Here is a 576,716-nt window from a genome sequence, read left to right as displayed (position 1 = left end):
CGTGCTTATCAAATAATTATACATGTGACTGCATCTTAAGATCATTTACGGCAAATAATTTAGCTAATCTTTTATCAATTCCATCTTCATGCATAATATTGTAATGCCGTCCATCCCCCTTTTTGAACACAGCTTGTTGTGTTATTATGAAGTAAAAATAATAATACGGGGAAGATGTCTGTGGGATAGTATGCTATGCATATAAGTCTATTTAATATGCTGATCGTACTAATATTGATTGTCAAGATTTAATTCTATTGTGTTTCAAGTGATGTTATGAAAGGAATTTACTCGGCAGGGACAAAGTTTGTTCCCGGAGTGCCGGTACCTATATTTCTGTTGTTTTATTTGAGATATTAACCTTTTTACATGTGTTCTAAAGTTATCCAGTATGTGTAAAAACCTTCATGATGAACAAATATGTTGGTTCCTATTGATACTAAGCTGTAAATCAAATGTATTTACATAAAACATCCAGTGTTTACATTTTGAATTGCCATTTCGGGAATTTCCCTAAACAGAGAGATGGCTGCTGATTGGTCCAACATATATTAAAGCGTCTGTGATTGGCTAAGCGTCGAATAAAACTGATATGATCAACTACTGAAAGCAGTGATTGTTTGTGGTTTTAAACTGAAAGTTATGAAGCGCCAAACTTGAAATACTCGGTGACTTTGGGTGCAAATACTAGGTGACAAGTTTCGGTGCAAATACTCGGTGACTATGGGTGCAAATCCCAGGTGACAAGTTTGGGTGCAAATCTCGGTACAAATCCAGGTGACAAGTTAGTTGCAAATACTCGGTGACTTTGGGTGCAAATCCAGTGGACAAGTTGGGTGCAAATACTCGGTGACTTTGGGTGCAAATCCAGGTGACAAGTTGGGTACAAATCTCGGTGCAAATACTCGGTGACTTTGGGTGCAAATCCCAGGTGACAAGTTTAGGTGCAAATCTCGGTGCAAATCCAGGTGACAAGTTGGGTGCAAATACTTGGTGACTTTGGGTGCAAATCCAGGTGACAAGTTGGGTGCAAATACTCGGTGACTTTGGGTGCAAATCCCAGGTGACAAATTTGGGTGCAAATAGTTGGTGACAATTTAGGGTGTAAATTGTACCAATATTTTAAGTATTACTGGAATAGATGTCTTGGTGACAGTTATAGCATGCAATTTAATGCTGATAGTGATTTGAAATAGATGTTGTTGATTTAAGGCTACATACATTTATAGGTGTTCTTTTATTGGGACACCTTTGTAAGCCTGTTTGAGCTATACGCTACCTGTAGTTTTTAAACTAGTCGAAGTTAACAGAGTGGTGACTCTGGACTGTAATATATATGATTAATATATATATATTCAATAAGATAGACCAACCATGGCGGGGACCCAACAAACCAGTAACAGAGCCTGTACAGCCATTCTCTCAGAGCGTTTTTAATTGTAAAATAAATAATCAAAACTGGTATGCGTGCTATGTCTTTTATTTCTCACTCATATATAAAATATCTAGACCTCTAGAATCTAGGTTAAACGAAGCTGTAAAAGTGTGTTGGTTCGACGGTATTCCAATTAGACGTCGGGTCTTACATTTTACAGTTATAAATAACACCAGTTAAGAAATCCCTTTTCTATGTAACCTGTGATCTCTGATGTCCGACTCTAACACCAGGGAGGCAGCGTTATAATATATTATATACTGTGTTACAGCACTAGATTCTACTGACAATTAAAGGTAACACTAGGCAACCGAAAGCTGATTTTTTAGTTCAGTCTAGGTGATCGAGTGGTCTAGAGCGCTGGACACAGTGTTCAAATCCTGGCGATGAAAGAACAAAAAAATTGCTTTCGCAAATTTGCAGATTTAACATTTCTGTGCTGATATTTAGAGTAATTATGAATATAATATGTGTTTTTAGCCGTGTATCACCTTCAATGGTGATCCAATGGATGGATCTGTCGTAGAGTTGTCACTTGTTTAGACATGGTTATAAAATAATTATTTCTGTGGCTGCATCTTACGATCTTTACGACAGATAATCTAGCTTATCTGCAATCATTTCCATCTTCATGCCTAATATATCATGTACTGTGTCATAACTCTAGATTCTATTGACAAGAAGGTAACACAAGGCCACCAAAAGCTAAATTTTTAGTTCAGACTAAATGGCCGCGTGGTCTAGAGCGCTGATCCTAATACCATGAGTTCGAATCCTGGAGAGGGTAGAACAAAAATTTGCTTCGGCAAATTTTGCATATTTAACATTGTTGTGCTGATATTTAGAGTAAGCCGTGTATCATCTTCACTTGTGGTGCAATGCATGGATCTGTCGTAGAGTTGTCCTTTGTTTAGAGTACTTATATATTATATATTATACATGTAAGATCAATAAATTTTACTCTGTGTTTACACATGAATGTTTAAGATTACTCATTCTAATAATGGAACATAATGCAAAAGAAAAATGTAATATACAGTACGTTTTTCCTTTGTTAAATTAAACAGATCAAAATCATATCCTGCTGACATAGACATATCTTGCCATATAGATATTGGCGCTACATTTAATTATCGAAATTCATGATGTCTCAGATAATTAATTACCATACCCTCAAAACTAACTAGTTAAGTGTATAAAAGGCAGTGGTAGTTTATAGTTGTATGTAGAGAGCCTTATTGAAAATTGGTTTAATCGAAAAGGGTTACTATCTTTAAATAGAGATATTATTATTATTATTATGGCACCCTCAACGGAGTTGGGGGTGACATATTGTTATTGTTCCGTTCTTTTTTTTTATGGCACCCTCAACGGAGTTGGGGTGACATATTGTTATTGTTCGTTTCTTTTTTTTTCTTTTTATTATTTTTATTCTTCCACACATTTTGTCCATGCTATTTCTCGGGATTGGTCAGACCCATGTTGATGGAACTATACCATAATATGAACCGCCATGTGAAGTTGTGCAAGAGACATTTGAATGGTTCAAAATGGCCGCCGTTACCATGGAAACTGCAAAAAATGTAAAACAAAATTAAAATTCTAAATCTTTCATTATAAGAGGCAACCTCTTGAAAGTTAATGTAAATGTTGGCAGGGGTGCTCTGAGGTACCAACAGTACTTGGAATTTTCAAAATGGCTGCCATTGCCATGGAAACTGGAAAAAAAATAACATTGATCCTATGGGAAAAAAAATCAAAGCAGCATTTTCTTAAGGAATATAAGATCAAACTGAAACAAATTTCATGTATATATAACATGGCATATTAGTCAATGTTGAAACTGTTGTTGGAATTTTCGAAATGGACACCGTTACCATGGAAACAGCAAAAATGTCCAAAAATCTCAAAATGCTCCAAACTTAATGAAACTCATTATAAATGGTAAATGGTAAGTAAAGATAAGACTTTGGACTTTGGAATTTCCAAAATGGCCGCCGTTGCCATGGAAACTGCAAAAATTTGAAAAATAGAAAAATGCTCAAAACTTTCTAAAAAATTTACAAACAAAAATGTTATAATGTATTTATGTGTAAATACTGTTTCAAATTTTCAAAATGGCTGCAGTTTAGTGGCAATGTGGGAAGGGTGCCATCCGCTATTGCTTGCAATGGCAAATCTAGTTCTTATTATTTTTATTCTTCCACACATTTTGTCCATGCTATTTCTCGGAGTTGGATGGACCAATGTCTATGGAACTATACCATGTAGACCACTATGTGAAGTTGTGCAAGAGACATTTGAATGGTTCAAAATGGCCATCGTTACCAATGAAACAGAAAAATGTTAAAAAAAAATCTGAATTCTTAATCTTTTGTTATAAAAGCCAACCTATTGAAACTTTTTGTAAATGTTGGCTGTGGTCCCCTGAGGTACCAACAGTACTTAGAAATTCCAAAATGGCTGCCATTGCCATGGAAACTGGAGAAAAGTTTAACATTGACCCTATGAGGAAAAAACATTAAAGCAGCATTTTCTTAAGGAACATTTTATCAAACTCAACGAAACTTCTTGAATAGATGACATGACATAAGTCAATGTTGCAACTGTTGTTGGAATTTTCGAAATGGCACCATAACCATGGAAACAGCAAAAATATCCAAAAGTTTCAAAATGCTCTAAAATAAATGAAACTTTTTATTAATGGTAACTGACAATTGGAGCCAAGTTTATGGACTTCAATTTTTTCAAAATGGCCGCCGTTGCCATGGAAACTGCAAAAATGAGAAAAAATGAAAAATGCTCAAAACTTGCTACAAATTTACTGACAGATGTGTTGTTATGTATTAATATGCAATGACTGTTTAAAATCTTCAGAGTGGCTGCAGTTTAGTGGCAATTTGGGTTGTGTGCCATCCGCTATTGCTTGCAATGGCAAATCTAGTTTTTATTATTTTTCTTCCACACATTTTGTCCGCGCCATTTCTCGAAATCCAATGGACTAATGTTGATGGAACTCTATTATACTGGGGACCCCATGTAAAGTTGTGCACCGTTCATGGAAAGGTTCAAGATGGCGACCGTTTCCATGGAAACTGCAAAAATGTGAAAAATTTTCGAAATTTAAAATCCTTCATTATAAGACCCAAGTCGATGAAACTTTAAGGAAGTGTTACCTGATATGCCTAGATGTGCATGCAATATTAAGAAGTTCCAAAATGGCCGCAACTATCATGGAAACAGGGCGAAAGTTTAACATTGACCCTATGAGAAAACAATTCAAAGCCGCATTTCCTGCAAGAATATTAGATCAAACCTAGTAAAACTTTATGGATATGTATTTTGGCATGTCCCACAGTGGCACCTGTCTTTGGAATTTTGCAAATGGTTACTGACTATATAAACAGCAAAAATTTCTAAAATTTTAAAATGCTCCAAAATTAATGAAACTTTACAACAATGGTAATAGACATCTGTAGATGCGCTCTTTAACGTTGGAATTTTCAAAATGGCTGCCGCTCGCCTGGCAATTGGGGGGGGGGGGGGGGGGGGGGACGAGGGTGCCAACCGTTATTGCTATTACAAATCTAGTTATTATTATTATTATTATGGGTTATACAATCTATTCAATCCATTTTGAACACACAATTTAAATGAAAACTGAGGGAACCGCTTGAACTTCAAGTCGAGCGTCAAGGTGTGTTGATAAGGAAAGAACCTGTTGATATTAAAGGATCCATCTCCATGTGAATCAACACAACATTATAACCAAATACAAAGCAACAAGAACAACACGAACTGGACAAAAAACCGAGGAATTCTTTATATGTAGGAATAACATTGTAATCATCAGTTGTTACCTTATTAAGAAAAGAAAAAAAAAGCATATCAGGGAGGTGAGCAAAAATCGGAAGTGCAAACAAAACCTACAATACCCTTAGCAGCAAATAAAAATACCACATTCGGAATGTGAAGATCAGACGTATTTTGTGGTATTTTGAGATCAATGAGCCCAAACGCTTGTAATTATCAGAAATCGATGTCGACATTTATACAGGTATACCAAAGTATTGTTTACATGAATATATTTAGAAGTTATGCATTTAAAAATAAAAAGAACCAAAAAACACCCAATTCAAATTGCATTCAACGCGAATAGATGAATTATGAATTTACATTTGACATTATCCCTTCGAACTTTTGTGAAGTTTGTGTTTAACTAAATCAACGTATACTGTTACCATCTGAGTCGATAATGTTCAATTCAGAGTTTGGTAGACTTATTTGAGTTGTCGTCGTCTTTCGTTTTATGCCAAGGCGTGGTCAGTTTTTCTTCGACTTATGAGTTTTGCATGTCCCTTTGATATATTTCGCCTCATGTGTTGTTGCCACTTTGGTATCAAAGCTGTGTGAAACAACCAAAATAAATTTCAATCAAATATATAAAAGGATTAGTTATCTCTATGTATCAGAATACAAAAGGACTAAGAAAATATCCCGTCTTGAAATATTAGGTGTTCAATGCTCTTCAACTTTGTTGTTTCGTTGGTATTTTTACTTTTTGTATTCTCGAGACACTGATTAAACGCGAGTACACAATTTTAATCCTAGTATCTATGCCGTTTTTATTTTTATAATGAATACAAAAGTTTAAAACAATTTTAATATAGCCGATTCCTAATGCTCTTACCACCTTTCTGTCTACAGCAAGCGTAAGCGTTCAAAAATATTGTGATGAAGACTATTCTACCAGCGATTTGATATTATACATGATTATATGTGAGTTCTTAAAAATTATGAAGATCTACTGCAGAATCTCCAAAAAAAGTCTTTGCAATTTTGCATTAACATCAAATCTTTTTCCTATCCTTTACAGTACATTCCCCAAGTCCAAAATATTGAATATATCGTCTTATCATACAGAGCCATTTCTACACAAATGGATATCGTACATATCAATTTTATGTTTTAGGTCCTGAATATTTTTACTTTGTGAAGAACTACACTGATTCAAAAAACAAATACACCAAACATGGTAAAATAAAAAAAAAAATGTTGACAACAAACTTTAGGAGTTTTGTGTATTAATATTACAACAGACAGCCGGTATTCTAATGTGTACATTTTATGCAACCCCACTGTCCGACTTTGATTTTGTACTCCCTTGCCGATTGTAACATTGAAACTAAGTGTGGATTTCGATAGCAGGCTCTTCTGAACATTTGAAGGTCCCCACTATGTAAATTGGTTACCTAAACTACACACAAAACTCGTAAACAATCGTTTCATCTCGGCCTGTAGTAAGTGTTTTACTACTAGACTTTCAGTGATTTTAACGTGTTTCTTAACCACTTTAAAAAAACTGATCATTAAGTTTTGTTTCATCAAACCTATCAAAATATATAGTGGATTAACGAGTTTTTAGTGTACAAAGATAACGAGCTTTTGAGGGTCCTTTTGATTCGGTTGACAGTTTTGACTTTTCCACTCTTTACTACACTTCAACACAATCTTCTCAAACAAAAATTGTCCTATTAAATCAAATGGTCGATCTATAAATCTGGTTGCAAATGTATTTGCTGCAATTCATATAAAGCTTTTTTCTCAAACGAAAAAGATAAATATGCTAGATATACTTACTAGAGGTGTGTTGAGATGATTTATTCCTTAAATTTTCTGCTTAACAAAATAAAGTACGTTTCGGTAATAAGGTTGATAGGCAGATTGCTATGGGTACTAATTGTGCCCCAGTAATAGCAGACTTGTTCATGTACTGTTATGAATCACAGATTATGGCCAAACTCAGTAAAGACACGTCTAAATTCCATTTAATTGATAAATTCAACAACACTTACTGTTTTCTTGATGACATTTTTTCGTTAAACAATCAACAATTCGCTAAATACTGCCGAAATCTACCTACAGGAACTCACCTTAAATAAATCAAATATTAACAGCAATAAGTGTCCTTTCCAAGATTTAGACATTTCAATATCAAACCAGAAATATTACACAAGGCAATATTTTTTCCCTATCGTAAATTTCGTTTTGTTTTATGGTAATGTTCCTCTGGCACCATCTTACGGTGTTTATATATCCCAACTCGTTAGTTATGCCCGTGTCGTTTTGGATTTCAATGAGCGTAATGTATGTATTACTGGTAAATTATTAAGTAAGGGATTTTGTTACCACAAATTACTTAAAACCTTTACTAAATTATTCCATAGATACAAAGATTTGGTTGGCAGGTTTCGCTGTACCTGTAGAAGAATTATTTCAAACGGAATAGCACACTTTAAATTTTACGGGGATCTACCTAACCGAGCCCGGAAATTTATGACAGACGTGAACCAACGTCAACCACTGAACTACAGGCTCATGGCTTGGAACAGGCACATATAACAAAATGTGTCGGGGGTTAAACAGGTTTGTGTTTGTCTCTCTGATTTATTGGTTCATTCGACTGATGAATTTCAAAAATTTGTTAATTTCATTTCTCTATATGTAGACTAACTTTTGTGTTAAAGAAACCCGTATCCATGAATTTCAATAAAACAAAAGCTCATATAATTGACTTTACAATTTTGTCAATACAAACAATTGTCATATAAGTGGGAGGTTTAGCTAGCCATAAAACCAGGATAAACCAACTATTTTCTTCGGAAAATATCTGTACTAAGTCAGGAATTTGGTAGTTACGGTGATTGCTTGCGTTTTATTTCGTCAGTTTTTATGGCCTTCCCCTTTTTTATTCGCCTTGGAGTTCAGCATTTGTGTTAAACCTTTTTAAAAGAATGACAGAAAACAAATCTTCCAGATGGGTTAACCGGTTGATTATTGTAATAGAAGAGATATGGATATTAAGAGTTTTAAGGATATGATCATTAACTTTAGTAATTGAAAACAGACCAATATACATTTTAACTAATTTAGGAGTCAACCATGTGCTCGGGCCAATTCCTACTGGAGAGAAATGTTGCGCAATCATGGTAACAGCACCTACGAGAGTACTTGGAACAAATATCAATCCACCATTGGTTCGTATTCTTGCTTCGTTTACTTTGTCGTTGATAGACTTATGGTATACTCATTTTTTTGGAAATGTTTAAAACAAAACAATCAATGGTGTTTAAACAATAATAAAATTGAGAATGGAAATGGGGAATGTGTCAAAGAGACAACAACCCGACCATAGAACAGACAACAGCAGAAAGTCACCAATGAATCTTTTAAAATATTTTTTGAAACAATTGATCATGAAAAATACATGTTAAATGAAATTTGGCATTACAAAAATCATAAGACTCTGAGTGGCACGACCAGACGTAAATATTCAAAAATAAAGCCAAACGCTACAGGATGAAAACTAATATCGCATTTCCTGTAAGTTTTTACTGTTTCTGTACTTTTATATGATTTTAATTCTTGATAAATCTAGAAACTACGATTTATTTTCTTTGAACGTATGTGGTCTCATTGTTGTTCTTGTTTTTGATGTAACTATCAAATTCTCCAAAATTACCCTTTGTATATATCTATTTTTGTAGATAACAACAATGGGCGATACTTTTACAGGAAACTTTGGAATGACTTCTGCTGCTGTGGCAATTGTGTCTGGTTCTATTGCCGTACTGTTAAGTGCAAAGTAAGTTCAGTCAGTTCGATGTTAAATTAATTTAGTCTTACACGGTCGTTTTTATCTCACCACCATCTAAAAGGCCTGAATAATCTTTCTGGCAATTTTCAAACTTTTCCACTGTGGTTATTCAGTACTATGTAGACCATTTGCTTGCAGTCAATTCAGTACTGGTCAGTAGCACTTCAAACAAACAAGTATTTTGTTGATGTGCACAGGTCGATGAAAACTACTGATCAGTCAGCTTTTGATTTTTTCATTGACTTAGAGATTTCCCGTTTAGTGTTTTCCTCGGAGGTCAGCATTTTTGTTATTTTACTTTTTATTCATATCACATTTTAATAATTAGCTGCTTCGTTCTCTTTTTTGCATGGGGTGAAAGCTTTTAAATGTATAAATCAAAGTCAAACTAGGAAAGAATAGTTTATACTCTGAAACTTTTCTCGATATGGCTGGCAATAATTAACATCAATTAACAAAATCTGAAACGGTCATTTTGGTCTGAACAACATCTGAATTGTCTGAACAGTAAATGATTAAATCATGTTCAGTCTTTCAGACAATTTCCAGACTAATCGACTGCCGTAAATTAAGTACTGCTTAGTTACTTTTCAGACAATTCAGTATTTTTAATGTATATAGGTAAAAAGTCTTTGGCTGAGCATAAACTGAACACATCTTAATTAACTGTAAGCGATTTCTCAAAACAATATTGAATTTACCGCAGTGAATAAGTCTAAAAATTTACTAAATTAAAAGAGGTGTGGTATAATTACCAGTGAGACAACTCTTTACCAGAGACCATGTGTCATGAAAATTCACAACTATTGGTCACCGTACGGCCTTCAACTATGAGCAAAACCCATAGCGCATAGTCAGCTAATAAAGGCCCGACAGTGAAAAAGATGAGTTTAAGACGACCTAAATATGATATGTATTACAAAAATAAGGCCGTTAGTTTTCTCGTTTGAATTGTTTTACATTTGTCATTTCGGGGTCTTTTATAGCTGACTATGCGGTATAGGTTTTGTTCATTGTTGAAGGCCGTACGGTGACATATAGTTGTTAATTTCTGTGTCATTTGGTCTCTTGTGGAGAGTTGTCTCATTGGCAATTATACCACATCTTATATATATATATATTTATATTGAAATAAAACCAGAAATTGATTGGATGCTTACATGATCAATTACATTTAATTATAGACCAAAAACCTATTCAGTTCTACCAGTGATTTTGCCTTAAAATTTTGTGTGAAGGTATTTCATGATTTGAGGAACAAAATATGATGAAAAAAAAATGGGGATCACCGACTTAGTATTGTCACTATAGCAACCTCAGTTTCGTGTTTTCCCGAATATTAACAAGATATTTGCTTGTTTTTTAAACTCTACAAAAATCCCATTATATCAAACCTATTAATTCTTGTTTCACGTTAAACAGTAGATTTGTGTCTATCAAAAATAGGTTTAAGAGTGTAAGACTCTTATTGTTGTAATCTTAAAAAATATGATTTATTTCATTCCCGTCAAAAATATAACTTAAGAATGAAAAAATTTTCCCGTATTAAAAATATCTACCAGTGGTCTTCATAAAAATTTCAAGAAGGAAAGTGCCATGTGTAATCTTCAAAATAAAGCAAAAAAAAGTATGTCACCAACTTTTTAAAACAGTTATGAGTAATTTTCATGTTTTTCTCCCCGTTCGTTTTGGAGAAAAGAGTTGTCTTTCTTCAGAACATTGAATCTGACGTCATAGTACAAGTTTTCCTTGCTGGCGTACTATTTGAAAACGAATTTCCCAAATTTGACATTTGAGATCACATGATGTTGTTGCCGCACAAAATTAACCTTCAAAAACACAATCCGTCGGAATGAAATATTGTACGATATATCTTTTACGCCGCTTTAGAAAGTAAAAAATCTTTTTTTGTCATCTCCCTCTCATTATCATTGAAAATAAAAAGAGAAATGAAAGATGACACTGGCTAACTTACAGACTATTTGACTATATCAGACTAGATGTGTGGTGTTTTTTGTCGCGTCAAGATCAGAAGTTTACCCTAGCGCACTCCTTCGCCACTGTTGACAGACATAAGCACGGACGGACTACTTTCTACCAGTATGTGTCCCGAATACGACGAGCGTATAAAAATATTCCATCTAGTTTGTGGATTCATTATTTCTGATTATCTAAAATATAAGAAATTAAAATAATAGGTATAATATACATGAATTAAAGTTTTTTATTCTAGAACGTAATACATCCATTTAATCTATCATAAAATACGATCCCCGTTATTACTACCTCACGTGTTTTGCAATTCTACCCCTAACTCCTCTATGTGAGCAGGAGACAACAATTATATACATATTAGATCTGACAATTCATAACATATCTTCAACTGGCTAACAGAGGAAGTTTATATTATAAATACAAGAAATAACTCTTACCTATAATTTACCTGTACACAATCGGCGCAAATGAAAGATAGATCGGCGCATGTGAAAGAAAAAAATGAAATGCAGATCGGCGCAAATGCTAAAAACTGAGTTCAAAATTTATATTTTATTATTTTTATTAGAACGGATGTTTCATATAGTCTAGTATCTTTTGTGTCCATTTGTGTTTAATTTCCACCAGATATCAGAGCGACGTTCAATTCCACTTTTCTTTGAAAACGTATTTTTAAGCGTATACCATGTAAGAATCCGTGAAAAACGCGAAATAAGACGTTATAATTTGACGGTTTTTTCATTGCTAGAAACAACGTCGTAAAGCTGTTATGTCACTACCAAGTTGCGATAGTTGATGTACGTAAACAATAGGCTGTTTGGTCAGTAAAAAGAACTTCAAACACAAAGTAATGACTTTACTAAAGAAACATTTTTACAACCGACCTCTTTGATATTCAAATGACAATATGCATCATACAGAACAGGTACTAAAAAACATGAAACGAAATAAACAAGAAACTGCATAAATGCAAATCTTATGTCTAGATATACATGATATAATATAAACATGAGTTTGTTCTCGAACTTGAAATAGCAAATACTTCATGAACAAATCAGATATTACAATGTTTCCATTTATAATTTCATAATATTTTGAATAACAAAGGTTTTAACTACCTTTGGAAATGTGGACAATAGGAGGATTAAGCTTTTTTGTTTTTTTCGTTTTTTGTTTATATAGCACATCTAGTCAGTAATTATTTATACCACATTAGCTTCTGCATTTATGACATCCCTTATGAAGGTAAATGTATAACAGTGTATCGGACTCACCAAACTCATAAAATGTTATTTTAATTTTCAGTAAGGATCTAACATACAGAGATGTTATGCATATATTGACTAGAACATCACGTTCGAATGCCACAATCCCGTTTTCTCAAATTGATGAACCATTTCGATGTAATGATGCAGGATTTTTAGGTATGTTTGTTTTTGTTTCGCCAAAAAAAACCCACAGTAGGTATATTTGTTGACATTGCATATAGATATGTGTTATGGTTTTGTGACACAATAATTTCCGTAACCCCTGCTGATAAATTATTCACATGATTTTTTTAAGCAATTGACTTTTCTTACATATACATTTAGTGTGATACATATAGATTTTACAACTGCAACAAGTGTGTTACGATATTTTTCCATTCGAGACAGTTAGATTTTAATATTTAAAGCGCGAGGCTTGCCCAGCTTTTTAAATAATTAAAATTTAACCGTTGAGAGTGGATAATTATCGTAATACACGAATTTTAGTGGTGAAATTTGTTTCTCTAATGAATTTTATCCTTCCTTTTTACGATTTAAAGACAGTTGTGTACTTTTTATGTGAAGTCATCAGGCATGGTCGCCTTTTTTCATGATGTCACAATAGAAAATTAGAAGAAACCAAGAAAATTTAACGTTGCAGTTAAAGATCGACCAATCATTTGCCGAGAACAGATTTTTCACTAGTGAGGAGAAATATTTTTCTCACACCAATCAAGAGATGTGAACATAGCTAGCGCAAATTAGAGAAATACATATTTCTGCGTTTTTTATATATGCTAGTGAATGAATTTTAGTCTTAAAACGATCATTTTGATCTCAACAATATCTAAAAGGTTTGCACAATAAAACATATCAAGTCATTTTAAGTCTATATGGAAATCTTCAAACTTACCGACTGCGATAAATTCAGCAATGTTTAGACAATTCGTTAGCAGTCAAATCCAATACAAACTGCTTAGAGTCTGAAAAGACCATATTTTGTGCTTAACCAGTAAAGTTGAGCACATATTTTACTCAACTAGACACGACATTATCTCGACAGCACTTAACTGTACTTAACTTTACCCGACTTTGGTCTCGACTGTACTTAATAAGTCTGATTCAGTACTTGATACTCTAGGTGTAGTCTGAAAAGGTCTCGACCAAGGCTCGACCAGACTCAACCAGTCTCGACTCAGTCTTGACCAGGTTCGACCTGTTATCATTAGTCTATGCATAGTGACTTAAAAAATGGTGAACATTTTGTGTTTATGTGAACATTTGGTTGCCTAGCAACGGGTTTCGTAAAATTTACTAAAATATCCATTCTTAATGTATTTGCCCTAGGAAAAGACTTCTGAATCCATTAAAATGTGAGGTAATGTGTTACCAAACACTTCAATATATATTATTGTTGGATCTTTCATTTAAAAGAGTTCTAATAGTAACCTAGCAACCACAATGTTGCCTAGCAACAAAACAAAAGGACTTTTATATCCAATGTTATCCATCAAAAGAACGAAAAAATTCAAATATTTTCATTTACCTCATAATTAGACTCCTATATTGATATAATTAGTAACCATGTTTGCATTTAAGAACAATTTGATTTTGTATCTACATAACCCGTCGTATAAACCTGAGTTTTCCATAGCAACAAATAGTTAGCTTTTAGTTAACAGTTGAAGAACATTTCAAAAGGTGTTTTAGTATCACTGAATGGAATCTTTAAGCTTCAAACGTGGATCTAAAGGATATTTATCAGTACCTATAGTGCAGATGTCCAATTTTAATGTTCTTAATTTGATGTTTTCATGGCAACACAGGAACTTATCCATGGTATAATATTTTGCTTAGCAACCATCGCAAATCAGATATACTTAAGTATGTATTTTCATATAAAAGAAAGGCAGAAGATATCTATGTTTTTGTTTAACATACTGTACAATAACCTAAGATATGACATATATACCCACCCCCTTTTCTCTCTCGTCATTTGCAAAAAAAGTTTGTTTGAATTGTGCATGATCTGATAAATAGACAATGTCATTCATGGCTAAGGTTTCAATTGATTCCTTAAGTTTTTTTTCGCCCAAATACTGAGTACGTTAACTTAAAAAATCAGTGATTCCTGTCTTTCTCATATTTATCACGTAACTGGTTACAATTCGTTCATGCAGTTATTCATTGAATAATTCTAAGATAATTTACATATCTGCAAATGCTTAGTGTAAAATAGATGTGATTTAAATTGTCATTATAGAGTCTTTGCTTGCCTGATATCTAAACTGTGTGAATATCTTGTCGATTTCACTTTGATATGTTTATACATGTTACATATAAAATTAATCCAGAGTTTCTAAGAAAGAAAACAATACTATATATGTGTCCATAGCACCATGCCCCGATAGAACTATCATGTGATAATGTGTCCATGTGTTTATGGTCAGGGAACTGTGATTTTTTTTCATTTGGCATTAATTCAAGAAGTGTAGATCAGTGTACCTCACAATTAACACGTGCACTAAGATTCAACTTAATGTGACCACAACTTAATTTTGGGTAAAGTAAACTACTTAACCAAAGTCTATCACTGTAGAACATACTAATGTTGCGTTATCATATTCTATGTTCTTTGAACCATTAAATTGGGTCGGGGGTGTCTTAATTCTATAATTTGTAAGATCTCATCGTAAATAACTTTTATTATAAGTTTCAAGTTGATGTGACAAAACTTCATGGGTATATTACCTTGATCAGACATTTTAGTCTGATATAAAGCAGTCTAACGGGAGGACGGATGCACGCCCTTTACCTCTGTACTCGAGACACAAAACAAAATCAGTTTAGAATAGAAATTATTGATGTATCACCTTGGCTGCTGACTTTCAAACTTTACATAAACGTCCATTTATTTAAACTTCTTACAGACATTACTTAATGGTAAAAAAAAATCGTCATCTTATGCAGTAAAAATGATAGGAGTCTAGTCCTCTTGTTCAGTGCATAAAACCTATTTCTTCTACATTTTCTAACAGGTCCGCAGCTGTGTTTTCAATTTGTTAGTGAAGACAATATCGTTTTGTATATCTCTTCCGAAATTACACATTTTACAAGTTTAATATTCATTGTTTAAATTTGAAAATGGAAATGGGGAATATGTCAAAAAGACAATTTATTCCTTTTACAAAAATTAGTAATATTATCCTTTTACGGATTATCAAGTGCCTTATTTATCATATAGCCACTTCTTCTTTTTTTTATTAGAAGAAAGATTATAAAATAAAAAAAGTGAACAGAAATAAAATAAAACAGTCATAGATAAGATAGTATTAAAAACTTCTTTTTTCATAACTGAAACTTCTATCATATTGTAATGTCAGCTTTATGCAAGTAAAAGCTGATCAGCCAATACACGAGGAAATGAATGCATTTTTGTTTATATTCAATGAAGCATGCATATGCAGTGCATCTTAGGGCCCTACATGTCTTTAGAGATTAATATATATTCTTATATTTGTCTTTTAATTTTTCAAAAGGTTTACAATATTTGCATACACTTTTTAAAAGTTGCAAAATTGTATCCGAACCTTACAGCATTTCTATTTTAGACATGTTACATATTTGAAACATTCATCATTTTATTTAACAAATTTAGTTTTTTTTTTATCTTAAAAGAAGTATTTCAAATAATTTCCTTTAAAATTCATTGACAGTGAAGATGATCTCGGTTCAAATTTTGTTTCCACCGGAAATCTATCTAAATTTCCAGTTGCATTTAATCGTATTTACACGGTTAAAAAGGTTTATAATTTAAAAGGGTCTACATTCATTTTCTTTTGTTAAATGTCGAGTTTGCTGGTTGTTCGTTGACAACACTTAAAGTGTCAGAGACACTTTAAAAATGTTGCAAAATCACATATGTTTCTTTAATTTCCCCCGACTTCAAAAATAACATAAAGAACAAAAAAGCTTTTTTTTTCCGGCATTGAAGTTTTGCAACTCAACGAAGAGCACCTGAGTTAAAATAAAATACTCATGCAGATTTGGAAATACAAGTTCGTTCCGGTCCTTGGTTCACATATTATAGCGACTTATCCGTAAAACAAGGAATTTTTGGTGTAGAATTATTGAATTTTTAACATAAGCGGACGCGAGTACCACGAATATTTTGAAAACAGTAAATTATTAGCTTCCGACAAACAACACATTGAAATATATTCGTGGTACTGGCGTACGCTCATAGTTAAAAATTGCTCAAACAGACACAAACACTTCTGATTTTCATCAAATTTCCTTTTTTTTCAAGAGAAAGAGAGAGGTATTTAATAATTTTCACACACTGACAAAGAAAAGTTACATTGATTTTTTGTAAGATGAGACACTATACTTTTGAGTAATAATCATGTTTCTTTGATTCTATTGGTTCTAACTTCAACGAAAATAGGGGGCTAGTTGCAATAGCTTATCGTACCTTGTCCTTTACTTAAAGACTTAATAATATACTGTTTAATCTTTTAATTTAATAAATATTGAAATGACAGTTCCATTATCAATCTTGATTCACTAGTGATATACCAGTTGGCCACGATATCAAGCTCGTTGGACACACTGCATCTAAACTCCAATGTCATGTGGCAGACACTCTATATCACCTAGAAGCCATGACACTATATCCCCTATTGAGTGTTACATTCCAGTTTTAGGAATTGTCTTTATATTTATTTGAATATGACAATGTTCTGTTAAACTTTATAATATCATTAAAAAGCGAGAAACCGTTTTAGTTTTTACCCCATCAGACTTATCGCAGAATTGGAAAATCATAAGAACAGTAATTTGGGACCTAATTGTGTAAAAACTTAATTTTCACCGAATACCAAATAATGTCAATTTCATATCTTATTCCGAAATGAAACCTATACGTTTGACGTGCATAAAGTACTAACTAAATAATAAGTTTCATATCGTTTATAAGCATACTCTGTAAATTAAGCTTAATTTTAGTTTCATCGCAATATGGATTTGGCCTCATTGATGTTAATGCGATGGTAGAAGAAGCTCGTCGTTGGAAGCCAGTTGGTATGAAAAACACATGCTTTGCTGAATTGAATAAAAAAAGTATTCCGTAAGTAAAACACATATTTTCTTTTTCATCAACTATATTATAAGAAAGGGTGAATCATGTAAATGCAAAGAATCGCGTTAGTATGACGAATCGCGTTTAACATGTTGAAACTATTTCTTCAGGTAGTATGTTTTCGGATACACTTTCATCAAAACTTTTTTAAGCTAATTACTCGAAGGCCAATTGAGCAATAAATTAGATAAAACCGAAATAGAAAAAACAAACCCTAATATATATATTTCACAGCAATAAATAGATATAGGAAAATGTGGTATGAGTGCCAATGAGACAACTCTCCATCCAAGTAACAATTTATAAAAGTAAAACCATTATAGGTCAAGGTACGGCCTTCAACACGGAGCATTGGCTCACACCGAACAACAACATAAAGGGCCCCAAAAATTACTAGTGTAAAACCATTCAAACGGGAAAACCAACGGTCTAATCTATATATAAACGAGAAACGAGAAACACGTATGAACTACATAAACAGACGACAACTAATGTACATCAGATTCCTGACTTAGGACAGGTGCAAACAAATGCAGCAGGATTAAACGTTTTAACGGTACCAAACCTTCTCCTTTTTTCATCACAGCATAGAAAGACACACTATAAGATATCAATAGGAAGGCTTAACTCAATCAAAAAACGTGAATTAACACACAATGAACGAATAAATTTGATCTGTGATACCTGAATACAAATACATAGTTAATAAAATTAGAAAATCATCACTTTTGAAAAAAAATATTATCATATTATACACAGGTAAATGAAAATAATTCTGTTGTTAAGTATACTTCTTCTTCTGTGTGTATAAAATCTTCCATTAGGAATACCAAGAAATTTCTTTAATATCAATAAAACTAATCTAACACTTGATACATATGGGGTGAATATCAACAATAAAACCATTGTTTACAAGGCTATTTGTCAAATGGAAGAAAAGAAGACCTGCACATTTGAAAACCAAAAAGTAAAAAATTCGGGTAGAACATATCTTCGCAAAGAAAGTCACATATTGTCCTCAGTTACTAGTAAATAACTACACATGTAGTAATAAAAGGTGAATAATCTGGCAATATTATATTCATATAGATACTTTAAAAGTAGTTTACATACCGATTAAAACATTTTGACAATTACGCATATTGATAAGAGACACCATTTTGGCATGCTTAGTTTGTGTTTCGTACGTTAAGTGTTTTAAAATTTATGTTGAACTTTTGATCTTTTTGTTTTGTACATGCACAATTCATAGACACACTGGATGTTCAATGATGTGTACAAAGGTATTTAATGTCACAGATGCCATACAGATAAAATGCGAAAAAGTAACAGACAATTGATATTTGCTGACCTTACACCGAACACAACAGACAAATCCGACACTTATAGAACATGTAGTGTTTGACATACTTGTTTCTGTTGATGTTTGTGATAAAGTAATAAGGGGACGTCAATTAAGAGATAAAGCTTAGAGTTTCATATTTTTGTTTCAAATACAAACTAAAAGCCAACCCACATCTTATTATGCAAGTGATGTTATACCTTAGATAAAAACAAACGTTTCGCAACCGGTTTTTGGAAACACAGATTTGAAATACGCCTATATACTTCCTTCTTAACAAACAACAGGTACTAGTGCATAGCCTTTTTAATAACATAAAAGCATATTAAGGTGGGGTTTTTTATTAATTTTTGTGTAAATTGGACAATCATCACAGTACCTAATATAATGCATTTACTTTTTTGCAGGATAAGCGACATAATTATTTTAAAAGTAGATTGGAAATGTCATATCCAATATTTAGAGCACGTAGAAGTTCAATTGATTATCAACGCACGTGGGATTGGTCATTCAAAAATATTCTTGCAAGCCCCAGGAAATTTTCATTCTAAAATATTACCGGGAAGAGTATTGGATGGCAGACAATTCATGAATATCACAGTTCAAAGCGTCCAGTTTTGGGGCCATAATCCAAAGGGTTTATGGTACATCAGCATTGTGGATGATAAATTAGATAAAAGTATGACTTATGTATTTTTAGATAATTGAATTTTAAATATGATTAATGATTAACCCAACTAATGCAATGATCTTATATTAACTTGATTTGGTGTTCATTTAACATTTTGATTGTCATTTATGACTTTACCGGTACATTCTATCATTCTAAAATGTTTTATTTGAAATAAGTAGGAACACACATATATATAAAGTGACAATACATGCAAACGGGAACAAACACTTCCCAGATGACGAGTGACCGATGTACTGCCAGAAAAATTGAAACAACAAGACTAATTTTAGTGACATGTATCCAAACTATTTTCGATAATTGTTAACTTCCTATACATTGTGACTTGGATGAAGAGTTGTCTCATTGGCACGCATAACACATCTTCTTATTTATATTGAAGTTGAGATATAAGAGATATTAATTTCCCTGTAATAATTATAGGTTTCACAACGAGTGCGAATTGGATATCGGTAGATTTCAACTCGAGTTGTTTAATTTCAATATAATGATAAACGAGCCTCTGACGAGATTATTATTACTATCTAAATTTAAAAAAAGAGAGTTGTTATTAAGCAATATCCAATTCCTAACAGTTTTTAACCTATTACTTTTATTAGGCCGGTGACCATAGTCGGAATCATGAAATTTTAATCGTCAAAAATGGTATACGGCTATATCATATATCATTCGGTTCGGAAATATGTGTACTTTGAGATTCTTCTGGTCGTCAAAAGAAAATATGGTGCAGTTTTTCAGAAATCAAGATCAAAGGTCACATGCCGTTTTCAAGAAAAAACAAAATTGAATATCTAACTCCAATTTAAATACTCTTTTTACAGTAGAATGATTAAAAACTTGAATATATTTTCTTCCTTATTCAATTTTTCATCAAAAAAGTGGAAACCCATCATTAAATAATTTTTCCGAGTACACATTTGCGACTTTACAAAAAGGGGGGTAGTTTTCAGTTTGAAATGATGTATTTTTTTCAAGTAATAAGAACAACGTCCGTCAAAACTTTACAAAATATATAGCAAATTATGAACAAATATGTATTTATTATATTAACCATCTAGTAAACCTCAATGAAAGTGGAAACTTAAATTTTGATCATATACATTGAATTCAGTACACGCAAAACTGGCAACAAAAATTATTTCAAAACAGACTTATAATTGAGTTTTTACAATGTCATGACGATTTCTATGAAATAAAATATATTAATACGAATATAAATCATTGTAAAATAGACTAACAACTTTAAAAAGACATGTTTTATGATGGAACAGCCTTTTATTCGTTTAAAAATGGAGAATGTTTCGGTTATTCAATCCCAAACTAAGTGACGCAAGATATTATTTTTTTCTATGCAGAATAGTTTAACATAGCACTAAATATACGTAACTTTAATCAGTAATTCAGACCTCAAATGACTTTTGTTATGTGGGAACGTTATATAACGATGTTCTGACCCTATGCTGGAAAACATATATTCGTAAATGGAAGGTTATGCAAATCACGAATGTCAGTATTGATCCATAGCGTTTCAAGAACACGACAAAATTCTTACGCCACGAATCCTATAATAATATTGCGAATATGAATGTTAAGCTTCGGACATTTAACGTGTTGTTCATTGGAATATAGTGGTGGTCAAATGTTTGTGTACCACATGTCGCGAGCATTTATCCAGCATCATTGGACATCAATTTCAAAACATTTCGGCATTGCAAAATACACTTTGGCCATATCAATCTATAAATGGGGGACATAAAACAACTGTATCATCAGTGCACCTCTAGAACAAATGTCAAAAGAACCCTGTCCAGAAAGGAATGTCTTGTCCTGCTGCTTGCAACTCAAAATATCTCTAAACAAAAGTCAAGAAAAAAACCCTCTCTAATCGACAGTTTACACTTGCTATGATCACATGCATAGTCTGTGGAATGTTTCCGATTGTCGTGATCGTTGTGCCCCTACAGTCTGGTCTGTATAATTGTTTTGATATCTGAACTAGGGTTAGCATTTATATCACACTGCTGATGGTAAAAAACTTGCTTCTATAAATGTACTTGTAATTCAGAATAAAGTTTGAATCCCAGTAAAGGTTTACAGTGGCTGTATGACAAGTAAGACATCAATCAGCCTTTACTTGAATATACTGTTTTAGAGAGTGAAATTACTCGTCTTAGTTGTAGTTTTTTTATTATAACAATAGATGCAAGCATATAAGAGAGAGAAGAATGATACCAGAGGGACTTTCAAACTCGTAAGTCGAAAATAAACTGACAACGCCATGGCCAAAAAAACATCCACAGACAAACAAAAGTACAAAAAACACAACCTTTGATAGCCGTGACTTCGATTTCTTGACTTGAGCCGGCTGCTATTTTATTTGTATGTCTCTTAAGAAACATAAGAGGCAACAGTAGTTTAGCAATGTTAATGTCTGTAAACCAAAACTGGAGGAATTCCAAATTTTCAAAAAGAGTTCAGTTCGGTTGTGTCAACAACATGTAACACGTGTCATGCGAATCAAAATTATCAATATGTTACAAACAGGAATGGGACACAAATTAATGGCAAATTTTCAGATCTGATCTGATACTTAGTAGTTCAAGATCTTAAACCGCAAAAAGATGTTTCTAGTGAGTTGGGTCACGGCATAGCTTAAAGGTAACATTATTCGTGATATGGTGATATAAAAACTTGTTTTTTGTCTATTTCAGTCGCCAGTTCTTCCTCATAATTCAGTGCATGTCACCAAATCTAAATTTCCACGTTCGACACTCAGGTGTCACAATTTGAACAGAATCTGCTAAACCTTCCGGGGGCATACGAGATAACCCCTGGTTTCCAGTAAGGTTCGTGTTGATCTTTAGTGGTCTATGCAGTGTTTTGTTGAATTTTGTTTGTCATTACGTCGTTCTTCGACTTTTGCCATGCCATTTTGATATTGTTGTCGACTAGTACGTTTGAATATCCCTTTGAAATCTGCGGCCTGTTTTAAGTAGTCAGGGGTACACCCCTGTTCATGAAGTCTGTGCTGACTCAACATGCACGAGCGTAAGGTGTCATTTGAGATATGTGCACAGTATACGATGGCGCAGAGGATATAGTACTATTGAGACATGGGGAAATTGACAATTGGAAAGTTAAAATCGTCCTCCAAAGTTGGCATAGATTTTTGCTTGTAGCCGTCAATCTGTCTCAAAATCAAAGAAAAGGTCAAGATATGAAACAAACATTCTAGTTTCTGTAGTATTCTTTATCAAAAGCTCACTGGATATGAAATGTTAGTACTGAATGACTGATGTGTGGGTTGACGAGTAACAGAAAATCTTCAATATATCTGAATTTTAAATCAAAGAACTAAGCAAAATGGTTTTCTTTAGGTCTTTGAAAAGGTTCTGCATTTCCAATTGCAGTGCAAACTGTTAACACCGTAATATTATGTAGACTTATGTATCATTCGTATCCACATTTGTTATAAACAATTTCCAAGCGAATAGAATGAACTAAAGTCACAATCACACGCGCACTTTCGGGTACATTTCCTAATTACACCTATCAACTGTGTCAAAATACCGCGGTTTACTGTAAGTGGTCAAACACAATTATATTCCACTTCCGCTTTTAAGAAAAAAACACTATTTAAGGGATTAAACTGAATGTTTGCTTCTTTGAAATGTTAAAGCCAAGTTTCAACGGACTTTCTAGTTTTGTCATCTTTTTGGGATTTTGTCGGATCCCCATTTCTTAAATAAACAACTGAAAAACTGATTTTGCCTCTTAAATAAATAAAACTATATCAACACAACCTCACAAAATAATTACTGACACCCAAATAATTCAACTAAACAATAAAACATCAACAAAAACAAGTAATATCAAGTTCGTAATGTTCGAGGAAAACTATGTATTCAGGACAATCATGGACGGGACCCAACTATCCGGAATGTTTTAAAGATAACGATTGAATAGCAGAGATTTTTCAAAGTTTAAAAACTATCGTTTTAAACAATCTTACCTCATAAAAACTTGTGTACATAAAAGAAAAATTGCAGTTTTATTACTTTATATTAGTTACGATATAATCCATTCATCAGCGCTTTGTTGTAGGATGTTGGAATCTGGTAAAACACAAAATGTCCCCGTTAACATAAGTTTTTAGCTTCATAATTTGCCATCATAAGGCTTTTAGGATTATCTTTTTCGCCTAATACAAAGAGCAGTATGTGTAATGTTTGAATAAAACTAAAAAGAATGATATTTGAGGGCAGCTTTTGAATAGCAAGCGAAACTGCATGACCCCTTATGATCTGAATTTGAAGACAAATTTGCTGACTTAAAGCTAAAATAAAAAAAAAAAACTGCACCATACGACTTTTTGACGACCAATCTTAAATTCGAGTAAAATCATTTTTCTAGGACTGTGCCAATTTTTAGCCGTATATCATGAAGTGAAATTAAACTCTTTTAATATTCGACTTTTTTCTATAAAGTCACCGCACTATATGGTCGGCAAAAATGAAAGACAAGAATACAAAATTTACAATAGCACAATAACGGGATGTAAAAGCACAGAGCCACGTCGTATGTATCAAAGAAACACAACAAGACAACTAAGGATTTTCTACCACATAAATAGATTACCTTAATTGTATAGCAAAAACTGGTCGGAATTTTTGGTCCTGAATGCTCTTCAACATCATGATTTGTTTGGCCTTTTTATCTTTTTTTTATTTGAGCATCACTGATTAAACTTAAGTAGATAAAAAACACCATTTTGATCGTGGTATGTAAGTTTATCGAGTTATAATTAAGTGCATCAATTTTAAAGGAATATTTTCTTTTGAATAATTCAAAAGATATATTGAAATAGGACGGAATATAGATGTTTGCCTGTTGTGTAGAATATAAGTAAATTTCTTTCAATTGCAGAATTCTGTGAACTAGTGCTATTTTTTATGCATTTACAGGTTTTTTTATTTTTTGGCACACATTAGAAAAGTGTATAGTCTTGACATGACCTGGTTGCCCCAGAAATAATTTTTTTTATTCCTATTCCGGCAAAATATATGAGATTTAAAGCCATATAAGTCAAAATTGGTCAAATGTGTTCTTAAAATTTGTATTCAATACATTTTTTTTATAATAATATTGCTGTCAAATTACAGTAAGAAATAGTTATAATTTTGGATATTTTTTTTTTAGTTATGCATATAGTTAAGACTAAACTTTAAATTTAAATTTTAGCATTCTTTGGAACTTCAATTTATGAAACATGTTTATAATGACTTGCTAATAGTAAAAAGAGCTGCAATTATAAAGCGTATTTCGTTCTTTTTTCGCGATTTGATGTGCAGGTTTAATTTTATTTTCACTGTGTATTATTTTAGCTGAATGTGTAGTATTGTTATAGATGTTAACAACATAAACTATATTAACAGACATAAAATCGGTAACAATTAAATACGATTACTACAATCTAAAATACACATTAATCGGGGAACTTTCACATAAAGTAATTTATGTGCATAATGGCATGCTTCAATTGAAGGTTGTAGTGGTAAAACAGACTGTTTTAAGAGCAAATTTTGTGCAAATATCCGTAAAAAATGTGATTTATTTTTATTTTACTTTTACATTAAATGCAAAATGTTCGGGTTTCAACAACAATAGATATTTGTTAATTAATATTGTTGAGCATGTCACGGATTGATTTATTGTCAAAAAGTATGACGGTTTGATTTGCCAATGTAAGTATTATAAAAGCAGACATCTAATAGATATGCACATTTCTGTGATCTGCGCAGATGTAAATATGTAAGGTTGGTTTTGTTATAGGCATAAAATATTTAATAAAAGAAATAGTAGTGTTTACCTGAAATGACCGTCTCTTCATCTAAATGTAAGACAACAGAGCTATGAATGATTGACATTGAATAATCTAATGTAGGGAGTAATTCTGCAAAATGACTACAATACGATAGACGTTGATAGGTATAAACAGAAGATCAATTTTTATATAAAATTAAATTCTGACAACCGTGTTCTCAGCTCTTCATCGTTTGTATTACAATTTCGATTTTCAAATATTGTGGCCTCGAGCATCACTGTAGCGACAGTAATTGTCGAAATGCGCTTCTAATGAAATAACATAAGAACCGTTTATATTATTATATATATGTTGTGACGACTTTTAACCTTAGGCAAAATGTTTTTTTTTTTATGTTAATGTGCATAAAATAATCATTCAAAATGTTTCCACATTTAAAAAGAATGTACGTAACTTGAGGATTACAATCGTTATGTATATTAATAAGCCTGTTCAAGTTGATGATATTACAAATGAAGCTATCATATCAAGTGGAAAATAAACAAATTTGATGCTTTAACTCGCAAAGTATGTTCATTCACCAATCGAAATATCCATACATGTTCAATTCTAATCCAGTTAATGATATCAATGGTTTCAACAATGTTGACACGATATCGAATCGATATCAATGAACTCATACACTCAATACATAAACAGATGTTGATTTTCATGACGAGACCAATGACAAAACCTGTAGATCGATATCGTCAATGTCGACTCGATATCGAAGATAACTAAAGATTAACAAATTAAAATTAAAACATATCAAGCTGACAAAATAAGACCGAATATATAGACTGATATAGGGTGAGATGATTGCTGAATTGTAATAATTTTTTTCCATTTCATCTATGCAAGACTATCAAGTGGTCACCTCTTCAATTTACCTTGTCCTTTCAAAACCACGTACATTCGGTTGTATATCATTGAAATGGTTCTTTATGTGATAAACTAGGTGAAACATGGAAACATGGAAACATAACATAGACCATAAAGATACAAATATAGTACAAACATGACTATGTTGAAAAAGAGAGGCGAAAGATACCAAAGGGACAGTCAAACTCATAGATTGAAAATAAACTGACAACGCCATGGCAAAAGAAAATAAAAAGACAAACAGACAAATAATAGTACACAAGACACAACATAGAAAACTAAAGACTAAGCAACACGAACCCCACCAAAAACCGGGGGTGATCCTAAATTTATATTCATGGGATGTGAACTTTCATTTTGATTTGAATAGTTTTGAGTACTTTTATATCGTTACTTGTTGATTTAGTCTATGTTTGGATGTGTTCCGTACCCATTTGATAAGTCAAACGAATACCAACTGATTCTTACTTCTTTTTTAAAATTTATTATGAATTAATGAATGAAAACTTTATTGCAAAAAGGATACATATGCTATGGCAACGAAAACATCTTTATAACATGACAAATGATAAACAGCAGATTTATTGATAATACACCACCGTCGAAGATTTAAGAGAAAGGTTTAGCACGCACTAACATGTTTAACCCTGATTCATCCCTAATGAGGCCGACCCTCTTCTTGAGCTGTTTAAGTTATTGGTTGTCGTCGGTTACTATAATGTATTTGATTTTTAGATATCATTTATACCTAATCAGAATGTGTTCTTTTCCATTAAAATATTTGATTTATGAAATGCTGTTAATATTATTGCTCTTTGATGAAGACTGTACGGTGACCTATAGTTGTTTACTGTTATGTACTATATCCGTTCATCAATTATAGAAATCGATGATTTATCAATTCATATTCTGGCATCACAATTTTATTTCTTATTTTTGTTCACTTATTTGTTTAGCCATGAGAAGTATTTAATTTATTTTTTCCTATTCGTTTATGAAATTGTGATACCGTCCAAGGCAGCAAAACTTCAGAATCAAGCCTTTATTTACTGATCGATTTCCATTTTCGATTTTAAGAGTTTTTTTAGTGATGGGCAAAAAGTAATTTCTGAATAAACGACTTGAATTTAATTTGCATTACCATTGTTTGCATTAATTGAATGATTGGATATATACTCTAAACGATATCGACATGCCCGTAGGTCAAACTGCTAGTCTCGTGTGAATAGATTTATCAAGCACAATCATACCATTCCAAGCAACTACATTAACTGAAAATTACATATACTTATACAATTACAGCTGCAGGGATTATGGTTGACGTACGGTTAACACTTCATGGACTCCAGAAAGGACCAGAGACACCTATTCGAACACCATGCAAGACAAGAGGGCATCCACTTCGAGGTATTATTGTTAATTCCCATGATACAATTATGCATCTAAAAATATTGTATCGTATTCATTGTTTACTAAATACCAAAAAGGCAGATCTTGAATGTGTGTAGATATAAGAAGAGTGCCAATGAGACAATCCCCACTAAAGTGTGTTAATTACATAATTGATGAAAAACAATATACATAGTCCTTCTGCCTTTCACTAATAAGTTCGATGTTATAATGGTCGCACTTATGTTTGATTAAAGCTTCCTCAAATAACGCTTACTGACAGTGACTCTCGATCTCATTTGACATACTTCCACTTTGAAAAAGACCATAACAAGGATCAGGATTTGCATCTTGTGGAAAGTTGTAACATTGGCAATCATACCACATCATCTTATTTTAATATGATCCTAATATATAAAATTCGATGTAAACATGGTTGATAAAGCATTAGAAAAATATCTGTTTAGTAATTTAGAAAAGTAGTAGAGTAAAGTTGATTGAAATGACGATATAATATTTTCAAAAGCAAACACAACTTTGATGTAAGATGAAGAGAAGTTATATATTATATTTCTTTATAGTTTATCTGTTCCCCATGAATCGCCAATATAATACGTATGTGAATCGATTCATGAAGTAACAAAATTCGTCGCTACTTTATATTCTCTTTTATTTCAAATTTAACTATAAGTAGTCTTCAACGAAGTTGGGAAAACTAATTGTGTTTGTTTTTATTTTTATTTTGTTTGACATCCCTATATCACGTAAAAGTAGTATTGTTTTATCTCTATGAAACAAAATGTCCTTTGTTACTCTGTTGTCATTCACATGGAGGTTGATCTTGCCAGTCTCATCGTATATATTTTCGATGGAACAAGAGTGGATGGGGTTTAATGGTAAAGCTATGGGGAAACATTTATTTTTAGCTCACGCTTTGTTTTTATTTTAGATTTAAGAGAATCTTAACACTAAATAACATATCATAAAGGATTTTACAACTTCATTAATCCATCTTCTTATCTTTTAATGTTTTTCTTTCAATTTACATAGCAGAAAAATGATGATCTTTGTTGAAACAAAATTAAGTTTGGTGAAATGAAAGAATCATGGATTAAGATGTGTAACATTAGACATTTAATATAATCATATGTATATTCACACAATGTCTCGTTTTGTCTCTAATTATGATGGTTTCGTCAATAAACGAATGTATGCATGGGGCTAGCATATTTAAAATTCAAAGACCAAACAAAAATACAAACTAATAACATATAATATAGATAAAACAACTTAACTCATAGACAATGCAAAGCAAAATCTTGACTATGAATCAGAGATATATCGATAATAACTTATTGCAACCCATATATGTGAAAAATAGATTAACTGAAAAATCATTTCGAAACAAATTGTCTCTTCGTATATAGCTTTACCAAGTTCTAATTGAGGATAATCGTAGTCAATCGTTTTTCACACCAACATTGCCGATCTAAAAAAAAAAGATGAACATGTGGTGACTGTTGACATATTATTCATACAGATATTACCTACTTCAGAAATGGAATCTACACTATTTTAAATTTAGCTATAAGTATAGATTAACAACGAAAATTATACTTCAAAACCATCAAACAAATGAAGTTCGTATCGAGTAAAAAAATAATAATTGAAAGCCTTAGTATAATTGAAGAAAACACCAATAAATGGTTTTTAATTTATTTAAAGGCAGCAATATGCTGAGAAAACATGTAAGGGGATGAAAAACCTCGCTGTGAATCAATACTGAAACCGATACTCGATTACATTGTAAATTTTCCTCCAATCACAAATTCATTGCAAGGTATTTTGGTATACCACAGTGTACAACAAAACAATCTCTAATAGTAAAGTCTATTGTAACACTTACACATCAGTGGGTTCATACAAGGCCACAGGAAAACACCATGAAATATCATTTCCTTTTACACATTTCAGATTAAAAACAAAATATTTCTGAGTCATTATTAGCAGGTTGTGAGTTGCAATAACATAAACGGTACCAATTTTTCTGCACCAGATGCACATTTCGACAATCAATGTCTCTTCAGTGATGCTCGAGGTCCACAATATTTGAAAATCCAAAGCTTATTAAAAATATGAAGAGCAATAAACAAAAAAGGACCAAAAAGTATAGCCAAAGCTGGGCAAGGAATCAGAGCTTTGCATGAATGAGATACATTCCTTAATTTTAAATAATTTCCAAAATTTTGTAACAGCAAATTTTAATAACACAAAATCCGTATTTTCATGACAGTACCAAAGTACTGGCTACTGGGCTGGTGATACCCTCGGGGACTTTCAGTCCACCAGCAGAGGCATCGACCCAGTGGTAGTAATAACATAAACGGTACCAATTTTTCTGCACCAGATGCGCATTTCGACAATCAATGTCTCTTCAGTGATGCTCGAGGCCAAAATATTTGAAAATCCAAAGCTTATTAAAAATATGAAGAGCTATAAAGCAAAAAGAACCAAAAAGTATAGCCAAAGCTGGGCAAGGAATCAGAGCTTTGCATGAGGGAGATACATTCCTTAATTTTAAATAATTTCCAAAATTTTGTAACAGCAAATTTTAATAACACAAAATCCGTATTTTCATGCCAGTACCAAAGTACTGGCTACTGGGCTGGTGATACCCTCGGGGACTATCAGTCCACCAGCAGAGGCATCGACCCAGTGGTAGTAATGACATAAATAAACTCATCATAGATACCAGGACTAAAATTTTACACTTACGCCAGACGCGTGTTTCGTCTACAAAAGACTCATCAGTGACGCTCGAATCAAAAAATATTTAAAAGGCCAAATAAAGTACGAAGTTAAACGGTACCAATTTTTGCACCAGATGCGCATTTCGACAATCAATGTCTCTTCAGTGATGCTCGAGGCCAAAAAAATTGAAAATCCAAAGCTTATTAAAAATATGAAGAGCTATAAACCAAAAAGGACCAAAAAGTATAGCCAAAGCTGGGCAAGAAATCAGAGCTTTGCATGAGGGAGATACATTCCTTAATTTTCAAATAATTTCCAAAATTTTGTAACAGCAAATTTTTAATAACACAAAATCCGTATTTTCATGCCAGTACCAAAGTACTGGCTACTGGGCTGGTGATACCCTCGGGGACTATCAGTCTACCAGCAGAGGCATCGACCCAGTGGTAGTAATAACATAAACGGTACCAATTTTTCTACACCAGATGCGCATTTCGACAATCAATGTCTCTTCAGTGATGCTCGAGGCCAAAATATTTGAAAATCCAAAGCTTATTAAAAATATGAAGAGCTATAAAGCAAAAAGGAACAAAATGTATAGCCAATGCTGGGCAAGGAATCAGAGCTTTGCATCAGGGAGACTTTGTTTTAAAGAACTGAAATCAGATCTACAAAATATATGCAGAAATGTACGTTCGTATATCCACACTTTTCTGTTAATCTTGATTCCTGTTGTAACCAAATTTGTTGTTTTTCAGGAAACCCATAAAGGACAAGGTTTTACGCATGGCAAAATATGGTCCTGGACTTCAAATAAATCATAAATTTCAAAAAGACCACAGTTTTGTTCTTAAACGAATATATTCCCAAAGCCTTAATGCCAGATAAAACAAATTATCTGCAATTTGTATATTTTCCCTTTGATCTTTCTGCCAAATATTTTTAAGATCATGGACAGGACTTGATACTCGAAAATATTAGGCAATAACGTCATGTATCAGTTTAGACACGTCACGTGCTCAAGTCCATCCGCGTCAAGTTATCAATGAAGTGCACGCGACTTTATGTTTACCTCCGAACAACTAACCAAACGTTTTGTATGCGTAAAAATAGTTTTACTAACTATTTCATTTTACTTCAATTATCAACCAAAAAATCATACAGTTACGACAAATTGCCGATAAATAGACTAATGGCAATTACATTTTTTGAAAATGACTTCATCAGCTCGGATATAAGCTCGCTCTAGCAGGCCCGGTTGATATTCTTGCCGATAAAGTCAGTATCAAAAACCAAAAATGCCATTATTCTATATTTTCGCATAAGATTACATTATAGTCTCCATGCAAGATATGGCCCAATCCTACTATGCAACATGTTTGGTAACCAGGATATGCCAAATTAGGCTAAAGAATGTTAAGAATAATGCTAAACTTTGAGGTTTGATTTATAAAGCACTATGTCGATACGTTGCTGCTTGAATATCAGTCAACTAGGGTATCATCAGCTCAGAAATCAGTACTTCGGTATTGACATGATTTATTACAAACATTTCTAAAATTGTTCGATTATAAATTAAGAAATTCTAAAGACACTAAGGTTTCAACTCCAAAAGTCAAAGTTGATCTTACATGGGCTTGGCTATTTTTCAAAAGAGAGGAGAAAAATACCACCAAAGTGACATTCAAACTCATAAGTAAAACGATAACTGTAAAACACTATGGCTAAAAAGAAAAATCAACAGACAAACAACAGCACACAAAACATAACATAGAAGACTAATGACTGCGCAACTCGAACAACAATGATCTTAGATGGCCCGGAAGGGTAAGCATATCCCGCTACATGTGGCACCCGTCGTGTTGCTTATATAGGTACAAACCCGGTGAAAAGTATTATTCGGTAGGTCACATTGGGGGAAAAGGAACGGGTTATAGACAACAATTGGAACATATCCATCGTCATCTGTGAAACAGATATTCCATAACGGTCAACAAACTCGTGATTGCGTCCGTAAAATTTACGAAGGAATGATTTTAACTTGATCGCTTTAAATGTCGTTTTTGATTTAATAGTTGTTCGGTACTGATACATCCTTGGCTTTCAAATATTCAGTTGTGAGCTGTTCTGATAAAAGGTAAAGAAAAGCGCTTCGATCGCATTCAATTTAAAAAGTATTTGTTTTCATTTGTGTTTTCTAAGCGTTTCTGTGTAATCTGTAATTATAAAACATATTGTTTACATTACGTGTAAGTGTTACTTTTTGCACGACCTTTTTATGAATACACTTAGGAAAAGAAATACAAACCTGAAATTGAAGTTTTGATTTCATTTCATAATTAATGCATACTCGGGTTTGATATATATTTATTTTATATGAAATTATAGGATTGTAAGTTTCTATTTATTTCAGAGATAAATGAATCTGTTAATGAAGAAGGAAATTTACATAAACCAGAAACACCTTCAATAGCTGTTCCATTTAGTATTCCATATGTTTGGGTTGGACTTTCTACTTTACTGCAACTTCTACATTGGTACTAAACACAAAAATATAGTTATGCTTTATGCCATTACAACAGATTATAGCCAACCACATGGTTGATAACACGCTTTTGGGAGTAACAGTCGACCAGAAAAAGGATCGAAGCAGTTGTTTGATATAACATTACAGTACTGTCAAAAGATTCTGGTTAATTACTTTTTAATGAAATTGCTTATGATTTATCATGTTGTGATACTTCAGACATTAGTACATAATGTACCACAATTGCTTTTATTCTCATTATTAACAATAAGTTTTCTATACCCCACCCCCCTCCAGGTATATTTACCTTGACCTGATTTATTTGTTGTGAGTTTTCAGTTTTAAATTGCGCCACTGATAAGTATGATGTAGATGAAACTAGCGTCTGGCATAAAAAAGATTTGAATCTTTCATGAGATTTTTCAACCACTGTATCGATACAACTGCTGGGGGACGTTTCATTCCCGAAGGTATTACTTGTCCAATAGGTTGCACTTTTGATTTGACATGACATATCGTTCATATATTGGTTTTCTGTAAACTTGTTATTTATTAAATGTTGCTCCCTAACATTATGTTTGATTTTTTCCTTGCAAATATTTTGATTCAAGCGTCACTGATGAGACTTGTCTGCTGTACTAGATTATAATCATTCATTCGGTTTTAAATCTGTCCATACATTTACACCAATATTACGGACATCTTCACTGACCTGGGACAGGCACATTTACAATGTTGTGTGGTAAACGTGTTTGAAAGCGGCTACCCTCACCTTATCTGGAACAGTGGTGCAACAGTACCAGAAAAGAACAAACTATAAAAATCAGTTGAAAATAGCTAAAATCATCAGATCGATCAAAAGCAGAAAAAAATCTAACTAAAACAACAGACCGATGTGAGAGACAGGTAATGCAAAACTTCTAAATCAAATGTTTGTATCTATGGAAGCATTTAGAAAATGTTTTAAGCAAATTGTGGTAACGAAATATCTTACTCAATAATTTACCAGTAATACATAGATTACGCACATTGAAATAAAAACGTCATCACAGACACGGGCATAGCGAACGAGTTTAGATATCTAAACAGTGCCAAAGGAACATTGAAGCTTGTTTCTAGTATTATTCGTATTATGGACCCTTCTACTTATATCTGGATAATTTTAATAAATATTCAAATATCTACAATCTTCATACATTTTTTCAAATAAGAATCAAAATGGTTTTTATCAGATTAATGCCGTTTATATCAATTTTTACAATATGATGAAACAGCGTCTTTAATGATCTGACGGCAATGTTTCCAATCCAGTATAGATTGAGGAAGATATTTTGGTCCTTTTACGAAAGAGTGTTTATCCTCTTGATCATGAACGATGTTGAGTAACTATGCATTTAAATGTCATGTGATATGATTGAATGTGACCTATTGATGATTTGTCGTGTGAAAATACCTATTCATTATGATTAGAAAGATAACTAAAAGAGCACTCAAAGGTCTAAATGTCCATCAAACAGTATTTATCTGACCTCGAAAACAACTCATAGCAATTGTCTTATTTTGTTAAAACTTATATAAAAATGATAAATTAACCGAATCTTTATTATACAAATGTTCATCAAATCCCTACCTCAAAATGTATTAACTTATACGAAATTGTAATGAGGTTCTATGTAGGAATAAATATCATTAAATGTGATGACTTATTGGTTATAATTTATGAAATCTGCACAAGAAAGCAAAAAGTTTAGTTCAAACATTAGAATTATCACGCTGAAAAGAAAACGAACATTTTAACGTTGAAATGTTAGTGCGGGGCATGCGATTTCCTTTATTTTGCGATAAATTAAAGCATTCCATTTTGTACGACCATTTAAATTGTTTTGTAATGAGAAGTTAAAATTGCAAAAATAAATACCGCCCAACACAACCACGTTTACGACATGAATCAAATGATTGTGGTCATCATATAATTCAGTATAGTAGTAAATAATTATTGAAAGAAGATTTTAATTTATTTTGGCGATTATCTTGAAGTTATGATATATCATGAATACTATAAACAGCACACACACTCAGCAATACAAGATGAAAACAAACACGCAGTGACGAAAATACGTGTTTTTGTCCTAGAATTGAAGTAAATGTTTTACCTAAAATCCCGTTCTCCTTTCCTCGAATGCAACCTGCCAAATTGAATTATCACCGGGTACTAACATGATCAACACGATTTGTGAAGAAGGATCTGCTGACACTTCCGGAACACCTGAGATATACTTTGTTTTTGGTGGGATTCGTGTTGCTCGGTCTATATTTTTGTCATTTGTGCTTTGTGTACTATTGTTAGTCTTTTACAATTTTTCGGTTTTTGCCAAGGCGTTGTAATTTTGTTTTATAGTTGTGTGTTTGAACGTACCTTTAATATCTTTTGTCTCTCTTTTTGGTAAACGTCACTTAGAAAGCAAGCCAAACAGCACAACTATTAAGGAACATCTAAATTAATTGGAAAAAAGGTTCGAAATACATTTAAGAGGGACTATTTAAGATCGGTTAGCAACACGAACTGTTCTAAATAACTAAAACAGTTATATATTTGTGTGATAAAAAATAACCACTAACGATGTTCCTGACTTTTTACACTCACATGAACACGTTGCAGGGTTATTCATATTCAATTAAACATTCGGTAACCACCATGCCAAACCAGTAATGAGTCAAACACGGTAAAGCATATGATGCTTTAAGGATGAAGTTTGGCAGTCAATTCATGGCATACTTATTTCATCAAAAGCACATTGATTATGGCAGCTGTAAACTTGTGTGTTCTTGATATCAGTTGGAATGCATGTTCAACATACCGAGATTGTTTTTGTGACAGTGCCAGTACTGGTTTCAAGAAAACGGTAGTGCAAAAAAAAATTATTGAAAATTACACGACTGTGATAGTTTTGTGTGTCATGTATAAAATAATATAGTTTGCAATATAGTAAAAGACATTGATACGGACTACAATTCATTCCCGTAGTACATAAGTTTTTGTTTTTGTTTTTTTTTATATATATAAAAAGTAAAATAACAAATATACAGAACTCCGAGGAAATTTCAAAACGGAATGTTCGTAATCAAATGGCAAAAGCAAAAGCTCAAACACATCAAACGAATGGATAACAACTGTCATATTCCTGACTTGGTACAGGCATTTTCTTATGTAGAAAATGGTGGATTAAACCTGGTTTTATAGCTAGCTAAACATCTGACTAGTATGACAGTCACATACAATTTTATTATACTGAGAACGATTTGTAAACAAAACAAACAGACACAATAGAAAAAAATGTCAAAAATATATATGTAAGTGTCAGTTCTATGTCATTTTCGTAGATCTGTGTCACATGACGTTTAGAAAACCAGATATGTGTCCCGTGACAAGATTACTTTCAGCTTCACACAATAGATTAAAACACCTATTTACTGTGTTAAATGTACAGCTGTTTGCGTCCGTTTCACTGAAACATCAATTAAAAGCACCTCTGCTCATCTAGATCTTCAGTCGTATGTAATTAATCTTGAGAGATTTCACGATATTAGACTTTATTGTTGGATAGAATGGGTAGTACAGCATATAATTTAGTAAATATAAATTATGGAAACAGGAAACATGAAACTGTTATAACCAACATAGTAACTCCATATATTTCTGAATTGTTCTTAGGTCACTGTGTTATATACGTATTATACACAACGCCTCCTTGAATTGGTGTGGTTTAAAATCTAGCTGACTGTTTTAGAAAAGTTGGTTTCAACACTACAATAGGAAACAATCGCGTAGAAAATTTATATAAAACAACGTAGTAGTGAATTGGTATTACCTAAATGGTTTTGTTGTTAAACACCGCTAGTTAATCAATCAAAAAAGAAATAAAAAAGATAACGATTGTATGATATTCAAGTTTACCACCAATAAAGAGATTACTACGGATTGATGCAGATACCGTTTCATTAACAACCTTTTGCTTTTTCCTTTAACACTTTTCAGTTGAAATGACAATTTCATCCATGGATAAAAGACAAAACAATTATTGAGCCAGAGAAAACAAAGCTCCATTGTTAATGCTAAGTACCAAAGTCCCAAACATGATTAGTCAAGCCCTTTTCAACAATTTGTACTATTTTTGTTGTTGCTGTTGTGCTGTCACACTACCGTCACAGGTTAAGGGAAGGATTGATCGCTCATAAACATGTTTAAGAAGGCTTCATATTGTATGTACCTGTCCCAAGTAAAATTCAGGCAGTCAGTTTTATCTATTGAATTGTTTCACATGCTGATATCCGGCACCTTTCAAATCTTATCAAACGGTTTTGGCCCGGGGACGTTTTAAGGTTGTACCCTGAGTTTATTTAAATTTTTTGTTTATTTGGGACTTTGGGGGATAGTTGTCGCAATCACTATCATACTGTATCTCATTTTTTTTCTATATAATATGTGGGTAAATGCACGTTTCGTCCATAATTTTTGAACATAATTGTAGTAATACAAGTAAGAAAGAAGTAAATAAGATTTTCTTTAGAATAATTTTACTATTGATATTGAGGAAAATCTACCATACACCTCCATACTAATACCACCTAATTTTATACTTATTTCATCGTTCACACTTAAGAAAATAACTGCAGAACCTGTCCCAGATTCGCAATTTTTGACATTGCCGCTCGTGAAGTCGATGTAAAATTGTAGAATAGATTGAGTGTTTTTATACAGGTATATATAATCGGCATCGGCTGATTCTTGGCATGACATAACGGTTGAAATGATTAGATAGAGTCCCTGGCGTTCGCATGTAAATACGCCGGATTCTGCAAATAGTTGCCGGTCAGACACTCCATTGGATTCCAAAATGTCCGGAAAACGAATAACAGACGATTTCGTCATTTTGACGCCAGTTCCTACTCCACTGGCTGTAAGGACCACTGAAATTAAAACCCAGAAATTAATATAACTGAACTCTAGGGCATGGTTTAAATCGATATCTGAACCGTGTTAAATAGGCAATTTCGCAACAAATACTAGTATATATTCCAGCTTATCAAAATTGTCTAAGATTTGGAGGCATGTTTATTTCATGAAAAGACCGTTCTTAATCATTTACATGATATAAGTGCTGCTCTTATGGTATAGAACCACTAATTCGGGCCCGGTTGGAAAAAACATACAAGAAAGTAGTACATATTTTAAACAAAATAGTTCATACGCATGGCTGTATATTTGTCAATAGCTAAAATATTTGGGTAGTTTTGGTATTAAATGAAGGCTTTGGGACTTGGGATCATTGTAGAACCCTTGTTGAAAGTTTCTTTCAAATAATAGAAAAGTATATACGATTTTAATAGGAGGACACAGTACCCTGTAGTTCAGATCTGAAGTAACTGTTTTTGTACTATCAAACTTCCAGGAACAGTACGCTCTAAAATGCAATTGCAGGTATGTTGAATTTTTCAGCACAATTCAGGATAAGGTATAGGTTTGACATGAAATGACTGCCACTTTATGTGAACATAAGACAGAGTAGCCATTAAAGGTTGACATTGTAGAATTTAACATAGAAAAGCATTGAGGCAATGCATTAGTGGTTTTATACCTTATTGCAAATACAATAGCAATTCTAATTTTACTCTCTTTCTCGCTTTTTGATCTAAACAGTGATTGTTTATATAACGCATTGTGTAGACATTTTTCTATTATTTAAAACAGTATGTCAGCATTTTAATATTTGTTTGTCCATGTTGGTCATAGCTCTACGTGTGTTTATGTTTTCTATATCCTTGGTTTCCAAATGTTCGGGTTTGAGCGTTCCTTGTGTGATCTGGACGAATAAACTGAATAAAAGTATTATTTTCATTCATTGTACATTTTTGTTATGCGTTTTTTGTTTTAGTTCAAATAAAATCATTAACGCATTTGCTGACTACTCTCTCCCGAAGTAACTTCAACGTATATCTGTGCCTCACATTGAGGCTTTTGCAGTACTTCAAACATTGTTAAATGTATAAAAAAAAACCTTTAAAATGATCTATAAACTTACCATAGTCTCTTCCAACAGCATTTGTTTGACCTATCGCCCCTTGTAACTGCATCTCGATAGTTTCTAGTGAGTCCGAGAAATGTGAAACGGTCTGGTTTAACAACAAAAGCATGCTGTTAAAATCAGTTTGCTTTGTCATGACCAAACGTATTTGGTTGTATGTATTTAATATATTTCTGTTCAGAGATGCATTAATCGAATATTGTCCGCTTTCAAGATTTGTCAGTTTTGCCTTATTTTGAGATACATTCTCAAAAATAAATGTCAAGTTATTTTTATATTTCTTGTGATCCGTTATCATTTGACCGAGAGCGCTTTGTATCTGGGAATTCGATGACTTTACGTTACTGTGCAGCATATCCAGTTGATTAGTAACATTCAAGTAGAATATATTGAACAAGTTTTTTTCATGCATCTGTATGTTTTCCATTGATTGCAAACGGGCATCCATTGATTTCTGAAATTTATCTAGCAAGCTTATATTCGATATAATTAAAACGTGTTCATTCATGCCGTTTGTTAGTCGCTGTTCATTTGTTAACGACCTATTTTGTAATTGACCTAAAGTAATGTTATTCATTGTTAATATTGAAACCATTTTCTCTAACGAATGGACTCTGGGAAATAAATTTTGATTCGAGGGCATTTGGATTATTGAACTTATATTTGTCACTTCAGAAAGATTTTTTTCCAGTGAATTCATCTTACTGTCCATATTGGATACGCTGTGCCCTATTTGCGTTATGTGATATGTCATTGTTATCAGCTTAGATTCTAACTGACTATACTTTTCTACCAATTCTCTTGTTTCCTGAGGCGAAGAGGTATGTATTCCACTACTCGCACAGTTGCAATTATTTTCCAGAATATTTAATCTTGATTCTAATTTCGAAACGTACTGTTGCAGTTGAATACTACGTTCATGTTCATTATGCAACATTTGATTTAATGTGTCGAAATTTTGACCAGATATGACATGGCCAATTCCATTCTGGTGACTTGTGCTCGTTTCAACAAGGAAAGCACTCGATATGGCACACGATAAAAGGAAAAGAAATAAAATTAACATAATCGCTTACTTCACCAATCTTTCTCAGAACTGTTGATTAATTTGATTTTCAACGTATGCCGTCAATAATTGTTTTAAGATTGAATAATGGTTTCTTATCAGCATTGTTGGAAATTTCTATTTATAGATAGTCGTACAATATAGAACAATATTGTATCACGTTCAGGTCGGAAAAGTGATTTAATTAAAGTGTGTGTGGGTAAATACTCAGAGACCATAGAAACACACTACTATTTAGTGATGCTTAATAAGACTTCATTTCAAGTCATGTTAATGTAGTAACTTGGTGGTGTAAATTACTTGTCATCTATTTTAATTTGTAAGTCGTATGTAAATTCATGGTCATACCAAAAAAAAAAAAAGGAAGATAGAATGGTCAGAGTTAAAAATCAAAGTTCAAGGGTGAATATCCTTATACAGCCTCAATATATATATATATATATATATATAGATTGCCTAACAATGTAATTTTAACACACTATTTAGTATGTAAATATAAGAATGTTTAAAATATTTACAAAATGATGAAAATAAACGCAATATTTCGCTAGACTAACTAGCTTTATCAAGCGTGCATCTATCCAGGTGAAATCGGATGTAGATGATAAGAAACTTTTGCAGCTCAATGTATATGTTGCACTTGAATTTAGCTGCCTTGAAAATAATACATAATTTGGATGAAGTTCAAGATTTTTACAAAATTGGTAGTTGAAGTTAGCAACGTCCATTGGCCAATATTACAGGATAAAAAGGACGATGCTGTGTACTAAATTATTCTTTATCTTTCCTGTATCTTTTCTCATCTTTTTCGTTAAGACCATCAGGTTCTAAAGTGTGGAGTTGGTGGATCCAAAAATTTTCTCTTCTCCTTCTCGCCGTGGTGTCCCACTCGGTGTTGACTTCTATGATTTGGAAGGTAACATTATCAAAAGAATGTTTCGTTGAACGAAGATGTCTTGTGAGAGGACAGTTTTTGTTGGTTTTGTACCATGAACGATGGTTATTGAGCCGAATATTAAATTTGTCCATTGTTTCTCCCACATACTGAATGCCACATGTGTCACATGTTAATATATAAATTGAGTTCTCCGTTTTACAGTTGGAATTTGAGTAGATGGTATAATTTTGTTTAGTAACGGAGCTGATGAAAGAACTGCTTGTATTGGCAGCTTTACAACACAAGCAGTTCCTTCGACCACATTGTTTGTAGCAACCGGGAGATGGAGTAGGCTGCTTTGCTAATACAGATGTCACTAATTTGTCACGGATGTTTTTAGGTCTTCTGAAGGCCATGACTGGTGGTGAGGAAAATACTTTTTTAAGATTTGAATCATTTTCTATAATTTTCCAATGCTTCTGAACAATGGAAGACACATTTTTAAAATCAGGATGGTAAGTGAGTACAAGGGGTGTTCTGTTAGCTGCTTTATTCTTATCTTTGTACTCTAGAAGTTCTTGGCGACTAGTTTTGTTTGCTCTTTCGAAAGCGCTATCAATGATGTTGTTATTGTATCCTCGAACAACTAGATGTTTACGTAGTTGTCCAAGTCTAGCATTTTGCGTATTTTCAGTAGAGCATATTCTCTTGATTCGCAATGCCTGGCTGAATGGGATGCCACGGGAGCAGTGTTTAGGATGGCAACTTTTAGGAGAAAGGAATTGATGTTTGTCCGTTTGTTTGGTATGAAGGTCCGTTATAATGGTTCCGTTCTTGATGTAACTCGTAGTGTCGAGGAAGTTTATTTTCTCCATAGATGATTCATATGTAAATTTTATTGAATGGTGGAAAGAGTTACAGTGTCCTAGAAATTCATTAAGATGTTCTTGTGAATCTGTCCATTTGAAATCAATATCGTCAATGAATCGGAACCATGATAAGGGCTGGTATGGAGCACTAGCCAAGAGGCGTTTTTCAAGTTGGCCCATAAATATGTTGGCATATGACGGGGCCATTTTTGTGCCCATACTAGTACCGTCTATCTGGAGATAATGTTTTTCATTGAAAGAGAAGGTGTTGTTCTCTAGCACTAGTTTCAGAAGTGTAACAAGGCACTCAGTTGGAGGATTTTTTTCACTACGAGTGTTCCATACCTCTTCACACGCTGCTATTCCTTCGTCTTGTGGAATGTTGGTATATAAAGAAGACACGTCCATGGATGCAAGTATAGTATTGCTTGGTAGAGGATTGAGGCTTTCCATTTTCTTTAGATAATCAGTCGTATCTTGGATGTAAGAGGGTAGTTCTTTCACATGAGGTCTTAGATGATGGTCTAAAAATTCATTGACGATATTGATTTCAAATGGACAGATTCACAAGAACATCTTAATGAATTTCTAGGACACTGTAACTCTTTCCACCATTCAATAAAATTTACATATGAATCATCTATGGAGAAAATAAACTTCCTCGACACTACGAGTTACATCAAGAACGGAACCATTATAACGGACCTTCATACCAAACAAACGGACAAACATCAATTCCTTTCTCCTAAAAGTTGCCATCCTAAACACTGCTCCCGTGGCATCCCATTCAGCCAGGCATTGCGAATCAAGAGAATATGCTCTACTGAAAATACGCAAAATGCTAGACTTGGACAACTACGTAAACATCTAGTTGTTCGAGGATACAATAACAACATCATTGATAGCGCTTTCGAAAGAGCAAACAAAACTAGTCGCCAAGAACTTCTAGAGTACAAAGATAAGAATAAAGCAGCTAACAGAACACCCCTTGTACTCACTTACCATCCTGATTTTAAAAATGTGTCTTCCATTGTTCAGAAGCATTGGAAAATTATAGAAAATGATTCAAATCTTAAAAAAGTATTTTCCTCACCACCAGTCATGGCCTTCAGAAGACCTAAAAACATCCGTGACAAATTAGTGACATCTGTATTAGCAAAGCAGCCTACTCCATCTCCCGGTTGCTACAAACAATGTGGTCGAAGGAACTGCTTGTGTTGTAAAGCTGCCAATACAAGCAGTTCTTTCATCAGCTCCGTTACTAAACAAAATTATACCATCTACTCAAATTCCAACTGTAAAACGGAGAACTCAATTTATATATTAACATGTGACACATGTGGCATTCAGTATGTGGGAGAAACAATGGACAAATTTAATATTCGGCTCAATAACCATCGTTCATGGTACAAAACCAACAAAAACTGTCCTCTCACAAGACATCTTCGTTCAACGAAACATTCTTTTGATAATGTTACCTTCCAAATCATAGAAGTCAACACCGAGTGGGACACCACGGCGAGAAGGAGAAGAGAAAATTTTTGGATCCACCAACTCCACACTTTAGAACCTGATGGTCTTAACGAAAAAGATGAGAAAAGATACAGGAAAGATAAAGAATAATTTAGTACACAGCATCGTCCTTTTTATCCTGTAATATTGGCCAATGGACGTTGCTAACTTCAACTACCAATTTTGTAAAAATCTTGAACTTCATCCAAATTATGTATTATTTTCAAGGCAGCTAAATTCAAGTGCAGCATATACATTGAGCTGCAAAAGTTTCTTATCATCTACATCCGATTTCACCTGGATAGATGCACGCTTGATAAAGCTAGTTAGTCTAGCGAAATATTGCGTTTATTTTCATCATTTTGTAAATATTTTAAACATTCTTATATTTACATACTAAATAGTGTGTTAAAATTACATTGTTAGGCAATCTATAATTTTATTTGTGTAATTGAATTAATCTCTGTACTGATTGATCCACACTCCCATAGATTTGTATGTCATGTGCTGCTATTTATAGGCACTTATATTATTATCTTCAGTAGCACGCATTTCACAAATGTTTGTGTAATCCATTCAAATCTATCGCTATCTTTACAACATGGATAGCGCACTGCATTTCAAGAAATTAAGATCTTTAACTAAAAAGAAACTACAAACTGAACATCATTTATCAAACTTAAAAAAATATATTCAAAGTAGAACTGTACCAAAAGGTTTAAACATCAAAGTGAGTCCCCAGGCACCGGGACATAAATCCAAAAGATTCATGAGCCGTTGGAATGAAATTCTGTTTAACTGTTCAATCCAGCTACTTCAACTGTTACTTTCTTTTACAACCACAAATTACAAACAAATTGTAAATGAAATATCAGATATCATCAACAATAGTAACATTTCACGTGACGATTTACCAATAATTAAACGTCGCCTCGCAGATATTGAAAAAATTGAACTATCCAAACATAAAGAAAAACAAAGGAATAAATTTCAAAGAGATAAAATTCACACTGTCTATTTAAATCAGGATATGAATGATATCAATACAACAAACCATAAGGTCCCTAGAAAAAGAAAATTCAAAAGACGGAAACAAAAAACAGAAAGCATTGTTGCAAATTTGTCATCTAAAGAACTTACACGTGCTGAAGAATCTCTTTTAAGTAAAGGTTTAAACTTCTGTCCTATCCCATCAAATGTAAATAACTTTCAGCTAGACGAGGACTTAGACCAATTCGCTAGACGTTTACGCTTGAAAGATTTTTTCTACAATAGGGGCAAGAAAAACCTTGAAGAAGCTGGATTAACAGATTCAGATACTGACACCAATGAAGAAGTCACGCCCATCCCAAAATTTAAGAAAAAAAGTTCATGGAAACCACCTAAGAGTAAAAATGATAACTTGGAGTCATTCATTAACTACGTGAGGTCTGATATAAAGTCCTGTATAACAAATACAAGAAATTATAATTTATCCAAGTCAGAAAGCATTGCTTTGAAAGCGTTAAAAGATCAAGAGGATATCGTAATAAAACCTGCCGACAAAGGGGGCGCTGTGGTTGTCATGAATAAAACAGATTACATAGCAGAGGGAAATCGCCAACTTTCAAACTCCATTTTTTATAAACAATTAACCACAGATCCAACACTAAATAATATTCGAAAGATCAACACCATCCTTCAAGAGATGTTCGACAAAAAGCATATAGACAATGACACCTTTGATTATCTCCGACCTCTTGAGAACGAAGCAAAGGCCGGAAGATTCTATATGTTGCCTAAAATACATAAAACGGGCAATCCAGGTCGACCAATTGTTTCAGCAAATAGTCATCCAACTGAAAAGATATCAGAATTTTTAGACCATCATCTAAGACCTCATGTGAAAGAACTACCCTCTTACATCCAAGATACGACTGATTATCTAAAGAAAATGGAAAGCCTCAATCCTCTACCAAGCAATACTATACTTGCATCCATGGACGTGTCTTCTTTATATACCAACATTCCACAAGACGAAGGAATAGCAGCGTGTGAAGAGGTATGGAACACTCGTAGTGAAAAAAATCCTCCAACTGAGTGCCTTGTTACACTTCTGAAACTAGTGCTAGAGAACAACAACTTCTCTTTCAATGAAAAACATTATCTCCAGATAGACGGTACTAGTATGGGCACAAAAATGGCCCCGTCATATGCCAACATATTTATGGGCCAACTTGAAAAACGCCTCTTGGCTAGTGCTCCATACCAGCCCTTATCATGGTTCCGATTCATTGACGATATTGATTTCAAATGGACAGATTCACAAGAACATCTTAATGAATTTCTAGGACACTGTAACTCTTTCCACCATTCAATAAAATTTACATATGAATCATCTATGGAGAAAATAAACTTCCTCGACACTACGAGTTACATCAAGAACGGAACCATTATAACGGACCTTCATACCAAACAAACGGACAAACATCAATTCCTTTCTCCTAAAAGTTGCCATCCTAAACACTGCTCCCGTGGCATCCCATTCAGCCAGGCATTGCGAATCAAGAGAATATGCTCTACTGAAAATACGCAAAATGCTAGACTTGGACAACTACGTAAACATCTAGTTGTTCGAGGATACAATAACAACATCATTGATAGCGCTTTCGAAAGAGCAAACAAAACTAGTCGCCAAGAACTTCTAGAGTACAAAGATAAGAATAAAGCAGCTAACAGAACACCCCTTGTACTCACTTACCATCCTGATTTTAAAAATGTGTCTTCCATTGTTCAGAAGCATTGGAAAATTATAGAAAATGATTCAAATCTTAAAAAAGTATTTTCCTCACCACCAGTCATGGCCTTCAGAAGACCTAAAAACATCCGTGACAAATTAGTGACATCTGTATTAGCAAAGCAGCCTACTCCATCTCCCGGTTGCTACAAACAATGTGGTCGAAGGAACTGCTTGTGTTGTAAAGCTGCCAATACAAGCAGTTCTTTCATCAGCTCCGTTACTAAACAAAATTATACCATCTACTCAAATTCCAACTGTAAAACGGAGAACTCAATTTATATATTAACATGTGACACATGTGGCATTCAGTATGTGGGAGAAACAATGGACAAATTTAATATTCGGCTCAATAACCATCGTTCATGGTACAAAACCAACAAAAACTGTCCTCTCACAAGACATCTTCGTTCAACGAAACATTCTTTTGATAATGTTACCTTCCAAATCATAGAAGTCAACACCGAGTGGGACACCACGGCGAGAAGGAGAAGAGAAAATTTTTGGATCCACCAACTCCACACTTTAGAACCTGATGGTCTTAACGAAAAAGATGAGAAAAGATACAGGAAAGATAAAGAATAATTTAGTACACAGCATTGTCCTTTTTATCCTGTAATATTGGCCAATGGACGTTGCTAACTTCAACTACCAATTTTGTAAAAATCTTGAACTTCATCCAAATTATGTATTATTTTCAAGGCAGCTAAATTCAAGTGCAACATATACATTGAGCTGCAAAAGTTTCTTATCATCTACATCCGATTTCACCTGGATAGATGCACGCTTGATAAAGCTAGTTAGTCTAGCGAAATATTGCGTTTATTTTCATCATTTTGTAAATATTTTAAACATTCTTATATTTACATACTAAATAGTGTGTTAAAATTACATTGTTAGGCAATCTATAATTTTATTTGTGTAATTGAATTAATCTCTGTACTGATTGATCCACACTCCCATAGATTTGTATGTCATGTGCTGCTATTTATAGGCACTTATATATATATATATATATATATATATAATTAGATGTTGGGTATACGTCAGTTTTATAAAGAATATAAATGAATTCCCCCAACAAAAATAAAAAGAGGTCAATTCATATTTTATATAGCCTAGTTAATCGAGTGGTATAGGGTGCAAGACACAGTGGAGGCGGTTTTGTAAAAATTTCTCAAAAGCATGGGTTCGAATTCCGCCAAAGGAATAACAAAAATTTGTAAAGCAAATTTGCAGTATGATATAACAGTGTTGGGCTTCATTTTAGACGAAGTATTTACACATTATAATGTTGGCCCTGTAAAACCAGGGATAATCTGAAATGAAAGACTGTTGTAAACATGGTAAAGGTGTCACATATTTAGACATATATATATATATATCTTGTGATCAATTTATTTGGTAATCGTCAATGGCAGTCAGCAGGGTTTAAGAACATCAGTTGTTCGACCTGTTAGTCAAATGCGTGTTGTTAAAATATACTTTTTCACTTTTTTGGTCTGTTTGAAAATGTTGTTTGTGCTGCATTTAGATCCCTCTACAACGAAATTTGTTTTACATGCACACGTCTAAAAATTACGGTTTTTATCCAACGCAATCATAGGTTTGAACGTTGTTTTCAATTTAGACTTGTTTATACTTTTTCGTTTGGGCTTGTATTATATTTTCCCTCCGGTTTATATAATCCGTTCATCCTATCTCGACTCCTTAAAAATTCAAGAGTCTATCCAAAATTCAGGTAAATTACATGGCCTTCCAAATACCGTTTTGATCCCTAACATCACTGAAGAGACAAAAATTGTCGAAATCCGGATATGGTGTACTAATGTTTTCACCTCATGTTTGTGAACATTTTTGCCGCAAGTTTATTGTTTTCTGTTTGGTATTAAATTAATATTAAGACCCATTTTGTTACAATTTGTGATCAATTTATTTGGCAAACTTCAATGGCAGTCAGCAGGGTTTAAGAAAATCAGTTGTTCGACCTGTTAGTCAAATGCGTTTTGTTAAAATATACTTTTTCACTTTTTTGGTCTTTTGAAAAATGTTGTTTGTGCTGTATTTAGACCTCTCTAGAACGAAATTTGTTTTACATGCACACGTATAAAAATTGCGGTTTTTATCCAACGCAATCATAGGTTTGAACGTTGTTTTCAATTTAGACTTGTATGTATATATACATGTAACATTTATAGTGGAAATCAAAATTGATTTAGGAAACTATTACCATGGTGTACTTTAGACAGAGATCCATGTAAGAGATGTACTTAAGCAGACATGCAAATGTTTGTAGATAAGATAATAATTGTGTTAGTTTTATAATGACATTTTCACTATTAATATACCTTTATCTGGATCTGTTCCATTTCTTCGAACAGCTGACATTGTATCCATCACGTTATGTCAGTACACGTAGATAAAATCTAAGTATGTTGGCGTTGGTGTCTCAAATTGAAAATATCTTGTGAAAATCTCTTTTTATAAGTAATTCAACTTTCATCATCTTATTTACAAACACATGTATGAACATCTTCAACATGAATATGTATGTTAAGTAGGCCATGGACATAGTCTGCTTAATTACTTAATCTTGTTTGGATCAAATGTCAAATAAAGATTTGCAAGATAGTAAAGACACCTGCAGTATACATTTATAGTGTAGACATTAATAAACAAGTGCCTAAAAATGTCTTTGTATATTTCAAATTTAATCAAAAAAAATAATTTGGTTGATGTTTCCCTCTGCTACATTCATGCCAACAGCTATTATACATTATAGCACCTGTTCGAGTGTATCAAATATTCCATGTTTTTTGTCTTGTATTCAATGTTCTATAAATCGGAAAAAACAGATGTATTCAAATGTTGCAATATCCTCTTGATAAATGTCTCATAAAAACTATCGAAGGATCCCACAGAAGGATGTTTAAAAAGCCTTTACTCCTAATCAAGTCATTATACTTTAAAAATATTGTGTCATACTAGTTCTGTCAGTATTTTGTAAGTGGTTGTGAAATAACCGACTGACGATATTGTTGTCACGCTTATAACTGTCATTTTAAATCACGGTCTTTTTTTTATTGAACGAAGCTGTAACATTTAATTCCTTTAGATTGGTCAATAGATGTTCTGCAAACAGCTTTTTTCTCGCTGCATTGAAAACCCATTGGTGGCCTTCGGCTGTTGTCTGCTCTATGGTCGGGTTGTTGTCTCTTTGACACATTCCCCATTTCCATTCTCAATTTTATATTGTATACATGTAACATAATAAATTAACAATTCAATTAGATGCACTAATAATATAATGATGGTCCAAATTAACCTTAAATTACACCAATAAAGATTAAAATTCCATATGATTAAATTGAATGGAATTCAAACGAAGCAACACCGAGGGTGTTTCCATGGTAACTGTCTGCCGCTACGCATGCACCAACCATCATGTGTACCTAAACTCGATTAAATCATTACAATATAGAAAGTAAAACAATCAGTTAATATGGAAATCAGATGACTGTACTGGTGTTTAAAGTTCTTTTTATTTATTTGAATATATATTTTTTATGAATTGATATAAATGCAAAAACAAGTCGGTCAGTGAGAGTACCAAATAAGTTAACATTGAAAAGAAAACTCGTTAACGATACACAACCATTTTTTGATGAAATACAAATCCTCCAAAATCGACAAGTATGTTGCTATCAAACAGCCGAGTATCTTAATGAAATTTTTACTCAGAATCAGTTCTTATCAAGGTAGCAATGGGAAAACAGAGGACGTCTGTCCAATTAGAAAATTAATTCTTCTGATGAACAATGCGACACATCTTTATTTAGATGTACATCATTGATATTTACGATCAAAAACATATTCCTAAACCTAAATTAGTCATTTTAAGGAAAAACATCTCTATTCATCTATGTTTTTGGCATGCTGCTAATGCATACCATTCATTTTTTTTTATTATCTTTCTGGAGAATTGTAATGAGTTTGTTAAACATATAAAAAAACAAATGCCTGTATGTGCTGCACATTGATCAACAATATGGAAAACAATATATGGATGTGCAAAAAGGGTTTCAAATCCAGCTAATGGAAGAAAAAATCCTGAATGATCCAACATTGTTGGGTAAATTAGAGACGAAGAATATATACATAATGATGTTAGCCCTATATGACCAAGCATAATCTGATGAAGAAAGTCTGTTGTAAAATTGTCACATGTTTAGACTTATATATACATTCAACAATTATAAGTTATTGCAGTTGAATTAGGAGACTATGACCACGGTGTACTTTACACAGAGATACTTGTAGGAGATGTGCTTAAACAGTCATGCAGTTGTATAATTACATTTTGAATATTAAATATAAAAAAGAAGATGTGGTATGATTTGCCAATGAGACAACTCTCCACAACAGACCAAAATGACACAGAAATAAAAATACAGTTAAAGAAATAGAACATTAATCATGATAATGGAATATGTAAACAGCTCTCTCACAAGCAAAAAAAAACCCTAACTGTAAAATCAAGACCTTTTATCTGGATCTGTTCCATTTCTGCAAATAGCTGACATTATATTCATCACGGTATGGGAGTACACGGAGATAAAATCGGATTATATAATAATAAGGAAATGTGGTATATTTGTAGTCAAAAAAATTATGACGTCTTGCAAGGCTATTTTATTATTTTTCTGGGACGCCTTCCTCCGACGGCATAACGCTGAAGCCATTTTTTACGTCTGGACTTTGAGAGCGAATTTTGGAGGGAACTTTGAGACCCAATTTTGGCATGTAATCTTCATTGCCGGCTAATAAATTTTACATCGTTACAAAGTCCTACCTTTTTTGTGCTTATTGATGCAAAAAATTTCCAGAAATATCCAAAAGAAATTATAAAATAAGATACGATTCCATTTGAGATGGGCAAATATTTATTTTGTTTTCAAAATGGTATCCCAGAATTTCCAAGAAATGTCTTTTCCGGTGAATATAAAATATTAAAATCGGTAAAATTTGATGGACCCGAATCTCCGGAACGTTCGAATAACATTATTCGGAAATTCGGGTCTGTTACCGAGTTATATATTATATATAAACTAAGAAAAAATGGTAATTGAACCTAGTTTTATGGCTAGCCAAACCTCCCGTTTATATGGCAATGTTAAAAATACCGCTAAATTGACAACACTACGCGAAAAAGAATACAGTACAAACAACTGCAAAAATACTCAGCAGAGAGAAATACATAAATAAATTATATAATATTACATAACAACATGTAAACTGCAGAATAACAACGGACACCTCCCATGAATTTACGACAGCACACAAGGACACCACAAACAAAATATAAACTGCGTCACATGAATGGATCACAATCACAAAAAGTGACGTATTTGTTTGTGACGTTAATGTTATCACGGGTAAATGTTTAAAAATAAAATAGATTTATTTTATTTAAAGACACGTACAAGAATATCAAATAGGGATTGAGTTTGTAATTGTGTTATTTAATGTTTTGTCAACCATGACAAGAATATAAAATGGAATTTGTTTGTAATGGTGTTATTATTTCTATTTTCTAACCATGCCTGTACCAAGTCAGGAATATGGCAAGTGTTTTCCATTCGTTTGATGTGTTTGAGCATTTAATTTTGCTATTTTGTGAAGGACTTTCCGTTTTGAATTTTCCTTTGAGTTCGGTATTTTTGCTATTTTACCTTTTCGTTAATTGAGAAATAGACAAGTCGATATCACCCCTCGAATAGGTAATTTTGAACGTGAAAATTATCTAATGTAGATTGCAGTTGTTATTCCTCATAACCCTACGATATGAGATTTTGTGCTAGGATTATTTCCCGGTCGTTGAAGTCCGTATAATATAATTATGCACGTACGATATATCTGAACGTAAACTAAAACAACTAAATAAGATGCTTGTACTTTTGTTTTTATTAACACTTTGAGTTTTATTTTAATGAATTTATATAAATGCAAAAACAAATCGGTCAGTAAAAGTACAAAATTAGTTTACATTGAAAAGAAAATACATAACCACAGTTTGATGAAATACTGATTCCCCAAATCGACAAGTATGTTGTCATAAAAAAAGCCCACTATTGTAATGATACAATCATCAACGAATTTGAGTTTGGAATTAGTGTTGTTCTTATCAAAGTGAAAGAAGTAGAAGTGGTAGAACCGATGACATTTGGCCAATTAGAAAATTTTATCTTCTTATGATTAAGGCGATACATCTATATTTTGTTTACATCGATAATCATATTAACAATAACATATTCCTAAACCTTAATGATCATGTTAAAGGAAAATATATGTTATTTGAAAATACTACAAACACATACTATTTCATTATTTATCTAAAGAATAGTATTTGAAGCTTGTTAAATGAATATATAAAAAAATCTTAAAAATGGAAAAATCATGCACATGCAAAATGTAACGGTTGTTCCATACACGAATTTTCAATGTCTTTCTTTTTTTAATGTTCATCGAACTGCTTATTGTCTATGCCACTTTCAATGCAAAAATAGTGGCTTTGCGTAAATACATCGATTTAAAAGTAATATCTGTTCAGGGTTCAGGATTCAAAATAATAAGCCAATAATTTTCACAAAAATGAGTTTCCGTTTAAATAGCTGTTTTTTGCTCGTTCCATTAGTTGATAACGTTTGATTTTGTCAGTTTGTATCGAACTTCCTTTTTTTTAGTTTACCTTTGGTTTCGGTATTTATTTTGATAATTGTTTTAAACGATTTTTGTTTTTATTTTGATAATCTAATGAATGTCTCGGCAAATAAAAAAAATCATGTGGTGTGCAAAGATAAAAGACGGTTTATGAACTGTGACCTTTTTGACCTGGCATGAAATGAATTCTAATAGCTCATTGGACAACATGGACAGATAATCCCCTACGTCTAACTATAAGCACTGTGCCAATTGGTGACAAAGGTATCTGATTTCAATCAGGTATGTAATATATCAACATTTGTTTTTTAAATGTATAATTAAGTTCTTTTAGATTATTTTCATAAAACAAACAATATCATTTTTTATCTAGGGAATAACAAAAATTTGCCTGTACTTTTTTTTTAAATAAGTATCTTTTTAATCTTAGTAACATAAACCAATAAATAAATGTCGGTTTGATTCTCAGTTACATGATTGGTAGGTTATAGTCAATGAGACAACAATCAAACCCACATAAGACCTAAGTAAAGTACAGGAAAGCATAAAATCTTCTTAAAATGAACAAGTATCAATATAATAAAACAATACATATCTCCTTATTATCCGGAGTCAAGACACAATGAAATGACTTTAAATGAGACTTTCAAATATTAACAATTATTACGATTTTATAAGAATTAAAAATACGCAAATATATAGCTTGAGGATATCATGTGTACAAAATTTTTTTTAAACCATTTACATGTATTCAACTACTGTTATTTTTTTTAATTTCAAGGGCAATTTACGGAATAACAATATTCATGTCCTTTTCGATTAATTGATTTATAAAATGAAACATGAAAGTGAAACTGTTAGTATAATTTAACGAATTTACAAAGGACTATATAACAAAAAATATAATTACATTACTCGACATTCGAGAAAACTTAGTTTAGTCGGATATTATCATATTTCCAATCAATAATTGACTGCGTCATTCTAGTATACTTTAATAAAGTCTCACGAAATACAAAGCACTTTGAAAAGTTTACACAATTTCTGTACATTATGATAGAAAAAGAAATGTGATTGTAAAGAAACGTAAATCAACGTCGACATATGTGTATGTAAACTTCTGATCGATATAAGAGACTGTAAGATAAATGTATAAAATTGAGAATGGAAACGGGGAATGTGTCAAAGTCACAACAACCCGACCAAACAGCAGAAAACAACCGAAAGCCACCAATGGGTCTTCCACACAGCGAGAAAATCCCGCACCTGGAGGCGGGCTTCAGCTGGCCCCTAAAACAAAAATGTGTACTAGTTCAGTAAAAATGGACGTCATACTAAACTCCAAAAGATATAAATAAACTAAAATTTTAAAATCATACAAGACTTACAAAGACCAGAGACTAGCAGTAGGGTATTTTATGAAATTATGTTTACTAAGTATTTACGTGATCAAATTTATCAGGACAAAAAGAAATATTCAATGATCTTTACACTTAATTTATCGACTGTCATTATATATAACCATCAATCTAATAATGTGAGAATCATGTTTTTGTCTATTGACATATTATTGTAATGGCAGGTTTTACAGTGCATACTCAATAAGGTATTGGGTTCACTGACAAAGTAGAATGGATTGTCCAACCTGTATAATTGTGATATGTTTGCTGAATGTTGTCCAGTGTCAACCGTCTAGTGACGGTAAAATGGTGAGTGAACATTTTTCATTGAAATATTTGGCCAATTGTATTAATTTGGAAAAGGGTTCATTTGGAGATCACTTATCCTGCACTATTCTTATTTATGATCCTACTTCTATATCAATTATGAGCACTTACAGTACTTGCCGTAGCCACTCTCATCCTGCACAAATATCACTAATATCAGATAATTTGTTCCGTGGATGTCTCCACAGAGTTCCGAATACTCCTCAATACTTCATATCGACAATTTTATTTTCTATCCTAACGTTAACAATATATTGATTTCCCTGTTTTTCCCTTTAGATTTGCGATTTTTCTGATTTTGTGTACTTACAAAAACAGTGATCACGAAAAGCCAATGCCTGATCTTTTCGTCGCATTGGCATAACTGTTTGGTGTCTATCTGTTGTCAAAGGACATTAGATTAAGTATGACATTTATCACCAAAAAGTGTTAAAACTTGAGTGCGTATACAGTGATAACAACCGTGACCATACAAATATTGTTGTTCTGGCTCTGTTGTCGGACGATATATATATATATATATATATATAAGTGCCTATAAATAGCAGCACATGACATACAAATCTATGGGAGTGTGGATTAATCAGTACAGAGATTAATTCAATTACAAAAATAAAATTATAGATTGCCTAACAATGTAATTTTAACACACTATTTAGTATGTAAATATAAGAATGTTTAAAAATATTTACAAAATGATGAAAATAAACGCAATATTTCGCTAGACTAACTAGCTTTATCAAGCGTGCATCTATCCAGGTGAAATCGGATGTAGATGATAAGAAACTTTTGCAGCTCAATGTATATGTTGCACTTGAATTTAGCTGCCTTGAAAATAATACATAATTTGGATGAAGTTCAAGATTTTTACAAAATTGGTAGTTGAAGTTAGCAACGTCCATTGGCCAATATTACAGGATAAAAAGGACGATGCTGTGTACTAAATTATTCTTTATCTTTCCTGTATCTTTTCTCATCTTTTTCGTTAAGACCATCAGGTTCTAAAGTGTGGAGTTGGTGGATCCAAAAATTTTCTCTTCTCCTTCTCGCCGTGGTGTCCCACTCGGTGTTGACTTCTATGATTTGGAAGGTAACATTATCAAAAGAATGTTTCGTTGAACGAAGATGTCTTGTGAGAGGACAGTTTTTGTTGGTTTTGTACCATGAACGATGGTTATTGAGCCGAATATTAAATTTGTCCATTGTTTCTCCCACATACTGAATGCCACATGTGTCACATGTTAATATATAAATTGAGTTCTCCGTTTTACAGTTGGAGTTTGAGTAGATGGTATAATTTTGTTTAGTAACGGAGCTGATGAAAGAACTGCTTGTATTGGCAGCTTTACAACACAAGCAGTTCCTTCGACCACATTGTTTGTAGCAACCGGGAGATGGAGTAGGCTGCTTTGCTAATACAGATGTCACTAATTTGTCACGGATGTTTTTAGGTCTTCTGAAGGCCATGACTGGTGGTGAGGAAAATACTTTTTTAAGATTTGAATCATTTTCTATAATTTTCCAATGCTTCTGAACAATGGAAGACACATTTTTAAAATCAGGATGGTAAGTGAGTACAAGGGGTGTTCTGTTAGCTGCTTTATTCTTATCTTTGTACTCTAGAAGTTCTTGGCGACTAGTTTTGTTTGCTCTTTCGAAAGCGCTATCAATGATGTTGTTATTGTATCCTCGAACAACTAGATGTTTACGTAGTTGTCCAAGTCTAGCATTTTGCGTATTTTCAGTAGAGCATATTCTCTTGATTCGCAATGCCTGGCTGAATGGGATGCCACGGGAGCAGTGTTTAGGATGGCAACTTTTAGGAGAAAGGAATTGATGTTTGTCCGTTTGTTTGGTATGAAGGTCCGTTATAATGGTTCCGTTCTTGATGTAACTCGTAGTGTCGAGGAAGTTTATTTTCTCCATAGATGATTCATATGTAAATTTTATTGAATGGTGGAAAGAGTTACAGTGTCCTAGAAATTCATTAAGATGTTCTTGTGAATCTGTCCATTTGAAATCAATATCGTCAATGAATCGGAACCATGATAAGGGCTGGTATGGAGCACTAGCCAAGAGGCGTTTTTCAAGTTGGCCCATAAATATGTTGGCATATGACGGGGCCATTTTTGTGCCCATACTAGTACCGTCTATCTGGAGATAATTTTTTTCATTGAAAGAGAAGTTGTTGTTCTCTAGCACTAGTTTCAAAAGTGTAACAAGGCACTCAGTTGGAGGATTTTTTTCACTACGAGTGTTCCATACCTCTTCACACGCTGCTATTCCTTCGTCTTGTGGAATGTTGGTATATATATAAATAAAATGACTGAATAATAGTCAACGATAAAACTTACGGGGCGATGGATCATATAATTATGATACAGTACACTACAAAATATAATATATAACCAGTCTAAAAGGGTACAACATCACCATAAAATAACAATAAAATGAACAAATGTTAAATATTTTGGATAACAAATATCCTTCATCAGTATGATCACGATGTATAATGAATCATATAAATCTTATCTGATTATTAAACTATAGCAATCTTGAATTCTATACAATAAAAAAGTTAAACAGTTTTACCCGAACATCATATATAGAGATGCTAGTACGATTCTGAAATTTCCAAAAAACGACTCAAAGACATGCCTAAAATAAAAATAGTAATTTGAGATATGAACTGACACAACTCTAAAATTCCAAAAATGACGACAGTTAAGATGTTACAACAACTGCGTGGAAATACATCCCCAATAAACAGCACTAACCGATCTAAGCTGGTATTATTTTCAAATTTGTCAACGGTAGAGTAATATAAAACAGAGGCTGCGTATTTAAACATCCCAAATAAGTAGCAGTTTGATAATGATAAGAAAAATGATAATAAATGTTGACTAAGGTTATATAATTGAACATGACTGCAAAATTGTACATCCCTACCAAATGAAAAGAACCATGTAATTTAAACTAGTATAATTCAAAAACTTCCTTAAAACTTACTTGTTTGGGATGTTTAAATACGCAGCCTCTGTTTGTATTACTCTACCGTTGACAAATTTGACATATTATACCAGCTAGTACCTAGAATCTTTACTTCAAGACCATCATGTATTTTTTGTGACGTTGATACGGAATATTTATCAATATTGTCTTGGCATATTCCGATGAATTTGTTTTAGGAAAAGGACGAGACGTTCTTCGACATAACCCTGGTTCATCAACTTTCTGCCCAGACACTGGTGACATGTTATAAAGTCTGAGTAGCAGCTTTTGCAAGCTCTTGAGTAGTGTCTATTTCATTAATTTTTTAATGATAACACTGCTGTAAATGAACTTGTATATTTGTCTTTTCAATATCAAAATTTCAATGTTGGATTACAGTTTGTTCATTGTCTTATTGATTTTAATCAATATCACCATATTGCATCTGTATTACTGTGTTCAACGTTGATTTAAACGCATTGGGAAGACATGTTTCTATTCCTTTCTGTATTCTGTATAGAAGACATTTTATTATATAGAATGAACAACTTTTTCATGCATATATAGTTTTATACTTATAGGAATTTACCAAAATTATACGACAAAATCACCATAATGAATCTCACGTACAATTTTCATTTTATATGTTGCTTTTATGGTGTGTTTTGTTGAATTCTAAATAATCGATTACTTTTCATGATTAAATCCTTTAATTTAATTGCTTTCATTTTCTCTCCTTCTATTTGATATTTAAGGTAGATGTGTTCTGAAACCGTGATACACGCTATATTTCAGGTCATATACGTTATATCTCTCTCTTATTTAGTTTTGGTGCTCAACATTGTGTAACGCGCGAGTTCTTTATAACTTCTTAAACCACCATTGACCAGGGTCGTCGTAGACTTTGGATGGTTCAGTTCGTTTAGCCTGGTTTTGTGTTTGTCCTTGTTATCATGAACACCGTGTAAAAACAAAATAAGCATAATTAGATAACGTTTCCATGTGATATTAGATACATACACATCTAATTGTCCTGGCAAAAATGAGTTTTTCATGTGTCAAAGATTAATCAATAAAAAGAAATTACTTAAGGAAAGTACTAGTCTTAATCGTAATACACGTATTTATGTTATGAAAAAGATCTCGTCTTATAGGACAAACGCATTTACATAACGCCATATGATTTTTCGATAATATACAATGTAGCAAGTGATTTATATTTAAAGGATATGACAATTCATGTTAAACAAGGAGAATCGAGATTTTTACAAAAAATTACCAGCAATATGTACGAAAATGTGGTTTATTATCACAGTCCAAGACATGGTAATACATCTGAATCCTATCGGATGCAGGACTTTAACACGGTAAATTTAATTTAAGAATCTTCTTTAATAGTAAAGTAAGTTCAAAAAACATTATTTCTGGAATTAAACCAATTAAGCTTGATATGTGATTACATTGTAAATAACAATTGTTGACACGGTGTCTGCAGTTGTTTTTTATAGCTTCCATAGGCTAATATTGCTATAATCTCAAGAATATACACATACAGAGGATGTTGTGCCAGTAACCCATCAACATACATCGTTCATGAAAAACAAGCATACACAGATTTTACGCGATTTTAATTCATTTTAAATGATAAAAAAAAATATTTTAGCTTATCTGGATAGCCGACATCCTTTATTTCAAAACTTGTGATCCAATTGCTTTCAAACGTACCTGAGGACGATTTTTTCAGAACCAAACTTGTGCAAAAAAAAACGCAACATAATTCATATTTGCTATCATTGAATAAATGTAAAAATATACTTAGTTATCCTGATATTCTTATATTAATACGAAATAATCCAAAGTTTTCATACTGACCAATTCCGGATTAATAACAAATCAAAGTATACAACATGAAGAGTAAATTTACAATACAAAAACATGTTGTATGTATTTCTAAAAATATAGTTTTCGTAAAAAGCAGATCTAGTGTTCCATATTTAATTAGTTATAGATTATTTTTTATTTCAAAGGGATTAGAAATATCGTGTTCGCCAACAGCACAGAAATGTTACTTGGGAGAGATAAATCGTTCATCTTATCCAGATGCTGCAACTGCCATAACCAGTGTTGCACTTATGTGGGTAAGCTGTTTCTAAATTGTCATGATGATATTTTAAACATACTATGAAAAAAAAACCGTCATGTAAGTCTTGATTGGCAATGATATAATTTTCAATAAACGAACAAATAATAGGGATGCAAAGAACCACATGTCAATTATCAACTTTTGTCAATGAACAAAATCATAAATGTTAAGTAAGTTATAGAAGTCAAAAGGCTGCAAGTTTTGAAAGCAAAAATCAAAAGGGAACACACACTGTCTGATTCATACTACATGTACTAGGAAACTATAAAAGAAAAACAATTGTGACAAGCAGAATCCAAATAATAACCACTTGATTACTGGCTCCTGGATATTGACCGACCAATGAAGAAGTTGACAGTGCTATGTTTTTGAGTTTTAAAGTCCCATCTGACGTATAAAACTGTTTTGAAAACACAAAAAACACATGAAATGATTGAGAATGTGTATCAAAAAGTAAAATCACAAAAATACTGAACTCCGAGGAAAATTCAAAACAAATGGCAAAATCAAAAGCTCAAACACATCAAACGAATGGATAACAACTGTCATATTTCTGACTTGGTAAAGGCAATAAGATGAAGTTTTGAAATTATTTAAACCTTTATAGCTTTATATGTTTAATTAATTTCAAATATGGAAAATAAGGGCAATTACAAAACCGATGAAAGAAATAGAAGACGGTCTTAATGTAACTTCACATGCTTGTGCTGAAATCTTTAACAAAATACATTACTTAGCTCGCTTTCGATGCTGCTAATCATAAGTCCTTGCTCAGACATATCACACCTTTACTGCATGCTCCCACTTTGCAGAGAAGAAAACCATTATGTAATACATATTTAAAATATCTGTGTATGGGTTCAATTATTGTTATTACTACAGACATTCCTGATGAAAACTAATTATGAAAGGCTCTTCAAACGTCACAATTGTCAGATGCACCTACAAATGGTATGATCGAACTTTTCTGATACACAAATTAAATGCTTATACTAACGTTATTGATAACAAATATATATTTCCTAGAAACGAGGTATCAACAGTATACAGTCAGAAAAAGCATTAACAGTGCATCATGGCTGGATATTAAATGGAACAGAAATCACAGATTTGGTATTCTTAAGCACTCAACTTCGTGATTTTGTCACAAAACTCAATTATCCACTGTACCCAATTGTCCCCTTGCCGAAAGATGCAGAATTTATTACAGGTGAATAATATATTTATGTTAGCTTGGTAACATGAATCGGTAATGTCCACTCAAGTAAACTCCTTTATCGTGTGCACGTTACAACACAAGAAAACGTGTACTTTGAACGTGTATTTGAAGGTAAACGCGTGTTTGCCTTTGCCTTACAATTTGTGTAAATACTTAAAAAAAATGCGTTCACTTGTTGAAGTAACTTGACACGGACTGTGGTATTGCATATTAAATGTGACGTTATTTTTAAAATATTTTACAGAATAGTTTTCTTAAGACAGTGCGTGTATTCATGTATAGTGTATCACACATTCTTAAATTGACCATATCTAGTTTGTATACTAGTATCAAAAATACATATCGAAAAAGAAAATACAGGTTGAGAAAAAATTCTCAACGTAACAATAGGAATAAACATACTAATTGTGATAACGCCTTGCCCTTCCTCACGTAGTACCTGATTTTCAAAACCAGGAAAGGATTTTAAATCAAAAGAAAACAATATGCTGACTGTAATTTATTGACTACACAATTTGTATAATCTAAACATTTATTTCTTGTAGCACCATACATACTTAGGTAATAAAACTGCTTATTTCCGATATCAGAATTATTTAAAGAACATTTTATGTAAAACTTAGGAGCAGTGGAGCAGGATTTTTAATTAAAATGAAATATATTAACGCTTTTAGTAAATACCAACATTACTTGAAGTCACGGCAGATTTACAATCAATTGTTCAATTTACATTGTTTTTTTTTAGTTAAAATAATCAATTATAAAAGAAAAGAAAATTTTTGGCACTCTAAATTACTTTTTACCAAAAGAAAAATAATTTTCACTTGACTTGAATTAATTTGCGACAGGTTTGTGATTGTTCCGACCAGTCTTAGGACCAACGTCATGGTAAAATAAAAATACAGTCTAATAACTGTTTTTATGACAGCCAACGAAGTTAACCTTTGACAGATCCGCTACTGATGCTAATTGCGAAACCAGTTCTGGGCAAATTTAAATACGAAACCAGTCCTTCAAAAGCGTATCTTCGACCTGAACAGCTCCAATTGAAGCAGACCTGTTGTTGTTTTTTTTTTAATTTTTTGGTGGGGGAAGGGGTGGGAGAGGGGGTTAAATGAAAATGTACTTAATTAAGGTAGCACTCCACAGTTAGAAAAATAAATTAAAATTGAACCACAAAATGTTAAATCATCTTCTATTCCTGGGTTTCTAATACATTAAATGTTTGTGCCATACATGTACATATGTATGTAATCAGTATCTTCCATACATTTGATATTCAAAATTTAGAATGGTGAAATATAATTCCTTTTTTGGTTAATCCATGGCAGCATTCTACATTTATTTACAATAACATATTGCAAAAAGGGGGCTGAAAATGTCATATAATCCCCCAAAATTTGGTTCAAAGTAGAATTTCAATCCCTTTGAGTGATACCTTTTCTGAAACTATTGACATTGATTTACCAATAGATCAAATGAAAAGTGAATTGTCTATCGCCTCGTTTTTTCGTAAAATTTAATCAAAAAGTTCGCGCGACATAAAGTTGGAAAAAAATTGAATAATTACCGGACCAATGTCTGGTATGGATATCTAAATACGGACTGTCATACAGAAAACAGCCCATAATACATACATAACACAATCTTGATGTTCCTATGAAACCTTTATGAAGGCTATATTAATCATCAGCTATCCAAAAATGAATTTAATTGCACACTAGCTTTTATATTTGAAAAATCCACAGGGGCCAAAATGCGAAACTACATAGCTAACTGTTGAGTGCTACCTAGGATTACTTTGTAGTTAATGTTTTACAGATTTTATGAATTTCAAGTTATGCGAAAAAATACAGTATTGGGTGAAAACAGCCTAGTTTTAAGCCGTTAAATTTTTGTTGAAAGAATAATCATACTTCTTTTTTTCTAGGTGAATTTAAGCATTCTGGCAGAAATAAACGTTTAACTGATGCCCACCCATGCCCTGATGGCTCCAATGCAAAATCAAAATATGGATACACGGAAGGCAACTGTGATCACTTATACTTCTGCAAGTCAGTATCGTACAGTATCTTTTTACTAATAATTTACCAGTGGTGAACTATAAGTTGCACTTCTGTAAATATAGACAAAGTAATTTCCTATAGGAACTCCTTTTATGGCTTAAACTGTTCCATTGTTCTATGAAGTTTCGTAAAAGATCATATCCTGGAACGAAAAGTTCACACGCACTGATATTTTTTTTGCAAAGGTCACAACAAAGGGTTGAATATGAATATTAATTATTTTCCAAATAGCGACGTGGCTTGTGAATCAGCTGTATTTACAAAGTGCAACCGAATTATGTTTAAAACACCAGTTATTGTTAGATAGCAACCATTTGATAATAAATGTAACATAAATAATTTAATTTGTGATCTGACTTTGGTCGTATGGTTTTATCCTGCTGAAGATCCATTTTTTTGGGGCATTATTTCAATTCTATACAATAGATATAACGTTTACATTTTTCTTCAAGGAAAAACTGCAATTCTCTAAAACAAATTCACAAGATATAAAAATACTTTTGACTACGTAGACCACTCGGATAGCGAAGCCCCTAAATAATTCGTAAATAAAATTGAGAATGGAAATGGGGAATGTGTCAAAGAGACAACAAGCCGACCAAAGGGCAGAAAACCCACATTAAATTATGGAGTCTGTGCTAGCTTTCGGATGTTTCGGTTGTTTTATTTGTTCATATTACGTGAATAAACTGTTTTAATGAATGCATGTTTGTAATTGGTTTTTCATGATCCAATTTTTGAAAAAAGAACTTTAACACAGGGTAATCAAAACAATGCTATCTCCATGTATGTGGTGCGTCGTAAGATGGGACATCCTTTCAGCTGTGATGATTAATTGTAGACAGGCAGTCGTAGATCCTTCATTGCCATTTTTAAATAAATTTGAAAAAACTGAAAATGATCAAAACATTTATTTTCTTTAAGTCAATATCATAATTGTACATTTTTAATGTTTAGTAAACATCTGAATACTTCGGTAGAAATTCAGAAATTTATTTTTCTTTTGTGATAAATTTTACACATATTTTTATCTCCCTCTAATGTTCAAGACTAGAGGATATTCTTATTTTCGTTGAAGACTATCTGTATGGCTTTAATCAACTGATCAGAACAACATTTTAAAACAATATGACTTATGCCATCTGGTCCAATGGATACTATATGTAAGTCATTTTTTCACTTTAAATGCTTTGTCTAAATCTGTTACGTCTGTAAATTTTCGTTTCTCAGTTTATTTGTTTAGTATCTTTTTACTTATAATTTACTAGTGCTCAATTAAAGGTTGCACTTCTGTAAATTTTGACAATGCAATTCCCATTGGAACTCCTTTTTACGATTGAAACTGTGCCACTTTTAATATGAAGTTTCGCAAAAAATCAATTCCTCGAATGAACAGTTCACATGCAATTCTTTTTTTGCAAAGGTCAAGCGAATGGTTTTTATGGCATATTTTCAACATTTCTAATCCTCGAACCTCTAAGATTAAAAACTAATACTACAATTATGTACTACCCTTCCTTTACTTTGAGTCTTCTTCAGACTTCAATTTGACCGTTACCCAACTGTCTTATACTGGTAATCTTTCCAAGTTTAGTCTCTAAGTAATTAAACATAGAGATCATATATGGAAACCAATAGGTACACAAAACAAAATATCAATGAATATTAAGTATCTTCCCAAATAAGGCGTGGTTTGAAAATCAGCTGTATTTACAAAGTCCAACCGAATAATGTTTAAAAAAAAACACCGGTTATTGTTAGATAGCAACGATTTGATACTTGTAAATTTTGTGAAACATCTTCGTTTTTAGTCTCAAACACAGTAAATTTGAGAAAAGAAGTAGGTGTACAAACATTGCCTTGTTTCATGTATGATGTAAGGTACTGTTTATATATGACCAACAATGTTATCAGTATCGTTTTTTGGGAAAATGTTGATATGTTTCGTTTTTCAAAATATATCGAGATTTTGATATTGTTTATGTTTACTTTCATCAAATATGTATAGGCTTTTGTTGATCATAGTCAATAAAATAAGTGTTCAAGTGTTTGGCTGAAATGCAAATTAAAAGATGTTAATAACAATAGTTATGCAAATGGCGTTCTTGCAGTAGTAATTCAATTTCTTTCATAACATGAATATTGCATGCACCTTTTGAATAATTTTTTGATTATTCTACTATCTTAGATAGTAACTAATTGTTCTTAATGAATGGCTATTATTTATTTTGAATTTATTGAACCATAAAATTAATTTTTGACTCTTCACATTGAATAATCCGCGAAGCGGATTATGTAAAATTTGAAGAGTCAAAAATTATTTTTATGGTTCAATAAATTCAAAATAAATAATAGCCATTCATTATAAATAAATTTCTATCAAAAATAAGGCTCAAAGAGCTTTTTGATCCTTTTTATATTATTTATATTAACAATAACAACGTACACACATGTTGGCGTATGAATACACAACGTCAGAGTGGGCGTGTCGCCATAAAAATTGACAACATTGAAAATAAAGGTAATACCTTTAACCAATCAGAAGACAGTAAATACACCAAATTTATTTATATAGTGATATTCCCCAAAATCTCAGATATAACTGCTTTGAGTAGACGTTAACTATTTTAACTTTTTTTCAGAGGCAGAGGTTCAAATTACAATTGCGCTAGTCATCACGTTTATGGTGTGCAGTATTACACATGCCTTTGCTGTCCAGCGGCCACTCGAATCAGTGAATGCGCCGATTGCCATAAAAATGAGTTTGTCAACTAACAATTTAGTACATTGGTTTATAAAAAAAAAAACATTTTGTTGTTTTTGCAGTCATTTTTGATTTGTTGTATTTAATGATTTATGACTGTCCACCTTTAATTATTGTCTAGTAACCACTTGAATACTAGAAAAGTCTTTATCGTATCTTTTCCAAACAATTAATCAATGACATTTTTCATGCTAAGGGATATTCTTCATGTTCTTATTAAATAATAAATTCGTTAAAGACTGTCTGAAGGGCTTCAGTCAACTTATCAGGACCTGATTTTAAAATAATATAACTAATGCCATCTTGATCGATATATACCATATCTGAGTCTTTTTGGTTTTTTTTTTTTTTAAATTTTTTTATAACTAAACGCTTTTTCTTAATCTGTTACGTTTACGAATTTCGTTTCTCAGTTCATTTGTACAACAAGGTATATCAGTAATTTGAACAGCAACTGTTTGTTTATTTTTCCAACCTAGAGATATTTTTTTGTAAATGTGTTACATATTTGTGACTCGGAAAGGTGTATATTCTAGTCAATTTAATCAATAATATAAAAAAAATATTATAAGTAAGTTTCAAAAATATTTCATCATATCAAATTAGTCATCTTTCTGGTGATCTAAAAAATTAAATAACAAAAATTCCGAAAATTATCAAATTAGTCATCTTTCTGGTGAACTAAAAAGTTAAAGAACAAAAATTCTGAAAATTCAAAACGGAAAGTCCTTGATCAAATGGCAAAATCAAAAGCTCAAACACATTAAACGAATGGAAAACAACTGTCATACTGCTGGCCCGGTACAGACATTCCCCTTCGTAGACAATGGTGGATTAAACCTGGTTTTATAGCTAGCTTAACCTCTCACTAGTATGACAATCGCATAACACTCCATTAAATTGACAACAATGTGTGAGCAAAACAAACAGACATTATAGTTAAAAATGTCAAAAATTGGGGTACAGCAGTCAACATTGTGTTGTAATATATAATATAGACACTCTATAGATTAAGTACATAAGCAAAAATGAAAGACAATAATACAAAATGACTATAATAGCACAATAACACAAGGACGGGATGTACCGATGGACGTCAAAGTATATTAAAGGGTGGATTTTATATTTTGAGACTGTCTCTTTTTCTCAAGCATAGATTTTTCAAAGAATTTTGCAAGAAACTAAAATTATAGCTCAAAATTTTATAATTTTATCAATATTCAAAAACTTACCAAATTTTTCTTCATTCTTCTATATTTCTTCATTCTTATCATTGATGCAAAAGAACAAAAGCTCAGGCAAAAATATCTCTGCACTTGTTTAAATATATATCAAGGACAAGAGATAATCCCAAATGAGCAATCGTTTTTATTCTGCTGTACAATCTTCATCAGTCCTGAAGCAATAAAAGAATCATAAGATAAAATTTTAGCTTGAATCAATTAGTAACTTAAAGGAGAGCTAAAATTTTAGCTGGTTCCTTTCCAGAATAAAAGCTAAAATTTTAGCTTCCAAAAAGATAAAATTTTAGCAAACATAAAAAGATAAAATTTTAGCATTATTGACAGAACATAATATTGTTACATACAGTGACAGGTATTTAATTACATTGATGACAGCATTAAGACTCTTAACCTTAAGACTAATTGGTTGCTGGTTGCTTAATGTTCAGTGGCAAATAGTTCATGCATTTTCAGGATATGAACAAATTAACAGACAAAAAGTAGGACCTGTAATAGGACTTGACGGGATGAAATTTGGACTATCACTGGCAGGTAGATTGGATAGGCCATAGGTTTAGAAATTTGACATTGCAAGAAGGCACCTATGGACCGCTCACAAAGTTGTAGGTTCTTCAGGTACAGAGTGCATGGCACCCTCTCTACTTGAGGCTTCAGATTAAACGTCCTCATGCCTACCAGATGTGACTACAAATTTATAGTATATCATGCATATTATTGGTATAAACAAACAATTGGCTATACATGAAAATGAACATTAGGTCATATACTGTCTCACAGACATTAAAAATAATAAATGCTGAACTATTCCTCATGATTATTGGTATGAACAAACAAGTGACTATATGAGAAACTGGACATACAGTCATTCGCTGATTCACAGACATTTACAGTGATAAATGCTGCAAAATTTCCTTAAAATTACCAATTCAGGGGCAGCAACCCAACAACAGGTTGTCTGATTTGTCTGAATATTTTAGGGCAGATATATCTTAACTTGATGAACATTTTTACCCCAGACAGATTTGCTCTAAATGCTTTAGTTTCAGAGATATAAGCCAAAAACTTCATTTTAACCCTATCTTCTATTTTTAGCCTTGTCGGCCATGTTGGTTGGCAAGCGGGGTCATCGGACACATTTTTTTTAACTATATACCCTAATGATGATTGTGGCCAAGTTTGGTAGTTTCAGGAGAAAGAATTGTGTAAATAATTACAAAAATTTACGAAAAATTGTTAAAAATTGACTATAAAGGGCAAAAACTCCTTATCAATGCTTAAGGGGTCAATTAAAAATTTTGGTCATGTTTGACTTATTTGTAGATCTTACTTTGCTGAACATTATTGCTGTTTACAGTTTATCTCTATCTATAATAATATTCGAGATGAAAACCAAATGAAAAACTGCAAAATTTCCTTAAAATTACTAATTATGGGGCAGCAACCCAACAATGGGTTGTCTAATTCGTCTGAAAATTTAAGGGCAGATAGATCTAAACCCGTTGAACATTTTTACCACTGTTAGATTCGCTCTAAATGATTTAGGTTCAGAGATATAAGCCAAAAACTGCATTTTACCCATATGTTCTATTTTTAGCCATGTCAGGCATCTTGGTTGGCAAACAGGGTCGTCGGATACATTTTTTTAAACTAAATACCACGGCAATGATTGTGGCCAAGTTTGGTTAACTTTGGCCAAGTAGTTTCAGAGGAGAAGATTTTTGTAAAAGTTAATTAACGACGACGGACACCAAGTAATGAGAAAAGCCCACTTGGCGCTTTGGGCCAGGTGAGCCAAAAAACTTAACAGTGACCAATGTTCCATGAAAATGAAGTCAAGGTTAGATGATATCTGCCATACAGACATATACACCTTAAAACCATTCCATACACCAAATATAGTTGCCCTATTGCTTATAGTACTCTAAAATCAGACCAAAACACAAAAACTTAACATTGACCGAACCCTGAAAATGAGGTAAAGGTCAGAAATACCTGCCAGACATACATATACACCTTACACCTTTTCCATACACCAAATATTGTTGACCTATTGCTTATAGTACTCTTAAAACAGACCAGTCCACAAAAACTTAACATTGACCAATGAACCATGAAAATGAGGTCAAGGTAAGATGAAATCCGCCAGACTGACATGTACACATTACAATCAATAACCAATTGTTTAAAGTACTTGAAAAACAGACCAAAACACAAAAATTTAGGACTAAATTAAAATATTGTTTGTTTGCCCTTTACCGACCGACCCAATAAATTTGTTCCGACTGAAAATCTTTTATTTGTATTTACCGGCAATTTTTTTTTAAATTGATTTTTCGTTCCTACCGAAAATCTAATATTTGTATTTACCTCTCAAAACTTTTTTTTACCGGAATCCTTAGGTTTTATCTTTCCTGTATAAGGTTTAGTCCATTTAGTATCACGGGAGCGTTTGACATGATCACTGGCATTGGTTTGAAATGGACGTTGAAAGTTTGGAAAGCATGACGAACGTTGCCCTGTGTGTCTCAATACTTGAAGATCAGGATTCATTCAAGAAAATGTTGGTCCAAAACAAAATTATAAAATTTTGTACAAAGGAAATTTGGGAAGATGTAGATGGGCTGCTTTTGGTGATCCAATCACGAAATCCCAGACTTAAATTTGGCATTTCCCCAAGCTTAAATTTTTCCCATCTTCCTCACATCAAAATGTCTAGATCCCGAATCAATGTTTTATAATTTTACCCCTATTACCGAATTCCTCTACCTACAAAGGGTCAATTCCGGAGTCCCAATAAAAGGCCTACCCCTCGCCAGTCCTCCTCCCCCTCCCCGGCCAGTCCTGTTTTCGTCAAATTTAAGTCAATTCTGGGTAAATATTTCCCATGAAAGGTGATTCACAAAAAATTTATTTCGAAATCAAATTAAAAAAGAACAACTTACAGTAACTTGACATATTATATACATGTATATCATGAACCAAAGGCCTATAAAGTGGAGATTAATTGGCAGCAAAATCGCCAAGTTTTTCCATACAGACCATTTATAAATGTCATGTAAAATACAAGTTTCAAGTCTTGTAGCATTTTTATATGGAACAGACCCAGGATACTTCTAAACACTAGAATTAACCCGCTCTCAATGAATTTAAAGAACTAGAGGCTCCAAGGAGCCTGTGTCGCTCACCTTATATTTTTATTTACAATTGATGCATGAAATAATGCAACCTTTATACATTTGCTTTAGTTTCAGAGATATAAAGTCAAAAACTGCATTTTCACCCTAAGTACTATTTAAGCCATGTCGAACATGTTGGTTGGCAGGCAGGGTCATCGGACACATTTTTTAAACTAGATACCCTAGTGATGATTGTGGCCAAGTTTGGTTAAATTTGGTCGAGTAGTTTCAGAAGAGAAGATTTTTGTAAAAGATTACAAAAATTTACGAAAAAATTGTTAAAAATTGACTATAAAGGGCAATAACTCCTTAAGGGGACAATTGACTATTTTGGTCATGTTGACTTATTTGTAGATCTTACTTTGCTGGACATTATTGCTGTTTACCGTTTATCTTTATCTATAATAATATTCAAAATAATAACCAAAAACTGCAAAATTTCCTTAAAATTACTAATTCAGGGGCAGCAACCCAACAATGGGTTGTCTGATTCATCTGAAAATTTCAGGGCAGATAGATCTTAATCTGATGAAAATTTTAATCCTGTCAGATTTGTTCAAAATGCTTTAGTTTCAGAGATATAAGCCAACAACTGCATTTTACCCCTATGTTCTATTTTTAGCCATGTCGGCCATCTTGGTTGGCAGGCAGGGTCATCGGACACATTTTTTAAACTAAATACCCTAGTGATAATTGTGGCCAAGTTTGGTTAGATTTGGCCCAGTAGTTTCAGAGAAGAAGATTTTTGTAAAAGTTAACGGACGACGACGACGGACGCCAAGTGATGAGAAAAGCTCACTTGGCCCTTTGGGCCAGGTGAGCTGAAAATAAGACAATAGACCACTTCAAGTTATGTCCTTCACCGGAAAAAATCGTCAATCATGCGTGCCTTGATAACATCATTTACCAGATAGAGGGGATCGCTGGTATCCCTGCACTGTTAACGTTCATCAAGCGTCTTAGTGATCGTCATTGTGCAGGATAAACTAGAAATAATCTTTGTTCCGTAGGTACTTGATCACAATTCCCTAATGATAGCAGTGCTGCTGGTCAATTATAAGAATTTAATTTGCCTAATAATTCGTGCAATATAGCATCATATTATTTTTCTAACCACTCGCTCAACATGGGAACGGAAGTGACGATGCCCCTAAACGCACGATTGATGTTCACTGACGGAAATGAATCGAACTCGAAAGTTGTCTATTGCTTAGTATTAACTCTTTCAACTTGTTGCAAGACGTTGATGGGGAATGCACTGCTTGGCAATGGCTTTATATTCTAGTCAAATATTGAGATTCTTTTAAAATTGTTAGTATGTGAATAAAACATGCTTCAGATATATATCTTTTACTCGTTTTTATTTATGACAGGAATTGAAATATCATTCTGTATATTATTTCAGTCTTCAAAATTAATATAGAAAGATTACATATATGATAAACAATAAATTATTAAAATCTAATATATATATATATATGACTTTGAAATTAGTGAATCTTGCAATGCCTTTCTCTTTTCTTATACTTCAATCAAGAGCAGAATGATTCTTCAAACCCTCTGTTTGGTCTGCAGCACTAGTTAGAATCCCCAGTTTCTATGTGCTTATAATTAGAGAGACTGGTTATTGATCCCGGTATTGTGCTATTTTGCACTGTGACTCCCAACATGCAGATATGCTATAAACTAACTAGAGTTCGATGCATATGAAAGGATCTAAAGATATTTTAAAGAAGATACCAAACAAAGCATACATAAACAAAAGCAGTACAGACAAAAATGATATCATGCAGATTTCATATCTATCAAATAAAATAAAATATTTTACCTACCTGCCTACCCATGACAAAAAATGTACCATGCCAAGTTATTTTTTGGCAAAGAAAAATGAAATATTTTACCTACCTACCTACAGTCAGGGGTACTACTTGTACAAGTAATTTTTATTTACCTGAAGAAGTAAAATATTAATATAAATATAAGTAAATTTGTAAGATACTTATACAAGTGTATTTTATTTACTTGTATAGGTAAATTGTTTTATTGGCTTAGTTATGTCCCTTAAACATTCAGATTTTTTTACTTATACAAATAAAAAAGTCATACTATCTTCTTTTCTTGAATTTCTCATGACTTCTTTGCTCAAATGAAATTTTTAATTGTCTGTCCTTTGCAGTTGTCTTTACTAATCATTGAAGTGTAATTTCATGGACAATGCAAATCTCATTTGTCTGTTATCTTCAGAACACTGCTCATTTAAAAGCCCCCAAGGGGCAATTTTTGAAGGCCTTGCAAAGATTTTTGCCCAATTAGTTTCTCTGCTGAATTAATGAGATGAAACATTAAACTCTAATAAAAAATTATGAGCTAACCTGAGAAAAATTGTTAAAGGCATGTTTTTACATCTCAAAACTTGAGAATTTTAGGGATTGTAAAAAAAATTACTTATACAAGTAAATTTTTTAGAAACTTAAGGGGAGATTATTCAAACATTATAAGGAAAAATGAACAAAAGAAGTTGCTTTCTTTAAAAAAAGAAATGCAATCGTGAACCTAAATGCATGTTTCGAATGAAAGATCAGATAATTGTTTTCTAAAGATGCATGATGTTACCTCATTTCTTTTTTATATAAGATGTACACAAACTGACATGAATTCTTAATGAAACTGATGTTCTATGCTGGGCATACTTTTCTTGTTAAAGAAATATTTTCTCTCTCTCGCATCCCTCAGTCGCTTCCGATAGATAACATTACAACATGATAAATAAGAAGCAACCATAGTGTTTCCCCGAAGCATGTTTAGCATGGATGGACGCCATGCCATTTCCCAAGAGAAAATGAAAACAGGGTCCATCGGGATCCCAATGAGATCCCGGTGAAATTGGCGGGATAAGCCGGGATAAGCATCTGAAGTCGGGATCCCATTCGGGATAAATATCTGAAACTGTGATCCCATTTTTAATAACTGTCTGAAGCCGGGATCCCATTCTAGTTGAAACGGGAAAACATAAACCAGATTTGTTTGTGGAATTTAAAAAAAAATAATCCTGGAAACATAAAATATATCCTGGATATAAAGAACTGTGAAAAACCTGAGTTTTGTGTATTTTTCTTCTTTAATCCATGAATATAAAATATATCTTGGAGTACACAAAGCAATAAAAATAATGCATGACATAAAGATTTGGCTATTTCATTTCCTTTTTTAAAATGCTGTGTAGTAATAATTTATCCTCTTTTGAATGACAATTAACATATTTCAAACATCAAAACATCAGAGTAAATAATTATTACAAACGTCATCTTCTTTCACTTAACATGATCTAATCAACCGTGGTTAACCATGATCAATTTGACAACCATGGTTTACTGCCTCAGTGTTCCAGCTAGAATTTCAAAAGGGCAGGGTGTCAATCCTGAAAAAAGGGCATTTAACGCGTGATATGATTATATGAAAAGGGCATGTTTTAATAAAGATATTAATCAAACATTGTCTTTATCCATTGAATCACTGGTTATATATATACAAGTACAACATGATTAGCCCAGATAAAACTTTATCTGTCTACTTTTTATGCTGAAAAAACTTGTCAACCACCTTGTCACACAAGTTTTCAAGGCATTGCTTGTCACAGTTTAGCTTTATATGCAGTATGTTTTGCAAGGTTTCCTGCTTCATTCTGTTTCTATGGTCACACAAGTTATACCTGTGGAAAGACCCTTTCTGTCTCTGCTCTGCTTAATGGTAATACAGCAGCTGTGCTCAGTAAATGCACAATCACTACAAAAGTCCAAAAGTCTGAAAAGACCAGTTTTTGTCTCGATTTGCATGAACTTTTACTCGACAATCTCAAAAAGAATGAATTATGTCTTAATTGTTCTTGACAAATTCTGACTTATATTAAATAAGTATGAAATTTACTCGACATATTCTCGACATTCTGAATACTGTCTAAAGAATTCTTGACAAAGTCTCGACATTTAAATACTGTCTTAAAATTTCTCGACATTCTTTTTTTTTCCTCATTATGTCTCGACAGATTCTCGACATTCTTTTTTTTCCTCGTTAAGTCTCGACACATTCTGAATATTATGTATTGTGTCTTAATTTTTCTTGATATATTCTCTACATGCTAAAATCTGTCTTGAATGTACTAAACAATAGGTCTAAACTAGTTTTCCCATTGTTTAGTTAGAGTTATTTCCTTTAATGAATTAAATGCATATTTTTATCTTTGGAAGTGTAAGTGCGATAATAATATGTAAATCTATTATAAACAGTTTTTTTTTTGCATTTGTTTTCACCTGTCTAAGTCGAAAACCTCTTGTTCAGTGGTTGTTGTTTGTTGATGTTGTTTCTCATTTTTTATATAGATTAGACCCTTGTTTTTTTTGTTTGGATTGTTTTACACTAGTCAAAATACATTTAACATGATTTAATAAAACTTTTTAAAATCTCCCTCGCCCAGCTCGTCCAAATTTAAAACATTTCTTGACTAAAATCCTTGGTATAATAAATAAAACAAAACTCTAGGTATAGGTTTAAATATATATATAGTTGCTCGCAGTAACTTTTCTCTTTTCTAGCTAGCAGTTTTAATAACATGATTATAAACCAACATATATATTAAAACAACAATATTCAAACAAAACAAAATACAAAATATCCAATACATTTAAATGGACTGAAGTCATAATTGATATTATAATCATACATTATTATGTGAACTGACTGTCTAAATTGCTGTGAGCACTTTCTGTGAAATGAAACCCAAAAATTATATAATATAACTGAACCCCACCTTTTGAACTGCTAAAGTATTTCTTTGCATATATTACCCATATATATATCTACCCCAAAACAAGAATCCATTATACAACAACTCTCATTACCCATTTTGAAGAACTTATAAATACTATCACAATAACACAGGGAAAACCCCAATTCTCAACAAAAAGAAATTTAATTTTATCCTTAAGATGACAATTAAACAGTAAATGACAATTCAACATTCAAAACATATTTGCCTTTTAAAGAGGTACTAAAACGCTAAAATCATGTTTGTCTTATTCTAAAGTTCATATTTAACGTTTAAGAATGCAAAAAAAAACGATAAAATTCCGTTTTGTAATTATCGAGATACTTGCAAATTACTGTCAGTTTGTCATTTGAACACATGAACGATTTAGTAAAACACGCCACTACAACTCACTACTTATATCCAACGGAAGTGACGCACAGTGGGTCATATACATTAGATACAGATATGTAAACAGGTCAGTTCGCAAAGTGAAAGTACTATCGTAAAGGTGACAATTATCAATTGACATTGCATTTATAATATTTATTGACGTTTATTAATTTGTTATATTCCCATATATTAAACCATGGGAAAGCGTTGTGCAGTTGCAGGGTGCAGTAATTCCATCAAAACTGGACATTTCGTACACCTGTTTCCTAAAGTAGAACGACAACGTGTCTTGTGGATACGTTTTGTAAAACTGACTCGTGTTGATTTTTCGGAGCCATCTTAAAACTATGCTATATGTAGTGCTCACTTCTCAGACGACTGTTACGAAGTTGACCAAATCAAATTCAAGGAGTTATTTGGTATATCCACAAGCAAGAGACTTTTGCCAAATTCAGTGCCAAGTATTTACCCCAAAAGACCTGCAGACTTGCTCATTGAGGGATTTATTGCTGAACCTAAGAAGAAACTAAGAACATCTGTAGCTCTACAGAAAAGAGAAAGGGTCAAGGTAAGATTAAAGAACTTTTTCACAATTTTAGTTCTTTTCTTGTATGTACATGTACTTGACATGGGAGCTTGAATAATTTTTTTGGCAAAAAGTCCTTTGCTTTGAATTTTTATTTGGGTTTATAGCCATGACATGTATGAGACGGATGGTTTGCATTTCCCCTTCTGCCCTTGTCAATTTTTTTTATGCACCGTTGGCGTTGTCACCATGTTTCTTCATAGGCTCTATAGGCCCATGTCCCCCCAATGAAACTAGTATATATACCAAACATGTATAAAGTTAATGCATGGACTTTTTACAAATCCCACTTCCAACGACTTCTAAGTAACCTTATACATACACATGTAATATATGAGATATCTTTCAAAATAATTTGTAGTGTTTAGATTTATAACATTCTATATGTACAATTTACTGACATAGTAAAGTCCACAGTGGACAGTGTATATATTACATCTCAGACTATTATACTAATATTTCCAGATTACATGCCAATATTTTTCATACACCCTCCAAATTTATTTCATTATGGTTAATATCAAGCAAGTAATACTAGCATACATGTATAGGGAGATGAAATAACATTTTTAACAGTTGAAAAAAGTTACAAAATTACAATGTAGTATAAATCTGAAACCGTCATACTGATTGTTACCCCCTCAGCATAAAATTTCTATATTTTGAGTTAGAACTGATGAAGTATTCTATAATTTAGATATAATTTGTCCCAAACGCAGTACACCACTCCGTAAAAATTTCATTTAGGATGTGAAGGTCAATTTTCTTTATTTGCATTAATAAAAAATGCACTTTCAAATCAATTTTGTGATCTGGCCTAAGAATATATTAAAGATTCTTTACTATGGTAACTATGCTGTATGGTTAATAGTCACACTGCATGAAGGATTTACACTTCTGTTTGTTATAAATTTTGTCATTGTATGAGGATCTGGGTGGGTTATAAGAATGTACAGTATAGAGAATAATGGACAAAAAGTGTATTTCAAAGGGCAAACAATTATAATAAAATAGAGAAATATAGGCAAAAAATATAAAGAATAGAGTATGAGGGGAAACATATATATAAAGAATAAAGCATAATGGGAACCATATATAAAGAATAGAGAAAGCATAGAAAAGTATACATGTACATGTACAAAGAATAGAAAATAACGGGAAACATATATATATGTATATATATATATATATACAGAATAGAGAATAGATAGAAACATATATAAAGAATAAAGATTAATGAAACATGAATAAAGAATAAAGAATGAAGAATAAATAGAAACATATATAAATACAAATGTAATAAAGGATAAATAGAAACATATATAACTAGATATCATTGAGATGGGAGCCATCTCTGTGGGCCCCGCTGTAAATAATGTGTAGTAAAAAGATTGTATCTTTATCATTGGACATGGGGTTGTCAACTGAAACCAAAGTTTTTGACCTTGACCTTTGACCTAGGAAGTTGTACATGAATTATGACACACCCTCTGGTGTTGGTTTTATATACATGTCAAGTATAAACTTTGAAATCATAAAGGTTCTCAAGATATATAGCGGACACGATCTTTACCATAGGACATGGGGTTGTCAACTAAAACCAAAGTTTTTGACCTTGACCTTTGACCTAGGATGTTGTACATACATCATGACACACCCTCTGGTGTTGTTTAATATACATGTCAAGTATAAATTTTGAAATCATAACGGTTCTCAAGATATAGAGCGGACACGATCTTTACCATAGGACATGGGGTTTTCAACTAAAACCAAAGTTTTTGACCTTGACCTTTGACCTAGGAAGTTGTACATACATTCTGACACACCCTCTGGTGTTGGTTAATATACATGTCAAGTATAAACTTTGAAATCATAACGATTCTCTAGATATAGAGCGGACACAATTTGTTACGGACGGACGGCAGACTGATTACTATAGGGCGTCCGCCATTTGGCGGGGCCCTAATAATAGAGAATAATGGGAGACATACACATGTATATTATAAAGAATAGAGAATATCTAAGCATAGAAATGAGCAAAATGAAACAAATTCCTATTTTCAAAAGCTTCTTTGTGCATTTGTGCATATATATATATATATAAATTTGTTTTGCATGCACACGTATAAGAATTGCGGTTTTTATCCAACGCAATCATAGGTTTGAACGTTGTTTTCAATTTAGACTTGTTTATATATATATATATATATACGTGTCTAAATTGAAAACAACGTTCAAACCTATGATTGCGTTGGATAAAAACCGCAATTTTTATACGTGTGCATGTAAAACAAATTTCTTGGTAGAGGGGTCTAAATACAGCAAAAACAACATGTTCCGAAAGACCAAAAAAGTGAAAAGTATATTTTAACAAAACGCATTTGACTAACAGGTCGAACAACTGATGTTCTTAAACCTTGCAGACTGCCATTGACGATTGCCAAAAAAATTGATCACCAGATGTAACATGGATCTTATATTTAATTTAATACCAAACAGATTACAATAAACTTGCGGAGAAGATGGTATACCGCAAACATGAGGTGCAAAAATTTGTACACCATATCCGGATTTCGACAATTAATGTCTCTTCAGTGATGTTAGGAATCGAAACGGTATTTGGAAGGCCATATAATTTACCTCAATTTAGGATAGACTCTTGAATTTTAAAGAGTCGAAATAGGATGAACGGATCATATAAGCCCGAAGGAAAATATAATACAAGCCCGAACGAAAAAATATAAACGTGTCTAAATTGAAAACAACGTTCAAACCTATGATTGCGTTGGATAAAAACCGCAATTTTTATACGTGTGCATGTAAAACAAATTTCTTGGTAGAGGGGTCTAAATACAGCACAAACAACATGTTCCGAAAGACCAAAAAAGTGAAAAGTATATTTTAGCAAAACGCATTTGACTAACAGGTCGAACAACTGATGTTCTTAAACCCTCCTGACTGCCATTGACGATTGCCAAAAAAATTGATCACCACATGTAACATGGATCTTATATTCAATTTAATACCAAACAGAATATATAGAGAAGTGTATGAAAAGGACCAACCAGCAAATTTACTATGTACCGGATCGTCTAGAATAGACGATACTGTGCAGATAAGGAAAACATTATATAAGTATAGAGATTTGCACAACGATACTAATATAAGATGGTATTATACGAAGGTGTTGTTATTAAATCGTGTTGACAAATATTTCGGCTTAACAAATAGCCTTCTTCAGTCATCTTATTTTAGTATCGTTGTGCAAATCTCTAGACTTATATATATATATATATATATATATATATATATATATATATATATATATATATATATATGAGTGTCTAAGAATATGACGTAAACACGCTAATTAATACATTAAAAAGTTCTATTAGATTTTAAATAGAAATACGCAATATTTCGCTAAACAAATTAGCTTCATCAGGCGTGTGCATCTCTCAAGGTGAAATCGGATGCATGACAAAAAAATATTTTTGTAGCTTGAACTACACAAAATTTGAGTAAAAGTTAAACATATTTATTGATGTTCTATAAAAAATATATGTTTGTAGCTTCAACTACATAAAGTTGGAGTAAAAGTTTAACATATTTATTGATGTTCGATAAATTGTATGAATTTCTATAAATTGTATGAATTTCTATAAATTGTATGAATTTCTATAAATTAATTTGTATGATTTCAAGATTGTTGTTTTGATTTGTTTTTAAATCATTTTTCGTCTCTCTCATTGAGTCTATCAGGTTCAAGAGTTCGTAACTGGTGCATCCAAAATCTCTCTTTCTTTTGTCTTCCTTGTGTATCCCAATTTTGGTTTTTCTCAATGATTTGAAATGTGACGTTTTCAAAATCATGTCCTGCTCTTAAAAGATGTCTCGTGATTGGGCAGTTTCTTTCTTTTGTAAAGAATGACCGATGGTTATTTATCGGATGTTAAATGGTGTTTCTGTTTTTACCAACATATTGCAACTTGCAAGTTCCACACGTTAGAACATAAATACAATTTTGCGTTTTGCAATTTGATGTTATAAATATGTAGTATTTTTTCTTTGTGACTGTGCTGACGAATTGGGTTTCGATGTTGGCGACTTTGCAGCACTTACAATTGCCCCTTCCGCATGGTTTATACCTCCTGTTTAGATACTTTGGATGTTACTAGAATATCTTTGAGGTGTTTGGGTCTGCGGTAAGCCATGACGGGAGGTGATGAAAAAATCTCTTTTAAGAAAGGATCATTTTCAATAAGACGCCAGTGTTTGTGGACAATAGATGAAAGATTTGTCATGTCAGGATGAAAGCTAACAACAAACGGGATTTTATTTGTCTTGGCCGTCTTTTATTTGTATTCAAGTAGGTTTGTTCGGTCTTTTTCTTTTGCTTTACCGAAAGCTTCTGAAATATTTTTGTTCTTATAACCTCTTGATTTAAGTTGCTGTCTGAGTTGTCCCAAACGGTGATTTAATTTTGATTCAGATGAACAAATCCGTTTTAACCTGATGGCTTGGCTGTACGGAATGCTCCGGGAAAAGTGTTTAGGGTGACAAATCTTCGGAGAGAGAAATTGGTGTCTATCAGTTTTTTTGGTGTGAAGGTCGGTTGTCATGACTCCGTTTTCTAAAGTTATGGTGGTGTCCAGAAACGCAATTTTCTCATTCGAAACTTCAGATGTGAACTTTATAGATTGATGAAAGTTATTACAGAAATCGAAAAACTCTTGCAGACGTTCTGCAGTTTCGTTCCATTTGATGTCGATATCATCAATATAACGGAGCCAAGACAAGGGTTTGTATTGTACACTCGAAAGGATGCATTCTCCGAGACTCCCCAACAAAATGTTGGCAAAAGAAGGTGCCATTTTATTTCCCATACTGGTACCGTCAATCTGCAAGTAGTGCTGGTCGTTAAAAACAAAATTGTTGTTTTCTCAGCAACTGAACCAGACAGTCTGTTGGGGGATGTTCATCCTTACGATTGTTCCATACTTGTTCACAAGCGACTACCAGACAAATAAAATCCCGTTTGTTGTTAGCTTTCATCCTGACCTGACAAATCTTTCATCTATTGTCCACAAACACTGGCGTCTTATTGAAAATGATCCTTCCTTAAAAGAGATTTTTCCATCACCTCCCGTCATGGCTTACCGCAGACCCAAAAAACATCAAAGATATTCTAGTAACATCCAAAGTATCTAAACAGGAGGTATCGACAATAGGAGGTTATAAACCATGCGGAAGGGGCAATTGTAAGTGCTGCAAAGTCGCCAACATCGAAACCCAATTCGTCAGCAATGTCACAAAGAAAAGGTGAAATCGGATGCATGACAAAAAAATATTTTTGTAGCTTGAACTACACAAAATTTAAGTAAAAGTTTTACATATTTATTGATGTTCGATAAATTGTATGAATTTCTATAAATTAATTTGTATGATTTCAAGATTATAGTTTTGATTTGTTTTTAAATCTTTTTTCTTCACTCATTGAGTACAGATATTCTAGTAACATCCAAAGTATCTAAACAGGAGGTATCGACAATAGGAGGTTATAAACCATGCGGAAGGGGCAATTGTAAGAGCTGCAAAGTCGCAAACATCGAAACCCAATTCGTCAGCACAGTCACAAAGAAAAAATACATCATATTTATAACATCAAATTGCAAAACGCAAAATTGTATTTATGTTCTAACGTGTGGAACTTGCAAGTTGCAATATGTTGGTGAAATAGAAACACCATTTAACATCCGACTAAATAACCATCGGTCATTCTATACAAAAGAAAGAAACTGCCCAATCACAAGACATCTTTTAAGAGCAGGACATGATTTTGAAAACGTCACATTTCAAATCATTGAGAAAAAACCAAAATTGGGATACACAAGGAAGACAAAAGAGAGAGAGATTTTGGATGCACCAGTTACGAACTCTTGAACCTGATGGACTCAATGAGAAAAAAGATTTAAATACAAATCAAAACAACAATCTCGAAATCATACAAATTAATTTATAGAAATTCATACAATTTATAGAAATTCATACAATTTATCGAACATCAATAAATATGTTAAACTTTTACTCCAACTTTATGTAGTTGAAGCTACAAACATATATTTTTTATAGAACATCAATAAATATGTTTAACTATTACTCAAATTTTGTGTAGTTCAAGCTACAAAAATATTTTTTTTAGTCATGCATCCGATTTCACCTTGAGAGATGCACACGCCTGATGAAGCTAATTTGTTTAGCGAAATATTGCGTATTTCTATTTAAAATCTAATAGAACTTTTTAATGTATTAATTAGCGTGTTTAAGTTATATTCTTAGACATTTATATAATTTTAATTCAGTAACTGTATTAGTTTATTTTCACAAACTGATCCACGCCTAAATAGATTGGATGTTGATTGTTGCTATTTTTAGACATTATATATATATATATATATATAGTCTAGAAATATAATTTTTTCCTTATCTGCACAGTATCGTCTATTCTAGACGATCTGGTACATAGTAAATTTGCTTGTTGGTCCTTTTTATAGACTTCTATATATATATATATATATATATATAAGTCTAGAGATTTGCACAACGATACTAATGTAAGATGGTATTATACGAAGATGTTGTTAATAAATCGTGTTGACAAATATTTCGGCTTAACAAATAGCCTTCTTCGGTGTCAATCATTTTAACAATACTGATAATATGTATAAAAATAGCTCAATAATACAGATAAGTTTTGGTCTATTGATTTAATCCAAAATCCTGAACATCATAATATAAAACAAAACTCAATACTCAAATATACGTGACTGTATATTTACAACCCAAAATGAGTGAAAAATAAAACTTAGTATTTTTTATTGATGCCGTTTGGATGATGTACATTTAGTTCCTTTATCCAAAAGCTTTCCCGAACCTGTCGCTGGGCATCACTCCAGTGAATGTTCTGTTCAATCACTAGGATCTTCATGCGGTTAAAGTCATCAAGTGTGTGACCAGACTGTCTGAAATGCTGAGAAACTGGGAGAAGTGGCTTCTTAGAGATATCACTCTTATGGCCATTGAGGCGTTTGTGGAAAGGCTGCTTTGACTCACCAACATATTGGAGGCCACAAACCGAACATTCTAGAATGTAAATAACATTCATACTTTTGCAGTTAACATTGCAAAATATCTTATAGTTATTTTCGGTTGCCTTACTGTGAAAAGTTGATGAGTGATGCATCTGTAGGCAGCATTTGCAGCGTTTTTCATCACACGAACGACATTCTCCAGAAGTACTTCTATTATCAGACACTTTTGCCCGCACCAGCAGGTTACGCAGAATATTGGGTTGCCTAAAAGCTATCATGGGAGGCTCGGGAAAAATCTTGGATAGTTTGGAATTCTTTTCAACTGTTTTCCAATGCTCACGAATGACACCGAAGCTGTTTTTGAGAGATGGGTGGTAAGTAAGAACACATGGAGTCCTTTTATTTTTCTTTTTATATTTGTATTCTAACAGTTTACTCCTTGGAATAGTTTCCGCTTTCTGAAAGCCTTTTTGGATAGTTTTGTGTTTGTAGCCCCTTCTCTTCAAGCGGGTTTCGAGTTGACGTAGTTGTTTTTTAGTTGTTTCTGAGTTGGAACATATTCGCTTGACTCTGAGTGCCTGACTGTACGGGATGCTCTTAGTACAATGAGCAGGATGGCAACTTTTAGGGGACAGATATTGGTGATTGTTAAATCTTCATGGTTGGTTTGCTGCCTATGAACAGTCATTCTGGTACGTGGCCTGGCATCCTGACCCAATCTAATACTTCGTCGATAGGGCCAGGCGTAATACAATCCACGTGACCAACTATCAGCTCTGAACAGGACTGAATTACTGCGCATGTGCGTATTTTATAATCAATGAATATATCGATCGGATTGTTAATTAACTGTTGATTCACGATGTTAATCAACAACGCTTGGATAATATTTGTTAAAGTTTTCGAAATTTGCATTTCATATGAAAATAAAAATAGTTTTCAATAATTTTGTGGCTATATAAATATTTCCCGCCTTGTGTCAAGAAATGACGCTATCCAAAGATGCATCATTCTAACATCCAATTGACGGAACCATGTTGTTGTATTCCGCCTGGCTTTACTGTCAAGCAGTTGGCCATGATCCAAGGCTATCTAGTACGCATTTCATTTTTTGTCTCTCCAATATAGAATTCCTCACAATTTGAACATATGAGAGAATAAATGACGTTTGAACTTTTACAAGACATGTTTTGTTTAACTGTGAAATGCTTTCCATTTTTAAAATAAATTGAACTTTTTTCTATTAAATTAGGACATGTCATACATCGTTTATCGGTACATCTTCTAACAATAGGCAACGTTTCATTAAAGTCGAATTTTGAAGATGTTAAATATCGTTTTAGACTTTTTGACTGTCTTTTACTGTTGATAATCTTCTTTTTTTGTAAAACTTTGTCCATTTTTTTCACTTTTGTGTAAATTATTTTCAATTTGTCGCATAAAACTAAATATATCATAATCTCGTGGATTATATGTTGTTACAAACGGGATAATTTGATCTAAATTGTTTGATGATTCTTCGGTTGGTTCGGATCGCCGTGATTCTGTAATGATTGGTCCTTTTATCAGTGCCTTTTGAATTCCGTTATCTATCACTTGTTCCGGATATTGCTGCTTTTTTAAATACACTTTTTATTCTTCCAATCTTTTATTGCGTAATAGTTCTGTACTTGTAATGGTAATTATTCTTGACGCTAGATTAAAAGGTATATTTAATTTTACATGTTTTGGATGGTTTGAATAAAAATTCAAATACATATGTGTATCGGTGTCTTTAAAGAAGATATCTGTGACAATTCCATTGTCTTCCGTTTTAAATACTAAAATATCCAAAAACGGCATTTTGTTGACATTTCTGTTAATTGTGAAACGAATATGTGGATTTAAAGAATTTAATTCAGAATGAAAATCTGAGACAGATATATCCGAATTCCAAATTATAAAACAATCGTCAAGAAATCGTTTCCAGTTTTGACGTATGTAAATTGCAAATTCATTTCCGTATTTCTGGTCCATTTTTTCGTATATTAATTGTTCCAAGTATCCAAGTACTAAAATGGCGTATGAAGGCACCATTTTAGTACCCATAGCTGTTCCTTTTTTCTGTTGATAGTATGTGCCGTCAAAGTAAAAAATAATTTCTTTCCAATATAAGTTTCAAAGATGCAAGAATAAATTCTTTTGTTAATCTGTTTTCAATGTCGTTTTCCATATTTTCTAACCAATATTTTACGGCTGTAATTTCTAAGTCATGTGGGATATTTGTGTAAAGACTGACAATATCAAAAGTAATGAGTTCTGAATTAGGATTTACAGTTGTTGGTAGATGATTTAAAAAGTAAAAATCGTCTCGAATAAAGCTTGGAACTTCACGACATAAAGGTTTAATCACAATGTCTATACAATGGCTTAAATTCTGTGTGACGCTGTTGAGTCCGCCCACAATAGGTCGAAATTTTCAATCATTTGATCTTAAAAGTTCGATGTATTCACTGTTCTGTTCTGATATACCGCATTTGAAATTTTCTCACTTTTGTGAATTTTATGTAAACCATAGAAATAGCTTTCTGAAAATTTAGAATTTGAAATGTAATCCATCTCTTCTTTATACAATTCAATCTTATGTTTATTTAGTAATTTTCTAATCATTGTACTTGTTTGTTTGTCCATTTTTTTTATCTGTCACCTCATAAAACATTTCATCTTGTTACATATTTAAAATTTTATCTCGGTAATACTCACGGTCCATGATTACAACCGCATTACCTTTATCCGCTTCTTTAATTATTATTGATTTATCTGATTTAAAATTTTGCAAAGCTGTTTTCTCCTCGTGGGTTGAATTGTCCTTGACATTTTTATTGCTTTGAAGTGAATTCGTTTTTAATGTTTTAATTGTTTCTCCTAAATCTTTATCTTTTGTGGGTTTTGGAATCCAGTGTGATTTATTTCTTACTAGTGGTTTATTTTCTTCTTCTTCGTTTTCTTCATTATCCTCACCAAAAATATAATGTATCCTCAATCTTCTGCCAAATTCATTAATGTCAGCTCCAAGTTGTGTTTTATCCTCATTTGGAGTTGGTGTAAATTTCAATCCTCTTTTTAAAAGATGTATTTCCCTTTATTGTAATTTTTTATGCGACAAGTTTATTATTCTAGGGTGAAGTTTTTCCGTGTTTGTTAGGCTATTTCCTTCGGGAACGTCTCCTGGGTATTCGTTGTTTCTGATTATAAAATTGTGTTCCGTATACTGCGGTCTGTTGTCCCTCCGCCCTAGTCGTTCATCATGCGTTGTCCTAAAAAACGGTTCTGTACGTTTTTCCCTATGTATGTAGTACCATTATCATTAACAAAATTTTGTTGACTTCTATCTGGATTTCTTCGTAATCTCAAATTATAGGTATTCTGATTCACATTTGTTGTTTGTTTAGAAATATGCTTTTGATGTTGTTGAAATTTTGGTGTATTTCGGGGTTGGAAATTTCTGCGGGGATTATGTGATACTTGGTTTGTAATGTTATTGTCAGTATTATGTGTAGTTACGGGATAATTTCTTTGTACTTTCCTTTTTTTCTGTGGACAGCTTTTCTTTCTATATTCGTTATCAAACTGTGGGATTTTCTTCAGTAACGAATAAATCACCGAAATTTTCTTCGTATTCTTCAAGCCAAAGCTGTTTCCGCTTCCAGATTTGTTCAGATTTAATTTCTTCTTTTTCACACTCAGATCTCCATAAATTGTTAATACCTTCTGTGACCTCGTCGTTAAACTTTACAACAAAAGTTTCGTACATTTCTTCGTCTATCTTTTTGTAGTTATGTTCATAACTGTTAGCTGTCATTTTTGAACAATAAAATATGTTTAAACTAACTGTTAGCTTTATTTTTCAACAATTTAATTTCAACTTCAAAATTACGAATAGCATTCTCGCGACGAATACTAACGTCATCTGTTTGTTCTCCGGGAATGGTTTTTGGTCTGAACTTCCTCGGAATTACCTGCATTTCTTTTCACAACCATGTTTTGTTAATAATTACAGTATTGTGACTTTTAAGAATCATCCCGTCTAACGACCATTTCCATCGTTGTTCTAATGGACGATTTAAAATATAAGATATTTCCATTGTATATGGTGAATCGTCAAAATGATTTTCTCCGGAAGAAGAAAGAAGAATTATTAATAAACATTCTCAACCCGGGATTAAATGATAAATAATATTTTATTTTTACTTAGATAACACTTTAAAGACTTTACTCAATTTTTTAAATGACATTAGTAGTCTCCCTTGTATTTGTTAACGTCATACTATTGGTAACGTCAATCAATTGTATTGTATAACACTAATGTATACAAGTCACATTACCTGAAGATCTGTAAAAGCAGTGAAAGCGCTAGTAAAAGTGATGAATTGAAACGGTTATTATCTTTTATTAATTTTCTTATATTCTATATAATGTCTAAAAAATAGCAACAATCAACATCCAATCTATTTAGGAGTGGATCAGTTTGTGAAAATAAACTGATACAGTTACTTAATTAAAATTATATAAATGTCTAAGAATATAACTTAAACACGCTAATTAATACATTAAAAAGTTCTATTAGATTTTAAATAGAAATACGCAATATTTCGCTAAACAAATTAGCTTCATCAGGCGTGTGTATCTCTCAAGGTGAAATCGGATGCATGACAAAAAAATATTTTTGTAGCTTGAACTACACAAAATTTGAGTAAAAGTTTTACATATTTATTGATGTTCGATAAATTGTATGAATTTCTATAAATTAATTTGTATGATTTCAAGATTATAGTTTTGATTTGTTTTTAAATCTTTTTTCTTCACTCATTGAGTACAGATATTCTAGTAACATCCAAAGTATCTAAACAGGAGGTATCGACAATAGGAGGTTATAAACCATGCGGAAGGGGCAATTGTAAGAGCTGCAAAGTCGCAAACATCGAAACCCAATTCGTCAGCACAGTCACAAAGAAAAAATACAACATATTTATAACATCTAATTGCAAAACGCAAAATTGTATTTATGTTCTAACGTGTGGAACTTGCAAGTTGCAATATGTTGGTGAAACAGAAACACCATTTAACATCCGACTAAATAACCATCGGTCATTCTATACAAAAGAAAGAAACTGCCCAATCACAAGACATCTTTTAAGAGCAGGACATGATTTTGAAAACGTCACATTTCAAATCATTGAGAAAAACCAAAATTGGGATACACAAGGAAGACAAAAGAGAGAGAGAGATTTTGGATGCACCAGTTACGAACTCTTAAACCTGATGGACCAAATGAGAGAGACGAAAAAAGATTTAAAAACAAATCAAAACTATAATCCTGAAATCATACAAATTAATTTATAGAAATTCATACAATTGATAGAAATTCATATAATTTATCGAACATCAATAAATATGTTAAACTTTTACTCAAACTTTATGTAGTTGAAGCTACAAGCATTTATTTTCTATAGAACATCAATAAATATGTTAAACTTTTACTCAAATTTTGTGTAGTTCAAGCTACAAAAGTATTTTTTTGTCATGCATCCGATTTCACCTTGAGAGATTGACACGCCTGATGAAGCTAATTTGTTTAGCGAAATATTGCGTATTTCTATTTAAAATCTAATAGAACTTTCTAATGTATTAATTAGCGTGTTTAAGTTATATTCTTAGACATTTATATATATATATATATATATATTATGTCTATCTCTAGATTCGCCTTCCGTGACAAGGTAACACTACGACTATTGAAGTTATATTTTTATATAGCGGATGTGGTCGAGTGGTCTAGAGCGCTGGACATGAGGCTAAGCGATTGGTGCTGTAGTGTATCAAAGGTGTGAGTTCGAATCCCGCTGAGGGACGGACAAAAATTTGTCAGCATAAAAATCTAACTCTAACACTGTTGGGTGTAATTTTCAGACTTATATAAATATTTGTATTAACTCTGTATCTCAAACACACTGAGATCCAGTGGGCATATATATTGTATGGTTGTCACTTCCTTAGACTTGTTTGTATAATATACTTATTTCTAGTGACTGTATAATGAATTTAACCATTATCCCATACAGTATATAAAAATTGTTGAGTTAGGTTGCTGACAAATAAAAAATACATTGTGTATAAAATATAAATATAATATCTACACACGCTTAAACACATGTCTTATGTCTATTTCTAGATTCGCCTTCCCTGACAAGGTAACACTACGACTATTGAAGTTATATTTTTATATAGCGGATGTGGTCGAGTGGTCTAGAGCGCTGGACATGAGGCTAAGCGATTGGTGCTGTAGTGTATCAAAGGTGTGAGTTCGAATCCCGCTGAGGAACGGACAAAAATTTGTCAGCATAGAAATCTAACTCTAACACTGTTGGGTGTAATTTTCAGACTTATATATATATATATAATACTTCGTATATTGTATCAGATTTTTTATCAGATATCCTTGTTTAGTTCCTTAATTAGTTACGAGAAGGTAACACCTCCCGAAACGAAAGCTGATTTTTATCAGCTATAGTTAGAGAAGGGGATGAGGTGTCTGCGCAATGCTAGGCGGTGTTGTCGTAGAAGTAAGAAATAAAAAGTACATTTTCCAGCCCCGCTCGGGGAGGAAGTAAAGAAACAGATCTATTCTAACATCGTAAGGTTGATTTTCTATAATATATATATACAAGTCTAAATTGAAAACAACGTTCAAACCTATGATTGAGTTGGATAAAACCGCAATTTTTATATGTGTGCATGGAAAACAAATTTCTTGGTAGAGGGGTCTAAATACAGCACAAACAACATTTTCCAAAAGAGGTAAATTATATGGCCTTCTAAATACTGTTTCGATTCCTAACATCACTGAAGAGACATTAATTGTCGAAATCCGGATATGGTGTACAAATTTTTGCACCTCATGTTTGCGGTATATCATCTTTTCCGCAAGTTTATTGTTTTCTGTTTGGTAATAAATTACTAATAAGATCTATTTTGTTACATCTTGTGATCCGTTTATTTGGCAATCGCAAATGGCAGTCAGCAGGGTTTAAGAACATCAGTTGTTCGACCTGCTAGTCAAATGCGTTTTTTTGAAATATACTTTTTCACTCATTTGGTTTTTTGGAAAATGTTGTTTGTTCTGTATTTAGACCCCTCTACCAAGAAATTTGTTTTGCATTCACACGTATAAAAATTGCGGTTTTTATCCAACGCAATCATAGGTTTGAACGTTGTTTTTAATTTAGACTTGTTAATATTTTTTCGTTTGGGCTTGAATTATATTTGCCTTCTGGTTTATATGATCCGTTCATTCTATTTTGACTCTTTCAAAATTCAAGAGTCTATCCTAAATTGAGGTAAATTATATGGCCTTCCAAATACCGTTTCGATTCCTAACATCACTGAAGAGACATTAATTGTCGAAATCCGGATATGGTGTACAAATTTTTGCACCTCATGTTTGCGGTATACCATCTTTTCCGAAAGTTTATTGTTTTCTGTTTGGTAATTAATTAATAAACAGATATATTTTGTTACAACTTGTGATCCGTTTATTTGGCAATCGCCAATGGCAGTCAGCAGGGTTTAAGAACATCAGTTGTTTGACCTGCTAGTCAAATGCGTTTTGTTGAAATATACTTTTTCACTCATTTGATCTTTTGGAAAATGTTGTTTGTATAATATATACATGGTTTCAAATAAAGTTGAGATGCAAACCTTTTCTACACAATGGTTTTAAAAGATATAACATCTAACTTTAACCCTAACCCTAATTCTAACCCGATCCTTTTATCTATGTTAGTGTTTCCCTGTTAGTAGATGATATTGATTACAATGAACTGTTATGTAATACTGTACGGATATGCATTGCTTTAGCTGAATGCGTGATATCCCTGCATTGAAAACAGTACACCCCGTATTGGCCTGGATGTTGTAAAAAGTTTTTATGTGAAAAGGATCAACTTGTTTTGAGATTTGGCCAAGGACTACTTTAAAACCCCTATAGCTTGTTTTGAAAACTTGTCGTAAACGTGATCGGTATGATATGGAACATTCAACAAAATCAGCAGACAGAATTAGGAGGTACTTCACATTGTGGTAATGTTTTTCGGGTAATTGAAGGCAGATCAATTCGAAATTTGAAGAAATTTCTTCACTCGAAAATAAAAAGGGGTTGATCAGATATTTAGGTGACTATGCACTCCAGCGCTACAAGCATTTGATTTTCGAGATCAAGCTGAAAGTTTTCGAGCGGGATTTTTTTAGCGGGTGTGTACTTACATAAATAGTAGAACGGGTGCCACATGTGGAGCTGGATTTGCTTAAATTGCCAGAGCACATCAGAACACCCCCATGTTTTGGTGTGGTTCGTGTTGCTCAGTCTTTAGTTTTCTATTTTGTGTTTAGATTACAGTTGTTGGTCATATGATATGTTTTCCATGGTATTTCCAACTTATGAGGTAGAATGTCTCTTTGTTATTCCCGGCTTCTCTGTTAAACCCGTTATTGTAGTTGATAGTACATGTATTATATTGTATAATAATGCCGTGCTAGTATAGACTTTCTAGATAGAGTCCATTGTAACTAAAATATAAATAGACGTGTACGCAAAATGAACACAACTCTTAAAAAAAACCTTTTTTGTTCGAATCGCACCTCTAAAACAAACTACACCAAAAAAACTTTAAGCCAGAACCCGATATCCGAATGCATAATACAGAGTTAATACCCTTTAACATAAACAATGAATTGCATACATAAACAATAGATATAACAGTTGCATAGGTAACTATCAGTACATATGTAATAAAATTTTCCTGTTACAAAACTTTGAATTTTTCGAAAAACTAAGGATTTTCTTATCCCAGGAATAGATTACCTTAGCCGTATTTGACACAATTGTTTGGAATTTTGGGTACTCAATGCTCTTCAACTTTGTACTTGTTTGCCTTATAACTCTTTTGATCTGAGCGTCACTAATGAGTCGTATGTAGACGAAACGCGCGTCTGGCGTATTAAATTATAATCCTGGTACCTTTGATAACTATTTACAACAGATATACCCAATTGGCAATCATGGCTTTTTATTTTTTGTTCGGTTAATCTCTTTGTAATCATGACGACAAATGTAATATCGCACTTGCTTTCAATTTGTTTTTATTTTCCAGAAAACTTAACAAAAATCAGCTGGCAAAGCTAAATGAAAATCTTTTCCAAGGATTGTCGGCGCTTCAAAACTTGTAAGTAAATTTATTAAACAAAAATGAAATTTTGCAACCCTATAACATATAAAATAATGATTAAATGGGCTTCTTAAAAAAAAAACTGAAGTTCAATTGTGTCCACCAGATATTGATGAATTACGGTGAATGTTTTGATTGTGAACAAGAATTAGTCAAGAAGATATATTGAAATCAAATACCACATTTTTCACTTAAAACTCTAAATAATTGTCGTAAATTCTTTTAATAATGCAAAAAACGTGTATACTTTTATTATGAAATATACAAAACAGGAGCTTAGAATTTTTAATTATTAAGATATCTGCAGACGATATCTATTTTGTAAATATTATTCCTTATATCAAACGTAAGTCATTAGAGCAGGATAGACATCATTCTTGTTTAATTGCAATAAAACCGTCAAACAGTGGAGGTACAAGCTAATTAACGTCCATTTGCACTAATGTCGACATAATTCTTATACATTTTGCGACGTGTTTACCCATGTATTACAAAACGTAATATATAAGACGATTTAATGGTTTAATTAGTTTAACGCGGACCAGTTATTAATTGTAATTGCATTAAGTAGTTTTCACTAATTATATAATATTGTCTGATGGCAAACATCCCAATAAACATTGATATAAACCTAACTAGCTTTAAATGTATTACTAAAGTTTGTATACAATGGTATCAATATAGGTGTTGAAAATATTATGACTAGATATCTATTGGTTTTATATTCAAACCAATCAATAACTTTTGAGTAAAACAGTCCAAGAGCAAAAGCACTTGTAGCGTAAGAGAGGACATTCAAAGACATTACATAGCACATAAATGATGTAATGCATACATGATAAATGACTAATTATTGTATTATACAAATCTATAAGTGCATATACCATAGTATATATGACTAGTATTTAAAAAAGCTTTAACTCAATTTAAGGAACATCCATCATATAACTATGTGAATCTGTGTATATTGATAAACAGGACAAATGTTATGTCGTAGTATATTTTCAAGTGTTTTATTTCAGGTATCTGGACGATAATCAGTTAACATCTATAAATGGGACAGCTTTCCAAGGCTTAACGGCTCTTCGTACTTTGTAAGTGAATTGATTTTGCAAAAATAATTGCAACCATGTATTGCTAGATTGCTGTTGCATTATATCTCTTACCTTACTCTGGTAATTGTATACTGAACCGCAAAAGGAACGTCGCAGTAATTTGAAGCAAAAATGATACAAGAATAAATGCTATATTTTTTATTGAATGGGCGTATAAAAATCCTTGTTATTTGACAAATCCACATCATTTCAGTTCATTCAATGTTCATTGATAAGGTTTTTCACCACCATATCACAGGATTGATTAATACAGGTCACCAGTCAGTGGCGTGTGTGTCCTCCATTAGGGTTGATTACGGCCCGGCATCTCCTGTACATGGTATGAATCAGACGTTTTATAAAGTGCATAGGAATCCTAGCCAACATCTGCAGAAAAGATGCCTGAAGTTCCCCAGCTGTTGTCGCTCTTGGATGGACGTCATTCAGTTTTCTCTGAATCTCGTCCCATAGATGTTCTATGGGTTTTTAGTACGGAGTAAGCGCGGGCCAAGGCATACTTGTAATGTTGTTTTGCTGTAGAAAGTCCCTTGTAGCGCTTGCAGTATGTGCACGTGCATTGTCATGCTGGAAAGTGTTGTTTTGATAGCGTGCAAAATGTGGCAAAACATGAGGTCGTAGAACTTGATCGATATACCGGGCTGTACTGACAACATTTCCTTTACCTGGTCCAAGATTATGAAAGACAACAGGTCTGAATTTATGGTTCAAGCCGATTCCGCCCCATACCATAATGCTTGGACCTCCCCATGGATCTCTTTCCATCATGCAGTTATCTGCATATATTTTGCCCTGTCTTCTCCAGATTCGTGTCCTGCCATCTGCATTTGAAATACAGTAACGGCTTTCGTCTATAAAAATAACCGTCCTTGACAACTGATGTCGCCAATTTTTTTCGATGGGTGGACCACTTTAGTCGTTCACGGCGATGACGTGGTCTGAGAATAGGACCTCTGGCAGGACGACGACATCTCAGGTTACGAGAATTCAACTGACGCCGGACTGTTTCATCACTAATTGGTCTCTGGTTAATGCCTATTGTCTGACGAGCAATATGAGTTGCGCAGAGAAACCGGTTCTGCAGATGTTGTCGTAAGATGTAGCGATCCTGACGCAATGTTGTTACTCTGGGGCGACCAGTACGTGGACGGCCTTTTGTACTGTTTGTTGCATTGTAGCGTTCACGTAGACGATGATTGGTGCGTACATTGCAGTTAAATGCATTTGCAAGACTTGAGGTTGCTGTCCAGCATTCAAACGTCCTATTGCCTGTTCTCTATTGCGTGTGTTAAGTCGTTGCATCAGTACTGTCTCAAACAGATAATGATGACACAAAAACTTCGCACCTCTTAAATATCCTTATTGAGGCACGGATTCAACGTGCATATCACCATCATGAAATTTGACTGCGGAACGTGTCCCGCGGACCCAGTAAAACCAATATTAGGACTACCGAATTATTGAACGCAGTCAGCCGTAACGGAGTTTTAAACATAATCTTAGCATAATTTAAAGGTAATTTACCTAAACCAAAATAAATGAATAATTTTTTTCAATGTATTTGAAAATTTGAGATTTCGAAAAATACGACGTTTCTTTTGCGGTTCTGTGGGCTTAGAAAGAAATATAAATATATTAATTTTCACCTTTCTTTGTAAAATATATCGATTTCGATTTTATATCATTTTATTGTAGTACTAAGGGAGTACCATTGCTAAAAAATACATAAATACGTAAGCTTGGATGCAGTATTTTGTTACGAATATATCTGTCAGCATGCTATAGATTTTTCGATTTTTTTCAGAAAGATAATTTCACTGTAATTTACATGGCATGTTATATGAACAGGGAATCATGATTTCGAATATAATTGGGATGCGGACTTTCTAATAGAATATAAATTTTACATAAAAGTTTTATGTTCATTAATTACAAATAGGTCTACGCTGTGGCTTTGATACTAATATGAATTAATAATTCAGAAGAACTTTCATTAAACCTCCCTTGAATGATCAAACAACTAAATTCCAAATTACATCCGCAAATCGACCATACATGAGTTTCGCTCTTCTCTTACATTCCTGTTTAGGGCATATAGGTCTCGACGTGGCAAAGTACCTCGAATTATTTTCCTTTACAGTTTTTGGTTAGGCGTTCTTCATGAAGGTAAATCCAGAAATGTCTGTGAACGCAACATTTTTATTTCTTTGATAGCAAATCATGTTTTCAAAGTAACTGAAAATTATACTTTGGAATATTTACACTTAAAAGAGTTGGTATTTTTTTTTCTTTTGTGTTAAGGCAATTAACCAATATTATATAAAATATGTGTAAATTGGCAACTATATATCACGATAAAGTGTTGGTTGTGATCGAGTCTAAGAGTAATGGTAAAACTAAAATTAAAAAAAAATCAATGTTAAAGTCCAAACAGATTTTCAGAGTTAATATCCTTTAACATAAACAATGAACAGTATACATGAACAATAGATATAAAAGTTGCATAGATAACTGTAAGTACATATGTAATAAGGTTACAGCAGATATATCAAATTTTTAATCATGGCATTTTATTTTTTGTTTGTTAAATCTTTTTGTTATTATGACGACAAAAAATGAAAACAACACGTTATAAATTTCATGCGTCCGAAGCGCTTTTCTGGATTTACTTTCATCAGGAACGCTCAAAGCCGAATATTTGAAAGCCAAGGATGTATAAGAACCGAAACAGTATAAGAGCTATATCACAAAAGAGGACCTAAAAATAGCCAAATCCATCTAAGGTCAACTTTACCTGAAGGAGTTGAAACCTTAGTTTCTTATAATTTCAAAATTGATTTACGAATAATTTTAGAAAGGTTTGTTATAAATCATTTCAGTACGGAAGTACTTACTACTGAGCTGATGATACCCTCGAGGACTGATAATTCAACAGCAGAGGTATCGACCCAGTCCTGTAAAAAATGAAATCAACACGTTAAAAATTTCATGCGTCGAAGCGCTTTTCTTGATTTACCTTCATCTAGGAACGCTAAAGCCGAATATTTGAAAGACAAGGATGTATAAGAACAGAAACAGTATAAGAGCTATATCACCAAAAAGGACCTAAAATAGCCAAATCCATCTAAGATCAACTTTTCCTAAGGAAGTTGAAACCTTAGTTTCTTATAATTTCAAAATTTATTAATTGACAGTTTTAGAAAGGTTTGATATAAATCATGTTATAAATGTAATGGAGCACTGGATTTCAAGTTGTTTTTATTTTCCAGAAAACTTAACAAAAATCACATAGCAATGTTAGATGAAAATACATTCCAAGACTTGACGGCGCTTCAATACTTGTAAGTAAATTTATTAAACAAAAATAAAAGTTTGTAGTCGTATATCATATAAAAAAATAATTAAATGGGCTTCTTAAAAACAAACTGAAGTTAAATTGAGTTTCATCAGCTATTTATGTATCACGGTGAATATTTTGATGGTGAATAAGTCAGGCAGAAATAATGAAAGTCAAATACAACATTTTTATTTTAAACTCTAAATAAGATTTCCCATAAGAATTAGCCATGTATTACAAAACATAATATTTAGGTGATTCAATGATTTCATTGTTTTTATGCGGATCCGATGTTTATTGATATTGCATTTAGTAGTTTTCTCCATATTTGTTGCCATCAACATTGTCTGGTGGCATACATCTCAATAAACATTGATCTAATTTTAACTAGCTTTAAATGTTTTTATCTTTTGCGTCAGAAATCTAACAAGGAAATGTGTATACAATGGTATCAAGATAGGTGTTGAAAATATGGTGACTAGAAATCTATTTGTTTTATATCCAAACCAATCAATAACTTTTGAGTAAAACTGTCCGAGAACAAACTCACTTGCAGTGTAAGAGATGACATTAAAAGACATTTCATTGCACATAAATGATTTAATGCATACAGGATAAAGGCTAATTATTGTATTATACAAATCTATAAGTGAATATAACATAGGATAACTAGTATTGTAAAAGCTTTAAGTCAATTTAAGAAGTATGCATCATAAAACCATATTTATCAGTTTGTAATGATGATTATGACAAAGGTGATGTCGTGGTACATTTTAAAGTGTTATGTTTCAGGTATCTGGACGATAATCAGTTAACATTGATAAACGGGACAGTCTTCCAGGGACTAACGGCACTTAATACTTTGTAAGTGAATTGATTTTGCAAAAACCATTGCCACCATGTGTTGCTAGATTGCTGTTGCATTATATCTCCTACCTTAATATGGTAATTGTATATATGCAAATTAATTTGGTGAACGTATTTTGTTCTGTCTTTGGGCTTAAAAATATACATATAACAATTTTCACTTTTCCTTGTAATATATCGATTTCGATTTCATTTCATTTCATTGTACGTTAAGTAGTACCATTTCTAAAGAAAAAAAAAACATTAATACGTATGCTTGGATGCAGTATTTTGTCACGAATTGTCCAGCATGCTCTAGACTGTTCGGGTTTTTTTTTCGGAAAGATACTTTTACTGTAATTAACATGATGTTATATGATCAGGGAAGCATGATTTCAAATATAATTGAGATGCAAACTTTCTAATAGAATATAGCATAATAAATTTGACATAAAAAGTGTGTTCATAAGCTACAAATTGGTCTACGCTGTGGCTTTGATACTGATAGATATTGATAAAGAATTTTCATGAAACCTACCTTGATGACTAAAAGATGAAGTTCCAAATTACATCGGCAAATCGACCATACATGGGTTTCGCTCTTATCTTTCATTCCTGTTTAGGGCATATAACTATAAAAGTGGCATATTACTTTGAATTATTTTCCTTTACAGTTTCTTGGTTAAGCGTTCTTAATAAAGGTAAATCCAGATATGGCTTTGAACGTAACAGTTTTATTTCGTTGATAGCTAAGCTTTTAAAAGTATCTGAAAATTATACTATGGAATATTTGCACCTAAAATAGTTGGTATTTTGTCTTCTGTGTGAAGGCAATTCACCAATATTATATAAAATAGGTGTAAATTGGCAACGATATATAACGATAACGTGTTGATGGTGATCGAGTCGAAAAGTAATAGTAATCTTAAAATTACAAAAAAATGAACGTTGAAGTCAAAACAGGAGTTAATGTCTTTTAGTATAAACAATGAACGGCATACATGAACAATATATATAACAGTTGTATAGATAACTTTCAGTATATATGTAATAAGGTGATAAAAGATGTACCCAATTTGAGATGTTTTTTTATTGCGAATCTGTTTCTATTGATGACAACAAATGTAATGAGGCACTTGCTTTCAATTTGTTGTTATTTCAGAAAACTTAACAAAAATTACTTGGCAAAGCTAGATGAACATTTGTTTGAAGATTTGATGGCGCTGCAATCCTTGTAAGTAGATTTACTAAACAAAAAGAAAATTGTTGCAACCGTATGCTGCTGGTCGACCGGTGCATGAACTTTTCTCCGTTTATTCCTTTTATCTCATGTAAACTTACAGTATGTTAAAGTATTGTTTTTTTTTAATTCGTTTCCCTCCATGAGGAAACGAAACACAACCCGACCAAAGAGCAGAAAAATGCCAAAGGCAATAAATAGGTCTTCAACACAGCGAAAAAATCCCGCACCCGGAGGCGGGCTTCAGCTTGCCCTTAAACAAAAATGTATTCTAGTTCAGTGAACATGGACGTCACACTAAACTATATAAATGAACTCAAATTTAAAAAAAAACTAATATAAAAAGTGTTGAAGGCCATACCTTGACCTATAATGGTTTATTTTTATAAATTGTTACTTGGATGGAGAGTTGTCTCATTGGCACTCATACCACATCTTTCTATATCTATATAACAAGACTAACAAAGGCCAGAGGCCAGAGGCCAGAGGCTCCCGACTTGGGACAAGCGCAACAATGCGGCGGGGTTAAACATGTTTTGTGAGATCTAAACCTTCCCCCTATACCTATAGCCAATTTAGAATAAACAAACATACAGCAACAACACGCAATGTAAAACTCAGTTTAAAAAGAAATCCAAGTCCGATGTCAGAATAGATAACAGAAGAAACTAAGCATAATGACAATGATAGATAAATTACCGATAGACTACTAGCAGTTAATTACATACCAGCTCAAGACCTCATTTAAACTCATTGAAAGATTATGTCTCCATCATATGAAAATCAAGCACAATCCGTCCAGCTAGTGGTTTGATATCATGCCATCATAAGATATATGAGAAGAACATAACCCGTATCATGCTAACAACTGGTTTTAGAATAAATGTGTTTATTTCCGATGCAAAATGCATTGATGTAGTTTTAGTATTTAACTCAACTTTCGATACTATTGACTATTGTATGGTGGTCAGTTTATTTCTTCTTTAGATAGCCGATGTGCCTGGAGAGATGCATCTACCATCTGCTAATGAAACAAAGTTTTAATAACAACTAGAAAATTATACTTTGCATATGAATTTTCTGTAGTGTCACATACTTTACGCACAATCGACAATTTTCGAAAGTTATGAACAAAAACATGATAAGGAATATTGTTGTAAATTGTGCTTTAGAGGCATTTACATCTAAATAATATTCATCAATAGGCAAACAATTAAATATGTTTATAGTTATATTATTATAATATTATAATACGATTCACTTATCGTATGATGATTTTTCAAATCAGGAAGTCATAATAAGAAATATATTATTATTTTTAATAAAAGTTCCCCCCTTTTGCGTAATAAGCCTTAAATACTCCTGGTCATAGAAATTAGGAGATTTGTAAACCAATATTACTAATCCGGAAATCCTTGGCGCAAAAACCCCAAAGAAAACATTGTGGTAAAGATAATACTTGTATATGCAAAAAAAAAGATACATATCTGTTAAAGCAGACCTGCTGAGTAATATCCTTTCATATAAGTAATTTAAGGCATTTACGAATAAATATAGAGGTTTCACTGTATCCTTATACGAAATATAGGGTAATAGGAGTGAGAAACACACCGTTCTTATTCAATAATGATAAATACAAAAAATAATAATATGTACTATACATGTCGATTAGTAAATCGATTTGTTAGAACAACCCGGATAATGATCGTGCAGGACAATTATTGTAGTATATGCATTTGTATCGTTAGTAAACAGTTTTCAAGCTTATATTCAAATTTGTGAACGGTGATCTTTAAAAAGGACAACAAAACATTTAAAGACCACTATTGCTTTCTTCAACAGTCAGGCAAAGGAAACCGTTGTGCTAAACATAACTTTTGAAATGATTATTAAATGGACTTTTAAAAAAAAAACTTAAGTTAAATTGTGCTACACCAGATATATTTGGATCATGGTAAATGTTTTGATGGTGAACAAGTCAGGAAGAAATAATACAAACCAATTACCACAATCTTATTTTCAACTCTAAATTATATTTTTCATACTACTTCATACTTTTATTAATGCAGAATATGTATATACCATTTCAACGAAGTACATAATAAATGAGATTAGAATCTTGTAATTTTTAATTATTAAGATATCATAAGACGATATCAGTTTTGTAAAGGTTTCACTGTCTCCCTATCATAAACATAAGCCAATAGAAGCAGGATAGACATAAGTCTTGTCCAATTGCAATAACAATTTTCATACAGGGGAAGACCAATCTAGTTAACGTATATAAAAACTAATGTCGACCTAGGTGTTATAAATATTGCGACTTGTTTATCCATGTATTACAAAAAAAAAATCATATATTTGACGATTTAATGATTTACTTTTATTTAGGCGTGACAGTTATTCATTGTAATTGCAAATATTTTTTGCAATTAACATTGTCTGGTGGAGTACATCTCAATATACATTAATATTATCATAATTATCTTTAACAATATTAACCATTTCGGTCAGAAACTAAACATCTAAAGTTTGTATACAATGATATCAAAATATGGTGACCATATATCTATTGTTTTATATTCAACCCAATCAATAACGATTGAGTAAAACTGTCTTAGAATAATCGCACTTGCAGTGTGATGGATGACATTCAAAAAAATATCATTGCAGATAAATGATTTAATGCATACATGATAAATGACTAATTTTTGTATTATACAAATCTATAAGTGCATATAACGTATGATAACTTTTGTCATAAAAAAAAATTATATCAACATAAGTTGCGTGCATATGACTTTGTTAATCTGTTTGTTTTGATGAACATGACTAATGTGATGTTGCAGTATATTCTAAAGTGTTATGTTTCAGGTCACTGGATAATAATCAGTTAACATCGATAAATGGGACAGTCTTCCAAAGATTAAAGGCTCTTCTTTACTTGTAAGTGAATTGATTTTGCAAAAATGAGAGCTGCCGTGTGTTGCTAATTTGCTGTCGTATTTGATAACAACTGCCATATTCTTGGCTTAGTATAAGACATTTTAAGGAAAAATGGTGGGTGGAACCTGATTTTATGGCTAGCCAAACTTCCCGCTGATATAACAATGTTAAAAATGCCGTTAAAATGACAACATTACTTGACAGGAATGCAGTACAATTAAATGCAAGAACACTCTGGACAGAGATATATATAAATAAATAATATAATAGTACATTTCGACATGTAAATCAAAGAATAACAACGAAACACCTAATATTAATTTACGACAGTACACAAATACAGCAAAATAGAATTACTAACTGTACATCACATGAATGTATCAACGCCAAAAAAATGACGTCACAGATAATTTTCTAAAATTGAATATAAAATCGGGATTAAGTTTGTAATGGTGTTATTTGAATATATCTCTTACCTTGTTCTGGTAATTTTTCTTATAAAAATTAATTTGTTGAACGTTTTTTTCTAAAATCCTGTCTTTGGGGTCAATCAAATATATATATATATATATATATATATTTATATTAAATGATAAATAATATTTTATTTTTTACTTAAATAACACTTTAAAGACTTTACTCAATTTTTTTAAATGACATTAGTAGTCTCCCTTGTATTTGTTAACGTCATACTATTGTTAACGTCAATCAATTGTTTTGTATAACACTTATGTATACAAGTCACATTACCTGAAGATCTGTAAAAGCAGTGAAAGCGCTAGTAAAAGTAATGAATTGAAACCGTTATTATCTTTTATTAATTGTCTTATATATATATATATATATATATATATGAACGACTGAACCAGTGACAACTCTACGACACATTTCATCCATCAGATCACCAGTGATGGTGATACAAGTTAAAAACAAAACATTCTGTATATATAATTCGTCTAAATATCAGCCTAACAATGTTAGATCTGTAAATTTTTGTAATATATCGCTTCGATTTCTTATCATTTCATTGTACGTTAAGGGAGTACCATTGCAATAGAAAAAAATACATAAATACGTATGTTTGGATGTAGTATTTTGTGGCGAATTGTCCAGCATGCTCTAGACTGTTCGGGTTTTTTATTTCTGAAAGATATTTTTACTGTAAAAGAGGGGCGAAAGGTACCAGAGGGACAAGCAAACTCATAAATCGAAAATTAACTGACAACGCCATGGCTGAAAAAGAAAAAGACAAACATTAGTACACAAAACACAAAACATAGAAAAATGAAGACTAAGCAACACGAACTCCACCAAAAACTGGGGGTGATCTCAGATGCTCCGGAAGGGTAAGCAGATCCTGCTCCACATGTGGCATCCGTCGTGTTGCTCATGTTAGTACAAATCAGGTAAATAGTCTAATTCTGTAGGTCACAGTGTTGAAAAGGAACGGGATTGTAGTTACGACATTAGGAACATATCCGCTATCATCAGTGAAACTGATATTCCATAACGGCCAACCAACTCGTGATGGCGAAAATTTACATGACATGATCAGGGAAGCATGATTTCGAATATAATTGGGATGCAAACTTTTAATAGAAGATAACAAAACTTTTGGTCTACGCTGCGTGGCTATGTACTTATACATCCGGTCATTGTGTTATTGTGCTATTTTAGATTTTTGTATTTTTGTCTTTCATTTTTGCTAATGTGTTTTGTCTATATACCTATTTGTGCTCCTTTGTTACATATTTGTTTGTTTTTATAGTGATTAAGATTATAACAGAATGTTGACTGCTGTATCCCTATTTTTGACATTTTACATATTATTACGTCTGTTTGTTTTGTTCACACATCGTTGTCAATATAATGGAATTTAATGCGACTGCTATACAAGTGAGAGGTTTAGCTAGCTATAAAACCAGGTTTAATCCTCCATTCTCTACGTAAGATAATGCCTGTATCAAGTCAGGAATATGACAGTTGTTATCCATTCGTTTGATGTGTTTGAGCTTTTGATTTTGCCATTTGATTAGGGACTTTCCGTTTTGAATTTCCCTCGGAGTTAATTTTTTTTTGTCATTTTACTTTTTGATACTGATATGAATTTATAAAGTACTTTCATTAAACCTCCCTTGTTTGATGAAAAGACTAAGTTCCAAATTACATCGGCAAATCGACCGTACATGGGTTTTGTTATTCTCTTTCATTGCTGTTTAGGTCTTATAGCTCTCGACGTGGCAAGGTACTTCGATTTATTTACTTCACATTTTCTTGGTTAAGTTTAATGAAATTAATCCTAAAATGGCTTTGAACGCAACATTTTTGTTTCTTTGAAAGTCTATTACGCTTTTAAAAGTATCTGAAATTATATTTTGGAATTAATGCACCTAAAATAGTTGGTATTTTGTCTTTTTTTGGTAATCAATATCATGTAAAATATGTGTTAATTGCAACGAAAAATTACAATAGTGTTTATAATGATCGAGTCCAAATGTAATAGTAAAACTGAAATTTAAAAATAAAATGTATGTTAAAGTCCGAACAGATTTTTTTTTAAACAATTTGCTACAGATACACATGAATAATAAAGCCAAAATATTTGTAGAGCAATAGTACTTGCTCAAAAATACTTTGATCTGCATGAAATTCGTTGTGAAATAACATAGGATATGATAAAAAGGTTTAATGGGTTTCATACGTACGACTTACGTAGCAGAATATAAAAGACTGTCAGCAACTTTGAAAGGATTTTGTCAGCTTTTACGAACCTTCGTTTATCTCAATTATATTGCTGCTGTATATGCACATAATGACCAGTTAGTATTAGTTTGCACGAAATATGTCTACATAGCTGATTTTTCCTTGTTGTGAGTATAGTCACTAAGATATTAAACGTTTGATCCTAGATGTTCATAGTCAACAATAACATGGTGGTAAAACTGCCATGAACAAAACCTTTTTTCAAGTTTTAGAGCTTTTTTTCATGTAGAAAAAGTATTAAAAAAAATAACGAACTCCATATTCTTCTAGATTCAAAATGGTGGGAGGTCAATAAAAAAACGTTAGACTATATCAACCAACGTAACGAATGAATAACAACTTTCATATTCCTGGCATTTGCCCAAGGAAATTGTGGTTAAAGCTGCCATATTAGCATACACTTTCCAGATGAGGTACATTTTAAGTAGAATATAGATACAAGGATAAGCAAAATGAAAAAGTTAATGTCCTTATACATAAATCATGAACGACATACATGAACAATACATACAAAAGTTGTATAAATAATTACCAGTACATTGAAGTAAGGTAACAACAATTGTACCTTATGGCTTTCTATATTTAAGTAAATATGTATGTATTTATAAAAGCACTACCTTTCATATTTTTTTTCAGATTTCTGAACCACAATAAGTTAGCAGTGATAGATGAAAATGCATTTCAAGGCTTGACGGCGCTTCAATACTTGTAAGTTAATTTATCAAACAAAAATGAAATTATGTAACCGTATGTTTGCTGGCCAACTTGTGCATTATATTCCTTTTCTCCGTTTATTCCTTATATCTCATGTTCATTACAGTATGTGAAAACTTTTTGTTTTAATTAATTTCAATTCAGGTTTTGAAAATCGTTTTGTCAATTTTCTTTGTAATAGATTTATTTTAATGTCATGACTGTTAAACGTATGAGGTGCACCGTTTTCGAGAGACACAAAGTAAAGGTTCTAAGAATCGTGTAACTGAATTAATAAGATAGCTTAAGGTTATCCGAATCGTGTCAATAGACACATTTCACTGTATCATTATGTAAGTCATTAGCAAACAGGGAAACTGCAGTTTAATAAATCTCACTATAATCTTCAATGGATTGATTGATTGTTAGTGTTGACTATTGTATGGCGGTCAGTTTGTTTACCTCTCGAGATAGCCTATGTGCTTTGAGAGATCCATCTACCATCTGCTAATGAATCAAAACCTCAAGAACAAGTAGAAAAACTTTACTTTGCATTCGAATAATCTGTAATCTGACATACTTTAAACGCAATGGACAATGTTCCAAAGTAATAAAAAAAAACTGATCAGGAATATTGAGACGCACGTTTTCTCTAAATAAGACTCATCAGTTGGTGAAGGGCAAACAATATGATAGATTGATGATTATATTATTGTTATACGATTCACTTATCGCATGATGCTATTTCAAGTCAGGAATAAAGGCAACAGTAGTATACCGCTGTTCGAAACTCATAAATCGATAGAGATAAAATTAAATCCGGGTTACAAACTAAAACTGAGGGAGTCATAATAAGAAATACGTTATTATTTTTAATAAAAGTTCCCCTTTTGGCATAATAAGCTTTAAATGTTCATGGACACGGAAATTTGTGACATGTGTAAACACATATTACAACTCCGAAAAACCTTGGCACAAAATAAACCCCAAAAAACCCCGTTGTGTTAAATATAATACATGTATATGCAAAACAGATTGATAAATATATCTATTTATATAAATAATATAAGGCATTTACGAATAAATGTAGAGGTTCCATTGTGTCCTTATCTGAACAATAAGTAAATAGGAGCGGAGAACGCATAGGTATTCAATTGAGATTTGAAAAAATTATACAAATATCTACTATACATGTAGATTAGTAAATCCATTTTAAGAACAACTTGAAAATTAAGCTCGAAGGTACATTACAGTAATATATCCATTTGTATGGTAAGGAAACGGTTTTTCAAGGTTACATACATCAACCTTTTATGATAACATCATAATGGCGGTCGAGTCGCATATAAGTTATAGTAAGAAATAAATTAAAACAAAACACACACAATTTAAAATTTCCCTTTTTTAAAGTATGTTTCTGATGATCCCGAAAAATTTGAAAACCACTTTTACTTCCTTTATAAAAATTCTAGTATATGCAGACAAAGGAAACCGCTGTGCTAAACATAACATATAAATTAATGATTTAATGGGCATACACATTATTTTAACTTTAGCATTTAACACCAATAAACCAACCAATCAGTCAAATTGCTACTAGAATCTTTTTCACATTTATGAAAATAACAAAATTTTATGTAGCAGTTGTTTTCAAAAATGTTATTTTTCAGGTACCTGTATTTCAATAAAATTTCGGATGTAAATACGAATACATTCCAAGACTTGACAGCTATACACACCTTGTAAGTAAATTTAGTATGCAAAGACATAGTTTTGCCACAGTTGATATTGTGTTTGCTTTGGAATTATATTGCACACCTTAGTTTATTAAATTTCATTTAAAATTCCATTGTGTTAAAGTATTTACTTAAGGTCAAACGTATTCTGGAACTTTTCAAGGCGTGTATAAAAAAGAATGGTGCTTAAGAACAAAATTGAATCTGTTGCTTTACATTGATGAGTAAACCAACATTTTCAGAACAAAGGAAAGTGTATTTTAGAATAGTTGCATGTGAATGTCTTTGTTATATCCTACTGCATGAATAGAAATCAATTGGGTTTAAAAGTTATATACTGTACTGAACCGACATTTTATGATTCAATTACGATGGTGATCGAATCGGGGAGGTATAGTAAAAATAAAAAAAATAAACAATACTTTTTAAGACCTTAGACATGATTTTTTCTTAAAAAGTTAACGTTAAGATCGCCATATGTATGGACGTCAGATCATTTGTAAGTCCGTATTAGATCCCCCAAAATGTATTGGCAAAAGAAACAGAAGCGGTAAACATAATATATGAATCAATGATGTAATGCGGGAATATTTTATATAGAATTTGAACGTTTTGACTTACATTTTTTTGCCAGCCGCCTTTTTTTTTTGTATTCAGATAGAACAAGATAATAAAAATAATGATATTTTGCAGGAATCATGGTTACAATCAAATTACAGTGCTGGATGCAAATGTATTTCAAGGCTTAACAACAGTTAAAGAACTGTAAGTTAAATGATTTGCAAAAAAAAAGCATACAACTCTATCAACCTAAAAAACATTGCAACTGAGCATGAGCAAAATAAGATAATGGAAATAATCTTTTCCCATCAAAAGAAGCACATAAAAGTATGTATACACTGGTCTCGATATAGTTGTTGTAAATATGGTCGATTATATAACTATTTTATAACACATGTCATCATTATCATTGCAAAACAAACTGTTTGATGACTTTTAGAGCTGACCTTCAATATATTATCTTTGACGATTAATCTTTTAAGACTGACAAGGAAAGTAACTATCTAATGTATTATAAACATCTGTACATATAAATCAAGTATCTAAAAAGCTCTATCCAACTTAATCTTTCCTAATATCTTTTACGTAGACCTGTTCTGATCGTCACTGATGAGTCTTATGAAGACAAAACGCGCGTCTGGCGTATCAAATTATAAGCCTGGTACCTTTGATAACTATATACTATTAATACAAATGACAAATAATATGAGTAGTGTATTTCGTCGAATCGTATTTTGAAGGGGCCTGTTCACAAATCAGGGGATAACCTTGGTAGATGTTAATTTATTCCAAGGCTTGACGTCGCTTCAGGGTTTTTAAGTAAATTGTTATTGCCATTAGTTATTGTATTGTTGTAATGATTTGGGTATGTTAACACCTCAATTTTTCTATTGTTTCAATAAAGTATAATAACACCTCAAAAAGATTTTGTTAAAGACCGATGTTGATCGTAGATAAACTGTGCGTTAACCGTTTCTTTCACCGACCATTTTTCAAATTTAAAATCTTAAAAAATAATAATTTGCTAAACTAAAGATAGAAATATCGTCAAAACACAGCAATGGGTACTATTTCTTAGAATTAAACTGATGGATTTTAAAAACGCAACACTAAATTATTCTTTTAAATTATCATATTCAAATATCCATTTTTTTGGTAAAATAAATGTATACACATAAATTTCATTCATTACTTCATTGTCTAAAAGGTTTGCAGTTCGAAAGTTTAAAAAAGTGATGTTTAATGTTCAAATCATGTGGTATGCACTGAAACCATGGTTGTCATCTTCCCAATGATGTGTTAACGTTGAAGGCAATGACTGCCTGTAACCAACTCCTTAATGATTGACAGAAAGGTCAACCAATCTTGTCGGACATGCTATTAGTTCTGTTTTGTACCTAGTGATTTGTCCCCTGTTTCACCCATAATAGTGTGTTTTGGCAATTATGGCGTTAAAAATTTTGGCTTACAATATTTTTTCTGCAGTCGTTTCTCTGTCTTTTCAGTATATGTGAATCATGTATGGCATCAAAGTGTCGACCATGACACTCGACGGCTTGATTTGTAGTTAACGTTGTAGCTGTAAATATGTCTCGCAAATGATGTTACATAATAAAATATTATTGAAAATGCGTTCTTACTTCATATTGCACTTGTCATGGATGGTCATCAGCAAATCGTCGTCTGGCTGTACCTATGTTTCAAAACAAAGTAATATTTCTCACGTAAAATTGTATAGCAACAGCACTTTGGCGTATACCTACCTGCAATATTTAATGGCCTATTTCAGATTTTCATTGCTCAGGCTTACCAATATAGGGATGCATCAGTTTTTCACTGATTTGAGTGTTTGTATGGATTAAAAGAATTGTTTTACGAAGAATAGAAACTTAAAAGAAATATTTAAGGGTTTCGAATATCGCTTTAAGACTTTCGTGTGACTACAATAATTCGGTATGTTCAATAAGCTCGGGTAAGTCAGGTATTGGACTTTCTTAACCAGAAAGAAGTATGGTAAGCATGAATAATAGTAAAATGAGGTCAACAATGGTTTGGTAAAAAAAAAATCACCAAAATATGTGTTACACTTTTAAAGTCAGTCAGTTTACACAATAGGTGTACTTAGAATCTTTAGGGTGAATTGATAAGCTAGCTGACGACAATCTGAGTTTTGTCAGTGGAGAGGTTTCACTTTATCCGGTTATTTTTTATGAAACTTACATGAACTTTTTCTCTTCCGATACAATAATATATCAAAAGAATGTGATATTTTACAGGGGATTGCAATCCAACCGAATGACGATGCTAGATGTGAATGTTTTCCAGGGCTTAACGACTCTTACAGGCTTGTAGGTTTACTCATAATTTCATCATAAAATATAAGCTATACCCTGTCGAAGAAAGAGAAACCTCTGGTGCGTTTACTCTTATACACAACTAAATTAGTAAAATGGCGTAAGAACATCTTAATGTTTGCAATAAACGGCGTTTATGTTTAGCTTCATATGAATCATTTGTTAAAAGGAGCATGGAAGATTGTTCATATGAAAGTGAGGCATTATCTTTGTAAAAGGAAGAACTAAATCAACTGATTAGTTAATCATAATTTAAGATCTATAATTAGGAAATTGTAATCTTGAATATTTGCTTTTAAAATTCTTGCATTGTTTTGTAACAATCAATTGGTCTTCGGAGTAATATTTAGTATGTGTCATCTTATAACTACTCGTTATGCTAATAACTAGATGATAATCGAGTTAAAAAGTTATAATGCATCTGAAGAATCATTGATAACAGAAACATAGTTTCCCAATTTGGCAAAGTTAGCGTTATGTGCACTTGGATAAGGAAAGCATAACATTTGTTCAACTATGGCACTACAACTGTCAAAAAGTCTTAAAAGATCAGGTTTTGTCTGAATTTGCATAAATTTTTACTCGACATTCTTTCTTTGTCTGAAATATTTTTAAACATTCTTAACAAAGTCTGAATTTGTATAATGAAGTTCTTGATTTGTCTTGACAAATGTCTTGACAGTATTAACATTGTCTAAAAATTTCTCGACACTTTCTTTATCATCTGATAAGTGTCTTGATTACTCTTGACAAATTCTTGACTGTCTTTAATTTGTCTCGATCAGTCTGGACATATTTATGACATTCTAAATAATGTCTGAATTTGTTCTGACATTTTCTTGAAATTATTAATAATGTCTGAATATGTCTTGACACGTTCTTGACTGTCTTAAAGCTGTCTTAATATATCTCGACACATTCTTGACGGTCTTAAAGATGTCTTGACCCTATTTCAACAGTATAAATTTCGGCTAAATTGTGTATAGACACATTCCTAACAGTTTAAATACTTTCTATTGCTGTTTTATACTCATTTCTATTATCGCTTAAATAAACTTAGAAGAATTAGGGTACAATAATACACTGTTAATTATAAAAAGCCACATGTTTTGTACAATAATTGTTTATTTACCATATTAACATTGAATATTATGCATGAAAAATGAAATATGTCTACAGTATGATTGGTTTCAATCATTTAGCAATTTTTCATAAAAGTTTTAAATCAACATTTGTAATTATTTACAAACCAACACTTAAATTGGTTCATATTAAAATACTCACATTGAAATTTTTTAATATTTTAAATTTCATACCCATTTTTGTATTTATTAAAATATTTATATATCCAAATTTTATTTATGAAATTATTTACATGCCCAAATTTTTGTTTTTGTTGTAATTAGTGTAACTTTCAGAATATTCTATAAAGAGAAAGAAAGATAAAGATATATCATGTATATTGGTCATGATTTGTAAAACTCAGAAATGTCAAGTAAATTTGAGACACAATTCAAAATGTTCAGAAAATGTAAACCATACTGTGAAAAAATAAGAATGTCGAGAACATGTCGAGAAATTTCAAGACAGCATTCAAATGTCGAGAATTTGTCAAGAAATTTTAAGACAACATTCAGAGTGTTAAGAATTTGTCAAGTAAATTTCATACAAATTTAATATAAATCAGAAATTGTCAAGAAAAATTAAGACACAAGTCATACTTTTGAAGAATGTCGAGTAATTGTTCATACAAATTGAGACAAACAATGGTCTTTTCAGACTTTTGGACATTTGTAGTGTAGATATCTACCAGAAATGATATATTTTGTAGTTTTGATTTGTATAGGTCATTGCCTCTTTTTTCCTTATTGCTTAACTAAATAAAACAAAACACATCAAACAAGTTTCTGTTGACGGCCAATGTTGAGCTAAGATGAAGTATAACTTCCTTTCTTTTAAAAGAATATGATCTTCTTTTTTAATGTTTAAAAGAGGAAATGTAATGATTTGCTAACATAACGTTCTACTATACCCAAACCAACCGTAATGTGTACCTTTCTGAAAATATAAATTGTTGATACTTAAGATTGTTTAACTGAATTGATAATAATTTTTAATGTGAAAACAATCTGCAGTCAGTGTAGAAGGCTTCAGTCTTTCCGTTTAAAAAACTTAAATTAACAAGAGCCGTGAAAACAGTCATGGTTCTAATTAAATTGAGCAAATCTTTTTGGGGTGAGGAACAAAAATAATACATATTCTGACGTTTTATTTCCCTGAGTAATTAATCACAATTTAAAGAAATACCAGGAAATTGTATTTTGTAAAAATAAGAAAAGATACGAATGAACATAATACATTAAATGAATTGAGGATTGTATGGGTTAAGGCCAACTTTAGACACCAAATTCACAATTTTACTGATAATTATTGCCAGCCATCTTGTTTTTTTTTCTTTTTCCAGTTGCAACACTTTATAAATATAATGACATTTTACAGGAGCCTGTCAGACAATCGAATTACCATGCTAGATGCGACTGTATTTCAAAGCTTGCTGGCTCTTAAAACATTGTAAGTAAATTGATTTAGCAAAGTAATATGTTTGTCACCATTTTTTGCTGGTTTGCTGATGTGTTATATCTTGATGATGTACTTAGGTGAAGTTTAGGAATTTTTTTCAGATTTTCAGACCCCTTGGTTTTTTTCTTACGATACAGCGTAAAAATATATTGCCCAATAAACCCATTTTTCTTTTCATATAGGACTTCAATAGCTCATAAGTGGCCATTTACCAAAGTTTAAGCAGATTCTAGATTTCTTTTCTATCTTTTTGAGACACAAATAATACCAATGCAAACATAAAGTAAAAGTCCGAGTCAGCCTTTTCCCACCATTAAAAAAATGAAATCTCGAAATGAGCTCCATAAACCATCTGTAATTTTAGCTTATTTTCTTTCTTAACTAATGCTTTTCTAACTAGAAGTGTCAATTTCAAATTCCATATTTTTTTTAAAATTTCAAATAAGTACATCCTTAGACCTCCTTGCATTGATATTTGAAAAATATTTTCTTTTTGGAAATGTACTTTTTAAAGCCATTTCTTCCTCATTTTGAAAACCGTTTTTCAATTTACTCAATTGAATCTTCAGTATATGTACGTGGCTGTCAGTACTATAGCTTATTGTTAAGGCAATTAATTGGTTTAATAAAGTAGAAAATATAGAAGAAATTATGTATAGATTGATACCAACATACTACGATACAATAGTAATGGTCACCGGGTTGATAATTTGTAAAAAAAAATTACAAATCAGCTAACATTGAATAGAACTACAATATTTTAGAAAAAGGAATGCAAAATAGATAATGTAGATACATGGTAGTTCGTTGTTGCACAACATAAAAAAAAAACGTTGTTCAAACGTAATATATACGAAATAAGAATTTTATTATTCTCATATTGACCACTTTTAAGTAACCGAATTTTTGACCGACATTTTGTGAAGACTCATATCACCCTGCACATTAATACATTTTAAAAGGCGAAATATCACAAACTCATAAGTAGAAAATAAACTGACAACGTCATGGCAAAAAAAAAAAAGAAAGAGACCTAAACATCATTGCCACTGGTCAAAAATATGATTGGTGATGATATAAGAAGTCAGTTTAAGTCGGTATACACTGGTATTGTCCGAGTGGCTGTAAAAATGGTAACTTGGATAAGCGTTTTGAAAGTAAAATTCATCGAGAACATTTCGATAAAATTCTCTAAGTTTTTTTTTTTTTGCTGACATTCAAGGTTATATCAATGAACATAGTTTAAGTCATACGTGATTATTGACTATTAATGGTATAATAAACACATAAAACATCTGTCAATACATATGTATGGGTAAACATTTATCAAACTGCTCCATCTTATCATACGTTGACTATTATTTTCTTCATACATCTCTTCGTATTATAGAATGACAAATGTAATGAGGCAATATAATTTTTGAATATTTTTTTCAGGTCCTTGTTTGGCAATCCTTTAACCACGCTAGACACAGATATATTCAACGGTATGACGAATCTACAAACTATGTAAGTAAAAAAAATTTACCGTTTGTAGCTAGTTTGCTGTCGCATTATATCTTACAAGACTCTGTATTCCTATTTTATGTCAAACTTCATTTTTTTTTATCCTATTTTCTTCTTTGTATAATTTGTTAGTTTTGAAAAATAATTGCCAGTTTTGTTAGCGTCTTTGTCAAATTTACTATCAACTACATCAACCTGTTTGTTGGCATATTCTTTTTTAGATTTATTTGTATGTTTGTTGTCAGTTGTGTTGCATCTCTGTAATGTATTTTTACACAGTTTGGACTGCTTGATCCCAATTAATGTCACGTTAACCTTTTACGTCTGTCTGGGTTGCTAACCATATTAGTCAAAATAACCATAAACAACTGTCATACAAGTAGGAGGTTAAGTTAACTATTAAATCAGGTTTAACCCACCATTTTCTTTGGAAAATGCAAGTCAGGAATATGACAGTTTTTTTTTTTATTTTACTCCTTTCGTTGGTTGATAACGTTTGATTTGTTTCGTCAATTTTGATGGACTTTCTCCTTTTTAAATTTTCCTTGGACACATGTTGGAGTTCGATATTCTTGTTATACCTTTTTGTAGTCGTGTTTTTTTTATAATAGAATCGTGTGGTTACTATGTACTTATTAGAAGATAAAAAACTAAGAGAACCATGTGCGTATAATCTTATATACAACTGAACATAACATCTTTTTTTTTAATGAAGAGGTTTTTGTGTATCCTAATATAAAAATTAGTTAACAGGAGAAATGAAGACAGTGTTCAAATGGAAGTGATATATTTACTAATAATAGAACGTTTTGCAACATTTCTGTTGAGATTAATGTGGTCCAACTTTTATGGTTCATTTCCATGTAGACAATGTTCAAAATAATCCTGTTTTAAATGAATGTTGAATTGAATAAAGAACAAAACAAAATTTGATAAACATATGGTGGTAAAAAAAGTACCCATTCCAATTTTTTCCCCATTTTATTTTGCAAACGAAATGTTAGTTTCTGTTAATAAGTTATCAATTATACCATCAGATTCACCACCTCGTCAATTTTGTGGTTGGTATGCATTTGTTATCTTGACCATATGCAAAATTGTTTAAATTGTGATTTTAATATTGACCCCTTCCTGCAAAGTCTTCAGGACATTGTAGCTGTCTGAAATTTGACCAACATAACAGTAGTACCTTGTGATTACATAAATGATTGAACATTAAGAAAACACAAACTTAAAAGTCAGATGTTTTGTTACTTAACATTTCTTGAGTAGTACATTGTCTATCTATCAGAAGAACAAGAATAAAAGGACACAGACACTTTGCCATTTCGTTTAAAACATCAAAATTTAAAGATTATCACGAAATTAGAATTTTGAATATTTACTTGTGAATTGTTTTTGTGTTTTTTGTACTTTTGCAAAGACAAAGGACTGTTTTTTATTTTTTTTTAAGCACTAGTAATATCAACTTATATTAATGGTGATGGAAACCTAAATAAAAAAGTAACCCACTTTAGCACTAAGAACGATTCCAAAATTTGCAACGTTGGTGTTATATACACGTGAATCAGGAAATCATATCATGTGTTAAATTAAAGATATCTACCAGAAACGATTTTATTTGTTCCGTAAGGTCCAATTAAGTTATAAAATTTTAGAATTATAAATGACATTACTTGTCAGCAACCTTTGAAGACTATTGTCTGCTCGTACAAAAATTCCATTTCAACTCCATCGCCCTTGTCTAGGCACATGTCGGATTGATTACATTAATCCTCTTTGCCAGAAAAAAAAACAGATAGATATAAAGGTAGGAAGATCTTTCTTATTGTGGACTTTTTATTTCTATTTAGCTACTTTCTATCAGCTCCTCCAGATTAGGTTCTTATCTCCACGTTGATACAATATTCCAGAAAAGTGTTTCCTATAATGATTTCCTTGATAGAAGCTGTTAAATCAAGTGTTCCAAAAGGTGAAATTGAAGTCAGTATTTAGTCTACTTATTGTTCGACTTCGTCTTACTCGTTTTTTTTTTACCAGTTTGTCTTCGACTTTGAGTTTGAATGTTCTGTAGGTATTTTCTACCTTCATGATAGCTTATTGTGAGAGTAAAATCCGATATTTTTAATCAGGTACGACAGTGCATATGTTATTGGGTAAGAAGTTTTCATACAGCTCTATCTAAGTTGGTTACCATTTCTTAAGTAAATCTGTTTTGTATATACAAAGTGTATAATGATGGCAAATGACATGAAGCAGGTTTTTTAAAATTTATTTTTAGATACCTACACAGAACTCAGTTAACCACGCTAAGTGGAAACGTATTTCGAGGCCTGGTGGATCTGAAGTTAGTGTAGGTAAATTGTATTCGGCAAAAAATATATAAATATGCAAACATTTGCCTTTTGTTTGATGTCATACATATTATATTTCTTATCTTTTTGTATTTATAACTTACACAAACATTTACATTGCAATAATTACCGATTTCAACTATTATGCTATGTTCGGTGATCTAAATGATATTCTGAAAAAAAAAGTTAAAATTGTTCTATCATACGGTTCAGGGTTTAATTTTTCTAAGAACTACATACAAAGGTATTCCAAATATTGTAACTGAATTGATAAGACATTAGTCGGGAGTGACAAGATAGAAGACCATGGAAATTTTGTAAATAGAAAATATTAACCGTATCCTTATATTTAACAACAGTAACGGGAAATACGTTTTTTTTATTGAATGGGGACAAACCTTCCTAAAAAAATCGAACTAACTCTCTACATCTTTTAAAAGTTACTTTATTAAAACTATCAGAAAATTGAACTGTGGAATATTTGCTTGACTGTACATTTCGTGTTAGTTTTCAGTTTTGAATTTTCATTTGAGTTCAGTGGTGTTTTTATAATTTTACTTATTTATATTATTAGACAAATAACTGACTTCCAAGGAAACATATATAATGCTTAAATTAAATCGATATAATCGGACTAAAGAATGATTGTGATCATGTGAGGATGTTTTTGTAAAACTTAAATATTAAATCTTTTTTTAAATTAATCTCTAAACACAGTTACATACTTGGCATATACAACTACTGCACAAAAGAAACCTAATATATAACATAATCCTGTTATCGATTTTATGCGAACTCTTCGGTAAAGGTACTTAGAAGGTGCTGCTGATTTTCCTTTCCAGCGATTTTTTTTTCTATTTTGTTTGAAATATGTACAATTTTCTTATATACTATGTTCTTTGTGACCGGGCCGTTAACAGTTGTTCTACACCTATAACAAAACAAAACTTGTTATATTGACTTCCTCTGTACTTAATTGCATTTTATGATTTCATCTTCCCAATTGTGAACTTTCCATTTCTATGTAGCAACATTCCAGCAGCGCCTGCATACGGAGTATACCTCCCAAATGATACGATATTTCCGGGCTTGTATTTCCTATCATGTTTTCCTTGATAGAGGGTTGCTGCTCACAGGGAAGCTATTAAACCAAGAGTTCCAAATGGTGAAGTTGAAATCATCCCTTCGTAAATTTTACGGACGACATCACGGGTTGGTTGACCGTTATGGAATAACCGTTTCACAGATGATATCGAATATGTTCCTTATGTCGTAACTACAATCCCCGTCCCTTTTCACCGAATTACACTATTTACCGGGTTTGTAATAACATTAGCGACGGGTGCCACATGTGGAGCAGGATCTGCTTACCCTTCTGGAGCATCTGAGATCACCCCCAGTTTTTGGTGGGGTTCGTGTTGCTTAGTCTTTAGTTTTCTATGTTGTGTCTTATACTATTATTTGTCTGTTTGTCTCTTTCTTTTTTAGCCTAGCGTTGTCAGTTTATTTTTTATCTATGAGTTTGACTGTCCCTCTGGTATCTTTCGCCCCTCTTTTGTGATCTACTTCTTGCAAGAAGATGCACATAAATCTTTTTCACAAACATTGTTTCTACTTCATGCAAGCTCAGACGTCACTGGTAGTAACATATACGTTATCCAAGGAAAACTGGATATGGATACTAACATGTTCCAATATGAGACTTTTTCTATTACTAACAATTATATGTTGGTAACATCTAGTTACATAAACTACGATAACAATTTTTTACATATAAGTCTTTATGTTATCAGAATTTGGTCATTGAATATAAATATAGTAGTTTTAAGGTGTAATACCACTTATTCGGGCCCGGTCTGAAAGAACATACCAGAATGTACTATATATTTAAAACAAAATAGTTGCCCAACATAGATATAACTTTGATAATATGTAAAATATATCTTGGTGATGTTGGTATCAAATGAAAGCTGACGGATGATTATTGCAAAAAACAAACATTTTGTATGTTCGTCAGATCTGAAGTACATGTTTTTAATAGTTCAGATCTTCAATTAACCAGTATCCTCTTATAACCAGGTTTAATCCACCATTTTCTACATAACAAAATGCCTTTATCAAGTCAGGAATATGAATGTTGTTTTCAAATCGTTTGATGTGTTTGAGCTTTTGATTTGCCCTTTGATATGACATTTCTGTTTTGAATATTCCTTGAAGTTCGGTATTTTTGATATTTTACGTTTGATATGAAACAAAAGGTGTGTTGATTTTTTTCAGTACAAGATTCTATAAGGTGTTGCTTTGACAGGCAATGACTGTTTCATTATTTGAAAATAAGACAACAGAGCTGTGACTGCTTGACATTGGGAAATCTAACATAGAAAGCTATGGGGAGATGCATTAGTGGTGTTCCTCATACATAAAATATACTTGATAATTATGTCCCCTTTATTTTCTGTAGGTAGGAACAGTGATATTTGTTTTTTTATATAAAACCTGTTCTCACATGTAAACAAATGGATAAACAAGTTCACTGTATGTATATGCCGCCCTGACAAAATTATAGGTTGAACGAAAATAACGGAATACTTCTATAAACACCGATTTTCAAAGTCATTAGATTATACAATAAGAGGAGTAATAAAACATGAAAAATCACCAGAGGATTTAATCAAATGCTAAAAAAAAATACAAACGTTGAAAATTTAGGTTAAGTCTGGACGCTATGCATGCTAAATGACCTTAAAAGTCTGACAAAACAACAAATGTGATCAATTTACATGCTTTTTGGTAAAAGGAATAAAACCACTAATGTCCAGTTTTCTGTTATAAACATGTCAGTACATGTGTATTAAAGTCATACGTTTTAAAGTAAGGTGAATGATGTTTACCGATGTTCAAAACTCGATTATCTTTGAGGAAGAGACATTATGAGGTAACGACCATAATTTGAGGTTAAACAGCTGTATCTTATTTTTAGTTGCTTACTTTTTGTAACGTAAATCAGTTTATTGAAAATGTTATTTTGCAGGTACCTACATAAAAATCAATTAACCTACCTTGATGCAAATGTATTCACAGGGTTGAGAGCTCTTCAAACCTTGTAAGTAAAAAAACACTGAACAATTACCGCACTATTTTGTTGGTTTGCTGTTGTAATATTTTCATTTTTACCTTATATCCATATCTCATATACCATCTCGTTTTGTGATGTTATTTTTTAGTCTTTCCACTGTTGACTTTAGGAAAGAAAACTTGCAATTTTCCTCCTATTGTATAAAACCCGTTTTATATCATTTCATTATACATTTAAAATGTAATACGCATAAGATTTAAAACAAGGAATCTTTGACTCTTGTAACTGAATTTTTACGATAGCTACAGAACATCTGAATCTTACTTATATTTTTCCGTGCATGACATATAATTTAATAGAAGAAGGTTAAGCAATATATTGTATTTTAAGGTTAAACATTCCGAGTCACTCCTTTGGCTTTTGATTTTTCCATTTGATAAGAGATTTTCCGTTTCGAATTTTCCTTGATGCTCGATATTTTTGTTATTTAACTTTTTATATATACATGTAGTACGATATATTTGCGGAATAACATACTGTTTAGAGAGGGGGTCAAGAAAAAAATGCAAAACAATACAGGATCTATTGAACATTCGCATTTTCATTTTTGGTTTTGACTGAACTTCTTTAGACATCCACTTTTTAAGCCATTTAGCCCATAAAAACCATCGATTCTCAGACTATTCAAACACTTACTATTTCATGAATTTCTAATATGACAGAAAAGGAACAAAATTATAACTAGCTGTGTGCATGAGAGAAAATTAGATACATATGAGTGAGATACATAGCTTTGTTACGATGACTGCCTTTGTTTAGTATATCAAATTCTAATCAATATCCATGTTTTACTGCCATTTTAGAACTACTGAGCAAATACACATTTAGGTGGTAGGCTTCTACGAATAGAGAATAAGTTTTGACCTTGATTTTCAAATTGAATCTCAACTTCATTATTTCCTCGATCGATTTTCTATGCACACTTTTAACTGTTTGTTTTTCTTTACAATATACATTTGTGCGTAAGTTTAAAACAATTAGGTTCAATGAAATTTTTTAATTAAACCATCTTATCTATATCCTTACTAAACAATATGACAAATCATGTTTAAACCTTTATATAATGTTGAATTACCTAATTTAAGACCGCATTTAAACCAAACAGTTTGCTTTCTATCGGTTGCTGTCTTGTGTATGTATAACCGTTATCTACTGGCAATCATGAGAAACGCAAACTGACTGTTTACCTTGTTAACATATTATGAGGCTTTAATATTGTTTATGCCTCATGCACGTTTTGAATATTATAAATTCAAAGATAACATGTGTCTTTATTTTACAGGTCTTTAGGTGATAACCCACTGAATTGTTCCAACTGTGAATTATTACAACTTAAGCTATTTCTACAAAATCAGACTTATGGGAATGCAGGTGCAATGTGTGATGGGACAAACCACATGGTAGTTGACTTTAATTTCACCGACTGTATAGGTAGTATTCTACAAATACATAATAATTTCATATCTTAAATGTCTTCTCTACGTAACATTTCTATCATATTCAGCAAATGAAAGGCAATTAAAAGTATTCGTGATACGTTTAGGTAAGTGAAAAATGTATGTCTATTTATCATATATTTAGTACTGATTACATCAATTTTGTATACTTAAATAAAGAATCTTATCTCAAGTCTGTATCAATTACCCTGTATCGCATTACCCGTGTCGAATTGCTAAATCTGTATTGCATACCCGGTATCGCATAGCTAAATCTGTATCGCATAGCTAGCCTGTATTGCATTCCACGTATCGCAAAGCTAAACCCTTATCGCTTACCGGGCGTTTAGTCATATATTGAATGACGTCAAAGTTGGACAAATGACGTCCAGTTGCTGTATTTCCTGGAATACATTAACCTGTAACCACATTTAGGTAGACTTTCAGAACAATAGTTGCAAAAGAAAATTAATCAATTATGATACTGATTCAGACTAGAAATTTTCTATTTAGAAAATGATCAAAAGATTTATTCTCTCTTCACTACTATTCTGTTTAAAAGTACATGTACGTGTATGTGTGTCAACTTTGGTGCGATTGAACTGAGGTTAGGAATCTGCATGTGCATTGATACTAAACTTAAATCAAGGGTTTGAACATGTTGAATAGAAAAGTGTTCACATTAAAATCCGAATTATTTTTGAATAATGCAAAATATTAGAAGTTAACAATCGGATGTTTAAAATGGAAAAAGGGAAATTAATGAATTATATGCATCCAAAAGAGGATAGGAAAGAAAAATTTGACACCAAAAACTTACAAAACAAAATGAGTCATTCATGCCAGATTAAGGCTAAAAATTCGTACATATTTTAACAAATGACAAAATTTCTCTTAAAATATAGTATTAAACCCTTGTTGTTCTTTCAATTTTGCTATTATATAATCAGAAACATGATTAATTAAGAAATAATTCATGGAAGCCAAACATTTGTTGGAAATTTACACATGGCCTGGGCCGTGATATCCGAATTTTATCCTGGCTTCCATGAATTATTTCGATTCTGATAGGACAAATATAGTCATTAAAAACCTAAAGCGAGGGTGGGTATGCCGTGTGTGGGGCTGTTCATTTTTAATCCCTGATAAAGCTAAAACATTCTAACAAATCTGTAGCTTGCATGAATCATTGCGTAAATAACAGCTAGAAAAATTGTCTTTATTCTTTTAATTCTCAAACCCAACATTTGCCATTTTTGATTTACATGTTTTTCTCTTAAGCTACCGTCAAATCTAAAGTTGACATTTCCTAACTAAGGAGCAGCCATGTTGACTTGCTGAAATCAGTTAATATGCGAAAAGTGCAATAGAATAGAAAACAAAACAAAACCTACCTCATAAACGCATTTTAATGCAATATTATATGTATTTCGATGGTTCACGTAACGGCAAAACCTTTAGCTTCAGCGTTTTCATTTGTATGATGTCATGTTTTGAAATGACTTAAATGCGCTAAAAGCATTAATTGATTTTCGGAGAATTTTATTTTCTTCTTATTTTGTAGATTTTTCAGAGCTCTTGTGCATTAGTTTTTTTTGTTATGCGTCCGAATAAGAATAAAAGTTCTGTAGTCTTTTTTTCAATTGCAATTTTTAAAACAGTAAAATCGGCATAGCGTTTGCAAATAGGTTCCAATACATGTGGATTTACGTGGGAGATATATTGTAATATCCATTATTATGTATATCTCTGAGTCTGCGCTAAGTATAGATATATCGAAAATTTTATTACGGTGTTGTTTGCAAAGCGAAAGAAGTTCGTCACATTAGAATGTGGTATAATTGTTTTGTTTGTCAGATTAAAAATGAAAATTCATGTTTTTATGTCGAGGTCTTTTATAGCCGACTACAAGGTATGGGATTTTCTTATTGTTGAAGGGCGTACGGTTGCATATAATTTATTACATCCACTTTACTTGAACGTTGGTTGATGGTTGTATCATTTGCAATCAAACCACATCTCTTTATTATCATATCAATATTTATTCATTAGTATCAGTTTCTTGTCTCTCATAGATTTTCGGATTATTAAAAAAAGGATATCCAATGAATCTGATTCTATTAAAATATGACAAACTGAATACTACTGATATTGGTTACTAGTGGTGATACAGCATGCTATACAGATTTTGAAGTGTGTTATTCTATATATAACATGTACAAGAAACAGTAAAACAAAACAAAAACAAATGTCATATTAGGTCATCATATTCAAAAAGTAAAATCACAAAACTTATTTACTGAATATGACATATCAGAATAACACATTTGATGCAGAAGAACTGCTTATCTTTCACACACATGCATTTAACTTAAGAAATGTTATGATTGCTGTGATATATTCCTTGAAAAAAGGGCCAGATCATACGAAAGGGGTAGTCAAAGTCAAACTCATACGTGGTTTTCAACAGACTGTCGAAATTCGTATGGGAACCAAGTGTGCCTCTCTTATTGCCGACTTGTTTCGTTAATATTACGCGGCTGACTTCATACATGGACTTCTTAGGAAGAAAGATAAGAAGTTAGCAATATCCTTTAACTTTACTTTCCGCTATATAGATGATGGTCGCTCACTAAATAATTCAAAATTTGGTGACTATGTTGAACGAAGCTATCCGATCGTACTAGATACTACAGATACAGTTACGTCTGCCTCATATCTTGACTTTCATCTAGAAGGTGACAATGAGTGTCGGTTGAAAACAAAACTTTACGACAAAAAGTGCAGGTGCTCTCAAATGCTTTTGAAAGGTAATTGTTTTAAGGTTTATGTGTTATTTTTGTCAAATTTCGTTTAGCAGATATGACAACGGTAACTGCCAAAACTACTACTCAGCACCAAACAAACGCAATTGGAAGCAGTATATGTAAGTCCAGATTAACGTAAAAAATGAAGTCGACTTTGTCGCTTCGTCGCTTTTCGGATTCATTTTGATTAAAAAATAAAGCGTAAAGAAACTTTGGTAAAAACATAACCAGTGTTTTCTCTGGTTTGTTTTGTAAATTTATCAACTACATTCAGTGTCTCCTCTAACATATTTAGACTATTGACATTATTGTTGCACTTAAAATATTTTGATTTGATAGTCATTAGTTGTCAAAATGTAAATCTTGTTAGAGAAAAGTATTCTGTATGGTTTGTACAGGACACTTAACTTTAAATAATGTAGCAAGCTACAGGTTTTTTCGTACCCTCGTTCCGAAGCTGGGGTTTAGCATGTTTTTGTTTGTTCATCCGTGGTTTCGACGATCCGTCCAATACAATTGAGGAACAACGAAGTATAACTTTCGTGTGTGCATTTCTTACCATGTGATGATGCCAGACATATAATAATCATCAACTTCCATTAATATATCTTCAATAGAAAAAGAGAGCTTGAACTGCAAGTTCAATATTGAATTCAAGAGTTTTGCTATATTACGGGGGGTATGACAGACGGCAGATAACGACAACCACATAGTTAAAGACTCTTGACTGGAATGTGGCAGAATAAAACTTTTGTATCGTTCCTGCTATTGATAAAAAAAACAGCTGGAGTTTTTGTTATACTTTTTGATAAATATACGTCATAAGAGTTCCAAGAGAACGTCGTATGTAATTTATACACATATTATCTTGTTACCATAATTTGTGGAACCTTTTTATCTAAATGGTTCTTAGTTATACAAACAGAAGCATTCGTAAGGGTAAATGTTAAATCAAGAATTGATAATGTTATAAGTTTGCAATCATATGTTGAATTGGTTTGCACGACTTTTAAGTATGTTATTGTTATTTACCGTTAGTTAGCAATCAACAGGTATGTTCGTTCAATTCAAACATATGTAATTACGTAAATGTGTTACTTCAACCGTTGTTGTTCTGTGTACTATTGTTAACCATTAGACAATAAATAAACAAAACATATACATGATTTATGGTTATTTGTTTATTTGTTTATTAACAATCATCTTAAAGGAAGGATATACTGGTTATAGACAGACAGCTTGCTTCTAACACAGTTGTTAAATTCGTTTGTGTTGTTAGTCTTGTTTTGAGGAATTGCGTGTTGCTGCTCTGTGGGGTTTAGTGAATATTTTTTTTTTGTATTAAACTGTTCGATTATTATGAAAAATAATTGTGAATTGTTACTTAGAACTTACATTTATAGCTTCCATGAGGATGATGAACCCGACGCCTATGTAACTAATTTTATTATAGCTGGGATAGAGATTAACAAAAATTTGAGTTCAGTAAAATGAATTGATGTTAAGTAGTATAATTAAATACTTCTAAGATTAACAACCTTTCTTTTAGCACAAGGCTACCAGACGAAAGCGGTATCTAAGATTACAATGTTACACTCAAATGAACATCCTAAGCTCATCATTTTAAAATAAGCGTGATGCTTAAATAAAGGCTACCATAAATACAAATGTCTACGACCTACAATCCTGGTTAAATCTAACTGCATTTACCATTTTCACAAAACAATGACAAGTATGAATTATTAATAGACATCTCAGTAGTAAGAAGTCAAGAAGTCAATTTTTAATGATATCGAATAATACATTTGGAGATTTGGGTTATGTTTTATTACTTTTTTTTAATTCTAAACAATGATCAATCAATCCACAAGTATTAGATTGTTAAAATTCTTACAGCAGTACCACGAAGTAGCGTCGTAACAAGCGAACCAATAAGTGACGCTGTAACAACAGTAACAAATACTCCTGACGCACCAATAATACAAACAACTGTGGACGCCATAACAACAAAGAAACCAACTACTGACGCCATAGCTCCAACCCCAAATATTGTAGAAACTACAATTAGTACAACTCAAGATACTCAATTAACATCAACGACTACACCTGTTACCCAGAGTAAGTAGTACCGTTTGATTTATATAAACAAACTATTAAGCATACCATAATGTTAAATTTATTAGCGTGCAAACAGACATTCGTATTTCTTTTAAAAACAATCATACTGTCTGTTTGATGCTAAACGGTTTGATAGCCTAAAAGATTGCACCGCTGTCCCTGTGTTTAATCTCTTTCCTACTATTGATAAGTCAAACAGCTGTTTTTTTATATACTTTTTGATAAAAATACGTCATAAGATTTCCAAGATAACGTTGTATGTAATTTATATACTTGTTTTCTATTTATTTTTTATCAAAATGGTCCTTAGTTATACAAGCAGAAGCATTCTTAAGGATGAATGTTAAATCAATAATTGATAATCTTTTAAGTCTGCAACCATGTGTTGGTTTTGTTTGCACGACTAAATCTGTTATTTTTATTTACCATTAATTAGCAATCAACAGGTATGTTCGTTTGAAAAAGCGAACAATTCAAACCTTCCTAATTACGTAATTGTTTTACTTCAACAGTTGTTGTTTTGTGTGCTATTGTTAACCATTAGACAAAAAAAAAAACAAAAAATAAATGGCTATTTGTTTATTCAAAATCATCTTAAGGAAGGAAATACTGGTTATAGACAGACAGCTTGCTTCTAACACAGTTGTTAGATTCGTTTGTGGTGTTAATCTTGTTTGGAGGAATCGTGTGTTGATGCTCTGTGCGGTAGTTTCAGTGACCGATTTATCATTTTCTATTTGTATTATATTGTTCGATTAACATTTATAGCTTCAATGAAGTTGATGAACCGCTGCCTATGTACAGATAAGTAATGTTATATGTGATGGGATAGACTTTATCGAAACTTTTAGTTGAGATAAACGAAATGATGTCAAGTAGTATAATTCTATAATTCAAAGAACAACATTTTGTAATTTTATTGTTCTATTTTCAGAGGCCGACAATTCAGCTGTTATGGCCGGAACCGTTACTGGTGTTTCTGTAGTGGTTTCTGTTATCGCATCCTTTGTAATACTAAAGGTTTGCGGTTTTAAATAATCTGCGGGAAAAAAACCAGTAGAACATCCCTCAATCTCGTAGTAGGGAGATGCAGTATTGTTAACAATGCAATCACGATGCGCAACAATCAACTGGTATTTGTTTCCAAGTGAAATCACAACTATATCATTAACACTCACTTAACAATATGAGATTAGAAAGTGCATTTTATCCAACATGATATAAAAATATCATGTGTTCATCTTTATGTTTATTTATCATATCTTTAGTATTTTGCTAATTTATCTTGTTAATTTTTCTGTTTATATTTACCTAAAAGTTGTAAAGTGATTTTAAATTTTATTAATAGAGTATTATTTATTGATGCATTAACATTATTTCATGATTTGTTATTTTATTTCTTTTTTATATATATTTTTTTGTACTTAATCTGTTTTTTTTTCATATTCATATCTATGTGTAACAGTATATCAATATTCATAACAAGAACAATATAGCGTACACAATTTATGAGTTAGCGTGTAGATTGAATTATATGTTAAAAAAATTGAAGTATTTGTAGAACTTGTTCTGTATTTTGTATGAAGGGCCTCACGGTAGATTAGTGTACGTTAATTTAGTCACCCTTTTTGAATAAAGTCATTATTATTATTATTATATTTATTATATTATCATTTTTATTATAAGTGCAAAGTATAAATGTCGTTAGTTGAACAAGACCGAAACGGCCAGGGCTTAATTGTGCTTGAACACAATATATAGGTGCAAGGTAAAAGTACTGAGAAGAATATTACCGAACTAACGACATTTCTCTGTATCGTCAACACGTTATCTTAGACATAACTGTGCTTTTTCCAGCATGAGCAGCAATCAATGATATGAAGTGATAATAGGGACAAATAAAAAACACGCCATCTTAGAGTGCTTATATTAAAGATTTAACATACCTGAAATTAGAACTCATGGATTTGTAAACATTCTGTTTCTAATTTTAAAAACATTGCTTCGATATAAGTGTTGAGTATATATATTTTGATTATAAAAAATGTGATGATTGACTTTTTTTAAGCATGATTTTTATATTGTATACTTAGTGTAATTGTAACATGTTTTTATATCTTATTAATAAAAAATTTAAAAATTTTGTTTAAATGAATTTACGATTAAATCCTCAGATCTGCTATCATCATCACTTTTCTTGGCGTCTTTGTTAATTTGGTAGTCAGTTTCATTGTATGTCTATGATGTATGTATAGACAGTTTTGGCTGCTGAATCCAAATCATAATATCATTAACCTATTATGTCTGTTTGGAATGTTCACTACGTCATTATAACATGTATAACGTAGCTATGAACTATTGTCATACACGTTGGAGGTTTATCTAGCTATGAAACCAGGTTTAACCCACCATTTTCTTCGGATAATGCCTGTACCTAGTTAGGAATTTGGAAATTTGGAAATCGTTTTTCACCTGTTCGTTTGATTTATTCAGTTTTATGGTCTACCCCTTTTTGAATTTGGTTTGTAGATAGGTATTTTTGTTATATATTTTTTACATTATTGTTTGTGTAAGCATTTCATATCACATTTTACACACTTGTTATTGTTAAAAACGTATGTTGGTGTTGAACCATATATATAAAATATTTCCTAGGTTACCTCTTTCGATAACATATGACTTTATATCGCTCGATTATTCAAGCGTCCCAGAATTTATCTGTTTTTTGGCATTCTTATGTATTTGCCAAAAACAAGGTAATTTACAGGAGGTGCCAAATTTGACCTGAGGGAATACTTTTAAAAGCCTCAAACTTTTAAACTGATACAGGATTGGCTTATTCACAGTACTTCAAACATATGATGATTTTAAAACCATAAAAACGGCACAATACAAAATCAGTAAATGAAAATCCAAGAAATTAGACAAAATTTTTTTTTGTTATATGTATTTTACTATTATATGTGTAAGCCTCAAATCCGTGCATCCTACAATCTATGTATTTTTCCCAAATGTGTGTCCAATCATTACGTCATATACAAATATATGTACCCACAATTCAATTATCTGTCTAAATGTGTACTCAATCTCTATGCTACGAGGTTTATCAACGAGTAATTTGCAATGTCAGACACCTGTAAGCAAATACTGCTAGAAGATCAAAATGATATTTTTTCCCATCAAGCATGTTAAGCACTTTTTCCTTTGGTAGACGATTTGCCTAAGGGTGTTTCCAAAAACAGATGTTATACACTTTCTGCGCACCGAAATTTTCCTAAATTCTAACGGTGGCAGTAATTACCATCAATTTTTAGTTTTTCAATGTGAAGCTGTCACTTTTTTGTCATATTTTCTTTTTTCAATACCGTGTTTTTAAACAAATCTTAGTATTTCTCGTCTACTTTACTGTTTCATTTGTAAATTTGTATTGTTGACTTTGACAACAAAACTATGTCCTCAAAGATGTTTTGACAATATGACGTAAACACATAGAAAAATGCATACCAGGACACAGATTGGAGGAAAGAAAGGACATAAAATAGATTTTGGGACGTCTAGCTATGACTAGTGTAAAACCGTTCAAACCGCAAAACCAACGGTCTAATCTATATAAAAAACGAGAAACGAGAAACACTTATGAACCACATCAACAAACGACAACCACTGAACATCAGGATCCTGACTTAGGACATATACAAACAAATGCAGCGGGTTTAAACGTTTTAATAGGCACCAACCATTACCCTACCTGATGTTGTGCCACGATTATTTACAGTATTCTTTTAATAATAACCTTCATTCATTGCTTTTCATTTGTATTTCCCGGTGTATATTTTCCGCGAAACTAGGTCATACATATTTTCACTTTTGTACACTTGCTTGATATGCGGAATGATTTTCTATAGTTACAACATAATTACCTTATTCAGAAGTTATTAATGCATCCTATTTTATCCATAGTTATCCTTTTATAATGTTAGAATTATCCAAAATCATACTTGTCAATTTAAAGGCCATTTTGGTTTACTTTCACAATTGTGTACACGCGTACTATTTTTAGGTGTATTGATTAACTTGATCTTTCAAACGTTTGGAGAAAAGTATAGTCAGTTTCAAATTATAGCCGCTGGCGAACAGCTGAGTTTCAGACAGTGACCCAGAGTTATTTATTCAGGTATTTTGGCACACACTGCAATTCTATTTAATTGATTTATTAATAACTATTGTTAATGATATTAGCTTTTAATAAAGCTGCTTTTATTTATTTAAACAAATCTTATTTCTTGATTATCCAAAGTTTGGACTTCAAAACAGTTTTATTACTTTGACTTTAATTGATATTTGTATAATATCTGCCAAACCATTTATAATAACGGTTGGCGCTTCAATTGGTGGCAGCGGTAAAAACAACATTTAAAAAAAAGGAAGGAAAAAAGTAATACATAAAAAAAAAAAAAAAAAAAGAAAAAACAACATACAAATCAGCTTATATTGAAACTCAAAGTGTGGTTTACATATAATATAATTGAACACCAAGAGTTATTGAAATTCAAGGTGTATTTTTCCATATAAAATATTGAACACCAAGAGTTATTGAAATTCAAGGTGTATTTTTCCATATAAAATATTGAACACCAAGAGTCATTGAAATTCAAGGTGTATTTTTCCATATAAAATATTGAACACCAAGAGTTATTGAAATTCAAGGTGTATTTTTTCCTTATAAATTATTGAGCACCAAGAGTTATTGAAATTCAATGTGTATTTTTCCATATAAATTATTGAACACCAAGAGTTATTGAAATTCAAGGTGTATTTTTTCCTTATAAATTATTGAACACCAAGAGTTATTGAAATTCAAGGTGTATTTTTTCCTTATAAACTATTGAGCACAAAGAGTTATTGAAATTCAAGGTGTATTTTTCCATATAAATTATTGAAAACTAAGAGTTATTGAAAATCAAGGTGTATTTTTCCTTATAAACGATTGAACACTAAGAGTTATATGAAACTCAAGGTGCATAATTCCATATAAAATAATTGAACACTAAGAGTTACTGAATCACAAAGTGTATTTTTCTAAAAATATTTTAATAACATTAAAGGTAACTGAAATTAAGTATTAATTCAGTCTGGTATATTAAATATGAATTTAAGACACAGACAATTACCACTTCCTATGTTTTTAAATAATAGAGGGGGAGGGTCCCCAAGAGCTCCCTTATATAGTGTTAATTCCAATTTTTCGGACTTAACAACAAGAGAAAATGAGACACAATTTGTTTCAAATAGTGGGTTATCAAATATGCCAAGTTTACATGGTTCTTCAAGTCAACTTACCTTGCCTGCTTTAACCAGTAATAATTCATTAAATGAACCGGGGGTGTCAATGATAAGAGACAGTGCACAGAACATTAATGTTCCTGTACAGAGTGCACTGAGCACAAACGTACAACATCAGAGTGCACCAAGCACATATATTCAAACTCAAGGTGCACCTAGCACATGTATTTCATCACAAAGTGCATTGAGCACTGGTCATTATACCCAAAGTGCACTGAGCACTGGTCATTATACCCAAAGTGCACTGAGTACTGGTCCTTACCCAAAGTGCACTGAGCACTGGTCCTTATACCCAAAGTGCACTGAGCACTGGTCCATATACACAAAGTGCACTGAGCACTGGTCCATATAACCAAAGTGCACAGAGCATTGGTTCATATACCCAAAGTGCAACAAGCACATTTGTTCAAAACAGTAGCGCTTCAAACACTTATGCAAAAGTACAAGGTGTACCAAGCACATCGTCCTTTTCCAGAGGAATAAGCACATCTTATGCATCTAATCCATTTCATGATCAGACAAAGACGGCTAATATACCACAAATTACATCATTCAGTGACACCAATTTCAACAGACCAATCAGTCACAATAACAACAAGAAGTATTTAAATTGAGAGAGAAAATAAGGGAAATTGAAAATGAAAGAGATTATTACAGACAGCAGAATAACCAACCAGATAATATAAGACAATCAGAGAATACAGGACAGCAACATTTTCACCAAATTATACTAGACAGCAAAACAACCAAATGAGATACCGAACAGACTCCACATCTAGCATGCAAGATAGTTATCACTTAAAACTACCATTCTACAATGGAAGAAGTGACTGGAGTACATTTCAGATGCAATTTGAAATAATTGCTGAAAGAAATAATTGGGACCCAAGACGTCAAGCTGAGGAAATATTACTGGTGCTTAAAGATGAAGCTGCAAAATTTGCATCAGAGCTACCGTATGAAACAAGAAGCTCGTTTCGACTTTTATCCAAAGATATGGAAAGAAGATTTGGAGATAACAACCTGCCTGAAACCTACAGAAAAGAGTTGCAATTTACCAGAAAAAATTACAAGGAGTCAGTGGTCAGGAAGGCATATCCAGGCATGGATAATCAACTATTCAACAATATTTCAATTGAACATATGTTAAATGGATTACATGATCAAAGTATTGCCTATGATGTATTGACAAAAAGACCTAAAACTATGGAGGAAACAATCAATCTTGTAGCATGGCATACTACATGCAAAAATGGATTGAGAAGCAAAACTCAAATAAGGCAAATTGAAATTGAAGAAGAAGAAAGGTCTTTTGATGCTGATCAGTCTAATGACATAGAAGTAAGACGAGTTGGAGGTAAACGATTTGTTACAGAGGAGCGTCTGAATCAGTTTGGTAGAGAGATGAAAGAAAGTATCACGACTGAAGTAACCGAGTCTATTGAGAACATAATGAACACAAGGCTACCAACATCAAATACATACCAGCCTAAGAAGAATTTTAACAGCCAATCTTCAAGATGGAGTAACAAGGACAAAAACCAAAAGCAAAACAACACAAGATGCTATGCATATAATGAAGAAGGACATTATGCAAGGTCATGTCCTAACCAGAAACAGACACAAGGACAGGTTTCAGACGGAAATCCGTTAAACTAAAACGGGCTGAGACTAATGGCCAAGTGTCAGCCCGCAATTGCAAAATTAAAACAGACTTAGTAGATATAAACCAGACAAATGAGGATCAAGTAGATAGAAACATTGAATGTGTGTTTCTTGGTAAGGGGATTGAAAATCAAATGGTGAACTCTGCCAGTAAGAAAAAAAAATACAGATTTTGTTGCTGAGCCTATACCGGAGGACCAATGTCTCTCTTTAAATAGTGATAGTGGTCAGGATACAGGTGCTGAAAAGGACGTGATATTCAACAATAAAGAGGAAATTGTAATTGATCGCGTAACAGCAGCCAGTATTAAGGTACCAATGGAAGTCAGTAATCAAAAAGTAAAAGCTGTAATTGATACTGGAGCAGAAGTTACTGTTTTAAATGAAGACATATTTTTCCGCCTTCCAAAAACAAGCAGATCAAAGTTGAAACCAGCACTGAAAAAACTAGTTGTTGCCGAAGCAGGGAAGCAATTGGGAACAAAAGGTATAGCAGCAGTGACGTTAACACTTGGAGACTCAAAGTTTGTCTGGGATGTATATGTAGCAACAATTGATGATGATTTGTTGCTAGGCTGTGATGTCCTTGATGAAATGGATATAACAGTAAACTCTAGAAAAGGAATTCAACTGAATGGAAAATGGATTGAGTGTGAAGTTAACCGCAAGTCAGACATGATAGCAAGAGTGGTTTTAACTGAAAATGTAACCGTTCCAGCCAATTCTGAGATGATATTATTTGGTGGGAGTGATAATATTGATGCTATAGATACCAGATATACCATGCTACAACCAGTGGTTGAGGATAATCGGAAAATTATGGTTGCACAAATCCTTGTTGACCCTTTTGAAAAAATCATCCCCGTTAGACTGGTCAATATGGAGGACCACCCTGTACAGTTGAAAAGAAATTATTTAATAGGAGAGTTACATCCAGTTACAAATATTACACAGTTTGATGACATCCAAAACAGTACAAAACCTTTGGACGATAATACCAAGAATATCTGCAAGTTGCACAATTTGAAGATGAATATGAGCCTTACAGATGAACCAGTAGGTATTCCTGATGACTGGAATAGTACCATTCGGAACTGTAAAGCAGAAAATTCCTTGGAGATGGATGATAAATGCAGAAATGAGGCCGAAATTCCTGCATTACCAGATCATCTTAAGGATTTATTTGAAAGAAGTAGCAAAAACATAGCAAATGAAGAGACCAAACGAAAGCTTGCAGATATGCTCCTCAAGAACAGCAAGGCATTTGCTGGTTCTAAAACTGATGTTGGGACATGTTCCTTAATAAAGCATAGAATAGACACAGCTGGTGCAGCACCAGTAAGACAGCCACTTAGAAGGACACCAATAGGATTTGAGAATGAAGAATTTGAGAACTTACAAGATCAACTTAAGACGGGAGTTATCAAACCATCAAAATCAGCATGGGCTTCACCTGTAGTACTTGTTCGGAAGAAAGACAACTCTGTGCGCTGCTGTGAGGATTTTCGCAGAGTCAACGATCTTACAATTAAAGATGCCTACCCAATTCCTCGCATAGATATGTGCCTTGATTGTCTAGCGTCAGCGTCCATATTTTCATGTCTCGAACTTCAAAGTGGTTATTGGCAGTTACTGGTAGAAGAATCAGACCAAGTATGGCCTGTATGAATATACAAAGATGCCTTTTGGACTCTGCAATGCCCCAAGCACTTTCCAGAGATGCATGGAGATGATATTTAGAGGACTTCAATGGCAAACACTCTTGATATATCTCGATGATATTATAATTTTTAGTTCTGATGAAGAAGAACATCTTAAAAGACTAGATGAAGTTTTTTCAAGACTTATAAATGCAGGGCTCAAGCTTAAACCATCTAAATGTGATCTGTTTAGAGAAGAAATATTATACCTAGGCCATTGTGGTAGGAAAAGAGGGAATAAAGCCAAATCCAAAGATAGTACAGTCCGTACATAGCTGGAAAGTTCCATCAACAGCAAAAGAGATTCAACAATTCCTTGGTCTATGTAATTATTACAGGCAGTATATATTCAAATTTAGTGACATTGCAGCTCCACTCAGTCATCTTACCAAAAAAGATGTACTTTTTAAATGGACACATCCCTGTCAAGAATCTTTTGAAAAATTGAAAAACGCACTGACAACATCACCAATATTGGCATACCCACAATCAGACGGAATGTTTATATTGGACACAGATGCATCTAATATAGGTATTGGCGTTGTGCTGTCTCAAATCCAAGAAAACAAAGAAAAGGTTATATCATATGCATCAAAGAAGCTAGACAGGGTACAACAGAGGTATAGTGTCACAAGACGAGAACTACTTGCAGTTGTCACATTTATACAGCAATTTCGGCAATATTTGCTTGGAAGAAAATTTTTGCTGAGAACAGACCATGGATCATTAAGATGGATATTTGCATTTAAAGACCCTCAGGGACAGTAAGCACGATGGACTGAAAGGCTTAGTCAATACAATTTTGACATTCAACACCGTCCAGGTACAAAACATTTGAATGCTGATGCAATGTCTAGAAATTCTAATGAAAATGATCTTTGTATACATTTGAAAGAGGGAAATCTTGATTCCAGTTGCACTGAATGTATTGAATGGAAACAAGAATGGTCAGAATTTAGAAAAAAGGTTGATAATGTAAAGAATTTAACTGATAAACCTATGATAAGGAATGTAACACAGTCAAGCCATAGTCATTGTTCCAGTTGGCTAACTAAATACACAGAAAAAGAGATGAGTACATTCCAGAAAGAAGACCCAGATTACAGTTTTTTACATAAATGGATGGATAAAGAAGAAACACCAGATAGAGATAAATGTGCCAGTTTCAGCCCAGCAGTAAGACTTTATTGGCTGAATTGGAGTAATATTGTCCGTATTGGTGGAGTAATATACCAAAAATGGAGAGAAGTTAAAAGTGAACAAGATCACTTACAACTTCTAGTACCAGCTGTTATAAAGAAAGAAATAATAATCAGCTGTCACGATACTGCATATTCTGGTCATTTTGGTATTAAGAAATCAGTCCAGAAAATGAAAAATTATTTTACATGGTATCAAATGACAAAAGACGTCAGAATACACATAGAAAATTGTGTAATTTGTACTAAAAGAAAAAGTAGAAAATCAAAAGCTGGGTTGGTTGATTATAGAGTGGGTTACCCTTTAGACAGAGTTAGTATTGATGTAATTGGACCTTTACCACAAACACAGAGGAGAAATAAATATTTATTGGTAATAGGAGATAATTTCACCCGATGGATGGAAGTTTATCCTTTGCCACATCAAAAGGCTGATATTGTGGCACATAAGTTTGTAATGGAATTTATAACGAGATTTGGTATACCACTAGAACTGCACAGTGACCAAGGCAGTAATTTCCAGAGTGAACTGTTTAACGCTGTCTGTAGCATATTAGAAATAACAAAGACCCGGACAACACCTTACCATCCTGCCTCAAATGGGCTTATTGAGAGGTTTAATCGTACCCTCGCAGGTAGGTTAAGAAACTTTGAAACGTAAATAGTGGCAAAATTATGAAAATTCAAGAATAAAATTGTTTAAACCAAAATTCAGGAATCTAAGTTGTTGAATTTATATATTCGTGTAGTAAGGATTCAGTAAACCGAAATTTTGGTCATGATCGCCTAGGTCACGTGACTTCTACAGGGGTAAAATGCCTTAACCAAATTGGCAAAAAAACGTGTTACTACACTGAATAAAAATCAACAAACTTTTTTTTAAACGAATCCTTGTGCTTTCCCGTTAATTAAAAGTGCTGCGCGATTTTCCAGAAGTGAACATATTAAATAAAAATAATATTTTTAGTTTACCGGGCAGCATATAACGTTAAATTTGTACATAGTTTCGTTCCTATTTTGATTACAGTTTCATATTCAATAAGCGCGCAGCACTATTCTGTTAGGTTTTATCTAAAGCTTTCTATTTCAGTTTATTTTTTTGAGAAATATCGTCTCTGGTAACCCGCTTTTTGTGAATATAGAATTGGTAACTATGGTTTCGATAAATTGTCTATGTTATTCAAGCGCACTGAAGACTCGTACATTCATCAAAGAACCGCAACTCTGTTGTCACAGTTGATGCGGGAATATTGACATTATTAAACCTCAACAAAAATTGGTCCTATTGACAATATATGTTGAAATCGTTTGACCTTTGCAGTAACCTACAATAGTAAAACAAGTTGTCTTTGTTTGATACCCCTCTTTAGGCTTCAATTGTATGTAGAATGTTGAATTTTCCCCAAAAAAGGACTGACAAAATATGTGCAGTTCCACCTTCAACATAAATATAAATTGTTTTACCAATGTCTATGCAAATTTGGTCGCTTCAACTTTGAAGAGTAGTCTTATGGCGTATAGTAAATTAATCTGAGTTCTGTTATGTGTTGTCCTTGGTTCTTTTTATCAACCATTTACTTTCCTCTAGCCCCAGGGCATGTGGTTTATATTCATATAAGACTATTTGTTTTGTGTATAGCAAGATATTGCTATATAAATCACTGATCTCTTACTTTAAAAAAAATCTGGATAAACTTATAAATTATAAATTTATAATAACCAACACTAGAATTATTTAAAATGGGATGTCACATATATATATATATATGTCAATTTTCAACTTTTTATTATCAAAAAATGATTTATTATTTAAGATAAAAAACAGTTTATAAAACATGTAAAATCAGGATACCCAGCAATTTTTCAAAACTGTAAATATTGAAATTTTTGCATGCATTTATTATTGCAATTATTCAAGAATGGTTGCCTTGGCTGTTATCTGCTCTTTGGTTGGGTTGTCTTTTTGACGTGCATATTCCCCAATTTCCATTCTCAATTTTACCAAAAAATGTTTATTGATTGTGATTTCAAATAATTCTGCATAAATGTGTATGTTTCAGTTATAAGAATGCAAGTTCTTATTATTGCGATACTAACCTAGTCATATTATTCGCATTCAATAATGTCTGAATTTACAGTATATAAAGTTTGAGTGGTATGCAAAAGGGCAATCTGTGTAATGGAACTTTACAGAAGAAAAATATATAAGCATTAAAAGAAGTCTCATCTGTGTCTAATTTTGATTATTGAAATGGCAATACTGTATTATTACATGTATCTGTAAATTTAACACGACTGAAAGTATGTTTTCTGTCCAAATACAATCTATAAATGGAACATACGTGTACAAGTTCAACTTTTCCTGGGATTCATGTTTAATACCAAATCGTTGCTTTTATGTTTAACTTCTTTAAATATTTCTTTTACCATAACTGATGTCCTTTTGCACATTTTGTGTGTTTGACATCAATTTTGATTGAGCTATTGATATATTTATTTTATTTTTTTGCATTGTCCATGGAATTTGAACTTGTCAATTGCTAGTATTCATTGATATCTATACTTAAGCTTAGTCACCAGGGTTTAAATTATCTCTCATGTTGACTGACATTTTTCACCTTATAGTAGATTCTTTTAAATATATTACAAAAATATAAACAAGAGTGCACACGCTGAAATGTCTCGCCTTCTTTACTAATCATTGATATTATGTTGATAGTCTTAAAGATAAAGCTTTATTACAACTGTCACATAAACTTAACATGTACCAAGAAAACTAAACATTGACCAATGAACCATGAAAATGAGGTCAAGGTCAGATGAACCATGCCAGGCAGACATGTACAGCTAACAATTCTTCCATACAACAAATATAGTTGACCTATTGCTTATAGTTTAAGAAAACAGACCAAAACAAAAACTTAACACTGAGCAATGAACCGTGAAAATGAGGTCACGGTCAAATAAAACCTGCGCGATTGACATATAGATCATAAAATATTTCCATACACCAAATATAGTTGACCTATTGCATATAGTATTAGAAAAAAAAAAAAGAAAAAAACTTAACTTTGACCACTGAACCATGAAAATGAGGTCAAGGTTAGATGACACCGGACAGCTAGACATGTACACCTTACAATCATTCAATACACCAAATATAGTAGACCTATTGCATACAGTATAAGAAAAACAGACCAAAACACAAAAACTTAACTATAACCACTGAACCATGAAAATGAGGTCAAGGTCAGATGACACCTGCCAGTTGGACATGTACACAGTGCTTCCATACAACGAATATACTAGACCTATTGCTTATTGTATCTGAGATATGGACTTGACCACCAAAACTTCACCTTGTTCACTGATCCATGAAATGAGGTCGAGGTCAAGTGAAAACTGTCTGACGGGCATGAGGACCTTGCAAGGTACGCACATACCAAATATAGTTATCCTATTACTTATAATATGAGAAAATTTAATATTACAAAAAATCTTAACTTTTTTCAAGTAGTCACTGAACCATGAAAATGAGGTCAAGGACATTTGACATGTGACTGACAGAAACTTCGTAACATGAGGCATCCATATACAAAGTATGAAGCATCCAGGTCTTCCACCTTCTAAAATATAAAGCTTTTAAGAAGTTAGCCAACGACGCCGCCGCCGCCGGATCACTATCCCTTTGTCGAGCTTTCTGCAACAAAGGTCGCAGGCTCGACAAAAATCCTAAATTATTCTGGTGAATGTGCATGAAACTTTCTGTAACATGGGAATTAAAAGTACGGGGTACCGCCTCCTATTGAACAACCTGAATCTCAAACTTTAAACCTGGATCCACCACTGCATGTTTCATTTGTCATTATTTACACAATTTTCTTAGGATTTCTCAGGGTTGAACTTTTTTTCTGGTTTCTTTTTATTGAATTTTGTACTGTAACACCCTCAATTGTTAAAGGCAGCTGTACAATTTACAAGACGAGCATTTAAGCTAAATGGCTATGTTGTTTTAATTTTGCTCATAGTTGTAGGCCTAACACTGACCTTTAGTTGTTGACTTCTACATCATTTAGTTGCTTGTCCATGTTGAGGAGAGTTGTCTTTTTAGCAATGAAACCACATTGTCTGTTCTGTGGTCGGGTTGTTGTCTCTTTGACACATTCCCCATTTCCATTCTCAATTTTATTACTATGTCACATTTTCTATGCCAGTCTCTCAAGCTAAAGCTGATGTTGTTCTTTTTGGTTGCTGTCTGTCTTTATTTTTAATTTGTGTATTTAATGTAGCATAACTCAGGTAATTATATGTATAAATGCACATGATAAGAGTTTTACTCATTGTTGAAAGCTGTACAGTGACCTATGACTAATTGTGATGAAGGACCCTATAACTTTCATAAAAATCTGAAATCGATCTGACCTACTTACTCATGAAATTGTAAATACAGTGCATAAAAAGAAATATTTAATCAAATTAATGTTTTGATACACAAGCTTGACAAAAAATTAATGGATGAAGTTACTGTTCAAATGTTGATACTGCTGTTCTTATGTAAATTTACAGATATCTATAACTTTTAGCCCTTTTATGTTGGTCTTCTGTTTGTAATTAATTGCACATGTAATTTTTCCACTATACATATACAATGTATATGTGTACAAATTCTTTTTTGATCAAATCGTACTTGTTTAGATTAATCTCTGTGTTGAAAGTTAGAACTGTTCACTTTAGATCAACCTGTACTGCTGTAGAACGATCACTACGAGGCTGCTACAAGATGTTGAATTACGTTATAGATTGAATGAAGTTTTTGCTTTGCACACGTTTCCATCTGTAGGTTCCATTAATTTTAAAATTAAACAGTCAATTAGCCATATCTTTCACTTTCTACATTCTATTAATGGAGGGTTTTCTTTCTCTCCAGAAAAACAGGCAAGAAATGGTGGGTGTCAATAACAGGTTCCTCCTTTAACCTTTAAGCTGAATCTTACTAGATTTTTTTTAACCATTTTTAACATGCTGTTTGACATCACCATGATCACACTGTGGAATATCTGGTTGGAAAGTTAACTTTATTCCATTTCAAAAAGTTATATTGCCCTGAACACATTGTTTTCCATGTTTTCTGGATGACGATAGAATATGTGTTGAAAAAGACGTATTTTGACACAAAGCTTGTGGATTATCAACTGTTCATACATTCTGCAGTCACAGACACTTATTGCAATGTACGTGTTAGGCTTATCTTTGTTCTCATCATTGTCATCTTGAACCTGTAATAATAAAAAAGAAACAATTTACAATTGTGTACACACAAAAAAAAGAACCCATCCAGTAAGCAGTATTACAGATACAAATATTTTTCATATATAAACATTTATGATTTATATTGTATTCCAAGTATACATGCAATAATTCTGTGAAACAAGAGGCTCTCAAGAGCCTGAATCGCTCACCTGTATTTCAGAGGAGAAGATTTTTAAATGTTAGCAAACTTAATGAACAAATTGTGTAAAATTGTCTTTAAAGGGCAATAACTCCTTAAGGGGTCAATTGACAATTATGGTCATTTTAACTTTTTTGTAGATCTTACTTTGCTGAACATTATTGCTGCTTACAGTTTATATATATCTATAATAATATTCAAAATAATAACAAAAAACTGCAAAATGTTGTTAAAACTACCAAATCGGTGGCAGCAACCCAACAATGGGTTGTTCGATTCGTCTGAAAATTTCAGAGCTGAAAGATTTTACCCCACGTCAGATTTGCTCTAAAAGCTTTAGTTTTTGAGATATAAGCCAAAAACTGCATTTGACCCCTATGTTCTATTTTTAGCCATGGCGGCCATGTTTGTAGATGGATCAAAACTTCGGATACAATTTATAAACAAGATACCCTAAGGAGCATTTGGTTAAAGTTTGAAGGTATTTGGCCCAGTAGTTTCAGAGAAGATTTTTGAAATAGTTTACGACGACAGACCACGGACGACGACGGACGCCAATTGATGGCATAAGCTCACATGGGGCCCGAAGGGCCCCGGTGAGCTGAAAATGGTGTGTTAAGAACTGAACACTATCCACCTTAACATTTTTGTAAAACAGTCCCTAACATTTAATTTTCTACAGGCCAAAACAAATTTAAACTAATGCTTGTTTCCAGCCTCCAAGTTGAAACAAAAAGGTTTAAGGTAGGTAATTCGCCTTTTCCGAATCTATATATAGGACCAGGGGCGGATCCAGAACTTTACATAAGGGGGTGGGGGTTGCTGACTGACCTAAGGGGGGTCCACTCCAGTCATGCTTCTGTGATTCCTTATATAATCAACCAACTTTTTTCAACAAAACGGGGGCCCCTATACCAAATTAGCATTAAAAGCCATACAGCAACTCAGCGTTTGCGATCCCGAGGGTCTTTCAGCATCATGTGATACTTTATTTCTTGAACGTGATGCTATCTCAGTGGCGGATCCAGAAATTTTCATAAGTTGGGGCCCACTGCACAGACTGCCTAAGAAGGGGCCTGCTCAAGTTATGCTTCAGTGATTTCCTATATATATAAACAACCAAATTTTCCCCAGAAAAGGTGCGCCCGGGACCCCCCCATTGAATCCGCCTCTGTATCTGAATTAGTTTTTGTATAGATAATGTTTAATATCAATGTGATGCTATAATTTTTATAATAATAATTCTATATTGTTATTTTAATACATGTAACATATTTCATAAAGACTGTTATATAATTAAACAGAAATGAAACAAAAATGAACTTTATTCTGGTAGTACAACATGTCGAACAGAAAGAACTTCGGTATCTGTCTCATGATATATGATTATGTACACAAACAATGAACAATGTACACCCTACCCTACATCTCCTTTTATTCATATACATATTAAAGAACTACAACATGTACAGATGTACAAAGTAGCATACAGAATAAAATAAAGGTATATACATTTGTATATATAAGATTTACATTTGGGCACAGGACCAACAGCCCAGGTTTTTAAAAAACTTCTTTTAGGTCTCTCAGAATTTCTATTTAGTAAGTACTACATTTTTTTTGTACACGACAGACGAATAGGTATACGTACTATGCAGAATTTTCTTTAGAAAATAAGAATCTGGCCTGCGGTAGCCAAAGAATAAAAAATCAATCAGCATACAGTTACACTTAATTTTAAGTCTTTCAAGTCTTTAAGTGAATAAAAATCTAGAATTTTTGTTGTTTTGGCATGTCTAAAAACTGACCTTGCATGATGCAGCTTTGAAATTGAGGGAAAGTGTGGTTTGAACATGTACATAGATAACTTCAAAACATCTGGCAGTGTCTTGCCTACACACTGTCTGCGAAGTTATAAACTCTGTGATAATAAGGTGCTCAATACAGTTTATATTGATAATATTGAGGTAGGGTCTTTGTAGAAAATTCAGTCTAGTGTCTTCTGATATCACTCGCTCTCAAAAGAAATAATATCCATGATTCATGATTTCAAACAGATTGAATGTCAACTGGCCAACCATGGAATAGGCTAGAGCACATTAATTTGTTTTTATATCAAAAAGTGTAACTATAGCATAACAAATTTCCAGGACAACTCATGGGTATTCTAAAACTTCAACTAAATTGCACATAAACACTGTGGACCATCAATGGACTTGCATTTAAGATAGTTCATGCATAGCATACTATACAAATCCTTGGTTCAGGGATAATTTCTAAATTCTACTGAACAGATGGAAAAAAGGGGGGGAAGATGCAACTTCAAGGGTAGATTTTTGTCAAAATGAAGATAGTCGGCTACAGAAAACAGCAAAAAGACGACCGAATTGTATGCTGAAATCCTTGGGTACATGAGCCATTCTTCGCCTCATGCAACAAAAACAATCCGTCCGTTCAAAACATGTAGATTTCAAGCTTCCTGTTGAATCGGTTTTCCAAATAAGGAAAATAAGCCACGCCTCCGTTGCGAGATCGACAAGAAGGATTTTCATACAATACAAGTTATGGCTTGTAAAATAATGTGACATTTGGTTTTTAATTACAACAAATTATCATTATTTATCTAATTCTGCATAGTTTATCAATAAAAAGAACAAAATACGAGAGCGATTGATGACCAGAGATATGAAGCGGACAGTGTCGTCACTATGGAGACGCAACGTTGCTCATTAATATTCATGAGCATCACAAGAGTTATTTGCCCCTGAAAAAATTGCCTTAACATACCCGCGCTGGCAGGAATGATAAAAAGTTTCATCAACAAGAATGCTACAGACTGGGATGTAAACATCAATCTACTACTGGCAGCTTATCGTAGTACACCACATCCTGCTACAGGCTTCTCACCTAATTTTTTAATGCTAGGTCGAGAAATAAGTATTCCAATAAAATTGATATATCCACTGCCAGACCAGAAATATGAAGGGCAAAATGAGTATGCTCTAGATGAAATCTGTTTTAAATCTAGAACTGAAGTTGTTCATATAGATAAATTAAAACCGTATGTAGGTGAAATACCAGACTGGGTTAATAGAAAACTCAATCAATTAGAATAAATGTTATGTTAAGAGTAAACATACACATTTTATACATGTATTTATTTATTCGTGTATAAAAATAATATTTTAGACTTGTTAATTTTATAAAGTATTAAGTATTGATTAATTTTATTCTTACAGAATTATGGTACTGTTTCAATGTTCGAAGTGTCCTTTCCGAGGAAATACGAAAAACACAATTCAACATTTTATAATTAAACATGCTTCGGTTGACCGAGTCCCATTTGTATGCAAAACTTGTAACTTTAAAACAATTTCCCATGCTAAATGGCAAAGACATTTAAAGGATCTTAAAAAACCTCATGTTAACAAAGAACATATTTGTATGAAAAGTATTAATCCTTATGTGGTGATTGTGGGTGAAGACATTACAGAATTTGAATCAACATGTATAAATGACAAAATATTTATACAAGAAGAAGAGGAGATTGAAATTGTGGAAGTAAATATTGATCCCAAAGATGAACAAATTTTGGAATTAGAGAATAAATTGGTAGAAATGAAATCAACACATGAAAATCAACTTAAAGACTTAGAAGAAAAGCATACATTTGAGTGCCTTCGATTTGGGAATTTTATAGAGAGACTTGAAAAGAGGAAGACAGATCTTAAAAAAGAAGTGAGAAAACTCCAAAATAGATTAATTGAGACTCAACCCAAATCCTCTAAGAAGATCAGAAGTTCTGTTTGTGTCATTGAATCAAGAAAATAGAAAGAACTTTTTAATTATATTGAACTTTTAATGAATGAGACTTATTGTGGTATATACATGTATATTGTTTTACTGTTATATATGTATGCTTCTTATGTTGAAATTTGAATATATATTCATTTTATTTCATGTCAATTCTAGGGACAGAATTCTTTTTTCTTTGAGAGGAGCAGTGTTGTGCCACGATTATTTACAGTATTCTTTTAATAATAACGTTCATTCATTGCTTTTCATTTGTATTTCCCGGTGTATATTTTCCGCGAAAATAGATCATACATATTTTCACTTTTGTACACTTGCTTGTTATGCGGAATGATTTTCTATAGTTACAACATAATTACATTATTCAGAAATTAAATATGCATCCTATTTTATCCATAGTTATCCTTTTATAATGTTAGAATTATCCAAAATCATACTTGTCAATTTAAAGGCCATTTTTGGTTTACTTTCACAATTGTGTACACGCGTACTATTTTTAGGTGTATTGATTAACTTGATCTTTCAAACGTTTGAAGAAAAGTATAGTCAGTTTCAAATTATAGCCGCTGGCGAACAGCTGAGTTTCAGACAGTGACCCAGAATTATTTATTCAGGTATTTTGGCACACACTGCAATTCTATTTAATTGATTTATTAATAACTATTGTTAATGATATTAGCTTTTAATAAAGCTGCTTTTATTTATTTAAACAAATCTTATTTCTTGATTATCCAAAGTTTGGACTTCAAAACAGTTTTATTACTTTGACTTTGATTGATATTTGTATAATATCTGCCAAACCATTTATGATAACGGTTGGCGCTTCACCTGACACAATAGTGTAACATCACAACATAGAAAGACACACTATAAAATATCAATTGAAACGGCTTAACTCAATCAAAATACATATTAACCAAAACCAAGGGAACATACACTGAAACAATACATTTGATCTATGACACAATGTAAATACAAAATAAATAAAACAAGGGGGTTAGATGTAAAACAATATCAAAAAGACAACCATAACCTTGGACAAAATGCTGCCAAATAAAATAACGTACACAGGTAAATAAAATAAATTTGTTGTAAGGTATACATGGAGTACGGAAATATTTTTTACAAAATAAATAATTTTGTTGCTCATAGTACGAGAACAGAAGTGAACATTTATCGTCATACCAAACAATTATCAAATGTGGAAAATCTTAAAAATAGTAAGACGAGACATAACCTAAATAAGTAAACATTAGATAACAAAAAGGCATTACGAATTGTATTAACAGGTAAAATTAACACAAAAGTACAATTTTGAGGGGACTCGCAGTTACTGCAAGCTAGTTAAAAGCCAAAAACAATTTATAATAAAAAATTACGCATCAGAGACTAAAATCAACTAAAACACATACCAGGGATTTAGTGTGCTAACGTCACAGACAGTCAAATAAGACATGACTTGAGCAATGCCAAAATAAAAGTATCGACAGGCAGTAGGATAAGTTTTAATTTGTTGATGACAAAATCGATATTTGTGCCAATGTTAACTATATTCAAAGATCTAATTACAACATTGGTAAGATAACCTTTACTAATAAGTTTGTTTAAAGGTCCGATGAGTTTACACGGATCACATAGTGATTTCCGCGCTTTTTATCAATCAAGTGAGAGGTTTAGCTAGCTATAAAACCAGGTTTATCCATCATTTTCTACTCAAGAAAATGCCTGTACAAAGTCAGGAATATGACAGTTGTCCATTCGGTTGATGTGTTTCAACTTTTGATTTTGCCGTTTGATTTTTTGAATTTTCTTCTGAGTTCAGTATTTTTGTGACTTTACTTTTTAGTACAATATTACCGTAAATATTAGGATGTGAAATAACGTTTTTAATAAGTTCTCTACAGGTACAGCCAAATTTATTAATCAAAGCTTGGCATTTCTGAAAGAATTTAGTAAAAGTTTTAAGTAATTTATGGAAACGAAATCCCTGATTTAATAATTTACCAGTGATGCATTGATTACGTTCTTTAAAATCTATGACATCACTACACACACGGGCATAACGAACGAGTTGGTATATATAAACCGCCGTCTGTAAAAGGAAAATTATCAATAGGGAATGAAAAACCGTCTCTTTTGTCGTAAATTTTAATATGGAGTTTCCCTTTATAAATTGAAATGTCTAAATCTAGATAATGAATGTTTACATCCCTTTGGTCTTGAACAGTTGGAATAGCAGCAATTACTGATGGATTGTTGACGTGCAAAGACACATAAATACTGGAAATATTTGTTCATTTGCAGGAATGAATTTACAAATTGGTAATGGTTTAAGGCCATGATATTAACGAAGCAAATAAGTATAAAATTAAACGGTCATGTTGATTTTAACAGAAAAGTCTGAACAAGACATATATCAGTCATGTTCAGTTTTTCGGTCAATTTTCAAACTTATCCACTACGGTCAACTCAGTACTCCTAAAACTATTCGGTTGCAGTCAATTCAGTATTGTTCAGTAAGTTTTCTGACTATTCAATACAATGTGTATGTATACACTCAGGTAAAAAAATAACTACTGAACAGTCTGAACGTAGACTGAACAGATTTTAATTGACAGCAAACGAAATGTCTGAACAGTACTGAACTAACAGTTTGTTGCTTTGTACTGAATTTTCCAGAAATTCAAAAGTATAGGTTACCAACATTTAGGTAAACACTATCACAATATTAAATGTATAAGGTTACAACCACTCGGAACGATCCAGAAACAACAAGGGCAATTGCATAACACTAGTAACTCGAATTTAGCTTGAACGGACAAAAACGCATTAACGGCATTTAAAAAAGATTAATGAAAATTGAATAAAGATTGACAAAAATTAAATATTATTTTTAATGCATTTCAATCCATATCAAATCATTTTAATACCAGTCAAATAGTTTCCCTTGCGGTCATTCAAGTTAATTTGAGATGTGCAGTTGAACGGCAAACGCCTGAATCTGACAGATAAAGGTCAATCTGTCGACATAAAAAGTACCCGTATGTAAAATGTTTACGCCCACAAACAGCGCCACCTATAAATTTTTCTACGGCGTCTGTTCCGTTCTGTAGTAAATTAAAACATTAAATTAACTAAAACATAGAAAAGTAAGTGTATAAAACTAATTAAAAGATATATTTGCACATGACTGGTTATGCATGATACGCTGGCAATGTGCGCAATGTCCTTTAATCCAAGATTCAAAATTAGTTTGTTTCCTATGTCAAAATGGCGGATTCCAATGTTTACATTTTTCCATCGATTTGAGAGCTGACACAAATTCGTATCCAATCATTAATTTGCATATTATGTACTGTGTAGGGTAGCTTATCCAATGGGATTTACTGTTATAAAGTGGCTAAAAGTTACCATCAATCGTTACAAAAGTGCCATGTGTTTTGTGTGTATAGCTCAGGAATGATGTGTATTCAATATTTACGGTAAATAATCAATGTTATGTTCATTATATTTCCATGCATGCACAAGTCATAACAGCAAATGCATTTTTTATAGAACTTATAAGGTAAACAGACATGTTTAACTGTCTGCTTTAGCAAACATTCGTGTAAATAAAGCTGATGGGTCGTTTTGAATATTCAAGCACAGCAGACAAACACGTGGTAGATTATTTTTTCCTCGTCTGCCTGATAACAATAAAATGTATTCATTGTTGATGTCTGTAAAGTGACTTATAATTTAACTGCTAACATACATTTGGACTCTGGTGGATAGTTTCTATACTGTTATCTCATTGGCAATCATACCACATCTCTTTATTTTAGTACAGGTTAAGTATTTAAAGGAAGTGACTAACAAACATTAAATCACTTGAAAGAAAAATTCTGCAATGATTTCAGTTTACATATATCAACAATAAAATTTGGTTGTATAAATTGTGGCATTATGTTTATAATGACCACTGTAATTGTGAACTGCCATGACTGTCTTGTACAAAATATATTTGAATAAGTTCCCTAATGAATAGTATATAGATTGTTAAAAAAACAAATGTATGTACTAGTTCCAGATCTATCAATTCAAAAATAATTGATGTTTTTTTTTTAATTAATTGAATAATAACAACTTATTGCAATAATCATGATAATCATGATATTAATACAAACTAGCATTCTTATATGTGATACATATATAACTTAATGCAGCTTATTCTGAAATTGTAGTGTATGTCATAAAAAAGAGATTTTTTGTAAAAGTCTGTATTTCAACCACATTTAGGCCTAGGAACCTTAAATTTTTAAGTGTAGAGGTTGAAAAGCTAAGTCATGACTGTAAATTCAGATATTATCATGAGGTTTTTTATTAAAGTAAATAATACGATTAAATTGATTATCTCAATAAAAAAAAAACTCGCATTCTGATTTGATACTATGAGATTTTTTCTGATATCAGAGAAATAAATATCTCATTGTTGTCCATTCTTCAAAAAATTTCTGAACATACTGTACATGTATTTAAGTCAGCTTTGTTTTTGTTTGAGACTACTATAACATGGGAAGTGACCAATCTCTATGTTATAGTAGTCTCGGGTTTTTGTTTTGTAGTTCAATTGACTATGCATTTTAGAGCAGTTAAATATGAATTTGAATTAAATTTGAAGTTGATTCAGTATATTTTATGACATAATAACACTCTTTTATTTAAACAAAGCATTTTCAGACTTTATTTACAGATCAGCTTAGCTAATCATTCATTATTCAGTCAATAATTTCTGACTTTTTGGATGTCCAAATTTTTTCTCTTGATTAAGAGCGAGCAACGGAACTTGTACATCTTATATAGTTTCTTATCTCGGGGGCGGATCAAGCCAATTTTCCAAGAGGAGGGGGGTTCCAACTATATGTCCCCATTCAATTGCATTGGTTGTCGATAAAAAGAGGGGATTCCAATCGCCGGACCCCCGGGAGATCCGCCACTGTATCTTATAGCAGGTATAATATAAAAATAAAAAAATTGTACTTCTGTCCACTGCAAATTGACTTTTTTTTCAGTTAATGTCAATGTTCACAATTTTGAAGCATGTATTGTCTACATTTTCTTTTTTTCCATATTGTATTTTAATGTAATGAAAAGTTAAATTATATTGTAACACAAGTTCTACTGACAAATGGCTGATAAACCCCTCTTGGATGTAATTATTTGGCATGAAATGAAATATGTTGTTTCTGTATATGGAAATTAGGAATAATCCACCCTCTCTTTATAAAAGACCTGGATCTGCTTAAAAGTTCTTGCTTTTCTCAGAATTTTCCATTGTTACATCAGGAATAAAGGCTACCAATAATCATGCTTGACGATCATTGAGGTCACACATAAAGAACCCATCTCTTTGCAGATCATAGTAGAAAAACAAAGATACAATGTAGTTGGTAACATAAATGTATTGTTTAGAAATATCAAGAGAAACATTCCCATTCAGAATCTCTGTCAATAAGTTTTTTTTCCACTCTTAACAGTGAAGTCTTAAATATGTAAATTGATCGGCAAGCCTCGCATCTTGAAAAATAAAATGTCTTTAGGAGAGAACTATTGTTTCACAATTGATGCTGTGTTAGGATTTATAATATCACTCTTTTTTCCCCATATGATCAGCATAAAAAGTGACAATCTATAAGTTCTTCAGTCTAAATAACTTTGTTAAATCTCATTTCTGATGGAACATTTTTAGTGCACCAGATTAACAACTTTCTATGTTAGATACTTATTTAAATATAAAAATTCAAGTCTAATTTTAGAGTGAAATTTTAATATATTTAAACAAACTGTTCTATAAACAACCAACATGTACAAACACTGAGTTTATTTTCATATCCTTTCTAAGAATATTGATACAAAGAAAGTAAAACAAAGACTTGTATCATTCCATCTACCAAAAGAGTGTTTGAGAATATACAAATAGGTCCAAGTTTCAGAGAAAAGTCAGTTATCTATAATTTTCTTCTTTTGAAGTTTTCAAAAACCTGTTTTAGGGTACTTGAAAAAATGCCATATTCAACCGTTCCATGACTATTTTAATGTTACAAGAGTAGAGGAACATGATATATTGAATGGTTATTCAAGAAAGTGTCAAAATATAACTACAATCATTAGTTTTACTCGAATTTACTGTTGTGAACTTGCAATTTCCTACGACGCGTGTACGGAGTTATCTCCCTTTGATCTTCACTTCGCCTCGTTAAGCTGACACAATTTCGTGTCCAGTGAATTAAGAACCGATTATCATCAAAATTTAACGTAAAAAATGGTTTTGCTTCATATTTTATACCCCTCAACACGTTACCATACATATTTAAGGAATAATTAAGGATTTTCCGTGGACCTACGCAAATTTTCAGATAAAAAGTTTCACTTCACTCGTGAATTTATAATACTTTAACAACACTTTTTAATAAAAATTATAAAGAATAATGAAGCTTATGCAATCTAGAATTGAACACTTTGATTTTTATTGATGTACGAGTACAAATAAGACGATACGAGTCAAAAAACCACCAGGCATGCACGTTTACCAAAAAACCGTAAACTCTTACCTTTTGTCACGTGACCAATGTCTTGACCTTAGAAGCCATTAAATCGTTTGCCGTCCAACTGGTGGTTAAACTGCGTCAAACTAATTAGCCACTCCCCCGTTAAACGGAATCAAACTGATGTTAAGTCCTTTTAAACTTTAAAGTGTCCGCCTTTTTGTAAGATAAATCACTCAAGCAGAACAGCATCCTCGTGTTTCTATCATTAATCCGCTCCGAGCGTTATCGATTTAAGATATTTTACTGGTGGTTAGTTTTATATATGTTTTCCAATATTTATGTTATACGTAATGTTTTATATGTATATTGGAATGTATAGTGTTATACAAGTGGTGAGACTTTAATAAAAAAATTGAATCTGAATATATAAACATGCTTCACAATTAAGATAAACGAATGAACAATAGATATATAACTAAATTTATAAATATTGATGCACGATTTAAAAAGCACAAAGTGTTAATCTGTTAAAAATAAAATAGCTCTTTATATCAAATTATTCGTTTTCAATATTGCTTACTAATATGAAAACTCGTGGCATGTAAGTAAGGTATGGTCTTTTAAATATATCTGCAAAAAAATAAAAACCGGAAAGATAATAAGAAGGTCTTAATTGTGCTCATTACAAACCTAGAAGTTTGTAATTAAAAACATTTTTTTGTTAAATAATAAAATTGATCTAGATGAGCTTGACATTTGTTGAATTCATTTAGTAAACAGTTTCGTCTTGCTAAAACTTGTAATTAAAGTAACAGCTCAATGAACTTTTAAACCTGTGTAAAATTGTAATACCGGTCACTGGTTAAAAATGTGTGTTATTTGTGTAAAAGCAGCAAACGACAAATGAAATTTGAAGTGGGTTTTCGAAGGGATTATCGTTATATCCGCATGTAAAATAATTCCTGCAAGAAATGAACATTTGACGAACTGGACTGGCTATAAAGCCCTCGCACGGTCGGCCCTGGCCCAAAAGGAATATTTAAAAAAAAACCTTATTTTTATATTTGCGGCATTCAAAAACGTTTTCAAGACCTAAAGGTAATTTAAACATTGTAAAGCACGTCGGATAAAATGTTTCTGTCATATAATTGTGTAAGGCATATTTTAGCGGTAATGCATATTTTAGTGGTAATTACTAGATAAAAAAAAATAATTGGCTATTCTAACTTCCCAAGTTTAATCTAGGTGCTCTCGTAGGCCACGTTTAATATTCAAATAAATTTCATTGGTCGGGATTTCATAATGTGTTATATGAAATTATCTTGAAAATAATTGCGGGAAAGGGCTGTTAAAGTCCGAGAAGAAAACTCTTTTTCTTTTTGCGGAAACGTGAACGAAGGAACGTGCTACAAATAAAGACCTGCGATTGTTTGTCAATAACTCAAATTTACAAAATAGTAAAATATAACTAATGATCAATATCAAAATTATTGGAAGTTTTGTGATCATGACATAACCTATGTTATGTAGTATAAATACTCGAATTTGTCAATTATACCGCATCTTCTTATTTGTATATTAATCATGTCAAAATACGAAAATGGAACGAATATAGTGAAGTATTGTGTCCATGCATGACGATATCAAAGTCGCGTACATATACGAAGAGAAGGTGTGATAAAGACGTAAAAGAGACAGCAACTCAACCACACAACATACCAGAATATGTACAGTTAGCTCTTGTGTGCATCCTTTCCTTAGGATTTGACTTTAAAAGATATTACTACTTTTGCCTGAACATACCGGAATTGTACTATTTTCTCGGAAAAGTAAGGTATTTATTTCCGGAAGCGTAGACTTTAATTATGGAAACGTATTCTTTTTCCCGGGAAAGTAATGCCAAATTTTATATGAGCAGTGTATTTGTTTCAATGTCAGTATATAAAGCATTAACTAGTGTTAATGTCAATGGATGTATTAGTTACAGTTGCATACTAATTGAGAGATCGTACTTTTTGATGTTCTTCGTGTGGAAATTATTCTTCCTTCAGCATGCATCTTTACTTTGTTCCTCTAATGAGATCCTCATTTACCCTTACATTATAATAGATTGTGGACCCGTATGTATTTAGGGAAAGGCACTCTCCGTGTATCGTACGTAAAAAAAACAACTTTCGTATATTTTACGTTTCAGAGTCCTACATGTATGTTGAATTTTACTCAGAACTTAGAAAGTTGATATCAGCGCGGGTTATGCTTAAAGTTAACCTTTTATTCTATATGTCAGATAACCTACTTGTTTTTATGTAGGATTGCTGTCTGATTGACGAATAGCCGTAATTTTATCTCTATATTTTTTTTTTTTTTTTATTGTTTTTTAGGGATGCATCCAATTGCACCTTTTCATTTGAAATATATTTCCGTGACGTAACCTCAAAAGATTAGTCACTTCAATAAAAATAAATGTAAGCGAAAATGAAACCTCTTCTCGCATGTTGCACTTTGTGTAATTGTTCTCTTCGACAAAATTAAATATAAAGAAGCCACAATTTGGTTCCTAAATGGATATTTTTTAAAACCCGGGGCCTAAAGCTAGGTAAAGCCTATCTCTTGATAAAGTTTCTTAAATTCGGCAAATTTTAGAGACCGACCGTGCGAGGGCTCAGTCTGTATAGCCATTCAAGGTCGTTAAAACTTTGATAATCCTTGTAGAGATTTTTTGAAAATACGATGGTTGATGCCTTTTTCGAAACTAAAACATGATCAAAAATAATTGGTGGCCTTCTGTTTTCATGTTGTTGTCTCTTTTACATATTCCCCATTTCCATTCTTAATTTTAGATAAAGTAAAAAAATATGATAAACAAATGTATTCTTGTTGTCAGATCAAAATACATTTAACAAGCCAGTGCGATAAAATTCCATTCGTTACTATTACGTAAAATATATATCACGATATCTCAGTAGCATGGGTTCGAATCCCGGCGCGGGAAGAATAAAAAATTTGCGAAAGCAAATTTACAGATCTAACATTGTTGGGTTGATGTTTAGACGAGTTGTATATATATATAAAAGTCCTGTGTCCAAGTGAGAAGTAACTACATGTGGTTTGTATATCAGGGGAGAATTGACAACGGGTGGTATGTATACTAAAATGTTTATCGTCTTCCATTATACATGACGTTGTGGATGAAAATTATTGACAAAAGAATAAAGAAAACAGAAAAAAAACAGACAAATACATAGAAAAGAAAATGATGAGGTTCTAGAATACATGGAATAAAGAATGATCGGCAAAAGGTATAACGAATAGAAAAAATTGCCTAAAATGATAGAATACAGAAATAATGAATCCCGATTCAGACCCTCACAATCTGACGATGACATTTAAAGAAAGAAATTGATTTTAGAAGAAAAAAAAACGGCATTTTTGTTGTTTATTTATCTAGTTGAAAAAAGTCGGTTATTTCTTCATAAAAGTTGGAACGAATAATCTTCATCAGAGACATATAGTAATTGTTTGGGTGCATAACGTTTCCGCATTTTTAGCAAAAATCCAGTTCACGTTTCCACATTTTCGTGCGTTACTTTTCCGAAATAAATAGATACCACTTTTCAGCATTTTTACCTGTATTTCACCTGTAAAAAATGGTAATAATGATATATCGGTATAAGACTTTATTATCAAATATGGTCATCTCCTCCCGACACAGATACCAAAAGAACCACAACTGGGCCGGAATCGTTTCTCCCAGTTCTATCCATGTCACACAATTATATTTATTTTTATGGACGTTTTGCAGAAGATCCAAACAATAACTTACATCAAAATTCGTTCTTTATCAGCAATAGCATCAGTTCGTAAAAATGATCGCGAACGTGCTGAATTCGTATCCGAACAGTTTGTCAAGTATGGTAGAGAATAGAATACGAGGTTAGACTTTATAGACATTAAAAATTTAAATGCGGAAACGTAAATAACCTTTAATAAAATCAATGTAAAAACAATGCGGAAAAGAGGACTATACAAATGCCGAAGCGTAAGAATTTTAATGCGGAAACGTAGTGCCAAAATGCGGAAACGTTAAACGCCGAATTGTATTATATGTCTCTGTCTTCATACAGTATCATGCCAAACGCCATTTTTAAAAAGAGGGGTCCATTTTTTCGTTTTTAAGCTAATGGTTAAATCTCGAAAAGATGCATTTTTTCCCGATATTTCACAGTTTGACGTCGCGAAAAATAACATTTTACGGAAGCAAATAATCAATTAATGTGTCGATAAAAAGAACGAATTCTACAATATATAAAATTCTGTCAAAAATCATTTCCTGTGTCAATATCATAAAGTTCATTCGAAAAAGTGATAAAACTGATAATAAAATACTAATTCAATTTCATGCAATTAGGTTTTAATGCTAAAAGTTTTAGAAGAAAGAGTTAAATGTCTTCTTTAAAATATTTAGATTAATTCTGCGAAAACATCAGAGAGAGATAAAACAAAAATTCATGCAACCAATTGAATAAAATGGAGAATGGAAATAGAAAATGTGTCCGACAACAATCCGACCAGAGAGCAGAAAAGGTATATAAGGCACAAAATTTGCACCGTAATTGAGTTACCTTGTTTTGTAACCCCCATTGACATAATGGTTACATTGGTTACAATGGTTACACTCATACAAACTATCATAAATCATATTATTCAGAAATTCTTTTTGGGGATCATTAATGTACGTCCAGTGGCATATATATAACATGCATGTCGGAACAGGAAAATTGACATAAGGTACTATTAGAACCATGTTCACATTATTATACATTAGACATATGTCTCTGATTATACCCAACAATTGTGATGATGACGAATTTCTTAAACTGTTCGAAATAATCTAACCGAAAGATAAATCTGTAATTTTACTTTGTCCATAACTTCGACGAACCAAATTAAAGCGAGTAATACTTCGACCTGTTTTTAAATCAGATTGGTTTTGAATGTTTCTTTCGTATATTCAATATGTATATACATGTATATATTCTAAATTGAGACTATCTATTATCATTATAGTTCCATAACATTCTTTCAAGGCGTATAAACCAATGATTGACAAGTGCGTACATTTTGTGAAATCATTTATAATGTGTATGTTTCAAATGTCCATATCTATTGACAACGAGTATATACCCTTGGAAAATATGCAAATAGATTTTTATTTTATCAGATCTTTTTGGGGGAATTATTAAGATTTTCATCAATATCATTCTTAACACCAGAAACGTTATTTATAAACAAGCGTATAAGTAATGGCTATAGTATATCACTATCGGACACGCAAGACAAAGATGTATATTACACCTGATATTTTCAAAATGGAAAGTTACAAGTTATCGGCCGTGTACACTGATCAATACCCTCAGAGGTCAAGTGATGCACCAACTTGCTTTATGTAATTATGTAATAAGAGTTTTAAAGTCCGACAGGAAATCGCTTGAATACCTGGACGTGTCACATCACAATACATCTGGGAACAATTTATTCAGCCATGCTGGTGATCAGATGAGGGAAGATCCGAATTTATTTAAAAGAAGTTTACAAAACCGTTTTACATAGAGAAATTATGAACAAACTAGACTTTTGAAAACATTTCTACACGGAACACTTCTTTATGACTTTGAACTTTGACTTTTTAACTAATTTCCATTAATATGACTTTTCTCAAAAACTTAATAAAAAATTAGTTTCAAAACGATTCCTTGTCTAAAATTTAAAAAATATGTTATTATTTTAATGTGGCACGCGCTCTTCTTGTGTAATGTCTAATCACCTTGTTAATTGATCCAATAAATCTTTAAGAAATAACTTCAAACGAAAAAAAATAATTTTTGTGTATTCGTAATTAGAAGAGATAAAGAGGTATTGATCTTAAAGTCATATGAAACCTCAAATTAAAAAAATATGCATATGTTTTTATAACAAAATGGATAGTTGTCATTATTAAACTTATGTACAAGTGTTATACAAGTGCTCAATATCCATGCTTCTTTGTTGATTGATTTGTTTGACAAACAACATCAGATAATATAATATCTTGTGGAAAAACTACATTTGACGGTACGTTTATTTTTTATTCATAACACTATCCCATCATGGGCTTGGCCCAGTTAAAGGAGCTTAGTGCACAAAGGCGGCCTAGGTGGTGTTTAGAAGCTCTCGTTAATTCAGTCTCCTGATATAAAGGCTCCAAGGCAGCACATTCGTAGAAATACCGCAAAGGACCTCCTTCGTACACTAAGAAGAAAAATGTGCACTAAGGACCTGATGGAATGATACAACTTTCACAAAGGACATGGCATACAGAAATAGACTTTGTAAAAATACATTATTCTAAATTTTATGATCATATCTTTTGTGAGGGGGGGGGGGGGGGGGTCGGAGGGGTCCTGATCCTGAAATCCCGGGCTTAAAAACATGAAATCCCGAAGTCCCGAATTTTAAAAAAGTTAAATCCCAACATCCCGAAATTCGAAAAACCTTGACCGTTTAGAATCCACTTTGTATACTGATTAAACATGTAAAATTGAAGATGAGAAACATTTTATATTAGACTGTCCTTTATATGCAGATTTACGTGAAAGTTTATTTTATGAAGTTAAAAGAAGTAATGGTGATTTTAATATTTTATCTGATGATGATAAGTTTATACATCTTTTTAAAAGTACTGTTTTTGGTGTGGTTGACAAGACCTGCTGTAATATTCTAAGTAGAAGAAATTTTTTTTTATATGCTTGATTGATAGTGATGTATTTGCAGACCTGGAATATTTTATAAACATGATAAATGCAGTTATATGGTGCTTTTTGTATTTCTGTCTGTTATATTTTTTACTTCTATGTAATATCGTATTTTCTACTCTTATTTTAGCTCATCTTGCGTCCGTCGTCGTTAGCTTTTACAAAAAATCTTCTCCTCTGAAATCACTGGGCCAAATTTTAGTTATAGAACGGTATCTATTGATACCAAACTTTATATTTACGAGTTATATACTTATATCCATGTTCTTAGTGATCTTAAAACATCGTTTTTATGTCCTTAGTGCACTAAGAATTCCTTTGCGGTATTTCTACACACCGTTTCATTTTAAAGATACTATATAATATGTTTTTGCATTGTTTGCACATTGAACACAAACAAATCTAAAAGAATAAGGAGATGTAGTATAATCTCTCGTCAAGAGACCAAATAACACAGAAATTAACAACTAAGCGTTTTTGCCTTCTACTATACATCTGACGGTGACTTTTAGCTTTAGGGCAATTTAGTGACCAGAGAGAAGATATATAACCTTCTTTAGAAAAATCATTTGAAAGGTAAATATTATTAGGGTCATCCGGAAAGCTGATGAAAATACTTTAGATACACAATGTATTTCTTTTTAATTTATGCAATTCAATTTTGATACTACAAGTTTTTAAATCAGTAATATCTTACGATTCAAATTACCGTTAGGCAAACTATAAGCAATGTGTCAGTATTTCAATTAGTTATAAGTCCTAATGAGTGACATTGGCCGATCTGAGCTGTGATACTTCTTATTTAGTTTGATTTTTAGATGATCTGTTATAATACTTAAAGTGTTTTTGACATTTGAAATAATAATAATTCAAACTTAACTATTCATTTTCTTACTAGCGTCAACAACTGGTAAATGCCAAATTTGTTGGTAATTCGTATACTAGTAAAATTAGAAGATACGGGGATGTCGTGTGACTCGTGTCTGTGGATTGGATATTAGGAAGTGATAATGAAATGATATCCTCCTGGGCCTATACCATGTTTAATACACGTGATTTGCGTTATCGTTATATCCGAAACAGTCCATGCAAAAAGGTACAAAAAGTCTCGTTGAACTTTACAGTTTACGATATTAAAGTTCGATAAATATTTTCAAATAAACAGCTGCGCCATGAGCGCATGATACGCCCGTCGTCTTGTGTGTGAATTGTTATTCAATAATCATAAATAGTTTCTGACATACGGCCTGAAATGCGAAAACCCCCTTTTTTTACAAAAAAACTCAATATCTCTAAAATAAAATTTTGAATCAAAACCAAAAAGTATACAGACCTTTAGATTAATATAACTAAGAAGTGTGTAAAATTTTAAGCAATAATCATAAATCGTTTTTGAGATACGGCGCGACATGTGAAAAACCCCTCCCCCTTTTTTTACAAAATACTTAATAACTCAAAAATAAAATTTTGAATCATCACCAAAAAGTATACAGATCTTAAGATTAATATAACTAAGAAGTGTGTAAAGTTTTAAGCAATAATCATAAACTGTTTTGAGATACGGCGCGACATGTGGAAAAAAAAACACATACCTGTTTTAGTTACTAAGTCCCGTAACTCAAAAAGTTTTAATCTTATTTTCACCAAAAAGTATACAGATCGTTTGACCATCATAAAAAACAACTATGTTAAGTTTCATAAAATTTGGATAAGTTGTTCTGATGTTACGGTGCGACATGTTTACGCCGGACAGACCGACGGACGAACACCGGGGGCGGGGGGTGGGGGGGGGGGGGGTTGGGGGGGGGGGGTGGGGGGGGTGGGGGTGGGTGAAGAGAGCCTCTGGCCTTTGTTAGTCTTGTATAATTTTAATTTTAGTTTCTTTTATATATTTCGGAGTTGAGTATGACGTCAATTATCCCAATATTCATTCCCAATTTCATTTACAAGAAAATTAAATGTGAGTACTCTATTTTGGTATGAAGTCATGTTTCGTATATTAATACAGCATCATCATTCTTAAAACTAATGTTTAGGCACTTGCTGATTTTCTTTGATTTTGCCGAAAATCGGTGACCCGTAAGACACGTGTCAAAGAACATATCTGATAACACTATTATCTTGAAAAAATGAAAAAAAATAATTATTTTACATGAGAAAATAACCCATTAGATATGTTTGCCATAAAAATACATTGGGACTTATTATTGTTTTTTTTTAATTCAACATCTATAGTTGAAAATCTTAGGTGTACATCGGTTGATTGAATGATAGAATATACAAATTGTTTTAGTTTTTTTTAATAAAAAAAAAAATGTTCCCCCTTTCGAGATTGGTCATTACATAAGTGTGTGCTAAAGTTTGGAGACCGAGGTCTAACAGACTACGAACAGCAACAAGTGGATACAACATTTGATATGCATGAAAGAACGTTGGACACACAATACTGATTTCACTGAAAAATTTCAACTAGCACATGATACCATATAAATTTATTTACATACTTGAACTCTTCTAAGGAATATAATTCTGGACAAAAACGAATTCAGTATATGTTAAATGGACAAACAAACAACAGCATTCATTGATGGATACACTTACGGCTTAATTCATTTTTAAAGCACAATTTGAATGATTGATTAATGGTTGTTTAACGTCCAGTGGCAAATATTTCATACATGTTCAAGGCGTGAAAGTCGTTTCAGAAATAGATTATGAATTATAAGGTATACCAAAATGTTAAAATGTTATCATCGTTTAGCAAAAGGAAATTTTCTTAGCTATTAGAATTGGTACGTCAATATTTTTCTTACAAACTTATATCTTTTGCTTTAAAATTAACACATTTAAGGTTCTGATCTTATTAAAACAATGTCACTTAAGTCTCGAGAATAATTCGTGTATTTGGGCTTTTGAACTCCGCTGCATTTGTTTGCATCTGCCCTAACCTGCTGTTTAGTGGTTGTTGTTTGATTATGTATTTCAAAAGTCGAATATATAGACCGTTAGTTTTTCCGTTTGAATGCTTCTTCACTGGTCATTTTGGAGCACCTTATAGCTTGCTGTTCGGTGTTAGCCAAGACTTGGTGTTGAAGGCAGATGAGTAAAATTGTATAGTTTTACACGTATGAATTTAGTAATGACTAGCAGAGCACTATCAGACTCAAAACAAACAGTGATCATGTATATTTGGTATCCGGTATACGAGTACGGGGCGCATTTAAAACTGTTTAAGCTAAACGAAATTTTAATTTTCCAGGCGAATTAGACCAAAAAAAAAAAGATATGTTTTAATGTGAATTTTTAAAAGTTCGGGACGGAATTGGTTCAATTTTATTTGCTTAACGTTCCGTGGCAAATATTATTGCATATTCTCGACGAAATTACATTTTTTATCAGACGATACCTTCATATAGATTAATGTTTGCGTACAATATCCATTGGCATTCATCAAACATGCTCATTTTGGTCCCTTTAGTGGCTATTTAATAACTACCAGCTTTCTCGTTTTATTTCAAGCAAAATAATTTTTTTTTTATCACAGTCACTTTTTTTATTATCTCAAGAGCTGCTGCGTGTTTACAAATAAAAAAAAGAACTAATTATACTTTTCGCTGCATTTTAAAAATCTGGCATCATTAACTATAAAAAACTTAGTTTACATATGTATTTGTCATTATTCAATTTTAATGTGAATATTTGTAAGAGGTACATTTTTACTTTTCTGACTAAAATCGAAAACGCTCGGAAGGTTAAACGATAGATCCACGCGGATGCTGTACCGCTTGAGTGATTTACCTTACAAAAAGGCGGACACTTTAAAGTTTAAAAGGACTTAACATCAGTTTGATTCCGTTTAACGGGGGCGTGGCTAATTAGTTTGACGCAGTTTAACCACATCTCAAATTAACTTGAATGACCGCAAGGGAATCTATTTGACTGGTATTAAAATGATTTGATATGGATTGAAATGCAATAAAAATAATTTTAATTTTTTGTCAATCTTTATTCAATTTTCATTAATCTTTTTTAAATGCCGTTAATGCGTTTTTGTCCGTTCAAGCTAAATTCGAGTTACTAGTGTAAATGACACATTAGTTAAATTTTGAAGATGGCAAATATGATGAAGCAGAACATTTGAAATCAAAAACGTTATTTTCAGGTGGCTTGACGGCAATCAAATTACAACCCTGGCGACAAATTCATTCCAAACCTTGACGGCACTTGAAGCTTTATAAGTAAATTTATTCTGAAAACAAAACAATGTGTTCCTGGTGTTCTGTCGCATTTATCTCACATCCTTTGTTCGTCATATGTCATGCGCAATGACAATTTGTGCAGGTATATTCAAAAGTCATTTCTTTTCTGATTTTGAAAAAAAAACAAGTTTTCTCGATTTTGTAGTAATGTTTAACTTTCGTTTTTAGTGTACTAGTTGTAAGAAACAGAACATAAGTGTGGCTTGAATCTTAAAACTGATTTATAACAAAAAACTACATGTAAAGTCCGTCGAAATGTAGGCAGTGGGAAGGTTTCAGTGTATCCTTATATGAAACAATAATTAACAGAAGCATGGAAGATATGGTTCTTATTCATTCGTTTGATGTGTTTGAGTTTTGATTTTGCCATTTGATTAGGGACTTTCTGTTTTTAATTTTCCAGTATTTTTGTAATTTTACTTCTTATCCCGTTGAGATAAAACCTTCCTCGGGTGCAAAGTTGGTATAAAACTATACATCTGCGATACACTAATTAGAATTTGAAGAACTATCAGAAGGTTGTTCTTTAAAAAAAACCACTAATGCACCGTTTACCTATCACATATATAGATGATTGATGATAATGTTGGTTTCAAAGGCAACACTTTAGCGAATGATTTAAACAGTTTGACAGATATTGTTTGCAAGCCACATATACCTATGTTATATGCACTATTAAAAACAAATTGTGGAGATTTAATCGGTAAGTTAAAAAAATGTAATACAAAATAATCATTGTAAGCTCTATAAAGGGTTCCCGAGTTGTTTTTAGATACCGTTGAATAAGGGAGATAGAACATTTGTAGACAAATATGACTTCCCCAGAGATCAGCTTGTTAAAGACGACCAAAAATCTTTTCCCACAAACCTCACATATGAAATAAAGATTAAATGAGTTTTTATGATAATCATTGATATAACTGAATTAATGTGTTTTGATTAAATTAGTTTGCAAACAACCTTTGTGTATGCTTGTCAACTACTTCTATGCTAACTCCTCTCAAGGCAATACATATGATAAAATTATCCAAGCTGTTATGCATTAGGTCACTTAAATAAGTTATACTTTGTTCCAACGGATCAATAAGCGGTTAAACTGTCTTGGAACATAAGTGTTTGAAAAATGACTCTTATTGCATCATAAAAATCTGTCCGTATATTATGCAGTAGGTCAGCTAGTTATATAAATAATAACTGTTTCTCACCTTTTATTGTTTGAATAATTTCTAAGCAAATCTGTTGTATTTATTAAGTTGACGAATGTGGGTAAGCAATACATTTTCAAAATATTATTTTTAGGTAGATGCACAGATAGCCATGCTTGACGCAAATGTCTTCAAAGGCTTGGACCATACACATTATCATTCAGTCTCATTGAACATGAACCTATGTTAATTATTTCCAATACCTATTATGCCTCATTTTTCATCGCATTATTTAAATTTTTGTGTTCTTTATTTTCTTTGGCGCGACATTTGTTAACCATAGGAATGTAACATTTCACGTTCGTGTTTTCTAATTTATTACATAGGATCACAATTACAATCAAATATGACAATAATTATAACCAAACAGTGGAGTAAATAAATGAATCAGTAGTATACCCCATTTTTGAGCCTGTCCCAAGTCAGTAAGCTTTGACCTTTGTTAGTCTTGTATTGTTTTTAAATTGTAGTTCATTTATATGTTTTGGAGTTGAATGACGTCCATTTTCACTGAACTAGTAAAATTGAGAATGGAAATGGGGAATGTGTCAAAGAGACAACCACCCGACCATAGAGGAGACAACATATTTTTAGGGCATATTTTTGTTAAGTGCCCAGCTATAGCCCGCCTCCGGGAGCGGGATTTTCGCGCTCTGTTGAAGGCCAATTGGTGGCTTTGGGCTGTTTTCTGCTCTTTGGTAGGGTTGTTGTCTCTTTGACACATTCCAAATTTCTATTCTCAATCTTATAATTCGAGTAAACGAAAACAAATAAGCCTGATGAGATTCTTTGATTGTTATAAAAACTTTCAATAGACAGTTATTGCAAACGAAACAGGTTAATACGGTCAAAGAACATCGCTCGTTGAATCCACTTCTTTTTCTTCCACATGTCTTTTGATTTATATTTCATGCAAATTAACATTTCAGACATAAACGAATGATTGTTTAATGTTTCATTAACATATCTCAGTGCATGTAAAATAAAGTAACACACCTTCAACATGTTCAAACAGCTCTATAACATCTTCAGTTGCTAACTATGTAGAACATGACATTTGAAAAAATCTCTTTTGTAGGTCTCTATATATCAATCAGATTACCATGGTAATTGTTTTTGCATTGGGAGACTTGACAGCTCTAAAACTCTTGTGAGTAAATAGCTTCTTCAAAAACATTTCTTGTTTCAAACCGTATGCTAGTCGCATCATACGTCTCAACTTTTTTTTATCATCAATTTCGATGTTCAATTACTGTCCAGTATATATACTAGTATAATATTTTATACATTTTTATTAACGTTTTATTATTGTTCCAGTTATGAATATATCTGTTTTATATTATTTCACCTAACGTGTTAGGAATACCATTACTAAGAATTAAAAAAAATAAGATGCTTAGAATATATTACACTAAATGATAAAATTAATAACGACCATCTGAATTTGTTAATGTAGAGGTTGCAATGTATATTAACAATATTTTACCGGATCAGGGAAGACATGGTTTAAATGTAATTACAATCAAAGTTAAAATTGATTATGAACATGCATAGCAGGGCCTTGATTTAAACGCATACCTAAAACACCCTCTGACCTATAATAATTCCCACTCTCCTTATATTCACAGCCCCTCTTATGATCTTAACATAATTCAACATGGACATCTCTGAAAGATAATATCTTATCGTTCTAAGCTCAGAGATACCCATCAAAATCAATTGAAACCATACTGGTGTATGCCCTTGTATATTTTTACAGTTATGCTGTTTTTTACTTGTGAGAGAGCTGACTACTAACAGTTTTTACTATTACATGTTTTCTGTTTCTATTTCTTTAAATTTAGTTATCATATTTACCTCTTTCTATGTTTTACTATGTATTCTTATATATGCTGTATGTGTTACATGTTTGTTATGTTTTACTAATGTCTTAACGTCGAGCAGCTGGTCTGAGGACACAAAGTTATGTCCTGTACCAAGTCAGGAAAATGGCCATTGTTATATTATAGTTCGTTTCTGTGTGTGTTACATTTTAATGTTGTGTTTTTGTTCTGTCGCTGTTCTCCTCTTATATTTGATGCGTTTCCCTCAGTCTTAGTTTGAAACCCGGATTTGCTTTTATCTCTATCGATTTATGAGTTTTCGAACAGCGGTATACTACTGTTGCCTTTATTTATCGTCTATTTATTTTCGTTGTCTACAAATATACTCCCTATTGTGGACAGTATAAAGTAAAATACAAAAAAAAAAAAAAAAAAAAAAAAAAAAAAACCGAACGCCAAGGGAAATTCAAAAAGGAAAGTCCTTTATAAAATGGCAAAATCAAAAGCTCAAACACCTCTAATGAATGGAAAACAACTGTCATAATCCTAACTTGGTATTTCCTTATGTATAAAAGGGTTGATTAAACCTGGTTTTAGCTCAACCTCGCACTTGTATGACAGTCGAGTGGAATTCTATTATATTGACAACAATGTGTCAGCAAAACAAACAGACATGATACGTAAACATGTCAAAACTTGGGGTACAGCAGTCAACATTATGTTTTAATCTAGTTATATAGATCTATTCATATTTTGATATTAAATGAACGTTTTTGTTTTATCGGTAACTTTTAGTATTATATTAGCAACGTTATATATTTGTAGACAACCTAGGAATATGGAAATAAAACATGTGTTAGTTTTAACCAGTTGACAATAAGTAAATGTAATAAAGAAAAAGAAACAAAATATGATAAATAGGCAAACGACACAAACACGACTATTACTTCAACCAAAAATGAGAAGAAAAGTCTATTACTCTGTGGAAAATAAGACATTTTTCAAAGATTTGTAGGTCTACAAAAAAAACGATTATTCTTTTATTTCTTTTTTTGAAAGAATGATAACATTCTGCCGTCTTTGAATTATTCACAGGAATGGCAACTGACTCTATAATTCACCTACCACAACTTAATGTCGACATAAAGTTACCACTGAATATTTCTATTACATATTAAATATGATATATTAAATTATAATACAACGTAGGGTGATTTTAACTACATTAAACACTCATCATTGCTATTTAATAGCAATACGAAAATAATTGATGTTTAATTTTAGTAACATGGTATATGATGATAATATTATTCATGATTTTGTAGCTATGTCATTTGAAGCTTCAAATAAAAGTTAACAACACATCATACGCAGAACAATGTTAATTAACACCTTTATGGTCCTAACATTTAGCGAGTTTTGGTAATGTGACTGTCTTGTTTTCGGATCATATGATTCCAAAACTTCTTGTACAACTTATTTGTTTTGATGCTGTGTAACGAATTGTAGTGACATAGAGCAAAATAAATTTTAAAATGTCTAGTAAGTTGTTGCTGCTTTTTACTACAATGAATGTGATATATGTTTGTAAGTAAATTTAATCTTTAGATGCAGTTTCAAATACTTTACAGCTCTGTATAGTTTTTATTATTTCTTTCTTTATTTTCAAAGACTTTGTACAACTATAACTGAATAGAGATTAATTGTAGACATGCGCATCTCGTGTAGTAGTAGTAGTTGGAGATGTTGAACGTTATACACTGCACTTTGATGCTGTAATTCAAACGGCACATAAAATATATATGTATCTGGAGGGGTGTAACGTGCTACCTACACACAAAACAAATCCCCAAGGCGACTGAATTGGCACAAATTGTAGACAAAATTGAACTTTTCATGTGACAATTCAGTACACTAGTAGCAAGGTCAGTCTGAAACGGTCATTATGGTCTGATCAAGTCTGAATCGACTGAATTTACCGCTAGGAAAAAACGTTAAGACTTTTTCCCACTTTCAGACGATGATGCGATATGTCGTGTTCAGTCCGTTCATTCATGTCAAGATAAAAAAAAAGGCATCAGTAGTATACCGCTGTTCGAAAACTCATAAATCGATAGAGATAAAAGCAAATCCGGGTTACAAACTAAAACTGAGGGAAACGCATCAAATATAAGAGGAGTACAACGACACAACAAAAACACAACATTAAAATGTAACATACACAGAAACGAACTATAATATAACAACGGCCATTTTCCTGACTTGGTACAGGACATTTTAAGAAAAAAATGGTGGGTAGAACCTGGTTTTGTGGCATGCCAAACCTCCCGCTTTTATGGCAACGTCAAACACAACACCAAAACGACAACAGCACATGACAGGACCACAATACAAATAAATGGGAGAACATATAGGACAAAGAAACACACGAATAATAGCTAACAAAAGGTACTAGGCTTAAAATTCAATACGTCAGACGTGCGTCTCGTCCACACAAGACCAACCAGTGACGCTCAGATGAAAAAAGTTTGAAAGCCAAAACAAGTACAAAGCTGAAGAGCACCGAGGACCAAAACTTCCAAAAAGTAGCGCCTAACACGGCCAGGGTTTTCTGCCTGGGACAAGAACATCCTTATTATTTAGAATAATTTATAATTTTGCAAACAGTAAATTTATAAAATGACTATATAATAGATATACATGATAAAACCAAAATGGGGACTAACTACAGAATAAAAACGGATACATTACATAAAACAACTTAATCCAACACATAAAAAAATACACAGCCAAGTTAGCCAACGCCTCAACGCACAAAGTGACGTCACATTTGAAATTCTAAAAAAACGCACAGAGTGACGTCACATTTGAATTTGTAAAAATATTTCCCAAAAATAAGATAGGATTAGGATTGATTAAAGATTAGATTTGTAATACTGACATTACATTTATTAATAACAATGAAAATTACAATACGTATTAATATCAAATGGTAGTAAATAGATAATTAATTGTATTATCTAGCTATGTCGGTGTTTCTTCTGAATCAAACTGTAAACCAAATATATCGTATAAATTTCGTTGAACCAAACTAAAATCTAATAAATGAAGGGGGTGATTAATTATCTTTACCATAACACACAAATATAACAGAAAAGACGTTAAGACATTTGACAAAATCCGACGAGAACAACAAATATAACATCAAAGTTAAATACATGAATTTGGGATAGAAAGGTACCGTGACACGTCTTATAGCAATGCGGTTTCACACTCAGCAAAACAGTCACAATCGGGAATAAGTCACATTCGGTAATTAAAAGATCAGACGACGTAATGACAAACCACAATCTAACACGTGGTAAACATGCCCTTAGTTAGTTTGGACAAAGACACATCGTATGGATCAACCAATTGGTGATGGTGTCCGTAAAAAAGACGGAAGGCTCTAGCGTTTAATTAAGATCTATTAAGACGGTTTTGGACGAATTCAGACCAAACATAAAAAGTAACGTGCAACATTTTCAGATCAGGTTAAGATCTGTTCAGTGTGTCAGAATGATACTAGGAGTTACGCCCCTTCGTGTGGATGATACATTTCAATGACATAAAAATGTATAATAAAAATGCTAGAGTGAAAAACGTATCTTTTGAATAATTAAACATAAAATCATTGGTTGATTTTTTTTATTTCTGTTGGACTTTTTTTTAACAGATTAGAAAATTAATATATTTAAACGTTTTATTTCAGGAAATAAATTATGCGTTTTTTTAAATTTTATACTGAGATAAGTGTCTTTTTTTAGCTTTTATTTCATAGAGTGGCGCGTCTGAACACTAAGGCCGCATCAGGGAACCATGCGACGAGTGCATTAATCTTCTGAAACTGCACTTAGACCGTGACGGGACAGTGTTAAAACTATAAATAACATCGGAAAGAGGAGGATGTTGATGGGGTGGAGGTGTTACAGAATAGAGAATGATGGGCAATACATATAAAGAATAGAGAATGATGGGCAATAAATATAAAGAATAGAGAATGATGGGCAATAAATATAAAGAATAGAGAATGATGGGCAATAAATATAAAGAATAGAGAAAAATGGAACAAAAAAAATATAGTATACAGAAATGAAGGACCCCCCTCCAGATCTTCATTGAACTTTTCTTTAAAAAGATATAACCTAATTTTAAGTTCAGCATCGTGTATATATCTTATAACATCTGTTTGTAAATGCGTTAATTCTTTCCTTCATTTTAGTAACAAACTTATTTAATATAAAATATGTTAATATTTTTTTATTCAGGTTGCACTATAATAAATAATTCTTCTACATGTACGTTTTTTTCTTCCTCTAATAGTAATGCGTTATTTAATATTTTCTGTCTACAAATATTGAGTTCTATGGCACGTGCCAATAATCAACAGGTAATAAAATCAGTGATCCTTAAAATTTTAAACGTGGCAATTACATGGCTATTTCACAATCACACCATATATACACATGTCATGGTATCAAAGCTCCATATATGTATGTGTAGTTTAAGGTTCTAACAAATTTCATAATAGCCTCTTTCAAAGCACTACTGATGATATTGTTAAAATTACACGAATATATCGCAAAACTGCAAATTGAGTAGTTAAAAAAAATATACGATAATGACAACAAAAAACCTAAAACAAACTAAAAAAAAACCAAAATTCTGTAGGAAGTAGCATATATTTCCATGAATACATAGTCTAGTTCTTTTATTACAGCGGTATACTTGTTGTATATAGACCATATTCTGATCATATTCTATGCTAAGATTAAAATGTAATAAAATTGAAAAGACAGACATAAATATGTTTACAGTCGTTCATTTCATTTCACAGTTGAGGCAAGAGTTCCTTCCCATTGTTGAATGGAGGTTAAATGTATGTGAACTACAAAGAGGATGTATATTTCTTAGACATGGAGCTAGTCAATTCTGAAGTCTCTTTGATAGCATGTTTTTTTTTTCTATCAAAAAGGGTATGCTGGTATATTTGTAACTCTAGGTGTTTACCTTAAATGTATTCAATATGCAAAAGTTTTAGATTTTAAAAAAAATATTTGCCAAAAAACATTTTCCGAAAATCCATATAATGACGACGTTTAGCATATGGTCAAATTGCTGAAAAACCTCCTCCTAAACAGGGAATCCGTTTGTATAGAAATTCCCTGTCCTAAATTATTGAATTCTATCATTCTGCATTGACAATATTATCTTGGTGTAACTTAGATGCACTCATCAGGGGTAACATTCTCAAGGTGTATCTAATACATAATATTGTATTTCATATAACTTCCATGACAGGTGTTTCCCTTCGTTTCCGGTTCACCTACACTAATAAGCTGTGATTTCTGTTTGAATTCATCGTTAAGGAATATTTTATTTTGCTATATGGTTTATCATAAGTTTCAAAATCTGCATCAACTTATCCTGCCTTTTTAACGGTCAAATGAAAGTAAGTCATTGGCGCTCTACTACGGCATGAAATGAACGAGAGAATTTTTGACGTGGTATAGTTATAGTAAAACAGTTACTGTACTTTATACTTATACTTATAGTTTGTACTGCCAGCCGATAAATTCCGCTTTGCCCTCTGGATGTCTTTTTGTTTTATTTTATTATGGTTTGTTTGCTATATTATTGACGTGAATCCGACAACTTCTTTTATTCATATATATAGTTTGAGTTCTGTAGAAATCTAGAAGTACGTGGGAATGAAGGACGAAAATGCAGGTTTCATAAATGGCCATCAAAGAGCGACACAATTAAAAACAAATAAAAATATAATTATTACAGCTACAGTCATTTATTTTTTTTTCTATTAAAAACATATTTGATACTTATTGCGCTATTATTATATATCGAAACTTAAAAAAAAAAATAATCGATCATTACCACAAATAAGCTTTCTGCGATGTCCCCGATTCAACATAATTATGTCATGACACATGCTATATGGATTCAGAAAACAAATTTCGGAAATCTATGACCATGCACACAATTGTATCTGTACCTATCTTCATTAATAAAATATAGCGTAAATATTTACAACAAAACAAAAAAGAGTCACAGTGGTGGTCTGTACTGCCCGGAAAACAATGCGTACTAAATCTGTGTACAGGGGTAAAAAAGGGGGGGGGGGGGGGGGGGCTTGTGTCAAATTATATGTCACCATTCAAATGCATTGATCGTCCAAAACAAAAAGTGGGTCCAAACTCCGGACCCACAACCCACAACCCGACCCCCACCCCTATTCCACCCTGTGTGTACCAACGACATGAAATTTAATAGATATGCAAGTCGATACTTGTTCTTTAAAGACCGTTTTCAATATACATATCAAATGTTGTATATATCCACTGTTTGCTGTTCGTCGTCTGTTGTTTATGGCAGTCAGGCCTCGGTCTCCAAATTTTAGTGGTTTGGGGTCCTTCATTTCTGTAATTTATTATTTTTAGGCCATTTTACTCTATTCTTTATAAATGTGTTCCTGTCATTCTCTATTCTTTACATTTTTGCACCTCATTAGTCTCTATTCTGTATTTTTTCCCTACTTTTTCCATTCTTTATTTCTAGCCTTTTATTCTGCATATGTTATGCTCATTATTCTCTATTCTTTAAACCCCATTCAGACCTTCATGAAGTGTCCTTTAAGGCTCTTTTCACACACAAAAATAATTCTACCACAAAAAAATACTCGCAAGTTTGAGAGGCGTCTAAATAGTTTTGAGTTGAAGAAATCATTCAATGCTATGTGATTCTATTCGGGTTGATGCGTTTTTCAATTGAAGAAGTCAAAAAGAAAAAAAAATGGAAAGGGAAATTTCTCCAAAAAATGAAAACTAAAAAGATACATGAAATAAAGAAATACATGTAATATCAGTTTGCCAAAGAAATTGTTTTATCTTATTATCATCATTTAATTTAATTTATTTTTTTTTTCCTTTTATTTTAAGTTGTGTTTATTTTTTTCCTCTTTGGAGTCCTCCAAAAAGGTAAAATTCACCTGTATTGGTATTGCTGGTGTATTATGATAGTATATATGTCACACGTTCTATCTACAATATACGGCAATGACACGGCTGTGTATTATAAAGTTACCGAAGGACGTTTAATGTCAAATTCATATCCCCGGGCGAAGAAATTACCGGTTTGTCAAAACGGCGTTTGTTCACTTACAAAAGTGTATTGATATTTCACGCTGTCTATTTGAGAATAAAAGTTTGGGCAATGTTTGTAGGTTTTAATTTTAAAGTATAAATGAGGAAAGAAGATAGTCGATAACTTTAGGTGAATGGAACATGATCTTTGCAGCCGTGTCTTTTACGATAAAAAAAAATAGTCCGTCAATAAGAAATCTTACAGAGGCAGGTAATATTTATAAGTCTTTCATTTAACAGCAATTTGTAGAACTGATTATTTTGATCCTTCGAATATGTGTAATAATGAATATTTAAATTATTTAGACTCTTTCAAATATATTAAATTCCAGTTGGTTTATAAATATTGTAGATTTGTATTTGATCATTGATTGCATACTGTCCTGTGACAAATATTCCATGTATTTATGACAAGAACTAATCAACCGTTTTAAAATACAATTGATTGGTTATTTTAAAAGGTGATTCGATCCAAATGATTGGCGTGAAGTACGCAAATTTATGAAACTTGGATAGAAGCTTATCTCTAGATCAAGAAATACCAGCGGCAATTTTTGTTTTTAATTCTGTATTTTACTCATACATGGACTCCGACAGCAGAAATTGCAAGCTTAAACGGAAAGAGAGAGAGAGAGAGAGAGAGAGAGAGAGAGAGAGAGAGAGAGAGATATGTATAGTTAAATCAAATATCAATAAAACGACGCATGGCGCCATCAATTTACACGACCGTTTGGGAAATATGCTGACGATATTCAATCCATGGCTTCTAGTTAAGTTAGCTCCTAACCTGTAGGTTAAAGAAAGGGAAAAGTATGCCTTTGAGTTGTAAAATATTGCTACCCTTTCAATTATTACTGTATGTTTTATATTCAGGCTTTTTCCTATTTTGTTACATTATTTAGAGAATTGCGTTTTGATGGCAGATCTTAAATTTTTTGTTTATTGTATTCACAATTTTTATATAAACTCATGAAGATTTAGAACTAGACATATCGAATAGACACCTGTTTCTTGTTGAAGACTTAAAATGCCCTCTTGATATTCCTATGTTGTTTTTGTCCTTTGGTTGCTGTCATATTGAAGTCTAACCCACATCTATAGTTTGAGTTCCGTTTGATGACTTTTAAATCAGTTTATAAGAATTCATAACTGAAAGGGTAATTTGAGTATAGATACATTGCTTTTCTTTCCCCTAAGCCATGAATATACTCAGAGGAAAATTAATCGTTGAGAGATGTACCTAAATTTATGGTACATAGTTAACAGAAAAAGGTTCACTTTTCAGTCTTTAACTTCATCCCTCCTCCCACAATATTTCAACTGTATTAATTTTAAAGTCATGTCACATCCAAACGAAGTCTGGTTGCTTTGCAACTTATATTTTTTTCCTGTTTTGGTACACAGTACTTAAATATGAACCTCATTAAATTCGATCTCAAAATAGTGGCTATACAGTAATAAATATTTTAAAAGTCTTAATAAATTCCATTGAACACAAAACTAATCCAAATCCGATTTCAATTATTTGGTGATTCTAAACGACGTTTTTTTTTGCAGAAATTACAATTATTTTTTTTATCTGATATGACTTTGAAACACTGATTTAAGACTTACATGGTTCACAAAATATCATAAAATATTCCTACTTTAAGGAATACTAAACACGCTTTTTTTACAAAGCTGTTAATTGTTTAATTTAGTCGTAATTGCTAGGTCAATGGAGGATTCAGGGGCCGACAGAGCTTCCCTTTTGATTGGAAAATATATCAAATTTAGCATGATTAAAATCATCAAATTTGTCTTATCCTCGCTACACTCGGCGTTATTTCTTCGTCTGCATATCACAGCTAGTGAATTAGTCTAAATTTCCATCCAATTTATAGAAACATTTCTTTTTCATCACTTCTTTATTCTTAAATATAAGCATTGTCTAATTTTTTATCCTACAACCCCACACAGGGACTTGAGGGTTAGTATAAAACCCTGGAGTACCAACAAAATCCTTTTGGTGATCAATTCATTATAAACAAATAAACTATGTGGACAGTGTTTAAGCATCATCGCACACAGGTTTGTTTTATAAGACAGCTGAGTGGATAAATGATAGATTGTCACGCCTACATTAAACTGATGTCCAATCAAATGCCTTCAGAAACCTGTCAATAAAAAAATTACTGCAAGCGTGGATAAGTTAGAGATTTGATTGTGTATTCGATATTTGAAGAAGAAAAAAAGTAAGATAGTTGCTATACGTTCAACATTAAATTGCTAAGAACGTGTCGTGTAACAACCCTCCTCCTTTTCTCGTTTTTGCCTTCTTCTTTCTATACTTTCTTTTTCAACAGAAAAGTATAAAATATGAGCGTATTGTAGAGTCTCTGAGAGAACTGCAAGTTTCTGAATTTTACAGGAATCCTATATAGCGACGTGTGATTCCTGGGAACGTCATATTTTCGAGATTTGACAGACCTCTGAAAAAAGTTTGATTATACAAGTTTCATCTACCATGGGTAAAAAAAACACCACCAAAATATATTTGCGAATTGGAAAAGATTAAGAATAGTTCTATACCCGTACTAAACATCTTCTGCAATTATTTTAAATAAAACTATAAATATGTTTCCCTCTTCCTGAATGCAATCGAAAGCAAATTTTCATTTTATTCTTTATCTATTTGCAAAAGATGAAGAATTCTCCTTAAAACTGTAAATTATTAAAAAACAGACTACATTTGTAACTTTAAAGGATAACATACAAGTGTGTACTACCGTCCAAGGAAATAAGTTTCCATAAAGTAACTAATCCTTTATCACAACCGTCAAAACTCTGGACTCATTTTTGATATTTACTTGAGAGATCATAAAGGACATACATGTATCTAACAAGAACTTTAAAAAAGTGGCAAAAATGACACAATAAATGTTTAATTTCTTTTGATTGACGAGTAGCAAATTAAATAATAAAATGTAACTAAAATAGGATTAAGATATATGATAATCTTTCTAAACAAAGTGGTCAAAACACGAATATAGAGTTGAGTAGATGCAAAAGAATAATTATATTGATAGTCATTTTCTACTATTTTATAGATTAAAGGATTATAGACCGAACACGACACACGATTCGTGATTTCCAATGTACATGATTTAAAACAGGTTTAATTTTTTTTCTATGGATTGCATTCCGAAGAACACATGATTGGCTTTGATCGTTGAATGTTCAGCGAAAAATATTACATGATATGTAGGATAATTTTAATGGAAAGCAAAAGACAAAGATTTAATTCATGAAATCAGAATATTCATTAAATTCAACATTTAAAACAGTTTTTATTAAGCAATACATATAAAATTGAAAATGACTGATTTACTTATTATTATCCTATCTAACAATTCGCATTGGTAACCCCGGTAGCTTTCTCTCTCTGAGTAAGGGAGGTCCTATTATTAACGGTAAGCGGGCGGAAAGTCACAGGACAAAGTTACAGGATATACATTCACAAATTTGATAGGACAAAAAGTCACAAGACAAAAAGTCACAAATAATGTGTTGACAAATGTTAAAGTATGTAAGAGAAAGATCTTGAAAAATTACTTTTTGATACATATATTCTTTTTACAGTTTGTGAAATTGTTCATTAGCCTTGATAGATGAAGATTTATTAAATTTTAATCATGCAAATGATATATTTCTTAGCACCGTTAAGCTGTTTAGGTATGAAGCCACTTTGAAAGTTTGTTTTCTAAACAATTATTTGTTCATTTAATAAATTTGTTTACAGAGTTGATTTATGTAAACAATAGTTCAAGACAAATACAATTTTTGTTTTAAATAAGTATTTTCGTATTCAAAGAAAATAGTCTCAGAAACTGAATTGTGACTTTTTGTCTTTGTTTTTTTGTCATGTGACTTTCTGTCCTACATTATGTTCAACAACCGAACATGTTCATTCGAGATTGATACGTATTTTTTTTCAACAAGCACGCATTATTTATGAGTAGAGATGTAACATAGGTCAATTTGGCTCGGATTCACAACAATTGTCCTCTGGTAAACATGACCTTCTGTTTTTGTTGACACACGCTCGCCGTATCAGACTATAACAAAATTTATCAATGCATATCAATGTCCCCTGTCTTTTCCTCGACTGCATGTAAATATTGGTTACAATTGTAACGTAATGGACTGCATTTGATCCTAGTCTAAGTATAATTTTCTGTTGAATCAGTTGAACATTTAAGTGGTCATCACTGTGTAAAACTTGACACTGGATATTAATTTTACGATCGATGCAATACATTCAATACATTTCTATCGTTCATTTATTTAGTTAAAGACTTTTGAATGTAACAATTTGGTATAAATACATTTGATTTACTGAATTTGCATATTGTTTCTATCGAAATGGAAATGTTATAAACTGCTATCGGTTAATATAAATAAGAAAATGTGATATGAGTGCCAATGAGACAACTCTCCATCAAAGTCACAAAGTATAAAACAATTATAGGTCAAAAGTACGACCTTCAACACGGAGCTTTGGCTCACACCGAACAGCAAGCTATAATGGTCCCCAAAATGACTAGTGTAAAACAATTCAAACAGGAAAACCGAAGGTCTAATCTATAAGTACAGTCATTTCGCTACGCTCTTTCATAGCTTTTTGGTCAATTCCGAAAAAAACAATTAAGCCTTTCACTGTTTTTAAAATGCGAAGTAAAACTGCTGCTATAAAAACAAATCTGATACGAACCAGAAATATAAACCATACATTAGATTTATAGTTTTGTACATTTTCTTTTTATCAATCGTTTCTTAACTTATGTTGTTTTAATTTTTATTATAATATGATTTATTCTTGTATTAGTTCTTGCTAAAAAAAACTTGATGATAAAACATGTCAGAGAAGTATCGAAATCGGTCTTTATGGGTACCTTAATGGTAAATATAATTTGTCAACTCAATTCTTAAAATATGCTTCTATTTTTGTTGCATTTATTTTTATTTGTAAATGTAATAATTTTACCCGGTTTATCCAGAGTTTATCCTTATGTAAGATAAAACATGGAACTATATTCATTTTACGTCCATGGATAAACATCCTAAGCGTTGCATGGTTAATTATTTAGATAGTTTATGACAATCCGTTTCGGTGGACTGCTCAGATAATCCGTTTATTGAAATGTAAATAACTTTCACAAAGTATCTGTAATCTGTCTAAAATTTAAAAATATAAAGTAAATCAGATACTTAAAATATATTTTTCTTGACAAATTCTATATGGATAAGAACAATTATTTTACATTACAGACAACAAATTGTTTAAGAACATTTGTGAGATATATTACTTATTATTATATCTTTACAGGCGGAATGAATAAATACAGGACTACTTTATGTCAAAAAGTACGACTGCAAAGTTTTTATGACTTACAAATTTTCCGGTTGCAACAATTAATATTTCCTAATATAACCAATCGAATGTTAAAAATTCTATCGGAAAAAATGAAGTATAAGTTTGCATACGTTATTTAATGAAATAGATATACATTATTACGTTAAAAGACCAATACTAATATCCTCCAAGCTTTGTCAATTTTATTCATAAAGAGGGAGCCACCCCTGATTAACACAAAAAAAGTGTCGCACGTTTTATTTAAAATATTTAAAATCTTAACACGACTGAATACGATCTTTCAAAAACACTAAACAGAACTTTTACCTTAGATCTGATTTGATCTGAACGTGGTCTGATCAAGTCTTAATCGATCGATAGAACAATCTGTCTGGTTTATCTTGACCCGACTAAACGGACTGAACACGGTATATTGGAACAGCGTCTGAAAGTCTGAAAAGGTCGTAACGTGTTTTCCTAGCGGTGAATTCAGTCGAGTAAGACTTGATCAGACCAAAACGACCGTTTCAGACTGAAATCATGCTACTAGTGGTATAAGTGGCTAAACTATTTCATTATGATTGACCAAACAAAATAAATTGTGGGTATGTCTTTTAGAAATAAGGACTCCCCGAGGGACATTTTTCTTATGATATTAAGTTTAGGATTCATGATTTTTTTTTAACAACCTATGCGATATGGAATTACTTTTTTTATTAAGGTTGATGACATATTTGAGCGTTTCTGAAATATGGACATGATTGCGCGTTTAGGACTTGGATATGTTTCGACGTCCTACACCAAATAGACATGTTTAGGCGTACAGTGTAGTACTATGGAGATTAGGAGCTTTTGAAAGTTGCTAATTGAATTACATTTAATAAAAAAGAATATTGTCAGGTAGCACATGTTCGTGTTTTGAATATCATTGAAAAAAGCCTTAATACCACATCTTCTTTTTTATATATATACATTGGCTGGCACGGGGGAAAGTAGTCCGTTGAAGGCCATAAATGACATTGAAATTACAAAAGAGAGACAAAATATACTAAAGGGACTTTCAAACTCATAAGTCGGAAACAAACTGACAATGTTATAGCAAAAAACGAAAAAGGGCGAAAAGACAGAAACAGTACGCAAAACACAACATATAAAACTCAAGACTGGTCAACAAGAACCCAACAAAAAACGGGATTGATCTCAAGTATCCCGAAAGGGCAAGCAGATTCTGTTCAACATGTGGAGCCTGCCATGTTGCTCAAGTAAGTACAAATCCTGTGATAAGTCTAATACGGTAGGTCACATACGAGGAAAAGAGAACGGGATTGTGGTTACAACAATTGGAACACATCAGTCGTCATCTTTGAAACATATATTTCCTAATGGTTAACCAAATTGTGATGGCGTCCGTTTAATTTTCATAAGCTTGATTTCAACTTTACTACTTGGAACTCTTGGTACAATAGCTGTCTTGTAAGCATCAATTCTCTATCAATGAAATAATGATAGGAAACGCCTGGAAGTCTGGAATATCGTATCAACTGGGAGATGTATTCTCCAAATGCAGGTGGCGGCCAAGTGGTCTAAGTAGATGATTTACTGTATCACTAGCCTATCAACACTGAAGTTGTGAGTTTGAATACTGAACGTGGCAGGTGCACTTGACTCCATTCCTGATTGACTAGGATTGTCAGTTTCTTACCAAAGGTCGGTGGTTCACTACGGGCACTCCTCTAACAATAACCGACAAACCGACTACCACAAAATAGCACAATAGTGCTAAAAGTGGCGTTTAAAACCGACCTAACAATAAATCAATTAATCAATCAACCATATGCAGGTGCTGCTGGAATGTTGCTACATATAAATGTAAATGGAAAGTTCATAATTGGGAACTGAAATCATCTATTTTGTCCAAAGGTTGTGTTCTCAACCGACCCTCATTATCAATTATTTCTAAATGTACAAATAGCAAATGGAAATATCGCAATTTCGTAACAAACGGCAGGGTTAGCCTATCAAATCAAGTTTTTGATCTTTTAATATAAGCTGATAAGAAGATTTTATCTACCATTTTTTTCTAACTTGCATCTGTCCTAAGTCAGGAACTTGTTTTTCAGTGGTTGTCGTTTGTTGATGTGGTTCTTAAGTGTTTCTCGTTTCTCGCTTTTTATATAGATTAGACCGTTGGTTTTCCTGTTTGAATTTTTTTTTACGCTAGTCATTTTGGGGCCCTTTATAGCTTGCTGTTCGGTGTGAGCCAATGCTCCGTGTTGAAGGCCGTATTTTGACCTATAATTGTTTACTTTTTACATCTTGTGACTTGAATGGAGAGTTGTCTCATTGGCGCTCATACCAAATCTTCTTACTTCTTACTAATTACCTTCTTACATATCTACATATACTCAAACTACACGTTAATGAATATCGGTAGTAAAGTTCATGATTATTTCTTTAATGTTAAAATATATTATAAAAAAAAAATATATTACAGATGGGTTAGGAAAATAAAATTAATGTAATTTTCCTCATCATTTTTCCTTTGATCTTACTGCCTATTGTTTGTTAAGATTATGAACTGGAGTGATACTCAAAAGTATTAGGCAATGACGTCACATATCAGTGCAGTAACTTCACTCACTAGTTCATGTGCATCCGTGTCAATTTATCAATGAATTGAACGCGTAAAATTAGTTTTCTATTCATATTCTCAACAAAAAACAACAAAAAAATTGCGAAAACAAATTGCCGATAAAAAGAATAATGGCATTTTATTTTTTCAGCGGGCTCGCTTGATATTCCTGCTGATAAAGTCAGTATTAAAAACAAAAATGCCAATATTCTATAAATAGTTGCTCTATATCTACGTCATTTGGTCTTAAGGTGTTAGAGGGCGGGTCGTCTCATTGAAAATTATATCAAATCTTCTTATTTTCATATTCCGCAGATGTTCGATACATTCTATTTTGAGGATGCTCATTTTAACAAGCATAATATTTGTGCTTTCTTGGATTTGTACGTATTTCCGAATTGATTAATCTCAACACATACAAAATTCAATGAGGCTAAAAGTAAAATTAACATTTATAAAAATATAGTGATAGAGAACTTATTCTAAAACAGGGAATAAAGTATGTCCTGTAAAAAATAGTTATTTGAAACAGAGTTATGACAAAAAGAAAAATCACAAAAATACTGAACTCCGAGGAAAATTCAAAAAGGAAAGTCCCTAATCAAATGGCAAAATCAAAAGCTCAAACACATCAAACACGTCAAACGAATGGATAACTGTCATATTCCTGATTTGGCACAGGCATTTTCTTATGTATCAAATGGTGGATTCAACCTGGTTTTATAGCAGATTGTGATTTGTACTAACTTCGAAGTCCGGGGATCTTTTACTTTCAAACCGTGTTGTCTACATAGTTTTAGGGCCGCTGGTGCAGAAACAGCTTGTAAATTTCGTTTTTCGGATAAACTGTAGATAAGGCATCAAAGATGTAATCCAAGACTATGAAAGACGGTTTAGTTTTAGACTTTTTTTCCGACAGAATGTTGGTATCACTTAATTGAGGTCTCGAGACCTTTTTGAATAAATCGTTTTCTTTTTATAAATACATTACCCTCTCTTTGGCTCAACAAAACAACGGCGTTACCTTGTGGCATTAATTGCACTTTAATTATGAGTGTGTATTATTTATACTGTTTTCCGAACGCCTTCCTCTTCATATATTTAATGAATACGTTTTTTTTGGGGGAGGGGACGGACATGAGAAAAATAGCATTTGAAGAGAATGTCCGTTTAAGACAGTACATACAGTATGACGTTGTTGACAAGAAAAAACTTTATTAATTTTGTGCATCCGCTATCAATCAACAGAAAGAATAAAAAAGAGACTTGAAAGCAATCGCCAAATTAAGCAGTCATCTGTGCCTGACGTTTCTTTAGTTTCTTGATAATTTTTAAATTCATAACCGAAAACTTTAGGGAAAAGTATATCCTAAATCATGTTGATACCAAAGTTTTGACTACTGAGCTGATATTGCCGTCTGTGACTAACAGTCTTCTAGCCGCAGTATCGAGCCAATGATAAACAATTTAAAAGTTTTGATGAATTGGTGCGTTTGAAGTTCTTTTCTGAAACGCTGAAAACAAAAGTTTTAGAGTTAAGGATGTTTGTTTTGTTCGAAATACTAAAGATGTTCTACCCCTGGAATAGATTACCTAAACTGTATTTGGCAAAACCTTTCGAAACTTCTGGTCCCTAATCCTCGTACTTGATTTGATCTTTAACCAATTTTTTTTCGAGCGGCACTGATTAATCTTTTGTAGACATAATGTGCTACTTGCGGACAAAATTAAAAGGCTGGTGGTATTTTAACATTGCGATATAAGCGGTAGGTTTGGCTAGCCATAACACCAGGTTCAAACCGCTATTTTTTTCTTAAAATGTCCTGTACCAAGTCAGGAATATGGCAGTTGTTATCAAAAAGTATGTTTCTATGTATGTTGGCGTTTGTTTTTGTAGCAGTTCAGTGTTTCTGTTGTTCTGTTGTTTTCCTCTTATAGTTGATGTGTTTCCCTCGGTTTTAGTTTGTGACCCGAATTTGTTTAAGTTATATCGATTTATGACTTTTGGACAGCGGTATACTACTGTTGCCTTTGTTGAAGATATTTTTAATACCATAATACATTAGCAGCTAAATGACCAAAAGGTCAGATATATTTGAAAATAATTGATACATGTATAGAGAAATAGTCATACAAACTTAAATGGAGAACAAACATTTTTGCGAATATAATTGTTGTATTATTTTGTATACAATAAAAAAACTAAAAACAAAACATAAGCAAAGCCTAAGCAAAAGCATACACACAATTGTCACAGATTTTAAGTTTTTATCTAATTACTATTATTTTAATACAACAACTACTTTGAAATATTTCTTTATCATGTTTATTTTTAATCCAAGACAATACAGATCAAACGTTTTACTGTTTACATACAGTATAAGAACGAAACGTATTATTGATATTAAAAATACACCTTCTTTCAACTTCTGTGATTATATTTTATGTAACTTTCATTGATAGATAGATGTAAATATATGTTCTACGTGTATGAAAAAAAATAATAAATGTTTTTATTTCCCTTACAATTTTAATTAAAATGTCACACGGAATAATTAAGAGTGTAGCAATAGCGGATTATAATGTTGATAATCATGTATTCTCTGTTATTATTAGCTTTACATTTGGAATTATAGTTGCCTTTGAGAACTTGACCCTTTGCAATTGTCAAAGTTAATTCATATTTTTGAATACTTTCGTCATTAGTCCGAATCATATTCGTCCACGTGATCACTTGCAGGGCAAGATTGTAAGTAACAAAGTGATTACATGACGTTGATCATTGACTTGGAAAGACTTCACACATCTATGATAAACATAAAAAAACTGCATGTTTTGTTAAAGACTTAATATTTCCATATTATAGTTATGCAATATACCAAATGAAACAGTTGGTCCGGATATTAACTTGTGGTTGATAATATTAATGGTTTTGTCATAATAAAGTTGTTTGAAAGCTTAATATAATGTGCGATTGAGAATAACATACGATTTCTGTTCTTTTCACTTACTATTATATTTAAAAAAATTCTGAATAAAATTTAGAATAAATTAAAATTTAAAGTGCATTATGTAAATAAAGATTACCACTCTCTTATTGGAAACACAGTTATAGAGGAAGCAAAAGAAAGACGTTTTAACCTGTCCTTTTTGGTCTAATGAAATCTTGGAGTCTGTTCATTTTTAGAGGAACAGTTTATTGCATGAATACATCGGCAATATCATACAAATCCATTTCCAGTAAATATACGAACTTAGATAAAACAAAACAAAACCTAAGGAAATAAAATCCCTTTATGGAGCAGTTGACAGGGTAACCGTCAATTACTATGAAATCATCGGTCATGCGAATCCAAACTCGATGAAATTGACACGATAAGGAATGGGATACTTTTTAACTTTTTTTATTCGAGTGTCACTGATGAGTCTTTTTTAGACGAAACGCGCGTCTGTCGCAAATACAAATTCAATCCTGCTTTCTATAATGAGTTTATAATATACATCCAGTACCTTTACAGATAAAGCGGATTTTTTTTTATTATATGATTTAAGACTACGGAAACATACAGCTCGTGAGTTGAGAAACTGATGTGTCGTTTCAGTCAACCAAAAATATAAAACAAAACACCACACGACCATGGGATAACTGAAAACGTGTGTATTTGGTAGAGAGTACATCAAACATATATCTGAACACGAAGTTAGACAGGGTATTAGCTGTATGTTCATAAGGCTTTAAGATGAATTATTCTGTTGCTTATAAATTCAAATATTAGACCAAAAAGATTACATATTTAATACAAATGTGTGTTCAAAATTATCTACCAACGACAAATCCAGCTTTTCATTATATCGGCTTCGGTGTATGTATTTGGGATGATCTCGGGTGCTCCGGCAGAGTCAACAGATCCTGCTCCTCATGTGGCACCCGTCGTAGAGTGTAGAAAAAAATTTACGAAGTTTAGATATTGTTGAGCAATTCCAAAGGCAAAAAATAGGCAGTTTTGTGGTTTTCCTAAATTCTCCTCGTTCTTGTTTGACGTAAGTGTACAAGATTGCTTTAAATATGTTAAACACCAGGTTCTTTTGTAAGGACATCTGCATCCACCAGCAACCTCGACTGCGGAATATAATTTTTCGAACTAGGTTCTTTTGTAAGGACATCTGCATCCACCAGCAACCTCGACGGCGGAATATAATTTTTCGAACTAACAACACTTTTGGTGGTTCATTCCAGTACTATGGCGAGCAGGACCATATTTATATAGGGACAATAAACAAAATCAATCGGGAGGGTTTATTTTCATCCTTCAGGGTAACGATCATTTACACCCTGTTCTGATTAAAAATCTTGGATTCAATTGGTTAGACTAGGACAAGGCGGGTAAGGTTGTACCTTTGAAGTAATAAGATATTGTTTTCTACACAGACTTATGGTGGGAAATATTTCTAATATTAATAACATCCAAGCCCTTATTTATTCTACATTTTAAAATATAGTTACATATCTAGGAATCTAAGATATTGTTAAATAATTTGTTATATCAGCTGTGTAATTATGACATGATTAGTGCCACAATGCGGTTAAATGCAGGGAAAACAATGGCTATTGGCAATTCAAGGATATAAAATAACACAATACTGATATCCATAACCAGTGTGTCAATGTCAAACTCGTAATATATGTTTTTTTTTTTCTTATTTACAAGTGATAAATTATCCATCAATGTGATCAACTTTTAGCATGGTTTATCAGCAAATACTTAAAAAATACAGAATTTTGCCAATGCCATAACACATCTACTAGGTGTTGGTAACATGTAGACATGGATGCTCTGTCAGTATGGCATAATCAAGGACGCTATTTTAATACCAACTGATATGCCCCCCATGTCGTAGTGGCATAGCTGGAAATTGCCTCCTATCAAAACTGTCAGGTAATTCTTTCCTTGTTTCTTTCTTCAAATTCAATCTGCAATTGAATAGACAAACACTATAATAACTACTGTATAACTGGTTGAACATCAAGGAACCCGCGTTTGCTTTTAATTTTTTTGTTATGTGTGAGTGTGTTTAATTCTTAGGGAAAAGGGCATTGGATTTATGAAAACTTGAAACGAAACAAAATTTTAAAAAAAAATCAGTAAAGAACCATTAAAACACCATCTGATACAAAATTTAATAATACTTTATCCCTAGCAGACCAGAACTCATGTCTGCTTTTTTAGGACTGCTGCAGACCAGTATTGAGGACAAGTTTGATAGAGCAGACCTGTTCCCAGGACAGGTCAGCTAGACCAGACCAGACCTGTAGACAGGTCAGCTTGACCAGACTAGATATGTGGACAGGTCTGCTTGACCAGACCAGACCTGTGGACAGGTCTGCTTGACCAGACCAGACCTGTGGACATGTCTGCTTGACCAGACCAGACCTGTGGACAGGTCTGCTTGACCAGACCAGACCTGTTGACAGGTCTGCTTGATCAGACCAGACCAGACCTGTGGACAGGTCTGCTTGACCTGACTAGACCTGTGGACAAGTTTGCTATTTAACAGATTTTACTGTAGGCATAGTTGATATTTGTTTTCACATAAAAAAGACAAAGATCGTATGATTTTCAATAATCTGAAGTCGATACTCATATGACATTCATCAATCAAAGCAGTCCTATTTACAAGTTAACTTTGGATCATGTTAACTTTATCTTGGAGGAGCAGACCAGACCAAAGTTAACTTGGGATCATGTAAACTTTATCATGGACCAAATTAAAGTTAACTTTTATAAGAACAGGTCTAGTTTGACTTTTGATAGCAGACCTGGTCATAAGTTAACTTGTGTGTAGGACTGCTTGTGGCAAAGTTAACTGTGTCCAAGGTTGACTTCAATACTGGCCATGGACCTGTCCTGAAGTTAACTTTTCGAGCAATCATTAAACAGTCCTAGGACCAAGTCTGCTTTTTAAGTTAACGCAAATTCTGTCCTAGGACCGGTCACAGCAGTCATGAAACCTGTCCTAAGTTAACTTTAACCAGTCATAAAGTCTGCTCATTAAGTTAACTAGCTGTAAAGGTTAGGACCGCACCTATCTGTAGATACTCTTTCCGAATGGATTAAGACTGTGAGGTCGTTGATACAAATCAGAGTTAAAAAAAACTGAATGGGTCTATGAATACCCATGCTACATCAGTCTTGAAAGATCCCAATTTTGAAAAACACATGTCCTTACTCCATGATAAATGTGTTGTTGTCCCCGCAGATAAAGCCCAAAACAACATCGTTTTTGTGTGTAAATCACATAACCTGTTTGATAAATGAATTAGGTTTTGATAATTCACATGGAAAGTCAACAGATACCCCCACGACACTTATCAAGGAGGAAATCAGGAATATTATAGGTCTGTTCTATGTTCCTTCAGAATTTCAACCAAAGATGAAGAACTGGATCTTCTATCACTGTATTGGATGCCCAAACTAAAAACGTGTCCTTTCAAACAACGTTATATTGCTGGGTGTTCAAAGTGCTCAACGAAACCTCTTTCTACATTAAAAACATCAATTTTATCAGCAATTAAAGCCGGGCTTCAAAGTTATTGTGAAACTACCTATTCTAGAGGTGCTGTGAATAAGATGTGGATACTAAAAAATTCTTTAAGAGTACATGCAATATTAGTCTCTTTCATCTTGCAAATGTATTGAAACATTTGACTTTTCTACATTTTACACAAGTATTCCCCATTCAAAACTAAAAGACAAATTGAAAGGGTTAGTCCTGCTTTGTTCCATAAAAGAAATGACCAAAAGATACAAGTTTCTTGTCTTAGGGAGGGATGAATCATACTTTGTAAAAAACTCACTCAACGAATTCTCGGAAACAAACATTATCAAGATGCTTGATTTTTTGAATGACAACATATTTGTTACGTTTGGAGGACATTTTTTTCAACAAACAATCGCATTTTCATGGGCACCAACTGTGCTCTTCTTCTTGCCGAATTGTTCATTTATTCATATGAGGCTGACTATATATAGGAACTTCTTGGGAAGAAAGAAAAGAAGTTTGCAGTATCGTTTAACTTTACTACCGCTATGAATATGATGTTCTCTCACTAAATAACTCAAAATTTGGTGAATATGTTGAACGCATCTTTCCCATCGAACGTGAGATAAAGGATACAACATATAAAGTTATGTCTGCTTGATATCTTGACTTACATCTAAAAATTGACGATGAGGGCTGGTTGAAACAAAACTTCACGACAAAAGAGATGATTTCAGCTCCCCATTTGTGAACTGTAAATTTTTAAGTAGCAACATTCCATCAGGGCCTGCATACGGAGTATATATCTCCCAATTGATACGATATTCCGGGGCTTGAATTTTCTATCATGATTTCCTTGATAGAGGGTTGCTGTCATACAGAAGCTATTAAACCAAAAGTTTCTAGTGGTGAAGTTAAGGTCATCTTTTCGTAACTTTTACGGACTCCATCACGAGTTGGTTGACTGTTATGGAATATCCGTTTCACAGATGATAGTGGATATGTTTCAATTGTCGTAACTACAATCCTGTCCCCCTTTTCCTGAACTTGACGTACTAACATGAGCAACACGACAGGTTCTTTATGTGGAGCAGGATCCTTCTTCCGGAGCACCTTAGACAACCCCAAGTTTTTTGGTGGGGGTCGTGTTGCCCAGTCTTTAGTTTTCTATGTTGTGCTTTGTGTACTACCTGTTGGTTTTTTTTTCTTTTTTAGCCATGGCGTTGTTTTTTATTTTTATTTTTCACTTCTGACTTTGAAAGTCCCGTATGTATCTTTCGGTTCTCTTTTATAAGTCCCTTAAAATAGACAACAGCAAAGTTAAAATTAAAAACGATTTAATTACAAACAAACATTAAAGTGAACAGAAAACTAAGGCTTGAACAACACAAACCTTATAAAAACCCATATTAAAATCAGATGATCTTGAAGGATATGCAGTTTTTGTTCTACATGTTTCGCACGTCGTGTTGCGTAAGTAAGTGAAAATACTGTGATATAATTCGCAATCGGTAATGTTGAACTCGCGGAAAAATAGGACAGGATTCTAGTTACGACAAGTGAAATATGTATCCCATAATGGTCAACCAAATTGTAATTTCGTAAAAAAATCTTTCACCGTTTTAACACCACTAGAAACACTTACCCTCTATTTAGTAAATCTTTACAGTTTACACGTGTGTATTTAATAATTTTGGTTTGATAGAACAGTTTATGTTCATTGATGATAATTAAGTTGTTTATAGGTACCTGTTTAAGATCAGACAGGTAGCAAAAACTGCTCCAACGAGAGACATAATAGCAATAAAAGCTCCAACACTTCCGACTATTATTGGATCATTAGTATTGTAAACTGTAAAACAGAGTATGATCATTAATAAAAAATGCTTCTGAAATATCAATAATGTACATGGTGTGATTCAAGGATAATGTTTGTGTATGATTTTCACCTAATATCTTATACTCGGAATATGGATTAAAATAACTTACTTTTGTTTCATTAAATATGTGGTTCAAATAAAATTTGGTAACCCAATATCAACTTCGACCGCTGGTCAATGAATATCAGTTTTTCAAACTAAGAAAAAATGCGTATTCACCTCGCCAAAGGTAGCATTATATTTAGTATTTCAATTTGAATTTATCTTGCAAATCAGAACGATTTGAATGTGTTAAGCTTCTTTCGCCAATAGTATTAGACAATTGTGTGTCATTTATTTTGCGACATTGGTATCAAAATGTCTAAGACTGCACATATAGGTATCTAGTGAGTTAATACAAACATTAATCGTGTCGTTAGTAAGTGACATCATTTTGTGTGATGACCGTAACACTTATGTAGTGTCGATTTCAGTCATTCTTCCTCCTTCATCACACAGTTGAAGCAGTATTTGTGTTCGAAGAACACCCCTGCTATTGAAGTCCGTAAAGCATGAACATACACGAGCATAGCGTATCAGTTGAGATATGCCAACGCCACACGAGGGAACAGACGGTTTGAAACTGATGATAATGGAAATTTAACAATTAGAAAGTTGACATAATCACGTTTGTCCTAAATTTTAGTTTGAAATTGTCCATTTGTGTCAGTATCGATGAACAGATGAAGATGTAAACGATCACTGGTTTTGACGTCATAACCGTTTTCACACCACTTTATTCTTAGCCTTGTCTATGAAGTTCTATTTTCAGAATGATCGCTACTCTGCTTTTGGTGTTTCATTTTAGTCACCATTTCTTAAACTTATACATCAAATGCACTTCTTACTTTTTTAAAACGCTTATAATATCTAAGTTGTCGTAAAGTTATAGATAAGAGGCAATATTAGCCTACCGATGGTCAAATCTCACAAAATGGTCAGGGGGATACAAATCAAGGTAAAGATACACAAAGTACGAGAAAACCGCATGAAATTTATGCGTCTACATGATAACCGTATGATTTTTTTTGTCAGTAGGCACAACACACAACCTTCCTTATGAATGTGCTCAAGACCAAATGTTATAAAGCCAAACTAAACTAAAAAACACAAATCAAACATATAATAGATTGCGGGTGCAATGGTGTCATCAATTATTGAAGTTGCACATGTAAGCGAATCTCTTTTCGCGCGATAGTGAAAAGAGAAACGTCATATCGTTTTGAGAAACATCGATAATACAAATACTAAGGCGATAAATTAATAACTCGACAAATGGGATACTATTTTACAATACAGTTCAACTATTTTAAACAGTTGCGTGTTTTCTTATAATAATATATAAAAAATTGTGAATTAAAAAGATACGATATATAGTTCAATGAGGCAGAAACCCAAAGACCCACAGAAACCAAACAAATATCAAAAGGTAAACATATGGTCAATATCAATAGACAAGTTAGAATATGTAGAGTATATCAAGCTCTAAATCAACCAAGGCTTACGAAAAAATGCGACTATTTTGAAGATGGCTATCAAAGATCTTGGATAAACACACCTTTTAATAAAAAAAGGGGGGGAAACATAAATATAACGTAGACAACCATTGGGGAGTTTCCGAATGGTAGAGGCACTAGAACAGATAAACTTATTTTTAGCACCAATGAATTCTCAATCAGGTAAATAACTAAGATGCATCGAATGTTACAAATCAGTTAAAAAAATCCATTTGGGAATAATGCACACCAGTTCATACGTCAAACAAAACTAAATAACAGTGTACAAATGCAAGTTGCTGTATTCATGTTTAAATCACTTGACTTTCTAATAAAGAAATCATACCGCAATACACTCTAATATCGACGGCAGTATTTCAAAGGAAATGTAACACAGAATGATCAAAAGTGGTACAGGAAGAAATTATGTCCTGCTATGCAAAGGCCAGTATACTAAGAACCTTAGTCTTTTTTGAAGAATGGATAGATTTGAAGAGATTTCACTTAATTATGTACAAAAAAAAAACAAAAACAAAAACAAACCAAAAAAAAAACCCATCTATTTAGTGCGAGCGTAATAAAATCCTGTATAGGATTTTCCCAATTCATCAATGTCTGCATAATGCAAACAAACCGATAAAGACAGAGATATATAATTATATACCATATATATGAACAAAATGAGATGTTGTGTGAATGCGGAAGAGACAATTACCCACATAACACCACAAGGACAAGAGTGTAAACAACTTCAGGTAAACACGTGTTAAAAAAAAAGAAATAAAAAAGAAACATACCGTATAGTAAGCTATATAAGATACCGGGTTAATATGTAATACCTTTAAAAACAGACCACTCTTGGTTTTCGTGGGTTTAGTGTTTGTAAGTCTTTAGTAGTTTATGCAGTGTTTTGTAGAATGCTTTTTGTATTTTCGTCGTTTTTCGTTTTGCCATGATTTAGTCAGGCTCTCTTTGGGTGTTGTATCTCCTTCAGTATACTCCGTCTCTTCATTAATTACGTTGCAATGCACTGACGTTGAAAAATTACAATGTTTTTGGGGGGTTTGCTTCTTCATCATTTGGCTTTTAACTTTTAGATTTGCGATTCATTCCTCGATTTTTACTTTTTTGGGGAGACCAGTTTTCAGTGATCCGTTTATAAATATCATATGTTAATCATTTTATATTTTTTTCATATTTCGGACTGACAGAATCTATAGATTTACTAATATCGGGCATACGACTGCTGGAGAACTCTAAGTCCCTGAGGGTATCATCAAAATAATGCCTCATGCAAATTGTTGCCACAACTAAACCTATTCTATATGGTTAAGATAAAATTGATATAGTTACGAGTAGCTATTGTGTCAGTTGTGCTCTCTTTTGTTGATGCTACTGGTGTGCTCTTTTTCGTTGATACCACTATATTGATCTCTTTCGTTGATGCCACTGTTGTGTTCTCTTTCTTTGATTCAACGGTGGTGCTCTCTTTTGTTGATGCGACTGTCGTGCTTTCTCTCGTTGGTACCACTGTCGTGATCTCTTTTGTTGATGTCACTGTTATGCTCTCTTTTGTCGATACAAACGTTATGCTTTCTGCTGTTTGTACCGCTGTTGTACCTTCTGTTGTTAACTCTCCTGTTATGATTTCAGTTGTTAACATATATGTGGTGTTTTCTGCTGTTTGTTCCGCTGGTGTACCTTCTGTTGTTAACCCACTTGTTATGATTTCTGTTGTTAGTTTGTCTGTTGTGCTTTCTGTTTCTCCTCCAGTTGTTATCTTTGTGGATTGTGGCATTGTAGATCCCGTTGAGTCTAGAAATTTCATAATACAAATTACTTAATTAAAAGTAATCCTATCTTAAGAAAAGAGACTCTCTTACGAGATAGTTTAGTACATTATCTTATTTTTGGGTTACAACATTAAAAGTTTATCTCATCACAGTATTATTAGGTTGACAAAAATAATTCCGCTTAGACCTATGATAATGCCCTTGAAGTGAGATGTAAGCTTGTGCACCATCTTGAAAGTTTAGGTGAAGTACAACAATAAAATATCTTAGCATGGCAAGAACATGAAATTAAACGCAAAATTATGTTAACGCGTACAATAGATCATAGAAATGGTTACAAAAAACTTGCTTATTGTCCCCCTAAAGTGAATGCAGACTGTTACAAAAACGATCTACTATTAATAGATTGTTGATTGATTCCATTCAGTGGCAAATAATACAGAACAAATGAGCAATCAACATGATTGGCATGGTTCTGCAAAGAAGGTCGAACGGGATGGAGTGTGGGACATTTGAACTGCAACTGGAAAATGTATGTGTGGAGGAAAGGGTAAAATATAACAGGCTTACTTCTCATATGGTTGCTGCAAGGTTCACTACCATGCAGAGCGCGTAGTAATCACCCTACATTGTCCGTCAGATATGATGTCCCAACTCAGATCGGATGTGGCTGTGTAATAATGCATTTCCAAATTACGCAAGAATTTTACTAGAGGACAGGAGAAGTCAAGGGAAGACCATATTTATATATCACAGTGAAATTGCAATCAATCATCTCATCAAAGACCTTGTTAATTAAATTTTGAATTGCTGTCAAATCTCATTGATTTTTTTTTTTTGATAAAAACAAATAAAAAATACTAAATAGATGCACTTTTGCAGATTAAAAAGGGTGAGTATATAATTTTTTTCTATAATAATTTTTAAATAACTTCTGTAAAGTAAGTGGACAAATAAAATAGCAAAATCTACAAGAATTATACATAAATTACATTTGCAATTACTAGTATGTTATTTATTAAATTGACGCAATTCACGATAACAACCTAACCTGTTTCGTGTTTATGTGATTGATCAATCGGAAAATTTTTGAAAGTGTCCATATGTCTGTTAACCCAAAATTAAATTTATAACACGATAAACAATTTTTAAAACGATGAAAACTTTTTACGTTTCTTTTGAATTAAAGTTTTTACTAGCCATTACATAAATAATTATTACTGTATGCTTATTTATATATTTTATAAATCCACGATTGAAATTAATCCAAAACTCAATCAAACGTTTGAAACACCATTCATAAAGAAATATCAGCCCTATACCACAATGCTCTCAAATTTTCTTTTCGAGATATGATTTAGAATTCTTGCTCCAAATTGTCTATAAATTCTCATGATTACACATGTGCATATTTGTCTTGTACCTTCTTAATAAAATAGAATAATGTTCAATAAGGTGCAGATATTGAAAACAAAATCATTTTGTTATGAATTTTACATTGCTTCTTCATTGTTTATCTTTAATTGGATAATATTACCTGCACAATCGGTGAAGTTAATATCATATACAAAGGTTGCTGTGCCATGACATGTCGCAAATGCACCCAACAAGTGTGTATTGTTGAGTAAATACAGCTTGAGATTCTCCAAATCACAGTCACAGCAATCCAGTGGGTTGTTGGCTAAATTTCTGTTGAGGCAAACATTAAAATTAAATCTTATTTGATTCGTCGGAGCATGCAATTTGGATACAAATTTTAAGTAAACTACTTTTTTTAAATTATATAAAAGAATATGTTTCAGTATACTTACTGATCATTAATAATCTGTTAAGATTGATAAACTGGATGAACGCGAGTTGTAAATATTTCTTCTTTAGAGGCATTTTTTATCAGATTTCGATGATAAAAAATTTAGAGATCTTGTGGATATATTCGATCTTCTTCAGTTAGTGAAATTGAATAACATTTTTTTACTTCTTTTTACTTTAAGCAATTATTACAAAATTCTTAATTCATAACAAATAAAAGTTGTCTACAATCGTTTCCCCAAAAAAGTATGAATGTTTTTGAGAACTTACAAATTTGCTGAGTACAACTTTCAATCTGTAGTTTTTTATATAGTGTTTAATGAGATTCTGTCGTCACTTCTATTTACTTAATTCCATAAATGGAGTTGTGCGACGTTGTTTGGACTTTGCGAGTCAGACGTTAACACAGGGATGGGCAAACTCATAGGTCGAAAGCAAAATTACAATGTCATAGCAAAAAACTTTTTGTTGAAAAAGACTTTCTTTGAACGTAACAGATATATTGTCAATCAAGTAACCAAGCATCTTCACTTTGGCCATTCTTTTTTATGAAACAAAGCAGGACCAATTCATTTAACTTGTCTTTTAGTTTTGGATCTGGAATATATTTGTAATGGGAAGAGTATTTAAATATTTAAATATTATTGCAAGGGGAGTGATATTCAGATTATATCGGTTCTTATACATTATTGGCTTTCAAATATTCGGTTTTGAGCGTTTTGATGAAGGTAAACACAGAAAAACGATTCGTACGCATGCATTTTATTAAGTGTTGTTTTTATTGTTTACGGTATATGTAACAGATCATTGGATTTTCTAATATCCACATCTGATTCACACCGCACCTACAGCAAGTAATTTTACAATAACTTCTGTTAAAATGCATGTTAAAAATCTTGAAAAAGATGTTTTTTAGCAATTTGAAGTAATATAACTATACTGTATAAGACAAATATACAATCAAGTATCAAATATAATGCAACTGACAACTATGAAATTTTGTTTAGCAATTAGTCCAGACCAAATTAAAACCAGAAGCTTTGTAACAAATGGGTATTAACGTAAATGTGTAATATTGAACTGGAATCTTAGAATGTGACAAACGATGATTTATGTAAGGTTCGATATTCTTTATTAGTCAGAACAGACACGGATATATCGATTATTTTATAGAATATGATTGTAATTATGCAATCTGTATAATGTTCATTTGTTTTTACATGTAGTCGGTTGTATTCATGTGTCAGGTGACCTTTTATGAAAAAAAGGTAGGTCGAGCACAACAATTCGATTCTACAATAAATCTACTGCAATAAAAAGCAAATGGAAAAAAACCTGGACAGGTTCTATTTTTTCCTGACTCGGACTCTATGTGATTTAATCTAAAGCATGCAATACTGACGCCAATAATAGTCGTTTGGTATGCATTTGTTATCTTTACCCTGGCAATCATTCAGATTTAATCATCTATGAATTTGAACTATTAATTCTAAATTGTTTAATGTACTTTTATCTCTGTTAACAGATACCAATGATTTCTTTGTTAAACTGGTTCAGCATAATGGTATGAACAAAAATCGAAATGTCTTTGTTCTGTGATGCGAAACATTTATCTGAATTAGAATGGACTTGAGGACTAAAAAATCACTTAAGAGATATAATCCTTCGGGTAATATAATTAATGTTAGATGTGATGTTTATGGCAGCAGCAACACAACACACACACAAAAATCTGACGTGGTAATTTGCTTCTACATCAAATATTGCAACTAGTATACATACAGGGTGTTAAGAGCTGGTAGGTTTTGAAATGTTCCTTCCTGTATTGTAGTTATTTGATTACTGCTCAAATCTCTGAAACAAAACATGGTAATGTTAATTGTATTCTACACCAAAGAAATGGTTCATTCTAATGCAATCATTTTGTATAAATGGTTCTGATTGGATAACAACAAGCGTACAATTCTTTATCTACCTGTCTGTAGGTAAGAGAAAATGATATTTTGATTTTCTGTTCTGTATTGACATGTTATTTCTTCAATATTAGCCTGAGGAAAAAAAAAACATTTTACTTCAAAAGATATCCTTTGATCTAATTTTATTACATTTCGAGACATTCAAGAAGCCCTGAATTTATGACTTTTCAACAGCGGTATACTACTGTTGCCTTTATTTACATTGGACGCCAGAATCATACATGTGACGTCACCTTGTTCAGTTGCCAAAGACGATAACATTATTTTGCGGAATTTTGGTTTTATGAAATTATACACCGAATTAATGACTGAAACGGAATTACATTATACTGGAAATAACAGTATTATATTTGAAGCTTGGCCTACATAAAACTTTGTTTTACTGTCGCAAATATATGTTTAGTACCAGTTCCGCTACGCGTCGCTAAATAAACTCATTTGCGACAGTAAAATCCGCGTTTTACGTAGGCCAAGCTTCAAATAGAATGCAGTTCTGTCTTTATTATTATTGAAAGATAAAGATTTGTCAAAATTGATAAATATCATATAAGAATATTGGTGTGACCATTACACCAGTCAATAAACAGCATTACTGTTAGGCATTAGTAGAAACTAATATTAAAAAAAGTCACACTGATATATTGTTTTGTAAAATATATGTTCAATAACATATAAAAAACGGCAAAAAGTATAATAGTCGATTGGTATGCACTTGTTATCATAAATAAAGGCAACAATAGTTTACCGGTGTTCAAAAGTCATAAGTCAATTTATAGAAAACAAATCCGGGTTACAAACCAAAATCGAGGGAAACACATCAATTATAAGAGGAAAGCAAAGGAACCACAGGAACACCGAAATGCAACAAAAACAAACGCCAACAAACATAGAAACAAATTCTTTAATAAGAACTGCCATATTCCTGACTTGGTACAGGACATTTTAAGCTCTGAGAGTACTCGCAATTACTGACAGGTAGTTAAAAGCCGATAACAACTAATAAAAAAAAATCATGCATCTAAGACTAGTTAAGTTTTTTTTCTACCACTTGGTCGATGACACTTCTGATGGAGGTTTCCCTCCTATTGTATCATAAGCTAAGTACCCAGCAGTTCTGTGTTGACATGCACTATTGTTGATATGGTAATAACTATAAATTGACTGTTTACAAAACCTTTAATTTTTTTGAAAAACTAATAATTTTCTACATATAAGTAATATATTACCTTAGCTTTATTTGCATCCATTTCGGAAAATCTGGTCGTCAGTGTACTTCAACTTCGTACATTATTAGGCCCTTTTAAACATTTTTAATTCGAGTGTCAAACGCGTTTCATTTAGACAAAACGCGCGTCTGGCGTACAAAACCCGTGTCTGTGATATGTTTTTATGCTATGTCATGTTTTGTTTTTAGTATGGTATAGTGGTTTTGTCGACGATCTATGCATGCTATGAAAATATGAGCAACAGTAGTTAACAGATGATCAAACAAACTACATTGACAGATTGTTTTTCTATTCTAATTTGACGTGCATCTTTCGCTTTGTTGTTTACTATAAAGTCATCATAGATTACAATTAAGTGTGCTAGACGCGTTTTCTGTAAACAAAAGACTCATCGGTAAAGCTCGAAAATACTAACAAAATGATAAAGGTCAATATATTATTATTTAAAGGCAACAAACGTAAAATTTGCAACGGCACCACGGTATTTACTTCTCAATTAATAATTATAACCTAGGTATCTCCTATTCATTGTCTACCTTGCATTTCAACACTCGTCTTCTTATTAAAAACTAATGGAATGCAATCAAAAAGTAAAATAACAAAAATACTGAACTCTGAAGAAAATTCAAAACGGAAATTCCCTTATCAAATGGCAAAATCAAAAGCTCAAACACATCAAACAACTGTCATGAACCTGACTTGGTACAGGCATTTTCTTATGTAGAAAATGGTAATTTAAACCTTGTTTTACAGCTATCTAAATCTCTCAATTGTATGACAGTCGCATACAATTCCATTATATTGACAACAAGATATGAACTTAATAAACGGACATAATAGGCAAAAATGTCAAAAATAGGGGTAAATGAGCGCTCAAAATACCAAACCTTATTTAACAATTAAAAGAGCAATAGCATTTAACCATGATTTCATTCCGCTAGATAAGCATAACGACAATTAATGTATTTACAGTCATTTTCTAGAACAAAATATGTAAAAATAATTAAAACCTAATTTTAACGTTGCCAAGCTTATATAACCTAAAGTATATCCCCAAACCGGACATGGAATAGTAGCTCTGCATGAGGTAGATGACATATATTTTTGTAAGGTTCACTTTGCTCAGACTTAAGTTTTTTTTAACCTGATATAAATGATGAGTTAATTTATTAACACTTGGTCGATGACACTACTGATGGAGGATTCCTTCCTGGGGGTATATTAAGCATAGTGGTCATCACTTCTGTGCTGACATGCACTATTATTGCTATGGTCATAACTATAAGTTAACTGTTAACAAAACTGTTAGTTTTGCGACAAAGTACGGATTTTCTACCAAAGGAATAGATTGCCTCAGCTATATCTGGCATCCCTTTCGAAAGTTTTGGTCTTCATAATTCTTCAACATCGTTCTTTATTTTGGCCTTTTTAATAGCCATAAAACCAGGTTATACCCACCATTTTTGTCTTAAAATTTCCTGTACCAAGTCAGGAATATGGCAGTTGTTATCAAGTATTTCGTTTCTATGTATGTTGGCGTTTGGTTTTTTTGCACTTCAGTGTTTCTGTTGTTCCTCTGTTTTCCACTTATAGTTGATGTGTTTCCCTCGGTTTAAGTTTGAAACCCGGATTTGTTTTCTCTCAATCCATTTATGACTTTTGAACAGCGGTATACTACTGTTGCCTTTATTTGTTTTGAGTATCACAAATGTGTTTTTAGACGGAACGCGCATCTGACGTACACATTTTTAATCCCGGTGAATGTGATGTAATTATTTACTATGTCATGAATACAAATCGTGTACAAATCCCTGTCAATGCATGATTATAACTTCCGTTTTCCCATATTCTTTATCATTGTAACATTCGTCTTCTTAAAAACTCCATATAACGTCAACATTGATAGTAAACCGAGTCTGCAGATGATTAAATTTACGTATATATTTAACTTTTTTCATGATAAAATATAAAAACAATGTATACATACAGATAGCCAAGCGCTGGTAGGTCTTGAAACATTCCTTGTTGTATTATAGTTATTTGATTGTTGTACAAAAATCTGGAAAAAATAACGGTATTCTTTCATACATGAGCGGTGTCGGATAGAAATTGACATTAAGCAAGTGCACGTATAAATGTTCATGTATAACTTTGATCGTTTTTGGAACATCCAAATATGAAATACAAGATGAATTGTGATATGTTTTGTTTCTTATTTTACATCAATACAAAACAGTTACAGACTTTGCATAGATATTTGTTCAACCCGAAATTAGTTCACAAAGGTATTTATATTCAATTGCATAATGTCGATTTCTATCCAATGCATTCATAATTAACTCTAACATAGTTGTTCATTTGTTTTTGATAGATGAAGATTTTGATAAATATAGTTTATTGATATTGATATGACAATAACGCCAGTCAGTTAACAATTTGTAATATAGGCAACAACAGTTTACAGATGTTTAAACAGATGTTGAAAAGCAATAAACGTAAAATTGGCTACGACAACACATAATTTGGTAATACATTGCAAATGCTTTTTTTTCCTTATCAATAAATAATTATTACTCTGGAATTCCCTATGATGTGTCTAACTAGTGTTGCAACACTCTTTTACTTATTTAAAACTAATAGAATGCAATTAAAATTAGCGCTATTCATACCAAAACTCGTAATAAACAATTAACAGAGCAATAGCATTAAATAATGATTTGACTTCGCCAGATAAGCCTTATTGCAATTAATATATTTACATTCATTTTACAGAACAAAATATGTGAAAATAATTAACATCCAATTTAAATGTTGCCAAGCTGATATAACCAAAAGTATATCCCAAAACCGGACAATGATTAAGAGCTCTGCATGAGGTAGATAATCAAAATATTTTTCTATGGTTCATTTTGCTCAGACTTAATATATAAAAAGGAGAAGTAGTATGTTTGCCAATGAGACAACTCTTCACAAGAGACCAAATGACACAGATATTAATAACTATAGGTCATCGTACGGCCTTCAACAATGAGCAAATCCCATACCACATAGTCAGCTATAAAAGGCCTCGGATTGACAAATGTAAAACAATTCAAACGAAAAAACTAACGGCCTAATTTATGTACAAAATAATGAACGAAAAAACAAATATGTTACACAGCAACAAACGACAACCACTGAATTACAGGCTCCTGACTTGGGACAGGCACATACTGAATGTGGCGGGGTTAAACATGTTAGCGGGCGCCTAACCCTCCTTCTAACCTGGGACAGTGGTGTAACAGTACAACATAAGTATAAACCATAAAAATCAGTTGAAAAAGGCTTAAAAACATAAACAGCAGTAGTTGTCCTTTTCTGGATTTGGACATTTCAATCTCTAAAGGAAAACTCCATACGAAAATTTACGACACAAGAGACGAATTTTCATTCCCTATTGTTAATTTTCCTTTTTTAGATGGCGATGTTCCTTTTGGTTCCATCATACGGTGTTTATATATCCGAACTCGTTCGTTATGCCCGTGTGTGTAGTGATGTCATAGATTTTAACGAACGTAATCAATGCATCACTGGTAAATTATTAAGTCAGGGATTTCGTTACCATAAATTAGGTAAAACTTTTGCTAAGTTCTTTTATAGATTCAAAGATGTGATTAGCAAATTTGGCTGTACTTGTAGAAAACTGATTAAAAACGGTATTTCACATCCTAAATTTTACGGTAATATTGTACTTAAAGCGCGGAAATCACTATGTGATCCGTGTAAACTCATCGAACCTTTAAACAAACTTATAAGTAAAGGTTATCTTACCAATGTTGTAATTAGATCTTTGAATATAGTTTACATTGGCACTAATATCGATTTTGTCATCAGCAAAATAAAACATAACTAAATTTGTATTCTTTTCAAACGGGATGTATTAAGACACACCCACGTTCGTTTTGATCTATAAAGAGGTTAAACTCCTTACTATCCTACTGTCTGTCGATACATTTATTTTTGGCATTGCACTAGTCATGTCTTCTTTGACTGTCCATGACGTTAAAATACTAAATCCCTGGGATGTGTTTTAGTTGATTTTAGTCTCTGATGCATGATTTTTTATTATTAATTGTTTTGGCTTTTAACAAGCTGTCAGTAACTGCGAGTACTCTCAAATCGTACTTTCTTGTTTATTTGACCTGTTGATACTAATTGTATTGCTTTTTTGTCATTAATGTCATTCAGGGTTATATCTGGTCTATATAACAGCTTTGATAAGTGTTTGGTATTACTATAAATTTTCACTTCGTACGATGAACATCAAAATTATTTATTTTGTAAAAATATTTCCTTTCTCTATTGGAACTGTACACGTATACCTAACAACAAAACTATTTTCATTTACCTGTGTTTAAAGTTATTGCAAATGGCTGATATTTTTGTTCGAGCATATTGTTTTTCTTTAATTGTTTAACATTTCATACCGATATAACATGTTACTTTTATTATTCTTCCCTTAGTTTATTTATAATTTTTTATTTACATTGTATCATAGGTCAAATTTATTTGTTCAGTGTATGTTCAATGGTGTCAATATGTCCTTTGATTGAGTTAAGCTATTTCAGTTGATATTTTATAGTGTGTATTTCTATGTAATGATGTTACACTATTGTTTCAGAAAAAGGGTGAAGGTTTGGTACCATTAAAACGTTTAAACCCGCTGCATTTGTTTGCACCTGTCCTAAGTCAGGAATCTGATGTTCAGTAGTTGTCGTTTGTTGATGTGGTTCATAAGTGTTTCTCGTTTCTCGTTTTGTATATAGATTAGACCGTTGGTTTTCCCGTTTGATTGGTTTTACACTAGTAATTTTGGGGGCCCTTTATAGCTTACTGTTCGGTGTGAGCCAAGGCTCCGTGTTGAAGACCGTACTGTGACCTATAATGGTTTACTTTTATAAATTTTGATTTGGATGGAGAGTTGTCTCATTGGCACTCATACCACATCTTCTTATATCTATTAACCCATCAGATGGATACAAATAGAAATACATCCAACAGAAACACAAAATAGACTAGGCCGGGTACTTGTACATTCCAACATCAAAAAGACGCTAAGTACAGATCTGAGAGTACTCGCAATTACTGACAGCTAGATTAAAGCCAATAACAACTAATAAAAAAATCATGCATCTTAGACTTGTTAAGTATTTTTTGCTACCACTTGGTCGATGACACTTCCGATGGAGGTTTTCCTCCTATTGTATCATAAGCTTAGTACTCAGCAATTCTGTGTTAACATGCACTATTGTTGATATGGTCATACTTATAAATTGACTGTTTACAAAACCTTTAATTTTTTTTAAAAAACAAATGATTTTCTACATAAGTAATAGATTACCTTAGCTATATTTGCATCCCTTTCGGAAAATCTGGTCGTCAGTGTATTTCAACTTCGCATATTATTAGGCCCTTTTAAACATTTTTAATTCGAGTGTCAAATGTGTTTTATTTAGACAAAACGCGCGTCTGGCGTACAAAACCCGTGTCTGTGATGTGTTTATATGCCATGTCATGTTTTGTTTTTGATATGGTTTTGTGGTTTTGTCGACGATCTATGCATGCTATGGAAAATCACAAATTTAGTAGCATGTGTCTTATTTTTGTTCCTACGGTTTGAAATTCGAAATTTGGTTTGGCATTTTCGATTATTAATACATGTTACATAGCTTAACCAACTGGGAAAACAGTCGTTACGGTTGAGGACGGCAGAACTCCATGTATCGTTATCATTGATAATAGTAAACCAAGTCTGACACTACTTTTTTTAAGATTCAGTTTTCATTTTCCTCTTGATGAAATATTGTCAAAATGTATACATACAAAAGGTAAAGCGCTGGAAGGTCTTGAAATGATCCTAGTTCTATTGTAGTTATTTGATTGGTGTGCAAATACCTGAAACAAAATAATGGTGATGTTACATATATTTTACATTAAGTAAATTGTTTATTATCATTGATATGTGAATAATTATCTAGCTAAATATGAAGAACAGCAGTTTACCGATGTTCAAACAAGCTACATTGACTAATTGTATCGTAATGAATGGGATAACTTAATAGTATTCATGAAAGCAAAATGTTTCGCAAATGATTGTTTTATCATTACGAATGAATGATTATTACGTCCGAATTCATCAGTCATTGTCTATCTTGCATTGTAACACCCGTCTACTTATTTAAACATAGTAGAATGCACATGGATTTGTATCTACTGCTTTTTTTTAGTAGATATTGAAATAAGTCAAATGTATAGTTTTTTACTTGATTTAGTTGTACCCTTTGCCAAACACATGTTTTAAGTCCCTATAAGTCTATATATACTCAACACAGAGAGAGATCTTTGGTTGTTGCAACTGTAACAAGGCCGTTATCAAATCATAATGAAAGTGATACTTGAGATTCAAAATATGAAAAAAAGATTAATGATAAGCACATAGGATCACTAAAGATATATGTTTTTTTATTTAAAGAGAGGCAAATAAACCCAAAGTGACATGGTAAAAAAAAAAAATAGAAACAGACAAACAACAGTACACTAAACAACATAGAAAATCAAAAACTTGGCAACACGAACCCCACCAAAAACTGGGAATGGTCTCGGGTGTTCTGGAAGGGTCAGCAGATCATTCATAATCAGGGGCCCTTTATAGCTTGCTGTTCGGTGTAAGCCAAGGTTCCGTGTTGAAGGCCGTACTTTGACCTACATTTGTTTACTTTTTACACATAATGACTTGGATGGAGAGTTGTCTCATTAGCACTTACATCTTATTTGTTTTTACGAGCAGATTTTTTTCTTTCTGGAATACATTAAAGTTATTAGAGGAAATGGTTTGACATATATTTAAGTCCCAGCTTAGTTACATGTTGTTGTCTTTTACGACACCAATTAGAAACCGAATTTGAAATCGAAATAATCAAAACGTTAATTGTTGTTTTGTTTGTATTTCTAAATTATTAACCTTTACTATGTAGTACATTTTTGGTAACATCCTTTTAACGTGGCTCGGTACTTATACATCCCGCCATTGTGTTATTGGACAATGATTAATTTTGTATTCTTGTCTTTTATTTTTGTTTTATGTGCCTTGTCTATATGCCATTTTGTTTTTCTTTGTGGATATTTTTATTTATGTTTATAAGGATTAAGATTATAACGCTGTGTTGACTACCGTACTATTTTTGACATTGTGTCTATGTGTCTGTTTGTTTTGTTCACAAATTGTTGTCAATATAATGGAGTTTTATACTGTCATACAAGTGAGAGGTTTAGCTAGCTATAAAACCAGGTTTATTGTACCATTTTCTACATTAAGTAAATGCCTATGCGAAGTCAAGAATACTACAGTTGTATTCCTTTCGTTGTGTTTGAACTTTTGATTCTCCGATTTGATTATGAACTTTCCGTTTTGAGTTTCCCTTGGAGTTCGGTATTTTTGTTATTTAACTTTTAACTGTTTATGTATTTTTTCGATTTTGAATGATGCTTTTTATATACTCCTGTCCATTACCTAATCTTTTTACCACATCAACTATGATAATCAAACCCTTTACAATACACACGGACAATTAAAAAATATAATCACATACGGTTGTTTTTTACCAGTCAAACAGACTCATAAAAAGTCTGCATTATTTGCTTTAAGTAATCTCTATAAAAGCGAATCAAAGAATTCTCGAAAGTACTTGAAGTAATCTTAAATTAAATAATTTACTAATATAGAACATTTGCCGTCCTTTACGTTTGCATCTGCTGTCATATTTTCGGGAGAAATGTATACACCAACGTCAAAACAGTGATGGCAGAGTGCATTACACAGTAAAATGGTATACATCTTGAAATGCACAAATGTATAAAGAAACCAGGCATGGGGCGAATTACATTGTAATGTAATGCATTATATAACAATTACTTTGACCAAACCATGCATTATATTACAATTACAATTACATGCATTTATCAAAGTAATGCATTATATTACAATTACTTTTGCAAAGTAATGCCTTGAATTACACATTACATTTGAAAATTTTATTAAGTGAATAGAAAAATTAAACATTTTGAAAAACAACTAGAAGTCACAAAAGATTCTAGAATATGCAGTAATTGTTCCATGAATTGAATATAAGTATACATGTAAAAAGTCTATTTAATTCGACTTTTACAATTTTAATTATTTTAACTTAATGTTGACTTTACTTTTATAAATATACTTTTGTTGGTTTTTTTTAATTTTAAACGAAATATTTAATTACTGTGAGTTACTTCCCTAATTATAAAATAAACGTAGACCTTAACTAATGAACAAATGTCTAAATGGTGAAAATATTGATTGTAAAACAAACTAATTAGTGTTTTATAACAAAGGTTAATTATCTTTTATTTAAGCAAGACAAGATATTCTTTGATCTTATGACAACAATACAGTTATGCTTTGAAATATCAATCTTTTTATGCAGGAAAATGTATGAAATAAGATGAAATAAAGAATATATTCTAATGATTAACATATTCTTAGTTAATCAAGAAATCTTAAATTTGGTTTATTTAAAACTCCAACAATATGTAAAAGATGTAGTATGCGAAAAAAGTAATGACATGTAATGCATGAAATTACACAACTTTTTGCTAAAGTAATGGATTATATTACAATTACATGTAATGCACAAATTGCTGCATTACACATTACATGCAATTACTTGGAAAAATGTAATGCATTACCATGCATTACAATTACAAATTTGAAATTACCCCATCCCTGAAAGAAACCATTCATATCATATTTGTAATTGTGAATCTGAGTGGTTTTTATCAACCAAATGTAACATTAAATGATAACAATAAATAAAAGTAATGTATGTTTTACTTGATCACGTGCATTTCAAACCACACAAATGTTTTGAATGACAAGTTTAAATATTGTGACGAAATGTCGGTTCCCTGAAATGGAACTTGTTTCCCCTAAAATTGTGTAATGACGTCGTTTCAATCGTACCGATAAATGACCTTTGTTATTATATATTTCTGGTATAAGTGTGTTTAAACATTGTTAACTCTAAAACTTTTATTATCCTTGCCTTTGTTTTTGCATTGGAGCACATCTTAACTGTTTAACGTTTTACCAATGTTGGTAATAACCAGTTCCGGTTTCGGTAATTTAGGTATTTCCTAAATGGTAAACCAAATCAGGAAATTGGTTTACTGAAGTATAAATACGGCTGATAATTCAAATAAGTTTCAGCACGTAAATCTCGCTAATTCCAAGCGATTGTAATAGAAGTATAGATACCAGTTACCAGACCAAGTAGTAACAAGGGACGATATATTACAATGTCCGAGGAGACTAGGTCCGTATGTTAAATGTTAATTTCTTTACGGTTTACACTTAGAAAATAACTTCGTAAGTTAAACTTTATAACGAATCATTTGATATCGAGTTTTACCATTTGCCGATTTCGTAACTATAATTAGTAAACTTTCTGAGTATATTTTCCTGCTATCCATTTTCTTAAATTCGCAACAAAAAGGTTAATGAAATGTTTATTTATTAAATTGAACACTTTTAAGTTATTTGAATTATATATGTATTGTTGATATTTAATGCATATTAAAGTTGTATCAGTTGATTTTATTTAACGAGTCTGTTATTCATTCGAACATCGATACGGAGAGTTACCATACAAAACCATAATTGTGTACGGGCCGAAAACTTATGCCCTTATCTACCCTTTATATCCAAGGTATTACCCAACCAGAAGAACCAACCGCACCGGGGTGTATACGGAATTCTAGAGTACCACGCAACCAAAGGAAGAGTTACTGGATGTAAACTTTATTCCCTATTTATGACTGATATTACAAAAAAAAAACATATTCTTATAGCATTAAACGAAGGCTCGACCGCTCGGTTTTCGTTACAGCTACCATACAAGGGTGTATACAGAATTCCAGAGTACCATGCCACCAAGGAAAGAGTGACTGGATGTAAACTTTATTCCCTATTTATGACTGATATTACAAAAACATATTCTTATAGCATTACACTAAGGCACGACCGCTCGGTTTTCGTTACAATGTTGCATAACTTATGGATAACATAACAAGATCGATTTGAAATTCGGGGTTATTATAATTCCCTCCTATATATATTTCTGGTAAAATACTTCTACAAATCTTATACCGACTAAGGATATCTATATTCCGGTTGTAAATATTTTATTTATAGAAATAGTGATGATATAGATAGGATATTTCTAATTTGATATAAAACTTTTTATAGAACTATCGTAGTCAATATTAATGTAAACCATTACATAAACTTTATGTGATTATTAGAATTTCATTGAAGTAGAATTATGCTAGTACAACATGTTAAGATGTGGTATTCCATAAAATTTTATCTCGCCAGAAAGTGATTTGTAGAAACGATGACAATTGTTCATTTTAAAGAGAAACACACATTATACGTCAGGGGGATTAAGAATATTCATTACATGTAAGGGGATACAAGGTGTCCCTCTCCGGATGAAACATGGAGTCATGCAGTCTGAAATTAGACTTTTCAAATATAACATGTATAAGGAATTCTCTAAATAATGAAATCATTGCGAATATTTGTACTTACAGAGATTTTAAGTTGGTAAGATTTTCGAAAGTGTCTTTCCTGATAAATGTCAGATTGTTTGATCTCAAACTTCTGAAAAATGTGTACAACACTAAGTTATCATAACCGAAGTATTTATATACGCTTATCTTTATGCATGAAAGTATACTACATATACACAATAACAATTAACAAAATAAATGTCAGATGCTAAGTATAATGGGCAAAAAGGAAAGTTCACTGTAAAAAACATTTTTTATATTTCGCTACACAAATAAGTTCATCAGGCGCGTGCAGCCATCCAGGTAAAAAATCGGAGGCTGTAAAGAAATTTTTGCAGCTTAATGTACATGTCTTTAATATATTTGTGCAGCTTATTGTACATTGCGATTCTTAAATCAAAACAAATAATTGAGTTAGTTAGATAGTATGAAGTTCAGGATTTATTCCTTTGGTTTTGAATACAACTGTTTTTTATCTCTCTCATTCAGTCCATCAGGTTCAAAAGTACGTAGCTGTTGCATCCAGAATATGTCTCTCTGTTTTCTATTTTGGGTGTCCCAATTTTAATTTAACTCTATTACTGGAAAGGTGATATTTTCAAAAGTATGTCTTGTGAAAGAATGAATGTACATAAAGCTGCAAAAATTTCTTTACAACCTCCGATTTTTTACCTGGATGGCTGCACGCGCCTGATGAAGCTAATTTGTTTACCGAAATATTTCGTGAATATATAAAATATAACAACTATTTTTATAACACTCAGTAGTGTGTTAAATTTTCATTCTTAGGCATTTATATAATTTAATTCAGTAACTGCATCAGTTTATTTACAAACTGATCCACGCCTAGATAGATTGAATGTTGATTGTTGCTATTTTTAGACACTATATACATATATATATATATATATAATTCGTCTAAACAACAGCTCAACAATGTTTGATCTGTAAATTTGCGGAAGCAAATTTTTTGTTCTTCCCTGGCTAAGATTCAAACTCTACTACTGAGATATCGTGGCACCAAATCGCCATGCACTATGCCCGACGCGCTAGGCCAATCGACCACCTAGGCTCTATAATTATAAAGCTTTCGGTGGATGGGTGTTACCTTTCCTCGTCAGTTCTTATCTAGCGTCGTGAAACAGTACATGAAATATAAGGCATGGAGATTGAATGAAGATAAACAGATAAAACCTGACGAGGCGATTTGGTGCCACGATATCTCAGAGTTCGAATCCCGGCCAGGGAAGAACAAAAAATTTGCTTCCGCAAATTTACAGATCTAACATTATTGGGCTGTTGTTTAGACGAATTATATATACAGAATGTATTTTCAGCATTGTATCACCATCACTGCTGGTGATCCGATGGATAAAATCTGTTGTAGAGTCGTCACTGGTTCAGACATACTTGTAATATAGTTATTTCTGTGACTGCATCTTACATTAATTTGTAAGATCCTCTACGATAGATAATTCAACTGACCTGTAATATTCCATCTCCATGCCTTTTATATCATGTACTGTGTTACGATGCTAGATAAAAACTGACGAGGAAAGGTAACACCCGGCCAACGAAAGCTTGATTTTTGACGAGCCTGGGTGGTCGAGTGGTTTAGCGCACCGGGCCTAGTGCAAGGCGATTCGGTGCCACGATATCTCAGTAGCATGAGTTCGAATCCCGGACAGGGAAGAACAAAAATTTGCGGAATACAAATCTAGCATTGTTGGGCTGTTATTTAGACGAATTATATATACAGAATGTGTTTTCAGCCTTGTATCACCATCACTGGTTATCCGATGGATAAAATCTGTCGTAGAGTTGGCACTGGTTCAGACGTACTTATTATATACATGTATTTATACACAAGTCTAAATTGAAAACAACGTTCAAACCTATGATTGCGTTGGATAAAACTGCAATTTTTATACGTGTGCATGCCAAACCAATTTCTTGGTAGAGGGGTCTAAATACAACACAAACAACATTTTCCAAAAGACCAAAAACGTGAAAAAGTATATTTTAACAAAACGCATTTGACTAGCAGGTCGAACAACGGATGTTCTTAAACACTGCTGACTGCCATTGGCGATTTCCAAATAAACGGATCACCTGATGTAACAAAATGGATCTATATATATATGTTGTATACAAGTTATCATTTTGTACATAATTTGTATTTTGACTTTGTACAAATTATAATTTGTACAAAAAGTGCCTGTACAAATTACAATTTGTACATAATAAGGCTTAATTTCAGTTATAACTCGTAGAATAATTTATTATATGGATATTGTGATAAAAAAGTGTTGATACCCACTATAAAAAATTTGCAATGCTATTTTTAAAGTCATACTGATTCATTTATATTGCCTTGAGGTTATAAATTGAACTCCTGTTCACTGGTCTTTCACATGGTCATTAACAAAAGTAAAAGTTAAGGTGTTAACAAAAATGCCTAGTATTGTTGATCAACAGGATAAATTTTATCAATAAGTTCAGCAATTTGCTGAGAATAACACATGTAAGCACAACCATCTTTATACTAGGGACAAATTGAATGAGTTAATTTCTAAAGTTAAAAATGCAAGAGAGGCATTGAAGAAAAGTGACCAAGACAGACATTTGCTAGAGAAATATGATGTTGAAAAGCTCATCATTGTATTGTTTTATATGACAAATATAGAAGAGAGTCTGAAATCGAATGTAAACAAAAATCTATCCCAAATCCTGGAATTTTGATTGATTGATTGATTGTTGGTTGCTTACCGTCCAGTGGCAAATATTTCGTGCATGTTCATGACGATGTATCAAATTGATCATACTATGCATTATTGCATACAGAAGATTGCAGTCACTATGGCACATCAACCTAAAATCGTAACTCTATATGATCACAGTAAATAAGGGTGTACAAGTATTATTTAAAGAACTTTAGGTCACAAAACAGACGACCATATGAGCTTAACTATTTCACAGATTTTCTTATATTTATAATATTTGAACAAGCATATCGCTGTTAGGGCTCTTAACATAATTATCTTTATAACAAAATACCAGTTTAGATTTGTGCCATACTCAAAATGGTTTAATTCTTACTTTCAGATGACACCATACTTTACTACTTATCCTTTGAGGATATGTATGATATTTTATAAACAGCACACGTTGGGGTCGGTCATGGATGTCTCCATAAAACTAACAAAGAACTCAAAAAAACATTTTGCTAACATTAGCCGGGAAGCAATACGCATATTTCATGTATTTACAACCAACTGTGAACAATGTATCTTGAAACGAAAACGTACTGACATATCAAAACTTGTTATTAAACCTATAATTTCTGCTGACTTCAACTGTAGAGGGCAGGTTGACCTTGTAGATCATCAATCTGTCCCCGACCATGAATTTAAATGGATAATGCACTATCAAGATCATCTTACCAAATTTAGCGTGCTTAGAGATCTGAAATCTAAGAGAGCTGCTGAAGTTGCTTATGAATACCTTGACATTTTTCTTCTCTTTGGTGCACGTCATATCCTCAAAAGCGATAATGGGACGGAGTTCACTGCACATATAATCACTGAACTGAAATCGTTATGGTCAGAATTAGTAATAGTTCATGGGCGACCAAGACATCCCCAACGTCAAGGGTCAAGAGCAAATGCAGACATTTTAAGAAATGCTCATAAAAAATTGAGAATGGAAATGGGGAATGTGTCAAAGAGACAACAACCCGACCAAAGAGCAGACAACAGCCGAAGGCCACCAATGGGTCTTCAATGCAGCGAGAAACTCCCGCACCCGGAGGCGTCTTTCATAGCATGGATGAATGAAAATGACACACAACAGTGGTCTGAACGTTTGTGCTTCGTGCAATATCAGAAAAATAGATCATATCACAGAGTATATGATCAATCGCCTTACCATGCTCTGTTTGGTTCTGACCAAAGATAGGTTTATATTCATCTTCTTTGCCCAAGGAACTTTTGCCAAATCTAAAATCCGAGGAAAATTTGGAAAAAGTGTTCAAAGAGTTTCAGAGGAGAACAGTGAAATTGAGATTGATGGTACGGATGAAATCACAGATGCTGAATCGGTAAAATCAGAAAGAGAACCTAACGATTCTGTGACTGATAGTGAAACTGGATCAACTAGTACAATTTTTTAAGTGAAGAGCATTGTATATTATTGTATAGTATTGAAAATAGAGTTATCCGTGTGTTTCATATTGATTCATAATTAAAATTGAAATTATTTTTATCATTTGATCTGAAACTTATTCTATGTAAAATATTGTACAAGTTATAAGTGAAATTAAGCCTTATTATGTACAAATTATAATTTGTACAAAGTCAAAATACACAAATTATAATTTGTACAAAGTCAAAATACAAATTATAATTTGTACAACATGATAGCTTGTACACAACTTGGGTCGTCAATTTACCGAACGCTTTTATTACGTTCGCGATTATGGGCCTATCTAGTCTTTTGTTATAATAATTGTTTTCAATAAAATTATTATTCTTTATATATAATTATATAACTTATTATCTTTCTAATGCAATTGAATAAACGCTTGCAACTTGTTTAATGTTGATCGGTTAATTTTGTTATCATCTGAAAACAGATTTTGACTGTACAGCAGATTTTTAAAAAAATTCGATTAAAATGTAAAAAAAAACACTCGTCTACTTATTAAAACATAGTGGAGTGCAAATGGATATGTATCTACCGCCTTTTTTAGTAGATATTGAAATAAGTCAAATGTATCGTATTTTACTGGATTGATTTTACCTGTTGCCAAACGCACTTATATTTTTCACAATATATTCTAGAAACATCCTTAGAGTGTTTTTGTATTTTTAACACATGTTTGTTATCATAATAAAATCTGCAGTGTATACACATGGGTCGTCAATTTGCCGAAAGCTTTGATTGTACAAAGGGCGATGATGTTTACGTTCGCGATTATGGGACTATCTAGTCTTTAGTTATAATAATTGTTTTCAATAAAATTATTATTAAACTCTGTCAAACGAACAGGGTCACCAATGGTTAAACTATTTGACGACGTAACTCCAGAAAGTCGTAATTATTGATTACAGTAAACATATTCTGCAACTGATTGACATTTAAATCTTGTTTTCATTTGCGTCTGGTTAAAAGCTATAACAATATATACATACAGAAGGTTAAGCGATGGTAGGTCTTGAAATGTTCCTTGCTGTATTGTTGTTAATTGATTTATTTGGATTGATCTGAAAAAATATACAGAAAACTAAAGTATGAGCAACACAAACAACATAAGCAGTTCATTAATGGTCAATACATATGCATTAATTATTAGTATCTGTAAACAGGTCATCATACTTATCTTGTCACAATAATTTAGTTATTATAAATTCTTACAACGTAACAATGTACATGATGTATACAAACTTCCTTTCTATATTTTCCACAATAAAAACCAGCTAATAATTACACTGTATGTTAATAGAATATTTTGATATTTCACAATAAACTAAATGCCTAACGCTTTAAATCGTATATGTCTTTGGCATATTGTTTTTAATTCTAAAAAAACACAATGAAATGAGATAAAAGGAGTCTTTTCGAAAAAAAATATGTTCACTCTGAGTCAGACACATTGGAACGCAATTACAGAAATTAGAATATCACTACTTCATATACGTAATTTTTTGTCATGTTCAAACGAACAAGAACTATGTATATGCACAACGCTACTTAAGTTCCGAAATCTAATACAACCTAAGACGATATACATGTACTCTTTCATTCTTGAGATACGAAGACACATTTGTGTTTTATCTTGAAAATGACCAAGTCATCTTGTTAAAGATACATTTATGTGCCGTGATAAGTATTCAAACACAACATAATAACTGAGGTTTAAACAGTTCTCTACCAAGTTTCGAACATTTATTGCTCAGAAAACGAATATGTACCTCAACCAAGAGATGACATACTAAAATATTTCTCCTACATGCACACATTTATGTTTGCCAATTTATCAGTTAAAGGCGTCATGGACCATTTAATAAATATTTTCAAAGTAAACGAAATGTTGTCATTAAACATTTCAGTGTTGTAATGACATTTATTTACAAAATTATGTTAATCTTTTCAAAGTAGAAAATCTTGCCAACAATTTTTTATCGGAAAATGCTACATTATGATTGCAACATTATATATAGTGGCAATTGTTATTTATTACATACTGGTAGTTAAAAACTGCGGTTAATAGTTTTTATTTTAAGGTGTAGAATGGAAGTCTTCTTTCTTATATGAGTTTAGTTAATTGCTGATATTATCTAAACAAAAACACCAAGGAACTATAATTGTCTCAATAATTAGTGTTCTTTTCCAATGTTCATGTTTGTTATTCAATTACAGTAAGTAATTCCCTTTTTGAAAAACATTTGAAAAAAAAAAACATATCTCTTATTTTTAGAAAACAAAAAGAACATGTTATCTCTATCGCACTTTTTTATAGAAATATATTTAAAGTTTATACGTTCTGTTCATATATGTTTGTTACCATTATGAAATCTGCAGTGTAACCATTTGGTTAATCGATGTCAATTTGCAGAACTCATTAATCATTTGAAATGCGACTACTTAAAAATTTGCAACTATCAAATCGTTTCGTAGAGTTATCATTTAAAAAAAAGATTATTAGTAAATCCAGTCAATTCAAACCGAACAGGTTCACAAATGGTCACACTATTCGACGACAGAAAATTAATTTACATTTTTTCCTCAATTGCTTTTTTATAAATATAGATTCTTACATTGATACCAGTTGATTATCGGATTTATCCAATCGAGATAGTTAAATTATCAATTTTAAAGTCCGAGCCTCGGCAAGGACTTTAAAATTGATAATTTAACTATCGAGATTGGATAAATCCGATAATCCACGAGTAACTATGTAAGAATCTGTTTCTCTAATGATTAAAAAATAAAATTTTAATTTTTTGTTAAACGAAAATCCCCTTCAAGTCCCTTCCACATTTCACAAAGTTTTCAATTTCATTAACACCTGTTAGCATATTTTGATTCATTCAGTTAGCTGATTAAGGTTATGACCCTTAAACTCATCCAATCATCTTCTGAGATCACCGGCAACCACACGTTGATTAAATTTTTTTATACAATGAGTGCTGAAAGGTATAAATTGTCAAAGAATTAGAGAAAATATTGTAACTATGTATACATACAGGCGGCCTAGTGCTGGTAGGTCTTGAAATGATCCTTGCTGTATTGTAGTTATTTGATTGCTGTATAAATACCTGAAACAAAACAATGATGATTTTTATGATAATTAACAGGATATGTTTAACCTTCCGAAGCACCTGATACTACCCCCAGTTTTGATGGGGTTCATGTTGCTAAGTCTTTGGTTTTTTATGTTATGTTTTGTGTACTGTATTTGTCTGTTTGTCTTTTTCTTTATTAACCATGGCGTTGTCAATTTATTTTCGAATTAGGAGTTTGAATGTCCCGTTGGTATCCTTCGCCTCTCTTTTACATTGAAAATTTTTTTTTTATCACCATAGATAGATGTTGATTCATAAAATTTTGATAAATATCATATAGGGATTTAGACGCAGGTCGATTAACATCTTTCCGTATAGGCAACAGTAGTTTACAAATTTTCAACCAAGTGGCAATGACAGATTGTTTTCTAAAAATTTACTTAATCACTATAATTTTTCCAACATATGTACATATCAGCATTAAATATGATAAAAAATACCAAGAGATAACATAGTTAACAGACAATTCTACGGCTGGAATTGACAAGTTTAAATAAATAAATCTTTGTCACCAATGGTCAACGGCAGAACTTTAAAATATCGTAATCATTGATAATAGTAAAATATACTCTGCCACAGATGAACTATAAATTTTGTTATCATTTGCTTCTTGATAAACTATTGTAACAATGTACACATACAGTTCGTATAGAGCTGGTAGGTCTTGAAATACTCCTTGCTGTATTGTAGTTATTTGATTTTTGTGCAAATGCCTGAAACAAAATAATTGTTATCTTAAATATATTTTACACTAAAGATATTGTTTACTATCATTGATAAATAGAGACCTCTAAAATATTGGTGTTACCCTGATGCCAGTCAAAAAACCAAATTGAGTGTAGGCATGTATATATGATATATAAACATATGTAAATATAAGCGTTTCTGGTTTTTTATCATTGACAAGTTAGCTAAATATTTGTTTATAGTTGACTTTGATTGAAGAATTTGTGTAAGTGTATACATTTCAAATTATTCTCGGCAATCCCTGAGGTGTCTATCAAAGTCCTTATATGTATGTCGTTTGAGTTATAAAAACCTAAAGGAAACATGTCTAACCAGTGCAGTAGGAAGTAAAATCATATAAATACTGAACTCCGAGGAAAATTCAAAAAGGAAAGTCTCTAATCAAATGTCAAAATCAAAAGCTCAAACACATCAATCGAATGGATCCATTCAATTGTCACTAGGTCATTCACTCACTTACGAATGCATGAATCTTGACACAGTCCTTTCCGTCAACATCTAAAGTGTGCTGTTTAGAATTATGAGTTATAATCCGGTTGCCGTCATTATCAATTCATTCACTCAATCACATTTAAGTTACCGCGGATAACTTACTAATAAAGCAAAAATTCCGAAATTAATTTACCAGATGCATAATTTTATGTAGAAAATATGAATTGTTATTAGAATATCTAATGATTTAATATTTTCTATAGTGAAGATTCATTCCAATCAAACGGATCATACCATGCAAAAGTGTAGATTATTGATTCCCGTTCACTGTGTGGTTGCATAATGAATAATGGAAAAGATGTCAAATGCTTCTTGCCTATTTACTGTTTATATTCAATCATCGACATTTTTCTGATAGAAGTAAGTATAGAGCCTAGGTGGTTGAGTGGTCTAGCGCGTTGGGGGTAGTGCAAGGCGATTTGGTGTCACGATATCTCAGTAGCATGAGTTCGAATCCCAGCGAGGAAAGAACAAAACAATTTGGGAAAGCAAATTTACAGGCAAATTTACAGATCTAACATTGTTGGGCTGATGTTTAGACGAGTTGTATATACAGAATGTTCACAGCCATGTATCATCATCACTGCTGGTAATCCAATGGACAAATCTGTTGTAGAGTTGTCACTGGTTCGGACGTACTTATAAATATAATTATTCCTGTGACTGTATCTTGCATTAATTTGTAGGATCCTTTACAATAGATATTTCAGCTGATCTGTAACAATTCCATTTTCATGCCTTTTATACTGTATTGCGACGCTAGATCAAAACTGACGAAGAAAGGTAACATCCTGCCAGCGAAAGCTTTATTATTGACGCCTAGGTGGTCGTGTGGTCTAGCGCGTCGGTTACAGTGCAGGCAATTTGGTGTCACGATATCTCAGTAGCATGAGTTCAAATCCCGGTGAGGGAAGAACAAAAAATTAGCAAGAGCAAATTTACAGATCTAACATTGTTGGTCGGATGTTTAGACGAGTTGTGTACATATATATATATATATATATATATATATATATATATATATTAGTTGATTTTAGTCTCTGATGCATGATTTTTTATTATTAATTGTTTTGGCTTTTACCTAGCTGTCAGTAACTGCGAGTACTCTCAAATTGTACTTTCTTGTTTATTTGACCTGTTGATACTAATTGTATTGCTTTTTTGTTATTTAATGTTATTCAGGGTTATATCTGGTCTGTGTAACAGCTTTGATAAGTGTTTGGTATAACTTTAAATTTTCACTTCGTACTATGAACATCAAAATTATTTATTTCGTAAAAATATTTCCTTTCTCTATTGGTACTGTACACGTATACCTAACAACAAAATTATTTTCATTTACCTGTGTTTAAAGTTTTTGCAAATGGCTGATATTTTTGTTCGAGCTTATTGTTTTTCTTAAATTGTTTAACATTTCTTACCGATATAACATGTTACTTTTATTATTCTTCCCTTAGTTGATTTATTTTGTATTTACATTGTGTCATAGGTCTTTGTTCAGTGTAAGTTCAATGGTGTTAGTATGTCCTTTGATTGAGTTAAGCTATTTCAGTTGATATTTTATACCGTGTCTTTCTACGTTGTTATGTTACACTAATGTTTCAGAAAAAGGGTGAAGGTTTGGTACCATTAAAACGTTTGAACCCGCTGCATTTGTTTGCACTTGTCCTAAGTCAGAAATCTGATGTTCAGTAGTTGTCGTTTGTTGATGTGGTTCATAAGTGTTTCTCGTTTCTCGTTTTTTATATAGATTAGACCGTTGGTTTTCCCGTTTGAATGATTTTACACTAGTAATTTTTTGGGGCCCTTTATAGCTTACTGTTCGGTGTGAGCCAAAGCTTCGTGTTAAAGACCGTACTGTGACCTATAATTGTTTACTTTTATAAATTTTGACTATGATGGAGAGTTGTCTCATTGGCACTCATACCACATCTTCTTATATCTATATATATATTAATTAATAAAAGATAATAACGATTTCAATTCATCACTTTTACTAGCACTTTCACTGCAAGCTGCAAGCTGTGAAAGCGCTAGTAAAAGTGATGAATTGAAACCGTTATTATCTTTTATTTATTTTCGTATATGTTACCAGCATACGGGTTCTACTTAACTTTTCTTTATGAAATATATATATATATATATATATATATATATATATACAAGTCTAAATTGAAAACAATGTTCAAACCTATGATTGCGTTGGATAAAAACCGCAATTTTTATACGTGTGCATGCAAAACATATTTCTTGATAGAATCTAAATACAGCACAAACAACATTTTACAAAAGACAAAAAAAGTAAAAAAGTATATTTCAACAGAACGCATTTGACTAACAGGTCGAAAATGTTCTTAAACCCTGCTGACTGCTATTAGCGATTGCCAAATAAACGGATCACAAGATGTTACAAAATAGATCTTTTAAAATCTATAAATTTAATACCAAACAGAAAACAATAAACTTGAGGAAAAGATGGTAAACCGCAAACAAAAGGTGCAAAAATTAGTACACCATATCCGGATTTCGACAATTAATGTCTCTTCAGTGATGTTAGGGTTCGAAACAGTATTTAGAAGGCCATATATTTTACCTCAATTTAGGATAGACTCTTGAATTTTAGAGTCGAAATAGGATTAACAGATCATATAAATCCGAGGGAAAATATAATACAAGCTCAAACGAAAAAATATAAACAAGTCTAAATTGAAAACAACGTTCAAACCTATGATTGCGTTGGATAAAAACTGCAATTTTTATACGTGTGCATGCAAAACAAATTTCTTGATAGAGGGGTCTAAATACAGCACAAATATATATATATATATATATATGTATAAATGTTTGCACTTCATGTTTGTCGTATACCATCTTTTCCGCAAGTTTATTGTTTTCTGTTTGGTATTAAATTAATATTAAGATTCTTTGTTACATCTGGTGATCATTTTATTTGGCAATCGCCAATGGCAGTCAGCAAGGTTTAAGAACATCCGTTGTTCGACCTGTTAGTCAAATGCGTTTTGTTTAAATATACTTTTTCACTTTTTTGTTCTTTTGGAAAATGTTGTTTGTGCTGTATTTAGACCCCTCTACCAAGAAATTTGCTTTTCATGGACACGTATAAAAATTGCGGTTCTTATCCAACGCAATCGTTGGTTTGAACGTAGTTTTCAATTTAGACTAGTTTATATTTTTTCGTTTGGGCTGTATCATATTTTCGCTTCGGTTTATATAATCCGTTCATCCTACTTTGACTCTTTAATATTCCAGGGTCTATCCTTCATTAAGGTAAATTATATGGCCTTCCAAATACCGTTTCGATCCCTAACATCACTGAATAGACATTAATTGTCGAAATCCGCAGCTGGTGTACAAATATTTGCACCTCATGTTTGTGGTATAACATCTTTGCCGCAAGTTTATATTTTTCTGTTTAGTATTTAATTCATATTTAGATCCATTTTGTTACATCTTGTGATCAATTTATTTGGCAATCGCCAATGGCAATCAGCAGGGTTTAAGAACATCAGTTGTTAGACCTGTTAGTCAAATGCGTTTTGTTTAAATACACTTTTTCACTTTTTTGGTGTTTTTGAAAATGTTATTTGTGCTGTATTTAGACCCCTCTACCGAGAAATTTAATTTACATGCACACGTATAAAAATTGCGGTTTTTATCCAACGCAATCATAGGTTTGAACGTAGTTTTTAATTTAGATTTGTTTCTATTTTTTCGTTTGGGCTTGTATCATATTTTCCCTCCTGTTAACATGATCCGTTCATCCTGTTTTGACTTTTTAAAATTCAAGAGTCTACCCTTAATTCAGGTAAATCATATGGCCTTCCAAATACCGTTTCAATCCCTAACATCACTGAAGAGACATTAATTGTCGAAATCCAGATGTGGTGTACAAATATGTGCACCTCATGTTTGTGGTATAACATCTTTGCCGCAAGTTTATTGTTTTTCTGTTTAGTATTTAATTAATATTAAGATCCATTTTGTTACATCTTGTGATCAATTTATTTGGCAATCGCCAATGGCAGTCAGCAGGGTTTAAGAACATCAGTTTTCCGACTTGTTAGTCAAATGCGTTTTGTTAAAATATACTTTTTCACTTTTTTTGGTCTTTATGAAAATGTTGTTTGTGCTGTATTTAGACCCTTCTACAACGGAATTTTTTTTACATGCACTCGTATAAAAATTGCGGTTTTTATCTTACGCAATCATAGGTTTGAACGTAGTTTTCAATTTAGACGTGTTCATATTTTTTTCGTTTGGGCTTGTATCATATTTTCCCTCCGGTTTATATGATCCTTTCATCCTATTTTTACTCTTAAAAATTCAAGAGTCTATCCTAAATTCAGGTAAATTATATGGCCTTCCAAATACCGTTTCGATCCCTAACATAAAAAAAATATGATACAAGCCCAAACGAAAAAATATAAACAAGTCTTAATTGAAAACAACGTTCAAACCTATGATTGCGTTGAATAAAAACCGCAATCTGTATACGTGTGCATGCAATCATAGGTTTGAACGTTGTTTTCAATTTTAACTTGTATATCCATCATATATATATATATATAAGCAAGTCTTATTTGAAAACAACGTTCAAACCTATGACTGCGTTTGATAAAAACCGCAATTTTCATACGTGTGCATGCAAAGCAAATTTCTTAATAGAGTAATCTAAATACAGCACAAACAGCATTTGTCAAAAAACAAAAAAAGTGAAAAAGTATATGTTAACAAATCGCAATTGACTAGCAGGTCGAACAACGGATGTTCTTAAGCCTTGCTGACTTCCATTGACGATTGCCAAATAAACGGATCACCAGATGTAACAAATCAGATCTTAACTATTAATTCAATACCAAAAAGAAAACAATAAACTTGCAGAAAAGATGGAATACCGCAAACAAAAGGTGCACAAATGTGTACACTATATCCGGATTTCGACAATTAATGTCTCTTCAGTGATGTTAGGAATCCAAACGGTCTTTGGAAGGCCATATAATTTACCTCAATTTAGGATGGACTCTTGAATTTTAAAAAGTCGAAATAGGATGAACGGATCATATAAACCCGACGGCAAATATAATACAAGCTAAAACGATAAAATATAAACAAGCCTAAATTGAAAACAACGTTCAAACCTATGATTGCGTTGGATAAAAACCGCAATTTTTATACGTGTGCATTCAAAACTTATTTCTTGGCAGAGGGGTCTAAATACAGCACAAACAACATTTTCCAAAAGACCAAAAAAGTGAAAAGTATCTGTTAACAAAACGCATTTTACATGCAGGTCGAACAACGGATGTTCTTAAACCCTGCTGACTGTCATTGGCGATTGTCAATAAACGGATCACCAGAAATAACAAAATGGATCTTAACTATTAATTTAATACCAAAACGATGATAATAAACTTGCGGAAAAGATGGTATACTGCAAATAAAAGGTGCAACAATTTGTACACCATATCCGGATTTCGACAATTAATGTCTCTTCGGTGATGTTAAGAATTGAAACGGTATTTGGAAGGCCATATAATTTACCTCAATTTAGTATAGATTCTTAAATTTTGAAAAAGTCGAAATAGGATAAACGGATCATATAAACCCGAAGGTAAATACAATACAATCCCAAACAAAACAGTATACATAAGTCTTAATTGAAAACAACGTTCAAACCTATCATTGCGTTGGATAAAAACCGCAATTTTTATACGTGTGCATGCAAAACAAATTTCTTGGAAGAGGGGTCTAAATACAGCACAAACAACATTTTACAAAAGACCAATAAAGTGAAAAAGTATATTTTAACAAAACGCATTCGACTAGCAGGTCGAACAACGGATGTTCTTAAACCCTGCTGACTGCCATTGTCGATTGCCAAATAAAAGGATCACCAGATGGACCAAAATGGATCTTAACTATTAATTTAATACCAAAAAAAAAATAATAAACTTGCGGAAAAGATGGTATACCGCATACAAAAGGTGCAACAATTTGTACACTATATCCGGATTTTGACAATAAATGTCTCTTCAGTGATGTTAGAAATCGAAACGGTATTTAGAAGGCATTATAATTTACCTCAATTTAGGATAGACTCTTGAATTTTGACAAGTCGAAATAGGATAAACGGATCATATAAACCCGAAGGTTAATAGAATACAAGCCCAAACGATAAAATATAAACAAGTATTAATTGAAAACAACGTTCAAACCTATGATTGCGTTGGATAGAAACCGCAATTTTAATACGTGTGCATGCAAAACTAATTTCTTGGTAGAGAGGTCTAAATACAGCACAAACAACATTTTCCAAAAGACCAAAACAGTGAAAAAGTATATGTTAACAAAACGCATTTTACTAACAGGTCGAACAACCAATGTTCTTAAACCCTAATGACTGCCATTGGCAATTGCAAACAAAAAACGGATCACCAGATGTAATAAAATGGATCTTAACTATTAATGTAATACAAAAAAAAACAATAATAAGGTTCAATATATATATAACTAATAATTTTTTTATTGAAAACATTGATTATAAGAAAAGACTAGATAGGCCCATAATCAGCAGTGTATTCATATGGGTCGTCAATTTGCCGAACGCTTTGATTACGTTCGCGATTATAAGCCTGTCTAGTGTTTTGTTATAACAATTGTTTTCAATAAAATTATTATTCTTTATATATAATTATATAACTTATTATCTTTCTAATGCAATTGAATAAACGCTTGCAACTTGTTTAATGTTGATCGATTAATTTTGTTATCATCTGAAAACAGAATTTGACTCTACAGCAGATTTTTAAAAAATCGATTTAAATGTTTAAAAAAAACCATAAAACACTCGTCTACTTATTAAAACATAGTGGATTGCAAATGGATTTGTATCTACCGCCTTTTTTTTAGTAGATATTGAAATAAGTCAAATGTATTGTATTTTACTGGATTGATTGTACCTTTTGTCAAACACAATTATATTTTTCACAATATATTCTAGAAATATCCTTAAAATGTTTTTGTACTTCTAACACATGTTTGTTTTCATAATACAATCTGCAGTGTATACACATGGGTCGTCAAATTGCCGAACGCTTTGATTGTGCAAAGGGCGATGATGATTACGTTTGCGAGTATAGGCCTATCTAGTCTTTTCTTATAATAATTCAATAAAACTATTATTAAACTCTGTCAAACGAACAGGGTCACCAATGGTTCTACTATTTGACGTTGGAACTCCAGAAAGTCGTTATTTTTTATTACAGTAAACATATTCTGCAACTGATTGACATTTAAATTTTGTTTTCATTTGCGTCTGATTAAAAGCTTTAACAATATATACATACAGATGTTTAAGCGACGGTAGGTCTTGAAATGTTCCTTGCTGTATTGTTGTTAATTTATTTGTATGCAATGATCTGAAAAAAAATATCATATAGAAACCTACAGTATGAGCAACACAAACAACCTAAGCAGTTAATTAATGGTCAATACATATGCATTAATTATTAGTGTCTGTAAACAGGTCATCATACTTATCTTGTCACAATAATTTAGTTATTATAAAATTCTTACAACGTACCATGTACACAAATGTCCTTTCTATATTTTCCACAATAAATAAACAGCTAATAATCACACTGCATGTTAATTGAATATTTTGATATTTCACAATAAACTGAATTTGGCATATTGTTTTTAATTCTATAAAATACAATGAAATGAGATAAAGGTAGTCTTTTCGAAAAAAAATGTTCACTCTGATTCGGGCACATTGGAACGCAAGTACAGAAATTAGAATATCACTGTTTCATATACGTAATTTTTATCATGTTCAAACTGAAATATGTATATGCACAACACTGCTTAATTTCCGAAATCTAATACATCCCAAGACGATATACATGTACTCTATCATTCTTAAGATAAGAAGACACATTTGTGTTTTATCTTGAAAATGACTAAGTCATTTTGTTAAAGATACATGTATTTGCCGTGATAAGTATTCATACACACGATACGCAGTGATATTAAGGCACTTTACCGAGAAAAATACGTTAAAAAGCATATTCTTTTTAATCAACTTTAAATTAAGATTGCCAAAAAAATCTTCAAAGCAGCGGTAGTAGTGTGAATCATTAAAATCTAAATTAAATTTTTCAGTGTTTATTTATATCGAAAGTGAAAGTAGTCACGTGACCCGAGCAGCTACTGAAGGTCGTTCATTTCAATTTCAACTCAGAAGTCCAGCGTGTTGCTGGAATCTTTTAACAAAAATTAAAGTATCAATAAATTCGTCTGAATGTATATTTTCTTAAAAAGGTACAAACTGATGTAAATCTGATAGAAATAGTGACTTTTTTACGAATTACCCCGTGGACACCCATTATTTGTATTGAAATCAAGATGTATCAGTGTTTGGATAGCAATATTCTCTTAAAAGAGACATTTCTTATTTGAAATTGGTTAAAATCAAGTGAATCTGTCTCCAGGAACACACCGGACTTTTTAATATTCTTAATCGAGTTTTATTTTGTATCGTTGCAGGTCCATTATCAAACGCTTTGAAGACGTTGTTTGAGAACACTTTGAACATATGCGGACAAATCCAATTTTCCGGAGACCAGAGAAGTGTAAATGCCGCGAATCGATGGACTGTTTTGCGTCTTTATTGCAATGTGTTATTTGTATATATTTATATCGTTTATATATTTTTTTTATTTATTTAATTGATGTATGCAACTTTTGCTACTGCCAGAATTGAAAAAAAAAAATTTTACTGATCAGATTTTTTTTTGAGTCAAGTCCAGGTATGCTTTTAGGGGTGCAATCTTTCAATGCTTTGTGAAATTTACTAGATCATGTTTTATAAAAGGCATCCAGTTGATAAATTTGAGAATAAAAATGCAGATGTACAAAATTTCTTGACCATCATTCTTCATCACCTACTTTCAAACTTTCCTACATGTGGCCCTTGCTACCTTCTGCCCTACCTTTTAGAGTTGAATATCATTTCCATCGATTCATTTTGAGTAGGACACCTTGAAATTTTCCACCAGCATATTTTGTTTAAATTTCAGTGTTTAAAATTGTATCGATCGACTTAATACCACAAAAATATTTAAATTTGGCTTAGTTTTCCATCATTTGTTGAGAAACACCTACCTTATTCCAGTCATGCCTTCATATTTTCCTGAACATAAAGTTTACCAGCATCACCAGCATAAAGGTAATATACGTTCTGCATATTTCAAATGTAAAAAAATTTTCAGCAAACAATCCACTATTAAGTAAGTGTGGAATGCTTCATACAAAGTCGAGGAATTAAAACAGGGGAAATGTTGTTGGGAAAAAAGGGGGAGTGTGTGTGTTCCAGAATCCTAGAATCCAAACATGATTTATGATTTTTTGGAAACATTTGTTGAGAAGTTTGCTGATCCAGCAAAACTCAAATCATGAATTCACTTCTTTGGTTGAAGAAATACAGAGTTATTAAAAGATTGCCTGCTTTCTTTTCTAATAACTAATTCCAATTTGTAGATTGAGTAATTATTAAAACAATAAGAAATGCAATTATAAAGTTTTCAGGTGTAAAAAAACAGAAAACCACTTCACATTTTATAGAAAAATCTTTAAGGTACACAATTGTTGATTCCTATTCAAAATACAACATTAGGAAGCTACAATCAAATTGATGTTTGGAGACTAAAAGATTTATCTGCATTAGACTGCAATGGTTTAAAATTCCTATTAGGGCTGTTCCAGAAAATACTATGTCCCCACCAGGAACAGCACTTTTTTAAACCCCACCACCCACAGAAATAATAATAAATTAGAACAACACTTCCTTTGCATTTTGGTTTGTCAAATACAACCAACCACATAATATAAAAAAATAGTATTTTCTGGAACAGCCCTTAATGAAACATATGTAAAAGAATGAAAATATTATCTTGTCACAATTTTTTTTTTTATTTGAAGTCCGTCCAAAATAGGATACAATAGACACACACCTCCTTGCATTCTGCCAAGTGTGCAGTGTACAAGCTTTAGCTATTTTTTTTGTTGAGACAATATGTGGTTTTTCTCTATTTATCAACTACACACTTCTAACAACCCATGCAATCAAATCAGTTAGTAGGTATTACAGGGTTGTTTCAGTGGCAAGCATTCCACACCTCCTTATTTTATACCAAAACAATATCAACAACAAATAAATAGTGGTTACACTGAAACATATATACAAGAGGAATGCAGATCCAACCCTCAAATGTCGCAATGAACTTCTAAAAGCTTCCTGCTCATTACAGGGTTGTGTCAGTGGCAAGCATTCCACACCTCCTTATTTTATACCAAAACAATATCAAAAACAAATAAATAGTGGTTACACTGAAACATATATACAAGAGGAATGCAGATCCAACCCTCAAATGTCGCAATGAACTTCTAAAAGCTTCCTGCTCATTACAGGGTTGTTTCAGTGGCAAGCATTCCACACCTCCTTATTTTATACCAAAACAATATCAACAACAAATAAATAGTGGTTACACTGAAACATATATACAAGAGGAATGCAGATCCAACCCTCAAATGTCGCAATGAACTTATCTGCATTAGACTGCAATGGTTTAAAATTCCTATTAGGGCTGTTCCAGAAAATACTATGTCCCCACCAGGAACAGCACTTTTTTAAACCCCACCACCCACAGAAATAATAATAAATTAGAACAACACTTCCTTTGCATTTTGGTTTTTCAAATACAACCAACCACATAATATAAAAAAATGCCTTCCCTGGGGGGTGACATAGTATTTTCTGGAACAGCCCTTAATGAAACATATGTAAAAGAATGAAAATATTATCTTGTCACAATTTCTTTTTTTATTTGAAGGCCTTACTACCTTTTTTTTATAACTTCAGACTGCAATTCAAGGACCTTTAATCACTTAGGTCTCAAATTTTCTAAAGAAAACAAACAAACACTGTTTTTCTCCATCATTTGCTTACAGACATTATAGCAATTGTGAAAAATTTGAACCTTCGATATACAATTTCTTATTAATATTTTTATATCATATTTTCACTGAAATTGTATTAATACCAAATTTATTTTATATTTCACTGAAATTGTAATATCAAATTTATTTCATATTTCGCTAAATTTATAACACAAAGCTATAAAGCAATATACATGTACATCAAATGCAAACTTCGGATGATTTTAAACAATTCAGTTGTAGCGTTAGTTCTTGGTCCTTTTGTTATTTTTCTCTGTGGGCTGCAACACATAAATTGATCAACCAAGTACGCTCTGGTTTTGAGAAAGTCTGAAATAAGAAATACAAAATAATTGCAGAATTAAGTGTAGAACATAATCCTTGAAGCAATACACAAAATATAAAGTATAGCAGTCTAAACATAAAACTTTATAAACTGCAGCTGTGCTATTTGTGCAATTAAATTGCATTGATCTTATAATCATTTGTGATTAAGTCGCTGACCGTACATATATAGTGGACAAAAGTGAGTTCCCATTTAAAAAAAAAAGTCCTATCATTTCAACTAAAATCAATATTTAAATAAATGAAGAATGTGTCCCCATGGACACATATGATGCCCCCGCTTGCATACAACATTATAAAGGGACATAACTCAAAAACAATAAAAGAGACGCTACCCAAATTTGTACTTGATCTGAGTTTTGTGGTAATAATTATTGTGTATAGGTTTCATAATGTTTGGTTGACACAAGCTCAAGTTAAAGAATGGAAACTAAAAATTTTGCAATTTTTCCATATATAAAGGTGCATAACTCTAGAACGGTTAAAGTGACGCCAATAAAATTCAGACTTGATCTGTGTTTTGTGGTAATAAGCATTGTGTATGAGTTTCATAGCATTTGGCTGAGGCAACTTACGTTAGAGAACGGAAACTAAAAAGTTTGCATTTGTTTTCCATTTATATAGGGGCATAACTCGAGAATGGTTAAAATGACCCAACCAAAATTCAAACTTGATCTTTATTTTGTAGTAATAAGCATTGTGTATAAGTTTCATAACATATGGTTGAGGCAAACTTAAGTTAGAGAACGGAAACTAAAAATTTTGCAATTTTTCTATTTATAAAGGGACATAATTCGATAATGCTTAAAGTGACCCCACCAAAATTCAAACTTGATCTTAATTTTGTAGTAATAAGCGTTGTGTATAAGTTTCATAACATTTGGTTGAGGCAAACTTCAGTTAGAGAACGGAAACTAAAAATTTTGCAATTTTTCGATTTATAAAGAGGCATAACTCTAGAACGGTTAAAGTGATGTCACTAAAATTTAAACTTGATCTGTGTTTTGTAGTAATAAGCATTGTGTATAAGTTTCATAGCATTTGGTTGAGGCAAACTCAAGTTAGAGAACGGAAACCAATTTTGGGACGGACAGACGGACGAGGGTATAACTTAATGCCCCCTCCGCTACATCGGGGTCATGAAAAATAATACCAAGTAACTTATGAGCGATTTCTATAAAATAAGTACCACAAGATGTAGAAATGATTGAAGTTTTATTTTTTCTTCGGCCAGGAGTTTAATGTGGGTCATTCTTTTTTTCACCGTTCTAATTTCATGAATTTGGTAAGATTGCATAGCAAACCTTTCCTAAAATATTTTCCTTTGTGTTCACCTTGTTAGAAATTAAAATGATGAATTTGTCCAAAATAATAGGAATCCTTATTGAAGTTATTCTTTGTATTTTGGTTTAAATCTAACAAGGTTATTGACAATAGTATATCATAACTTTATTTGACAGACATATACAAAAGAACTGTTTCTCCCAAAAATGTCCTAGTTGTAATGTGTAAACACTATTGTAGCAGCAATATTTGACCTTAAATGTTTTCTTTTTTAAAAAGTCATCTACTCTTGATAACAAATAATTCCAATAACATCACTTACTGCTTTCCAGTAGTATAGATTATGAGAATGAATGCAGAAGCTCATTTGACTTCTTGTGTGTTGATTTATCAAGTTCCCCTGGTAATTTCACTAGTCTTGGTCATCAGGCTTGTAGATGAACTTGTCTATCGGATTCGATCTCCTTTCAAATCTGTATTCTATTTTATATGAAAGAATTAAAGATCAGTGTTAACAACTTTAGCTTACTTCCTATACATTTCTAGGAATATGATTGAGAAACACGAACCGCACCAAAAATCAGGGATGATCTCATGAAAAATATATATATAACAAATAAAATTATCCATAGCATCAAGTTTAATAGAAGCATTTAGCTCACCATTAATTGCTGAAACAATGATTTAAACAAATCACACAGTATAGCAAGCTTATATGAATTAAAAAAAATATACAAAATTTCAGTAAGTGATTTATATGTAGTTCATGAGGAAAATCTGACTGAACAGTGTATATAGGTTTGGCAGACAAACATGACATTTCTAGGCCTTTCATAGCCCATCCACATTACAGTATGGGTTTTTCTCATTGTTGAAGGGAGTACGGTTGCCAATAATTGCTTACTCCTATTTAATTGAAATTCAGTGGATAGTTGTCTCATTGGAAATCATACCTCATCTCCTTATTTTTATATTTAACAGTTTACCCCCTCATCCTTTGGGACAGGACTATAATCTTTTCATGAATATTGATTACTTTTTTATGTTGTTGGGTTACTAGTTAATTTACACAAATAAATAGTCTTTTCCCAGTTTGGTTTCAGACTTCACATAAGCTAACCTTGCTGCCTTAACCTCCCTAAAAAATATTTAAATACAATATGAATTAAATCATTTCAGGATGAATTCCTGTAACTTAGGAAAAGTGATCATCAGCAGATTCACCAAAGATATTGCGACAATAAACTGGTGGAATACCCAAAAGATAAAGAAAATGAGAAGGAGAGACTGACAAATGTTATCAAAATGAAAGATAGATAGTACAATTATTCAAGTTTCATGGAAAAGTATCCCAAAATGTCTTTGAATTTCGATCAATTTAGAAGCAAAACCACAAAACTACAATTATATCTCTTAGACAAGAAATACTGGAAAAATCTTAATAAATCTGGACAGCAGCATTCTTTCCTCAGCCATATTTCACTTAAGAATTGGCTTTCACTTAGCTCCAATGAAAGGCTTCAACACCAGCTAGTTGACTGTAGACCTTGTTCCACTGTTCACTACAACTTTTCAAGTCTTCATAAATCCATGGCACCTTATTTTGAAAATGCACACCAGCTTTACGAACAAGGGACAGAAAACATTTTGAAGATAACATCACCAAACAGCAATACTACCACCAAGGGAATGAAAGTAATACAATCTATCGTCAACATCATCCAACCCATAGTAGAGCAACGTTTAGATATGAAATTTCCAAGACCCATTTCAGATTTCATCATGCTTTCCCCACCAGTAACACCTGAGAAATTGCAATCAACAACAATTAAAGTTATGCAAGAAAGCAGAAAAAAAATCAACGACTCTTTCACCGACGGAGGTAATGACGTTTACAATTTTCTTTCTTCATCAATTTCCTTCCATGAGCATGACAGGATTCGCCTCGGCATTTTTTTTAAACCAAAGACCATGCCCAACAGAGAGTAAATAAGAGCCTAGAGAAAGAGAAAACTAGTAAGAGGAAACACAGAAACCACCCTGGACAATTTGATTCTTACAGATTTGACAAAACAGAATTTTTGACAGAGATTAAAACCAAAAAAGAAGGGGACACTATCAACTGGACAGCTCTGGCGCGTAAATATCACATCACCTGCAACGGCAAATTTCTTACAAATTCTACAGGAATATGCAAGAAGCAATGGAATTAACACATCACCTTCAATTCTAAAGTTTATACTAACCATAGGGCATATTTTAGAAGGGTAAGGAGGGCAAAAAAAGTGGTAACAGTCAACAGAACAAAATTTTCCCTCCCAACTCCAAGGCAGTCATCCCACTTAAAAAAAAGACATAAAGGAAAAGTTAACTTCCGGAGACTTATATTTAGGAGAAGAAATAGCACCAAAGGACATCATTTCAACAACAATAACAGACGGAAAATTGCAGCAGAAAACAACAGTAATACATGGTAGAAAATTCCCCCTCATTATACTTAGAAGAACAGCTTTGCAGGAACAGGTAAGCAGTGGGGTATTAAGGTATTTTAGTGACCAGGAATATGACAGCTAAACCATGGAACAACTTACATCCCGTTATATCAGGATCGGACAGAAACCACCAACAGGAACTCTTTCAGATAAAATAGAACATCTCAAAAGCACTGAAAGAACAAGAAAAATGAAACTTTGGCACGACCACAGCAGCATCCTAAACCATTCCTATGTATGTTTCACTATCTCATGGCTATATGATCCTGCCAACTATTTTACTGATATAGAGTACAAAGAGAAGTATCCAGACCGTAAGCCAATTAACGTTCAAGGTATTGTTGAAAAGCTCAAGTTATATATTTTCGGCCAATCAGGTAGCAGCGACTTAGAACAATCAAGTTACACAGCAGTTAGAAATGAAGACCTGCAAATCTTATTTGAACCTATAACAGCGGACAATGGTAAAATACATATTTTTGGTGTAATGCGCGTATTCAGCGGTGACGGTCCTGCAAGACAATTTGAAATCGGACAGCAGAGGGGTGGAAATTATCCCTGTGTATGTTGGGTTTCATGCTAATGATGACGGTAATTTTGTTCTCTGTTATGGCATTGAACCCCTTACACTAGATGAACGAGTCGGTATAATAAAATCCACAAGATGTTTCGACGAGCTGAAAAAGGGAAATTTAAATCCATTCCAAAATTTAAAGAAAGACGACCTCATAGAAGAAGTCACAGTGACCAATTTATGCATCATCTTTCATGTAAGTTGTATATATGCCTATTTTCAACAAAATCAATTTTGGACAGAAACACAACGACTGTATGTCTGAAACAGATATCATGATTATAATTCCTTACCTGCATTTTTTTATTTGAATTTGTTTTTCTTTTAGAATTTCAAGTCAATAGTGGTACCAGAGAATCTGCCAATGAGGATCAACAAATAAGTTCGCCTGAAAAGAATTTAGAACAAGGTATTCAATTACAAAGGAAAAAATGTTTTGATATGATGATTATATTCTTAAGTGGTGTGTGTTAAATTCATTTGTTGTTTTTTTAACATAAAATCAATCATCAATAAAGTTCATTTCGCATATTAAAAACACAGGATTATAAGATTCTTCAGGTACAGGTAAAAATCCAAATCAAATTTTGAACCTTTTTGTTAACCATGTTAACACTTTATTTTAACATTCCTGTTTAGTTATTTGCATACATTTTATTTCATGTTACCATTTATTATAGATCCATATAAAATTCCAGACATAGAAAATGGACTCGAAAACAGAGAGGAAACAGAGCGGAAACTGCTTGAGAACAACACCATAAAACATTTGTACAAATCACATATTAAAGGTAATAAAATTATTCAAATCAAGTAGAGATTCAAGTTGATGTGACCACTAACTAGCCTAAAACAAAATTGTTTTCTACCAGTACCTTAAGAGAACAGTTTGAGACAGACACGCACACCAGGAACATGTCTATCTACTTAGTAATATTGTAGGTGTGGCATAAAAAGACTTCTAAAATTCTTAAACGTTTTGTTTTAATTGATTGATTGATTGTTGTATCATTGACATACATACATGAACCTACATCGCCTTTATTAAATAACAGTATTCTTATATTCTTATACAAATATAAAAAAAATTCAGCTGTTTATAACATACTTTTTACCATTATGCAAACTTATCTAAAAAATTGTTCTTGATATTTTGAAAGTCCCTTCCTACCCTCCCTCATACATTTTAATAGAATAGCCCTAATAATACCATAATTTTAATAAATAACAAGTTTAAAGGAATCTAATTAGTTATAACTAACAGGTTTACAAATATAAATATGGTTTAATTTCAGTTTTAAAGTGGACTATACAGCCTAGCAACATCAGTGTCCGTGAAAGTGTTGTCACCCAACGAAAGATATTACCAGGTATAGATTCATTTTACATAAACTTCCGACTCTCATTCTTCAATGTCTTATTATTGCTCATATACACATGATATATATATATATTTATATATACAAGTCTAAATTGAAAACTACGTTCAAACCTATGATTGCGTTGGATAAAAACCGCAATTTTTATACGTGTGCATGCAAAACAAATTTCCTTGTAGAGGGGTCTAAATACAACACAAACAACATTTTCCAAAAGACCAAAAAGTTAAAAAGTATATTTGAACAAAACGCATTTGACTAGCAGGTCGAACAACGGATGTTCTTAAACCCTGCTGACTACCATGGCGATTGCCAAATAAACGGATCACAGATGTAAAACAATGAAGCTTAATTATATTAATTTAATACCAAACAGAAAACAATAAACTTGCGGAAAAGATGGTATACCGCAAACATGATGTGCAAAAATTTGTACACCATATCCGAATTTCGACAATTTATGTCTCTGCAGTGATGTAAGGAATCAAAATGGTATATATATACACGGAAATTACAGATGCAAATATTTTCTACTTTGTTTTGTTGGATTGCTGTCTTATCTCCCTTTTCCATATTTGAAACCATTTGTTTTCCTTTCAGTTAACCAAAAACCATCAACATTCAAAAGAAAATTTTTCTAATCTGAAATTTCAAACAATGAAATTGGTAAGTAGCTGTTTTATCGTATAAACTCAAGTACTGATTCAGCTAAAGCAATGAAAATTGGCAATTGTCACAAAATGGTGACGAAATTTTTAAAATGTGAAAAAGTTTATATAAATTATTTTGATTCATGTTCAAAAATACTATGGTTGAATTTCCATTTTCGTTTAGATTAAATACATGTATTATAAATCTGCAAGTACTGATGATATACATACATTTTTTTTTTATATTTCAGCATCTCGTAGAAAGAAGACACCTTTTGACCTGGCTGTTTAGTTACTGGGCCCATCATCAGATGTGGATGACTGCATCAAGTATAAGAAATTGAAGATGAAACACCCCACTCATAAATCCTTCATATCAAATTTTAATCAATCATTCTCCAAGCTACAGATTCAGGTCAGCAAGAAGTACCATTTCCTGAAAGACAAAATACAAAATGATGTTGGAAAGGAGAACCTGGAAAATCTGTTAGCTGACAAACGGATTGCACAAAAGCTGCTTGGCCACTGGGGATTGTACCATTATTAATGTCCATTGCACTAAAATCTTATTTCTGATAAAAGTGAGGAGACTAAAATCCATAATTATACCAAATGTCACCAAGCTTACCAACAAAATAAATAAGGAGATGTGGTATGATTGTCAATGAAATATCTACATATCAGAGACTTAACAACTGTCAATAATGAGCAAAACCTATACTGTACAGTACATGCAGTAAGATATAAAAGATACCCTGTATGACAATTTAAACAAGAAAACAGACAGCCTTAAATACATTTACTTAAATACTTTAGTCTTTAGATATAAATTTTTCTTTTGATAGTTAAGTATCTGACAACACATGAACTATAGCATAATTTGTAGCTACATGTATCATATGACAATGATGGATGTCCAGTGGGAATATTATGTGCATAATATCAAGTACATGTTACTGTGGTATAAGTATGATTGCTGTTTTATAAAGTCCAAGATTATTAATATGCTCCTTAAACACAAAGATACATGCATGAGACAACCAAAGCAGCATTATGTGATAATATGAGCCTAATAACAACAGCTTTATTCATTGACCCTTTAATACATATTTAGAGATCTGTCAAATGGTGCATTTGTGCATTTCTAATTTGTATACCACCAGTGGCTTGCAGCACAAGGCTTTTTCAAGAAAAAAATGTGGAAAAGGGGGATGGGGAAAGGATTAAAACAAAAGCCATACAGAATTATGGTATGTTTACCAAGGAGACATCTATCTATATGTATCAGAGATGGTGATTTGAAACAACAGTAGATCATTCAAGTGCCTTCAACCATGAGCAAAACCAATACTGTATAGTAAGGTATAAAATGCCAAATCATTACAAATTTTGAAACAGTTTAAATGAGAAACCCAATAGCTTGATTTACGCTAAAGCAATAAAAATATAACAAACAGAAGACATCTAGCAAGTGAGCAACAAATGACAATTACTTTAAAAAAGATGATAAAAAAGACTGAACAAGACTGTTTTAATTGCTGTTCTTCCTCATCATTATAATATCAAAGTCACATAGAGGCCTTCAACAGCAGCAACATCATCATTAGTTTTAAGAATCTGCCAGTCAGTCCAATCCCCCCCTTTTTTACTAATTTTCTTTTTGAAAAAGCCTTCTATTAAATATGAAGAGATTTATGAAGTGGATATCTTCAATAAACAGACATGACAGCTACTGTATTCACTTCTGACATGGTTAAAACCTGTTGACAACTGACAATTAATAACAATCCTTGTTCAGTTCTATCAGAGTTATCTTTAGTTATGTCAGACTGAAAAAAACCAATTGATTGATTGATTGATTTGTGGTGTTTTTAAGGCCACTTTTAGCACTTTTGTCTTTATTGTGGCGGCCAAATTTTATTGTTAAAAGAAACTGGAGTGCCAGGAAATCAAAGAATCTACAACTTTTAGAAGGAAAACTGGACATCATAGTTTATTAAGATCATGGTCTAACACACCTGCCATTTACAGGGTAATGAGGCCCTCTAAAATTGATTTAAAGTTTGGTTTAAATACAATATTCAAATACATAGTTACATTAGTCCAGGTAAACTTTATTCAATGACAGGTAGCTTTATCTTAACTTCATCATTAGATTAAGACAGTGAATACAGCATCAGCTTCATGTACTTATGAGTCAAAACCATGTATACAGCCAGCTAATTTATCCCATATTGTAGACTTAGATATAAAGTTTCCATCATCATGATCAGGATAAGATCAGTATAACATATTTACGTAGGTCAATACTGATCAGTCTCTTTACTGGATATGACACTTCTAATTTGACAAATCAAATTCCTGGATATGACATTATAATCTTCACTAAATGAAATACCAATTTACTGGATATGTCATCAGTTATCCAGATATGGCAAAATAATTTACTTGATATGACATAGAAATTTATTGGATTTGACATCAATTTACTGGATATGACATAATAATTTACTGGATATGATTTTTTAAATTTCCCGGATATGACATGGAATATACCTAATATGACAAATACTACAACATTTCCTTATTAAACAAGTTTCCATGAGGGTAATGGTAAAAGAAGAATTCCATTATCATGATTATTTTTGTAATTTTTATGATCTGTAGAGTTTTGAACTATTCTGTCAAGTATTTTAACTTATCATTTAGGATTTGATAAAATATTTTGCTAAATTATGATCTTCTTATAAGTAAATAATTCTAAAATGTAATGTTTTATGAACTTTCAAGATTATCTAACCAGTTTTTGTTTTAACTTTTTTTTTCTTTCAAAAAGTAAAGTTCTACGAAAAAATAACTTCATAAATGACAAGAATTTAAATAAAATGAGAATGCGACACCAAAAATCATGATGATATGCATATAAAAATAGCTGAAAAATTTCATCCATATAAGGTGTTATCTTAAAAAAAGGTGCATAAAATCTCAGTAAACGTAGTTTTAAAGAAGATGCTGTATAAAAACTCAGTAGTTTCAGAGAGGGTGTACTTAAAACATGATAAAATGGCATTTAAAAACTTCATTGCTGTGTAAAAGTCCCCCTTCTTTATTTCATGCCATATTTTGTATTGCAATATTTCACTTCAGTCCAAGTCCAGTGGAAATTCTTATATTACTCTTATCACTTTTTTCTAGAGTAAATGTGCACATTTGACTTTGAACAAAAGTTGTTTTAACTTAAAGTACATGATAAATATTTGAATAAGTCATATTCTATTTGAAATTAAACAGGTCAATGTTTTTAGAAAATTTAATTTAGAAAATGTCTGCATGTCATCCATCTTTAAATCTTCAAATAATGAAAAGCATTTAATTTGTTAAAACCCTTAAAATAACAAGTAATTGTAAACCGTCTAACTGTTTCTTAGAATAAAAAATAGAGGTGGCCAACAAACATGGGAAAGTTATGCAATATATCAATCATAATGTATACATAAATAGAAACCAAACTAATTATTAAACAGTGATTTTATTAAAGTGAACAGTATAAAAATAAATTTCCTCTTGAACTGAAATCTACAATATGGTGGTGGGTGGGGACTGCAGCCAAGATATGTAAAATCTTGCCAGTCACAAGCCTGGAAGGAAGGTAACTTCAACATATATATGTAAGTGACCTTCTGAATGCAGAGTGAACCACCATATAAGAAGGAATAAACTAGTTTAGTGTGATTTTGACCTAAATGACCTACATGTAGTTTATTTTAAAACTTAGCTACAAAGTTAAAAATTAAGTTCAAACTGTTGGGTAATCCATCAGAAAATAAATTTGTACAAATTAACAGAAGGTGTTTGAAAATGTTATAACTAGAACAATCTATAGAGATATACTACAGATTCAGTTTTATATTTGTGGGATAAAATTGAGAATGGAAATTGGGAATGAGTCAAAGAGACAACAACCCAACCAAAGAGCAGAAAACAGCTGAAGGCCACCAATGGGTCTTCAACACAGCGAGAAATCCCGCACCCTGAAGCGGGTTTTAGCTGGACCCTAAATAAAAGTTGTAATACTTAACTCCAAAACATATTTAAATAAACTAAAATTAAAAATCATTCAAGACTAACAAAGGCCAGAGGCTCCTTACTTTGGAGAGGCACAGGAATGCCTATTTTCAGAGATTTCATTGGTAAAGGTGAACCTAAATATAGATTTTTAATGAAGTACAAATGTTCCTTAGGCTAGTATTCAAACTTTGGTTAAACTAAGTAATCAAATATCCTCTAACCAAGAAAACTGGTATCCACAAAAATTGATGAATCCACAGTAAATTATAATTTTAAAATTTGTTTTTAACATTTACTGTATGAAAACTCTCACCCATTACAATCTCATAGTTCCCATGCATGTTTATACAGGAACAACCCTTACTGGTATTATGATGAAAAACTTTAAATAAAATCAGGAGATGTGGTATAATTGCCAACAGAGTCCAAATGATGTGGATTTAATCAATTATAGGTAAATATAGGTCCATCAGCAATGAGCTGAAACCATAATATGTAGTATTAGATATCTGCTGTGAGTGCTTGTCATGAGCAAGTCAAATCAAAACTTGACTCATCTGAAAGAAAAGTTTATATATAAAAATAAGAAGATGTGGGATGCTAATAAGACGACTTTCAATCAAAAACCAATTCACAAAGAAGTTAACAACTATAGGTCACGGTGTGGCCTTCAACATTAGGCAAAACCCATACTGCATTAATAAGCTAGGAAAGATCTGAAATCATGAAAATGACAAAATTTAAATAATTCAATCGAAAAAGATGAAGGAGATAGAAATCTAACAAAACAATCAAAGGACATCTAGCATGTCTAGAGGGCAATTTTGCTGTGTTATTACTGCTAAATGATGCTAGACAAAAATGCGAGATTAATTATTACAATTTCAGAAAGAGCTGTGTACATATATATGTATCAGTTAGCAGGACGGAGTTCTTATATTATTACTGAGATACTCATCAAGTCCTTTTATTTGCATAAATAGAATCTCACAATAATTTCTTAATTTGCAGTATAAAATTTGTAATTTGCACAAATGAAAAAAGTTTTCAACAATTTAAGCAAAAATTAATAAGTTTTTTTCTTAGCGAAAATACCATAGTACAATGTACCTGGTAATTCTCCCATATATTTATTTTCATATTTTTGTTATTTTTTCCATGCTATATCTATTTCTTGTCAAAACTACAAGTTTCCGGGATTCAACATTCTGATTTTGTATACCATGCTAAACTAACAGTTTTGTTTTCATTTATAAAACAATTAACAACACTTTTCGGATTAATGAACAATGATTACTTAATGTTAAGGACACAGGGGCCCATATATTTAATTATCACTGTTTATTTATGGTGTTTATTGATTCATTTAAAGTTTTGTCTAGACCATGTTGACAATTGATGATGTTACCTTATTCAATATCTAAAAATCAATTAAAGTTAGTTAGACTAGGTATATGAACAATATGTGTAGTGGTTAAACTAGTTTAGAGGGGGAGTCGGACCTTTATCGGGACTCAGGGATTGTCCTTTTTTAAGTTCAGGATTTCGGGAACAAGCTATATTATCATCGGGATTTCGGGAATTAGTTTAATCGAGACACGGGATTTACGTTTATCTAAGTCCGGGAATTCAGGATTTTTATTAATCGGGACTAAAAATAAATGTGAGTAGTGTCCACATGTGGACACAGATGATACCCCCGCTTGCATATCATATATTTATAAAGGGACATAACTGAAGAACGGTAAAAGTGACGTTACCCAAATTTGAACTTGATCTGAGTTTTGTGGTAATAAGCATTGTGTGTAAGTATCATAACATTTGGTTGAGATTAACGTTAGAGAACAGAAACTATAAATTCAGCAATTTTTCTATTTGTAAACACACATAACTCTAGAACAGTTGTGTATAAGTTTTAACATTTGGTTGAGACAAACTAAAGTTAGAGAACGAAAACCAATTTTGGGACGTACGTACGTAAACGAAATATTCAGCAACTTTTATGTTTATAAAGGGACATAACTCAAGAACGGTAAAAGTGTTGCCACCAATTTTCGTACTTAATCTGTATTATGTAGTAATAAGCATTGTGTTTAAGTTTCATAACATTTGATTGAGGCAAACTAAAGATAGAAAACGGAAACAAAAAAATTGTACTTGTTCTTTAGTTTTGTGGTAATGAATATTGTGTATAGGTTTCATAATGTTTGGTTGGGGCAAACTTAAGTTACAGAATGGAAACTCAAAATTTTGCAATCTTTCGATTTATAAAGGGGGACAACTCAATAATGGTTAAAGTGACACTTCCCAAATTCAACTTGATCTGTGTTTTATCAGTGGAAGTCAAAATTAAACATTGCATTGTATAAAGCATTGATTGTAGTTGATTCAACTATAGTCATGAACAAAGGAAAATTACCTGATATTTAGAAGAAAATAAAAATTTTGCAATTTTTCCATTTCTAAAGGGGCATAATTCAAGAACGGTTAAAGTGGCGCCACTAAAATTCAAACTTGATTTGTATTTGTGGTAATAAGCATTGTGTATAAGTTTCATAACATTTGGTTAAGGCAAACTAAAGTTAGAGAACGGAAACGAAAAATTCAGCAATTTTTCCATTTGTAAAGGAGCATAACTCTAGAACGGTAAAAGTGACGCCACCAAAATTAACACTAGATCTGTGTTTTGTGGTAATAAGCATTGTGTATAAGTTTCATAACATTTGGTTGCGGCAAACTTCAGTTAGAGAACGGAAACCAAATTTTGGATGTACGTTCGTTCGTTCGTACGTACGTACGTACAGACGGACAAGGGAAAAACTTAATGCCCCCTCCGCAACGGCGGGGGCATGAAAATAACATTAGCTTACCCTTCTGGAGCAGGTGGGTTTACTCCTGGTTTTTTAGGAGTTCGTGCACGTTTATTAGTGTTTGGTGTTCTGTTTGCGATTGTTCCTTTTGTACCCGCGTTTATTTGTTCAACCAGGAACATATATACTGACATACTGTTCCCAGGTTCAACGATTTATGTTTTTTTTTAAACTACTTGGATATATTTGCACGTAAACTGACCACCCGCTGATTGATACTTCGCCACAGATAAGATTAAAGCGAAACAACAGCAGGGGTCCAGTTTAATTTGCACATTGTTTGTTTTATGGTTTTAAGTCTTTGGATTTCTCCGAAGATAATCATCTTGGGTCAAACTTATAAATGTAAGCGTATCAATAATTAGTAAACCGGAGGACAAGATTACACACAGAAACAAAACATGATTTAAACAAGTGGCGTCAGCACAAGATAAGTATTTAAAGAAAAAGTCACTCTTCCAAAGCGTCTAATTTTGACTCCCCAAAAAATGATTTTTTAGTTTAGTGTTAAACAATCTTAAGTGTCAAAGCATTCTACAAAGTTATTTACAGAATAATGTCAGTCACTGCGGCAGTGATCACCCATACCAAAGGGCTAAATAGGGCCCATGTTGAATTTTTAAAAAATATGTCCAACAAAATTAAATGGGAAGACCCAAATAAAGAATTACCCGAAAAAACAATATCGAATTCATTGTATACGCACAAGCAACTACTTGACACTGTATCCTGGCTTCGGACTAGCACACTCAAAAGTTGCAGAGTAAAGGAGAGTGATAACGTATACAATGTACTATTATACTCCAAGTAATTGACGGAAATTTCGTACCTTCTTTTATTGAGCCCAAACAAGCCAACTTATTTATGTGTCTTTTAAGTTTTGGAATGTCGAATTCTCCATGTATATATAATCTGTTTTATACTAAGCTGACTAGATTATATTAAAAAGATGTAGGGAATCTGCTCAACAGACTGACTGATTACTTTGAACAGTATACAATCATTAATTAATGTATTTTGCCAATTGTCAAATAAGGCCCTGGAAATCGGGATTAAGCAAAAATAAACTTGGGATGTCGGGATTAGACCCCTCAGTTTAACATGCACATAACCCTCTCCTTTTTTCGCCTTTTTGTACCATATGCTACTACGGATGCTAGATTTTGTATGTATCAAATAAGGCCAGATAAAATAGTATGTGTGGTTCCAGTTACATCTAAAAAAAGGTAGTGTAGGTTGGTAGGTAGTGATTTTTTTTTTATTTTATGGCGTTTTTTTACATTGTTTTAGTGTCTATGGGAGCAACATTCTGACTTTAACAGTGCTTAATGAAAATTGCAAAATAAAATCTCAAGGGTAGGCTATTATTAAAACTAAAAAGTAGGGTAAGAAGGGTAACTGGAACCACACATATTTTTATTTGGCCTAAGGAAAACAAGACTGAACAAAAGTAGAGTTCTTAAAATCTTTTTTCCCCTGGTGGTCCTTGAGGGAAATATTCTGGTTTTCACTATCATTTCTATTGCAAAATACTGAAATTTTAGTGGTCAAAACCTTGGGACCACCACTTTTCGAGAACTCTGCAAAAGTTAGAATGCATGGTCAAAATGCGACTTCCTTAATGAGGATCTGATTTTTTTGACAATATTATGTCCTACATTTCTAGTACAATGTATATTTAATTTAATTGTTTTTGTGTTTTCTTCAATTGAAAATTTAGTAATATTTTGAATAGTAGAGTTCAATGCTCAATTATAATTAGATACAAAAGACACTTTTCAGATGTATACAAGTTTTTTACACAAGCAAGTTAAGCAAATGGAATTATTTCAATATATTTTCACTTATAATATTCAACCAAGTTAGTTTGTAATATTAGGACAACACTGAATTACAGACTCCTAGGTTTAAACAGGCACATAACAAATGTTGTGTGTTAAACTTTATTCATTTTTACATGCTCTGGGATCAACTGTCAACTTACCTATTTCACTGTGGATCTTGAAGGCACTAAATATTCACCTTGCAGTTATGTGTACACACATGGAAATAAAATAAGGATAATATGTTACATGCCAGTTTGCCAATGAGACTGGCCTATCCATCAGAGACTAAATGAAGTAGATATAATCAATTATTGGTCACATTAAGTCCTTCAACAATGAACAAAACCCATAACTCATAGCAAGCTATTATAATCAAGGCCCAGACAAAACAAAACATAAAATAATGCAAACAAGAAAACTGACAGCCTAATTTGTGAACCTGACAACAAAAGAACAAATATGATATTGGCAACAACAATCAGCTTCTGACTTCAGAGACGCACATACAGAATAAGGCAGGGTTTTGTCTAGGCTGGGTTGAAAATGTTCAAGGGGGGGGGGGGGGTGTTAATCCTCCTCTAGTCCAATTAATTATGACTTTTGAAAGGCTTTTTTCATTCCAATCTATAATATCTTGTTAGGGTGATTTTTTTTTAGTTACTGGATCATAAAAATATCCAGACATGATTATCTGAACAGGGACAAGGTCCATGAGGGATGCACACAAACAAAACAAATATAAAATAAAAATGAACAATTTTCACGATGCAAGCTGTGAATGGTGTCTTGGCAATCGGTTATGCAATTGTAGAAACACTAGTATACACATTTGTTTTATTCGCTACTCTATTAATTTAGAAAAGGGAGTCAATTATTCCATTTTATATATTTTTCCCCAAGTATAATTTCGATCTGACCACGTGTAGCATGTTTGCCAAAGCTAAACTCGTTTTTTTCTAATTCTCCACCTCTTTTCATCTACTGAAATGAATGAAATACAAAGTAAATAACTTATATTCCTTAATGCTTACATATTTTGTGGCTGTCACTTACTTTTGTCGGTATATTTTCACACATGAGAGAAAATAATTGCTCCAGCAAGGTGCTTTCCATTCTGCAAACTTCAAGCATCTAATGACGGAGATCGGCTTCTGATTGGTTGCTTCTCGAAAGTAGGCGGGGTCTGATCCCGGCAATAAAAACATCTATTGCAACCATTTATAATATAGTTTCATCACAAAAATGCCGTAATCGTGTTTCAATAATCGAATAACACCTTACCAGTATCATTTTTTTATCCTCATGCACGCATGTAATTTGTATTCAACAATTTTATCGATGGACGCTGCTTACGGAATCCGCCATTGATGAATATATAATGAGGTTATTGCGGAGTTACCTACCCCTGACAAAAAATCCGCGAAATTGCCTTAACATCACTGCGTAATAACTGAGACTTAAAGAAATCTCTACCAAGTTTCGACCTTTTATCGCTCAGAAAACGAATAGTACCTCAACCAAGAGATGACATACTAAAATATTTCTCATACATACACACATTTATGTTTGCCAATTTATCAGTTAAAGGCGTCATAGACCATGTAATAAATATTTTCAAAGTAAACGAAATGTTCTTTTACAAAATAGAAAGTCTTGCCAACAGTTTTTTTATCTGAAAATGCCACATTATGATTGCAACGTTATATAGAGTGGCAATTGTTATTTATTACATACTGGTAGTTGAAAACTGCGATTGATAGTTTTTATTTAAAGGTGGAGAATGGAAGTCTTCTTTCTTAAATGCGTTAAGTTAACTGCTGTTACCAAAAAACTATATTTGTCTCAATAATTAGTGTTCTTTTCCAATGTTCATGTTAGCTAATTTATTTTCGACTTATGAGTATGAATATCCTTCGCCTCTCTTTTACATTGAACATTTTTTTCACCATAGATAGATGTCGATTCGTAAAATTTTGATAAATATCCTATAGGGATTTAGACGCAAGTCGATCAACATCTTTCTGTATAGGCAACAGTAGTTTACAAATTTTCAACCAAGTGGCATTGACAGATTGTTTTTCTAAAAATTTACTTGATCATTATAATTTTTCCAAAAAAAGTTTGTATAAAAGTATAAAAGTATAAATAAAATGGCCGCATAATAATTCAGTAATATTTTATGTCAGGATGTATTGTATTATACAAATGACAGCAATATTTGAACACAATGAGTACAAAATTTTGCCTGCATAAATATAGAGTGCCAGCATGTCCTCCTTATGTTCAATGTATTCATGATATTGATACGTAACATAATTTCAGTAGTTTTGATACCCCAGGCTGACGTGTATAGCAAAATTATTAGACCGTATCAACCAAAACTGACCATATTTACACTTTATTATGTAAATCTTTATAGCTGCATAATAATTCGGTAATATTTTTATGTCAGGATTTAATGTAAAATACAAATACACAGTAGTATTTAAACACAATGACTACAAAATTTTGTCCGCATAAATTTAGAGTGCCAGCATGTCCTCCTGTTGTACTTTTGATACCTCAGGCTGACTGGTATAGCAAAATGTTTTAACAGTATCAACTAAAACTGACCATATTTGCACTTTAGTATATAAATCTATATGGCTGCATTATAAATCAGAAGTTTTTTTATGTTAGGATGTATTGTATTATAATACACATGAAAGCAATATTGGAAAACAATGAACGCAATATCTTTTCCGCATCAATTTAGATTGTCAGCATTTCATCTCTGTATTCATAATATTAGACCGTCACTAGTAGTTCAGGATGGTGTGTATAACAAAACTATTTGACAGCATCATACAACACTGACATGTCTGATTTCCTTTTTACTTTATAATGAAAAGTATAAGAAGTTCACTTCTGGAAATAGTATACTGTTAATACATTATGTCGGTTGATTGATTTTGTTTGTAGCTAAACCTCAAGTGGCAACTATTTCATTCATGTGCACAACGAATATATTTTTTGGAAGTCCCATTTATCATTTTTAATTGGTAAAGACAAATCTGACGAAATTGACGATATTGTTCATAATTATTCAACACCTTATCTATCCGGACACTATACAATTTTCGTTAGAATATTTGTCGGAAACAGAATCGTAAATCCAAGGCAAACAAGGTGAATTGCGATGAAATATCCATGTAATGCATAAAGTTAAATTTAGGAAGAGACTGTAAAATATGGGGAACGAAGCAACATCGACAATGATGTTGATATCCCATGATTTAAAAATATTGTTCCGATGCGTTGGATAACCTTTCTAATCGCCTTCTAATTAAATAAAAACTTTCCTTTCTTTAATGATAGCTGTATGTGATCACAAGTGTGTAATTTTATAGCCATTGTTTAATGTATATAAGAATATGAAATGAAAAAAAAGATTTGTTTTAAGTGTATAATATCGATAGAGTCCAACGAGTAAAGAAATTTGCTATGCTGGGAAAAAAGAGCAATGCGATTATTGTTTACATATTAAAAGCTCAGGTCTTAAACACGGTAATCTGTCATAAGCAGACCTGTTCCCAGGTCTGGTCAATATCAGACTTGTCCACAGGTCTGGTCAGGAGCAGACCTATCCACAGGTCTGATCTGGAGCAGACCTGTCCACAGGTCTGGTCTGGGGTAGACCTGTCCTCAGGACTGGTCAAAAGCAGACTTGTCCACAGGTCTGGTCTGCAGCAGTCCTAAAAAAGCAGACCGTAGGTCTGGTCTACCAACGACGAAGTTAATTTGATTGTCTGCTTAAAATTTCCCAAGTTAACTTGAAAAGCAGTCAACAAATCTGCTCAAAGTTAATTTTTGTACAGGTTAGGACCGCACCCATCTGTACACCGTACTCGTGCGTTTAAATGGATGAATGTGAGCATGTGTACCATTCTGTAAACTATCTTTCAAGACGAGAACGTCATAATTGATATTTGAATATTTTCTTAATGTGATACTAGATCTATACAGTAAGTCGTATAGTGACGTCCTAGTTCAGACTAACATTACATAGAAGACGTATAGTGACGTCCTAGTTCAGACTAACACTACATAGAAGACGTATAGTGACGTCCTAGTTCTGACTAACACTACATAGAAGACTTATAGTGACGTCCTAGTTCAGACTAACACTACCTAGAAGACGTATAGTGACGTCCTATTTCAGACAAACACTACCTAGAAGACGTATAGTGACGTCCTAGTTCAGACTAACACTACCTAGAAGACGTATAGTGACGTCCTATTTCAGACAAACACTACCTAGAAGACGTATAGTGACGTCCTATTTCAGACAAACACTACCTAGAAGACGTATAGTGACGTCCTAGTTCAGACTAACACTACATATAAGACGTATAGTGACGTCCTAGTTCTGACTAACACTACATAGAAGACGTATAGTGACGTCCTAGTTCAGACTAACACTACATAGAAGACGTATAGTGACGTCCTAGTTCAGACTATCACTACATAGTTGGTCGTATTAATCTGTCGGGTTACATTACACGACCTCATGCAATTGGGACGAATATGATGATATGCTACAAAAGAAAAATCGAATCGATTTTTATCTTTTTGGTCCGGTTTAATATTGATCAATCCTTAACATGTGACTTGAACGAAAAGTTTGTGAATCAGCTGACATGTGTGGAAAATCGTTTACAGGGTATATGTACAATAGCCGATGAAAGAGTATCATTTCTTTTATACTAGCCAATGAAATGCTGTAGAAAAATAGTATGTTCAGTTGATATGGTGATCGTTCATGTTATCAGAGCATGAGAAAATATCAAAAAAACAGAATCTACTGTACATTTAATTGTATTACTCAATATCATGAGATATATCGATCAAATAACTTATCATCGTTCTCATGGGATCCGCATGTTGTTGGGATGTGTAAATACCCTGTCAAGTTAGATATGTGTTTTTGCTAGACGTTTTCGATCTGATCAGTTTAACCCTTTTCAACTCATTTTTTATAGTTTGCTCTTATGTTGTACTGTTACACCATTGTCCCAGGTTAGGCGCCAGCAAACTACTTTAACCCCACCACATTCTGTATGCATCATTCCAAAGTCAGGAACCTGTAATTCAGTGGTTGTCGTTTGTTGCTGTGTATCATATTTGTTTTTCGTTCATTGTATTGTATGAAAATCAGGCCGTTAGTATTTCTTGTATGAATTGTGTTACAATTGTATTTTTGGAGTCTTTTATAGCTAATTCTTTGGTATGGTTTTTGCTCATTGTTGATTGCCAGACGATGACCTATAGTTGTTAGCTTTTATGTAATTTTGTCCTATTGATAATTGTTGTTCTTTACAAATTCTTATGTCGTTTAATTCGTTAACGAACTTATGTTCCTTTTTAAAGAATAAAACAACATTAACTCTTTGCTTTAAAGACAATAACACAAACATGTTCTCTTTATCGAAATATTTTCCAGAATATCCTAAAGATTTAGACGTTCTTTTGAGACATGATTTTTACCATAATGAAATCTGCAGTGTATACAAAAATGGACGTCGATGACAATTTGCAGAATTCATCACTGAACCTATCACTTTGTTTCTAAGAATAAATATTTTCTTTGAAAGTATTAGCTTATCGTATCAAGTCACCAATGATCACTCTTTACGACGGCAGAACTTCAGAGATTCGTAACCGTTGGTAATAGTAGTCATACTCTGCCACTGATTAACCATAGATTTTGTTATCATTTGCTTCGTGATAAAAATATTGTAACAATATATACATACAGGTAGTTAAGAGCTGGTAGGTCTTGAAATGCTCCTTGCTGTATTGTAGTTATTTGATTGCTGTCCAAAAACCTGAAACACAATAACGATAATGTTCAATATATTTTACACTAAAAATATATTAGTTATTATCATTGATAGATACATATCATATAAGGATATTGGTGTGACCCTGAACCCAGTCAATAAATAGGATTAAATGTAAGCATAGTCTTGGCAATCACTGAGGTTTCTATAACAGTCTTTATATGTCGTTTGAGACATGAATATTTTTTAAAAATAAATTTAAGCATACGAAATCACATAGAAGTGCAACAGAAAACAACAGCCATCCAATTGTCACTTTGCTCATTCACTCACTTACAAATGCATGAATCTGATGAAATTCCAAAGATATCTAAGGTATGCTGTTTAGAATTATGAATAAAACACCTATCCAGTTGCTCTCCTTATCAATTATTTCACTTAATCGCCTTCAAGTTATTATGGATTACTCACTAATGAAGCACAAATTCCAGTAAACTTATATAAATTACGAAATGCGCAAAAATAATAAAGAAAACCATTCGGGTCGTATTTGTAACTGTAAATCAAAGAGCTCATTGTCAACGAAATGTGAGGGTAAATTATAACAATTTTACATTTAAATTGATCAAAAGTATAAATAAAAAAAAAGATATAAAACATTTATTACGATATTTGAAATCTAATATCCAAACGACATAAACTTTATTACACACCTTTGAATTGCTTTGAACTAGCATTCTGTAAATGTAAGATTTTTTTTGTTTATTCTATTTTTATGGACTAATTTATATTTAAAGCTTGTACAGTTGCGTATCTAATAAACAAGCTTTAAACAACATACGTTAAATGAAGGCAACAGTAGTATACCGCTGTTCAATAGTTATACATCGATTTAACTGAAACAAATCCGCGTCACAAACCAAAACCGAGGGAAACACATCAACTTTAAGAGAAAAACAACGGAACAACAGATACAATGAGCTGCTACAAAAACAGACGTCAATATACATAGCATCTGACTATGTGATAACTACTGCCATATTTCTGACTTGGTACAGGATATTTTGAGAAAAAATGGTGGGTTGAACCTATTTGTATGGCCAACCAAACCTCCTGCTTATATAGCAATGTTCAAAATACCGTTAAAATTACAACATTACGTGAGAGGAATACAGTACAAATACACGCAAGAACACCCAGGACAGAGAAATACATAAATAAACAATATAATAGTACACTACAACATGTAAACTAAAGAATAACAACGGACACCTCCAATGAAAACCACAATAAAATTATGATTTGTGCGTCACACGAATGTATCAACGCCACAAAAAGAGACGTCACAAGTAAATTTCTGAAAATAGATAATATAATTGAGATTAAGTTTGTAATGGTGTTTTTTTCTGTATTTTCTGAGCATTACAAGAATATTAATATAGAATTATGTTAGTAATGGTGTAAATATTTGTATTTTCTAACCATGTCCGACATACATATAGAAAATAAAAATAAAAAACACGTTAAAGCGTGTTCAAAATTGTCGATCACACATTTTCTAACCAATCTATTGATAATTGTTTTTCTTTACAAATTCTTATGTCGTTTAATCCGTTACCGAACGTATCTTCCTTTTTAAAGAATAAAACAACATTAACTCTTTGCTTTAAAGACAATAACACAAACATGTTATCTTTATCGAAATATTTTCCAGAATATCCTAAAGATTTAGACGTTGTTTTAAGACATGATTTTTACCATAATGAAATCTGCAGTGTATACAAAAATGGACGTCGATGACAATTTGCAGAATTTATCACTGAACCTATCACTTTGTTTCTGAGAATAAATATTTTCTTTGAAAGTATTAGCTTATCGTATCAAGTCACCAATGATCACTCTTTACGACGGCAGAACTTCAGAGATTCGTAATCGTTGGTATTAGTAGTCATACTCTGCCACTGATTAACTATAGATTTTGTTATCATTTGCTTCGTGATAAAAATATTGTAACAATATATACATACAGGTAGTTAAGAGCTGGTAGGTCTTGAAATGTTCCTTGCAGTATTGTAGTTATTTGATTGCTCTTAAAAAACCTGAAACACAATAACGGTAATGTTCAATATATTTTACACTAAAAATATATTGGTTATTATCATTGATAGATACATATTGATAAAACTTTGGATACATATCATATAAGGATATTGGTGTGACCCTGAACCCAGTCAATAAATAGGATTAAATGTAAGCATTAGTAGTTTATATAATACAGATACGATAGCTAAGATTTGATTCTTTATAAAGACACCATAAAACCGGAAGGTTTCTGTTTTTTTTAATTATTGAAAAGTCAGTTAAATATTTGTTTTAGTTGACAGCGATTTAAGAAATAAAACTTAGTGTATACATTTTAGAATAGTCTCGGCAATCACTGAGGTTTCTATAACAGTCTTTATATGTCGTTTGAGACATGAATATTTTTTTAAAATAAATTTAACCATACGAAATCACATAGAAGTGCAACAGAAAACAACAGCCATCCAATTGTCACTTGCTCATTCACTTACTTACAAATGTATGAAACTGATGAAATTCCAAAGATATCTAAGGTATGCTGTTTAGAATTATGAATAAAACACCTATCCAGTTGCTCTCCTTATCAATTAATGCACTTAATCGCCTTCAAGTTATTATGGATTACTCATTACTGAAGCACAAATTCCATTAAACTTATATAAGTTATGAAATGCGCAAAAATAATAAAGAAAACCATTCGTGTCGTATTTGTAACTGTAAATCATTGTCAACGAAATGTGAGGGTAAATTATAACAATTTTACATTTAAATTGATCAAAAGTATAAATAAAAAAAGAGATAAAACATTTATTACGATATTTGAAATCTAATATCCAAACGACATCAACTTTATTACACACCTTTGAATTGCTTTGAACTAGCATTCTGTAAATGTAAGATTTTTTTTTGTTTATTTTATTTTTATGGACTAATTTAAATTTATAAACTTGTACAGTTGCGTATCTAATAAACAAGCCTTATACAACATACGTTAAATGAAGGCAACAGTAGTATACCGCTGTTCAATAGTTATACATCGACTTAACTGAAACAAATCCGCGTCACAAACCAAAACCGAGGGAAACACATCAACTTTAAGAGAAAAACAACGGAACAAAAGATACACTGAGATGCTACAAAAACAAACGTCAATATACATAGAATCGGACTATGTGATAACTACTGCTATATTTCTGACTTGGTACAGGATATTTTGAGAAAAAAATGGTGGGTTGAACCTATTTGTACGGCCAACCAAACCTCCCGCTTATATGGCAATGTTAAAAATACCGCTAAAATGACAACATTACGTGAGAGGAATACAGTACAAATACACGCAAGAACACCCAGGACAGAGAAATACATAAATAAACAATATAATAGTACACTACAACATGTAAACTAAAGAATAACAACGGACACCTCCAATGAAAATTACAATAAAATTATGATTTGTGCATCACACGAATGTATCAACGCCACAAAAAGAGACGTCACAAGTAATTTTTTGAAAATAGATAATAAAATTTAGATTAAATTTGTAATGGTGTTTTTTTTTTCTGTATTTTCTGAGCATTACAAGAATATTAATATAGAATTATGTTAGTAATGGTGTAATTATTTGTATTTTGTAACCATGTCGGACATACATATAGAAAATAAAAATAAAAAACACGTTAAAGCGTGTTCAAAATTGTCGATCACACATTTTCTAACCAAACAAAAAATCATTCTTTAATAAACGTTCAACTTATTAATTTCAGAATTAAAATGTTCAAAGAGAGCCGAAAGATACCAATAGGACATTCAATTTCATAAGATGAATATAAACACACAGTCAAACAGACAAACATCAGTACATAAAACACAATATAGAAAACTAAAGACTGAGCAACACGAACCCCGCTAAAAACAGGCGGTGATCTTAGATTCTCAGGAACGGTAAGCAGATCCTCCTGCACAGTGGTATCCGTCGTGTTGCTCATATATGTACAAACTCATTGATAAGTATATTTTGGTAGGTCACATAAAATATTGTAATCGCAAATTGAGTTGTTGAAACAATAGAAATTAATCATTTAAAAGAAAAAAACACCCAAGTTTAATTATATAAAAGAAGAAATTTAGGATACTAGTATACGGTTCACATGCGAGTTCGAGGATGCAAGTTGTCCCTCTTCCGAGAGGCAATGGGTACATGCAGTCGGTAATAAGACTTCGTTTGGGGTGTATATGTAAGCTATTTTTATTACATACGTCAAATATCAAGAATTCTCTAAATTATGAAATCATTGATAATATTTGTACTTACAGATATTTTTAGTTAGTGAGATTTTCAAAAGTGTCTTCCCTGACAAATGTCAGATTGTTTCCATTCAAACTTCTGGAAAAAAAATAGTACACACTAAAGTATCATGACTGTAATATCTATATATGCGTTACATTATAAATCAAACTGTCATACATATAAACAGTTTACATATATTTCAGATGTTAAATAAAATTGAGAATGGAAATGGGGAATGTGTCAAAGAGACAACAAACCGACCATAGAACAGACAACAGCAGAAGGTCACCAACAGGTCTTCAATGCAGCGAGAAATTCCCGCACCCGGAGGCGTCCTTCAGCTGGCCCCTAAACAAAAATATATACTAGTTCAGTGATAATGAACGCCATACTAAACTCCAAAATGTACACATGAAACTAAAATTAAAAATAATACAAGACTAACAAAGGCTAAAGGCTCCTGACTTGGGACAGGCGCAAAAATGCGGCGGGGTTAAACATGTTTATGAGATTTCAACCCTCCCCCTATACCTCTAGCCAATGTAGAAAAGTAAACGCATAACAATACGCACATTAAAATTCAGTTCAAGAGAAGTCCGAGTCTGATGTCAGAAGATGTAACCAAAGAAAATAAACAAAATGATTTTGATTCCATAAATAACATATACAGTACGATCCGTGACATTCCTTGATAATTGTCGACGATAAATCTATGGTGACCATGATGGCCCTATATTTCAAACAAATATTCACCTTCTGTTTGATTATTAACAAGGTAATTGTTGGATTAAGTTTCACCAGTCAAGCGTTCAGGTACGTGCCAATTGTACAAGGTGAATAATTTAAATACATAAAGTAACATGTGAGGTGTAATAGTTGAGGCAGATCAGGTAAATCTTAATTACATCTATGCTCAAGGTGTCACAGTTGATGTGTTTTGACATAATTGTACATAAGATGTTATCATAATAATAGATTTATAAATCAGCACATCAATTTGAATTAACATCTTTTCAGGTCTGTCTTGCGAAGGTGTTTAAACAGCGGTATACTACTGTTGTCTTTATTTACATATTAGCCAAACATTTTGTTTTCTCGAATTATACAGTCGATATGAAAATATATTAAAAAAAAAATATTGCAGTCATAAAGAAAAATATTATCTACAAAAATTAAGTTTTGAAATGACAGAAAACTTCGTAACCATGCGCTAATTAATAGACTTTCGGACAAAAACCTTTCATAGTGTATGCATTGATTTGAATTTTTAAAACACGAATGAATAAGATATATTTCATGTTATTTTCGGTATAATAAACTGAAAACAATAACGTTTTTTGTTTTTGATAAATGAGCTCATTAATAATAATTCCATAAAACAATTGAGTTGTTATCTTATACATTTATACATGTTATAGTTATCTAACTGATGTAAATAATTTAGTTTTCATATTTCTCTTAAATAATTTGAGTTCATTTCTTGTACATCTTATTTGTCTGGTCAACCCTTAATCTGGAGATTTTTTTACGCATGTTCTGAGAATCTGTTTGGGGTGGCTCGGGTTTTTTCAATCCAATATTCCTTACATTTTCAAACCGATTTTTGGTTTAGTGTATATTTATGTAAACAATATTAACAAGTGCTAAACAAAACATTTTAAAGTTTTAAATATGTGTTTTAGGCTATTGTCTGTCAATGATTAATTTTCTGCAGTTTTGTCTTTATAAATTACTCCTACGCAAATGACGTTATATAAGTGCCTCCTAGCAAATGACAGCTTTTATTAAGGCTTCAATTTTATGTTGTGACTAAAGATTAAAACGTCGCTGATTTAATCACAATTGCCGATTAAAAAAAATACTGACTAATTTATCAAATTATGCATTTGTTAACCAGTGAATCAATTTATTAGGGAAATTTAAAAAATAAATACATTTAGCTAAAAAGATAGTTGGTCACTATATTTTCATTGCGACTCATCAGTGAGCTGGCTGTGTCCTTGTTTCGTAAATTATTCTCTTTACAGTAGTGTTTGACAAAATTGACCCTTTACGTACAGGTTCAGGCCGAACATCAGTTGCAGAGATGGGCCGTAGGTTGGCTAATGCTGAACTTATTGTTGAAATGTCTCCGTCAGTAACATTTTGGAACTTAATGAAATTATTGTTCGGTTCGTCTTAAATATCCATTAACTTGTACTTCGATATGAAATGGCGAACTGTTCTCCAGTTTACACCTATGCCATGTTGATTTGACAAATAGCGGACTATGGCCCTTATTTTCCAATTTGGCGGTAGAAGGTCTCTATTTCTAGTCTATGTAAGTGACTCAAATTAAACTTTTTAACGTTTCACAATTTTCTTATATAAAATTTCTTAGGTTCTACCGTATCAAGTGTATTTATTTTTGTTTTACATGTATCTAAACATTTGTGTTTGAATTTTGCCAATAATACACTTAACTCCCATTTTATCCTTATATAAAAAATGACATGTAACATGATGAAAGAATGCTTAACGGTAATACATTTGTACATATACATCAAAGAGTCATTGAATACATCCTGTGTTGAGATAAGCATAATTTTTTTTTATTTTTTTTTTTTTTTTGCATTTATACATTTTTTTTTAAACTGTTTTTATAACCATCGAGCTCAACTTGCTGGTTTCACAATGTTCTGAGAATCTGTTTGGGGTGACTTGGGTTTTTTCAATCCAATATTCCTTACATTTTCAAACCTTTTTTGCTACTCTTTATACATTTTGAGAATTACTCTCTATTCTTTGTATTTAAGCATCCAATTTATCTCTATAAGTTATTTTTTATGGCTTTTTATCTCTATTTTCTATTTGTTTCGCATTTTTTTCTTTATTTTTGGCCCAGCACTCTCTATTCTGTAAACTCCACCCAGACCCTTACATTCTGTTTTGAAATCACTTAGGCTCTATACGGTATATTTATTTCTGTGTCTAAAAATAATATTGTCCTAACATTATGAATTAGAGATCATTATCGTCAATTTCGTTTCTGCATAGAGACAATTATAAATGCATATCTTAGATAAATCAAAGATACCAAAGGAACATCATAAGTCGAAAATAGACTGACAACGCCAAAAATGGAAGCTATTAACACGGCCAAAAAAAAAGACACACAACACAACAAAGAAAACTAAAGACTGAGCAATATGAACGCCACCAAAAAACTTGGGTGATCTCAGGTGCTCAGAGGGGTAAGTATATCTTGCTCTATATTTGGCACTCGTCGTGTTGCTCATGTTAGTACAAACCCGGTGATAAGTCTAATTCGTGAGATCACATTTGGGGAAAAAGGGACGGGATTGTAGTTTCGACAATAGGAACATATCCGTTGTCATCTGTGTAACGGATATTCAATAACGGTCAACTAACTCGTGATGGCGTCCGTAAAATTTACGAAGGGGTGATTTCAAATTCACTAATTGAAATTTTTGATTTAATAGCTTCCTTGTGAGCAGCAACACCCTAACAGGGAAATCATGATAGGAAATACAAGCCCTGGAATGTTGTATCAACGGGGAGATATATACTAAATATATAAGTTTACATTTGGGATGCTGATTACTATCTTCATCGTGCTTTTCTATAACATCTTCATTGATGATAAATTATCAAATTCAGACACATATGTTAATCACTCAAATAAGATTATTTCCATTACATAATGCATACCAAACTCTATAGAATTTTCTATAGGATGTTGTTTTAACCCAGTTTTCGTGCTATTTTACGGATCAATTATCAAGCTTGCTAGGCATAAACACATATTGAAGCATATTGCTTCAGACATTTAACATAATTAATAGACCAATTAATCTGCAGACAAGTTCATAATGTACAAAACTTATCTAATTTCCATAATATAATTTAGTAGTTTCCATTTTGACCCAATCAGATTTTCTCAGCAAAACGAAAATACAACCTTACCTAGCTACAGTCTGATAGATATAGATGCATTTTACTTTATTATCATAATTAAATATCTTAACATAAATAACTGCCAGAAATGAGACTAAAGAAAATAGCCATTTCTTATTCAAATGGAGTAGCCGAGACTGAACTACTTGTAGTACCGATATCAAAATTGGAGACCACTACAATACAATTTGAGGTGATTCAAAGAAAAGGAGACTTTAAAATTGTTATTTGCTGGTTCTCCACTAAGCACGCAGCATTAATGAGTAAAATCAAAGACTGGTCGGCTCATAGTCGGAATAAGGTGTCCTAGTAAGGTTACCTTGTGAACTAGAACGTTAAAAATCCGGCTCGACGTGTCGGTCTAGTACAAAGAAGGTATCATATTCATAATACATTAACATTTTCTCTTCCTGGAGATGCATAACAATTTGCCCCTGGACGTTAACAGCCATCCATCATCATTATCATCATCAACAAGACATGCAAGATTAGTGCCGTTCAATAGTATGAACAATGCAATAGACTGTAATAACATAAACGGAACAAATTCTCCAGCACCAGATGCGCATTTCGACAAGTAATTTCTTTTCAGTGATACTACAGGCAAACAATCATATTAACCCACAGTTTTGGTGGGGTTCGTGTTGCTCATTCTTAAGTTTTCTATGTTGAGTTTTATGTACTGGTTGTCTGCTGTTCCTTTTCTTTTTTTTTTTTTTTTTTTAGCCGAGGCGTTCTCGAGTTGTTTTCGACTTATGGGTGTGAATGTCCCTTTGGTATATTTCGCCTATTATTGAAACATAGAAGCTGAAAATCTCAAGATCTAATATCCCAACCAATGGTCAAAATTTGATGTTGAACATACTAGAGGGTAGACATATATCAGTGAATATCAGATGTTGAACTTTACACTTCATATTTATCTTGGCTATCCATGAAGTTCCTATAAACAGTCCTAATATTTCGATTGAGTTTTAAAATTCTTAACAATACAAATAAACCTGAATTTCATATGTGGCAACAGAAGATATTCATCACATCTTCCGCTCAGAGTTATACGAACTCTGATAGTTTTAGCATCACAATTTAGTTCGCCAAAAACAATCGTTCAGTGTTGATCGGCTGATTTCAAATCCACTCTAAATGTATAAAAGTTCAAATGCATTGAAATAGATGTGGAATCAAATGATTTAAAATGATCTAGCATGAGTCCAAGCACGAAATGATTTCACAATATTATTATAATGAATTTAATCTTAAAAAAATCAATCCAAACTACAAGAAAAGACGATATTTTCATTACATTGTACACTTATAATGGAGGTATGATTCCATATCTTTCCGTCCATAGATCATAATATAATCAAGGAAAACTGAAGAGCGAGCAAGAATAACAACAGAAAAAAAAAATGGATGAACAAAAGTCAACAAAATATAATACAAAAAACTGGAGAGTGAAAAAATCATTATATGAATCAAACACCAGTGGTTAACTGAGATTGAAAGTCTCTACCTGAGAATCAGAGTTTTTACCTTTTATCATTTAGAACACGAATTCATGCATAAAAAAGGGGGAGCCGCACTAGAATATTTCCCCTACATACATCAGTCTGTGATTGCCAATATATCAGGTAAAAGGTTTGTTGACTATATCATATATATGAGATATAATGTCCAGATAAAAAGACTGTTGTCCTTGGAACATGTATGTATTCTAATGACATTTAATTATAAAATGTTTTTGAACTTTAAGGAAACAAAAACATTCCAAACAATTTTTATCTGACAATGCTTCATCATGATTGCAACAAAACATATGGTGGCAATTTGTATTTATTACATAATGGTAGCTGCAAACAGCTGGTAAAATTTTGCATACACAGTTGTAAAAATGAAGTATTCTTGTATGCGTTTAGTTTATTCCCAGAATTATTGATAGAATCTACGAAATTATATCCGTGTCAATCATTTTGTTTTTCTTTGCAAATTTTTATGTCGATAAATCTATTACAATACTTATTTTCCTTTTTACAGAATAAACAGCAATATCTCTTTTATTAAAAGAACCAAAAAAACAATCTGTATCGCAATATTTTGTTTAAATATCCTTAAAATTTGTATGTTCTGTTAACACATGTTTGTTACCATAATGCAATCAGCAGTGTATACATGTAGGACGTCGAGAGATTTAGCTACTTATACAACCAGGTTTAATCCAGCCGTTTATACATAAGGAAATGCCTGTACCACGTCAGGCATATGACAGTTGTGTTCCATTTGTTTGAAGCGATTGAGCTTTTGATTTTGCCTTTGATAAGGTATTTTCCGTTTTGAATTGTCCTTTGAGCTCGTTTTTTTTTACCTGTTTTAAGAAGTACCGTTACCAATAAAAGTATTAGCAAATACTGTTAAGTCAGACGAACAGGGTCCCCAAAACCCCAGAAGATCGTTCCGATATATAATACTAAACATACTCTGCCACTGATTGACTTTAAATTTTGTTTTCAATTGCTTCTTGATAAAATATTGTAACATTATATACATACAGGGTGTTAAGCGCTATTAGGTCTTGAAATGCTCCTTGCTGTATTGTAGTTAATTGATTGTTTTGCAAATATCTGAAACAAAGTAATGTTAATGTTCAATATATTTTACACTGAGGAAATCGTTTGTTTTCATTAATATATTTTGATAATTATCATATAAGGATATTTGTGTGACCATGACGCCAGTCATTTAACAACTTTAATTATATGCTAACATATTTAACGATTTTAATACAAGCCACATTGACAGATGTTTTTAAATGAATTATTTGATCATTATTATATTTTTTTCAACCAAAGTATGTTTATTTTGTTGTTTTTTGTTGTTTAATATATATATACATATATATATATACGTCAAAACATGTGACAACTTTACGACAGACGGACTCCATCGGATAACCTGTGGTTACATGTATATTGGGCTAACACCATAAATTACATATATACTAGTCAACAAAAGAAACGGTACAAGGAAATGTATTTTCCATATATCATGAAATTGGATACACTGTACCGAGGTAAATAATTGCCCTATTGGTCTAAATTTTACAGAGTGTTATTTTCTCATCAAAACCATTGATTTAAGGCAAAAAAGCGAAACACTAATTTTGAAAGTTTTGTTATTTCAAAAATCGGTGTTAGCACTTTTAACTTTTAAACTTAAACATGGTCTGCTTAAAATTTTGAATGCCTTTGCAGATATTTGAATACTTAACTATATTCTTCGAAATTAAGTGCCGACTTTTGTGATCATTTTCCGCAAAATAAATTTGACCTCTGTGTTCAATAACTCGGTATTTTGTAACTTTCTAATTTGGTCATATTCTTTTAAACATATGTATTTGCATGAATTTAAAAGATTTTCCTATTTATTATATTTATGATAAATTTTAGTTCAAACTTGTGTATCGTTTCTTTTGTTGACAAGTATATTTCATCTCACATTTAGCCCTACAATATTAGATCTGCAATTTGGCGATAGAAAATTTTTGTTCTATCCTCAGCGGGATTCGAACTCATGAATCTGAACCTACTTTCACCGCCTGCATTATGTCCAGCGCCCAAGACCACTCGACCAACTGGGCTATATAAAATATGGCTTCTGTTTGTTGCGTAATGCCTTTCCTCGTCGGCGTTATCCAGAGTTGTAACACAGTATTTGATATATAGTGTCAAGTAGATGGTATAATTTGCAGATCAGCTGTTGTTTTTTTTCAATCGTAAAGTATGATAATTTTACTGACCATGCCGTCACATCAAATTTTAATTTTATTGTGAACGTCTAAAATGTGACAACTTTACGACAGACGTTCGCCATCGGATATCTTGTGGTTATACAGGGCTAACACCATAATTTACATATGCTACTTCTCAAATGTATCCCCACGATGCTAGATCTGCAAATTAGCGTCGGCAAATTTTGGTTCTTTCCTCAGTGGGGTTCGAACCCCTGCTAATTAGCCATCGTCTATATATCAGAATCAAACATGATACAAATTTCTAATAATTTACATTGTTAGGGAACGGGGATCCATGGGGGCAATCAGCATTTGAATATTAAACAAAACGGGTCACCAATAGTTACTCCATTCGAAGGCAGAACACCAGAAGGTCGTTACGATTGACAGTTCTAAACATACTCTGCTACTGATTTTCTTTAGATTTTGTTTTCATTTGCTATTTTATAAAATATTGTAACATTGTATACATACAGATCTGTTACTGCTGGTAGGTTTGAAAATGCTCCTTGTTGTATTGTAGTTAAATGATTGTTTTGCAAATCTCTGAAACAAATGAATGTTTATGTTCAATATGTTTTACACTAAGGAAGTCGTTTTGATAAATATCATATAAACTTTGTATGGCTATGACGCCAGTCAATTAATAACTTTGACTATAGGCAGAACTAATTCACCGATTTTTATACAAGCCACGGCTGTGCAGCATATTTTTAACATGTATATGACTCGAAATTTAAGAGTTTAAACTTATTCTAAAATCCTGTACTACCCCTCCCTTCACTTTGGGTCTTCTTCATAATTCAATTTGGTCGTTATCAATGCGTGTTTATACTGGTAACATTCACAAGTTGTGTCTATCAGATGAAATATAGAGATCATATCAAGGAATCAGTCGTTAGACAAAACAAAATATCTATGAGTATTATATATCTCCTCAAGAGAGGCGTGGTTTGTGAAACAGTTGTATTTTCAAAATGCAACCAGTAGGGCAATAGAAAGCTGTCACGTTGGTTAATTAACTAAAAACATTTCTATGCATGGTATTTATATTTTCTCTAAAACAGCTTGATTAACAGCTATATTGATTATGTCATTCAAATTTCTAACGAAGAGTTTAAATCATTACAGATAGAACGGGTATATATTTTTTGTAATTTTGATAAAATTTGACCCGAAAGAAGTACTCCATGCTATAAAATATTTTTGAGAAAGAGTAGGTGCGATTTTTTAAATTTGTATTTATTTTCTACAACAACAAAAAATGCATTACGAAATAATTGTGCTCTCGAGCATGAGAGAGGAATTATGTAAAAGAACAGGATTTCATTCTTTTTTTTCTTTGAGAAATTCGGTATAATTATCCCATTTTCGCATTTTATTGGCAAAATAAGCATTGTGCAGCTGTTTCCATTTTAATGCCTTAGTGACATGCTGATGTTCTATCCAGCAGGTTTAAAATTTGTGTTTCTATACTTATTTCAAGTTTTCTGAACTATTTGTTAACTCTAAATCTAGAGGAAAGTATATTATTACAGAAAATAGAACAAAGTAACAAATATTTATTTCCTGTATCTTCTGTATGCATTTCCATATGTATATATGTGTTAATGCCTAAATTGACCAAAAGTAATTTCAGTTTTACATGGCCTAAGACCATTTAATACGCATGTGGTATGATATCTAATCAAAGTACATGCACATTTTTATGTCTGAAAGAATTATTTATTACAAAACAACTCCAAAACAATATGCATTGGTGAAAAGAAAATTGCATGTTCATATTAGGCCTCGATTCATTCAAAAATCATTATTTTCAAACACAGCCTAATATAGATTTTTCTAAATCCTGAATCATTGTAATAAATCTGATATATCAAATGACTGTTCTGTTGATTTTAATACATGATATCTCATATAAAATGACATTGAAAAAAAAGTGTTGCAATATTTAAATATTTAAGGCCCAAATCGTGATAGTTAAAATTGTTCGATTTAACCGTCAAAAATAAACACACAACGTTCAAAGTTAAATTGACAATTTTGCCTATAATACGTTGCATATTTCAATGAAGCTTTTTCAACTGTCTTATAATTCCCTACGACACGGTCAAGCCAAGTTTTTGTAAGTTTGGTCCAGTTTTTCCATCCTATGCGGTCCAGGGACACAGTTATCGTCCTTTGATTTTCTTTGTCTACACCTTAAGTCCCTAATGTGGATAGTGTATAACTTGCACATTGTTATTCATACACCTTCCAAATTCATTCCTAGATATGTTGTGCATAAAATAGTAAATACAAAGTTACGGGTAAAAAAAATGAGTCATGAAATTTTAGTTAAAGTAATAAGTTGGTCAAGTAGAAAAGGGATACAAATATAAGTATTCTGAAGCTGTAAAACGAATTATAGATATCATTTTCATAGAATTGTCCATATTTTGAATTAGATCTGCAGACTTTACTATAGTTTTGCTACAGTTTACCCGAAAGTAATACACTACTCTGTAGAAACCTTTTTAAGATACAGCTTTTGTATGTATTGTCTAAAAGAAATGCACTATGAAATAACTGTGTTCTCGGGTAAATAACGAATTTAATAATCTGACATAAAGAAATGTGTCTTTGTTGAAGTAGTTATTTGTTTTTGTAGTGATTAGGATTATGTTACAATGTTTTCGGCTGTATCCCAATTTTTGATATGTTTACCTTTTATGTCTGTTTGTTTTGCCCACACATTGCAGTCAATATAATGGAATTCTATGCGACTGTCATACAAGTGAGAGGTTTAGCTAGCTATAAAACCAGGGTTAACCCACCATTTTCTACATTAGGAAATGCCTGTACCAAGTCACGAATATGACAGCTGTTTTCCAATCGTTTGAAGAGTTTGTGCTTTTGATTTTGCTATTTTAGAAAGGACTTCCCATTCTGAAACAAGAAATAAGACTACCAAAGGGTAGAGGTTTTTGACTTGGGCAGGCGCATAAAAACGAGGTGACTAAACATGCTTAATGAGATCTCAACCTTTCCCTATATCTCTAGCCAATATAAAATAAACAAACACACAGGAATACGCACAGCTAGTAAACCTCATTTCAAAGGAAGTTCAAGTCCGTGGTTAAAATAGGTAGCAGAAGAAACTAGGCGAATTGACGATGATAACATACATTAACAAAGGACTACTAGCAGTTACTGACATGCCAGCTCCAGACCTCAATTAAACTGATTGAAATATTGTATGTCTTCATCATATGCAAATCAATCACAATCCTGTTAGGGGTTCAGTATCATGCCATCATAAATTATACGTGAAAATTATAACCCGTATCATGCCGACAACTACTTTTTAGAATAAATGTTTTTATTTCCGATGCAAAGACCCTATAAGTGAATCAATATCAATTCCAGAAAATGTCATCGTTAATGACTTGACAACAGTATCGTAACTATATTCCTTCTGAATAAGTCTATTTAAAGGTTTGGATAAGTTTTCTAGTGAATGACGACATTGTTGTGCTTTGTATAGAATATTACCATAACAGATGAGATGTGAAATACCTGAACGTATAAGATGTCTGCAATTTATTTATATTTACGGATGATGTCCTTGTACCGATGATAAAATTGAGTAAAAGTGTTAACAAGCTTGTGATATCAAACATGTCAAAAACTCTGGTGTAATATTTGTTTAGTATTACATGTATTACATATATTTCTTTCTTTAAAATCAAATAAGTTGTTACATACAAGAGCGAATCGACCAAGTGGAGATACATAAACACCATAAGATGGTGCAAAGGGAACGTCGCCTTCTACAAACGCATAATTAACAATAGGAATGAATAATCAACTCTTTGATAGTAAAATTTAGAATTAAACTTCCCTATAAAGATAATGCTATACAATCGTGTACCTTTAGTATATAAGAAAATCTATATAAAACTTCGTCAACCGTAAGGGGCGTAACTCCGAGTATCATTCATGCATACAGAACACGACTGAACATGATCTGACAACTATAAAAAAGAAGATTATGTCTGAGAGGTTCTATACGTATCTGAATCGAACGTAGGAACAATAATTCTTGTTTATTTTTACATGTGTTATCACATCTTAAATGCCTACAGTCACTATCGATAAGAAAGGAGACAGAAGATACGAAAAAGGTATGAACGTATTTCTCTTGCGGAAAATTAAGTCGATTAAGACTTCATCACACCGATGTCCCGGTTTCCGACCGAATTTGTACCAGTTAGAGCAGAAACCTCTTACCCTTCTGGAGCACCTGAGTTTATCCTGTTTTTTGTTCGGAAATCTTAAAGAGGCATTAGCTACAAGATAAAAAAATAAAAAAAATTGTGTTTTTTCTGTTCTATCATTAATGAAAGTGAAACAGCAATTCGCTTTTAGCAGCCAGTTTACTTGAATTTTGTCAAAATAACCTCGAAGATGAATTATTCACATGCAAGTGAATGATTCAACCTCATTGAATCTGTATTCATGTGACCTTCAATTTAACATATTAGCAAGAGATTGGTTACGCATGTATTAGTCATGTTAAGCCATTAAAATGAAAATAATATCAACATTCAAAGTGAAACAAAGGTGACCATTTCGTTGACATATTAATCCACAAAAACTCATTCTTATACAGGTAAAAACGATGATTAACATACTTTGTTTAAACTTATAACATAAAAATCAAACAGACCTAGAACAGTTCAATTGCACGAGGTCGCTATCTATTTATATGTATGTTTATGTTTATATCGGGTTATATGACCATCGGCAGGCTTCGGAGGTCATCTCGATGATTGATTGAATGGCGTCCAGACTAAAATACACACGAAATGATGATATATATCATCGAGTCCATGCATTGTTACCTGTTTATTTATATATAAGTTTTAGTATGTTATAAATCAAATATGAGAATTTGAGTCAGATCGGTGAACAAGATTTTGTGTAAATTTTGTAGAAAGTTGTTTGTCTATTAGTTGTATTTTTTTTCATTGCGTTGTCTGATTTGATTGCCTCATTATTTTGATTACCCCTTGGTATCTTCCCCTCATTTGAATACTTAAACGTTAAGTTTCGGTATAATTAGTATATTTGTTTTAAAGCGCATGTCCAAAATATGATTCACGTGCACTGAAACTAATACCATTGTTTATATTATAGCATATTACTATATAAGTAAACTAAAAACTAAAATGTTACTACTCACAATACGGGTGTCGAATTGGGAATTTCAGACGGCACTGTTGCTAGATTTTTATTATTGCAATCAACCGTCGTGGCCGTGCAGCTACATACAAGTGGACACCCATTGACTGTACATTTCAAAACAGTGCATATAATAAACACAATTATACGGTGCATTGTCTCCTACAATATACCTGCAAAAACAATTGCACTCTAAGGGGTATTATGTTAAATAAAAGATGCGGTGAAGGTGTTGTAAAAAAGTAATAAAATGTTACCATTCTACTCCAGGTATTTTTGTATGTGCAACATAATCTTTATTTTTCAACAATTATATAAAAAGCAGCATATTTGAATAACAAAAAGGTTACACTTGTCGAACAACCGTTTGAAATGTATTTCAACTTCAATCTTCAACTACACCAATACGATCTCATTCGGATCATTTATGCATTTTTTTTAATTTAGTCATAATTTGTAATTTCTAATGTTTCACTTAAACAGATTGAATTCCTTTTTTCGTCATTACCGATTTTGTTTTTCCAAATCATATTCATCATTCTAATTTGTGGAAAAACGTTTCAAAAAGACAAAAAATACTATGGGGTTATATAAAATCACAGATTGAAGAAAAACAAACACTCTATGGTAAAATGGAAAACTACAAAAGTCCGCAATACACTTAAATCAACTACCGTGCTAAAACGAGATACACGAAATACCCAGCAATCGTGATACAACAAGATTTGTTATAAAACAAAAAAGAAACAACCTTGAAATGCGCTAGTTGCATTCCGTCATAAAATATTATCATCTGAACATTTATTATATTTACTCCTCTAGTTTCTTGACATTTATTCAGCAGGAAAGCAGATTTTTTCATAAATTTGCTAAGAATACTAGTTATCATGGTTATTTATTATATAGATGATGGTTATTTATATAAATTTTAGATCTCGCATGTGAAACAACTCGTTTGTTTCTACTCTTGAGACTTTTCCCGCTATTTTCAGATCACTACAGGTATGTTCCAATTATTTGTACTGTCACTTAATGTTTGTTTTTGTTGCATTTCGGTGTTCCTGTTGTTCCTTTGTTGTCCTCTTATAGTTGATGTGTTCCCCTAGATTTTGGTTTTTAAACCGGATTTGTTTTCTCTAAATTGATATGTGACTTTTGAACACCGGTATACTACTGTTGCCTTTATTTAATGTTGTCATTTTAGCGGTGTTTTAACATTTGCGATATAAATAATGGCAACAGTAGTATACCGCTTTTCAATAGTCATAAATCGATTAAGCGAAAACAAATCAGGGTCACAAATCAAAACGAACTATTCGAAAACAACTGTCACATTCTTGGCTTGGTACATGACATTTTAAGAAAAAATGGTTGGTTGAACCTTGTTTTATGGCTATATATCTTTGAGGTTTTTGTGTCCGGTTAAGCCATGACGGGAGGTGATAGAATCTCTTTTAAGGAAGGATCATTTTCAGTAAGACGCGAGTATTTGTGGACAATAGATGAAAGATATTCATCCAAAGTATCTAAACACGAGACATCGAAAATAGGAGATTATAAACCATGCGGAAGAGGCAACTGTAAGAGTTGCAAAGTCGCTGACATTGAAACCCAATTCGTCAGCACAATCACAAAAAAAAAGAATACAACATATATATTACATCCAATTGCAAAACACAAAATTGTATTCATGTTCTCACGATGTAATATGTTGGTGAAACAGAAATTCTGTCTATTTCAAATTTATTAGCTGTATGTAATAACTCAGCGCTAGAAAAATGCATGTGTACTTTAAAAAAAAAATCAATACGTATGTGATTACGAAAGCCGACGTAGAGTACCGAATCTCTCTGAATCCAAAAAGAGCCATGACTACGACAGCCGAGAACCTGGAGAAGGGTCATTCATAATTCAAAATTCTAAATTCTACATTATAAATTCAGAACTCGCAAATCAAGAAATATAATCTTGTTTTATTGCCGACCTTTCAAAAAACTAAATTTTTCTGTAAACACTATAAAATTTCCAATATTTATTTGCGTTTTATCAAGATCTTGATTATACCCAGTAATCCTTTTTTACAAACAGGTAAGCGTTATATCTATCGACAGAGATAGCAATCTTTTTATTTCTTCAATGAAGTTTTGAATTTTATAACAATAATAGAATAGATGCTCTTGGGTTTCAAATAAAGTGCAACATAAGTTATATAGGCTATCAGACTTTCGAATTTGGTCCAATTTAAATTCAGTATTTGGCAACTGCATTCGAACTTTGTGTTGAACTTTCTAAAATTCTATATATTAATTTAATATGATTGCTTTTTATGAAACTTTCCAAACTGGTCATTCTGATCCCCCTATGTTTTCATCTAGACAACATACTTTTCTTTTTAAAGGCTGACTTTAGACTTCCAAACAAAATTCTAGAAAAATGAAATTATTTCTTTTTTACACTCATTAGATATGCCCCTCATCTCAACCTCGTTTTTATAATCAATACTTTACCTCTGTGTGAATACAGTTTTTTTTATCTGTATGAATGTTATAACCATGATGCACCAACAAAGTTTTTATGTTATCCGTTTTCCGTTGGTATTTTGGTTCCCTGTATTTCTACATGCGCGCGAATGGCACATGCCATTGGTTCCGCTTGGATTATAAATTTAGAAAGGGGCTATAGGACATTCTTGTCTTATTGGTCGGGGCTATGTCAATGAAAGTATCCTAGGACATGTCATAAGAGATGTCTTAGGACATAATTTTTGATGGTCTCAGGACGTGTCTGAGACTTGTCTTAGGATGTAAAACAAAGCTATCTTAGGACAGTCCTACGTACAATTGTCCTAGAACCATCCTAATATATTTATGTGATTAATTAAAATATGTAGAGAAATAAATGACATATATTTTAATGTATATATGTAAAGGGCGGAAGGTTTAATCTTTATGGAAAATATAATTTACGCAAAATAAAGTTTTAACGCAATATTGATAATATACTATAACAATGATAAATAAATTTCATGCAACAACAAAACTAAATGGTCACAAAATTGTGTTAGAGGCGATATTCGTGCTGTAATTTTAGCTAGATAAACTAGTTTCCTTAGGTCCACTCCATCTCATTACATGTATTGAAAAAGAGGGACGAAAGATACCAGAGGGACAGCCAAACTCATAGATCGAAAACAAACTGACAACGCCATGGCCAAAAATAAAAAGACAAACAGACAAATAATAGTATAGATGACACAACATAGAAAACTAAAGACTAAGCATCACGAACCCCACCAAAAACTGGGGGTGATCTCGGGTGCACCGGAAGGGTAAGCAGATCCTGCTCCACATGTGGCTCCCGTCGTGTTGCTTATGTAATTACGAATCCGGTAAATAGTCTAATTCGGTAGGTAATATTCGTGAAAAGGGAAGGGTATTGTAGTTACGACATAAGGAACATATCCGATATCATCTGTGAAACGGTTATTCCATAACGGTCAACCAACTCGTGATGGCGTCCGTAAATTCACGAAGGGATGATTTCAACTATCATTTAGCACTCTTGGTTTAATAGCTTCCTTGTGAGCAGCAATTCTTTATCAAGGAAATCATGATAGGAAATACAAGCCCGGGAATATCGTATCAATTGGCACATATATACTTTGTATGCAGGCACTGCTGGGATGTTGCTACATAGAAATGGAATGTTCACAATTGGGAAGCTGAAATCATCTCTTTTGTCGTAAAGTTTTGTTTTCAACCGACCCTCATTGTCAATTTCTAGATGTAAGTCAAGATATGAGGCAGACTTAACTGTATCTGTAGTATCCTTTATCTCTAGTTCGATGGGGTAGATTCGTTCAATATAGTCACCAAATTTTGTATCATTTAGTGAGAGAACATCATCTATATAGCGGAACGTAAAGTTAAAGGATATTGCTAACTTCTTATCTTTCTTCCTAAGAAATTCCTGTATGAAGTCAGTCTCAAAATAATAAATAAACAAGTCGGCAAGAAGAGGGGCACAATTGGTTCCCATTGGAATTTCGACAGTCTGTTGAAAAACAGGTCTCCAAACGTAACAAATATGTTGTCAATCAAGAAATCAAGCATCTTGATTATGTCAGTTTCAGAATTTTTTGTTTGAATCAGAGTGATTCTTTACAAAGTAAGATTTGTTCCTCCCCAAGACAAGATACTTGTATCTACGTTCGCCATTCTTTTTAATGAAACAAAGTAATACCAATTCTTTCAATTTGTCTTTTAGTTTGGAATGGGGAATACTTGTGTAAAGTGTAGAAAAGTCAAATGTTTTAATACTATTGGAAGATGAGAGAGTCTTAGATTGTATGTACTCTAAGAGATCTTTGGAATTTTTTAGTATCCACGTCTGATTCACGCCACGTCTAGAATAGGCAGTTTCACAATACCTTTGGAACCCGGGTTTGATTGCTGACAAAATAGATGTTAATAATTAGAAAGAGGTTTCATGGAGCACTTGGAAGACCCAGCAATATACCGTTGTTTGTAAGGACACTTATGTAGTTTAGGTATCCAATATAGTGATGGTAGATCCAGTTCTTCATCTTTGGTTGAAATTCAAAAGGAACATAGAACGGACCTATGATTATCCAGGATTTCTTCTTTGATAAGTGTCATGAGGGTATATGTTGAGTTTCCAAATAAATTGTCAATACCTAATTCATTGATCAAGCAGTTTATGTAATGATATTCACACACAAAAACGATGTTGTTTGTGGCTTTATCTGAGGGGACAACAGCATATTTGTCACGGAGGTAGGACAAGTGTTTTGCAACATTTGGGTCTTTAAAAAATGGCGTAGCGTGGGTATTGATAGACCCATTTAGTTTCTTAATTCAAATTTGTATCAACGACCTCACAGCCTTAATTCATTCGGAAAGAGTATCTACGTCTTCTTTCTCGCGTTAAGCCCATTGTCTGGCATAATCCTCGACTGAATCCATCAGTATTTTGAAGTTGTATTTCCAATTGATGGATTTAGACTCACGATATTTCGGACCTTTGGATAATAAATTTCACAGGGAAGTGTTAGTGACAATGTTGAGGTCTCTGGTGATAACGTGGCCAGCCGGATTATATGTGAACTGGGAACTAGCACAGGTGCAATCAGGAGGTTTAGACTTGAAGTCGTCAATGTTGAGATCCTGCAAAACGTGTTTGTAATTTTAGTTGCAATTGCTTTGGTATAGGTATAAGAAATTATTGTTACAGACTGAGCTTTAAAATAAGGAGGTATTTTCGACTGAACTAATTTATGATGCAGGATATTGCCTAAGTTGACGCCATCGAGACCTTTGTTGGCAAAAGAAGGTTAAGGAAAAGATCTTTTCTTTTTTTCATCTTTTCCAATGTGAACTGGTTTGAAAAGTTTGTGACTTGCAATATCCGAAATGATAGTTGTAAATTGGAAAAGGTTTGAATGAGGGTTTGTAACAGTGGTTTCCGAACATAAATTGAACAGAGAATGAAGTTTAGAAAGGGGTAATGAATAACGTTTCGTGCGAATGTGATGAATACCTAACGGCTTTTGCATAAATGGCAGCAAGTCATTAATAGAGACATCATGCAAAGTAGGTGATGTATAATGACGATGACCATGACTGCGTCTACGTCGAGGAGTAGAGTTGAAAATATTCACCACATTCAACGAGCTACAGGAAGGACTAGATAGAATACCTATACCATCAATTTTGTCATTGCAACCATATGGTGTCGCAGTTCCCAATTGTCGAATCCAGTAGTCCTCTTTTTGTCTACGGAGAGGCGTTGCAAGTTGAGGATGTTAGTCTTGTGGTATTTTTTTTCGATAATACGAACTGTCATAGAAACGATGGAATGATCAGGCTGATTAAAATGCTGGTACAGACTGTCGTTTGCATTGAGGTTGATATCTGATCTATAGCCGCACATACGTTTGTTTAGCCTTCCTTTCGTTTCACCGACGTAAACCAATCCACAAAGGTTACATTCTAATCCGTACACGACATTTATAGATTTACAATTCAGATCATCGTAACTTCTAGTGAAATAAGACTTTCTAGTTAAATTGCTAGTGAATTGAGCATCTGTTATTTAAATTTCACAAGTTTTGCAGCCATTTGTTCCACATTTCGAAATGAGACAGTGGTGTTCAAAGTCATCAAAATCCAAAATGTCTTTAAGGAGAACTGAACATGGCTGTGTATGTGTACTATTGCTATTGTCACTAGTATGATGATCTGAATGAGTCATGTTTGGGATATTGTCATGTCTGGTGATGAGGGGACACCTGCCTTATCAGACGACGCCGTGTCCATGAATCAGCCTTAGTAAGAGAAGAAGTCAATCTTTTTCTGAAACCAAAATTTAAATGTTTTCTACATTTCAATTATTATTGTACCATTTGGTCAGGTGCAAAATATGCCGCTAATAATGATAGAATTTTTAAGGTTCTAAAAGGGCAGCAAAAATTATTTTAAATCAGCGTAATTATTTGACATCGTCAAACATACTTTTTGGAGAGCTTCGATGGATGCCCATTTCCGTTGATTTTGTATAATTTATGGAAAAGAAATTTTAGTTCTTAAAGTACTTCACCAAATGACTCCGGAATAAATCAATGTATTTAAATATGTGCATCGTGTTAGTTCAAGAACAACCAGACAAAATACCTAATTTTTTGTAATTCGCTTATTATTCCAAAAATCTCAAACTGAATACTGTAAACCTCTTTGTTGATTTATGGATCAAATTTAAAATACTGTAACACAATTGAATTTAAAAAAAAACACGTATTGATGAACATTTGGTTTAATTAGTTTAATTCTAATAACAGTATAATAATTTAATATTGTATAAGTATTTTTATTATTGAGTTAATGAAATATTTGTTGTTTTTATTTCAACTTAAGACATCGTAACTTTTAGGACTATCCTAAGACCATCCTAAGACACCTATGTATATATCCTAACTTTAGGACCAAATTTAGGATATATCTTATTTTAGGAGAGTTTCGTTAACCTGACTTAGGACAGAAATCCATTTGTTTTAATACAAGTATTAGCATTTTGTAATAGCATTTTTGTCCAGCTACAAAATTTCTTACCAGAATTGAAGCTCTCCACAACCTTTATCAGCCATCCCCTTTCGATTCTATCAAAGTTTTCTGCTTGTCTAGAAATATGATTAATCCCTCTATATCCTCATTTTCTACATATATTCGTAAACTTTAAGTCTATTTCCATCACTTATATTTCTCCCATTTACAATCCCTTTTTGATCCCGGTGAATGATTTTATTTAAGAACGGTTGTAAACGCTCTGCCAAAATCTTTCATATAATTTTAAAATCCGTATTTATCAAGCTTAAATGCCTCAAGTTTTTTTTTATTAATTCTCGTTCCCCTCCCTTATATAGTAAAGTTAACAATCACACTGGTATTGCGATTTACTGAGTTAATTTTCGTTAGATACTTCCTTAACTATTTCAGTGAAATACGTTTTGATAAAGTCCCAGTATATTTGATAAAATTCCGATATATCCCCATCCCTTCCCTTTTCCTATTTTTTTATTAATTCATCAACATCAATTTGGCGTTCTATATGTTGTCTATCATTGTCCGTCAGTTTCCTGTTAATAAACTTTTCTGCTCTATTTTCGTCCCAACCCTCAGTGCTAATCATCTCGGAGTAAAATTTAATCTGCTCTGATAGAATTGAATCGATGTCATTTTTAGCTCACCTGGCACTAAGGGCCAAGTGAGCTTTTCTCGTCACTTGGCGTCCGTCGTCGTCGTCGTCGTTAACTTTTTACATTTTGAACTTCTTCTAGAGAACCATTGAATGGAATAAAACCAAACATGGCATGAATGTTCCTTATGAGGTGCTGACCAAGTGTTGTTACTTTGTAGCTGATTTATCTTCCAAGATGGCCGCCAGCGGGGAACTTAGATTAACATATGACCTAATGGGAAATACATACAAATGTCTTCTTTTAGAGAACCACCTAATGGAATGAAATAAAACATGACATGAATGTTCCTTAATTATGGGGTGCTGACAAAGTGTTGTAGGACCCCATACAAATGTCTTCTTTTGAAGAACCACTGAATGGAATGAAACCAGACATGGCATGAATGTTCCTTGTGAGGTGCTGACCAAGTGTTGTTACTTTGTAGGCGATCAATCATACAAGATGGCCGCCAGAGGGGACTTAGTTTAACACAGGACCCTATGGGAAATACAAACAAATGTCTTCCTTTAGAGAACCGCCAGCGGGGAACTTAGATTAACATATGACCTAATGGGAAATACATACAAATGTCTTCTTTTACAGAACCACATAATGGAATGAAAAAAAGCATGACATGAATGTTCCTTAATTATGAGGTGCTGACAAAGTGTTGTAGGAACCCATACAAATGTCTTCTTTTTAAGAACCACTGAATGGAATGAAACCAAACATGGCATGAATGTTCCTTATGAGGTGCTGACCAAGTGTTGTTACTTTGTAGGCGATCAATCATACAAGATGGCCACCAGAGGGGGACTTAGTTTAACACAGGACCCTATGGGAAATACATACAAATGTCTTCTTTTAGAGAACCACTAAATGGAATGAAATAAAACATGGCATGAATGTTTCTTATGAGGTGCTGAACAAGTGTTGTTACTTTGAAGCCGATCCATCATCCAAGATGGCCGCAAGAGGAGGCTTAGTTTAAGATAGGACCGTATGGGAAATACAAACAAATGTCTTCCTTTAGAGAACAACTGAATGAAATGAAATAAAACATGGCATTAGTTTTCCTTAGGACGTGCTGACCAAGTGTTGTAACCTTATAGGCGATCAATCATCCAAGATGGCCACCAGCGGAGGACTTCGTTTAACATAGGACCCTATGGACATTATATACAAATGTCTTCTTTTATAGAACCACTGTAAGGAATGAAACCAGACATGGCATGAATGTTCCTTACAAGGTGTTGACCAAGTGTTGTTGCTTTGAAGCTGAATCATCATCCAAGATGGCCGCCAGAGTGGGACTTAGTTTAACAAAGGAGCCTATGGAAAATACATACAAATGTCTTCTTTTAGAGAACCACTGAATGGAATGAAATAAAACATGGCATTAGTTTTCCTTAGGAGGTGCTGACCAAGTGTTGTAACTTTGTAGGTGATCCGTTATCCAAGATGTCTGCCAGAGAGGAACTTCAGTTAACATAGGACCCTATGGGAAATACATACAAACGTGTCCTTTTAGAGAACCACTAAATGGAATGAAATAAAACATGGCATGAATGTTCCTCATGAGGTGTTGACCAAGTGTTGTTACTCTGTTGGTAATCAATCATCCAAGATGGCCGCCAACGAGGACTTAGTTTAACATAGGACCCTATGGGAAATACATACAAATATTTTCTTTTAGAGAAACACTGAATGGAATGAAACCAAACAAAACATGAATGATCCGTATGACGTGCTGGCCAAGTGTTGTTACTTTGTAGCCAATCAATCATCCAAGATGGGTGCCAGCGGGAAACTTAGTTTAACAAAGGCCCTATAGACAATACATACAAATGTCTTCTTTTAGAGTACCAATAAATGGAATGAAACTAAACATGGTAGAAATTTCCTTTTGAGGTGCTGACCAAGTGTTGTTACTTTGTAGCAAATTCATCAATCAAGATGGCAGCCAACGGGAGACTTAGCTTAACAAAAGACCCTATGGGAAATATATACGAATGTCTTCTTCTAGAAGTCAGGAATATGACAGCTGTTGTACATTCGTTTGATGTGTTTTTTCATTTGATTTTGCCATGTGATTAGGGACTTTCCGATTGAATTTTCCTCGGAGTTCAGTATTTTTGTGATTTTACTTTTTTCTTCTAGAAAACCGCTAAATGGATTGAAACCAAACATGGTATGAATGTTTTGTTTGAGGTGTTGACCAAGTATTGTTACTTTGTAGTTGATTTGTCATCCAAGATGGCTGTTAGCAGGGGGAGTAAGTTTAACATAGGACCCTATGGAAAATACATACAAATGTTTCTTCTAGAGAACCACTAAAAGAATGAAACCAGACATGGCATGAAAGTTCCTAATGAGGTGTTAATATTGTTTCGTTAAAACCAATTAAATCGGAGAAAATTGTCACTGAAGGGCAGTAACTCGCTAAAGGAGTAGACAAACTGATTTTGATCATGTTGATATGTCTGTAGATCTCATTTAGCTGATTGACTTTGATGTTTAAAGTTTAAATTATCTTTGTGTTTTTATAGTTTTTCAACATCTTGTTTTTGCTGATTGATTCAGTTGTGTACAGTTTCTCTTTATCGACCATAAGTTTTAACAAAACACAAAATATACAATCATCATTGGAGGGGAAAGTTGACTGAATATTCATGTCAGATATGACTCTTTGTAGATCTTGTCTTGCTAATTATTTTTGTTGTATAAAGCTTTTCTTTATTTACTAGTATTGCAATTTCAAGATTACCTTTCATTAAAAATGGGTTACAGCCGTCATTTAAGAGCATAACGCCTATATGGAGTCAACTGAGAATTTCGGTTATGTTGATTAAGTAGTCTTGTTGGAAGTTTGCTATTAAATGTTCCATCTATCTGTAAACGTTTTCAATACAAATAACTTAATTATATCCAAAAGATGCTGTATCATTCCCCTGGTATGTTTGCGTAAAATTGATACAATAAAATTAGAATAACATTTCAAGCAAAAACTCAAAATCATTTATTCTATAGTGTTCTTTATTCTATATTATAGTGCATTTATGTCCCTTCGAATGTTTTTTATCTACATACATGTATCATAAGAATGAAGTTTTGGTTCCAATTTGCCAAGTAATTTCAGAAAACCAAACGTTTGCTCAAGTTTACTGTCGAAGATGGCCGATGGCAAAAGACGAGAATAGCTTAATTTGCCCTGAAGCCCAGTTCAACAAAAACATTGGGTAATAAACGTCGTTTAAATTCATTTTCAGTATTTTTATGATGTTCTATCTAAAATGATTTTCAAGTCAAATAACTGTAAAGTATGATGAAAGGTGACATTTAGTTTCAGTTCTGACAATTTCAAGACTTACACTGTGTCAACACCTACCGATCATTATATACCGGTAAATTAACCAAGGAACTATCGTTTTAATTTCATTTTTCTATATTTACCTGTACCAGCCATAATTTTTATCAGGTGGCAACAGAATATTGGCTTCTTACACTGCCCACAAAATCTTTTATCTTTATCGATTCTTTCCTATCGACCATTCACAATAGCTTACTGATGAGCATTATTTCTAAATTGAGTTAGGCTTTTTCGATACTGAAATTTATCAACTTTATATTAATATGCTTCCATTTTGAAGATGTTTTTAGATTGAAAATAAGTACGCAGTTTTCCATTTTCTACATTTGCATTTTCAGTTATAGTATTTTCCATTAAATCCTATATCTACTAATCAAAATATTTTTAACCTTTTCAACGTTAATTTATCGTTTAATCGAACTTGTAAAAAAATTATCATAATATGATGTTTTAGGTCAGAACAGGAGACAACGTGGACATGGTGGATGATGATTAGCTGAAAACAAAATCATGTCAGTAACTTATGTTTGTCAAAAGGAATTTGACATTTAAATTTAAAGAAAGAATTACATTTTAGTTTCGAAATTTCGAATTTTGTCACAAGGGATCAAAACATTGATGATTGCTAGGCATTTTCCAACTATATGCGAATGGCTATTTATGTCTTTGGTAACGATATTGATCCCTCACCTTTCAATAAGGATCTATTTAACATTTTCTATAAGTCTGAACCCAAATATGTATGCTTGTTAAGTACTTTTATATGAAGTAAGGGTCGTTGCAAGAAATTTTGACATGACATTGACATCTGGCATTTACCCTTGTTACCACATAAAAGCAGTAATAGTATAGGGGAAGAGTTGCGATCTCAAAAATTATGTTTAACTTCGCTGCATTTTTACGCCTGTCGAACGCCTGTCCCAAGTCAAGAACCTCTAGCCTTTGTTAGCCTTTTATTTTTTTTTTTTATTTTGGTTCATTTGTATATTTCGATGTTAAGTGCGGTGACCATTTCGTTGAACTAGTATACATAATTGTTGGAGGCCAGTTAAACCCCTTATCCGGGTTTCTGCTCTTTGTTCGGGTTGTTGTCTATCCGACACATTCCCCTTTTCCATTCTCTATCATATCTAATGCTATATACTAATAAATTCGTCTTTTGGTCTTAAATGTAAGTATCGTACAAAACATGCTTCACATACGTGAAATTTGTGAAATACCTTGATTTTGAAGGACCTATAAAAGAACTGACACTCGTTCCGTATATCAGATGATTTTTCCCTAAAATCATGATCTTCGTACAAAAGTGACAGTGAATTTAATAAAAACAATACAGAGGGATCATCCCAGTTTAGAACTAGAAGCAATGTTACATTCACACATCATTAGTTAAGTTTGATTTTACAACACTTATTGTGCATTTGAGGGAAGGACTCTTTGCTACAACGTTAACTTAAACCAGCGGGGAGTATGTGTACGCACTAACAGTTGCATTTCTGTAAATATTCATAGCACCAAATTTCTTAATTATACTTAAGAGTCGGTCGGATCAAAGAATGACACAAGTGAACAGACAAATTAGCTAGCAGTTCATTCAAACTACTTGTATGAATCAAATAGAGTTCATAATTGTGAACTACAATGAAAAACTGTTTTCGATTCTGACAAGATTAACAAGTAATATGGATACATGAGGCTTCTAATACCGAAATGATATAAGGTTGATGGTTGGCAATCAATTGTTAATATATTTAGGTTAAACAGAGTGATGCTAGAAAGCCCCCTCCCCCTTTCCCCCTTTGGCAAATTCATCCTTTTATATTACGGTAGTCACAACACAGTTTTGAATTGTTAGATACGCTAACGCTGATATTGTCTAGAATATCTACAGTAAATTATATGAATTATATGAATCATCTAATTACCGTTTCCTGGCAATATAAGTTTAAAAAACAATGCTATTCGCCTAACTGAATCAAACGCTTTGCGTAAATGAAAAAAAAACAGGTATCCATTAGTTTTTTCTAATGTGTGTTTGTTTATTTGTGATGGTTTTTATGCCACATTTATGGGCATTATGTTTTTTGGTCTGCGGCTCTCTTCTTCCGTCCGTCCGTCTGTCCCGCTTCAGGTAAACGTTTTTGGTCACGGTAGTTTTTGAAGAAGTTGAAGTCTTATCAACTTGAGACTTAGTACACATGTTTCCTATGATATGATCTTTTAATTTGAATGCCAAATTAGAGTTTTGACCCCAATTTTCCGTTCTACTGACCATAGAAAATGATAGTGCGAGTGGGGCATCCGTGTACTATGGAAACATTCTTGTTTAGTACAAAAAAAAAACTGTAAGTGGTTCACAAAATAGGTCGAAATTGAAAACTCATCTTAACTTAATTTATCCTCCAAATATATCTTATTTATCATGATTTGAGTGCTCTGGTTTATACTTAGTATAAATTATATTAGTTGATATACAGTGTGCACTTTTTCGTTCAATGCAATATCCTTGGAAACACTTTATTACACATAGGCACTGGCCCAACAATTCACTCGGTTATTAGTGCAAGTCCATATGTACAAAAGATAATACTGTCCGATTATAATCAAGTGAATAGAGACGCCTTGCAGCATTGGAAAGATGACAAATAACAGACCGGGGGTGCATTATGCAAATTTATACTAGACCTGGAAGGTAGCAAGTCTCAGTAAGTATTAGTTAGTTCAAATTCAATTGAGTTGTATGTTTTTGAGATATAAATAAGGGGCAATAAAAGCCGAAGGTGAAAATATTTCTATAGGCATAGACGAAGCGAATTTGACACAATACAGTGATAAAATACAAACTTAATTCAGCATAACATGCACAGAAAACTAAATATGTAGCACAACAAAACCCGCTTAAAACCGGTGTAAAATTTAGCGCCCCGAAGCTAGACTGGAATATTTCTCTCGTCTAATCTAAAGATAATATCAATTGTATAAGTCGTTGGAACATGACATTTGTGGTGGCAAGGGGGGATATATGTTTTAAAGAAATCACTCGATTTTTAACCGTCCCCTAGGATTAAAAAAACGCACAGTAGACAACACTCTTTTCATGGCATGCGTTATCATTGATTCGGTCATTTTCCGTAAATTAACAATTTATTCAAAACATAAAGGTTTTATTTTTACAGGCATGGCTAGCCTTATTCATATTTGGAATATTTTTCTAGGGATTTTATGTTTTCAATGGGTCTGACAAGCTTCAAAATTACGACAAAACGGACGAATTATTGTTTCCTGTTATTTTGTTTTCCTAATTTTTGGAGGTTGGTTTCTATTAGCCGATATTTGATGTGTATATTACCATACTTAGTAATGTTGTCCATGTCCGTAGTGAGCTGTTGGTTTTCAATGAACTCGTTAACAAAAATTAGTTATCACCCATATTAAATTCTTTCACAAATTGAACTATTTGACAAATAGAGGCGGAAGATACCGGATAGGGACATTCAAAACTCAAGAGAAACTGACAACTTTATGGCAAAAACGAAGGACGATGAAAAAACAAACATGTTCACAATAAACTCCTTATAGATACTAGGATTGAAATTTTGTACGCCAAACGCGCGTTTCGTCTACAGAAGACTTATCGGTGACGCTCGAATAAAAAATGTTAGAATGCCAAATAAAGTACGAAGTTGACGAGCATTGAGGACCTAAAATTCCTAAAAGTAATCTATTCCTAGGATAGCAAATTCAAAAGTTTACTGTTAATCTATAATTATGACAAAATTTATAACAAACCACTACACAGAAAACCGAAGAATGAACAACACAAACCCTTAGTTATCTATCAACATTGAATGATTGTTAGCTCACACAAACAATTACCCTGGTTTATATATTGTAACCAAAACAAAATATAGTAATAAATGAAATGTAAGAGGACTTTTTGAGGTTAATAATTGTATCCTTCAGGATAAGATTGAACTCATATTAATAGATACGTTTGGGTATTCGCTACTATTGCATACATGTAGAAACTATATTCTTATCTGACATTCAGACACTTTGTTATTTAATTTAAAACATGTAAACTTCAAATTCACTTTAGAGTTTCATCGCATGTGCAGTAACGAAATATCAGTCTTACAAATATATTGAGAGTGTAGCGAAATGTTGTACAAAACTTCACATCGGTATTAGTATGCCCCACCTAGAGGCATTATGTTTTTCGGTCTGTGCGTCCGTTCGTTAGTCTGTCCTGCTTCAGGTTAAAGTTGTTGGTCAAGTTAGTTTTTAATGAAGTTAATCAAGTCCAATCAACATGAAACTAAGTACACATGTTCCCTATTATATGATCTTTCTAATTTTAATGCCAAATTAGAGTTTTGACCCCAATTTCACGGTCCACTGAACATAGAAAATGATAGTGCGAGTGGGCCATCCGTGTACTATGGACACATTCTTGTTTTAATTGAAAATATAAAATTCATTCAAGATACATTTTGCATTTTCTATTTTCAATTCTGAGTAAATGTGTTTTCAATTGTATTTTAGCCAGACAGTTCCTGAACAATTTGCAGAGATTTGCAATAATGTCAGAGCAATACTTCCAGTTGACCTGTCAAAATGTTCTTCAATTCACCTTGGGGATGATTACCCTGATCTAATTGTTTCTTGTCTATGTTTTGAAGTAGCATGCACAGATGTTCACGGGTATAATGAAATAATTCAGTATGTTGGAAGTTTAATGGCCCAAGGCTGTCGTCTTGTTGTAGTCGGAGTATTAGAAGAGACATTTTACAGAGTTGGTAATTTCAGGTTCCGATGTTTGAAAATAACAGAGTCTGAATTAAAAACAGCATATACATTAAATGGATTTGAAATAAAAATTTGGAAGGAATATATTCCTCCACCACGAACTGCAGAGGAAGCTGAATATTCGGATTTCCAGAAAGCTTTAATCATTTGCCATGATGATGATGATAGATGGCTGCTTAACGTCCAGCGTCAAATTAATATGCATATTCAGAACGAGAACATGTTAACACTACAAAAGTCAAAAAGTCTGAAAAGACCAATGTTTGTCTGAATTTGCATGAATTTTTACTCTACATTCTTTCCTTGTCCGGATTATTTTTAAAAATTCTTAACATATTATGAATTTGTCTAATAAGGTTCTTGATTTTTCTTGACAAGTGTCTTGACAGTATTAAAATTATCTAAAAATTTCTCAACACTTTCTGTATCATCTGATAAGAGTCTTGATTAGTCTCGACCAATTCTTGACTGTCATAAATTTGTCTCGATCAGTCTTGACATATTGTTGACATTCTTAATAATGTCTGAATATGTCTTGACATATTGTTGACATTCTTAGTAATGTCTGAATATGTCTTGACACATTTTTGACAGTCTTAAAGCTGTCTGAATATATCTAGACACATTCTTGACGGTCTTAAAGATGTCTTGATACTATCTCAACAGTATACATTTCCCTGGAATTGTAAATAGACACATTTTGCACTGTTTAAACACTTTCTTTTGCTGTTGTATACTCATTTTTAATATCGCTAAACTAAACTTAGAAGAATCATGCAAAGATTTGTATAGTAAGATACCCTTTGTATACACCTATGTGGAAAACCCCGAATGACCTCCCATGTAGCTTAATTTTGATTTATTTTTTATTAAACGTTTAATTAAATAGTTTTCACTTATATATGTCGCAGTTAGTGGCAAACAGCATTTGCGATTTTTGCCGATCAAAAAACTACCAGTCAAATTTTCTTTACTAAAAAGGGTGACTTGAAGAAGTTTTAAAATGTGACCATGTGTCTCTTTTGAACCCCACCATTCATCTTGTGCGTGAGTGTGGCTAAAAAGGGGAGTGGGACTTTCCTTTGGGACCAAGAATTTGTTCCCATCTTGATTCAAAAACTTATTCATTTTTTTATAACAACAAAAAAGATTATTTATTCAAAATTGAGTGTTGAATTTCATAATTTTTTATCAAAACTAAATATTTGTTATACCTTCCTCCTGATTTTTTTCTCAAGAAATCATAGAACAAAATAAATGTTAAGATCTTAATTATGCGTGTCTGTTTTAGATCCATTTCATTAGACCAATGATTTCTAAAGAATGGAAATGGATCATTCAGAAATTTCTAAAGAAATCATTGATGGGACCCTTTATAAATACAGTTTTCTATTATTCCTGGAGTAGATAATAGTTTTTTTTTAATCTTTGGGAAATTATCCAATTTGTTTTTATGTTAAATTATTTCACTTCATAATTTTTGATGAAGAAAATCCATTTTAATTCAAAATGTTTTAATTAAAATGATGATTTTCATTTTCATCTATCAACAAACTTGATTACAGGTAAAGCAGTAATATGACAGTCGCTAGTACCCTGGGGTGTGTATAACGTATTTGGAATACCTTAATTGTATGGGAAACATCCTGTCCACGTGTAATACTTAATATATATTGCAACATATGACATTACACACTTTTTTTTTCTGTTAAATCAAGGATTTGTATAGTACGACTATACAAATCCTTGGAAGAATTAGGATACAATAATACTTTGCTATTTATAAAAACCACATTTTGGTACAAAAATTGTTTATTTACCATATTAATTGTCGAGAATACGTGAATAAAAGAAGAAAACGTTCTACATGTTATAATTTGTAATCGATCTATAGAATGCTCAAGTATACAAGTGACACGTCACAAAGTCTTTACGTTACAATATAAGAAATAAGTGACGTTCCCGCGTTATGTTCGCGTCGTATTTACAACATTAATATTGAATATTATGCATGTAGAATGAAATATGTCTACAGTATGATTGGTTTTAATCATTTAGCAATTATTTATAAGATTTAGGAATCAACATTTGTAATTATTTACATACCAAAATTTGTATTGGTAATACTTTAAATTTCAAAGCCATATTTGTATTTATAGAAATATTTATATACCCAAATTTTCAATTATTTTTCATGCCCAACTTTTTTTTTTGTTGTAACAAGCTTAACTGAAACAACAGTATATTTTTAAAGAGAAATAAAGATAAAGTTATATCATGTATATTGGTCATGATTTGTAAAACTCAGAATTGTCAATTAAATTTAAGACACAATTCAAAATGTTCCTAATATGTCAAGCCATACTGAGAAAAAATAAGAATGTTGAGAATCTGTCGAGAAATTTCATGACAGTATTCAAATGTCAAGAATTTGTCAAGAAATTTTAAGACCATATTCAGAATGTCGAGAATTTGTCGAGTAAATTTCATACAAATTTAATATAAATGGGACTTTGTCGAGAAAAATTAAGACAAAAGTCATACATTTGGAGAATGTCGAGTACTTATTCATGCAAATCAAGACAAAAATTGGTCTTTTCAGACTTTTGGACTTTTGTAGTGTAATGTAATATGAATATTTGCCCTGTTTTGTACTAGAACGACAAGAAGAGTCGGAGTTTTAACGTGCTAGTTCACAAGGTAACATACTTACAGTCCGCTAGAAACATGTCACCTTACCCGGACACATTATTCTGACTCCGAGCCGACCAGTCTTAGCTCTTATTTCTTAATGTCGTGTGCTCAGCGGAGGAGCAGGAAATACCAATTTTAAAGTCTTTGGTTTAATGAGGATATCAAAGCGAGTCCGATAAAATATGTGGATATTGAAAGACCAGGGGGGTCTCATCGTCATTCAAGCGGTCTCTGGTAGGTTTTCACTATACATTTTGAATATCAAACTGGCACTTTGAGCCCTCCGTAAACATAGAAGGCAAGAGGTTTACCCAATTTCCTTTTGGTCTCGTTTGTATCGTTATATTAACTACTTATCTGCATATTATGAGTTGAGAGATCAAGGGGTCTCACCATCGCCCTGTGCCCTTTGAAATGAATTTTCGACAATTTTTAGTTCAAAAGTGACAATTTAAGCCCTCCGTAGATATCGAAGATATAATTCTTCTGGAAAATCCGTTTGATACCAATTTTATATATACATGGTTTAAAAACTCGTCGAATTTTGTGGACATTGAATGACCAGGGGGGTCTCACCGTCATTTAAGCGGTCTCTGGTGGGTTTTCACTATACATTTCGAATATCAAACTGGCACTTTGAGCCCTCTGTAAACATAGAAGACAAGGAGTTTACACAAATTCCTGTTGGTCTCGTTTGTAACTTTATATTAACTAACTTTCTGCATTATATTTGGAAGATTAGGATATCAAGGGGGTCTCACCATCGCCCTGTGCCCTTTGACCTGAATTTTCGACAACTTTTAGCAGAAAAGTGACAATTTAAGCGCTCTGTAGATATCGAAGATGACGTTCTTCTAGGAAATCCTTTTGGTGCCATCTTTATATATACATAGTCTAAAAGATCGGCAAATTTTGTAGACATTGAATGACCAGGGGGTCTCACCGTCATTTAAGCGGTCTCCAATAGGTTTTCACTGTATAGTTTGAATATCAAACTGGCACTTTGAGCCCTTCGTAAACATAGAAGACACGAAAGTTTACCCAAATTCCTTTTGGTCTCGTTTGTATCTGTATATTAACTAACTATCTGCATAATATTGAGAAGATTGAGAGATCAAGGGGGTCTCATCATCGCCCTGTGCCCTTGGACCGGAATTTTCGACAATTTTTAGCTGAAAAGGGACAATGTAAACCCTCCGTAGATATCGAAGATGACGTTCTACTGGGAAATCCTTTTGATACCATCTTTATATATATATAGTCTATAAGATCTTGTTGAACTGCGTCAATTTTTTATTTTATATATGTAATCATGATAATGTTAGGTATGTGAAGTACATAATTTGTCCGGTCTATCCGTCCTGAATTGATCTAGCTAGAAGTTGTATATTGTATAGGGTGTTAGTGTACATATATCATGTGTATAGTTTAACTTTTTTTATTTTCTGGTATTTTTTGGCATGCAGGTTACATGGTTACCACTGATTCCGCCTACAGTTTTCAAGCTTGATTTTTTTATATAATGCTTAGTACTTCAATGGTGTTAAACTGATCACCGTAACTGCAGTTACGGTGATCCCAACATGGCGGAGCCCAAAACAGGTAAAATCGTCTTTTTGTAATTTCTGCGTGTACACGCATTGTTATAAAGAATTACTCAGCCGCTAGGTTGATATGTACAGCATTGTTGTATGTGTGTGTTCTTAATATCATATGTGACCTTATTACCGAAATAATAGCCTTTGAAAATTTAAGGAAGATCATCGTAACTCCAAAAGAAGATAGTCGTAACTTGTGGACAAATAACTTGAAAGATAATCGTAACTGTATAAAATATGTCTATGATCAAAGTAACTGATTTAGTCAGAAACCTCTGATAAAGGAATATTTAATTAAAAAATGTTGTGTAAAGATAACAACAAACGCGTAAATAACCATCATGATCGAAATATTTTTTCAACATCAGGAAAGTTTGCAATTTTTCATGATCATTTATACAAATATTGGTATACTATTCGGGACAACCACATGTCAACGATATTAAGAATATAATGTATCCTAATGTTAAAGCTATACTAAATTATAGTTTGAAATTCCATTATATTGTAACAGGAGACGGTTCGATCTTACTATATTTTCTATGTATCAAATATCCTTTTTTTTATTTTCTGTGTATTTTATTTGGTAAAGTCCGTAATGTTAACTCAGCATCTAAAGCTACACGTATTTTCTACATTATACTGATGAACTCCTTTTTATCGTGTGTTTAGATATACAATCTACTCGAACAATACGTATACTCTGATACTGATCACGGACTTTGACTTCAATATCTCTATAAGTTAACTGTTAATTGAATACCTGCAATCGGACAATTATATCAAATCAAGCGTAATTGATCGTATGGCTCGGAAATAATTAATTTCCGAAACACAAATCTACTTGATATTTCCGACTTTAAATTGTAAACCGTCTGTTAGCCTCGCATAAAGGTTCGACCCACTGGGCCCTGAGTCCCCATGGCTGAAGAGATCAAGATAAGTAAATTTTTATAATTTGTCTCTCAAAATATCAACACATATAAATTGCAATAACAATATGAAGTACCAAAGTCAACAATGTACACATAAAACAGAGCACTCAAAAAAGTCTATCAAAATATTGCATTGTAAAATAATGTAAAAGTTCAGAAAAAAAATATTGGATGAATATCAACGGCTTCTTAACAAACCGAATTCTACCGTAAACACCCTAAATTATCGAACTTTATCGTAATATCATTTAATATTAAATTCAAAACCCCGAAACACAAAAACTCTCTAACTCAATTATTACTAAAGCACGCTGTGGAATTAGACTCTATATTTAGAGGGGGACTTTAGATAAACAGGATAAAATAAAGTAACGAAGAATCACACTGAGAAATAAAGCATATCGGTTTTACTCAAACCAAGTTGCAGTGTCTTATTCAGACATCGGGGTATAATAAACCGGTAAGCCCTTAAGGTTCCACTAAAGTCAAAATATAGAACACTTCATAAACATCTAAACTTTGCCTGTATTTTTCAACCAATAATGAATAAAGTCCAAAACTATATAAAAATATCTTCATTTAAACATACTTAACATATACACACTGTGTCAATTGTAAATAAACTTGCAATTGTTATGTTGTGGCCAAACCCGTTGTTGGGGTGAACACTAAATTTTCAAAAAAATCTGGAAGCCTGCTAGACGACTAAATTTGTTTAAAATTGGTATGGACGAATACTGTTACAAGTAATGCAGTACAAGCTAATGTTGATTTTTCAGAAAATGTATTGATTTACGAGTTTAAGTTAATGTCATGTATCTAAGTGAACGAATATCGAAGGTACAATACAGAAATTGGACAAATATGCCATTGTAACATATTTATGTGACAAAACAACATTAGCTTGTACTGCATTACATGTTACAGTATTCGTTCATTACAATTTTAATCAAATTAAGTCGTCTCGTAGGCCTCCAGACTTTTTGGAAAATTTAGTGTTCACACCCAAGAACCGGTTTGGCCACAGCATAACAATTTCAACTTTATTTACAATTTACACAGTGTGTATATGTTAAGTATGTTAAATGAAGATATCTTCCCATAATTTAGGACTTTATGCATTAAGAGTTTAAAAATACAGGCAAAGTTTAGATGTTTATGAAGTGTCCTAGATTTTGACTTTAGTGGAACCTTAATAATATAAGTAAACAACGGCGGTTTTATTCAAACCAAAATGTTGATTATGTCTTAAACAGACCTTGTCATTATACGATCAAACGGCCGAAATAATAAAATATCTACTTTATATACTAATTACAGGTAAAGAAATAACAACTTTAATCAACCGCGTACTTCAATACAAACTTGTATATAAAGGTGCACTCGAAAATACTTTAATCTAAATATCAATTGATTACTACCGAGAAGAAAAGAAAAGCTTTCAATCATTTATCTTATGTAAAACACCGAGAGTCCTTACTGATTAACCAATAAAAATCAACTACACTTTTTAGTTTACCGTGGATACGAACATGTAAGCAATTAAAAACGACGAAAATAAATTGGAAATAGAAACAAGCCACCCTACACATAATTTTGAATATAATAAAAAACGATTCCGCCACAATATCTTTATTCAACACTCTTAGTAACTTCATTTTTTCGTAAGTTATATGCGCTATATGTGTTCTTTTATGTCTAGTGCAGACGCAGTATTGGCGCACACATTAACTACCCACACCAAAGGAACTAATACAACATTCAGATTACAAAAAAACGTGTTTGAAAAAGGAACGAGATTCACAGGAAAATAAGATATCGTGACCTAAAGCATATCTTTACTTGAAAACGAACGTAATTTAAACATTATAGTTTCCATTAATAATGTGTGAACATGGACAATGTTTGCCTCTCCTTGTTCATGATGAACATTTACCAGAAATTATGACTTGCAAAATATAAAGACTATATTTACAAAGCAAAAAATAAATTAGTAAATTATTCAAACACGATTTATATATGGTCGCCCATCAGCATATAGAGAAAGTTACGATAATCACTGACAAAATACTATAATCATGTACAAGTTACGACTATCTAATAATCAAGTTACCACTATCATAACAAACAAAATTCGTGGAGTGACGATCATCTTCCGTAAATTTTCAATGGCTATTATTTCAGTTACATGGTCACATATGATATTAAGAACACACATATACAACAATACCGTACATATCAACCTAGTGGCTGAGTAATTCTTTATAACAATGCGTGTACACGGAGAAATTAGAAAAAGACGATTTTACCTGTTTTGGGCTCCGCCATGTTGGGATCACCGTAACTGCAGTTACGGTGATCAGTTTAACACCAGTGGTGCTTGTTCATATGAATTAGGTGTACATATTAATATCACGGGTTTTTGGTTTTTCTAAAACTTTAGACAAATGACAGAATGTTGAACATTGTCAATTGTAGTGAACTAATGCATACAGAGTGGCTGGATTTCTCGGGTAGTGCCTTCTACAGTTTACAAACAAAAACTTAATCTTCAGGCAGAGATTATTATGTATATTACTAGTTTATCTATCATCGGGAATCTGATTTTCTTTGAATTTTTCACAAATGACGAAATATTAAATGTAGTGGCATTAAAGAGGGTGGTAAAGGGTTATCTTCGTGCAACGTGCTTTGCCATTTTTATTTCACGTGCATCCGTGAAAAAGGTTCGTTAATCACCGTTTCGTGAAATCGGTAAAAAGATCAACGTGCAAGAAATTTTTAATTGTTCTTTCATCGTGAAATGGCAATTTCATTTCGCGTTCTTCCGTGCAGATACCGCCCCTTTACGCCCCTCATTAAATGTTTCTTTCAGACACAATCATATCAAATTGTAATTTACATCGTTAATACAGTGTTTGTAGAACTTATCTCCATGTATGTAGCGAAAGCATGATCTGTGTCTGGTTTCAAATTAAATCATCAAAATTTGTTAAATAAAGATGGGACCTGGTTGAATAGATCATTAATATATTGAATATAGAATATTAAAAAAAGCAAAGATCCTTAATGCATATAGTAATACATAAATCTAATAGATTAGAGCCAGTGTATTAAGAATCTTGCCTTTTTTAAAATAAACATAATCAGACATTGTATCGATGGCGACTTTTTGATAAACAAACGCACTAGTTTATAAGTGCAAAATTAATGTATCCTATGGGCGCTTAGCAATCTATAACGATTTTAAATACAAATTTAAATTTTAATAAATTTACTATAACACAAATAGTTCTTTGACCTTTTTTTTTTTAAATTAGTATACAAAATGACATCTTATATATGCATTTAATACGGTACACTAATATGGTATACTTGATAATTCTATTGATGGAAATTTATAAAGCAGAGAATCTGGATTTATTTTTATCAATTTATTAAGGTTCTAATAATTGTCACTTCAAAGAATGACATGAAACTACTTCAGAATGTATGTACTTGCATAGTTTGCCATCAAACCAAAAGTAGCCAAGGTACTTTAATAAACATTACTAGGATTTAATGTGTATTACTGTATTCTTATTATTGGCTGCTCCTATGTAAAACATACATTTATTATTGAAAACATTGGGAGGTTGCATTGTTCATACAAATGTTGGCATACACAATTAAAAACTGTGAAAAGTATTCGGAATACAAAGTACTTTTAAAATTTCATGTTTTTGCTACACAGATTTTAAATTTTAAAATTTGCAGAACGTGCATCTTCCTGTTCACGTTCATGATTCGTTCTCTAACTTAATTTTAAAGCTTTAAAATTACATAAATTTCATATGCAAAACTAAAAGTATCATGAACTGAAAAATTCAGTATTGAAATATAATGCATTTTTTGTTTTTTGTTTGTTTCCATACAAAATTTGACGTAATGTTTTGATATAGTTAACGGCGTCTTTCTCACAAAGATATTTCACCTCCAAAAGTCTGGAAATGTCATAGTGAGTCACATATAATAAAAACATAACTAATTTACACTAAATATGTGATATGAAGAGTTAGCGGAAACAGCCGAAGATATCTTGTTTCGGCCTTGTGTTAAAGGTTGCCAAAAAAAAAATACATTAAAGAAAAATCAAACACTTACCTTTTCCTAGATTTCGGATGATTACTTCCTCCAGAAATCAACGTGTATGTGTCTCATCAAAGTATTCGTGAAAAAGGTATAACCATTTACTTTGCTGTAATTTTTCCTGAAGACGTTTTATGTTTGAAATGGAAATTATTTATACCTGACATGCATTGATACTTATATGAGAGAGTTTACAATCTCGTTTTTTTTCTATCTTAAATTCATTCTTTGCTTCGTAGATTTTAAAGTTTTCGTAGATTTTTAGGTAAAAATTCATGCATCCTTGAAAGCTTTTTACTTTTTAAACTATTGTAGGTGTCATTTTGTAAACCAAGTTAAAACTGTTGTATTTCGCAAGCTGTGCGTGTAATGGAAACGCATGATTAAAGAAAACAATTTAGATTATTTTTAAATATCTAAAACGAATACTTGTATTAAATCTAGACAGATATACACGTTTACGTTAATAAAAACTAACACATTTGATCGAGGATTATTCACATTTTATTGAATCAAAATGCATAATTTTTAATAAAGTTGAAGACTTGGGCGCAATTTCCGATAAATTTGATATTTCCAAGGGAAAATCATTAAAAATATTTGGCCGGCACTTATTTTTGAAATTGTCTAAGACATTCCTGTTATTTACCTTTGATATGAATTAGATAAAAATCTTGCTAAATTTGTACATGCAAGAGCACTTACAATGCAATTTTCCATATAATCAATGTTTCCATGGGGCATAACTCTTTTGAAAATAATTGATCGGCACTGATTTTCGAACTCGTCAAAGACATTACTGATGTTAACCTATGATAAAAGTTTCATAAAAATCTGGTAAGAATAGGACACATGAGAGCGCTAACAATGTCATTTTCCAAATTATTAATGTTTCTAAGGAGCATAACTCTTTCAAAAATAATTGATCGGCACTGATTTTCGAACTCGTCCAATATATTATTAATACATGTATTAACCTATGATATAAGTTTCATAAAAATCTGGCAAGAATTGTTCAAATAAGAGAGCTAACAATGCAATTTTCCATATAATTAATGTTTCCAAGGGGCATAACTCTTTTAAAAGACAATTGATCAGCACTGATTTTCGAACTCGTCCAAGATATTGCTTATACTGACATGATATAATTTTCATAAAAATCTAACAAGAATTTTAATAATGAGAGCGCTAACGATGGAATTTTCCATATAATTGATGTTTCCAAGAGACATAACTCTTTTAAAAATAATTCGTCGGCACTGATTTTCGAACTCGCCCAAGACATTGCTGATATTTACATATGATATAAGTTTTATGAACATCTGTCAAAAATTGTACAAATGAGAAAGCTAATGATGCAATTTTCCATATAATTAATGCTTTCAATGGGAATTACTCTTTTAAAAAGATTTGATCGTCACTGATTTTCGAACTCGTCCAAGACATTGCTGATATAAACCTATCATATAAGTTTCTGGTTTCGTTGTAGAAATACCTGCGCGGGGGACAACAAAGGATATGGGATATCCATCCATGACACAAAATCAGTACATGCATAGCAACAACAACAAAAAAACACAAAAAGCCAAGGAACAGCGCTTTTCTTGCTTTTCTTCGTCTCAAAGTCACAGTGAGTAAACATGTCACAGTATACCTTTAGTGAAACAAAGATTCTACTGTGATTTCGTACCACTGAGTTAAACATGTACAGATACTCAAAGTGAAAACGTATAACAAACTTATTGAACTGCAAGGCAAACTCAAAAAGTGGAAGTGCAAAAAACTGACAAAATCAAAATCTATCGATCAGTGTGAATAAATTTATGAAAGTAGTATTGTCATAATTTGTCTAGTCTAGTAAACGTGTCCAAGTAAACCTTATAGCGAAACTAGAATTTCTCGAATGATGTCTTACCTTTCTTGAAATTAGGATTCTGCTTTGATGTTTTTCTAGTCAGGATAACATGTCTAGGTAGCGAATTAAGGATTTTCCTATGATGTTTACCTGTCAGGTAAATATTTCAAGTTTTCTTTAAGTAAATTAAGATTATATTGTAATTTTTACCAGTCAGGTACACCTTAAGTGAAAATAATTATAAAAAAAGAAGATGTGGTATGATTGCCAATGAGACAACTCTCCACAAGAGACCAAATAACACAGAAATTAACAACTATAGGGCACCGTTCGACCCTCAACAATGAGTCAGCTATAAAAGGCCCGAACTATAGCATATATACTCTACAGAGAATAAATTGTTCCAAATTGGTCCAGAGGTTGAGGAGAAAATTTTGAAAAATGTAACGACGACGAATGACAATTATAGCAATGGTCTAAGGTCAGTTTAAATCATTTAAACATGTAAAAATTTGATGAATGACTCGTTTGGTTTCATTTTTTTTTATTTTTTCGCTACAATATCATATTTAAGTTACTCAAAATTAAGACAAAAGATGACACAACATATATTCATATAAAAAACACATTGCGCCTCCATTATACAATAACATGAAATTGATTTTTTCTCCGAGTATTTTCTTAACAAATACTAGTATACAGTGTAAAATGCAATAGGCACATATTGCATGTAACGAAAGATTTAAACAAAATAAACACTGAAGGCGTATTTTTGACCAGACTATAAATGATGCTTCCATTATAAGTGTACCATATGTAACATTATAGCTATTTATATCATTAAATAAAAGCATTGTAATAGTTGGTATAGTTTGACATTGTACAGAGAAATCGACACCATTCATATAAGTAACAATAAGGCTAAACTTGTACATGAGAAATTTGCAGATCTAAATTCCGAACAATTTAAAGCGTCTATTTTCAGTGTATTTATATCGCGAAAGGAAAAAAAATCGTCAAATTTTACGTTATGTCTATCATTGGTAAGAAACCACAGAAATAGGATCCAAAACAATATTCCAAGGCACGTAACAATTCGACGACAATTTAACAAGCTTGTTAAACATACATAAATATAATAAAAAGGTTGATATGGGATCGTTTTTATAAGTGCTGAACTCATAATTGCAATGTAAATCATTAAATACATAACATATGAGTTTTATGTAAACAAATGGAGCAAATAATATAAAAAAAAAAACCACATCCTAGAAGTATCAATCATAAAAACAAAAACAAAAATCGCCGAAGGAGATCTGAATATCTCATGTTAAACGTTATTGATAATAACCAAAGAAGTACAATTGTGAAAAATACAACATTTATGCTTCTCGTTACTTGCACCAAGGTTATGTTACTTGATTCTGCATCTTGTCCGGTATAAAATACTGGTTTGATCTTCCTTTCTAATGACAGAGTCAAGATATATAGATAGGCCAAAAGTAACAATCATTAGAAAGACCATGGCTACAACAAATACTGTATAAGTTTCCTTAATTGATTGTTTATATTTGGCTATATTGTTTATGTTCTGGAATTTATCACAACTGCTTTCCATTAAGTCTAATGCTGAAGTGCCACTATCATTGAATAAAAAAGGATTAGCCCCATTGTCTAGCAACGTTTCTATACACTCGGTGTTATCGTTTATAACTGCTAGATGAACAGCAGTAAGTCCATTATTATCAACTATGCTTACTTTGGGCGTCGGTTTTCTGCTCAAATTTTCTCTTTGGTCAACTAAAACCTTCACAGCTTCTACATTATTTTATAATACAGCGTAATAAAGGACTGTCCATCCGCTCTTTGTTTTGCAATCAATATCCCTGATCGAATATTTGATCTCAATTTTTCTAAGTCGTTATGTCGGACTGCTACATGATGCTCAGTCTGCTTTAAATCATATTCCAAAATTAATCAGAGTGGCCGGATTTAACTGCTATATATAAAGGTGTTTCCCAAAATTCGGAAAAACAGTTAACATCTGCACCAGTACTTATCAATTCTTTAACAATATCGAAGCTACCACCAAGAACATCTAGATGAAAGATGGACTTTACTAAGGGTTTGATCTATAATCTCTTCCCAAAATCCGTTTTTGTTCAAAAGTCGTCATCTTGCTCTAAGCATATTGAAATAAAATTGAGAATGGAAATGAGGAATGTGTCAAAGAGACAACAACCCGACCATAGAACAGACAACAGCATGAAAGAATTCATAGCAATCAAAGGCAACAATCCAGTGCATAAATAAACTCATCCTAGATACCAGGATTAAATTTTATATTTACGCCAGACGCACGTTTCGTCTACAAAAGACTCATCAGTGACGCTCGAATCCAAAAAAGTTAAAGGCCAAATAAAGTACGAAGTTGAAGAGCATTGAGGACCAAAATTCCTAAAAGTTTTGCCAAATACAGCTAAGGTAATCTATTCCTGGGGTAGAAAAGCCTTAGTTTTTAAAAATTCAAAAGTTTTGTAAACAGTCAATTTATAAATATGACCATATCAATGATAATTCATGTCAGCACAGAAGTGCTGACTACTGGGCTGGTGATACCCTCGGGGAATTAAAACTCCTCTAGCAGTGGTATCGACCCAGTGGTTGTAAATAAGAGTACTTCTCCAAGTTATAGCTTCTATAACTCGACTAATGGCATCATTGGTATCAATCAATTCTTTGTCCGATAAAAATGTTACCTTCTTTCCTTCCCTGACTGACTGGTCCGAAACAAGGGGGATTGTATGTCTAGACCAATAGCTGAAAATACGTTCGGAACTAAAATTCTTCAAAAAATATTTTGATTCCAGTATGTTCTTATTAGTTTCCAAATATGTTCCAAATATACCGACAAAATTTCATTCTTAAAAAGGTGACTCATCAACAAACCGTAAAATTTCCCTCTTGATAATTCATTCCACAGTTTATTAATTAACGGTTTTAAAATATTCTCATATAATTCATCTGCCTGAATGACTACAGTATTTTCAACCACATTTTCATTCGTGTTTTCAATGGAATGAATTCTGTCGTTTGTCTTTTCTATACGTTTGATGCCACAGTAATGCTGTCAGACTGTGATATCTTGTTGATTAGAGATCGGGTCAGAAATAAAGGCAACAGTAGTATACCGCTGTTCGAAACTCATAAATCGATAGAGATAAAAACAAATCTGGGTTACAAACTAAAACTGAGGGAAACGCATCAAATATAAGAGGAGAACAACGACACAACAAAAACACAACATTAAAATGTAACACACACAGAAACGAACTATAATATAACAATGGCCATTTTTCTGACTTGGTACAGGACATTTTAAGAAAAAAATGGTGGGTTGAACCTGGTTTTGTGGCATGCCAAACCTCCCGCTTTAATGGCAACGTCAAACACAACACCAAAATGACAACATCACATTAAAGGACCACAATACAAATAAATGGGAGAACATACAGGACAAAGCAACACACGAATAATAGCTAGCAGAAGGTACTAGGCTTAAAATTCAATACGCCAGACGTGCGTCTCGTCCACACAAGACCAACCAGTGACGCTCAGATAAAAATAGTTTGAAAGCCAAAACAATTACAAAGCTGATGAGCACCGAGGACCAAAACTTCCAAAAAGTTGCGCTAACACGGACAGGATTTTCTGCCTGGGACAAGAACTTCCTTATTATTTAGAATAATTTATAATTTTGCAAACAGTAAATTTTATAAAATGACTATATAATAGATATACATGATAAAACCAAAGTGGGGACTAACTACAGAATAAAAACGGATACATTACATAAAACAACTTAATCCAACATATAAAAATACACAGCCGAGTTAGCTAAAGCCTCAACGCACAAAGTGACGTCACATTTGAAATTCTAAAAAACACACAAAGTGACGTCACATATGAATTTGTAAAAATATTTCCCAAAAATAAGATAGGACCAGGATTGACCCAAGACCAGATCTGCAATACTGCCATTACATTAGAGCATCATGAATAAACTGGAAACTGTAACAGTCAAAAGTGAAATAAGACCTTTTAGCAGAAAGAGCGCTATCCTTAAATTCTGTCTTCGACATCTTTCTTTGAAGTCCGCAAGTTTGCATTATTCTGTTTATTTTTGCATCATATTCATGTGAGTAAATATAAAACATGCTTCTACTAAATGAACCATTAAACAACATACAAAGCACCAAAATGCAATATAGTTTCTTATTTTCATTACTCATTTTATCTAGTTCCTCTTTAACAGTGAAAAAGTTTGTCTAAAGAATGCGATTCTTTTTATGAACCTTTGTTTATTCTTTCCCATTTAGACAACAGTGTAGCACTTAAATCGTATTTACCAAGTACATCATCAATAAGAAACTCTTGTTTTTTATTTGTTTTGTATTTGATTATATCCATGGGGGACTCTACGGGAACAATTTTTCCTTCTTCTTTAAGTTTTAATGCGACATGTCGGATAGTGGCTGTCTTTACTAGTCCTGAATTTGCTGTCACCAAAATACAACTACAATCCAGTACTTTAGCATAAACTAGTTCTGATCCAACTGTCTCGTAAAAAGCTTCGTCCTGTATATTGGTTTGCAAATGGTTTTTTTTTTCAACCGATGAACAACAGATAGATTTGTTTTAAAGCATCTCGTGTAATGCCTGGGTTTTCCCAAGCAACTCTTGTTTAATATTTTTTAATGGATTCAGAATTTTTTCTCCATAAAAAAAATACCGTCCTCTCTCTCTTTTTAAGTTAATTGTTTTACCCTTAGTAAGGTTTTATAAGGTTATGTTTGATAGGGAATGAAATTTTGTCTTGCAACAGGCCATCTACGGACCCCTTAGAGAGTTTTTTTCAATGATTCTTTAACATGAAGAGGGCGTGGCACTCTCTACACTATCAAGGGGCAAACTTCTGGATGAACAATGTGCAAAAATCAACAACATTTCAAAATTAAAAAAAAATATTCACTTGTAACAATCTTCATTCTGTATTTAAAGAACTTCATTCCAAAATACTAGTCTCATGTACGTCCCCCCATGAAAATGTATGCCTTTGAAAAACCATTTAAAAGAATATAACATACTGTTAAAGTATGAAGAATACAAAAACTCATAAATAAAGTGCAAAGCTACACGACAACACCGCTGCTGTGCCAAAGAACAGGAAAACGTTTGAAAAGATAGAGATTTATTCAAAAATATATCTACAGACCAAAATTTAGTGAAACCAACATTCTGTCGGAAAAAGAGTCCTTCACATAAACATGTTTCGCAGTCGCTGATCTCCATCGTCCGTGCCTTTTAAACAGTCTATCCGAAATTCCAAAATTACAAGCTGCAGATGCTCCTCCGGCTCTCAGACTATGAAGACCAAATGATTTGATGTTCGGCACAAACGGAGTAAAAACTTCTATAGAAAGCTCCCTCATTCTTGTATATGAAAGAGGTGTGTTTTCTTTACGGAATGTAAAACTATTCTTGGATTTCGTCAAATTCCGAAATAAATATAAATCACAATCCTTCCAGAATATTTTTCACCATATCAGATTCAGTAGGAGAAATTTCACTAGTAATTGTATGTGCCCATCTAATGCTATAAAAAGCTTGATTGATAGGACTGGGTGTATGATTTTGTTGCACTAAACATGCTAGATATAAAGCCACATTACTTGGTTTGGCCGGTAAAATAAATTCACTAGAAATTCAATACGATTAAGCCCATTTTTTCCATCTTAAAAAACCATAATAATAATTTTGAACTGTGTTGCTAGATTTACTCTCCGTTAACAGATCATGATGTAAGGAAACGTTTTCAATCAACGAAGCAGGTAATTCTAACAGGTCGTTTTCGAAAGCCTGCAAAATCATAAGTAAAAATAAAACATACATCAATACATTATACATACAAACAATTTATGTTGCTTAGTACTTATTTACTAATCATAATGTTTTAAACACTTCATCTTTCACTGAAATAAAACCACCACCACTGTCATTCAGACAGTCTAGTAAATATGAATTTAGTACAAACACCAATATATAGATGAAATCAACCACCACAAAATTGAAAGCTTTAAAATGTTAGTAGCTAATTTTCAAAGCCAACACTCTAAAAGGTAAATCAATATTCCAAATACTAATTTATTTCCTTTACCGGGAATATAGTATTCCTTGTTAGTGGCTAAGTCAATACAGCCCTTTACCTCTTTATCAAACCCTTCACCATTGGGAGATAATATCGGCTAATAGCTTTCCGATTTCAAGAAAGGCAAAACAATTGTTCCATGTGCAGTGCATTGCTTCATGTAACGAATTACTTTCGATACTAAGCAAACGGGAGGTACAAACCAACCGTTCACACCATTCCAGTTAATAGTGAATGAATCGATACCAATCGAGTGCACTGTCCAATAACGGGAATAATATACCGGTAACTTGTGATTGTCATCATTAACAAACCAGTCTATATCGTGGGGTCCCCACAGGGAATCTAAATACGTAAACAATTGTTCACCAACACCCCAATCGTCGTAATAAATAATACGACTAGTGTAATCCGCTTTCTCATTGAAAGTTCTAGGTATCTATTCTGCTTCGATGGTTATATGATGTGTCAAACAATTTTCAAAAATGCACACAGCAATATCCTGTTATTCAGGTTTCATACTGCCTTTGGCAACAATACTCACTACGTTCTGGTTGTCACTAAACCATTTGATTCGTTTATCCTTCAAAATATCTACCATAGATAAAAGAATATGTTTGACGGCATTGATCTCTTTCCACGTAGAAGTCTTAGTAGACTCACATTCGGACCACATACCATGAGCTATATTAAAAGGCGTTTCTACAGTGTAACCACCATATCCTGTTTTACTAGCATCGCTGTAAACTACAGACTGACATAAAAAATTGGAAGTAAATGTTTTAACATTTTCTCTCCCTAAATTTTCTTTCCAGAAATTAATTTGTATCAAACTTGCTTTTGATACCATAATACAACTATTCCATGAGGTTTTCTCTAAAATATCAATACTTAAATGTTTAGACATAATATAAGCAACATTGCCAATTACAGATGACATTCATACTAATTGTCCCACCAAAGATGCAACCAATCTAGCGTAAACTTTCCGGTATTGTGATGTTAAATATTCAATGTCATCTGTAGTTTTTAAAACCTTTTGAACTCTGTCACCCGGTATTTTTACATTACCCTGGTAGGTGTCAACTGAATAACCCAAGAATACCAATTTTTTCGTAGGCGACCACTTAGATTTTTCATTTTTGGGAACAAAACTACTCATATTCAAATCTTGTCTAACTTGTTCAGACACAGTTTTACAAATATAATTGTTTGTATTAGTTCCTAAACCATCATCTAAGTACATTAAAACTTGTTTACCTTCACCCCTTCATTTCTTTAAGAGTGGTCTGGTGATTTTGGTAAATATATAAAACGTTAACATATAACATTTTACAGTGTTTTCATACTTCCAAGAAAACCCCAAAAATTCTGTATGGGGTTAAATATTTATATGGTGATATGCTGACATAGCATCAAACTAGAAACAGAAATAATTGTGTGTAATGAATTGCATGGCTATGCGAATATCTTCAAATTTGACACTAGTTTTCCAAAGATGTTTATTAACATGTCTGGGATCTAAAATGAGACGTTTCGTTTTGCTGTTAGACGCAGAAACTGTAAGTGGATTTACAATACGAGGTTGGATATCACATTCTTCAATCGATCCCCTATTCAAAAGATCGTGAATAGCTTCTGTGACAAACTCGCTATGGGTGATTGCCGATCGATTGTATTGTAAACATATAGACGGTGGAGTACTGTAAAAAGGAATTTTGTAACCGTTCAAAACGGTGTCCAAAATAAAATCATAACATCCTATACTTTTCCAAAATAGATAGTGATTTTTTAGCCTGTCATTAATAATAATGTTTGCCGGGCCTTGTTCATACTCGTAATAATCAGTAGTGAGATTATCAGATTCAATATTCGGAAAAGCTGACGGAGAAGTATCAGGTAAAAAATTCAAACAATACTCATCTTTTATAAAATCTGCCTTATTTTGGTTTCGACATGGTGCCAGGTCTTGGGTTGAAAGGACATTGGTTTCTCTAGTGCTGGAACGATCCACATCCATAACAAGCTCCTTGATGATTTCGATGCTGATTACTACTCGTGCTGGCTTGAGCATGGTTTAAGGCTTGTACGTTGTACCATGACTGGGGTTAATTAAAGGGCTGATTTTTTGCTGGAAAAGTAGCATTAAATTGAGAAGGAGCACTCGATACATAATTAATGTTAGGCTAATCAGCAGCCTTTTTCCCTTTTGATTTGCGTTTACGTAACGCCTTGTTTTCTGCTTTATTAATTTTGCTCTCATCGTCAGAGTCGCTTGCTACTGGACTAATTTCATATTGTCGAACAGACTCCCATCCCCCTTCGCTGCTATCGGCGATTTTGATAAGTTTGTTTCGCCTTTTGATCTTGTAAATAACTTCTTTGATAGTATCTCGTGTGTAATCAACTTTTGGGTTATCAATTGCCTAAATGGATTGTGTGAGATCTTCTAAAAACTCAGTGTTAAGAAGGAATTGAACTTTATTCCCCTCGTATTTCTAATTATACTGGAATTCAGTTTAAACTTTTTAACTTGGGAAGCAACAGAAACCATAGCCCCGTGAACTTCTTTCCTTAAATCGGAAATGTCTTTCCTTAAACTAGCGTTAAATTCACCTTGCGTTTATACAGCTTGCATCACATCACTAAGCCAAACCTCACGGTCATGAACATCTAACTCCTCATTTTCAGCCATTACCAACCAAAAATTTACCAAGTGATTAAGAACCGATCGCTTTGGCGCTGTCGTGCTGAATGACCGAAACCCCCGTTTCGGCGGGAAACTGACCACGCGATAGGTACGACACCTATACATCATGAAAGACAAGAGAAAATAATTTCACTCTAATTCACCAAGTTCAACCGTATGAAATTATATTAATAATATGTGTCTACACATGTCACAAATTTCCGTGTCCAGAAACATTAAAAGCTTATTATGCCAAAAAGGGAACTTTTATCAAAATAATAATGTATTTCTTATTATGACTTCCTGACTTGAAATATCATCATGCGATAAGTGAATCGTATAACAATAATATAATCATTAATCTATCATATTGTTTGCCCTTCACCAACTGATGAGTCTTATTAGGAGAAAAACGTGCGTCTCAATATTCCTGATCAGTTTTTTTTTTATTGCTTTGGAACATTGTCCATTGCGTTTAAAGTATGTGTGATTACAGATTATTCGAATGCAAAGTAAAGTTTGCTAGTTGTTCTTGAGGTTATGATTCATAAGCAGGTGGTAGATGGATCTTTCCAGGCACATCGGCTATCTCGAGAAGTAAACAAACTGACCGCCATACAGTCAACAGTCAACACTAACAATCAATCAGTCCATTTAAGATTATAGTGAGATTTATTAATCTGCAATGTCCTTGCTAGCTAATGTCTTATATAATGATACAGTGTAATGTGTCTATTTACACGATTCGGATAACATTAAGCTATCTTATGAATTCAGTTACACGATTCTTAGAACCTTTATTTTGTGTTTCTCGAAAACGGTGTACCTCATACGTTTAACAGTCATGACATTAAAATAAGTCTATTACAAAGAAAATTGACGAAACGATTGTCAAAACCAGAATGGAAATGAATTATAAAAAAAAACACTTTCACATACTGTAATGCACATGAGATATAAGGAATAAACGGAGAAAAGAAATATAATGCACAAGTTGGACAGCAAACATACGGGCACACGATTTCATTTTTGTTTGATATATTAACTTACAAGTATTGAAGCGCCGTCAAGCCTTGAAATGCCTTTTTATCTATCATTGCTAACTTATTGTTGTCCAGAAATCTGAAAAAAAATAATATGAAAGGTAGTGCTTCTTTAAATACATAGATATAAGAAGATGTGGTATGGGTACCAATGAGACAACTCTCCATCCATATAAAAATTTATAAAAGAAAACCACTATAGGTCAAAGTACGGTCTTCAACACGGAACCTTGGCTCACACCGAACAGCAAACTATAAAGGGCCCCAAAAATTACTAGTGTAAAACCAATTAAACGGGAAAACCAACGGTCTAATCTATATAAAAAACGAGAAACGAAAAACACTTATGAATCACACCAACAAACGACAACTACTGAACACCAGATTCCTGACTTAGGACAGGTGCAAACAATTGCAGCGGGTTTAAACGTTTTAATGGTAACAAACCTTCATCCTTATTTGAAACAATAGTGTAACATCACAACATAGAAAGACACACTATAAAATATCAATTGAAATGGCTTAACTCAATCAAAAGACATATTAACACCAGTGAACATACACTGGACAAATAAATTTGATCTGTGATACAATGTAAATACAAAATAAATAAACTAAGGGAAGAACAATTAAAGTAACATGTTATACCGCTATGAAATGTTAAACAATTTAAGAAAAACAATATGCTCGAACAAAAATATCAGCCATTTGCAATTACTTTAAACACAGGTAAATGAAAATAATTTGGTTGTTAGGTATACGTGTACAGTTCAAATGGAGAAAGGAAATATTTTTCAAAATACATAACTTTCATGTTCATAGAACGAAGAAGTGAAAATTTAAAATAATACCAAACACTTATCAAAGCTGGTATATGGACCAGATATAACCCTGAATAAGTAAACATTAGATAACAAAAAAGCATTACAATTAGTATCAACAGGTCAAATAAACAAGAAAATACGATTTAAGAATACTCGCAGTTACTGACAGCTAGTTAAAAGCCAAAAACAATAAATAATAAAACATCATGCATCAGAGACTAAACCAACTAAAACACATCCCACGGATTTAGTATTTAACGTCATGGACAGTCAAAGAAGACATGACTTGTGCAATGCCAAAAATAAATGTATCGACAGGCATTAGGATAGTAAGAAGTTAACCTCTTTATAGACCAAAATGAACGTGGGTGTGTCTTTATACATCCCGTTTGAAAAGAATACAAATTGAGTTATGTTTTAATTTAACATATAAATTTACTAAAATATAGAAAGCCATATAAGGTACAGTTGTTGTTACCTTACTTCAATGTACTGGTAATTATTTATTTTTGTATGTATCGTTCATGTATGTCGTTCATGGTTTATGTTTAAGGACATTAACTTTTTCATTTTGCTTATCCTTGTATCTATATTCTACTTAAAATGTATCTCATCTGGAAAGTGTATGCTAAAATGGCAGCTTTAACCACAACTTCCTTGGGCAAATGCAAGGAATATGAAAGTTGTTATTCATTCGTTACGTTGGTTGATATAGTCTAACTTTTTTTATTGACCTCTCCACATTTTGAATCTAGAACAATATGGAGTTCGTTTTTTTTTTTTTTTGTTAATACTTTTTCTACATGAAAAACAGCTCTTAAACTTGAAAAAAAAGTTTTGTTCATGGCAGTTTTACCACCATGTTATTGTTGACTATGAACATCTAGGATCAAACGTTTAATATCTTAGTGACTATACTCACAACAAGGAAATATCAGCTATGTAGACATATTTCGTGCAAACTAATACTAACAGGTCATTATGTGCATATACAGCAGCAATATAGTTGAGATAAACGAAGGTTTGTAAAAGCTGACAAAATCCTTTCAAAGTTGCTGACAGTCTTTTATATTCTGCTACGTAAGTCGTACGTATGAAACCCATTAAACCTTTATATCATATTCTATGTTTTTGCACAAAGAATTTCATGCATATCAAAGTATTTTCGAGCAAGTACTATTGCTCTACAAATATTTTGGCTTTATTATTCATGTGTATTTGTAGCAAATTGTTTAAAAAAAATCTGTTCGGACTTTAGCATCCTTTTTTTTTTTTAAATTTCAGCTTTACTATTACATTCCGACTCGATCGGTGAATTGTTTATATCTATTGATGTTAGCTCCCTTTTGATTTTTATGAATTCCATATTTTACGTTTCCAAGTTGTGGGGTTTTATTCAATCAAAAAGGAGGATTTTCCAGTTTTTGGACTATAACTCAAAAAAAGACTTTGAGCAGTTTTCATGAAACTTTGTTGAATTCTTTATATATCTATTGACGTATGCTCCCTTTTGATTTTTATAAATTTTTGATTTTACGTTACCGAGTTATTTGATTTTATTCATAAAAAGGGCTGATCGGGGAATCCCCCGAAAAGGACATTTCAAACCAAAACAAAGTTATGTTTTTTGTTCTTGTAATTTATACAATTTTTTCCTCAAAAATAAAATAGGTTTGATGTGTCTATAATACCTAAAATACAACTGTTTTAACTATACCTAGTATATAAGTGCTTAGTAACAAATGTTTAATCAACAGTCGCCGTGGCGCCATCGGTTGCGCATAGAACTGTTTACACGAGGTTGCTTTTAAGAACGGGTTCAAATCTCACGCAGGTTTTTTGCATTTTTTTGTGTTAAAATATCAAATTGCAATGTTTCTATCATATTTTTTTCGGATGTTTGTTTATTTCATAGAGTCATTAATAATCATTTAAAACGTATATTATTTCGTTAAAGAAAAAAAATAATGCGTTGCTTATTGTGTGCCTTCTTATTCCTATCCATACTCTTGACTTACGTCCTATTTCTGTGTTTACATTTGTTATATATATGCAAGGAACAATTGCCGTCAAGCTGAAGTAGGTGCTTGTACATAATTAATAACACTAGAATTGATTATATCAATGAAGCCCAAAATGTTGTTGTGTGTAATATACACATAACGAAAAAAGGCCATAAAAGAAAAATTTCAAAACAACAAAAACAATTTTCCGAAATCTTCAACATGAACGTTTTTGAAAATGGTATCATGCGTAACTTATTCAGACAGCGATTTTATCGCCAACTGTGTAGACACTACATGTAGTATTGACTTTGTTACCAACGTCCCTGCACCGGTACCTAGGTCATCAAAATTTAATAAAAAAAAAAAAAACACACAGAACAAATCAATTTCAGTACCAATTATGACTGTAGGTAAAACATCAGGAATTTGTTGCATCTGTATCACACCAAAGGGCCCATTTGTAACAATGCCGGAAAAGGCCTAATTACATGTGCTCATGTGCTTGTAACGCAAGGTGTTCTAGTACCAATTGCTGTGTAAGATGTTGTCCGGTTCATATAGACGGTAAAACCTTAAAAACCGGGACAAAGATAGACACATCCAGATTGAGTAAAACAACATCCCAGTTAAATGCGTTCTATATTATTTGGCTTCTTGACAAGTTTCGTGGTATGGTATCTCATGCAAAGAAAACGAGACTAGACTTCGATGATCCGAACTATTTTACTGATGAAGATGGTTTGAGCCCGACCGTAATAACCAGGAATAATTTGAGTTTTTTAGTTTTAAGTGTTTCGAAAAGTCGGCGTATAGAACTCCAGGAACCGCAATATCATGTACGCTATAAATCACCTACCTACATTATCACGCTTACTGAGGCAACACAATTTTTTTTTAATATAAAACTAATTTTGAATATCCATTAGTTGATAATTCATATTTTAATGCTCCTCATGGGCATTAACAAAAATCAAAGTACTAAAGTACTGAACATCGGATGACCGCAAGTTCTAATGGATGGTCACAAGCACTTGTCTCAGAAAAAAAAATCACATCTCTATAACTGAAAGTTAGGTTAAGGTACATAGATATTTTTTTTTTTCTGAGACAAGTTCGTGTGAGGATGATGAATAAATGACAGGAATTTAGCCTCATCGTAATAATCATTATATTGTATTGATATAATCATTTGTTATCAATATACTCTGATTTGTTGTTATATATTATATTAATATTTGTATTACAGTTATATCAGTTATGTATAATTTTCATCCATTTGTATATCATTCTATTCTACTATTCTAATGATAGTGCAGTACAAATGCATGATGGACACTCTTTTGTAATAATTCATTTTTCTAATAGATTTGATTTGAGTAGGCATTCATGTTTTCCCCCCTTTGTTGCAAAACGTTCTTGAGATGTTCGTCAGCATACGTTAACACACATTTTCGTTATTCTTGATTTGTTATTGATATATATATTTCCCTCGACGAAACATTTTCATATCATTTATCTATGTTCTTAAAATTTATTTTCATGAATATTTATTGATAAAATCAATAAATAACAAGCGATAAGGAATGCTATTTTGCACTCGATTATCAGTCAAAAACGCAAGTCACGTGGGTAGAAATGTCTGTGGCAACAATACACCGGAATGCCCTCACGGCCATCCGCTGTAAAAATCAATATTGGTTTTGATAAACCAAAAAATCAATAGTCTTGGCCTTGTTTATTGTAGGAATACCTGTTCAAGGTGTGAATAAATAAAGGCAACAGTAGTGTACCGCTGTTCGAAACTCATAAATCGATAGAGATAAAAACAAATCCGGGTTACAAACTTAAACTGAGGGAAACGCATCAATTATAAGAGGAGAACAACGACACAACAAAAACACAACATTAAAATGTAACACACACAGAAACCTATAATATAACAATGGACATTTTCCTGACTTGCTACAGGACATTTTAAGAAAAAAATGGTGGGTTGAACCTGGTTTTGAGGCATGCCAAACGTCCCGCTTTTATGGCAACGTCAAACACAACACCAAAACGACAACATCACATGACAGGACCACAACACAAATAAATGGGAGAACATATAGGACAAAGAAACACACCAATAATAGCTAACAAAATGTACTAGGCTTAAAATTCAATACGCCAGACGTGAGTCTCGTCCACACACGACCAACCAGTGACGCTCAGATGAAAAAAAGTTTGAAAGCCAAAACAAGTACAAAGCTGAAGAGTACCGAGGACCAAAACTTACAAAAAGTTGCGCCTAACACGGCCAGGGTTTTCTGCCTGGGACAAGAACATCCTTATTATTTAGAATAATTTATAATTTTGCAAACAGTAAATTTTATAAAATGACTATATAATAGATATACATGATAAAACCGAAGTGGGGACTAACTACAGAATATAAACGGATACATTACATGAAACAACTTAATCCAACACATAAAAATACACAGCCGAGTTAGCCAAAGCCTCAACGCACAAAGTGACGTCACTTTTGAAAATCTTAAAAAAACACACAAAATGACGTCACATTTGAATTTGTAAAAATATTTCCCTAAAATAAGATAGGATTAGGATTGATTCAAGATTAGATTTGTAATACTGACATTACATTTATTAATAACAATGAAAATTATAATACTTATTAATATCAAATTGTGGTAGTAATTAGATAATTAATTGTATTATCTAGCTATGTCGGTGTTTCTTCTGAATCAAACTGTAAACCAAATATATCGTATAAATTTCGTTGAACCAAACTTTAATCTAATAAATGAAGGGGGTGATTAATAATCTTTACCATGACACACGAATATAACAGAAAAGCCGTTAAGACATTTGACAAAATCCGACGAGAATAACAAATATAACATCAAAATTAAATACATGAATTTAGGATGGAAAAGTACCGTGACACGTCTTATAGCAATGCGGTTTCGCACTCAGCAAAACAGTTACAATCGGGAATAAGTCACGTTCGGTAATTAAAAGATCAGACGACGTAATGACAAACCACAATCTAACACGTGGTAAAAATGTCCTTAGTTAGTTTGGACAAAGACACATCGTATGGATCAACCAATTCGTGATGGTGTCCGTAAAATTTACGGAATGTCATTTTTAATCTGAAAATAGTAGATGTGACGTATTTTCATGTACTATGATTAGCATCTATCGGGCTATTCAAAAACATGATTTACCTACATAATCAAATGAAAATAGATCTGGTGAAAATGGCACTACCCCTTTCTGATACAACATTGATAAGTTATGGAACTTTATTCTTTGAAAAAGAGACGGGCGTATCATGTGCTCATGGGACTTGCATGGCAAAAAACGAAGAAAGACTAAAAAGACAAACAACAGTATACACAACACAACATAGAAAACTAATGACTCAGCAACACAAACCCAATTAAAATCTTGAATGTGACCTCAGGTACTCCGGAAGGGAAAGACGATCCTGCCACACTAGTGACACCTATCGTGTTGCTAATGTAGGTTCATTTTCATTAGGTTTTGGAGCATCACGATTGTAGAAGTGCACTTCCATCTGATGCAGTAAAATTGACACCGTAAAAAGTAAAATCACAAAAATACTGAACTCCGAGGAAAATTCAAAATGGAATGTCCCTAATCAAATGGCAAAATCAAATGAAAAAACATATCAAACGAATGGACAACAACGGTCATATTCCCGACTTGGTACAGGCATTTTCAAATGTAGAAAATGGTGGATTGAACCTGGTTTTATAGCGCTAAACCTTTCACTTGTATGACGGTCGCATCAAATTCCGTTATAGTTACAACGATGCGTGAACAAAACAGACATATTAGGTAAAATAGTCACAATATGGGTACAGCAGTCATCACTGTGTCACAATCTCAAAACAAACAAATATTAAACAAAAAAGCACAAAAAAAGTAAAATCACAAAAATACTGAACTCCGAGGAAAATTCAAAACGGAAAGTCCCTAATAAAATGGCAAAATCAAATGATAAAACACATCAAACGAATGGACAACATCGTTAAGCATCTATAAAATTTAAAAAACACATTCATTGCTTCGCGTGTCTGACGTCAGAAAATGTAAACGTCACATAGGAAGAAATATTGTCGTTCAAAGTATTTTAAAAAAAAATTATAATTTCACATGGGGAATGGTGGTATACAGGGTTAAAAAAAGCAAAAGTTGTGTTAGAACTAATTTCAGAAACAGACAGAAATTAAAAATTATCCAGAAGTTCTTTAGAATTTTTAAGAATCCACATATGGTTAATACCACTACGCGAGTAAAATAATTTTGTCGTTTGTCGTTCAAAGTATTTTCAAATTTATAATAGAACAATAACATAATGACATATAATAGAACAATAACATAATGACGGGATCTTTAAAAGTACAGAGTCACGTCATATGAAACAAAGAAACACAAAAAGTCGCACATACAAAACACACCAGCAAAAATGAAAGATAATACAAACACATTGACGGGATTTATAAGTACCGAGCCACGTCAACTGGATATCACAGAAAACAGACCAAACAGTAAAAGTAATATTAATAATTGAACAAAGACAAATAAAAGAATAATATAACACGTTGTTGAAATGATAAACAACGTCAGTACGCAGAATCTATACATCAAGACCATCATGTATTATTTGTGAAGTTGATACGAAATATTTATCAACAAGGTCTTGGTACCTTCCGATGAACTTATTTAGATGGTGTTACACGTTATGATATCGTGTTCTGTCTCAATCTGATTTAAATGATCTTAAATCAGATATTTTCATTGATTGGTTCTTCCTAGGGTGGTAAATACATTGAGTTATCTGTCATCATAGAAAACCCATCATGTAATGGGGCTTTAATATTTTAAATCAAATACACAATCAACTTCCTAAGAACACATTAACGCAAACACACCATGCAATACAGGCTGAAGTATTTTATTCATATACAATATATGAACATTGTCGGGAAATATTATATTTATTTGTATTAGATTTAGAAACAGTTCGAAAGGTGAGGCTCGCTGATCTTTTCCCTATTTCGTAGTTTGATTGTTTAAATTCATAGTTGTCTCTGATTTTTCAAAGAAATTGATATAGTTCAAACGCGGACAACGAAGAGAACCCAAAATGAACTGTTATCCAAAAAGAAATATTCAAATTACCATTTGCTCAACATGGAAGCGGAGTAATGGGGGACTTTATTTGCATAAACCTCCGAAAGAAAAAACAATCATGTGAAAACAAATGCCTTTAAGTGTATACTTGTCATAGCTTTAATTCCGTTCAGTTGTTTACTCACTTGTGGAGTTACCGAATGAGAATTACTGTCGAATTACAGAATGAAAATTATTGTCGAATTACTGAATTAGAAATACTGTCGACATTTTAACTTGCAATGAATAACACGACCACTACAAACCAGTAAAACTCTGAAATGGCCTATATCTGTACTCAACTGTACTGATTTTTACTCGACCAGTCTGAATTTGTCTGAATTTTACTCGACATTACTCGACCCCAGTCTTAACCATACTTGACTGTACTGATTTGTACTTGACCCTTATCTTTGCCATTGAAAATAGTCTGAACTATTACTCGACAAGTCTGAAACAGTCTTAACCCATTCTCGACCTGTACTCGACCTATTTTTTTCAGTCTAAACCATACTCGACCAAATGTTTGATCAATACTCGACCAGTCTAAACCATACTTGACCAAATTATCTTTATTTTTTTCTAAATTTTAACTGTTAAAATAGATTTCTTTATAACTGACATGACAACAGCAACACTAAAATAAAGATATATTGTAAAACAGATTTTTACATTCTTACATGATTCTCAGATTTATCAAATAGAGATAGTTAAATCAAATTATTTTATGTAATAATTTAATTATATTTATTTCAAAGTTTTAGAGTTTTGTTAAAAAAAGATTTTCTTTTACCTAAAAACCACACATATCCTGAGGGTTATAAAACCTTATTAGGTGCTTCTTGTTTGGCATGTGTTTTTTTTTTAAATTAATTTTCCTAAATTCCTAAATAAAAACTACATAGGTTTCATGGTTACATACAAAAAATGTACAATAGTTATATAATTATCTTTTGAATGAGGTAACAACAGCCAAACAAAGAAACACAAAAAGTCGCACATACAAAACACACCAGCAAAAGTGAAAGATAATACAAACACATTGACGGGATGTATAAGTACCGAGCCACGTCAACTGGATATCACAGAAAACAGACCAAACAGGAAAAGTAATATTAATAATTGAACAAAGACAAATAAAAGAATAATATAACACGTTGTTGAAATGATAAACAACGTCAGTACGCAGAATCTATACATCAAGACCATCATGTATTATTTGTGAAGTTGATACGAAATATTTATCAACAAGGTCTTGTTTATTTAAATTCAATTGAAATATTTTTTTACTGTAACTTTGGAACACATTTCCTTTTTTAAAAGTTTATCACAGGATTACTACGGAAGTTCTTTTATCATGATTATATTAAATTCTTGGTTTAACAAAACAAAGGTGTAATTTTTTAAATTGATCAAGTTGCTTTATATTCTATTTTATATAAATTTTGATAAAAAAAATGTTCACTGCATTATTAACTAAACTCAACTGACACCATAAATCTATACTAGGCTTAAGTTAATGGTGAAAATTATCCAGTAACCATCAAATATATCTGAAACATTCAAAAAAAATTTAATAACATTGAAAATATTAGTCACAATTCAGTTTGGAGATTATTTGATCAGCTTGTTTTATTTTTATTTTAAAGGTGATATATATGTAAGTATATAAGTGTTGATGAATATGGTGTTGGAGTTATATTATGTGTATTGTGAAATTTTGGTTTCAATGCTATATTGAATACAATTTAAATTTCAAATTGTTGTTCAAATTTCTAGCCAGGGGAAATAGCTGTTGTTAAAAACAGTTCCTAAATTGATGAAATACAATAGATAGATACAAAAAATAGGTCTAGGTTGGTTAAGACTTGGTCGAGTATGGTTCAGACTAGGTCGAGCATGATTCAGACTAGGTCGAGTATGGTTCAGACTAGGTGGATGTTTGTCTGTTTTTCTTCGACATCTAGTTTTAAACATTAACCCTATTCGTTTTGAAGTTATTTTTAAATGTTCAAATCGAGATGAGCACTTGAAACAAAAAAAAATCTGGTAAAAGGAGAAGGAGATGCATTGTGTACGTCAATGCGGAAACAAACATACGACACAATATTAATAACAAACTACTTCTTAAGCTCAGCATATACAGTCGGAAAGCTGGCCCCGGTTTCACTCCATTTCTGAAGACAACAATGGATGTCATGTGACTACCATATTTGGGCATTTTTTTGTCATTTTCTGTTCAACTGAAACGAGTTGGTTTCATTCAAAAAGTCATATTAAATGAATTCAAAGCGTACTGTACGTTATAAATGACAACTGCGTATACTTTTTAGAAGTTCTCACATAAAAATTGTTTTGATAAAACGTTCTGAATTAGAATACTAAGCCTTCAAACCAGAGCTCGTCACCCGTCGATGCAATTTTTGTCAACAAAGAAGTTAAAATTTCTTTCTTAACTTCTATGGCAACCTAGTGTGTTGAATTTAAATTATGTGATGAGACTTTTTATGAACTGGCCTGTGTCAAATTTGTGCCACTTAATACGCTGTAATACGCAAATGTGCCACTTCGATCTGTCAAAATTTCTGACGAAGCGGTTGCGATAGTAATTTATGAGCTACGTCCCTTTGTTGACACTTCAAACAAATTAGAATAATTATTATCATTATTTTAGCACCATATGCTGTTATTTACAAGTCAAAATAATTAAAATAATTAATTACCTTTTTACTAAATACAATTGAGTATATTTTTATATTACAGATAATCCCTGGTTACGGGTGTGTGATATATGCAAAACAATCTAATAGGTAAATATATCCCAAACAAACAAAAATTGAGGAACAAATCATGGTAACAAATGATACCCAAATCGTATGATTTCTTTATGATTTGAAAGTGATAAAATTTTACATGCAAATGAGCTAACAAACCACAACAACAAATCACGAACAAATTGCTTCCAATTTACAAGCAAATCACAAACAAATTGTCAAGAAATTGTTTTGAAATCGTTAACAAATCAGAGGTCATTGCTTTCCTACTTCAAGCAAATCACAAACAAATTGTTTTCAAATTGTAAAGAAACTATAAACAAATTGTTAAAAAATCTTTAACAAATCAGAAGTAAATCATATTCCTACCTCAAGCAAATCACAAACAAATTATTTTCAAATTCTGAAGTAATTATAAACACATTGTTATCAAATCTTAAACAAATCAGAAGCAAATCGCATTCCTACCTCAAGCAAATCACAATCAAATCGTAAATAAATTGGCAAATCAATTCACAGATTTAATCATTTACATCTAGATCAAAAATATTTTCTGCCCCTGAGACCCCAAAACTTTGAAGTGCACTTGTCTTCATTTTACCTTAGCTACTTCACTGATTGTTAAGGGATTACTATCTCTAGATCTGGTTGCCGATTTGAGGGACGAATTGTCCCCTTTGAAAGGTTTCTCTTACTTCTCCCGAATTTGACTCTAACGAGATTTGAAAAACACATGGGCAACCACGTTCACTAGAAAGATGTCGAATAGGCGATGGGGCTTAGTCTGGGTCCAATTCTACTAATGTAGCTTTGCCCCTACTGCCCTGGACCTGGCCAGTAAACATCATGAAAAATTAAAACATAACACTTGCCATTGAATTTGTCTACTGACTCAGGAAGCTTAAGTCTCGATCTGTTTACACGTCTTTTACACATTTTTATTTTGAAAATTAATCCTGACAGTACAAAACTATTACGAGATACTGAAATGCACAGTTTATGATTTTAAAAGGTTAACACCTTTTACATGTTTGAATAGTATTAATTGAATGTGTGAAATAATGACTTAATGACTGAGATATTTACCACCGTCATCCTTGATAGTATAGTTTATTCTTCATATTGCAACCTTCTTAGTTCAGTTAATATAAAACAGTATTTGAAATTTGAATTTGATCTCAACCGGAAGTCAGAGATATAGATGAACCGAGAAAATCCAAATGCAACAACATTGTATTCATTGTAGCAAATCAAAAACGAATCACACCATGATAGCTTACAAAGTTAACAAATCATTTTCGAATCATTTCATACGATATTCTTAGTAAACAAATAATAAAGAAATCACACAACACAAACAAATTGCTTACAAAAGAGGGACGAAAGATACCAGAGGGACAGTCAAACTCATAGATCGAAAAAAAACTGACAACATCATGGCCAAAAATAAAAAGACAAACAGACAAATAATAGTACAGATGACACAACATAGAAAACTAAAGACTAAGCAACACGAACCCCACCAAAAACTGGGGGTGATCTCAGGTGCTCCGGAAGGGTAAGCAGATCCTGCTCCACATGTGGCACCCGTCGAATTGCTTATGTTATTACAAATCCGGTAAATAGTCTAATTCGGTAAGTCACATTCGTGAAAAGGGAAGGGTATTGTAGTTACGACATAAGGAACATATCCGATATCATCTGTGAAACGGTTATTCCATAACGGTCAACCAACTCGTGATGGCGTCCGTAAAATTTACGAAGGGATGACTTCAACTTCACCAATCATACAGTTGAAAGAAATCACAAAGAAATCAGTTTTTGGGAATTTGGCGAATTCTGATTTGTTTATATTTTGTTTAATGAATCGCAAGCAAATGGTACTAACAAATCACAGAATCACGAAACAGATTTGAATACGATTTGAAAGCAATTTGTTCATTTATTTTTCTGTTTGGGATATTTTATCATCATGATTTTATAGGCCTAGTTCCTGGACTGAAATAGAGTTTTGCAATATACTATGGATCATAAGACATTATTCCAAGAGTTCCTTTAATATTTTGGTATATATGTTTACTATGTATGTGAAGTTAGCAACCGGTTCGTTATTCGTTTTTCGATATTCAATATCCAACCGGCTGCTAGCAGTCGGTTCGATATTCAAATTTCTTAGTTGAAAATAGTAAAAATCTAAATATTCGATAAATTTAACAATGGTTATAATTACAGCAATTTTACGGTTTGAATTGAGCAATATGAATAAAGCAAAATGTGGGGCATACGTTAATGAAGCAGAAAATCATATACACAAAAGCATTAGCGACACCTAGAGATCAATATATATATATATTGCTGTTCACATCCTTGTCCTTTGATCTTTTGCAGACAGTTATTCTTTTTACATTCATACCACCACTACGTAATTCTATATGGTTTTCAAAATTATGATAAATAGTTTCTGTCTCTGCAGGAGAGTAATAGTTCTGAATAAAAATTAGGTAAATAAAAGTAACGATATGATTTTTATTGTAGTTGTTGAAAACAAAATTTACATCAACAAAATTGAATGTATCCCCAATACATATATTTTGATATTAAATGTCCTAATAATATGTTTTTATTGATATTTTGCATTTTACTGCATGCTATTCAAATGGAAATGTTATGTAACATAGATGCCAGCATTGATCTTATCTGGCATCTATGTATTTAGTGTAAAAACGTCATAAACTGTCTAACAGAACATGACATTTCGCAATGCCCACATATAAGTATCGACAGAACCGTAAGTGTTCATAACTGTATAGCAATACATTTTTAGTTTATTTTTGATTTATTAATTCCAAAATCAATGTTAATTGTAATACCGATTAGAACAGTCTTCAAAGATCGTATTACAGTGTTAAATTGATCACCTTTTAGAATAAGTTTATTCAATAGATAAACTCATCATAGATTCCAGGATATAAATGTTGTATTTGCGCCAGACTCGCGTTTCGTCTATAAAAAACTCATTAGTGACGCTCGAATAAAAAAAAATTAAAAAGGCCAAATAAATTACGAAGTTGAAGAGCTTTCAGGACCAAAAATTCCTAAAGGTTTTGCCAAATACAGCTAAGGTAATCTATTCCTGTAGTAGAAAAGCCTTTAAGTTAGTATTTCAAAAAATCAAAGTTTTGTAAACAGTTAATTTATAATTATAATTCAAAGGATCGATAAGCTTGCACGGTTCTATCTAAATGTACGGGTTTTATTACCAACAGCACCGTAGCAATTAGGATGTGATATGCCATTTGTAATAAGTTTTCTAAGGGTAGACAAAATTTCCAAACCAAGTGCTTGTATCTATGAACAAATTTTGTAAAGGTTTTATTTTATTTGTAGTAACATAAATCCATGGAATATCTGTGTCACAGATGACCACTGATATGTTCGAAATACAACAATTCCGTCCTCTTTTCCCAAATATGACACTACCGACTGAGATTTATCACCAACTGTGTACAAATCTTAATCCAGAAAAGCGCTAAAAAGTGTAAATTTCATTCAAAGAAAAATTAAGACAATGCGTAACCATAGTAAAAAAGAAAAACGACGAAAAGACAAACAACAGCCCCCAAAACACTTCACTGAAATCTAAGATCGAACAACACGATCCAAACCAATTACCGGTGTGCACTCATGTGTTCCAGAGGGACCAACTGTTCCTGATCTTCCAGTTTGGTCTGCTGAGAACTTAACTTTACAATGGTGATGGTTTCAATTTTTTTGCAGCAGCATTACAGACGCACCTGCATGTGGAGTATGTATTTCAGAATTTACCGATTTTCCAGGGTTTGCATTTCCTATTTTCCTACAGAAGTCATTCAATGGGTTAATACTTAGAAGGGAGCCATCTAATCAAAGGTTCTCGACGGTAACAAAATTAAGTCAACTATTCGATAGTTTTAAGGATTCCATAATGAGTTGGTCGATCAATTTAGAGTATCTTTGTCGCAAATGTTCCGTTTGCCATAGTCACAGTCTTGACTAAAGATATGTTCCGATTGTCATAGTCACAGTTTTGTTCTCTTTAATAAAATCATGTGACATGTTACATCACCATATACATTGTACGTCTTATTACCGGATGTACGCATCATGTATAGTGACAGTAGTGAAGTAGAAACTGTTTACCTTTCAGATGCACTTGAGTTCTATGTCACATTGTGAAAAATGACTTCAACTTCTAACATTAAGACTTAACGTTTTCAGGTTAAGACGCGGATGACGTTAAAACCAAAACGTCTTTTAAGATTAAAATTCATTAGGTGGTGACGCATTACTTTTTGAAATGTTTGATCAATGAACATAATAGATGCCATATCTGTTATGCCTTGTATTAGTTACAGAAACACAAACCAATATCATAACAAGAAAAAAGTAGCGTTATGAAATTAGGTTAAGCTGACGTTATCTAATATAACAGACACATGTACTTAAGAGGCAATAGTTAGTGGTACTGATGCCTAGTATTCCCAAATCGACACCATTAAACCATAGTATATAGACAAAATATAGTTGATCAATCACTTATGCATGTTATAGATCTTCTCGCACTCGTCATAGTAACCTGCCACCACTGACATAGTAGACTGTATTTGTTGTCCTTCCGGGAATACTTATTCGATTAGGTGTTTGATGTAGTGTATCTGCTCTATGTAGAAAATTAGATATAGATATAAGAAGATGTGGTATGAGTGCCAATGAGACAACTCTCCATTCAAGTCAAAATTTATAAAAGTTAACCATTTTAGGTCACAGTACGGTCTTCAACACGGAGCCTTGGCTCACACCGAACAGTAAGCTATAAAGGTCCCCAAAAAACTACTAGTGTAAACCATTCAAACGGGAAAACCAACGGTCTAATCTATCTATCTTTGTTTCAAAGGTGGCTATCTTATTGACTTTTATCCCATATTTTCTTTTGTTAATGTCTATGTTTCGCCTTCACTGACTTTCGTCGTACATAAAAACAAACATCTGTAGTCTTTAAAGATCGTATATTCAAAAATAAAAATATCTACGTCGTTATGTTCAAGTTCATGTTTTTAAGGATATAGTGGCAGTTCAAACCTATTCCAAAACAGTGCAAATGTAATATGAGCTTAAAGTTAACAAGTGCAGTCTATAGAAGTATGGGACTACTGTTCTACATTTAAAATGTGGATATGACAAATCGATATTGAAACATTCCTCCTGAAAATAACGGCAATCAAAATGTTGGATTGGCAAAATCAATATTGAGACATTCCTTCTCAAAATAAGGCGAATACAAAACAGAACAGCAAAACAAACATCTCATATAGTTTAGACACTGATCAATTTAGTACTAATTCAAAATGAAACTGCTCTGCGTTGTCCTGCATGATTTGTTTTCAATTGATTATTTCGGGAACAAAAATATTTTTTTTTTGTAAATTTACACTTTTGAAATGTTGAATTATTCGAAACACTGATAATTGTTCACCTAAGTCATGGATGATCTTAGTCTGATATGTTTTGCACAACTTTTTGGAATTTTTGGTTTCCAGCGCTCTTCAGCTTCGTTCTTGATATGGCCTTTCAACTATTTTTATTCGAGCGACGCTGATTGATCTTATGGAAACACGCGTCAGTAACGTACCAATGTATAAGTATGGTCTCTTTGGTGAGTTTTTGAATACCGAAATCTTCATAATAAAATGCCAACTTGAAATATAACATTTCCATACAGAAAATCATCAATCCTGTAATAACAACGTTTTTAATCTTAAAAGACATCTTAAAGTTTGATGTTTATTTAAAACTACACCCACTTGTAATATATTCTCATATCTGTTAATTAAGTATGCTATATAATATATATTGGTTAAAATTACAAACATAAAAGTTTAAATGCTAAATTGTTTGTCGAAATTAAGTTGTATTAGATACTTTATATATATATTTTCGCCTATCATTCAAGGACGGCAGACTCTCATCATTCTTTACAATTGAAATCATTTTGAACGATTTTTGATATGTTGTTAATAGCTAGTAAAATTAGCAGATTCCCATTATTGAATATTTCTCTCGGGTTTGGCGAAAATCAACAGAATATGAAAAAGAGTGGGCATTACGATTGACAAATACAACTGTCCAAAACACAGCTTTAAGGGTTAAAATTGTCCTGTTGGTGATAAGTTTTTCTTTACATTCACTGAAATAGTGCTACACGTACTTAATTGAACACAGTCTCAATATTTGTTAGACATACGGTTAGTATGTTCATATTCCTTTTGATTACTAACCTTTCTTAAGTTATTTTCATTACTTAGAAAACATACTGCAATTGATTCAAAATTTTGTAGAAAAAGTAAAAATGTGTATTTAGCCAAAGATATTTCTATTAGTTCAATGTCATACTAAATGCTAGGGATTATTGTTCTTTTGGTCTGTATTATTTTGTTCTGATCTGATGTATTGGTCAAATAAAATCTGGTATAGTATGACAAAAAGTGTCTAAGGTGTAACCGGGAAATAAAACTTCAGCCAAATATAATAACCCATTAGTAGAGAAATGTTCTCATGCAGTTTAGAAAGAAAAAAAAAAACAGTTATACTTTTTGTTGTAATAATCTTTTGTTAAAAACAAAAAGAGGTCATGTAGATAATTGGCAATATTAGTCATCTTGTTCGTTAAATTCGGCTATTGTAACAAAAGCGTATGTCTATTTTGTACGTGAAATAGAACATTAGAAGAGGAATTTTGATATGTCAATATCAAATGTAGTATGAATAAATCTGAATTCTAAACTGTGTCTTGATTACCGATGAAATGCTAATGTTTCCTCTATGTGTTTTATCCAAAGGGTCAACATTGAAAAAATTGATGAAACCTACTTGAAATTAAACATGTAAATGATACCTTGCAGATAATTGCTTTTTTCAAAGTCTGCATTTATTCATGAAGTCAAAATGGTTTTCAGTGTTCTACTTTGTTGAAGACAAATTTAATATACCATTGCATATTAACAAAAATAATGGTTTGTGAAGAGTTTGCATCGCACATTTGATCTGATCATTCAGTAATGTATCTTTAATACATAAAGTAAAACGGAAATAGCAATAAAAACATATTAAAACATACGTTATAAAATAGATTTATTAACGATAAACACAATTTTGTTGGTTTAAATTGATGGGTTTCTTTCATAACTGCAATACAAATCATTTGTTTACGTCTATTATTCTTATTTTGTATCCAAAAGTACTTCTCATCTGCAGATTCAGAAACGATTGAATATCAGAAGTTTAATTCGTAGGTCCCTAAAACAAACACACTTCTTTTTCGTTTGGTGATATGTGTAACTGTTGACAGCAATGTAAATTGTTCTTTTATGACACTGACCATGGTGAAATTTTTTTTTTTATCATTTTTTAAAGATTTGTTTGTATGTTGGATAGTCGAATGAATATAATATTCTATAAATAATCCACCTATACATGCTATATATCAAAACCCAAGAATACACGCAACTTTTTCAGAAATTCAATCTATTAAAATCCAACTCTGTATTTTGTCACACAACCGAATATAACGGTTTCCTATGTGTTTCTAACTCGTCTGGGAAACTTGGGACTGATGAAGTTTTTTTTTCACTGAGAGAAACTTGTGGTGGTGATCTTATAATTATTGTAAACTTAATATTGATATAACAAAACGGCTTGGAAGTAGAATGGTCAATATAAGATTATAGGAATGTTTTTTTTTTTTTGTAATCATCAAATTAATCATTTTCATCATGATTTCGGTAAATTCGTAGTAACAATTTAATTTAGGATACTTATTAATTTTGTGCTCTGTTCTTGTTTTTTGTTTCTATATCAATACCATAAAGTAAATGTAGGATATCTTTATTAAAGGGAAATATAACTCTCTTAAAAATCACTGGTAGGTTTTTAACTATGTACCTTGAATTTCTAAATAACATAGATTATTTCAGTTATGTCAAATGAATGCTAGAAAAGGCATTGATGAAATTGCCCACTGAAAGCTCGCTACTTAGATGAATAGTCATCACCCTGAACCCAGATCAACCCCTTAAAACGCTTCTTCTGAACTGATTTTTATTGTATCTTATATTCTTTGACTGGTCGATATCATAAACGAAAAAGATTAAATAAATAGATAAATAAAAAACCTACTAAATCTCGACACTCGAAAATGTGCCAATCTCAAGTCGAAAATGTCTGAAAAAATACTGAACGCTACTAGATTGTCTGCAATTAAAATGTGTAAACAGTACTGAAATTACAATAAGAAAATATCTGAAAAGTTTGTTCTAATTCTTAAGAAGAATTAGCGTTTTTAATTTAAGAGATGAGAACTGATGACAATAGACGTATACACTTTTGGATATTTACCTGAATTTGCTCCGAATACCTTCTGATATCATGCAACCATCACTTTATAAGTATGGTGTCTAGTTTCTTTTTTTTAATTGTGATGCAAAATTTTGCTGTAACTTGTGTGATTTTAAGAATTCGAAGACAAATTGGCATACAAGTGTAAATGTGTTTTCATTTTGATGAAATACTCGATATCAAATGTTTATTTTTCCCAATGTCAATGTTTTCCTAACTGGGAATCATGGTGTCATTCTAGTATTTTGTAAATTTTCTCCGCCGTTTGAGTTGCATGTGTAATGGGAAGTCCTTATAGGCATACATATAATCTTCACTTTATGCAACTTCACCTGCATATGGAATATACATTGTTTAACTAATTCGGTATTCAAGAGCATGCAGCTGCTACTCAGACTTTATAAAACGTCACCAATGTCAAAGCAGAAAGTTTATTAACCAGGGTTATGTCAAAGAACGACTCATCCTTTTTCTAAATAAGTTCATCGGAAAATACCAAAACCTTGTTGATAAATATGCCGTATCAACTTCACAAATAATACATGATGGTCTTAAAATATAAATTATCTGTACTGACGTTGTTTATCATCTTAATAACGTGTTATAGTGTTCTTTTTATATGTCTGGGTATATTTCTAACCCTTACTGTTAAGTCCATTTTTGGTAATATCCTTTTGCGTGGCTCGGTATTTATACATCCCGCAATTGTGTTATTGTGCTATTGTCATGTTTTGTATTCTTGTCTTTCATTTTTGCTTATGTGCTTTGTCTTTAGAGTGTCTATATGCCATTTTGTTTTTCTTTGTTTACATAGTTGTTTTTTTTTTATGGTAATTAAGATTATAACACAATGTTGACTGCTGTACTCCAATTTTTAACATTTTTACCTATTCTGTCTGTTTGTTTTGCTTAAACTAGTTGTCAATATAATGGAATTCTATGCGACTGACGTACAAATGAGAAGTTCAGTTAGCTAAAACAACAGATTTAATCCACCATCATCTACATAAGGAAATGCATGTACCAAGTCAGGAATATGACAGTTGTTTTCCATTCTTTTTGATATGTTTGAGCTTTTGAATTTGCCATTTGATCAAGGACTTTCCGTTTTGAATTTTCTTTGGAGTTCGGAATTTTTGTTATTGTAAGTTTTATTATTCTAATTCAAACATAATTGCAATTGGTAAATAAGATAAGATAAAAATTCTAAAGTAGGAGGTTCGATAACGCCCAAATATGGTCCCCTATTTCTAACTTAAATTTCAAAACCAATAGCAAAATAAATCATATAGCTTAAACAATGTCTACTCTAGAAAGGAAACAAGTCTTTTTGTTGAAAATTTACGAATCAGTGTTCGTTTCATGATGTCACAAATAGCACAACTGTTGAAAATCTTTGAAATTTAATGCAAACAGGTCAATTTCAGCCAAAGATTTTGTAAACTTTCACCACTTTTTTGCCTTATTAAGGGTGTAAATGAAAAGGCTTTATCAAAAAAGTTTGATAAACAGAATTTTAGTTCACTTTCTGACATGTCTATTCACCAAATTAAAGTACTGTTCATCTTTAAACAATGGACTTAATATCCGGGGCCAAATAGGGCACCTACCTAACATACTCCTTTTCCATTCTCGGTAAAGATAAAAATAGGAAGATGTGGTATTGTTGACAATGAGGCAACTATCCAACAAGACCACATGATATGGATGTAAGCATGTAGGTCACCAAAGGGCCTTAAAAAATAAATAAAACCCATACGATACATTAAGCTATATACATGTACATATAAATGTAAGACCCTGAAATGACAAAATGAGAAACAATTCAAGTTGAAATATAGTTAGGAGTGTAGTTTTGCATTTTAATCTAGTGAATATATCAAATATGAAAGTTATTTTGCAATAAAATTAATTTTTAGATAGATGAAGAACAATATAGCCTTCCAAACGAGTTGTATGAATATTGTTTAATGTATGCTTTTTGGATACTTTTTTTGTATGACATGTTTTGACAGGCCATTTATTCATATCCATAATTGACATACAACCAGAAAGTATTGTGATGTTTACAACACATCTTTTTTCGCAAGACTATTCCATGAAATTCAACAAAACAAGAAATGAGCTGTCAAATTGACATCAAAACGGGTTTTCTATATTTTGAAGGTAACCATTGTTGAACTTAACACGGCAGCTAGTACACATCAAATTCATGTATTCTAATGTAATGTATGGTAAATACTTTCCGAATTGTTTGACCTGCCACGTTCTGTGCCTATTTTCTAATCTATCAAGGATCATATGTCCTGAACGGTAAAAGTGAAAATAGTAAATATCAAACTTGACCCCCATTTTGTCATCAGTAACAAGATATTTGAATTGTAAAAGCATTCGTAATGCAATCGTCAATATAGAACTTGACCTAGCTTCATTTTGTCATCAGCAACAACATGTTAAAATTTTGAAAAGGATTAGTTGAACGATTGTTTGAACGGTTCATAAGTCATTTGTAAGTTATTGCACAGAAACGACTTGAAGTGCCATTTTCAAATCTATCAAGGACCATAACTCCTGAATGGTATAAAAGAAAATCGTCAATATCAAACTTGACCTCCATTTCGTCAGTATTAACAACATGTTAAAATTCGAAAAGCATTGGTTGAATGGTTCATAAGTTATTTCACGGAAAGTGTTGGCAGTGGTCCAACATCAGTACAAACATAATGCAAGTCTGAATAAAAAAAATTCACACTCAGCACAAAAAAGAAACCATGAGTGTGACCATGTGCTCCAGAAGGGGCCTAATCTCCTCTTATATGTGACTAAACTTATGAATATCTGCATGTAAAATCCTCTAAAAAGAACCAGAGGTTCATTAAATTAAACTTATAAATAAACACAATGGTGCCAGTGCTCTAACGAAAGTTACCCTTGACAAATGGTTTGAAATTTTGCCCCAGATACTCAGATCAAGTTTGAATTTGGTTGGGATCCTTTTTTGTTTCCTTAGTAATGCCCCATGACTAAAAATTAGAAAAAGTTTGTGCTTACATTTCAATTCACCTTGGCTAATTGCTTTGGAATTTCACAGTGTTTTTTTTTTTACCGCAATACAAAGGTCTAGTTTTGTTTATGTCATTGTGACTTGTATGGTTCACTTGGAAAAAAATGGTAATTTTGACCGGTTCGTATTCTAACTTTTCCCTGGATCCAATTCTTTGAAATTGTAACAAACGCCACTAGACCCCAATATACAAGACTGAATTTGACAGCTAGGTCACTAATGGTTCCTGAGTGTATACCCTTAATTAAAAATAACTTTTTCTTTTCTATGCAGACCACCATATTGTGTATGGTTTTTTGAGTAGATTACCAAATGCATGTAAGGTTAATACATGTACACAATTCATAACCAGACCAATACTGAATCTGTACGCTTATTATGTTTATATGGTAGGAATTATTTAACTCTCAATTAATAGAATAACTTTTGGATATAATGTATTTCTATGCTACGTGCAAAGGTTCAAATTTAGAGAAAAAGACATAAAGCAGAGTTAAACGCGCAGAGTAACATTTCCAGGATCTCTATTGGAAGCGAGTATGGTCGATGGAACGAGGTGAAAGCTGCACTTCGTTTGCAAACGAATGCCAGAGTAGCTAAGATTCTTCTAGACTTGTAAGTTTCATTCAGCTGTTCAGTGCTGTTGTTTTTATGTTGAATATAACTTTTTTTAATTGAATGCATGACTTTTATTCTAAAAATAAATAATAAACATATGTTTTTGAAGAATTAATTGCTTTTAAAAGGATTTTTTTTCACTGGTCAAACAGGTAAAACTTTTCTATGTTTACATTCCATTCTTGGGGGGCTCGTTGAGGGAAACACCGAAAAGGGAGGATTTTAGTTAAGCATATCGGGAAAAATAGGGAACCACAGTCGAGGTTTTGCTAATCCAACGTATTCATCTGAAGTGTTTTATATGGTATATACTGTTTTATTTCTTTCCAAAGCATAAATAAAAATATGCAGGTGTAGCCAGATATTTTGTTAACGTGAAAGGGGGATCAAGCTTAGTCCAAATTATAATGAAGTCTTGAAAAGTTTTTTTAAACCATAGAAGAAAAAAGTAAAATCACAAAAATACTGAACTCCGAGGAAAATTTTAAAAGGAAAGTCCATAATCAAATGGCAAAATCAAAAGCTGAAACACATCAAACGAATGGATAACAACTGTCATATTCCTGACTTGGTACAGGCATTTTCTTATGAAGAAACACATGTGAAGACTATTTTGTTATCAATTTTTGCTTTGCTATTCATCGCTGGGCTCTTTAGCACAGGAGTCTGGTCATGATACTCTGCACAACTATTTTGTTTCTTTCATTTATATTTGTTTTGTTTGGCACACCATGATGTCATATACACGTGTTCCCTTGTCACCATCTTATGGTGTTGATATATCTCAACTTTAAGATTCGCTTGTGTATGTAACAACGTATTAGATTTTAGCGAGAGAAATTTGTGTACTACTGAAAAATGATTACACCAGGGTTTTCGATATCACAAACTAGACAAAACATTTACTAAATTTGATCATCGGTACAAGGACATCATTCGTAAAAATAATTCAAAATGCAGACATCTTATACGTTCAGGTATTTCACATCCAATTTTGTATGGTAATATTCTTTACATAGTACAAAAATGTCGGTATTCACCTCAAAAGCTAACAAAACCTTTAAACAGACCTTTTAATAAGGGATATAGTTACGATACTGTTGTCAGGTCATTAAAAATTGCATATTTTGGCTTTAATATTGATTCACTTATAGGGTCTTTGCATCGGAAATAAACACATTTATTCTAAAACCAGTTGTTGGCATGATACGGGTTATGTTCTTCTCATATATTTTATGATGGTATAATATTAAACCCCTTACGGGAGGGATTGTATTTGATATTCATATGATGAGGACATAATCTTTCAATCAGTTTAATTGAGGTCTGGAGCTGGCATGTAAGTAACTGCTTGTAGTCCTTTGTTAGTTTATGTATCATTGACATTTTGTTTAGTTTCTTTTGTTACCTATTCTGATATCGGACTCGGACTTCTTTTGAACTGAGTTTTACTGTGCGTATTGTTGTGTGTTTGTTTTTTTCTACATTGGCTAGAGGTATAGGGGGATGGTTGAGATCTCAAAAACATGTTTAACCCCGCCGCATTTTTGCGCCTGTCCCAAGAAAGGAGCCTCTGGTCTTTGTTAGTCTTGTATGATTTTTAATTTTAGTTTCTTGTGTATATTTCGGAGTTTAGTATGACATCCATTATCACTGAACTAGTATCCATTTTGTTTAGGGGCCAGCTTAAGCACGCATTCTGGTGCGGGAGTTTCTCGGTCTATTAAAGACCCTTTGCTGGCCTTCGGCTGTTGTCTGCTCTTTGGTCGGGTTGTTGTCTCGTTGACGCATTCCCCATTTCCATTCTCAATTTTATGATATTTAAATGTGTATGTGAGCTACATAGGTATTTACTTTATGACAGTATATTGTTTGCACACATTGTGCAATTTTAAATATTAACTACCTCCCTTGTACATGTACATGTGTGTACATAATGAATATCCCTAATATGTTAATGAACAGTTTGAATATGTTTTGCTTCTCATCATGATGTAAAATGTTTTTGGAAAGTTTTCACTCCATAGATATGGTTAATAAATTTATTTTGGCACTAAACTCAGTACACTGTTATCATTGTGTGCATATATATATATAAATATTTAAACATGGTTTTTATGATTTTAGCAATGAACTCATGTCAGGAGGGGAAGAAATTGAAACTGATCATGAGAGAACGTTATTGCAGAAATGTAATAGTTTTGTAAATCCCTTTGAGTAAGTTTTAAACTTAAAAAAAAGCATACTTGTTTAAATAATTTTGAAATACATACTTGTATAAAAAATGATCATATTGAAATAAGAGTAGTCCATGTTGTATGGTGTGTATATCATTGAGGTTGGCTATTGCAGTTATCATGCATGTAGCTTGTTTTTTCATTTTACATATTAATAAAACATGGCTCACTGCAGGATCTCATAAATTTCTTAAAGCCAATGTTTTTAGTTATTATCATCCAGTGATGTTAAAGTCCTAATTGCACTCAGAGCCCCTCCCCATAAAAAAATATTTTGAACTATTACATGTTATTGAAAAATAGATAATCATATAACGCTATTCAAAAAGATGTATGCAATGCATGGCTAGTAAACATTCAATGTTGTGGTTGCCGAATCATTGCTGACAGTTTATTGTATGAACCACTGATATATGTAATCAAGATATACTGTTTTCATATCTTTAGAGGAATACCTCACTGTCAAGGGATTATATGCTGTTTTATCCTTTAATCATGTTAACTTTTTTTGAATCAAATATGGAGTTTGAAATTGTCCTGGTTAACACAGCGTTGACATAATGGTTCTAAACATATTTAAATAATCGTTTATAATATTGGGATCGCGTATACACGTCTTTTTTTAAATCTTATTTCTGCATGTTTGTATTTAAAAAAAAGTAAATATAATTTTCTGCATCTTTTCATCCTCGCCATTTCCGGCGTTATTCGAGGTATTGCGAACAAAACCCATTTTATTTGTCAGGTTCACGCACGTGCACGCGACAAAAGTCTGCAATTTTATTTTAAAAATGTCCTGTCTCGATCGCTTTAAATTTCTCTTCTTTAACTACACGACAAAGCATGATATAATGTTTGCTGAAGTTTCAGTAACAACGGAAATAATTTCTTGTACCATTATTTGTTAAATATCCACATTCACGACTCCCAAAAAATAAGAAAACTGCATCTGCATATTATCTTGCGAATTTTTATGGCTGTAATAAGGCCATAAGAAGAACCCGCATATGAATTTCAGCAAAAATAAAACAGATCGGAGTTTTTGATATAACTTCCCATAGCACAGATCATTCCCAGTGTTATGCCTTAGAATTGTGTATATTGTAATTCTATAGCATTGTTTGTAGTGTAATGCTAAATCTTGGTGTATAGTGGTATGCTATAAATGTACTGGAGTAATGCTATAAATGTACTGATGCAATGCTATAAGAATGTATCAAGGGAGATGTTATGAGAATGTATCCATCCAGTATGATACTAAACAAAATGTACCAACTGTAATTTTATTAGAATGTACCTAGTGTAATGCAAGGAGACTGTTCATAATGTAGTGCTATACGAGTTTACCTAGTGTAGTGGCATACGAATTGTGCCTGTATATAATGCAAATGAATTGCTTGTGTGTTAATATGATATAAAAATCAGGAGAATCCGAGATGTAGTATGATTGAAAATGAGACAACTATCTGCCACAGTTTAATGTAGATCGGGTGTCTTTTTCTGAGCGTCCGTTCTGTTCATGTTGAAAATAGTTTTTTGGTTGTATAAATATTTTACCAAGTATCATTCAATATACAACAAAATACCCAAAAGTTGAGAAATTTAAAGATTGAGCTATCAAAAAAATTAAGTGTCCTAAAGCATATCTAAAATTTTGGGGGATTTTTTCAAGAACCCTTATTTTTATTTGATATTTCAGAAGTATTAATGAAAAGCAATTTTCTTATCTAATATTAGCCAATTCTATCGTTTAATGTTTCCTCGATAAAGAAAAATTAAGCTTCCCCTATATAAACAATAAAAAATAACCCACATTTCGTTAATATCAATGTATTATTACGAAAACACAAGGTCCGTGATCCCAGTTTTTATATTGAAATTTGTAATTATATTGACCCAGAAGTCTTTCACAGAAGTTTAAGAAAAATCTATCGTCAATCATTTAGACACCCCAGCTACCTTAAATGAAATGGAGGTAAGCAATTATTATGGGCAACCATACGGCCTTCAACGATGAGAAAAATCAATACCGTATAGTCGGCTATAAAAGGCTCCGACATTGTATACATTATTTTCTTCACCCCATCTTATACTCTTATACTCTGTTTTATCATAATCTTCACTTGAGACTTGAGAAGACAAATTTTACTTTAAAATTGTATTCACCTCTTCTGAATGATATACAAAAGCACAACAAAAGAAAACAAATTTCGTTATCCCTTCGAAATTGGAATTTGATGAAGAAAAAATAACATGTTCTATTTTTATCATACAAATTATTGTAGGCCTAGTTTCAGTTTCAACAATTGTTCTAAATTTAGATTTTACTTCCCCAAAAATTGCGGACGGAATAGAAGACACTTATTTATTTTCCGCACCTTAAAAACTGAGATTTGGATGACATAGATTTTACTTATTCTGGGATAAATATTACAGTGCTGAATTCCTAGTTTCTGTATAATGTTTTATGGACGGAATCTGATGGGGTTTTTTTTAATTTTTTTTTTTGCTGTTGGCTTTGTTCTTCGACTTATAAATATTGCACTAGTTAGTGGTCGATTTCGACCTTAGTATCTTTTCTATACTTTTTTGCATAGATATAAATCATGTCCTAAAATTATTAATTGCATAAGATACGGACATGCCAACGTCTTTCTTGTTCAACACACAAATTCACATGCAATTTAATTATCCGTTACCTACAATTTTACGCTACACTGTGTATTTGAACGTCGCATTCATAAGTTGAAAAACTGTGTGTATGATCGACAATAGTCCGTTTTCAGAGACAAAGAGGCTGTGAAATGTCTATCATCTCTTCAGGATAAGTATGTTGTTGTTCCTGCGGACAAAGCTTCAAATAATATTGTCTTTATATGCAAACCGTATTACTAGGAGTGTCTTGTAAATAAAAGAATTAGGAATAAACGAGCACTCAGGTAATTCCACAATACAAAAACATATCATTTGACAAGGATGAGATTTTGGCGAATCATAAGTCCTTCATAGCTTCAATGAACATTGCACTGAACAACAAATCGGAGGACTTACCTTGTTTGTATTGGATACCTAAACTTCACAAAATTCCGTACAAACAACGGTACATTGCCGGCTCATCTGCATGTTCCACTAAAAAATTGTCAATTAGATTGACTGAAATTCTGTCCTCAGTGAAAGTGGGTCTTCAGAAATACTATGAAACTGTTTACTCGCGTAGTGGTATTAACCATATGTGGATTCTTAAAAACTCCAAAGAACTTCTGGATAATTTTAAATCTTGGTCTTTTCCTGAAATAAGTTCTATCAAAACTTTTGATTTTTCAACTTTGTATACCACCGTTCCCCATGTGAAATTGAAAAACCGTCTAAAAGAAATAATCCACAATGCTTTTCATCATAAAAATGGTAGCATACGCTATAAATTTATTATTTTGGGATACCATAAGGCATATTTTGTTAATAGTGAACAATATACACTGAAAATACACTTTTCAATTCTGGTGGTTTTATGAGCCACGAACTCATAATAAAACTATATTCTAATTTTACAAAGTTAACTTTCGATACTCCTGTGAAATCTGTAGACCAGTGTTACTTCTCCAAGTATCTTATGTTACAACACAAAAAACAACTTATTCGCTGTGTAACACATTCTATACGAAAACGAATAAATGTTTTTGTTATATAAAGTTTTGTATCAGACCTGCAATATATAAAAGTAGTATCCTTATATACATATAATATAGGTATTCATGAATAAAAAGAGGTCTAACTGTATTTTTATAAGAAATATAAGTTAGCAGGACTTGTATATAATACATGACTCTTCGTTTGAGATAAAACTTTTCAAAATATCAATACTAATCTGGTGCTATGCATTTTCGATAAGTAAAACAAATATCTTAAAACAACGAGAAAAGTGTAAAAAAAAGAGACGAATGACACAAAAGGGATGTCTTTTTTGTCGTCAAGGTTTTTTCGCAATCGACCATCATTTTCAATTTCTAGTTGTAAGTCAAGATATGAGGCAGACTTAACTGTATATGATGTATATTTCAAGTTCGATGGGATTGCATTCAACATAGTCACCAAACTTTAATTTTTTTAAGTGAAAGGGGACATCATCTATATAGGGAACGAGAAGTTAAGGATAGTGCTAGCTTGTTTTCATTATTTCGTTAAAACCTCCTGTATGAAGTAACCTTAATATGATTAAAGGAACAAATCGGCAAGACGAGCAGAACAGATGGTTTCCCTAAAAATGCAGATTGTTTGTTGAAAAACACGTGTTTCAAACGTAGCATCTTTAAGATGCAAGTTTCATATAATTTTTTCTAATCAGAGTTGTTTTACAAATTAATTTTATCAAACAAAGCAGGATTAACTCTTTTAATTTATCTTCAATTTTGGAATAGAAAATACTTGTGTAAGGGTAAAACAATCAAATGTTTAATACTATTGCAAGATGAAAGTGTCTTAGATTGTACAAAACATGTTGTATGTACTCTAACAGAACTTTGGAATGTTTTAGTACCATCATATGATTCATGCGTCCTCTAGAATAGTAGCTTCTTCATAACTTTGAAGCCAAGCTTTGATTACTAATGTAATTGATGTTACTAATTGAGAAAGGGGTTTCGTGGAGCTCTTGGAAGATCCAGCAATGTAACGTTGTTTGTAAAAAGTAAAATAACACAAATACCGAACTCTTGTGTAATTTAGGTTTTTAATACAGTAAAGGAAGATCCAGTTTTTCATCTTTGTTTGAAATTCCACAGGAACATAGAACAGACATTATGATTATCCAGGATGTCCTCCTTGGTAAGTGTCGTGGGGGTATATGTTGAGTTTCCAAGTGAATTGTCAATACCTAATTCACTTGGAAACTCAACATATACCCCCACGACACTTACCAAGGAGGACATCCTGGATATGTTGAGTTTCCAAGTGAATTGTCAATACCTAATTCATTTATCAAGCAGTTGTTGAAATGTAATTTGTTTGAGAATTTATCTGCGGGAACAACAACATATTTGTCATGGAGGTAGGACTGGTGTTTTGCAACATTTGGGTAAAAAAAGATATTTTCTAACAATCAAATTACCAAGCTTATTTATTCCAATGCATGAAGGCTCTTAAAACCTAATCTATTTATTCCACAAAAACACCGCCTTTTGTTGATGGTTTGCTATCGCATTATATTCACCTTCACCTGTTATTCATATTTCATATAACTTTTCATGTTGTGAATGTCTTTGTTCAAGTTCTTTCCTTGTTAATTTTTTTATGAGAAAAGTACTATTTTCCTTGTCATGATTACATTTTATTTAAAAAGAAATTCAAAATATCAAAAATTATTCTCTTAATCGTGTGACTGAACTGATATGATAGCTAAAGACCATCTTAATTTTGTGAACATAGACGTTATCAGTATGAGAAACAAAAGTAAATAGAAGAAGGAAGACAAGGTTTGAATGAAATTGAAATAAAACCTTCATATGGCTGAAGAACACAAATAATTCGATGCTCTATATCTTCGATTTGTGAATCCCAATTTTGGGAATAAGCTAAAAATTGTATATTGGACTATGTGCATGTGGTTTCCTTGTAATATATCCTTTTTTTAAGGTCTATCAGCTTGTTTCAGAAGTAATAAAAATTATGTTTATTTAGATTCCGGCTCATATTGATAAAAACGGTAATAAATAAAAAGGTAAAAAAAGAAAAAAAAACTCAATATAAAGCCCTTAAAATGTTTCAATCAACATTAAAACACAATTTTTCATTAAAGCTCTACCTCGCATTCAGTTGATAACTGTTATCTACGAAAAGACGTCTGAATTAATGATATAAAAAATGTGACGGTAAATATTTCAGAATATTATTTGTCAGGCAATCAGATTACCAACCTAGTGGCGAATGTAATCCAAGGCTTGACTTCCCTTACTCAATTGTAAGTACACTGTAAAATAGAAACATCAGTACATATGCAATATGTTAACACGTTTTAAAGGATCTCTACTTAACATTCAGAAAGTTATATGCATTGTATTGGAATCATAATTTTGTATTTGTTGTTATTGGCTAGGAAATAGTTTTCAGTAAATATGAGTTAGTTTGGTTTTTATTTTTGGGGAGGGGAGTTTTGCATCAAACTGATGAGTCAACATTTTTTAACTGATTTTTATAGTTTGACTGTTACACCATTGTCCTAGGTAGAGCGGGTGGGGGATGGAGCGTTGTTAACATTGTTAACCCACCCAAATGTTGCAAAAAAAGCGAGACCGGGTTCTTTGACAGGGTAAGCGTCTCCGGCAATGCAACATGTTAAACTGTCACAATTGGGAATACAATGGAATACAATACAGAACATTAGAAACAAAAAAACCAACGGCATGATGTAATACAAAACAATAAACGAAACCCAAATATAACAGACTTCAACCAACGACATCCATTGACATATCGTTTGCATTAAATTGCAATGATAATTAGCCGAGGGAAAGGAACAAAATATAACTGACGCTTGCATCTTTCATTAGTCAATTTTTGTTTTAAGATTACCAAAAGATATGCTATAAGCTAGTGGCATTTCAAAATTTATTGTATACAGCTCTTTTTATGGCGATCAACTGGTTTTCAGTCTAAATTGATTTCAATTGATGTTGGTTAAAGCCTGACTTTCCGCAATAATATTATCATGAAATGATATATAACAAATGAATTGCCAGATGTTCATTTTGAGCTTTGAATAAGGTTTCTTATTTGACAGGGTTGGCTTAAGATATTTTATGTCAGAACGATTGTTAACCAATATTTCTTTCGTGAAAAAATATGGTTTATAAAAAAAACAAAAGAATCGGTGTGCAATAAAAGCTGATGAATAGAGAATAATGTTTATTTCAAACTAAATACCTAAGATTTGATTGATATAAACCATAATCCTTACCTTAACCCTAACCCTAACCGTTACACCCATCTAACCCTATAACCTTAACCCCAACACTAACTCTAACCCTAACCCTAACCCTAAACCTAAACCAAACCCTAACCCTAACTCTAACCTAACCATAACCCCAACCCATTTCTTATCTTCTTTTCATTAATTTAAGTTTCATTTAATGATAACTTTTATACCCATGGAGGAAACAGAAGTTTAAAATTTCTTGGTTAATTTTTATTTAAGTGACTTGAATAACAGATTAGCAAAAACTATTGTTGGTCATTATTTTGATAAACACCCTTGAACAATTTAAGTTTTGAAGATGATTCATGTATGTGTATATTAATCCCATAATCCTGGGTTGAGAATACTTTTATCTATTTCTGAAGATTTGCTAATGAAAAAGATGTTTGCTAAGTTGTCAAAAACTCTATGTGTATGATTTTTAAAACAAAGTATATGAAGATTTATAATGTGCCCAAATTGTATTAATATGGTACTGTATAACAATTTGTTGATGAATTTGAATATCTTTGATAAATTTTTGTAATGATTTAAATGATAATTGTGCAATACAGAGACAATATCAAATTAGTTGGAGGAAAGTTTAAAGGGTGAAGCTAAAATTTAACAAATGTTCTACAGGTGTTAAGATTCATCTTTTTCAGTCTTATTGTATGAATATCTATTGTCATTCTTTATGATCTAAATGTATGTCTGCCTCTTTAAATAAAATGACAGTAATTTATAATATTGCTTTCAGAATAATAATTGAATATCAATATAGATGTAGTGCAAGTAATGAGTTAGTCTTAAATGAAGTTATGTCCTTCAAGGAAGTTATGAGAAAGTCAATGTTTAGTTTGTTAAAGCGGTTGAAAATATTTGAAAATCATTTGGTTCATACAATTCTCAGGGGTGATTTGTTGTAGAGTATGGAAAATGAGTTATATCTATTTAGTTTTAATTATAATTAATACTGTATATATTTTACCATTCTATTCTGCTTAAAAAGATTATCTTATCTTTTCTGATTTTAAAATATCGTTAATTGACTAAAAAAGACATATCTAGGTAACAAACAAAAAGTAATCTTAATCATAAAAAGGACCGATACCGAGTTAGTTGTCAGGGTTATTGTCTCCTGTTATGCCTGCATCACCCGCAATGCGAATAACAATTATCATTCAGTCAACATTTTACAATGGAAAATAGAACACAATCTGTAAAATTACAAATAATACGACTATTCTGTTGTTTTAAGATCTAAGAACTACGGAACCTATCACATGTTGACGTCATTTATATCGATATGTTATGTTTTCTTTCAAAATTAGGTCATTCACCACTAGTTCTACCCCAGGGCAACTAAGAATTTAACGTAATCCTTTGAAGTATGATGTTCAAACTGTAGGCTACTTACTCAACAGGAAAATATTTATTATGCTAAATCTTTTGAGTCTCTGGACTGTTCCACGGACAATGTCGTTTACGGAATTGAATGTACTTTATGTTGACTACTTTATGTTGGTGAAACTCGACAAACTTTGCGTAAAAGGATGAATCAACGCCGGTCTGATAATAAAGATCCACATTTCAGGGTTCTTTACAACCATTTTAATCAACCGGACCATGATCCTTCTTTATCTATGAAAGGTCGCATCATCGAGAAAATTTATTACCACTCCAATATCAAAAGTACTCCTTTCCGGAAGGATAGAGAAAATTTCTGGATAAGGAAACTAGCTACTGCAATGCCATATGGTTGCAATGATAACATCAAAGGAGTAGGAAATTTGTCAAGTCCAGCCTGCAGTGATCTAAATGTAATGAGCTTATTTAATACTACTTTAAGACACAAACGTAGTCATGGGCAAAAACATTACCATCGGCCTAACGTTAAAAAGTCTTCCAAATCTAGATCGCCCTTTCGGAGCTTTGATGACCTTCTTTCAAATATTCATCAACCGCTAGTGTTATATTACGTTAGAACTATTCTTTTTTCACTAACAGTTAATTTTCTAAAATGTTTGAAATATTATGCACTTCACAAAGGCTGCATAAATACATGTTCTCTAATATACAGACTGGTCAGTATAATTTGTGATGTAGCTCTTTTCCGTCTTTTTAAACCAATGAGATCAGAACCTTTACATGAGGAAAAGAGGAAATTCCTTCCTGTTCAGTTTACCAATTAAGGAATTGATGCAATCAACATAAACAACGTTCTACATCACAAGGAGGTAACATTTAAAATTCCACTTTATTTTCAAAATCAGTCTGTTCCTAATGTATCCTACAGTTACACCAAAATCATTGCACCTAAAGTATTTAACCATAAGCTATCTGTGCAGGATCTTGATTTAGAACAGTACCTAAAAAACCCTATGACATGTGACTGTTCCCACTCGCCTTTTATTTACAGCCCCTCTGGCCATGTTATTACTGGGGATCTAAACATAATTTAACATGAATATCTCCGAAGGTGATATCTCATGGTCCTTAGTTTAGAGAACCCCAGCACATCAATTGGAACCATAACTTCAAAATAATAATGAATTCCATTGAGGACTACGCTAGAGCATGGGCTAAACGAAAAGAAGTTGAACTGGACACTTTGTCAGAATGGGTCAAAACAATCAGGTCTCTGAAAAAACTTCGCATTCATAAGTTGAAAAACTGTGTGAATGTCGACCGAAGTCCGTTTTCAGAGACAAAGAGGCTGTGAAATGTCTATCATCTCTTCACGATAAGTATGTTGTTGTTCCTGCGGACAAAGCTTCAGATAATATTGTCTTTATATGTAAATCGTACTACTACGAGTGTCTTGTAAAAGAATTAGGAATAAATGAGCACTCAGGTAATCCCACATACACAAACATATCATTTGACAAGGATGAGATTTTGGAGAATCATAAGTCCTTCATGGCTTCAATGAACATTAAATTGAACAGCAAATCGGAGGACTTACCTTGTTTGTATTGAATACCTAAAATTCACAAAATTCCGTACAAACAACGGTACATTGCCGGCACATCAGCATGTTCGACTAAAGAATTGTCAATTAGATTGACAAAGATTATGTCCGCAGTGAAAGAGAGACTTCAGAAATACTGTGAAACTCGCGTAGTGGTATAAATCATATGTGGATTCTAAAAAACTCTAAAGAACTTCTGGATAATTTTGAATATCGATCTTTCTCTGAAATTAGTTCTATCAAAACTTTTAATTTTTCAAACCTGTATACCATCATTCCCCATGTGAAATTGAAAAATTGAAAACCTTCAGACACTTGCCAAAAACAAGAAGATCAAAGAAGCCAGATCATTTAATTTCACATTCAGATATAATGATGATGTTCTTTCCATTAACAATCCAAAATTTTAGTGATTGGGTTCCATTTATATATCCTCAAGAACTAGAAATTAAAGAAACAACAGACACGGTCTCATCTGTCTCATTTTTAGACTTATACCTCGAATTTGACTTAAGCGGTCATCTCAGTACCAGAATCTATGACAAACGAGACGATTTTAATTTTGAAATTATCAATTCCCCCCACCTTAGTAGCAATATACCAACTTCACCTGCTTATGGTTTAAATTCATCCTTAAAACGGGAAAATACTTTTTTTTAAATTCAGAACATTTTGTCTGACCTGTCAAGACATAAAGGAAGCAGGCTTGTGCGTAGTGTTTTTGCTGCAGAAGCATAAGCTTGTGATAATGTCAGTTGAAGGTGAAACTAAGTGACTAATGGTATATCAGTGTTGATCGGAATGCAGTTTTAAAAGCATTAGTTATTCTGCTTGGCATGGCGATTATTTGGATTTTGCCCTTCATAAATGGTTCATCAAACAATGAAAAAAACATGAAACAACGAAACCCACTGTATAACAGGCTACTGACTTTGGACATGCACATAAAGAATGTGGCGTGGTTTAACACGCTCACCTCAACCCTAACCTGCGACAGTTGTGTTACAGCACAGCATAAAAAAAAACTGTAAAAATTAGTTGCCATAGGCTGAATTTAAAAGATCGGCACGAGGCAAAGAAAATCAGATTTGAATGTTTTGCAAACTGATCAAACAACTTTCTGTGAAAAATATATCAGGCAAGACTCTGTGTCAACAGTTTAAAAATTTTACTGACGTTGAAAATATTCTTTCCTCATAGAAAAAAGGGTTGATAATGCTTGTATTTTTCCTAAAATGATCCGGCCGTTCAACAATCATAGATATTATAAGAGAAACAATATTATCAGTCCATTTATTAAGAGAAGTTGCTGCTAATGTAGGTTTATCATATACCTTTAAATTATCCAGGAGAGAGAGAGAGAGAGAGAGAGAGAGAGAGAGAGAGAGAGAGAGAGAGAGAGAGAGAGAGAGAGAGAGAGAGAGAGAGAGATTATACATATATATATAGAGAGAGATTATATAGAGGGTGTGTATGTACATGCAAAAATGGTTTACAACATGACTCCAGTCAATGGTAATGTGTAATTCGTTGTTTTGTTTTTTTTTTTGTTGGTTTTTGTTTTGTTTTTTTTATTTTGTTTTTGCCTTTTTTTTTAAGATTGGCGTGCTAAGCGGTGGGGGGGTTGGTGGGTTGCTGCTTAGTATTTAACATTGAGAGCTTTTCAGAAGGACACAGAAAACAGAAGACAATGATTTTGTTATAGGTACTGATCAATTTTGTTTTGTCGTTTCTTTCAGAACTCCTTTTATTATATCCTTATATATATTTATTATTTGAAATAAACATACAATCACCTGTATGTCAATGTGAAATATAAATCTTATATCCTCTTTACCACTGAAAAAAATGAGCTCTTAGAATCATTTCCGTTTTTTCTCAAATAGCGGTATCTGCTCAGTGTTAGAAATGAAAAGAACAACATCTTATGAATTTGTGCATCCGCTTTTCTATAATTTTCACGGACCCTTAAATGGGTTTTTGTTATGTGCAGAGCGCGTGGTATTCACTCTTCACGATATATCAAATTTATATTCCATTCCAACTAGACGTGAAGGTATCATTTTCTCCCTTCCGAACTAACGTAACTCTTATTTTGTTATTGACTGGTATTTGTTACTGAATCGTTCGAAATTCGATAAGTCAATTATAATTGCTTCGCTTTTGCCATGTTTACCTATTGATATATCAAATTGAGAATAGAAATGGGGAATGCGTCAAAGAGACAATAACCCGACCATAGAGCAGACAACAGCCGAAGGCCACCAATGGGTCTTCAATGCAGCGAGAAACTCCCGCACCCGGAGGCGTCCTTCAGCTGGCCCCTAAACAAATATGTATACTAGTTCAGTGATAATGGACGTCATCCTGAACTCCAAATTATACACAGGAAACTAAAATTAAAAATGATACAATACTAACAAAGGCCAGAGGATCCTGACTTGGGACAGGCGCAAAAATGCGGCGGGGTTAAACATGTTTCTTGAGAACTCAACCCTCCCCCTATACCTCTAGCCAATGTAGAAAAAACAAACTCACAACAGTACGAACAGTAAAACTCAGTATAAGAGAAGTCCGAGTCCGATGTCAGAATAGGAAACACAAGAAAATAAACAAAATGACAATAATACATAAATAACAACAGACTACTAGCAGTTACTGACATGCCAGCTCCAGACCTCAATTAAACTGATTGAAAGATTATGTCTTCATCATATGAATATCAGGCACAATCCCTCCTGTTAGGGGTTTAGTATTATATCGTCATAAAATACATGAGAAAAACATAACCCGTGTCATGCCAACATCTGATTTTAGAATAAATGTGTTTAATTCCGATGCAAAGATGTCTAGTGTGTATTAGGTCAGAACGTTAATTTTACTATACATTATTTATTTACTAGCATTTGTCTGTAAATTGAATTGTTTCATATTTTTCATGTCGGGGCATTTTATAGCCGACTATATGGGTTTTTCTCATTGTTGAAGGCCGTACGGTTGCCTATAATTGCTTACATCCATTTCATTTGAAGTTTGGTGGATAGTTGTCTCATTGGCTATCCTACCATATCTCCTTATTTTTATATGGGAAGACAATTCTGCAGTTAAAATATATTTTATAGAACTACTTCTGTTTTTTTAGTTATGCGTTTTCTGCCTCCCTTTCGCATGTTCTATACTTCATTTACAAGTAACAAAATCTATTGATTTACTATATAATTACCATAAAATAATAATCTGATTATTAATATGTCAACATTGTATTTTCTTGAAAATTCTATCCATTCGAGATTATTAAATCTTGTATATGGAAACAAAACATATGTTTAATTTCTGAAAACAGTTAAATATGCATTTCTTCTTACACAAAAATTAAACGCGTTCAGTAATTAAATTGACCACCATATTAGTCAAACAACGAGTTGATGGATTTTAGTTATGAAACAAATTGTTTGAAAGGTTCGATTTGGCTCTCAGTCTGTTTTTACCTAATCAAAAATACAAAAAAAAAAAGAAATTATACATAGATTATGTCAGTAAGACAATAGCATATTCTTAAAAATTGGTGATTCTTTACATATCATACGTTTTCATCCTTTGAAAAAGTTATTCTTTTGATAAATATACAGCTAAAATAGCTGGAACAGTTACTGGTACTGTTGTAGTGCTTTGTGTTATCGCATTCTTTGTAATAAAAACATTTGTGGCTGTACATCTGCTTTCCTTACGAATGAAATGGTTTATACGCTTGGCACTTTTTATCTGACGAAACATGCAAAATATGTGTGCACACATTGTTTCAGGAGGCACGAAATGTTATTCCCTGTATAGAAAACTGTATGGAAAAAAATCACTATGGTGTTAAAAAAAATCCTACTAGTATATTAAAATAACGCTTCAGACATTGTATAACACAACTGGGTCAGTTCAATCCTATGATTATCCATTGTTTCTTTCACGAATTTGCTTCTAATCAGACATTTGTTTTGAATATCATGATGTTATATTTATTTATATATCACATATTTGTGATATTTAACTTATTTACCATGTATATTGTATCTATTTATATGCAATTATTAAAGTGTTTTTTAAATCTTGTTATGTGAGTATGATTTATAAATGAATATTTATGACAAAAAGTTTTGTAATGTTGTTTATACATAAAGTTAAGTTTTTATTTTAAGATTTGTCATATTTTTACTGTTTTGTTCAGAGTCTGCATGTACTAATTTGATTGATCCTATACAAAGGAATCCAGAATCCAGAACAACAACACAGTTTTATTTGCTTTGATAAAATCATTTTGTTCATGGAGCGCTTTCCGAAACAGATATCCTGTGTAGTCCAGTCGATTTGTGAAACATTTGTTCAGATGGTGGTAAAAGCACCAAACTTTGCATAGTTTTAGTTTGGGTCATAGTTAACATTTTTAGCTATGAACCCATTTCTGAAAATCAAAATGGCTGCTATTGGCGGCCATTTTAAAATGGCCACCAGAAAATTAATAATGAAATAAAAAAAATAATAAAAATTAATTACTTTACCAAATGTAATAAAACTTGGAATATTTATCATTTACATTAAGGGCTATAATCTGAGGACATCAGGTATTGAATTACTGGCAGCAATCTTGAGTAAGAAAGAATAAATCAACAAATAATGAAACATATTTAGAATGTACCTTTATTTACTATTCCCTTTTAGGTTTACTAAATACGATATCTTCTCATTGGTCTTATGTAAACGTAGATATTGGGTATGCGGTTTATTCCAACTTATAGTATGTTTCTATATATTTTTTCTGAGATCATATCCGGGAACCAGTAGGTAAAAAAAAACAAAATATCTATGAATATTATATATCTCCCCAAAAGAGGCGTACTTTGTGAAGCAGCTATATTTAAAAAGTGGGACCTACAGGTCACGAGACTTTATATTGATCTCTACATTCGGTAATGTTTCAGCATCGCTGATTTGCTGCGTCATTCTTATTGCTAAGTTCAAACTGTCAAAAATGCAGTTATTATAACAACATTAAAACGTTATAACGTCATCAGACCCCGTAGATGCAATCGAAGTGATTAAGTTATTTGAAGAACGATTATAAAGTGTATGCAAATATTAAATGGTTTTCAAACGTATGTGAAAGGGTTTATGAGCCTGCATGTGAGAAATACTTTTGATTAAAAATTAGAATAATAAAATAAAGAAATTGTTTTGATTGAAGTGTGAAAAGGAAAATACATCAGAAGTATTGTATGTATCGTTAATAAATATATTTTAATATTTAATGTCATAATTTGTTTTGACTGGTTTTGTGTTATAATTCAAATGGAAATTTCATGTAATATAGTTACATAAGTTAGTGATAAGATCATGTAATATAGTTACATAAGTTAGTGATAAGATCATGAGGTGCAAAATCTGAATTTTATATTTTAATTTAGAATGATGTATCAAATTTGTCTTCCAGAAAGTAGAATAGCGAATACCATTTTTACTAAATAGACAAAGGCTTTTGTGACGATGGATCAATTTACCGGGGGGAGGGGAGTTCGAAAGAAAAACAATATTCATAATCTACATGAATTTACTTTCCGTTTTAAATGGGATTATAAGAATAAAAACTACTGAGTATTGTTTTCTTGTAAACGTCAGGAGAAGAGATGTGAACATGCATCTACTAACGGTTATTAGATCTAGCAGATTGTTTCTCGGTTACACCTTCTTTTCAAGTTATCGTCAGTGTAAGCTATATCTGATGTTGTTTGACCAATTAATCAGATCAAATCAACTATAACAAAAGTAAAATATACTACCGGTATAACATTAAGTATGATAATGAATTAAAGAAATATTTGGCCTATATAGAAATTTTACTTTTATTCTAGAAAACTTTTGAATCAAAAGCAGTATTTTAAAAATGGTTTGCACTCAAAAGAAATATGACCATGTATTACAATGCGTGCACACCATGTCTTAAATACTGATTAAGTGTAGCCAATGTTAAGACTATATTTAAACCAGGGTAGTCTATACTGATCCTTGTTTCTGTAGATACATCACGACAACTTAGTTTATGCATCATTATACTACCAAGGTAGTCTGTTGTGATACTTGTTTCTGATGATACATCACGAAAACTTAGTTTTAGCTTCATTATACCCAGGTTGCCCATAGTGATACGAACAATTAGTGGAAGAAGAGAAACGTCGTAATCTAGATGATAATTACAACAGGCAAACATAGGATATCAATGGAGCAAGACAGATGATAAATAATAAAGAAGGAAGTCACACATCAATTTTACAATAACTTCAACAAAATCTGCTCTCATCTTCACATTACATTACTACTTATTTGCATCATATCAGCAATCGTTCAAACAAGGATTCTTTTTTTGAAGAATAATAAGAGTCGGCCGTCCATGAACATTTTGAAGGATTGGTAAAAGAAATACATGAAGTACCGAAAGATCCTAACAGAGAATAATTTCGACAATCAATTTAGCGTTTAAACCTTTATGTTAATAATTTTAACGATTTAATACATACTAACATTAGATATATGACTATAAATACATGTTGGGGTAGTTTTGAATGTACATCAAACTTTTAACGTTATTTATCAGACATGATTGATGATTTGTTGCATGCTCATGATATACATATGCTTAAAGTTAGCCTTTGATTTATGAGCATTCAATACATAAACAAGATTACTAAATGGACGCAAGTTAAATTTTCAAATGAAAAGAACATTGTTTATTTCGTGCGTCTGAAGCGATTTTCATGAACGCTCAAATCCAAATAGTTGAAAGCTAAAGATAAAGCTAAAGATGTACAAAACCTACACACGTTATTATTTATATGATCAAAACGGACCTTCGAAATAGCCAAATTCATATAAGGTCAACTTTGCCTGAGGGAGTTGAAACCTTTAGTTTCTTACTGATTTCTTAAGGTAAGCAACGGAACTTTTTAGAAAAGTTGCTATTAATGATGTCAGTACTTAAGCACTGACTACTGAGTTGTTGATACCTCGAGACTAATATTCCACCAGAAGAGGTTATGACTTAGTGCTAGTAAATGAAAACTATATTGGAAAAAAACATATAGATATACATAAAGTACCTAAAGAACCCAATATTGATTAATTTCGACAAACAATTTAGCGTTTAAACATTTATGTTAGTAATGTGAATTATTTAATATTTTACTACATAAATACATTACATATACGATAATAAACTACATGTAGGGGTAGTTTTAAATAAACATCATATCTTTAATGTTATCATGCAGACATGCTTGGTGAGTTGTTGTATGCACATCATGTTAGCCTTTAATTTAGAAGAATTCGGGATTTAGATAATATTATTAACTGGACGTATGTTAAAGAAGATATATCTTCTCCGTCTTTAATGTAAACCATGCATAACACTTTGGCATTTCAGTTGCTCCAATATTTTTTTATTATAGAAAACAAATAATTAAATCAAACATTTGATCATTCCCACCGGTTTTTTGTTTGCTTCCACAAATCTTAAGGCACATACAAAATTAACATGGAATGTGTTATAGGCACATAAGTCCAGTTATGCTTAACATATTTATGTTTGGTGTGACGTCCATTTTCACTGAACTAGTACACAATTTTATTTAGGGGCCAGCTGAGGACCACCTCCGGTAGCGGGATTTTCTCGCTGCATTGAAGACCCATTGGTGGCCTTCGGCTGTTGTTTGCTCTTTGGTCGAGCTGTTGTCTCTTTGAAATATTCCCCATTTCCATTCTCAATTTTATATATATATATGTAAACCTACAAATCTCTAAAAAGTATCAGAAATATTTGGAGCATCCTTTCAGACTCTCAATAAGCTTTTAATAAATCCATCAAAAAGTTACATTGGTCGTTGGAACATTTTCCTGAATCAAGCAATGAAGTCATTGCGGAAATAACTCAAAAAGTCAAATATATACGAAACTAAACTTGAGAGATATTGAAATGCTCCATTGGTTACTATGAGGGTCCTTTAACGGGTCAGTTTCATGTGTGTATTTGACCTTTCTCAGTCATCTGAAATAAAAGAAATTTTAATCTTATAAGCTGTACACCTATTATTTTGCCTAAAGACGTTTTGGATATTATTGAATAAGACCAATTTAAATTTTATGTAAAACATGACTACAATACACATGTAAATCAAGTTTAATTGAATAAACCTTTGGTTCTTTTTAGAGAATTTTACATGCATGACTTTATCAGGTTAGTCACAGATTGGAGGAGATAATACCCCTCCTGGAGCACATGGTCACACTTATGTTTTTTTTGTGCAGTCTGTAATTTCTTTTATTTATTCTGATTGCATTATATTTGTTCTGATGTTGGAGCGCCGTCAACACTTTCCATGCAATATTTTATACACCATTCAACCAATCCTTTTCAAAATTTTAACATGTGGTTACAGATGACAAAATGAAGCAAAGTCAAGTTCTATATTTCACTGTTCAGGAGTTATGGTCCTTAATATATTGAAACATGGCACTCTATGTCGTTTCCATACACAAACTAATGAACTTCTCTGCGAATGCTTTTAGAATTGAAATATCTTGTTACTGATAATGAAATTGATGTCAATTTTGATATTTACGATTTTCACTTTTATCGTTCAGGACATATTCTCCTTGATAGATTAGAAATTAGGATACGGAACGTGGCAGGTCAAACAATCCTGAAAGTATTTACCATACAGTACATTAGAATACATCAACACCCGTTTTGCTGTCAATTTGACAGCTCATTTCTTGTTTAATGAAATTTCATTGAAAAGTCTTGCAAAAAAGGTGTGTTGTAAACATCACACATAGTTTCTGGTTGTATCATATGGTCTCTGTGGGATAATTGTCTCATTTGCAATCATAAGTAAAATTTACCCCCGGTATAACATTAAATATGATCATAATGAATTAAAGACATATTTGGCCTATATAGAAATTGAAAATGGTTTGCACTCATAAGTAATATGATCATGTATTACAATGAGTGCGAACCATTTCTTAAATACTGCTTAAGTGTAGCCAATGTTAAGACTATATTTAAACCAGGGCAGTCTATAATGTTAATTGTTTCCGTAGATACATCACAATAACTTAATAGTTTTAGCATCATTAAACCAAGGTAGTCTATAGTGATACTTGTTTCGGTAGAAACATCACAATAACTTAGTTTCTGCATCATTATACTACCAAGGTAACCTTTAGTTTCTTAATAATGTCTTAAGGTAATCAAGGAAAAAGTTAAGAACAGTTGCTATTAATTATGTCAGTACTTACGCACTAACTACTGAGTTGTTGATACCCTCGGGACTAATATTTCACCAGCAGAGGTAATGACTCAGTGCTAGTAAATGAAAATCGTATTGGAAAAACATATATATATATATATATATATAAACAAGTCTAAATTGAAAACAACGTTCAAACCTATGATTGCGTTGGATAAAAACCGCAATTTTTATACGTGTGCATGCAAAACAAATTTCTTGTTAGAGGGGTTTAAATACAGCACAAACAACATTTTCCAAAAGACCAAAAAAGTGAAAAAGTATATTTTAACAAAACGCATTTGACTAACAGGTCGAACAACAAATGTTCTTAAAACCTGCCGACTGCCATTGGCGATTGCCAAATAAACGTATCACTAGGTGTAATAAATGAATCTTATTTATAAATTAATACCAAACAGAAAACAATAAACTTGCGGCAAAGATGGTATACCGCAAACAAAAGGTGCAACCATTTTTACACCATATCCGGATTTTGACAATTAATGTCTCTTCAGTGATGTTAGGAATCGAAACGGTATTTGGAAGGCCATATAATTTACCTCAATTTAGGATAGACTCTTGAATTTTGAGGAGTCAAAATAGGACGAACGGATCATATAAACCCGAAGGCAAATATAATACTAGCCCAAACGAAAAAACATAAACAAGTCTAAATTGAAAACAACGTTCAAACCATATATATAAGTCTGAAAATTACACCCAACAATGTTAGAATTATACTTTTATGCTGACAAATGTTTGTCCCTCAACGGGATTCGAACTCACACCTTTGATACACTAAAGCACCAATCGTTTAGCCTCATGTCCAGCGCTCTAGACCACACGACCACATCCCCTATAAAATATAACTTCAATAGTCGTAGTGTTACCTTGTCAAGTAAGGCGAATCTAGAGATAGACATAAGACATGTGTTTTTAAGCGTGTGAAGATGTTATATTATATACACAATGTATTTGTTATTTATCAGTAATCTAACTCACGACAACAATTTTTATATACCGTATGGGATAATGATTCAATTCATTATACAGTCACTAGAAAAAAAATATATCATACAAACAAGTCTGAGCAAGTGACAACCATACAATATATATGCCCACTGGATCTCAGTGTGTTTGGGACACAGGGTTAATACAAATATTCATATAAGTCTGAAAATTACACCCAACAGTGTTAGAAATAGACTTTTATGCTGACAAATGTTTGTCCCTCAACGGGATTCGAACTCACACCTTTGATACACTAAAGCACCAATCGCTTAGCCTCATGTCCAGCGCTCTAGACCACACGACCACATCCGCTATAAAATATAACTTCAATAGTCGTAGTGTTACCTTGTCAAGTAAGGCGAATCTAGAGATAGACATAAGACATGTGTTTTTTAAGCGTGTGAAGATGTTATATTATATACACAATGTATTTGTTATTTATCAGCAATCTAACTCAACAATTTTTATATACCGTATGGGATAATGATTCAATTCATTATACAGTCACTAGAAAAAAGTATATCATACAAACAAGTCTGAGCAAGTGACAATCATACAATATATATGCCTTACTGGATCTCAGTGTGTTTGAGACACAGGGTTAATACAAATATTCATATAAGTCTGAAAATTACACCCAACAGTGTTAGAAATAGACTTTTATGCTGACAAATGTTTGTCCCTCAACGGGATTCGAACTCACACCTTTGATACACTAAAGCACCAGTCGCTTAGCCTCATGTCCAGCGCTCAAGACCACACGACCACATCCGCTATAAAATATAACTTCAATAGTCGTAGTGTTACCTTGTCAAGAAAGGCGAATCTAGAGATAGACATAAGACATGTGTTTTTAAGCGTGTGAAGATGTTATATTATATACGCAAAGTATTTGTTATTTATCAGCAATCTAACTCAACAATTTTTATATACCGTATGGGATAATGATTCAATTCATTATACAGTCACTAGAAAAAAGTATATCATACAAACAAGTCTGAGCAAGTGACAACCATACAATATATATGCCCACTGGATCTCAGTGTGTTTGAGACACAGGGTTAATACAAATATTAATATAAGTCTGAAAATTACACCCAACAGTGTTAGAAATAGACTTTTATGCTGACAAATGTTTGTCCCTCAACGGGATTCGAACTCACACCTTTGATACACTACAGCACCAATCGCTTAGCCTCATGTCCAGCGCTCTAGACCACACGACCACATCCGCTATAAAATATAACTTCAATAGACATTATACATTTAACGTTATTATGAAGACATTATTGATGACTTGTTGTATGCACTCGTTATACTTTGAATAGTAGCCTTTGATTCAGAAGAATTCGAGATTTAAATAAGATTACGAACTGGACGTATGTTAAAGAAAAGATATCTTCTTCATTGTATACCTCTTTATTATTCCTTGAATCTAGAAATCGCTTCTAAATATAAATCAATGTACACTCATACACAGAAAGCCAAAGTAATTCCATTGTGCAGACGGCAAAAGAAATAAGGAGACATTTTTCATTATGTTCATCTGGCAGTTGATAACGATGAACAATATTTGTTTTGCGAATTAATTATGAATTACGTTTAATGTGTCAGTTCCTTTTTTCGTAATTCACTTTTTTTTTATAAATTTATACCATAAAAAGATCAGTCGACTTTACTGATATCTAAAGATCTTAGACCAAGAAAACATGACGCTAGTGAGTTGAGACTTCGACACATCGTATCGGTCATTTATTTCGTGATGGTGAACGTAAAACTTATGTAGTGTTTTTAGTCTGTCTTTCTCATAACTCTGTTGAAGCAGTTTTTGTGTAAGGAGCATACCCCTGTTAATGAAGTCCGCATAGTGTGAAAATGCACCAGCGTAACGTATTAACTGAGATATGATAACGTCATACGATGGAGCAGATGTTTGCTTGAGATGTACTATTTGACATTTTAGTCTTGGAAAACAGGGATTTATTTACTGAAATTAGCCTTTCGGTAACTTAGAATAGTACTCTATGTATCTTTATCATTTGTTTGTGTGCTTATTACCGATCTGATGAATCAACCTTTTCTGACTAGTCAGTTCAATGATGTGCATTTATTCCAATGTCCCATTTTATAGGAGTGTTGAGAGCTCACAAATATGTTTAACCTCTCCACATTCAGTATGTGACTTAGTCTTCACGAAAACGTTTTTGACTAATAAGTCCGAAAGTCAGTCTGTCATAAAATTTCATATTACTAGGACTTTCATGCGGTTAAAGTCGCCTATTTTTTGATCCGACTGCCCGAAATGTTTGCTAACTAAGAGGAGTGGCTTCTTAGTGATATCACTCCTATGAACATTGAGACGTTTATGGAATGGTTGCTTTGACTCGCCAACATATTGGGTCACTTTGCCAAATATTTTATAGCTTTATTTTATCGGAGTTTTATCACTAAGAAGTCACTTCACCCGTTTAGCCTAAATTTCAGACAGTCAGACTACAAACTTGACAACTTTTACCGCATGAAAGTCCTAGTAATTGAGCAAAACATTCACGGGAATGATGCCAGCGAGTGGTTCGGGAATGTTTCTGGATAAAACACTTAATGTAGTTCATCCAAATTGAATCAACAGGAAGTACTACCATTTTCTGTTCATAGAGGTGTTCATCTATTATTTCATATATATTTACACGAATTACTACTTTTAATAATTTTTGATGTTAAAGTACGCAGCCAAGTCAGCATAATATTGAGTTTTGTGTTGTTATATGGCGGATTTCGGATCAAATCAATAGTTTGAAATTAAACTGTACTACTGAGTTATTTTTAAACATTAAGACCTATTGTATACACCTTATCGCTATTTGTCCGCCATTACTGAACATCACACAGGTTCCCGTAAAGTTTTGACGTCATTATACAAAATATCTGACGCCACAATGGAAAAGTGATTGTTGTATGACGTCAATAGTTCAAGCGGGACAGATGCTCGGGTCAGCCGGGAATAGCGATAAGGTGTATTGCATTTGATAAAAAAAAACAAAAAACATTAACACCAAAGAAGGCCACATGTTGAGTGGAAATTTTTTAATTGCATCTTGTCCGTATATTACTATCTCATATAAGTATCGTTGCAAAAACCGTAAGACTTATATTTATATATATATATAGGCCTTATAGTTAAACTAAACTGTATTATAGTAAGTGTTACCATAAAAATTGTCTGAATACACAGATTTGATTTTTAAGTCATTTCTCGACAGACGAACCTACAATCATTGTTTAAATCTTTCGACGACCTAGCATGTCAGACAGAGGTGCTAACCACTACACCAGATCCAAAGCCCCTTGACGAGGAAGTTTCACCACTACACCAGTTCCAATCCCCAAGAAGAGGATGTGTCACTGGGGTAGTGTTTCGTTTGCTTGTTATGAAAGCTTTTTAATGACTTATATAATACACAGTATTGAAGCGATCAGGGGCTTAAATTACTATGCCTTCGATCCGCTGCAGGCATATGGATCTAAATATAATTTATATATAGATACCAATACAATTTTGAATTTTTTTTATAGGTTATCTGTCTATGATGGTGTATTATCAAATGGCCTCCAACTTACCCATCGAATCATTAAGGATGTTCTTAAATGCAAGGATAATTAAATTATAATATATATAGGCCTTACAGTATAAGCAAACAATATCATAATAATTGTCACCTTTAAAAATCGTCTGTACACACACATTTGATTTTTAAGACATCTCTCGAGAGAAGAACTTAAAACCATTTTACATCTTTCGATGATCATGCGTCTAGAATAACACCACATCCAATCCCCATGAGAGGAAGTTTTACTGTTGGGGTATATGTGGGATTTTCAGTTTTGTTGTGAATTTCAGTTTATTTAGACATTCCAAATAGTGACTTCCGCATATAAAAACAATATTGTTTGAGCTTTTGTCTGTATAACAACTTTTTTTTGTAAAGAGACAAGATTAAGCATCCACAACCTTTGGCATCTTGAAAGGGTTAGAAACCCGTGTGTTCATTGTAGATCGTTGTTTTTGAATACGTTTTTGTATGCACGAACAGCTTTGATCAATTCAGATAAACTGTTCAGCTTTGGTTCATCTGGTTTGCGCTTTACTGTAAGGACATTTATTGTCGAGATGGGCATCTGGTGAAGTAAGATTGGTACCGTTAATGATATCACCAATGTTCTGGCTTAGATATGTGTACTTACCAAAAAATTGTATTTATAACGGAAGTGTTTTTGAGCTCTTGAAATACTGAACTGAGCTTTGATAACGGTATGCAGAACATTTTAGTTCGATATAGTGAATTTCCAAAGATGTTCGAAACAAACCAAGTTCCTTTTACAAACTGTTGTATGAATACTTTTTACCACTATTTACTTTTTTATGGTTTTATATTAAAACTGATATAAGAAAGCGCTTCATTTTTCAATTTAAGCTGGCAAACAACATTGAAAAAGATACTATAAACGTAGTTTGAAACTTTAATGTAATCTTTTCTAAAAATAACTATATTGATTTTTATGATATGTGAAAAACTTGTCATTTTTAGTAAAAGTTATTTCAATCGAAAATATTGAAATATATTAAGAAGCAATGCCAGAGAGCACCAGGCAGGGGTGTTCAACAAAAAGAAACCCATCTTTATTTAATAAAAAATATATTTTTCGAACTCGGTATAACATACTGACTGGAAAAATATTTTTTTTTATAATTTTTTTGTTAATTTGACTTTTTTTTCAAATCAATTGAAGGGCTTATAAGGCGAATTCTCAATGAAATGTATGGGGAAAAAATCCTGTTTCTAGCAGTTTTCAATTATTAATCTCCAGCAGAAAACAACACTTATGACGCAACTACCTATTTAAAAGTCTAGAACTATGTTGGTATTAAAAAAAAGGAAATACAAATTTTGGATCTCTTTTTATGTTTCCATAAAATAAGGTAAAACATTGCAAAAATAGTAAAACTTGTTAAAAATGAGAAAAGTATGCTTTGGCAAACCGAAATGGTATTACATGAACTAAATTGCAACTATATTGAATTTCTAAAGGTTTTAAAGTGATAGATCCTAATACAGTAAAGAGTCCCTTCCACACCTTTTTCAGTTGGTTGCCATATCAACCCTTACTATGTATACTGTTCCAAAACTGTTTGTTTCTGCTGATTGTTTTGTATATATCTTCAAAACAATAGTAATAATTAGAAAATTAGAGACGATTCTCATTTAATCAGCCATGCGTCATTAGTCAATGTTATTGATGTTAACAATAGAACGTTGGCTTCCCTTTGAACCTTATCTTTGACCTGAAGGTAAAAAAAGACTTGATGTTTTCACACTTTTTTGTCTGGAACTTGTTTATCCTTTGACATAAGCTTTTGATAATTGGCACATGGACGCAGCACCTCCAGAAAATGTGATGCGTCCCATGAAAGATGACTTCTGACCTTGACAATTACCCTTCGAGATCAAATCATTTATCTGTATATGTCCACTCCATATATTCTTGCTTGCGATGGCAAGAACGTTTCAACGCAACTAAAAATTTGAACCCTTGCATGTAGCATGGAAAGACATTATATGCAAAAGTAATTCTAATTATGGAAAGTTGAATAATTACTACCATATGAACATAAAAAGGGAGACAACTTGGATTTTACAAGTCTCACAGGTAAACAAAGATGGCGACAGACAATACAAATGGAAATTTTCGAAAACGACCCAGGACTAATACTGTCGACGTTTAAAAGAAATAACATCCATGGATTTAACATTCAAAACTATTAAAACGAGAAACCGAGCGTCTGTTTGAGTTATCATTTTACGATGATTTTCATCTGAGGATGTTGCGTAATCACTCAGCTTGTGATCAGCAGTGAGTTTTTCACGACCAATTTGTTAATGAGGGAGATATCTTTTACAACAAAATGATAAAAATTAGCTCTTTCTCGATTAATTAAAATGTGGTTGATAAATATGTTCATTTATATATAGGCTTACAATCTTTCACGATATTCTCAACTTACAGCTGACATGATATCCTGGACAGTCAATATTTTACAAAATAATGACATGTGATGACAAACATTAAATTGCCCAGTCATTAAAAAGTCATCACATACACAGGGAGTCATATTTTTCTTAAAAAATTGAAGCAGATGCACATGGGAATAATGCATGATAATATTACTAGGTAAGCAACAAACTTAATTTCAAGTTGACATCACAAAAGGTTGAATGAATAAATAACAACTACATGCTCTAAACCTTTTTATTAAGAATTTTCAATTCATACATTGTTTACATTATCATCATATAAAACACTGCAAGTATATTTTTTATTGAACAAATAAAACAATTCTCCTTTAATGATGTCCACGAAAACACTATGCAAACGAATCGGTAATGGAATTTCACTTCTCCAAGAAATTGACCACTTCTCCCAACGCTCTCATGGCAGGAGAAATGGTTACAATGAATAAAATATCTAAAAGTATTTTATCATGTTTATTGCAACATTGTTCTCTAAGTATAGTTAAAAAGTGATTGCAAAATAATATTTGTTTCACAAATATTAATATTTCATGTAAAAAAAAAATTTAAATACACAAATCTGTACTTTATTCTTAAGTTTTGATATTGTTTATTTAACATGCAGAAATGTTTCTTTAAATGTCTTATAATAAAAAGATAAATTTGTGATAATCATATCTTAGTGCTGTTCAGTTTTTTTTTCTTTACCTAAACTGATTAGTAATCAATCACCTTTTATTAAAAAAGCCCTAGGCTATGTCAAGAAAAATGTGTGAACACTGTTGAATAATCTTTCTTAGACAGTTCATTTTGAATTTTAAATCCTTGCATACAATCATTTTGTTAAATTAGTATACACAAAGGTTTGTAAATAAAAATCATCAGTAGTAAAAATAAATAACAATTAATCAGATTAATATGTGTAATAAAACAGCCAAGGGACAATGCTACTATTACATGTATCTTATCTAATTAGCAAAATATTGCAAATATATAGGCATTATACATGTTTTGTATTACAATTATTTTGAATATTGTGACAAGCATATTTTTTAATATTTGTAAAGTAAAAAAAAAATGAAGAAATTTATAATTTAGATATATTAAGTTAATGACTAAATTTCAGAACCATGCACAGAGATGTCAGAAAACCCCAAAATGCATTGGCAAGTTAATAGCAACAAATTTCCTCTTCTTTCAACGTTAGCCAGAAATCCACAAGCAATACCTGCCACATCAGCTCCTGTCGAAAGACTATTTGGTATTACTCGCATAGTGTTCAGACCAGAGAGATGCAGGCTAAATGGAAAACATTTGAATGACAAATGATGATCAAATGCAATGCTAAAACTGTGTTGTAAGCTTACATGTATATTTAACACATGCTATACATATATTGTATATTACATATTGTTTAATAAAATTGTGATAAAATGTAATGTGTAATTTAATCAGTTACTTTAGTAAAGTAATTATAATTTAATTAACTACATTTCAAAAACCGTGTAATGATAATTAGTTTAATTGATCATTTTTGCAATGTAATGTGTAATTTAATTAATTACATTCCAATAAAGTCTGATTAGATGCAATATTAACAGTAACACGTCTCAGGCATGTTTTTCTACAGATCCATTTTATTTGCTTCTGGTTAAATGCCTTCAAAATCATGTAAATGTTATTACCATTTATTCTTGCAATAATTTCAATATACACAATAAGCATAATATCACGTGTTATTGTTGCAGCTGCTTATTTTATTTTTTATTTATGGGTTGGAGCAAATTTTTTTGTTGTTGTTTTTTTTTCTACTACAATTTTGAAAGCTTCTAGCAAAAGAAAGTCCATAAGTTTCTTCTTCGTGGCTTCACAATTAGAACTGTACATGTATCTTGCTTACCATGATTACAACTACATTATATAGTGCTGTGAAAAGTTTATAAACTACAAATAGACTAAAACATGATAAAGGTGATATTGAGTATTCTGGATTGCTATGATAAGACATCAACAAAATAAAACATAATCTAGAGGTCAACATATAGCTTTCAACAACAAAAAATGTCGTTACAAGAAGACAGACTTGAAAATTTAATTTGAGAATGTTTTCTGATAAGATCATAAAAAATAAGAAGATGTGGTAAGTTTGCAAATGAGACAACTTTCTACCAGTCGAATGACATGAATGGCATAGAAGTTATCAACTATGGATAACTGTGCCGGCAAAACGAACCGCAAAGCAAACTATATACTTTTTTCTGTAGAAACACTGAACTACCTCCAAAAGTGACGACCATTTAATTATAAGAGGGGGGCTAGAACAATTTAATGCGGTCAGAATATTTATTTCCAACATAAAGAGTGGCCAAATTATTAATTTTCATTCAGACCAGATTCAGCATAGTTTCTACTTATCCACAAATAGACACAAAAAATCCCTCCAGCCACCCCCTCCCCTCCCTTTCCCCTCAGAATAAACTTTTCAACTCCTAAAGTAATCTAACTTTTGTATTACAGATCAACTTTTCATAGGATACACTTACAACTTCATACATATAGAGCAGTCAAAATGAAGTCTAGAATATATATTCTATAAATACATGTAATATGAAAATATAATAGCATTACTATCAAGGGTGGATCCAGGGTCCAAGGAAATGGGAGTGTTAATATCCAAAATGGTTAAATTTCTAAGCATAGCGAGTCAAATTTGTTTTGGAAGATTTTATATTTTTCAGTCAAAGGAGAGGGACGTTCACTATGTCCCTTACAAAATAACCGCTGACAATACTTCTTTAAAAAAGAAAATAATAGTTCATAAATGTGAGTCCAACAAACTTTTTCTGGATTAATTGTAACTATTGGATGCCTTTGTAAATGTGACCAGCTACGCGAGTCAAAAATAATTTGAACATTTTTAATATTTCGGGCCGGAATATTAATTTTCATGTGTATTAAGCATGACAAGGCAATATTACTTATTTTCACGTAAATGAGGGCCAGAATATTTATTTTGAAAATCTGCCATCCTCACCCTCAAAATCAAATGGTTGTCCACTAACTAATTTACCCTGACTGTGTAATTTTGCATAAACATATATACTATATATTTTTTTTACATGCTACTGTAAATTACTATTTCTTCTTGATAATAATTCATTTCAAACCATGTTCACTAATTCAATCTCGAAAATATACATGTACATTGTATATGACATTTTACAAATGATACATAAACCTATATGATTAAAAAATCCCTTTTCTTCTGAAAACTTGCAGGCATTCTCCAAGAGATATTCATGCATGTAAATGACCTTACCAGTACGTGTAAGCCCATTAAATTTTACCTATTAACCTACGAGTGAAAACAATACAACTGGACGCTTTCAATGTTATTTTAAACATGCTTGCATCAAATTTGATGCGAAGTATCAATTTAAACATAATATGTTAATATCTGTGAGTGTACATGTCTCCTTGCCAGCCACAAAACTTGCTATCAGAAACCCAACAATTATGCAACAAACACAGTTTTATAACGATTGTTTATCTATGTACCGTCTCAAGCAAATATTAAGTATATATTATCATGCACGGAGCACAGGTTTTAGTGGTGCTCATAAGTGTTCAGTGTTAATAAAAAGTACCAAATGTCACCCTTCTATTCTTTATAGGCCGTAGAAGTTCAAAAATTCATTAAGGAATGACTGTAATATTTTTTCTGTCTATGAAGAAATAACATCAAAAATGTGGTGCACACTGAATAACCCGCGTAGCGGGTTATTTTAAAGTGTGCACCACATTTTTTATGTTATTTCGAATAGAGAGAAAAAATATTACAGTCATTTCTTATAATTTGATTCTAAACTCCATTTTAAACCGGAGTAAACCATGAAAAAACGTTGATGACGTCACGGTCACATGACAAAATTATGTCTATGAGCTGATAAACAAAACAACGTCAGCCAATCAGAAGACACGTTACATCCAAAATTAAATTATAACAAAATAAAAAATGCAATGAAATATCCACAGTAAAATAATGTTTCACATGTATTTAAATTTTAAATGACGCATATCTTAACTGTTTCCATTACTGTTTGAAGACGAATATTATCAGAATAAACCAGACGTACATGTATATATGGCCTGACCTATTGCCTGATTTATGCCACAATTTAAAAATTTCCAAAACAAAATCAAATTGTACATTCACTACCTACAGGTTGAATAATATATTAATATCAGCCCAGCATTTCTGTAAATTTCATAAATATATGTTTTGGGTAAACGTCAGTATGAAATGAACTGAAATGACAAAAGTCACAAGAAGATATCCAACAAAAGACCGGAGTCTATAGAATACAACAAGCTCTTAATCGTAGTGTGAATAAACTAAACCGAAACAATCAAAGATCTGATCTCATTGTCTGAAACAGTGTGAGTCTTCTGGTTTGAAAAAGTTTTACAAAATCACTGACGAGAGTTACTGTGTCGGTCATATACATTATGTCCATCCATTAATAAATAAACTTTTACGAAATATGTATGAACATAAGATAAATTTGTTGAGAACACTCATTGAAAATATAAATTATTATGAGTCATAATACTTTTGACTTAATGATTTAATTTATTGCCAGAGTATTGTGAAATAATATTTATTATGACAATAATGTTAAAAAGACCATTCAGGACAGTAAACAGTATATTTAACTTACTTAAACTATTCAAAAATAAAATAAACTAAAATGAATTAAAATTGGGGCTAGACATTTTTTTTTTTTTTTTTACATAAATGAAAAGCATATGTAATAGGTTAGCCTTGCAAATTTTAGAAAAATCAAGATAAATTTCTAACAACAAAACGGTTTACAGTATGTTGGCTGTTATTATGAAAGTATGCGGTTCGTGTTAAAAACTCCGGGTATTAGAGATAACACCTGGCATGCATAAATGATTTCACACCTTTGACTTACTTAAAAAATTGTCATATTAATAATTTTGAAAAATGTTAATTTTTACATTTAAAGATAAAATTGGTAACACATATTTCGTAAAACCTTTTTCGATTGATCTGATAGGTGAGATTTTTTGCACATGCAGTATTAAATATGTATAAAAAATAACCCGTGTGAAATTGCAGGAATCTAATGCTGATCTAGATTTTTTTTTTGAAGAGATGAGAGGCAAGGGAACCTTAAAAAAAGTAAATAAATGAAACGCATTAAAAACATAAGCAAATTGCAAAATGTCCAGTTGCAAATATTTCAATATATTATTTTTGTTACAAGCAGTTTAAATTCAAATCAAGGTATTGAATGGATGTGATAGTTCTGGGTTTTTTTTGTAACAACGTATTAATATTGCATACGGTGAAATTGTTTTACAACGGATCCAGCCTATCCTGGACTGTCAGTCATTTTGTATCCGTGATCGACTTTGACAGTCTTGATGACTGTATCAACGTTTTGGAAGTTGAGACAATTATAAATTAACTTTTACTATCTAATGGTTGTATCTAACATATTTAAACTATAACAACCTTTTTGGCGTTTAAACAGTTAATTTATGACTGTTTCAACGTTTTTCTCGTTTGGGCAGTTATAAATTAACTGTTACAACTTTAAAATGGTTGCAGCAGTCTTTTTATAAATGTGACAACCTTTCCTACGTTTGAAGTTTATTTAAGACTGTTGCAACGTTTTTCGAGTTGAGACAGTTATAAATTAAAACAGGGACGAAAGATACCAGAGGGACAGTCAAACTCATAGATCAAAATCAAACTGACAACGCCATGGCCAAAAATAAAAAGACAAACAGACAAATATTAGTACAGATGACACAACATAGAAAACCAAAGACTAAGCAACATGAACCTCACCAAAACCCAGGGGTGATCTCAGGTGCTCCGGAAGAGTAAGCAGATCCTGCTCCACATGTGACACCCATCGTGTTGCTTATGTTATTACAAATCCGGTAAATAGTCTAATTCGGTAAGTCACATTCGTAAAAAGGGATAGTATTGTAGTTACGACATGAGGAACATATCCGATATCATCTGTGAAGCGGTTATTCCATAACGACCAACCAACTCGTGATGGCGTCCGTAAAATTTACGAAGGGATGATTTCAACTTCCCCATTTGGAACTCTTGGTTTAATAGCTTCCTTGTGAGCGGCAATCCTCTATCAAGGAAATCATGATATGAAACACAAGCCCGGGAATATCGTATCAATTGGGAGATATATACTCCGTATGCAGGCGCTGCTGGAAAGTCGCTACATAGAAATGGAAAGTTCACAATTGGGAAGCTGAAATCATCCCTTTTGTCGTAAAGTTTTGTTTTTAACCGACCCTCATTGTCAATTTCTAGATGTAAGTCAAGATATGAGGCAGACTTAACTGTATCTGTTGTATTTTTTATCTCTAGTTCGATGGGATAAATTCGTTCAACATAGTCACCAAATTTTGTATTATTTAGTGCGAGAACATCATCTACATAGCGGAACGTAGAGTTAAAGGATATTGCTAACTTCTTATCTTTCTTCCTAAGAAGTTCCTGTATGAAGTCAGCCTCATAATAATAAAGAAATAAGTCGGCAAGAAAAGGGGCACAATTGGTTCCCATTGGAATTCCGACTGTCTGTTGAAAAAAACGTCCTCCAAACGTAACAAATATGTTGTCAATCAAGAAATCAAGCATCTTGATAATGTCAGTTTCAGAGAATTTTTCGTTTGAATCAGAGTGATTCTTTACAAAGTAGGAATTATCCGTCCCCAACGTTCGCCATTCTTTTTAATGAAACAAAGTAATACCAAATCTTTCAATTCGTCTTTTAGTTTGGAATGGGGAATACTTGTGTAAAGTGTAGAAAAGTCAAATGTTTTAATACTATTGCAAGATGAGAGAGTCTTAGATGGTATGTACTCTAAAAGATCTTTGGTTTTTTTAGTATCCACATCTGATTGACGCCACCTCTAGAATAGGCAGTTTCACAATAACTTTGGAGCCCGGCTTTGATTGCTGATAAAATAGATGTTAATGATTTAGAAAGAGGTTTCGTGGAGCACTTGGAAGACTCAGCAATATACTGTTGTTTGTAAGGACACTTATGTAGTTTAGGTATCCAATACAGTGATGGAAGATCCAGTTCTTCATCTTTGGTTGAAATTCCAAAGGAACATAGAACAGACCTATGATTATCCAGGATTTCCTCTTTGGTAAGTGTTGTGAGGGTATATGTTGAGTTTCCAAGTGAAATGTCAATACCTAATTCATTTATCAAGCAGTTTATGTTATGATATTTACACACAAAAACGATGTTGTTTGCAATTGGGCCTTTATCTGCGGGGACAACAACATATTGTTTCAACTTTAAAATAGTTGTATCAGTCCTATTATAACTGTGACAACTTTGTGCAGCGTTGTTTCAGCCGATCTATGTTAGAGATAAACAAGTTTAGAGTTGGCACAGCTACAAAAAAAACTGCCACAGTGAATTTATCAAATGTTACAACGTTTACAACTATTATCAGTCATAGAATTGCTGTTACTGGTGTGGACAGTTTTTTTTTTTTTTTTGGTACTGTCAGTGAAAAGGCATTTATAATGATAGCATTACTTGAATATTGAATACATTTGATAAAATATGAGGTAGAGATAGATCTGAATAAGCGAACTTTAATCTGTAAAATTTTGCTGATGGTCGAAAAGATTTTAAATGAATTCCTAACTGTTCATTTAATGGAGAATACAAACTTCCCATCTCTCTCTCTCTCTCTCTCTCTCTCTCTCTCTCTCTCTCTCTCTCTCCATTATATTTTTTATAAATCTAAAGTGGCATGCTTTGCCTCATACGTTTTTAAGTTGTTTTATTCGGGTCTTATAAAGAGCAACAAGAAAATAGATACACCATGGTGAAAAAAAAAAGCGAAAATATTAAAGGAAAAATTCAATTAATTAGTTATAAAGAAACACCATTGAAAAAACGCAAAACGACGAAAATACAAACAACAGTCTACAAAACAGTTGATCTTTGAGAATAATCAGATCCAACTCCACATGTGGCACCCGTTGTGTTGCTCATGTAAGTACACAGTTGGTGATAAGTCTCAGTCGGTAGTGTCATATTTGGGAAAAGAGGATAGGATTGTTGTAATTCGAACATATCAGTGGTCATTTGTGACAAAGATATTCCATGGATTTATGTTACCACTGCACAAATAACAGAAAACCTTTGCAAAATTTGTTTATAGATACAAATATTTTGTTTGGAAATTTGGTCTACCCTTAGAAAATGTATTACAAACGGCATATCACATCCTTATTGATACAGTGCTGTTGGTTATAGAGTCCGTTTATTAAGATAGATACATGCAAATTGATATTGATTTTGTAATTAATAAATTAAAACATAACTTAATATGTATTGCTGTACAGTCATGAACACTTACGGGCTGTCTATCATATTCGTTTTTGTTTATTGTTTTGTTGATAAATCGGGCCATTGGTTTGTTCGATGAATGGTGTTACATTTGATCATGTCGGGGCCTTTTATAGCTAACTATACGGGTTTTGCTCATTGCTGAAGGCTGTATTGTGACCTATAGAGGGTTTTACTTATTGCTGAAGGCCGTATGGTGACCTATAGTTGCTTAAATGTATGTGTCTCATTGGCAATCATACCACATCTGCTTATTTTCATAAGGTGGAAAAAACCTTCAATTGTTCTCTGAACAATTTCTTTTTAATTATGTATAGAATAATTAACCTAAGAATCAAACTAAAGAAATATATTCAACGAGTGACCGAACAGCTCATTATTTCAAGAATGCGCGGTAATTATCAGTGTTATTCTGTCACGAGTTGAATATGTTTTTATATTTTAATTCTTGGATTGGTTATTCTTTCTATTTCATTAACTTTTTAATGGAAATCAAGTAGAAAATGCGAGGAACCATATTTTTGTCTATACATTCTCTATTTGTTTTTGATACTACGTCATCGACAACAGTTTAGCATCTCCCATTGGTGTATGACTGTAAACTTATCAGATTTATTTCACATGTGACATTATTGGTTTTTATTTCACTGGGAAATCATGGTATTTTACTGCAATCAATGTAATGATAATATCTTTTCTTTTTATAAATCTAATCTTCCACTTTTATAATATTAATAAGTCGAAGATCATCAGGATCATTACCAATCAGGTCAGAAGAAGCTTTTAGAGAGGTTGACCTTGGTTAAGTTTGATATTTATTATGTACGCCATTTTCTTAAATTTTGCTTTGATCTTTTTTTGTATAATTTTTCATATCAAGCTACACACTGAGAACAGTTTTTCTCAGTCGAATAGAGTAAGAACACGGTGACATCATAATCCAACGCAATTGACATTTCCTATGAAAATGGCCAAATCAAAGTTGCTGGTCCATGAGATAGTGGGCAGCGCGTCAACATAATCGTCAAACTGAGAGGTATTACGTGTTATTTAAAGTCACTGGACTACACAGCAAAAAGTGAAACGCATGTTGTATTAGCAAACATGCGTTTAACGGCTGTAACAAACGGGTGTAAACGTCTGTTTAGAAACAGGCAAAATACATCACGTACGTTAAACGTATGTTTTGAAAACGTAGATAAAACAACTATTTTACGTGCGTTTTCTTTATAACTGTTTGTGTTACGCAGCCTATTCTTTTTCAAAATAAACTAATCTGATTCATAAATTTAATAACACTTTTAGATATTTAGATGATATTTTGGCTCTCAATAATGACGACTTCAGTATGTACACTAAAGAGATTTTTCCTGCCGAACTGATTTGAGATAAAGCTAATACTAACAATGAACACTGCCTATTCCTGGATCTTGATATCTTTATCTTTAACGGGAAACTTAATAACAAAATTTATGATAAAAGAGATAATTTTTCATTTCCTATTGTTAATTATCCATTTTTAGATGGTGACGTTCCATTGACGCCGTCTTATGGTGTTTATATATCTCAACTTATACGATTCGCTCGTGTATGCAACAACGTATTTTATTTCAACGAAAGAAATCTCTGTATTACTGAAAAATTATTACACCAGGGTTTTCGATATCACAAACTAGTCAAAACAATTACTAAATTTTATCATCGGTACAAGGACATCATTCGTAAATATAAATCAACATTCTGACATTTTATACGTTTAGGTATTTCACATCCAATATTTTATGGTAATATTCTTTACAAAGCACAAAAATGTCGGCATTCACTTCAAAAGCTAACCAAACCTTTAAACAGACTTTTTCGGAAAAGATATAGTTACAATACTGTTGTCAAGTCATTAAGGATTGCATATTTTGGTATTAATACTGATTCACTCATAGGGTCTTTGCATCGGAAATAAGCACATTTATTCTAAAACCAGTTGTTTGCATGATACGGGTTATGTTCTTCTCATATATTTTATGATGGTATGATACTAAACCCCTAACGGGTGGGATTGTACTTGATTTTGATATGATGAAGACATAATCTTTCAATCAGTTCAATTGAGGTTTGGAGCTGGCATGTCAGTAACTGCTAGTAGTCCTTTGTTCATTTATGTATCATTGTCATTTTGCTTAGTTTCTTTTGTTACCTATTCTTACATCGGACTCGGACTTCTTTTAAACTGAGTTTTACTGTGCGTATTGCTCTGTGTTTCTTTTTTCTACATTGACTAGAGGTATAGGGAGGAGGGGGTGAGATTTCACAAAACATGTTTAACCCCGCCGCATTTTTTGCGCCTGTCCCAAGTCAGGAGCCTTTGGCCTTTGTTAGTCTTGTATATTTTTTAATTTGAGTTCATTTATATGTTTTGGAGTTTAGTGTGACGTCCATTTTCACTGAACTAGCACACTATTTTATTTAGGAGCCAGCTGAGGACCACCTCCGGGTGCGGGATTTTCTCGCTGCATTAAAGACCCATTGGTGGCCTTCGGCTGTTGTCTGCTCTTTGGTCGGGTTGTTGTCTCTTTGACATATTCCCCATTTCCATTCTCAATTTTATTAGTCAACTTAATCAATTAAACATTTAATTTCACATAAATTTCACGTCAAATTGGTCATGTTATTTTTTTCACAGAAATTATTTTCAATTGTTTCTCATTTTTAAGAGAGCCTATATGTAAATGGTGTCTAAGCTCATAAAAAAATTACAACAGCATGCTGTAAACATACATATATGCATAAAGGTTTATCTTTTCATCCCAAACCTTTAAGTATATTAACTTGACTTTAACATATTACATGCATGTGAATCAAGAAATATAGAAATGCATGTGAAAATTTTCAGGTATTATATATAAAAGTAAACATGAATCGAAGAAATTAATGTGAAAAAGTAAAACATTCATTTCACAAGAGAAATTTCACACTAATTTTAAACTTAATTACCAATATTTATTCCACAATTAAAAAAAGTATCTTTTCAAACTGTCCTTGTTTCTTAAGATTTATTTTATTGTACAGAAAGGTTTACTTACAGAGACATACATGTATAACGTAAAATTGTATTACAATAAAATTGAGAATGGAAATGGGGAATGTGTCAAAGAGACAACAACCCGACCATAGGGCAGACAACAGCCGAAGGCCACCAATGGGTCTTCAATGCAGCGAGAAACTCCCGCACCCGGAGGCGTCCTTCAGCTGGCCCCTAAACAAATATGTATACTAGTTCAGTGATAATAGACGTCATACTAAACTCCAAATTATACAAAAGAAATTAAAATTAAAAATGATACAAGACTAACAAAGGCCAGAGGCTCCTGACTTGGGACAGGCGCAAAAATGCGGCGGGGTTAAACATGTTTTTTTGAGATCTCAACCCTCCCCTATACCTCTAGCCAATGTAGAAAAAACAAACGTACAACAGTACGCACAGTAAAACTCAGTTTAAGAGAAGTCCGAGTCCGATGTCAGAATAGGAAACAAAAGAAAATAAACAAAATGACAATAATACATAAATAACAACAGACTACTAGCAGTTACTGACATGCAAGCTCCAGACCTCAATTAAACTGATTGAAAGATTATGTCTTCATCATATGAATATCAGGCACAATCCCTCCTGTTAGGGGTTTAGTATTATACCATCATAAAATATATGAGAAGAACATAACCCGTGTCATGCCAACAACTGGTTTTAGAATAAATATGTTTAATTCCGATGCAAAGACCCTATAAGTGAATCAATATTAAAGCCAAAATATGCAATCTTTCATGACCTGACAACAGTATCATAACTATATGTCTCTGATTTTTGTCATATCCACTTAATGTTAAATGGAACTACTGAATAAATAAAGGCAACAGAAGTATACCGCTGTTCATTAGCCATAAATCGATTAAGCGAAAACAAATCCGGGTTACAAACTGAAACCGAGGGAAACACATCAATCACAAGAGGAAAACAACGGAAAAATAAAAACACTGAACTGCAACAAAAACAAACGCCAACATACATAAATACGGACTATTTGATAACAACTGCCATAGTCTCTGATACTAGTATATCCTTTATGAAGTCATTTCCACTTAATGTTAGATGGAACTACTGAATAAGTAAATGCAACAGTAATATACCGCTGTTCAATTGTCATAAATCGATTAAGCGAAAACAAATCCTGGTTACAAACTAAAACCGAGGGAAACATATCAACTACAAGAGGAAAATAACGGAACAACAGAAACACTTAACTGCAAAAATCCACCATTTTCTATATAAGAAAATGCCTGTACCAAGTCAGAAATATGACAGTTGTTATCCATTTTTTTATGTGTTTGAGCTTTTGATTGTGCCATTTCACTACGGACTTTCCGTTTTGAATTTTCCTCGGAGTTCGGTATTTTTGTTATTTTACTTTTTTCTGCAACAAAAACAAACGTCAATATACATAGAAACGGACTATTTGATAACAACTGCCATATTCCTGACTTAGTACAGGACATTTGAAGAAAAAATGGTGGGTTGAACCTGGTTTTATGGCTAGCCAAACCTCCCGCTTATATGGCAATGTTAAAAATACCGCTAAAATGACAACATTACGTGACAGGAATACAGTACACATAAACGCAAGAACACACAGCACAGAGAAATACATAAATGAATAATATAATAGTACATTAAAACATGTAAACATAAACTGCGCATCACACGTATGTATCAACGCCACAAAAAGTGACCTTTTTTTGTGACGTTTGTATTATCACATGTAAATTTCTAAAAAAAAAGAATAGATTTGTTTTATTGTAGACAGGTATAAGAATATAGAATTAGGATTGAGTTTGTAAGTGTTTAATTTTATGTATTTTCTAACCATGACAAGAATATTAAAATGGATTTGTGTTTGTAATGGTTTTATTATTTGTATTTTTTAACCATGTCGGTTTTTCTTATAAATCAAAACTGTGAATAAACAAAAAAATTCTGTGCATAAAGTAGCTTTAAACTTAAAATCAGATAAATGAAATAGCTGATTCATTATCTTAACTTTTACATACATATAAAAAATAAATATAAAATAACTGTAATATGAGACAAGATGATGTAAGACTAAACAGAAAACACACTTGAAAACAAACAACATCAACCAAAAACACTGTAGACAAACCACGAGTAACTCGACTTAACTGGCAAATAAGACATATGTGAAATGAACCGACATTACAGAATGTATATCTTAAACAATAAGACATAACACAATATTCAACCAGACTTACAAAATAAACATCATAACTAAATACATGAATTTTGGATGTATTAATACTGAGACACGTCGTAATGCAATGCGTATTTTTTTGGGGGGGTTGTATAATATAAATGACAGCAGTATTGGGACACGATTACTACAAAAATATGTCTGCATCAATTTAGAGAGCCAGCATGTCCTCTTTTTATTCAAAATATTAACTCGTCACAAAAAAAAACAATAGCTTTTATATCTCAGGCTAGCTCGTCTATCAATAGTTGACAGCATCAACCAAAACTGACCATATTTGCACTTTATTATGTTGATTTCTATAGCCTCATAATACATCAGCATTTTTGTTTATGTCAGGATAGATTTTATAATACAAACGACAGCAGTATTGGAACACAATGACTACAAAATTTTGTCTGCATCAATTTAAAGTGCCAGCATGTCCTCTTTTTATTCCAAATATTGACTCCTTACAAAAAAACAGTAGTTTTGATATCTCAGGCAGGCTTGTATAACAACAATATTTGACCGCGTCATCTAAAACTTACAATGTTTGCACTTTATTATGTAAATTTATATGGCCGCATAATAAATCAGTATATTGTTTTATGTCAAGATAGATTGTTTATTACAAATGACAGCAATATTGGAACACAATGACTACAATTTTTTTTATTGCATCAATTTTGAGTGGCAGCATGTCCTCTCTTTATTCAAAAATACTGACGCATCACAAAAAGTCAGTAGTAAAGCTTTGATATCTCAGACCGGCTTGTATAACAAAAATATTTGACCGCATCAACCAAAACTTACAAAATTTGCACTTTATTATGAAAATTTATATAGCCGCATAATACATTTTGTAAATCAGCATTTTTTTGGTACATATAACGTTTAATGATATAGGTTATTTTTGTTCGAGATTACCTATTAATATCACCGATTCCGGACTTTATTGTCAGTATGTATAATACTGAAATTATGGAGACTTGAATAATAAAGAAAGATACATCGAGTCTGTATGCTGTGATCTCGAGAATATGATACAGTAAGCTGAACTAATTCATGCAGAAATGATAAAAAAAATATTCGTCACGCGTTCGTGAAGCTCAGTTATCGGGAAATTAAGTCCAGATTCGGTTTCCATTTTCAAACGCCTGAAAGATCTAGAAGGAAAAAGTAGTATTACAATTTCCCGGCTTTAGGTTGGCCTTTTGTTGCTTATTTAACGTTTTAATGTTTTAAGGGTCCAGCATTTTGTCTTTATCATCTCAAGGTTGAATAATGGATTTTATAACAAGCTCTGAAATTTTAAAACAAAATATGACATATACTTAAGCATGGAATGGAGATTAGTATGAAATATCTAAAATAAATCAAAGTATTGTTTATGGCGTATAGTCTCACTAATAACTGAGTATTTCATTGATGGTATCAAAAGAATTCTATATATCTTTGTGTCACAGTATACTGAAGATAGCAAAGGAAATCAAAATCATGATCGATTTTATGAAACGTATAAATCCGTTGAGAAAAGTTTGAGAAGGTCGAAATCTGCGTGGAAATTACCGAAATCATTGGATCAAATCACGGATTTTGGATCAGTTGTTGTTTCCAATTTTGTTGTTTAGTGGGATACGAAAGTTTTGATTGCTCGAAGTTGATTCCAGTATCCAATCAGAAACGTGCTTTTTAAATTGCGCTTGGAGTAATGGTAATGCCATGTGATAGTAAGAATAATTGTGGAAAGAAGATTCCTCTAGAAATTGACAATGGAGCTAGAAATAGTTGGAAGTGGGAAAAGTTAGAACGGGAGGTGTATGGTGAGCTTGTTGGACTTCACATACGCAAGCTTGTAGAGAAAGGAAAGGCCCACTGCCAACTCGCAATAAATATTTATTGTACACTCACCGTGGTTTGAAAGCTTTAGAGCAGCACGTCGGATTGAAAGTTCATTAGGACAATATAACATTACAGAAAACAAACTACAGCTAATCAGTTATTGTTTTCGTTATTTTTAAGTCACTATTAGGCAAGGGAAAGTTGATGGTTGATGATTCATGTCATATAAATGGACCTGTCCAGCACTTTCCCTCTACTTCTTTCTTTTTTTTTTTTTTTTTTTTGTTGCCTAAATTGCAGGCCTGTGATGGGGTATGAGGGTTGAACAAGTACCTTTCTTAAGGTGAACTCCTGCCAATTTGGTTGGAATTTTTCAGGATTTTTTTTCAAGCATAATGGTGTGCATATCTACACAACTCTTACTAAAGACACATGTACTTTATTGAATAAATAATTAAAGCTAACAAAGACTAACCTTTCTGAAACTTGCCCCTCTTTATATTTTTATCTGAATCGCTAAAGTCGAAATCAGGTCTTGATGTCTGGTCACCCTGTCTGTATTTTTGTAATAGATTAATTAAGGTACCTGTTTGTGTAATCTGAAACTCAAAACACCTTAACCTAAAAGAATACATACATTGTTTGTAGTGAATGGCGCTTGTAAGTGAATAGTCTGAAGGCAAGGACTGTTGACCTTAATTTATGTTATCCATATTTCAAAAATGCATGTGGTTTCTTATTTTTTATATTGCATTTAGCGAATCTGATTTCCTGCCATCACAGAGTCAGAGTAAATGACATTTTATTGATACACATAATGTTATTGAATGTTTCTTTTATACACTAAATATTTTGACATTTCCATTAAAAATTGAGTACATGGGGATGTCCATGAAAATCTAACAACTATAAGCAACCAGTTTTCTGCAATGTACCATTATTTACAGTAATGCTTAGACTTCTGTTAATTAATTTCATCACCTGGCTAAATGAAGAGACAAATGTTTAGCTATTCAACACTACACCAGGAAATACCTCATAATACTCATATGTTTATAGTATGTAAACAAATGATAACTGTTTAGGTCTTGTATTACAGTTAAATTGTTCAGTTTAATATACTGTTTAAAGGTTATTACACAATGATCAATTATATTTTTTATATATTAATGTTACAGAAAGCTTAGTTTGTTTATTCAAAAAATGTAATAATATTTTTTCTATGAATTTCTTAAGCAAAGTTTGACTTCGGATGGTAAAGCTAGAAAGATGAGAATAGTAAAGAAACTTTTGATGGAAAGGAGATATTTGAAACTAATTTTTGGATTGTATTCATCAGTTCTGCCTCTACTCAAAAGCTCTGTGATTGATGATGTTTGAGATGAAAGAACCACTAATTCACATTTTACATGCAGAACAAGGTAGTATTTTCTGTTTCAGATTAGATATTCGTTATAAGTGCAGTATTAAAACAATTCTGTTGATTTTGAGACTTTTGCTTAGTTTACATGTATGAGTTTGTGATTAGGTCAGTTTAAAGGGAACTATAAGTGGTAGGTCAATGATATTTGATATGCAGACGTATTAGCATTTACACATCTAATTTCCATGGAGATTGTTTGGCTTCCCCTCAGTCATGGTTCATTAACTTTGAATGTTTTGCATTATTTACATGTTAAGGTGTGTGATTAGATCAGTTTAAGATGAACAACTAATGTTAAGTAAATGGTATTTTGTATGCTGTTGTATTGGCATTTAAAGTCTCATTTCCATTGAGATTATATGCCCCAGTCCCTCATCATGGGTCATTGACTTTGAAACTCTTACATAGTTTACAAGTTAAAGTTTTTGTTTAGGTTATTTTAGAAGGAACCACTAATTTGATAAGTCAATGGTATTTGGTATATGCAGTCTTATATGCATTGGCATCTCACATTTTTATGGAGGTGTTTTGGCCCTGCACCATCAGTCATGGTTCATTGACTTTGAATAATTTGCATATAAAACATAAGGAGATGTGGTGTGATTGCAAATAAGACAATAATCTATCAAAGTTCAAATGAAGTGGATGTAAGCAATTATAGGCAACTGAACGCCATTCAGCAATGAAAAAAATACATACGGACATGAAAAATAGGAAAGCAATCCAATATAGAAAACTAACGGTCTTATTGATAGCAAAACAATTTTTGAAAAACAAATATGACAGAGATGAACAAAATTGTTAGTGTGGTTCATATGTGTTTCACGTTTATCGATTTTTATATAGATTAGGCCGTTGGTTTTCCTGTTTGAATTGTTTTACACTAGTCATTTTGGGGCCCTTTATAGCTTGCTGTTCGTTGCGAGCAAGGCTCCGTGTTGAAGGCCGTACTTTGACCCGTAATTGTTAACTTTTGATACATTATGACTTGGATTGAGAGTTGTATCATTGGCCCTCATACCATATCTTCTTATTTACAATGAAAACAAATCAATTTAAATGATTCAACCTATTCTGGATTGATATTTTGTATCCATGACTATTACTAGTTTTAATGACTGTTTCAAGGTTTTGGAAGTCGTGACTTTTAGAAATTTACTTTGACTATAAACTGGTTGTAGCAAACACATTTTAACTGTAACAATATCTTCAGAGTTGTTTAAGTCGATTTATGTAAAGACTAACACAAAACAACTGCGAACTGCCAACTATTACAACTTTGACAAATATTTTCAGTCGTAGAACGTTACTGGCAATGATAGTTTTTTTTTTTTTTTTTTTTTTTTTATTTTTTTTTTTTTTTTTTTTTTATTTTTTTTTTTTTTTTTTTTTTTATTTTTTTTTTTTTTTTTGTCCAGTAGTGACAGTTGGGCTTATAACTTTATTCAATAAACGCATTTCCTTAACTACTGATTTATAAAAGTAAACCCTAGACTTATACCAATGTAGACTTTAAAACAGATTTCATTTTCATTTCAATTTTGCTTTCTGTCAACATAGCTAATGAAATCGAACATTACGAAAAGTTTTTTGTGAATGACAAGGCCGGTAACTCAATTAGTAGTTGACAATCGACAGAACGTTGTTTTTGAGTTTGTGTCACAAATATGAATCTTATTGGCAAAAATCCACAGACACATACACACAAAATATACAACAGATATTCGTTGAACATTTAATGTCTTCGTGAAACTGTATTTTGCACAAGAGTAATGTTGTCTTGGTTTCTTATGGTTAGTAGCTGTCTGGTTTATACATAAAACTTCCTTTGTGTATCAATTCATTTCATGTAAGGATATCTGTGTTTATCGGCAATTCGTACATTTTCCCTTTGGTCTTACTGCCTAATATTTTTAAGATCCTGGACAAGGTTTGATACTCGAAAATATTAGGCAATGACGTCATGTATATGTGAAGCGACGTCGAGTGCTCAAGTCCATCCGCGTCAATTTATCAATGAAATGCATGCGATGTCATTCATACAACCGAACAACTACATGCGTCCCAACGTTTTGTACGCGTAAAAGTAGTTTTACTAACTTTTTCATTCCACTTCATAATCTAAACCAATAAAACCTACAGTTATGACAAATTGCCGATAAAAAAAATTAGGACATTTTTTTTTTTTTGATACTGACTTCATCAGCTCGAATATTAGCTCGCCCTAGCGGGCTCGCTTGATATTCTTACTGATAAAGTAAGTATCAAAAACAAAATGCCATTATTCTATATGTGTTATAATATATTCTATAGTATAAACATGATATGTATAGCAATAATACTAAAGTAAGCAGACCTGTTGGTGACCTTCTGCTGTTGTCTGTTCTATGGTCGGGTTGTTGTCTCTTTGACACATTCCCCATTTCCATTCTCAATTTTATAAACATGAAGTTTAAACCCGTTGCATTTTTTGCACCTTCTCTTAGTCAGGAACACGTTGTTCAGTGGTTGGCGTTTGTAGATGTAATTCATAAGTGTTTTTCGTTTCTCGTTTTTATATATATATATATATATATATATAGATTAGACCATTGGTTTTCCTGTTTGAATGGTTTCAAACTTGTAATTTGTGAGGCCTATTATAGCTTGCAGTTCGGTTTGAGCCAAGGCTCGAAGTTGAAGGCCGTACCATGACCTATAATGATTTACTTTTTTTCAAATTGTGACCTGAATGGAGAGTTGTCTAATTGGCAATCATACCGCATATTATATCTATATATTGAAGAGTTAACTGATTGTTTTTGTTATTATTCTGTAAGTGATAACTAATGAAAGTCAACTATCCTTGTCCCATTACACATTGCACCTGCATTCCCAAGAATCTGTCTTTGTAAAAATAACTGTAAATGTTTCATTTCACAATTGTTGCAGTCTAGTGGATTGTCAGATAAACTTCTTTAATAACAAAGAAAATATGTATGTTTTATTTTTAATATTGCCCCAAATTTTACCAATAAGTACAGATTATAACATGCCCTTTTCCATATTGGCCCTGATATCATCCCGAGACTCCCATTTCGGCCTCGAGGCTTTAGCCGAGGGCCGATATGGGTCGAGGGATGATACCAGGGCCAATATGGAAAAGACATGTTATAATCTATTTATCACATATTTAAGTTCTACAGAAAAGAGAAAAAAATGTTCAATTATGACTATCTGATTAACTACAAAAGGTAAATCTAAACAGATTTATCACATTTTCCATAAAAAAAAATTTATCATGTACTGTATACACATTTATTGTAACATTCCCCTTATTTTTGAATATGGTTCTACACAAAAGCAATAATTTGACTGAGGCTAAATCAATAAAAGTTAGTTGCACATTGTAAAAAGTAACTATTGTTGCAAAATTCTTATAATTTTCAATACAAACACCGTCATTGTTAACTATTGTCGTTAAGGACGCAATGACGTCACGTCATTTGGAATCAGGGCACAATAACTAATAACCTCTTTTTTGCCCCGGGTATTTTGAGGTTATTACATAAATTTATGCAAAACCCAACGTCTATGAACAACTCCATATATCCTATAAGTCATCATGCTATTTACACCCAACCCACATCCCTCTCTCCCAATCCCCCCCAACCACCACCACCCCTAACACTGGCTACAACCTCTAAATAGTATGTGTGGCTTTGGATCATTGTGCATCTTCTAACCTTTCATTCCCTGGTTTTTGGTAGAGTTAATGTTGTTCAGTCATTAGTTTTCTAAAAAGTGCTTTTCGGACTTGTCTTATTTTGGGCAAGCCATCAGTTTTCTTCCACTTTTGCATTTTGAATATACCCTTCATTTCTTATGTGGCATTCTTTTTAGTATAAATAGCTCCTTGTAGAAAGAATTGAAAGACAGTTTTTGTTATAGAAAGTTATTGTAGATCTTGCTTTCTGATCAATTTTGATGTTTAAACAACAGTTTTTTCTGTATTTAAAGTCTAACGATCTACTATAATATTCGCCAAAAATGCAAAAAATATGATTAAATGGTAATAAATCCTATAAGAAGTTGTCTGAAAATGGTCAAAAACCAAAATAATCAGTTAAAATCGTTACTTACATGAAAGGGCACTAAATCTTATACAGAGTTGTCTGACAATTTTGGTCAAAAAGATACAAAGCAGATCTTAACAAAATGCTTCCGTCTATTATCAATGATAATGGTTTTCACAATCAAAGACAATACAATACTTGCTGTTTAGCCTTGCAACAATTCAAAAGATTCACAGTAAATGAACAGTGATGAGGGAGTGAGGCCATATAATCATTATCTCACTGGAGATGAGACCTGCAAATGCTATTGCAAATACATACCAAATACCATTGACTTACTTTCATAAGTCACTCATTAAAGTGGTTAATCTTAAACTGACTTTAAAATGTCTCAGCAAAAGTTTCAAAGTCAATAGACTATGACTGAGGAGGTGGGGGTAAAACAATCTCCATGGAAATGAGATGTCATAATGCTAATTCAACTGCATACCAAATATTATTGAACTACCACCAGTAGTTCTATTTGATAATTTGAACTTACCTCATCACTAGCTAAAACATTGTTGACCTGCCAACTCCCGGACAAAGCCAGATACAGCATGCCTTATAATTAAATTTGCTTTCCCCCACTTCTCAGATGCGAGGCAAAAAATGTCATAAATTTTTCAATTGAAAAGCGGAAATGAGAATTTACATGATAAACTGATAGCTGCTGCTTATAATTGTTTACTTCAACACATTATTAATTACCAATTTCAGTTGCTGGAAGATTGATTGGCACTGAAAAACTACAAACGTTAAAAACTATTTTAATGCATTTACAAATAATTGGCATTATCTGCAAAATTTTCAAAACAAAATAGTGGCTTACTGATATTTTTACCAGTCCCAACAATAATGTTTACCTTTTACATCAAATCTATCTCAGCATACTCTATCTAGTGTAAGATATGAATAATTGACTTAAATCTTACATGGAGAACACATGTGTACCAAGTATCAAGTTGATGTGACCATCAGGTGGATAGTTGTCTCATTGGAAATCATACTGCATCTCCTTATGTTCATATTAGTCTGGTATTTTGGGAGATTTATATCAATTTGATAATTCTAATATAGGTTTAAACTGGACAAAATGTGGTCGCTTTTTCGGCATTGCAGTTTTGTACAGATTTACAAAAGAACGGGTCTTCCTGTACTTTATCTGTCATGTTCTTGCTGTATGAAATCAACTCCATAGTAAAGTCACCATTAAAACAGTGTGGATGACTGTTCTTCTCACAGGTCAAGCTCTTTGAAACTGTAGGCATTCCCATTTCACAAACAGTGTTTTTGTATCTATTGAGTATTATTCCGTTATTGAAGGGTTAAGTGCTTTTTAATATTGAACTGTATATGTATGATTTTTATGTACTTTTTTCAATTTGTTATACCACTCCTCAAGATAAAAATAAAAGAGAGAACATTAAAAAAAAAAGAGAATCCTCAGTTTCATGTTACTATCCGAAATCAGGAATCTCATCACTGTTTGCATGTCTTTCATTTCAATGTATTTGTTCTTCAGGGATTATGGTGGTTAAGGTAGATCTATGCTAGAAATATGTGACTGATGATGCATATCCATAGTCCAAGTAATTATTTTGCCTAGTATATCCAAAACTTTTTGTGGACTTTGCTATTTTTGTGCCTAGTATTGAAATAAACTGGTTGTAACGTTTTGTTTTTTTGATGGTATAATGCACATGTTGACATTAAAAAGACATTATTTAAACATATAAAACAATATGTCCCAGGTAAGGGGAGGATTGAGCGCTCACAAACATGTTTAACCCCGGTACAAACTGTATATGCCTGAAGTTCAGTGGGTGTCATTGTAAATAAAGAAGATGTGATATGAGAGCCAATGAGACAACTCTCAATCCAAGTCACAATATATAAAAAAGTTAACAATTATAGGTCAACGTATGGCCTTCAACACGGAGCCTTGGCTCACACCGAACAGCAAGCTATAAAGGGCCCCAAAATGACTAGTGTAAAACAATTCAAACAGTAAAACCAAGGTCTAATCTATATAAAAAAACGAGAAACGAGAAACACCTATGAACCACACTAACAATTTTGTTCATCTCTGTCATATTTGTTTTTCAAAAATTGTTTTGCTATCAATTAGACCGTTAGTTTTCTATATTGAATTGTTTTCATATTTTTCATGTCCGTATGTTTTTTTTTCATTGCTGAATGCCGTTCAGTTGCCTATAATTGCTTACATTCACTTCATTTGAACTTTGATAGATTATTGTCTTATTTGCAATCACACCACATCTCCTTATGTTTTATATGCAAATTATTCAAAGTCAATGAACTATGACTGATGGTGCAGGGCCAAAACACCTCCATGAAAATGTGAGATGCCAATGCATATAAGACTGCATATACCAAATACCATTGACTTATCAAATTAGTGGTTCCTTCTAAAATAACCTAAACAAAAACTTTAACTTGTAAACTATGTAAGAGTTTCAAAGTCAATGACCCATGATGAGGGACTGGGGCATATAATCTCAATGGAAATTAGACTTTAAATGCCAATACAACAGCATACAAAATATCATTTACTTAACATTAGTTGTTCATCTTAAACTGATCTAATCACACACCCTAACATGTAAATAATGCAAAACAGTCAAAGTTAATGAACCATGACTGAGGGGTCGCCAAACAATCTCCATGGAAATTAGATGTGCCAATGCTAATACGTCTGCATATCATCTCGTGTGAATCACTTTATTTTTAAACAATTAAGATAAACTTAATATATCTTTATTTTATCATGTTATAGAACTTATAATACTAACAACAGCCTGATTTAGAATTAAAGGAAGGGTACAAACAGACTGAGGGTGCGAATTTCGAAGGTGTGGGGTGTGAATGTAAAAGGGATGAACCTGAATTGGAACGAACATGATTTTGGGTGAAAGGACAAGAAGTCTGGGAGCAAGGGGGATGGAAGTAGAAGTAAGGGGAGAACATTTTAGAGTAAAAGGGAAGGGAAATGGGAGTTGGGGATAGGGATTGGAAATCATGTAGTCCAAATAATTATGATGTCTTGGAATGCTATTTTAAATTTTTGTTTTGACGCCTTACAGGCGTCAAAGAAAAAAAATATAACAGACTTTCTAGACGTCAAAATTATTTGGACTAGGAATCATGGACCCCTGTCCGAGGGAAGTTATGGGATACCGCACATTACTAGTCATTAGACGTTAACGATAAATATTTTACTCCATTTGACCCTAACTTGGCTACGAAACTAGATTTTACGAATGACGATATAAAATCAAGACTCATTTGACGCTAACGGTAGCGCATAAAGGACATTGTTGATGCTGAAAATGACCATCCCTCCTCTTTGACTGTTTGACACGGATATTTTTCAAAACAGGCTATACATGTTCACAACTTGCCAGTTAAGGGTCAAATAAACACATAAATAAGATACCAGCCATAACGATTATACATAGAACAGAAATTTATCCCATGCAAGGTTTCAGCCGCAGTGATTTTCTACAGTAGCGAGTATTTTGAGAAAATCCCCACTTTGTATTTTACGTGATACTGATAACATTTGGCTGTCTAATACATTAAAATCTATGTTTTCTTATGTAATGACTCTACCTTCATCGTTGTCTATTCGCCACGATGTCTGTTATTCATGTACATGGTTGTATTTTTCAGTGCAGTATGCTGCTCAGCAATGGCGACCCTGAAATTTCTGTTGTCCGATTACGGCGCCAAATTAGAGGGAAGCAACTCGCGCCAGACAAAATTACCGTATTTCACCAACTCACCAACTACACGTCGCCAGGTAAACTAAATTTGCGACAGTAAAGGTTCCGTTGGACGTCCGCAAAGCTTAAAATACAATGCAGTTATCTCTTAATTCCAAGCTTCAACTATTCAGTAAGGGGAAGTCCATACAAACGGACAAAATCAAACGCTAGACCTTACAAAACCACGGAATTTCTTGAATCAAAAGTTTTTTTTGGTTGACAGACGAAACGTCTGAGTTACCGTTTATGTCTAAAACGTTCAGTGTCCTTATGAGATTGTCTTTGAACCTGGTTTAAACCTATTGTAGTCTTCTACTTTGATGAACGTTTTTAACAGTTCTGTTATATTGACAAAATTTGGAGAGCTACCCGAATAGACATAAAAGATTAATGTGGCAATAATTGGGATCCATCAGCCAACACTGTATAAACATACAACATAGACATGTCTGCTTCTGATGCATGTTTCTGAAACGTCAAAATAAAATAAAAAAGAAAAGAAAAACAGGCTACATAATTCCTTTGTAAATGTGACGAACTATTTTACCAAAGAGAGCATAACATTAGTGTAGTTTTAACTTACCGGAGGAAGTTAAACCGTTGTTGCTTAATGAGTTTTTTTTTTTTTCATTTTTGACGGGGAATAAATTGCGAGCCCAATAATGATCTCAAAAACACAACCAGCTAGGTATTTTCTTGTAAGAAACAAAAAGTGGCTGACTATACGATATTTCATCTTTTAAGGTCGTTCACCCCAATAAGGACCCCCGGTAGAATTTTTTTTATTTTCACACATTTTGTAGATTTTTTTATGCTGAATCCAAAAATGAAAAGAAAAAAGGGGTCACTTGGCTCGTTTTCCCCTCAAATGGAAGCGAAATGTGCGATTTGACCTTTCTTTCAAACTTTTCTACCCTTTCAACAATAACGACTACATCAAATTCAAAGACTTTTAGAACCGTGTCAGTATGATTATTATGTGAAAAAACAATTAAATTTGAAATGTAAACGTTCCCCTTGGTTGTTTAAGACTTAAAAATCCTTTTATTTTCAGATTTATGTCTAAATTTGGCATTTTTCTAATTTCAGTTTAAGGCTAAAAATATTGGTTAAATCGATTTTCGTAAAATTTCCCCGGTAGATTTTAAAAAAAAACGGATATGTCAAAGCTATGAACTTTTCGAGCATTTTAAGGTAAAATAAAATGGGGGTCACCAGGCTTTTTAAAAAGTTACGAGCTTTTGTTTAACCCTTCTACCCCATGAGGTCTGATTTCAATGCACTCCATTAATTACTTTCTTGTGAATTTTTTATTGATGTCTTTGATAAAATACTGTTTGTAATTATATCAATGGACGATAGCTGAATATACCTGTGATTAACATTTTACTGTTTGTTATAAAAAAGCGAAATTGTTATTATTTTGGTGAAATACGGTAATTTTGTCTGGCGCGAGTTGCTTCCCTCTAATTTGGCGCCGTAATCGGACAACAGAAGTTTCAGGGTCGCCATTGCTGAGCAGCATACTGCACTGATAAATACGACCATGTACATGAATAATAGACATAGTGGCGAATAGACAACGATGAAGGTAGAGTCATTACATAAGAAAACATAGATTTTAATGTATTAGACAGCCAAATGTTATCAGTATCACGTTATACAAAGTAGGGTTATCTCAAAATACTCGCTACTGTTGAAAATCACTGCGGCTGAAACCTTGCATGGGCTAAATTTCTGTTCTATGTATAATCGTTATGGCTGGTATCTTATTTATGTGTTTATTTGACCTTTAACTGGCAAGTTGTGAACATGTATAGCCTGTTTTGAAAAATATCCGTGTCAAACAGTCAAAGAGGAGGGATGGTCATTTTCAGCATCAACAATGTCCTTTATGCGCTACCGTTAGCGTCAAATGAGTCTTGATTTTATATCGTCATTCGTAAAATCTAGTTTCGTAGCCAAGTTAGGGTCAAATGGAGTAAAATATTTATCGTTAACGTCTAATGACTAGTAATGTGCGGTATCCCATAACTTCCCTCGGACAGGGATCCATGATTCCTAGTCCAAATAATTTTGACGTCTAGAAAGGCTGTTATATTTTTTTTTCTTTGACGCCTGTAAGGCGTCAAAACAAAAATTTAAAATAGCATTCCAAGACATCATAATTATTTGGACTACATGATTTCCACTCCCTATCCCAAACTCCCATTTCCCTTCCCTTTTATTCTAAAATTTTCTCCCCTTACTTCTACTTCCATCCCCCTTGCTCCCAGACAAAAAAATGGCAAAATATATTTCCAAGATTATTCATCCCCCCTCTTTTCGACTTTTTGTCCTTTCACCCAAAATCATGTTCGTTCCAATTCAGGTTCATCCCTTTTATATTCACACCCCACACCTTCGAAATTCGCACCCTCGGTCTGTGTGTACCCTTCCTTTAATTCTAAATCAGGCTTTTGTTAGTATTATAAGTTCTATAACATGATAAAATAAAGATATATTAAGTTTATTTTAATTGTTTAAAAATAAAGTGACTCACACGAGATCAAAGGGTCTTTTCTATTTATAACCTTCATAAGATTTACTTCTAGCAAACTAGTTACTTTCATTTTTACTTCAGACAAGGCAAATCACGGACCTGCACATGGTACCCCCTTTTCCCGCTTCCTGATCCCTCATTCTCATGTTCCCTTACCCCTGTCTAACCCCTCAAGGGGTTCAATTGTTTTGTTTGTTTTCTTGAGAATTTAAATGGTCGAATTTGTAAATTATAACCCCTACAGTACGAGGCATTACATTTTATTGATGGATTCGTCTTGATCACAATTTGTTTACAATTAACCCCTCCCCCCTTCCCCAGTCTCTCTTTTGTATAAAAAATTTCATAACATCAAGTATCAGGTTTAAACATACACGTAGAGCTTATCTTGTGTACCAAATAACACATACATTAAATGATTTGAGTTGAAAAATTCATTATTGTTTTGTGCTTAGTATTTTTAATTTTAAATACAAAACTTGTGTATCCCATATTCCAAACAGGTTACAAGACACCTCAGCATAATTTGGTTGACGAGGAGTACACATGTAGGTCAGCTGCATTTCCGAATTTTTAGGCAAAGAAATAACTTGTCCCTGGCAGCAAACCAGCATGCCCCGAGAAGTCTGTATTCAACATATATATAAAAACAAAATCACTATTTGTCTGTCTGTACATGAGTCCCAAAATTGGTTTTCGTTCTCCAACTTAAGTTTGCCTCAACCAAATGTTATGAAACTTATACACAGTGCTTATTATCAACAAACACAGATCAAGTTTGAATTTTTTTTTGGTGGTGTCACTTTTACTGTTTTAGAGTTATGCCCCTTTACAAATGGAAAAATTGCTAAATATTTTGTTTCCGTTCTCTAACTTTAGTTTGCCTCATCCAAATGTTATGAAACTTATACACATTACTAGCTTACAATGTATTACAACAATACTCAGATCAAGTAAAAAGTTGGGTATTGTTACTCTTACCGTTCTTTAGTTATTTCCTTTATAACTTTATATGTAAGCGTGGGCATCATCTGTGTCCAAATGGACACATTCCCCATTTATTTAAAATATTTACTACATTATGCTTTTGAATGTCAATCATGGTTGATTTTCTGACAGAATTACTCTGACATTTAATTTCAGGCTTCACGTACAAAATGTACATGTAAGAGGAAGGAGTGATTTGTTGTGAAAGATCCTGGAATGTTCAATTTTACTTGGAAACTGTTGTCAAAGAACTGACAGAATTTACACGAGAAGCCAGTATCATCTTATCTTACAATTGGGAACTATATGTAAAGTGCTGAAACTTAAGAACAACATTAGAAGACAAGATCAACAAAACTTGGAACTACATGTATAATCAAAGTACTGTCAGAATCCATATGAGAGAACCCAAGATCATCTACACTTGGTGTCTATATGCAATGTGTTGTCAGAATCTACTTAAGAAGCCAAGATCAACTATAATTTCGAACTATATGCTTTAGTACTGTCAAAATTCATTAAAAAAATCCAAGATCATAAGGACCTACTTTACCTACCTGTCCAAATGATGAATACAGATTATTGAGTTAATAAAAAAAAAACACTGAAGAAGAATATTGATATGAAAATAGTGAAAATATTGAGCTGATCAGTTAATGATTGTACACATGTACAATGTACATGATGTATACAAGTCAACAATTACTAGTATATTGAAATTAACAATGCAAATAAATGTTTTATAAATTTGATCTCGTAGACATTTTAGGAATAAGAATCAAAAATGTTTTAAAAAATGAATTTTAATAGAGCTGAAATAATTTTTTTTTTTTTTGCTGTCTGTAGTGAATTTTGCTGCAAACACGATTCATGATATGCAAACTGCATTATATGCAGTTGTCTTTAATACAGAAGGTAGCTATGAGATTTGTAAATTTTGGAAATCATAATACCAAGTGGCAGTTGTGGTAAATGCACATGCCTTTGCCTCATCTTTTACCTCACCAACCCCTGACCTAAATGGCCATTTGGATTATTTTACATCATTTGGCATTTGTTTTCCATCCATATGCTATTCAGTTTCTATTTCGAAAGTTATATTTTCTGGATAAAAGGATCAATAAAATACAGTTGTGTTCAATGAGACAGCAACCAAACAAAACAACCAAAAGAATTATATATTGTCTGGGAAAATTTGTGTCTCACTAACCGACAACATTTTTACCTACTGTAAATTCAGAAATTATTGCGTGCATTTATTATTGCGATTTTTCACAAATGGACTAAATTGCAAGTTTAATTATTGCGATAACAAAAAAATCTGCATAACGATCTTTAATTCAGTTATCACAATGCAAGTTCTAATTATTGCTATATTCACCCTGTTGTATTATTTGCATAAAAAAAAACCTCACAATGATTTCTAAATTTACAGTATCACAATGATCCAGATTAATATTATTTTGTAAAATTAAATATGCACTCAAATTGATACATATTGCAACAAAGATCTCAACCTCATTTCATGGATCAGTGATCAATGTTAAAGTTACCTGATTAGGGTTGTTTATCAGATACTGTTAGCAATAGGTCATTTGTCAATGTCATGTTTTTTGTGTTTATGTCTGTTTTTTCTAATACTAAAAGTACATGTAGTAGATAAACTATATGTATGTAATGATTCACAAATGTAAGGAGTACATGTCTGTCTGGCAGTTGTCATTGACCACATTTGCATGGTTTATTGGTCAATGGTAAGTCCTCTTTTAAAATGCTACATTGTGTAATCAGTAGGTCATTATATTTGGTATATGGTATGATTATTAAATGTATATATTGAAATATTAAGTAAAAAGATGTGATATAATTGTAAATGAGACACTCCACAAGAAACCAAATAACACAGAAATAAACAACTATAGGTCACCATACGACCTTCGACAATGAGTAAAACCTATACTGCATAGTTGGGATATAAAAGGCCTCCAAATGACAAATGTACAATTTAAAACAATTCAAATGAGAAAACTAACGGCATGATTTATGTATAAAATAATGAATGAAAAACAAATAAGCCTGTCTTGCAGGGTTTATCTGAACCTCATTTTCATGGTTTTGTCTGTTACTTGCATACTATATATATGTTTCAAAATATTTGGTTGATGGGATGATTGTAACAGAGCCGGATTTAGGGGGAGGGTCCATTGGTTGATTATATAGGAAATTACTAAAGCATGACTGGAGCAGGCCTCTCTTAGGCAGTCAGCCCCCCTCCCCCCCTTTTTATGAAAAATTCTGGTTCTGCAACTGTGTAAGGCTGGCTTGGATTGGTTTATCTGACTTTGACTTTATTTTCATGATCATTGATAATATTATTTTTTTCTCGTAATTGTAGTAAAACTTTGTCTTTTGGAATATCAACATAAAACCAATCATGAATGGTGATTAGTAAAGCAGGTGAGACATTTCAGCTCGAGCACTCTTGTTAACACAATAAATATATGGACTGTCACTAGAAAATGAATGGACAATGTATGCTTGGTATGGACAACATTCCTCCTTTTTACCCTACAAGGCTGCGTATTTATCTCGGTGGGGGGGGGGGGGGAGGGATAGGGGGCACATCCTATATTCAAGGTGATAGGATGTACCGCTGGAATAGGTCAAGCTTGAAAACATGTGAATAGGTCGGGGAAAACTATCAGAAATATATGATAAGGTCAATAAAGTTTCCATAACTTCTTCGTCTGTCATCTTTCTTGGTGTTTCTGGGTGTGATTCTATCAACCATTTTTATACTGGTATCACGTCGTCAGTGTCGTTCGAAGACATTTGGTTTCCGGACAATAACTCAAGTTAATGTAAATAGAAATCTATGAAATTTAAACACAAGGTTTATAACCACAGAAGGAAGGTTAGGATTGAGTTGGGGGTAATAGTCCTAACAGTTTAGGAATTAGGGGCCAGAAAGGGACCCAAATAAGCATTTTTCTAGTTCGAGACAATAACGGCGTATGGATCTCTCTGAAATTATACCACAAGTTTCCATACCACAAAGGGATGGTTAGGATTGACTTTGGGGGGGTGGCTCAAACCGTTAAGGAATAAGGGAAAAACAAGGGTTTCCTGGTTAATGGACAATTAAAAAAAAGTACAATGTTAAGTTTGGATTACCTCCCTTACACTGCTTTTACATTATGTATAAAGAAATGTTGTATTGTCTTGAGGTGATTAGCTGTCAATTTATTTTTAGAAGTTAATATTTAAAAATGCTGATTAAGGAGTATTTAATATATTAATTTAAGCCATGATTATGTATGTCATTTTCTATTTTAAGACTTTTATGATGTACTTAAATGGGTAATTATGGTTGCAAAGTCCATTTGGTAAGAAAGAAATTGTGAGGGGGGGGGGCATTTTTTTCTCATTTCAGATATCAGAAATTTGGGGGGGGGAGGTCAATTCGCAACAGCTTAGTGTATTGCACAAAAGCCAAAAAAAGGGGGGGGGGGTTATTTTTTTTTTTGTGGGGGGGGGGGGGGGGTCATTTCGCAACAGCATAGTACAGTCCTTGGATGGTGTAAACTTCCCACTCACACCATACACCATTACACCATTCACCATACACCATTACACCATACACCTTGTGCCATTACACCATACACGTGACACCTTTGCACCATACACCTTACACATTACACCATACACCATTCCCCATTCTATCTACACGATCCGAAATTACCCATAATGCAATTAAATTTCAAAGAAAGCGTGCGACTACAAAATTATTTATTTGATTTAAAAAACGAATTTTGATCACAATATTGTAAATTAATGTATAAAATTAAAATCTCCGTGGTCATGCCTATATACAGATTAAATATATATACATGTATTTGTAAATAAAGTACGCATAAAACTTTGCTTGTAATGCAAATTTATCCGCGATCTACCTATCTATAAATTAAAAACGATATTGGTTACAATGCTATTATTATCGGTTTTAACATGTATCGTAAATCTTATAAACTTGGTTTTCAGATAAAATCGACAAACAATGCCAAAAATGAATACTTCAGGATGACTGGTACATGTACAACATGTACAACAAAATTATTTTAAGCATCAACCAAAACTGACCATATTTGCACTTATAATTATAAAATTGAGAATGGAAATGGGGAGTGTGTCAATCTGTTAATTTATATAGGGATAAAAAATTTGGAAATATTTTTGCCCTCCTTTTATTAAAAATATTGTCTCGCTACAAAATTTCAGTAATTTTGATACCTCAGGCTGACTCATATAACAAAATTATTTAACTCATCAACCAAAACTGACCATAATATTTTCACTTTATTATATAGATCTATATCAGGCGCGTAGCTGCCTTTACGCAAAAAATCATTTGCTTGCACATTTTTTTCACAAAAAAAAATAATTCTGAAATTAAATTACGAATGAGTAGGAAGACAGGTCAACCGGGCTAACTATCCAGCTGACACTCCAAGTCAATATTGGAAGCGACCCTTGTATTTCTCCTTTCTTGACTATTTCATTGAAGAACTCACAGGACGTTTACTGGATAATTCTGATCGTTTTCAAGGCCAGAACCTTAATTTCAATTAAATACCTGCACGTTTGGAATCTTTGACAGCAGAGTGTATAGACAAAATATACGAAACATTTAGACACGACTTGACGGACAATCAAGAAACCTTCAACTCTGAGGTAAAGAGATGGCAGAGACGCTGGTCGGGTCCAGATGTTATAGAGTAGCCCAAATCTCTGATGTCGTCTCTAGCAGTGACTAAAAAGAAACTATATCCTTCAATAGTTTGCAATCGTGTCAATCTTAGTTACAATGCCAGTAACTACATCAACTACTGAACGGTCATTTAGTGCATTACGGCGACTTAAAACTTATCCCCGTTCAACCATGGTATAGGACAGACTATCTTCGTTGGCGCTCATACATGTTCACAGAGAAATGAATATCGACACCGAGAGAGTTCTGCGATCTTTTGCCTTGGCAAAAAATAGATATATGGACTTTGGATATTAACTTTACTTTAAGTCTTACATGAGTATTAACATTTAATAATACAGGCTCAATACAATAACCTTGAAAACATCTAAGATTTATATCCCTCACTTATAAGTCAAGACTTAAAAGTCGCCGTTTGATTTCGTATTCCCATTGTCCGTTCGTCCAAAAGACTATTAATTCACCTTGGGTATCTGTGTCCCAAGTGACCTTCTACCGTTGTCGTAGAAACCTCAGGCTCCTTTGATTCGAAAATGACCTTAGTGAGAAACGCTACGGTCGGATGTCTTGCAAGAAGCAGGACCTGCTTACCCTTCCGGAGCACTGGAGGTCGCCACATTTTTTTTCGGGGTTCGTGTTTTTTTATCTGTATTTAGTTTTCAATATTGAATGTTTTTGTTTGTTCTTTTGTGTCTTATCTGTTCCCGGGTTGGTCATGTGTCCATTGATTGCCCTTCTATTGATAAACGCTTCGGTTGACTTGTCGACTGATCTTCCCGTTTTATAAAATTTATTTTATATTTGAAAACAACCATGTTAATAAGGAGTAATGTGAATTTCATAAGCATGGCATACCTGGAAAATGACCGAAAAATTATCATTTTCTGCATAAAAAGGTCCCAAAATATTTTTGGCCTCGCTCCGCCCGGCGATACAAGACTTATGCTTGCACTTTATTTTAGGCCAGCTACGCCTCTGACACGTGAAGATATCACATAAGACAGCCACTGACAAGTCAGTTTCCTGACTTGATAGCAGTAGCTGAAAGCCAGCGCAAAGCCTATAATCTCCCAATATATTTCCAAGACTTCGTACACTCTAATATAGGTGGCTGGATTTAACGCCATATCAAAAGAAATTATGACAGAAGAAACTTGTACAGAATTTTCAAAACAGAAAAACAAACGCAACGATTAAGGTTTGTTTGAAATAATTTTTGTGATGATCATTTACTCGCTTGGTCGTGGGTCACGAATCAACGAATTATAGATAATCATCCCAAAACGACGGACGGATTGAACAGCAGAATTTCTTGATAAACTAGGAGATAAACACATGCTACATGTAAAGTGCACCACGGCACTTGTAGTGGTTGTGTTTCGTCCTGGTATTCCTTGGAAGGTCTTCAAATTATTAAATGGTTTTGAACTTTTTTACATTCACGATGAAAGATGAAAATGACAACTGGCGAGGTACTAACATTTACGTTATTCTGAAGTCTTCATGATAAATGAAAACAGTATTTGGTTGAAATTTTTATATATATAAACTGACATTATGTATTAACTAACAGACATATAATAAATATTTCTCTGGAATTAGTGACTCCTTTAAATATTTTAAATTCCCTGCTAGTGAAAACTATAAATTTAAAATAGCGAGAATAAAACTTGAGAACCGCAACAAATAAATTATTTTCTGTGTATGTTGATTGATGCATATTTTATTTTGATTGTAACAAAAGTCAATGAAACTCTGTGTATTTGAAGTTCTACACGTAGGGGGGAATGTCAACACACAACGATGTTTCAATTTTAGACGTCGCGGTTATAAATGAGGGTTTGAAGTTCTACACGTAGGGGGAAATGTCAACACACAACGATGTTTCAATTTTCTTTTCTCTAATATTTAAGCACCATTTTAAATCTCTAGTCTTTTAAGTTTAAATTAATTTCAGGGCATTTTTCTGTTTTCTATAAAACTCATCCAGACCCTCATATACTAGAATTATTCTCACACAAAACACAAAGTTAAATAATTCATTATGTAGTTACCATTGAATCGGGTAATTTACCCGATTCAATGGTAAAGTGATTCGATCGGGGAAGACTCGTAAGTTGGATCATCATTTATAATTCTACTGATTTTGCTTGCAATGGGGTAGGACTAAATAAATCTGTTGTCGATTTTTTTTTTCACTCCGATAAATTTAGATTACAAAAAACTACCGTTAGGGGATTTCCAAGAATAGGAGGGAAATTTTTCCATAAGTCTTGAATTCGCAAAGGGTATGAATCAATAGCGGCAACAAGACAAAACAAGTCAGTATATATATTAGCGTTTAGTAGCTAGTCTGCTGCATTAGGTGGAAATCTTTTAAAAGATTATAAAGGATTTTTTTTTGCCTCGGTTGCCTCAGCGTAAGCTACGCCAATGAGTAATTCAGTTTTTGTTGTTTGTTGCTTTATATCTTATTTTTTTGTTTGTTCATTATTTTGTATATAAACCAGGCCGTAATTTTTATGCCCCACCTAGGCATTATGTTTTTCGGTCTGTGTGTCTGTTCGTCCGTCCAGTCTGCTTCAGGTTAAAGTTTTTGGTCATGGTAGTTTTTGATGAAGTTGAAGTCAAATGAACTTGAAACTTAGGACACGTTTCCTATGATATGATCTTTCTAATTGTAATGCCAAATTAGAGTTTTGACCTCAAATTTCACTGTCCACTGAACATAGAAAATGATAGTGCGAGTGGTGCATCCGTGTACTATGGACACATTCATGTTCTGAATTGTTTTACATTTGTCATTTCGGGGCCTTTAACAACTGACATTTCGGTATGGGTTTTGCTCATTGTTGAAGGCCGTACCTTCAGTTGTTAATTTCTGAGTAATTTGGTCTCTTGTGAAGATTTGTCTCATTGGCAATCATATCACATCTTATTTTTATATTTTCAAATTTCAACATAAATTCAGTCACAATAGTAAGTAAAGCAGGCAAGACATTTCAGTGTCTGTACTCTTCTGATCATTTTCGCTATCCAAGGCCTACGATCCAGTCCCCTCGGACAGGATCGTAACCCTTGGCTAACGAAGATGTCTTGTGTTAAAAATCAGAAATTTTGAAAAGCATCTTTTTTGTGCTAAGTTTTCAACAAAAATATATAAAGGTGTATACTACGCTATCCAAAAGTGTCACATTCTCGAATGATTATTATAAAAATTGGGAAAAGATTGGAGTAAAAATATATGTTTGTTAAAAATTTTACAGATTTGAACAAACAACTTTTTGCTTCAATTACAACAAAACTCAAGATCTATGTAAAATGTATAATATGCTTTTCCATGTAATCTTGGTTCAAGATTTGCAGTTAAATTGGAGGATACAGTGAAATTGTCTTATTATGCTAAGATTTCAACAATGATTGATATGTAAGTGTAAATAAGTATTTCAAAAAATAGAAAACCAATTTGAAATAAAATTGGTATAAACTTATTTCTCGTTTAAAATCTCAAATTTTGAGAAATATCTTCTTGCACTGGAATTTAACAAAACCGATATATAGGTACAATGTATTAAGGTCATCCTGAATTGTTCCCAGGGGTCAACAGTGTGGTAAAACCTTGTTTTATGTGAAAAAATGGCAAATTTTGTGAAAAACCCGTTTTGATAGGATTTAAATTTCAACAACGTCACAAACTAAGGTGGGGTTTAACCAGTTTTATGTTCGCACACACGCCTCCTCTTTTGCAGATCTGCACCATGTGTCATAATACTAGAACAAACACAATAAAAACATGCACAGTGCATGTGCAGCTACCAATGGGATGACCACTAAATAGAACAAGGAAAAACAATATAATTTTTTGATGATTTATTTTAAGGTGAAATTGTTATTGATATATTAGAAAGGTGATTAAAAGAGGAATGAGGTGAAAACCGCCATTATTTGCTAATCTATGACAATGAGACAATATTGCACCCGTGATGAAAGAGCCATTGGCCCCAAGTAATTTTCAACTTAACTAGTTGCAATTGATTTCCTATTCACGAATTCATCTCTGGTTCAATGCACATAACTTCAATAACAATTATTGTTAATGCCAAGAGTATCAGGACAAAATTTGAGTGTAATAGCTACAAAGGTAACTGTTAGCTTAAAACCCAGTCCCCAATCATGTATATTAAATAATTGATATTGGTTAATGTGCAGTAAAAGTAAAAATTGAATGTAACACTTGGTACTCATCAAGAATTTTATAGGCAAATCAATGGACTCAATATTGTTGGTCATGGGGAGTAGGAACATCCCAATTTTGCCATAGCGAGTCTAACAGCGGGAAGAAAATAAATAGCAATGCCTTAATTGATTATTTTCTGATAATTTTGGCCATTTATGCAAACTTTAGAAACAGTATGTGACAAACAACCCTATATTAAGAAAATCATGATCTAGCTTCACTTTATTAATAAAAAATAATGCACTGTAATAATATTGGAAGTTGAAAGAACTACATGTACTTTATAATTGTCTAGTTGGGATGCTTCAAAACAAGAATAGGCTTCATAATTTTATAATTTTTGGGAATAAAAAACCGACAATACACCAATTAATAGGAGCACAGAGATTTATTTTTAATTATTTCAATACTTTACTAGGAACAGATTATGTTGACACTTCCCTTCTGTAAAAATATGAATCAAAAATTGTAATCCTCATAAAAAAACAAACAACACCATTTAACTATTCAAATCACAAAACAGCGATTTAGGAAACGACACACCCACTCATTTTTATCAAACAACAGCCTACTGTTGCAGTCTTCACGATAAACTTTTGAATCCACAAGCCCGAAATGATTGGTTCATGAATCATGGATTATCATATGCATAATGGAATGAGGAAAACAGTCGACAATCTATTTTTCTTTGCTGTTTATATGCATGTTTCCCCTGTTATTAAATCAAGAATCAATGAGTTTGGTATATTTGTTTCCATCAAGAACAGCTAGGTTGCATTCAATACACCTTATCGCTATTTGTCCGCCATTACTGGACATCACACAAGTTCCCGTAAAATTTTGACGTCATAATAGAAAATATCTGACGCCACAATGGAAAAGTGATTGTTGTATGACGTCAAAAGTTCGAGCGGGACTGATTCTCGGGTCAAGCGGGATTAGCGATAAGGTGTATATCGTAGCAGCTACATACTATGTCATAGTGCTACGTAGATTTTTGCCTACTTCACGAGTAGCTAGCCTAGCTGCTATCAATATCTATGCAGCAGCTAGGCTAGCTACACGTTCAATAGTCATAAATCTACGTAGCCCTATGAGGCCCTATGAGGCCGCTACGATATTGAACGCAACCCAGAAGTCTGGAGCTGGCATGTCAGTTAACTGCTAGTAGTCTGTTGTTATTTATGTATTATTGTCATTTTGTTTATTTTCTTTGGTTACATCTTCTGACATCAGACTCGGACTTCTCTTGAACTGAATTTTAATGTGCGTATTGTTATGCGTTTACCTTTCTACATACACCTTATCGCTATTTGTCCGCCATTACTGGACATCACACAAGTTCCCGTAAAATTTTGACGTCATAATAGAAAATATCTGACGCCACAATGGAAAAGTGATTGTTGTATGACGTCAAAAGTTCGAGCGGGACTGATTCTCGGGTCAAGCGGGATTAGCGATAAGGTGTATTGGCTAGAGGTATAGGGGGAGGGTTGAGATCTCATAAACATGTTTAACCCCGCCGCATTTTTGCGCCTGTCCCAAGTCAGGAGCCTCTAGCCTTTGTTAGTCTTGTATTATTTTTAATTTTAGTTTCTTGTGTACAATTTGGAGTTTAGTATGGCGTTCATTATCACTGAACTAGTATATATATTTGTTTAGGGGCCAGCTGAAGGACGCCTCCGGGTGCGGGAATTTCTCGCTGCATTGAAGACCTGTTGGTGGCCTTCTGCTGTTGTCTGTTCTGTGGTCGGGTTGTTGTCTCTTTGACACATTCCCCATTTCCATTCTCAATTTTATTCAATCTGACGTTTAACGCCATTTTCAACTGGTACCGTATGTGGACGTTCGACAAACCGGGAACCAAAACGTTCAAGGCCATCATTAGCTCATACCGACCGTTAATATTTGTATATTCCGAAGGCATACTGAATATTTTACGGAGGGGACCAACCTATCAGACACGACCGTTGTTGCTACTTTCTTAAGACAACAATGGGACTGATATTAAAACCCGCCATTCTGAAATTGCGTTAATTTCGCGGAAAAAAATAATTTGGCGCCAATTAGGAATTTTTTCTTTTTTCTGTTTCTTACTTGCCATTAGGGTCAGAAATAGATTTCTTTCGATTTTTCAAGCATGGTTCTCATTATCAAAGAAAATAATACTTAAACATTCTTCTTTTTTTTCAGATAAACAAAGAATATACAAACTATATAAAAAATTAATAATATGTATCTCAAAGTTAAAACAAAAATCAAGTCTAACGTTCTATCACCCCTTAGGAAACCCCGTTCGAACTAAATTCCAAACGAAAGACATTTTTTGACATTGTAGTTTTGTTATCTTACACATCGATGTCAACTTGCATCTTTACACAATGTACACACATTTAGTGTGTTTGTTTGAAAAAGCAATGGCGAGTTCAGTTGTGAATATTTGACTGGATTAATTATTCTCTTTAAGTCAGTGAATTGTTTGACTTAACTATAACAAGGTAAGAAAATCGTATACTGTCTTTACACAACCTTAACCAAAACTCATTCATCGTTTATAATATTATAAAAAAATTTGTGATGAAGTAATCCTGCAAAACTGCCAAAGGTCTTGTCCTAAATATGAACTTAAAACAATCTCTTTCAGACTAGCATTTTAATCACTCTTATTCAAAGCATGTTCATACTGACATGAAGTGTGACTTACTTATGACTTGTGATCTAAAACATAATATTGTTGACTTAGCACTCAGAATCTGGCATTTCTGCTCTGAAATACTTTTATAAAAATATAAAAATGCATAATTGTTAAAAAAAATTAAATAGAAGAAGAAAAATATTAGACCCAGTCTTTTTTGTTCTTATCTATTTTCAAGTTCATGATTAGAACCATTTATTCATTGGTTTAGTGTTTTTTTTATATAATTTGAGGCCATTCATTAGAATCTGCATGGAATCAGTGAGACAAAATTTATTGTTATATTTAGTTTGTTCATACAAGAATTGCAAACTAATTTCCTTTTATTTCAAATAATGAAGAATTTACATTCAGAATACTTTCATTATGGTCTCGTTTAAGTTTAAATGAAAAAGGTAGGAACAGGTATCAGAAATGAAAAGGAGTTCCTGTATTTGATCATTTTAATCCTGTCTTGATCCATTATTCATGAATATTTTGGCTACCCCTTGTATGATTAAAGTAGAAATTTTTTTCTGTGTTGAAATAATTTGGTTACAGCAGTATAAATACTTACCAAAATATAAATATTAAATTAACTCTTGGAATAATAATATTATGGCACATACTGACATAGGGCCCAGGCTATTTGAGTATTTCACTGAGACTGAGTTCTGAAAAGTGATAAAATGTGTTTCGCTATTTTTTTTGCACATGTCTTTAGTATCAAAATATATTCAATAAAATTATTTTAATAATATCCTCATGTAAATAACAGCATATGGTGGTTAATATAATAATAGTTTGATCATGAGAGTGTCAAACAAAGGGACGTAACTCGTAAATTACTATCGGCCCCGCTTCATCAGAAATATCGACACATCGAAGTGGCACATTTGCGTATTACAGCGTATTAAGTGGCACAAATTTGACATATCAATTATCATAGTCAAAGTTATGTTACATAACATAATTTAAATTCAGCATAGCTTCCGGAGAAGTTAAGAAACAAAATTACGATTTTAATTTCCAGTGACCGATTTTTTTGGTCAACACCTACACTTTGAAGACACATTTTGAGAGAAAAAATTAGTTTAATCCATATTTGAGTGGATCAATATATTGTAATGCCGTCCACCCCTCTTTTTGAATATGCTCTGTTATTAAGTACAAATAATAATACGGAGATGTCTGTGAGATGATATGCTATGCAAATGAGTCTATTTAATATACTGATTGTACTTATATTGATTATCAAGATTTAATTCTATTGTGTTTCAAATGATGTTATGATTGGAATTTACTCGCGGTGACAAATTTGCAAGTTTGATCCCGGAGTGCCGGTACCTTTATTTCTGTTGTTTTATTTGAGATATTAACCTGTTTCACTTGTTCCTAAGTTATCCTGTATGTGTAGTAACTTTCACGATGAATAAATATGTTGGTTCTTATTGATATTAAGCTGGAAAACATCTTTATTTACATTAAACTTCCAATGTTTACATTTTGATTTGCCATTTCGGGAATTTCCCTAAACAGAGAGATGGCTGCTGATTGTCCCAACACATGTAAAAGCGTCTGTGATTGGCTGACAGTCAAATAAAACTGAAAAGATCAACTACGGAGGGCAGTGAGTGTTTGTGGTTTGAAAGATACGGAGCGCCAAATTTAACAGTCTGAGAATTTAAGTATGATAGGAAAAGTAAGGAAGTTGCACCTATATTAACAATGATTTATTACGGATGCAAGTTGGTGACATTTTCTAGGTGTAAATGGTTGGGTGAGAAGTTTATGTATAAATAGTCGGTGACTTTGCTAGGTGTAAATAGTCGGTGATTTATTTGGGTGTAAATACTTGGTGACAATTTAGGGTGTAAATTGTACCAATATTTTAAGTAGTTATTTGAAATAGATGTTGTTGATTTAAGACTACATACTTTTACAAGTGTTCTTTTATTGAAGCACCTTTGTAAGCCTGTTCGAGCTATACGCTGCCTCAGTAGTTTGGAAATAAGTTGTGGTTAACAGAGTGGTGACTCTGGATTGTTGTATATATGATTAAAATATATATATAGATTAAATAAGATAGACCAACCATACCCTGGGACCCAACCAGACCAATGACAGAGCCTGACCAGCCAGCTTATCCGCGTTTATAATTGTCAAATAAATAATCAAAACTGTTATATATGCTATTTGTTTTATTTCTCAATCATATATACAATAGATAGACCCCTAGAATCTAGGTTAAACGAAGCTGTAAAGTGTTGGTTCGACGGTATTCCAATTAGACGTTGGACCTTACATTTTACAGTTATAAATAATACCAGTTAAAAAATCCCTTTTCTGTGTAACCTGTGATCTCTGGTGGCCGACTATAACACCAGGGAGACAGCGTTATAATATTTCTTATATACTTAAGAATGTTCACTTAAAAGCAAATTAGTTTTAATTCATGCAAAAAACTAGAAAAAAAAAAAAACGGGCTTCACTTTTTTTGGTAAAAAAATATGCCCATATATGGTAATCACATGACTTCCATTGTTGCTTTAAAGGCGTATTTGTTAGTGCAAAACCAGTTTTAGTTTGATAAACTTTCCATTTGTTAATGAGAACCGGTTTTAAACTGGTTTCGAACTGAAACTGGTTTGCCGTTTGTTATTCTCAAACCGAAACTGGTTCAAGAAACTATTCAAACTACGTTCATGGGCGGTTTGTGGTTTCGGTTTAGGATTTAAATGGAGGCAATGTTGATGCAGTGTAGTAGTCGCGAAAAAAATTATGCAGATTCTATGGTCAAATTGATTTTTTTTAATGGATTTTCAATACTTATATGTATAACCTTTTTGTGTTTGGTGTTTTTTTAGCTACACATCGTTTTATATAGATAATAAATGTTCATTATAAACACAATTCATTTGTTTCTGTTATTGCTATTTTTTCTAGTCTGACAGTTGTCTTTTTGTATGAATTGACAATTAAAAAAAAAACGTTTTAAATTGTTAATTTTTATTTGTTGTGAATTGGAAAATACTGAGATGACGAATAAATGTTTATGAGATAACAATCCGATAAAACAAAACAAAAATATGTAAACCTTTCTATACATGCTATGATTCAAAACTGGGAATTAAATGGAAATAGCCTATGAAAACAAGAGCAAATGAAATAGTTAGAATTGTTAAAATTTGTGATTAGGTCTACATTTCTAGGTCCGTGATATTTGGTCTATATGTTGTTGCATTAAATTAAATTAAGCATAAAGCATAACTCATTGTCATGTTAAATTTAAAAAATGGCTTTATTCTCCAATTGGTCTATGAACACTGAAACATTTGACAGGTAACATGTAAGAGTTTATGATTAGGTATGTTGATGGGAAACCACCATTGATATTGGTATGCAGTTTGCACATCTCATTTTAACAGAGATTTTTATAATTTGACTTGGTGCGTCTGTCAATAGGGATCATTCGTAATATTTCTTCCTGTAGACGTCGCTGGTGTTCCATAAGTGGTTGTCGGAAACGTTTTAATCAATTTGACGCTTGAATCGCATTACGTTGCACATGTTTACATTAGTAACCACAATCGACACTCGCTAATTTCACCAAACTAAGCTCCAAAATTGTTGTGTCCCCGGCTGCAATTATTCTGAACGGGGACCACAGATTCCCAAAAGACCATGAAATTCTTTTAAAATGGAGAGAAGGCATCAAGAGAGTTGATCCACCCATCAAAAATATCTAGGGAAACCCGGCGGAAAATATTCGACCAAGTTTGCCATAACCAGCTGATAACCATGTCATGCCAGGAGATTATATAACAACAGGATTAGGTAATTATGTATTTATAATTTTCTTATATTTAGTACAGTATTTAACCTCTTTGTTTTATTTTTTCTCGATTAAACAGCCCAATAATTAATGATTTGACAGTTTATTATTTATTAAAATAGGGGGATGACACAGGGATGTATTTTATTCTTCAAATATACCCTCACACTTTGTAAGTTTTTTCCTACTCTTCACATTTTTTCACCCTTTTACCTTTGTTTGCATTGTAAATAAGAAATAATAATTATGTTGTGCACTTAATTATAGCAAGTGAAATATATTTCCCTGACAAAACAATGCATGAAAGGAAGAGAACTACATGTATTGGGAAATATGACAATCCCTATATTGCATTCTAAAAAAAAACATGGTACATATGAGCATAATTTTTCTATTTGTATGTCGCAATAAAGTCTGAATTTTCTAAGGACTTTACATTAAACTTATGGCAAAAGCTGTCAGAACAATTTTTTTTAATTCTTCAAAGTTGGAAATCAAGAGTATTTTTGTTAGAAAAAAACATCACACACATCCCTGCATTAAAGGCTTGTCCTTTATGAATGATAAGAAAAATTTCTGAACCTGCAGTTTATTAAATAACATGATGCTTTGTGTTTTCCTGTTTTAATATTTCAGAAGCCATCATGGATAACAGACTTTTTACCCAACCATGAAGTGATGAATGGGATACATCTTTATGTTTGAAATGAATTCATGGTTAAAATCCAAGTGGCTGCAAGTGCGAGGATCAATACTTCTGTCAGAACCAGATGTAAAAAAAAATTTGACAAAGGTGACAACAAATGGCAAATAGTGGAATTATGGAACAGGATTTATTTACTAGCCAAGACAGTTCCTTATATTAACACACAAACTTTTCTGAAAGGGAAATTCCAACTAGATCAGAAGAAAGTAGTTTGTGATAGAAAAGTGTCGTCCAACCGAATTCACATTAAAAGAGTCCTTGTATTGTCTAAAAGTTACACAAGGGTAAAACTTAATGCCCCTCCTCCGCTGTGGCAGGGGAATAAACAATCTGAAACATGTAATTCCACGTGGAAACTTCTAATTCAACTTGGTTCCAGAATTATCTGTGTTTGCTGTGTTCTTTCTAATTTCATAAACATACATTGTAAATAAATATGCATAAAAGATGAAACGGATTTACATGCAATTGATTTAATTATTTGTTCTAATGTGGTGCTGTTTCCCCACTGCTTTCCCAGTTAGCACCAAAAAAAATAGAAAAATGTTGAAAAAATATTGTAGAAAAATATCAAAATCATGCAAAAATGTATGGCGTTAAAAATATTTTCAAAACATTTTCATGATACTTTTAAAACATCATTAAAATGTTACTGAATTTTGACGACAATGTTTGTAAAATGTCTTATAAATGATTTGAATGTGTTTGTTAATCAAATATCACCTGAAAAATTTTTAAAACATATAAAAATTCATTTCTGCAGGATAAAATGTTTTGAAAAAGTTCAAAAAATATTTTTTAACAAAATGTTTTAATAATCTTCATATTCTCAAAAAATCATTACTCTCAAAACTTTGTCTAGTTTGGGGTCTGATGACCCTTTTTAATGCCCCCGCAGCTGAAAGTTGGGGGCATATTATTTTACCCCTGTCTGTCCTTCTGTCTGTCTGTCTGTTCGTCCCATTATGGTTATATAGTTATTCAGCACAACTCCTCCTACAGTTAGAATCCTAGGAAGTTTTAACTTTGCTGTCTGTTTGTACATATATTGAAGATGTGCATGTGGTTATGTTTTTGATTTTATTGATATTTGCCCTTTTGGGAGATAGTTGAACTTTGTCATTTTTGGGGTATAAGCAGTTAAATGTTATAGTTATTTTAAAATAACACTTTGCATCTACAGGGGCATCAATTGTGTCTCCCAGACACAATAATATCTCAAAGAAAGTCCTACATTGACTTTGTTTTAATACAGTTACTTCAGAGTGGAGTGGGGGAGGGGGGGGGGTCACTTTATCTAGATTCAAAATCCTGGATCCACATTTGAGAAAACAACTGCCGTCATACTGATCTTTACCCCACATCTCCTTTTACATTTGTCTGCATGCTGTTGATGCTGGCTTAATCTATATATATTTTGTCTATTTTTGTCGGGTGTAATGTCTCATTGACAAACCCCAATATTTCCTGTCTTAGATATCAATTTTATTGAATAGTCCATTTTTTTGTATTTTGCACTGAACACATATGAAAAAGAAGATGTGGTATGATTGCCAATGAGACAACTCTCCACAAGAGACCAAATGACACAGAAATAATTACAACTATGGGTCACCGTAAGCCCATACCGCATAATTTGTTTCACTTACATAGAGGTATTAATTTTTATACGACCGCAAAATTTTTTTTGGGATCGTATAATGGTATGATGTCGTCTGCGTCATCGTCCGAAGACACATTGGTTTCCGGACAATTACTTTAGTTTATGTGAATGGATCTTTATGAAATTTTTTAAGATTGTTTAATACCACAAAAGGAAGGTTAGGATTGATTTTGGGGATGACGGTCCCAACCGTTTAGGAATTTGGGGCCCAAAACAAGCATTTTTCTAGTTTCAGGATAATAACTTGTGTATAAGTATAACGACTGCTCTGAAATTGTACCACAATGTTTAATACCACAAGTAGAAGGTTGGGATTCATTTTAGGGGTTATAGGGCCAACAGTTTAGGAATTAAGGGCCAAAAAGAAGCATTTTTCTAGTTTCCAGACAATGACTTGTGTGTAAGTATGGATCTCTCTGACATTGTACCACAAGGTTCCATATAACAAAGGGAAGGCTGGGATTGAGTTTTGCTCCAAGGGGGGGGGGGGGAGTTCAAAAAGTTGGGGGGGGGGAATTTTTTCACAATTTTGTTTTAAGGGATTCATATTTTTTTTTTTAAATTTTAAAAATTTCAAATTTTTGAAAAGTTTCAAGAAGAAATCTTCAATTGCACAGTATTGCGCAATGGATTTATAAGATCTTTGACCACATTTATTTTGTGTCACAAACCTATATTATGTCAAAAGTTTGATTACAATCCAAATTCAGACAGTATCAAGCTTGAATATTGTGTCCAAATTTGCCCCCACTGTATAGGGTTCGACCTCAGCAGTCGTATCAGGCTGCGCTCGGCAAAGCATTTTATTTCAGAATATAAATATTCTCATGCATTTCATTTGGTCCAGCATTGAACAAATTTTTTCTTAGAAATGTTTTTTATCTTTTGTTTGATCATGTGTAGCATCTGTCATTTTCTGTCTGAACAGCTTTTCGATGGTTTTCTTTGCTGTCTAATCAGTGGCGGATCCAGAGGGGGGCGTAGAGGGCGTACGCCCCCCCCCCCCCCTTTTGCTTGAACTTTTTTTTTTTTTTTTTTTGTAAAATTATTAATCAGACTAGACTTAGTGAACTTTGCCATTTCCCGGCAGTGTATTTAATTTTTATGCGACAATTCTTTACTTATAAAGATATTTTTCGCTCGTATTTACTGTTATATATTATTGATTATATTGAATTCATGTGATTCGCTACGGTGGAGTTGATCAGTACGTCGAAAAAAAAGACTCAGTCATGCACTTTGAAATTCAAATTACAGTAACACATTGCTTAGGCGGGAGATGACAAGCATGACGCCTTCAAAGCGACAAAGGATTGAGCAAGAACGTATTGACTTCTATTTCACAATTCCACTCAACAGAAAGTAAAACTCTATTACACTCTGAGTCTCATGAAAAAAAAAGTTCCAAAGCAATATTATTCACCTACGAAAATATGTGTAACCCCACACGCCCCAGCCAATTGATAACATTGCTGAATAATGATCCCCAGTCAGTAAGCTCTAGATAGATTTAAAGTCTAAGGTACGGACCATTTGATTTGATAGGGCAGTCTGAGATATTTTAGAGAAAAAAATTTGACCCTGGTTTTTGCCTTAAACAAAAATTCTGGCCGTATCTGTATTGAAAACAATTATCGTGTCCCCTTTTTTGCAATAAGAAAAAAAAATCCAACAAAATTATTCAGCATTAAATGAACATGGTGAATAAAAAACGGGCGTAATTTTTTTTGGGGGGGTTGCATGTAAATCCCATATCTGACCGGAATGTATGTTTCGCCGAACTGATATACTGAATACTTTTTTCAAGGCCCAACTGCCGCTTTGAACCTGCCTGCTGGGTGTGGCCTTTATGTCTCCATTTGTCGACCGTCATTCACAACTTCGTTGTCATTTGATTTTCATATTCATTCGTAGCCTTTGGTTGATTTGGAACCCCTCACTTCCCTTGTGGGTGAAACATTTCAACCAAACATTTGGATAAAAGTTGCTTGTTTGTCTTTGTTCGTGTCGGTCGTATTATAAACTTCATTGAATAGCCGTATATCATGTTTACAGCAAGAAATCTGTGAGGTTATGCTTATTAACCATACAACAAACGAGAATTTTCCATGTCCATTTTTTACTGACAAATCCCACATCAAATAAATTAGTACATAGCTTTGGATCCATTCAATCATTTTATAATAGACAATTAATGGGGAGAATGCGGCATCAAAAATGTCCAACCCTAGCTTACACTTTAACTATAAAATATACATGCCCCACGTCAGGAATCGTTAAAAATGTGCATTTTACACTTCTTTTATGTTTTTTAGACCAAAAAAGGTAAAAAAAAATTTCGCCTCGCTCCGCTCGCCGAACTTTAAATACTACGCCCCCCCTTTCCAAAATCCTGGATCCGCCCCTGGTCTTGGTCAACAATACACAAGATAACAACAATAAGAAATGCAAAATTTTTATTTAATTTTGTCATTTCACTGTTCTTTTTCAATTTTTCTTTTGTTCCATTCTTTTTATTTCTCTTGACTTCTGCTGGCTTCTGTAAAGAAAATGTTAACAGATTAGTCCTGTTGTTTAGTGAGTAAACTAGTGGAGATAATTTAAATTTCATCAAATTACACAAGAAAATTTTATTTTAATCCAGTCTGGTTTCATAAAAATTTATATTGAAAAGCGACATCTAATCAGTGTGGCTGGATTCGGAAGATATACACGTACATCTGTGGAGTTTCAGGTGTATTATTATCATACGAGTCTGTAACGGTAGAGTTCACCAGTACTAAAATAAAACTGTACAGTACCATTTTCCCAACTGAGATTAGGACCTGTAACCTTTACTTGGTCTTACAAAAAAATCAACTCTCTTAATGGTTATTGTATATTTTAACACAAATACATTTTTGTGATATAGATTGAGGCTATAAAAGGATAAATACCTTCACACAATCTGCTCCTCCAGAATGTTTTGAATCTAAGCTTATAAATTTTGGCTCTTCTAATTGATTCTACAAAAGATAAAAAAAAGTCAAAATATTAAATAAAATACAGTCAAGAAAAAATCACATAGTACTAGTCAGCTACAAAGGTCACAACATTCAAAAATGAAAGAAAATTCAAACAAGAAAACTAATGGCTTGATTTTAAATTATAAAATAAGACAATAAAAAAACAAATATATATGTATATATATCAGAAATTAACCAACTATAACTACTAAATTAAAGGCTCCTGACTAGGATTGACACATTAACAATCTATACTTACAAAAAATATATCTGGCCTGGCCTTGAAGGGCTAGCGATTAATCACAGGCACTTGTCTCCGGAAAACATTTCCTATAACAGGTGTTATATTAAGGTATATAGGAATTTTTTTTTTGAGACAAGTGCCTGTGCGATTAATCATGAAAACTGTATAATGAATATATTGTCTTTCATGGTTACAAGTATCTACCAGTAGAAAATGTCTACACTATTTCACTATTTTATATTACTTTACTAACTATAATACATTGTTGATGACGCTGAAAACAGCATACCTAATATATGCTATGTCTTGCTTTTGGACTCTGTCAAGACAGAAAGGAAAGAAATCAATGATCAAGTTCAAATATATTGATTGATTGTTGGAATCTTAATGTCCAGTGACAAATATTTAATGCATGTTCCAGCCAAAGTTTAATTAAACAAGCTAAGGAATGGTTTGATTTTTTTTAAAACATGTAGGTAAAGATTTTTTAAAGTACTATTACATAGATTAAATTCTGCTTGCCATGAAATATTTGAAAAACAAGATATCATGTGGATTTAATGGTATAACTAATGAAATTTTGAAAAATTCTTGTATGCTGAATGTTGGGCATGATATGTATATAAAATTATAAAACATTACTTTTTTCTTAAAAATTAATAAAATTTTCTCTCTAGCAAGAAGTTCTTATTGGAGAGAAAATTTATTTAACCCATATTCAAAGGAAGATGTTTTAATAGCCCTTCAAACAACAGAGGTATAACCCTTTTTACTAGTTTAGGAACATTTTTTTCTACAGTATAATAGTTTAGAAAACTATTTAGAATGTTATAAGATTATCTGCCAAGAACAGATAGGATTCAAAAAGGACGTAGAACTACATGTATAGGGACCACATTTCTAAGTTTAAAAAATATTTAGTTGGGTTAGTTTTCATAATTATGTTCTAATCAATTTTGCAGAATTTGAAATTATTCCATATTTAAATAATTCCTTGTTTGAACTTGAATTGCAAATAAAACTTCATTATAGATGTACATATCTTTTAAAATTTCATGTTATATATAAAAAGTTTGCAGAGAAGGGCCTTTATATTTTTTTACAGTGTCTTTTTTTTTTAAGTTGAAGCTGAGACATATTAAAAGATATAAAGCTTAAAAATTGAGAATCATGTCTTGTTTAAAAGTGATATTGGGAGGATTTAATACTTTCCTTGTGTAATTGTCCATTTTCAAAAGTAATAAATTGTTTATATATAACTGGGACTAATAGACTATTAGTATAATAGTCCCAGTATATAACAAGTTAAATTTAATTTTCCCTTGCCCAGTCTGCATGGTCTGTATCACATTTCATGGCCAATAGATAATATCTGTATAGAACCCCTATTTTTAATTATTATTATACAAAATCATTTAAATGTATCCTAGAAAGTTTAATTATATATTCATGACTATTTATATGATCAGTGGGGTTTTTATTTTGCTTTTTTCTAACTTGGGGTACATGTATTTGTCACTTGGTATTTCACACTAAATATTTCATATAAAATTGCATTTCAAAAGATTATTTAGGGGACATTTCTGATTTGATTTTATGCAACTTGGTACCAACAGCAGAATAATTATTTGTTTATTTTCATTTTCTTCTGAGATAAACATAAATATTATTGTCTATTATAAACAATCTTGCTATATATTTATATTTCAACCAAATTAAATTGTAAAAAATAGTATATGTGTTCACATCAGGAGAAAATAAAAACAACAGACATTGACAGATGACAGAGCTATGACAAAACAAACAAATACTCTTTATATACAATTCAGCGTTTTTCAACACATTATTTGTAAAAATACAACCATAAATGCCTCCAATAAACGTCTTTTTATATGAAATATATAGCCCAAAAATGTAGGTGACGAAAGCTTTTTGGCAATGTACTGTAGCGGCGTTTCCGCTTATAATAGAAGAAATCTCAATATTTTTTAAATACATCGTTTACCTTTCAATAAGATCTATATTTCTGTCTCTTGTGACAGCTCCACGTAACGTTAGTTCTGGAACAGACCAGGTATTGTAATCATCGGATGCCATTGTTTACGTTGTAAAAACAGATGCAAGCGTTTTACGTGATTGAAGCGTTCAAGTAACCACTTATGGAACCGCAGCGCCGCCACGCGTGAAAAGTCGTGAATGATTCCTATTGTTTTCGACTTGTCGCCAAAAAATAGATTGTTTTTCGCCGAAGGCGAAAAAAAAGTTTGTCCGGAAAAAAAATCCATAGCCACCCCCCCCCCCCCAAAAAAATCAAATGGTTGCTGCCTTACCAATAATGAATTCAGAGATTGGTTAAGTTTAATTTTATGCTTTAATTTCAGGTAAACATCACATCTTCGACTCTGAAGTGTCAGACGGACTATGTACATCACAAAAATTATTTCTTTCTTCAATCTCCCTAACCCCCTCTTCAATGTACTCATTCATGTACATTTTGTAAGAGGCATAACTCGTGTAGCAAGCAACAGCTCAAAGCTACTTTTAATAGGTACCAACCTTCATCCTAATCTGAAACAATAGTGTAACATCACAACATAGAAAGACACACTATAAATTTTCAATTGAAATGGCTGAACTCAATCAAAAGACATATTAACACTAGTGAACATACACTGAACGAATAAATTTGATCTATGATACAATGTACATACAAAAATCAAAAGCACATGTAGTTTAACGAAATCAGAGATCTATATTTTAATTAGATTATACGCGGAATCACCAAGTAAATGTGTATTACCTGGGAACACCTCGTTGCGTTGTTGAATACTGGAGAGAAATGAACGGAGTCAGGCCATCCACAAAATACATAAAAAATTATACAAGAAATGCCTATTGCTATCACGTATACCCTGTAGATTTACTGAATGGAAAGATTTGCGATTAATGTAGTTCCCGTGGAACTCTCTAGGTGCGCTAATAGGAATGTGTGTCCCGTCAAATACACCTAAATCTTTAAACCGGGCCGTAACTACCGATGAGCCTCGTCTGAATTTCTGGCAAAAAAATAATGATTTTAATAAAGAACAAATTTTGGAGAAAGTTAGGCATGCAGAGGGTAGAACACATCTTTGAATTCTTACATCAAGAATTAAGTAATGCATACTTCGAATAGTAACTTATGTTGACGTGCAGCTTCTGTACTTTTATTTCAACGTAAGGTATCAAACTCTCTGTATCTGAATACCATTGCCAGTAAACCAACATTTGGTTCTGCAATTATTAAATAATCGCGAAAATGAATTATTGATAATGGATATTTCCCACATTATCAGTGCGCAAAGTAAATAAAAATTTAAATGGTTTGAATTCTTTAACTTGCTAGGTCAATACTAATAAAGAAGCATTCACAGATCACACATGAATACCAAAGCATCCCACACTTTGTGTGTAGTTCTCTTTCAAATAAAAGGAAGATTTGAGGCATTTTCAAATGTTTTGCTACAAACCTGGCTGTTGTTTGTTTGGTTTAACAATAAGTTGGCTGTCTTTCAGCTATATAATAGAGAGCAGGTTTTGTGATCATTCCTTTCGAATGTTAATTGGAAAGGAGAAGACCTTGACAAACTAACAATTTGATTGCTTGATACTTATAATTTCCACAGAGTATTGTGGGAGTACTTCGGGCTTGCGAAAAAAAAACGGTCGCACAATTAACTATGGTAAAGGTGACTAGAGAGCATATAATTTGTATCATTATTGATTCGGGTGTTATGCATTTATAAAATAACATTAGCAAAATAGATTAAATCATAGATACAATTCCAACTGTAACTTTTTTTAAAGTAGTCAGACGATGGGATCTTAGTGGCACAGAAAGTTCGAACTAGCATTCACAGACAGTGACTAGATTCCACTCTTTGTGCTTTATTTAAGTGTAAAAATGTGTGTTATTTTTAAATGAAGCGTTGACCACACACACTTGTCCCGCATTTTCCACTATCAAACTTATACCCTACTGTAAATTGTACATAATTGGTGGTATAAATTCGAGGCAAGTATCTGTAAACTGGCTCTGATAGCCTATTACAGTTCTTGATACGGTAAATATGAAACTATAACAATAAATATGATACAAAAAACAAAGGTAACAAGATATATTTAGAACCATAATATTACAAGTTTTAAATAAACTTTACATTTGTTGAAAAATATCTAAACCTTAACCAGTTTTGAAACCTAACCCAAAACCAAACCAAACCAGTTTTAAACCAAAACCTAAAACTAAAACCAGTTTTTCTGTAACAAATACGCCTTAATAAATGGGGTTAAACCGGGGTCAGCTTTCCGACTGCACAGTTACAGTTCTGACGTCATACCGACGTCACTGCTCCCACTGCACTTGATAATGGACACCGTAAACGACATTGATATGCAGGTTTGAATGCAACGTACTATAGATCTTCAACATAGTTTGGATATATTTGCAACACAGGTATTGTGTAAAATATCAAATGTACATGGGTACTCATCTCTTTGAAGATAAAACACTGAACTCTCTTAACAAATGGCTTGTATTTTGTGATGTTTTAAGGATTTTTACACCATGATACTTCCCATCCGAAAATGTATCAATCAAAATTTGTTCATCAAGAAGAACAGCTACCAGTTACAGTAACCTGTTCCGTCAAACTAACAACGTTCCTGTTTCTTTCGGAAACTTTTTTTTGGAGTTTTGATATAAGTTGTTTTTGTTCCGAGTCGTTTTGTTTTAATACACCTTATCGCTATTTGTCCGCCATTACTGGACATCACAAAAGTTCCCGTAAAATTTTGACGTCATAATAGAAATATCTGATGCCACAATGGAAAAGTGATTGTTGTATGACGTCAAAAGTTCAAGCGGGACAGATTATCGGGTCAAGCGGGACAGCTTTCCAAATAGCGATAAGGTGTATTCATTATTTTGCCTCTTATATAGTAAGTTAAGTTTTTTACTGTCTTCCTTTTTTCTGTTTCTACAGTTTTAATTTTGTTTGTGTCAAGTTTTAATTTCTTTATTTCATATTTCTGTGAACAAATTACTCTCTTGTGATAGCTTTGCCGTTTTTGAAATTTTTCTAAGTTCATGATAGTTAAAACGTTTATTATTTTCCTCTAGCTTAACACTTTGAGTTTTGTATTTTGATTCAATTCGGCATAATTTTGATTTTAAGAGATGTATTGTATGATTATTGTTATTGCATTCGTTTACAAGAATATCTATTTCCGTTTGCAGTTCATATCATATGATATATTTCCAGTCGGAAAGCAAGCCCGTAGAAACGACCGTTGTTGCTACTTTCTTAAGACAACAATGGGACTGATATTAAAACCCGCCATTCTGAAATTGCGTTAATTTCGCGGAAAAAATAATTTGGCGCCAATTTGGATTTTTTTCTTTTTTCTGTTTCTTACTTGCCATTAGAGTCAAAAATAGATTTCGTTCGATTTTTCAAGCATGGTTCTTATTATCAAAGAAAATAATACTTAAACATGTTATAGATTGTCCGTCTTTTAAAAATAACGTAATGCCTTTGATCGTCGTTTAAGAATTATGCGAAATTGTCTGTTATTTTTTTCTTCTTTTTTTTTCCAGATAAACAAAGATTATACAAACTATATAAAAAATTAATAATAAGTATCTCAAAGTTAAAACAAAAATCAAGTCTAACGTTCTTTCACCCCTTAGGAAACCCTGTTCGAACTAAACTCCAAACGAAAGACATTTTTTGACATTGTAGTTTTTTTATCTTACACTTCGATGTCAACTTGCATCTTTACACAATGTACACACATTTAGTGTGTTTGTTTGAATAAGCAATGGCGAGTTCAGCTGTGAATATTTGACTGGATTAATTATTCTCTTTAAGTCAGTGAATTGTTTAACTTAACTAAAACAAGGTAAGGAAATCGTATACTGTCTTTACACAACCTTAACCAAAACTCATTCATCGTTTATAATATTATAAAAAAAATTGTGATGAAGTAATCCTGCAAAACTGCCAAAGGTAAATGAAAAAGTCTTGTCCTAAATATGAACTTAAAACAATCTCTTTCAGACTAGCATTTTAATCACTCTTATTCAAAGCATGTTCATACTGACATGAAGTGTGACTTACTTATGACTTGTGATCTAAAACATAATATTGTTGACTTAGCACTCAGAATCTGCTCTGAAATACTTTTATATAAATATAAAAATGCATAATTGTTAAAAAAATTAAATAGAAGAAGAAAAATATTAGACCCAGTCTTTTTTGTTCTTATCTATTTTCAAGTTCATGATTAGAACCATTTATTTTATTGGTTTAGTGGTTTTTTTTTATATATATAATTTGAGTCCATTCATTAGAATCTGCATGGAATCAGTGAGACAAAATTTATTGTTATATTTAGTTTGTTCATACAAGAATTGCAAACTAATTTCCTTTTATTTCAAATAATGAAGAATTTACATTCAGAATACTTTCATTATGGTCTCGTTTAAGTTTAAATGAAAAAGGTAGGAACAGGTATCAGAAATGAAAAGGAGTTCCTGTATTTGATCATTTTAATCCTGTCTTGATCCATTATTCATGAATATTTTGGCTACCCCCTGTATGATTAAAGTAGAAATTTATTTCTGTGTTGAAATAATTTGGTTACAGCAGTATAAATACTTACCAAAATATAAATATTAAATTAACTCTTGGAATAATAATATTATGGCACATACTGACATAGGGCCTATTTGAGTATTTCACTGAGACTGAGTTCTGAAAAGTGATAAAATGTGTTTCGCTAATTTTTTTGCACATGTCTTTAGTATCAAAATATATTCAATAAAATTATTTTAATTATATCCTCATGTAAATAACAGCATATGGTGGTTAATATAATAATAGTTTGATCATGAGAGTGTCAAACAAAGGGCCGTAACTCGTAAATTACTATCGGCCCCGCTTCGTCAGAAATATCGACACATCGAAGTGGCACATTTGCGTATTACAGCGTATTAAGTGGCACAAATTTGACATATCATAGTCAAAGTTATGTTACATAACATAATTTGAATTCAGCATAGCTTCCCGAGAAGTTAAGAAAGAAAATTACGATTTTAATTTCCAGTGACCGATTTTTTTGGTCAACACCTTCACTTTGAAGACACATTTTGAGAGAGAAAATTAGTTTAATCCATATTTTAGTGGATCAATATATTTCTTATATACTCAAGAATGTTCACTTAAAAGCAAATTAGTTTCAATTCATGCAAAAATCTACAAATTCAAAAAAAAACGGGCTTCACTTTTTTTGGTAAAAAAATGGGGTAGAATCTGTTTTAGCGGACCCGGAAGTTGGAAGATGCACAATTTATGCGCATGACCGATAACCCCAATTTACGTTGCTATGCTAGAATATAAACAGCGGCCATTTTTGTTAACGCTTCAAAAGACGAAGATGCAAATGATTTTTAAAGATTGATTTTAACTAGTGTAACTTAACAATTTATAATAAATCTAAAGCACTTACCCATTTAAGCTTGAACATCATCCAGACTAGAATACACCTTATCGCTATTTGTCCGCCATTACTGGACATCACACAAGTTCCCGTAAAATTTTGACGTCATAATAGAAAATATCTGACGCCACAATGGAAAAGTGATTGTTGTGTGACGTCAAAAGTTCGAGCGGGACAGATTCTCGGGTCAAGCGGGAATAGCGATAAGGTGTATTTAATGTGTTTGTTATTTCGTGTAATACTCTGGGTTTTTTAGTTGCAGGTTGCGGTTCACTGATGGTGATAATTTCTGTCGTAATCAATGTCTGTTTTTGTTTTTCTGGATTATACACTATTTTAATGAGGGTTATAAATGCTATGAAAGGGTCTTCAGAGCCGATTATATATTTCTTTCGTACACAATATTGACTGAAATAAGTATCATAAAGTGATTTTACCGTGCCGTATTTTGGTAGTGATTTTTTAAGTGCACGCCAGGTACTTTCAATGGTGTTTGTATGCGCTCCTGTTTCTGGGTCTACAAAATTCACGGAATGATTGACTTTCAAATGATCAAATCCCTCTGAACCTAGACAATCATATGCTTTCCAACAGTCACTAATTATTGTTGTTCCCGGCCCCGGCACCATAAAACTTTTTGAGTAAATTTTTTTTACTCAGCCTGAGAATTTTCTCAATTTTTTTATTCTCAGCAAAATACACCGCCATAAACAAATTCTCAGATATTTTTTTACTCAAAGTTAAGAATATTCTTAAATATTTGAGTATAGCCAAAACCATACTTAAGTATAAAAAAAAAATCTTATTGAGGGTATTTTGATATAAAATTACAACTGTCAATAGGGTTTTTGTTAATTAAATCTAGTGTGAAATAGCTTCACTGCTCCTTTGTTGTTGTATGAAATCACCCACATTTTAGTGGGCATCGGATATTTGAGCGAAAATAATGATGTGATGGGATGCCAGAATCTCAAAATGATAAAAAGTCAACATCCAAATGCTGAGGTATTCAATATAGAATTAAAAGAATTACATCAGCATCTATCAATGGTGAAAATGCCATTTTAATATTTTTTTTCATTTTCTGTAGACACTTTTCTAAAATATGCTATAAACATAAATGAAAGTTTGTTTTTTTAAACAAAACAATCTAACAACTACAAAAGATATTTAATATAATCATCCAATATCTTTTAAACCCAACAAAATCCTTTGAGCAGCATCTTCTATTCATAGAAATAAATGAAAATAAGTATGATTTTTGTAAAATGAGCATAAATATGTTGATACTATCAAAAACGCAATATAGTTGAAATATTCCAAATATGGCCGTAACATTTTCTTTGAACATTGAAAAATTAAGTGGCATACAACATAATTTGACCTTTAGAAATCAAAATATGTCTTACTATTCTGTGATAGCATATGAGAATTAAAAATTTAAGTTGATAACCCCATCTTTGTTAGTTGGTTGTAGCATATTAATCTTACCGAATTTTAAAAGAGACCACAAAAAAGCGACCAGTTAAACAGCTTCTCATTGTAGATACTCCTACACTAGTAGTTATATGCAGTCTTCACGCTGAGTGGCAGCCCAGGCAGACCAGGCTTGTAATATTGCTCTCGGGCCTGTAAAAATCATATCTACAAGCCAACAGAATCTAACTAAAAATTTTCAAAAATTGAGCTCCGGGCCTGTAGATTTAGCAGTTCGTCGTGAAGACTGTATATGCATTATATATCCCGCTTGAATACCAAGATATATGAGGTGATTTACAGAATAGAAAATATCCGCCCCCCCCCCCCCCCAAAAAAAGAAAAACATGTGCAAAAAAAAAAGAAAGAAAAAAGACTGAATAGTGGGGTGCTAAAATGTACATTTTTTTTATATAAAAATTAAAAATAAGGTAAATCGAATGACATATTGAATACGGAATTGGTCAATTGATGTACGGAAGCGATGCAATTTCTGTACATCCGTAAAAGAAAATTCCTTTAAATGAGCGTACTTGTATATATTGTACAGATAATTGTGTTGAGGATGAAAAAATTTTTTGTTAGGGTGCGATTTTTATGCAGATTTAAGATATGATTTAATGAAGAAATCTGGTGATATTTGTGAGACTTTTAACGATCTTGATTTACAGGACAAATTTATTTTCTTAATGTCAAATGATGCAATTCAACCAGCAAAAACTTTATATCACATGTTTTATCGAAGGAGGTATTGTGTGTAATAATATTTTAGTACATTAGTTTTAATTGTTTTATAATATGTGTTATATTTTTAAAGTGTCTCATAAGTCAGTTATTTGGCTGGGTACCAATATTCTAATTGTAATATTTAATTTTTAATTGCATATTATGTAATTATGTATTCATTGTGTTTTATATTGGTATGTGACACTATAATAAATTATTCTGATTCTGATTCTGATTCGTAAGCATCAGTATTTTGCTCCAAAATCACGATCTTGCATGAGGAGTTAACAAATCTTGACTTCCCATTTCGTCCACTATTGCAGACAAAGTCAACCTTACATACTTCTCATGTATTGCGTCAGAAATGATTACACATTACAACACTGATAAAACAGTTCGTGTCAGAGGTCAGACCAACATGACCATTGACAACAAAAAAACTCTGCGATAGTGGAAAACAAAGTGAAAACAACAAATCAGAAATATGACCAAAAAGACTTTAAAATCATAGCCAATTAAATGAGTTGAAGGTCAAATTTGCCCGAGTTGAAATCTCAGTTTCTTTATATTTTCAAAATTATAAATGAACAATCAACGGGAATTAAATAGAATTGCGAATTGCAGAATCAAAAATTCTCGTTCGCCAGCATGCTTATTACGTCTTCGGTTTCATATTTGTAAGATCCATAATTCATTGCAATTTAAAACAACAATTTTTTTGGTAAGGGCTATTTGACTGATACTCGAGGACGAATAACAATTGTCTTTGAATTTTTAGGGTTATAGCATTTTTTTTTCACTACCAATAAATGTTAAATATATTTTAATATTCTCCAAAATAGTTGATTAATAATAGGCAATATTTTATATTTTGTTGGACAGTTGGGCTTATCAAGAATAAAATCTAGTGCAGGTGGTCGATTTTTTTTTCTATTAGATTTATCTCTCTACTTTTTACTTTTTTTGCAGTACTGGTACCTCATCTACAAACCAAATACATGTATAATCAAATATACCTAACTTCACCCTATCTACTGTTTATTATCTCTGATATCCAAATTATTACAATGAAAGTAAAATAATTTTCCCCTGTTTGGTTTTGAACAGATATTAGTCAAAATTGATAAATGTATCATTTGTGCAGTACAGTGAGAGATTCGGGGGAGGGGAAAAGGGGGGGGGGGGGGGGGGGGGGGGTTACTGGGTAGTGTCGTCATACCTATGTCGTTTACATAGACAAAACATCTATCATATCAAAATCATTATAGAGAAGGAAATTTCCATATGCACCATTAGAACACACGAATTTTACAGAAAACATTTCTTACTGAATAGAGAAAAATGGCCAATAGAATACACCTTATCGCTATTCCCGCTTGACCCGAGAATCTGTCCCGCTTGAACTTTTGACGTCATACAACAATCACTTTTCCATTGTGGCGTCAGATATTTTCTATTATGACGTCAAATTTTTACGGGAACTTTTGTGATGTCCAGTAATGGCGGACAAATAGCAATAAGGTGTATTACAGGATACAGAAAAATAGAACACCCTCCCCTTTATCAAGACCCTCATATACAGTACTCCGCCATAAATATTCGTAAAAACAACAATGGCGGTCACGTCACGGAAGGGTAAACAAGTTTTTGCTGTCGTCTCCATGTCACAATCGGGATGACAATGAATCTATATATAGATGGTTCTGTAGAAAAACATGTGGTTGTCATGTGACACGTGCGTGATGACGTCAGATTCGTCTGCACTTACGTTGTAGCCAATGTAAACAAAATGGGTCGCAAGGGAAAAGAACTAACATCTGATCAAAAATGTCGTCTCGCTGCATTAAATGATGCAGGTTACAGAAAAAGTGATATTGTCAAATTGACAGGCATCAAACAGAGTACCGTTTACAGTTTTTTGAAGAGGTATGAACATCGGGGTGATATAGAAAACATTCGGAGATCAGGCAGACCAAAATCCTTTCATGACCGGGACATGAGAAAACTTTCCCGTTGTGTAAAAAAACATCGCCGTAAATCTTTATCTGAAATTACTAATATTTTTAATGAGAGTATTGATCGACCTTTCTCAAAAAGAACTGTTGAACGTAAAGTACATTCTGATGGGTTCCACAAGCGTTCAGTAAAGAAGAAAATTCGTATCCGTGAAGTCAACAAGAAAAAACGAGTGGCATATTGCAGAGGAAATTTACATAAAACTGTTAATGCACACTGGAGTAAAGTAATTTTCAGCGATGAGTGCAAGGTAGTCATTGGGCAGGATTCTCGTGTCAGTATCTGGAGAAAGGTCGGAGAAGAGTGGTTGACGGATTGTATTTGCCCTCCATCTCGGCGCAAGTATAGTTTAATGATCTGGGGATGTATTACTTACCATGGTGTCGGAACTATATCTGTTGTTGAAGGGAACATAAATGCCTTAAAATACATTGACATTATTGACAATAACGTGTGGCCAGTGGTTGTTCGTCATTTTCCAGATAATGACTACGTTTTTCAAGATGATAATGCCCCCGTCCATCGAGCCCGATCCGTTCAAGATTTTAGAAGGGAAACGGGTTTAAAAAGCATGAACTGGCCAGCTCAGAGTCCTGACCTCAATATTATTGAGAATTGTTGGTGGGTATTAAAAAGGGAACTGCAAAAACGAACTCAGAACATAAATACACCTTATCGCTATTTGTCCGCCATTATTGGACATCACACAAGTTCCCGTAAAATGTTGACGTCATAATAGAAAATGTCTGACGCCACAATGGAAAAGTGATTGTTGTATGACGTCAAAAGTTTGAGCGGGACAGATTCTCGGGTCAAGCGGGAATAGCGATAAGATGTATAATACCAAAGACCTGGAACGTGAAATTCGTGACATATATGGGACACTTTAACTGTAACTTACCTGAAATCGTTGTATAACAGCATTCCTAGGAGGATTTTACGAGTAATGAGGAACAAACAGGCGCGGAGCTGCCTTTACGCAAAAAATCATTTGCTTGCACATTTTTTTCACCAAAAAAAAAATCTGAAATTGAATTACGGATAGTCTTCATTCTTTACAGATTATCGTGTCGGGCGGTGTTTAAAGCCCAAATCTTTGATGTCGTCTGTAGCAGTGACTAATAAGGAACTATAAATCCTTCAATATTCGCAATCTTCTCAATTCTAATTACAATGCCAGTAACTACATCAACTACTGAACGGTCATTAAGTGCATTAAGGCAGAGACATATATACACTGTGTATATATATGTCTCTGATTAAGGCGACCGAAAACTTATCTCCGTTCAACCATGGTACAGGACAGACTATCTTCGTTGGCGCTCATACATGTTCACAAAGAAATGGATATTAACACCGAGAGAGTTCTGCGATCATTTGCCTTGGCAAAAAATAGATATATGGACTTTCGATATTAACTATACTTTAAGTCTTACATGCAGTATTAACATTTAATAATACAGGCTCAATACAATCACCTTGAAAACATCTTAGATTTATATCCCTTACTTATAAGTCAAGACTTAAAAGTGGCCGTTAGATTTCGTATTCCCATTGTCCGTTCGCAGAGTTGGAAATTATAGCCCGCCCGACCGCCCGAGACGGCCTCTTTTACGATCGGGCAGTCAAAAATTAAATTTCAACAGTCCGGTGGACGGTCTATTTTTTGCAGGTGGTTGGGATTACCTTTTTCTATTTTTGGAATGAGTTCTCAGTATTACCCCATTCATAACAGCACGTAAGAATCATGACTGCCAATTAACCTTTTACTACCACGTGTTTCCACGCGATTTCTGCAGGGAACATGGTGATACCTGTTGTTTGTAAGATCCGCACTCATTGGCTACTTGGTATCGAATCGTCCAATCGCGATCGCGTTTATTAAATAAAAAATAAATATTAGAGGAAATCAAAAGTACAAATTTGTTTTGGTAAACTCATGTCTTTACGACAGTACTTGGGCCTTTCGTCGCCGAAAAAGCGAACTGCTGTTGACTCAACAGGAAAAAATAAATTGTACGATCAGTCTAAGAGGAAGCGGACAATTGTTCCTTGTTGGAAAACGGAGTTCGAGTGGTTGAGTTTCAAATATTGTGTAAATGATTTATAATAAAATTATAAATGAAACCAAAATTTTATTTTTATTTGCTTAAAAGTAATTTTGTGGAACAAAGGTACAAACAAAGGCATGCTGAATTACACTGAAGACAAACTAACACCCCCAGTGCCCACCCCATATTCTAAAATTTAAATCACACTAGCTTCTGAACAAATGGTAATTAGGCTTAGCAGTGTCTGCTTAAATGTGCACTTGTAAGTCTTGTTGCAGTGTGTATTTACAAAAGCAGTCATAAGTCACTTTCATCACAAAAAAATCCTCAAGTTTATCTAATAATACTTCTAGTCATTAAAACATCTCAAAACACAAAAACATAATTTAGAATCTTGAAGGAAAATGGGTTTGATTTTTATTGCATTAATTTTCAGGGCTGGTAAATTTTGATCAGGACAGGTAATTTTTTTATGCAGCCAGCCCTGTGGTCTGGTAGACATTTCCAGTGAGTTTCCTACCCTGCCGTTCGTCCAAAAGACTATTGATTCACCTGGGGTATCTGTGTCCCAAATGACCTTCTACCGTTGTCGTAGAAACCTCTCCTTTGATTTGAGAATGACCTTCGTGAGACACACTACGTGTGTCTTGCAAGAAGCAGGAACTGCTTACCCTTTTGGCCGGAGCACCGGAGGTCGCAACATTGTTTTCTGGGTCCGTGTTTTTCATCTGTATTTAGTTTTCAATGTTGAATGTTTTTGTTTCTCCTTTTGTGTCTTATCTGTTCCCAGGTTTGTCAATTGTCCATTGATTAACGCTTCGGTTGTCGACTCTTCCTGATCTTCCCGTTTTATAAATTTTTTTTTATATTTGAAAATAACCATGTTAATAATATAAGCAGCAAATTACGGAACTCACTAGACTTTTACTATTGTTTCATGAAAATATGGTATAGTAAGAAACAGATAGGGTATTTTTCATGTTGAAAGCAATCACTGTAATTACTCATATGCCCGGAGCTTCATGGGGATTCGCTTACCTGGACAACCGTCTACGGTGCTGCCCTGAATCCCCGACTAGGGTGCTATCCTGGACCAGCTGGGGACTTTGAGCGGTCCATAGCCTCCTCCCTTGCCGAATCACTATAAAGTCCACAAGTATTCACAAAATAGGAGTTTGGGCGTGAATGTGATGTGAATTTCATAAGCATGGCATACCGGGAAAATGCCCGAAAAAAGTTATCATTTTCTGCATAAAATGGTCCAAAAAAAAATTTCACCTCGCTCCGCTCGGCAATAGTTATGATTGCACTTTATTTAAGTCCAGCTACGCCCCTGACAAAGGAAACATTACAAAGTATTAAGCCTTTTAAGGTAGGATTTTTTTTTATTTTGTTACTTGTTCAATAGTTCCAAGTTTTTTCATGTGTAGATTTACCTTGACTGGCGGCCATTTTGTTTTTACGAATACTTATGGCGGACGACTGTATCATTGTGACGGATAGTTTTGTTTGTTCTATTAAACTGTTTTTATTTTTTAAGAGAATATTTGTACAAGGTGTTGTTAATAAATGTAATGGACAATATATGCCATGCATGCCTTCTCACACGATGTCGTACTTTCATTTTCTCTTCCTGTGCAATATGATATTAAACTCATAATCCAGAGCAATTTTTTTGACTACTTGCATAATTGTCAAATCGTATTTAATTCTGTATCAAATTTATATTAATATTAAAAGTTACATTTCTTGAATATTGAAAACGTATTAAAATTACATATCCTGCAATCAGCTAACTATTGTACAAATAACAGGTACACAAATAATTTTTTGCTTTATTTGTATTTGTACTTGTACAAATAAAGTCTCCTGTTACCCCTCTTCCATGTTGAGCAAGCGGTAATGTGGATATTTCTTCTTGAGTACCAGTTCATTTTGGGGTCCTCTTCGCGGTCCGCTTTTAAACTATGTCGATTTCTTTGAAAAGTTAGAGACAATGATTTAGATTTTTAACAACTAAAGTTCCAAGTGTTGAGTGTAAATTTCAGGATAAAAACAATATATACATGTACATTGTCGGAAAATATGAAATTTAAAATTATTAAAATTATTTACTGGCTTTCATATTGATATAAAAATATCCGGTTTGTTTGGGGTTTTTTTTATGTTTTGTTTTTTTTTGTTTGTTTGTAGATCTAAGAAAAAAGCAGCTCTGTTTCACTTTAATAAACAATTGACTTAAAAGTTAAAATTGTCACATGGTATCTTCTTATGTCGTCTGAATACATAATGTATGTTATTGATCCGTAATAACTATTTTAAATGTTTATTTGGCATGCCATACTCGGTAGAAGTGCGGACGTGAAAGAAAGCACTCTTCACGTAAACGTCAACGAGGATTACATTTAATCTTTATAAAAAATTAAATATAAATAAATAAAGAAATATAAAAAGTAATATATATTTATAAGAAGCTACGGGTAAATAACTCAAATATTTCAAGATCTTTCTCTTATAAATTCAAACTTTATATCCTGTGACTTTTTGTCAGGACTGTGGTAACAGATGCTTACAAAATGTAAAATGTCATTACGCCATTTACGGTCTTGTCATTGTATCTATCAGTATCATAGATACTTTTTATGTTTTACATTATTGCTAAAGAGATCAAACTGCGTTTTAGCGAAGTTTGGTACACTTTTTAGTTTCCAAACATTTATTTTACCGCTTACATCACCGAGAAAAAAATTCTCAGCTGAGAAAAAAAATTCTCAGCTGAGAATATTCTCAACGTTGAGAATATTTTTTTATGGCGGATAAAATAGTGCTCATTCTTAGCTGAGTAAAATAATTCATTCTGAGAATATTTTTTTACTCAGAAAAAAAAAGTTTTATGGCGCCGGGGCCCGGTTCTACGTCGACTACTAATGACTCCAATTTCCAAAATGCTTCTAAATTAAACTCTTCCGGTTTGTGATTTGTCAAAATGTTGAACATTCCTACGGCTCCCGATTTACGATTCAAATCTGTTGATGTCGGACCAGACAACAGGTAACCAAGTTTAGACTTAACTGCTGTCGGACCTTTTCCTCTTATAACGGTATCTTCTATAAAATCCCAGTAAAAATTTGCTCCTATCAGTAAAGATATACTAAACTTGTCGTCGTTTGTGATCGGATGTGCTAATCGTAATCATTTGAGATGTTTGCAATCTCGGGTATCATTTTCACTATAACTTGTAATCGGACTTGCTATAGTTGGGACTACTAAGACTTCAATGGGTATTTTTATACCCCACGCAACGAGTTGCGGAGGTGCAATGTTTTTGACCCGTCCGTCCGTCCGTCTGTCCGTCCGTCCGTCTGTCCGTCCGCCAGTCCGTCAGTCCTGTTTCTTGTCATCGCAACTCCTCTCAAACCACACAACATAATTTCACGAAACCTTTTTAGATAATAAGGACATACTATGTAGTTGTGCATATCAACAGGAAATTACGATTCAATTCTTTTTCTAGGAGTAACGCCCCTTTGAACTTATTTACTTTAATGTACTACTGCAACAGTTTGTCATCTCAACTCCTCTGAAACCACACAACAAAATTTCATGAAACTTTGTAGATAATAAGGACATACTACGTAGATGTGCATATCGACAGGAAATTATGATTCAATTTTTTTTCCAGGAGTTACGCCCCTTTGAACTTATTTGCCCAATATACTACTGCAACCTTTTGTCATCGCAACTCCTCTCAAACCACACAATAGAATTTCATGAAACCTTTTCAGATAATAAGGACATACTACGTAGATGTGCATATCGACAGGAAATTACGATTCAATTTTTTTTCTAGGAGTTACGCCCCTTTGAACTTATTTGCTGCAATATACCTCTGCAACAGTTTGTCATCGCAACTCCTCTAAAACCACACAACAGAATTTCATGAAACTTTGTAGATAATAAGGACATACTATGTAGATTTGCATATCGATAGGAAATTATGATACAATTTTTTTTTCTTATACAATTTTTTTTCTTACAGTTATTTTATTTCTCCAGTGACAATGTGGGGACGTGGGGTATGTGAGCGCGCTCACTAAGGTTCTTTAATTACTCCTTCTATTAACTCAACGTATACAATTGCTTGCGGTAAATGTCGAACTTTAGTACTAGTATTTCCAAATGCAGAAAGGTGAATAACTTCTGTACCTACTGCCTTTATGTCTAGTTTTGAGCTAATTCCTCGGTCAGGAAAAAACGCTGTGCTCCTTCATCGAACAATATATTCGTATTCATTCTTAGATGCTACGGCGGTTTTCAATAATACGCTTGAACGGGGTTGTATCGTGGACGAATGAAAACTTGTGGCAGTGGCAACAATTTCATTGTTGACTACGGTGTTGACTGACGTGTCATATTTATTTCCATTTGACGCTTTATCAAAGTACGATCTATCGGTATGTTTGGTACATAAACTAGTATGGTGCTTCTTGTTACAGAGTCGGCAACGAAATTGAGATCTACATTCACTTGCGCGGTGCGTTCCTAAGCAATTAAAACATAATTTCTTGTGTTTTACAATTGTTATACGGTGTTAATAATCTGGAACTTTTAAGCATTTTGCGGGGTCATGCATATCGTAGCAATATATGCAAGGTTTCTGACGAATATTCGTACTTTGTTTCTGGCGGTTTTAATATCTATCTTGCATTTGCGGGTAATCTTGTTTATTGGTGCTTGTCAAAAATGACCCTGTAGACGGTACATTTTCAATAACTACATCGGTGCGTTTTCCTGCTTACAAAATTGTAATTTCTTTCAATATCCCGTGTCTCAATTCTTTTAATTCCCAATTATCAGTTCCGTTTTCCCTGGCTAAGTTCTGTCTTACAGCTGACGGTAGCTTATTCAAGATGATTGGGATGAGCAGTGCGCCATATGAATCTCCCGATCTACCTAACGATTCTACACCTCTTATATATGCTTCTTGTTTGTCGTGATAATTTCGGAGGCTAATAATGTTGTATTGCGGTGCAGGAAGTTCTAATAGGGCTTGCATGTAGGCATTTGTGATTTTATGTGGCTGACCAAAACGTTCTTTTAATAATTTTATAGCTTCCGTATAATTATTGTTTGTGAGCTGTAGTCCATCAATACATCGAACGGCTTCATTACTAAGTTGCGATTTAAAATATGTGAATTTCTGTATGTCGGTAAGTGTGGGATTATAGTGTACAGATGATTCGAACGAGTCCCAAAAAGTTTGCCACATGAGTGTTTCTCCTGTAAATGTAGGTAAACTGTGGTAACAGATGCTTACAAAATGTAAAATGTCATTACGCCATTTACGGTCTTGTCATTGTATCTATCAGTATCATAGATACTTTTTATGTTTTACATTATTGCTAAAGAGATCAAACTGCGTTTTAGCGAAGTTTGGTACACTTTTTAGTTTCCAAACATTTATTTTACCGCTTACATCACCGAGAAAAAAATTCTCAGCTGAGAATATTCTCAACGTTGAGAATATTTTTTTATGGCGGATAAAATAGTGCTCATTCTTAGCTGAGTAAAATAATTCATTCTGAGAATATTTTTTTACTCAGAAAAAAAAAGTTTTATGGCGCCGGGGCCCGGTTCTACGTCGACTACTCCTAATGACTCCAATTTCCAAAATACTTCTAAATTAAACTCTTCCGGTTTGTGATTTGTCAAAATGTTGAACATTCCTACGGCTCCCGATTTACGATTCAAATCTGTTGATGTCGGACCAGACAACAGGTAACCAAGTTTAGACTTAACTGCTGTCGGACCTTTTCCTCTTATAACGGTATCTTCTATAAAATCCCAGTAAAAATTTGCTCCTATCAGTAAAGATATACTAAACTTGTCGTCGTTTGTGATCGGGTGTGCTAATCGTAATCATTTGAGATGTTTGCAATCTCGGGTATCATTTTCACTATAACTTGTAATCGGACTTGCTATAGTTGGGACTACTAAGACTTCAATGGGTATTTTTATACCCCACGCAACGAGTTGCGGAGGTGCAATGTTTTTGACCCGTCCGTCCGTCCGTCTGTCCGTCCGTCCGTCTGTCCGTCCGCCAGTCCGTCAGTCCTGTTTCTTGTCATCGCAACTCCTCTCAAACCACACAACATAATTTCACGAAACCTTTTTAGATAATAAGGACATACTATGTAGTTGTGCATATCAACAGGAAATTACGATTCAATTCTTTTTCTAGGAGTAACGCCCCTTTGAACTTATTTACTTTAATGTACTACTGCAACAGTTTGTCATCTCAACTCCTCTGAAACCACACAACAAAATTTCATGAAACTTTGTAGATAATAAGGACATACTACGTAGATGTGCATATCGACAGGAAATTATGATTCAATTTTTTTTCCAGGAGTTACGCCCCTTTGAACTTATTTGCCCAATATACTACTGCAACCTTTTGTCATCGCAACTCCTCTCAAACCACACAATAGAATTTCATGAAACCTTTTCAGATAATAAGGACATACTACGTAGATGTGCATATCGACAGGAAATTACGATTCAATTTTTTTTCTAGGAGTTACGCCCCTTTGAACTTATTTGCTGCAATATACCTCTGCAACAGTTTGTCATCGCAACTCCTCTAAAACCACACAACAGAATTTCATGAAACTTTGTAGATAATAAGGACATACTATGTAGATTTGCATATCGATAGGAAATTATGATACAATTTTTTTTTCTTATACAATTTTTTTTCTTACAGTTATTTTATTTCTCCAGTGACAATGTGGGGACGTGGGGTATGTGAGCGCGCTCACTAAGGTTCTTTAATTACTCCTTCTATTAACTCAACGTATACAATTGCTTGCGGTAAATGTCGAACTTTAGTACTAGTATTTCCAAATGCAGAAAGGTGAATAACTTCTGTACCTACTGCCTTTATGTCTAGTTTTGAGCTAATTCCTCGGTCAGGAAAAAACGCTGTGCTCCTTCATCGAACAATATTCGTATTCATTCTTAGATGCTACGGCGGTTTTCAATAATACGCTTGAACGGGGTTGTATCGTGGACGAATGAAAACTTGTGGCAGTGGCAACAATTTCATTGTTGACTACGGTGTTGACTGACGTGTCATATTTATTTCCATTTGACGCTTTATCAAAGTACGATCTATCGGTATGTTTGGTACATAAACTAGTATGGTGCTTCTTGTTACAGAGTCGGCAACGAAATTGAGATCTACATTCACTTGCGCGGTGCGTTCCTAAGCAATTAAAACATAATTTCTTGTGTTTTACAATTGTTATACGGTGTTAATAATCTGGAACTTTTAAGCATTTTGCGGGGTCATGCATATCGTAGCAATATATGCAAGGTTTCTGACGAATATTCGTACTTTGTTTCTGGCGGTTTTAATATCTATCTTGCATTTGCGGGTAATCTTGTTTATTGGTGCTTGTCAAAAATGACCCTGTAGACGGTACATTTTCAATAACTACATCGGTGCGTTTTCCTGCTTACAAAATTGTAATTTCTTTCAATATCCCGTGTCTCAATTCTTTTAATTCCCAATTATCAGTTCCGTTTTCCCTGGCTAAGTTCTGTCTTACAGCTGACGGTAGCTTATTCAAGATGATTGGGATGAGCAGTGCGCCATATGAATCTCCCGATCTACCTAACGATTCTACACCTCTTATATATGCTTCTTGTTTGTCGTGATAATTTCGGAGGCTAATAATGTTGTATTGCGGTGCAGGAAGTTCTAATAGGGCTTGCATGTAGGCATTTGTGATTTTATGTGGCTGACCAAAACGTTCTTTTAATAATTTTATAGCTTCCGTATAATTATTGTTTGTGAGCTGTAGTCCATCAATACATCGAACGGCTTCATTACTAAGTTGCGATTTAAAATATGTGAATTTCTGTATGTCGGTAAGTGTGGGATTATAGTGTACAGATGATTCGAACGAGTCCCAAAAAGTTTGCCACATGAGTGTTTCTCCTGTAAATGTAGGTAAGGCGAGTTTCGGAAGTTGGTGATTCTGCATAACGTTGGGCGGAACATGGTACATTTGTTGTTGAACAGAGCTATATGTATTTCCTACTGAACTATGCTGATTCGTATTTTCCGTTGATTGATTACTGAGATTAGGTAAGGTGGTAATATTCGAAGTTGGTGAATTTGAGTATTTTTTACGAATGTGTCTAATTTTAGTATTCACAGTCGGAAAGCTGACCCCGGTTTGACCCCATTTCTTAAAGCAACAATGGAAGTCATGTGACTACCATATTTGGGCATTTTTTGGGTCATTTTTTCTTCAACTGAAACGACTCTATTTCCTCCAAAAAGTCGTATCAAATGAAACCAAAGCATGCTGTACATTACAAATGCCAATTGTGTATACTTTTTAGAAGTTCTCACATAAAAATTGTTTTGATTAAGCGTACTGAATTAGAATACGAAGCCTTCAAACCAAAGGTCGTCACTCGTCGCGTCAAGTTTTTTCAACACATCAGTTGAAATTTCTTTCTTAACTTCTCGGAAACCTATGCTGAATTTAAAATATGTGATGAGGCTTTTTATGAACTAGCCCGTGTCAAATTTGTGCCACTTAACCCTTTCACCGATAGCTGCCCAGACAGAGGCTACTCTGAGACGATGGCTTCCCTGGCTACTATTACTCAAGTGGGAGATCTTCATAATAAATGTCAATAAAAACTTGTCTGTAGTATTTTGTGTCTTTATTTCATTCACTAACACCATGTGCACAGTTTTGTTCATGTTTTGATAATTTTTTCTTCATAAAATATTCAAATTTTCAAATTTTCGGCATTATCTAGGTGAAATTCTCAAAATTCTACTTTTTGACCCAAAATCGTAATTTTTTAACCCAAAACGGCAAAAATTAGAAATATTTTATGAGGCTGTACAAATTCCTTACACTGAACAATGTCCATTCCAAGTGTTTTGTACATAAAACGACATTTTATGTCAAAAAAGTATACTAGTTTGGCTTCAATTCTTCCATATTCTTTCAAAAAAAATGTTCCCTCATTTTAAATTCTCGTAAATTCCGTAAATTTCCTCTGATTTTGACACGGTTTTCAACAAACGGAAGCGCCACCCAAACAGAAAATTAAATGAACAAATTGCTTTCAAATCGTATTCAAATCTCTTTCAAATCATGATTCTGCGATTTGTTAGTACCATTTGCTTGTGATTCATTAAACAAATTATAAACAAATCAGAATTTGCCAAATTCCCTAAAACTGATTTCTTTGTGATTTCTTTCAATTGTATGATTTGTAAGCAATTTGTTTCTGTTTTTGCGTGATTTCTTTATGATTTGTTTACTTAGAATATTGTATGCAGTGATTTGAAAGAGATTTGTTAACTTTGTTAGCTAAAATGATGTGATTTCGTTATGATTTGTTTACTTAGAATATCATATGAAATGATTTGAAAATGATTTGTTAACTTTGTTAGCTATCATGATGTGATTCATTGATGATTTGCTACAATGAATAAAATGTTAATGCATTCGAATTTTCTTTGTTTATCTATCTCTCTGACTTCCGGTTGAGATCAAATTCAAATTTCAAATACTGTTCTATATTAACTGAACAAAGAAGGTTGCAAGATGAGGAGTTGTACTATCAATGATGAGAGTGGTAAGGAATCTCAGTTATTTATTTATAATTTCACACATTCAATTAATACTATTTAACATGTAAAAGGTGTGAAATTTTTAAATTCAGAAAGTGTGCATTTAAGTATCTCGATTTAATTTTGTACTGTCAGGACTCATTTTCAAAATGTGTAAAAGATGTGTAAACAGATCGAGACATGCAATTAAAGACTAGCTTCCCGAGCCAGCAGACAGAATTCACTGCCAAGTTTCATGTTTTAATTTTTCATGTTTACTGGCCAGATCCCGGGCAGTAGGGGCAAAGCTACATTAGCAAATTTGGACCAAGACTAAGACTCATCACCTATATATATTCGACATGCATCCTTTTAGTACACGTGGTTGCCCAAGTTTTGTCAAATCTCGTTAGAGTCAAATTCGGAAGAGAAGTAAGAGAAACATAAACAGAGGGAACGATTCGTCCCTCATCGCAACCAAAGATAGTATTCCTTTTTACAATTAGAGGAGTAGCTAAGGTAAAATGAAGACAAATGCACTTCAAAGTTTGGGGGTGGTCAGGGGCAGAAAATATTTTTGATCTGGATGTAAATGATTTAATCTGTGAACTGATGATTGATGCAAATTTATTGACGATTTGCTTGTGATTTGCTTGAGGTAGAAATATATGATTTACTTGTGATTTGTTAAAGATCTGATAACAATTTGTTTATAATTTCTTCATAATTTGAAAACAATTTGTTTGTGATTTGCTTGAGGTAGGAATATGATTTACTTCTGATTTGTTAAAGATTTGATAACAATGTCTTTACAATTTCTTTACAATTTGAAAACAATTTGTTTGTGATTTGCTTGAAGTAGGAAAGCAATGATCTCTGATTTGTTAATGATTTCAAAACAATTTCTTGACAATTTGTTTGTGATTTGCTTACGAAATGGAAGCAATTTGTTCGTGATTTGTTGTTGTGATTTGTTAGCTCATTTGCATGTGAAATTTTATCACTTTCAAATCATAAAGAAATCATACGATTTGGTTATCATTTGTTACCATGATTTGTTCCTCATTTTTTTTTTGGGGGCATGTTTACACTTTCATCCGGGTATCAACAAAGAAAGATAACTCGTGTTTGCACTGTTCTGAGCGGGAAATATAAAAGAGGTATTCCGATCCCGGTAAAACGGGACTCATCGTCAGCTGTCTGAAGCGTGAATCCCGGTAAACCGGGACTCATCGGCGAAAGGGTTAATACGCTGTAATACGCAAATGTGCCACTTCGATGTGTCGATATATTATGACGAAGCAGTTCCGATAGTAATCATACATTTACGAGTTACGTCCTTTGTTGACACTTTTTCATGAACAAACTTATTTGTACTTTTCATATATTAAGCACCATACATGCTGTTATTTACTAGTAAAAAAAAATAATTAATTATATTTTTACTAAATATATTTTGATACTACAGACATATGTATAACAATCAGGTAAACACATTTTATTATTTTTGAAACAGTTTCAGAACTGATATAGGGCTTTAATCATTACAGTAAATTTCAAAATACATTATTCCATGAGTTACTTTAGTATTTTGGTAAACATTTTACTGCTTTAACCAAATAATATCAACAAATTATTAAATTTTCACTACTTAAAGGCCAGAGCTAGCCTAAATATGCATAAAACTGGATCTAACAGGGTTGAAATATTGAATTCTCTTTCAATCCTGATACCTGATCCTACCTTTTTCATATACAATCTATTCATTAAAAGGAAATAAGAATCAAAGTATTCTCAATATAAAGTCTTCATAATTTGAAATAAAAGGAAATTGGTTTAAAATCTATGTATAATTATATTGAATTATAAATATAGCAATAAATTTTGTCTCCTGGATTCCATGCAGATTACAGCCTACATGTTCTACTGAATGGACTCAACTTATAAAAAAAGCCTAAACCAATGGATAATTATTTAAAGGTTTATAACCATGAACTTCCGAATAAATAACAACGAGAAAGATTTAATCTCATATTTTCTTCTTCTATTAAAAAAAAAACTGCATTATAAAAGTATTTCAGTGCAGTTACTCACTACTGAGTGCTAAGTCAATAATTATGTTTTAGATCACAAGTAAGTTACCCTTCATGTAATGATGAAAATGCTTTGAATAAGGGTGATTAAAATAAAATTGAAAAGTCTGAAAGAGATTGTTTTAATTTTAAAGGACAAAACTTGTATGTTTCCATTGTACATGCACTATTTGCATTTATTTTTACAGCCATTACAGGATTCCTTCATCATAAAAAAATAAAATCAACAATGAATAATAATATAGCCATCAAGGTTGCACAGACAGTATAAAATTTCCTTACCTTATAGTGTTTCTCGCTGCATTGAAGACCTGTTAGTGACCTTCTGCTGTTGTCTGTTCTATGGTCGGGTTGTTGTCTCTTTGACACATTCCCTATTTCCATTCTCAATTTTATTAGGTAACTTCAAACATTTCACTTAAAAAGAATAATTAATCCAGTCAAATTCACAGCTGAACTTGCCATTGCTTTTTTCAAACAAGCACACTAAATGTGTGTACATTCTGTTCAGATGCATGTTGACATCGATGTGTAAGACCAAAAAACTACAATGTCAAAAAAATGTTTTTCTTTTGGAATTTAGTTCAAACGGGGTTTCCTAAGGGGTGAAATAAATATTTTTATAACTTTGAGATACGTATTATTTTTTTTATCTATAGATTATATATATAACGTTATAATCTTTGTTTATCTGTGAAAAAAAGAAGAAAAAACTAACAGACTACATTTTACCGTATTTGTTAAAGGACGGCCAATTTAGGTTATAGTAGTCTCAGTTTTATTTAAAAATCAGACACATGCTTAAAAGATAGAAAGACATCTATTTCTGACTCCAATGGCAAGTAAAAACAGAAAATAGAAAAATTTTCCAAATTGGCGCCAATTTATTTTTTCCGCGAAATTAACGCAATTTCAGAATGGCGGGCTTTAACATCAGTCCCATTGTTGTCTTAAGAAAGTAGCAACAACGGTCGTTTCTCAGGGCTTGCTTTCCGACTGTTCAGAAAGAATTTATACTCATCTGTCTGTAGAATTTCATCCTCAACATCCTCATCCTTTGTTAAATTTAGAATTTCTTTATCCAAAGCACTAATAATCTTCTGTTTTTGCGAAAGTGTTTCTAATAATTCTGTACTTTCTTCTCTGTCTAAATTCTGCTCTTCTTCAGATTTTCTCAAAAGTCTTGTTACAGCACTTTTATGGCCTGCTCTCACCGCTTTCAGTTTACTTTCCATGGCGTCGCGGCACCAAAATGTATTGTTATAAACGAAGAAAACTCTATACTTTGCGTTGTGTTACTTTTATGATCAAAATCTATATCGAAGGCGACCATACAAAGGTACAAATTAACGTCAAAAACATGACGTAAATACGGGAAACATAACGTTAACATTTGCAGTATATTCTCAACACATGGTATCTTATTTAATGTAATTATTGCATTGTGTCAGCTAAACAATAAACATTATTCTATCCTGCATTTTATTGGGTAAAATATTCATTTTCATTTTGCTTAAGGCATGGTTTTTTATTTTCAGTTTTGCTTTAAGCCAGAATATTTATTATCAAAATCCGTTCCCCCAACAATTTTAAATGCTCGACTTAGCAATCGTTATAACGAATTATTATACCTTACATATATTTCAAACAATTCTATTGGGTAAAACGTTATCACGTGACATGGAATAATTCAGTTAATTTTCATTCAATTGCAAGGAAGAACGAATAACCCTAAAAATTTACACCAGCGTTGAATAACCCTATTATTCACCGGCGAATAACCTTTTTAGTTTGTTGATTTGTACTCATGAAAATGACGTCACAAACGTGAATAAACAAAATGGCAACGTTCAAGTTACAGGAAGCCCATTGATCGAGAGAAGCGGAAATAAGGCTTTTGACGTGCATCTTGTGTCGATGATATCTCTAATAACGGTCCTTTTCAGGGCCATCAATATTTTACAAAAAGAATATACCTTTGTTGTACATACGAGAATTCTAAGACACAAATTACATGTATTTTTGAACGTCAACTTGTGTTTGTTACTGACTCAAGTAAGAGTAAGTGCTTTTACAATGATTCAAAATGCCCTTCCACTGTTAGTTCGGTATAATAAAACAATTGTGGCCCCTTAGAACGATGAATATCCAAAATTGTCAACCCTTAAAAGTTATTTCACTTCGGGCTGCGCCCTCAGTGAAATAACCTTCTCGTGTTGACAATTTTGGATATTCACCTTTTCAACGGGCCATAATTGTATATTAACTAAGTAGCAGTCATTCCAAAAGTCGCTGGACATTGGGTAAAGTCCAGTAAAATTTGGTTTGGTCTAGTTAAGTGATATGTTTTAGTGGACCAAATGATTTACTGGACCAAATGTCTAGTCGATTTCTCAAAGCCTTTTGAACCACTGTAAGTAGTAAACTGTTATAATGAGTTAGCTAAGTTGGTATAACGAGTAACTTAGTCGTTATATACCGAGTTACTTAGTAGTTATAGCAAGTTGGACTAAGGCATTATAACTAGTTAGCTTAGTCTTTATATCGAGTAAGCTAAGTTATAACGAGTTAATAAGTCATGATGAGTTCATAACGACTTAAAACTACACCCTGACACTAACAAGCTTCCGGAGAAAAATTTTACCTCTTTTATAGATATTCTATTTACTCATACAAAAAACAGAAAACTACTAGTATAATTTGAAATGTTTATTCTCTATTTTTCAGACAATATCACCACGACCGTACCTGGAGACAGTAAACCATCATGGCACGTGTTGCTATGATTACATTTTTAGTCATGATTTGTACAATTATTGTGGAAGCTGTTTTTTTTCTGGAAGAACCAACAACGAAAAGTACGCATTATTTACACTCTGTTTTTAGCAAAATTTATTGTACATTATCATACTAACATAACTTTCAGCAATACTCATGTTGAATAACAAAATTAAACATCTATCAAATAAACACAAGTTCATACAGAATGTTAAAAGTTCTTTTTTAAACTTAAATCCATTCTGATTGCAAGAATAACGTAATTTTTAAAAATATAAATGATTGACAGAACCAAAGACAATAACAATCAGTAATACTCAACTCCTGAAAAAGATTAAGACCAACAACGACGCAAAACACATGATCACTACAGAACGATTTGAAAAGACATGAAACACATAGTCCAGACATATCTATGTATATAGATATAGGAAGATGTGGTATGAGTGCCAATGAGAAAACTCTCCATCCAAGTTACAATTTATAAAAGTAAACCATTATAGGTCAAGGTACGGCTTTCAACACGGAGCATTGGCTCACACCGAACAGCAAGCTATGTGACTGTAATTACCAAAAACGTAATTGACAGTACCATAGACCATAACAATCGCTAATACTCAACTCCTGAAAAAGACTAACAGATCAAAATTAACGACAAACAACGACGCCAAACACATGGTTCAGACAGCAAAACACATGGTTCAGACAACCAAACACATGGTTCAGACAACAAAACACATATTCCAGACAACAAAACACATCGTTCAGACAGCTAAACGCATGGTCAAACCAAAATACATGGTTAAGACATTAAAACACATGTTTAAGACAACAAAACACATGGTCCAGACAACAAAATACATGGCAAATCCAATGGTCAAAACCAAAACACATGGTCCAGACAAAACGATTCGAACAAACACAAAACACAAGACAACAAACACATGAAGACCCATTGGTGGCCTTTGGCTGTTATCTGCTCTTTTGTCGGGTTGTTGTCTTTTCGACATTTTCCCCATTTCCATTCTCAATTTTATATGGTTCAGACAACAAAACACATGGTCCAGACATCAAAATACATGGTTGAGACAACAAAACACATGGTCCAGACAAAGAAACAAATGGTTCAGATAGCAAACCACATGATCACAAACAAAAACACATAGCCCGTACAGATCGATCCGAACAAGAACAAAACACATGGTCCAGACAGACCAATTTAAACAGTCACAAAACACGTGGTCCAGACAGACAGATTCACACACACAAAACACATAGTCCAGACGGACCGATTTAAACAGCACAATCACATAGTCCAGGCAGACCGATTTGAACAGCCACAAAACACATGGTCCAGACTGACCGATATAAACAGGCACGAAACACATGGTCAAGACAGACCGATTTGAACAGGCATAAAACACATGGTCCAGACAGACCGATTCGAAAAGACACAAAACACATAGTCCAGACAGACCGATTCAAACAGTAATAAAACACATGGTATAGACAGACCGTTTTGAACAGACACAAAACATATAGTCCAGACAGACAGAATCGAACAGGCACAAAAAATATGGTCCAGACAGACCGATTCAACTGCTACAAAACAAATGGTCCAGACAGGCTGATTCGAACAGTCACATAACATATTTGTAGACAGACCGATTCAAACAGGCACAATCACACGATCTAGACAGACCGAATTGAACTGGCACAAAAACATAGTCCAGAAAGACATAATCGAACAGGCACAAAACACATGGTCAAGACAGACTAATTTTAGGAGGCACAACACACATGGCCCAGACAGACTGATTTGAAGAGGAACAAAATACATGATCCAGACAGACCGATTCGAACAGGCACAAAATACATGGTCCAGACAGACCGATTCGAACAGGCACAAAACACATGGTCCAGACAAACCGATTTGAACAGGCAAAAACACATGATCCAGACAGACCGATTCGAACAGGCACAACACACATGATCAAGACAGACCGATTCGAACAGGCACAAAACACATGGTCCAGACAGACCGATTCGAACAGGCACAACACACATGGTCCAGACAGAACGATTTGAACAGGCACAAAACACATGATCCAGACAGACCGATTCGAACAGGCACAACACACATGGCCCGGACAGACCGATTCGAACAGGCAGAAAACACTTGGTCAAGACAGACCGATTCGAACAGGCACAAAACACATGGTCCAGATAGACAGATTCGAACAGGCACTTAACACATGGTCAACACATGGTCAACACAGACCGATTTGAACATGCACAAAACACATGGGCCAGTCTGACCGCTTCAAATAGGCACAAAAGACATGGTCCAGGTAGACCGATTTGAGCAGGCACAAAACACATGGGACAGACAGACCAATTCGAACAGGCACAAAATCTATGATTTTTTTCAAAAGAATACAATATTATGTCAGTGTGCAATTGTCTTTAAAAAAGGAGATACATTAAAAATTATTTTTTTTATCTTGAATAAAGTGGAATTGACCTTTGGAGCCCGCTAGAATTAAACAGAAGAATAGATTATGCTTTTATTCAATAGTAATTTCATTGTTGTAGGTTCACATGAAAAATTAAAAAGTGAATTTCCATATTACTGGGAGGTAATATGTTCCTGTTGTTATACATTTACTATTAACGGACCTGAATACTGTGATTATATTTTTTTGAACCATAGGACAGGAAAGTTATATGAACGTTCCAAGCCAAATGTCCACATAGGTAAGTTTAAGACCTGAGTCAGTAGTAGTTTACCTCAAACAAGGTCATTACTGACTTTAATGAAGGAGTGTAATATTTCAGTAATAATTGTCATGATGTCAACGAAGGTGATTGCTGACTGACTCAATAATAAAAATATTTAAGTAATAGTTTCCATGATTTCAACCAAGGTCATTGCTGACTTTGACGAATGAGTAATAATTAAGAAACAGTTTCCCTGATGTCAACCAACGTCATTTCTGAATTTAACGATAAAGTGTAATATGTCAGTAATTGTTTTCGTTATGTCAACCAATGTCAATGCTGACTATGACGAATGAGTACAATATTTCAGTAAGAGTTGTCATGATGTAAAAAGTTGTCATTTCTGACTATGACGAAAGAGAGCAATACTTCAGTTAAAGTTGTCATGATGTCAACTAAGGTCAATGCTGATTTTGGTGGATGAGTGTAATATTTCACTTATAGTTGTCATGATGTCAACCAAGGTCAATGCTTATTTTTGGTGGATGAGTGCAATATTTCAGTAATAGTTTGGATGATGTCAAACATGTTCATTACTGACTTTGACAAATGAGTGCAATATTTCAGTAATAGTTGTCATGATGTCAAATTTTGTCATTGCTGACTATGACGAATGAGTGCAATATTTCAGTAATAGTTTGCATGATGTCAAACATGGTCATTATTGACTATGACGAATGAGTGCAATAATTCTTTAATTGTTCGTTCTCATGATGTCAACCAAGGTCAATGCTGACTATGACGAATGAGTGCAATATTTCAGTAAGAGTTTCCATCATATCAACCGAGGTCAATGCTGACTTTGACGAATGAGTGCAATATTTCAGTAGTAGTTGTCATGATTTCAATCAAAGTCATTGCTGACTTTGACGAATGAGAAATAATTAAGAAACAGTTTCCCTGATGTCAACCAACGTCATTTCTGAATTTAACGATTAATTGTAATATTTCAGTAATTGTTTTTGTTATGTCAACCAAGGTCAATGCTGACTATGACGAATGAGTACAATATTTCAGTAATAGTTGTAATGATGTAAAAAGTTGTCATTTCTGACTATGACGAAAGAGAGCAATACTTCAGTTAAAGTTGTCATGATGTCAACTAAGGTCAATGCTGATTTTGGTGGATGAGTGTAATATTTCACTTATAGTTGTCATGATGTCAACCAAGGTCAATGCTTATTTTTGGTGGATGAGTGCAATATTTCAGTAATAGTTTGGATGATGTCAAACATGGTCATTACTGACTATAACAAATGAGTGCAATATTTCAGTAATAGTTGTCATGATGTCAAACTTTGTCATTGCTGACTATGACGAATGAGTGCAATAATTCAGTAATTGTTCTGATGATGTCAACCAAGGTCAATGCTGACTATGACGAATGAGTGCAATATTTCAGTAAGAGTTTCCAACATATCAACCGAGGTCAATGCTGACTATGACGAATGAGTGCAATATTTCAGAAGTAGTTGTCATGATTTCAACCAAGGTCAATGCTGACTATGACGAATGAGTGCAATATTTCAGTAGTAGTTGTCATGATTTCAACCAAGGTCAATGCTGACTTTGACGAATTAGTGCAATATTACAGTAATAGTTTTCATGATTTCAACAAAGGTCAGTGATGACTTTGACGAATGAGTGCGATATTACAGTAATAGTTGTCATGATGTCAACCAAGATCAAATCCTATTTTGGTGAATGAGTGCAATATTTCAGTAATAGTTGTCATGATGTCAAACATGGTCATTGCTGACTATGACGAATGAGTACAATATTTCAGTAAGAGTTTCCATCATGTCAACCGAGGTCAATGCTGACTATGACTAATGAGTACAATATTTCAGTAGTAGTTGTCATGATGTCAACCAAGGTCAATGCTGACTTTGACGAATGAGTGCAATATAACAGTAATAGTTGTCATGATGTCAAACATGGTCATTGCTGACTATGACGAATGAGTGCAATATTTCAGTAAGAGTTCCATAATGTCAACCGAGGTCAATGCTGACTATGACTAATGAGTGCAATATTTCAGTAGTAGTTATCATGATGTCAACCAAGGTCAATGCTGACTTTGACGAATGAGTGCAATATAACAGTAATAGTTGTCATGATGTCAACCAAGGTCATTGCTGACTTTGACGAATGAGTGCAATATTTCAGTAATGGTTGTCTTGATGTCAAACATGATCATTGCTGACTATGACGAATGAGTGCAACATTTCAGTAATAGTTTCCGTGATGTCAAAAATTGTAATTGCTGACTATGACGATTGCTTGCAATATTTCAGTAAGAGTTTCCATGATGTGGACCAAGGTCAATGCTGATTTTGGTGGATGATTGCAATATTTCATTAATAGTTGTCATGATGTCAAACATGGTCATTCTGACTATGACAAATGAGTGCAATATTTCATTAATAGTTGTCATGATGTCAAACATGGTCATTGCTGACTATGACAAATGAGTGCAATATTTCAGAAGTAGTTGTCATGGTGTCAACCAAGGTCAATGCTGACTTCACGAATGAGTGCAATATTTCAGTTATAGTTGTCATGATGTAAAAAATGGTCATTGCTGACTATGACGAATGAGTGCAATATTTCAGAAATAGTTGTCATGATGTCAAACATGGTCATTGCTGACTATGACGAATGAGTGCAACATTTAAGTAATAGTTTCCGTGATGTCAAAAATTGTAATTGCTGACTATGACGATTGCTTGCAATATTTCAGTAAGAGTTTCCATGATTTGAACCAAGGTCAATGATGATTTTGGTGGATGAGTGTAATATTTCATTAATAGTTGTCATGATGTCAAATATGGTCATTGCTGACTATGACAAACGAGTGCAATATTTCATTAATTGTTGTCATGATGTCAAACATGGTCATTGCTGACTATGACAAATGAGTGCAATATTTCAGTAGTTGTCATGGTGTCAACCAAGGCTCAGGGTTTGACACTAACTAAATGTATGTACTAGCCTGCAGGGCTAGTGAAATTATTTTTCTACTAGTCCTCTTGTCAATTTACTAGCCCTCCATGTGCCGAAGGCACTTGGACGGTCGTGCCACCGGCACGGCCCTATCTAGGAGGGTGTGGGGGCATGCCCCCCCAGAAAATTTTGGTACAAATGAAGCTAAATCCTGTGATCTGGAGCATTTCCAGAGGGTTTTGAACAGGTTTTGTTTCATGAAATTTCACTGGTTTGCTAATAAAAATACCAAAAAAAAAAAATTCATATTTTAATCATCTTCATATACATTAAGAATGTGTTCGACTTATTTTGAAGACCCCTTTAGATCATTACTTCATCCTCATCCTCATTTTACTTATCATTATTACTAGTGTCTCTAATGAAGATGGATAAGTTAGGGATTTAAAAATACACCCACAAGAGGAAAGGTTTGCCCTTGCTGTTTTTTGTCATAATTCTTCATGGACTCCTTCTTTTCCCTTGTTGTTTCAGTTTATTTTTTTTTTTGCAGGACAAGATTTTATTCCTAAAAATCTGTATATTTTTACCAGAGACCAAGGAATTGTATAGTACACAAATTCTTGCAGAGACCTATAATTTTGTTTTTATGACAATTATCAGTGATATTGTTTGCCTCAAATTACATTCGAAATACAGCTTTTTCCCCTAGAGAAAATTCCCAATTACTAAAAAAAAATGGCTTAAAATTCCTCGCAATAAGTTGTACATTTTTCCCAAACAGTGATGGTATCGGTAGTAATGTATGTAAATTTCGTATTCATGTTATTATTTTGATATTATGAAAGCACTTTTGAGATCCAGGTTTCTGATTAGAATCATCACGGCGTTTGTAACACACGTGTTTTTCAATGAATTAAGTACCATCATTGTTTCCGTTTCTTTCCCCTCCCCAAAAAGTACCTTTCATGTTAAAAAATATCTGACCAAAAATATACGTGAATAAACTGTACAATAAAGACAGCAAAGGTCAGCAAAAAATCTGGGATTTGATGACAATTTAAATTTTGTGAAATTCCTAGTTTTAAACCAAACTTTGACTAGCCCGTCGGACTACTGTGATGATAACTTAACTAGCCCTCCCTAATTTTTACTAGCCTCGGGCTAGCGGACTAGCGTTAGTGTCGAACCCTGTCAAGGTCAATGCTGACTTTGACGAATGAGCAATATTTCAGTTATAGTTGTCATGATGTAAAAAATGGTCATTGCTGACTATGACGAATGAGTGCAATATTTCAGAAATAGTTGTCATGATATCAAACATGGTCATTGCTGACTATGACGAATGAGTGCAATATTTCAGTAGTAGTTGTCATGATGTCAGCCAAGAACAATGCTGACTGTGACGGATGAGTGCAATATTTCTGTAAAAGTTTCAATGATGTCAACCGAGGCCAGGTCAATGCTGACTATGAAGAATGAGTGCAATATTCAGTAATAGTTGTCATGATGTCAACCAAGGTCAATGCTAACTTTGAAGAATGAGTGCAATATTTCAGAAGTAGTTGTCATGATGTCAAAAATATAATGGTCATTGCTAACTATGACGAATGAGTGCAATATAATATTTCAGTTATGGTTGTCTTGATGTCAAACATGGCCATTGCTGACTATGACGAATGAGTGTATTTCAGTAAGAGTTTCCATGATATCTGATTGTCAACCAAGGTCAATGATGACTATGACGAATGAGTGCAATAATTCAGTAATAGTTGTCATGATGTCAGCCAAAGTCAATGCTGACTATGACGGATGAGTGCAATATTCCAGTAAAAGTTTCCATGATGTCAACCGAGGTCAATGCTGATAATGACGAATGAGTGCAATATTTCAGTAATAGTTGTCATGATGTCAACCAAGGTCAATGCTTACTGTGAAGAATGAGTGCAATATTTCAGAAGTAGTTGTCATGATGTCAAAAATATAATGGTCATTGCTGACTATGACGAATGAGTGCAATATAATATTTCAGTTATGGTTGTCTTGATGTCAAACATGGCCATTACTGACTATGACGAATGAGTGAAATATTTCAGTAATAGTTGTGATAATGTCAACCAAGATTAATGCTGACTATGACGAATGAATGCAATATTTCAATAATAATTTCCGTGATGTAAACTAAGGTTAATACTGACTTAAACGATTTAGTGTAATATTTCCGTAATTTTTGTCGTGATGTCAACCAAGGTCAATGCTGATTTAGGTGGATGAGTGTAATACTTCAGTAATAGTTGTCATGTTGTCAAACATGGTCATTGCTGACTTTGACGAATGAGTGCAATATTTCAGTAATAGTTGTCATGATGTCAACCAAGGTCAATGCTGACTGTGACGAATGAGAACAAAATATTTCAGTAATAGTTTCTGTGATGTAAAAAATTGTAATTGCTGACTTTGACGTATGAGTGCAATATTTCAGTAAAAGTTGTCATGAGTAAAAGTTGTCATGATGTCAACCAAGGTCAATGCTGACTTTGACGAATGACTTCAATATTTCAGTAACAGTTGTCATGCTGTCAACCAAGGTCAATGCTGACTATGACGAATGAGTGCAATATTTCAGTAATAGTTGTCATGATGTCAAACAAGGTCAATGCTGACTGACGGATGAGTGTAATGTGTCAGTAATAGTTTCATTAGTGTAATGTTTTAGTAATAGTTTCCTTGATCTAATGCAAGGTCTTTACTTTTTGTTGGATTTAGCTTTTAATGAGGGAAAGGACATCACAATAAGGTTGGTCTTTTCGGTGGATTTTTCTTCGAGGGGGAAAAGGGCACCGGGATTATAAGATTTGCTTTTTTTCATTTTAAAACTTGATTGATTGAAAAAGTAGGTACATACGTGTCTACTGATTATTTATGTCCTGTTATTGCTGCTTCATTGGCATACACGCAAAAAACCACATCTCTTTTCATTTATATCCAAAAATATTTGCACAAAAAACCATTCTGTTGTCATTTATAAATCATACCAAAAGAAATCCACAAAAACAATCAGTTATGATAGTCTAGATACCCCATAGCTCATATGACACCTAGCTAAAAAGCTTATGATCCAGCATATACAGAATAAAACTGTCTTCCTATCTAGTATACTACTTGGTTTGATTTAACCAGTTAAGTTAATGCCAAACAACTAATTAAAACAATACAAATTATATATCTTTGAAAAGATTCTCAGCACGAAATTTCAGAACATTGCAGCTAAAATGCTAGCGATTGAGAAATCATTCTAAGATCTAATGTATAATATTTAATTGCTAGGGCCTGAGGATCTAAAAATACCAGCCCCAGTACCAGTAACAGGAGATTGGAACGTAGGTGGTGAGTATATGAGCAGGTTTTATTCTATACTTCATTTCAAACAAACAAAAATAAAAAAAAATCAGAAAAAAGTTTGCCAGTTAAATCAATGTTTATACCATACACTGTTGTATTTTCCTCACAAGGTGTTCTATTCAATGCATTTAATTTTACATCTACCACCTTTAGGTTCTTACAACAACTAATATCTTTACCGATTTTCATGATATTTTAATCATTTAACTCAGAAATAATTCTTGTTTTCTATACAAATGAGTTCAAGTTTGATTCAATTACCTATAATTTTGGCCCAATAAAACTGAATGTTTTAAACTGCGATAATGTTGTGAAAACTTGGTGAAAACGTATGTTAAAATATCCAATTGTTTCAGAAAGAAAAGATATTAACCAATTGCGCATTAGTGATATATTTGTGACGTCAGTAATGTAGGTGACTTTCATTTAACTAGATTTTTATCATAATTTGGCAGAATTTATGACAGTTTTTTGCAAATTTAACAGTGGCGCAACCTGGAAAATTAACTAAAGTGAAATCTGTTCCTATATCAGACTAATATGTTTATAATATATGAAGCAGACATACAATTTGTTTTTATCATACTTTCAAAAATACTGCATTGAGCAATACATGCACATTAGATTTACTCAACTAAAGTTTTAAAAAAATCACCTTTACAGGACCGTTAATTGGGGTTACTGGCTTCTTTTTTTAGAATTTTTGTTGAAATCTTTGTTTTTCAGAATTAGTAGTTAAATATAAGCTTAAATTAATATCTTTATTCAACAGTAACGACAAAAATCTTTATGTATTTAGTGATATTGTGATTGTTGAAATCTTACATTAGTTACATGTTTTGTGTTTTTAAAGTCTGTTGGTAGTAAAAGATTTTCTATATCTAAATGAGAACTACAACCATATATTGTGATCGTTGCCATTTTCATCAGACGACAACTAATCATTTCTTCCATGTGCAAAAGATCGCAAATTTAAGTGGTGAATTTTTACTATGTGCACGTTTCCAAAACATGATTATGCCTACACGCAATTTCCCTTGGAAAATACAGGTTATATTTACTGCGTACTGCACATTCCAAAATTCAGGGGCGGATCCAGATGAGGCAATAAATAACCTCAATAATATTAACGGTGCCCATTCGTTTAACGAAACATCGCAATAATTCCGTTTCATAAAACAATCGTTCTTTGTGATAATCGCATATCGCCTGTGAATTTCAAACGCTATATGAGCGTGTTGTCTAACCTGTCGGAAACCTATCGTTACTCTAAGGGCGGTTGTCGCGTTGCATAATGTAAGACATGTTTAGACGATGAAAAATAAAAATGTTCGAACTATAACGAACATTACATACAACTTCAGTCTTGGATGATCTGAAGCTTTAATATAGTTACCACTGTCAAGAAGTCAGTATATGTAAACCATTTTTTTTTCTAGAATATATGTCCTGATTTATAATTTCTTTTCAGGTAGTAAAATTTTGTAATTATTCTGTATTTTACATGGAAAACTTTTCTGCCGTGTTCGAAAAAGGGACATGCATGTATACATGTATGTACAAATGTACCTAGCGTGATCAAAGGGTTAATATGATGTAAATTAATGGATTGCGTTGTGTATTGTAAATCGTAATCTCTAGCTTGGTTAAGGCGTTATAGATACAAATGCGTCTGCCATTACAACTTTCCAGTTGGAAAGCAGGTCACGGTTTGACCCCAAGTCTATCAGCTACAATAGAGTCACGTGACCGTGAAAATTCTGTAAAACAACGACTGAAACAAACCTCATTTTTACTCAACAAAATGCCACTGTCATGATAAAAACTTTTTGATCTAAATAATCTTGAATATACATAGTTTTCACTCGTCAAAACTTACAGGTCAACTAAAAGTCCTTCTTTCTTAATTTTACCTTCAAACTTGAAATTTGCGTGAAAATTGTCAAGTCTATCGAAAAATCTAAATATTTTCGAGGAAACTAAAAATGATGGGCTGAATTTAAATTTGATAAAGCATCTCATTAAGACAAACACTCGATATGAATATCTAGGCAATAGCGTTTTGGATACGCAAACGTCAAGTTATTTTCAACACGAAGCGGTGGTTTTTTGCCGATTTATGCAAGTTGTTATCTCCCCTTGATGAACCCAGCAAAAAAAAAATAAAAAGGAGTTTACTTTACAAAAATCAAGAAGAAAATAAATGAAATTTGATTTACAAGTATGTTATTATAATATTACGAAGAGATACTTTCCTACTTTTCAGAGAAGGATTAGTGGAAAAAATTAGAAGACAAAAAATTGGTAAAAATTTAGAAATGTCACCCAGAAACCTAGCTGAATTGATATAAATTAGCTCTGGCTGATGAAATTTACTTTGTAATTTTTATAATGGGATATGGGATAACTCCTAGTAGAAATTTTTTAAATACTTCTAATTATGTTTAATGCAATAAAACATACTTTATATAATTTAATTAATCTTTCTGAAATAAAAATAATAAATAATACTGATCATTTAAATGTTATATTCTAAAAAGTGGGACCATGAGTCACAATAGTTTCTTCTAAGTAAAAAAACCTTTTAGGTCAATCCTATGTTTCTTAGTTGAACAGTACAGTACTGCCTAGAAAATATCCTACAGAAAAAAGATCTGTTTACCTAAAAATTTGAAAGACAGTCTGTAAAAAATAAAACTTAAAATTATAAGTGACATAATTTTGAATTTTAAAATCATTATTATTGTAAAATTCAATATTATTAGATTAGCAAGCACAGCTAGTAGCCCTTGCCAAATTTCTGAGGGTATTTTATAGATTAAGCAAGTAAACTTTTTGAAAAAAAATGGGGCTTCTTAGTTCTACTCTTTAGGTTGCTGTATCAGCTGGTATACATATTTTAAAACAAACTATTGGATATTTTTATCTAACTAATAATTGGAAATTTATATCACAAATGATAGTTGGTAAAACAAATCTTGTGCCTTTTATTTAATGATTGTGAAAGATAAGAATTTGCCATTTGAATAAATTAAATTTTGTAAGAAAACATCTCTATGAATTAAATTTCTTGACTTGTATGACTTGATATGCTAGTTTTTGCACTTATTACTGTAGCTTATTTGATAAAGTCAGAGATAATCAAATAAGCAAGGTTTTTAACTTATAAGTATAATTGACTGACCTTCATTTCCTTTTCCATATGTTTTTTCCTCCAGAAATTTTGCAAGGCATCTTCTCTTGCTATTTTTTGTGTTTTTGTCCATTCATTGATTTGTCAGATTGGTTTTCAGTATGAAAGAAATTTTCTAAGACGTACAGTTTCAAACAAAATAAAGATGATCTTTGTTTCACTTTTCCAATGTGTAAATTTTCACTATGCACATGATCCTGACACACATTTTGTTAACGTTATATGACGTATGTTGAAAAAAGAAAACAATGTCACCGTCAATTTGTGTAGGGGATCAAGAAGAGTTTTAGTCACTTTGAAATGGAGGTATCGTATGGTTAAGATTTTTAACGTTCTATTCCGTATTTGGATACGCAAACGTCAAGTTATATAAATTCGATGTTTTTGGCGAACAAAAAAGATGGCTGATAATTTTTAGAACGGACAGGATAAAAGTAATAGCAAATAAAAGTTATTTTCGACAATGTTTCAATTTCGTATTGAAACTATATTGTTCACAAAATCTACAAACTTTAAAAATCAATTATAATAAAAGCATGACAAGTTAAAAAAAATAGTTAAAACGTCGATTTTTAGCCGATTTATTTCGCGGACTTTTTGAGGTCACCGACAACTGTAGCGCCACCTAATTAATTCCCCCTGCTATTGTTGCTGATAGAGCTTGACGACAACGGACGTTTCCAAAGACTTGCTTTCCAACTGTTATTACATTTTGAAGTGAACAAGAAGCCAGAAAGCGCCCGGTGTTTACGTTTGATGCCGGAAGCATACCTATGACGTCACCTAGTTATGGCGCCAAAGAAGATAACATCATTTCGCGGAATTTTCGTTTAATGAAAATTTTACACTGAAACACTGACTAAAGTTGAATGATTCGTTTATTTTGCATTAGAATAAAAATAACTGTATTGTATTTGAAGCTTTGTGGACGTCCATCGGTAGTTTTACTGTCGCAAATATCCGTTTGCCTGTCTCCGCTACGCGTCGCCAGGTAAACTAAATTTGCGACAGTAAAACTACCGATGGACGTCCGCAAAGCTTCAAATACAATACAGTTATCTCTAAATTGTCCTTGCAAAAGGCGCAAAAATGAGTAAATATCAGCAACGCGACTTATTTGAAGATTTAGCTGACCTTTGTTGTTGTTTAGAGATTTCAAGCATTTAACTTGTGCGTAGATCGTATTTCCCCCCTCAAAGAGTTATTCGAGTATAGATAGCGTGAAACTCTCACTACACCAGGCATCGGATATACGACATTTCTATTTCGACCGGACGAAGCTGCGTATTTATACATCCGAACAGCCAAACGGACGCACCCCTTTAGCAGGTATACAAGGTACTGTCGGACGGGAGAAGTCCAGAGATGTCAATATTTCTATACCCAAGTCAATCCTTTGGTTTTTTAATGAAAAGAGATAAAGGTATCCATTAATGCGATAACAACCCAACGACACAGACAAATCAAAACATTAAGAGTCAACATACAGTGTTTTGTAATAGAAAGATGCTTATACAGAATAATAAGCTCCAAACCGTCCCATGACTAAAAAATAAGGAGTTAATTTTATAATATTTACCGTCAAAGATATCCCAACAGGCACATTTTGTATAATATCATTTACCGTCAAAGATATCCCAACAGGCACAAGTGTTTGGTTGAAAAATATCACCAGCCCTTTTTTAATTTCGATCGGTGGAAATTAAAGGTGTAATATAAACCAGGAGAAGAAAAACACTTCACTCTGCAGTAACGGTGAAAGTAATTGATGTTATGGATGACGTCCAGCGGCAAATAAAATTCATATTCAGGACAAAACATGTAAATATAATATGAATATTAACCCTGATTTGTACAAGACCGACACGCTGAGCCGGATTTTTAACATGTAAGTTTAAAAGCTTACAGTTCGCAGGGAAAAAAAAGTCACCCTACCCGGACACATTTCTGACTCTGAGCCGACCAGTCAGAGCTCTTACTCTTAAATGCGGCGTGTTTAGCTTTGAAACAGCAAATACCAATTGTTAGGTCTTTGTTTGACCCGGTCGGGATTCGAACCATCGACCTCCCGCTTTTGAGACAAACACACTCGGATGTGGCCAGCTGTCCTTATTCAATATACATAGATATAGGAAGATGTGGTATGAGTGCCAATGAGACAACTCTCCATCCAAGTTACAATTTATAGGTCAAGGTACGGCCTTCAACACGGAGCACCCTCATTTTCCAGTGGTATTCCAAGTTTCACGTCCAACCTCACTGTCGACCTCCTATTGTAAGACCTACCTATGGTATTTAAAATTTATGTGTTCTCGTCATGAACATGCATGAAATATTTGCCACTGTGCGTAAAGCAAACAACAATCAATCAACTTCAAAAATTATTCCATGTACATAGTACACGAAGACAAGATCCTGTAAAATACTATAATGTAAAATTTTCATTTAAATCACTCAACAATAGTGCAAAAATGTTTATGTTTGTTGATGTTTTTTGTTATTTTTTTGCAATTTACTACATAACTGAACACTTATAATTTTTGTTTTTAAATATTTCTTTACTATGGCTATTATCTACTGCATTATTACGATTTATAATATATGATTATTATATTTACCTGAATATTGTGAAGGATCTTATGCATTTAGGTCTGTTCGATTAGAAGTTGTGAAACAAGCTGTTTAAATAACTAATTGTTGGAAGAGTTTATTTACTGTTTTCATATGGTCTTGTCTTTACGAATCTATTTCATGACTACTGACAGATTAAAAACATCAAATATATATAACAAGAAGTTTTTGTGCAGAACATTCATTGGTCAGTTGTAAATGAGGTCTGTAAAGGGTTTTGATTTTATACTCATTTATAAAATAAAAAAATCGTTATTTTGAAAAGTTGGAATTCAAAAATATAAATTTACCCCTTAGTCTTATAAAACTATCCTATGGTGTTATTTTGATGCTAAAAAAGTTGAAATAAATAGATAATTAAATGATGTACTGCCATTTAATCGGTCCGTTTCCAAAGCAATTAGGTAACTGTTATTTGTATATATCAGTCTGAGTACTGTAACTATCATTAAAGTTGAATGTATTTAGACTCGTCCAATTCAGGGGAATAAGGCTTCTTCACGTGGTTTTTTGTGTACTTTCTTATGTTTTTGACGGTTTGTAAGTCAGTAAAGTTCACAAAAACTTAAAAGGTCTGTCCAAATCCCCTCGCCCTTCGGGCCCGGGGATCTCAACATCCCTTTTTGTTTGACGGTCTTTTAATATCAATATATACTTATCATTGAACTTTTACTATTACTAAATTTTGACTATATAGTTTAGATTTTATTTTAGATTTTTTTTAGTAGGCTTTTTTCTTGAAATACAACTGAATGTTTGCTTATCTGTAGTACATTTATTTATGTTTAAATGTTTTTTTTTTATATATTATACTACCCCATGACACAGATCACATTCATTGGAAATTTCATGCACTTCTTGGCTTAATTTGCTTTTGTTTTATTTGAGATTTTTATTGGAAAGCTTCAGCTCAATCACTTGTGGAAGAATTAAGGGTGCAATCTACAGTTTTTTTTCTATGACGTCATATTTTGAGGGACCATGCATAAGTGACCCTAAGTGGTGGTATTGTTAATAAAGATACTTGTATAAAACTAGATATCACTGGAATCAGAATTTTCTCTAGTTTATAAAGAAATAAAAAAAAGTGTAATGTTAACATAAAAAAAAGTTCTATCCAGAGAAAATGAAAAGAAAAATGCCCAATTTCAGCATGAAAAACCTGAAATCAGGTCATGTGTATACCAATGTAGACATGATACAGGCACATTTCAGATAATCAAAACTATGAATTTCATAGGTTTTTAACTGGTCTTTTAAAAAATTCTTGCTTCAGGGTACGTTCTCCTGCTTCGGAAAGAGCTACAGTAGCTACTAATAAGTTTTCAATTTTCACTACCAAAAAAACAGGAAGTTTACTGTTACAGTGTTGTCTCCCCTTAAAACATGTGTGTATTTAATCTAATTTTTAAAATTAATTATCATTCAACCTGTTTTTATTGAAAGCTAACTAACTAATGTTTACCACCAATTACAAAAAACATTATACTTTTTCACCAATTATGTAAATAAAAAGGGATTTCCCTCCATGGCTATTTTTAGTCGGGGAAAAACCCCTATTTTTTTTTATACGAACCTGTTTATAGCATCCTAAGGCATTACTGGAGTGAAGTTATAAAGTAAAGAAGTCCCATCAATTATTACTGTAGTTAAAATTTATTTTTAATTGGTTTATCAACGTGCGGAATGTTATATAACTCGTCTGGAAGAGTTATTGTCCGTTATCGAGCTCGAGTTATCTTTCGTCTTTCCAAACCGTAAACAAATGGCGGCCAACATCTACGTGAACAACAGTCTAGATTTACAAGTATTTTTGCCAAGAAAACAAAAACGGAAACGGTTTTTGAAGGAAAATAATTCAGTGGCTCATAAAAATAGCATTTTGAAACACTCGTTTGCTTGAAAAATATTGCCGAATGTAAGTCAATGCGATATACGGTACGCAATGCCAAAAATTATCTTCCGACTCAATCAAACTACGTTATCGACACACATTTTAAAGGTAAACTGCTTATAACTCTATAAAAAGTTTATGGACGCTCAACCTGGGTTATTTATCTACATTTTATCAAAGTTTGACCGCATAATTCGCTACGGTTTCTGAGATTTCAATGACCAAAACTACGAGGTCGTTTTTGCTGTAGCACATGTTGAAATAATTCCGGTCAGACAAACGGCTCGTGCAAATAAATTTTGGCCAGGGAATCCCGCGATAAAAATAAATTTAGGAGCGAAAGTGTTAAGAGCATACGATGCAGCTACAGGGGAGATAATGACGTTGCTAACATAAAATGTTATTTTTCGCGACGTCAAACTGCAACATATCGGGAAAAGATGGATTTTTCGTGGGATTTTAATCATTAGCTTGAAAACGAGTACATGGAACCATCTTTTTTTAAATGACATTTGACTTGATACTATATATAGATTATGTGTTCCAATTTTTCTAAAAAAATCACTGATGGAATTTTTTTAAATTAGATAGATATACAGCAAAAATTTTCTAAAATCATGAAAATTTAATAAAATGAATTATTTACAAAGAATTGTTACACAAATCAAGAGCCTACTTTTGTAACGAAGATATTCCAAACCTTTTTACAAATATCCTCATGTATTTATCTTTTGAAACAAAAAAGTTAAGTATGTCTGTCCAAAGGATTGAAATGTCCAAGAAATCAAAATTCTAAGTAAATGTCCAAAATTTCGACCCCATTTATCTCTGCATTTAGCACATGAAGGTATATTTTTTATTGCATATTTGAATGGTATTGGTAAAAATATCTTGTATGCAAATTTTCGTAAAAAATATCACCGTGGGATCAAAACTGTATCGTATGCCCTTTATCTAAAGTGGTTGATTAGTTCGTTTTGTCTCTGTAGATTTCTTTTTAGTTTAACGTGCAAATCTTCAGATGTAACACTGTCAATGTTTTTTGTTCGAATTCCGATCGGTGTCAAGTCGACGGCCATATAACAGGTGCGCTGGAGTTAGCGGCACAGGATCTTTAATGTCAGTAGAAATATATTTTGTCGGACAATTGTTTAAAGTTTTTTTTCGATTTCAATGCAATTGTATTCAACATTTCAGTAGAAACACACGATTTTCCTAGTGTAGCTCTTACTGTATAGAACCACTAATTCGGGCCCGGTCAGAAAGAACGGTATTTTGGTATCAAATGAAAGCTTAAGGACTTGGGATCACTGTAGCAGTCTTCACGCTTAACCACAAGTCCTACGGCATTGGCTTGTAAAATTGCTTTCGGGCTTGTAAAATTCTACTCTATAAGCCAACAGAATCCAACTAAAATGTATAAAAAATTAAGCTTCCGGCTTGTGGACTCAAAAGTTAAGGTGGCTCGGCCCTTTAACAGTGCGCATATTTTAACGCATGTTACTAACGACGAGCGCCTTGGAAATGGTCGCTTTGAGGGGTTTTCTCAAAAATAGTTTTGACGACATTGGAACGCGGGCGTGTATGAAAGCACCCTTTCCCGATGTCAACAAACCATGCAAAACGTTCTACAAAATCCACAAAACAGGAAATACGTACGGTCAGGACTACAGATTGGTTTGTTCATTTTTCACATAATAAGGACAGAATTATACACGATATATTAAAGCATAACATTAAAAAAAAGAAAATATAAATATTGACTTGTACGACAGTATCTGGTGCGTTCGCTCCAAAAACACATTCTCACCCTACACGTTCGCCCCTTGGATCTGTTCGCACCCTATTTTCATTTAAATACTGGTTGAATATATTCAAAAGATGTCTTTTAGATGTATTAGTATATATATGAAAATATTTTGCCAATGAGATTGACGCAATGTTTAACCGTAAACAAAGGATAGCGATGTAAACAACTGCATGTCACCTTTCGGCTTTCAAAAACAAGTAAAACCCATATAGTATGATATAGTATAAAGGCATCGGGGTGCATCTGCACGCTATAAATAATAAATAAATAAATAATAATAAATGAGCTTTATTTAGAGTCGGCAAAGTATACAAACAGAGTCAACATAAGCTCTAATGAGCTTTAAGCCGTTTTATCCGTTTGGCGTATTATAACATTTTGTTACTGTCATAAATCTCTTTTTTACTTGAAATATCTTCATTTCCAAGTATTGGTAGGATCTTATTCCGGAGTATGTGAAATATTTTCCCACTGCAAAATTTTGATAATATATATAGTTACGTATTTTTTATTTGCCAAAATTTTTTGAACATAACAATTCCGGAGTATGTGAAATATTTTAACACTGCAAAATTTTGATAAATTATAGTTAAGTATTTTTATTTTCCAAAATTTTTTTTGGACATTACAATTTTCAAACAAAGACTAAATACTTGACAGTCACACAAAACATTTTTATTTAAAGATTTATATACTTTATCAAATAATGGGCACGAAAATATCTAACAAATTTTCTCGTATCATGATTCTATGAAATTTGGAACTCTAGTCCTATAACATGAGACCTCGGGGCCAATGTTTTCTATTTATAATATTTTCCTTTTACTTATTTTGCTATTTGTTAATTTTCTATTTTCTGTTGTATCTATCAATATGCCAACAGAGTTCGCATTAAAAAAAAGAGGAAATATCAGCGTAAAAACTAAAATAATTGATTAAGAATGAGCTATTATAATAGACCCCGTTCATACTAGCATTTTTCTTTAATCGATCTAATTTGAATCGATCTAAATAAAACCAGTAAGCGTTCACATTATCTTTAATCATAACGATCTCTATCGGTCTAATCTGAACCAGTGCGTTCACACTACAATTAAAATGCAATTGATCTGACTTTATTACCAGTGAAACTGTAAACATTGTGTATAAATAGAACTAATTTATCAAATTGATGTGTTGATACACACACTTGCAAAAAAAAAAATGCAAGATGAAGTTATTGTTTCTTTTGAATCACAAGTTCAAATTTTGATACTGGTGTTCTTGCAGTTTTCTTTGATTTTGAAACAAAAAAACTAGCAACGAAGTTACAACACGACGATTTACTGCGGTTCCTGAAAATAAAAAAAATCAACTAAAAAAAGAAGACACAGATTTCGCAAATTTATGCTACGGCGAAGACAACATGTTTTCAGTTTGTTTTTACATGCATGTACACAAAGGTCTGTTAACAGAGAAATATGGGTTAATAAACAATGAATCATTGATGAGGTTGGTAAAGGGTTGTTTTCGTGCAACGTGTTTTTCCATTTTTATTTCACGTGCAGCCGTGAAAAAGGTTCTTTATTCACCGTGTTTCGTGAAATCGGTAAAAAGATCAACGTGCATGAATTTTTAATTGTTCGTTCATCGTGAAATGGCAATTTTATTTCGCGTTCTTACGTGGAGATACCCCCCTTTACGCCCCTCATTGATATAGTTGTGCCGCTATACATGCGCATACATTATTTTCGATTCAATCGTACTAGTTTAAACCGATCTCTGCGTTCACATTTAAAGTAAGATCTAAACTACCTCTTTTGGTGTTTTAGTTTAGACCGATTGAAGATCGATTCAACGCGTTCACATTGGCCCTTAAATCGATATAAAGTGAACCGATCTAGTTTAAATCGATCTAAATGTCCTAGTGTGAACGGGGTCATAGACTAACGGAACTCGAGCAATACATTTTTTGTGTTACGCAGAATAAAACCGGACATTTCAATAATTTGCAGTTTTCAACCTTTGATCATGTAGATGAAAATTGGTCAGTGGCAACTGGGACCTTACAAGTATTCCGGCCTTATATATCGGTATATGCTATTATCCCTCAATACCACATGCTTTGCGGCGCAAAATATTTGGCTTGACCAAGTCGGGATTTTGCCTAGGACACACATCCGCAGTCTACCGGGCAGTTCCAAACACTACCAGTTAAAGACATTATATATACACAAAATCTATACTACTTACTAGGTTCAGGAAAAGTTGGGATTGTAATTTTAAAACTCCGCCCAGTACACAGGAACGCTATAATAGTCGGTGATATTGGCAAACTTTAAATTCTGTCTTACTTTTTTTTTCAAAAGGGAAGCTAATAAGGAAAGTTCTTGATTTAAAAAAATTAAAGTGGAGTGTGTCATTGCGGCAAGAAATATGCATGACAACTTTTTTAATGATGTGTGAACACTGGTTTGAACCACCTGCTAGCTGCAAAGAAACGTAATTATCGGCCTATGGTGATAATATGGAGATGCAATTTTTTTTAATATTGACTTTTAAATTTGAACTTTGGTGGATAGTTGTCTCATTGGCAATCATACCACATCTCCTTATTTTCATATCGTAGGGTGTAGAAATATGACTTCCCCAATCTGACAGATAATCCCTTGCTATGACAGGTTGTTCATACAGCTGGATGTATAAATACCTCGGGGGGGGGGGGGGGGGGGGGGGGGCACTTCAATACTTAATTGATAGGGGGTGCCGCTGGGGCCCACCTTTTTCAAAAATTTATATTTCAAAAATTTATACCTTTTTATATATTGCATAGGTAAAAATGTAACCTTTTCCCTATAATGCTTGGGTTTCATGTAGTGTAATGTAAGACTAGAATACCAAAGTCTTAAAAGAGAAAATTTGGTTGATAAAATCACGCCCGGGAACACCAAGAAAGATGACAGACGAAGAAGTTATGGAAACTTTATATATTGACCTTATCATATATTTTTGATAATTTTCCCAACCTATTCACATATTTTCAAGCTTGAAAAGGTGACCAATTCCAGTGACACGTCCCATCACCTTGAATATAGGAAGTGCCCCCTCCCCGCCCCCACCCGAGATATATACGCAGCCTCGTATGGTAAAAAGGAGGAATTTTGTCCATACCAAGCATGCATTGTCCATTTATTTTCTAGCGGCAGTCCATATAATTTTTGTGTTAACAAGAGTGCACAAGCTGAAATGTCTCACCTGCTTTACTAATCATCATTCATGATTGGTTTTATGTTGATATTCCTAAAGATAAAGTTTCACTACAAGTATCAGAAAAAATAATATTATCAATGATCATGAAAATGATCAGATAAACCAATCCAAGCCAGCCTTACACAGTGGCAGAGCCAGAATTTTTCATGAAAGGGGGGGGGGGGGGGGCTGACTGCCTAAGAGAGGCCTGCTCCAGTAATGCTTCGGTGATTCCCTATATAATCAACCAATGGGCCCTCCCCCTAAATCCGCCTCTGTTACAATCACCCCATCAACCAAATATTTTAAACATATAAATAGTATGCCAGTAACAGACCAAACCATGAACATAAGGTTAAGTTCAGATAGACCCTGCAAGACAGGCATATTTGTTTTTTATTCATTATTTTGTACATAAATCATGCCGTTAGTTTTCTCATTTGAATTGTTTTAAATTGTACATTTGTCATTTGGAGGCCTTTTATACCCAACTATGCAGTATAGGTTTTACTCATTGTCGAAGGTCGTATGGTGACATTTAGTTGTTTATTTCTGTGTCATTTGGTCTCTCATATCACATCTTTTTACTTAATATTTCAATATATACATTTAATAACCATACCATACACCAAATATAATAACCAATTGATTACACAATGTAGCATGTTAAAAGAGGACTTACCATTGACCAATGAACCATGCAAATGTGGTCAATGACAACTGCCAGACAGACATGTACTCCTTACATTTGTGAATCATTGCATACATATAGTTTATCTACTACATGTACTTTTAGTATTAGAAAAAACAGACAAAAACATGACATTGACAAATGACCTATTGCTAACAGTATCTGATAAACAACCCTAATCAGGTAACTTTAACCTTGATCACTGATCCATGAAATGTGCTTGAGATCTTTGTAGCAATCTGTATTAATTTGAGTGCATATCTAAATTTACAAAACAATATTAATCTGGATCATTGTGATACTGTAAATTTAGAAATTATTGAGAGGTTATTATTAATGCAAATAATGCGACAGGGTGAATATCGCAATAATAAGAACTTGCATTCTGATAACTGAATTATAGATCTTTATGCAGATTTTTTTTGTAATCGCAATAATTAAACTCGCAATTTAGTCCATTCGTCAAAAATTGCAATAATAAATGCGTGCAATAATTTCTGAATTTACAGTAGGTAAAAATGTTGTCAGTTAATAGTGAGACACAAGTTTTCCCAGACAAAATATAATTATTTTGGTTGTTTTGTTTGGTTGCTGTCTCATTGAACAAAACTGTATTTTATTTCTCCTTTTATCCAGAAAATATAACTTTTGAAATAGAAACTGAATAGCATATGGATGGAAAACAAATGCCAAATGATGTAAAATAATTCAAGTGGCCATTTAGGTCAGGGGTTGGTGAGGTAAAAGATGAGGCAAAGGCATGTGCATTTACCACAACTGCCACTTGGTATTATGATTTCCAAAATTTACAAATCTCATAGCTACCTTCTGTATTAAAGACAACTGCATATATTGCAGTTTGCATATCATGAATTGTGTTTGCAGCAAAATTCACTACAGACAAACAAAAAATTAATTCAACTCTATTTAAATTCATTTTTTGAAACATTTTTGATTTTTATTCCTAAAATGTCTATGAGATCAAATTTATAAAACATTTATTAGCATTGTAAATTTCAATATACTAGTAATTGTTGACATGTATACATCATGTACATGTACAATCATTAGCTGATCAGCTCTATATTTTCATTATTTTTATATCAATATTCTTCATCAGTGTTTTTTTATAAGACTCAATAATCTGTATTCATCATTGGGACAGGTAGGTAAAGTAGGTCCTTTTGATCTTGGATTTTTTTTAATGGATTTTGACAGCACTAAAGCATACAGTTCCAAATTATAGTTGATCTTGGCTTCTTAAGTGGATTCTGACAACACTTTGCATATAGACACCAAGTTTAGATGATCTTGGGTTCTCTCATATGGATTCTGACAGTACTTTTATTATACATGAAGTTCCAAGTATTGTTGATCTTGGCTTCTAATGTTGTTTCTAAGTTTCTGCACTTTACATATAGTTCTCAATTGCAAGACAAAATGATACTGGTTTCTCGTGTAAATTCTGTCAGTTCTTTGCCAATAGTTTCCAAGTAAAATTGGAACATTCCAGGATCTTTCACAACAAATCACTCCTTCCTCTTACATGTACTTGAAGCCTGAAATTAAATGTCAGAGTAATTCTGTCAGAAAATCAACCATGATTGACATTTAAAAGCATAATGTAGTTCATATTTTAATTATAATAAACGGGGAATGTGTCCATGGGACACAGATGATGCCCCCCACTTGCATATAAAGTTATAAAGAAGCATAACTAAAGAACGGTAAGAGTGACACTACCCAAAGTTTTACTTGATCTGAATTTTGTTGTAATAAGTAATGTGTATAAGTTTCATAACATTTGAAAATAGTGGAATTAATTACTTTTGGAGTGTCAAGAACTCGTTGGAAGTACTTGATAAATTACATGCATATATTGGTGATTTTTAATCTGTTCAAAGTTTTGATTTTTCTACCCTATATACCACATTGCCCCACATTCTCATTAAGAAAAAATTCACACACCTAATTAAATGGGCATTTAAAAAGTCAGAATGTGAATATATATGTTCAAACTCTTTTAGGTCATTTTTTAGTAGCAATAAACAAAAAAACTATGTCAATTGGACATGCTTTGATACTATATATGCCCTTGAATTTTTACTAGATAACATTTTTGTTTGCTTTGGAGATTCCGTATATCGTCAGGTTATCGGAATTCCAATGGGGACTAACTGTGCACCACTTATTGCGGACCTTTTTTTGTATTGCTATGAGTTACAATTTATGACAAAAATCAGCAAAGACCCATCGAAACAACATCTGATACACAAATTTAATAATACTTTTAGATATTTGGATGATATTTTTGCTCTCAATAATGACGACTTCCTCATGTATACTAAAGAAATTTATCCTGTTGAACTTACTTTAAATAAAGCTAATACTAACAATGACCACTGCCCTTTCCTCGATCTTGATATCTATATCATTAATGGAAAGCTTAATACTAAAATATATGATAAATATAGATTATAACATGGCATTTTTCATATCAAACCCCTTATCAGCCCAAGAGCCGCAGGCTCGAGGGCTGATATGACCGAGGGCTGATAAGGGGTCTGATATGAAAAATGACATGTTATGATCTTTTTATCATATATTTCAATATTAGTGTATAAAATGTCCGAGTTAAATTTTGGTAAATTGCCTGATACAAAAAAGGATGAAAAGTGATTTTTATGTCATTGGGTCAATATATTGATACAGTCATGATTGAAAATTTATTAAACAAGTTTAACATGAAACAAATTTATAATAACAACACATTTTATTGTAACAATTTTCAATATGTGAGTATTAGTTGTTATGCTGGAAAGTTAATAGTAACATTTCCCGTGATCGTCGCCCCAGCAAACATCTGTACGGCCCTCCCTTTATAATTATCGTGAATAATCTCTGGCATATCATTAGACATTTGAGCAGGATTTGGCTCATCAGTTACTGTTTTCTCAAAGTTTGTAATGTCTTTTAAGACAACATCTAACTCTGCTTCCTGAGATGCGGACATCAATACTTCATCCTCGTCATCTGGCATTTCAACAATTTCATTCATGTTTTCATCATGTAACTTGTTAGATTTGCGTTTTTTGTTTTCAACAGTCATTCCGGTTCCAACAATTGATAAAATGTTCGACATTTCTCGTTGTTGTTCTATTGAGGCAACACTATAAGAATTTATTGACTGAACATTTTTGTGCCCACTGAGCTGTATTATACGAGTATCAGGGATGTTTTGGTGTACTAAAGCACTCGCAGTCGTTTTACGTGCACTGTGATTTGTTTTTCTGCCCTGTATTCCTGCTTCTTCACACATTACTTTAACAAAGTTATATAAAGTGTTCTTTCCCATTGGTTGCCGTGAATACCAAATATCATCTTTTATATTCCTGCTAATGCCCAAATAAAAAGGACTCTCGTTTCCAACATATCTTCAGGTCTGTGTTTAATATACTGCTTATAAACTTCCACTGGACATCTGGTATCCTGAAAAAAATATACATATTTAATTCTGGCATTGATATATATAATTAGAAAGCATAATCATACTGCATGAAATGTATGTATTGCATTTGAATGTATCATCTGTTTGCATACAACATGTCCAAAGTGTAAATCCACCAAAACAAAATATGAGTAACAATTGATAAACAAAGATCATGTTACCTTTGCATATATCTACAGTGTAAAGATTGATATTTAGTATTCATAGCACATTATTCATGAATGTTATTTTTTTACAACCAAAATATGAATACTGCCTTTATATAATATATAAAATATGTATGTACCTGGATCTGCAAACATCTTTGCTTGAAAAGCCCTTGTTTCCCTGACATTAGCACCAGTTCTCGTCTTGGTTACCCTTTCCGTGTGCTCCAGATACTGAAGCCCATCAGTTGTAGATTTCATCTGCAGATCACCCCATCTTAGTGTAGAATGTTCTTCACGAGACCTCAAGCCAAAATGCAGACTGTTGTTCAACCAAACTGTTCGAATCAAGGATTTGCCATTTGCTGAAAATAATATAACTTAATATAAATGTCTTTTACAAACAACACAGAGTTATATATGTACAAGGATACTTTCATGAATGAATTTGCCTACAAAAGACTTCATACATGTGGTACAAATTTGTAAAATAGCATAGCAAAAGTTTGAGTGACGGTTGAGAAGATAGCATTCAGACAAGACTATATTATATTGCACTGACACTACAAATATTTCCCCATATACTCATCTACAATTCAATAAAATAGAAATTTGGCTGTTTACCTGGGCCAAGAAAATTCTTCTCATAAAGTACATCAATTTCCTCTGCCGTGAATGGACCTGCACGTCTTTTTTTTTATCCCATGCCCATAGATTTCAGGTCCTTTGTCTTTGCTGATAAAACCTCTCTGGAGTGATGGAACTCCTTGTCTTTTACAATACTTATGTTCCTTGTATCCATTAGGTGTCTTGAAATACTACTTTGAAAGGATTTAATAGTACTAGGTTCATAAGGACTGCCATCATCTTTCGTGATTTTCATAAAAAAACCTTGCCAATATTTTGTCCAATTCCATGACGGGAATATCATCCAAACTTCTAATATCAATATTATCCCTTATCCGTCTGGTAAAAACATTGATATCACTGAGTGTTTTTCTAATTGTGTTTGCATTTTTCAATGAATTAATGTAATCTGTAGTTTCGTCACCGCTGTCGTCTGACATGTTTTTTGTTTATGTTTCGTAAGTAGTGAGTCGATTACGGAAATGACTGATAAGGCGAATACGGATTGAGCGTGTGATAAAAACCGGAAACAGTTGATAACAACCGGAAGCAGTTGATAACAAAAGTCATATCACACGGCAAAGACAATTCTTCAAATTTAATGAATAAATATGTACAAGTAATAGTTTATCAAGGGGTACAATTTAACCATTATTTTTCTATAAATATCTGATAAAAGAGATGATTTTTCATTTCCTATCGTTAATTATCCATTTTTAGATGGTGACGTTCCCTTGTCACCATCTTACGGTGTTTATATATCTCAACTTGTACGATTCGCTCGTATATGTAACAATGTTTTAGATTTTAACGAGAGAAATTTATGTATTACTGAAAAATTATTACACCAGGGTTTTCGATATCACAAACTAGTCAAAACATTTACTAAATTTTATCATCGGTATAAGGACATCATTCGTAAATATAGCTCAACATGCAGACTTCTTATACGTTCAGGTATTTTACATCCAATTTTTATGAAAATATTCTTTATAAAGCACAAAAATGTCAGTATTCACCTCTGAAGCTAACAAAACCTTTAAATAGACTTATTAAGAAGGGATATAGTTACGATACTGTTGTCAGGTCATTAAAGATTGCATATTTTGGCGTTAATATTGATTCACTTATAGGGTCTTTGCATCGGCACTAAACACATTTATTTAAAAACCAGTTGTTGGCATGACACGGGTTATGTTCTTCTCATATATGTTATGATGGTATGATACTAAACCCCTAACGGGAAGGATTGTGCCTGATATTCATATGATGAAGACATAATCTTTCAATCAGTTTAATTGAAGTCTGGAGCTGGCATGTCAGTTAACTGCTAGTAGTCTGTTGTTATTTATGTATTATTGTCATTTTGTTTATTTTCTTTGGTTACATCTTCTGACATCAGACTCGGACTTCTCTTGAACTGAATTTTAATGTGCGTATTGTTATGCGTTTACTTTTCTACATTGGCTGGGGGTGTGGGGGGAGGGTTGAGATCTCACAAACATGTTTAACCCCGCCGCATTTTTGCGCCTGTCCCAAGTCAGGAGCATCTAGCCTTTGTTAGTCTTGTATTATTTTTAATTTTAGTTTCTTGTGTACAATTTGGAGTTTAGTATGGCGTTCATTATCACTGAACTAGTATATATATTTGTTTAGGGGCCAGCTGAAGGACGCCTCCGGGTGCGGGAATTTCTCGCTGCATTGAAGACCTGTTAGTGACCTTCTGCTGTTGTCTGTTCTATGGTCGGGTAGTTGTCACTTTGACACATTCCCCATTTCCATTCTCAATTTTATTTGGATGAGGCAAACTAAAGTTAGAGAACGGAAACAAAAAAATTCAGCAATTTTTCCATTTGTAAAGGGGCATAACTCTAGAACAGTAAAAGTGACACCACCAAAAAAATTCAAACTTGATCTGTGTTTCTTGGTAATAAGCATTGTGTATAAGTCTCATAACATTTGGTTGAGGCAAACTGAAGTTAGAGAACGGACACCAATTTTGGGACATACGTTCAGACAGACAAGGGTAAAACTTAATGCCCACTCCACTACGGCGTAAATAAATGAAGAATTTGTGGCAACAATAATGAGCAAACAAAATAAAATTACATGCACAGCAAGTGTAAATAGTGATTTTGTTTTTATATATATATATGTTGAATACAGACTTCTCGGGGCTTGCTGTTTCGATGCCAGGGACAAGTTATTTCTATGCCTAAAAATTCTAAAATGCAGCGGAGCTACATTTGTACTCCTCGTCAACCAAATTATGCTGAGGTGTCTTGTAACCTGTTTGGAATATGGGATATACAAATTTTGTGTTTAAAAATACTAAGCACAAAACAATAATGAATTTTTCAACTCAAATGTATGTGTTATTTGGTAAACAAGATAAGCCCTACGTGTATGTTTAAACCTGATACTTGACGTTATAGAATTTTTTTTATACAAAAGAGAGACAGGGGGGTGGTGTGTGTTTAATTGTAAACAAATTGTGATCAAGACGAATCCACCAATAACATGTATTGCCTCGTACTGTAGTGGTTATAATTTACAAATCAGGCCATTTATATTCTCAAGAAAACAAACGAAACAATCGAACCCCTTGAGCGGGTGGACAGGAGTAAGGGAACATGGGAATGAGGGATCAGGAAGCGAGAAAAGGGGGTATCATGTGCAGGTCCGTTACCGTTAGTTAGCCTGGTCTGAAGTGAAAATAAAAGTAACCAATTTGGTAGAAGTAAATCTTATGAAGATTATAAATAGAAAAGAACCCTTTGATCTCGTGTGAGTCACTTTATTTTATTGTTATAGAACTATACTAACAAAAGCATGATTTAGATAAAAATGATTGGTACAAACAAACTCAGGGTGGGAATGTAAAAGGGATGAACGTGTATTGGAGCGAACATGGTTTTGGGTGAAAGGACAAGAATTCAAAAAGAGGGGGGGATGAATAATCTGGGAAATATATTTTGCAATTTTTTTGTCTGGAGGCAAGGGGGATGGAAGTAGAAGTTAAAGGAGAAAATTTTAGAGTAAAAGGGAAGAGAAATGGGAGTTGGGGATAGGGAGTGGTAATCATGAACCCCTGCCCGAGGGAAGTTATGGGGTACCCCCATTTTACAGGTTGGGAACAAACCCTCTATATGGTGTTCAGGGGCGGATCCAGCCATTTATAAAAGGGGGGGTTCCTAACCCAGGATAAAGGGGGGTTCCAACTATATATCCCCATTCAAATGCATTGATCGTCAAAAAAAAAAAGGGGGGGGGGGGTATAATCCCTCTGTAGAGGGGTATTTTTGTTTTAGACTGGATTTAAAGCAAAATAGGGCAGAATGGCATTTTCTACTTATTATGGCAGTAACCTGCTACATTTGATGCACCAATTGATGTACTTAATTTCATTTCACATGCCCAGTTTACTGCATATGACTGAATATACAATCTATTGTACACCATAATTGAAAGCTGTGATGATCAGGTAAATTCCACTCAGTTATGCCTCACTGAACAGAATTTCTATTGTTAGATTTAACAAAAAATTTAAAGGTCAACTGCATGTCCCTTTTGTTGTAGATCAGGTGTTCAGATAGGTATACAATAGATTGCAAGTTCTGTCACCATATAGAGGGTTTGTTCCCAACCTGTTTTACTAGTCATTATAGACGCAAACAATAAATATTTAACTTCATTTGACCCTAACGTGGCTACGAAATTAGATTTTACGAATGACGATATAAAATCAGGACTCATTTGACGCTAATGATAGCGCAGATCATGAGATGCTGAAAATGACCATCCCCTCCTCTTTGACTGTTTCCTGATCCTGATCCTAAGGTCAAAAATTGACACGACTTGTCTCTCTTGTACAGAATATTCCTCATACGATGCACCATTTCTCCTGGTAATTTTTCATGTAGTACTTTGAAAAGTTAGTTTAGGCGCAGGATCGGGTATCAGGACTTGCTAGTTCCTGAAAACGCCCTGATTTAGATATATATTCCCCTGTAATTTGTGCAGTTTTTTCATATGTTTCTCTCTTTGATGGTGAAAGTAGTGATTGAGTGTCCAGTGGAATGTTAACTATTTCCAGTTGTCTTTTTTAAGTCCTCTCTTTCTTGGTGGTATCTAGGACAGTATATCAAATAGTGTTCTGTTGTTTCTTCTTCTCTGCATTCACAATATGGCGTGAGGGATTGACCTAATTGGTTTCTGTATTTGTTTAGTCTGCTGTAGCCTGTTCTTAATTCCGATAGTATTCTTCCAATTTGAGTGTTAGGGAAGTCTAGTTGAACTCTTTTTCCAACAATAGGTACCAGATCATAAAGGTGTCTTCCTGTTTCACCAATTGTCCATCTGCTTTGCCATTTCAGTTTTGTAGACATCTTGACTGCACTTCTGACATCCGACATAGTTATGACATTATATTGTTCATTTAGTGATGAGGCCTCTTTTGCAGCATCTTTCGCCAACTGGTCCGCTATCTCGTTCCCGGCTATATTAGCATGGCCTGGGATCCAAGATAGGGTTGTTAGTATGCCTTCTCTCAAGAGTGTCCCCATACTTTCTTTAATGTCTGTTATGGTATCTAGGTAGTTTGAAGATTTCCAGTGCAAAGTCGAGATGCCTACAGCAGTCTGGCTATCTGATAATATTTTGACCTCAGAACACTGGTCCTTAATTGACGTAATACAGTGCTCCAGAACCATAAGAATAGCTACAAGTTTGGCAAGTAGTATTGATCCTCTGTTAGCTACTGGCCTTTTTAAGCTTACGCCATGGCTATTTCCGGAATATACTACAGCCCCCGCTCTACACGGTCCTGGATTACCCTGACAAGAGCCGTCAGTGAATGCCACTATAGTTGAGTCGGTACTGTCTCCTAGTAGGTCCTTTACAACCTCTTTACTTTCAACAGTTTGTTCTGCAGTTCTGTTCTTTGAACTACCAAGTCGACTCCAGTAGCTTGGTGCTCTCATCAGCATAAAATCTGCGCCAGCTTTGTATGTAAATTCTGGTTCACGGATATTTTTCAAAACAGGCTATACATGTTCACAACTTGCCAGTTAACAGATTAAGGGTCAAGTAAATACATAAATAAGATACCAACCATAACGATTATACATAGAACAGATATTTAGCCCATGCAAGGTTTCAGCCGCAGTGATTTTCTACAGTAGCGAGTATTTTGAGATAACCCCCCACTTTGTATTTTTCGTGATACTGATAACATTTGGCTGTCTAATATATTAAAATCTATGTTTTCTTATGTAATGACTCTACCTTCATCGTTGTCTATTCGCCACTATGTCTGTTATTCATGCACATGGTCGTATTTATCAGTGCAGTATGCTGCTCAGCAATGGCGACCCTGAAATTTATGTTGTCCGATTATGGCGCCAGATTAGAGGGAAGCAACTCGCGCCAGACAAAATTACCGTATTTCACCAAAATAATCAAAATTTCGCTTTTTTATAACAAACAGTAAAATGTTCATCACATTTATATTCAGCTTTCGTCCATTGATATAATTACAAACATTATTTATTTAAAGACATCAATAAAAAAAAGATCACAATAAAGTAATTAATGGAGTGCATTGAAATCAGACCTCATGGGGTAAAGGGGTTAAGCAAAAGCTCGTAACTTTTTTAAAAACCTGGTGACCCCCATTTTATTTTACCTTAAAATGCTCGAAAACTTCATAGCTTTGACATATCCGTTTTTAAAAAAAATCTACCCGGGAAATTTTACGAAAAATCGATTTAACCAATATTTTTAGCCTTAAACTGAAATTAAAAAATGCCAAATTTAGACATAAATCTGAAAATAAAAGGATTTTTAAGTCTAAAACAACCAAGGGGAACGTTTACATTTCAAATTTAATTGTTTTTTCACATAATAATCATACTGACATGGTTCTAAAAGTCTTTGATGTAGTCGTTATTGTTGAAAGGGTGTAAAAGTTTGGAAATAGGGTCAAAATCGCACATTTCGCTTCCATTTGAGGGGAAAACGAGCCTAGTGACCCCCTTTTTTTCTTTGCATTTTTGGATTCAGCATAAAAAAATCTACAAAATATGTGAAAATAAAAAAATTCTACCGGGGGTCCATATTGGGGTGAGCCACCTTAAGCGTGAAGGCTGCTGTAGAAACCGTTTTTTTAATAATAAATATGCAATTTTAATAGGACACATTTGCCCTGTTGTTCAGATCAAAAGTACCTGTTTTTGTACTATCAAACTTCCGCGAAACAGTGCGCTCTAATATACAATTAAAGGTATGTTAAATTTTTCAGCACAAGTCAGGATAAGGTATAGTTTTGACATGAAATGACTGCCACTTTATTTGAATATAAGACAAAATAGCTATTAATGCTTGAAATTGCAGAATTTAACATAGAAAGCATGAAGCTATGACTTTGTGGTTTTACACCTTAATAATTGACTTTTTCGTGAGTTCTATTAGAAGTTCCCAGACGCCTACAAACCATGGTTCTCTATTAGGTATGAATTTTCATTCAGTTCCATTATCGACAAGTGTTTCTTAGATACGGTTGTCTCGGTTCGGTCTTGTTATCTTTTCGGCGGCTGCCTTGAATGTTGTTGCGTTATCGGACCACAAAATTATTGAAATAGATCGTATGACAACAAATCATTTAAATGCAAGCAAGATTTCCAAGTAGTGAAGTTGAAATCGTCCCTTCGTAAATTTTACGAACGCCATCACCAGTTGGTTGACCGTTATGGAATATCCGTTTCACGAATGACAACGGATATGTTTCAATTGTCGTAACTGCAATCCCGTCCCTCTTTCCCGAATGTGACCTACATGTACCGAATTAGACTTATCACCGGGTTTGTACTAACATGAGCAACACGACGGGTGCCACATGTGGACATGATCTGCTTACCCTTCCGGAGCACCTGAGATCACCCTCAGTTTTTGGAGGGGTTCGTGTTGCTCAGTTTTTGGTTTTCTATGTAGTGTTTTGTGTATTATTGTTTGTTGGTTTGTCTTTTTCTTTTTTAGCCGTGGCATTGTCCGTTAACTTTCGACTTATGAGTTTGATTGTCCCTTTGGTATCCTTCGGCTTTCTTTTTAACGACGTAAAACTGTGGTGGCATAATAACGGATATTTTGTATCCTCCTCTACAGGTGCGTTATGTATTCTCCCGATACATCGTAGTAATCCATTATTATCTAAACACAATTTAAGTTGTCGGTCAAGACTTAGTGGCACTTCTTTCTGTGAAGGTAAACTCAAGCTATCAATTTCATCCTTACATGTCTCCTGTTGTACGGCTCCTATAAGATAGTGTAATGCTTTATATCGTTCCTTTACACTGATTAATTCGATTTGTCGTTTTTCTTTAGGATCGCGCAAGTTTTGGATAAAACATAAGACGTAACAACTAGCTGACTGTATCTCTTATTGCTATTTCTAACTAACTGTATCGTTGTATGTCTATAAATGGAATCGTCAAGCTATATGTTCAACCTTAGATGTTTCTTGTTGTACGGCTTCTATAAGAAAGTGCAATGCTTTATATCGTCCCTTTACACTGATAAATCCGATTTGACGTTTTTCTTTCGGGTCGCGTAAGTTTCGGATAAAACGGGACGTCATGCACTTGAACCCCATGGTTTATTTGGATAAGAATATGTCGTCGTTTACAAAGCAAATGAAGAGTGTCATTTTAGAATGAACAACTAAGCCGTATAAAACTTTATTTCAGGTTGCGAAGATGGCTGGTATAATTGGCAAGGGGGAGGCACCTGTTACAAAGTTTCTGCTTTTAATGATACGAAAACCCAATGTGAGGCTGCTGTAAGTAGATTTGTGCATTATATATGCAAATAAAATGATTAAAGGGATCGTTACAATCTAAAAATAAGAAGATGTGGTATGGTTGACTATGAGACAACTCTCCACAAGAGACTAAATGACGTAAAATTTGCACTACTAGGTGACCGTAAGGCCTTCAACTATGAGCAAAATAAATAACCGTATAACAATTAAGCTATGAAGGGCTGATATATAACAAATATAAAACAATTCGAAAGAGGAAACAAGCGGCCTGATTAATGTAATTATTTTTTCATAGATAGGGCCTATTCTTCTAATGCAAAATTTTAGACAAGCATGCCAAGTAAAAGGAGTAGGTCCGGTAAGGGCCGATTTTGGCCTCAAATTTCAGGTTCATCTGATGAAAAATTTTGGACACTTTTTAAATACGTAAGTGTCTACTTCACTCAATTCAATTAGTTTATGTGAAAGATTGGAACTGATTTAGTCATTAAAGACGCTCAAATTCAAGTTTGAATATGAAAAATCTATCAAATTTGCCATAATATGTCACTTTTCAGATGGTTTTTGTCAAAAATGAAAGTGGCCGCATCCGTGTTCACTCTCAACTTTTATATATGTTATGTATTATCATCAAATACAACTTACATTTAAATATTAACCCTTACCATGTTGAGCCCGTCATATGACGGGATGACCCAAACCACCGTTATTTGGCTCCAATGGCTCTCCATACTTTTAGAGGTCAACCATGTGATACTTATTTCGAAATTGATGCATGTTCCCTCAACCTGAGACTATCTATTGTCATGTTTCTCATGTTTAAGTTGCATTTTGAGCTCAAATACGAACTTGGAAAATTGAAATCGGATAAAACTGGTTTTTCTGGAGGGGTGGGCTTCCCTTCTGTGTCTTACATAGGACGTTCAGAGGCCTAAAACTTTCAAAAATAGTGTGAACCCGCAGGCATATATCTACTGATCATAATTAGTATTGAAATACGCAGAGGAAACGACTACTTCCGGTTTCAGGTCGATTTGAAGTCCAAAATCGGAAAAAATCGTGAAATTCCGTATTTTTTTTCCAATGACCTTCTTCAGACTGGTGTTCCCAGGTCAGTTTCACTCCAACCTGAGAACTGTTGGGGTTAATGTGTTTACTGGGGTTCACTGTACATGCAGACTACAGCTGGATACCTATATCAGCATCCCTCGGTCTTTGGGGTCAAGAAATAGGACAAAAAATCGTCAAAAATGACGCTTTTTGCACCTGATGAACAACTTTTGGGCAAATTGCCGCCCATCCACCCCCACCTCCTCACCCCAACCACCCCGCCCCGTGATCCCCTACCTTAGATTTAAAGAAATCAATATGCTTCAGCAGCAGGGTAAAGCTCATTTGCATATAATTTGCATATTTTTGCAATTAAACGAAAATTAGACTTTTTCTGAAAATAGTTCAGCATGGTAAGTGTTAAGGCCATTGGTGGTAGAAATCCATTTTTCCAGTTTTAGCCTCAATTTGTATGTTTTTTCATCTTATTTTAGGTCAGAATAGGTTATCAAGATCTCCAGATAGACGGATTTGCTCAAAAATACTTTTAAGTTAATTTTCATTTTTGTTGTTTATTAACCCTTACCATGCTGAGCCCGTCATATGACGGGATGACCCAAACCACCGTTATTCGACTCCAATGGCTCTCCATACTTTTAGAGGTCAACTTTGTGATACTTATTTCGAAATTGATGCATGTTCCCTCAACCTGAGGCTATCTATTGTCATGTTTCTCATGTTTAAGTTGCATTTTGAGCTCAAATACGAACTTGGAAAATTGAAATCGGATAAAACTGGTTTTTCTAGAGGGGTGGGCTTCCCTTTTGTGTCTTACACAGGAAGTTCAGAGGCCTAAAACTTTCAAAAATAGTGTAAACCCGCAGGCATATATCTACTGATCATAATTATTATTGAAATACGCAGAGGAAACTACAACTTCCGATTTCAGGTCTATTTGAAGTCCAAAATCGGAAAAATCGTGAAATTCCGTATTTTTTGTCCAAATTGCCTTCTTTAGACTGGTGTTCCCAGATCAGTTTCAATACAACCTAAGAACTGTTGGGGTTAATGTGTTAACTGGGGTCCATTGTACATGCAGACTATAGCTGGATACCTATATCAGCATCCATCGGTCTTTGGGGTCACAAATAGGACGACAAATCGTCAAAAATCACCCCAAATACCCCGCCCCGTGATCCCCTACCTTAGATTTAAAGAAATCAATATGCTTCAGCAGCAGGGTAAAGCTCATTTGCATATAATTTACATATTTTTGCAAATAAACGAAAATTAGACTTTTTCTGAAAACAATTCAGCATGGTAAGTGTTAATTAAGAATGAATACAATTGCGGCCACTTCCATTTAAGACGGAAACCGTCTGAAATTTAACTCAAATGCTAAAATTGTGAAGATTTCAGTAATTTAGCATGACTGAATGATGCTAGTACCCGATATATGTGCATTGTATTGTCGAAAACAGCCCATATTTATGTAACAGAAGTATTCTACTTTCCCATAAATAGCTAAAAGTTTACATTTTAACAATTTGGTAAAACTGCTATATTTTGGGGCCAAAAAAGGGTCTTACTGGACCTACTCCTTTGTAAAATTGCATCAAATCTGATTTAAAATTTTATTTCTGATTTCAACACAAATGCCTTCAACAGCAGTTGTCGTTTTTATCAATTTATAATATCAACATCCATGTGAAACACAGTTTTCTACTATAAAATTATTACATTCATTAATATATGGGAAGTCAGTGCTAAAAGGAGCAAATCCACTTAGAATTGTACTATTAAATTCCATCCGAAATAGCAAACAGAACATTGCCACAAAGAAAGAAAAAACAACAATAGGAACCCTTTTGTTTTAAAACAAGTTCTATTTATATCCAGGCAGGTTCTGTTAAACGGATATATTTTAATGTGGTATTAGAAAGGATTATAAATTCAGATGGATAATTTGAATAATTATTTGAAAAGATCTAGATAATGTATAAAACTTTTAAATAAAAAATATATTTGTATTCTCTGTACAGAAAATACATTACTAAGAAGCGACATAAATTTGCATCCAAATCAATAATATCAAGGGCCTTATTTTGGCCCCAGAATATCAATTAAAAATGAGTCCAAATGACGTGAATTTAAGCATCTATTGGTCACCATAGGCTTTAACAATTAGCAAAACCCATACAGTACAGTCAGCTATATAAATCGCCTCAACATGACAACACGTGAACCAATTCAAACGAAAAAAAAAAGAGGAAAAAACAAGACAATTATTTCAAGAGATATAAGAAAGTGAAAAAGAGCAATTTTTGTCAAAAATTTTCTAATGACAATGAATGAAACGTTGACATTTTCAGCCGAAAGAGGCCAACAAAAGACATTTATGCGAAACTTGTCAAAGTCTTCTTAATTCTAAGCATATTTAGCCCTAGGAAACATACACCACCGCAGGGTTCGACATCCTTAATATTCAGGTCAGATATGTTATTTGTTATGAAAAAAACAAAAAGATACGATATCTTTTTGTTGATGCAAGTGTTGTATGTTTCTAGTATTGATAAGAATGAGAAATTCGTCCATTTCATTGAATAGGTGAACAATTGATACTGGTAATATTTTTCATGTATATTGTATTTTGACATTTTTTTTTCTATCTTGTCGTTGCTTTAACTTTAATACTGTTAAATGTGATAATAACTCTAAATATAAATACTAATTGAAAGGTAGCAAGAAATGGGGCCATTTAGGTACTTATCGAAACACTTTAGCCTTCATATTTCTTTTTTATGTATGATTTTGTTATACGACCGCAAAAACAATTTGCGGTCGTATATTGGTATCACGTCGTCGTCGTCGTCGTCGTCAGCGTCGTCCGAAGACATTTGGTTTCCGGACAATAACTTTAGTAAATCTAAATAGAAATCTATGAAATTTAAACACAAGGTTTATAACCACAAAAGGAAGGTTGGGGGTTATAGTCCTAACAGTTTAGGAATTAGTGGCCAAAAAGGGTCCAAATAAGCATTTTTTCTAGTTTCCAGACAATAACTTGTGGAACGGTGTGTGGATCTCTCTGAAATTATACCACAAAGGGATAGTTAGGATTGGCTTTTGGGGGTTATGGCTCAAACCGTTTAGGAATTAGGAGGAAAACAAGGGTTTCCTGGTTAATGGACAATTCAAAAAAGTACAATGTTATGTTTGGAATACCTCCCTTACACTGCTTTTAAATTATGTATAAAGAAATGTTGTATTGTCTTGAGGTGATTAGCTGTCAATTTATTTTTAGAAGTTACTATTTAAAAATGCTGATTAAGGAATATTAATTTTAGCTATGATTATGTATCTCATTTTCTATTTTAAGACTTTTATGATGTATTCAAAGGGGTAGTTATGGTTGCAAACTCCTTTGGAAAGGAGAAAGCTCGGTAAGGCCTCTTTTTGGCTTCAAAATATAGCATTTAAAAAAATTGTTGAAAACGAAAACTTTTGGCTATCACATGCATCAGGTACTAGCATCATTAATTCATGCAAAAATAATAAAATCATCACTATCTTATCATTTGTGCTAATTTTTGACGTTTTTTGTCTAAATTGGAAGTGGCCGCACTTGTGTTCACTCTTAATTATATGTTGTATTTGATGATTATACATAACAAAGGTTTAGACTGAACACGAATGCAGCCACTTCCAATTTTAGACAAAAAAACATCTGAAAAGTGACGTTTTGCGGCATATTTGATACAATTTCATATTTAAGTTTGAATTTAGGCGTCTTTAATGACCAAATCAGTTCAAATCCAAAACATTAACTAATTGAATCGATTGAAGAAGACACTTAAGTGTTTAAAAAATGTCAAAAATCTTTCATCAGATTTATTTCAATTTTTAGGCCAAAATAAGCCCTTACCGGTCCTTCTCCTTTGAATTGAGATTGTGACCATATCTTGAGGGAAACAAGTTTTTTTTTGGAAAAAGGGGGGGAGGTGAAAAATAATTGGAAGGGGGGAGGGGGGTGTAAAAACGAAATTGTGATGGGGGCACAATTTTTTCTCATTTCAGATTTCAGAAATTAAAAAGAAAATTTATTCAAATATTTGTTGCAAAAAAAAAAGGGAGGGGGTAATTATTTTTCTTTTTTTTTTTAATTTATTTTGGGGGGGGTCAATTCGCAACAGCATAGTATATTTCACAAAAGCAAAAAAAAAGGGGGGTAATTTTTTTAATTTTTTTTTTGGGGGGGGGGGGGGGAGTGGGTCAATTCGCAACAGCATAGTGTATTGCACAAAAGCAAAAAAAATGAATATAAATTCAAATAATATAACTAATTCTAAGTTCTTTGACTACAGTTATTCTGTGTCAGAAACCTATTATGTGTCAAATATTTAATTACAATCCAAATTCAGACCTGTATCAAGCGCGAATATTGTGTCCATTTTTTAGGTTGGACCTTTGCGGTCGTATCCAGCTGCGTTCGGCGAAGCAATTTATTGTACATAATGTGATAAAATTAGACTCAGTATGATTTTTCCATTTTACAGTACCATTAATGTCATTTTATAAATTAATGTATACTAGCTACTTAACAGAAATTTATTAAAAAAAATAATAAAATGTGCATGATTGATAATTTCTGCACGTCACAATTATTTTAGTTGATAATTTACAATAATATCTCGAGTCAAAATCGTTTGAGGCATATGAGGGTATTTACGGTTGTATTTTTTTCCCTTACAGAAAGCATGCAAAAACATAGGAGCAGAGTTGTTATACTCTAATTTTTTTCCTGAATGGGAACTTCCTATAGCGGCAATGTATGCAAATCATAGCAAGGTACGTATAAAAAGACACACCATTATTGTAAATTAAGGTTATAACAACGTATATGTATATCAGACAGTTTTAACAGGTTGAAAGAAATATATAACGTTTGTTTTAACAGGACACGGAGGAACAACAATATGATCAAATATACTTGTCTATTCTGATTTCATGTTATCTCTGATAGCATTCATGACAACATTCAGTGACAATCTATATCAATCTATAAAAACAAAGAGAAGATAATAATTAACATTCATGGCTAAAAAAATGGCGAAAAGACAAACAACAGTCCTCAATCCATATCACAAAATATTAAGCAACATGAACCCCTCCCAAGTGATAGCCTTAGTGCTTCCGAAGGGTAATACACTCATCGTGTACACAAAATGTTGCTCATAAAAATAAAAATCAGTAGTCGTTTCACAAAAAAAAACTAAGATTGATTGTTAGTAAACTGAATTGTTCATGACTTACGATCAATCTTAGACGTAAGAAACCGACTCCTGGTGATAAGCCGCATTGATTCGGTGACGTTACAATCGAAAAATGGAGGACGGAAGTTAGAAGTTATCCGTGGCCTCTAAATATTTCGTAGGAATTAATTTAACTTTACTATTAAAAACCTTTTGGTTAAATTTTTCCATAGACAGCAGGAATCGTGCATCAAGGAAATTAATTATTTTTGAATGATATGAAATGCAAGCGCTGGAATATCGTATTAGCTGGAAAATATAAAACTCCATTAACAGATCCTGCTGAAATAGTTTTTTTTATTTTCTAACCAGATCAAATTTCACTGGCTACTTAGTAGTTTGATCTCTTTTCGGGAATATTTTACTGGCCTGGCTTATGGCTTGTGGTAACTGGTTAATCGTAAAAAATGTTGCGGGAAATTGAAATTATCTATCAAGGATAATTCATTACAAAATAAAAAAAATACATAGTTAGACATTTTTGTTGCAATAGTCAAAGTATGTTTCTTTTGGTGGCGATATCATATTCTTGAACTGTACCAAAAACTATGGACTATCGGGTTTTCTGCATATTGATATCATAAAACAAGTATACTCTGACAAAATTTCAAACACTTCAGCTGTATTACAAGAAGTGAGAAATGGTAAATTTTGTTACATTTTGGTGTAATGGAATTTATATTTGGTTGAAATATCTAGTAGTTTCAGACAAAAAAGGGTCCAATCCTATATTTATACAAAGGAAGAGTTATGCTTACTACAAGTAGCATTGATTTTGTTTCGATTTAATCAAAACAATCTTAATATGTATAGCTTCACAGTTTTGAACACTTATTGTTCTATGTCATGTCGATACTTATATGTTGGCATTGCAAAAGCATTCTTTCCTCGGGCTGTTGGTGCCGTATTTATACTCATTCAATTGGATGTGTACTGATTGGTATGTTTAATTTAGGCTTATATCCAGTTGAAATTAAACAAAAGAAATGGATCTCTTTATTAGAGAAGGTAAAAATGGCTAAGTTTGTATATTTGAATTGTTTACATCTGTTTCGATAGCCTTTAAAAGTTTAATGTACAGTGTAAATTAAGAATTTGTTGCACCTTATATACGCGTTTACACTTAAATTAAAGTATGGAGCTTCGAGATCTTTGTAAACTTTGTAAATTGTAAGGACAAATGTTCACAGAACAGTTGATTATGGTTGGTGCATATTCATTTCGTCAATGTTTCTGTTACTGTATTTTTTTAACAAGGCGAGATAGTTGGTTTTGCGTTCAACCCCAAACCTGGAGGGTCAGTACTTTTAATTTGTTCTCGAGGTATCCGTGATCTTGAAAAGCTGTCTGCCAAGACTTACAGGCCTTTTGGGGTCCTTTATAGCTTGCTGTTCGATGTGAGCCAAGGCTCCGTGTTGAAGGCCGTACTTTGTGACTTGGATTGAGAATTGTCTCATTGGCACTTGTATCACATCTTATTTCTACCTTTCTTACCGATTTGATTTTGGAGTGATTCCTTCTCCTAGATGGGTTGCTTTTTTTGGCTTACGACTCCCATCTGTCCGGCTATTTTCCCATATCTGGGGCAAGGTTGATGAGTTCAAGGGCGTGTCCACGCGCCGGTGGGCCTAAACACTGCATCCCTGGGGCCCTTGCTGTTCCGAGATCCTCTACAATTATGTCTAGGATGCTGGACCCTAGTTACCATGTGCTCTCGCGAGGAGGCATCGCAGAAGTCTTGAATAGTGTAGAGGCTATGTACTGGCAAAAAAGTCTTACTCACTCGGCTTTCTTCTCACCTGCAAAGCAGGCTTGCCAGCAGTGGTAAATGAGCCTATGGCTCCAAACCACATTACACGCATACACAATCCTGTGTTACAAACTACAGCCCACAATAGCATATGCTCCCCGCAGAGGCTAAGGGCATAAGTAGGTAAAGTAAATACATTTGGATCTTTAATGTGCATAAGCATAAATTCCACCGAAAAAATTGATATGCATATTTTTGTTTTAAATCATTTTTTTGTGTGTGTTATCGAGGAGCCTAGTAAAGCATGCTCATTTGCTAGTTACTTTAAGCTCACATTACCCACAGTACAAGTGTGATCCTTTGACATCATTTGGCTTCCATCATGGTATCTGTTGGGGTGTTTTCCTGATTGTCCCACTTTTTGAAATTATAGGTAAAAAAGTAATGAAATTGTGTAGGACAATCGGGAATTGTTTTAATAGTAATTGACTTGTTTTTATAGTTCGTTTCACGTAATTAGAGTTAACTAATCAATGTAACTTGTATAAATAGAATATGAAATAAACATAAAATAATAATAATATTTAAATATTTTATTTTGCACATATCAGGTACAATTGAAGTAGAAGTATCAGCAAACATGGATTATGATATCAAGTCGTAAAACAGAACATATTAAGCACTATAAAAAACAGATATCATAAAGCACACACAATGAATGCAGAAGTTCAACAATGAAGCACACTCACATAAAACAACATTACCATCACAACAGTAAACACATCATATAATTGAAACAACTTTAGTCAAGTGTAACAAATAAGAGGCAATGATAGCATACTGAAACAAACTAACCATAATGAAGACGTTCTTTTAGTTCCTGTAGACGTTGATTGAGTTTTGTGTATTTTCTTTTTTTTTTTTGTTTGTCGTACTCTCCCAGCTTGGTATTGAATGATTGTCACTTTGTTTGCTATCTGCTCTACCTTTAGGTAGTTGGGTAGATTGTATATGCTTGGCTGTAGTACTTGAATCATCTTCTTCATGCTGAAGTACCATCCTTTGATGCGGGTCGTCGTCCTTAGTCCTTCTGTTTGGTACTGGTTCTATACCTGCGTGTTGCTTTCAACCCAATATGATGTGACGTAGTCAGTAAACGTAGTAATATTTGCTGTTTAGTCCGAATTTTCAAGGTCTCAAAATCCATGGAACCAGACGTCTTCTATTTCTACATGTTTTGCCAAAGGAAAAACTGCTGCCCTGCGTATAAGTTGCTGAATGTCTAGCTCTCCATTTTAGATGGGGACGAGTCCAGCTGACTGCACTTTTCGCCAAAAACACCTTTAACTGTGATTTCTGGAGGGAATGATCTGACTGAATTCTGGACAACAGCTATGTAATCATTGAAGATAGTTGCTGGGTTCAGGTGAATTTGACGTTGGGTGCAAGCAGTAGTGTAAAGAATTTTTCTGTAAATGTCCTTTAACTTCCCTGGTAAAAGTGTAAATACTATTGGAAATTTTTCTCCATCAACCAGTGCATGTAGAGTGTACAGCTGTTCAAAGAGTGACGAAAAGGGGTAGAAAGTACCATCTGCGTAGATTGTGTTGTTGTTGTTTGCTAAGTTGTTGTCAGTTGGGAATACAAATATTTTATCGTAGGTACCATCATTGATGAGAAGGAATCTTTCAGTAGCAGTGGTCTGGGTACACTCGTTCTAAATGTAAACTAATGTGCACTAGAGATGTTGGTAGATGTGATATGAGGTCATCTCGCTGACGATAAAGACTGAACTTAAAAGAGATGGGAAAGTTCAACCATCCGTTTAATTAACCAGAATCAAGCTGGCAGCCACTTTTAGCAGGCAATCAAGATAGCAGCCACTTTTTCCAGCAGCAAACTTTGATGATATTGTTGGAAGTAACTCATAAACGTAACGTTCTCGCTGCCGCTATTCATTGTAACGTCACCTAAGTGTGACGTATTGACATCAGAGTTTGAATAGAGATCCATACATGCTAGATGCCTTTGTTATTGTTAGCCTTATAGTTGCCCGATTTACCCACTGCACGATATTGGTGCCAAGCGACCAGGATGAATTTGAAGCCGAAATCGATACGTGCAGGACATAGAAGCGCCGTTTTAAGAATATGTACTTGGTTTAGAATCCCTTGGTCAGACAGAGGATACCTATGGCTCATTATTGGTCCCTATCATATTGAAAAAGTTACCGGGAGACGTACGTATAAATTTAACAAGACACCATGGTTCAACCAGTTGGCAATTATCTGACCTACGACAAGTGATATTTCACGAACTCAATATTATGGAGGAAGGCAATTCCGCTGATTTTACGGAAAATCATACCGCTACTGCAGCATTTCATACCAATGCAAAGGTACGTACTAAACCAGTCAACAGACAAATGAAAGTAAAGTCATGCGCATTTTGTCACGAATCACACGCCGCCGTTAACTGTACTACGATTATTGAACACAAAGCAAGAATTTCCATTGTTAAACGGGATCGTTTGTTTTAACTGTCTAAGACATCACATTGTAGCTGATTGCAAATCACACCAAAGTTGCAGAAAATGTAAAAAACGGCATCATACTAGTTTATGCAAAGACGAGGTACAACAAGAAGAAAAACAGAGTAACACTAAGGTAAATATTAGCACAATTCATGAAACACAACACAACGCGAAGGAAACGGGCACAGTTCTTCACTCACAGGCACAGACCAATGTTTTACTTAAAACTGCCGTAGCGCAAGTAAGTTCAGGCATTCAATGTACTAACGCAAACATATTATTTGACGAGGGCGCACAGAGGTCCTTCATCACAGACAAATTAGCTACAGAGCTGAATTTGGTCATTACCGGACAGGAGACCGTAAACTTGTCAGGATTTGGTGACACAAATGAGAGCAAAAAGGTCCGACATCTAAACACTGGTAACATTTACCTACTTACAGATACCGGAAAATTACCCAATAATAATAATTCAGGGTTCGACACTAACGCTAGTCCGCTAGCCCGAGGCTAGTAAAAACTAAGGAGGGCTAGTAAAGTTTTCATCACAGTAGTCCGACGGGCTAGTCAAAGTTTTGTTTATAACTATATAAAATTTTAATTGTCAACAAATCCCACATTTTTTGCTGACCTTTGCTGTCTTTATTGTACAGTTTATTCACGTATATTTTGATTGTCAGACATTTTTAACATGAAAGGTACTTTTTGGAGAGGGGAAAGAAACTGAAACAATGATGGTACTTATACATTGAAAACCATGTGTGTTACAAACTTGAAACGCCGTGATGATTCTGATCAAAAACCTGGATCTCAAAAGTGCTTTCAGAATATAAAAATAATAACATGAATACGAAATTTATATACATTACTACCGTTGCCATCACTGTTTGGGAAAATTGTACACCTTATTGGGAGGAATTTTAAGCGTTTTTTTTTTTTAGTAATTGGGAATTTTCTTTAGGGAATTAAGCTGTATTTTGGATGTAATTTGAGGCAAACAATATCACTGACATATAATATATACTAAATTATAGGTCTCTGGTAAACATATACAGATTTTTAGGAATAAAATTTCGTCCTGCAAAAAAAAAAAACTGACAAACAACAAGGGAAAAGAAAGAGTCCATGAAGAATTATGACAAAAACAGCAAGGGCAAACCTTTCCTCTTTTGTTGATGTATTTGTAAATCCCTTACTTACCCATCTTCATTAATGACACTAGTAATAATGGTAAGTAAAATGAGGATGATGAAGTAATGATCTAAAGGGGTCTTCAAAATAAAATAAGTCGAACACATTCTTAATATAGATGATTAAAATATGATTTTTTTTTTTGTATTTTTTATTGGCAAACCAGTGAAATTTCTAGTCCAAATAATTATGACGTCTAGAAAAGGCTATTATATTTTTTTCTTTGACGCCATACATCAAAGAAAAAAAATATAATAGCCTTTCAAGACGTCATAATTATTTAGACTTTGAAATTTCATGAAACAAAACATGTTCAAAACCCTCTGGAAATGCTCCAGAACACAGAATTTTGCTTCATTTGTATCAAAATTTTCTGGGGGGGGGGGGGGGGGGGCATGCCCCTAGACCCTCCTAGATAGGGTCATGCCTTTTACACTTGGAGGGCTAGTGATTTCTTAAGAGAGTTGTAGAAAAATAATTTCACTAGCCCTGCAGGCTAGTACATACATTTAGTTAGTGTCAAACCAACATAGTTTCTGCAAATGTTTTTTTTTGTAAACGTTCAACCTTTAACCCCCCCCCCATTTTTTCTAGAACAGTACGAACAATTTTTTCGATATTACATACTCCAACATTCATTGACAGAAGTGATGCATATACCTCCCTTATTATACAGAGTCATCATATTTTCCCCCATGAAATGTTTTAACTATTTGTGACTTCATTAATTCTTCAATATTTTCTTTCAATATTTCATTTTCATTTTCCAAATTTTTCACTTTGTTAACCATATCTAAATTTATACTGCAATCAGCTATTTTACTATACAGATAAAGCTATACGTATAAACGTTAGCTTTATACGTCAATGACCTCAACTAACCTATTAGCCACGCCTACTTACCGGAACTACTGTATTTCATCAACAATGTCACGTCACAACCATGACAACGTGTAGTAACAATTGTCAAACTTTTGTAAATTTAAACTTGTTATGTCTTGAAATTCGTAATTTACATACCATGTTTATTAAATATTATTAAATTAGTTTATTTTCTCTTTCTAATTCCTAAAAATGTCAATGTCTTATCGCCTGGACTTTATGAGTTACTACGCTTATAGGGAAATACTCAACAATGGTACCCCAAGAGGGAAATTCCAAACACTTTTTTTTTAACAATAAATTTGTTACGTATTTTTTTTTTTTTTTTTTTTTTTTTTTATCGATTTCAGTATAAAGACAATATACGTATAGTGTCTTGAAATATGAAATTTATTTGTATTCGGCACGAAACAGGGAGAAAAGCTCGGTAAACCTCGCATTTCCCCCCGTTTCTTAGCCTCATACAAATAAATTTCATATTTCAAGACACAATACGTATATTGTCTAACTATCCGTATACCTGATTTTTTTTATTGTGTCAACAGTTTCATTATTTTTTTCTTTTTTGAAGTTTTTGTTCCGGTAATATCTCAGAAGTGCTGATTGCCCTTTATACTTTCTTTTTAAGTTCTCCGTTCTTTGTTTTAAATATTTCATGTCTTTTTCGTGTTTGTTTTTTTCTGATGTAAGTTGTGTTATACGTGTTTGTTTACGCTTCAGCCTTTTGTTTACATTTCTTGTCGATAGTAGAGACATTTTGGACAGACTATCAGTATATTTAGCTGTTACTTTTTTATGTTCATTTCTAATTTTGAATAACCTCAAGTTTGTACTAAATTTCTGTTGTCTTGATTTTTCTAGTTTTTTTTCCAGGTCGGTTATAATACTTTTTTGTTCGGCAAACTTAAGAGAAGCGTTATCGATGTATTCTTGAAACCTTTTATTGTCAACTTTGTCAGAACTATTCCTCTTTTCATTTGAGGCAAAATTACATAGGGTATTTCTTTTCTGAGGGGATATATTGTTCTTTCAAGTAGGTACTGAGATTTTGCCTATCATTTAAAGAAAACTTTGACAGCTTTTTGTTTACTAATTCGATGTTACGTTTTAACCCGTCTGAGTCGGGGGTGTAATTTAAATTACATAAAAATTGTACCCACAATGCAACTGTTTTGTGTATTATATTATGTTGCAGTTTTAATTTTCTTAACTCAGCAATGAGACCATTTGTAACATGGATTTGATTTGGTATAGGAGCCGGATTTTCTAACCAATCCAAACTTATACCCTCTTTTTTACATATTGGACCAACATCTTTTAAAACAATCCCTATGGCTTGCTCTTTACCAATAGATAGGTCTTTTTTCTTAAAAACTGACTTCATTGTGTTTCGAATTTTTCTTAGAAATACCGATACATTTACACTACTAAAATTAAGATTTTCAAATATAATGGGCATATTTTATTAAAAAAGAGATTTCTACACGATCTTCAACTACCGCTATCACACAATGCCAAAACAGATATTCTTGCCATACATTCTGCTTTAACTTGTCTAAACTCCAATCATCTAAAAAAAAAAGGCACCAAAATTTCATGAGTTTTAAATGTGACTTTGGTGTGCTTCTAATTATTTGTTTAAACGTTGACCAGCAACATTTAAATGATAAGGGACTTTTGAGTTGATTGCATTTCTGATAAAGTTTTTTAAATTACACATCATTATATGCATCAAACTCAAGAGTCACCTATTCAGTTGGCACTTATTTTTAAGTGGCCTTTTTTTAAACATCATAAACATATAGGATTAGGCATCAAAGTATTGTTCCATAGGGACCACAATCGTCCCGCGATGTCTTCAATCCATCTCACCACTGACCAGCAATGTGCAGAGATCATATACTGAAAAAAAACAGAGAGACCACAAAGAAACAGTTCTAGTTAACATGTTGAAAAATTGTGTATGTTTACACATTTATATATGACGTAATGAATCTGCATATAACAAATGTATTACTAAATACCAGTAAATTTAAAAAATAAAAGAGATGTTGAATAGTACAGTATTAATTGCTCTTTTCTTTTCATGGAATCTGTCTCGTCTTTATAGTGAAAGCATTTTTTCATCGAGTTAAATTTTGCAAATATCAAAATGTTTCATGTGATGAAAATTGTTATATTGATTATAAATATACAATATATATATATATATATATATATATATATTTGAAGCTGATAATGTTTTCAGTATAATCCTGTCATTTTAATACCGACTGATAAATCCGACAACGAAATGCAAATTACTGGTGGATTTACAATGAAATGTGGTTAATCTTACTATATATAATACTAACCGGTATACATGCAATTGATGAGCAGAGAATGAATCATATGTCTATCAACTCCCATGCAGGATAAATAATTCCAAACATCTGTCTCTTCTATCAGTTGGGCCACAGGAGATGGGGATCCTGAATTTAAATTAAAAAAGTCTTTAAAAGAAGTTGATATTTAAAGTTCAATAGGTTTTTTGGTACTAAGAAAGGTTGGGTCACATTTACTTTTTCTCATTTATTTAATATTATGACAATTTTGACATAATTTGATTTGCTTTATTGAAAATTATAAAAGGGTGGAGTCTTACAATTCATGTTCATCTACAATTGCATGCAAGTAAAACGCTAGAAACATATAGAATAACCTTAAATTTTAATTAAACCAATCTCGGATATACGGTTATTATATTTATGCTAACCGATATTAACACGATCGCTGATTTCGAACGATGTCTGTTGACACTGCTCTGTCATGTTGAGGGGCAGTTAAAAATGCCTGAAAATAAATATGTTCCTGGTTATAAATCGTTTTAAAATAACTTTAAATAGACTAATATGCCATCGAGGAATTTAAAAATCGTAGTCGTTTTAAAAAAATCTCAATATTTCTACTTGAAAATTATCTTTGAAGTTTTGTCAAATTCTTTTGCTGGTGAGCGTAAACAGGAACCGGAAAGCGACCTCGTTTTTGCAGTAGATGGGAATCTCCGCTTTCATTTGGATAATAATTATATAAACGTATAACGTCAGGAACATATTTATTTTTGACTCCAAACTAGACATCCCCAGAAAAAAAACCGTGCCGCGCAGTTCAAAAAGTCGTTCACGTAGGTTTTATTTCGACTCGATAAAATACAAACGAAACGATGTTTAGTAAAAACAAAGAGAGGAAAAGAAATTATAATAATTTATTACAAAAGAAATGCTACATAAGAAAGATAACAGATTAGCAAAAGGGGGAAATCTGACAATAACAATGGTCATTTTCCAGTGCTATCAGTCACCGGAAAACAAAATGGCGGCCAAATAACGTTAAACTGGCATCTCTATAAATAAATACTGCATAAATCTTAATTGTACATGTAAATGGATATCCAGATCAAGGCCTGTTCCCACACTTTTTTGGAGGTTGCACATTTTCTTTGGCAAGAGGTTTTGGGGTCTACTGAGTGTTCTGGATATAACACATGTATATCGCTACTATATCCTAGATGTCGTGTTCATTTATGCATTTGATATGCAAATATTGCCACATTTTTGAAAATTTTTCACTTGGTTTATGCTAATATAAACTACCATTTTTGACACTAGAAAAACACATCTTTTGTGTAAAAAAAGACTTCAAAATGGTATTTGCTGCTTCCCTCAGAAGCCAAGATATAGCAGTAAGGAGTAAGAGAAAATACTGATCAATTTGGAGTCGGAATAATTGGACCAGAGTAGTGTCTTCTTGTGACTGTTACCTTGTGAGCCAGCTTGTCAAATTTAAACTGTTTATTGGACTAGTACATTTAAGCAGGTATCTTCATACCATATTAATATCTAGGCTTATATGTAAGTAATACTTGCTGTTGGATGTAAGGCAAACAATAGATTAATCAATAGACTGGAAATAGTATATAACAACCTCACTCAAGTAATTCTATTTATTTTTTTGGCAGACCCTCCCATTCAACCCAACAATATAAACAGAAAATAAAAAAAAGAAATCTGTTTCTATTATTCTCACTCAATTTAAAAATTGATTTTTGATATGAATCCTCCCATTCACCCCATCATAATAAACTAAAAATAAAACAAATTTCACTGCTTCCAAATGTTATCACACATTATCAGCTCACCTACTTACTGATGTAGCTTTCCATAAATGTATTCTAAAACTGAAGTATTCTGCAGTAAAACATATATTTCAAATGTCTATCCTTTTCCTTTTTTGACAATAGTTTTCAGTGACTTGCAGCTGCCTGTGTGCATATCACGAGTATCAATAATTGTGTACCCAGTAGTTGTTTGCATATCATTAGTATCATCTTCTTGAATTCTATTGCATGTGATTAATTAATTTAACTTTAGTTGAAATTATAAAAAAAACTTGAATTGTCAGCCTTTGGTATTTATTTGTGTTGCTATAAGAAACATTAGTCTATGTAGTTATCAATATTATTTTGTCTTATACATCATAAATGTTGACTATATAGTTAAGATTTTTTTATTTCAGTCAATTTTTTTTTCAGTAGGCTTTTTTTCTTGAGAACCAGCTGAATGTTTGCTTCTCTGTAGTACATTTATTTATGTTTAAATGTTTTTTATATTATACTAGCCCCATGACACAGATCACATTCATTGGAAATTTCATGGACTAATTTTAAAAAATGCACTTCTTGGCTTCATTTGCTCTTTGCTTTTGTTTTATATTTGAGATTTATATTGGAAAGCTTCATCTCATTCACTTGTGGAAGAATTTTAAAAGGCATTACTGGCGTGAAGTCATAAAGTAAAGAAGTCCCATCAATTATTACTGCAGTTAAAATTTATTTTTAATTGGCCCATCAACGTGCGGAATATTATATAACTCGTCTGGAAGGGTTATTGTCCGTTATCGAGCTCGAGTTATCTTTATTCTTTCCAAACCGTAAACAAATGGCGGCCAAAATCTACGTGAACGACAGTGTAGATTTACAAGTTTTTTTTGCCAAGAAAACGAAAACGGAAACGGTTTTTGAAGGAAAATAATTCAGTGTCCATAGAAATAGCATTTTGAAACACTCGTTTGCATAGCAAATTTGCCTGAATGTAAGTCAAAGCGATATACGATACACAATGCCAAAAATTATCTTCCGACTCAATTAACCTACTTTATTAACACACGTTTTAAAGGTAAACTGCTTATTACTCTATGAAAAGTTTATGGACAATAAAACCTGTGTTATTTTAAAATCTACATTTTATCAAAGTTTGACCGCATTCTTCGCTACGGTTCCTGAGATTTCAGTGACCAAAACTACGAGATCGTTTTTGCTGTAGCACATGTTAAATTAATTCCGGTTAGGCAAACCGTTAAAGGCTCGTGTAAATAAATTTCGGCCAGGGAATCCCGCGAAAAAAATAAAATCAGGAGAGAAAGTGTTAATGATACATTTGTTCTTACATTTAAATTTTTATCAATTACAGATAAGAACTCATTATATCTGGACAAGTGGATACAGAGACAAAGACAAAGACAAATGGTATTGGGGAAATAACCATGGAGAAGTTCCAGAAATAGCATTGCGACTAAGTTATATAGCTATAGGGAAAGGTCATCCTGACCATGGGAATTGTTTAGCAACATATATACTATATGACTGGCAAAAACAACTGGATTGTAATTTTAAATTCAACTATGTCTGCAAGAAAAAGGCGCAAAAGGAGCCATAAACAAAATATGGGTAACACTATGATATTAGAATACGCCTTAGGGTTCAAACTTATGCTATTAAAATAGGCCTAGGTGGTTATAGTATGCTATTAGAATAGAATGTACTTTTAAATGGAAGCAATAGATATTGTGTTGGTTCTTCATATTCCTAATATAGATACAAATATGCAGAAAATAGTATCAGATTGAATGTTTTGAGCAACCTTAAATGATTTATAATAAGTTATGAAAACCTTGTATTAATAAACTGTTGAAACATAGATATGTTTTGGTTTTTTAAATTTTGATAGTAATATGCAAATATTGAAATTAGAATGGCTACAGCTGCATGCGGGAGTTTTCTAACATCACAATTAAAGTAGGAGGGTGGCTGTATTTATATTTCTGGAAGTCCGTATGTCGGGGTTTAGACGATTCCATTCAATTGTAGTAGATGGGGGAAAAAAGATGTTCTGGTTATATCTAGTCTTTAACGGGGTACTACATAGTTGTTACTATTTCGCAAATCATAATTAGATATTTGACCAGCAAGTGGTAGCATTAAATCGCAGAGATAATCAAGGGCAGTCTCGTTATGTAGAAAATATAACACATTGAGCTTTCTTGACTTTCTCTGTCTACTAGCAATTTCCAGCCTGTTTCGAAATATGTAGCTTCCCGACTAACATACACGGGCAACCCAGTTACTATTCTTCCTACTTCAAACTTAACATGTTCTAAATCATTAAAATCTTGTTGAGTACAACTATCCCATAACGCACATGCATATTCTATAATTGGTCTATTAAATGTTAAGTTTAATTATACGAGCAAGATCATTTCTATTCAATACATATTTCATTTTTTTAAGAACATTTAATGGTGTGCTTGCACAATTCATTGTGTTTTCTATATGTGTATGCAATTTCCTTGTTGATACATTCTGTACATATTCCGGGTCGGAGTTTTGAACAGATATATCATGTTATGGAGGGGTATTTGCGATAAATACCAGTCAAGGAACTGTGAAATTTCCCGAGCCGTTAGGTGAGGGAAATTTGGTCCCAAGACTGGTATTTTTCGCAAAGATCCCTCCATAACATGATATATCTGTTTAATTACAACGAATATATTTTGATTGAAACTCTTTGTACTGGTGAAGGTAAATCTTCTTTTTACTACTAAGCTGTAATCCATAAACATGTGTATGCATAACTTTGAGGATAAGTAGAAACTATCATAGTACCGCGGGAATTATACATGTCCCTTTACGCGTTAGCGCTGACTTTATGTAACGCCATGGTATCTATGTGTAAATGTCATTGTCATTCCATCATTAAATTTTTCATTTGTATAAACGTCTTTTTCATCTTTATATACACTACGCATTCTTCAATATACGATCTTAAATTCAGAATATCAATTCTCTAAAAGTAGCCATCCTGACGGCTTCACGGGTAAAAAAAAACACGTGATTTCTTTAAACCAAAAAGTACTTAAACAAGCAGGGAGTCAATCGTACGGTTGTTTAACCCGACAAGATAATGACAAACGCATACACATATTCACGGATCCTAAAAAAAGAATTGTACCAGACATCGGCAAACTTTTTTTTAACTACTAGTACCTTGAAAAGGAACAATTTTTAAAACAGTTTAAGAATCGGAAAGGATTGCCGATTGGATATCTAAATTTTTTAAATAACTATGATCTGTCATTTTTAAACTGTTTTGTTTTAACTAAATTTATGAAACAAGTAAATATAGAGGAATTATTTTAGTGCAATTTCTTTTATGGATTCTCTCATAGTTTAAAGTCATAATTAACTAGAGGTATTCCGTGTAAAATTGTTTTCAATAATCTAATTTGTTCATAATTCTTTTATCTGGGACTATTATACAATATATTATGTCCCAGTTTTTATATAATACATTTATTTAATTCCCTAATTTGACCATCAGCATGGCTAATGGAGTTATTGCCAGAGGTATTGTGAAGTGATACTTCCAGGTATTCAAGCGATTTCCAGTCGGTCTTAGAAACTCTTATTACACGTAATGCAGGTTCATGCATCGCTTTACTGCTGAACGTATAGATCAGTGTACATGGCCGGTAATTTGGAACTTTATATTTTAAAATTATCAGGTATAATATACATCACGTGTTCATTTTTATTTGTGTCTTGAGTCCGACAGTGATACACTGTACATTACTAAACTCATACGTGTAGTCAATTTTACTACCACTTGTTTATGAATAAAATTTATTTAGATATTTTTCATTGGTAAAATTTGGAAAATGTAAGTATGTACTGGTTGTCAATAATTATGGACATTTTGAAACATATACTGAATATTTATTTCACCAAAATATATGCACGTGTCGATTGTTGGTTTATACAGATAGAAAGTTACGGAACTATAAATAGTCGCAATTTAAAATAAATATTTTGAAAATAAGAGTGAAACCTACAGAACCAATCTGATTCAAATTCAGGGCCCGTATGCATAAAGCTACTTAAGATTTATTCCGACTGTGACGGGCGGATTTTTCTACATGTTCTACGATAAATTAATACTACAATAGGTTATCGTAACTAAAATGGTTTTATGCATATCAGTCCAGAACTATATCTAACCTGGTTTGCTTCGTCGAAGTTATGAAAATAGTAAAATCACAGATTTATATTTCAATTAGATTGTTCTAGAACAGTTTAAGAAATTCGTCATCACAATCGTTAGTTATATTGTATAACTATAATGTGAACCTTGTGAAATAGCACGCGAAATTACAACTAAGCGTGACTACCTTGTAAAAGCGACCTTTCTATTAATGCTTATTGTCAATTTCAAGTTCTGTTCCGACATCCATGTTATATATGTCACTGGACCATCAGTATCATCTTCTTCAAATATTGCTGTTGATTTCTTTTTTTTTTTTTACATGTACAAGTATACACTCCAAGTTATTCCTATGTTATCTCATTTAGATATTTAATTGAAGGGAATTTTATAGATGAAAGTCCAATAGGCTGACATAGTTCGATAATGCCTCGAATTATATACAAACTGAGAAAATATATAACTGCCATATTCCGAATCCCTGACTTCAGCGGTTAATTTGTGAAATAGATCTAGAAGAAAAGATAACAGAATCTACGTCTCAATCAAGCTTCATAAATTGATTACAGAATATTCAAGATTTACGACTTTTTTTTTAATAAAAAGATGTGGGATATTATTGCCAAGGCAATAAACTATGCAGCAGAGACCAAATTAGCCCAATTATTTTTTGTGTGTACTATAACAACTGAAGCCGTAATTCCGCTGTAGTGCACGTCGATCATATCTGCTATAACAGGTAGGTGCATGGATACGATATACCACCTAACGAAGTTAAAGAGTACATAACAATCCTATTTTTGCGCATTATACTCTCGGGAATATACGTCTTACTATTTTGCATAGATTGTTAGCAAATGCTACTTTTCAACTCTAGTCCTAAACCAAAGCGTTGGTTTTTTACCTGATAAGCTTAATTTCGGATTAAATCATCATAAAAGTAAGGAGGCTAGGATTTATGATTCGGCTAGTCGGTGACATCCCGTTAGTCCGACAGCCCATTACTCCGACATCCCATTATTCCGACATCCCATTTTCCGACAGCTCATTATTCCGACAATGCATCTGTCATAAGTGTATGGATAAATTTTCTCAAAAAGATTAACTCCGTTCTCGATAATATTTTTGGTTATCCGTTTAGATTCTGATTATTCTTCTCATGCGGGATAATTGTCGCAGTGCTTGGAGTTCATACACGTGCTTATTGCAATTTCTGAGTCCTTACCCTCGTCCCCTCTTTTCGTTTTACGGGTCCGGGTATTTTATTTGTTTTTAGATTTCGGTGTTTGTTTGTCCATTGTCATTCTGTGCTGTTCTAGTCCCCGGTTTTGTTTTTGTCACTTGATTTACCTTCTATTTATTAGATCTTCGGTTTACCCCCTTTCGTATCAAGAGAGTGAGGTTTCACCACTATTAACTACATAAATAAATATATCAGAGTTGGATAACCCTACCAGCCCTCTCTGAACACTTTCAACTCCTTGTATCACTCAACTAAGTTTTATTTAATTTTGTCGCGGAAAATGGCGACAAATGAAGCGACAGTCAAAAATGAGGAAAATCACGAGACAAATACAAACCCAGGGCCCAGACAAAAAGATGACAAATAGGACGAACTAGGTACTCCGAAAAGATAAACAACTTCTGCTTCTACCAAGATACCACCGTGCGTTTAATGAATGTCAGGTTCGGGAAATGAATCCACGAAATACGGAGACAGTACGCGGCACTTCCCAAACGGTCGATCAGACATAGAGATGACACTCAATATATATGTGGGGATACCGATTTTATATCCCGAGCTTATTTTAAAATCTAGAAAAACATGCCACTTTTATAATGCAGTTTGGGGTTGGGGAAGGGGAGGAGGATGGGGTAAAAACGTTTAAGATTTTCTCCGTTCTCAATGATTTTAGTTCCATTTCAAACACAAATGTAAATGATTAAAACGACACCTGGGAAGTTGTCGAAGGACATCAAGATACACGCGAACAATTGCATGTACAACAGGGATATCAAATAGTCAAATGTGGGCGAGGGTCCTGATGAAGTGAGTGTAAAACAACAATACAAAGTAAAACATAAATGAGTTTGATGTGGTCTGTAGTTTTTCTTTTAAGAGGCCTTCACAATCTTTGTGAACGTTTCAAACAATATTCATGACTCGCATGTAGTTTCAACTTCCTCTGGAAATTTCAGGGTTTTCGATCTATTATAAAGATCCAGAGCCCCTTTATTTTTCCTAAAATAGATTGTATGCAGTGATCCCCTTATTTTGCAAATTTTATGGTAATGACCAATTGATGGAAATCTTAGAAATGTTCTTTGGTGGACTACAGGTGATTTCCAAAAAAAAAAAAGCAGCCAATGTTACTGTACGAAACACATCGGTTAACCTAAGGGCGAAGAGATGAGTATGCGAGTTTGCACCATGTATCTATCTTTTATTCATATATAATATCATATGGTCGCTAACAATCGATTCTCTACAAATAAAGAATAATTTCACATAAGTAAAAATACATAAATTATAATAAGATACATGTTTAAGTGTTCACATTAAACTAAACAAACAATAAAAACCATTTCATTCATGTATCATAAGTTCTCTCATAAGTTCTCTCATAAGTTAAATTACGTTTAAAATAATAATTAAAAGTTACGCATATTTCTAATAAATAGTATACAATGTTTTCTCTCTTTAAATAAGTTTTGATGTAATAAAAAGATAGTTTACATAAAGGATTTCTTACCAACTATAATCTGTCTAATAAAAAACAATGTGCATCCGTATGTAATCAAATAAAGTCTAGACGACGAAGCGCACGTCAAAGGCGTAACGTCATAAAACAGAAACGGGAAAATGTGTTATTCAAAAGAGCGCAACGTTACATTAGCGCTTTCATAAATAAATAGTAAAAACTGTGTTTCGTATTCTTACAAGAATAAATGAATACGTTAGTTAAACAATTAATAAATAATAAACTTATATTTAAAATTTGAATATTTCAAATCTTACAGTTACGTTGTACAGTATCTTAATCGAGATCACCCAATCAGCTTAAATCATTATAATCGTCCGAAATTCGTCTTTCTCGTGGCATTTCCTTCCAGTTACTCCGACTGTGAAGGATGGCATATGTAACTCGCGGAATCCGAGGTGGACAAATTCTTGTCTACAATGGTTTTAAGCACCAGAAAAAACAAGACTTGATAAACTGCATTGGAGATGCTGGCGTCCTGCATGTAGATCCCCACTTAGAACAAATTTGTTCAATTTCGATAAAGAGGAACCAGATATAAAGGAAGTATATGTGAGTGTTATCGGATTTAACTTAACAAAGCAACCAATATGTCTACATGTATGTTTTCCAAACTTTTGCTATAAATACTTTCTTTTAAGTATATGTGACTGTATCTAAGATCCTTATCCACATGATTTAAAAAAAAACAACATGCGTTTCTTAAAGATTATTGAAATACTACCTTAGAGGCGAAATGTTTAAATAAAAAAATCAACTAATTATAGTATAAAATTAAAACAGACAGACAAAGGACAACCCAAACACGTCACGTTTGGCCTAAAGAGGCATTAGCTACGACATATAAAAAAATTAAAATATGATTTATTTTGTTCAATCTTAAATGAAAGTGAAAAAGTGAAAATATAATTCGCTGTTAGCAGCCAATTTGGTTCAATTTTGTTAAAATAAGCTAAGAAATATCGCTGATAATTTAATCACTTGCAAGTAAATAATTCGACCTCACTGATTCCGTATTCATGTGACCTTCAATTTAACCCCTTAACAGGAGATGGGTTACGCATGTAATCAGCTATTAAAAGGAAAAGAATGTCAACATTGAAACAATGAAAGTGAAACAAGGATGAACCGTTTGGTTGGCAGATTCGATCCACAAAAGAATCATTCTTATACAGGAAAAAACGATGATAAACATTCTTTTTAACCTACAATACGAGATCAAACAGACGTAGAAAAATCCAATTGACGTAGTCGCTATCTGTTTGTATTTTTATGTATGTTTATATCGGGTTATATGACCGTCGGTAGTCTTCGGGGATCATTTTGATGGTTAAGTAGATGACGTCTAAACAAAAATACACACGAAATGTTGATACATATTATCGAGTCCATGCATTGTTAATTGTTTCTTTTACATGTTTTACTTTTTGTAATTTGGAGATATGTTTTAGTATGTTAAAAATCAAATGTGAGAATTTGAGTCAAATCGGTGAACATGGATTTGAAAGCTTATGTCCCTTTAAGTACCATCAATGGAAACACGTAAACGTTATATGAGGGTCGTAATGGGGGTATGTTCATGACGAATAACGGTAAAAAATCTTGCCAAATGACGTTAACGGTAATTTTTGATGCATGACGATAAAATGTACACTTTCCGCTTTATGACGATAAAAAGATCGACTGATTTTGACGAATCACGTTAATATTTTTCCAAAAATAACGGTAACGATAATTATTTGAGGCCTCTGACGAATCACGATAACGATATTTTGACGAATCACGGTAAAATTTTAACCAATTTGACGCTAACGGTAGCCGAAAATGACTGTTAAACGCCTGACGGTAAAGGGCATTCCTACCCTCTTATATTTTAACAAAAATTTGGCATTTCGTTTAAAAACAAATAATTTTGGAAATATGAAAAAGAAATTACATGGGATATGGCATGAAGTCAGACATCTCTAAATCACCCGTAAAGAAATACCCAAAACAACTCCCAGAGCTCCAAACACCATCTTCAATGCAGCAGAAACTACACGCCAACAGGCAGTCACAAACATATTAAGAGCAATCAAATTCAAGGGCACAACAAAATGGCAAAATATCTAATTTAAAACTTTTAATTATATCTAGGATAAAATGTTGGTTCACGATCTGGTTATAAGATTAAGAAAAATGTTTTTGGTAGATTATTTCTTTTTATATGGTTAAACAAGAGTATTTCTTAAAAGGACTTCAAATAAACTGTTTTGGACATTAATTGGTGTGTCCTTGTTTCGTTCTACTTACAAGTCTGTCCTAGATATAATTTTGTAAATTACTTCAGAATTGTAAGAAAAATGTTCTCACCGATACGTTAGTTTCAAGTTGGTTAGATTAATACTTGTGAAGCGATGACCTATTTATTTCTGTCATTTGAGGTTATTCCGAAAATACATTCAATGCGTTCCGAAAAGTAAAATCATCCAATCCATCAGTCCAATCATCGGGCTTTTAATTTTACAATAATGTCATTTTAATGTATTAAAAGATGAGGGTTTCCAGATTTTAAATGGAAATTATACAAAATTGAGACGCGTTTAGACAGTAAAAACAATTAAAAATGTAACGTTTAAGCAACAGACGGATTCGATCGGGGTTCTGTGAAATCACATTATTTGTAAATCTCTTCTTACTCTTGAAAAAATCGTGATATTTCCTAGTTTCGAGTGGCGCTATGTTTAAAAACCTGAAACTAGGGCTCGAAATTTGAAAAATGTGGACAAAAACAGGGGGGTTGGCCTATTCTATGGCTTCTAGAGAAAAAAATAATGAGAGGTGTCACAGGGTATGGCTTTATAGGTCTTGATGAGGAGAAAAAGGCGTATCGTTGGTGCAAGGTTTCGAGAGGCGCTATGTTCAAAAATCTGAAACTAGGGCTCGAAATTTTTGAAAAATGTGGACAAAAACGGGGGGTTTGGCCTATTCCATGGCTTCTAGAGAAAAATAATGAGGGGTGTCACGGGATTTTACCATATGAGTCTTGTAGAGGAGAAACAGGCGCATCGTTGGCGCAAGGTTTCGAGTGGCGCTATGTTAAAAAATCTAAAACGGGCTCGAAATTTGAAAAATGTGGACAGAAAAAATGAGGAGTGTCACGGGGTATGGCTATATAGGTCTTGTAGAAAAGAAACAGGCGCCCTACGATGCGCCTGTTTCTCCTCTACAAGACCTATATAGCCATACCCCGTGACACCCCTTATTATTTTTCTCTAGAAGCCATGGAATAGGCAAATCCCCCAGTTTTTGCCCCAATTTTTCAAATTTCGAGACTAGTTTCAGATTTTTGAACATACCGCCACTCGAAACCTTGCGCCAACGATGCGGCTGTTTCTCCTCTACAAGACCTGTATAGGCAAAAAATCAAGGGTAAGTAAATTTGGCTCAAAATGGTCTTTATATTTTTTTCTATCATTAAAAGTTACATCTCTGCAAATTTGTTTTTTAGTTCAATTAAACAAAGACATCAACGGTGCTATTTATTTTCAGGGAAGGACCACTTTTACATACGTTCTAAATTGAAGTGGGTGCATTGGTGGTCTAACACCTACAACCAATCCGTTGACAGGTGCGGATTTACTGTGGTACTGAAGGGGTGTGGCTTATTTTATAAATAGATATCGTAAATCCCATTTCATGATAGAGCTGTAAACTGCAATTTGTGGACAGAATTTCTGCCTTTTTAAATATTTTTTTTCGAACGACCGTTGCTTTCTTTTTCAATTTTTTGGTTTTTAGTTATATCGCCTTATTGTTCGCTAGTTTCAGCCTGGTAATATACAGGCTGCATGAAGAGGACTATTGCAAGCATTCAGACATACATGAAAAATAAGCATAGTCTTAGTATAGCAACTAAAAAGTAACATGGCATAATATTCAATATAAATTTTGTGAAACTTGTTATTTTTGTTTTATTTCAGCAAAAATAATATTGAATCAATTGTTTACAGGTAATGACTAGGTTTTCACTTTTTATCTTTGATAAAGACAATTGCAACAAACATGCATATAAAAAATGACATTTCTTTGCTTACTGGTTTATCTTTTTCATATTTTCAGATCTTGTAGGAAAAGATTTGTAGATTCTCTAAATGATGACTCTTTTCCTTTAAACAGTGCATACACAATTAATTTAAAAAAGGAAGTTTATAGATGGATAAAAATGAAAATAAACTTTAAAAAAATGCATAGCTGTATTAAAATTTGTTACATATAATTTATACAGACAGGATGAAGATAAAAGGACATATAATGTATATTATTCAATTATGTATTTTCGCGCCTGTTCGTATATATATATATATTTCTCTAATTTTTCGTCAATTTATCCCTTTCTGCACCCATTGTATAAAAAAATTTAATCAACGTGTGGTTCGTTTGATCTCAGTTCTTCATTGGTTAAAATCCGATTATGACGTCGAATTTTCTTGCTTTCCTCTGAATTTCCCATTGTGACGGCATGAAAAAAGGCGACCATGCCTGATGACGTCACATAGAAAGAACACATCTTTTTGCAGATCATTTGAAAAGAAGGAATAAATTTGCCTGCGTATTGTTTGAAAATCATTAGAGAAACAGATTCCACCACCAAATCTCGTGTAATACGATATTTATTCACTCTCGACAGTTAAATTTTAAATATTTAAAACGCTCGGCGAGCTTCGCGTTTTAAATTTGAAAATTTAACTGTCTCGAGTGGATAAAGATCGTATCACACTCGATGCAGTGGTAGAATCTATATGTATATATAAAATGTCTGAATAATAGCCAACGATAAATCTTACGGGGTGATGGATCATATAATTATGATACAGTACACTACAAAATATAATATATAATAAGCAAGTCTAAAAGGGTACATCCCCAAAAAAAATAAAATCATGAACAAATGTTAAATATTTCGGATAACTAATATCCTTCATCTTTAAGATGTCAAATGATTCTTATCTTGACATGTGGTAGTCGAACTGAAATAATAATCTTGATCGTTATACAAATTATCACGAATAAATACGCTGGTCATTTTTTTCAATATTGGTGTTTGGGAGGAGGAATAAATCTCTTAAAACTGTAAGAGTCCTGTACTGAAGCCTGAGTTACAGGAAACAAGTGATGGTAGGGACTCATTCTATGTTTTTTCATTAATGCCCTCTGGGGAAACTGTCCTTAACTTTCTTATCCAAAAACTTTCCCGAGCAAGTCAGTCGGCCCTTGACCAACCCTCGTTGTGGTCTATGATAGTGATGGTAAGGTTTTTGATATCAGCTTGGGCGTGTCCAGGTGATCTCAAATAACGACTTATGGGGAGATCGGGCTTGCAGGTGTAGTCACTTCGATGACCATTCATGCGTTTGTTGAATGGCTGTTCTGTCTCGCCAACATACTGCATGCCACATCGACACTGAAAAAGGTATTCAACATTCTGGATTTTGCAAGTTACTATGGTGTACCATTTGGTCCAAAAGGTATTTTTATCGGTTAATCGCTATTTATGTAACGGTTAACCACTATTTTGATCGGTTAATCGCTATTTATATAACGGTTAACCGCTATTTTTATCGGTTAACCACTATTTTAACGGTTAACCGCTATTTTTGTCAGTTAATCGTTATTTCTATACCGGTTAACCGCTATTATCATATGTCAATCGCTATTTAAAATGGCTAATCACTTCTTATTTATCGATTATGCAGATAACAACTTAATACTAGTATTCGAAATGCGTAAGTGATTGATGGATAAAGTTTATCGCTAAACCTGTTAAAACAGTAATTTGAATTGTTTACTCCTCCCATATAACTATTTTGGTCAATCATTCCCACCCAAGTTATATATTTGTTTGACAAACGCCTACATGTTTCGAGTTTTGAACACACGGCAATTATATATATATTCCACTCCTACAAGACTTTATAACTGACTATTCGATTGGTGAAACCCGAGACAAGTGATCTCTTTAATAAATATTTTTGTCTAATTTCCAAATAAGAAAAGGAAAATTGTCCTCTTCCATATTTCTCCCATAAGACAGACATGAAATCTATTATACATTTTCTATATAATTAAATGAACTTGTTGATGTTATTCAAATATTCAATCCTTTGATTCAATATTTTTTAATAAATTACGTGAACAATGTAAATTTCCTTATAATTGTATTATTGCAAATGTGGATTCAGCATCCTCTTCCGATTTATGACCGATATATGTAATAAGTTAGGATTGGGAATCCGTGATCACGGATTAATTTTCTTTTTTCTTTTTGTCCCTGTGGATCTAACAATTCTTTAACAAGATCAACAGCAAAGTAGTTTTGGTTTATTGATTACTTGATGCAACAGTCGATTAATATGTGGAACACAAGTAACGTATTTCACAACTCGCACATTTAAATTTGCGCTTTTACCCTTATACAATAATCGATGTTTTATGCTAGGTTAAGGGAGGATGTACTAGCACGTTTAAAGTCCGACTGGGCGTTACCGTCTTATTTATATATCCTATTGATATGTATCGTTCTGAATTTGCATTTAACTTGCCACTGGACGTTTAAAAGTAATCAATCATCAAACATCCATGTCATTTGGTCTTGAGTTGATTTAGTTTAAACATATGTTATTTGCATAAACACAATTTGGATGAGAAACAAGTCAAACAGAAATATGAAATCTTCTGGAGCTCCATTAACATATTTAACAATATAATATATAAGGGCATACATGCATTACATATTTCAACATTTGCATAAATTGGACGGAAAAATTAAGTGGAACAAAAGAAAACAAGAAACTACAAGGAAATAGATTAATAAATAAAAAAAAAACCTAAACAAAACAAGAAAACAAAACAAGAAAACAAAACAAATAAAAAAAAAACAAAACAAAACAATAATAAAAAACAAATGAACTTAGATGATGATGTGTATGGTGAAAAATGAGATTTTTTTTATGCAATAAGTACCTATGTGTAAGAGAAACATTACTTCAAAATTTCAGAGTGATACGGGCTGTAGTTTTATACAAGAAATGGCCTTTTGTAATGTTCCATCTCAATAGTGAACAGTGACAATTTTGCCCTTGTTTCTGGTATTTGGTGAAAATTATTTTTATATATCTAGGTTAAACAATTAACACAAAGAAATGATACCCTGTCAACATATCTCTTTAATAAATAATGAAGTAAAGGATTTGAATTATATATATTTAATAATCCTCATAACTTATTGTTAAGGCAATGCTGGGCATGTAATTTTCCCATTTGTTTTTATTTACAATGTCCATTTAATCTACAGTGTCCACATTTCCTTTTATTTGCCATTTTTTAATACTGATTTACCGTAGAATTTTGATATTTATGTTGCATTTATGTGGTTTCAAAGGGGAATGCAACTTTGAGGGAATTTTTTGACAATTTTTCATGAGAATAGTTTTCAAAATTTGAAAAAAGAAACTTTATTGGTACTTCCTTCGGTTTAGCTTTTCTAAATTTAGCTAAAGAGATACATGTACAATACTGTATTTGGGTAATTTGTTTCTAGGTGAAATGTGGTTTGGCAAGCAGTTAAAACAATATATCATCTAACCATAGGCATATATAGATATTCTTAGATACTGTTTTGTAGTATGTGACTGGTCAATTAAAGGGACGAAAACAATTGTATTCTATAATATGACCTGAATGTACTATTTTCATTCAAGTTGGAATAGCACTATTTTGGCAGTTAATGAGATTTACTTTTTAATTGATCATACTAAAAACTTTATAATAGATTAAGAAAGAGGAATATTTTAGCTTTGTAATGAGTTAAAATGAGTTAAATATTTTGAAAATCGATTGTATTTTTTTTTTAAATTCATCTTTGAAGACTGTTGTTTGGAGTATGCAAAGAAGGACTGTAGTGCTTCATGTACTTTGAATCCTGGTATAAATACTGTTACTTATCATGACACCTCAGTTACCGTTTGTCTAAATAGTTTGTGGTTAGCAGCAGCTGTAGTCTAGCCCTGGCCTCAGTGACTTTTTTTTTTTTTTTTTTGTCACTGTATCAAAGACATATGTATGACGACACTACCCCGTAATACAACCCACCCACCCCCCTTTTCCCCTGCCCCGAATCTGTCACTGTACTGCAAAAATGATACATTTATCAATTTTGACTAATATCTGTTTAAAACCAAACGGGGGAAATTATTTTACTTTCTTTGTAATAATTTGGATATCTGAGATAATAATCAGTAGATAGGGTGGCATTACATGTATTTGGTTTGTAGACATGAGGTACCAGTACTGCAATCTAATTAAGGTAGCTGTAGTAATTTGTAAAAAGTAGTTTTTTTAAGAGAGATCTGAAAACTAATGGAAAAAAATCGACCTCCTGAACTATATTGTATCCTTGATAGACCAACTGTCCAACAAAATATAAAATATTGCCTATTTATCAACTATTTGGGAGAATATTAAAATATATTTAACATTTATTGGTAATGAACAAAAAATGCTATACCCCCCAAAAATTCAAAGACAAAGTTATCCGTCCTCGAGTATCAGTCAAATAGCCCTTACCAAACAATTGAAGTTTTTAAATTGCAATGAATTATGGATCTTACAAATCTGAAACCGAAGACGTAGTAAGCATGCTGGCGAAAGAGACTTTTTGATTCTGCAATTCTATCTAATTCCCGTTAATTGTTCATTTATAAATTTTGAAAATATAAAGAAACTGAGATTTCAACTCCATCGGGCAAAGTTGACCTTCGACTCATTTAATTGGCTAGTATTATTTTAAAGTCCTTAAGGCTTTTGGTCATATTTCTGATTTGTTGTTTTCAATTTGTTTTCCACTATTGCAGAGCTATTTGTTGTCAATGGTCATCTTGGTCTGACCTCTGTCACGAACTGTTTTATCAGTGTTGTAATGCGTAATCATTTCTGACACAATACATGAGAAGGATGCAAGGTTGACTTTGACTGCAATAGGGGACGAAATGATACGTCAAGATTTGTTAGCTCCTCATGCAAGATCGTGATTTTGGAGCAAATACTGATGCTTACGAATGTACAGAAATTGCATCGCTTACGTACATCAATTGACCAATTCCGATTACGACCAGTTCAATATTTCATTCGTTTTACCTTATTCTTAATTTTTATATAAAAAAATTATACATTTTAGCACCCAATTATTCAGTCTTTTTTCTTTAATTTTTTTTTGCACTTTTTTTTCTTTATTTTTTTTTGGGGGGGGGGGTATTTTCTATTCTGTAAATCACCTCGTCTATCTTGGGTAATTTCAAATTAAGATCCCCTGATACTCAAGCGGGATATATAATGCATAATACTACCAGAGTAGGAGTATCTACAATGAGAAGCTGTTTAATTGGTCGCTTTTTTGTGATCTCCTTTTTAAAATTTGGTAAGATTAATATGCTACAACCAACAAATTTTTAATTCTCATATGCTATCACAGAATTATAAGACATATTTTGATTTCTAAAGGTCAAATTATATTGTATGCTACTAAATTTTTCAATGTTCAAAGAAAATGTTACGGCCATATTTGGAATATTTCTACTGTATTGCATTTTTTGATAGTATCAACATACTTATGCTCATTTTACAAAAATCATACTTATTCATTTATTTCTATGAATAGCAGATGCTGCATATGGATTTTATTGGTTATAAAAGATATTGGATGCTCTCATGATTATATTAAATAACTTTTGTAGTTGTTAGATTGTTTTGTTTTAAAAAACATTATCATTTCTGTTTATAGCATATTTTAGAGAAAATGAAGAAAAATATTAAAATGGCATTTTCTCCTTTGATAGATGCTGATGTAATTCTTTCAATTCTATATTGAATACCTCAGCATTTGGATGTTGGCTTCCAATTATTTTTAGATTCTGGCATCCCATCACATCATTATTTTCGCTCAAATATCCGATGCCCACTAAAATGTGGGTGATTTCATACAACAACAAAGGAGCAGTGAAGCTATTTCACACTAGTTTTAAAAAGTCTTTCAATCTTTTCTAAAATTCATAGTATCACAGCACCGTATGTACTTTTTTATTGTTCTAACAATAGTATGATTGATTGTTTTAAATAAATCAACAAATTATGAACCCTGGAATAAGCCTGAAACCTCAATTTTTACTGTTATTGACAAAATTGATATTGAGTATTTATCCTTAAAAAATATATGAAAAAGACAACGTTAACCAAACAAAAAATGTTGGACTGAGTAAAGATGTGTATGTTTTTTTTCGGATACATTTTTATTTGTGCAGATTAGTGACGTTCTTCAATGCAAATTTTAACAAAATTTGAACAAAAACCATATTAACAGTGTAATTTTTTATATCAAAATACCCTCAATAGCAACATGTTAGAATTTTTTTTTATACTTAAGTATGGTTTTGGCTATACTCAAATATTTAAGAATATTCTTTAAACTTTGAGTAAAAAAATATCTGAGAATTTTTTTATGGCGGTGTTTTTTGCTGAGAATAAAAAAATGAGAAAATTCTCAGGCTGAGCAAAAAAAAAAATACTCAAATAGTTTTATGGCGCCGGGGCCAGGTCGCCCTCCATTACATTCAATGGTGCAAGCTCCCTGCCTAGTAGATTACCCAGGACGATTGGGACAATGCCAGAGCGCTTAAATACGAGATATGTAAAACAAATGGTAAAACTTGATAAAATAAACAAGTTACATACCTTAAATACTTGTACACTGTATGGAAACTCATCTTAACAGGAGGAAATCCCTTGCAGTCGGAGCGGTGGAAATCTTGTTTACATCAGTAACGCTATATTACGGAACATGACGTTTCTACGCTATAACGTAGACGAAACGAATTTTATGTATCGATAAAGATTTGCAAAGACTTTATTTTTTTCATTGATAACTCATGTCCGTGTTATTAATCATCATTGACTCAATAATTTTTGGATTTGAAGTTTCTTTTAACTGTGAGAAAGCTCCTTAACTGTAATTAGACTTTAAAATGAAAATCATATCACATACTATTAGTAATAGACTTTACTTACTGAGATTTGAGAAAGAATTTTTACAGATATTAAAAAGAGAAATGACAGTTTGTCTTTTGTTCACCCGAGGCATTGGTGCAATCTGAATAGTTTAATGTGATACGAGATGTGTGGAAGAACAGTTTATGTATGATTTGTTTTGATGAGGCGCATCGGAATGGTACGCATATATATGTATATTATAGATGAATTAAAATACAAACTTCATGACAACCAAGATAATGTTTAAATTGAATCTCGAGAACTCTAATTCGACAAAGTTTAACATATTATTGTTATATGTAAATTTGATATCTCAAGCATTTCGTAATAGTATTTCCATAAACTGCCATGGTAAAGGGATCTGTTTTGAATCAAATGTCTCTATTTTCTACATAATACACCATAGTTTTAATTTGTTAAAATAACATTCTGATTAATAACAATGGGAATATCGCCCAAGTTGGTCACTGAGGCCAGGGCTGGACTAGCAGCAGCTAGTAAAAATGATGTTATATAGATCATCGAATCAGAAAATTAATGTCCAGCTGTCAGTCATAATTAAGAATGATAAATAAACACTCAGGGGAATACAAAGAAGTAATTAAGAATGTATAGACATAGATATATTAGACGTGTTACGAAATGGTATATACTCGACGCTGATGTTGACAAATAAGACATTAAATGCGGGTATCAAAACACAACAGTGATTTAAAGATATAAATTACCTCTGTAGCAATTGAATCTTGTGTTTAAAACGCATAGTACTGATGTCCACGTATATTTGTTCCTTATAACAGACGTCCCTTTGAAAACTTTATTATATACAATTTCATTATATGAATTTTCATTATGGAACAAAATTAATATTCCATAATAATTATTTCGTTGGGAATGAATAACATTGACGGTTACAATTTTCTGTACCAGATGCGCATTTCGACAATAAATGTCTCTTCAGTGATGCTCGATAAATAAAAATGATAAATCCCAAACTATTTCTTCCTTTTGGAACACTGACAGGAGGCAAGGATTTGTATAGTGAGAAGGATTGGAATCTCGCGGTATATCGACACTTCTCGCGTATCGTGAGATGTTCCGTACTGGTATCGGGTCCGTTCGCGCCCAATACACGTTCGCACCCTACTCGTTCGCACCCCACACGTTCGCCCCCTGGGTCCGTTCGCACCCTTTTTTTTATTCAAAAACCCGATGAATTATAAGATGTTTTTTAAGATATTTATCTCAAAATAAAGAAAAATTCGGCAATTTTTGAATTTTTTAAATGAAATATTGTTTTAAATTGATTTGATGATTAATTATTTATGATTACTGTTAATTATATAAGGTGTTTACACAGCTAAACTTGATGTAAATTCTGCATGTAGTTATATTAGCATGTATTTAACTTGGTATGAGTAAAAACAATTAAGATTCAAAATGTTATTGTTGTTGAGTTTAAAGCGGTTTGGTATCTTAACATTTAAAAAATATTCAACACAAAAAACCTTTTTTAGAAAGTCACTTTATTTTGAAACAATGAAAAAAAAAAAAATACAGCAATACACTTACCAAAACACGATTAAAAAGATATTCAACACAAAAAACGTCACTTTATTTTGCATGTTTTGAAACAATGAAAAAAAACTTATTTATAGCAATACAATAACCAAAACACGATTAAAAAATTATTCAACACAAAAATCGTTTTTAGAAAGTTAACCAAAATACGATTGAAAAATTATTTAAGACAAAATCAATAAAAAGGGTGCGAACGTGTAGGGTGCGAACGGACCCGGGGTGCGAACGTGAAAGGGGGCGAACGTGAATGGGCGCGAACGGACCCGGATTCTTCCGTACTCGCCACTATAAATTTATACGCGCCTGTTAGTAAATATCCGGTCGAACAGCGTGTATTGCAAGATAATCATTTCTGACTTGTTTGTTGTTAGGTTTAGTTTGTTTTAGCATCTTTGATCAATATTTTGTTTTAATTCGCAAAGATATCACGATTCCTTCTGAGTATGTCATATTGAGGACCTCTCTCAAGCTGGAAAATAAACTTTGATAGTCGTTTACATTTGGCAGTTGCCGAAAATTATCGTAATTATGTTGTTGTTTTTCTTGTGATCTTAATTTGAGTAGCCCAACACATCTTTATGATACTAGTAATAGCTGTTTAAGATAACCCCAAAGAGAAGGTCAAAACAATTATTTATTTTCGCAGCTTGTCTTTGTCCTTTCTTCTAGTATATGAAACTGACCCAACTACCACAAGAGCATTGACCATGTTGACAGTTAGAGGAAATCATACAGTCTTCAAGAATAGTCAGTCTCCATACAATATCTGTATGTTGATTTTTTATCATAGTTAAGTTATGAATAAATTTAACAGAATCAATATACATGTACAAATGTAAGGTCCGCAACAAATGAGAAATTAAATGAATTCATTGATTTTCAAGAATTCTCGTCTGTTCAAACTGCAAATACATGAGTTGCAACTGGAACTATAGAGGTTTGAGTTCATTGAAGGACTGGCAGGTTGTTAAAAATAAGTTCATGATTATAAACAACAGTAAAATAGAAACTGAAATGATATGGAGTAAATGTACATGTACATAGAACTAAATCGCACCCAATACATAGAAAACATAGAAAATTATCAATGAACATGGCTTTTATTCCTGTTCTTCATCTTGACAGTTGATGTAGGGTCTTCAACAATGAATGTATCATTCATATCCTAAAATCAATGGTTGTACCCATGGCAAGTACAAGTAAATTTCCCTTGTGAAAAACATTAGTAACACAAGCAACTAATAGCATTTTACGAATAACTTTGATGGGTTATCTGCTTATTGTGTCATACACCCTACTCATATTGATAATTTGTTTCACATTTTTCACGTTGTGGCCTTTTAGAGACAACTATACAATATGGGTTTTTCTCATTGTTGAAGGCTGTACAGTTGCCTATAATTGCTTACATCCACTTCATTTGAATTTGATGGATAGTTGTCTCATTGGCATTCATACATCTCCTTATTTTTATATTGGTAAAGATTTGACATTTTTTATTAGCATTAAGAGCATATATAAGTGGACAATCATTTCATTTTTAGGGGGTAAGGCAGGAGGATTTCTCTTGGACAGACTATTCACAAATAGTCAATATTATTTCATTTTTATCTGTTGCTCAGATTGTTTTTGTCACATAGCTTCATTTTCACTTTTTTACAAAATTTTTCATGCTTAATGTGAGGCAGAAATGCAGCAGCTTATTCATTTTCATCTTGAACGGGCAACATTATTTCTTCTACTTATTCTCACCAAGCTAAAATATTCATTCCCACATCACCCCACCTTCATCCCATTGACCCAATAAATCCATTGGTTATCCACTTTCAAAAAGTACCTACATTGTACCTAGAAAACCTATCTTAGTGAACACTGACCTGTCTTCATTTACATCCTTGTCCTTTGATCTCCTGATAATTGTCTTAATAGCAATCGTACCACATCTCCTTATTTTTATACCCACATGAAATATTTTAAAACATTCCTTATGAACCAAGCATGAAAGACCAAAAAATGGAACATTGTTACAAACTAAACTACAATCTGGGAACACCCAACCACAGAAATGCTGGTACCCGCTATGATATGTATGAAGACATGTATTCTGGATGTCTTGTAATAAAAGAAGTTAGTTCTTGCTAACAAATTTTATTAACACACAAAGCAATATTAAAACATGTTAATTTTCCAAGTCCTTTTTTAATTCCATTCATGACACTATTTGAATAAATATATAGTCACTGGTTGGATTTTACATATTGATAATGGTGATTTCATACTCTGGTTAACTTCCGTCTTAAGTTGGTCACAGGAGCTGACACAATTTGTATTTGAATTTTTGGAACATAAAGTATCCTCTGCGACGTGTACATCATAGAAAATACATTCTACAAATGTATGTCTTCTAGAGGCTTGGTTTGATGCCTTTCCCTGTATTGCATGCAGTATGAGTGATCATTTTGTAAGTCAGAATATGGTGTTATTTCTTGCACTTTCACCACAAAGAAACATATCTCCTTTCTTTAACTTTGGTATCCTGAAAATAACAAACATTTTTTTTTGTAAGACTAAAATACATAAAATATAATTAGGGTTTCCCTGACATTTTCCATATTTTAAAATTATAATATTAATCCATTTAATTTCAAAGCAAAAAAAAATAAAACATTACATGTAAAACAAAATACACCTGCCTACGAATAAGAATCTAAAAATTACATTTTGTGGCAGTACTAGTACTAGTGCTGAAAGCTGTCAGAGCTGGCTAGAATTAATTCAACTAAGAATTTCTGTAAAAAATATTAAGAGATGTGGCACACTGGTATGATTCTTGCACAAATTCTGAATATAATGATTTTAAAGTAATTCTGGTATCAGTATTATTTTATATATATAATAATGCAGTTATCTGATTATTATCCACAGCCATAATCAACTATTGTCTTCAGAGAGAAGTACTATTAGAACACAAAATATCTTTTACATCTGAAAGTAAAAAACTTAATGCAAATATGATGTTAAACACTTATACACAGTAACTGAAATTTTATTACTTATGTATCAAGAGTAAGCTACTCTCCTAGCTGTCCATATATAAAAGTTAAATAATTATTTTTTATCAAATAACATTTAGAGAATTTTGCAGTAATTTAAAAACGAATAATTGGGCACTCGTCACTGCTGGGTTATGTATAATCTGTTACTGTTTAAACCATGTAAACAGATGTAATTTACATGTTCACTATAATAATGCTGGGATATGTATTTTATTGAAATTAATCCAGTTATCGTGGGTTTTATGGTATACATATATATATATATATATGTGAACATTAACAAAGTAACACGTGTACAGTTCATAATACATCACAAAAATAATAAAATACAAGACATGAATTTATGTAGAATATGGAGTCTGGTCAGAAAAAGTTCAGAATTTTAAAGTCCGCATTGGCACATTATACATCCTATACAAGTACATAACCGGTTGATTGTATTGGGGTAACAAGGATTAATTATGTACTTTAGTAGACATGTATCCATCCCAAGAATATCAAATGTTTGACCATGACATAAAATTTTTGACTATTTTGGTATTTCTTTATATTTCAAATGATGAACCCAGACGCCCAAGAGTCCTGACAATACATGTATGAAGAGTTTTTAGTAGTGAGCTGAGAGTTTATAACTGCTCCTTGATGAAGTGCCTAATTTTACTTTCAAATTCTCCATACATGTACAAGTGAATGGACCGTTCTTTTCTTTTTGGTTTTTGTTTATGAGTGTTAAGAAATTTTGTGTTTTGTGGAACACTTTTTGACAACAAAGCCTGAAAAATAGTCTTTCATAAAATTTCTTTTTATTCATTTGGGCAGTTAGAAAAATTATACTCGTCTGGGACGAGGGCTTGTGATTTATCCTGAAGACGGCAATTTATATTTTTTATTTCATTAACTGAATTAGTCGCACTGAAATCATACCCTTATCCCCCACACTTTTAAGCACATATATACACATATACAAATGTAACTATCTCCTGTTATCTTTGGTACAGGCCTGAGGTATACCAAAAAATTGGAGAGATAGACAGTCTTAATATATGATAGTAAGAACACCCCTTTAACTTGTAAATTAATAGTGTCCCTATATTTTCACCATCACCTATGACAGTAGCCTATGTGCAGTATGACTGTATGATATACTCAGTTGATGTGGTGAACGTAAGCATGCAGGGTTCTGTAAACCCTTGATGGCAAAAAGGTATTTCCCAGTACATTTTCATATCAATTCGAAAGGAAAAAACAATACCTTTTGGTGTAAATGTCCATGAAACGACAGATGCAAACTATGTATTCTACTGTGAACATTTTTCATCACGTTCGAGGGACTACAGGAAGTTTATTTATGTTAATTTAGTCCCGCCCATTATAACGACTTTTGGATGCATCTAGTAACCGTAGCGGTATTTTGAAAATATGATAATATCACACGTTATCATTTTGCAAGCCAAATGTTTTAGAAAGTACAACAAATAAACTATGATAAATTGATATAATTACGTTTTAGTGTTGAAATCGACCGATTGTGGCACTTTATTGATATTTTATCAGTCCATCCTTTTTTGCACTGACGCGGGACGATTTTTGACGGTTGGTCTGAAATAACCATTAAAATAACAACAACGAAAGCTCCTTACACTATATAGTTTATAATATGCACGCACCACACACATTTATTTCATATAATTCAAGTTTCTGAACACAATTCCGTATTATGAAGGAGGAGATTGAGATTAAAGTTGTGGTTTGGACCGCCTATTTGGGCGGGTTTATTACGATGACCAATAGATAAAATGCATAGTATATTTAGATGCAGACAATGTGTTTTGTAAAGATATAAACTGTTTTTTGAATCAGAACTGTCATAAACTTACACTTAAAAGTATCACATCATGTAATTTTGTTATAGTATACTTACAAAACGTCGAGTTTATCTGGAAACGACATAAATTCAACTTGTAATGGTGGACGAAAAACGACGAACGAGATGCATCACGGTAAATCTCGCAAAATCTCATCATACGCAGCTTATTTCAATACAGGCAATGCAAATAGTTCACGAGATTCCAATCCTTCTCACTATACAAATCCTTGCAGGAGGCAAGGGTATTGTAGAAAAGATATAAAATCCAGAAGAAAGCCGAGAAAAAGGAGTAATGGATGAGAGAAACAAATCCCCCGCCATCCCTTAAAAATTAAAGCAATATGTACTTGCCAATCTTTTTTTTTTATGATTTCGATATTAATGGCGACAGACCATTTGACTTAAAGGGGTGTTTACCGAGGTCAGAACTTTTGGACGGGTTGCACTCAATGCAGAATCGACTTATTATATAATAGATTTTCCCCAGGATTTTGTCATTTTAGGTAAAAAAAAAATATATTGCATGTCGTTCTCCGCTCGTTACCCTCTATAGGCGTCATAAACTTAGAGCTACATGTAGACCAAGAGCAGAAAGAATATAAGGTAAGAAATTTACTTGTGATTATCGTTCGGGTGTCGGGTATATGCGGAACACGCTATTAGACGCTTAAAAACTTTCAAAGTTAATGGAAGCGTGTATAGAGACATCCGAAAAAAAAATCAACCAGACTGTAGAGCTTTGTGCGGGTTTAGTAGAGATTGCTTGATTGTTTTATGTTTATCGTCCAGTGACAAATATTTCATGCATTGACGAGGTTCAGTAGTGGAGTGACAAATTGATATGTTCGAAGAACAATTATTAATATAAAAAAATCAAAGTGACTTATTATGTGACTTTTTTAAAATCTAGAAGTGCATAATTGAAGAACCAACCCCCTCCCCACGCACACACGTACACCTTTCCCGTCCTATAATCATTAGCAATGATATCAGAAAATGATTATTCTAAATTAATTTAATTTTAAATGAATCAAGAAGTGTGTAGGATACCTGGTCAACATCACGCAAATAGAATTTTACCGGTTTAAATCGATAATCAATGTTTTGACACAGTCTAATTTGAAGTCTAATTTGTCAACATATACCTTTTCGTAACACGTCTACTAGCCATTATATCAATGGTATAGATAAGATGGAAATTACAATTTGTAACAACAATACAAATTCATTCAAAACACCGATATCTAAAAAATCAAATTTTGGAGAACAATCCAAAATTATAAACATAATAAAATACAGTTGTTCAATAAGTCTATAATATAATGTAATTGTTAACAATGAAATAGCAGGTCTCGATAACCCGTTATTGCCTCTGTTTTCCTTTCCATTAACTAGTTATCGGAAGATAAGCGGTAACGTAGATGAAACTTTGAAGTGGCGTTGTGGTTATTCCTGTCAATATAATACTTCCATGATCATACATATCTTCAAATAATTATCTACGTAATTACAAGCAATTCAAGCTGTGTGTCTATCCACTCTGTAATATGAGATCCTATCTAATCTGCTTGGGTGCTTCCTTCTCTCTAAAATTAAGACTTTTTTTTTAACCTTTTAAAGTAAATAACAAATGCTGACTGTGTGCTTTTGTCTCTTTGATGGTTGTAAATTGTCGTTTTTAGAGAGATTTTTCCATCATGTATATAAATAGGGATTTCGTTTCTTTTTAAAATATGGTTTACGACGTCAATTTTAGAGGATTTATTGAAGTTTGCAGAACTGTTATAAATGATGTTGTACGTGCCCTCAACAATGACGACATGTTCGCCGATTTGGTTGAAACTTCGGCGTGCAGACTGAATGCTTTGTGGCGTAATATTGGGAGGATGACCCGGTCCTACCCCCAATGTGATAGTCTTATTCTTTTACTTCAACGCTTAATCAATTATGTCGAAGAAAGACAGAGGTAAGAAATTTTTTTTTTGTGATGACATTATTTTGAAGTGAAAATAAGTACAATATATATGTATGCATTTTACTATTACATATATGTATGTATGAATGTTTTGTTTTGTTTTAATTAAATAATTATTTTAAAGTTTTTATATTTAGAATGATACAGTAAAGTTTTTATATTTAGAAATGATACAGTACTCATATAGGTTCATATGTTTTACTTGGAAAAAGTACCACCTCCTCCGACAGTCTTTATAAATATACTCAACTTATTCACTGTGTATTATCGCTACCGGGATTTGGGTACCAATGAATCAGAGAGAACTGATAAAAAAAATAAACAAGGTAAGAAATCCTTTAAAAAAAGCCATGTCTACCATGTTGATGAGGTTACCGCTTAGGAAACGATTTTCTGATATATAGTGCTTTAATTCTTTATACCAACAAGTAACGAACAATGAAAACATTTTGTGTTATACATTTGTACTTCAAAACTGTGCACTTGGTACCAGAAAATTTCGAGGTTGATCGCCCTCCGACGTCCCTCCAGCTGACTAGATATTCAACAGTTTTTCGTTCTTTTTTCCAGACAATGTTTTTGGATTATGATAGTAGTACATCATATTTACTGAAAGTCCCTATCAAAAGATGTTTTCTAAAGAATATTGGTAAAAACAAATCTTGCCTGGGGTACAGCAACTTGCTCGTGTTTACAGATTTAAAGTACGGCAACTTATTTTCCAACTGTATGGCAACTTGCTAGTTTTATAAAGTTTATATCTCGTCATTTTCAAGAAATAGGGCTATAAGTTCAAATATCTAGTTATGCAATATATTTATTATATATTCGAGACATCAGATATGAGACGCAAAGTAATGTAGTCAATTTTAATATATTGAACAAATGACAAATCAGTTGATCTTTTCTCCCACTCATAAACTTTTGATATAAAAAAAATATGAATTAAGCATTTACAATTTGAATTCGATACATACAACAGCGGATAATTGCTTTGACTTTCGTTTACACTTTTGCTGTGCCTTTGACAGGGTATTCGTATGGTTAAATGACAGTTGTCATTAAAAAGCAAATTCAAATTATGATACTGTATATACACATTTTATGTAAACATGGTAAACTATAGACTATTTGAACACTGTTATCCTAGTGAGAAAATCTTTTTATACACACTTAAGAATGACTCGTCTTGCACTTTTCCCCGTATGCTTGCTTTAAACAGTTATTCAGTTTGTCAAACAAGGACCAGGTCGCAAAATATAGTTTTATATTTAAAACACAGTTTACTTGAATTTCTAGTTGGATGTCTTTTTCTTAAAAAAAAAACGATTTGTTCTTATGTTGTGCTGTTCACTGTCTCGTATGAGAGTAGAAAATTGAGCGCCACATTCTATATGTGCCTGTCCATAGTCAGAAGCCTGTTATTAAGTAGTTGTAGGTTGCTGTCTGTCATATTTGTTTTTCGTTTATCGTTTTGTCACAGCTGACTATACGGTATGAGATTTTCTCATTTGTGAAGGCCGCACGGTGACCATGCTTAAATCCGCTTCATTTGGAAAGTCGTCTCATTGACAATCATACCACATCTCCTTATTTTATGCATGTTAGTGTTATTCAATATTGACGTATTTTAAAAGGCAACTACAACCAGCATGTAAGTTTAAAGGGGCTTTAGCTGAGCGATATACAAAAAAATAAAATACAATTTTTCTTTCAGTCATGAATGAAAGCGAAATGGTAAAAATTAATAATAATTCGCTTTTAGAAGCCAATTTGGTTCAATTTTGTCAAAATAAGTTAAGCGCTGATGAATTATTCACTTGCAAGTGAATAATTCGACTTCATTGAATCCGTATTCATGTGAACTTCAATTTAACCGTTTGGTTAGAGATGGGTTACGCATGAATTAGTCGTGTTCAGTTATTAAAAGGAAAAAAATGTCAACATTGAAAGTGAAACAAGAGTAAACCATTTGATTGACCGATTCGATTCACAAAAACTCATTCTTATACAGGAAAAAACGATGATTAACATATATTCTTAAACTATAGACGGGTTTATCTGTAATTGACCTAGAAAATATGGGCGCATCCATTAACCTCTCACGTTGCAGATCCGCCATTTCAACCGCGAAAAATAACGCACGTGTATTGATCAAAATATTATTGATTTTCTGTTTACATTTGTATTCCTTTCATTTTCTGGTTTATTTTCCTATTGATACTGCCGAAAGTTATAAAAAACATGGAGGTATTTCTTGTGCAGGTAATAGTTGACTGCAGTTCATCTGCCGTTTTTTGTATAGAAGATCCACACATCAGATGCGGATCAAGGACTTTGAAAAAAGGGGGGTTGCGGGCCCCCAAACTAGACTAAAATGTCTGGATTAACCATAAATGAAGCTAATAACAATGAAACCTACCCCGACCAAGGCTACATGTAGTTATAATTGCAAGCAATTCAACCCAGTATGAAGAGACGGAACTTTTTCCATCGTGACGACTATCTTTATGCTGCAAAATGGACAGACATTCCGTCAACATTAACTCAGTCAAAAATATTGTTAACAGAGGAGTAGTGAGTTCAAAATTAAATAAATCAGCCGGTAAAGAAATATCATGAAAGACAGTGACGCCTTATTGTATACTAATATAACTAAGATTTCTTTACTTAAGTGGAATTACTACATAATTTAATTTTCAAATGCGATATCGCAGATCAGCTGTTGCTCGATCGTACTGATGAGGTTAACACTTAGTTTGATATAGTTTTTATTTTTGGACGGCACTTTCATATTTCTTAAAGTAAGGCTTGTAAAATATTTTATTCCTAGGTGCAGTTCTTGCTGAAAAAAGGTTTTACAAACAGCTGCATCCATAGACAAATCCCAGCAAAACTAACTAATAAGGGCCCTTCCCTATAAGCCTCGTCTTAATGGTCCATATATGTAGGCCTGTGTGCTTATAATATATATTCACTTCATTTACTTTATACGACGTATACATTTACTTCTGTTGATTTGAACTTTCATCAGTAGATTATTCTGTGCATGATTTATAAAATTTTATACATTAGAAAGGATTTTTCAAACGTCTTGGTAATCAAATAGTTTATTAGAACCTACGAAAGCGTAGCTATAATCCGACAAATCGAAATTCCGACAGTTCAGTAGTCCGTTGGTCCGATATTTATCCCTTATGTTATACTGTAATACTGTATTTCACTATATTATATACATCGGGGACTTATATAAGAGTCGAATACAGATTAAGGATGAAAATCTACGAGACCTCTGTTTTGGGGTGGTGGGGAGGGGAGTTGGCAAAACCTTAATTGACGCTTGTAAAACATAACTAATCATCGCTTTGATTTTACATGTTGGAGTCTTTGGTGGTTTAATGGCATTCATTTATTTTAAGCATGGACTGGAGCATGGTGCTATATACTATGCATACTAGCTACATGTAGTAGTTGTATGTCGAGTAATTTTCTGCAAAAGAAATTGGAACCGAACACCTAATAACTATAGGATTACATGGGCCGTGAAAGTTCAAAACTTCTCAAGCACATTCTAACCGCAAAGTTATATCTATACATATGGCCCGACGCATCGATAGCATATAGCGCAAGTCATGCGGACATCAAAGTATACGAAAACGTCACTCAATTTTGAGCATTATACGTGAGTCGAACCAAAAGCACAAAACTCTCGTCTCTGTGGGAGTGTCGGATTAGAGGATTGTTAAATTTTAGGACTGTCTCATTATAGGTCTGACCACAGCAATTTCTATGATTTGATAAAATTGCACCTGGTTTTTCTGATATATCACATTCGACCGGGCAAGACAATTTATGTTTATTTATGTATGCGTTATAATAATCAATATTATGATTACCAAATGATTATAATCGATATGTAACCTGGGATTAGTATTCGTATATAATGTATTATGTCCCGCGTGTAACGTATCAAATACAGTTATATTTTAAGAACACGAAACCTGTCCTGCAATACACTAAGAATCCTTATCTAATTATTTAATTATATTTATAGCATTTTAAATTTTGCCGAGGTCAAGTACGACTTCACATTCTTGTGTTTACATTTAATTATATGCGGTATGGGAAGTAGATGTATATCTTGTTTATATTTTTTTCTCAGTTGTAATGGCGATCGCGTCTACGACGACGCCTAGGAGTCGCGTCACAAACTAAGGCAGATAATTGGAAAAACCTGTCTATAACTGTTTTATTTCGATCTCACTCGACGAAGTGCAAATGATAATAACTCATTGTAAATTTTATGCTTCCTAACCTCTTTTATGGATTTACCATCACCCGGAACAATCAAGTCCAAACATTTGGAAAGCCAATGTGCGGCATAATGAAATACACCACTCCTTCGAGGATATTCACGCGCCAAAAAAATAACGCATTCCAAATATGAATTTTAGATATGATCCCTTTGGTCATGTTATTACGTGGGACCTCAATATCGTTCAAGACCAAACGTTAAAAACTTTTTGAAAAAAGGTCCAAAATATCGTCCTCAGTCAAAAAAAGATTGGAAACAGTGTCGTCATGTCACAAAATACGTTCTTTCATTGTATTGTAAATATTGATACGAACGGGAAAAATCTGATAAAAAATCTCTTGATCCCTTGTGGAGAGTTGTCTCATTGGCCATCATAACACAACTTCTTATTTCTCTAAGCTTGTTTAACGCAATTCGATTTAGACTTGAAGAAATTGTAATCCTCAACAAATACATATGTTCCTCAATGTCATATCCGAAATTTATTTAAAAAAAAGTAAAGAAAGCTTATTTTAATAGATATAAACCAGTCACCAAAGTTTCGTAAAAACTACTCAAAGCATTTCTGAGTTATTGTCCGAAAACTGGAAACTTCCCCTTTTTTATGAATGAAATCCCATAACTCGGAAACGTAAAAGCTAAAATTTACAAAAATCGAACGTGAGTTTACGTCAATAGATATATATAAATATAATTCACCAAAGTTTCATGAAAATTTGTTGAAGCCTTTTTGAGTTATTGTCCGACATGTTGACGACAGACAGACAAACGAACGGACAAAGATATACCATAATACATCCAGTAAACGGCCGCATAAAAATTCATAAAAATTACATAAAGTCCATGCTTCAATTGAAATTCAAAGTAACTCTATTGAGTAGTGTTCTTGAAATATTACATAATAAAAATATAGTGTTTAATAAACGCACCGGACTGCTCACAAAGTTTCATACTTCGTATAAACAGAAAATTATAGTTCTAATGTACAAATCTATTTCAAGTTCTTCTTCGTTTTCAAGTGGATTTATTGTTGAATACAGTTCGTTCAAACGTTCCTGGGATAGAGGGCAGGGTAACGGTGAAACAATAACAATTTCATTATTTGTTGCTTTAGGAACAGGACCATTCCAATCAACCCCATAGTTCTGAAAATTTTGTTCTCCTTCCTCAACTGAAAATATGGCTATGCTCAGTCCTCAATCTATGATTATTCCAGGCTTCCTTGAAAACAGACAGAGCGGCTTGAATACGAGATATAATATATACTGAAGACACCATAAATGTAATGCATTATTCACATTTAAATGACCATTCTCCTTCAAAAAAATAAAATAAAATAACTTATAGAAACAAAAGTACAAGACTGAAACATGTCTCTCCACAAACGTTCTATGCGCTGGTTATTGGCACTCCTACCCATTATGATCGAGCCTCTTCCAACTCCTATGTTAATATCACAAAAGTAGCAATATCTAAATTTTCTTATCCATGATCTGTTCTAACCCTTGAAAGAACCCCATATTCATCACAAGCTTTCAAAAAAGGTTTCAGCGCCGTCCTTGCACTGTTGTCAAGGACTACATTCAAATATGTCACCATTCTACTATACCCATCAATTGCGACATGTATAACCATGCCCCATCTGAAATTAACAAACACTTAATAAGATTATATCCAAAACTTTTTTCAATCATAATAGTGTACTTTAAGCTTTATCTTAATTTGTAACCAGTTTTCTGTTTTGTTTTGTCGTATAACTGCATACAATATGCAGTCGTTGATTACAGTCATCAATTAGTGTTCAGCAGATTTTATTCAACTCAGAATCATAATTGTAAATACGTAATGAATAATCTAATCAAATCAATATTATGCAAATTAAAGTTGGTCTTTGCATATATTGTGCAATGTCAAACACATTCAATACCACAAAGAACAGGATAAAGGAGTTGAATATTTAAATATACAATCCCCCCCTTTTTTTTGTTATCAAAATACAGATCGTGTTACCAGGCTTCGCTTACAAGTTATTAAAATGTATTAAAACAAGTGTGGACATTCTTTGATGATAAAATTAATATCATGTTGAAATTGACTTTAGGGAAATGTATTGTGAATATTAAATATCCATATATATATATATATATATATATAGATTGCCTAACAATGTAATTTTAACACACTATTTAGTATGTAAATATAAGAATGTTTAAAATATTTACAAAATTATGAAAATAAACGCAATATTTCGCAAGACTAACTAGCTTTATCAAGCGTGCATCTATCCAGGTGAAATCGGATGTAGATGATAAGAAACTTTTGCAGCTCAATGTATATGTTGCACTTGAATTTAGCTGCCTTGAAAATAATACATAATTTGGATGAAGTTCAAGATTTTTACAAAATTGGTAGTTGAAGTTAGCAACGTCCATTGGCCAATATTACAGGATAAAATGGACGATGCTGTGTACTAAATTATTCTTTATCTTTCCTGTATCTTTTCTCATCTTTTTCGTTAAGACCATCAGGTTCTAAAGTGTGGAGTTGGTGGATTCAAAAATTTTCTCTTCTCCTTCTCGCCGTGGTGTTCCACTCGGTGTTGACTTCTATGATTTGGAAGGTAACATTATCAAAAGAATGTTTCGTTGAACGAAGATGTCTTGTGAGAGGACAGTTTTTGTTGGTTTTGTACCATGAACGATGGTTATTGAGCCGAATATTAAATTTGTCCATTGTTTCTCCCACATACTGAATGCCACATGTGTCACATGTTAATATATAAATTGAGTTCTCCGTTTTACAGTTGGAATTTGAGTAGATGGTATAATTTTGTTTAGTAACGGAGCTGATGAAAGAACTGCTTGTATTGGCAGCTTTACAACACAAGCAGTTCCTTCGACCACATTGTTTGTAGCAACCGGAAGATGGAGTAGGCTGCTTTGCTAATACAGATGTCACTAATTTGTCACGGATGTTTTTAGGTCTTCTGAAGGCCATGACTGGTGGTGAGGAAAATACTTTTTTAAGATTTGAATCATTTTCTATAATTTTCAAATGCTTCTGAACAATGGAAGACACATTTTTAAAATCAGGATGGTAAGTGAGTACAAGGGGTGTTCTGTTAGCTGCTTTATTCTTATCTTTGTACTCTAGAAGTTCTTGGCGACTAGTTTTGTTTGCTCTTTCGAAAGCGCTATCAATGATGTTGTTATTGTATCCTCGAACAACTAGATGTTTACGTAGTTGTCCTAGTCTAGCATTTTGCGTATTTTCAGTAGAACATATTGTCTTGATTCGCAATGCCTGGCTGAATGGGATGCCACGGGAGCAGTGTTTAGGATGGCAACTTTTAGGAGAAAGGAATTGATGTTTGTCCGTTTGTTTGCTCTACTGAAAATACGCAAAATGCTAGACTAGGACAACTACGTAAACATCTAGTTGTTCGAGGATACAATAACAACATCATTGAAAGCGCTTTCGAAAGAGCAAACAAAACTAGTCGCCAAGAACTTCTAGAGTACAAAGATAAGAATAAAGCAGCTAACAGAACACCCCTTGTACTCACTTACCATCCTGATTTTAAAAATGTGTCTTCCATTGTTCAGAAGCATTGGAAAATTATAGAAAATGATTCAAATCTTAAAAAAATATTTTTCCTCACCACCAGTCATGGCCTTCAGAAGACCTAAAAACATCCGTGACAAATTAGTGACATCTGTATTAGCAAAGCAGCCTACTCCATCTCCCGGTTGCTACAAACAATGTGGTCGAAGGAACTGCTTGTGTTGTAAAGCTGCCAATTCAAGCAGTTCTTTCATCAGCTCCGTTACTAAACAAAATTATACCATCTACTCAAATTCCAACTGTAAAACGGAGAACTCAATTTATATATTAACATGTGACACATGTGGCATTCAGTATGTGGGAGAAACAATGGACAAATTTAATATTCGGCTCAATAACCATCGTTCATGGTACAAAACCAACAAAAACTGTCCTCTCACAAGACATCTTCGTTCAACGAAACATTCTTTTGATAATGTTACCTTCCAAATCATAGAAGTCAACACCGAGTGGAACACCACGGCGAGAAGGAGAAGAGAAAATTTTTGGATCCACCAACTCCACACTTTAGAACCTGATGGTCTTAACGAAAAAGATGAGAAAAGATACAGGAAAGATAAAGATTAATTTAGTACACAGCATCGTCCTTTTTATGCTGTAATATTGGCCAATGGACGTTGCTAACTTCAACTACCAATTTTGTAAAAATCTTGAACTTCATCCAAATTATGTATTATTTTCAAGGCAGCTAAATTCAAGTGCAACATATACATTGAGCTGCAAAAGTTTCTTATCATCTACATCCGATTTCACCTGGATAGATGCACGCTTGATAAAGCTAGTTAGTCTTGCGAAATATTGCGTTTATTTTCATAATTTTGTAAATATTTTAAACATTCTTATATTTACATACTAAATAGTGTGTTAAAATTACATTGTTAGGCAATCTATAATTTTATTTGTGTAATTGAATTAATCTCTGTACTGACTAATCCACACTCCCATAGATTTGTATGTCATGTGCTGCTATTTATAGGCACTTATATATATATATATATATATATATATATATATAAACGCCTAAAAAGTGTACACAACAACACCAATAACAAAAAAAGGAACTATAAATGTAATTATTTATAAATATTTCGGATAACAGATATCCTTCATCAGTAAATATGATTGTGATGTTGAATGAATCATATATCAGTCTACTTAGATTAAACTATAACAATCTTGAAATTTATACAATAAAAAAGTCAAACCGAACATCAGGTAAGACGCTTGCACAATTCTAAATATGTGTTAAACACGACATAGGTTATATGACTAATTACAGCAGAGAGTTCAAATATATGCTTTAAATAAAAATAATAATGTGCGATATGAACTAGCACAATTCTAAAGCTTTAACGGTGACGACAGTTATGATGTTACAAGAACGATTGCGTCAATAAGAATTCCAAATAAACAGCACTGAACGATCTAAATTTGTAAATATTTCAAATTTGACAACGGTAGAGTAGTTACAACAGAGTCTGCGTATTTAAACATCGCAAACAAACGGCCGTTAAAATATGATAATACATTTTGACTAAGGTTAACTAGTTGAACGTGGCTTGGCACTTTTACATCCCTCAAAAAATTAAGCAATTTAAATTGGTATATTCAGCAGATTTTAGAGATGAGTAAAGTAAAGAAATAGAAACAGAGACTGCAATAATAAGTAATATAACCCAAATGTGAAGCACTGCATGGTGTCGAACTACATCTTTTCATTTATCCCATTTGGTGCCAAAGTTGTTAATTTTCTTATCCAAAATCTTTCCCGAGTGAGTCTATCCTCCCTAGACCAAGCAGAGTTGTGGTCAACGATTGTAATGGTCAGTCGATTGAGATCTGCCTTAGTGTGATTTTGGATAAGAAAATTAACAACTTTGGCACCAAATGGGATAAATGAAAAGATGTAGTTCGACACCATGCAGTGCTTCACATTTGGGTTATATTACTTATTATTGCAGTCTCTGTTTCTATTTCTTTACTTTACTCATCTCTAAAATCTGTTGAATATACCAATTTAAATTGCTTAATTTTTTGAGGGATGTAAAAGTGCCAAGTCACGTTCAACTAGTTAACCTTAGTCAAAATGTATTATCATATTTTAACGGCCGTTTGTTTGCGATGTTTAAATACGCAGACTCTGTTGTAACTACTCTACCGTTGTCAAATTTGAAATATTTACAAATTTAGATCGTTCAGTGCTGTTTATTTGGAATTCTTATTGACGCAATCGTTCTTGTAACATCATAACTGTCGTCACCGTTAAAGCTTTAGAATTGTGCTAGTTCATATCGCACATTATTATTTTTATTTAAAGCATATATTTGAACTCTCTGCTGTAATTAGTCATATAACCTATGTCGTGTTTAACACATATTTAGAATTGTGCAAGCGTCTTACCTGATGTTCGGTTTGACTTTTTTATTGTATAAATTTCAAGATTGTTATAGTTTAATTTAAGTAGACTGATATATGATTCATTCAACATCACAATCATATTTACTGATGAAGGATATCTGTTATCCGAAATATTTATAAATAACTACATTTATAGTTCCTTTTTTTTTGTTATTGGTGTTGTTGTGTACAATTTTTAAGCGTTTATATAATTTATTTATTGTGTACATGCATCGTTACTCGTAACGATCCAGCGCCCTCGTGGGAAAAATCGTTGACTATTATTCAGACGTTTTATATATATATATATATATATATATAAACATATATATATATAAGCACGCACACGGAATTGCCCAACATGACATATATATAGTATTATCATCAAACTATCGGGGTATCTACAAACTAGAGGCTCTAAAGAGCCTGTGTCGCTCACCTTGGTCTATGTGCATATTAAACAAAGGACACAGATGGATTCATGACAAAATTGTGTTTTGGTGATGGTGATGTGTTTTGGTGATGGTGATGTGTTTGTAGATCTTACTTTACTGAACATTCTTGCTCCTTACTATTATCTCTATCTATAATGGACTTGGCCCGGTAGATACAGTGGAAAATACTTTGTAAAAATTTACAATAATTTACAAAATTTATGAAAATTGTAAAAAATTGACTATAAAGGGCAATAACTCCTTAAGGGGTCAATTGACAATTTTGGTCATGTTGCCTTAATTGTAGATCTAACTTTGCTGTACATTATTGCTGTTTACAGTTTATCTCTATCTATAATAATATTCAAGATAATAACCAAAAGCTGCAAAATTTTCTTAAAATTACCAATTCAGGGGCAGCAACCCAACAATGTGTTGCCTGATTGGTCTGAAAATTTCAGGGCAGATAGATCTTGACCTAATGAACAATTTTATACTCATCAGATTTGCTCTAAATGCTTTGGTTTCAGAGATATGAGCCAAAAACTGCATTTTACCCTATGTACTATTTTTTAGCCATGTCGGCCATCTTGGTTCGCGGGCGGGGTCATCGGACATATTTTTTAAACTAGATACCCTAATGATGATTGTGGACAAGTTTGGTTAAATTTGTCTTAGTAGTTTCAGAGGAGAAGATTTTTGTAAAAGATTACAAAAATTTACGAAAAATGGTTAAAAATTGACTATAAAGGGCAATAACTCCTTAAGGGGTCAACTGACAATTTTGGTCAAGTTGACTTATTTGTAGATCTTACTTTGCTGAACATTATTGCTGTTTACAGTTTATCTCTATCTATAATAATATTCAAGATAATAACCAAAAACGGCAAAATTTCCTTAAAATTACCAATTCAGGGGCAGCAACCCAACAACGGGTTGCCTGATTGGTAAGAAAATTTCAGGGCAGATAGATCTTGACCTAAAGAACAATTTTATACTCATCAGATTTGCTCTAAATGCTTTGGTTTCAGAGATATGAGCCAAAAACTGCATTTTACCCTATGTACTATTTTTTAGCCATGTCGGCCATCTTGGTTCACGGGCGGGGTCATCGGACACATTTTTAAACAAGATACCCTAATGATGATTGTGGACAAGTTTGGTTAAATTTGTCTTAGTAGTTTCAGAGGAGAAGATTTTTGTAAAAGATTACAAAAATTTACGAAAAATGGTTAAAAATTGACTATAAAGGGCAATAACTCCTTAAGGGGTCAACTGACCATTTTGGTCAAGTTTGACTTATTTGTAGATCTTACTTTGCTGAACATTATTGCTGTTTACAGTTTATCTCTATCTATAATAATATTCAAGATGATAACCAAAAACGGCAAAATTTCCTTAAAATTACCAATTCAGGGGCAGCAACCCAACAACAGGTTGTCCGATTCATCTGAAAATTTCAGGGCAGATAGATCTTGACCTAATAAACAATTTTACCCCATGTCAGATTTGCTCTAAATGCTTTGGTTTCAGAGATATAAGCCAAAATCTACATTTTACCCCTATGTTCTATTTTTAGCCATGGCGGCCATCTTGGTTGGTTGGCCGGGTCACCGGACACATTTTTTAAACTAGATACCCCAATGATGATTGTGGCCAAGTTTGGTCAAATTTGGCCCAGTAGTTTCAGAGGAGAAGATTTTTGTAAAAGTTTACGGACGACGGACGACGGACGCAGGACGACGGACGCAGGACGACGGACGACGGACGCAAAGTGATGAGAAAAGCTCACTTGACCTTTCAGGTCAGGTGAGCTAAAAATGAAAAACTAAGCGAAATTGTTAATCCCGCAATGCATGACAAAAATGTGTTGTATTTCAGTAAATAACACGTGTTCTCGATTGATTGTAAACACGTTGTAGTCCATCATGCATTGTTACTCGTTTAATGGATTGGTCAAAAATCCAGGTTAACAAAAAATGCGTCATACGTAAATAAACAATTAAACATGTGCGAAGACATAAGTATGCTAATTTATGCATATCCATATAAGGTAGTGTTCCCGACCTGTTACATGTACACCAAAATAAACTGTGACGTCAATTGCAATTTGATGTTTGCTCCTAAGTTATGATTATAGAGGCAGGATACGAGTAAACGATATTTTTATATATACTGCAGCTGTGCTATTTGCGCAGTCAAATTGCAATGACCGTATAATCATTTGTGATATACAGTCATTGACCGTATATCGCCTTGTTTATGACGTTGACAGTGCGTTTCCGTAGAGTTTTATTTATGACATTAAAAGTACAGGTTCGCGGAATTTTTAAGTTGTTCTCTCCAAATACAAAATAAATGATGGTTTTTACCCTAAATACTTCATTTGGAACAGTTGTAGGCCTGGAGTTGCAGTATAAGCCTCGTTTTCTACCTGTTTCTAAGTCTTGTACAAATAAAATTTATATTTCTAGACAATGTATGGTTATTCTATATATAGTTGCTCTATATGAATATCTCATAAGTTTATTTGTACAGTTGCAATTGGATAGTGGAATGTTTTATTGCAGAAAAAATATTGGATGGAAGACAGAATTAACATCACTGATTCGTATGGATCATTTGAAAATAAATCTACATGTTATTCAAAATTATTCGCATACGACAAATTCCAACTGTTATGTAAAAATAAACAAAATAAGAGAGAAAAGATTGTTGAGGAAAGACAGAGAACGCCATGTCCAAAAGACAAAAGAGGAACAGACGACTTTCGCAGAATACCGAAGATTGGGAGAGACGAAGTCTACTGGTATTCTTTTAATTTTTGACATCGATCCATTTATTTCAAAATGCTCTCTTAACGCTACTCAATGCGGTTGGATTCTGTTGTAAAACAGTATTGCATATTATGGTTGCTTTTGCAAAAAATGTGGATCATAAAAGACATCCCTAGTCAAAGTGAACTTTTTTTGTATGGCAAAACATGACACTAGTTAATTTGGTTTTTTGGACGAGGGGTCACAATAAGCCCAAATGTATCAAAACAGAGGTTCTGAACCATCTATAGACAATTATTGTCTTGTCACGTGTTCGACACAAAGTTGTTATAAAACTTTGAAGTGCACATATGTATATATGGTACTACGTACTGTAAAATAGAGAAAAGAAAAATGTTCTTTTAAAAAATGGCCCCGATGTGAAAAAAAATCATGGTAAATCAGCGCTTCCTTTCTATGTTCGGTCATAATTTTTTAAACTATTTACATGTGGTTCACAGTTGTTTCAGCTGTATAGTTGCATTTCAAAATAAGTTTAATATCCTTTAAATAGCAAATTTTTCGGTACAATTTAAATTTGGATTAAAAAATGTATTGCTAGACAATTTATTAGTTAAAAAAATTTGTCGGCTGATTTTGTTTTGAGTAAAATTCATTCATAGTTGCGAAAGTGACATCAGTTTCAATTCTTGTTTTTCAATAACTGCACCATCAAGATACAATCGATGCTATAAATATTGTATCTGCGATAATAATTTTTCTTCAGTATTTTATATAATAGTCTAAAACATTATAAAGAGGCACAACACTAAACAGACATCCAAGTTTGAAAGACAACTCGGACCAGTTTGAAACACTTGCCAGACCAGTGGCTCTTCAACGTTTTATATGATTTTTGTTTGTTTTTGTCGATATTTTTTTCTTCTCAGTTTCCCCTTACTGACCATCTTAACTTGCTGTGACAACTTGTCAGTTTGATGCATTTTAGTTAGCGTGTTGGATTTTACAATATTTCTGTTACTAATGTTATTTCACGGCCTAACGAGATCAATTAATACCAGATGATCCTCTCATAATTTCATTGAAAACAATTAATTTAGTTTCATTGTTTTTGATTGCCGATTAATGAGTTAACTGGTTGTATCATATCATGTGTTTGAAAAGTAATTTAACGTTGTATACGTGTATATGATCAAAATATCCATAATGATGATTTTTACGAAATTTGTCACTAAATTACGAGATACACAGTTTCATGAACTGATACATCCATAAAAAATTAAAACAACAAATATCTTTTTTTAAATGCAACGAAAATATAAAACAGATATATGTTCGTCTTTTCATATGCCAGATCGCCTCCATGTTGTGCGTTGTAATAAATGATCATAATAGTCTTTCAAAAAGAGAGGCGAAAGATACCAAAGGGACACTCAAACTCATAAGTCGAAAATAAACTGACAACGCCATGGCTAAAAAAGAAAAAGGCCAACAGACAAACAATAGTACACAAAACACAACATAGAAAACTAAAGACTGAGCAACACGAACCCCACCAAAAACTGGGGGTGATCTCAGGTGCTCTGGAAGGGTAAGCAGATCTTGCTCCACATGTGGCACCCGTCGTGTTGCTCATGTTAGTACAAACCCGGTAATAAGTCTTATTCGGTAGGTCACATTCGGGAAAAGGGGGCGGGATTGTAGTTACGACATAAGGAACATATCCGCTATCATCTGTGAAGCAGATATTACGTAACGATCGACCAACTGGTGGTGAGTTCAAGAGGGTCGGAATGCCTTTTACCGGCAGGCGTCTTCTTGAATAATTCTATGTTGTGATTCGTCAAATTACCCTTATCATGATTCGTCCGAGGTCTCAATTAATTAATCGTTACCGTTATAATTGTTAAAAATATACCGTGATTCGTCATGGAGAAATTCAATCTGTGTTTCTTTGTGGGGTTTTTGTGAACTTTTGTTTATATTTTCGTCGTTTTTCTTTTGACCATGGTGGAGTCTTTTTTTCTTTGACTTATGGGTTTTTAATGCCCCTTTACATCGTTTCCTCGTTAAAAAAAATTAATTAAAAATAACTGAAGTTGCATTGTTCATATGCATGTATTTCATTTTAAATTAATTCGAACATTTCAAAGTATAAACCCCCAATAATTTGGTATGGATATTCTTAAAGCACCCGGGTTATCTTTTGAAGTACACGGATGTCTGTGAACCCAATTTTTAGATTCAATGCAAATCAAACCATTTTTAACGATGAAAATTTTAGATATTTCTTTAGAAATAAAGTAGTTATATGTTATCAAATAGAATTATATTACATCATTCTTGACTGAAATTTTCTCTTTGCTTGTATATATATTTTAATGAACACGGACATCAATTGGATCCGTATCTCAATCATGATTTATAACGAGATATTTTTTATGTTTCATTAGGAATAAATTATTAGCTTATTTAGAAAAAATCGCCAACGTACCAACGCATAATTTACTACTGTATGTAAAACAAAAATCTGTGTTGATCAGCATTTAATGTTAGAATTAAAAAAAAAAAAAAAAAAAAACACTGTGACAGCCTTAATATTTTCCGTTTTACTTTGTCAAGACAGATGAAATTAACAAAATATTAACATAACTGAAAGAATTTATTAAATATGATTATTCTGCAATTTCAGAGACAACGATTTTATTTGCTCTTATCAAACCTTTTCCATCCTCCTTTGTTGCCAGTGTAGGTAAGAGGGTGGTAATGGGGGTACCTTCATGACGAATAACGGTAAAAAATCTTGCCAAATGACGTTAACGGTAATTTTTGGTGCATGACGATAAAATGAAGACTTTCTTCAAGACGATAAAAAAAATCGACAGATTTTGACGAATCACGTTAATTTTTTTCCAAAAATAACGGTAACGATAATTATTTGAGACCTCTGACGAATCACGATAAGGATATGCTGACGAATCACGGTAAAATTTAACCAATTTGACGCTAACGGTAGCCGAAAATGACCGTTTGACGCCTGACGGTAAAGGGCATTCATACCCTCAGGTATCACTGTACTCTTTACAGCAAAATCAAATTATGTAATTTCATGTGATCAAATCGCGTCATGAGTGCAGAACATTACAGGAATATGGCGCGCGACCTTACAAGTTAAAAATCTCTTTAACAAGAGGTTAATCGTCTAATATATATATATATTTAAATGAGCTGATGAACAAATCTCTCTGCTGTTTCTATTTTTTACAGTAGTAGAAGAAGTAATAATGTTCTCTGCGATTACCTTATTTGGACCTAGTAGGACCTAACGGACGAATTGGTACTATCTTTCAGTGTATCTTTTCCAAATAGTTACATCGAAATTATTTCACAAGTTATTCTTTATCTTCACGCCCCAACATGTATCGTTAAAGGAGACGTGACACGGTTTTTTTTTAATTATACATAACTTTCCCCAAAAATACATCGATAGCAGTATAAGTGTCAAGTAATTGTTAAAATATGTATTTAAATGTATCGATCTATCAACCTGATCAATATACATATTTCAATCCCGAAAGTCATGCTCAAAGAACGAGGCTGCCACGTCACAGGTTCCTATCAGTCATATTGACGGACAGAAATGGCGCAAATTTATTTTCGATAATACACATAACCAATGGTTCTGTGTGCTGCCGTTGGATGCAACAATAGTACAAAGAGTAGTGACATGAGTTTTTTCCGTTTTTCGAATGACCCGCAGACCAAGAAGGCGTTGAGATGGGACTTCGTACCAGCCCCAAGCCGCCCTCTTTTCCAAGGCATGTTACGATCGTGACCCAGAGATGATAAGGGAAAAAAATACTGTTAACGTTATTTGGCAAGATTTTTAACGTTATTCGTCATGAAGGTACCTCCATTACGGCCCTCTTTCAAACTTTTCTGTGTTCATAAGTGGTCCGAATAGTCTTTTAAACTGTTCGGAGTCGTCTTTAAAAGTGGCCCGAGTTGTATGAACGAGGATTTGTACTTGATTCAATCTATGAATGGAATTCATTTATTATAACATGTAGAAATCAAGATATGATCAAAAGTTTTAATGAAAGATATTTAATATTTAAAGATAGATAAAATTTAAATTAAAGTGTCAACAATTAGGCTTTAAAAGAAAACAAATTACAAATATAAATGAATTGCTTTAAAAAAGCAAGTGCAAACGGTCTTTCCCCCTTCTGAAACATGATTGATTGATATGTTTGTTTGTTTGTTTATTTGTTTGTTTCTTTCTTTCTTTCTTTAAAGGGTCTATATTAGTGTGTTGGTTAAGTTTCTATATTTCGTTAGTTGGAAAGTTTTTATTCTATTTCAGGTCCCGCGCGCGTATTTGTCTCGCGCCAGATTGTGGCGTCACGTGACGAAGCTTTATAATAGCGAAAACTTTTATGTTTATTTCTTTTTAGGTGGAGACGTTGTACAGACAACATGTATAGAGACGGAATACACACAATGTATTTATTTTGTCATTGTAGGTAATTGATGTTTTGATCACAGTTCACGAGCAGTGCATGCTTTTGGATTTAATTGATCCTGTGTAACTTTAAAACACGTTTATCGATTATTTTCATACAATGTACATTTTTCTGCAGCAGTTTGTAACACAGATTTGTATTTTAATCTAGGAGCAGACATTTTATTGTAGGATTTCACTGAGATTCACGGACCTAGCAAGCGATTTTCACAGCATTGCAATTTCTTTTCTCTACGGAAATTCTTGGGAGGTAGCTGCACCACGTTGTTCTATGAAGATGTAATACATGTATACCCTGATGACTGCAAATTTTGAGGTCAATTGGACATGTAATTTCAGAGAAGATCAGATTACATGCATGTGGATTTTTTTTTCAGAAGAGATGTAAATACAATATTAAAAACCAATTGTTCAGAGAACAGTTGAAGGTCTTTTCACCAGTAAGGATCTATTTTGATATGAAAATATTAAAATTTGGTTTTAATTGTCACTTCCAGCGTCATATGACAGCTTATTGTACGCTGATTCCAAAAATATATGGTTTCTATACAAAAAATATAAATAAGGGAGATAATGTGTTACTTCCGGTTAGAAAAATGTCACTTCCGGTATTGTTTGATAGTTTACTTGACACTGATTCCAAAAATATATGGTTCTATATACTTTAACATTAATTCAGTACAAAAAATAGCTACTTCCGGTTTACACAAGGTCACTTCCAGTTGGCTTTTTCAAGGTCAAATGGATTGCAACCTAATGCTTAAAAGTCCCATGGCTTTATCATGTATACATATGAGGTAAAAGCAAAGGTCAAAATCTAGAACGTTAAATTTACCTATGACCTTGAGCTCAATTTCAAGGTCATAAATCGAAGACCTCAAATCAAAAGACCCTAGGTCTTAATTACATATGATAAATGAGTTATATCACCATACGTGTAATTTTAAATATAATAGGGGAGAAAACTCCCAATTAATGTCTACATAACCTTTCAACTAAAATTTAGGTGTTACGACATGTCTCAACTAACAAATCTGTAAAAATATATTGTGAATATCTTATAAGATTTCTGAAAATTAGTGATAACAAGCCAAAACCAAAATTTTTAACGTGACCTTGACCTTTGACCTTGACCTCATTTTCATTTTTATGGACCAAGGACCTCAAATCAAAAGACCCTAGGTCTCTATCACTTATGGTTTTCCAGTTACAAATGCATTTTACTTATATCAAATACAAATGTGGAAATAAATCTCACATGGAATCTCTAAACAGCTTCTGTCAAAATTAAACGAAACATCCTGAAGATATAACAAGCAATTTTTGAAAAATAAATTTGTCGGTTTCTTTATATACGGTTGCGAAGTTTTAGAAATAACAAGGAAAATAGTGATCGGGGAGATAACTCTTACATGGAAGAGTAATCGGTTACGCATTGTCAGTTTCAAAAGCGTATAAACTGTTCGATATCATATACCAAATAACTAAGCAACATCTTGCGAAACAACAAAACAGCGAAGGAAAAATATTAGGCGGAAGAAAAAAAAAATAATCAGAAGGAAAACAATAGGTCTTTCCACGGAAAAGTGGAAAGACCTAGTTATTACCCCCCAAAACAAAACTGTTATTCTTGTTCTCACGAAAAAAAATATTAATTTTAAAGTAAAATAATTAGTACACTCAAGTAAAATGCTGAAATTCAGAATCAGAAATGTTAGTATTAGAATAATAATAATCATAATGATATTATCAATAATAATAACAACGATGATGATCATATTAATAATGACACTAAAAATAATAATTATAATATATTCTGATTTTTGTTTTGAACAAAGAAAATACCATTCTTTTTCATTCCTGTTCATATTGAAATTTGATATATGTCATATATTTCATACAGATGTTCGTTAGTTTGAAATTTACCACCAATGTTTATATATAGATATAAGAAGATGTGGTATGAGTGCCAATGAGACAATCTCCCTCCAAGTCAAAATTTATAAAAGTAAACCATTATAGGTCAAAGTACGGTCTTCAACACGGTGTCTTGGCTCACACCGAACAGCAAGCTATAAAGGGCCCCAAAAATTACTAGTGTAAAACCATTCAAACTGGAAAACCAACGGTCTAATCTATATAAAAAACGAGAAACGAGAAACACTTATGAACCACATCAACAAACGACAACTACTGAACATCAGATTCCTGACTTAGGACAGGTGCAAACAATTGCAGCGGGTTTAAACATTTTAATGGTACCAAACCTTCACCCTTATCTGAAACAATAGTGTAACATCACAACATAGAAAGACACACTATAAAATATCAATTGAAATGGCTTAACTCAATCAAAAGACATTAACACCAGTGAACATACACTGAACAAATAAATTTGATCTATGATACAATGCAAATACAAAATAAACATATAACCTTTATTACTACCACATGTCAAGATAAGAACCATTTGACATCTTACTGATGAAGGATATTAGTTATCCGAAATAATTAACATTTATTCATGATTTTATTTTTTTTTTTGTGATGTTGTACCCTTTTAGACTTGCTTATTATATATTTTATTTTGTAGTGTACTGTATCATAATTCTTATATGATTTGCATATTAGAGAATACGTTGATATGATTGGTTGAGAGGACTTCCGGTAGTTGTTCTTGACGTTGTTTATTTTTCGATAGACGACGTTGACCGAACTTCTTTTCGTAACCAATGTTAACAAGATGGCGGCGATAATGACACAATCCGGATCGACGTTAACAAAATTTATTTTCAATTCGCGTTAATAGGTCTTAATAGCTAAATTAAATAATAAACACAAAACATTCGTTTAAATGATAATAAGAGTTTTTGTAGTTTATTTTTTATCAGATTGCAAATTTCATGGAGTACATATTTATGCGTTAACCAACAAATATATTCATGCGCCAGGCCTATTCAATGACACAAATATACAATTTACGTGTGATAGAGGTTACGAGTGTGGAAAAATAAATTCCTTATCTCCAATTTTAAAGAATTATAAGGATTAAACGCCTTTTTAAAGGAATTTATTGGTGTATAAACTGTACCAAGTCACTCACAAACATATCATAATAGTCCTTCGGACTTTTACTTGTTTGTGAGTGAATTGGTCGAGTTTATACACCAATAAATTCCTTTAAAAAGGCGTTTAATCCTAAAATAATTATGTGATTCATCGCCCCGTAAGATTTATTGTTGGCAATTATTCAGACATTTATTATAACCTTTATTATATACTTAGTGGTAAATACAGATATGTGCAAAAAACAATAAATGGTTGACGCCGTATTTAAGGGCATACGATACAGATTTGATCCCACGGTGAATTTTTGACGAAAGTTTGCATACAAGCTATTTTTCACCTAGTCAATTCAAATATGTAATTAAAAAATGTACCTTCATGTGCTACTTTTAGAGGTATATGGGGTCGACATTTAGACATTTAATGGAATTTTGGTTTCTTGGACATTTCTATCTTTTGGAAAGACATACCTTACTCTTTTGTTTCAAAAGATAAACAAATAATTTTCACGCATAATCAAGCCAAATGTCATTTTTAAAAAGAGGGTACCATGAAGGGGGTCTCATTGGGGGGTTCTGATCCCGGATCCCGCTTACTGTTTTGTCAGATTCCCGCATCCCGCTTACACTATGTACGTAAGCAATTCTCATTTTTTTGTAATTTCCCGTGTCCCGCTAGACTTCATTTCCCGTTTTCACGGCACAATAATTTGACTTTCACGTGTCACGCTTACAAAAAATCGGCAATTCCGCGTCACACTTAGACCCCAATGAGACCCACCATGATCTGTTTTCCAAGTTAAATCAGTCTGAATGATAAAAATCAGTCGAAACATACATCTTTTCCCGATATGTCACAGTTTGACGTCGCGAAAAATTACATTTTACGTTAGCGACGTCATTACCTCCCATTTAAGGTAAGATTTGCGTACACAGTTAACTTGAATTCAACTAATTAAACTAAGGAGGGACCCGCCATTTTGAATTGCTTGGATCAACAAATGTTCGATTACTACAATATTATCGAAAATAAAACATCACCTACCTCAAAATCGCCGTTTTCATGTGATTTTAACCAAATTTGAATCGTAGAAGTAACGTAATAACCTCCAGTTTGTAAGTTTTCATTTGTATGACGTCACGTTTAGCCCATGACGTCTTTGCGCCAAAATCATTCATGAAGTTTTGCGGAATTTATTTTATTTCAAATTTATACATTTTTTCAAGCTCTAACGTATTATTTCTTTTTGTAATGCATTATAATCGGAATAACAGTACTGTAGTTGCAGAGTTGTCGCCGTTAACTTTGATTTGACGGCCGCAAATTTTCGTTTTACTGTCTCTGCTAAGCGTCGCCAGTAAAACTGCATTTGCGACCATCAAATCGCCAATTGACGGTGGCAACTTTTCAACTACAGTACTGTTATTCCTTAAGTTAACTTCATAGAACTGATTTTTAATTTATTAAAGTATGTGAAAGATTTTCATATTACAGGTCTTCATAACCACAGTACTTATTTTATATATGAACAATACATGTACAGCTGGTCATTTGTGTTCCTGACCATCTTCTGTTTCGTCTATCCTCATGTATAGGAGCATGCATATAAAAAAGAAGATGTGGTGTGATTGCCAATGAGACAACTCTTCACAAGAGACCAAATGACACAGAAATTGACAACTATAGGTCACCGTACGGCCTTCAACAATGAGCAAAGCCCATACCGAAGAGTCAGCTATAAAAGGCCCCGAAATGACAAATGTAAAACAATTAATTCAAACGAGAAAACTAACGGCCTCATTAATGTACAAAAAAAATCGTAAGGGTTCCGCGGAACCCAGTGTCTCGCCTATACTTTTGCTGTTAATCGCAGGCTCAACAAAAATGAAGAAAAAAATTAATAAAAATATTCCTCTCTATACTATCTTTTGATTGTAAGTAGCTTCTGTCCAAGTTTGGTAAAAATCCAGGATAGTTTATGAATCTAATAAATGTTTTAAAAACTTAAACTGCAGACTGTAAGTAATGTTAACTGGAAGAAAAACTAAGTCCATTTATAAAATACGGAAAAAATGGAACAAAATTTTAACAAAATTTCCTTCTAGATACTAGCTTTTAATCATAAACAAGCTACTGTCCAAGTTTGGTAAAAATCCAGGATAGTTTAAGAAAGTTGTTAAAATTTAAAAAAACGTTAACCACAGAGTGAATGTAATGTAAACTGGCAGAAAAACTAAGACCATTTATAAGTAAAATACGGATAAACTTAAATTTTTTTACAAAATTTACTTCTGGATACTATCTTATGATCATAAACAAGCTTCTGTCCAAGTTTGGTACAAATCCAGGATAGTTTAAGAAAGTTGTTAAAATTTTAAAAACTTTAACCACAGAGTGAATGTAATGTTAACTGGCAGAAAAACTAAGTCCATTTATAAGTAAAATACGGAAAAAATGGATTTTTTTTTTCTAAAATTTACTTTTGAATATTATGTTATGATCATAAACAAGCTTCTGTCCAAGTTTGGTAAAAATCCAGGATAGTTTAAGAAAGTTATTAAAATTTCAAAAACTTTAACCACAGAGTGAATATTTGTGGACGCCGCCCCGACGACGCCAACGGAATGTAGGATCGCTATGTCTCGCTTTTTCGACAAAAGTCGAAGGCTCGACAAAAATGAACAAAAAACAAATACGTAACACAGCAACAAACGACAACCACTGAATTACAGGCTCCTGACTTGGGACAGGCATAAACATACAGAATATGGCGGGGTTAAACATGTTAGCGGGATCCCAACCATCCCCTAACCTGGGACAGTGGTGTAACAGTACAACACAAGAACGAACTATAAAAATCAGTTGTTTGTTTGTTTGGTCAAAGACTCCAAATCAGAACATGGTGTAACAATTGGACAAATCATACATGTAATCTATCTTTCTCCTGCAGGGCTTTATCCTGCATAGTCATACATATTTGTATAATATTTGTTGGTGTCCAGATTGAAATTAATGTAATAAACACGGCTGTTGTACATAATTTTAATAGTCAAAACTGATGTCTTTTCACCCAATTGCTGCATACAAACAATTTACCAAACATGGGGCAATAAAGAAATTTTCATTACTTTTAATGGCAATCAGAATGTTATCCTAAGATTAAAAATATAACATCTTGAAGCACTGAAAGAAAATAAGTGTTTCCTTCAAATCATAGACTTGTACATGTAATACACAAGTATGACCAAAGTTAAACACCTCCCCTTCCGACTGATAGATGTGGGCATAAAAGGTAAGTTAATCACTATTTCCTCTCATTGGTTATGATCAATCCCAAAGTGTTACAAGACAAAATGATTCTTTGAAAAAAGATGCTATCAAAGATGACTAGATACATTATCTATTAAGAAGAGTTCAAATAAAATTTTCCCTAAAAAACGTCAAAAATCTCAATATTGAGCTTTTCACACAAAAAAAACGGGACGGGCGATATTCGATTTTTTTTCATTAAATGATCGGGTACTCCTCCCTGAAAAAATGATATATCATATTGGTTTAATATCACTAAGAAAAAAATCCAGGTATCATGCAAACCTTACCTTAACTGTATCATATGCCCTTAACGTTTGTCTTGAATATAATACATCGAATATTTGCCACCAGGTGTTTACGCAAAAATGAATTCTGCAATTGAAATTTAACTAAAACATGTACAATTTTCTATTATCAAAATAGTCTACAACAGCAATTTCAATCGTTGGAATTTTAATGTTATATGCATATGATATGGACATTTGGGGAAATTATTGCTTAATACGAAAATTCCACTTGGTTTTAACTATTTTCTGTAATTACTTCAGTGACTGAGCGGGACAAATTCAGTGGAAATACTACTGCATAGTTTAATAATAAAACTCCGTGTCAAAATAGAATCGCCATGATGAAATTCAAGTTTTCACTGTTTTTTTATGATTGTGATCAATTCTATATAGTACGGCGGTCGGGCAGACGGGGTATCGGTCGGCACATAGAATATCTATGTAAAGTTTGATTTTTACGATAAGTCCGGGTTTGCCGTGGTTTGGCAGTCTGTTGTTTTGAAAGAATTGATAACAGATGTAATTATGATAAGTGGTCATTGGTAATTTTCGTGAATTTAAAGAAAATGCATGTTTTCAAACGTTTGTATATGATTCATAATGTTTAATGTTAACTTGTTTTAGATGACCGTTGTTCGGAATAGAGATTCATTTGAAAGAGTTTGTACATATGACACAATTCTTCGTCTTTTTTTCAATGGGAATTCCTTCAGGTACTGTAACTTCCGAAAAATGGAAGTTAATGTACGGTATGACGTCACTGAGCGGAAGTTGTAGTACAGGCGGGCTCCTCCCCTTAAACATCTTTACGATTTGTAGAACAGATATTTACATAGGCAAACACATTAAACCATGACACAAGTCTTTAATATGAAAGTTTTACCACAAGTATCACATAAACTTGCTTATACATGTAGTATCTAAAACATATCAAACCATAGAAACTTGATATTGTCCAATAAACTAATATTTTAAACATAGCTTCCCCTGTCAAATTCTCTCTATCTACAGCTTTGTCAATAGAACAAACATAACTTGCATTTTACCCCTATGTTCTTATATTAATTTAGCCATGTCTGTCATTTTTGTTGGCAGGTCGGATAATCGGACACAAAAACCAGGCTTAATCCACCATTGTCTACATAAGGAAATGCCAGTACCTAGTCAGGAATGTGGGACAGTTGTTTACCATTCGTTTGATGTGTTTAAGCTTTTGATTTGCCATTTGATTAGGGATTTTCCGTTTTAAATTTTCCTTGTAGTTCGGTATTTTTGTTGTTTTACTTTTTATACTACACCCCCTTATGATGACTTTGTTTTTATTTTCCCCTGAACCACTCTAAACTACCTGACTATATATAAAAATGTACCTTAAAGAGAAATTGGTATGTTCCACTGACATCTGTACACAGTAAAATATATACACATGTACAATGTACATGTATGTATCTAAAAAAATGTCAAAAAGGTATACAATTTATAAATATTTTTCAACTTTAAATTATTTTTATGCTCCCCCCTTTTTTGTGTTGACCCTTTTTTATTTTGTACAACTTTTTATATTCGGAGCCAAATAGGACCCTTATCCAACTTACTCTTGGCATCTAAAAGAGTATTTACTTTTTACTTCACCTCTTTTGTTGGAGTCTTTGTTAGATTAATTTTTATGTTTGTTTGAATATTTTAGTTTTGTGTTGTATGTCTGTGATGTATGTTTACACAGTTTTGACTGCTGGATCCCAATTATTGTCACATTAACTTATTATGTCTGTTTGGGTTGTGTAACCAATTTTGTCAATATAACGGAACAATAAACAACTGTCATACCAGAGGGAGATTAAGCTAGCTATAAAACCAGGTTTAACCCACCATTTTCTTCAGAACAAAGTTAGGAATATGGCAGATTTTTTTTTCACTTGTACTGTTGATTGAAAGCATTTGATTCTGTAAATTTTTATGGAATTCCCCTTTTTGAATTTGCCTTGGAGTATTTTTGTGATACTTTTTTACTCCTTTCACTAAATACAAGATAAAATATACTGTGTCAGAGTTTCATACAACAGTCTGCATTTCTGACATGACTGGACAATGACACAGACAAGGTCAGTGCAGAACAAGAGATATAAATAAACAAGAGCTTGACATATGTTACCAACACTTGTCTTTTGTTGATAAATGTATGTTGACCTCTTCTCTTTTCTAATTTAATTGTGCAAGTCTCAACCACTAACTTTTCCTGCTATTCATATTAAAATACAAAAGTAAGACTTTTCACATTTCAACATTTAATTTGATATTTCTACTTTCTGTTTAGTTATTACAACTGTCTTTTACTTAAGTACGCATAACTGCATATATCTTGTAAATGAAGACTAGCAAAAAAGGTATGGACAGATTTCATGGAATGATCAGACTCATAAAAACCTGATATATTTCTGGCTTAAAGTATACATCTCAATCAAGCATAAAAGGGACAATCACTTGAAGTTATAGTTTATAATGCCAATCTCAAATTCTAAGTTTAATTAATTAAAAAAGTATACATTCAGTACATCTTAAACTTGTTTGCATCATCTATACACAAAAAATTTAAAAAGAAATACTTATTATTTGTGAAATATTTATCTGAATTGTAATTGGTTCTCTTGCCTATGAATAATGATCAGGGTTACTGGAAAAACAATTGGCCTGCATTTTTAATTTTGTCTTTTTTTTTACCCCTTTAACTGTTTTGCATTAAATTGTTGTCACAATATACATAAGATGGTCTGGATGAAGTTTACAGAATATAGAATAATAGACCAATATTGCAGATAAATGGAACAAAAATAAAGTATAGAGAACATAGGCCAAAAAAATCAAAATAGAGAACAATGGGCAAAAATTATTAACAATAGAGAAATATTAACTAATGCATTAAAGAATACAGAAATGCCCCATCCAGACCCTTAAATGAGTTAATATATAGTTTTAGTTCACTCTGACACAAAAATTGTATTCTGTAAAGTGTCTTAAGTCAATGTTTTTCATATTTTCAAAATATTGGTACATTTTTCATTGAACATTTAAAAGTTTCTTCATAAGTTTTAACATTTTTATCATCATATACATGAATACACATACTGCCTGCAATAACTAAAATAACTTACATATATTTGTATGAAAATGATGAAAAACATAAATTCAATATACTGTAGATTCTTAATCATATGTTGTTTTATTTTTCTGTTTCAGTTATGAATATTTAATCTGACTCTGATAAATGAATATATATAAATAATAATAAGTTATAATACATTTATCATAAAAAAATAGAGCAAAACTTCTAAACTCTATAAACGTTAATAAATAAACTGACTAGTCTATCCATCTGAACACTAGTTTTAAGTATTATTATTGTAGCACTTTTATGTATAAACTTCTATATCATATGCTGTTCTTTTTATTAGTTCTAAACATAATTATTTCTAAAGAGGAAATAACAAATCATGCACTCTATTTAGCATTCATATTCTGAAGCATCCTGGGTAATATTTTCAAAAAAAATTGTAAAGGTTTCCACGGAACCTGTTGTTTCACTTGCAATTGCTGCTGTCAGTGTACAATTGTAATGTTAATTGCCAAAAAACTAAGTAGATTTATAAGTAAAATACAGGAATAATTCCATCAAATGTTGACCAAGTTATTGATATCTAACAAAAGTTTATTACTGAACCTAAATGTTGATACTGACACCAATGCAGACGACAGAGTGTAGGATCACTAGGTCTCTATTCTGCGACAAAATGTTGCAGACCAGACAAAATGTTAATCAAAAACTTGTACATGTTGTAAAAGGTTATCAGTATCCTAAACAATGGATTTTTTTTTAACCTGAAACCCTTCCTGCTTGAGCTATTTCATAGAGGCTCAATATACATTCCCCATGACATGCTCAAATTAAAAACAAATATCCCAAGATATCAATTCCAAAACAAAAACAAATGCATAACCCTTTTTGAAAAAAAACATAGTTTGGGGGGGGGGGGGGGGGGGTCAGTTTTAACATACAAATTTGGCGACAGACTTTGGCTGGGGTTAAAATTGCACTCCATTGATGTATCTGACATTCCAAAAATGTGACCCATACCTTTATATAAGAAGAGCTGACTACACCCCTTCCCCACTGTGGAAAAAACATACTTTATAATTTTTGAATAACATTATTTATAAAACACAACAATTACTCCAACAAATGAATACATATTTCAGATTTTTTTCTAGAATTAAAAAATGATACAAAAAAAGAAATGGAAAAAATAAAATAAAATTATTGAAAAATAACAATGAAAAAACAACAAACAACAATACCTGATATCTAAATTGCACAATGATCATATTTACTGGCTTACAATGAAAATACCCAGAATGCAATGTAACATTCAAACAAAGCAACAAAGTACCCATAACTATGTGTTAACATTCAGATCATCAATAAAACTTTAAGATTACAATAATTACATTTATGCTTAGCAACAAGATGCTAATATTCAAAGCTTACTTTCATAGAAAGTAACCAATTACACTAAACCCAATTCCAACATCTACACAAAGCAATTCAAAAACACTTGTTTTAATACATACAGTTAACATTTATTCACAGCACAAACAAGATAGTTATCTCATTATTTACAAACTCTTAATAAATAAGTCACATAATTTTAGATAGCTTTGATATATCCATTGGCATATCATGTTAAATTCATAGACTTTTTAGAGCTAATTTCCTAATGCATGCAGAGCAAGGGTTTGGTTAGCTTGCTTGCTTTGTTTGTATATTGTACAATTGTAATTGGGATAACGTCCAATCAAATTTAAATATAATATATACAGGTTTAACTTTGCCTATATATATTGTCTGAAGATGTCAATCTTAATTACAAAGCTTGGGTAAACGTTTATACAAATAAAGCAAGCAAGCCAACCAAAGTTTTTCTTTACAAGCATTAGGAAATTAGATCTAATCTCATTTGGTAAAAGTATTTTATAAGACAATATAAGTCTTATTGATTTTGAGGTCAAGGTGAGAATTAAAACTCAGAGATTGAGTTTAATATCCTTTGCAATGTGTTGAAGTAACAACCTATATCCTTATGAAAGAGATGAGTATAGATCAAGAGGACATTAGTGAACTTGTAAAGAGTTCCATAGAACCCTGTGTCTCACCTGGGATTGCTGCTGTCAGTATAAAAGTGTAATGTTGACTGCCAAAAACTAGGTGAATTTATTGATATATACCAGTAAATAAGGATAAATATAAAAAAAACGTTCAATTTGTTTTACAGATGCTATTTTTTATTAAGAAAAGCTTCTGTCCAAGTAAAGTAACACACTCTAATCTAATCTTTTTTTTTATCACGTTTCATAACATTCCATAAAATTTTCATAAAGCCATTGATGTTTAAAAAATCCTCAGCCACAGACTGAAAATAAATATTGACGAAAACTAACAGAATTGCTATATACCCTTTCCTTTGCAAGGCTCTACAAAAATCTGTATTGGAAGTAGGAGTGCTTTTTAAAAACTAAGAACAAATTTCTTTTCTTTTTATTTTTACCAGAATTTCCCGTAAAATTTTATTTTTTTAACAGGAATATAATACAGTACGTGACAAACAGGGAAATTAACAGTTTTCACAGGGTGTACAAGACTTTCAATGTTACAGGGTGTACAAGTTTATAGATGAAAATGTAAATATTAACATTGTTCACAGGGTTTTAAAGTTTCAAGACTTACATTTTCCATACGGTGTACAAGAGTTAAGATGTACATTGTTCACAGGGAAACCAAATGCCATGACTAACATTTTCCCAAGGAGTACAAAAGTTAAGAGGTATATTGTTCACAGGGAATACAAATGCCAAGACTCGCATTCCTTCAGATGTGTTAAATACTATTGCAGAGAAATATTAATTATTTAAATCATAAGAAATGTCAATGAATTTTAATGTTAACGTTTTTATATAAATGAATACTATTCATTGTATTATGCATCAACAATTCATATCTGAGACAGATAAATGTCTTTAAACGTGATGACTTTAAGCTTAAATGCTATCTATTGCTTACAGCTTAAAATACATTTTCTATTACTGATACATGGTTATGTAACTAGCTTTCATACTATATGAAATTGCACCATTAAATGTTATGATGAAATGACATGGCGTGACCCTTAATTATTTCAAATTTGTCATTCTGTGATAAGAAACATTTAAACATTTTCAACACTTAGAGTCATACAAATAGGAACTTCAAAACTCATGTGGTCAGAGCAATGAACAAAAGAGGGATGACTATAGTATGAAGTTTTTGGTCAATAGTATGAAGTCTATATGTTGAGTTTCATTCCATTTTTTTTGTTAACTGTGTGATGTTTGGTTTGGCAACTTGTTCAATGGACTGAGACTTGAGGATTGATTGATTGATTGATCAATTGATGGTGTTTAACGCCACTTTCAGCACTGTTGTGCTATTTTGTGACGGTCATTTTTTTTTACTTGTGGAGGAAGCCGGAGTCCCCAGAGAGAATCACAAAACTTCAGTAGCAAAACTGACAATCCTAGTCAATTATGATTGGAGTCAAGCGCACCTGCCACTTGCCAGATGCAAACTCACAACCTCAGTGTTGACGGGCTAGTGACACATATACAGTAGTTCGACTACTTAGATCACTCGATCACCGAGGCCCACGAGAGAGAAAGGACAAATCACTATAGCTACTCACATAAGAAGATATAAATAGTTCTTGATTTTGAAACTACACAAACAAGTTATAGACATTTTATAAAGAGTCTCTCAATGCGGACATATAAGACAGGTGATTTATAATCAATTTTTTCAATGTTTTTTTAAGGAATATTATGCATTTAAAAATATTTAAAATATAACATACCATTAAGAGCAATGTGTTTACCCTGGCAAACAATATAAAAATATATCTGTATGATATACTGTACTATACTGATACACCTTATCGCTATTCCCGCTTGACCCGAGAATCTGTCCCGCTTGAACTTTTGACGTCATACAACAATCACTTTTCCATTGTGGCGTCAGATATTTTCTATTATCATGATTATGACGTCAACATTTTACGGGAACTTTTGTGATGTCCAGTAATGGCGGACAAATAGCGATAAGGTGTATTAGAAAAAGCACAATTACTATGACAATACTAAAAAATGTTCTCATGTAGTACCAATTGTTACAGATTCTTTGATTTAATTTTTCTACCAAATAGAAATAAATGTTTCCATCAATTTGTTTGTGCAAGATCTGAAGTCACAACACAATGACCTGCGTGGATGTATTTTTTTCTCTCCACAAATTACAAAACTTGTTGTTCACAAATATTAGTACTTGATAATATTATAATTCATTGTCATAACATTGAAGAAAAACTTACTTCTAAGAAAGTGAAAAATATGACAAGTAATAGATGGTATTTAACAAATACATGTAAGTTACAATAAGATATGAATGAAAATCACAACGTAATGTATTAAATCACTGACAATGTGTACAAAATAAGAACTAAGACAATAGATTGGCTGACATAAAAATGGCGGGAAGAATCTCATTGGGCAAGAGACAGCTACATTAAAAGCGTCAAATCAATTGATTGATTGATTGTTGGTGTTTTAGTGCCACTTTGATCACTATTGGCTATATCATGGCGGTCAGAGGAAGAAGCCGCAATGCCAGGAGAGAACCACAACCTTCAGCAGGAAAACCGAAAATTCTAGTCAATAAGGATTGGAGTACAAAGGACCTGCTATGTGCAGGGTTCAAACTCACAACCTCAGTGTTGATAAACTAGTGATACAGTAAATCAATCTCTCAGACCATTCTGCCACTGAGGCCACCTCAAACCATATTGAAGAAATAAATAAATTTTAAAATTCTGATTTCATTATCCTCCTGTTTTAAAATTGCATTGATTGTGAGCTAACAACTGAATATTCTTTAATATCTTCATCAAAGTCTAACTTGGGAAGTAATTAATTTTCCCTTTTCCAACTGTGTTCCTATTTCAGAATTTTTTGCAAAGGGAAACATGGTAGGATTAAATGTATCCCTGCCTATACAGAGCAAGTGGAATGAAGAGAGAGAGTTGTCTGATTATTCAGTGTTGTCCTGGAATATCAACTTAATAAATGGAGGATCCAATAATGGCGTCGCACAGAATGGACAAACTGTCTGGAAACCTTGACAACCATGAGGGACAGGAACTTGTGACCAGTATCTGAAACAAACACAATAAATACATAATCAATGTTTACCTCAAGACATTTTTGGATAGCAGCCTAGAAACTAAATGAATATTTTTTGTGTATCAAACTTATGAATTGTGCTTGGTATATTTATCACTATTCCTTGCTTCTTTTTTTGTGTGACATATTTATATAATTAAGTATCATTCATAAAAAGGGATTTTTTAGGCAGGAAATGAATATAGAAGATTTTTGTTAAATAACTTTGCAGGAGAACTGTATGAATGAGCAAATAATTCTGGTGAACATGGGACACAGATGATGCCCTCGCTTGCATATTACGTTATAAAGGGGCATCACTCGAGAACGGTAAAAGTAAAGCCACTCAAATTTGAACTTGATCTGTGTGTTGTGGAAATATTAAAGCATTGTGTACAAGTTTCGTAACATTTTTGGGATGTACGTACAGACAGAGGGACAAGGGAACACTTAATGCCCATCTGGTGACAGCAATAACTACACTGAAGTCCCTGTTCACTGTTATTGGGCTGGTTAACTTTTTGGACTGAAGAAGGTATAAGACTGCGCTAATCATTGAACAGCAGTATAAAATTGACAGCGATAGTTTTTGGACTGCAGTAGTAATACCACTTGGGTAATTTTTGGACTGCAGTAGTAATATCACTAAGGTAATTTTTGGAGTGCAGTAGTAATATGACCTGTAATTTTTGGACTGCAGTAGTAATACCACTTGGGTAATTTTTGGACTGCAGTAGTAATATCACTTGGGTAATTTTTGGACTGCAGTAGTAATATCACTTTGGTAATTTTTGGACTGCAGTAGTAATATCACTTAGGTAATTTTTGGACTGCAGTAGTGGTAATTTTTGGACTGCAGTAGTAATATCACTTAGGTAATTTTTGGACTGCAGTAGTAATATCACTAGGGTAATTTTTGGACTGCAGTAGAAATCTAACTAAGGTAGTTATACTTATGTGTTAATTGGATAGGGGTAGCTGTTTGAATGCAGTGGGTTTAAACTGCAATAGTCATAAGACTGTGGTAATTACTGAACTGTGTATATGCACAGTACAAGGGTAACATAATATATAATCTGTCAATGGAGATGTATGTGTATTTCAGCAGTGAACATTCTCATGTGTTGTTTTTAAATTCAGCATATCATTTTTATTTGATAGTCAATTAGAGAGTTCATCAGAGATTATGTCTCGTTGTTATTGTGTATATATATATATGCAGACTTTAAATAAAATTTACTTTCTCACTCCAATGTATCTCAATTACTGATTTATATATCAAGACCGTTTGGTCAGTATCTTTTCAATCTATTTACTTACTTTGCAGTGTTTTTAGATGACATGTGACCACATGGATTAAAGCAATGAGTAGGAAGGTCAGAATCTACATACACACTTAGTTCACATCCCATCTTTAATTTTATAAATGGACCATCCTACAATAGTAATTACAGATTACATGACATCATCAATGGAAAATCCTGAAATTACATTCCAAAAAAATTGTAAAGGGTTCCTGTGTCTTGCCTATGATTGCTACTGTTAGTGTCAAAGTGTAATGTTGATTGTGAAAAACTCTCTTTTTTTTCAATTTAGATGCCATTTCTTGATCTTGAAGAAACTTCTGTTTCAAGTTTATTAAAATTCCATGAAGGTATGACAAAATTATTAATATCTGAAAAACTTTAACCTTAGACTGTAATTCAATGGAAACTGTAAATAATATAAGTCCATTTATCTGCAAAATACCAAAAAATGAAGAAGATATTCAATAGAAAATTCTGGATACTTTCTTTTGATCATAAAAAAGCTTTTGTCCGGGTTTCATAAAATTTCATGTAGGTTTTACAAAGTTACTGATGCCTAAAAATATTTCAACACAAGACTGAATCTAAATGTTGACATCGCAGACCTAGATGGCTTGAAAAAATTAAACAGACCTGAATTTATACATTTGAAATTTTTATCAACATTAAGATTTTAGCATTAAGACATACAAAACACACAGAGAAAGTCTGTATTCAAAACAGTAGAACCACATATAGAAACATATTAGCAACAGAGATAACTTGCTCAAAGTCTAATTTGTAAATAAAAACATCTCAAAACTGATAGCATACACAAAATTTATATAATCATAAATAATTTAATTTTAGATGTACCACGTCTTCTGGTTGGCTGAAAGTTTTTTGTCTATCAGCTCATAGACTACGTGAGTTATTCAGTGTGCACCACATTTTTGAGGTTATTTCTTCATAGACAGAAAAAATAATACAGTCATTCCTTAAATGACTTCAAAAATAAAATTTGTCAGGAAGAAAATAATTTAAATTTGCAACTCTACTGGCCATGGTTCAGACCTTTTAATAACAGACATTGTTGTTAGAATGTCTAACTTTTCTCTATGCCATTATTTTACATTTGACGACCTACTCCTAGAAACAAATTGAATATATGTAGGAAATTTAATATACACCCTGTATACAACAATACCTTAAATATCTCTTACAAAAACTTGACAGAAGAAATGACTCTATAAGTTTAATTTCTGGTAAAATAGCAACGGGGACAAAAAAGGAGACAATAACAAGGGAGGGAAGTTGAAGAAAGAAACAAATCATTTTACAAGTAAACCATAAACATACCATTAGACAAAGAGGACAGGTCCTACTATCATCTTTCTGTCCCCATTCATGTTGGCCATGGACATGACCACATTTGAGATAAACATATGGTTGTTTATCTGCAGCACCCAATGTTCCTTTACTTGGTAAAACAAGAGTCATTAAACCTACAGGACACTGAGGACGGCCAGCGTTTATAGTCTCCACTAGGTTTTCAAACTCGTGTTCGCTCTGAAAAAAGTATAAAATTGTAAATACATCTACAAAAAGTATGTACGGCCTTGACAAGGTTTTCAAAATCAATTTTCATTTAATTTAAAAACACACTTCCAATTTAATAATTTCTATATTGTTAAAATATAGCAGTGTTTCCTACAGGAGGTCTTGGCAGTATTTTACATGTTGCTGCACTCACTTGACAACCTGCCCTTTTTGATAGACAATGATGGTGCTATGCCCCTTTTTGTTTTCTAAGGGGACTATGATTAATCTTCTACTATGACTATTAAAGTTATCTATAATGCAAAACCACTTCATTTAAAACCTTATAAGCAAAAAGACACGGTGGACTACACATACAAATACAGGTTTTATCACAATGTAGACCAATAATTTTACCTGTTCCATTAGTCCCTGCATTTGACATTAACATACAGATTTATCATACAGGTGGACATCACTGTAGACGTTCAAAATTATGGTCATGCTTCAGTTGTTGATTCAGAAATACTTTTTAAAGATAAACTGTCATAAAAATACTAACCGGTGATGCAACCAACCCCATGGCAGATCTCCAGAGTAATGTAGCTCCACAAAGATCAATGAGAGTACCGTCATATAATATATTATCTTCTTCAGTAATCTATTAACAGTTATACATAGCTATGTAATTCAAATCTTAATAGCAATGGTATATGCATACTTGCATAAATTCTGTGTGGATGCATTTATTAAAATTTACAGTATTTACGACTTCTTACAATTTTCAGTACAGCAGCAAAAACAGCTACGGGGTTGAAGGAGATGTGATACAGAAAGACTTTTCCATTTTATAAGCACACTGAGAACTACTTTTGTTTATATCTTTGTGTTGTTGTTATATGAAGAACAAGATGTTCATGAAAGATTTTGGATTGTTTCTGTTAAGGATGTTCGCTTGTCATGTTTTTGAATTTTTGTCAGATTTTCGGAATCCTCTGATTTTATCCATTTGAATGCCTTAAAAAATTTTGCCCGCTTACCCCTACTTTTCTTTTCATAACTATATTACATATAGTTTAAACAAGAGTGGACACACTGAAATGTCTCGCCTGTTTTAGTGTTCATAATTGAATTTATGTTGAAAGTAAAAAAAATAAGTTTATATAAGCTTTACATTAAATTAACATTTTAATGATGAATGAACATGAAGTCAAGGTGAGATAAACCCTATCAGACAAACATGTAGGCCGTACAATCATTCCATACACCAAATTTATTTAACATATATTGCCTAAAGTATCTTAGAAACAAACCGCATTGAGGAAACTGAACTTTGACCAATGAACCATAAAATGAGGTCAAGGTAAGATGACACCTGTCAGACAGACATATACACATAACATTCATTCCATACAGAAAATTTTATGAACTTATCACTTATCTGCCAGTTGGAAATGTGAACCTTACGATCATTCTATACACCAAATATAGAAGACCTATTGGTGATAGAATTTGAGATATGGACTTTATCATGAAAACTAAATCTTGTTCACTGATCCATTAAATGATGTCAAGGTCAAATGAAATATGTCTGACAGATATGTGAACCATGCAAGGTACGCACATGCCAAATAAAGTTATCATTTTACTCATAATAATTGAGAAAATCACATTACAAAAACCATACAGTTTTTTTTCCAAGTAGTTGCTGGACCAAGAAAATGAGGTCAAGGACAATGGACATATGACTGACAGAAACTTTGTCACATAAGGCATTAGAAATATTAAGCTGTAAGTAATGAGATAATGACGCTGCTGCTGCCGATGCCCCTGCCAACGCTGCTGCTGCCGCCCCTGCCACCGCCCCTGCCACCGCCCCTGCCGAAGATCACTATCATAGTGTCTTCATACTACTTTTGGCTAATAAATCACAGGCAAATATAGTAACAACATTTGAGTAAATAAAATCTCATTATACAAATTTTTTTTTTGAAACATTAAGTCAAATGACTACTAAAAGCAAACTTTGAAATTTCTTATGAAATAATTTTTCATCTAGATTTAAGGTTCATCAGAAGGGATTGACAAATATGGCCATTTTTTTTTTATTTCCTCTTGAGTACAGACAAACCTGTGCACAAGGAAAAGTTTTAAGGCATTGCAGAAACTGGATAAATATTTGTCAATTCCTTGAGATGAACCTGAAAGACCCCCCCACCCCAAAAAAAAAAAAACCTAAAATTATCTTCAATCTTTGATCAAAATATTGTAAAAAGTCATATTTTCATATTATCTATTTATCTATTTATGTTGCTATGCTAAAATATTTTTTACTTATCTCAATACTTATCTTATTTCATATGTATCAAAAATCAGTAAATGTGATTCTGTTGTGCAAACAAAATTTCAAAAGTTCTTCAATCTGTACATATTCAGCCAATTAATCTTTATGAAGGGACTGGAGTGAACTGTATTCTATGTTAAACATTCATGCATGAGTGACCTTATTTTAACATTTTCACACCTTCCAATGTTTTTGTTAATCACGGTTTAGTAATGATCCCTTAAAAGTTTTTATTATTTATTTTCATTATTAGTGTTATTTAAAGATTTTTATAAAATAATCTATTTCAATGTAAGTAATCAGCAGTTAAATAATAAAATACATTCCATACACCAAATATAGTTGACCTATTACTTATAGCATCTGAGAAGAAGACCAAACAACAGAAACTTAACATTGACCAATGAACCATGAAAATAAGCTCAAGGTCAGATGAAACCTATCAGACAGACGTGCACACCTTACAATCATTCCATACACCACATATAGTTGACCTATAACCTATAGTATCTGAGGAGAGGACCAAACAAGAGCAACTTAACATTGACCAATGAACCATGAAAATGAGGTCAAGGACAAATGACACCTGCCAGACAGACATGTACACCTTACAATCATTCCATACACCAAATATAGTTGACCTATTGCTTATAGTATTAGAAAAACAGACCAAAACACAAAAACTTAACAATGACCAATGAACCATGAAAATGAGGTCAAGGACAAATGACACCTGCCAGTCAGACATGTACACCTTACAATCATTCCATACACCAAATATAGTTGACCTATTGCTTATAGTATTAGAAAAACAGACCAAAACACAAAAACTTAACATTGACCAATGAACCATGAAAATAGGTCAAGGACAAATGACACCTGCCAGACAGACATGTACACCTTACAATCATTCCATACACCAAATATAGTTGACCAATGGCTTATAGTATTAGAAAAACAGACCAAAACACAAAAACTTAACATTGACCAATGAACCGTGAAAATGAGGTCAAGGTCAGATGAAACCTGCCAGACTGACATGTATCCCTTATAATCATTCCATACACCACATATAGCTGACCTACTGCTTGTAGTATCTGAGAAACGGACCTAATCACGTAACTTTAACCTTGATCACTGATCCATGAAATGAGGCTGAGGTCAGGTGAACCCTGTCTGATGGACATGTAGACGTTGCAAGGAACCCATATACCAAATATAGTTATCCTATTACTCATAATAAGTGAGAAATTTACATAACAAAAAAACTAAACTTTTTTTTCAAGCAGTTGCTGAACCATGAAAATAAGGTCAAGGACATTGGACATATGACAGACGGAAAGTTCGTAACATAAGGTATCTGCATACAAAGTATGAAGCATCCAGGTCTTCTACCTTCTGAAATATAAAGCTTTATACAAATAGTTTACGCCGCCGTCGTCGCCGCCGCCGCCGGATAGTACTACCTATGTCTCACTTTCTGCGACTTTCGTCGCAGGCGAGACAAAAACCATATTTGAAAATCCTATAAAATCCTTGTTATTTTTTCATAATTTTCAAAAGGAAAAGGGTGCCAATGTTAAATGTATGAAAAGTCTAGAGAGAATTACATCCCGCCAAATTTTCAATGGCTTATATCTCGAAAAACAAGCACACAGACCCTTAATTTTTTTCTACTTTTTTAATTCCTTTATTTATATACTATCAATTTATAACAGTCTTTTAAAAAGCTTGTTATTTTAATACAGAGTAGCAAACATCCTTAAGTTTATTTCACTCTGGATGATTTAGAGTTTGTATAGATATTGCTCTATTGTTGAAGCTTTTCACTCTGGATGATTTAGAGTTTGTATAGATATTGCTCTATTGTTGAAGACTGTGTTGGTCTGTAAAGATGTTTGTTTCTGTCTCACATCTTTTATTCATGCCTTTTGATTGAATATACTTGTGTGCATAAAGGTCATTCACTATCATTTGGCTCTTGCAAAAAAAAATTTAAATTTATTTATCATTCCAAAAATCAATTCATTTTACTATTTTCCAAGCAATTACCCATTGTTTAATCTCCTTGCTAAACAATTAAACACAATTTTTTCATGTACTGTCTTTTGGTCATAAAAATGCTCCTGTTCAAATTTCAGAAATTGCATGAAGGTTTGACAAAGTTATTGATGTCTAAAAAAAACTTTAACCATAGACTATAACATAAACATTGACGCTGCCAACAAAGACAGAATGAAGTATCGCGATATCATATTTCCACTACATAAATGTTGTAGGCATGACAAAAAAGTTCTCATCCTCTTCAAATACTTAAATTTTAAAATACCAAATAATTTGTAATTTTTTTTTATTTGATAACAATACTGATCTAAAATTTTCCCAAAAAATATTATTCATTCTAACTTGTTTGTGTGCGTCTGCAACTAGTTTTATTCATTACTCTTGATGAAGAGTGTCAATTTCTAACCTGATTACTCTTTAAAGGAGCCGATCTTGACTCTCTGAGTGGATACACAGCACCACCAACAGATATCTCCCTCCACACACCAGGGGAGGCAATGGCATTAAACCCACCATGAGGCTTCATAATAAATACACCATTTGTTGTTAAGCCGTCTATCTGTTCTCCCAAGTACCACTTTACTGCTTTTTCCTGAAATTGAGTATGATGAGTACATTAGGGCTATTCAAATATTTATTGGATGGAGAGTATGGGTGGAATTAAAAATTCATTAAATATGAGTGCTTGCACTTTCCTTAGAATTTTGTAAGAATTATTATTTTAAATGAAATCTTCTAAGGCCAAACTTTTTTTCAGTTTTATATATTGTATTTTTTGTTCCTTATTCTAATCTTACTTATAATCAAATTTACGTGAGATTGTCTAAAATTTGTAGCAGTGATATCTTTAACTTACAAGTGTTAGATATTCAAGGTCTTTTTACATGATCCCACCAAAGTGATATCTTTAACTTACAAGTGTTAGATATTCAAGGTCTTTTTACATGATCCCACCAAAGTGATATCTTTAACTTACAAGTGTTAGATATTCAAGGTCTTTTTACATGATCCCACCAAAGTGATATCTTTAACTTACAAGTGTTAGATATTCAAGGTCTTTTTACATGATCCCACCAAAGTGATATCTTTAACTTACAAGTGTTAGATATTCAAGGTCTTTTTACATGATCCCATCAAACTGATATCTTTAACTTACACGTGTTAGATATTCAAGGTCTTTTTACATGATCCCACCAAAGTGATATCTTTAACTTACAAGTGTTAGATATTCAAGGTCTTTTTACATGATCCCATCAAACTGATATCTTTAACTTACAAGTGTTAGATATTCAAGGTCTTTTTACATGATCCCACCAAAGTGATATCTTTAACTTACAAGTGTTAGATATTCAAGGTCTTTTTACATGATCCCACCAAAGTGATATCTTTAACTTACAAGTGTTAGATATTCAAGGTCTTTTTACATGATCCCACCAAAGTGATATCTTTAACTTAAAAGTGTTAGATATTCAAGGTCATTTTACATGATCCCCCCAGGCTCTACTCTGGCAAATACAGAACTTATTAACCTTGTAGAAGCCATAACATCAGCTGGGGCAACAGAATATTAATGTATGTGTATAGATTATCTGATGGTACACATTGATATATTACAATATCTATCCATAGAAAACCCAATAATCTGTTTATCGTTCTATCACTGGTCATTTCCCCTACCTTAGTTATATGCTTGAAGAAAGTAAGCTTGATAACATCTCATTCTGACATTGCTGATAACTTCTACTCAGATATTGTGATGTCGCTCAAAATTTCTGTTCAAATCAATGCTGTGTTACAAGAATTACGGAGCAACTGATCAGCCTGATATAGGCAAAGGGAAGGATGATAGTACAGATTTCCATGCTCACAACAACTTTTCATAGAAAAGTACTCGACCTAATATGATTCAGAAGTAAACCTACCCCTAAGAAAATATTTTTGCCAGAATCGAACCCTGCAGCATAGATTCTAGCAGTGTATGGTGGATCTCTATCAACTACAATTCTACAAGAAAACCGTGATATTGTACTCTGTGTTATATTATCTGTAGCCAGCCTCTCATTTCCAGGAATGGTATCCATGACAACAAAATCAATCGGTGTTTCTGATGATCTTCCAATCTGCAAAAGAAATATATAGTCCAGGTTAGTATCAATAATAATCATAAAGTGACCAAAACATTACATACTTTTATTCAATGTGTTTATTCTCTGATTATCAGTCAGGGGAATTACTTAAATGAGTGATTTTGTCCAGAAATGTTGGAAGTATGAGTTGTCTTTCTTTAATAATCACATATTTAAGTAGTACAAATAAATCACTAGACTAAGTGATTTAATTTTATTGTAGCTTTAAATATATAATACTAATGATCCAAGGACTAATTATGTTGCTAAAATGATCAGAACCAACATCTGTGTTTATAGGATGACCGGTCATGTACAGATGAATTATTGCATCAAAGGCATAAATCTTGCTACTTAAAAGAAGAAAAAGGTTCATTTTATTCAATTTTACTAATTAGATATAATCTAAACCTGTATGTTTAAAATTTTGGTAAAATTACAAAATCACAGAATTTATAATTTGCTACTTAAATGAGTGATTTACTTATTTCAGTAGTTCCCCTGACTGATTATAAAGAAAGAAAAGTTATTTTAGTTTTTAGAAAATTTATAAAATACATTAATTACAACTTAATAAAACTGTTTTGGTCTATTTTAAGCCTCACCTAGGGCATTATGTTTTTCCGTCTGTGCGTGCGTTCCTCCGTTTGTCCGTCTGTTTGCCGGTCTGTCCCGCTTCAGGTTAAAGTTTTTGGTCAAGGTAGTTTTTGATGAAGTTGAAGTCCAATCAACTTGAAACTTAGTACACATGTTCCCTATGATCTGATCTTTCTAATTTTAATGCCAAATTAGAGTTTTGACCCCAATTTCACGGTCCACTGAACATAGAAAATGATAGTGCGAGTGGGGCATCCGTGTACTATGGACACATTCTTGTTTTAAGTATATTGTGCAATTAGAAGTTGGTCAGGTTAACTAACACAAGATTACAAATTCATGTATTTATTGCAGTGATTTTGCTAGTGCTCGTCATTTTCGTCATTTACGAAACGGTTTTTAAAATGACGAAAGTATTCCAAATCAATTTCGTCACTTAAATTTGGAAAGAGTAAAAATATTTTCGCAAGAAATACTATAATTCTACCTGTCTTATTGTTTCTGACAAGTTTATGACCCTCAACTAATTAACATTTACAACAGGTGTTATAAGTTGTGATTACAGATAATCCGCTTATCGCCATCCGATGTGTCACTAATCCCTTAATTATTTATCAACCTCATAATTGATCATCATAATTATTTTCCCCAGTAAAATCAGTCAGTCGGCATTTCAATTTCAATATTTATCAAACGAGCACAATTTGCAGTTTGTTTGTCGTAGTTTCGTCATTTGAGTTTTCCCTCGGACAGTTCACATTTTTAATACAATATTTCTCAAACGATCACAATTTGCAGTTCGCTTGTCGTAGTTTCGTCAAATGAACGTATTTTCGTCATATTTGATATAACTTTTAATCAAAAACTTTTGACAATTTCTATTAAAAAGATAGAACTTTATTCATATCATTCAGAAATGTTTTCACGAGTCAAACAGGTGCTTCCTTTACAATGAACTGCGCATGCGCGAAAGTATTCTATGAATTTAAAGACACTAAAACGTAAAATACGAAATAATTAAGTAACAAACTAAACGAGAGTGACAAATATAGTTCTTATTTAGCCAATTTAATTTAAAAAATGATAATTTTACTGCCTTTTTTAAACACGAACCAATCCTTAGATGAATCCGGATTCATTCTGAATTTATTATCCACTTGTCACTTCCCGTTTTCATTTCATTTGGAAATCGAAAGTAAACGTGATCTATTCATGATAAATTTACAATTTAAAGTCATTAGAATTGTTCCAATAAGAATTTGTACAAATCCTTGGTTCCAACTTTATAGAATTAATTCTAAATATCGCTTTAAAACGTTTTTAAGGATAATGAGTATGAATAATGCAGTGAAATAGTCCTTACAAGTTCATTTATGCTGTGATTCCTGGTTTAAAAAAAATGGTTCCCAACTTTTGCTGGTTAGGAATGTACCCTAAAACTAACTGAAGTGAAATTGTGAACTAGATTTCTAGATCTTATATCTTAATCTTCGTATTAAAGTGCCACATCAGTCAAATCATGCAGTAACTGCCTAGTATGCCTAAGTCCTTCAAAGTCTGACAAAGATGTATAGATAGTAATATACATCCTAGATCCCTTGCTGCTACCCAAAATAAGGTTGATTTTCATCCCGCACAAAAGTGACTAAAGCCCTCAAAATCCTAGCTTAAACCCTGTATTATTGTAACAAAGTAGTTATTTTAAAGTCTAGTAGAAAACATTCAACTAACCTGAAACATATCTGTATCACCATCATGCTTGTATTCCACTATGACAGCCTGGTTTCTAGACAAGGTGTATGTCACAGAGTGCTGGTGTAAATCTTGTACTGCCTTAAATGTGAAAAAAATATGCATGTTCCAGTTGTTGAGTATGTATATAGCTATTCTACAACTATTTGTACAAGTGATCTTAATTAATGTATGGCTGGTATAATGCACTTTTGCATTTTATTTAGTTAGACATGTTAGACTTTATATAAAAAGAGAATTCAAAATTAAGTGCAACCAAAAGAATATACATTTGGAATAATTACCTCTTCATTTATATATCTCAATTACAACTACAGAAGTGTAAAATGGCTTTGTTTACAAACCAAAAGAAGACAAAGTGTATATAGACACCTACACATTGTTTTAAATCTTGTATGTTGCCCTCTAGATGTCCTTTGAGTATTTTTGTGGTTGTGTTGCTGTTTCACTGGCTCAAACACCACATATTTTATTCATGTTCTTACTAGAATTTCTTTTTATAAAACGTTTCCTCATAAATTTAGCTATGCAATATAAAAATAAAATTCCTGTTTGTTACATATAATTAACCTTTATAAAGTACATACTGTAAATTTAGAAAATTATGTGTGCATTTATTGAGATTGTTGAACTAAGAACAAAATGTGATCTAAATTATTCTCAGGAGGCTACTTTAATACTTAATTGATAGGGGGTGCCGCTGGGGTTCTGTTACACACATAATTTTCTAAAATTTTAGATTTTAAAAATGTATACCTTTTCATATATTGTGTAGGTAAAAATGTAACCGTTTCCCATATTGGTTGGGTTTTGTGTGGTGTGTTTGAAAAGTTGAATACCAGTGTCAAAAGAGCGAAATTTGTGGATAAAAACACAGCCAGGAGGACCAAGAAAATTACAGGGCTTTTCTTATGTTAACAAGTAATGGGAACTTTATTGACCTTTCATATCTTTCTGATAGTTTTCCCCACCTATTCACATATATTCAAGCTGGAAAATGTGACCTATTCCATCGGCACCTTGCACATAGATTCGTATCCCCCCTCCTTTTCAGGAAATACAAATACATGTAATGCTTGTAAAATTTAAAATTAAAATTTTTATTTTGGCTACAAATATTCAGTTGCGATTTTCACAATAATAAAACCATCACAAAAATTTCTGAATTTACAGTACACGGTTGAGGACAGTCTGAAGTCCTAAGTTTTTCTAGATGAATTCTGGCGATAGCTGGTGCTTTAGTCTAACTATGTATATAATCAATATATCTTACATAGGCATGTAAACTTGAGTGATTGATTCACTTAAAGAACCAGCTTGAGTGATCTGTTAACACCATGTGTGTACTTTAATTACCTTAGCGGAATGCGGGTTTTTAACAATATGTTTACGGAATGGTTTGACTCCATTTCCTGTCTGTCTTTTATGCAAGATAAATTTACTCTTTCTTCTTCCTTTGTCACCACTAGGTAAGTGTCCGTTGTACCTAAAATATAAATTTTAAATCAATCATATCAAATTTTCATCAACAGTCCATGAATCTTACAACATATCTCTCAACCAGTCATTACTGGTAAATGTAAATTACGTGTACAGGATTCAGTGAATATCTAATTTTGTTTTTGCATAGGGTATGCTAGTGATTGTGATTCCTCTTATAAAATTTAACTTCTACATCATTTGGTCTCTGGTGGAGAGTTGTCTCATTGACAATCTTATTACATCTTCATATTATACAACAACAGAAAATTTAACGTAAGAGAAAAGCCACTATACTATTCCTTCTGATGATATTAATGAATAGTCTTATTTCACCAAAACTTTTACACCTGCTAAAACCAGAAAAGAAATTGTATTTATTATCTAATTGACAAGTATCAGAATAAATGTGTTTGTCACCTTTTTAAATAAAATCATGGTGAGCCTGTATAAATTAATCACATACTGAAACATTGTTATTCAGTTTTCTATATTTTAGGATTACTGTATTTGTCAATGTTAAAATAAAACATATGTATATATTAATATACATTATTGTCTTATTTTCTTTTTCTTTCCACTTTTTTTTTCAAAAATATAATTGTAACAAAATCATTGTAATCATATGTACCAAATCTAACTTGATTATTCTGCCTGTAATGAGTGTCTTTAATTTCCAATAAACATGATAAAATATTGAACTTAAACATACTTGTCTCATTTACAAATTCTGATGTAATTTGTACTCTCTAAATCCTACACGTCATGCATGTCTAATCATGATAATTAGAATAATTGGTCTTAAATAATTTTCAGTAAAATACAAAACTTTATTCTTTCATACATGTATGCAGAAAGTCTTACTTTTTCCCTAAATCTCCAAAACAGAAATAGTAAAATGATTATTTAATGGGGACTTCAAATTAATTCCACGAGTCTGAAGTGCTTTTCAGAATTTACCTTCATCACTTACAACATGCAGTGGTCATACACTAAATGTCCCAAAGTTATAACTGTAGTGCCATCATGATGGCCTTAAAAAAAAAACTACCCAGTTTGGACTACTTGTTAAATCTGTAGGTTGTTTTAACCTGTTGAACATACAAAGGGAAATTTCATATGGTATTATAATATAAATAATATATTTGTAAATAAAGACCTTACCCTAAGACAACTAACTCTCCATATTTGGTGAAAGATCTAGGGGCTCTTGATGGGGAACTTTGTACAGGTGTTCCTGTATGAACCAGTTTTTCACTTGATATATCAGCAATGGCAGCTGAAATAATATGAACAAAAATCATACATGGATAGGAAAAAAGAAAAGAAAAGGAAAAATACTTAAGTCTGGGAGAATATGATTTATTTATTAGTTGTAATTGGCTTTGAACTAGCTTGCATTATCTGTGAGTACTCTTACTTTAGTACTTTGTGTCAATTTTTTTTATGTTAGTCATGTTAGTTGGTTTTATTACTCGTATCTATTGTGAGTACTCTTACTTTAGTGCTTTGTGTCAAATTGTTTTTATGTTAATTGGTTTTATTCCTCGTATCTGTTGTGAGTACTCTTACTTCAGTGCTTTGTGTCAATTGTTTTTTATTTATTTTATATAAAAAAGAAGATGTGGTATGATTGCCAATTAGACAACTCTCCACAGATGCCACAAGAGACCAAATGACACAGAAATTAACAACTATAGGTCACTGTACGGCCTTCAACAATGAGCAAAGACCATACCGCACAGTCAGCTATAAAAGGCCTGAAATGACAACGTAAAACAATTCAAACGAGAAAACTAACGGCCTATAGGCTAATTTATGTACAAAAAATGAACAAATAACAAATATGTAACACATAAACAAACGACAACCACTGAATTACAGGCTCCTGACTTGGGACAGGCACATACATACAGAATGTGGCAGGTTTTAACATGTTAGCGGGATCCCAACCCTCCCCCTAACCTTGGACAGTGGTGTAACAGTACAACATTAGAACAAACTATAATAAACTGCTTCGCTGAGCGCAGCTGGATACGCCCACAGAGGTCCAACCCTGAACAGTTGGGGCAAAAATGGACACCATATTCAAGCTTGATACAGGTCTGAATTTGGATTGTAATTAAATATTTGACATATTATAAGTTTCTGAATAAATGTAGTCAAAGAACTTGAAATTGGTTATATGAATTGAATTTATATTCAATTAAAAATTTCTTGCTGTTGTGCAATACACTGTGCTGTTGCGCAATACTTAGTAAATCTGTTGTCAGACTATAAACAAATAAAGTTCAATTTCTTCTCAATGTCATATTTGAAATTTATTAAAATCAATAGGGAGATTACATTAATAGCTATAAATAATTCACCAAAGTTTCATGAGAACTGCTGATAGCATTTTTGAGTTATTGTCCAAAAACTGGAAAATCCCCCCTTTTTTAATGAATAAAACCCCATAACTCAGAAACGTAAAATCTAAAATTTATAAAATTCTAAAGGGAGCTTACATCAACAGATATAAACAATTCACCAAAGTTTCATGAGAACTGCTGAAAGCATTTTTTAGTTATTGTCCGAAAACTGGAAAATCCCCCTTTTTTTATGAATAAAACCCTGTAACTCGGAAACGTTAAATCTAAAATTTATAAAAATCCAAAAGGGAGCTCATGTCAATAGATATAAACAATTCACCAAAATTTCTTGCAAGTTGGTGAAAGCATTCTTGAGTTATTGTCGGAAAACTGGAAAATCCCCCCTTTTTTAATGAATAAAACCCCAAAACTAGGAAACGGTAAATCTGAAATTTAAAAAAAACCAAAGGGAGCTCACGTCAATAGATATTAACAATTCACCAAAGTTAAAGCTTTTTTGAGTTAATGTCCGACATGTTGACGACGGACGGACAGACTGACGGACAGACGGTCAACGGTATACCATAATACGTCCCGTAAACGGACGTATAAAAATCAGTTGAAAGGGTATCGGGTCCGTTCGCCCTAATTACATGTTCGCCCTGGGTCCGTTCGACCTGAGTCCATTGGCCCATAGAGTCCGTTCGCCCTAATTTTTATATAAAAAAATAATATTAATGGTTTAATTTAAAGTTTTGTAATCTTATTCAGATATTTAAATGGTAAATATTAAAAATGTATATCTCCAAATTCATGAATAAACATTGAAATTAAAAAAAAAGTTTTTGTTTTGGAGCATTAATCAGGCTAATTGGCTTCATTGTTACATTTGTTTTTATTCAGAATTACTTTTAATGACTGTTGATTGTAAATAAACTCATCATAGATACCAAGATTAAAATTTTGTACGCCAGACACACGTTTAGTCTACCAAAGACTCATGAGTGACTCTCAAATCAAAAAAGTTAATAAGGCCAAATAAAATACGAAGTTGAAGAGCATTGATGACCCAAAATTCCTAAAAGTTTTGCCAAATACAGCTAAGGTAATATATTTCTGAGGTGGAAAAGCTTTAGTATTCCGAAAATTCAAAGTTTTGTAATTTAGAATGCTAATTAGATATGATTACGATGTCTTTGATCTCACTGATTGTTGTAGTTATTGTTTTTGATGGATTAATAATGAAATGGTTTTTTTTAAATAAACAAGTCAGCTTGGAATGAGTTAAACAATGATGTAAGAATTGCATGACTTTAAAGGGAAATTGTTTTCACCGCTTGGCTTCTTTGATCTCAAGGTTTTGAGTGAGTTGGATCTTGTTATACCTTTTTGGATTGTTTTGAAATTGTTACAAGGTTTCAAAAAATATAAATTCAAACAGATAACTTAGACTCTAGTTCCTGAACACTTCTTCTTCTTCAAAATACTGTCCACATTCAACATGATGAATATTCTGGCAAGAATATTCAATGCAAATCAAAAGAAAAAAATTATCTGGTAGCATTAATACAACATAAATATTTCGGCGGAATTTTCAACAAACTTTAACACAATTAATTCAATTAATTTATATTATACAAGACAAAATAAAATAGAAATCAGGGCGAACGGACTCAGTGCGAACAGGAATTAGGGCGAAGGGACCCAGGGCGAACAGGTACTAGGGCGAACGCGAATCAGGCGAACGGACCCGGATTCAGTTGAAAGAGGCTTAACTCATCAGATGGATAAAAATACAAATACTACAAATACAAGTGGACGTGGCCGGGAATCCGGGTCCGTTCGCGCCCAATCACGTTCGCCCCCTGTCAAGTATTTTGCCGCTATTCTTTCACGGACTGTAACTAACGTTACCTTTGTAACGTCAACACGTTTATTACGTTATTGTAGTCATACAAGCAAGTAGAGTCATTAAAAGCAATTAGAACTGTTCACACGTATTCTATTTACACAAGCGAAGTACTAACCAAATAAATCCAAACATTGGTGCCGTGACTCATGGAGAAGCTGAAAGCAATTCGTGGTGGACACAGAAGCGCCGTCACAAGACTAATCAATAGAACTAACCAGAAAATTTCAGAAAATGAAATCGAGAACCAAGAACTTTCGGCAGCCACAGACACTCTGATGAAGAAGAGGAACTTACTTGAAACTTTGGACACACAGATTTTAGATGGAACAGAAGTCGGAGATATGGAACAGGAAATTTTGGATAGTGATGAATTCAATTTACATTTGGAAGTGTCAATTCACAAATTCAAGGACATTACATCAAACTCAGGAGCTAGCGTTCTAAAACCTACGGTGAGTGATTTTTTAAATCAAGGTCCAGCAGCACATATTTCAACACTTCCAACAACAAGCAATATTAATCACAACACAAATCAGACACAGGATGCTTTTCAAAGCACTTTTGTAAATCACGGAGCAAACGCAACTTATAACCCTTCTCCTAATTTCTATCATAGACTACCAAAGTTAGACTTGCCTTCATTTTCGGGAGATATTTTACACTGGCAGACATTTTGGGATTCGTTTGAATCAACCGTACACCAGAACCCTGCTCTTACAAACATACAAAAGTTTAGTTATTTAAATTCACAACTCCATTACGAAGCAGCACAGTGTATTACAGGGTTAGCCCTAACCAACGCAAACTATGATCAAGCAATTAATTTACTGAAGGAGCGTTACGGTCAACAACAGAAAATTATCAACGCACACATGCAAAATCTTCTTGATTTACCAAGTCCTTCATTTACCCTCAGTAGTATTGTCATTTTATGACAGATTGGAAGCGAATATCAGGGGACTTGAATCCCTAGGTCAGACGCAAGATACATATGGATCCCTTCTTGTACCCATAATTTTCCGGAAACTACCCGCAGAAATGAGGAAAAACTTAACACGGGAACACAGAAAAAATAGCTGGGATATAATATCGCTGCGTGAAGCTTTAGCAAAAGAGATGTATGTACAAGAGGCTGGTAATGTTAATACATGTATGTCCGATAATATGACATCAACTGCGTCTTTTCACACGGGAGCCGTTCCTAAGACAAGCACAAATAAACAACAATTTAGGGGAAATCAGATCAAGACCATGAATACACGCTTGACAACTAAACCATGTGTATATTGCAAACAGTCGCATTCGTCAGTAGATTGTACAAACATTGTAGACCACGAAAAACGCTTTACCATAGTTAAACAGAAAAACCTTTGTTTCAATTGTCTCGGAAATCATAAAGTTTCAGAATGCCGTTCTAAATTTAAATGCAGTAAATGTAATAACAAACATCACACAAGCCTATGTAATAAAGACAAGACAAAATTACACGATGAGCAGACAACCGCATCTGTTAGTACAGTTGATATTGAAGAGGGAAATAGTAACACATGTATATTTTACACTTCGTCAACATTGCCCATGCAATCTAGAACTGATGTACTACTGAAAACAGCAATTTCACCAGTTTGGACAGGAAACCAGACCGTATCTGCAAATATACTGCTAGACGAAGGCTCACAGAAATCTTTCATTTCAGAAAATTCAGCTACAAAATTACAAATTACAACAAAGGGAACCACCACAGTCAGTCTAGCTGCATTTGGAGACGCAAACAGGAACGTGCGTAACCTTGATAAAGCCGTTATTGAGTTGGAAACCCAACAAGGAGAAAGAATACCAATGGAGGTGCTTATTGTACCCACAATAGCTGCCCCTCTTCAGAACCGAATGAATTACGAAGCATCTAAACTTCCGTATTTAAAAGGTTTAAGATTAGCACACCCCGTATGTGAAGACGATAAATTTGAGATATCTTTGTTAATAGGCGCAGACTATTATTGGGACATTGTTGAAAACAATATAATCCGCGGAAATGGTCCAACAGCTGTGAAATCAAAAATTGGGTATTTATTATCGGGACCGATGATCAACACAACAGGTAATACAGTTGCAGCTTCAATGATGAATATTTTGGTACAACATAAGAAGGAGGAGATTGATTTAGAGCGTTTTTGGAAACTGGAATCCATGGGAGTTACAGCAGACGATGAGTCAACACAGACAGACATAGATTTTTATGAAACATATCAGAAATCTAGTATTATGTACAAAGATAATCGATATATTGCCAAATTACCGTGGAAAGACGATTTTCAGGACTTACCAACTAACTACAATATAACAAAATGTCGTACTGAAAATTTAATAAACAAGCTCAGTAAGGACCAAGACACGCTAAAAATATACGGAAGTATAATTAAAGATCAAGAAAAGCGTGGATTTGTTGAGAAGGTTAATGAGGAAACCGACAGAAGTACAAGAATTCATTACATTCCACATCATGCTGTTAAAAAAGACTCAACAACAACACCAATACGCATAGTTTACGATTGTAGCTGTAGAGAATCACCAGACAAAGCCAGCTTGAATGATTGTCTCATGTCAGTTCCACCACTTATAAATGATTTGACAGGAATTATCACAAGATTCAGACTACACAAGTTCGCAGTAACAACGGATATCGAGAAGGCGTTTTTACAGATCCAATTAGACGAAGAAGACCGAGATGTAACAAGATTTCTTTGGTTGAGCGATTCGAGCGACCCTACTAGTCCACTAATCACCTATCGTTTCCGAGTAGTTCTTTTCGGAACAACTTGTTCTCCATTCATATTGAATGCCACAATCATGAAACATCTGAAAAATAATTTGTCAGATACTGCTAGAGCATTGAAGAGAGACCTGTATGTGGACAACGTTTTGTCGAGCTTTCATAGCGAGGAGAATTTACTATCATTTTATAAAGAATCACGTCAACTTTTATCCAAAGGAGGATTTAATCTTAGGTCTTGGACAACAAACAATAGGAAACTGCGCAATATGGCAGAGTCGGAGGACTGCATGGACAAGGACAAAACTATTAAAATTTTGGGACTTCGATGGAACACTGAAACTGATACGATATCGTTTCAAAACAGCATTAAAATTGATAAGGAGATATATGTTACCAAGAGAGAAATTCTTCAACAGTCGTCAAGGATATTTGACCCGTTAGGAGTATTAAGCCCAATCACCGTCAGAGCTAAGATTTTGATGCAGACTATATGGGAGAGGACATTTGACTGGGATGAGCTCTTACCAGATGATATAAAGAGTAAATGGTACGCTTTATTGGAGGACTTACAACAAGCAGTCACACTTGAAATACCGAGATTTTATTTCACCAATGAATCATCTGCAAATATCAACACCAAGGTAAGGAAACTACATGTATTTACCGATGCTAGTCAAAGTGCATACGGAGCATGCGCCTACATTGTGGCCGGAGATGAATCAACGCTGGTTATGGCGAAAAACAGAGTGGCCCCTTTAAAGCAAATAACATTGCCAAGACTTGAATTAATGGGAGCGTAAACAGGAGCGAGGCTAGCTAATCATTTACTGGAAAATTTAGGAGACATGGAAGTAACATTTTGGTCCGATAGCCAAATTGTTTTATCATGGATTGCGTCGATGAAACCACTGAAGAAATTTATTGCTAACCTGCTAACCGAGTGACTGAAATCAAAGAACTGGTTAAAAATCAGCGATGGAAATATTGTCCAACGGACATGAACCCTGCAGATTTACAAACTAGAGGCACATCTGCAGATAAATTTCTGAACAACGAATTATGGACACAAGGAATGAAGTGGATTATCAACGAAACTGAATGGCCTACTTGGAACGGAAACAAAATGGCATTGCTAACAAATGCTGAATATGACATTGAGCCAAATTTGTCACTACTCACATCAACACAGAATCAGAATGAAGAATCGGGACTTCACCGGATTATTAATTTAGACCAGTTCAGTAGTTTAAGAAGACTTTTGAGAATTACCGCATATATACTAAGATTTATCAAGAATTGTAAACTACAAAAGAATCAAAGGAACACATCAGCCCTTACGGTAGAGGAAATTAACCATTCAACATTATTATGGATCAAGAGCACTCAGGATAATTCATTTCATCACATCAATTCGACTAAAAGTCCGTCAATATTAAAACAGTTGAAACTTTATAAAGACGATCAGAACATTTGGAGATGCGGAGGCAGAATTAACAATGCACCTTTGAGCGAAACCGCTAAATTTCCATATTTGTTGCCAACAAAACATAGTTTCACAACTTTGGTTATAAAAGATGCACATGTGAAACAACTTCACGGAGGAGTAACTAGTACAGTGACTTTATTACGTCAGACATATTGGATTTCGAGAATTCGTCAATGCGTCAATGCAGTATTACGCAAATGTGTCACCTGCCGTAAAGTTATAGGGAAGGCTTATCAGAAACCGGACCCGCCACCACTACCAGTAGATAGAGTTCAAGATACATTTCCATTTACCGTGACAGGCGTAGACTTTGCAGGACCACTTTATGTAAAAGATTCCGACAACTCTAGAGCTAAAGTTTACATCTGTTTATTTACTTGCGCCTCTACTAGAGCCGTACATTTAGAGATCGTTTCAAACTTGACAGAGGAGTCTTTTATTTTAGCCTTCAGAAGATTTGTAAGTCGTAGATCGTTACCAAAAACAATGATTTCAGACAATGCATCAACTTACATAGCCGCCAGTAATGAAATTCAACGGCTAACGAATTCGCAATCTTTATTAGAAAAAATACAAGATCAAGGAACAGAATGGAAATTTATTCCAAAAGGAGCACCTTGGTACGGAGGATTCTGGGAGCGTATGATCGGACTAACCAAAACAACTTTAAAGAAAGTAATAGGGAGTAAATGTATACGCATGGAAACATTACAGACAGTCATCACTGAGATTGAATCTACATTGAACGACCGACCAATCACGTACATGTCATCAGATGTCAACGAACCTGAACCATTGACACCTTCTCATCTTCTTTGTGGCCGGAGAATAAGATGTTTACCGTATCCGTCTACAAACATGAACAATTTGATTAATTTTGAACCAAGTACACATAACAACTTGAATCAACGTCTACAGGATCAGCACAACATTATTCAACATTTTCGACGAAGATGGAAAAATGAATATCTTACATCATTAAGGGAATACCACACGGCTTTAGGACACAATAATCAGACTATCAAAGTTGGTGATGTGGTTCAAATACATGAAGATTCGCCTAGAATTAATTGGAAGCTAGCCATTGTAGATGAACTATTGGTTAGCAAGGATGGACTCGTTAGAGCAGTGAATTTGTGTACAAACAATGGACATACAAATCGTCCAATTTCAAAGTTATACCCGATAGAGGTTTCTTGCGATTTGTTTCAATCAACACTTGACACCAAAGAACGTAAATCGAAGAAGGTCGCCAGGGAAAAGATTCGCCAGTTGATGTCTTAATTTTATACTTATACAGACTTTAATTTTTCAAATGATTTTTATTTTCTACATACATTGACTTTAAGTTAAACTGTGAATATTTGCGATATCTATGTATTTATTAAGAATTTTTATCATTTTCACTTCTCGGCGCCCCCAGTGTCAAGTATTTTGCCGCTATTCTTTCACGGACTGTAACTAACGTTACCTTTGTAACGTCAACACGTTTATTACGTTATTGTAGTCATACAAGCAAGTAGAGTCATTAAAAGCAATTAGAACTGTTCACACGTATTCTATTTACACAAGCGAAGTACTAACCAAATAAACCCAAACACCCCCCTTTCACTTTCACACCCTACACGTTCGCACCCAAAGTCCGTTCGCGCCCAATTTTTATTGGTTTTGTGTTTAATAATTTGTAAACGAGTTTTGGTAAGTGTATTGCTATAAATATATATTTTTTCATTGTTTCTAAATAAAGTGAGATTCTGACAAGGTTTTTTTTGTGTCATGGTAAATGGTAAATGTATTGCTATTAACATTTTTTTTTCATTGTTTTTAAATTAAGTGAGATTCTGACGACCAGTATTTTAGTTTTGTGTTGAATAATTTTTAATCATGTTTAGGTAAGTGTATTGCTCTATATATATCTATATATATATACAAGTCTAAATTGAAAACAACGTTCAAACCTATGATTGCGTTGGATAAAAACCGCAATTTTTATACGTATGCATGTAAAACAAATATATATATATATATATATATAAATTTTTTTTTTTCATTGTTTCTAAATAAAGTGAGATTCTGACAACGTTTTTTTAGGTGTTGATAAAATCTTAATCATGTTTTGGTTAGTGTATTGCTATAAATATTTCTTTTTTATTGTTTCAAAAGGAAATGGGATTCTGACAACGTTTTTTTTTTATATGTTGAATAATTCGTAATCATGTTTTGGATAGTGTATTGCTATAAATATTTTTTTTCATTGTTTATGAATAAAGTGAGATTCTGACACACATGAGATCAAAGGAGCCAAGCTGTTAAAAACACTGATTATCTTTCATGTTTTTTATTTAAAATCTTCAAAGTTTTACTCATACCAAGCTAAATACATGCAGTATTTACATTTAAGCAAGTTAAAACAACCATGACAACAATCATGATTTTTAAACACCCAACAATAACATAATATTAGGCTGTGTATAAATACCAATTAGCAGTAATCATACATAATTAACATTTAATAATTAATCATCAAATCAATTTAAAACAATATTTCATTTAAAAATTCCCGAATTTTTATTTATGAAAATAAAAATATTTTACAAAACATCTAAAAATTTATCAGGTTTTTGAATAAAAAAAGGGTGCGAACGTGTAGGGTGCGAACGGATCTAGGGGGCGAACGTGTGGGGTGGGAACGTGTAGGGTGCGAACGTGTATTGGGCGCGAACGGACCCGATACCCGTGGCCGGGTACTTGTACATCCAAACAACAAAAAGACACTAAGTACAGATCTGAGAGTACTCGCAGTTACTGACAGCTAGTTCAAAGCCACTAACAACTAATAAAAAAAAAATTATTATTAATGCATCCAGGAAATATTGGTTCATTTGTCGTTTGGCTTTGTTTTATTTTTTTGGTTACCTGCTAGTTTAATTTTACTAGTTATATTAAAAATTATGGTCTGTGAAACATATTTGTTTGTATGCCTGGTAAAAATATTAATTGTTCCGTAATAAAATTAAGTAACTTTTGATTTATGAGAAGCCTGGAAAATTATAACTTATGTTGAGGAGTCTTTTGTGATTTGTTCAATTTCTCAAATTTTCAGGTGATTAAAGATTTGTTTTGGGATTATTGTTAAGTTCACTTTTACCATTCATTATTTTACAAGCCAGTTTGTATTTTGATATTTTCCATTTCTTCTTATAGAACTATTGAGTTTTGTTTAATTGTGCCATTCAACCATCGACTTCGCTTGTTGTTGTTTCCTCAACCGGAAGCACTCAAATCCGTCAGATGGCATGGTTTTGATTTGACTGGTTCCAAATTCACTTGTCCCTAAACTCTCCAGGTGTTTATTTAAGGAACAGACATTTCCGTAAACAAACAAAATGGACCTGAAAGGATTGATTGAACCTGACGAGTCTTGGAGACTTGGAAATGCTGATCTTATTCAAGAATTCGCAACCTTACTTTGGGTTGAGAAAGGCGAAGATGATCTAATGAAGAAAGTTACAAGTGCAAGAATCGTGTACGAACTTTATCAACGTCTTACAGGAGAAAATGAGATGGATGCAATGAGAAACGAAACCATAGCTAAGATTGCGAAATGGGTTAAGGAGCATCCAAAGGCCACAAAGGAAGAAGTGACAAAGGAACTTTCAAAACAAATAACACTGTTCGCGAAAAAAGTAGACCAGATGTGAAAATAGGTTACAGATAGAAATACAGGACACCTGGACTTTCCCAAAAAATATGTGTTGTACATGTACCTCAGTGATTATTTATGCTAACATTTTTCTTCATACAAACCTACGAACCATGCCAACAGATTTTGTTAAAAGAATCCAACCAAACAGAGACATAATCTTACATCTTTAGAAATTATTTATGAATATTTTTGTCAATTTTTCATTTATGTTTCACTAATTCATGGAACAGATGAAGATGGACATTTTACTACTATCATTAATTCTGACATAAGCCATCCAGCCAAATATCTTAAGAAGACACACGAGTGACATCTAATTCATGGAACAGATGAAGATGGACATTTTACTACTATCATTAATTCTGACATAAGCCATCCAGCCAAATATCTTAAGAAGACACACGAGTGACATCTAGCTACCTCAATGTACAGAATATGTAACTGAAAAGAACCTTTCATTTTCAAAAAAATAATATACAAATTCAAATATACAAATGTATATAAATGATATACAATGATATATACAAAACAACATTTAGTTTCGAGTTTAACATTATTTTATATGCATGTACATTTACAATGTAATTTTATTTAGTTCTTTTTTCTCATTCATTAAAAACTTCTAATAAATACATGTTATCTAGATCTATAAGTTTGTGTAAGCCTTGTACATGTTGTATGTTTCATCACTGTGATCTAGTAACATGAGTAAGCAGGTAAGATTCTCTTGTCAGACTTCCTTGTATCACGTTTTAATTTCTTTACCCTAATAAGAACATCATATTTTCTGTACGGGTGCAGGTCGTTTCGTAACTAGTCGATCCGTAACTTACTAGGTCGTTTGGTACCTGAGACCTTTTGTAACCTTATATCAATATATAATATCAATATAATATATAATAACAATATGAGTAGTAGGTTACGTAAAAGACTTATTGATGTTCTGCTCTGTTCTGGTATATTCCTCCGTTTTATCGGAGCACTCCACTTATCGAATGAGTATTAAAATTTCAAATACTTAACCGAAAAAGCGGATATTTTTATATTTACGATATGAAAAATATAATTTAAAAATAAAATTAGTTAGTTAAGGTGAATAAAATAAAACTTTAAAATGTCTTTGATGATATATTAAAAGATATTAATAAAAATATATTATGCACACATCACAAATTACGGCACTTTGATTCACCAATATGAATAAATAAAAAAAAAAAAAAAACACCTAATGATTTCTAGTCGGTAGGTGCCCTGCCAAGGAAAATGTTAAAATTATATAGCATTATCTTGTATGCAGATATTTATAGACTGAACCAGTTAGCTTGGCATCCCATGCAGACTGTTCAGACTATATTTAATATTACTGTTATATTTTCATGTCACTTGATATCACGTAAAAGTTGTGTACGCTTCATGTGTAAATGGGAGCATAGATCTTGTGTCTTCCTTTCTATATCTAGCAACTTGTCTATTGGCTGATTACTCATTATGTCTAGTGCTGAGCAGTCTAATATAATTTTGAGTAATAGTTCATTATTAATAACATTTGTTGTACCACCCCTTTCTATTTCTCGTAGCATTTTGAATAATTTATCCGTATATCGCTGCCTAACATCAGTTAGACTTAAGCAATGTAGTAGGAAATGTTCCAAGGTTTCTTCAGATTCATTGCATAGCTTGACACCACTCATCTTTATATTGCTTAGTTCTTTATTTATCTTCTTTTTTTTCTATCATAAGTTGTTTCTTTCATGTTTCTTGTTTTTAGTCTGACGATGTTGGAGCCTATAACTACAGAAGGAACACCTAAGCGCTTGACATCTTTTGCGAGTTGTACAATCTCTGATGCTGTTTGTGATGCAGATAATTATCACAGATGTCATTCTGTATGAAATCAAAGTCTGTTTTAAATTTCTTCACTATGTGGAGATCAAAATGTCTCAATGACTGTACTTTTCTCCCGCCTACCGTGGCCATGAAGCTTTGTTTCAACAGAACTTGATAAGTCAGATTGCGTTCTTAACATCTAATTTTCCAATCTTCAGATGAAACTGTGACCGATCACAAGTACTTTTTCATTTAAACTAATTAATTTAAACTAACACTTTATAACCATATATAATTACACCAGGTATGAAACGTCTCAGTTACAAAATTACGTAGTTACGAATCGACCAGGTACGAAACGATCAGGTTACGAAACGACATGCATTGTTCTGTACTCCAAATAACATCCAAGGGAATTAATGATCATTCTAAAATTATTAAACATGTTAAACATGTTAAAAGAGATGTGGTATGATTGCCAATGAGACAACAATATATCCAACAGAGTCCAAATAAAATGAATTTAAGCATCTATAGGTCACCATGGTCACTATACAGAGTTCAACAAATGAACAAACCCACATTGTATAGTCAACTATATATATATATATAGCTATAAAAGGCCCTAAGATCATGAAGATGACAAAATGTGGTACGTGTACAATTGAAACAAAAAAAAAACGATTGCCATATTTATGACCAAAAAAAATATAACAGACAGCAACCAACCATTAAATTACAGACTCCTGACTTGGGACAGACACATGCAGAATGTGGCAAATTAACTGTTTTCTGATAGTGTATTACTTGGTTTTAAATTTCCAAATGAAAGCTCAAAATTAGTACTCATAAGTTTTTCAAAGGAATGGTATTGCGGTGAGACATTTTTCATTGAATTTACATGTAATTGAAATTTACCCCTGCATGTTACATAGTATCCTTGTTGTGGAGAAAGTCATCTTTTGTTCTTTAAATATTTTACATGACTTTTCAAGTCATTTCTAGAATTTTTTTTCAACAAAAGGTTACACATTGTCATGCTTAGCATACCCAAACATAGCTGCGGACTGTCCACAAGTTGTAAAAAAATATAAGGTCCTATGAGCTACGGTTCTGCAGCTAACCCAAACACATCGCTTTCAAGGTGCTGGCCATATATATGAAGTCATTAAGTTTAGTAGTACTGGAAAATAAGTTCTTAAAATATTGATATAAAAAGAATATGTGTCCATTATGCCATATACATGTATAGGACACTCACGGTGCCCCACACACACTATCAGGTGTCCATGTTCCGTGAAATTGGGTTAAAATTTTAATGTGGCATAAAAAAATTTATGTTTGTCTCACTATAAACATAAACGTACAAAGTTTTGAGATGACCTAAACTTTATTATAAACTACCTTAACCAAAATAACCTGACAATGAACTTATTTTACAATAATTTTTCGTGAAATCTGAAATCAGTTACCGTAATTTAAAAGTTCAAATCATAATGAACATTATTGTACCAAGTTTCAAGTTGATGTGACCACAACTTCACTTTAAACTACCTTAGCCAAAAACTTTAACCTAATGTAGAAAGGAACAACTTATGGACACACAGACCTGACCAGATAACATAATGCTCCCCTGTTACTGTTTGTGGGGCATACAAATAAAAAATGTGGTATGATTGCTAAAGATTTAACTATCTATAAAGACCCAGTTGTGAACAATTGCAGATCACCAAAAAGCCTCCAATAATAAGCAAAAACTATACAATAAAGTAAGCTAAGGCCCCAGTATGACAAAAGTGAAACCACTCAAAGAGAAAACCGACTGCCTGATTCATACTACAACAATAAACAAAATAAATGGCAGACAGTAACTAATGACAACCACTGCATTAGTAAAAGATCCTAGCTTTGAAATCTTTTGATGAATCAGCTCACAAAATTATTGATTTTATATGGCCATATATTCATTAGTTTTATAGAGATCCATACACTTATACTCAAGTTATTGTCGGGGCCTCGGTGGCCGAGTGGTCTAAGTAGTTACTACTGTAATCACTAGCCAGTCAACACTGAGGTTGTGAGTTCGAACCCCGCTCGTGCGGGTGCACTCGACTGCAATCTTAATTGACTAGGATTGTCAGTTTTCCTATCGAAGGTCGGTGGTTTTCTCCAGGCACTCTGGCTTCCTCCACCAATAAAAACTGGCCGCCACAAAATAGCCCAAAAGCGGTGCTTAAAAGTGGCGTTAAAACACCAAAAATCAATCAATCAATCAAGTTATTGTCTGGAAACCAAATGTCTTCGGACGACACTGACAACGTCATAACATTATACGACCGCAAATTTTTTTACGGTTGTGTAAAATTGAGGTCAATATACAAATAAGGAGATGTGGTATGATTGCCAATGAGACAACTTTCCACCAGAGACTAAATGACATAGAAGTTAACAACTAAAGGTCATCGTACAGCCTTCAACAATGATGAAAACACGTACCACATAGTCAGCTATAAAAGGCCCCGAAATGACAAATGTAAAACATTCAAACGAGAAAAGGCCAGATGAAGTTGACCTATTGTTTAAAGTATCTAAGAATACGGACTAATGAACCATGAAAACAAGATCAAGTTCAGATGAACTCTGCCAGACAGACATGTACACCTTACAATAATTCCATACACCAAATATAGTTGACCTATTGCTTATAGTATCGGATAAATGGAAAAAATCATGACAACTAAAAATTGCCCAATGAACCATGAAAATGAGGTCACGGTCAGATGAAACCTGCCAGACATGAACACCATTCAATCTTTTCATACACCAAATATATTGGACCAATTGCTTATAGTATCTGAGAATGAGACCAAACTGAAAAAACTTACCATTGTCCAATGAACCATGAAGAAAAGGTAAAGGTCAGATAAAGCCTGCCAGACTGATCTATTGCTTATAGTATCTGAGTACGGTCCAAAGACTCCAAACCACCAAAAACCTATCATTGAACAACAAGATCAAGGTCAGATGAAACCTGTCAGTCTAACATGTACACCTTCCAATCATACCATGCACCAAATCTAGTTGACCTACTGCTTTGTTACTTTGTATTCAGCAGGCTTTTTACTCTTTAAACTTGTCTACTTTGAATCTACTTTACTTCAGCAACTATTGTGTCACTTGCTTTAATTATTGGGCCCTGAAGAGTACTAACAAAAATCAAGGCATTTTACTTTAAATAAAAAAAAAACATCAACATTCTTTTAGCGTTTAATGAAAAATATCATAATCAGCTCTACGTATATTCACATATAAACAAGAAAATATTTGGAGGTAGTTTTATTCATACATAATATTGATCATCTATGAAAAATTAAACATGGCAATATATGAAGAAATCTGCATACAAAATTTGTGAAGAAAAAACAAAATAACAGTTCCAATTAAGATCTCAAAACTAAAAAAATTAAAAATCGTAATTTCATAGTGTAAACTAGTAAGAAAACATAACTCATTCATCTCCTTTTATTTATTCAGCAATTCAATTCAAATTTATGTATTCCTTGTGTACATGATACATGACATATAGATATAGAGATATACACGTGTAGATAGGTATTGACATTAATAACACAAATAACATAAAACAAAAACTAGCCCCTTTTACCAAATTTATGGGTTAATGTATATTTTCTACATACAAAATAATATTTACTAAAAGTTCAATACATTTTATTTGTTAGACATTTTGCATGTTTCATGTGTTTTGTATTTTTCTATTAGAATTTCTTTACAAAAATGTACAAAATATCTAACAAAAGATTTATTAACCTTAACATACTTCTTTTTATCGCGCCTCAAGTAAATTAGCAACGTCAATTGGTTTAGCGCCATCACCTGGTGGCCCCCTAGGGAACTGTAGGGGGTCAGTTGATTTCATATGGGTATCATGACCTCACCTCTTCTTTTAATGGTGATCTATTATAGTTATTGTATTTCATTGTTCATTTTTATACATAACTTGTCAGGAAAAGTCCTGTGTACTATAAATTGGTTATACGATTCACTACTGATCCCCTATGGATCCTTAGGGGGTCAGTAACAAACCATATAACTTACACAATCTGTGGACGAACTTCAAATAAATATTCATAAAAGATGCACATATGGCTACAGAAAATAGCACCATGAGTGAACTCACAAAACGATATCCCTACCCAGCAATACAGTTATTTGCACATATTGAAGTAAATAAATTTGATTATCTCCCCTTTAAAATGCTGATTTATATTTCTTTACGTACATCTGCAGGAAGTGATGGTAGTGTTGTACAACTGTGTAAAGTTTCATCAATATACAAACTAACTACAATTTTTGCAAGAGGCACATGGAGTCCCATGGACAGACTTTGTCGAGACATAGCGATCCTATATTCCATCGTCGGCGTCAACATTTAGGTTCAGTCTGTAGTTATTTTTTTTAGACATCAATAACTTGTAAGGAGTATAAATATTTCTTGTTTTACCCAAAAAGTAGATGTAAAATTTTGATTTCAAATATTGGACCTTTGTGATCATATTTTGATTTTAAGATAGAGGAATTCATAGTTCAATCAGTTGCTGCTGACTAGTTAAGACAAGCAAAGGAGTATGTTGGATAACACCCTAAAACGGCCCCTATTTCTAGCTGCAATTTTAAATTAGGATTTCTTGACCAATATCACAATGAATCATAGCTAATACAATGACTAGATAGAAAATAAGTCTTTTTGTTGAAAATTTACGAACTTGCGTTCTATTCATGATGTCACAAATAGCACTCATTTTGATTTTCAACAAAAATTCAATGAAAACGGGTCAATTTCTGATGATTTTTTGGACAGGAAACATAGAGTGCATGCGTCGACAAAAAAGCTTTTTTTAACAAAATGTTTGTTATCACTTTTTACATATCCGACTTGAATATTTAGTTTGTCGACGCCTGCACTCTATGTTTCCAAGGCCTTAATTTGGTTGAAATTTGGACGATTTTGTTAAATTTCGCAAAAATCTCTTATTTTGATCTAAGAGGGATGTAAAAATCAATACTTTAAAACTAAAACTTTGACAAGAAAAGTTCTATTCAACTTTCTCACATGTCTTTTTATCACTTTTAAAACATTTATTATCTTGAAACATTAAACATAAAAATCGGTGCCAAATATGACCCTTACCAAACTTACTCCTTTATGATAATACATAAAAATAATGTATAAAATCAAATGTGTGCAGTATATTAAAATGACGATAAATTGCATGTTATATTTAATTAATTTGATGGCGGTTATACCACGACCTTCTGTAGGAAAACTGACAATCCTTGTCAATTAAGATTGGAGTCTAGGGCACCTGCCCTGTGCGGGATTCGAACTCACAACCTCAGGGTTGACTGGCTAGTGATACAGTAGTTCAACTACTTAG

The 576,716-nt window shown here is 32.7% G+C and overlaps 4 protein-coding genes and 2 long non-coding RNA genes across 10 annotated transcripts; 1 reads left to right on the top strand and 5 right to left on the bottom strand.

Annotated features, from left to right (window-relative positions):
* The first annotated feature begins 148,090 nt into the window (after positions 1-148,090).
* On the top strand, positions 148,091-486,326 carry LOC127739304 (uncharacterized). Of its 2 annotated transcripts, none has more exons than XM_052250977.1 (7): positions 148,091-148,462; positions 432,871-433,001; positions 435,517-435,678; positions 441,976-442,035; positions 467,521-467,612; positions 473,397-473,492; positions 485,820-486,326. In XM_052250977.1, the coding sequence occupies exons 2-7, from the start codon at positions 432,911-432,913 to the stop codon at positions 486,063-486,065; spliced, it is 747 nt and encodes a 248-aa protein (XP_052106937.1). In that variant the 5' UTR covers positions 148,091-148,462; positions 432,871-432,910; the 3' UTR covers positions 486,066-486,326. The 2 variants fall into 2 exon arrangements, with proteins under 2 accessions (XP_052106937.1, XP_052106938.1); XM_052250978.1 differs by lacking the exon at positions 148,091-148,462 and adding an exon at positions 408,968-409,085.
* Positions 185,543-251,218, bottom strand: LOC127739303 (uncharacterized). The gene is made up of 14 exons (XM_052250976.1): positions 251,153-251,218; positions 249,099-249,170; positions 224,164-224,235; positions 216,199-216,270; positions 215,459-215,530; positions 213,404-213,475; positions 208,231-208,302; positions 203,430-203,501; positions 199,555-199,626; positions 196,148-196,219; positions 194,094-194,245; positions 192,117-192,578; positions 189,098-189,200; positions 185,543-185,780 (listed from the first exon to the last, which is right to left on the bottom strand). Exons 9-14 carry the CDS (start codon positions 199,584-199,586, stop codon positions 185,675-185,677), a joined length of 927 nt encoding a protein of 308 aa, XP_052106936.1. The 5' UTR covers positions 199,587-199,626; positions 203,430-203,501; positions 208,231-208,302; positions 213,404-213,475; positions 215,459-215,530; positions 216,199-216,270; positions 224,164-224,235; positions 249,099-249,170; positions 251,153-251,218; the 3' UTR covers positions 185,543-185,674.
* On the bottom strand, positions 253,527-266,633 carry LOC127737218 (decorin-like). Its single transcript, XM_052247753.1, has 4 exons — positions 266,466-266,633; positions 261,713-261,784; positions 259,998-260,069; positions 253,527-253,590 (listed from the first exon to the last, which is right to left on the bottom strand). Exons 1-4 carry the CDS (start codon positions 266,618-266,620, stop codon positions 253,527-253,529), a joined length of 363 nt encoding a protein of 120 aa, XP_052103713.1. The 5' UTR covers positions 266,621-266,633.
* LOC127739305 (uncharacterized) lies at positions 403,785-406,793 on the bottom strand. 2 transcript variants are annotated; one of them, XR_008000384.1, is made up of 3 exons: positions 406,596-406,793; positions 404,278-404,346; positions 403,785-403,880 (listed from the first exon to the last, which is right to left on the bottom strand). It is a non-coding gene; the product is annotated as an uncharacterized LOC127739305 (long non-coding RNA). The 2 variants fall into 2 exon arrangements; XR_008000383.1 differs by lacking the exon at positions 406,596-406,793 and having other exon boundaries at positions 404,278-404,584.
* LOC127739306 (uncharacterized) lies at positions 456,430-465,342 on the bottom strand. 3 transcript variants are annotated; one of them, XR_008000386.1, is made up of 3 exons: positions 465,065-465,342; positions 459,292-459,516; positions 458,210-458,986 (listed from the first exon to the last, which is right to left on the bottom strand). It is a non-coding gene; the product is annotated as an uncharacterized LOC127739306 (long non-coding RNA). The 3 variants fall into 3 exon arrangements; XR_008000387.1 differs by lacking the exon at positions 465,065-465,342 and adding an exon at positions 459,776-460,224; XR_008000385.1 differs by lacking the exons at positions 458,210-458,986; positions 459,292-459,516 and adding an exon at positions 456,430-457,056.
* Positions 486,327-537,991: 51,665 nt separating the features above from the next.
* Positions 537,992-569,012, bottom strand: LOC127739302 (protein pellino-like). The gene is made up of 10 exons (XM_052250975.1): positions 568,876-569,012; positions 558,370-558,484; positions 557,083-557,212; positions 555,706-555,807; positions 553,174-553,371; positions 551,658-551,843; positions 547,406-547,504; positions 546,664-546,873; positions 545,339-545,454; positions 537,992-544,011 (listed from the first exon to the last, which is right to left on the bottom strand). Exons 1-10 carry the CDS (start codon positions 568,880-568,882, stop codon positions 543,888-543,890), a joined length of 1,287 nt encoding a protein of 428 aa, XP_052106935.1. The 5' UTR covers positions 568,883-569,012; the 3' UTR covers positions 537,992-543,887.
* Positions 569,013-576,716: the final 7,704 nt, after the last annotated feature.

Source organism: Mytilus californianus, unplaced genomic scaffold (genome assembly GCF_021869535.1).
Source record: "Mytilus californianus isolate M0D057914Y unplaced genomic scaffold, xbMytCali1.0.p SCAF_4, whole genome shotgun sequence".
Classification (NCBI taxonomy): Eukaryota; Metazoa; Mollusca; class Bivalvia; order Mytilida; family Mytilidae; genus Mytilus; species Mytilus californianus.
This window is presented reverse-complemented; position numbering and strand designations above follow the sequence as displayed.

Bases quoted from the DNA above. Each gene is read 5' to 3' on its own strand.
- LOC127739303 (XM_052250976.1), bottom strand. From the start codon at position 199,586: ATGTTTCAAGACCTACCAGCGCTTGGCTATCT. The intron at 194,246-196,147 runs GTATGTATACTA...TTGCCTCAACAG, and splicing joins CTACCAGCTCTTAACACCCT to AAATTTAGCCAACAACCCAC. The intron at 189,201-192,116 runs GTAACTATATCA...TCTGTTTTACAG, and splicing joins AACTGACACAATAGCTACTC to TTTACAATACTAATGATCCA.
- LOC127737218 (XM_052247753.1), bottom strand. From the start codon at position 266,620: ATGCACCGTATAATTGTGTTTATTATATGCACTGTTTTGAAATGTACA. The intron at 261,785-266,465 runs GTGAGTAGTAAC...CATTTGTTTCAG, and splicing joins CCCAATTCGACACCCGTATT to AGATTTGCAAAACAATCATT. The intron at 260,070-261,712 runs GTATGTATACAA...ACTTTGTTTCAG, and splicing joins CTACCAGCAGTAACAGATCT to ATATTTGCAAAACAATCAAT.
- LOC127739304 (XM_052250977.1), top strand. From the start codon at position 432,911: ATGGCACGTGTTGCTATGATTACATTTTTAGTCATGATTTGTACAATT. The intron at 435,679-441,975 runs GTAAGTTTAAGA...TTTAATTGCTAG, and splicing joins CAAGCCAAATGTCCACATAG to GGCCTGAGGATCTAAAAATA. The intron at 473,493-485,819 runs GTACGTATAAAA...TATCAATTACAG, and splicing joins TGTATGCAAATCATAGCAAG to ATAAGAACTCATTATATCTG.
- LOC127739302 (XM_052250975.1), bottom strand. The intron at 545,455-546,663 runs GTATGTTTATGG...TTACTATTGTAG, and splicing joins CCTGTCCTCTTTGTCTAATG to GATGGTCCATTTATAAAATT. The intron at 544,012-545,338 runs GTAAGTAAATAG...TGTTTGTTTCAG, and splicing joins TCATCTAAAAACACTGCAAA to ATACTGGTCACAAGTTCCTG.